Genomic DNA, 483,739 nt, shown 5'->3' with positions numbered 1-483,739 from the left:
ACCACCACCAGTATTTTGCTCAGATTACCAACCACCACCAGTATTTTGCTCAGATTACCAGCCTCCACCAGTATTTTGCTCAGATTACCAATCTTCCCCAGAATTTTGCTCAGATTTCCAACCTCTCCCAATATTTTGCTCAGATTATCAGACTCTACCAATATTTTGCTCAGATTACCAGCCTTCCCCAGTATTTTGGTCAGATTTCCATCCTCCCTTAGTATTTTGCTCAGATTACCAGCCTCCACCAGTATTATGCTCAGATGATCAGACTCTCCCAATATTTTGCTCAGATTACCAACCTTCCCCAGTATTTTGGTCAGATTTCACTCCTTCCTTAGTATTTTGCTCAAATTACCAGCCTCCCCCAGTATTTTGCTCAGATTTCCAGCCTCCATCAGTATTTTGCTCAGAGTACCAGCCTCTCCAAGTATTTTGCTCAGATTTCCAGCATGCCCTATTATTTTGCTCAGGTTACTGCCTCCACCAGTATTTTGCTCAGATTACCATCCTCCCCCAGTATTTTGCTCAGATTACATCCTCCCCAAGTATTTTGCTCAGATTACAACCTCCCCCAGTATTTTGTTCAGATTACTAACCTCCCCCAGTATTTTGCTCAGATTACCATCCTCCCCCAGTGTTTTGCTCAGATTACTCATCTCCCCAGTAATTTGCTCAGATTACAACCTCCCCCAGTATTTTGTTCAGATTACTAACCTCCCCCAGTATTTTGTTCAGATAACCAACCTCCCCGAGTATTTTGCTCAGATTACTAACGTCCCCCAGTATTTTGTTCAGATTACAACCTCCCCCAGTATTTTGCTCAATTTACAACCTCCCCCAGTATTTTGCTCAGATTACCAACCACCACCAGTATTTTCCTCAGATTACCAACCACCACCAGTATTTTGCCCAGATTACCAATCTCCCCAATATTTTGCTCAGATTTCCAACCTCTCCCAATATTTTGCTCAGATTACCAGCCTTCCCCAGTTTTTTGGTCAGATTTCCATCCTCCCTTAGTATTTTGCTCGGATTACCATCCTCCCCCAGTATTTTGCTCAGATTTCCAGCCTCCCCCATTATTTTGCTCAGATTACTGCCTCTGCCAGTATTTTGCTCAGATTACAACCTCCCACAGTATTTTGTTCAGATTACTAACCTCCCCCAGTAATTTTTTCAGATTACAACCTCCCCCAGTACTTTGCTCACATTACAACCTCCCCCAGTATTTTGGTCAGATTACCAACCTCTCCCAGTATTTTGCTCAATTTACCAACCTCCCCCAGTATTTTGCACAGATTACTAACCTCCCCCAGTATTTTGCTCAGATTACCAACCACCACCAGTATTGTCCGCAGATTACCAGCCTCCCCCAGTATTTTGCTCAGATTACTGCTTCCGCCAGTATTTTGCTCAGATTACCATCCTCCCCCAGTATTTTGCTCAGATTACCAACCTTCCCCAGTATTTTGCTCAGATTACAACCTCCCCCAGTATTTTGTTCAAATTACCAACCACCACCAGTATTTTGCTCAGATTACCAGCCTCCACCAGTATTTTGCTCAGAATACTAATCTTCCCCAGTATTTTGCTCACATTACCAGCCTCTATCACTATTTTGCTCAGAGTACCAGCCTCTCCAAGTATTTTGCTCAGATTTCCAGCCTCCCCCAGTATTTTGCTCAGATTACTGCTTCCGCCTGTATTTTGCTCAGATTACCATCCTCCCCCAGTATTTTGCTCAGATTACAACCTCCCCCAGTATTTTGTTCAGATTGCTAACCTCCCCCAGTATTTTGCTCAGATTACCATCCTCCCCCAGTGTTTTGCTCAAATTACTAATCTCCCCAGTAATTTGCTCAGATTACAAGATCCCCCAGTATTTTGTTCAGATTACCAATCTCCCCCAGTATTTTGCTCAGATTACCATCCTCCTCCAGTATTTTGCTCCGATTACAACCTCCCCCAGTATTTTGTTCAGATTACCATCCTCCCCCAGTATTTTCCTCAGATTACCAACCTCCCCCAGTATATTGCTCAGATTACCAACCACCACCAGTATTTTGCTCAGATTACCAGCCTCCCCAGTATTTTGCTCAGATTACTAACCTCCTCCAGTATTTTGCTCAGATTACCACCCTCCCCCAGTATATTGCTCAGATTACTGCTTCCGCCAATATTTTGCTCAGATTACCATCCTTCCCCAGTATTTTCCTCAGATTACCAACCTCCCCCAGTATTTTGTTCAGATTACTAACCTCCCCCAGTATTTTGCACAGATTACCATCCTCCGCCAGTATTTTGCCCAGATTACGAATCTCCCCCAGTATTTTGCTCAGATTACCTCCCCCAGTATTTTGATCAGATTACCAATCTCCCCCAGTATTTTGCTCAGATTACCATCCTCCCCCAGTATTTTGCCCAGATTACCAATCTCCCCCAGTATATTGCTCAGATTACAACCTCCCCCAGTATTTTGTTCAGATTACCAATCTCCCCCAGTATTTTGCTCAGATTACCATCCTCCTCCAGTATTTTGCTCCGATTACAACCTCCCCCAGTATTTTGTTCAGATTACCATCCTCCCCCAGTATTTTCCTCAAATTACCAACCTCCCCCAGTATATTGCTCAGATTACTAACCTCCCCCAGTATTTTGCTCCGATTACCAACCTCAACCAGTATTTTGCTCAGATTACCAGCCTCCACCAGTATTTTGCCCAGATTACCAATCGCCCCCAGTATTTTGCTCAGATTACCATCCTCCCCCAGTATTTTGTTCAGATTACCAACCTCCCCCAATATTTTGCTCAGATTACAACCTCCCCCAGTATTTTGTTCAGATTACCAACCTCACCAAGTATTTTGCTCAGATTACGAACCTCTCCCAGTATTTTGCTCAGATTACCAACCTCTCCCAGTATTTTCCTCAGATTTCCAACCTCCCCCAGTATTTTGCTCAGATTACGAACCTCTCCCAGTATTTTACTCATATTACCAACCTCCCCCAAGTATTTTGCTCAGATTACCATCCTCCCCCAGTATTTTGCTCAGATTACCATCCTCCCCCAGTATTTTGCTCAGATTACTAACCTCCCCCAGTATTTTGCTCAGATTACTAACCTCTCCCAGTATTTTGCTCAGGTATCCAATCTCCCCAGTATTTTGCTCAGATTACTAACCTCTCCGAGTATTTTGCTCAGATTACGAACCTCCCCAGTATTTTGTTTAGATTTCCAATCTCCCCAGTATTTTGTTCAGATTACCAATCTCCCCCAGTATTTTGCTCAGATTACCATCCTCCTCCAGTATTTTGCTCCGATTACAACCTCCCCCAGTATTTTGTTCAGATTACCATCCTCCCCCAGTATTTTCCTCAGATTACCAACCTCCCCCAGTATATTGCTCAGATTACCAACCACCACCAGTATTTTGCTCAGATTACCAGCCTCCCCAGTATTTTGCTCAGATTACTAACCTCCTCCAGTATTTTGCTCAGATTACCACCCTCCCCCAGTATATTGCTCAGATTACTGCTTCCGCCAATATTTTGCTCAGATTACCATCCTTCCCCAGTATTTTCCTCAGATTACCAACCTCCCCCAGTATTTTGTTCAGATTACTAACCTCCCCCAGTATTTTGCACAGATTACCATCCTCCGCCAGTATTTTGCTCCGATTACAACCTCCCCCAGTATTTTGTTCAGATTACCATCCTCCCCCAGTATTTTCCTCAAATTACCAACCTCCCCCAGTATATTGCTCAGATTACTAACCTCCCCCAGTATTTTGCTCCGATTACCATCCTCCCCCAGTATTTTCCTCAAATTACCAACCTCAACCAGTATTTTGCTCAGATTACCAGCCTCCACCAGTATTTTGCCCAGATTACCAATCGCCCCCAATATTTTGCTCAGATTACCATCCTCCCCCAGTATTTTGTTCAGATTACCAACCTCCCCCAATATTTTGCTCAGATTACAACCTCCCCCAGTATTTTGTTCAGATTACCAACCTCACCAAGTATTTTGCTCAGATTACGAACCTCTCCCAGTATTTTGCTCAGATTACCAACCTCTCCCAGTATTTTCCTCAGATTTCCAACCTCCCCCAGTATTTTGCTCAGATTACGAACCTCTCCCAGTATTTTACTCATATTACCAACCTCCCCCAAGTATTTTGCTCAGATTACCATCCTCCCCCAGTATTTTGCTCAGATTACCATCCTCCCCCAGTATTTTGCTCAGATTACTAACCTCCCCCAGTATTTTGCTCAGATTACTAACCTCTCGCAGTATTTTGCTCAGGTATCCAATCTCCCCAGTATTTTGCTCAGATTACTAACCTCTCCGAGTATTTTGCTCAGATTACGAACCTCCCCAGTATTTTGTTTAGATTTCCAATCTCCCCAGTATTTTGCTCAGATTACTAACCTCTCCCAGTATTTTGCTCAGATTACCAACCTCCCCCAGTATTTTGCTCAGAATACCATCCTCCCCCAGTATTTTGCTCAGATTTCCAACCTCCCCAGTATTTTGCTCAGATTACTAAACTCTCCCAGTATTTTACTCAGATTACCAACCTCCCCCAGTATTTTGCTCAGATTACTAACCTCTCCCAGTATTTTGCTCAGGTTTCCAACCTCCCCAGTATTTTGCTCAGATTACTAAACTCTCCCAGTATTTTGCTCAGGTTTCCAATCTCCCCAGTATTTTGCTTAGATTACAGCCTCCCCCAATATTTTGCACAGATTTCTAATCTCCCTCAGTATTTTGCTCAGATTACCAACCACCACCAGTATTTTTCTCAGATTACCAGCCTCCACCAGTATTTTGCCCAGATTACCAATCTTCCCCAGTATTTTGCTCACATTTCCAACCTCCATCAGTATTTTGCTCAGAGTACCAGCCTCTCCAAGTATTTTGCTCAGATTTCCAGCCTCCCCCAGTATTTTGCTCTGATTGCTGCCTCTGCCAGTATTTTGCTCAGATTACCATCCTCCCCCAGTGTTTTGCTCAGATTACCAACCTCCCCCAGTATTTTGTTCAGATTGCCAACCTCCCCCGGTATTTTGCTCAGAGTACAACCTTCCCCAGTATTTTGTTCAGATTACCAACCTCCCCCAGTATTTTGCTCAGATTACTAACCTACCAAGTATTTTGCTCAGATTACTAACCTCCCCCAGTATTTTGCTCCGATTACCAATCTCAACCAGTATTTTGCTCAGATTACCAACCTCCCCCAGGATTTTGCTCAGATTACTAACCTCCCCCAGTATTTTGCTCTGATTTTCAACCTCCCCCAGTATTTTGCTCAGATTACCAACCTCCCCCAGTATTTTGCTCAGATTACTAACCTCCCCAGGATTTTGCTCAGATTACCAACCTCCCCCAGTATTTTGCTCAGATTACTAACCTCCCCAGGATTTTGCTCAGATTACCAACCTCCCCCAGTATTTTGCTCAGATTACTAACCTCCTCAGGATTTTGCTCAGATTACCAACCTCCCCCAGTATTTTGCTCAGATTTCCAACCTCCCCCAGTATTTTGCTCAGATTTCCAACCTCCCCCAGTATTTTGCTCAGATTACTAACCTCCACCAGTATTTCGTTCAGATTACCAACCTCCCCCAATATTTTGTTCAGATTACTAACCTCGCCAGTATTTTGCTCCGATTACCAATCTCAACCAGTATTTTGCTCAGATTACCAACCTCACCCAGTATTTTGCTCAGATTACTAACCTCTCCCAGTATTTTGCTCAGATTTCCAACCTCCCCCAGTATTTTGCTCAGATTACTAACCTCTCCCAGTATTTTACTCATATTACCAACCTCCCCCAGTATTTTGCTCAGATTACCATCCTCCCCCAGTATTTTGCTCAGATTACCAACCTCCCCCAGTATTTTGTTCTGACTAACAACCTCCCCCAGTAGTTTGCTCAAATTACTAACCTCCCCCAGTATTTTGTTCAGATTACAACCTCCCCCAGTATTTTGCTCAGATTACTAACCTCCCCCAGTATTTTGTTCAGATTACAACCTCCCCCAGTATTTTGCTCAGATTACTAACCTCTCCCAGTATTTTGTTCAGATTACAACCTCCCCCAGTATTTTTCTCAGATTACCAGCCTCCACCAGTATTTTGCACAGATTACCAATCTTCCCCAGTATTTTGCTCAGATTTCCAACCTCCATCAGTATTTTGCTCAGAGTACCAGCCTCTCCAAGTATTTTGCTCAGATTTCCATCCTCCCCCATTATTTTGCTCTGATTACTGCTTCTGCCAGTATTTTGCTCAGATTACCATCCTCCCCCAGTGTTTTGCTCAGATTACCAACCTCCCCCAGTATTTTGTTCAGATTGCCAACCTCCCCCAGTATTTTGTTCCGATTACTAACCTCCCCCAGTATTTCGTTCAGATTACCAACCTCCTACAATATTTTGCTCAGATTACCAACCTCCCCCAGTATTTTGTTCAGATTGCCAACCTCCCCCGGTATTTTGCTCAGAGTACAACCTTCCCCAGTATTTTGTTCAGATTACCAACCTCCCCCAGTATTTTGCTCAGATTACTAACCTACCAAGTATTTTGCTCAGATTACTAACCTCCCCCAGTATTTTGCTCCGATTACCAATCTCAACCAGTATTTTGCTCAGATTACCAACCTCCCCCAGGATTTTGCTCAGATTACTAACCTCCCCCAGTATTTTGCTCTGATTTTCAACCTCCCCCAGTATTTTGCTCAGATTACCAACCTCCCCCAGTATTTTGCTCAGATTACTAACCTCCCCAGGATTTTGCTCAGATTACCAACCTCCCCCAGTATTTTGCTCAGATTACTAACCTCCCCAGGATTTTGCTCAGATTACCAACCTCCCCCAGTATTTTGCTCAGATTACTAACCTCCTCAGGATTTTGCTCAGATTACCAACCTCCCCCAGTATTTTGCTCAGATTTCCAACCTCCCCCAGTATTTTGCTCAGATTTCCAACCTCCCCCAGTATTTTGCTCAGATTACTAACCTCCACCAGTATTTCGTTCAGATTACCAACCTCCCCCAATATTTTGTTCAGATTACTAACCTCGCCAGTATTTTGCTCCGATTACCAATCTCAACCAGTATTTTGCTCAGATTACCAACCTCACCCAGTATTTTGCTCAGATTACTAACCTCTCCCAGTATTTTGCTCAGATTTCCAACCTCCCCCAGTATTTTGCTCAGATTACTAACCTCTCCCAGTATTTTACTCATATTACCAACCTCCCCCAGTATTTTGCTCAGATTACCATCCTCCCCCAGTATTTTGCTCAGATTACCAACCTCCCCCAGTATTTTGTTCTGACTAACAACCTCCCCCAGTAGTTTGCTCAAATTACTAACCTCCCCCAGTATTTTGTTCAGATTACAACCTCCCCCAGTATTTTGCTCAGATTACTAACCTCCCCCAGTATTTTGTTCAGATTACAACCTCCCCCAGTATTTTGCTCAGATTACTAACCTCTCCCAGTATTTTGTTCAGATTACAACCTCCCCCAGTATTTTTCTCAGATTACCAGCCTCCACCAGTATTTTGCACAGATTACCAATCTTCCCCAGTATTTTGCTCAGATTTCCAACCTCCATCAGTATTTTGCTCAGAGTACCAGCCTCTCCAAGTATTTTGCTCAGATTTCCATCCTCCCCCATTATTTTGCTCTGATTACTGCTTCTGCCAGTATTTTGCTCAGATTACCATCCTCCCCCAGTGTTTTGCTCAGATTACCAACCTCCCCCAGTATTTTGTTCAGATTGCCAACCTCCCCCAGTATTTTGTTCCGATTACTAACCTCCCCCAGTATTTCGTTCAGATTACCAACCTCCTACAATATTTTGGTCAGATTACTAAACTCGCCAGTATTTTGCTCCGATTACCAACCTCCCCCAGTATTTTGCTCAGATTACCAGCCTCCACCAGTATTTTGCCCAGATTACCAATCTCCCCCAGTATTTTGCTCAGGTTTCCAACCACCCAGTATATTTCTCAGATTACCAACCTCCCCCAGTATTTTGCTCAGATTACTAACCTCTCCCAGTATTTTGCTCAGGTTTCCAACCTCCCCAGTATTTTGCTCAGATTACTAAATTCTCCCAGTATTTTGCTCAGGTTTCCAATCTCACCAGTATTTTGCTTAGATTACAGCCTCCCCCAGTATTTTGCACAGATTTCTAATCTCCCTCAGTATTTTGCTCAGATTACCAACCACCACCAGTATTTTTCTCAGATTACCAGCCTCCACCAGTATTTTGCCCAGATTACCAATCTTCCCCAGTATTTTGCTCAGATTTCAAACCTCCATCAGTATTTTGCTCAGAGTACCAGCCTCTCCAAGTATTTTGCTCAGATTTCCAGCCTCCCCCATTATTTTGCTCTGATTGCTGCCTCTGCCAGTATTTTGCTCAGATTACGATCCTCCCCCAGTGTTTTGCTCAGATTACCAACCTCCCCCAGTATTTTGTTCAGATTGCCAACCTCCCACAGTACTTTGCTCAGAGTACAACCTTCCCCAGTATTTTGTTCAGATTACCAACCTCCCCCAGTATTTTGCTCAGATTACCAACCTCCCCCAGTATTTTGTTCTGACTAACAACCTCCCCCAGTAGTTTGCTCAAATTACTAACCTCCCCCAGTATTTTGCTCAGGTTACCAACCTTCCCCAGTATTTTGCTCAGATTACTAACCTCCACCAGTATTTTGCTCAGGTTACCAACCTCCCCCAGTATTTTGCTCAGATTACTAACCTCCCCCAGTATTTTGCTCAGGTTACCAACCTCCCCCAGTATTTTGCTCAGATTACTAACCTACCAAGTATTTTGCTCAGATTACTAACTTCCCCCAGTATTTTGCTCAGATTACTAACCTCTCCCAGTGTTTTGCTCAGATTTCTAATCTCCCTCAGTATTTTGCTCAGATTACCAACCACCACCAGTATTTTTCTCAGATTACCAGCCTCCACCAGTATTTTGCCCAGATTACCAATCTTCCCCAGTATTTTGCTCAGATTTCAAACCTCCATCAGTATTTTGCTCAGAGTACCAGCCTCTCCAAGTATTTTGCTCAGATTTCCAGCCTCCCCCATTATTTTGCTCTGATTGCTGCCTCTGCCAGTATTTTGCTCAGATTACGATCCTCCCCCAGTGTTTTGCTCAGATTACCAACCTCCCCCAGTATTTTGTTCAGATTGCCAACCTCCCACAGTACTTTGCTCAGAGTACAACCTTCCCCAGTATTTTGTTCAGATTACCAACCTCCCCCAGTATTTTGCTCAGATTACCAACCTCCCCCAGTATTTTGTTCTGACTAACAACCTCCCCCAGTAGTTTGCTCAAATTACTAACCTCCCCCAGTATTTTGCTCAGGTTACCAACCTTCCCCAGTATTTTGCTCAGATTACTAACCTCCACCAGTATTTTGCTCAGGTTACCAACCTCCCCCAGTATTTTGCTCAGATTACTAACCTCCCCCAGTATTTTGCTCAGGTTACCAACCTCCCCCAGTATTTTGCTCAGATTACTAACCTACCAAGTATTTTGCTCAGATTACTAACTTCCCCCAGTATTTTGCTCAGATTACTAACCTCTCCCAGTGTTTTGCTCAGATTTCCAACCTCCCCCAGTATTTTGCTCAGATTACCAACCTCCCCCAATATTTTGCTCAGATTACCAACCTCCCCCAGTATTTTGTTCTGACTAACAACCTCCCCCAGTATTTTGCTCAGGTTACCAACCTCACCCAGTATTTTGCTCAGATTACTAACCTGTCCCAGTATTTTGCTCAGATTTCCAACCTCCCCCAGTATTTTGCTCAGATTACTAACCTCTCCCAGTATTTTACTCATATTACCAACCTCCCCCAGTACTTTTCTCAGATTACTAACCTCCCCAGGATTTTGCTCAGATTACTAACCTCCCCCAGTATTTTGCTCTGATTTTCAACCTCCCCCAGTATTTTGCTCAGATTACCAACCTCCCCCAGTATTTTGCTCAGATTACTAACCTCCCCAGGATTTTGCTCAGATTACCAACCTCTCCCAGTATTTTGCTCAGATTACTAATTCCCCCAGGATTTTGCTCATATTACTAACCTCCTCAGGATTTTGCTCAGATTACCAACCTCCCCCAGTATTTTGCTCAGATTTCCAACCTCCCCCAGTATTTTGCACCGATTTCCAACCTCCCCCAGTATTTTGCTCAGATTACTAACCTCCACCAGTATTTCGTTCAGATTACCAACCTCCCCCAATATTTTGTTCAGATTACTAACCTCGCCAGTATTTTGCTCCGATTACCAATCTCAACCAGTATTTTGCTCAGATTACCAGCCTCCACCAGTATTTTGCTCAGGTTACCAACCTTCCCCAGTATTTTGCTCAGATTACTAACCTCCACCAGTATTTTGCTCAGGTTACCAACCTCCCCCAGTATTTTGCTCAGATTACTAACCTCCCCCAGTATTTTGCTCAGGTTACCAACCTCCCCCAGTATTTTGCTCAGATTACTAACCTACCAAGTATTTTGCTCAGATTACTAACTTCCCCCAGTATTTTGCTCAGATTACTAACCTCTCCCAGTGTTTTGCTCAGATTTCTAATCTCCCTCAGTATTTTGCTCAGATTACCAACCACCACCAGTATTTTTCTCAGATTACCAGCCTCCACCAGTATTTTGCCCAGATTACCAATCTTCCCCAGTATTTTGCTCAGATTTCAAACCTCCATCAGTATTTTGCTCAGAGTACCAGCCTCTCCAAGTATTTTGCTCAGATTTCCAGCCTCCCCCATTATTTTGCTCTGATTGCTGCCTCTGCCAGTATTTTGCTCAGATTACGATCCTCCCCCAGTGTTTTGCTCAGATTACCAACCTCCCCCAGTATTTTGTTCAGATTGCCAACCTCCCACAGTACTTTGCTCAGAGTACAACCTTCCCCAGTATTTTGTTCAGATTACCAACCTCCCCCAGTATTTTGCTCAGATTACCAACCTCCCCCAGTATTTTGTTCTGACTAACAACCTCCCCCAGTAGTTTGCTCAAATTACTAACCTCCCCCAGTATTTTGCTCAGGTTACCAACCTTCCCCAGTATTTTGCTCAGATTACTAACCTCCACCAGTATTTTGCTCAGGTTACCAACCTCCCCCAGTATTTTGCTCAGATTACTAACCTCCCCCAGTATTTTGCTCAGGTTACCAACCTCCCCCAGTATTTTGCTCAGATTACTAACCTACCAAGTATTTTGCTCAGATTACTAACTTCCCCCAGTATTTTGCTCAGATTACTAACCTCTCCCAGTGTTTTGCTCAGATTTCCAACCTCCCCCAGTATTTTGCTCAGATTACCAACCTCCCCCAATATTTTGCTCAGATTACCAACCTCCCCCAGTATTTTGTTCTGACTAACAACCTCCCCCAGTATTTTGCTCAGGTTACCAACCTCACCCAGTATTTTGCTCAGATTACTAACCTGTCCCAGTATTTTGCTCAGATTTCCAACCTCCCCCAGTATTTTGCTCAGATTACTAACCTCTCCCAGTATTTTACTCATATTACCAACCTCCCCCAGTACTTTTCTCAGATTACTAACCTCCCCAGGATTTTGCTCAGATTACTAACCTCCCCCAGTATTTTGCTCTGATTTTCAACCTCCCCCAGTATTTTGCTCAGATTACCAACCTCCCCCAGTATTTTGCTCAGATTACTAACCTCCCCAGGATTTTGCTCAGATTACCAACCTCTCCCAGTATTTTGCTCAGATTACTAATTCCCCCAGGATTTTGCTCATATTACTAACCTCCTCAGGATTTTGCTCAGATTACCAACCTCCCCCAGTATTTTGCTCAGATTTCCAACCTCCCCCAGTATTTTGCACCGATTTCCAACCTCCCCCAGTATTTTGCTCAGATTACTAACCTCCACCAGTATTTCGTTCAGATTACCAACCTCCCCCAATATTTTGTTCAGATTACTAACCTCGCCAGTATTTTGCTCCGATTACCAATCTCAACCAGTATTTTGCTCAGATTACCAGCCTCCACCAGTATTTTGCTCAGATTACCAACCTCCCCCAGTATTTTGCTCAGATTACCAACGTCCCCCAATATTTTGCTCAGATTACAATCTCCCCCAGTATTTTGTTCAGATTACCAACCTCACCCAGTATTTTGCTCAGATTACTAACCTGTCCCAGTATTTTGCTCAGATTTCCAACCTCCCCCAGTATTTTGCTCAGATTACCAACCTCCCCCAGTATTTTGTTCTGACTAACAACCTCCCCCAGTAGTTTGCTCATATTACCAACCTCCCCCAGTATTTTGCTCAGATTACCGACCTCTCCCAGTATTTTGCTCAGGTTACCAACCTTCCCCAGTATTTTGCTCAGATTACTAACCTCCCCCAGTGTTTTGCTCAGGTTACCAACCTCCCCCAGTATTTTGCTCAGATTACTAACCTCCCCCAGTATTTTGCTCAGGTTACCAACCTCCCCCAGTATTTTGCTCAGATTACTAACCTACCAAGTATTTTGCTCAGATTACTAACTTCCCCCAGTATTTTGCTCAGATTACTAACCTCTCCCAGTGTTTTGCTCAGATTTCCAACCTCCCCCAGTATTTTGCTCAGATTACCAACCTCCCCCGGTATTTTGCTCAGATTACTAACCTCCCCAGGATTTTGCTCAGATTACTAACCTCCCCCAGTATTTTGCTCAGATTACTAACCTCCCCAGTATTTTGCTCAGATTACCATCCTCCCCCAGTATTTTGCTCAGATTACCATCCTCCCCCAGTATTTTGCTCAGATTATCAACCTCCCCCAGTATTTTGCTCAGATTACTAACCTCTCCCATTATTTTGCTCAGATTTCCAACCTCCCCAGTATTTTGTTCAGATTACCATCCTCCCCCAGTATTTTGCTCAGATTACCATCCTCCCCCAGTATTTTGCTCAGATTACCAACCTCCCCCAGTATTTTGTTCTGACTAACAACCTCCCCCAGTATTTTGCTCAGATTACTAACCTCTCCCAGTATTTTGCTCAGATTTCCAACCTCCCCAGTATTTTGTTTAGATTACCATCCTCCCCCAGTATTTTGCTCAGATTACCATCCTCCCCCAGTATTTTGCTCAGATTACCATCCTCCCCCAGTATTTTGCTCAGATTACCAACCTCCCCCAGTATTTTGTTCTGACTAACAACCTCCCCCAGTATTTTGCTCAAATTAATAACCTCCCCCAGTATTTTGCTCAGGTTACCAACCTCCCCCAGTATTTTGCTCAGATTACTAACCTCCCCCAGTATTTTGCTCAGGTTACCAACCTCCCCCAGTATTTTGCTCAGATTACTAACCTACCAAGTATTTTGCTCAGATTACTAACCTCCCCCAGTATTTTGCTCAGGTTACCAACCTCCCCCAGTATTTTGCTCAGATTACCAACCTCCCCCAGTAGTTTGCTCAGATTATTAACCTCCCCCAGTATTTTGCTCAGGTTACCAACCTCCCCCAGTATTTTGCTCAGATTACTAACCTACCAAGTATTTTGCTCAGATTACTAACCTCCCCCAGTATTTTGCTCAGATTACTAACCTCTCCCAGTATTTTGCTCAGATTTCCAACCTCCCCCAGTATTTTGCTCAGATTACCAACCTCCCCCAGTACTTTGCTCAGATTACTAACCTCCCCAGGATTTTGCTCAGATTACTAACCTCCCCCAGTATTTTGCTCTGATTTTCAACCTCCCCCAGTATTTTGCTCAGATTACCAACCTCCCCCAGTATTTTGCTCAGATTACTAACCTCCCCAGGATTTTGCTCAGATTACAGCCTCCCCCAGTATTTTGCTCAGATTACCAACCTCCCCCAGTATTTTGCTCAGATTACAGCCTCCCCCAGTATTTTGCTCAGATTACTAACCTCCCCAGGATTTTGCTCAGATTACTAACCTCCCCCAGTATTTTGCTCAGATTACTAACCTACCAAGTATTTTGCTCAGATTACTAACCTCCCCCAGTATTTTGCTCAGATTACTCACCTCTCCCAGTATTTTGCTCAGATTTCCAACCTCCCCCAGTATTTTGCTCAGATTACCAACCTCCCCCAGTACTTTGCTCAGATTACTAACCTCCCCCAGTATTTTGCTCTGATTTTCAACCTCCCCCAGTATTTTGCTCAGATTACCAACCTCCCCCAGTATTTTGCTCAGATTACTAACCTCCCCAGGATTTTGCTCAGATTACAGCCTCCCCCAGTATTTTGCTCAGATTACCAACCTCCCCCAGTATTTTGCTCAGATTACAGCCTCCCCCAGTATTTTGCTCAGATTACTAACCTCCCCAGGATTTTGCTCAGATTACTAACCTCCCCCAGTATTTTGCTCAGATTACAGCCTCCCCCAGTATTTTGCTCAGATTACCAACCTCCCCCAGTACTTTGCTCAGATTACTAACCTCCCCCAGTATTTTGCTCAGATTACTAACCTCCCCCAGTATTTTGCTCAGATTTCCAACCTCCCCCAGTATTTTGCTCAGATTATCAACCTCCTCCAATATTTTGCTCAGATTACCAACCTCCCCCAGTATTTTGCTCAGATTACTAACCTCCCCCAATATTTTGCTCAGATTACTAACCTCCCCCAGTATTTTGCTCAGATTACAGCCTCCCCCAGTATTTTGCATTGAGCTAGAAGCCCCGCCCATTTTGTTGGTGGGGTTAGAGGTCAGAGGTCGAAGGTGAGCCGGTCACCCCAACATGGCGGCACTGAGGAGCAGCCGGGAGCGGTCGGTGGAGGAGAGTGGCTCGGAATCGGCGGATGAGGAGTGTGTGGGGCCGCTGCCCTCGCTGGCTGTACCTACGAAGAGGAGGAAAGGTTTGTGGGGGCCCGGAGAATAGGCGGCGCTGCGCACGGTCCGGAGATCGGAGACGTTTTCCGGGCCTGGCACATGCCCCAGCAACAAGTACATTCTCCACCTTGGATTGGAGATGCCGGTGTTGGGCTGGGACATACAGAATTAAAAATCACACAACACCAGGTTATAGTCCAACCAGGTCGCAACCTGCTGATGAAGGTGTAGCATTTCAAAAGGTAGTGCTTCCAATTAAACCTGTTGAATTATAACCTAGTGTTGTGTGATTTTTAACTTCCACCTTGTAATAATTACACCAGGAACACTGCTTGGTCAAACCCCACATGTAGAAACATTGTGCCTGGTTATGTCTCAAAGCGCTGTATGGTCGCGAGTGAAATCGAGGGCAATACGCACAGCAAACTTTCTTTTGTGAAGAAAAATGGTCCTAATGGCTCTCTAACCTGCTTTTTATGATTTTAAAAGTGGCACAGAGATTGGCCAAGTCATCAGTAACTGCTCTCCAACTCTTCAAAATGGTACCGTGGGATGCACTACATCTGCGGGAGGATAGGCAGCACCTTGGCTGAATTTTCAGTAGGAGTTGGATAATTAGCTGAAGGTGAAATAGTCGTTGTCTTTCAGGGAAAGGATGGGGAAAGTTTTGGAGTTTGTTTGCAGGGACATAACAGGACAAATGACTTCCTACTGTACTTAAGCTAGTCTATGACTCTGGTCAATGACTGTCGCTCTTCTGTCTCACCATCTGAATCCATGAACTTGCCTGACATTCAACTAACTTGATCTGACCAACTTTACAGTATTTTAAATCTAAAGACTATTTCTAGCTTCTGTGGCAAAGTAACACTTCCTGTTTTCCTGATGTCCTTCAAATTTAACAGCTCAGACCCCAACTGAACAACTCTTAAGACAATTCCTCAAGTTGCAGGCACTTCCTAAATGTGTCATTGTCTGAGGTTGTAATAAACAAATTCCCTTGCAGTCAGAGCACACCATTTATCCTTATTTAAGTTATTAATTTAGTAAAATAGTCTCAAGTTACAGATTTGTATCTGTGAGGCAAAAGAAAACACTCACCTATGAAAGTAATTAAGGGAATAAAAAGCTGCATCTCCTTTTCCTGCTGTCAACTAAGTTGCCACTTGCACCAAATTTCTGATTTTAATAAATTAAGGAATCTGCTGACCACTGTTAACTTATATACGTAAACCTTGTCACACTTGAAAGTTTTCTTAAAACCTATCTTCTTGATTCTATTTTGTTACCTATCCAAATCTCGTACTGTTCAATTTTTTTTTCCATTTACAACTACAGTATGCTTCCTCCTACAGAAAACTGTGATGTGGTTATGTTGGGAGCAAGGATTTAAAGAAAACAGCAGTCATGGTTTTTGCTTTTTAAAAAATGAAGTTTCAGTGACTAGTTTGATTTGGAAATACTATGGTCTCGGCAGATCTAGAAATGAAATAAGCCTGTATCTTTAATGTTGGCTTTTTTCTTTAAATGTAAGCAAAACTCTAATGGCTTTTTTTTTACAGGTACGTATGAAGAAAATAGTTAGCAATTCAGGAAGGCTAATAGCAATCTTGACTGGAGCAATTGGTTTTGAGGAATAAGTGGTTATAGTTAACACTGCAGACCTCTGGAGACACTGCAATTAAAGTTGAAGAAACAGATTTTGGACACTGGTCTAAGATGCAATCCATAAATAGTGTAGTATAGTGGTTCTTAACCTAGGATCCATAGTTCTACTTCTGTGACAGCCCTTCAAATTTCACTGTTTACCTAAGTTATTGACCTAAATTTCATGATATCACAAATGGGTATAACTTTACACAAACTGCAATGCACCTTACCCAAAAAAATACACTATTATTACGTTAAAATAATGATACCTTATATGGTTGCAGCATCTTATTGGATTCTTTTTGCACTGTCTCTTTAATTCAAGGCAATGCGGTGAAATAGTTTAAAGAATCTTGCAATCTATTCCAAATTCTGCCCAAAAACACACCTTGATGGCTTTGTTTCTACGGGGACAGGAAGGCCTAGTGTGAGACTTATTGGGCCAAAATGTAAAACATTGACATGTGAAAGCAAAGGCATAGGAACTGGACTAATTCAGTCTCCAAGATTTCAGTCAGAAATAGAGAAGTCTTTTATGAGGATGCCACTAGTGTGGTCAACAGAGAGGCCATTGTATCTTTAAATATCAGGCAGAATGGACTCTTTGAAAAGCTGCATCCTGTACCAATGTCAGGGACTTGCAGGATATCAGGATTATGCTGTTATTTGGTTCAGGATTTCTGAAAGTTAGCAATGTACTTCTTGATAGACACTTGTTATGACTCAGAAATGAAGAGAAGCAAACTCATGGGAAGCTAGAATGATGTTGAATTGGTTTATATGAAAACTTGTATTCCGTGGAGAGCAGGATACAAAGTACACCTGTGATATGAAGTTTTCCAGTCATTTTAAAAATTAAAGCAGAAATTACTTTTCTGTGGAATATTAGTTGGCCACCAGTTCTGCTGAGGCAACATTGCTTGTAGTGGCTTGTCCAGTAAAATAATTCAAATCTCTTGCCCAGTGATTGACCTGTAGGGATTGTAACATCTGCTAAAATTAGAAATACATTTGCCTTGTTTCTTTCTAGTTCTTGACTTTGAACATGTGTATCTGGACAACCTACCCAGTGCTTCAATGTATGAGCGTAGCTACATGCACAGAGACATAATAACACACATAATCTGCACCCGGTAAGACTACTTTTAACATGAAACTCCATTTATGTTGTGTTGAATGATTTCATTTTTATTCGTGTCATCTTTATTCTGGCACTTGTTTTGATATGGAATTGTGCAAGTTGTGTTCTTTAAGTATTTTCACAATGAAACAAGAAATTCTGCAGACAATTCTGGAAAGACTGGTGTAATGCTAATGTTACTAAATTAGAAATCCAGAGGCTAATGCTCTGGAGGATGTTGGTTTAAATCCCACAGTGGGTGCTGATGGAATTTAAATTCACTTACTCGAGTCTGGAATTTAAGGTTAGCCATCAATTGTGGTGATTGTGAAACCACCATTTATTGTCATAAAAATCTGGCTCACTAGTATCCTTTTGAGGAAGGAAATCTTCCATCCTTACTCGGTTTGACTTACATCTAACTCCAGACCCATAGGAAGAGTGTTGACTTTTAACTGCCCTCTGAAATGATGTGAAAACCATTCAGTTTAAGGGCAAATAGGAATGGGCAGTAAATACTGGTCATGCTAGTGACACCCATGTGGCATGAAAGATAAAATACAAGTTGCTTTGTGACAAAACAATTTTTTTTGTGTAATTTGAAATTTTATTCTTACGATTTTTTTTGTTTTGATTTGTTTCCCTTTTATATAATTTAAGATCTTACTTTTTCCACTTACTTGGGATGCCACTGTGACATAGTCTGGGCACTCACTCTATTTTAAGATCTTTTCCAGGTCCTGTTTTCCTCATTTGATCATGTCTCCTTTCCTCTGACCCTTTTTCAGCATTATACCTTGGCCACTATTTTGTCTGACTTGACATCATTCCATGACCTTTGGTCTCTCTTTCTTCTGTCCCAAACTTATGTTTTTCTTTCTATCATCCACCTTTTGTTAGCTCCAACCTTATCCTGTCTCGCACTGAAGTTCTGCTCTCTTGTTTTTGCTGACCGACATTGGTTCCTATTCATTGTACGTTAAATCCAAGTTATCTATGGAGTCTTGTTCCACCATATCTCTAACTTCCTTTCTGTCCTTTGTCTCATGAATCCTTTTTAAAACTATCTTTTTCTGTAAACCTTGCCATTTCATCTCAGAGCAATTTCAACCACTTTGACCCTTGTTGGTATTGTCTTCATCAAGTCCTCATTTTCTCCTCAGTACCTTAGAAATCTTCTTAAAGCCAAGATTTAGATCACTTTTTGGAATCTGGCATTCTTCCACTTTTTAAAAATTGTCTTTTATTTTCTTGGCTACCTTCACCCTTCATCTGCTGACCATCTTTCCCACTCCATGTAAAGCTGCTTTGATTGTTTTTTGTATTAGTGCTACACGTCAGAGTCTTTTCAGTGATTTTTTTTTTGCCATTCACCATTAGGAGAATAGTTAATCCAAAGTGTTGACTCACGGTAAAGAACTTTTTAAAAAAAATCAAGTTATAGATATGGTAAATCTACTCTTATGATATAGTTTCAAGCAGTGGAACACATAACCAGTTAAGCATATGCCATTGAAAGTAATTATTTCAATGTAAATAGATCAAATTGAAAATGCAAAACATAGACAGTAGATTCTTGAACCAATGATGTCGCGAGAAAATTGGGATTATTGTGATAATTAACCTATGATCGTAGAATATTGCAAATTAAATACATTGAGTTTTTTCAAAATGCTAAAGGTTTTTTAATCAATGTGTACAATTCTATGATGAGATGAATTTTCCAGTGTTTAGGTTGATTTACCAATTGCTGTCTCATTTATAAACATACAGGACAGATTTCATCATAACTGCCAGTCAGGATGGACATGTCAAGTTCTGGAAGAAGAAGTGTGATGAAGGAATAGAGTTTGTTAAGCATTTTCGCAGTCACTTGGGTAAAATATTGCTGTTTTCAAAGTTTTATACATGTATTTTACAATATAATGTGAATATCAAAGCAAATGTACAGTAATTTTTTGTTATGACACTTGTTAGGAAACGATTGGCAGTATTCGTGAGCTAAAAGAGGCTGAATGATTGGCTAGACTGCAGCAAGACAAAGAAATTTGTTCTGTAACCCTCTCAATGAAAAACAGTTTGGGATTAGAAGTTGCATGGTTGAGAACGTAGAAAATAAACCACTCACTAAAAGATGGAAGCAACCGTGAACTGTATGCAATGAGGTTTATCTCCCCAGAATTACAAGTACCAGGAAACTATATTTTTAAGGTTTAAGTTGCTGACAGTATTTTTTTTAAATGTGAAATCTTGATGTGCCATCCTTTCACCACATAACTGATGCTTTTTTTGAAAGAGAAATTTAATCTAGCAGCCTATAAGGAAATTGTAACATAAGCGTGTAGTACCTTAAAAGAGGTGCAGCAAAGATTCAGTAAATTGGGTTGAGATCATTTTCCCATTAAGAGATCAAGTAGAATGGGCTAACTCTCTGGAGTTTCAAGGAATGATAAGTGATCAAATTGAAACATAAGGTTCTGAGTGCGTGATTGGGTGGTTTTTGAGCTGTTTCCCCAGCTGGAGCGTTTAAAACTAGGGAATATAGTGTCATGACCAAACACCTTCTGTGTTTTCAGTTGTCCATGAGCAAAGAAACTATGTAAGCATATTTAAAGCCTCTGAAAGTTTGTGTGTTTCAATTTAAAAATAACTAACAGCACAGCAAGATGAGGATAACTTCTTATACAATTATTTTGAAGCATCGATTAAAATAAAATATGGATAAGAAGATTTAAAATAAGGAAGGGTAGAAGTTACATATGAAGATGAAAGTGCTGTTTTGCAAACCTGTCATATTGAAGATTGTTTTTCTTGATTTGATTTATTATTGTCACATACTGAGGTAGTGTTTTCTTAACCAAGTCAGATTCAGCAGCTGTGATGGTTTTTGAAAGGCATATAGTGGAGATTGCTCCCACAAGTGGACTCAGCAGAACAGGTTGAGGAAATGAGTAAAGACTCCTTTGTTTTACTTTTATGGGATTGCAGATTGTGGCTTTGATAGTCTGGTCAGTGCAACTGTCCTGGATAACTCCCGCAATCTCACCGTTGAGAAATAGCAACTGTTTAAGATGTTTGTTTCGTAGTCTCTGCACAGTTGTCTTTACATCCAATGTTTATCATAACCAAACCAAAATGGCTACTGTGTTCAAGTGGGGCATTGTTCCACCAAGCCAATAAGTTAATTGCATTGAAGTTCTCTTCTGTTTCTTGTTCCCGGGAGCTTTGAATTTTCGCACCTTTTTAGATGGACTCCTCCTGTTGTCCAAATGATAATCAAATTCTAAGTCTCCTTTCATGATTGCTGAGATAAGAGTTCAATAGACTTTGAGTAGAAAGTACAGTTAAGGCTAAAGATCAGCCATGGTCTTAGTGAATGATGATGCAAGTGTGAAGGGTTATTTGGTCTATTTCTCGTATTCCATGTGTTCTTGAATATTATTTGAAATTAAATGGCAAAAACAGCAAAAAGATATGAAAGCAGGTTCATACCACTATAAATCAAATTTAGAATTAAATTTCTGGCATGGCAACTAAGGTTGAGTTGAAAAATAATGACTTTTATGAAGAGCCAATCATGTGAAAATTTATACAGGTATTAGGACAATAAACGAACAGTAACTAAATTACTTACATTGATACTATTGCTCATTCTTGTTTCATCTTGTTTTTCTTTGAAATGCAGGAGTTATTGAATCAGTTGGTGTTAGTGCAGAAGGAGCTCTATTCTGTTCTGTTGGCGATGACCAAGCGATGAAGATTTTTGATGTTGTGAACTTTGATATGATTAACATGCTTAAATTAGGGTAAATAAAAAAAGTGCTTTTTTTTGTGTTTGAACAAATATGATGTGTTCTCTGATTCATGATGTCTGCATTCTGTAAAAAGAATAGTAAATTGCTTTAATTAAACTAATTCTAAATAGCTATGGAAGCACACTTTTCATAATTTTATAACACATTCATCGTACAGAAAATACTGCAAGTGATGAAAATCTGAACTCGAAAGAAAGTAATGAGAATACTTAATAGGTCTGGTAGCACATCTGGAGAGAAAAGCAGAGTTAATGTTACGTGAAAGGTCACAGATCTAAGATGTTATAAAATCATGTGGTATCTGATATTGCTATTATACTGATCATAGCAACTCTTTTTGTTTATATAACTGTTGATTGATACAGTAAAAAATTGTTGCATCAAAGTCTTTGTACTTTTCATTCTATTCCTTTACTCTCATCCTAGCTCTCATGCTATATATCTGTAGCCGCATTCTCTTATTTTTTTTTCTACTCTTATCTGCTAAGCCCGTAAAAAGAAAAATACGAGTGTTGTCATGGAAAGGTTTGGGGCTGTTGGTTTAGTTAGGAAATGGACAGAGCATTACTGAAGACATGGCCATTCAGAATACTAAAAACTGAGGATTATGAAGATACTTTTATGATGCAATCATACTGGTGATGGAGATGTCAAACACCGAATGTGAGTTTGTTAGGGATAAAAATGAGGGCAACAATTATTCCATGGTTCTAGGAGGGAAGTATGGGATACAAAAATTTGATTTGACATTGTAGTTGGCAACTTCAAACACAGCGCTGATTAATCTTTTGGGGAAAAAGGAAGACCTATTTGGAGCACTGTGGAATGTTGTCATCAGAATATATGTGATAGGGAGGATGGGAGAATGGAATAGAGTTCATAAAGGATGATGTGTGACTTGGAGACAAACTTGCAATGATGATGCTTCTATGCCCATGTTGTCCATGCTCTTCTAGTTGCTTTTGGTTGTGGATTTGGAAGTTGCTGTTGAAGGAGAGTAGTGAGTTGCTCCAGTCTACATTGTAGATGGTACATTATGTCATGATGGTGGAGATACTCAATATTTAAGGTAGTATGTGAGGTGCTGATTAAGTCAACTCCTTCTACGTAGAATGTTTTGAAACTGTACTCATCCAGGCAATTGGAGACTAATCTGTCAAACTCATGACTTGTGATTTGTAAATAGTGGACAGGCTTTGGGATTGCAGCAGGTGAATTACTTCCCACTACATTGCTCATTGAAATTTCAATGGGAGGCTCTTGTGAGCAACTAAAGCGGAAAGCAAGACCATGAAAGATGAAGAAATGAGCGAAGGACTGGTCTTTAATAGATTATGATTACAGTAAATTAATGAGTAGATGAGGGATAAATTGAATTTCATATCAATTAAGTCAAAATTAATTTTATTGTTTCAGGTACCATCCCGGTAAGTGTGGGTGGATTTACTCACCTGGAGATGCTGTATCTGCTGTGGCATGTTCTGAAAAGATTACTGGAAAAATCTTTGTATATGATGCCAGAGGAAGTAACCAGCCGCTACATGTATTTGAAAAGCTACATAGCTGTTCTCTCACTGAGATTAACTTAAATTCTGTCTACAAGGTTGTAGTATCGACTGACAAATCAGGAATGTTGGAATACTGGACTGGGCCACCCAATGAGTACAGGTTCCCCAAAAATGTGGAGTGGGAGTACAAAACCGATACAGACTTGTATGAATTTGCAAAATGTAAATCATACCCAATAAGTATCACATTTTCCCCTGATGGGAAAAAAATGGCTACTGTTGGTTCTGATCGCAAAGTACGGATTTTCAGGTTTTTGACTGGAAAACTCATGAGAGTGTTTGATGAATCCCTTACAGTAAGTGAAAAAATTATTTTTAATGTTCTAACCATTTTTCCTTCTCAACTTTTTGTCTGTAAAGGGGGATAGAATGCTTTTTCTCTACATATGGTATCAGCATTGCATGTATAATGCAATACAATATAATTGTGATAAGGTGTAACCTGCTGTAAAGCTGTCTTAATTCCAATATTTGAGCTAACCTTAATGAAACATAGTTAATTTTATCATCTGTCAAGAATTGTTCATAACTCTATATAAAATTACCAATTTAGACTCTGCGATTTAGTGCACATGATGCTGTGATACAAGGGTATGGGGGAAAAGCAGGAGATTTGCATGGTGCTTGTTCGAAAAGCCGCTGCAGGCATGGTGAATTGAATTGTTGTCTTCTGTACTGTAACAGTTGTGTTTCTATTGTTTTGTATTCACTAGACACAGGATTATGATTATTGAACTCTTACCAAAGTAACCATGCTCAGGTCTGAACCTGGGCAGTGTGCGTTGGCTACTCAGCTAGAGAAAGAAAAATTAAACTAAGTCCAATTCTCTCCTTGTCCACTGTCCCAAAACTGCTTCAGCAGTGAGCAAATGTTGGGTCTGTTGGAAACTTGTTTAAAGCATCTAGCTACAAACTGTAATTTTACACTGAATTTTGACCTTGATCTGCAATGCATCTTTCATCCATCTAGCTAAGACTTTGGTCGCCTTTCCACCACATTTAGGAATTCTCTCCCTAAAGCTCTCACCTTGCTGCTTTCCTTTCCTTCACAGTTCATTGATATTTACAATCACTCTTTCAGTCATCTCCTGATTCTTCCAATCCTGATGTAATGCCTAATTGGTTCTCTCTGTCATCCTTAAGCATCTTAAATATGTTTCTTCAGTAGTGGAATGCAAACTATAGTAACAGGCACACCAATAAGTTCAGTAAGCAAATGGAGCTTTTATTTCTACCTGCAAATTGGAAACTGTCATTTATTTTGTAGTTGTGGCTCTTCTCCTATTTAAGGCTTTTCTTTGGAAGACCTTGAGAGATTTGGGATGAAACTACAGTGCAGGTGGTATTTTCACTTTGTCAAATTGAGATTACAAAGTAATCATTGGTAATCTCTTTAACTATATCTATCACAAGCCATTCTTTAAAATGGTTAATTTGATAGTCAACATGTGATTTTTATTTTCATCACTGCCTGCAGGACTCAAGTCTTAACAACTTGTCCCCATCCCCTGAAACTTATCTATTCAGTATAATCCACCAGGTCTGGAATTCATGTTAACATTTCTGAAGAACTTTCATTTCCAATTGTTCTGTAATAGAATTCAGTACTCCATGAATTATTAACAGTAATTATTTTACTGTTTTTAAGATGTTTACAGAGCTACAACAGATGAGACCACAGCTTCCTGATATGGAGTTTGGCCGACGCATGGCGGTTGAAAGAGAACTGGAAAAAGTGGATGGAATGAGGCTAACAAATATTATTTTTGATGAAACTGGACATTTTGTACTTTATGGAACAATGCTGGGAATCAAAGTAATAAATGTAGAAACAAACAGGTATGTGATCCATGAAAATAGTTGCATGAAGTTAATGCAGCAGTAGATTATACAAACAATTAGAATAGCAATAGGATTGAATATTTAATATCTGTGACGTGATCCTTTGTTTTTTTTTATCCTTATCTATAGTTTCTTTCATAGTTATTCATTTGTGATAGCTTTAAATATAATGAAACACAGATGCAGAAAAGGCATGCCAGTCAGAAAATCCTTCTCAGGATGGCAGCTGGTAGAAAATGGTGTTCCACAAGTCTCAGTGTTGGACCACAACTTTTCACTTGATACATTAAAGATCTAGATGAAGGAACTGAGGGTATTCTGGCTAAGTTTTAAGATGATACAAAGGTAGATAGAGGGACAGGTAGCACTGAGGAGGCAGGAAGGCTACAGAAGGATTTGGACAGGTTAGGAGTGTGTGTAAAGAAGTGGTAGATGGAGTACAATGTAGGAAGGTGTGAGGTCATGCATGGCATGAACAATTTTCTAAATGGGGAGAAAATTCAGAAGTCTGAAGTGCAAAGAGACTTGGGAGTTCTAGTCCAGGATTCTCTCAAGGTAAATTTGCAGGTTGAGTCAGCAGTTAGGAAGGCAAATGCAACAATGGCATTTATTTTGAGAGGGCTTGCATATAAAAGTAGGTATGTACATCTGAGGCTTTAGTTGTTGAGGCTGTGACAAGGAAGCTGTATTTGTTCGTTTCCACAAATGGGAGGAAGGGACAAATTGGCCAGGTCACCTCATTCTAATTAAAATGTAAAAATTGCAAGATTTGTGGATGCAGTAAATAGGAATGCAATTGTTTTGGCTGGAAACCTCTGTGTGCCATTTGAGGACATTGGCCTTAGCTCTGTCTTCTTCTATAGAATTGAAACATAAATCACCACAGTGTGTACTTTAAAGTGCTGTCCAATTGGCCCAATTTCCCTACTTTCCCCATAGCAATTTTCAAATGTGTAATCCCAGCTGCTTTTTGAAAATTACTATTGAAACAGTTTCTATCACTTTTTGAGGCAGGCATTTCATGAAAGCACGATTGCAAATATATTTAGTTATTGTGCTTCACATTAACTTACAGTAGGTGCCAATTAAAGATCTGTCTTGTCAGCATAAGCTTCCAGTGCAGGGTATACTTGTGCTCCAAAAGATATGCATCCACAGAATTCTTCTAATGGTTTTGTAATAGAAGATTTAACTGAGTCAGCTGTCTATTGAAGGCTGAATAGAATTTTGTGTCGTGTTGCGCAGAGCAATGGTCATATCCCATCTGGAGTACTTCATTCAGTTCTTGGCATTGAACCTTAAAAAAAGGCATTAGGACACTAGCAGTGAAATCAAGAAATGTTTTCATGCAAAGATTAGTGAAACCTCTGGATTTGCTTGTCCCCACCTTGGCCCCACTTCACCCCCACCCCCCCCAAACAAAACCCAGAAAATTGTTCCTGTCATATCAGTTTGTTTTGGTTTTTATTATAATCTGAGAGAAATGGCGCAAATGCAAATACTTAGAGTTGAGGTATTGATTAACTATTGTCTCACTGACTGGCAGAACCAGCTCAAGGGGCTGAATGCTCTTGTCAATTGCAGATAGGGCTAAGAAAGCACTTGTCTTTAGCTCAGTTCTCTGGATAGCTGGTTTGCAATGCAGAATGGTGCTGACAACATGGGCTAAATTCCCACACTACTCTCTTCCTTAACCCCTCAGGATAAACCATCACCCTTTGTCTCTCTAGTGAGAGAGCAACCCTATGATCTGGTAAGATTGTGTTGACTTTTAAAAGCATTTTGCATGACAGATTAGAGGGGAAGAAATAGAAAAGTTGATGGTATAAAACTTGGTAAAGAATAGTTTTTTCAAAGAATTTTTAAAACTTTTTTTAATAAGTGACAAGATATTTCATCAATGATTGTGTGGGGTGTGGGGAATGAAGAGTCAACTGGAGTTTGAGACACTGATGGTGTATATGGGAGTGTATAGAAAAATGGAGTGAGATCATGAAGAGACCTGAAAATAAGGACGTTGAAATTTGTGAGGGAACTTTTGTGACAGCATAACACTGTCACATTTCCAATTCTTTTCAGATCCAACATAGAGTTGTATTGGACTTGAAACATTAATTTTGTTTCTCTCTTCACATATTCCACAGACTTGCTGTCCCTGCAGAATTTCCTATTGTTATTACAAGATTTTATTCCTTGGTTCATGTTCTATGATTGTTTTTTTTATTCTCCCAGTACATTGTTTTGTTTGCTTTCTCTCCAAATTACTGCTGAAATGAGACATACAGATGCAATAGAAGAATAAGTATAGCCGGATTTTAAACTGATGCATTATAACTAAAATGTTGAGGGGCAATATGTTGTGATTTTAAATGTAACGTTGATATGATTGTTGTACCCACATTGGCAAAGTGAACTCTTGTTTATCTTCTTTTGAGGTGTGTACGCATCTTGGGTAAACAAGAAAATATCCGAGTAGTGCAAATGGCCTTGTTCCAAGGAGCAGCTAAACAGTCACAGGTTGTAATGACTATGGAAATGAAAGCTTCTGACAACCCTGTGCTACAAAATGTTCAACATGACCCAACAGTGTTCTGTACTGCTTTTAAAAAGAATCGATTTTATATGGTAATTGTGATTTTATGATGAGCAAATTTATCAGTAATTATGGGCATTATAAGTTTTAACTACTTTTCTTCCTCCTTGGCACTGCAGAAGAAAGTGTAATTGGAGTCTGTGTTAAAAGGTCAAAATTCCTTGATGCAGATTTATTTCTTAAAATTTGTTTTGCTTAAGACTAAAATGTAGGAACCAAAGTAGGTTATTCAGCTCATTAAGTCTACTGTGCCCTTCAATGAGATCATGGCTGATCTAAAAAACCTCAACTCCACTTGTCTTGATGTCTCCGTAAGTCTTGATTACCTTACTGATTAAAATCTGTTTGTATCAGTCTGAACACAAGAGTCTTAACAACTCAAACCTTTTAGCCCTCTGCGGTAAGGAATTCCACAGATTCACTATCCTTTTGAGAGAAGAAATCCCTCCTCTTCTCTTTCTTAAATGAGTGACACATATTCTGAAATTATATCCTTTGATCTTACTCTTCTACAAAGGGAAACAATCTTTCTGCATCTACCCTGTCAAGTTTTGTAAGAATTTTGTATGTTTCAATATGGTTGCTTCTTATTCTTCTAACGTCAGTGAGTACAGGCCCAACGCACTCCAATTCTTGTTTCATGTTTCCTTTTAATTTGCGCAGTGTATGTGGGATGAAATGGCAATATAGAGCATTACAGCTCAGTACAGGCCCTTTGGTCCTCGATGTAGTGCTGACCTGTGAAACCAATCTAAAGCCCATCTAACCTACACTATTCCGTTATCAACCATCTGTTTATCGAATGACCACTTAAATGCCTTTAATGTTGGCGATTCCACTACTCTTACAGGCAGTGTGTTCCTACTACTTTGAGTAAAGAAAGTATCTCTGACATCTGTCCTGTATCTATCACCCCTCAATTTAAAACTATGTCCTCTCATGCTAGCTATCACCATCCAAGGAAAAAGGCTCTCACTGTCCACCTCTGAGCATCTTGTATGCCTCTACTAAGTCACCTCTTAACATTCTCTGTAACGAAAACAGCTTCAAGTCCCTCAGCCTTTCCTCATAAGACCTTCCTTCCATACCAGACGATATCCTGGTAAATCTCCTCCAAACCCTTTCCAATGCTTCCACATTCTTTGTATAATGCGGCGACTGGAACTGTACGCAATACTCCAAGTGCGGCCGCACCAGGATTTTGTACAGCTGCAACATGACCTCATGCCTCCGAAATTCAATCTCTCTGCCAACGAAAGCTAACACACCATATGCCTTCTTAACAACCCTATCAACCTGGGTGGCAACTTCCAGAGATCTATGCACATGGACACAGATCTCTCTGTTCATCCACACTACCAACAATGCCAGTACCAAGTATTCCTGTTATTTCTTCCAAAGTGAATCACCTCACACTTTTCTGCATTAAACTCCATTTGCCATGTCTCGGCCCAGCTCTGCACTTTATCTATGTTCCTCTGTAACCTGCAACATTCTGATGCATTGTCCACAACTCCACTGACTTTAGTGGCATCCACAAATTTACTAACCCATCCTTCTATAACTCATTCAGGTCACTTATAAAAGTGACAAACAGCACTGGCCCCAAAACAGATCCTTGCAGTACGCCACTAATAACTCAACTCCAGGATGAACATTTCTCATCCACCACCACCCTCTTACTACTTTCAGCTAGCCAATTTCTGATGCAAACAGCTAAATCACCTCAATCCCATGTCTCCGTATTTTCTGCAATAGCCCACTGTGGGAACCTTATCAAAAGCTTTACTGAAATCCTTATGCACCACATTAATCACTTTATCCTCATCCACCTGTTTGGTCACCTTCCCAAAGAACTCAATAAGGTTTGTAAGGCCCGACCTACCCTTCACAAAACCGTGTTGTCTATCCCTAATCAAATAATTCCTTTCTAGCTGATAACTCCTATCTCTTATCCTTTCCAACACTTTGCCCACAACAGAAGTAAGGCTCACTTGTCTATAATTACCAGGGTTGTCTCTCCTCCCCTCCTTGAACAAGGGAACAACATTTACTTACCACAAGTCTTGTACTATTCCTGTAGATAATTTGACACAAAGATTAAAGCCAAAAGCCTGCAATCTCCTCCCTAGCTTCCCATCCAACCCAGGGTATTTATCTACTTTCACACTTCCCAGAATTGCTAACACCTCTTCCTAATGACCTCAATCCCGTCTAGTCTAAAACCCTGTATCTCCTTATCCTCCTCAACAACATTGTCTTTTTCCTGATATGATAGGTATGTATTTGATGCAGTTGTATCTAAGCTTTTTTGTTGGGGTGTTGGACACATATCAATTAAGATTAATTCATATATTTGTTGTACTAAATATTGGCACTCTGATTTGAGATTTAATATTCTAATAAGACAAGAATAATGAGTTACTGATATAATTCTTTTGGAACAAACCAGTGATCTAGGAACAAGAACAAATCAAATTGAATTCTCTACCTTCAAAGTTTGGATTGTAAGGGCTCCAAGGTGTTATGTTCAAAGTTACAATTTTGATCTCCTTGCATTATAATGTCCAAAAGATCTTCAATAAATTTATTTGTTCTGTACAAAAGTGAACTTATCTTTTTGAAAATGTATTCTTTAGCTAAGCTGTTCCTTTGTATATTATTTAAAGTTTACAAAGAGGGAACCAGAGGATACAAAGAGTGCTGAATCTGATCGAGATGTCTTCAATGAGAAACCCTCCAAGGAAGAGGTGATGGCTGCCACACAAGCAGATGGTCCCAAGCGTGTATCAGACAGTGCAATTATTCACACAGCTATGGGAGATATACACGTTAAGCTCTTCCCCGTTGAGTAAGTTTTCAAATGCATTTCAAACTATTAAATTTCACAAGAAAATACTTCATTGGGTTAAGTTTTAAAAATATCTGGTAAATTATTTAACAACTTTGTGGATTGTATTATTAAGTTCCATGTTTTCTTTAAAAGGCTATGTTGGAAACTGTTGTGACGTAATTTTAAAACTATGTACTATTCTGAACCAGAAGAAGGTTGCATACAGTATTGAAAGTTACCCTTCCAACATTTTTAAAAATACTGTTTTGACTGTAAGATCTGGCATTGAGTATCCAGCACAATTTGTAAATGATCATCTTCTCCGTTTGAATTGAGTTATTTATAGGCTATTACGTTTAAAAATAAACATTTTTATGTTTTTAGTTATCTATCCTGAACACCTTACACTTTGAATACCTTTCTTCTGGTAAAAAAAATAACCAGCACTTTTTACTTTCTTTATGTAGGTGTCCAAAAACTGTTGAAAATTTCTGTGTGCACAGCAGAAATGGATATTACAATGGGCATATCTTTCACCGTATTATTAAGGTATTTTTGATGGATCATAGAATCATAGAATAGTAGGAGGCAGAAGGAAGCCATGTAGACCAACACGCTGTGCTGACTTTCAAAGAACAAACTGGTTAGTTCTACTTGTCCATTTCCCCAAACCTGTGCAATTCTGTCTACTTCAGGTGGTGTGGTGATAATGTCAATGGACTAGTCATCTCAAGGTCCAAACTAGAGTCCAATTCCACCATGGCAGCTGGTTGAGCTTAAAATCAATTAATAGATCTGGAATGTAAAGCTAACCTCAATAATGATAACCATGATAGTTATCATCCATTATCATAAAAGCCCAACTGGTTCACTAGTATCCTTTTAAGAAAGGAAATAAACCCTTCACAGTCAGTCTGGCTGACATGTGACTCCAGATACAGCAATGTGTTGACTTTGTCAGTTCAAAGGCAGCTAAGGATGGGCACCAAATGTTGTCCTTCTAGTGACACCCACATTCTTTGAAAGCATAAAAAATGTCTAATACTTTCCTAGCCCTTCCCGTTCCAAGGCAAACCACCTCCGTTTCTCCTGTCAGTCCACATAACTGTGTTAGATTGAAATTTGATTGTTTTAAAGAGTTTTATGTTGATGAAAGTTAGTGTAGTACGTTCTCCTTTTGAGTGTAAACCAGTCAAGTTAAAAACAATATTGTAAATATTAATCCTATACTTAAAAGGATTTTAAAGATAATTTGGATTCATGTATTTTTTCATAGGGTTTCATGATTCAAACTGGAGATCCAACTGGTACAGGAATGGGTGGAGAAAGTATTTGGGGAGGAGAATTTGAAGACGAATTTCACCCAACATTGAGACATGATCGACCATATACACTCAGTATGGCCAATGCAGGTGCAAACAGTAATGGATCCCAGTTCTTCGTCACTGTTGTACCTACAGTAAGTCCCCACATTTCTTGTTTATATTCAGAATTAATTTGTTATTGCTTAATGTCCAATCTAAAGCTACACTCCTTTTGATTAGGCTCTTTAAAACCTTCCACACTGAACATTGAGTTCAAAATTTCACATTATAACACAATTCCTTTTTCCATTTGGTCATGTTTTCCCTTTTAGGCATTCATGGGAAGGCAACAGCGAGCAAATTCATGTATTCTTTTGTCTCTCCATGTTTATTTTCATTGAACTTAAGTGTCCACCAGCAAGGTCAGCATTTGTTGTTCATTCGTTATTTTCCATGAACGATAAGCAACCTTTCTGAATTTTCACAGTCCATTTGATGTAGGTACACCCACAGTGCTGTTAAAAAGTAGGTTCCAGAATTTTAACACAGTGTCAGTAAAGGAATGACTAATTCCAGGTCAGGATAATGTATAATTTAAGGTGTACTTTCAGGTGATGGTATTCCCATGTATTTGTTGCATTTGTCCTTCTAGTTGTTAGAGGTCATGGGTTTAAAGGTCCTGTTGAAACAATCTTGATGAGTTGCTATCATGCATCTTTTAGATGATGCAATATGCTGGCACTATGTGTTAGTGGTGGAGGGAGGGAATGATGAGGTTTATATCAAGGCATTAGTTTTGTTCTGGAAGGTGTCAAGCTTCTTGAGTGTTGTCAGAGCTGCAGTTATCCACATAATTGGGGAATGTTTTATCACGCTCCTAAATTATGCCTTGTAGATTGTGGACAGGTCTTGGGGAGTCAGGACCAGCACAATTTCCAGCCTCTAACCTGTTCTGTTATAGCATTCATATTGGTAAAAACAATGACTGCAGATGCTGGAAACCAGATTCTGGATTAGTGGTGCTGGAAGAGCACAGCAGTTCAGGCAGCATCCGAGGAGCAGTAAAATCGATGTTTCGGGCAAAAGCCCTTCATCAGGAAAACTGATGAAGGGCTTTTGCCCGAAACATCGATTTTACTGCTCCTCGGATGCTGCCTGAACTGCTGTGCTCTTCCAGCACCACTAATCCAGAATATAGCATTCATATGTCTGGTGTAGTTCAATTTCTGGTCAATGGTAACCCCAAGATACTTACTGAAGAAAATGGTGGGTACATCTCCTAACTTTAAACTACCATTGTCACTATAGAAACACTTGAGGAAATTTATTCCCTGATTCCAGTGCTTCATAGCTTGAGGTTATATAAATTGGATTATGATAGATGAATGCTTGTGTTCAGTATGGCTCTATGTTAATCAGCTCAGTGATACTTAAGCAAAGCTTGACCAGTAAGGTCAGCAAATACTGTCATTTGAATTGTTCAGAATTGTAGCAATAAGGACAGCAGTTATACCAAGTTAAACAAATAGTGAAGTAAGTTTTGCAAACTTGTTACCTAGGTTTACCTTAGCAAATGCCCATTTTAAATCCAACTGTAATACAAAATGAATTTAAAATCATCTGTAAATTGGAAAACAAATCTGTTTTATACAAAAAAAATATCAGTAGTTTTGCTACAATTAAGACTAAGACCATATCAAGGATGCTATTTATAGTTTTGAGATCAATTTATGCAGAGGGTCGTTTTTGCACTGGAAGAGTTTAGAGAAGACGGGATTGATTCCTGGGATGGGGATATTTGACTTAGAAAAGGTGCAGCAGGTTGGGATTGTAGTTATTGGAGTTCAGAAGAAGGAAAAGTGATCTTATTGAAGCACAGAATTCCAAGGGAGGTTGACAGTATAGATGCTGAGAGGATTTTTATGTCCTGAAAACTTATAGTGCTGAATTGTCTAATTTAAAAAAAAAGAGATCTCTCATTTAAGACTGCAGTCAGTCCATGTGACATTTATAAATTCCTACTTTGGAAAGAGGACCTGTCTGATTCAAGGTTGGAATACAGACAGACTCAAACCTCACACCTTTAATGGATTGCTTGAGCTGTCACTTCTTAAAAAAGTAAAACCTTAAGTTATCTCTTGAATGTGAATTGAAAGAAATTCTGGGGTTTATATATTAATGAATGGAAACCTGCACCCCCATTCTAAGTGATTAAAGACTTAACAGCAATCTAGGGGGTTTTTCAATATATCACAGCAGTTGTATGACACTGATCGTTTACTATAAATTCTGTGTCCTGTGATCCTGCCCCACGAGCTACCTGACAGAGTCTGTGCTCCAAAAACTTATACTTCCAAATAAAACTATTGGACTATAACCTGGTATTGTGATTTTTAATTTTGTCCATCCCAGTGCAACACCGGTACCTCCACATCATCAAGAAATAAAGCATAGAATGGGTGACCGCTTTGCAAAACACCTATGTTCTGTCTGCAAAAAGACCCTGAGCTTCCAATTGTCTGCCTCTTATGTCATCGTCTTCCCTGACCAACATTTCTATCTCAGGCTTGCTGCAGTGCTCCAGTGCAGCTCTGTGCAACCCACCTTTATCTAGGTGCCATCAGTTCTCAGGAAGGGTCACTGAACCCAAAACATTAACTCTGATTTCTCTCCACAGATGCTGCCAGACCTGCTCGAGCCTTTCCAGCAATTTCTGTTGATGTTTCTGATTTACAGCATCTGCAGTTCTTTCAGTTTTAACCTTTTTCTTCCAATTGAACTTGAATTACTATTCAGCTGCAAATACACAAATTTTCCATTTAAATAATTTACTAATTGTTTAATGTATTTATTTAGAATCTTTAAGCATTAATCCGATTTGTAAGATTCTGTGGTGACAAATTCCAATAACTAAAGATAATTACCAGACAATACCCTGTTCATTATCTGGGCACCAAAGCAAACCTTTTAATGCAAAGGTAATCAAAGCTCTACAGAGTTGAGACTTGCCTGTGGGGGTAACAGCCAAAAGTTCAATGTGGAAAGTGTTTATTGCTAGGTCATAGAGTCATAGAGATGTACAGCATGGAAACAGACTTTTCGGTCCAACCCGTCCATACTGACCAGATATCCCAACCCAATCTAGTCCCACCTGCCAGCAACCAGCCCATATCCCTCCAAATCCTTCCTATTCATATACCCATCCGGTCATTCTCAGTTTGGAAAACACCTTGGTGAAACAGAGCCTGAGGCTCGTCTTTATCAATTCTCTTCCTCACTCCTGCCCCAGTTATGAAACGTGTGCATGAAGTTCATTTTATTGGCTATTTTGTTGTAGAATCTAAGTCCACTTCCTTTAGGAAACTGAATTTTAATTTTAATTTTGTTTTGATATTTATAGCCGTGGCTTGACAACAAACATACTGTTTTTGGCCGTGTGACAAAAGGAATGGAAGTGGTTCAGAGGATTGCCAATGTGAAGTGTAACCCCAAAACAGACAAGCCTTATGAAGATATTAGTATTATCAATATTACTGTAAAATAATATTAGCAACAGATTTCATTTTGTGAAAGTAATTTTATAAATTTTTTTAATTTTTTTTTACACAAGGGATGGTTGGTTGTTTCGATGTTTACCCATATCACACCAATAAATGAGAAATCATGCCACTTTAAATAGTAATGCTTGTCGTACTGCTTCTTTTCTATTTAAATTATTATGAAGCTATTTAATATTTAAGTTTTTGTGGACTAGAGTTGAAGAATTATGGAGATGCCAGAATTTGTTTTCGAGGTCAGTGAAGAAATACACCAGAGTTTCTGTTTTAAGCAAGGCATTTCTTCAAAACCATACATTCCAGATAATTGCAGGCCTTGTTTTTTTATGTAACGACTGAATTTCTCTCTCTCTCTCTCTCATCAGCCTGTTCAGAAATATTATCACACACTTCTGGAGTAGGTAGGATGAGAAACTGGGTCTTTTGGTTTAGTAGTGTACACTACCATTGCACAAGAACCGTCTCGGACCTTGATTATTTAAACTCATTTTTGGGAAAAATACCTGATTGTTTTATGATCAAGTTTTATGGCTGTTCTGCTTAAACAGTTATTGTAGGTTTTGAATTTTTGTTTAAATTTTTCGATTGAGGAAGGGCTGCAAAGGAAAATATCTGTTTACCTTATGTCCCCTGTTTTTGAACCTGCAGTTGAGAGATCACAGTGAAACTTGATTCTTAGTCTGAGAGTGCTCCAAGCTGTCCAAGACAGCTGCATTTGCCAAGATGCCAGAGTCTAGTGTATGTGATTAATGAATTAACCCCTCATGCAAAAACATTAGATGACGGTTTCTGGAACATTCTATACCATTTGCTTTTTGTCTTCAAAAGTTATCTCCTTTGGTCAGAAAGTGTTTTTCCTCTTCAAGTACATCAGGGCAGAGTGAAAATAACTTATTTAGTTTTTTCTGAGGTGTGCACGTGTTTGGATTATTTAAAGTAGTGAATATTTATTGTTTATATTATAAATTGCATGCCTTGACTAATTCTCCATCTTCATTATGTGGATTTTTCATAAATCAATGATTTTGTGTTTAATAAAAACATGGATTGATAGTTCCTTTCATTCCTCTCTAATATACAGAAGGCATATGGTCAGCTATATTGGGACTTGGGTATAATATTTTTATTTTGTTCTCTGACTCAGTAGTGGGACAAGATTGATAGTATATTTCTCTCGTCTTGGCCATGACAATGTTCATTGTACCTTTGGAGCTCCACTCAATTTGGTCAATTTGCAATACTGACAAAAGTTTTGTCCTTCTGCAGCAGAAGTGAACTCCACTGTTTTGAGGAATACGATGAATTTTCTTCCATACATGCTGTGTTAACAAACAATTTAAGTAGTCTCTGCAATTTTTCATTTAAAACGGGTAATGATCTGCAGCAAAATGAAAGAGGTGTGTGTATATTGTGTGTGAATAGTAAATATAGGCCTGGTTTTTCTGTAGTGCAGTGTTGCCACCCAAGATAGACATGGGGTGCTCTAGCAATGTGGCTTGTAACAAAGAACTAGTAACATTGTTGGACAATGCTTTTATATAATCATCCATTTCTATATCTCTTGTGATTTAAAGTACCATAAGAGAACTATAAAGACGTTTAAACTTTTGAAATACAATACATTAATTTTCATGAGGATCTTGCATGGAAAATTGGTAAGTGATAAGTCTGCATTTTATACATTTGACAATCTTAATGTGACTTTGGTGTTTTCAATTCTGTGGTGCTGTAATAATGTAACTGAAGGCAGTTATAACATGCTGTTTCCTGGGATGTGCTATGGGGGAGATACAGTAAAATGTAAATCCAGAGTAATTAGTTTATAACTTAATCAAATTTGATAGTTTTGGCAGCAAAGGTGATGTGTTGCTACTGCAGCATCTGGAAGCTGCTGGACACCAATGTGATCCAGAGCAAATATGTAAATATGTCTGTAGTAAATGTTTGCACCTGGAGGAACTTAGGAACCAAGTTGAGGATCTGGTATCTGTACTGTAGATATTGCACCATATCAGGGAAGAGAATTGTGAACAGCTTACATTTCATCAAAGGGGGAAAAGAGGAATTAAGTGAAGCGGGGGGGGGGGGCGGTGGAGGGTGGAAAGAGGAAGAGAAATGCTGAGAGTAACCTTGTGGGGAATATACAAACTGCAAAAGCTTCTGTAGGGTTACAAAGATAAAAATACTATTTGAAGATGGTCAGAAACTGGTTATAATGAGGAACAAAGATGGCAGATCAATTAAATACAAATCTTGGTTCTGTCCTAAAGACAAATCATGTCTGAAAAATGTTGGAGAACACAGGATTTACAGAGAGGGAGGGACTGCAGGAAATCCATATAATCATCAGAGAAATTGGTGTTAAAGGTTGATAAAGCCCTGATGATCTAAAATATAATGGGTTCTAGAAATAGTGGATGCATTGGTGGTCATCTTTCAAAATTCTGTAGACTCTGGAAGAGTTCCCATGGATTGAAAGGTAGATAATATAATCCCTCTATTTTTCAAAACAAAGTAGATATTGGAATTATGGACATGTTAGCCTGACATCAGTGGCAGAGAAAGTTCAAGTCCATTATAAAAGGGTTATTAGGTGAACACTTGGAAAACAGAGTGGCATGATCAAACAGTTAGTATGGTTTTATAAAGGGGAAATCACACTTGACAAATTTACTGGAATCTTCAAGGATATGATGAATAGAGTGAAGGGGAGCCAGTGAATGTGGTTTATTTGGGCTTTCAGAAGGCTTCTATAAAGACACACTTTAAAAGTCTAGCATGTAAAATTATTGCATAAGGGATTGGGGGTAATGTATTGAGGTGAATATTGAACTGGTTGGCTGACAGGAAACAGGAACAAATAGGTCTTTTTCCAAAAGTCAGGCAGTGACTATTGGGTTGCTGTAAGGATCAGTGCTAGTATCCCAGCTATTCACAATATGTGTTAATAATTTGGATGAGGGAACTAAATGTAATACTTTTCAAATTTGCAGAGAACACAAAGCTAATTGGAAGGATGAGCTGTAAGGAGGATGCAGAGATGCCTTTTGACTTGGACAAGCTGAATGAGTGGACAAATACATGGCTGATGATGTATAACATGAAAAATGTGTAGTTGTCCACTTTGGTAGTAAAAATTAGGAAGGTGCATTATTATCTGACTGTAAATTGAGAGTGCAATGAGACATGAGTGTCTTTGTTATCATCAGTGACTGGTATACAATGCAGGGACAACAGGAAGATCAATGGAATGTTGGCCTTCATAGTGAGAGGATTTGAATACAGAGGGGATGTCTTGCTGCCGTCCTACAAGGTCTGAGTGAGAACACACCTGAAGTTATTGAGAGGTGTTAGTTAGGGGACAGAAAGGGAACTGGGGGGCATTGCAGGGATCCCCTGTCGCCGTTACCCTCAACACTTATACCGTTTTTGATACTGTTGGAGGTATGACTTACCTGGGGTAAGCCATGAGGTACAGGTCTCTGGCACAGAGTCTATCCCTGTTGCTCAGAAGGGAAGTGGGGAAGAGGAGCAGAACACTAGTGATTGGGGGCTCCACAGTTAAGGGAACAGATAGGAGGTTCTGTGGGAATAAGAAAAGCTCACGTTTGGTGTGTTGCCTCCCAGGTGCCATGATGTTTTGGATTATGTTTTCAGGATCCTTAAATGGGAGGAGGAGCAGCCCCAAGTCGTGGTCCACATTGGCACCAATGACATAGGTAGGAAAAAGGATGGGAGTTTAAGGCAGACATTCAGGGAGCTAGGGTGGAAGCTTAGAGCTAGAACAGAGTCGTTATTTCTGGTTTGTTGCCTGTGCCACATGCTAGTGAGATGAGGAATAGGAAGAGGAGTTGAACATATAGCTACAGGGATGATGCAGGAGGAAGCAATTCAGATACCTGGATAACCTGGGCTCTACTGGGGTAGGTGGGACCTCTACAAACCAGATGGTGTACACATCTGAACCAGAGGGGCACCAATATCCTGGGGGGGGGGGGGATTTGCTACTGCTCTTCAGGAGAGTTTAAACTAATTCAGCAGGAGAATGGGAACCTAAATTGTAGCTCATGTCCAGGAGATTGAGTAATGACATCAGAAATAAGGTTTCAAGGTCACACGAGTGCACCGGCAAGCTGGAAGTTGGTTTGAATTGTGTCTACTTCAATGCCAGGAGCACCCAGAATAAGGTGGGTGAACTTGCAGCACAGGTTGGTACCTGGGACTTGGATGTTGTGGCCATTTTGGAGACATGGATAGAGCATGGAAAGGAATGTTGCAGGTTCCATGGTTTAGATCTTTCAGTAAGAGCAGGGAAGGTGGTAAAAGAGGGAGAGATGTGGCATTGTTAGTCGAGAACAGCATTAATGTGGTAGAAAGGATATTTGAGGACTCCTATTGAGGTAGTATGGGCTGAGTTTAGAAACTGGAAAGGAGAGGTCACCCTGTTGGAATTTTTCTAGAGACCTCTGAATAGTTCCAGAGATATAGAGGAAAGGATAGCAAAGATGATTCTAGATTGGAGCGAGAGTAACAGGGCAGTTGTTATGGGGGAGATATCGACTGGCAATACTATAGTTCAAGTACTTTTAGATGGGTCAGTTTTTGTCCAGTGTGTGCAGGAGGGTTTCCTGACAAGAGTATGTAGACAGGCCAACAACGGATGAGGCAACATTGGATTTGGTACTGGGTAATGAACCATGCCAGGTGTTAGATTTGGAGGTAGGTGAGTACTTTGATCGTGACCACAATTTGGTTATGTTTACTTTAGTGATAGAAAGGGATAGGTATACACTGGAGGGCAAGAGTTATAGTTGGGGGAAAGGCAATTATGATGCAATTAGGCAAGATTTAGGATACATGGAATGGGGAAGGAGTGAGCATGATTGAAATGTTGAGTTTATTCAAAGGATAAATGTCCTTTAAGTATGTACCTGCCAGGCAGGGAGGAAGTGGTCAAGCGAGGGAGCTATGGTTTACTAAAGAAGTTGAATCTCATGTCAAGAGGAAGAAGGCTTATGTTAGGATGAGATGTGAAAGCTTAGTTGGATCACTCAATAGTTGCACGTTAGCCAGACAGGACTTAAAGGGACATGAGAAGTCGTTGGCAGATAGGATCAAGGAAAACCCTAAAGCTTTCTATAGATATGTCAGGAATAAAAGAATGACTAGGGTAAGATTAGGACCAATCAAGGACAGTAGTGGGAAGTTGTGTGTGAAGTCAGAGGAGATAGAAGTGCTAAATGAATATTTTTCATCAGTGTTCACACTGAAAAAAGACATTTTTGTCGAGAATACTGAGAAACAGGCTACTAGACTAGACAGGGTTGAGGTTCACAAAAAGTAAGTATTAGCAATTCTGGAAAGTGTAAAAATAGATAAGTCCCCTGGGCCAGACGGGATTTATCCTAGGATTCTCTGAGAAGCCAGGGAGGAGATTGCCAAGCCATTGGCTTTGATCTTTGTCGTCATTGTCTACAGGAATAGTGTCGGAAGACTGGAGGATAGGAAATGTTCTCTTGTTCAAGAAGGGGAGTAGAGACAACCCTGGTAACTATAGACTAGTGAACCTTCTTTTGGTTATGGGTAAAGTGTTGGAAAAGGTTACAAGAGAGAGGATTTATAATCATCTAGAAATGAATGTTAATTAGGGATAGTCAACATCATAAAAGGGTAGCTTGTGCCTCACAAACCTGAAGAGTTCTTTGAGAAGGTGACCACACAGGTGGATGAGGGTAATGCGATTGATGTGATATATATAGATTTCAGTAAGGCATTTGATAAGGCTATTCTACAAAATACAGAGGCATGGGATTGAGGGTGATTTGGCGGTTTGGATCAGAAATTGGCTAGCTGAAAGAAGACAGAGGGTGGTGGAGAGAGATGGCACACGGACACACAAGATGGCCACTGATCACAACAAGGAGAGAAACAGCAGAGCAGATACAGACACTGGCTGAGGCCATCTGAATGCCAGCACAATGCACTCTCAGAGAATACACGAGTAATGAACACTGCCTGCCGCAGTGTCTGGGTCCAGCCAACATCTCTTATGAAATGCTAACAGCTTGATGAAGACTCAATAAGAAATGCTAATAGCCAGGTCTGCTGTAATCGTCCTTCTCAGGAAGAGCGATGAGCGTCCATTACTACAGCAATGGATTCCCATGCAGATGTTGAAACTGACAATGACCACGTGGAAATTAACCAAGGCTGCGCTGGAACTGACAAAGACTGTATCAAAAGTATCAATGATTTTCTGCAATGATTGCCATAAACAAACTATGTTAAGACAATAATCTCATCACTGACCTATTGTATCACAAAATGTATAAAAGTTTCTTGACGTGCTCCAGGTCGAGCGAAGACATGCAGCTGACTGCTGTGCTGTTGGTGTCTTTCTCTCCCCAGAGCTCTGGTATTTCCTTGTACAATAAACTCTGTCATTGAACCCTGATTCTGACTCAGAGACTGGTGTTTTTCCCCACAACAATGGTGATTGATGAGAAATGTTTATCCTGGAGTTCAGTTACTAGTGGTGTACTGTAAGAACCCGTTTTGGGGCCACTGCTGTTTTGTCATTTTTATAAATGACCTGGATGAGGGCATAGAAGGATGGGTTGGTAAATTTGCAAATTACATGAAGGTTGGTGGGTTATGGATAGTGCCAAAGGATGTTGCAGGTTACAGAGGGTTAGAGCCAAGCTGCAGAGCTGGGCTGTAAGGTGGCAAATGGAGTTTAATGTGGAAAAATATGAGGTCATTCACTTTGGAAGGAGCAACAGCAATAAAGAGTAGAAATGGTAAGATTCTTGGTACTATGGATGAGCAGAGATCTTGGTGTCAGTGTGCATAGATCCCTGAAATTTGCTCCCCAGGTTGATAGGGTTGTTAAGAAAACATATGGTGTATTGGCTTTTATTGGTAGGGGGATTGAGTTTCAGAGCCATGAGGTCATGTTACAAGCTGTACAAAACACTGGTGTGGCCAGACTTGGCGTATTGCATGCAGTTCTTGTCACCACACGATAGGAACAATGTGGAAACTTTGGAAAGGGTTCAGAGGAGATTTACTAGGATGTTGCCTGGTATGGAGGGAAAGTTTTGTGAGGACAGGCTGAGGGACTTGAGGCTGTTTTTGTTAGAAGAAGGTTGAGAGGTGACTTAATTGAAACATAAGATAATCAGAGGGTTAGCTGGGGTGGACAGTGAGAGCCTTTTTCCTAGGATGATGATGGCTAGCACGAAGGGACATAGCTTTAAATTGAGGGGTGATAGATATAGGGCAGATGTCAGAGATAGTTCCTTTACTCAGAGTAGATTAGATTACTTACAGATTACTTAGTGTGGAAAGTAGTAGGGGCGTGGAACACACTGCCTGCAACAGTAGTAGACTTGCCAACTTTAAGGGCATTCAAATGGTCACTAGATAAATGTATGGCTGAAAATGAAATAGTTTAGGTTGGATGGGCTTCAAACTGGTTTCACAGATTGGTGTAACATAAATGGCCCAAGGCCTGTAATATTCTATGTTCTATTGTGTGCAGTTTTGGGGTAGTCACAGAAATAGAAGCGGTGAAACAGACCTTTTGGTCCAAATCTTCCATGCCAAATAAATGTCCTAAATTAATCTTGTCCCATTTGCCAGCATTTGTCTATATCCCTCTAAACTCTTCCTATTCACTTATTCATCCAGATGCCTTTTAAATAGAGTAATATAGAAACAGGCCTTTTGGTCCAATTCGTCCATGCCGACTAGCTATCCTAAATTAATCTAGTAAATGTTGTAATTGTACCCACCTCCACTTATCTTTGCCGTTTTATGCGTTTTCCTTAAATCTGATGCTTTCCTTACTACTTTGGTTAACCATGGATGGTGGGTCTTCCCTTTTTAGAATATTTATTTATAGTGAGGATACACTTATTCAGCATTTTCTGGAATATGCCCTGAAATGTCTGGCATTGTGTCTTTCACAGCCTAGGATGCCAGTTCTTCATCTAATTCAAATTAATGTTTGCGTATTTGTGTTTATTTAGCTTTAAAATAGCCTTAACCTCCCTTTCAAGCTGGATGTAAAATGCATTCATATTGTGGTGGTTGCTATCTACAGGTTCTTTTACTCAGGTCTTTAATTAAGCCTGTTGCCAACATAAAGTCTAATATAGCCCGCGCTCTCATCAGTTTCAGAATGCTTTCTAAGAAATTATCATGAAAGCATTCTTTTAAACTCCTTATCTAGTCCACTATTACTAATGAGTTTACATATTGATTAAAAGGTTAGCCATTGTTATTTCAGTTCCACGTTCACTGGCATTCAGTATTTCTTAAACCTTTTCCTTCATGGTGTTAAACATTAGGGGGTCGGCTAGTGGGTGACTTTAGCTAATGACTTCTTTCCCCTTTTAACGTATTCTATCCAACCCTGCTAATTTCTATTGCACAAATGTCATCCTTTATTAACTATATCTCTATCTTTATCTACCTTCCTATTCTGAATAACAGAATACATCCCATACCCCTCCTTCATCCCATTATCTATCTGTTCTGCCACCTTCAGGTACCTTTGGATATGCAATATGGTCTCTCAATTCCTCTACATCCTTCCATTTGTGCATTGCCTTGCTTTGGTTGCTGTCTCCAAATGCAAAAGTTGTATTTTCTTGATTACTGATTAGAGCAATCCTGAGAACCTAAGCACATAAGCACCAATTTCTAGCAGTCTTTCCAACCTCTATTTTGGAGATCAGTGGAGAAATAGTAGCAAACGGTCAAACAATTCTCTTGGTTTGTTGCTACTGGTTAAGATAATGGTAGGGAGTCCCACATGGAGAAATAGAGATGTACAGCATGGAAACAGACCCTTCGGTCAAACCCGTCCATGCCGATCAGATATCCCAACCCAATCTAGTCCCACCTGCCAGCACCCGGCCCATATCCCTCCAAACCCTTCCTGTTCATATATCCACCCAAATGCCTTTTAATGTTGCAATTGTACCAGCCTCCACCACTTCCTCTGGCAGCTCATTCTATACATGTGCCACTCTGTTTGAAAAAGTTGCCCCTTAGGTCTCTTTTATATCTTTCCCCTCTCACCCTAAACCCTCTAGTTCTGGACTCCCCGACCCCAGGGAAAAGACTTTGCCTATTTACCCTATCCATGCCCCTCAATTTTGTAAATCTTTATAAGGTCACCCCTCAGCCTCCGACACTCCAGGGAAAACAGCCCCAGCATCTCCCTATAGCTCAAATCCTCCAAGCCTGGCAACATCCTTGTAAATCTTTTCTGAACCCTTTCAAGTTTCACAACATCTTTCCGGTAGGAAGACAACCAGAATTGCATGCAATATTCCAAAAGTGGCCGAACCAATGTCCTGTACAGCCGCAACATCCTATCCCTGAACCCAGAACATCATTCACAGGATTGGAGGTAGTCTGTGTGTACCCTGGAAGCTATTTCCTCTGAAATTGGATTTTGGTGACCTTGAAATGTGGATATTAGACTAAATAAGAGGTGGTCTGTTCTCAGTGCATTTCCTTTGGAATACCAAGGTACCCATTTGAAGAGGAAGATTATCTTTCCGGTTTGTGAAAAGTAGGGATATTTATACCTATAAATTGAACAAATGCATTCTTAAACTTATTGATGCGAAATGGGCTCTTCCAGCTCACCCAAACTGAATCCAAATATAGTGAGTACGCCATGGACACTGGACTGAAAATGGGAGCGTGGGTGGTTATTTTTAAAGATTCGGTTCACTGACTTTAGTGACGAAAATTGGGGCCATGTGAACCATGTGAATGGACTACGATTCATCAGTTTTGTTATGAATCAACCAACCACCAATTTTACTTCAAACAACTATATAGTTCACTGACCCTGAAAGTACTTGCACTCAGCTTATCTGAATTCTTTGGCACAGACTTCTTCAAACTTGTCTTACATATCCATGATTGTACAAGCAAGCCCATTCAGGAATCTTGGTGGAGTAGTATGAAGTCACTTTTTTTCATTCGGACTACATAAAACTCAATTTCTTAGTCCTCCCTCTACAGCTTTGAGTCTACAGTGATGCAACGTAAAACCTACAAGCCACCTAACTCAAGATACTTTGATAATATCAATTACTAACTGCATAGCTGTTTTCGATTGCTCTTTATTGACAAAGGAAGAAAAATCATGAGCATATCCACCAGACAAGTAAAATGGGTCAGGAACATTTCTGTTCTGAAAAGATTTAGTACATTCTTTAATACAGCTTAAGCAAGAAAAGCATTAAGTAGTAAATGTGATGTATATTTTTAAAAAAGCTTGAGTGTTACATATTCAAAAATACTCCACCTGATACTGCTGAATACTTGCAACCAGTTGGCTGCAACATGATTGCTCTGGCTCCCATAGTTCAGGCTAGTTCAAAGGCAGCCTTATTTTCTGTGGAGCTGCTCTGGGAATGAGTTGAGTACAGAGAAGTCTGATTTTCTGTGACTCTTGAGCAGAATACAATTTGATCTTTCAGCGCATATGTTGAAGAGTACTTTGAATAAGTAGTGCTTACCCGTTTTGCTTTCTAACTATGAATTTGTGGAATGTTAAAGTAACCTTATTGTGAACAAACTGACAGCCACAAAAAATCCTTACTGATTTCATGTGTGATTAAAGCACAAACATACCCATCGTTACTATTGAATAACATGGTACTGTGCATAGTGTAATGAATATATTTGTCCCATATGCAATAAACTAATTTAGTGTTAAATTAATACCTTGGTTAAGTTCAAAACTTTCACAGCATCACTAAAAACAGAACTAGATTAAAACATTTTAATTCATACTTCTTTTCTTAAAGTGGCAACACATTGAACTAATTTGGAGCCACAAGTGGATTATCTGTACTATTCACAATAACAGTAGTGCAACAAATACACAATTTAATTGAACTTACTTTTCTTGGTGAAGCTCAGAATTACATTTCAAGTCCGTTTTACAAACAGCAAGTCTCCACTCAGTTAAACCAAACCTGGTTGCTAGGTCTTCAAATACGGACAATATGGATGTCACAGACACAATTTAAAGCAGCTATTTACAAAAGTGGAGATTAAACATGTTGTTAGGGCAGTATTAGGCTACATCTAACACACCCGCAGCCACCAACTGTCTTGAGAGCCAATCCAACCCTTCATGTAGTCCTAATCCACTTCGGGCATCACAGCCTTGTATGTGCCAGCTACGACCACAGCACAGCTTGTGCAGACTGAGTAATTCGGTTATTTCTTCGACAGTAAGTGCTCCAGTCACATCCTGTTGAACAAATTGCAAAAAATGAAAATAAACAGGTTTAAAAATATAGCAACACATTTACTTAAATAACAGTCAAACGATCAATTCTTTTCTGTACCATAGTTATATACAATGCATAACATTTATAATTCCTCTTTTCAGATGCTTGCTATGCATCCTTCTGGAAATCCTTTTAAAATTTCATTACAACTCAGCATGACAACTTGTTTGACTCGTTACTCTCTTTTGTTCAAGGAACCGATTTGCTTATTCTCTTCAACTTTCTTGGTTTCAAAAAATACTTTGGCTGTAAACAATCAAAATGAGTTGGTAAAGCTCGAGACTTCAGTTAATGATTGTTATTGACGTACCTGTTTATTGGCGAAAATAAGGAGTAAAGCATCCCTTAACTCTTTTTCAGCCAATAACTTAGCCAATTCACTGTGTGCTTCCATCATTCGGTCCCTGTCACTGCTGTCAATCACAAATACAACTGCTGAAGGAATAAAGCAGAGAAAGAATAGAAATTACAATAAACATAATCAAGATATAAAAGCCAGCAAAAGATCTATTTTCATTTTCTTTTGTTCTCTATAGAAACCTTTGATAGATCATAGCTCTGCACTCACCTCAAACTTTGTCTATGGTGCCATTATTCATATATAAAGTAAGTTTTGATGAGCTTTTAAATCAATGTTGTAAGATAAGGAAATAGCAGGAGAACTTAACAAGTACTTTGCGTCAGTTTTCACAGTGGAAGACATGAGTAATATCCCAAAAATTAAAGGGTGTCACGGGGCTGAGTTGAGTATGGTTGCCATTACGAAAGAGATAGTGCTAGAAAAGTTAAAAAGCCTTAAAATTGATAAATCTCCTGGCCCCGATGGGATACACCCTAGAGTTCTGAGAGAGGTTGCTGAGGAAATAGCAGAGGCATTGGTTGAGATCTTTCAAGAGTCACTGGAGTCAGGAAAGGTCCCGGATGATTGGAAGATCGCTGTAGTAACCCCCTTGTTCAAGAAAGGATCAAGGCAAAAGATGGAAAATTATAGGCCAATCAGCTTAACCTCGGTTGTTGGTAAAATTCTAGAATCCATCATTAAGGATGAGGTTTCTAAATTCTTGGAAGAGCAGAGTCTGATTAGAACAAGTCAACATGGATTTAGTAAGGGGAGGTCATGCCTGACAAACCTGTTGGAATTTTTTGAAGAGGTAACAAGTAGGTTAGACCAGGGAAACCCAGTGGATGTGGTCTATCTAGACTTTCAAAAGGCCTTTGATAAGGTGCCACACGGGAGGCTGCTGAGCAAGGTGAGGGCCAATGGTGTTCGAGGTGAGCTGCTGGGATGGATTGAGGATTGGCTGTCTAACAGAAGGCAGAGAGTTGGGATAAAAGGTTCTTTTTCAGAATGGCAGCCGGTGACGAGCGGTGTCCCGCAGGGTTCGGTGCTGGGGCCACAGCTGTTCGCATTATATATAAATGATTTGGATGAGGGAACCGGGGGCATTCTAGCGATGTTTGCCGATGATACGAAGTTAGGTGGACAGGCAGGTAGTACTGAGGAAGTGGGGAGGCTACAGAAGGATCTAGACAGGTTGGGAGAGTGGTCCAGGAAATGGCTGATGGAATTTAACGTGAGCAAGTGCGAGGTCTTGCACTTTGGCAAAAAGAATAAAAGCATGGACTACTTTCTAAATGGTGAGAAAATTAATAAAGCCAAAGCACAAAGGGATCTGGGAGTGCTAGTCGAGGATTCTCTAAAGGTAAACATGCAGGTTGAGTCTGTGATTAAGAAAGCAAATGCAATGTTGTCTCTTATCTCAAGAGGGTTGGAATATAAAAGCAGAGATGTACTACAAAGACTTTATAAAGCTCTGGTTAGGCCCCATTTGGAGTACTGTGTCCAGTTTTGGTCCCCACACCTCAGGAAGGACATACTGGCACTGGAACGTGTCCAGCGGAGATTCACACGGATGATCCCTGGAATGACAGGTCTAGCATATGAGGAACGGCTGAGGATACTGGGATTGTATTCGTTGGAGTTCAGAAGATTAAGGGGAGATCTAATAGAGACGTACAAAATAATACATGGCTTGGAAAAGGTGGATGCTAGGAAATTGTTTCTGTTAGGTGAGGAGACTAGGACCCGTGGACACAGCCTTAGAATTAGAGGGGGTCATTTCAGAACAGAAATGCGGAGACATTTCTTCAGCCAGAGAGTGGTGGGCCTGTGGAATTCATTGCCACGGAGTGCAGTGGAAGCCAGGACGCTAAATGTCTTCAAGGCCGAGATTGATAGGTTCTTGTTGTCTAGAGGAATTAAGGGCTACGGGGAGAATGCTGGTAAGTGGAGCTGAAATGCCCATCAGCCATGATTAAATGGCGGAGTGGACTCGATGGGCCGAATGGCCTTACTTCCACTCCTATGTCTTATGGTCTTATGGTCTTATAATTATGGACACAAGACTGTCTCCATCTCATGATATTATTACAATTTTATTATTCACAGCCCAAGAAAATACACATAACTAGGGTACTTTCTGAAATGTTATCTTTTAAATACATTAACTTTTGGGTAATTCACAAAATAAGAAAAATAAATCTGTTGTATGCAAACTCAAGGAGGAGCAAATGTATACGGCCTACAACACAAAAACAAGCACCTGCCTCCCCAGAGAGTAAGAACAGGTCAGACTTTATATTAAAACTAAAGGCTCACGAATGATTCAAATAATAAATGATCTAAAGTAAACAATTAGTTCTGTGGTTCAGGTAAGGATAATTAGCTTTTTATATATAATATTTTCTTCCCACCTTTCTGTCAACTATTTTAGTTTGTTTTTCAGACTGAGCCAAAGAATGAAACAAAACAGCACAAAACGAAGTTTATTGCAATCCTTCTCTTAAACATCTTAAAATATTTGTTGAGATAAATATAAACCTAGCATTTTATCACTACCAATATTACAAACTGCTGCTGGTTAAGAAAAGATCATTTCCATCTTCACCCAAAACCAGACAAGACAGTTGTGTCGGCCTCATATCTGAGCAATAACTCCACAAGGAAGCAACTCAATATCTCCTGCTGCAGAAAGTAACTTGGCTATGGCCTCTCACTCCAAATAACTGGGTATCACCCCTGGACAAGACTCCCAAGTTGGCCTTATTTTGTCAACAGCAGCTAAAATAAATAAACAAGTTAAACCTGGTCTTTACTTGAAAGTGTGTCATATTCCAAACAAAGTAGCTGAATTAACTTCACAAATAAAGGTTAATGGGTATGATCTTATAACCATTGGAGACATGGTCACAGAGAGATCAAACTAGAAAATAAATAGTCAGAGGCATGTTACTTTCCAAAAGAACAGACAGGAATGATAAAGGCAGTGGAGTAGCATTGTTTGTAGTGGATGGAATAAATATGATAGCAAAAAATCTTAAACTGGCAGATGCAGATTCCTTATAGGTGTAGATAAGACACAAAGAGGAAAATGACACTTGTCTGCATAATATATAGGCCCTCGAAAAGTAACTATATAATGGGACAGAAAATAAATCAGGAGATAATAAGGGTAGGCAGGAAATGAATCCTAATCTTCATGTAAATTAGGATAGTCAGATGGACAGAAGCCATGAGTAAGAATTCATACACTCTATTTGGGGTTTCCTAAAACAATATGTTGTTATCCTTGTAGTGATTGTAATGAGGTCAACCAAGCAGACCTCACAGAATGAGTTCTCTGACTGGGGCTGTTACATGGTCCAAATAGGGAAGCCCTGACTGACAGATATAAGCAGGAGTGTCAGACATCCTGTTTACTCTGAGGAGGCTCAAACAGTACCAAGGGTTCTCCATGTGTAAGGAAAGGGTCACTTGGTGACGGGATACCAGCCTCTATAGAGTTATTTCAGTACCAACCAGGAATCAGGCTGTCTTTGGATTTGTTGAAGTGTAATTTGGCAGGTTTAGTAAATGGTGTCACAGTAAGAGATTCCCTCAGAAACAGTGACCATAATATGGTAGAATGTGGCATTCAGTTTAAGGGTGAGGAACTTAGTTCAAATAAGAGTAATTACAAGGGAATGAGGACAGAATGAGGGAAAGGAGTTTCACAGCAAAGACATTTGAGGAACAATAGTAAACATTTACTAGACTATTACAAAATGGACGGTCTACATCTGAACCAGATCGGAACCAATGTCCTTGGGGGAGTTTTTGCTACTGCTGTTAGGGAGGTTTTAAACTAATGTGCAAGGGGACTGGGAACCAGAAGAGGAAACAAGTAGGCAGCGAGGTGGAAACTGGAGACTGTAAGAATCATGAAGATAGCATTAATAAAGGAAAGAGTAGGCAGAGAGTTGATAAGCATAAAAGAACTGGTGGCCTCAAATGCATCTACTTTAATGCAAGGAGTATAATGTGTAAGGCAGATGAACTTAGGGCTTGGATTGGTGCCTGGGAGTATGACGTTATTGCAATCACAGAGACTTGGTTGAAGGAAGGGCATGATGATTGGCAACTAAATGTTCCAGGATATAGACACTTCAGACAGTTCAGGGAGGGAAGTAAAAGGGGTGGGGTGGAGTTGCATTGCTAGTCAGGGCTGTGCTAAAGGAGGACACTATGGAGGTCATGGGTAGTGAGGCATTATGGGTGAAGCTGAGAAATAAGAAGGGTGCAGTTACATTGTTGGGGCTGTATTACAGGCCTCCCAACAGTGAGCGTGAGGTAGAAAAACAAATGGGTAAACATATTATGGGAAAGATGTAGTGGCAATAGGGTGATGGGAGATTTTAATTTTCCCAACATTGGTGTTTTTTTTAAAACATTCCCAGTCAAAAAAAAGGGAGAAATTAAACTTTGAGGGTTCTTATATAAATTCTTATATTAAATAGTTCTTATTTTTGTATGTCTGTGAGGATTCTCACATCCGAATGAATGAAGAGATGTGCTTCCCTCCACATTTCACATATCACAGATCCCAGATCCCTTTTGTGGTGGGAGCCATGCTGAAAAGGATCTAAATCTCCCAGGCTGCTGCTAAGAGCTCACAAATCTATAAGCAGCTGTAAGCATAATGAATAGGAAGCACGATCCCCCCATCATATTGACTGCAAAATCTGGGCCAAAATCTTTGTTAAATTTAAAAGATTTATTGAAAAATCCATTTAAAAATATAATCCCAATGCAGTACTCTAATAAAAGAATAAAATCCATATACAGCAGCAATTATAAGGAAATAAAATTGGAAAGAGCATTATATCCTGTAACAATGAGCTGTTTCCCACAAGAGCATATATGAAGGTCAATGACCAGACTGTTCACAAGAAGAGATATTGTTTTACCTTGGGTGTTAAGGTAATAATGCTTCCAAAGTGGCCTCAGTTTATGCTTGCCTCCTACATCCCAAATAGTAAACTTTAAGTTTTTATATTCTACAGTTTCCACATTAAAACCTGCCACGGAAAAAGGAGAGTATTAATATTACATTTTCACTCTGATAATACTGTCAGATGAATAAGGTCATCCTAAAACTAAAGTCATAAACTAAAACTCACGCTTCAATTAGAAGACACTGGATTGGAAAGTAATAAATGAAAGGGAGGGAGACAGACACAAAGAAAGAAAGAGCCAGACAAAGGTGGTCATAGTATTGAGAAAGTCTTGTCATTATGAGACTCAGTAGCTCTAATCTCAATATCTTCAATGATAAACACAACAGTGCAGAGCTATTTTTATAAATGATGTAAATCTTATACTCAAATGCAAGAAAATAAGTATACTAATCAATCAATCTAAAAGATGGGAATATATTAATATTTACTGTTATTAATAAGCAAACTGAGTGAAGGTGAATTACCTATAGTTGGAATTGGTTGCATAAACTCATCCTGCTTCAACTTGAAAAGAATAGTTGTTTTGCCTGCTCCATCCAGTCCCAAAGTGACTACACGTATCTCCATTTTGGGCCCAATATGAACACGGTTATCCTTTGAGGGAAAAATGAAATTTGCACTTAAGTTTACTCTCTCAAATATAATAAAAGTTCAATTTCAAACCAGTTTGCCTTTTTGATAAGATTTTACACCATCTAAATATCATATCAATTTAATATGGACAAAGTCAGAAGTCACATGACACCAGGTGATAGTCCAACAGATTTATTTGAGATTACAAGCTTTCATGGGTCAGGTGAAGACCAAAGTGCTGTTAGGGAGGGAATTCCTCTACTTTGATCCGACAACACAGAAGGAATGGCAACAGAACTCCAACAACAGGATGCTACAGCTTTGACAAATGGTCAGTTAGACTCTAAACATCAGCTCGTTTCTCTCCTTACAGATGCTGCCAGACCTGCTGAGATTTTCCAGCATTTTCTTTTTTGGTTGCTACAATTTGGAAATGAACTTGTGGTAGTGATCCATTGCATCTGTTGCCCTTAATTTTCTCAGGGGTAGAAATCATGGGTTTAGAAGGTACTACTGAAGTAGTAATGACTATACAGCATCTTGCAATTGATACAAATTGGGCCATGGTAAACTAGTGGAGGAGGGATTGAATGTTTAATGTAGTGGATGGGATGCCAAGTGGGCTACTTTGCCTTAATAACACCAAGCTTGAGTGTTGTTAGAGTTGTGCTCAAAAATGTGGCAATAGGTGGGACTTTCCACACTTGAGAAGTTTGGCTCGAATTCTTTCCTTGGCGGGTATATTTCATTTTGCCAAGTAGTCTGAAATTCTCAAGATCAAATGACAAGGGTTCTTTGTCTAACTCATTCCTGACAGGAAACTGCATGAGAACACCACACACAAATTGAATGAGGGTGGGGGAGATTCTCCATCTCATGGTAATGCTGCTGAGAGTAGTGTTCAGCCCAGTAGGACATCTGTTTGCTTCAACTGGTGACAACTTCACTATCTCCTGACTTCAGAGGGGCAATTTTATGACTACTGGACCAGATATCCTCGTGATCTCTTCATATTGTTCATGTGCGCTTCTGTTGGGTTACAATCTCCATTGTCAAAATGAAACTTGGATTTCTTGACACAAGTTAACCTGATATTTAATTGTGAAGTATCTCCTTCTTTCAACTCTCCTGGCTACTTTTAAGTTGTGCAGTGTTCTAGCTATTTGGTTTACGTTGTGTATAATGTCAGTTTTGATTTTTAAAAAACATCAATTTCAGTTGTTATCTCAGCCGAGTACATTGGCCCTTGTTGAAGATTCCATCTTTGTTAAATTATGCTTTTGAAATAAGCAGCTTAGTGATTTACAAACATCATTTATACCAGTATTGCTGCTTCCTGCTGAACCCTTGGTGGGTAGCAATTGCTCTAGCAACATTGTGAAGTGCTGGTATTTGGTACATTACTTGCACAAGGGTGCCAATTCATGGCAAGCCACTGCATTCAGAACAGAAGAACTTTTGAGACACCTTCACTCCATTCCCACTGACTTGATTTTCCTGATGCTACAGTTCAGTCAAGTACTGCAATCGTTCTCACATGCATAGGCCAAGCTTGTCATGAGGTTTGCAGCCAAGTGGCTAGCTGAGCTTTTCCAATTTTGATAAATTTGATCAGATGTTAGGAGGAGGAATTTGCAAAATTTACTGCCCAGGGTTTTATGCAATATGCTCAGACACATTCTAACACATCATTGGAGCAGGTGAAATGTGAACCCTGGCCTGCTGGCCTAGCGGTTGGGTCACTATCACCACACCACACGTGCCCTCCTGCCAGAGTGCACCTTTGCCATTTCCAGTATCTAGATAGATGCTCGGTGGGTCATTCAGGATATTTTACCCAAATTTTGTGGTGAGGTCGAGGTCACAGGGTTTTTTTTGTGTGATGTTAGAATCCTTACTGCCTGCCTTACTTGTCTAGTCTAAAAGGTCCCACTTCAGCACCCGGCCAGCTTGGCTCAGATTGGTGATGGATAATCAAGTTACCCCCCAGAGTATGTTCTGTGTACCTGCTCCAATTAAGAATCAGTTCTTCATTCAGAGGCTGAAGGAGGGTAGTAGGTGGAATGACAGAACTATGATGGTGCAGGAGGAGGCCATTTGGCCCATCATACCTGTACTCGGTCTATTATCTAGCACCAATCTCTTGCTTTTCTCCATATCCCTGAACACCATTACCATCCAAATAACCATCCAATACCCTGTTGACGCCTCAATTGAATGTGCTTTCACCACATTTCTATACTCTAAACCTTTGCTGAGAAAAACTTTTCCACACATCATCCTTGCTTTGTTTGTACATTAGTTTAAATCTATGTCCTCTTGTTCTTGTTTCTTTAACAACTGAAAAGAGCTTCACCCTGTCTACTCTGCCCAGCTCGATCATCATTTGGAAAGCCTCTATCAGACCTCCTCTCAGCTGTGACAGAAACAGAAATTACTGGAGAAGCTCAGTAGGTCACTCAGCATTTGTGAAAAATAGCCGAGTTAAAGTGACCTTTCTTCAGAACTGATAGTAGCTAGGAAAAGGTGGTGTACACACTGAAGACAGGGAGTGGAGAGGGTATGTAGACAGGTGGAGATGAAGCCCAGAGAGACAGAACCAAAGTTGGCCAGGCAAAGAGATGGACACTCGTATGCCAGGAAGAAAGAGAAGCTGATAATGGGGTCTATAATTAGATAAAAATGGAATGGCTGTGCTGAAAGCAGCCCATGTCAGGATATGCCTGGGTATTGGGGTGGATAAAGGACATAAAGGAAGGAGTTCAGATTCTGAAATTATTGAACTCAACAATTGAGCTCCTCTCAGCTACCTTCTGTCGAGGGAGAACAGTTCCAACTTCTTCAATCTATCCTCATGGCTGAAGTTTTATTCCTGGAATTATTCTAGTAAATCACATCTGAACTCACTTGAAAGTATATGCATTTCCTATAATGTGGCACCTACAACTGTATACAATACACCAGCTGAGATTTAACAACTGTCTTGTACAAGTTCAATATCGCCTCCTTGCTCTTGTACTCTAAGCCGCTATTAATAAAGCTAAGGATACTGTATGCTTTATTTACTGCTCGTTCTACCGATCGCGTCACCTTCAGTGATCTGTGCACACGTTGGACCCATATCCCTCTGCTTCTGCACTCTCTTAGAATTGTTCACTCTGTTTGTATTCTCCTTCTGCATTCTTCAGACCAACATGCATCACCTCACTTTCCTCTGCATTGAATTTCATCTGACACCTATCTGCCAACCATAGGTAATCAAGGAGTTTCCTCCCCATTGTTTTATCTGCTGTCATAAGACTTTATTCACTCTGGAGTTACAGTATACAATTGTGCCCACAGCTTTGGTGGGTCTGTCCCACTGATGGCACACGCAGGTTTCTGATTGTAGATGTAATTCCACAAGAATGTGGCTGAACGAATTTGTTGAGCAGCTTTCTGACTTTGTTCAAGTCCTGGATATTAGTGAAGAGTAGTTTTTGTAGGGTCAGCCCAACAAGGCATCTTCAAATCTGATTCTGGATTCGTGGTGCTGGAAGAGCACAGCAGTTCAGGCAGCATCCAAGGAGCTTCGAAATCGCGTTTCGGGCAAAAGCCCTTCATCAGGGCTTTTGCCCGAAACATTGATTTCAAAGCTCCTTGGATGCTGCCTGAACTGCTGTGCTCTTCCAGCACCACTAATCCAAAATCTGGTTTCCAGCATCTGTAGTCACTGTTTTTACCATCTTCAAATCTGAATTCAGGTGGTCCCTTCTGTTTACGTATTTTTAATGTACTTAATGTACCACTAGGTGGCACTGCAACTGACACACACAAAAAAACTGAGGCATGCAGACAGCAGTGGTTTGAGTATGCTGCAGGTATAGAAGGAAGAGGGCTGAATGGCCAGGCAGCCAGAAGACTCTGTCTCACAGTGTTGTGATGTCACTGCCTCCACCTGTGCAGGTGGCCATTTCTGCTGGCTACCTCAGCATTGTCAGTACTCATTCCAAAAACTAAATGGCTCATTTGGCATTTCAGAGGACAATTAGGAATCAACTATATTGCTTCCCTGCAAGGGAATAGTGAATCAAAAACATTATGCCAATCTGAAAACCTCATGACTATCATCACTGAAGTTAGCACATTTCATATTTATTTAATTATTCAATTCAAATTCACAACTACCTTGGCAGGATTCTGCCTCTCATCTCTGGATTATGATTATTAAATATATGTTCCTGTATCCAAAATGTGAATACTGATCACCCGTTGTGTATATAAATGTCGTAAACGTGCACATGGTAAGGTGTCACATGAACAATAACAATGAGTAATCATAATCTCTTTGTGGCCGTTCTGGGCAAGGGAAGAATGTTGGCCAGAACAAAGGAGACTTTGTGCCTCATCTTCTCTGTGTTCTCAGGTCACTAACTTCTGTAATTTGGTTATGGCCACAAAAAGTACTAAAAGTTAGATCTTGATAAAAGCCTTTTACTTACAGGACAAGGCAATTCCTTCTGAAAAGTTGTTAAAAAATGAAAACCGGTGAAGTAAATTAATTTTATTCTGATCCCTTCCCTTCTTCAATATCGTGCTTCTAATTACAAGTTCTATGCTTTGTGTTGCATCAATAAATGGATTCTTTGTCCATATTTGAATTAAAAGCAATCTAACATTTTAATGCTTTAGTCAATCTTGATGTACCTTGTTTCTTTATTCAATTCTGCCCATTACCACAAAGTTCCCTTCTACACGTTCCATTCTTTTGCACTGTGTGGTCTCTTTAAGATTGTCATGTCATACACATTAAAGGTGCTTCTTTTCTCTGGCCTAACTGTCCAATGTACTCAAAGTACTGGACTGCTGCATGAACATGCAGCTGCATAATTTCGAGGGAGATTGACCACAATGTCATAACCTGGTCCAGTTTGAGCTTCCTAAAGCTACACAGAATCAAAGATTTCCTTTATTATGTTTCTGAACATTAAGTGCATATTCAACATTCGTGCTGTTTGTTTGATGCAAGGATAGTTCATTGGATTAAGTTCATTATACTTTCTTCTATTAGCTTCTCAGGTCAGAGTTGCTTATGCAGCAGTGTGCCAAAAAATAGACAATTCTTATATTTCAATCAAATCAACAGATTAAAATTATATTTTAATCAAATCAACAGATTAAAAAAAAAAGGTCAGGCAAATTAAACCGCAAATGAATAATTGAACAATCTGGAAAAGATGTTTTACCTTTGTGAAGGTGACAGGGATACTAGCATCCAATTGAATGTGATCAGCAAGTTCCGTGAACTGTTGTTGCTGCTTCTGTAACGTTTCCAGCAAATGAGTGATTTCTTGTTTTGCCATCACTACACGGCAGTCATCCTAGCCAGGAGAAAGGTGAAACACACAGAGTTCAATTGCTAGGGCAAGCCCTGCATTTCATTATACTTTTAAAAATAAATGAAGTGTCAAAGTGCATTATAATTGGTTGTATTAAGAGTGTTTTATATAGATTTAACTAATGAGAAAATCAACATTGCAAAGTACACAAAAATAACCCAAAATATCAGAACATTTTTGCTCCTTTTAACAACTGATAAATTGTTATAAAGTTACAATTTGTGTTTTTAAATCAATGAAGCAACTAACTTCGTTGCACATCAATTTGGAGTGAACCTTCATTTTTATAACAACATATAACAGGAAAAAAACTTTCAAAACCAATAGGATCCATTTGAAATACAGTCACAGACATTATGGAGGCATTTTGTAAGGATGATTCCACAAATAGCAAGTGAATGAGCAGAAAATTATTTTGGTACTACTGGCTGACAACCAATAGGATGTTTTTACATCTACCTCAACAGGGAGCTGGGTCCTCAATTCTGTACCTCAATCAAAGGACCTTAATTCTGGCCATGCAGCATTTCGTCAGTAGGGCAGTTAGTTGACAGCCAGAATAATCCAAGTTTATAAATGGTCTCAAATTCACAACTTTTTGACCCTCAATCTCCCAATAAGGCAAACATTCTAACTTTATTCCTGATAAACTAAAATTAACTAAAACTATTTTGGAAGTCTGCCCAAAAAAATAAATACTGTAGAGTTAAGAACGAGAACTAGGTGTTGGTATTGACCAGCAACTGGACTGGATTAGCCATAATAAATACTGTGGCTACAAGAGCAGGTCATAAACTGGAAATTCTGAAGCAAGTAATTTATCTCCTGTCTCTCCCAAAGTCTGTTTATTATCTACAAGGCACAAGCCAGAAGTATAATGGAATATTCCCCCCTTGCTTCCAAGTGCAATTCCAACATCATTCAAAGTTTGACAACATCCAGACCAAAGCAGCCTGCTTGATTTGCATCACATCCACAAACAACCACTCCCTCCACCACTGAGTCAGTATAGCAGTAAGTACCATCTACAAGATGTTTTGCAGAAATTCACTGAGACACCGACACAGAACTTTCCAAACTCATCAGCACCAACAGAAGGGCAAGGCTAGCAGATACATAGAACACCACCAGCAGCACTCCCCTCCAAGCCACTCACCATCTTGACTTGGAAATGTACCACTGTTTCTTCACTGCCCACTTGTCTGCCTAACAGCATTGTAAATCTACCTCCACTAAATGGACTGCAGCAGTTCAAGACAGTAGCTCACCACCATCTTCTCAAAGGCACCTAGAGATGGGCAATAAACTCTGGCCCATCCAGTGACACCCACACCCCATTAATGAAGAAAAAAATCTACAATGGTCTGCCATCTACACTCCTGGCTGCAAATGCTGCTTGTAAGGTTTATAAAATTGTAAAGTTTATAAACTAAGTTCCAAAATGTAAGGTAAAATTATATTACTATATGCTGAAGCAGACCAAGAAGCAGTGGGCAAATAAACGTGCTCTAACTTGTCTGGCTTGGGCACAGCTGGAGTATTGTGTGCAGTTCTGATCACTGCAGTATAGGAAAGACGTGATCGCACTGGAAGGGTACACAGGAAGATTCACCAGAATGGAGCAGTCTCACAATACAGAGAGGCTGGATAAACTCAGATTATTTTCTTTAGAGCAGAGAAAGGGACTAGATTAAGATGTAAAAGATTATAAGGGACAATGGTCAATAACATGGGGACATAATTTTAAAGTGAAAGGCAACAGGTTTAAGAGAGACTTGAGTTTTTTTCACCCAGGGTGAATCTAAAATCCACTGCCTGGGCAGGTAGTTGAAACTTCACAACCTTTAAAAAGTATTAGATGAGCAATTTAAATGTCACAACATTCAAGGCCAAGGGTCAGTGGTTAAAAATGAGACTGGTGTAGATTTCAAGTAGGTTTGTTGGTGCAAATTCAATGATGCAAAAGGCCTCTTCTGTACTGTATAATGATTGTATAATATGTTTTCATGTTCAACTTGCTCTAAAGTCTGTCTGACAGCAAACCTGACGATTTAATTGTTAGAGATCAAAGTAACATTTAGATTATTTTACTGGAATGACTATCCAAGTTATTTACACTTGGAGACAAATGGCAGGAAAACTAAATGTTAACAGTGGAAACTGAGAGCCTGCATACTCCCAAAAAATTATTGAAAATATCCAGCTGTAAATGGTCATGCTTTGAACAGTTCATTTAGTTCCAAGATGATTTTGGCTGTGAAGGATAGCTAATTACAATTTCAAATGTAGATAATAAGGCCAATGTGATTCACGTTGTCATTGGGAAGGATACAGACAAGGTCAATCTGGAACATCACCTAACATTGCCAATGGTGTTTTGACTCTGCCTGAATTCAGAAGAGGGGAAGCAGCTGGAGACCAAACAAGCCCCTATGATGCTCTGTACAGAAATACATGTGGAAGCTCATGCCTGGCCCGAAATAACCAGAATTATGATGAATTAAAATGGAGCTAGCAGATTCATCTGGACTGGGATAGAGGAAGTGTCTTAGCGAGTTTTGAGAAGATTTGTAGCTCAGGTTGAGGTTCTGGATTTAGGTTTGCTTGCTGAGCTGGAAGGTTCATTTTCAGACGTTTTGTCACCATACCAGGTAACATCTTCAGTGAGCCTCCGGACGAAGCACTGCTGATGATTCCTGCTTTCTGTTTATATATTTGAGGTTTTTTGGGGGTTGGTGATGTCATTGCCTATGGTGATGTCATTTCCTGGCCTTTTTCTCAGGAAGTGGTAAATTGGGTCCAAGTCAATGTGTTTGTTGATAGAGTTCCAGTTGGAATGCCATGCTTCAAGGAATTCTTGTGCGTGTCTCTGTTTGGCTTGTATTGGGATGGATGTGTTGTCCCAGTCGAAGTGGTGTCCTTCCTCATCTGTATGTAAGGATACTAGTGAGAGAGGGTCATGTTGCTTTGTGGCTAGTTGGTGTTCATGTATCCTGGTGGCTAGATTTCTGCCTGTTTGTCCAATGTAGTGTTTGTTACAGTGAACAGCCAATGGGAAACTTCAAACCAGCATCTACAGGAAAACAACACATATGGACCAAATATTGAACTACAGAAGCAATCACCCCAATATCCACAAACAAAGCTGCATCAGAACATTATTCCAAAGAGCCACCACACAATGAAGCACTGAGGAACTACGCAGAGCAGAGGGAAATCACCTATACAATGTATTCAAAAAGAACAGGTACCCAATGAACACAGTCTACAGATTTCTCAGCAACAAATCCAAATAAGCAGACAAAATGCATCCAGAAACCCTAGCCACTCTCTCCTACATCAAAGACATCTTGGAAATGACTGCCAGACTATTCAGACCCCTTGGCATCATGGTAGCCCCCAAACCCACCAACACACTGAAACAGCAGCTAATGAATTTGAAAGACTCTATACAGACAACAAGCAGAACTAATATCATTTACAAAATACCGTACAAGAACTGTAACAAACACTACATTGGACAAACAGGCAGGAAACTAGCCACCAGGATACATGAACATCAACTAGCCACAAAACGACATGACCCTCTCTCACTAGTATCTGTACATACAGATAAGGAAGGACACTACTTCGGCTGGGACAACACATCCAATCAAGGACAAGCCAAACAGAGACACACACAAGAATTCCTAGAAGCATGGCATTCCAACCGGAACTCTATCAACAAACAAGCTGACTTGGACCCAATTTACCCCCGACTGAGAAAAAGACCAGGAAATAACATCACCACAGGAAATGATATCACCAGCCCAAAGAAATCCAAACATATAAATAGAAAGCAGGAATCATCAGCAGTGCTTCAACTGGAGGCTCACTGAAGATGTTACCTAGTATGGTGACAAAATGTCTGAAAATGAACCTTCCAGCTCAGCAAGCAAACCTACATCCAGAGGAAGAGTCTCTGGGAAAAGAAAACCTCATGGAAAGACAGTTCTAATATTTCAAGTTACCAGGCTGAGAAGAGAAAATAACAGAAATAAATCCATGAGAGATAAGAATCTACACAAATAAATTCTGGAAATCTGAATGCTCACTTAAAAGGAGAGTACAGTACCCCTGTGAAGTGCATTTTATGTTTGGGATTAAAAGAATGGGGTATTCTAAACTGTGATTTAAATGGAAAGTTGCCTATAGTGTTTCGGTAAGAGTTTTCTTTCTTAAGTAATTTATAACAGACAAACCACATCATCTTGTTTCATCCAAATCCTTCCAGTTATCAACTAAAAGTTTGGATTTCTAATTTAAAGTTATCAGTCTGTTAAAGAGATAGTAACAACAGAATACAGTAAAATATGGATAAAGAAAGTCCACTCATGAATATACATTTTACGCTCGTTTTTAAATAATTGCCTTTGGATCTAATCAAAGGCATTACAAATCTACACAAACTGATACAGTTCAAAGTAATGTATTTGGCAGTAGACATTTTGGGATATCTCAAGGTCATGAAAGGTGCTATTTACATTCAAGACTTTTTTATTAGACAGTTACTCCATTTTTTTGGTCCTTTTTCATGAAATTACAGAATATTCAATTAAATTAAAAGGAATATTTATCACATTTTGCATTTAACGATCATTCAGAAGCCACTTACATTTTAGAAATGTCTACTGTGGGAAACTGGCAATTATCATTTTCTTATTGTGTCTTAAAACAAGTTTTCAATTTGAATAGACCTGCAGAATGACTAAAATGTACAATTTTTAGGGCCATTCTTACAGTACATAATACCCTAAATTTGAGTACAGCTGAGATAACGGTTTCATTCTTAATATTTAAGCATATCTCCTGTTTCATTATACTTCCTGTGACTTTGTTTGGTCATATTATTTTTATTGCCAATATTTCTTCTGAAAGTTGAGAGATCAAAAGAAGAGCATCTGTATCATGAGATTAGATCCACAATAGGTCTTCTATTCTCTTTTAAAGGATGCTTGAGAGCCGATCACATGGTGTACCTTTTAAAAAGCTATGATTTCTCCAACAACAGAACTGCTAATCTACAATCTTTGAGTAATACAAATGTGAGTAGAAAATGGGGGTTTTACTATGTTAATCTTGTCATGAAAGATTTAATTGTGTCCTGACTAAGAGTTGCATGTTAAAGATAAGGGCAAAATATTATTTCATGGTCTCAGTGCCTACCTGTTGTAATGTTTTTTCACAGTGAAGACAAGCTGTTGAAACCTGAGACAGTAGAATTGTCATGTCCTCTTGCTGTTGTTTCAGCCATATTAATTTCTCCCGCACATGAGCATCAACTACACTCAGTGCCATTTCCTCCTGCCTAAATAGAGTTTCATGCAATTCTGCAAAATATGCACGGACACAGGAGCGTGCATTCTCAGCACTACCTTGAACCTGCCAAAGACAAATAAACATTACTGTTAACCAAGCTCGCATACTGTAGACTCTAGCATTATAAAAGTATCATAAATATCATTACTAGCTTCAAAATTAAGTAAAATATTTTTAATATGACTAAAACAAACTGGAAGTCTCATAGCTGAGCAACATGAGCTTCCCTTGGTATAGAATGCCTCCTAGAATGCTGGTTATCCATCAAGAATCATTACCATCATTACGTAGGGTTCAGCAAGCTAATGTAAAAGCAGCATCCCTCATGCTTAATTTTAGATATTAAACATTGTGCTTATTGAATTTGTTAAGATAGCCAACATGGGTTAGAGCTACTCAGGATATAATCTTCTGGCATGATCCAGCCATATCATACAAATCAGACATGGACATTTCCAGGATCAGTGACAAAATTATACCAAAAATTTCATAATGGCCTGTCAACCAAAAATCTTGAATTTTAAAACAACAAATTTACAGTCATAGAGTCATAGAGATGTACAGCATGGAAACAGACCCTTAGGTCCAACCTGTCCATGTCGACCAGATATCCCAACCCAATCTAGTCCCACCTGCCAGCACCCGGCCCATATCCCTCCAAACCCTTCCTATTCATATACCCATCCAAATGCCTCTTAAATGTTGCAATTGTACCAGCCTCCACCACATCCTCTGGCAGCTCATTCCATACACGTACCACCCTCTACGTGAAAAAGTTGCCCCTTAGGTCTCTTTTATATCTTTCCCCTCTCACCCTAAACCTATGCCCTCTAGTTCTGGACTCCCCAATCCCAAGGAAAAGACTTTGTCTATTTACCCTATCCATGCCCCTCATAATGTTGTAAACCTCTATAAGGTCACCCCCTCAGCCTCTGACCGTCCAGGGAAAACAGCCCCAGCCTGTTCAGCCTCTCCCTGTAGCTCAGATCCTCCAACCCTCGCAACATCCTTGCAAATCTTTTCTGAACCCTTTCAAGTTTCACAACATCTTTCCGATAGGAAGGAGACCAAAATTGCGCACAATATTCCAACAGTGGCCTAACCAATGTCCTGTATGGCCGCAACATGACTTCCCAACTCCTGTACTCAATACTCTGACCAATAATGGAAAGCATGCCAAACGCCTTCTTCACTATCCCATCTACCTGCGACTCCACTTTCAAGGAGCTATGAACCTGCACTCCAAGGTCTCTTTGTTCAGCAACACTCCCTAGGACCTTACCATTAAGTGTATAAGTCCTGCTAAGATTTGCTTTCCCAAAATGCAGCACCTCGCATTTATCGGAATTAAACTCCATCTGTCACTTCTCAGCCCATTGGCCCATCTGGTCCAGATCCTGTTGTAATCTGAGGTAAATTTCTTCACTGTCCACAACACCTCCAATTTTGGTGCCATCTGCAAACTCACTAACTGTACCTCTTATACTCGCACCCAAATCACTTATGTAAATGACAAAAAGTAGAGGGCCAAGCACCGATCCTTGTGGCAGTCCACTGGTCACAGGCCTCCAGTCTAAAAAACAACCCTCCACCACCACTCTCTGTCTTCTACCTTTGAGCCAGTTCTCTATCCAAATGGCTAGTTCTTCCTGTATTCCATGAGATCTGACCTTGCTAATCAGTCTCCCATGGGGAAACTTGTCAAACGCCTTACTGAATTCCATATAGATCACATCTACTGCTCTGCCCTCATCAATATTCTTTGTTACTTCTTCAAAAAAACTCAATCAAGTTTGTGAGACATGATTTCCCATGCACAAAGCCATGCTGACTATCCCAAATCAGTCCTTGCCTTTCCAAATACATGTACATCCTGCCCCTCAGGATTCCCTCCAACAACTTGCCCACCACCGAGGTCAGGCTCACCAGTTTATAGTTCCCTGGCTTGTCTTTACCGTCCTTCTTAAACAGTGGCACCACGTTGGCCAACCTCCAGTCTTCCGGCACCTCACCTGTGACTATCGATGATACAAATATCTCAGCAAGAGGCCCAGCAATCACTTCTCTAGCTTCCCACAGAGTTCTTGGGTACACCTGATCATGTCCTGGGGATTTATCTACTTTTAACCGTTTCAAGACATCCACACTTCCTCTGTAGTCTGGACATTTTGCAAGATGTCACCATCTATTTCCCTACAGTCTATATCTTCCATATCCTTTTCCACAGTAAATACTGATGCAAAATATTCATTTAGTATCTCACCCATTTTCTGTGGCTCCACACAAAGGCCGCCTTGCTGATCTTTGAGGGGCCCTATTCTCTCCCTAGTTACCCTTTTGTCCTTAATATATTTGTAAAAACCCTTTGGATTCTCCTTAATTGTATTTGTCAATGCTATCTCATGTCCCCGTTTTGCCCTCCTGATTTCCCTCTTAAGTACACTCCTACTTTCTTGATACTCTTCTAAGGATTCACTCGATCTATCCTGTCTATACCGGATATATGCTTCCTCCTTTTTCTTAACCAAACCCTCAATTTCTTTAGTCATCCAGCATTCCCTATGCCTACCAGCCTTCCCTTTCACCCTGACGGGAATATACTTTCTCTGGATTCTTGTTATCTCATTTCTGAAGAATACATTCAAAGTTCTCAAAAATAACTAACTGAATTAAACAATGATATATAGCGCTTCAATAAAGCAAACCGGAAAATATTATTTTAAAAACTGGTGAGCTTGATTAAAGCAAATCAACATTATACTGAGCAATCCTTCAGGATCAAGGCTACAAAGTGTTCCAAAGGGAGATGTGTTAGTCTTACATGATCTGGGTGAGCCATTCCAATTCTACTTTCAATTATTTGCTCTCCTCCTTCAATCTTCTGAATAATACCACCAAGTTTTCTAGAATAGTCTGAGATTTCCTCTGTAAAAGTACGGATACAGTGTGCCATATCTAAAATAGATGCACGGATTTGATTTGCTTCTGTTTCCAAGAGTATGTTCTGTAATAATAAAAACAATGATATTTAAAATGTAGATTACATTAACACTGTTACAGTTTATTGGCATGCCTGTTAAAATGTTTTGCAAAAGAAGCAAATGCATGGGGAGAATAAACTTTTTCACATTGAGAGAACTGTAACAACTGCCTAAGGGCAGGTTGAAATGAAGTATTCAAGAATTCATTGGATGATTATTTAAATATAAACAATGTGTAGGATTACAGGGAAAAGGCAGGAGATTGACACCCAGCCAACATGCTGAGAGGCAGCACAGACATGATAGGACAAATGGGTTCCTTCTGCACCAGAACAATTCTGAGACCTAACACAACTTTTGTTGAAGAACTATATTAGAAAAACTTTCTTTTTTGCATTCCAGTCCTTAAGCAGTTCATGAAGTCCCTTTCAATCAACTATAATTTTTTAGTCAAATAAGAAACTATTTTTCCTTGTGCCATAACATATAGAACCAATTGTTAACAGATGTATATGAGCCCCCATTTCAAGGAAGTCATGATAGCGGAAATAAAGTTACTCTACTAATGCATCATACATTGTTCAAATTTATAACTTGACAGAGTATTTAATAAAACACATTGTGCTAATGTATCATTCCTGCCAATGCAGTTCAGCTTTGTTGGGTTTTAAACTTTATGGGCATGTGTCATCACAAGTATATTCCTCCAAAAGCTTTCACCTTGACAACTGATGACAGCAAAAGTACGGTTGTACTACGGAGTATGGATGCGATGTAGAACTGAAATCAGCAAACTTAACTACCGTAGTTGGTTTTGAACTGCTGAAGTCATTTATGGAACAATCAAAATTGCTTGTACATCACAAGTTTCAGGTTGGTTACAGCTGTTTGGGTGTGATTTTATGGTTTAGAAGAGAATTAAATCTTGCTTTGCATGTGAAATTATGGAAGAAATGGTAATTGAGTCCCAAGTGATTTCCAAAAAGCAAGTCCACAATTGTTTTTGGGTTAGCCACTGCGTTGGGCAGATTCAGAACCATAAGGCGCAAGAGTTGGAGTGGGATATTTAACTCATCAAACCTGCTCTGCCATTCAATAAAATCATGGCTGATCAGATTCTCACCACCACTTTTTTACTTTATCCCAATAACCCTGGTTCCTGACTGATTAAAAATCTGCCAAACTGATTCGATTATCCATAATGACCAAGCTTTAATAGCCCTCTACAATAAAATCTTTCACAGATTCACTAATCTCCTAGAGAAGAAATTCCTTCTCATGTCTCTCTTAAATGGGCAACCCTATAGTCTGACAGAATGCCCTCTGGTCCTAGATGCTCCCACAAGAGAAAACAACATTTCTTCATAGAGGCCTTGTCAGGGTCAGAGTCTTGTGTGTTTCAAGAAGATTGACTCACATGCTTTGGGTACAAGTCCAAACTACTCAACTTCTCATAAGAAAATAAAGGCATTCTCCTAACCTAGAGAGTCTACACTGGACTGCCTCTAATACTTGTACATTTTTCTTTAGATAAGAGAACCAAAACTGTTCACAGTATTCTAGGTGTGATCTGAGTAGTGCACTGTATCGTGTTATCAAGATTTTCCTATTTTGTGCACAATTTCCTTCAAGGTAAAATCCAACAGGCCATTTGCCTTCCCTATGCCCACAGAAATTGGATGATAGCTGTGAGTCAAATACAGTGACCCCCAAATCCCTCTGTACTGCGGCTTTCATCAGTTATTCACCATTAAAAAAACATTTAGCGCATCTATTCTGCCTGCCATAGTACACAACATCCAACATCCACCTGGCAGATTAAGAAATTCAAATTCAGTCAGTGGTTATGAACAACAGAGGGTGACTGTAAGTGAGGCAGGTAGGGGGATTTTGAGTACCGAGTGGAGGAGCCTCAGACCTTGACTTGTCCAACAGGTATGAGATTTTTGCTCCCTATATGGATGAGGAAAAGGGCTGTGGACAGGATGAGCCAGCTGACCATGGCACCATGGAGCAGAAGGCCATTTAAGAGGGGGGAGCAAAAAGACAAGTAGTTGTTATAGGGGATTCTATAATTAGAGGGAATAGATAGCATTCTTTGTGAGCCGGATCGGGAGTCCTGCATGGTGTGTTGCCTGCCTGGTGCCAGGGTGCAGGACATCTCCGAACAACTTGAAAGGATACGGGAGCAGGAGGGGGAGGATCCAGTTGTTGTGGTCCACTATGGCACAAAAAACAGACAAGGCTAGGAAGGAGGACCTGTTTGGGGAGTATCAAGCACTAGGAAGGAAATTGAAGAACAGGTCCTTGAGGGTCATAATCTCTGGATTACTGCCCGAGCCACATGCCAGTTGGCATCGGAATAAGAAAATTAAGGAAGTAAACATGTGACTAAGAGATTGGTGTGGGAAAGAGGGATTCCATTACATGGGACATTGGCATCAGTTTTGGAACTGGGGGGGGGGGATGAGTACCAATGGGACGGTCTCCACTGAACCGATCTGGAACCAGCATTCTGGCAAAAAGAATAAATAGGTTGGTCACTAGGAGTTTAAAGTTGTGAGTAGGTGGGGGGGTGGCAGGGGGAGGTGGAGGGAAAGGAAAAGCGACAGGGAGTATGGAATCAAGTAGAAAGATAAGCAGCAGGTTAGCATGTGTGCAGGGTTTAAGTTCAAGGCAGGCTAGGAATGAAGCAAAAAGGAAAGATAACTTAGGTAGAGTTGATGGAAATCATGAGGATAAGAAAATTTAAGGTGCTTCACCTGAATGCTTGAATCATTCGTAACATAGTAGATGAATTAACAGCAGAAATCATCGTAAATGATTATGATGTGGTAGGCATCACAGAAATGTGGTTTCAGGGGGCTCAGGACTGGCAGTTAAACATCCAAGGATTTACAACTTATCAAAAAGGTGGTGGGCAGAGGGGCGGGGTTGCCCTGTTAGTTAAGAATGAAATTAAATCTATGGCATTAAATGACAGAGTCAGATGATGTGGAGTCTGTTTGGGTGGAGCTAAGGAAGCACAAAGGCAAAAAACAAACATAATGGGAGTTATGTACAAACCTCCCAGCAGTGGTCAGGACCAGGGGTGCAAGATGTACCAGGAACTAGATAGGGCATGTCAGAAAGCTAAGGTCACGGTGATCATGGGGGACTTCAACATGTAAATGGACTGGATGAATTAGGTTGTTGGTGGATCCAAAGACAGGGAATTTAAGGAATGCTTACAGGATGGCTTTTTGGAACAGCTGGTGATGGAGCCCACAAGGGAGCAGGCTATTCTCGACTTAGTGCTATGTAACAAGCCTTTATGAAAGATCTTAAAGTCTGGGACCACTTAGGAGGCAGCGATAATAATATGGTAGTGTTCAGTTTGCAGTCTGAAAGAGAGAAGGCAAAATCGGATGTAATGGTGTTATAGTTAAATAAAAAGGTAATTTCAGCCGCATGAGAGGAACAGACTAAAATTAACTGGAAGCAGAGCCTTCTGGGGAAGACAGCAACAAACAGAAGGAGTTTCTGGGTGTAATTGAGGACGCAGTACAGAGGTACATCCATAAGTAAAGAAAGATTACCCTGGGGGGGGGGGGGGGGGGGGGCGAATTAGACAACCATGGCTGACGAAGGAACTCAGGAAATGTATCACAAAAAACGAGACAGCCTATAAAGTGGCCAAGAGCACTGGGAAATCAGAAGATTGGGAAGACTACAAAAGCAAATAAAGGATAACAAAGAGAGAAATAAGGAAGCAGAGGATCAAATATGAAGGTAAGCTAGCCAGTAATATTAGAAATGATAGTAAAAGTTTCTTTCAGTACATAAGAAACAAATGAGAGGCAAAAGTAGAGATTGGACCACTCTAAATTGATACAGAAAGGCTAGTGATGGGAGATAAGGAAATAGCTGAAGAACTTAATAAGTTTGTGTCAGTCTTCACAGTGGAAGACTGGAGTAAATTCCAACCAATTAAGGAGAGTCAAGGGGCAGACTTGAGTATGGTGGCCCAGACTTGAGTAAGGAGAAAGTACCTGATAAGCTAAAAGGTCTAAAAATTGATAAATCTGGCCCCGATGGGCTACCTCCCAGAGTTCAGAGGGAGGTGGCTGAAGAAATAGCGGGGGCGCTGGTTGTAATTTTTCAAAAATTACTGGAGTCAGGGAAAGTCCCAGATGATTGGAAAATCGCTGTTGTAACCCCCTTGTTCAAGAAACGATCAAGACAAAAGATGGAAAATTATAGGCTGATTAGCCTAAACTCGGTTGTAGGTAAAATTCTATAATTCATCGTTAAGGATAAAATTTCTAAATTCTTGGAAGAGCTGTGTCAAATTAGAACAAGTCAGAATGGATCGAGTAAGGGGAGGTCATGCCTGATAAATCTGTTAGAATTCTTTGAAGAAGTAACAAGTAGGTTAGATCAGGGAAACCCAGTGGATGCTATCTATCTATACTTCCAAAAAGCCTTTAATAAGGTGCCTCACGGGAGGCTGTTGAATAAGGTGAGGGCCCATGGTGTTCGAGGTGAGCTACTGGCATGGATTGAGGATTGGCTGTCTGCCAGACATCTAAGAGTTGGGATAAAAGGTTCTTTTTCAGAATGGCAGCTGGTGAAAGGTGGTATCCCGCAGGGTGGTGTTGGGGCAGCAGGTGTTCACTTTATATATTAATGATCTGGATGAAGAGACTAGGGGCATTCTGGCAAAGTTCGCCGATGATACGAAGTTAGGTGGACAGGCAGGTAGTTCTGAGGAGATGGGGAGACTGCAAAAAGATTTAGGCAGTTTAGGAGAATGGTCCAAGAAATGGCTGATGAAATTCAAAGTGAGCAAAGCGAGATCATGCACTTTGGAAATAAAAGAGCACAGACATGGACTACTTTATAAATGGTGAGAAAATTCATAAACCCAAAGTACAAAGGGAGGCTGTGTGTGTGGGAAATCATGTCTCACAAACTTGATCAAGTTTTTTTGAAGAAGTAACAAAGAACATTGATGAGGGCAGAGTAGTAGATATAATCTATATAGATTTCACTAATGCATTCGACAAGGTTCCCCATGGGAGACTAGTTAGCAAGGTTAGATCTCACGAAATACAGGGAGAACTAACCAGTTGGATACAGAACTGGCTCAAAGGTAGAAGACAGAGGGTGGTGGTGGAGGGTTGTTTTTCAGACTGGAGGCCTGTGACCAGTGGACTGCCACAAGGATCGGTGCTGGGTCCTCTACTTTTTGTCATTTACATAAATGATTTGGATGTGAGCATAAGAGGTATAATTAGTAAGTTTGCAGATGACACCAAAATTGGAGGTGTAGTGGACAGCTAAGAAGGGTACCTCAGATTACAACAGGATCTGGACCAGATGGGCCAATGGGCTGAGAAGTGACAGATGGAGTTTAATTCAGATAAATGTGAGGTGCTGCATTTTGGGAAAGCAAATCTTAGCAGGACTTATACACTTAATGGTAAGGCCCTAGGGAGTGTTGCTGAACAAAGAGACCTTGGAGTGCAGGTTCATAGCTTCTTGAAAGTGGAGTCGCAGGTCGATAGGATAGTGAAAAAGGTGTTTGGTATGCTTTCCTTTATTGGTCAGAGTATTGAGTACAGGAGTTGGGAGGTAATGTGGTGGCTGTACAGGACACTGATTAGGCCACTGTTGGAATATTGCGTGCAATTTTGGTCTCCTTCCTATTGGAAAGATGTTGTTTAACTTGAAAGGGTTCAGAAAAGATTTACAAGGATGTTACCAGGGTTGGAGGATCTGAGCTATAAGGAGAGGCTGAACAGGCTGTTTTCCCTGGAGCATCGGAGGCTGAGGGGTGACCTTAAAGAGGTTTAAAAGTCATGAGGGACATGGATAGGATAAATAGACAAGGTCTTTTCCCTGGAGTGGTGGGGTCCAGAACTAGAGGGCATAGGTTTAGGATTAGAGGGGAAAGATATAAAAGAGACCTAAGGGGCAACGTTTTCACAGAGGGTGGTATGTGTATGGAATAAGCTGCCAGAGAAAGTGGTGGAGGCTAGTGCAATTGCAACATTTAAAAGGCATTTGGATGGGTATATGAATAGGAAGGATTTGGAGGGATATGGGCCGGGTGCTGGCAAGTGAGACTCGATTGGGTTGGGATATCTGGTCGGCCTGGATGGGTTGGACCAAAGGGTCTGTTTCCATGCTGTACATCTCTATGACTCTATCTGGGAGTGCTCATACATGATTTTCTAAAGGTTGACTTGCAGGTTGAGTCCGTGGTTAAGAAAGCAAATGTAATGTTGTCATTTATTTCAAGAGTGTTGGAATGTAAAAGCAATGATGTGCTACTGAGACATTATAAAGCTTTGGTTAGGCCCTATTTAGAATACTGTGTCCAGTTTTGAGCCCCACACCTCAGGAAGGACATACTGGCACTGGACAGTGTCCAGCAGAGATTCACACGGATGATCTCTGGAATGGTAGGCCTAATATACGATGAACAGCTGAGGATCCTGGGATTGTATTCGTTAGAGTTTAGAAGGTTGAGGGGATATCTAATAGAAACTTACAAGATAATGCATGGCTTAGAAAGGATGGACACTGGGAAAGTGTTTCCGCCAGGGGGGTACTAGGACTTGTGGGCACAGCCTTAGAATTAGAGGGTGTCAATTTAGAATGGAAATGAGATGACATTTCTTCAGCCAGAGAGTGGTGGGCCTGTGGAATTCATTTGACACAGAGCGCAGTGGAGGCCGTGACTTTAAATGTCTTCAAGGCAGAGATTGATAAATTCTTAATCTTGTGACAAATTAAGGGATATGGTGAAGAGTGCAGGTAAGTGGCGTTCCAATGCCCATCAGCCATGATTGAATGGCGGAGTGGACGTGATGGGCCGAATGGTATTACTTCCACTCATATTTTTTATGGCCTTAACTTTTCCATTTGATATTACACCGAGTTTTTGACCACTCACTTAATCTATCTGTATCCCTCTGTAGACTGTGGCATCCTCACTACTTGTGTACTTTTGTGACATCCACAAATTTGACAGTAGCACATTCACTTCCCTCATCCATGTCATTAATACTGTAAATACGTCTGATCCTAACACTGATTCTCCGGCAAAGAATCCTGAGGGACAGAATTTATACATATTTGGAAAGACAAGGACTGATTAGCGATAGTCAACATGGCTTTGTGCGTGGGAAATCTGGTCTCTCTGACATGATTGAATTTTTTTGAGGAAGTAACAAAGAGGATTGGTAAGGGCAGCTTACCAATAACATACAGCTGGTACAATAAAAACGAGACAGGATTCCTCCAAAACCAAGGTGCTATATGAACACAGACAACACTAGAGTACAGTCATACCCAGGGCAGCATAAAGTGCATAGAAGAGTGCAAAACATGCAAGACAGCACAGTAATCATACTGGTGGACAAATTACACTATAACAATGAATGATCATTAATAAAACAGTGTTTTAGCAGCAATTCAAAAAATCGTCCAAGAATTGCAAATGGAAGAGTGTGATCATATCGTGTTAAGTAGACTGACGGCCTGGGGAAAGAAACTATTGCACAGTCTGGCCGCGAGACTGAATGCTCTGGTATCTTCTACCAGATGGCAGGAGGGAGAAGAGTTTAAATGAAGGATGTGTGGGGTCATCCACAACGCTGTTAGCCTTATGGATGCAGCGTGTGGTGCAAATGTCTGTAATGGAGGAAAGAGATACCCCGATGATCTTTTAAGCTGTCCTCACTATCCATTATAGGGTCTTACGGTCTGAGACGGTGCAATTCCCAAACCAGGCAGTGATGCAGCTGCTCAGGGTACTTTCAATGAACCCTCTGTAGAATATGGTGAGGATGGGAGATGGGGGATGAGAAATGGGCTTTCCGCAACCTACACAGAAAGTAGAGAGGCTGCTGGGCGTTCTTGGCTATGAAGCTGGTGTTGAGGGACCAGGTGAGATTCTCCAGCAGCTGGACTCCAAGACATTTGGTGTTTTTCACTATCTCCACGGGGGAGCCGATGTCCAGCAGAGCGTGACAGCTCCATGCCCTCCTGAAGTCAGCAATCATCTTCATTTTGCCCACATTCAGAGACAGGTTGTTGGCTCTGCACCAGTCCATTAGACGCTGCACCGCCTCTCTGTATGCTGACTCATTATTTCTGCTAATATGAGACCAACTACCATCGTGTCATCAGCGAATTTAATAATATGATTTGAGCGGTGCATCGCTGCACAGTCTTGTGTCAGTAGGATGAACAGCAATGGACTGAGCACACAGCCCTCAGGGCCCCCTGTGCCCAGTGTGATGGTGTTGGAGATGCTGTTCCCAATATAGACTGACTGAGGTCTCCCAGTCAAGAAATCCAGGATCCAGTTACAGAGGGAGATAGTCAAGCCCAGCAGACTCAGTTTTCCAATCAGGTGTTGATGGAGTGAAAGACATAACTGAAGTCTATAAACAGTAATCTTACGTAGGTGTCTTTGTTTTCCAGATGGGTGAGGGCCAGATGGACGGTGGTGGAAATGGCATAATCTGTTGAGTGGTTGGGACAATACGCGAGCTGCAGGGTCTCCAGTGAGGGGGGCAGCAGGGTCTTAATATGCCTCATCACGAGCCTCTGCAAACACTTCATGATGATGGGTTTGAATGCAACGGGGTGGTAGTCGTTGATGCAAGACACTGAAGACTTCTTCGGCACAGGGACAATGATAATGGCCTTGAAGCACATTGGAACTATGGCGCAACTCAGGGAGACGTTAAAAATGTCCATGAGAACACCCGTCAGCATGACAGACTCTGCCAGCGATGTTATCTGGTCCAGTAGCCTTGCATGGGTTGACTCTGCATAGAGTTTTCCTCACATCAGCCATAGTAAGAAACCACACCTGGTCATTGGGAGGAGGGGTGATCTTCCTCCCTGCCACATCATTTTCTGCCTCAAACCATGCTTGAAGTTGTTCAACTCATCTGGGAAGGAAGCATCACTAGCACAAGCGGACAATGCTGTTCTGTGGCCTAGTGATGTCCTGAATACCTTTCCACATGCTCCGCATATCACTGCTGTCCTGAAAAAGGCTGCATTTCTCTGTGCGGATGCACCTTTTGCCTCTTTGACAGCCGGGGACACATTGGCCCTTGCTGTTGCTAGGGCTGCCTTGTCAGCTGCTCTGAAGGCAGAATCACGGGTCCTCAGCAGCACACAAACCTTTGCGGTCATCCATGGCTTCTGGTTGGGACAAGAAGTGATGGTCTTCGACACAGTGACGTCGTCAACGCATTTGCTAATGTCACAAAACACTGACGCCGTGTATTCCTCTAAGTTGATGGAATCGCCATTGGTTGCCACTTCCTTAAACACATGCCAGTCAGTGTGCTCAAAGCAGTCTTGAAGAGTAGAAATGGCTCTTGCCGGCAAGGTTTTAACCTGCTTCAGAACTGGTTTGACACATCTGATGAGCAATCTGTATGCTGGAAGTAGCATAACAGAGATGTGGTCTGAGGAGCTGAGGTGGGGGTGGGGCGCTGCCCTGTGAGAGTTGGGGATGTTGGTATAAGCAAGATCCAGCATGTTTCCCCTCCCCCCTCTCTACGGACTAGCACAGAGTCCTTGCATCGTTTTGTGTTCATGTAGATGCACAGATCCCCCACCCCGAGCCTTACCATGCAGAGCTGCATTTCTGTAGGCGCAAAACAAGGCAAGCCCGTCTAGCTGGATGGCAGTGTCTGGAACTCTGTCGCTAAGCCATGCTTCGGTGAAAACCAGGACGCAGCAATCACACCAAGAAGCCTGTCGCAGTCGGATGCTGTCGACCTTGTTGTTCAGGGAGCAGACATTGAAGAACAGAATGGACAGGAGAGCTGGCCGGCGAGAGTTTGTTTTTAGCCTAGCATGAACGCCTGGTCGTTTACTGCACTTCCACCTCCTTGCAACCCGCTTCCAATGTGTCAACACTTGGCCACCAGCATCAGACGATGCTGAGGACTGGAGGCCTGGTCTCTGTAGCAAGCCAAGATCTGTAACTCCTTCAACAGCTCTCCATTGAGGTTCGTTTTAAGCCAGTTCCTGGACTGTAGCAGTGTTTGCAGATTGTAACAGTACCTACAAACACTGGATTTCCTGTTCCTGTTACTCCTGTGCTTTAGAAAAATGAAATTAAACAGCCCTGCGTTAGAAGAGGCCCGTGCGAGCTGCTGCCACACCATCATTAAGGTGCTCAATCAGGTTCCTCACAGTAGACTGGTTAGTAAAGTTAGATCACATGGAATTCAGGGAGAACTAGCTATTTGGATAGGGAACTGGCTCAAAGGTAGAACACAGAATTTGGTGGTGGCAGATTGGTTTTCAGACTGAAGGCCTGTGACCAGCAGGGTGCCACAAGGATTGGTTCATTTAAATAAATGATTTGGATGTGAAGGTAGGAAGTATAGTTAGTAAGTTTATACATGACACCATAATTGGTGCTGCAGTGAACAGAGAAGCGGGTTACCTCAGAATACAAGGGGATCTTGATCAGACAGCTCAATGGGCTGAGGAGCGGCAGACGGAGTTTAATTTAGATAAATGGGAAGTGCTGCATTTTGGAAAGGCAAATCAGGCCAGAACTTATACACTTGATGGTAAAGTTCTGGGAATGTTGCCAAACAAAGAGATCTTGGAGTGCACTATCCTGTCTACTGCGGATTCCTTGAAAGTGGAGTCTTGGATAGACAGAATATAGAAGGCGGCATTTGGGATGTCTGCCTTCATTGCTCAGTACATTGAGTATAGGGGTTGGGTGGTTATGTTGCCGCTGAATAGGATATTAGTTAGGTCACTTTTGGAATACTGCGTGCAATTCTGGTCTCCCTGTTGTGAAACTTGAAATGGTTCAGAAAGGATTTACAAGGATGTTGCCAGGGTTGGAGGATTTGAGATTAAGAGAGAGGCTGAATAGGCTGGGGCTATTTTCTCTGGAGCGTCAGAGGCTAAAGGGTAACCTTATAGGTCTTTTACCGAGTGGGTGAATCTAAAACTAGACGGCATCGGTTTAGGTTTAGAGGGGAAAGATTTAAAAGGGACTTAAGGAGCAACATTTTCATGCAGAGGGTAGTGTGCATATAGAATAAGTTGCCAGAGGAAGTGGTGGAGGCTGGTACAATTACCATATTTAAAATGGCATCTAGATTGGTATATGAAAAGGAATTGTTTATAGGGATATAGGCTAAATGATGGCAAATGGGACTAGATTTCTTTCGGATATCTGATCGACATGGACGAGTTAGACCAACGGGTCAGTTTTCATGCGTTACCTGTATCCACTAATCAAAGGTTAACATCCTTAAAATGTCTCTTTTAGCTCAAATCTGTCTTCTATTTGTTAGCCATTCTTTTGTCCATGCTAATATATTACTCCCAACACCACGGTAATGCCGCTGAAGACAGACAAATTGCTTGGACCTGATTGGATATAAGCTAGGATAATGAAGGAAGTCGCTGTGAGATGTAGATGCACTGGCAGTAATATTTCAGGAATCCTTACATTCTGGAAAAATCACAGATGATCAGAAAACTGCCAATGTGGTCTCCTCATTTAAAAAGGAGAACAAAACTACAGACCAATTAACTAAACACCGGTCATTGAGAAAATGTTAAGAGTCCATTTTAAAGGATATAATTGCAAAGCATGTGGAAATGCATAATATAATCAAGCAGATCAACCCTTCTTTCTCACTCGAATACTTCTTTGCCATGTCTCTCAAACATCTTTGTTGCTAAATCACTTTCCCAGGCAACGTCAGCTAGCTGTCCGTTCCCTTGTAATTACCCTTATTTTAAGCTTAGCACAGTTGCTTCCAACCTAAACTCCTCTCTCTCGAACTGAATGCTAAGTTTTACTATGTTATGGTCACTGTTTCTAAGAGGATATTTTACTTACATCAGTTATTAAGTTTGTCTTGTTACACATTAACAGATCCAAAACAACCCAAACCCTGATTGGATCGATAACATATTGTTCCAAAAAATGGTCTCAGGTATAATCTATGAATTCTTCTTCACGGCCTTTTGCGAATTTGATTTGCCTAATCTACATGACGAGTGAAGTCACCATGGTTAATGTACTGCCTTTATATATGCCCTCATTATATGCTGATAGTAACTTTTCTGTAGGAAAGGAACAGTTATGGGGGCCTGTAGACTACTCCCATCAATGTCTTCTTCCATTGTTGTTATTTCTTAACTTCACCCATATGGATTCTATCTCATCTGATCCAGGATCATTACTTGCTATCATACTTGTTACATCCTGTACTAACCACCATTCTCTTCCTGGCCGTCTTTTTAAAAAGTCACAAAAATGTGTTCTGAAGAAGGGTCACTGAAGCCAAAATGTTAACTCTGCTTTTCCTCCACTGGTGTTGCCAGACTTGCTGAGTTTTCCCACAATTTCTGTTTTTGCACCCGAATATTTAGATTAGATTAGATTACCTACAGTGTGGAAACAGGCCCTTCGGCCCAACAAGTCCACACCGCCCCGCCGAAGCGCAACCCACCCATACCCCTACATCCACCCCTTACCTAACACTACGGGCAATTTAACATGGCCAATTCACCTGACCTGCACATCTTTGGAATGTGGGAGGAAACCGGAGCACCTGGAGGAAACCCACGCAGACACTGGGAGAACGTGCAAACTCCACACTGAGAGTCGCCTGAGGCAGGAATTGAACCCGGGTCTCTGGCGCTGTGAGGCAGCAGTGCTAACCACTGTGCCACCGTGCCGCCCACCAATTGCCAGTTTTCTCTCCTTGTATTCATGTTTACATAATAGTTATAAAATCATACCATTAAAATATATTTGTGCTCTTCATTCATTATTTTGTTCCAAATATTACATATATCCAAGTAAAGAACCAATAATGTTCCATTTTTGCCACTTTCTTTACCCTTTGACTCTAGTTGCTACTTATAAAAATGTCTCTTCCTGTACCACTCTAGGTATTATCATCAAAACAGTTGCTATGCAATGCAGCTATATCCTCTTACTTTATAAGCTCATGTATCCGCCTCCTGAACCCCTTTAATTAGTTTAGAGCATATCTGCAGTCCTAACTATCCAATTCATCAGGACACTTCCCAGGACAGTTTAAGTGAATTATGAGTCACTGGTTCAGCTCCCTTCTACCCCAGTATTATTGCCAGTGCTGCATGAACCAAAACCCATTCTTCCCACAACAATCTTTCAAACACAAGTTTAATTCCTTGCCTGTTTTTACTCTGTGCCAGTTTGTTATGTCTGTGTGTATGATTGTAAGGAATGCAGCTAAGCTGAAATTGGATGAGTCTGATCCATGAATTTAAAGAGTAACAAAACAATGAAACAGGGCAAATTAGACAGTGGGAAGTATGAAATTCTTTAACTGAAGGTGTAGGCTCATTGAGCATATAGGCACCAACTAAACATCAAGTTGTTCAAAGGCAAAGAAAAGGAGGAAAATATTAATGAAAATCATCAATGTTTACAATCTTGGAAGAGTCCACTTTGCCCTAGCCACCTAATTGCACACTTCTGCTTCCCCACCTTTAGAATTTTACAAAAATACTGAAAGCAAACAAAAAAAAAGAGATAAGTAAGGTTAAACACATCAGTGCAAAGTAGAATTTATAACATTAATTGAACTAGAGAAAAGAAAACATGTGAAGGGAGTTTAATACAGGAATAGTCATCAGCTGGGGATGTATCAGCCCTGCAGAAAAAAGAACTTCACTTTACCAAAAGCAAATACCACAGTCAACTATTTATCGGGAGAAAGGAAACAGATTTTCACAAAACCTCCCTTTTTGAAAGGCAGTGTCTCTGCACTTGTATCTTTCTATTTGAAGTGTCATCTTTCTTAAGATTGTGATATTAAAGTTGAATATAAACAACAGATGGGCCCATGACTTGGTGCATTCTGTTATCAACTTACATGCTCATATCCAATGCTTTAAATCCTGCAACAAAATACATCAAATTCAAAATACTAATGTATCTGTTCTCTTTCAAATTCTCTGATAAGACTATACACAATCAATTTTGTCAGTTGCATACTTAACATCTTAGCCAATACAATAGGTACCTTGTGACCTTGATGCTTTGCATATTCCTTGCATACGCAGCACATTAGGGGACTGGATTGACAACCTTCCTCTAAACAAACAAACTCGATCACATGCACTTGGTGTTGTGAGCACATGGTTTTCTCGTGTGGCTTGTCAGCTAGAGGTACTCGGCGATGTTTGGCTAAGGTCCGTGTGGAGTGTGTTAGCTGGGAGCAGTCTGCACAAAGATGAGTTGCACAGACGGTACAATACATAGATGCAATGTGGCTTTCATCTTCATCACAGCGGATAATGCGCTACAGAAATATTCATAATGAAAAGCAGATTGTTAGTTTATGTACTATCAAGAAACATTAAAACGCTTTCTACCTAATTCTTACCAGCTTATTAAGCTGCAAGTACTATACATTAGTTGCTCCATACTATACTGGCTGATAATATAAAATTACTATAATTTGATCATTATCTAGACTAAAGAGCTCCAAAATCTTCATTACATCATTTATAAATCAGCACAAAAACATAAAATACTGAAAATGTTCAGGCTGGCAGCATGAAGAGAAAGGAACAATTCTAATGAAAGAACCTACTTCTTCATCTAGAAATGTTGCCAAACCTGAACTTTTTCAGCATTCACAGTATTTGCTTTGGTACCTAACAACAGACTTTAGAACACTTTGCACAATACGTAATGGGTATATTGTGAATAAATTACAAACATCGTGTTCTGATGTTTTAGGTAAACATACAACATCCATTTCTTGTGAATCTCTGCTCTACTTAGGAAAAACATCACAAAATTACCTAGGGAACAAAATTTCCCACCCATGCCCAAAGTAATGTAAGTGAGAACTGAAAGCTTATATAAATAATATAAAAATCATACCAGCACTGACTCCTAACAGTTCCAAAAATCAGCAGTACAACTGGTGAAAAGTCACTAAACCTGAAAGGTCAGTTTTGTTTCTCTCCTTGATACTCTCTGTCCTGTTGAGCTCATTCAGCAATTTTGGTTTTCTAGTTCAGATTTTCAGTATCTGTAATAGTTTATTTTTATTCTTCAATACATACCTCTCCTGATATTTCAAGAACCTCTTCGGATGCTCCATGATGATTGGCAGTGCCATTCTGCAAACGTTCAAGGAGCTCCAGCAAAGCAAAATTTTTCTTTAAGCCCCAGACACCTGAATCACCTGTCAAATGAATTAATATTCAGTCAGTCATTGTCAAATCTTTAGTATCTCCTCTTTTTAAATTGCTATGCTAGTCAACCCAAGGAGTACTGACAATTTTTGAACTTCTCTCCATCTACATATTTCACAAGAAAGAACAAAACTGTAGAATCAAGCATCCCTCAATTCATTCAAAGTGTTTTGGGCTGGGGTGGAAACACTGCAGTTATAGTCTGTGTAATAAAAGGAAACTTTTATTGAGGTAAAGTTGATCTTGAAAATGCTGAGAGAAAGAAAAGCAGTGCAAGCATTAATAATGGCAAGTTCATCATGACTATAAAAATGGTCCCAACCTGCCAAAAAGACTCATTCAAAGCTGCTGGCAGCTTCTTATCCCATACAACTTACTTCAACCCTGTATCGTAAACTTGTAGTTTTCCAGTGCAATATTTAAAATAATGAGACATTTATAGGGTGCCTGTAAATTTTAAGGCCCTCCCCCAAACATTTTATAGTCAACAAAATACTTTTGAATTACTGTATAGTCACAGTTGTAATGTAGGAAATGCTGCAGCTAATTTACATACAGCAACCTCCACAAACAGTAATGTAATAATGACCAGTTTATCTGTCATAATGATATTTGCTGGCAGTAAACATTGGCCAGAATTTCTCTGTTCCTCTTCAAATAATGTAGTATGACTAAAAGTCAATAGCTAACTAGCTTTCACAGACAAAGCACCAAGCTTTATCGCCAAGACGGGAGTACAACTTCTCAGGACGTCTCAGTTAACAGAAAGTGTATTCCTTCCTTTCCATCATACAATGTCAGTCCCACTGTTCTTCTGTGGTTTTGCCTGCCCAATTACTGTTCTGCAATGTTTTAGTTAGAGCCTGACTAACCATTGCACAATGTCGTAATATTAGGACCATTGGCAATTAGATATAGCAGAGCTAGGTGGTCTGGTAATGGTTCAAACTGAATTTGCGAAACTGATGAAAGCCAATAAACTTGACAATCTTTAATTAGTAAATCTAAAATCTTAAACTGGCGCATGTGATATGATATTTAAAAACATTCAAAAATAATTAGAAACATAAATTTCTGGACTAACCTAATTCAGTCACCTGTCGGTCAAATGGACAACGTATCGTTCTTCCCTGTAGTGGAAGCCGGGTGAGACAATCATGACAGACAGTGTGACCACAAAGGAGCAAGCGAGGCACTTTGTCTCCCTGCAGGGAGAATACGTCTTCACAAACTCCACATTCTAGAACCTAAAAATTAATAGGTAAATGCACTATGTGATATGCCACAGAAGTAAACCAAACAAAAATAATTCCCACATGCTGGATTGTTAGTTTTAGAGGAAGGACACAGCTGCAGGGAATTCGCCTTCAGGATTCCCATTCAATTTTTATTCAAAAATATAACTGCTCGAGAAAGAAAGCAACTTTGTTGACAAGGTCAACGTAGTCAAAAGGTCAAACTAACAGTCCTATTCTCCCAAGTGCTCTTTGCTGGAGTATGATTCCATCAACACTGGCTGTCCTCCAGTACAGTGACCCAAGTGGAGATTATTTATTCAAGAGTTTGACAACGAACGTTGAAAGGCTATGCAACCAAACATGCCAGGATGTTGTCGGACACGGCAGGCTTGAGTTATAGAGAAAGGCTGGGATTTTTCTTCACTGGAGCATAAGAGATTGAAAGGTGATCTGATAAAGGTTTATAAAATCATGAGAGATGTAGATAAAGTTAAAGGTAGGTGTCTTTTCCCTACGATGGAGGATTCAAAACTAGTGGGCACATTTTTAAGATGAGAAGCGAGAGATTTAAACAAGACATGCAGGGCAGACCTTTTTTACACAGGTTTGTTCACATGTGGGATAAATCGCCTGAGAAAGTGGTGGATGCAGGCACAGTTACAATATTTAAAAGACAATTAAATAAGTACATGAATAGGAAAGGTTTGGAGGGATAAGGGCCACGAGCAGGCAGGTGGAACTAGTTTAGTTTGGGATTATGTTTGGCACGGACGGGTTGGACTGAAGGGTCTGCTTCTGTGCTGTATTACTCTATGACACCACAACCAAACTTGATCACATTTTCACTTCATCTCCACCTGTAATCAAAGTGAGATACGGATTGAAAAGAAATTGACTGACGTCAGTACTTCTGGGTTAGGCAGGGGAAAATTATAATATTACTTCTTCCGCTCCAACAGAGATTAAGCTTCAACTAGCCTGCTCCTGAGACTGGATAGTCCCAAAGCCATTCAGAGGTTTTTACATTCCAACTAACGCAACTATCTTTAAACTGCCTTAAAAATAATACTCTTAAGTTAACATTATTGTTACAATTTCTATAATTTTTACTTCTAAAGAAGTTATTTATTTCACTTCACTGATTATAGAAACACGAAAAATAATCAATGAAGACATGATGCAAATTACATGTTATAAACAAATAAAGTAACCCAGCAAACCTCAACTATATACAGATTTTTAAAAAATGCAATACACACTATATAATTTAGCAAAATTAAATTCTGTATCTTCAGAATAAAAATTACTAATGGCACTTTTGTCCAATTTAAATATTAGGTTTTTCATTAATATAGCTTGTCTAAAACATTTTTAAGAAGCCTGACTACTATATATTTATCTCATAATACATGCCTGGTCTATGATGGATGATTCCACCAATAAGATTTACTGAATCTCAGCCTTGCTCTGCACGAAACTGGATAAATTATTGGATTTAGGAATAAATAATATTTTAAGCCTTTCTTTTTAAGATACTGTAGAAAGCAAGCATTTTTGGGGAGACTGCTTATAGAAAATCATGTCAGCGCTTGGAAAAAGAACATAAATATGTAAGTTTGGCATGTAAAAATCAACAAATCAAGTGAGGTACTGCATTATCACATGCATAAGGTAAACATGATATAGTGGTTATGTCACTGGACGACCAGAACACCTGTGCAACTGCAACAAAGATAAACTTTCTTCCTTGTCCACCTCAGCCTTTCACCCCCTTTGGCGCAGTTTACAACATCATCCTCTTTCAGTTTTTTGCAGCGATACTGGCATGGTTCCATTCTTACATATCCACTCAACGCCAGAGAATCAGCTACAATGACTTCCATCCCATTTCATTATTTGGCATCTCCAAAGCTCCATCTTTGCCCTCACCTGTTTCAGACCTATATACTCTTCCTTGACAACATCAAATGAAAACTTAACTTCAGTCTTCACGTTTATGTTGATACTGCCAGCTCTACCTCTCTTTGTCCCTCCATTGTTGCTAAACTGTGTGAACGTTCAACATGCCGGATGAGCAGCAATTGAAATATTGGGAAGAGTACAGCCACTGTCATTGATCTCTGCCACAAACTCCACTGCCCAGCCATTAACTACATTCTTATTTTTGGTCCAAGATTAAAGCAGATGCTTCACAATAGATTTTACCTGGAGATGACCTTTAAATGCATCCATACCACGTATGTCCTCCCCAACAACAACGCCCAATCTGCCCTTATCTCTGTTTCAGCAGCGGATAAACTATTATTAGCAACTTGTTATTATTCTACCTATCCCACTATGTAACTAACCAGGCTTATGTAAACACCGTAGCTTATGTAAACATTAGGTCATCTGAAACTGTTGCCTGTATCCTATCTCAATGCCATATTCCCACCTCTTCCCCATACCTCTTGTATATGTTCACAGACTCATTCAATTTACCTAAATCACCTTGAATGTCACTTGCATTCTCCTCGCAACCTTCAACCTTGCTCAGTTTGTGTCATCAACAAACTTGGAAATGTTGCATCTGGTTCCCTCAGCCAAGGGACTTAGCTAGACTGTGAATAGCTGGGGCAAAAGCTATTGTAATTTACTCGTTACTTGGAAAAATTGAAGAGACAAGAGGCAAGTTACTCACTGCAAAACCCCTAGTCGCTTAGGTCAGCAATGGTATTGTATGTCAAGAGATAATGGTTAAATTCACTCTTGTTCGAAATGGTCCTTGCCTTGCACTTGTCTCACACCAAATGTCACATACAATTTATTAACCCAAACGAACAAGGACAATAATCAGGAACATTCACACTTATAACCTCATGATTAGATTAGATTAGATTTCCTACAGTGTGGAAATAGGCCCTTCGGCATAACAAGTCCACATCAACCCTCCAAAGAGTAACCCACCCAGTCCCATTTCCCTCTGACTAATGCACCTAACACTACGGGCAATTTAACATGGCCAATTCATCTGACCTGTACGTCTTTAGTCTGTGGGAGGAAACCGGAGCACCCGGAGGAAACCCACACAGACATAGGGAGAATGTGCAAACTCCACACAGACAGTAGCCTGAGGCTAGAATCAAACCTGGTGCTGTAAGGCAGCAGTGCTAACCACTGAGCCACTATGCCGAAGCAGCTGAAGGTGTTTCAAACCAGCACATTACCCCAAAAGGAACTGAAAACATTCTTGTTGCACAGTAGCTGTGTCCCTACCTCTAAGGCAGAAAGTTTGGGTTCAAATTCCACCAGAGCAGGTTGATTGAAATCATCTACCCTGAGGAACTAGGCTCCTGAGTTGCACTGGTAATGGTTCTCTCTCTGGAACAGGTTGATGAGAAAATACCTACCCTGAGGAACAAATCATAGGAGGAGTTGACCATTCAAACCCTCAAGACTGCACCAGCATTCAAATGATTAAACTCAATATTCTAATTCCGAAGCCTTGATCCCCGTAGTCTCAAGAGCCATGTTCACCTCCTTCCTGAAAACACACGTTTTGGCATCAACCATTTTCTGTGGTAGTAAATTCCACAGACTCATCGCTCTCTGGGGTGAAGGCATTTCTCATCCCAGTCCTTAAATGTTTACCCCCTATCCATAAACTATGGCTCCTGGTCCAGGAGTTCCTATCTTCGGGAATATTTTTCCAATGCATCTACCCTGTCTGATGATGTTCTTGAACTGAAATAATTGGCCTCCTGCAACCACAACCACCTTCGTCTATACACACTCGGGGCGATTCCTACGAGTCGAAGAGTGTGGTGCTGGAAAAGCACAGCAGGTCAGGCAGCATCCGAGGAGCAGGAGAATCGACTTTTCCAGCATAATGGTTCCTAATGGACAGTTTATGCCCGAAACGTCGATTCTCCTGCTCCTAGGATGCTGCCTGGACCTGCTGTGCTTTTTCAACAAAGTTAAAAATCACACAAGCCCAGGTTATAATCCAACAGGTTTAATTGGAAGCACTAGCTTTCGGAGCGCTGTCCTTCATCAGGTGATTGCCTTTACAACAACACACTCTCGACTCTGACCTCCAGCATCTGCAGTCCTCACTTTCTCCCAGTGATTCCTTACAAGTGGAGAGTCTTTTGGTCAAGTACTGCAGGCGACGCTATCCCATCGCTTTGCTGATGATCGAGAATATCCTGAGGGGGCGATGGGCTGTGTCCGGTGTTTTTTGGGGGGCACTTGGGGCTCTGCAGCAGACAGAGAGGGAAGGGGGGTGGGGGAGAGCAGGCCTGAGGACCAGAGCCAGAGGTTCCCTTCAAGTGAAGGTGAGGACCGCACTCACCTTGACCGAGCAGCCGTTGGCAGTGCGGAGACTGCGAGAGCCGCTGTCGGTACCAGATCCAGAGCCCGACGCCGACCCCAGCCCCAGCGGTGTCAGCAGCAGCTTCACCGGAGCCGCCGCCATTGTGGAGCACACCAACTACCGGGCAGGGAGGGAAGGAGGCGGGGGTTCATTTAACATCTCAATGTGCTAAAATCACAATGCTCCCATTTGAAATCGCAGAATAGCGTTGCCTTGTGAAACAATAAACCCACATCATATTTACGAATAGGGAATCAATTCTTCTCAAACTTATGCACAGGTCTAACTTTTGTCTGAACCACATATCCCCCTTCTTGTCCATTATGGTACTGTCCGGAGCGTCACCAATGTGCGCATGCTCACATCGAGGTTGTGTACAAGGATACAGTTTAAACCAGACGCTGAAATAGACCAGTGCTTTGACAACGGGAAAGGCTTTCATTATTCTCCAAAATAAATGCATTTCACCAGAAATCAAAAGAACAACACATAAGCCACATGCAAAGGACATTGTCAATCAGGAAAGACTGGGGATTCACCTCGTGGCGAAAGCTTAAAAATCTCACAAAACCAGGTTAAAGTCCAACAGGCTTATTTGGAGCACTAGCTTTTGGAGCGCTGCTCCTTCATCGGGTAGTTCAGAAAGCTAGTGTTTCCAAATAAACCTGTTGGACTATAACCTGGTGTTGGATGATTTTTAACTTTGTCCACCCCAGTCCAACACCGGCACCTCCACAATAATCGCGAGTGAAGAAAGTGAAGTGAGGGGAGTTGTTCAGAATGCTTATCAACACAAATAGACTCATAGAGATGTACAGCATGGAAATGGACCCTTGGGTCCAACTCGTCCATGCCGACCAGATACACTAACCTAGTCTGGTGCCATTTGCCAGCATTTAGCCCATATCCCTCTCAACCATTCTTATTCATATACTCATCCAGATGCCTTTCAAATGTTATAATTGTACCAGCCTCCAACACTTCCTCTGGCAGCTCATTCCATACACGCACCATCCTCTGTATGAAAATGTTGCCCCTTAGGTCCTGTTGAAATCTTTCCCCTCTCATCCTCAACCTATGCCCTCTAATTCTGGACTCTCCCATCCCAAAGAAAAGACCTTGTCTCTTTACCCTATCCACGCCCCTCATGATTTTATAAACCTCTATAAGGTCACCCCACAGCCTCCAATGCTCCAGAGAAAATAGCCCCGGCCTATTCAGCCTCTCCCTATAGCTCAAATCCTCCAACCCTGGCCACATCTTTGTAAATCTTTTCTGAATCATTTCAAGTTTCACAACATCAGTGTGGGGGGACGGCATGGTTGCTCAGTGGTTAGCACTGCTGCCTCACAGTGCCAGGGACCTCGGTTTGATTCCTGCCTTGGGTGACTGCCTGTGTGGAGTTTGCATATTCTCCCCATGTCTGTGTGAGTTTCCTCCAGGTGCTTTGGTTTCCTCCCACAGTCCAAAGATGTGCAGGTTGGGTGAATTGGCCATGTTAACTTGCCCATAGTGTTCAGGGATGTGCAGGTTAGATACATTAATCAGGGGTAACTGTAGCAGAATGGGTCTGGGTGGGTTACTCTTCGGAGGGTTGGTGGGCCAACAGGCCTATTGCCATACTGTAGGGAATCTAATCTAATCCTTCTGATAGGAGGGAGACCAGAATTGCATACAATATTCCAAAAGTGGATGAACCAATGTCATGTACAGCCGCAACATGACCTCCCAACCCCTATATTCAGTGCTCTGTCCAATAAAGAAAAGCATATAATTAGGCTTGAGGATTGACACCACTTCAGTTGGTTCATTTTGGCTGATTTTCCAGAAAGAAATATATTTTCCACCAGCTAATTGCTATTTTAATGTACTCACTCTTCTCCAAGTATTCTGTATGCAGAAAAGTTAACTAATGTCATCCCTAAACTGAGCTTTTACAATAATTGTTACTGAGGATATTTAATATAATTAAATATTCCAAAGCATTTCATAGGTGTACAGCTTATTTCTTATCATACCTCCATACTTTGAAGAAATATTTACCTTCAATTTTGCTTAGCCCACAGACAGCTTCAGACCAACAACTTTTTTCTCATATTTCAGACCCTTGACAGCAGACATCAGCCTCACCACTGGTTATCTGCACAGGTTCTGCAGTTCAATTATGTCTTGGTGACCAAAGTCAGACATAATACTTGACTACGATCAGAAACTGTGAGTTTACCTACACTGGGTAGACTGTGGTTCAGAAATGCAGCTCTTTACCACCTTCTGAAGGAAAGTTTAGGGAGGGACAACAAATGCTGGCCTGCAGTGATAATCATTTTCCATTAACAAGTTTTTTTTAAAATTGGGTCAATGATCACATTTTTGGCATCCCCATTATTTTGTTTATGCATTGCTCAATTTGACCAGGAAAGTGCAGTTATATCACTATCTCTTCTGAAATATTAGGTAGTTGCTATGCAGTTTAACATTCATGGATCAGTGGTGCTGGAAGAGCACAGCAGTTCAGGCAGCATCCAACGAGCAGCGAAATCAACATTTCGGGCAAAAGCCCTTCATCAGGAATAAAGGCAGTGAGCCTGAAGCGTGGAGAGATAAGCTAGAGGAGGGTGGGGGTGGGGAGAAAGTAGCATAGAGTACAATAGGTGAGTGGGGGAGGTGATGAAGGTGATAGGTCAGGGAGGAGAGAGTGGAGTGGATACGTGGAAGAGGAAATAGGCAGGTAGGACATGTCCGGAAAAGTCATGGGACAGTACTGAGCTGGAAGTTTAGAACTAGGGTGAGGTGGGGGAAGGGGAAATGAGGAAACTGTTGAAGTCCACATTGATGCCCTGGGGTCAAAGTGTTCCGAGGCGGAAGATGAGGCGTTCTTCCTCCAGGCGTCTGGTGGTGAGGGAGCGGCGGTGAAGGAGGCCCAGGACCTCCATGTCCTCGGCAGAGTGGGAGGGGAAGTTGAAATGTTGGGCCACGGGGCAGTGCGGTTGATTGGTGCGGGTGTCCCAAGATGTTCCCTAAAGCGCTCTGCTAGGAGGCGCCCAGTCTCCCCAGTGTAGAGGAGACTGCATCGGGAGCAATGGATACAATAAATGATATTAGGGGATGTGCAGGTAAAACTTTGATGGATGTGGAAGGCTCCTTTAGGGCCTTGGATAGAGGTGAGGGAGCAGGTGTGGGCGCAGGTTTTACAGTTCCTGAGGTAGCAGGGGAAGGTGCCAGGATGGGAGGGTGAGTTGTAGGGGGGTGTGGACCTGACCAGGTAGTCGCAGAGGGAAATGGTCTTTGCGGAAGGCGAAAAGAGGCGGGGAGGGAAATATATGCCTGGTGGTGGGGTCTTTTTGGAGGTGGCGGAAATGTCGGCAGATGATTTGGTTTAAGCGAAGGTTGGTAGGGTGGAAGGTGAGCACTTTAGCAAGGTTAGATCTCAAGGAATACAGGGAGAACTAGCCATTTGGGATACAGAACTGGCTCAAAGGTAGAAGACAGAGGGTGGTGGTGGAGGGTTGTTTTTCAGACTGGAGGCCTGTGACCAGTGGACTGCCACAAGGATCGGTGCTGGGTCCTCTACTTTTTGTCATTTACATAAATGATTTGGATGGAAGCATAAGAGGTACAGTTAGTGAGTTTGCAGATGACACCAAAATTGGAGGTGTAGTGGACAGCGATTATATCAGATTACAACAGGATCTGGACCAGATGGGCCAATGGGCTGAGAAGTGACAGATGGAGTTTAATTCAGATAAACGTGATGTGCTACACTTTGGGAAAGCAAATCTTAGCAGGACTTATACACTTAATGGTAAGGCCCTAGGGAGTGTTGCTGAACAAAGAGACCTTGGAGTGCAGGTTCATAGCTCCTTGAAAGTGGAGTCGCAGGTCGATAGGATAGTGAAGAAGGCATTTGATATGTTTTCTTTTATTGGTCAGAATATTAAGTACAGGAGTTGAGAGGTCATGTTGCAGCTGTACAGGACATTGGCTAGGCCACTGTTGGAATATTGCGTGCAATTCTGGTCTCCTTCCTATCGGAAAGATGTTGTGAAACTTGAAAGGGTTCAGAAAAGATTTACAAGGATGTTGCCAGGGTTGGAGGATTTGAGCTATTGGGAGAGGCTGAACAGGCTGGGGCTGTTTTCCCTGGAGCATCGGAGGCTGAGGGGTGAACTTATAGAGGTTTACAAAATTATGAGGGGCATGGATAGGGTAAATAGGCAAAGTCTTTTCCCTGGGGTTAGGGAGTCCAGAACTGGAGGGCATAGGTTTAGGATGAGAGGGGAAAGATAAAAAAGAGACCTACGGGGCAACTTTTTCACACAGAGGGTGGTACATGTATGGAATGAGCTGCCAGAAGAAGTGGTGGAGGCTGGTACAATTGGAACATCTAAGAGGCATTTGGATGGGTATATGAATAGGAAGGGTTTGGAGGGATATGTGCCAGGTTCTGACAGGTGGGACTAGATTGGGTTGGGATATCTGGTCGGCATGGACAGGTTGGACCAAAGGATCTGTTTCAATGCTGTACATCTCTATGACTCTATGAGGTCTGCAAAATACACTTAGTTAGCCAGGCTGATATAGCATGCCTGGTCAAACAGCTTCCTATGGCAAAGCCAATTTTTAAAATAGAATTTCATTTGCTTTCACTGTCCATCACACTTATTTGCAGAACAAAGTCAATGTTTGAAAAACTAATAGTGCAGATAAATCCTTCCTTCAAAAATAGGCTTTATGAACAAATTGGATTTGTTTTCCTATAACCTTTCAACAATCTTACTCAAAATAATGAAAAAGGATAAACATTATTTTTAGGATTTCTATTTTTGTATTTTAATGGGAATTATGGTCGTTAGTCTCTATACATATGACAAATGTCGATATCACAGAGAGCTGATGTAAGCATCTAGTGGGTATATTTGATTGTGATAACTAATTAAATAGAGTTGTTTCTTGTATATTTATATAATGTATTACAACAGTTTCTATCTTATCTAAAAAAGGTAATAGTGGATTATCTCCTTTATATAGTGCAGATAAGTAATACTGGCTGTTACAGGTTAATGGAGAAATTGAGGACTGCAGATGCTGGAGATCAGAGCTGAAAATGTGTTGCTGGAAAAGTGCAGCAGGTCAGGCAGCATCCAAGGAGCAGGAGAATCGACGTTTCGGGCATGAGCCTGAAGAAGGGCTCATGCCCGAAACGTCGATTCTCCTGCTCCTTGGATGCTGCTTGACCTGCTGCGCTTTTCCAGCAACTCATTTTCAGCACTGTTACAGGTTAATGTCATTTTTACCAAGCAACTCTTCAAAACTTCACATCTATAAACCTGTTATGTATACTGTTACTGAAGAGTAGTTGACTTTCTGTTACCTATTTTATAGTGTTATGATTGAGACATAAGACAGGCCAAATCCCAGAGTGAAACCTGGCCTGACAGACCTTAAGTTTTATTTATCTTTTATTGTGGAGGTCACTGAACATACCCATAAAAGATTGAATACGTACATTTAACAGAAAAACATAAACATTTATTAAGCGAAAGAAAAATAAACAAATTATGTTACACTAGAGAAGAATTATTAGAATTAATTTCAAACAGCAGAAAAATAGACTGTTTTTGCAGTCAATTTAAATGAACTTTATTGGAACTAATATCAGCCACAATAAGCCAAATTTTCACAGGTTGCATTAAGGAATGGATATGTAAGGGAGACAGTCAAAGGAAAATCATTGCAGAATGTTGGTTTCCAGGCTCTTTGAGGATGGTGGGAACATTGAAGCAGAGGGCTTTGATTCTTCAGATACTACTTTATGGCTGCAGACCATTTTCATTCCAAATACTTGTAGTCCTCAACATAAGCTAGAAACCAGCTTCTCCTTTGATCCCAGGAATATCCTTACAAGTACCTAGACATTACTGAAGAATTACCCCAATTTCCAAGCCAAGGTCTTTTGTTCCATTCAAACGGCTGTAATTGGTTTCTTTCAGGAAATCCTGCACTTTTACTACATGCTATTTTCTTCCATTAGCATCTCTGCTTGAGGCCCTTAAAACAAGTTGACAACTCAGCTCAAAATTATTTAACATAGGTTCCCCAAATTTACGTCTTTAGCAGCTCTGTAAGATGTCTTAATTTCTGGCACCCTCACAGCATTCTGCTCCTGGAGCTTTCTTCCCACTAACCTCAAAGCTTGTCAGGACTTCTCCCCAGGGCTGTTTGCTTGGAGACTGCACTTCTGCTATTATAAACCTCTTCCCCTGCATGAGACTGCATCTGATGATTGTACATCACAAATCAGCAAAGAATCTCCCAATTGTCTGTCCAAGTGGCTTGGACAGAAATCATTTAACAAAAAGCTCAGTGTCCAAGTTGAATTCTGAATACTAGGCTGTCTTCCAAAACAAACTCTATTCTAAAGAGGCTGTATTCAATAAGTGTCAGTACGGAATAATAATAGGGTATCATCTTACACAAACTTTAAAACAACTATGGAAATAATAGCTTAAACTAACCACAGGTTGAAAGAAGGGTAAATGACGTTTCCAGCCCTCAGGCAACTTCCTTCTGACAAAGTTTTGTGTAACCAATATATAATTTGTTTTTAAACTTAGAATTTTTCCTTGTTTATTTTGCTTTACCATAGTCTCTAAGGAGTTCCCAAATCTACGGTTTGCCTTCATTCTCCTTTAGAATTCAACTGCTGTATTGAAGTGTACAATGTCTTTTTCATGAAATGCATTTGTACTTTAGTGTACTGGGTGGCTTGGTGTCATCATGTGACATAATTCTCTTTTGCCAGTGTATCTATATGAATTCTGTGGGAGCCATTAAACACACAACACTTGAAACATGGTGCTAGAGTGGTGCATCTGCAAATGTGTGGATTTTCAGAGCTGTAAGAGTGTCAGGTACTGAACGAAACAGGTCTGACTGCATCAACCTAGTTCTGAAGAAGAGTTGTACTGGATTTGAAACGTTAACTCTGTTTCTCTCTCCACCAATGCTCCAGCACTTGAGTTTCTCCAGCATTTTCTGTGTTTATTTTCAGCATCCACAGTTTTATTTCTGTGTATGAGTTTGTTGGATTTGTGAACTATTTAGCATTGTTCTTGCCTAATTTATCAATGGAGTGTGAACCTCGACGTACACCCAATGCTCACAATATGCAGTGGTATTGAGACACAGAATAAGAGCAGTTTTCACTAGAGTGAAACGTGTTGTTAGTATTGAGGTACTACAGTGTCAATGATGAAGTCACCACGCTGTGTGATGTCAGTAAGGCAGGGTCTGGAACAAATCTTCAGCAGCATGAACAACTGCACTTATATCCAGGGCATTAATATAAACTCAATCTTGGTGTTGTGTGATTTTTAACTTTGTACACCCCAGTCCAACACCAACATCTCCAAATCATTGCTACATTCAGAGATAGAGTGCCTTCATTTCTACTTCAGCCCAATAGCTGCTGAAATGCCTGGTCATGCCCTTGCTATTTCTGGATTCAGTGATATTAAACCTTTAGTTGAAACACTCTCATCTTCTACTCTCTGCAATCTTCCACACATCTAAAAGTAAGCTATTATATTCCAAGTAAACATTCTTCTCAACCATCAGCTGTTGATTAACATTGACTTCCAGTCTCCCAATGCTTTTCATCTAAAATTCTCATTTGTGTTTGTAAACATACTATGCCTTTATCTAGAAGATCAAAAAAGGTTGCCACAGAGTCGCTAATAAGAATCATCGTAAGTGGTGCACTATGAGGGGCATAACATAGGAGTTATATGGGCTGGTCATTGTCATAGAAGTCTACAGCACAGAAGAAGGTGCTTCTACCCATCAAGTTTGTATCAGTCAAAAACAACCATCTAACTATCCTGATCACAGTTTCCAGCCGTGTATGTCTCAGCATCGCAAGTGCACATCAAATTCTTAAACGTTATGACGGTTTCTGTTTCTATCACCATTACATGTAGTAAGTTCCAGATTCCCACCTCTCTCTGGGTGAAAGAAATCCTCACATCCATTTTATGGTCTATTCAAACTGAAAGGTGCCGAAATCATCAATAAATACCATCAAATCACAAAGTATTCTTACTATCCAAATTTGAATTTTTTTTTATTATTGGTGACTACAGGACGCTCTGTTGCTCACCAGTCACAGAAAACATTGATAGAACTTACGGGTCAAGTTTCCTTTCCTGTTCTATACAGGCACAGACAAGCCCAAGAAATTAAGTATATCAGTGTAATTTTAACAGTCATACCCATGATAGCATCACTGAAAATGGGCATTTGACCTGACAGTTTAAAGGACTCACACTCCATCTTAAACGTTCCACAAGTAGGCGGCCTGTCTCCCCAATGTACAGGAGGCTACATCTGGTGTAGCGGATGCAGTAAATGATGTGTGTGGAGGTGCAGGTGAATTTGTGACGGATATGGAAGGATCCCTTGGGGCCTTGGAGGGAAGTGAGGGGGAGGTGTGGGTGCAAGTGTTGCATTTCTTGCGGTGGCCCCCCCCTCACTTCCCTCCAAGGCCCCAAGGGATCCTTCCATATCCATCACAAATTCACCTGCACCTCCACACACATCATTTACTGCATCCACTGCACCCGATGTGGCCTCCTCTATATTGGGGAGACATTTACTATAAACCGACCGACTCCCACAGCTACCTAGATTACACCTTTTTCCACCCTGCCCCCTGTAAAAACGCCATCCCATATTCCCAATTCCTTCGCCTTCGCCGCATCTGCTCCCAGGAGGACCAATTCCAATACTGAACAATCCAGATGGCCTCCTCTTCAAAGACCACAATTTCCCCTCAGATGTGATTAACGATGCTCTCCACCACATCTCCTCCACTTCCCACTCCTCCGCCCTTGAACCCCGCCCCTCCAATCGCCACCAGGACAGAACCCCACTGGTTCTCACCTACCACCCCTCCAACCTCCAGATTCATCGTATCATCCTTCGTTATTTCCGCCACCTCCAAACAGACCCCACCACCAAGGATATATTTCCCTCCTCTCCCCTATCAGCATTCCGGAAAGACCTCTCCCTCGTCAGGTCCACACCCCCCACCAACCCAACCTCCACTCCCGGCACCTTCCCCTGCATCTGCACGAAATGCAAAACTTGCGGCCACACCTCTCCCCTCACTCCCCTCCAAGGCCCCAAGGGATCCTTCCATATCCGTCACAAATTCACCTGCACCTCCACACACATCATTTATTGCATCCGCTGCACCCGATGTGGCCTCCTCTATATTGGGGAGACAGGCCGCCTACTTCCGGAACATTTCAGAGAACACCTCTGGGACACCCGCACCAACCAACCTAACCGCCCCGTGGCTGAACACTTCAACTCCTCCTCCCACTCCGCCAAGGACATGCAGGTCCTTGGACTCCTCCATCGCCAGTCCATGGCAACATGACACCTGGAAGAAGAGCGCCTCAGCTTCTGCCTAGGAACCCTCTAACCACAAGGGATGAATGCAGATTTCTCCACCTTCCTCATTTCCCCTCCCCCCACCTTTTCTCAGTCCCAACCCTTGGACTCAACACCGCCTTTTTTTTAAGATTAGATTCCCTACAGTGTGGAAACAGGCCCTTCGGCCCAACAAGTCCACCGACCCAACGAAGCGGAACCCACCCAGACTCATTCTCCTACATTTACCCCTTCACCTAACACTACGGGCAATTTTAGCGTGGTCAATTCACCTGACCTGCACATTTTTGGATTGTGGGAGGAAACCAGAGCACCTGGAGGAAACCCACGCAGACACGGGGAGAATGTGCAAACTCCACACAGAGAGGCGGGAATTGAACCCGATCTCTGATGCTGCGAGGCAGCAGTGCTAACCACTGTGCCACCGTGCCGCCCTGCAATCTTCTTCCTGACCTCTCCGCCCCCACCCCCTGTCCAGCCTATCACCCTCACCTTAACCTCCTTCCACCTATCGCATTCCCAACGCCCCTCCCCCAAGTCCCTCCTCCCTACCTTTTATCTTAGGCTGCTTTGCACACCCTCCTCATTCCTGAAGAAGGGCTCATGCTCAAAACGTTGATTCTCCTGCTCCTTGGATGCTGCCTGACCTGCTGCGCTTTTCCAGCAACACATTTTTCAGCTTTGGATAATTGAAAGAAAATGACTTCAATGGATGATATGATATAAGATTTCTCAATTTAATGTCTAAGCTGTTATTACAATGATCTCAATAAAAGTACCACAATGCTATATTTCCTTTTAAAATACCGTATTAGCAGCACACATTAAAAAGATTAAAAATAAATTTACTTGCAAAGAAAATCCTTACAATAAAACACACAGAAATATAATTCATCATTGAAGTTAAACCAGGGAGAAGAGTTGTTTTTCCTCTCTAGGTAATGTCATGATCCGCAGGAACATGAAGCCCGGGCCAGCTCGAGTTTCGAAACGCCAGGCACCGAAAGTCATTTTGTTTCATGTCGCGGGCCGTAGGGTGGTTTGCGCATGCGGCCTGGGAGGAGAGCCGTGAAGATGGACGTGAATCAGCCGAAACAGGAGCATCTGCTGGCGCTGAAAGGTAAGCAGCGGCTGCCGGTTCGGCTCGGCCCAGGCCAGGCCCGGGAGCTGTGCCACCTCGGCCTGGATGGAGAGCGGTGGCGGGACCTGAGAAAGAGCCCGGTCTCAGCTTCCCGAGCGCCGCACCTTTCCTACTTTTGGAGAGTGACTCAGCCCTGACAGGGACAGGGACAGGGAGAGACCGAGACCTTCACCTGGCTGTCCGTGTTTGCGGTCTGCTTTCACCGCAGCCTCCTGTTTCCCAGCGCAGCTCGATGATGAAGGGCAAAAGCCCGAAACGTCGATTTTACTGCTCCTCGGTTGCTGCCTGAACTGTGCTCTTCCAGCACCACTAATCCAGAATCTATTTGCTGAGTGCTGGCGTTTGCATGTTGGCGCCATTGACTACTGAATGTTTTCTCCACTTTCCAGAACCGACAACATTGCTGTTAATAAAAAATAAGAGACCACAGACCATAGATCTGGTTTGTCACATTGAAATTACGGTGATCCTAATTAGAGAGCGTGTTCCAAGCTCTGATAGAACACAGGCATGAGCATCACCTGTATAAACGTCAGTTATTTTGCAACGAAATTAGACAAAGCAGTGCGGAAATTTGAAACAAATTGTGTTGCAGAAACTGTGCAGCATCTGTGCAGAGAAAGCAGAGTTAGCGTTTCGGATTCAGTGACCCTTCATAGAACTAGAACCCGAAATGTTAATTCTGCTTTCTCTCCACAGATGCTACCAGAATGTCTCCAGCAACTTCTGCTTTCGTTTCAGTTAATTTGCTACTTTAGTGAGATTCCGAATTGGTTAATGCTTTGCTCTCAGAGCTGTTCAGTTAAACCTTTGTTAATCTATGGCAAAAAATTTTTGTGTGCCATCAATAAGCGTTTAAATTGATGAATTTAAATAGGAACCTAAGAGCAACATAATGAATTACAGTAGTGGTCAGTGTCCAGCGTAATTTAAAATAAAAATCTGTGTGAACTTTGCCAGGGTAAACTTGTTTGTGATACTTCTTTCAAGTCTGTCGAAATACGGTGTAATGAATGTACGTTTGAGAAAGGTACTGTGGAATGTATTTTTTTGAACGGGCGTATACATTTCAGATTTCCATGCGTTTAGAGTTGGACACCACATGCTGTGAATACACAAGTTTTCTGTGTTTGGCCTTTTTATAGGAGCATTTCAGTTGTTGTAGATATTAGTATTTAAAGCTATATTTCCCCTATTCATTGCAAAGTTGAGACTTTTGGAATTTAGGATGGGTCCACAGTGCTGCCATGTCGGCATTTTTGCGCATTTATCAATGTTTAAAAGTTGGGCGAGGGAGTGTTTCCTGTGAAGAAAACTTTGAAAGACACTGTAATGAGGTTTCTGACAAGTGAAGAGCTATAACCTTTCATGAGTCATAATTATGTAGGGAAGGAAAGATTTTTCTCTTCAGATTGAAGTATCCAGATTTTTAAAAATGTGTAGTTATGTTAATGTTGCCATATTAATGTAACCTGTTGTTACCTAATACACATAAAAGTACCCCCACCCTATGTACTTTTGCAGTAAACTTTTATGTGGATCCTTATAAAATGCCTTTTAGAAATCCAAAAATACTAGATCACTTTTTCTCCCATTGCTTGTTACATCCTTACAAATTTCTAAATTAATCAAATCTATTTTTCTTCTATAAAACCATGTTCAAAATGAGTGACCATCTATTCTAGATTCACCCAAGAATGGAAATGTTCTCCCAATCACCCTGTGAAGACTTCTCAGGATCTTGCATATTTCGTTGGGACTGACTCTTACTCTTCTAAACTCCAGATAAAACCTAATTTTCTCTGAATGTCTTCCAGTGCGTTTACATTGTTTCTCAACAAAATGTGACCACTACACAGTACTCTAGATGTGATCTCACCAATGTCCTGTATAGCTGAAGCATAACCTCCCCACTTTTATATTCAATCCCCCTTGCAGTGAAAAATGCATTCTGTTCATTTCGTTAATGCCTTGCTGTTTTTTTTTATGGTCTGGTACTAGCTCCTTAATAATGGATTTCAGCATTTTTGTAGTGGTAGATGTTAGTTTTGGAGGTCAAAATATTCCCTTGTAGTCTCCCTCCTTTCTTCAACAATAATATTAAATTTGTGGCTTTCCAAACCATTGGAACCTTTGTTTGTGTTTAGTCACAATGCAAGACTTGTTCCATCTCTATTATTTGTCTACTTTCTTCAGAAAACGTGAAAAATTATGAGCGATCTATCACAGTGAAAATAAATCCTTAACTTAAGTTGCTTTGAAATCGATTAAGTAATGCCATTATTGCAAATATGCTAAATGTTGCATAAGCCTGCTTAACCAGTTGGAAATTACAATGTTAATTCTACGTTGACAGTACTGTTTAATCAGAGGAGCATCAGCTTGATTGATTCTATACTGCCAGCTAACCTGCTGATGCAGTACTAGCTTTAGATTGTACTCAACTGCTCTAAAAACATTTGGCAGAATCCAGGAGAGAGAGGGTTTCTTTCTTACAGTTTGGTGAGTGTTGCTGGCAGGGTTGCTCATTTGTTGCCCATTTCTAATTTTACTTGCACTGTTGCCTTGCTAGACCATTTCAAGTACAATTAAGAGTCCACAACTTGACATTGACTTTGGTCATTTTACAATTGCTATTAGTTAATAACCAAATAATTGGAAATCATTTTAGTCAAGTTTAGTTCATTATTCATTGCTAGATATAGTGTGGCATCCAATTTTGTTAGTTCTAGAACACATTGCTGAAAAATATCTATCTTGAAAATATGCAAGAAGATCACAGTTTCTGACTTGAGCCTCTCTTCCTAGCCTGTATTTGAATTCTCCACATAAATAATTTTAAATCAGATACATTATCTGCTAAAGCCGATCATACATTTCAGTTATTTTCATAGTACATTTTCAATTCTTTGCTGCTGCCAAAAGCCCTGTAATCAGTTGCATTGCAGTTAATTCCTGACATCTCAATTCCACCAAAAGTGCATATTGCTTTCCTTTACTAATATGGTAGCAGCATTTTTAATCAAGGCTACCATCCTTCCCTGTTTTGTCCTAGTTTTCACATTCTTTTGGAAGACTGTATAATCTGGAATATTTCGCTTCTAATCATGATCACAGTACAGGCATATCTCTGTGATCAACCCTTCTTCTCTTACTTTGTTTAAATGTAAAAGAGCTTTGCATATAATCAGTTGCTGGAGAGTTTAGTCATTAGGCTCGTAATGGACTGTTTCCTTTGGGATTAAGTTTTGGCATGAATATGGTTTGTTCAAAGAAAAGTGGGAGTCGATATAGTATGGAGCTGGAAAAAGGACAGCAGGTTAAGCAGCATCAGAGGAGCAGGAGACTCAGTTTTTCAATTTGGAACCTTTTATCAGATTTAGGGGAGGGGAATGGAGCTGATAAATAAATGGGGGCAGTGGATGCAGGTAGCAGGTGATTGATCAGTGGGAAAGCTGAAGTGAATAGTTGGGAAGGAATGTGGACAGGTTAGATCAGGTCAGTGGGGTGGGGTGGAAAGGAAGGGTTGTACCTGGGATGAGGTGGTGGGCGGAGGGAGGTTTGAAAGCTACTGAGTTCTATGTCAAGGCCATATGGTTGTACGTTCCTGAAGCAGACGATAAAGCGTTCTTCCTTGAGTTTGTGTGACTTTACTTTGAGGGTGGAGGATGCCCAGATTAGACATGTCATTGGGGGAGGGGGAGTTGAAATGGCTGGCAACTGGAAGATGGAGTTGATGTTCCCTGAACTGATTCCAGAGTTTACCTTCAGCCTCTCCAATGGAGAAGATACTACATCGGGAGCAACAGTTACAATAAATCAGGTTTGAGGAAATGCAGCTGAATCTCTGCCGGATTCGGAATGATTCTTTGGGACGTTGGATGGAGGTAAGCAGGGAAGTGTGAGGGCACATTTTGCACCTCCTGCGGCTGCAGAAAACAAAGCTAGGTTATGTTCCTGATACTGTAATTTTTATGTGAGAAACCTATTGGCTGACTTCAACCTAAGTGGCCTGACAATTGTCCAAAGAGTCTTAACTTATTCTTGTGGCTTCTGTCCCACTGGTTGCCTTATTCTTAATTCAAAGTGAGGTGATGAGTGTGAGGGTCTGAGAGGGACTTGGTGAGTCAATGGTTATCTCCATTGAACCTATGGTTTGTTTTTAAAGGACTGTACATGTTTAGTAAGTACATTAAAACAGAAATCGAGTTAACACTTTGGGGAATGTACCTTATATACAATCTGTACTAAAAGAAAAAAAAAGTTTTCAAACTTGTTTTAAATAAGGGATCTCTTTAGTGTACTGGGGTGTCATCTTAGGTTGTGATCTTGGGCTTCTGGAGTGGGACATCAGACTATACATTTTAGGCATGGGCAAAGATCTATCACGAGTCAATACTGACAACAGGTGCTTTCTTAGCTTTTTGTTTTCCAAAAATCGGGTATTTGGTACTTTTGCATGTATGTTGAACTGGTTGCAAAGCTGCAGAATTAGATTCCTCATCAGTTAGGATGATGTTTGTGAGAGGATCTAAAACTATGGACAAATATCAATGCTTTAGAAGTAAATTTTTAAAAGCTGCATTACTGTTTCTAGTTTAAGTATTGCATATACGAGAAATATTCAAAGATATTTATCTCTGCAGGGTAGCACTTCCTGAACGTGATAGACTGCTGCATCTGAATATTGTGCTTCTGCTAAATTGATGAAGGAAGTACGATCAGTGACAATTCACTTCATTCTGAATGACTTATAGATTTGCATTTGTGAAGGTATAAGGAGAAAGGCTTGGTGATATTCATTGGCCTGTGGTGAATCCATTGCTGAGACTATTGCTTTTTGCCCAGAGCTGTCATTCAAATGGAAGTAGTGGTACATTATAGGCCTAATCACGACTGTTCTTCTGAAGTCCTAAAGATAGCAGGAAAATTGTTAGAAGACTTGCCACAAAAAATTTCACAAAGATTCATACCATGGTTTCCAAATCATATGAAAAGTTTACCAATGAAACCGCAGAAATGTCCACCTACTATTTCATATGAAGAAGCACAAAGAATTAAAAAGTACTTGGTTGATGTGGAATTCAAAGCAGAAAGACAAAATTATGATTGCACAGAGGATCTTCTGGAATTCTCCGTAAACCTGCAAGTGAAAGATCATCTTACTCAGGTAGCTGCTGCAGAATTTGTTCCTGAAATGACTGATTTACTGTGTGGAGTTACAAATGAGGAATATAAATCAGAAAGGTCATGGAGTGTTACGAGATACAGCAGAATGAAAGGATCAAACATTTTGGCAGTTAGCCGAAGACTTCAAATAATTAAGGAAAAGTTCCAGCTTCATTCTTTTCAAAGGGTAAAGTGGGTTATAGATCAATCCAATTGTAGTGCTCAGCAGCTGGAAGAGATCTGGGCTAAACTGAGTAGTGTTATCAAACATGGTGATCTTCCTGGTTGTAATGCCAAAATACTTAGACATCTTGGTCAAATATGGGTTTTCTGTGATCTAATGTGCTGTGAATATGTTGGTAATTTTATTAAACAAGTATTAAATCTTGCAGGTAAAATCAGTTTACTTGTACATCGACATGGTTTAATTTATAACTTGTAGCTATGAATAATGTATTTCAGAACTAAAATGTCACTAATAATATGAATTTCTTGCCAGTGTCTGTAGACTTTAAACAATACAAATTTACATGTAATTTTGATAAATGAGCAGATTGTCTTTAATGACCGCTTGTGTAAACTCTTAAGTAAACTTGCATGTCAGCCTTGGACTCTGGTCATACTCTTCTCTAAGACAGAATATTGCGAAATCCCACTTCAGAGACTTAAATACAAAATTTTATTCAGTTCCTTGGTTGCATCCTGAGGGTGTTTTGCAGTAGAGAGTGGCAGTTTCTTGGAGCTGAGGAAGATGCCATGGCACTTTAAAAGAAAATGTAGAGTTTGACATTATAGTTTTTAAAAATAACTGTGTTATTGTAATCAACCTGTTATGTTATGACACACACCTCCAGAATAGGTCTAACTCAAACACTCTGGCCCAGATGTTCTCCCAACTAGTTACTTTCTAATTGATCTGTACAGAGACCTTATTACACACTGCTGGAGCAGGACACATTTAAACCCAGATCCCCTGGCTCAAAGCGAAGGACACTATTATTGTGCCGTAAGAACCCTTAAGTTCTCTCTTGTACTATGGACAACATTTATCCTTTAGTTAAACTTATTACAACAGGTTGTTTGGTCATTAACACATTGCTGCTGGGTCAAATACCTGGATCTCCCTTTCTAACTACACAATGTGTACCTACATTACATCATTTGCTGTAGTTCAAAAAGGTTGCTGATTACCTTGCGTGATGGACTCTAAATGCTGAACAATAAATGCTGGCCTAGCCACATCTCATGAATAAGTCTATATTTAAAAAAAACCTAACTATCCACAAATTGGTCGTGATATTTCCTGCATGTTTAAATGGAAATAACTAAACTTCAGAATTACTTAAGTAGGTATAAAGCATCTTGGATTGTCCTGAGGTTATGAATGATGCTACTCTATGGAAGTATTTTTTAGTATAAACTTGCTCACATCAGAAAAATTTTTCCTCTTCCCATACACTTTGCAATTTCCTTGAACGTGTTTTCTGTATAGAAATACTCATTCATTGATCTCTACTAAAAGTGTTTTTCATAGAGGTGTTTTGCAGGGCATTAGTAAATGGTCAAAGGCATTGTGTCATTTTGAACTGAAAATTAAGTTTCATGTCCTGGTCACTTGAGTTAATTGTTTTAGTTAGGATAGGGATCATGGCTTCAGCATTCCTGTATATGGGAGAATGGAAAGAAAACTAAAATTCCAGTTTCTGGCCCCTTTGCAGTGATTTTAGCTGAAGTATTGAATGTATATGGTGGTTGGCTGTCAGCTGAATAAATCTTCATCATGCCATCTTCCAAGCTAATTGCACTGTTCAAACAAAAGCTTATGCATCAAGTGTTTTCAGAGTTAGTACTTAATTAATGGTTTCAAGGGATGCTGATGCTGTGGTGCAATCTTTCAGTATGAGGAAAGAAAGGGAAATGAGAATAGCAAAAGTGCAATGCACTTTCATTATTTACATTTTTAGCAGGGCAGGCGAGATGATGCAGTTCAGAATTGTATTGGAGATGAGAATGAAAACTGTCCAGATTTAATCTTGAATGAAACATGGTCTGCATAAAATGTGTAAATACACTGGAAATAAATATTTTAAGAGTATGTTGCATTTGTCTTTTTATTTACCTGAGTTTAGAAGTAATGAATAATGTTGAATTGTCAATTTTCATGAACACCCTTCTAATTTGCTTGTAACTGATGGACACATTATCACAACTTTTAATATATTTATTCCCAGCCTTACACCATACAACGGACCCAATTTTCTGTGTCAGTGGGCTGGTAGTCATAGAGTCGTAGAGCCGTACAGCATGGAAACGGTCCCTTCGGACCAGCTCGTCCATGCCGACCAGATATCTTACATTAGTCTAGTCCCATTTGCCAGCATTTGGCCTATATCCCTCTAAATCCTTTCTATTCCTATACCCATCTCAATACCTTTTTAACTGCTATAATTGTATCAGCTTCTGCCACTTCCTGTGGCAGGTCATTCCTTACATGCACCACCTCGGCGTGAAACAGTTGCCCCGTTAGGTTCCTTTTAAATCTTTCCCCTCTCACCCTAAACCCATGCCCTCAAGCAACTTGCTAACCTTCAAGTCTCTGAACAATAGCACCAATCAGGCCATGCATTTTAAGTATAAACATGTCTGACGTTTTGTTTGTAATTTATGATCTATTGAATAGTTGTATTCACAGAATCTACACATTTTCAAAGCTGAATATCTTCTCCATTTTAACCTTAGTGGTTTTTTGCTATGATTCAGAATTTTGGCTCAAAATATTAATGCCAATATTATGTAATAACTATTTACCTTATCCATATTTGGGAAAACTTTTGTACATGCTTTCAAGCTTATGAAGTCAATTCGGCGATGATACCACCCCGTTGTTTTGAATTGGAAACCAATTGGCTGAACAGCATGCTTAAGTCTTCATGTGACCTCTTGAACAGGCTTTAATTCGCAGCAATAATTAAAATTCAAGGACCTATTTTTTCCATGCCTGCTATATGCTTCGTGTGCACAGGGACTGACCACAATGTTTATATAGATTTGTAAAGAATGGAAACAGGAGCAAGCCATTTAGTTCCTTAATTGTATAAACTACTCCAGGTACAGTTGTCACAGACTTTGCTACTTTTATATTCTGATCCTTTTGCAGGAATGGAAACTCTGCACTTTCTAATTTCTTGTCATAACCTACATGCTAACTAATTGATATTCATGTGCAAGAACGGACACGCATTTTTGTTCTCGAATTGGGTAACGTCACATTTTCTGACATCATCCTTCATCTGCCTCTGGTTACTTCACCTATCTAGTTCCCTTTTCAGACTCTTTGCATCTTCCTCACCATATTGTTATCTTACCTATTTTTGTATCATCAGCAAAATTGGCTACAGTGCAGTTGATCCCTTCTTCCAAATAATGAACATAGAGTGTAAATAGATGCAACCCTAGCACTTGTGGCACTTCACTCAGCTTGCTAAGCTGAAAATTACTTATTTATCCTCCCTTTATGACCTGTTAGTTAACCAAACCCCTCTCCATGCTCACGTATTTCCAATAATGCCATGAACCTTGACCTTGTGCAGTAAATCTTCATGTGATATCTTGAAATTTAGATTACTTACAGTGTGGAAACAGGCCCTTCAGCCCAACAAGTCCACACTGACCCTCCGAAGAGTAAGCCACCCAGACCCACACCCCCACGTCTACCCCTTCACCTAACACTACAGGCAATTTAGCATGGCCAATTCACCTAACCTGCACATTTTTGGACTCTGCGAGGAAACTGGAGCACCCGGAGGAAACCCACGCAAACACTGGGAGAATGTGCAAACTCCACACACACAGTTGTCTGAGGCAGGAATTGAACCGGGTATCTGGCACTGTGAGACAGCAGTGCTAACTACTGTGTCGCTGTGCTGCCCATGTGCCCATCTTATCAAATGCCTTTTATGGAAATCCAAATGCATGACATCTATTACTTCCCCTTTGTCAAACCTACCTGATAAATTATCAAAGAACTCTAATAAATTTAAGAAATGGTATTTCCCTTCCATAAAACTGATTATAATCTGGTTTACTAAATATCTGACTGTTCCCTCACTAATCCGTGTATCTTCACAATGCAAAGTGTTGGGCCAATTGGCTTATATTTTACTGCTTTCTGTCCACTTTTTTTTGAATAGAAGTGATATTTGTGCAGTTTTCTAATCTACTGGGATCTTTCCAGAATTTAGAGAATTTTTGGAGATTATAATCAATGCATCCATTATGACTTCAGTCACTTCAAGACCCTCAGGTTCATGAGACTAGTAACACTTCTGTCTCATTGGTGTTGTCAATACCTTTTCTCTAGTTATTGTTTCAAGTAACCACCCCTCCCTTTGCTTCTTTTCTATTGACCATTATTAAAAATGTTTTCTACTGTGAAGACAGGGACAAGATATTCAAAGTTTCAGTTGTTTCCTTATTTCCCATTATTAATCACCAATCTCATTCTTCAAAGGAACAACCTTCACTTTAGCTACTTGTTTTTTTTAATAAAAACTGTATTTGTGTTAATATTAACTGTATTCTATATCCGTAGAAATATTTACTATCTGATCTTAATTTCCCTGCTACTTTCCCCTCATTTTTTAAGCCAGTCTTTATTGATTTCTAAAATTTCATCAATGTTCTGACCTACAACTATTCTTAGCAGTATTGCATATTTTTCAACTTTAATGCCTTTAAGTTTGAGATACCAATAATGTTCCACATTCCTCATTCTGCAGTTGAATGTGAAATTCTATCATGCGATCACTCTTACCTAGAACATCCTTTACAATATGGTCAAAAATAAATCTTCTCTGTTTTGTTCATTCCTAATGAACTCTGCACTCTGGTTATCACTATCCTATTGTCCTTATCCTGTTGTATTATCCTATCCTATTGACACTGTCACATTGTCCTTTCTCTTTTACAAATATTCAAATCTCCACTTGCTTGAAGCTGTTTAATTTAAAACTCTCTTAATAGGCAAATATCGAGAATTTATTCGGATGAATAGATGATTGCTTAATGGACAGGAAGCAGAAAGTGGACATCATTGGGACATGTTCACGTTGGTGGGTTATGAGTTATGAGCTGTTGCAAGGATTAATGCTGGTCCTCTGCTATTTAAATAATATTGTTGAAATAACACATCTGATTACCAGTGGCATACAGGATTATGAGGATGAGGTAAATAAAAAATACTGAAGTGTTCGATCATTCATAACCCTAATGAATAATGGGGCATACTTGGTAGGCATTGGGTAAACCATTTAAGCTATGTTCCTGTGCTAAGTTTGTTGATGATGCTAGGTAGAAATGTAAGTCCTTGTTTTCAACACAACTAAGTAAATGGACAACAAAATGGCAGAATGGTTATAGTGCCAGGAAACACAAGATTATTCAATTCAGTCCGAAGAATGGAAAATCAGAATTTTTTTAATAACGTGAAACTTGGAAATTTTGTTCACATAAACTTTGTGTTTAAATCTGAAGCATAGCATGCAGGTGTAGCTAACAATTAGTGCAAATAACATGTTAGCCTTGACTGCAAAAGGATTAGAGTACAAAAATTAGGAAATATTGCTATAATTATTTTGAGATCACACCTGGAATAGTATTTTCAATTTTACTCTCTATTTTTGAGGAAGGAGAGAACGGCATTGGAGGCAGTACACCAAAAAAATTGTTCTTGGGATTAGAGGCTGAGTAAATTGGACGTACTAGTGTGCAAGTTAGGTTGATAAGTTCATGACTGTGATTGTGGCTTAATTTTCCTGTCCACCTGTTACTTATTTTATACCTTTCTAGTAAAAATCTGTCTACGACCCTGCCACCATCACTCTGGGGGTGAGAATTTCACAAAGCAATGACCTTCTGAGACAACATTTTCTTCTCTCTGTCTGAAAGAGAAACTCTTATTTTTAAACTGTGTCCTAATTCTAGTCTCCTATATTCAGCCTGTAAAGTCCTGTCAGGAGCTTTATATTTCAATTAAATCATCTTTCTTTCTTCTAAACTTCAGTGGATACAGGCCCAAAACGATTCAGCCTTCCTCATAAGCCTAATTTCTTCTTCGCAGAGTGAATCTTCTCTGAACTACCTCTGATATTATATCCTTTCTCAAGTAAGGAAACCAAAACAATATACAGGATTCCTGATGTACATAATCTCACTAAGTCTGACTATAATTGGAGAAAATCTCTCTGACTTAAAGATCATTCCCTTTGCACTAAGTTGCAACATGCCTATTTGATGCCCAATCACTCATTGTATTTGCCTGTTGTTGTGGTTCCGTTCGCTGAGCTGGGAATTTGTCTTGCAAACGTTTCGTCCCCTATCTAGGTGACATCCTCAGTGCTTGGGAGCCTCCTGTGAAGCGCTTCTGTGCTGTTCCTTCCGGCATTTATAGTGGCCTGTCTCTGCCGCTTCCGGTTGTCAGCTCGAGCTGTCCGCTGTAGTGGCCGGTATATTGGGTCCAGGTCGATGTATTTGTTGATAGAGTCTGTGGATGAGTGCCATGCCTCTAGGAATTCCCTGGCTGTTCTCTGTTTGGCTTCCCCTATAATGGTAATGTTGTCCCAGTCGAATTCACGTTGCTTGTCATCTGTGTGTGTGGCTACTAAGGATAGCTGGTCGTGTCGTTTCGTGGCTAGTTGGTGTTTGTGTATACGGATCGTTAGCTGTCTTCCTGTTTGTCCGATGTAGTGTTTTGTGCAGTCCTTGCATGGGATTTTGTTCACTACATTGGTTTTGCTCATGTTGGGTAATGTAGTGTACAAATCCTTAAATCTGTTCTGCCATTTAAACAATTTTTGAATAGTCAGTAGTTCAACTCCAATTACCAGCTTTTTGCCAGATCTCAAAGCTTTATCCAATAAAACCTAGTAATACAAAACTTTTAGAAGTAATTAATGTTTGTTTATAAAATTGAAGTTTTCAGCAAGTTCAAACATCTTTATCAGAAATGACAAATTCACTCTAGTGTTTAATTATTGCGGTGTCCCTGCAAAGGTTCGACTACGAATTGCTACCCATTGGGAATTCACACAAATGGTTTGTGATCTTCTTTCATGACACTGGCAACAGGTCACTATGCTTCAGATATAACAGTTGGCCATCTTGCTGGTATTCGTTTTTGTAGCACAGAGAACATGTGGTAGATAGTGAAATGATTTTCTTCCCAGTTTGTTTACCGTTCCTGGATTCTAATAATCGTACAAACAAAGATAAGACAGGATTCTAAATTCACATCTCATTTCTATCAGGGCAGAACACATCTCTGAAAATAAAGCATGCACAGTGGTTTCCAATGATAATTGTTTTTTTTAAATTACACAAGACCCCAGGAGTTTTAACTAATGTTTTGGGAATTAAGCCTTGTGATTTTGTTGATTCGAGCTACTGGCACATTCCACATGGGTACACGATAGCAACTGTGCTACTAAACTAATAGTCCAGAAGCATAAATTAAACTCAAGACAATACAGCTTAAAATGCACCCAGCAATCTGAACCCAAATTAAAAAATAAAAAGGGAAAATGTTGAAAGCTGATAGCAAAATCCAGCTAGATTATTAATGTATTTTAGAGTAGAAAATATATCTTTTCACAAACTGATCTACATGCATCCAATCCCACAGGACAGTTGGTTCTTTTTTTCCTATTTTCTAGACTACCTGTTCAGAGATGTTATTATACACCTACACTGTTAGCACAAAAGGTATACCTGTAAACTATTTTATTAAGGGTTAACTGGACATGGAAAAAAGCAATTGAAAGAAAATGTGAAAAACAGGCTTAGTATAAAAAGCTTGTTTTGGCTGGAAGGTAACTGCAATGACCTTGGCTGGCTTAGGAACAGGTTGTTTTGTAGACTTACCTGGATTTGTTTATGAAGACCAAGCACAGAGAAATGCTTGGGAAAGTACTCAGGCATGGCAACGCAGCATATGATATCAGATTCAGAATAGTATTAACACTGGGGATTGTTGTAAACTTTCTGGACACCGAGTGAGGATTCTAGTCAAAAGTGTCAACTGAGCTCATGGAGGCACAGTGGAGCTAATCTGGTACTTTGCTAAATGATCATTCCTGGTGTAATTTGCCACTCAGTTTCAGAAACTGGTTGAAGTAAGGGTTACTTGAGGTAGTTCATTGACACTATAATCCTCCCTTGTATTGAGCTTGCCCATCAAATCGTGGAGGCTACAGCATCATTGTTTCTTCTGTAGATAATCTCTCTTTTAGCAAAATTTCAATTCATTGCAGGATAGTATACGTACATTAGTCAGCTATAGTTTGCAGGGTGCTCGGGAACTGGTACACAATACCTCCAAAAATGTGAATAGACCCTTAGTCTCCAGTCATAGACTGTCTGACATCAGTAGACTAGGTGGAGCCAATGTAACATGTTAACTAACCCCTTCAGAACCATTATCTTATAGAACAAGTGAGACCAAAGCTTCACAATTCAATTCATTTTAAGATAGTGTGATCAGCATTACTTTTCTCATCTTTGAATAAAGTAAGTTTTGAAACACAGTATGTCATGATTTGGCTGTCATACACATATATTGGAGGCCAATGAAGCTTTATTGAGAATCATAACTGGGAAAAGAGGATATGAAATGAAGAGAGATTAAATAGACTAGGACTATATTTTATAGAGAGTTTAGAAGAATGGGATGTCATCTAATTGAAACTTTGAAAATTCTTAAAGGACTAGACCGAGTAGATGCAGAAAACATGCATCCCCTAATTTGGGGGTGGTCGAGATCCAGGGGACAGAGTTTCTAAATAATTTTAATTGAGATGAGAAATTTGTTCACAGGATTGTGAACCATGGAATTCTCTACCCAGAAGTCTATGGAGGATCATTTAGAATCTGTTCAAGATAGAGACTGATAGATTTCTAGATAATAAAGATAACAAAAGGTTCTAAAAATGGTGGAGCAGACCGGAATGGCTAGCTCCTGTTCCTGATTTCCTAAGTAAATATAAACTTTGTGCAACGTTAAATGCATGTAATGAGTTTAAAGCTTTTAACAAATGTGCTTAAAAGAGCATTTTTTTTTGTTTCATTCAGTAAAATTTATTGATTGCTGACTGGAGACAAAATTTGGTAACTTTAGTAGCAGTCCTATGGAGATTCCTGAATTTACTATACATGGGTAGACTCTAGAAGCTGCCAAAAGTTTTGGAGGAGAAATGGCAGCAATCACAGACAGTCATTACTCCAAAAGCAGGCAATGAAATTTCACTTATTTAGAATGAATGTGATTGTCTACTGGGAAAGAGGGAATTGTATAACTGAAATGGCCTTTACCTGAATAACACTGGGATAAGCATCCTGGAAAACCACAAATACAAGAGGTAGGAAATAGTCAATCCAGCTTGAGTCTATTCCACAATTCATAACCATCTTGACCGATCATCCATTTAAATTTTCCTACCTGCTTCCACGTCCCTTGAAGCCTTGAGAAACAAAGACTTGCTTATCCCAGCAAGTTTCAATGTTCAATAATACTCTACTTTTTAATATTTTAACAGTAGTTAATACCTGGTTAAATAGCCTAATGGTATAAAATTTGTGTCAAATGCAATTTGACTTTGACAAACTTTTTTTTTTAACCTGGTCGATTTGACTTTTTGCTATATTTCTTTGTTTATTTTCTGTTATAGTGATGAGATTAACCAAACCGACATTATTTACCAACCTGCCAGTGACCTGTGAAGACAGAGATCTACCTGGTGAGTCTGGATAGTCATTCAGTATTAGAAAACAGTCCGCTATCATTTTAGCTAATCAAGAGTATCAACATAAAACACTTTGTAACGCAGCCTGATTTTAATCTGAGTGTTAACTTTTTTTTTGCTTTCCAGAGGCAACCTTTTGGTAATCTGAGAATTTTTAAACATTCATTGTTACTTTATATGCAATTTTTCTGTGTACTTAAGAGTTCTGTTTCCTCCTTTCAGTCCTTTTCAGTGACAGTTTAATACAAATATGACAGACATGGGTCACTTCATGTGAAGTCTATTATGTTTGTTTTAGAAAAATCCCATTTTGGTATATAAAATATCACCTTGCAAAGGCACATCACTTAGAAAGCATCCTGCAAAAATAAAGTGGTGTTCACAATGCCATTTTATGGTGTGTTTTGGAATCATCCAATGTGATGCCAAAAGAGACAGGACATAAATCCACTTGTCCTTTCTTTTCTTTTAGGCTGACCTTTTGTCTTTTGTGTGCAGATTTTCTGGACATATTGCACTCCACCCCTACCAACCAGTCACAGGTTTTCCACTGAATGTTAATCCAGAACTGCAATCTCTATGTGCTAGAACAGTTTGGAATGGGATCTGAATAAAGGCAAGAATGCCTCTGTGAAGCTGCAAGTTCATTTTGCCTAACCAGCTTTGTGACAGGATTGTTCAGTCACAATATTCGTCAATACATTTCTAGGAATGCTAAAATCCATTTCTGACAATATTTGCAGTTCTCAACATGTGTTAAGCTGGCTTGTTACACCATCTGTGACTGCAGAATGAAATTCCTATGTTAATTTTAACCTCTCAGCGATTCTACATTCTATTTCAGCACACCTTGACAATTACCTCATCTTTGTGTCTGTACAATTCAGATTCGTTTGAATCCCAAGCCCCTTTTCATTAATTGACTTCAAAATAACCTAGATCTAAAAGTTCCCCTTGTAGCTTGGAAATAGACACTCCGAGTGCTACTGTCCCATTCCTTTACTACTTCTATCAGTTGACTTGCTCAGTTCATGTAATGACCACACAACTGTCTGACCTGTTAATTGTTGTTTGATATTTGTCTGTTTTTACAACTATGTCCTTTCCAAAGCCCACTTTTCTGTACCGTACCTTCAACCTTCAATAGTTGTGTGAGAAAGGTTTTTCTCACAACACATTTCCTGCCTAAAATCTCCTCTGAGCTACCATGTCTCCAAGAAGAACAGTCCCAACTTCTCTGGTGTATTCTCATAGCTGAAAGTTCTCATTCCTGGAATTATTCTTGTAAACCTTTTCTGCATTTCTCAAATGCATTCACATCCATCCTATAGCGTGGTGTCCAGAATTATATGCAAAACACTGAGGTCAAGTAAGGGTCTTTCTATGTTCAGCATAAAATCCTTGCTCTGGGGCTCTTACCATTACTAATGAATTCCAGGATGTTTTCTGCTTTCATAATGAGTCCCTGTGAATCACCATAACCAGGGTTGTGGTTCAGGCTTTAAAGTAAATAGTTGGGGTGGGAGGTAGAGGTTGGGTTCAATTGTATGGAAATTATGGGGAAAAGTTAAGTAGGGAGAGGGCTCAGGAGAGGTTAGTTTCCAGAACAACTATAAGATGAAATATGAGAGTAACTGGCTCATAGAATTAAAAAAATTCGAGTTTTTTTTTTAAGACATCTACAAGGCAAGAGTGGATGGAGGGCCGTTGGAAAATGGCCGGGATAGGCTCTTGATTAGCAAGGCTAATTATCAATGGTTATGGGGAGAAGGCAGCAGAATGGGGTTAAGAAACATTTCAGTCATGATTGAATGGCAGAGCAGACTCGAAGTGCCAATTCTGCTTCTATATCTTATGGTCTCGTGGTCTTATGACAAATTACTGTTTTTGCCTTAGGAGATCTTTTCAGTCAACTTATGAAGGATGATCCCTCTACAGTTAAAGGAGCAGAGAACTTTATGTTGGGAGAAATGCTGACTCTCCCTCAGAACTTTGGGTAAGAATTTTCAATCATTCAGGCATACATTTTCTTTCATTTTTGCTTTTCTGTCACCACTTTACTACCTCACCATGTACCAAACACACCAGTAAAGAACCCAAACAAGCAATTAGGCCAAAAAGGTGTCATTAAAACTCTTTGGCCAACAGAATTAAGAAAAATCCCAAGGCTGTTTATATACACAAAGGGAGCAAGAGGGTAGCCAGGGAAAGAGTGGGTCCACTTGAGGACAAAAGATGAAATTTACACATGGAGCCGAAAGAAGTTAGTGAGGTCATTATTGAGTGTTTTGCATCAGTATTTACAAAGGAGAAGGAGATGGTGAGTCTTAGAAGGGCGATGTTGATATTCTAGGGCATGTCAATATGAAAAAGGTGGTGATGTTGGGTGTTTTGAAAAGCGTTGAGTTGGACACATCCCCAGGGCATGATGAGGGAGGCACTGAGGATATTACAGGGGCCTGATATGAAATCTTTGTATCCTCTTTAGTCACAGGAGAGATCCCAGAGGACTGCAGAATAATACTCCTTTGTTTAGGAAGGGCAACAAGGATAATCTGGGAAATTACAGGCTGGCAAGCCTTGCATCTGTAGTAGGGAAATAATTGGAGAAGATTCTTAGGGATAGGACTTTTCTTCCACTCGTGGGATGTGGGCATCGCTGGTTGACCAGCATTAATTGCCCATCCTGAGTTGCCCTTGAGAAGGTAATGAGCTGCTCTGTTGAACTGCTGCAGTCCACAAGTAGGTTGGGGAGGGAATTACAGGATCAGTGACAGTGAAAAAATGTTGATTATATTTCCAAGTTAGGATGGTGAGCAGCTTGGCAGGGAAGTTGTAGATGGTGGTGTTCTCATGCATCTGCTGCCCTTGTCCTTCTCAATTGAAGTGGTCATGGGTTTGGAAGGCACTGTGGAAGGATCTTTGAATTTATGCAGTGTAACTTGTCGATTGTATACGCTGCTGCTACTGAACAAGAGACAGGCATAGCTGGGGCCCATATGTGTGCCCATGGCTACCCCTTTGGTCTGGAGGAAGTGGGAGGATTCAAAGGAGAAATTGTTAAGGGGTGAGGACCAGTTCGGCCAAACGAATGAGAGTGTCGGTGGAAGGGTACTGTTGGGGACGTCTGGAGAGGAAAAATCGGAGGGCTTGGAGGCCCTGGTCATGGTGCAACTGGTCCTCACCCTTAACAATTTCTCCTTTGAATCCTCCCACTTCCTCCAGACCAAAGGGGTAGCCATGGGCACACATATGGGCCCCAGCTATGCCTGTCTCTTTGTTGGCTACGTAGAGCAGTTGATCTTCCGTAATTACACCGGCACCACTCCCCACCTCTTCCTCCGCTACATTGATGACTGCATTGGCGCCACCTCGTGCTCCCGCGAGGAGGTTGAGCAATTCATCAACTTCACCAACATATTCCACCCTGACCTTAAATTTACCTGGACCATCACTGACACCTCCCTCCCCTTCCTGGACCTCTCCATCTCCATTAATGACGACCGACTTGACACTGATATTTTTTACAAACCCACCAACTCCCACAGCGACCTAGATTACACCTCTTCCCACCCTACCTCTTGCAAAAATGCCATCCCGTATTCCCAATTCTTCCGCCTCTGCTGGATCTGCTCCCAGGAGGACCAGTTCCACCACAGAACACACCAGATGGCCTCCTTCTTTAGAGACCGCAATTTCCCTTCCCATGTGGTTAAAGATGCCCTCCAATGCATCTCGTATACATCCTGCACCTCCACCCTCAGACCCCACCCCTCCAACCATAACAAGGACAGAACGCCCCTGGTGCTCACATTCCACCCTACCAACCTTCACATAAACCAAATCATCTGCCGACATTTCCGCCACCTCCAAACAGACCCCACTACCAGGGATATATTTCCCTCCCCACCCCTTTCCGCATTCCGCAAAGGCCGTTCCCTCCGCGACTACCTGGTCAGGTCCACGCCCCCCTACAACCCACCCTCCAATCCAGGCACTTTCCCCTGCCGCCGCAGGAACTGTAAAACCTGCGCCCACACCTCCTCCCTCACCTCTATCCAAGGCCCTAAAGGAGTCTTCCACATCCATCAAAGTTTTATTTGCACATCCACTAATATCATTTATTGTATCCGTTGCTCCCGATGCGGTCTCCTCTACATTGGGGAGACTGGACGCCTCCTAGCAGAGCACTTTAGGGAACATCTCCGGGACACCCGCACCAATCAACCACACCGCCCCGTGGCCCAACATTTCAACTCCCCCTCCCACTCTGCCGAGGACATGGAGGTCCTGGGCCTCCTTCACCGCCGCTCCCTCACCACCAAACACCTGGAGGAAGAACGCCTCATCTTCAGCCTCGGAACACTTCAACCCCAGGGCATCAATGTGGACTTCAACAGTTTCCTCATTTCCCCTTCCCCCACCTCACCCTAGTTCTAAACTTCCAGCTCAGTAACTGTCCCCATAACTTGTCCGGACTTGTCCTTCCTGCCTGTCTCCTTTTCCACCTATCCACTCCACCCTCTCCTCCTTGACCTATCACCTTCATCCCCTCCCCCACTCACCCATTGTACTCTCTGCTACTGTCTCCCCACCCCCACCCTCCTCGAGCTTATCTCTCCACGCTTCAGGCTCACTGCCTTTATTCCTGATGAAGGGCTTTTGCCCGAAACGTCGATTTCGAAGCTACTTGGATGCTGCCTGAACTGCTGTGCTCTTCCAGCACCACTAATCCAGAATCTGGTTTCCAGCATCTGCAGTCATTGTTTTTACCTCTGGATATTTGTGGATGTGCCAATCAAGTGGGCTGCTTTGTCCTGGATGCTGTCAAACTTCTTCAGTGTTGTTGGAGCTGCACTCCTGCAATCAATGGTGGAGTATTCCACCACGGCCCTCCTTTGATCCTTGTGTCTTGGTAAGGCTTTGGGGAGTCAGGAGCTGAGTTACTTGCTGCATCATTCCTAGCCTCAGACCTGATCTATTAGCCATTGTGTTTATGTGATGAGTCCAGTTGAGTGTCTGAGCAATGGGAACCCCAAGGATGTTGATAATTAGGGATTTAATGAAGGTAACACTCTGAATGTCAAGGGGTGGTTGTTAGATTGTCTCTTATTGGAGATGGTCATTGCATGGTACTTGTGTGGCGCGACTGTCACTGCCACTTGTCAGGGTGAGCCTGGATATTGTCCAGATCTTACTGCATTTAAACATGAACATCTTCAGTATTTGAGGAGTTGTGAATGGTACAAAACACTACGCAATTAATTTACTCACATTTTGAAAAATATAGACTTCTTAGCAATAGGCTGCATAGCATTTTGGGGGCAGGTCTTGTCTCATGAATTTGATTGAGTTTTTTGAGGAAGTGATTGGTTGACAATGTTCCACGTTGGCAAGCTTATTCAAAAGGTGAAGTGACATGGCTCTGAGGAGAGCTGTTAAGTTGAATACAGAACAGGCTTAGTCATAGAAGATTGAAAGTAGCAATGGAAGGGTGTTTTTCAGATTGAAGATCTGTGACCAAAGGTCTTCTGCACAGATTAGTGCTGGGACCCTTGTTATTTGTAATATATATATAGATCATTTGGAAGATAATATAAGTGGCCTGATTAGTAAGTTTGTGGACAACACAAAGGTTGGGGGAGCTACGGATAGTGTGAAAGATTGCCAGAGAATACAGTAGGATATAGATTGGCTGGAAACTTATGCGGAGAAACAGCAGATGAAGTTTAATCTGGATGAATGTGAGGTAGCATCAACTTATAGAGGAATCTAAGTGTACAGTTCACAGTTCCTTGAAAGTGGCAACACAAGTGGATAAAGTGGTCAAGAAGGCATATGACATGCTTGCCTTTGGTCCGGCAAAAAGTATAAACATTGGCAAATTGTGTTGCAGTTGTATTGAACTTTAGGTTACATTTAGAATATTCTATACTTTTCTGGTCACCACACTACCAGAAGGATATGGAGGCTTTGGAGAGAGTACGGAAATAGTTTACCAGGATGTTGCATGGTTCGGAGGATATTAGCTATGAGAGGAGATTGGACAAACTTGGTTAGTTTTCACTTCGAGTTATAGAGATTTACAGCATGGAAACAGACTGTTTGGTCCAACTTGTCCATCCTGACCAGATATCCCAACCCAATCTAGTCCTACCTGCTAGCACCTGGCCCATATCCCTCCAAATCCTTCCTATTCATATACCCATCCAGATGCCTTTTAAATGTTATGATTGAACAAGCCTTCACCACTTCCTCTGACAGCTCATTCCATATACGTACCACCCCCTGCATGAAAAAGGTTGCCCCTTAGGTCTCTTTTATATCTTTTTCCCTCTCATCCTAAACCTATGCCCTCTAGTTCTGGACTCCCCCACCTCTGGGAAAAGACTTTGTTTATTTATCCTATCCATGCCTCTCATGATTTTATAAACCTCTTTCAGGTCACACCTCAGCCTCCAACACTCCAGGGAAAACAGCCCTAGCCTATTCAACCTCTCCCTATAGCTCAAATCCTCCAAACGCAGCAACATCCTTGTAAATCTTTTCTGAACCCTTTCAAGTTTCACAACATCTTTCCGATAGGAAGGAGACCAGAATTGCACGCAATATTCCAACAGTGGCCTAACCAATGTCCTGTATAGCTGCAACATTACCTCTCAACTCCTGTACTCAATACCCAGAGCAATAAAGGAAAGCATACCAAATGCCACCTTCACTATCCTATCTAGCTGTGACTCCACTTTCAAGGAGCTATGAACCTGCACTCCAAAGTCTCTTTGTTCAGCAACACTACCTAGGACCTTACCATTAAGTGTATAAGCCCTGCTAAGATTTTCTTTCCCAAAAGGCAGCACATTGCATTTATCTAAATTAAACTCCATCTGCCACTTCTCAGCCCATTGGCCCATCTAATCAAGATCCCATTGTAATCTGAGGGAACCTTCTTCGCTGTCCACTACACTTCTAATTTTGGTGTTATTTGCAAACTTATACTTCTCATGCTCACATCCAAATCATTTATATAAATCATGAAAAGTAGTGGACCCAGCACTGATCCTTGTGGCACTCCACTGGTCACAGACCTCCAGTCTGAAAAACAACCCTCCACCACCACCCTCTGTCTTCTACCTTTGAGCCAGTTCTGTATCCAAATGGCTAGTTCTCTCTGTATTACGTGAGATCTAACCTTGCTAATTAGTCTCCCATGGGGAACCTTGTCGAATGCCTTACTGAAGTCCATATAGATCACATCTACCGCTCAGCCCTCATCAATCCTCTTTGTTACTTCAAAAAATTCAATCAACTTGATTATTGAAGGATATGGAAGCAGGGAATAGAAGGTTCTGGGCAACATATGAGGCAAAAGGTTTTTCATTTGGAAGACCATCATATGTTGGTGCAGTTTTAGTGGGCCGAAGGGGCTGCTCCTGTACAGTACAGTTCTTTGTTCTTCAAACAAAAAAAGGGTCAAGGAAAGAGGGCAATATCGGGAAGTCATCTTTATGGGAATGGTGGAAACAGAATTATGAAGGGCTATGCAATACATCCTTTCAGAAGAATCACTAGTCCTTCGATCTTCGTATGTTTTGAGCATTGTTTTCTTTTTGACACCCGATCAAGAGGTCTATTCAATTATTAGAGTCATTCAGCATGGAAACAGAGCCTTCAGTCCATGCTTACCAAGTTTCCCAAACTAAATTAGTCCAACTTGCCTGCATTTGGCCCAAATCCTTCTAAACCTATACATGTACCTATCCAAGTTCTTTTAAATGTTATAACTGTACCTGCATCTACCACTTTTTCTGGCAGTTCATTCTATGTATGAGCTGCCTTCTGTGTGAAAGGTTGCCCCTCAAGTCCCTTTTTAAATCTTCCTCTTCTCACCTTAAACCTATGCCCTCTTGTTTTGAACTACCCCCACGCTTGGTGTGAAGAACTATCAGCCCTAAATGTGACTTTAGTCAACTTGATGAGGTGCACCTTTTTTAATTTCATTTTCTGGTCTTCCATCTTTGCCACCTCCAGCCCCCAGTCTTCCTTTCAAGATTGGGAAGCCTATTTCATTTTGTTCCAGAGTATGTTGTCTGATACAAGTATTCCATCTTGTGGCTTGGTGTTGATGACATGTACAGGTTAATATCTCTACTGTTGCTTGGTTACGAGAATAACATGAATTATGAATTATGGTTGTTACTATGATTTTGGAGTATATTTTAAGAAAAATGGTCAGAAGAGCTGGATGTGATGTTTTTGGGGGAGAAAAAAGCATATTTTTAAGTACTTGGATTGGTGCCAGAGCATTGGAGAATTGCAAAAATTTCTATGTTGGAGGGAAAAGTGGTAATCTGAGTAAATGTATGCCACTGACTTAATTTCAGTTATGGGCAAATTATTGAAATAATTTTGAGGGACAATAAAACCGTAATTTAGGAAGGTATAGATTATTCAAGAAAACTCGGTGTGAATTTGTTCAAGGACGGAATAATGTCTGAATAACTTTTTTTTAAAAAGATGACTTGTATGGTTGACGAAGCTAGTGTGGTGGATGTGTTTTATGTGGATTTTAACAAAGGCTTTTCACAATGTCCTACATGGCAGGCAGGTCAAAAAATATGAGAGTTGGGATCGGACAGAGAATAACAAATTGGATATAAAAAATAGCTGAATGACAAGAAGCAAAGGCAATCATCCATGGGTGTTTTGTGAATAAAAAGCTGTTACCAGCATGGTTCTGCAAGCATCAGTATATAGCCCTTTACCTTTTTCCAGTTTCTATCAATGATTCAAATGTAAGTCGCAAGATAATGAAGGTTTTCTATGTGGTAGACAGTGTTAGATTGAAGGATTATATAGATAGTTTGTTCAGTTGACCAAAAATGGTAAATTTATAATCATCAGAAGTGTGAAGTATTGTAATTTTGGAGGTAGAACAAAGCAAGGAAAAAGAGTAAATGAGAGTATGTTGAGCAGCGTTGAATGTATATTGGACCTTGGAGTGTACATCTGTAGATGAGTAAAGATAGCAGAACGGGTTGACGAGCTTGCTCAAAAGGTATTTGGCATGTTTTTCCGATACAAGTCGTTCTGCTATAACGCGCGTTTCGCTAATGTGAATTCACCATAATGAGATTGATGAATTAGGGACACTGTTTCTAAAGTGTGAATTGTTACGTGTGTTGGCTGTAATGTGATTACATCGCAACGCTTCAAGCCCTGTTTTTAAAGTGCAATTTTTCTATAACACCGGTACATAAGAATACAACCATCGCGTTATAGAAGAACAACCTGTCGTTAAGGCGTGGGATGCAAGAGTGGAGAGGTTGGAATTGAGAATTGAGAACTGATTGGATTGGAGATGAGAAAGCACACTTTTCCCATTAAAAGGGGTGGTAGGGACCTGGAACACTTTGCTGTTTGGGTGAGAGAGGCAGAAGTGCTCAGTATGTTTAAATAAAACACTTGGATTGCTACTTAAAGACTTTTGATGTACAAGGCTGCAGACCCAGTGCAAGCAGGTGTTTTTCGACTGGACAGCTCTTTGTCAGTTGGCACAAGCATGATAGACCAAATGGCCTCCTATGTTGTAAAGTTTCTGTGATTCTGTGAAGAAGTTAGTCAGGGTACTGGACTGGCTATTTGGTTGAAGAACTGAAATGTTTTCTTCTCCCGTCCCCCATCACATTTCCTAGAATATAAAGTCTATGTTTCTGATCTTTTCTCAGAATGAGTATGTTGCATTGGGACTTGTTTTGATTTTTGTATTTTTTCCATTCAAGTATATTTCTTTTGGACTAATATGAACACCATTCCTGATTTTGTTTAGAACTGTCAAACTTTCTGAATGTCTAGTCAATGACCAATCTCGGGAGCTTTGCATTGATTTTCTCTGTTGTGTCTTCAGAGTTTAAGATTCATCTGGAATGATCTGCACTTCACTCAGCCCATCCTGTTGTTTATATCTTGAGTTATTGATGCATGAATGCACCTTTGGTCTGCTTTCCTTTAGCTTCCATTATTCTAATTTATCAATATTGACTTAATGACTGTGTATAATTATCTTGATCAGTTTGTAGTCATTGCAGTAGCTGTTAGGAATTTATTTTTCTGGTATTCCAAGAAAACTGCCAATAGCTTGTGTAGATAGGAGCCTAAAATTTGCTGGGTTAGTTGAAATGAGGAGAATAAAAACATGGTTTGCCTTATTGATAAAATCAATAAACCCTGGTGATGACCTAATGATTATTTAATGTGTTTCTGTGTTTTGTTGAAGGAATATTGTATGTCTAAGTTAGAATATAGAACATTACAGCGCAGTACAGGCCCTTTAGCCCTGGATGTTGTCCTGACCTGTCATTACCAATCTGAAGCTCATCTAACCTACACTATTCCATGTACGTCCATATGCTTGTCCAATCTCGACTTAAATGTACATAAAGTTGGCGAATCTACTACCGTTGCAGGCAAAGCATTCCATACCCTTGCTACTCTCTGCGTAAAGAAATTACCTCTGACATCTGTCCTATATCTATCACCTGTCAATTTAAAGCTACGCCTCCTTGTGCTCGCTGTCACCATTCTTGGAAAAAGGCTCTCCCTGTCCACCCTATGTAACCCTCTGATTATCTTATATGTCTCTATTAAGTCACCTCTCAACCTTCTTCTCTCCAACGAAAACAGCCTCAAGTCCCTCAGCTTTTTCTCGTAAGACTTTCCCTCCATACCAGGCAACATCCTAGTAAATCTCCTCTGCACCCTTTCCAAAGCTTCCACATCCTTCTTATAGTGTTGCGACCAGAACTGTACACAAGTGCGGCCGCACCAGAGTTTTGTACAGCTGTAGCATAACCTCATGGTTCCGGAACTCGATCCCTCTATTAATAAAAGCTAAGACATTGTATGCCTTCTTAACAACCCTGTCAACCTGGATGGCAACTTTCAAGGATCTGTGTACCTGGACACTGAGATCTCTCTGCTCATCTACACTACCAAGAATCTTACCATTAGCCCAGTACTTTGCATTCCGGTTACTCCGACCAAAGTGAATCACCTCACACTTATCCGCATTAAACTCCATTTGCCACCTCTCAACCCAGCTCTGCAGTTTACCTATGTCCCTCTGTAACCTATAACATTCTTCGTCACTATCCACAACTCCACCGACCTTAGTGTCATCTGCAAATTTACTAACCCACACATCTACGCCCTCATCCAGGTTGTTTATAAAAATGACAAACAGCAGTGAACCCAACACTGACCCTTGCGGTACACCACTGGTAACTGGACTCCAGGATGAACATTTCCCATCAACCACCACCCTCTGTCGTCTTTCAGCAAGTCAATTACTGATCTAAACTGCTATATCTCCCACACTCCCATTCCTCCACATTTTGTACAATAGCCTACTAATGGGGAACCTTATCGAACGCCTTGCTGAAATCCATATACACCACATAAACCGGCTTACTCTCATCTACCTGTTTGGTCAGCTTCTCAAAGAACTCAATGAGGTTTGTGAGGCACAACCTACCCTTCACAAAACAGTGCTGACTATCCCTAATCGAATTACTATTTTCTAGATGATTATAAATCCTATCTCTTATAACCTTTTCCAAAACTTTACCAACAACTGAAGTGAGGCCCATTGGTCTATAATTACCAGGGTTGGCTCTACTCCCCTTCTTAAACAGGGGAACCACATTTGCTATCCTCCGGTCTTCTGGCACTATTCCTGTAGACAATGACGATTTAAAGATCAATGCCAAAGGCTCGGCAATCTCCTCCCTGGCTTCCGAGAGGATCCTAGGATAAATCCCATCCGGCCCAGGGGACTTGTATATTTTCTAATACCTCTTCCTTGTGAACCTCAATCACACCTAGTCTAGTAGCCTGTATCTCAATATTCTCCTCAACAATGTTGTTGTTTTCTGGAGTGAATACTGTTGAAAAATATTCATTTAGTGCTTCCCCTATCTCCTCTGACTCCACACACAACTTCCCACTGCTATCCTTGATTGATCCTAATCTTACTCTCGTCATTCTTTTATTCCTTAAATACCTATAGAAAGTCTTAGGGTTTACCCTGATCCTATCCGCTAACAACTTCTCATGTCTCCTTCTGGCTCTTCTGAGCTCTCTCTTTAGGTCTTTCCTGGCTACCTTGTAACCCTCAAGCGCCCTAACTGAGCCTTCACATCTCATTCTAACATAAGCCTTCTTCTTCCTCTTGACCAGAGATTCCACTTCCTTCGTAAACCACGGCTCCCGCGCTCTACAGCTTCCTCCCTGCCTGACAGGTACATACTTATCTAGGACACACAGGAGCTTTTCCTTGAATAAGCTCCCCATTTCTGATGTGCCTATCCCCTGCAGTTTCCTTCCCCATCCCTTGCTTCCTAAATCTTGCCTAATTGTATCATAATTGCCTTTCCCCCAGCTGTAACTCTTGCCCAGTGGTATACTCCTATCCCTTTCTATCACTAAAGTAAACATAACAGAATTGTGATCGCTATCACCAAAGTGCTCACTTACTTCCAAGTCTAACACCTAGCCGGGCTCATTACCCAGTGCCAGATCTAATGTGGCTTCGCCCCTTGTTGGCCTGTCTACATACTGTGTCAGGAAGCCCTCCTGCGCACACTGGACAAAAACTGACCCATGCTGAAAATGTGTTGCTGGAAAAGCGCAGCAAGGTCAAGCTGCATCCAAGGAGCAGGAGAATCGACGTTTCGGGCATGAGCCCTTCTTCAGGAATGAGAAAAGTGTGTCCAGCAGGCTAAGAGAAAAGGTAGGGAGGAGGGGTGTTGGAAATGCGATAGGTGGAAGGAGATCAAGGTGAGGGTGATGGGCTGGAATGGAGATGGGGGCGGAGAGGTCAGGAAGAAGATTGCAGGTTAGGAAGGCGGTGCTGAATTCGAGGGATTTGACTGAGACAAGGTGGGGGGAGGGGAAATGAGGAAACTGGAGAAATCTGAGTTCATCCCTTGTGGTTGGAGGGTTCGTAGGCGGAAGATGAGGCCCATCTATAGTACTCATACTATAGTGTTCCCAGTCAATATTTGGAAAGTTGAAGTCCCCCATGCCAACTACCCTGTCTCTCTCACTCCTATTGAGAATCATCTTTGCTATCCTTTCCTCTACATCTCTAGAACTATTCAAAGGCCTATAGAAAACTCCCAACAGGGTGACCTCTCCTTTCTTGTTTCTAATTTCAACCCATACTACCTCAGTTGACGAGTCCCCAAACATCCTTTCTGCAACTGTAATACCGTCCTTGATCGACAATGCCACACCTTCCCCCTTTTACCATCTTCTCTGCTCTTACTGATGAGCATTATGACTCAGTGATAATGAAATGAACTGTCACAGTACCTCTGGAAAAACTGGAGTCTTGGTTTGAAAACAGACCAGGATATTAGCTGTGATAATGCAAATTATTTATCAGCTAAATCTGTGATTGTCGCAGAATTGTGCTGTGTAAATATCATCTGGTTGATTAGATGACAGAAAAGCTGCAAGGAAATAGCTTATTTGAGCAGCCTAAGCAAGCTGGCCTGAATTCAAATTTCTTTAAGTCCCAGAAGTAAGCCTCTTTCCAGAGAGATGCAAACAAGTACTGATGAGCAATTAATTAAACTGGCCATGATATATGTTGAATTGTAATGCAGAGAAACTTTTGAATGAATAATACCTAGATTTTTGCTTATCAAAAGGCTCCGGTATTTTCAGTGTTTATAATTGCAAACAGGAATTAGCTTTATTCCCACTGAATTGGGTCATAAGAATTAGTTTAAATTGCGTCTGAGATTGATTATGAATCTCTATATTTCCTTTCTTTTTTTCCCTCCACTGCCCTAAAGTTGTTAATTGCCTTGCCAGGTAACGTCCACATTTATTCCAGTCGATTTAGTTGCTGCTATTCATGTAGAAACCACAGATGGTTATTTTAGTGGGGTGGCAGTTAATATTACTGGCTAAAGTCAGTACAGAAGAGGAATTTAGTGTTTTGCCCTTTCAAGTTTGTATGTAGAACGCATTGCTTTAACCAGCTGGCTGAGATGGGCATTAACAGAAGGTGCTGTGCCCACTGATGGCTGAGCATTCTTTTTGCATTGGAGTAGAATATAATAATAAAAATGGAAACTAAAAGTAACAAACATTTTTAAAGAAGGCCTTTCCTACTTTTTTGTGAAAATTGTCTATATCCAAATGTTTGAACTCTGCACTAATTAGCTTTATGCTATTTTGGAGTGTGTACCATTATCATGCTGTGCAGAAATATTGATTGTAATTTTCACATTTGAATTTCTCACCTTGGGCAGGAACATTTTTTTGGGTGAAACCTTTTCAAGCTACATCAGTGTACATAATGACAGCGTACAAGTTGTTAAGGATATTTTGGTTAAGGTAAGACAATTATATAATTCATCTGCTTTACTTCCAGGAAAAGCCATTTCTATGTATGTTCTATTTTATTTTCTTCTACCTGGCAACAGCAAAATGTTTTGTAACAGTAATACGCAAATTCCTATGTTGCTGCTAGGATGTATAAAATGTGGCTATTGGTGGGTGCCCTTTTTCTTTACTGTTCCCATTAGAACCAGCAACATTTGGAAGTACAGTTATAGTTTGGCCTTGCAAACTTGGGCTATGTTTGGAAAAAACATTTTAAGCTGTATATTTTTATGAAAAATTACTGCTTTGTTCAATCTTTCATCAGTATCTGACATATTAAATAAGTTTATAGATTTATTAATGATGAACTTGAGGATTACGAGCAATTAGAGTCCTAGAGATACACAGCACGGAAACAGACCCTTTGGTCCAACTCATCCATGCTGCCCAGATATTCCACCCTAATCTAGTCCCATTTGCCAGCACTTGGCCCATATCCCTCTAAACCCTTCCTATTCCTATACCCATCCAGATGCCTTTTAAATGTTGTAATTTTGTCAGTTTCCACCACATCCTCTGGCAGCTCATTCCATACACAGACCACCCTCTGCATGGAAAAGTTGCCCCTTAGATCCCTTTTATATCTGCCCCCCCCCCCCCAACCTCACCCTGATCCTATGCCCTCCGGTTCTGGACTCCCCCACCCCAGGGACAAGACCTGGTCTATTTATCCTATCCATTTCCAAATTTGGTATCATCTGCAAACTTAGTAGCTATACCTCCTACGTTCGCAGCCAAAACATTTACGTAAATGACGAAAAGCAGTGGATCCTTGTGGTACACCACTGGTCACAGGTCTCCTGTCTGTAAAGCAACCCTCCTCAACTACACTCTGCCTCCTTTAATTACCACAGGAACACAATCCTTTATCCAAAATTCTTGGAGCCAGTTGTTTTTTTTTGGAATTTGGAATTTTTTGGATTTTGGAATAAATGACATTTTCACAGTGAAATTAAAAAAAAAATTGCCTAACAGCAGATGCACGTATGAATAGTACGACGCTGAGACACAATTGACGCCTGCCAGTGCTGGACCACACTGCCATGTCACATCTGAGTGACATGGTTCGAATGAGTGTGGAGTTCGGTCATCTGTTCGCACACCAAAATGACACTCCACATGTCACGAAAAATGTTTCAGATTTTAGAGCTTTACGGATTTCAGAATGTCAGGTTAAGGATTATGTATTTGTAGAATTATTTTATGTAATGGTTTTGCGATGTTCATCATTAACATGGTCAGATCCAGTTGCACCATTTAGCTAAAGCTATCAGTTATGCCTGTTCCCTTAAAGCTATGCATCGTGATTATGGTTTCAGTAGGGCAAAAGAAGTTTGGACAAATGTCCTTTTTCTGTTCTTTGTCATCGTGGAGCAGTTTTCATTGGAACATTTAGGAATACCATAAAAGTAGTGTTCATAATTTCAAATAGGGGTTTAAATTTCACATATGTGATAGTGTTTCTCTGCCCCTCACCCCCCCTCCCCAGTGCTCCTCCTGCTGTGGGTTTCAAAAGATTTTCTCTTTTCTTTTTATTTCCTTTTCCTTCCCTCCACTATTGCGCAGTGACTGTTTGGCCAAAGTGCTTCCTTATACTAAATTGGCAGGAAATCAGTGAGAGTTTAGGAGTTATGGCATCATGTTGCAGTAGTACAGGACATTGGTGAGGCCATTTTTGGAATACTGCATACAGTTCTGCTTGCCCTGCTATAGGAAAGATGTTAAGCTTGAGAGGATGCAGAAAAGATTTACAAGGATTTTGCTGGGCTAGAGGCTTTGAGCTATAGGGACAGGCTCACTAGGTTGGGGCTTTTTTCCCCTCGATCGTTGGAGACTGAGGGGTGGCATTATAAAGGTTTATAACATCAAGAGGGGCATGGATAGGGTGAATACACAAGTTCTGTATCCTAGGGTGGGGTCCAAAACTAGACCATGTAAGTTTTTGGTGAGAAGTGAAGGATTTAAAAAGGATTTAAAGGGTAACTTTTTCACACAGAGGGTGGTACGTGTATGGAATGAGCTGCCAGAGGAAGTGGCGGAGGCTGGTACAATTACATTTAAAAGGCATCTGAATAATTAAATGAATAGGAAGGGTTTAGAGGGATATGGGCCAAATGCAGGCAAATGGGGCTACACAGAATGGGAGGTCTAGTCGGTATGGATAAGTTGGACTGAAGGGTCTGTTTCCATGCTCTATGACTTTAGTAGCTTGAGCTGTCTTACAACCTTGGGATCGATAAAGTGTGGAGCTGGAAAAAGCACAGCAGGTCTAGCAGGAAAGTTGACATTTCAGGTCTGAACCCTTCATGACTTACAACCTTGTCTGTCTTTGGGTTGGTTGAAATTATATTTGTGACGTCAAGGAACTTTCAGCTGCAAACCTGTATCTGGCATTTGCCAAATCCACTGAATTCTTCTTATATGTTAAGTGGGAGAGGGTTTTTAAAAGCAAAAAGCTACTGATAATTCAGGGAAATTTTGTTTACTCGTCTATCCTTTTAAATAAGGCTGATCTTCAGACCAGCTCTCAACGTTTAAACCTATCAGCTTCAAATGCTGCAGTGGCTGATCTTAAACCTGACCATTGCATCGACGATGTGATACATCATGAAGTGAAAGAAATTGGAACGCATATGTAAGCTCTATATTTTTATTTAAAGAATTGACTGAAAATATACATGTATTAAAAGATCCACCTAATGACCATAGCACTGGTGTGTTCTTTTGAGTGTGAAAGGATCATAATTCAGTGCATGAGTGTAAAGCTACAAGAAAATTTTGCGTGAATGCTCAGGCAGTACATTATTCTGTGGATAAAAATGACCTCTTGCATCTCACATTGTTGCAGAATTTTGTAAACTGCACCCAACGGTTAAATGACAACTCAACTGTGACATTTTGAAGATTTATGAGATGTTTATGTTGCTCTTTTTAGATGTTTTGTAATCTTAATTTTTTGATTTGTATAATCTTTATGGTGATCAATGACAAGTATTATACTGAGCCCATTGAATCTGTTTTAACTAGTATTTTAACTGGCAAGTTATTTCAACAACTTGTTACCCTTAGAGGCAAAATAAACTTTAATGTTCATTAAGTTTATTGTCAGGCGTGGCTTAGTTGGTAGCTATGCCTGACAATAAACTTAATGAATCACAAAATTCTGGGTTCAATCCCACTTCAGGATTTGAGCATAAATGTTAAGAAACATCAGTATTGAGCGAGTGTGCAAAATTGAAGGTGCTGTCTTTTGCTTGAGATGATAAACCAAGGTCAACCTGGCCTATACTATGTTGCTATTTAATGGAGCATGCTATGTTCAAGTTTATTCACAATATACCGTACATTACACCGTACACTGACAAAGCTTTTCACTGTGCCTCGGTACATGCGATAATAAATTCAATTCAATTCAAATTCAATTATTACAACAGTAACAACACTTCAAACATACTTAATGGAATCAGTAGCCTTAGAAATGCAAGTTTATTTTTCTAATTTTATATTTGGCTCTGGTGGACTGGGTAGAAATACCAAAAGGTGGGATGTTTGAACAGTGGCAGACACTTAAGGAGCTATTCAATTCCTCCTAAATAAAATATATTCCAAAGCAGAATCAAGATTGTAAAAAGAGGGGGAAAAAACCTCCATGGCTAAGCAAAGAAGTCAAAGATAACACAAGGGCAAAAACTAAGGTATACCATGTTGCAAATGTCTATGGCAGACTGGTGGATTGGGAAATTTCTAAAGACCAACAAAAGGCTGCTTAAAAAAAGTACTAAAAGGAGGAATTGTTAATTATGAAAAGGCTAGCACAAAGTAGAAAAAAGCAAAAACTTTTACGTGTATTTGAAAGGAAGAGAGTAACTAAAGCAAATGTTAGTTCTTTTAGAGGACGAGACTGGGAAGTTAATAATGGGGAACACATAAATGGCACAGACTTTAAATCAATATTTTCCCTCCATTTTCATGGTAGAGGGCAATGAAATCATCCCAGTAATAGTAACAGGTAATGCAGATGTTATAGAAAAGGAGGAACTTAAAGCAATCACCATCACTTGGGAAAAAGAACTGAGCAGATTATTGGGATTAAAGGCAGATAACTTCCTCTTACCTGATGACTGACTTCTAAGGTTTTAAAACAAGAAGCAGCAGAGGTAGTGGATGTGTTGATTATAATGTTCCAAAATTCCTTGGATTCTGCAAGGGTTCCAGTGGATTGGAAATATGCTAATGTAACATCTTTTATTCATAAAGGCAGGGAGGCAGAAAGTAGGAAACCATAGACCAGTTAGTTTAACATCTATTGTTGGGAAATTGTCCAAATCCATTATTATAGAATAGCAAAGGAATATTTGGAAAGTCAAAATGCAAGCCATCAAAGTCAGCATTGTTTTATGAGGGGTAAGTTTGCTTGACTAACTTGCTAGAGTTCTTTGAAAATGTAACAAGCAAGTGGATAATAGTATATCTAGACTTAAGCTATTTGGTAAGGTGCTGCATAAAAGGTTAGTACACAAGGTAAGATCACATGGGATTGGGGCAATATATTAGCTTTAGTAGAGTATTGTCAAACCAAGAGAAAACATTGTTAGGGTAAATGTGTGTCCTTTTCTGGTTTACAGGTTATAACTAGGATGATGCCATAGTGTTTAGAGCTTAGGGCTGTAGTTTTTACAATCTATACAATGACGTCAATACAGTGATAGTGTATGATGTAATATAACCAGATTTGCAAGTTGTACTAAAATAGGTAGGAAAGTAGATTACAATGAAGAAATATGAAATTTACAAATAGAATGGATAGATTAGGTAAATGGATCAAAATTTGAAAGATGGAGTTAAAAATAAAAAAAAAGGTTATCCATTTTGGCAGGAAGAATAAAAAGGCAGCTTATTACCTCTATGGAGAGGAACATCGAAATGCTTTGTTGCAAAGGGATCTAGGTGTCATTGTGCACAAATAACCAAAAGCTAGAATGCAACTACAACAGATAATAAGTACAGCAAATGGAATTTTGGAATTAATTGCTAAAGGAATAGAATTTAAAAGTAAGGACGTGTTTTTAGAATTAGAATTAGAATCCCTACAGTATGGAAACAGGCCCTTTGGCCCAACATGTCCACACCGACCCTTCGAAGAGCAACCCACCCAGAACCATTCCCCTACATTATCACCTATATTTGTCCCTGACTAATGCCCCTAATTGACACATCTCTGAGCACTGTGGGTGATTTAGCATGGCCAATACACCTAACCTGCACATCTTTTGATTGTGGGAGAAAACCCATGCAGACAAGAGGGAATGTGCAAACTCCACACAGACAGTCGCCTGAGGCTGGAATCAAAGCCAGGTCCCTGGCATTGCGAGGCAGTAGTGCTAACTACTGAGCCACCGTGCCGCCCTAAACGAGCTACCAACTATCACTAGTGTCCATACACAGAGACAAAGAGGGACACCTGTTTAACTGGGACAATACATCCATCCTGGGACGGGCTAAACAAAGCCAGGCATGAGAATTCCTAGAGGCCTGGCATTCAAAACAGAACTCCATTAACAAACAGATGTGGCCCCCATTTGCCAACCTCACAGAAAAAGAGCCGAAATGATATCACCCACAACAACAGACCAAGGCAGATAAATAGCAAGCGGGACAGAACAACAGCGTTTCACGGGAGGCTCACTGATGATGTTATCCGGCATGGTGACAAAACATCTGAGAACACATCTACCAGCTCAGCGAGCAAACTTACAACCTTACAAACTTATGCATCTTCTCTGAAATCACAAACATCATACCCTCGCCGAAAGGCCACACTCCCTGCCTCGCTGCTGCTCCCTTCCATGCTCTCACCCCTCTCCTCCCTAGGTTGCATTCCCCTTCCCTGCTCTGCAGCCCCTCTCCTCCTCAGGCTGTGGCCCCCTGGGAGGAGAAGGGCGACAGAGTGGGGGAGGGGGCTGCAGCCTGGGGAGGAGAGGGTTGCAAATATATAAGGTACTGGCAAGACCACAGCTGGAGTACTGCATACAGGTATTGTAATTACGTTGGATAGAGTTCAGAAAAGGTTCACTAGATTAATTCCGTAAATCGCAATATGTACTTTCTACAAAATGCAAAAATTCACCGAAGATCCTGAGACAGCACCTTTGAAACTCTCAACTACTTTCATCTAGGACAAGGGCAGCAGGGGCATCGCCACCTGCAAGTTCCCCTCCAAGCCATTCACTATCCTGACTTGGAAATATATCACTGTTCCTGCTCTGTCGCTGGGTCACAATCCTGCAATTCCCTCCCTAAAGGCATTGTGGGCCAACCGACACATGTGGACTGCAGGGTTCAAGAAGTCAGCTCTCCAGGACAATTAGGGACCGGAAATAACTGCTGGCCATCAAACAGTGCCTATGTCCCATGAATGAATTTTTAAAAAATTAAAGGCTTGCTTTATGAGGAGAGATTAAGTAGTTTAGGCCTACACTCATTAGAGTTTAGAAGAATGAAAGGAGATCGAATTAAGATATTTAAGATGCTAAAGAGGATTGATGAGGTAGACATGGAGCGAATGTTTCCCCTTATGGGGCTATATAGAATGAGAGATCATAGGTGTAGGCTGAGGTGTGGCAGATTTAAAACAGAATTAGGAGGAATTACTTCTTTCAAAGGGTTATGAGTCTGTGAAGCCTCCTATCTCAGAGTGCAGTGGACACAATAAATTTGAGGAGATAGGTAGATCATTCTTTTTTTTATTAGTAATGGGTTAAATGGTTATCTGGTGTGGGCAAGAAAGTGGAGTTTGAGGCAGAGAGGAGATCAGCTGTGATTGTATTAAATGTGGAGTGTGAACTAGAGGGGCTGAATTCCCTACTCCAGTTCCTAGTTCTTATAGTTATGCCCTCTGATCCTACATTTTTTATTTATCTTTGAAATAATAAGGGCTGGTACGGTGGCACAGTGGTTAGCACTGCTGCCTCACAGCGCCAGAGACCTGGGTTCAATTCCCGCCTCAGGCGACTGTCTGTGTGGAGTTTGCACGTTCTCCCCGTGTCTGCGTGGGTTTCCTCCGGGTGCTCCGGTTTCCTCCCACAGTCCAAAGATGTGCAGGTCAGGTGAATTGGCCATGCTAAATTGCCCGTAGTGTTAGGTAAGGGGTAAGATGTAGGGGTATGGGTGGGTTGCGCTTCGGCGGGGCGGTGTGGACTTGTTGGGCCGAAGGGCCTGTTTCCACACTGTAAGTAATCTAATCTAATCTAAAAAAAAATTATTTTTCATAAGATGTCCCTTAAACTTTTGCAACTCATATAAATCATTGTGCGTTTCTAATTTTTCTTCCTACTTATCCAGTCATTCCAAGAATCAGGCTCCTGCCTCTTCAATCCACCCTATTTTATATGGGGATTCTTTCTTTGTGATATGGTAACTATGATGTGGTGACTACTAGGAAACAAATTTTGTATTTAAGTTGAGGCACATATGACTTTATAAAATGTGTCAAACAAACACCTTTCTGTTGTAACCACATGGTTGATATAATGCATGTCGCTGGATTTGGTATTTAAACAAGCTTTTCTTCTTAGCACGTGATCAACACATCATCTATTATGTATGAGAAAGCTTATTCTATTTATTGATTTATTTTTCCACTTCTCTTTGCTTTTGCAGCTTAGTCTGTGCAGTCAGCTATACCACACAAGCTGGAGAGAAGATGTACTTTAGAAAGTTCTTCAAATTTCAGGTAGTACCTATAAATTTAGGACAAAGCTCTTCTTTTATAATGTATAGAAACAAAAGAATTGTGGTCAACTTTTTATTTTTCATATTACATTTTTATATCTTTTTATGAATGATTTTTAAAATTGACCAATTTCTAAACTGAAGATTTGGTTAACTATTCTGATGACTTTTTTCGCAATATGCACAAAATTGAGTGATTAAAGATGCTACACAAAGCATTCAAATTACTGTTTCTTTGTTGATCAAAGTTGAGCAAATATAATATTTTTTCACAAAAATCTTTGGTGTTATCGGAGTTTAATAGATTGAAATAAAATAGGACATTCAAGCTAAACAGAAGTTGTTGGCAAAACAAGCTTTTCTTCCCCTCACTTCAAATACATGCTTTAGTCTGAAACAAATTAGAATATATTCATTTAGAAATTATTTGTTGATGTAATCACACGATGTTACAGATCTGGATAATTCAGATCATGTTAATCCACAACACACAACAATACTGCACTTCTGCTCTGTTCTCCCCTAGCATGTTCTTAAATGGGTCCAGGATTTTCACCTCCACCAGTCATCCTGGAAGCTCCCTGGAAGCTCACTGAAAGCATTTATCCTCCAAATACTACTTCCTTTATACTAGTTCTAAAGTTAGAATTTATTAGGTTGAGCTGAGGTTTACAAAATCATGATGGGCATGGATTGGATAAATAGACAAAGTCTTTTCCCTGGGGTGAGGGAGCCCTGAACTAGAGGGCATAGGTTTAGGCTGAGAGGGGAAGGATATAGAAGAGACCTAAGGGGCAACTTTTTCATGCAGAAGGTAGTAAGTGTATGGACTGAGCTGCCAGAGGAAGTGCTGGAGGCTAGTACAATTGCAACATTTAAAAGGCATCTGGATGGGTATATCAATCAGAAGGGTTTGGAGGTATATAGGCAAGGTGCAGGCAGGTGGAACTAGATTGGGTTGGGATATCTGGTCAGCACAGACGAGTTGGACCAAAGGGTCTGTTTCCGTGCTGTACATCACGATGACTCTGTAAGTGATGGTGGAGAAATCTTTTAGGTGACAATGATCATTGTATCACAAAGTTGGGGGTGTTGTTGGTAAATGATGATAAAGAATATCGAGCAACAATTAATTAACTAGTGGACAACTGACTTCAATGGGGCAAGAATGAAGTTAGGCTGCATAGATTGGAACCAAATGTTGGGCAAAGCAGTAGCTGAGTTATGGATCATTTTCAAAGAAAATATGGCTTGGGTATGAGCAAGATATATTTCCTCAAAAGAGAAAAGGAGGGCAAACAAATCCAGAGCTTGCTCAATAAGAAAGGAGGTAGAAATTTAAGTTAAGGATGAAAAAGTGTGTTATGACAAGTGTCACATGGAAGATATGATTGAGAACCAAGCTAAATGCAGAACGTTCCAAAGGGAGCAAATAAGAGAAGTGAAGAGGGGTTATTAAAAAAAAAAACTGATAAGTATGAAATTTAAAGTCTTTGGTATGCGTTTTAATAGTAAACAGGCCATAAAAGGAGGAGTAGGACTGATTAGGGAATAAAAAGATGATTTGAAGAAGGAAGAAGGCATTCCTCAGGTGTTAAATGAATAAGTTGCATCTGTCAATATTTCTGAAGTGGATGTTCCTGAGGCCATAGTGACAGAAGAAGAAATTCCTTCATAATAAGTGTTTAAATTGATAAAGATGGGAATTTTAAATAAACCATCAGTTCTCAAAGTTGACAAGGCATCAGGTGATATGCATCCAAGGGTATTGAGGAGATGAGAGTAGCAATTGCAGAGGCACTAATAATAACCTTCAATCTTCCTGTGATTTGAGAGTGATGCCAGAGTTTTGAAAAATTACAAACATTAGGCCCTTGTTCATAAAATTTGGAAAACATAAGCCCAGTCAGTTTAATTTCAGTGCTGGGGAAACTTCTAGAAACAATTATTCAGGATAGGATTAATAGTAATAGGGAAAAATATGAGTTAATTCAGAAAAGCCATTATGGATAGAGAGTCGAGGAATAGGGAGAGAGAACAGTTAAATGCGTGGCTACAGGGATGGTGCAGGAGGGAGGGATTCTGGTATTTGGATAACTGGGGTTCTTTCTGGGGAAGGTGGGACCTCTATAAACAGGATGGTCTGCACCTGAACCTGAGGGGCACCAGTATCCTTGGGGGAGGTTTGCTAGTGCTCTTTGGGGGGGGGGGGGGGGGGTTTAAACTAACTCTGCAGGGGCATGGGAACCCAGACTGTAGCTTTAGGGTGCAGGACCTGGAGTGTAGGGAGGTTAGGAATATGGCATCAATCTTAAAGGAGGGTGCCTGTAAACAGAAGAGTGGCTTGAAGTGTGTATACTTTAATGCCAGAAGTATACGAATTAAGGTAGGTGAACTTGCAGCGTGGGTTGGTACCTGGAACTTCGACGTTGTGGCTATTACGGAGACATGGCTAGATCAGGGACAGGATTGGCTGTTGCAGGTTCCAGGGTTTAAATGTTTTAGTAGGGTCAGAGGTGGGGGTAAAAGAGGGGGGTGTGTGGCTTTGCTTGTCAAAGATAGTATTACAGCGGTGGAAAGGACGATGGACGAAGATTTGCCATCTGAGGTAGTTTGGGTTGAGGTTAGGAATAGGAGAGGTGAGGTCACCCTGTTAGGAGTCTTAATGGATTTTAGTAAGGCATTTGATAAGGTTCCCCTTCAATGCAAGAAGTAGGCTACTGCAGAAAATACGGAGGTATGGCATTGAGGGTGAGTTGGAGGTTTGGATTAGGAATTGGCTGGCTGGAAGAAGACAGAGGGTAGTAGTTGATGGCAAAGGTTCATCTTGGAGTGCCGTCACTAGCGGTGTTCCGCAAGGATCTGTTTTGGGACCATTGCTGTTTGTCATTTTTATAAATGACCTGGAGGAAGGGTTAGAAGGTTGGGTGAGCAAGTTTGCGGATGATACGAAAGTCGGAGGAGTTGTAGACAGTGAGGAAGGATGTGGCAGGTTACAGCGGGATATAGAGAAGCTGCAGAGCTGGGCAGAAAGGTGGCAAATGGAGTTCAATGTAGCTAAGTGTGAGGTGATTCACTTTGGTAAGAGTAACAAAAAGATGGGGTACTGGGCTAATGGTCGGATACTTGGTAGTGTGGAAGAGCAGAGGGATCTTGGTGTCCATGTACACAGATCTCTGAAAGTTGCTACCCAGGTAAATAGTGCAGTGAAGAAGGCATATGGCGTACTGGCTTTTATTGGTAGAGGAATTGAGTTCCGGAGTCCTGAGGTCATGCTGCAGTTGTATAAGACTCTGGTGCGGCCGCATCTGGAATATTGTGTGCAGTTTTGGTCGCCATACTATAGGAAGGATGTGGAGGCACTGGAACGGGTGCAGAGGAAGTTTACCAGGATGTTGCCTGGAATGGTAGGAAGATCCTATGAGGAAAGGCTGAGGCACTTGGGGTTGTTTTCATTGGAGAAAAGAAGGTTTAGGGGTGACTTGATAGAGGTGTACAAGATGATTAGAGGGTTAGATAGGGTTGACAGTGAGAACCTTTTTCCACGTATGGAGTCAGCTATTACAAGGGGGCATAGCTTTAAATTAAGGGGGGGTAGATATAGGACTGATGTTAGGGGTAGGTTCTTCACTCAGCGAGTCGTAAGTTCATGGAATGCCCTGCCAGTAGCAGTGGTGAACTCTCCCTCTTTATGGGTATTTAAGTGGGCATTGGATAGGTATATGGAGGATAGTCAGTTAGTGTAGGTTAGGTGGGCTTTGATCGGCGCAACATCGAGGGCCAAAGGGCCTGTACTGCGCTGTATTCTTCTATGTTCTATGTTCTATGATATGTTGAAAGAAAATTGTGGCTAACTAAGTTGCTGAAGTTTTTTGAAGCGACAATAGAGAGGTCAATGAGGACAATAATGTTAATGTGGTATACATCAACTTCCACAAGGCATCTAATACAGTGCTACATAATAAACTTGTAAGAAAAGTAAGAGCTCAGAATAAAAGAGATCGTAACAATGAGCTTACAAAATTTATTAAGTGATAGGAAATAGTGATGGTTAATGGATTTTGGTTTGGAGAAAGATATGTAATGGAGTTCCCTGGGCATCAGATTTGGAAACTTTGTTTTTTATGCCATATATAAATGATCTAGATCTTGTGTGGGGGACAATTTCAAGTTTGTGGATGTTACAAAACTTGGGAGCATTTAAACTGAGGAGGACAATGCAAAACATCAAAAGAGTATTTGCAAGTCGGTGGAGAGGTTGATGGGTGGCCAGTGACATACAGAATGAAAACAGGCCATTCAGCCTAACAAGTCCACACAAACCCTCTGAAGAGCATACCACCCAGACCTATCCCCCTACCCTATCGCCTTGCATTTCCCATGGCGAACACACATAACCTACATATCCCTGAACACTATGGGTAGTTTAGCATGTCCAATCCACCTAACTCGCACTTTTTGGACTATGGGAGGAAACTGGAGCACCCAGTAGAAACCCACACAGATAGGAGGAGAATGTGCAAACTCCACACAGACAGTTGCCTGAGGGTGAATTCGAACCTGAGTCCCTGGCACTATGAGGCAGCAGTGCTAACCACGAAGCCACATTCAATGTTGAGAAGTGTGAGGTCATGCATTTGGCTACAAAGAACATGGAGAGACAGTACAAAACAACTGGAGTGATTCTAAAGGATGTGAAGGAACAGAGAGACCTGAGTGTATATGTGCAGAAGTCATTCAAGGTAAGAAAGCAGGTAGAGAGAGCAGCCATATGGTATTCTAGATACAGTTCAGAAGATGTTTTGGACTCTGTCAAAATCTGTTTAGTTTCAGTTAGGTACTTCCACCACACTCTTAGCTGAATGTATAAAGCAATTGCTCCCGAGAAAGGCATAGAAGTATTTATTATTGTTTAAAAAAAGATTACCTCAGATAAAGAGTTTAGTAACAGTTCCAAACTGGAAATCGTTGGTCAAAATCCTGAAGGAGGATTTGAAGCTGTGAAAATTCATGTTTTGTTGTGTGAAGACCCCAAGAAGAAACTTTTAAATTCTCAAGATAGAGGCGTTAAAACCCTAGTTAAATTAAGCCCAATAGATGTGATGGAGAAGGACACACTCTGATGTGAGTACTGTAAAGGGGTGCTTTTGGAGTTAATGAGATTATATTTTTTACTGTGTGTTTCAAAATCTTTAAATGTATATCATGTATAAATAGCTTGGCTAATTCTATTATATTTTAATTTATTTTGTTTACTTGTTAAAGCTGTCTGCAATGCTGCATATTAATGAGGGAGTAGGTTAGCAGGTTGGTGTTGATGGTAGACTTTCACGCAAGTAGGGTGACAGATTGGTAGACTGGCAGTAGAAGAGTTAGAGTACCAGCTAATTGGTGAGAGGATAGGGTAGGTCATAGAACATAGAACATTACAGCGCAGTACAGGCCCTTCGGCCCTCGATGTTGCGCCGACCTGTCATACCAATTTGAAGCCCATCTAACCTATACTATTCCATGTACGTCCATATGCTTGTCTAATCACGACTTAAATGTACATAAAGTTGGCGAATCTACTACCGTTGTAGGCAAAGCATTCCATACCCTTGCTACTCTCTGCTTAAAGAAACTACCTCTGACATCTGTCCTATATCTATCACCTGTCAATTTAAAGCTACGCCCCCCCCCCTTGTGCTCGCCGTCACCATTCTTGGAAAAAGGCTCTCCCTGTCCACCCTATCTAACCCTCTGATTATCTTATATGTCTCTATTAAGTCACCTCTCAACCTTCTTCTCTCTAACAGAAACAGCCTCAAGTCCCTCGGCCTTTCCTCGTAAGGCCTTCCCTCCATACCTAGTAAATCTCCTCTGCACCCTTTCCAAAGCTTTCACATCCTTCTTATAATGTTGCGACCAGAACTGTACACAAGTGCGGCCGCACCAGAGTTTTGTACAGCTGTAGCATAACCTCATGGTTCTGGAACTTGATCCCTCTATTAATAAAAGCTAAAACATTGTATGCCTTCTTAACAACCCTGTCAACCTGGATGGCAACTTTCAAGGATCTGTGTACCTGGACACCAAGATCTCTCTGCTCATCTACACTACCAAGAATCTTACCATTAGCTCAGTACTTTGCATTCTGGTTACTCCGACCAAAGTGAATCACCTCACACTTGTACGCATTAAACTCCATTTGCCACCACTCAGCCCAGCTCTGCAGCTTACCTATGTCTCTCTGTAACCTACAACATCCTTCGTCACTATCCACAACTCCACCGACCTTAGTGTCGTCTGCAAATTTACTAACCCACCCTTCTATGCCCTCATCCAGGTTGTTTATAAAAATGACAAACAGCAGTGAACCCAACACTGACCCTTGCGGTACACCACTGGTAACTGGACTCCAGGATGAACATTTACCATCAACCACCACCCTCTGTCTTCTTTCAGCAAGCCAATTACTGATCCAAACTGCTATATCTCCCACAATCCCATTCCTCCACATTTTGTACAATAGCCTACTTTGGGAAACCTTATCGAACGCCTTGCTGAAATCCATATACACCACATCAACTGATTTATTCTCATCTACCTGTTTGGTCACCTTCTCAAAGAACTCAATAAGGTTTGTGAGGCACGACCTACCCTTCACAAAACAGTGCTGACTATCCCTAAGCAAATTATTATTTTCTAGATGATTATAAATCCTATCTCTTATAACCATTTCCAACACTTTGCCAACAGGCTCATTGGTCTATAATTACCAGGGTTGGCTCTACTCCCCTTCTTAAACAGGGGAACCACATTTGCTGTCCTCCGGTCTTCTGGCACTATTCCTGTAGACAATGATGATTTAAAAATCAATGCCAAAGGCTCGGCAATCTCCTCCCTGGCTTCCCAGATGATCCTAGGATAAATCCCATCCGGCCCAGGGGACTTGTATATTTTCACACTTCAGGATTTCTAATACCTCTTCCTTGTGAACCTCAATCACACCTAGTCTAGTAGCCTGTATCTCAATATTCTCCTCAACAACGTTGTTGTTTTCTGGAGTGAATACTGTTGAAAAATATTCATTTAGTGCTTCCCCTATCTCCTCTGACTCCACACACAACTTCCCACTGCTATCCTTGATTGGTCCTAATCTTACTGTTGTCATTCTTTTATTCCTTAAATACCTATAGAAAGCCTTAGGGTTTACCCTGATCCTATCCACCAACAACTTCTCATGTCTCCTTCTGGCTCTTCTGAGCTCTCTCTTTAGGTCTTTCCTGGCTACCTTGTAACCCTCAAGCGCCCTAACTGAGCCTTCACATCTCACAGTGGTTTGGGGGGGCATTAAGCGTGGGTCTAAATGGAGAGGTTGGTTTTGTGTACTGTGGCCGTTGGTGTGGATAGTGTTTGGAGTAGGGGTATGGGCAATTAGGTGAGATCCGCCCTGGGCAGCAGGGTCCAAAGTTTTATGTTTTTTAGCAATTATTGTTTAGTTAGTGTGTCAGAGTGTCTGCATGGACCAATCAATAATCCCTCTAAGTTGCATGGCTGCATCACCTACAGCTGCTTCGAAGGTCCATGTGCAGGGTTGGATGCGCGGATGCATTAATTTCCAGTTCCTGAAGTCTCTGCCACTCGCTGGTCTTGGAGATCCATGCAGAAGAAAAGGAACTTAGCTGGAACACTGGTGCCAGTGCACATCTTCCATGGTACCTCTGTTGTCCAGCCATCTGGATAGCTGAAGGTCTGGCCCACCTCATAAACAACTGATATAAACCCAATTTGAAGGTATTAAGGCTGAAATGGACTTATGCACCTCTGCAGACTCCATGGTAACCACCAACCAATGCAGAGCAGTAATTAACAAAGCCTGCCGAAATTGAACCATAGTTCTGAAAGAAATATAAAAGTCCGAGTAAGTTCTGAACAAACTATATCTCATGTATTTCTCTGAACACATCCACATGTTACCCAAGAGAAACGTGCAGCAAGTACACTGGGTTGTGGAGATGACACAAGGCTACTCCTTAGTATCTGGGTTCCTAATTACTTTAAATTGCCTGTTAATCTTGCAGTAATACATAATTACCTCAAGTATTTTCTTAAGTGACCTAGTAAATTGGAAGCAACAATGAATTTCATTTTTATCAAGCAAAGGCTCCAAAGTTACAGGAAATGGAAAATTATGGAATGAATGTAGATTTCTCCAGCTTCCTCATTTCCCCTCCCCCCACCTTTATCTCAGTCCCAACCCCCGGATTCAGCACCACCCTCTTGACCTGCAATCTTCTTCCCGACCTCTCCACCCCCACCCCCTCTTCTGCCTATCACCCTCACCCTCACCTCCTTCCACCTATCTTATTCCCAGCACCCCTCCCCCAAATTCCCTTCCCCCTACCCTTTATCTCAGCCCGCTTGGCACACCAGCCTCACTCCTGAAGAAGGGCTTATGCCTGAAACGTCGGTTCTCCTGCTCCTCGGATGCTGCCTGGCCTGCTGTGTTTTTCCAGCACCACATTGTTCAACTCTGGTCTCCAGCATCTGCAGTCCTCACTTTCTCCACATTTTCCAGGATCCTGCCATTGATCTTAATCAAAGTTTTGTGCATTGAAACTGTTTAGAAGGGAACCATAGATTTCCAGGTGTTCAGTGAAAGGTTTATTTTCCCAAATTCTTTGGAGAAGGTGTTGAAACTGACTGGAACCAAGTTTGTGGGTGATCGTATGCATAAATGCCATTTGCATGATGAAGCTCTGTAACTGAGGTTGAAGAGCTTTTGGAGTGAAGGCAGCATAATTTTCACTTCTGCAAATTATCTTCACATCTGTGGGTAGTTTGGAGGTGAATTACAATATTGCAGTGAGGAAAATGGAGCGAAGTGTTGCTGCAATGACACAGCCCAGGCTTCACTGAGAAGGTTTCTAGTGACTCCATTGGTGAGAATCACAGTTTGCATGTCATTGTGGAGCAGATTGAAGATGGTGCCAAATTTATGAGGGTAACCAAAATTGAATAGTGTCTTCCATAAGACTTCACAGTTGAGAGAATCAAAGGCTTTCTTAAGGTCAAAAAAAGTGTAGCAGTTTGTGCTATTTTCCCTGTATTTTTCTTGAATTTGCTTCACAGTGAAGATCCCTGAAAACCTGCTCCCCAGGATTGGCATGTAGTTTATAGGTCTGACACTAGACTCTACTTGGAACTCAGTTACAACAGGAGACTTCCGAGGACAGTGAATAACTTCAGGGGTATTTTGAGAACATCCCTAGGATGTCAACTGTACTCACTGACTTGAAGCAGTCCCTGTTTTGAGGCATTAAAGGCAGTGCACAAAGCTTGAAGCAATCCAGTTACTCAACCCTTCACGCACCATCTGCCCCACACGTGACAACCATTCTGAGGGATTGGCTTTAGAAAAGGAGGACTTAATTGCCATTTGTGGATACATGGGTTACATTTAATGAGTAATTTTAAAAGGATACAGGTTGTTCTGATATAATGTGCATTTTGTTAATGCAAATTTGTTGTAACACAATTGACAAAGTGGAGACACCGTTTCTAAAGCGCAGACTTTTAAAATGTGTTGGCTGTAACGCAATTATATTGCCGACACTAAGTGCTGTTTCTAAAGTGCAGTAATGCGGGGTTGCACAAGATCGCAACCATCATGTTATAGAAGAATTGATTGTTCAATTAGAATGTAACATTATTTTACAGCAATGACATTGCAGTCATAGCTTTTAGAAAAGTTCAAACATTCAGTTGGGGTCTGTGCTATGTCTGGTTCTGATGTACATGACTGAGGTGCTTTGAATTTCATAAACCTTGTTTAAAATTATAACTTAAATTCTTTGGGTGTATTCTAATTATTTATTTATGTGAATTGATGTGAACTTTGAAGCATTTAAAATGACAGAAAATTGAAAAATATTGGTGCTGTTATAGGACTTGATAGAGTAATGCATAGTAAAGCGATGATTGCTTGCATTTCTTTCTTCCAGTATCCAGATAGGTTGCGAGAAACAAATGGCAGACTGCCACAACTGAGATAATATAAATCGGGGATTATGTTGTGTTAATCTATTAGTGGGTAATACCTTTACTGTTCAATTAGAGCAATGGTTCTGTGCTTCGTTCTGTATTTTCAATCTTTGAACAACACCAACAATGAATATTAGTCTAAAGGGAAAGGTATTTGACATCTTCTGGTCAGAGGCTGTTGTGAAATTAGCAGATTGGTCCAGAATTTTAACACAAGCTGATAGCTAAATCAGAATGCTCGGCATTAAGCTTATAAATCTGTAACATTTTCTTTGACAAGATTTTGTTTTTAAAAGTCTTCAAAGCCACATGACTGAACATTTTATGAAATGAACAGGCTTTCATTTGTAGAAGTGAACACTTTGTATTTTATCTAATAATCTTTTGTATATTCTCTACCGTTGATCAGTTTTACATAGGCTTTACTTTCAACAAACTAGTGTTAACGGACTCTTTGCTTCTGAGATGGCATCTTACGTTAACAGTCCTGATGGATAATCTAGTTGAGAAAACTGCCTTCAGCTTGCATTCTCTGTTCACACAGGTCCTTAAACCACTCGACGTAAAGACCAAGTTCTACAATGCTGAAGTAAGTATATGATTAAATTGCCCCATTGTACCAAGGATTCCAAATTGACTTGAGTTCATTCCATACTTGTGCTTTATTTTAAAGGTATATTGAGATCTGTTTATTATGCTGTTGCTGGTAACTTGCATAGTCATACAAGGTGCTTGTTTTTTTTCTACAATGTGCTGTTCAGATAAGGCAATTCTTTTGCATTTTTTAAAGGAATCTTTTGTAATTTTTTTTTGAGGAGTTGATCTGGCCTGTAGACTATGAACCTTCTATAACTGGAAGAGCCAAATTTGCAGTACACTGAATAATCTAGCTATTTTTGTTTGCACTAAAATCTGCTCTTTCAACATATTTGTTCCTTGTTTGCTACAGTATATCAGCATTCCAATAATAGGTAGCTGTATTAAGTAGATTAAATGGAGGATTCAAAGCAATGGCTATTGGTTTTGATGTAGAACGCTGCACCTCTAACAATTAGTGCTGCATGCTAATCATTCTAAGTCACCATTTAAAATTTGTGCTAACAATGAAGGAGAAAATAGGTTGTGCTTTTCTTTCTCAAATCAAAATTAATTTTGAATTCATCAAATATAATCTGAGAAATAAATATTGCGCATCCTGCCAGTATAATTTTAATTCTTAATTTCTTTCAATCTTTTTTGTTGACTGAAGCTTGCATGTTTTCCTCAGCTTTGCAAATCTATTCGTAGCTGAATCCCTTCATCATTGGAACCATTCTTTTATACTTACATTTGTGTCCTCCCACATCTTAAAGACAGACAGTGCTATTTTTGACTGCCCAAATGACCCTTGTTCCATGCTCTCACCAACACTTCCTCCTACTATTCACCCAGCACTTTTTCCTATTGCATCTTATATCTTCTTCCTTTCATCACTCTCATTTCAAAATTCTGATAGGATTTCCACACCTACAGTTCTCTCTTGTCATCCACTCTCATTCCGCTTTCTCTAGGTAGAATAGCTATACTGTAAGTTAGTTTCCCATTGTCAATATTATCTTCAAAAAAACTTCTCTTCGCTGTTCTTGATCATAATGTTGGAATTGCCTTTGAAGTCTCCAAAGCAATTGCATCTTCTCAAATATTACCACCACTTCCCCTTTTCTGACCTCCAAGTTCCAGGCCCTACGTCCATCCCAGGTCTTTCCAGGATGCAACATGCTTTTTAATTTTCAATAATTGACTTTTTGTACCCTTATTCTATCTGCCATTCATTGAATCTGATAGATTTAGGTAAAGTAACCTGTAAATATATAGCTTTTGCATTTGAAGCTAGATGTTAAGTTCTTGCAATCCCTTAGCATTGCAACAGCTTTTGAGATCAGACTATTAGAGATTTGGAAACCAAAGTTATTGCGTAGAAAGATGAAATAGTCATTGGGTTGTTGGATTGCTCACTAGGGCTTGATTTTCACTATGTGGTGACTGTGAGTTGTAACAAACCACAGGTATTAGCAAGCATCACAAAAATATTGACTTTAATGCTAAGACTACAGTTTTAGTGGAAACAACAAAGAAACAACAATAATATTTTGTTTTCAAGAAGTCATTAGTATTATTGAAAGTTTTTATTAGAACTGCTGTTAGGTTATAACTCAGAGCAAAAATTTTGTTTTGAAGGCATGGAAAGTACACACAAATTTATGTACTTATGCAAGCTGCAAAGCAACCAGATTACTTGGTATCTAAGCTACTTGGTTGGCGGATTTGCCTAAATTCAAGAAATTGTCTTTGATTCTTTTTAAATCTTGGAATCAGCTGAGTTTACCATGAACTATAAATGAATGCAACTTGCATTCCAATGAACTGTATATTTTGCAAGCATGTAGTTAAATATTTAGAATATTTGCATGGTTATTGCACTGAAGATGACCATAGAATCTATTGAATCCACCCTGCCTCTAAGCCAGGTAATTTAGTGAATTCTGCCTGGTCTTTCCCTTAATTGAATCTCCTCCACCAGTCCCTTAGATAGTGTATTCCAAATCTTAATTGGTTGTTACATTTAAAAGAAAGCTTATTGTTATTTTTTTGACCAATTGCCTTAAATTTGTGTTCTCTGACTCATGACCTCTATACTAATGGGAGTAGTTTCTCTTTATTTACCCTATTCAGACATCTAACAAGTTACACCTCGAGTTTCCATCCTTTCAGAGGAACAGTCCCAGCTTCTCAAATCTGTTCTCATAACTGAAGCCCCTCATCCCAGGAACCATCTTTTTATGCTTATTATATGCTTATTCTATTATATGCTTTCTATACCCTTCACGTCTTTCTTTATTGTGTGCTGCCTGTATTGGCCAGGTTGAGGTTGAAATACTGTTTTGTTCTTAACTTCCTTGCACTACTACTCTATGACTCTATTTATAAAACCCATAACCCTGCAAATCTTTTAACTGTACTGACAACAAATGTCATCTTCAGAGATTTGTGCACATCCACCTCTTACCAACATATATCTTTGCATTATATCTTGTCTGCCTCTGACTGTACAGCCTATCACCCTATCTATGTCCTCTTGAACATTATCAGCTCACAATACTTAAAAGTTTTGTCGTCTGCAAATTTTGCTTTGTAACCGAAGTCTAGGATTAATATAAATAATTGGCAGAGGAATATGCAGCTTAGCCTTTTCATTGTACTTTTCTTGAAAACAATTATGCACCGAGTAGACTTCATACTTTTCAAGGTCCTGCCTGCTTTAAAATTTGAATAAAGCTTGGCAAATAACTTGCAATTATTATTAACTAGTACATTCTTTATGGCAATAGTTCTACCAGAGTTGACTTGCCAACCAATCAGCACTCACACTCAGACTGTGTGAATGTCGTTTTCCCTTTACTTTCATATTTCTTGTGAATCATACTGGTGAGTATAAGGTGAAATGCTTCAACCAAGGTGTCCCTTTTCAGCAATAATCAAGTTCTATATGACCAAACTACTGTTACATAATGAAAATGTTTGCTCCTGTATTGTTCTCTGAATGCTGGTAAGATAAATATATCATGTTAAAGGATATGAATCAACGGTGGATAAATGGTGATGAGATACTGATTGCACATGATCAAAATGAATAGCAGAACTGGCCTGAGTGGCTGAATGGAATACTCACTGTATTCTTGTGTAACTCATTATTAGGAATCAAATTAGTGGGTTCCTTACTCTGTAGTTTTTTTACACACACATGTAACAAAGCAAAAGGTTTAAATGCAAGTATTTTCAGTGATTTGTGAAGTTTTCAATATTTGAACCAAGTCTTTGTGAGAAGCAGTGACACTTATCTGATAGCACATTTGTGCAAATCTTCTTCCTTATACTTTCCAGAGGTAAAAACAATTTAGTAAATACTCTCCTTCACAACATATAATAGAGAGTACTCATCCAAATTCTTTATTTCCATTTCTAGATGTATTTTGAAATTAGTTTTTTAAAAAGTATTGTAATTGGCTTTATGTCCCCTAGAGTGGTTGGTCTTTGCGTGGACTATTTTGGAAAAGGCTAGCCTGATGAATGTACATTTATTTATTTTGTCTCACTCATGGGTGATTGCTTTGACCCTTTTTTTCCATACTGATAGTATATTGGGAACATAATGAAGAAGATGATTAAGCTTTTCATGAAATATTTAGGTAAAGTAGATTACCTTTTCTTTAACATTTGATCCTTTGTTCTCTAATAATGTTTGCTTTTTTAATTTTTCCCCTATTAGAGTGACCTCAGTTCTGTGGTAATTTTTTATTTATTGCTACTTTGTGTTTTGATTTAATTGCAACATAATCACAATGGCTGTAATTAACACTGGCTAAATTTGCAGAAAGATAATGGAGAAGCATTGTTCAAATTGGAAATTTATTTGAAATGGATTGTCTACAAAGTGACGACTTTGAAAATCTGATTGCAAATTATATTTTGTTCATTTAATGTCCATTTTACTGAATTGCCTTCAAGTTAACCAATAAATAACCACTTGAAATCTGAAAAGTTAAGTTTTCAAAGGCTTGACTGTATTTTAACAAATTTATGCTTTTCCATTATGTCACTAATCCCATCATCCAAGCTTGCTTTAAAAAAAACTGTTGAGTAAAAAGGTAAACAACATAAAAGTAAAGGGTTTTGAGCAATGGATTTGTTGGAAGATGTTTCATCAAAGTGAAATTTTTAAAATCTTTAACGTTAATGTTACGTTGGGAGATGAACATATTGGGTGGAACTAGTTGTCATTAATGGTTTTGGATAAAAATCAAAAATGGAACACTGTAAGCACTGAAATTTTGTCAACATTGTCATTGACATCGTGCATATGTTCTAGTATTTGAATGGAACAGACTAAAATCAGCAAGGGTTCCTTTTCTCAACAACTGATAGGTGAATATGCTGGAAACAGTGGATCAGGCAGCATATAGAGTCAGAGAATCATATAGATGGAAACAGTCTCTTTTGGCCAATCCCAATCCCAAACTAAACTAGTCCCACCTGCCTACTTGGCACATCTCCCCAGTGTGCAGAATGGTTCATGATTAACGTTTCAAGTCAATGATCTTTCATCAGAACAGTCTCTGGCTAATATAACTTAGCAAATTGTTGCATCTGCGGAATGATTACATTTAATATACAAATTAATAAGTCATTTTTGAACAGTAATGTAATTTAAATTACAAAAGCAATGGTTACATTTTTTTAGAATTATAGAAACAAATTCTATAAGGAGGCTGACATCTATGGTGGCTGTGGAAGTTGAAGTGAGCTTAGTCCCAGATGCCCTCTTTGTGTCCATAACACATTAGGTTTCTCATCCTCCAGTATCTGTCCAAATCCTTTAAAGTTTTTATGGAATCAGCTTCCACCACCTTTTACTACACCAACTTTCAATAGTGCAAATTTGAACTATTGTATAATTTATTTTCCCTATTCTCTGCTGCTACATGAAGATATTGCTTTGGGACCTGAACAAGCCCAGTTTTTCTTCCTGAGATAACTTCTTGGATTTCTTATATATGTTGCATGCTAATCTTTTTGCTTGTCGCATTTCTCCATTCTCACTTTCTACTAGCATTTCCATCCCTTCCATATTATGTTTTCAATTTCCTCTAGTACTTTCCATACTTTTCCTGATTTTTAATTGCATCTTGCTCTGGATAATTGTTGACACTTGGTTTAGGCCATGTATGACTCTGTCCATTGTAACTAAACTTTCCACCTAGACCCATTAGGCACATAGTAAAGGTTTCATTTATTTTGCTTAATGTTTAATATCCCTATTGCCCGTGTAATTAATTGTTTTACCTCATTTATTCTTTTGCTTACATTGCCAACATTATGAAAATCTCATCTAAGCTTTTAGTTTCACTTCACAGATTTGCATGCAGTGATAGGATAGGATGTTAATTAGAATGTACCCAGTTGCACAGATAAACAATTTCATAGTTGTTGGTTGCATAATGTGAGAGTTGTAAGTTCCTTTTAAATGACCAATCTACATTGTAGAATAATAGAATGCAAAATCATTTTATTTTTGTTTTTAATTAATCAACATGCATCATTTGTGTAAAGAACAAAGAATAAATCACTAAATAACTTTTATCCCCTTGCTCACTGTACCCTCTTCTGACGTCCACAAAAGAGTAAACATTTGCTATATGTTAGCAATATGAAACAAATATTAAAAGGTGAATTTCATAATTTTTAAAGGTTGTCAATTGTAATAAAAAAATCTTTGCAAGATTTTGAGTCTTGTTCTGATTTGGGTAACCTGTGCCATAATCTAAACCAGCAGGTTCGTGGTGTGGGGAAAGTTTATGGTTAAGTTGTTAAGAAAACAAGAAAGGATTTCACTGCAATTTTACTTTGCTCCCTTTTGTCCCCACATTAAGAAAGAAAACCTGGGTGGTTAATAAATCATCATACATTCAGTGTATCTCATTAAAAATACTGCCAGCTGCTTTTGTCAAAGCAGTAGAATTAGACTTAAATAACCTTTGTTAGCATAAATGCCACCTCATACACTTCATCTATTGCTTCTTGTTTATAGTAACTTAGTTTGCATCCACCATATTTTATGTAGTATTTGTATTGGTTATGTTAAAAGGGAAAGTAACTGTGCATTATTCAATCAGTAAGACCCTTTTTTCCAAAAAGGATTTTTCATGGTCAGCTCCAATTAATGTTTAATACCCTAATTATTTGTAATATGTTTTAAAAATCTTAAATAAATTTATCCCAAATCCATTGCAATAATTACATTAATAAACTAATATAGATATGAGTAAGATGTTTCTTGGAACAATGCTTCTGCTTCCCTTTATTGATTTCCTGTCCTGTGATTCTGAGGCATGAACTAATTGTAATATTGAGGTTATTTCTCAGATGATTTGGTATGATTTTGTTTAGAAGATATTTTTCTTCCCCCATTCAGACAGATGAAGTCTTTCTTGAAGCACAGATACAGAATATCACAAGTACGCCAATGTACATGGAAAAGGTTTCTCTCGAGCCATCCATAATGTATAACGTAACCGAATTGAATTCAGTGAATACACGAGGGAGTAGGTAAGAATGAAGGATTAAATTCACAGCTGTGGTCCATCACATTGCTTTTTTACATTATCTTCCTATTTATGTAGCTTTTACTGTCTATGTTAAATGATTATTTGAATTACTGTGTTCAACTCCCTTTTTTTCCAATATTTCTTGATTGCCTTCCTGACTAACTTTTTGATAATTGTTCCCTTTTTGCAAAAGCACTATCATGTATACCAGTTTTTCCCTTCTAATTAGAAGGCAATCTCTGTGCAGCACATTTAAAAACTAGTGAAACATGATGTTTCAACTTTGAGTTGTGTGAGAATTTTTAAGACAGCTTGAAGTTCATGATCCTCTTTTTGGAACTTGTAGCCAAAAGATTATGATGTGAGTATCTTGATGTTACATGATTATGGATAGTGTCTTAAGTTCAGCATTCTTAGTTCTTTTGAGTGGGTTTGATGGAAGGAAGGGATTTTCAGATTCTTGTAACAGTGGTTAGCACTGTTGCCTCACAGCGCCAGAGACCCGGGTTCAATTCCCGCCTCAGGTGACTGACTGTGTGGAGTTTGCACGTTCTCCCCGTGTCTGCGTGGGTTTCCTCCGGGTGCTCCGGTTTCCTCCCACACTCCAAAGATGTGCAGGTCAGGTGAATTGGCCATGCTAAATTGTCCGTAGTGTTAGGTAAGGGGTAGATATAGATGTAGGGGTATGGGTGGGTTACGCTTCGGCGGGGCGGTGTGGACTTGTTGGGCCGAAGGGCCTGTTTCCACACTGTAAGTAATCTAATCTAATCTAATCTAATCCTCAAACATCTCCATACAGTAGACTTGATTTGCTGATTCTCAGTTATGGTGCTTGACACTTTTAAAATCAGAACTACTTAAAATATTGAAAAGCTGATTCAATTTCTAATTGAATGTCTACTAAGACAGTTTTGATCTTAGCTGATACTTTCTCTTGGTGAACTGTTCACTCTGGCGAACTTTGCTATTCAGTTGCATTGCTGTGATAAAGAGGTTTTCATATTTGAAAAAAATAGTGCCTTTAAAACCCTTGCAAGTTATATTTGAATGACTGATAAAATACTCTTCTGGCTTTAAGAAACTTAGGTAAGTTCAGGATGATTCCTCTCCAAACAATGGTTATTTGTAATTGTCTTCAAAGAGGTGTCATTCATGGTCCTGTGCATTTAATTATAAAAGCATTTTCCTTGGCAACACATTTTCCTTGCTTTAGGATCACTAATCACTACAAATCTTAATTCTGTGATGTTACTTTACTCTAGAATATAGTAGAATTTCTATTGCTAGTGTCAGATAACTGCAGTAACCCTCTTATTGGGTATGTTTTTCAGTTAAGACAAATTGCAGCAGAAAATTATCTTTTGATATTCTGTTTGGAAGGGACAGATTGCAGTGGAAGGAAGAGATTCTGTATAAATAAGAATGTCAAGAAATGCTCTCTATTTTAGACCCAATACTGCCAATAATAGTATGGGGAATATTGCATAATTATTGACTGTAAACACATACACATATGAAACTTCCAGTATAGTTTCATTTAAATGTTTGAATAAATGTCTTGATCTTTATCAAGTATTATATAATGAAGTCTAAAATCGTGAACATGATACTATGTGAACTTGAAATTTTCAGTTTATAAAAGTTGTAGAGCTGAGCCCAAAGCCCTGCTTGAGAGAGTCTGCCAACTAGCTATGAGTGTGTGCCTTTTGCATTTATGACCTCCATACCTGTGAGAATGAAGTCTAGTCTGCATATTCTCTTTTGAATTGCCTTTTCTGTTGGATTCATTGAGTACATAGAACATAGTACAGAACAGGAACTGGCCCTTTAGATCAAATTAAACTAATCTGTTCCATTCCTTGTATATTCATGCGCTTCTCTAAAAGTCCCTTAAACGCCCTTGTTGTATCGGCCTCCACCACTCCTGGCACCATGTTCTAAACTTCTTCCGATCTCTGTGTAAAAAAAAACTTGCCCCTCACATCTCCTTTGAACCTTCTCCTCTCATGTTAACCTTCTCCTCTCTTGCCTCCTAATATTAGAATATTAGACATTTCAATTCTGAATGTCAACCCTATCTATACATCTCAATTTAATAGACTTGTATCAAGTCTCCTCTCAGCCTCCTCTTTCCAGAAGCAACAACCCAAGATTTTCTAGCCTCTCTCATACCCTTAAGCCAAGCAGCATCCTGGTAAACCTCTCCTGCACCCTCTGAAGCCTCCACATATTTCCTGTAATGTGGCAACCAGAACTGAGTAGCTTCAGATCCTATGAAATTTAATGAGCAGCTGCAAATATTCCTGGCTGTAATGGTTGGTGTTTGATGCTAAAGATTTCCACACACTTTTGCATCTTTCATATTTGTACTATTAGAAAATGCAATAATTAATGGACTATAAATGCTGCCTACCCAATGACACCCAGATCCCAAAAATGGGAAAAAAAGTAAATATGAAGCACAACATTCTCAACAAATATGTCCAGACCCTCCTTTGAACCACAATTACATATTGTTTGGTATATGGATGTCTTTTACATAGGCACACTGTTCCTTATCATCACTAATAGATGTTTCTACAAATTACTATTCACGGCAGTGACAACTATTCTTGAGGTTCGTAATTGATCTGTCATTTGTCAAACTGAAATGATATACAGTAGAAATTTGACAAGTCTATGCTTTGTTTTAATCTTGAATTTGTTCAAAGTGTATAGTCCTTATGTGCTTTCTATTTGACACTTTTTAGCTCACAATCTTGGACTGCAGCTTATAATTTTATACTGTTGCATGTAGTTATACTGTGTTGTACATGGGGTTGTCATTCCACATCCTAGTTTATCTACGTGTAACTGAAAGCAGAGACATTTCAAACAGAGAAAAGTACCCGAAGTCCAGACTTCTCAACGAGTTCTATTGACACTTTGACCCAAATCATCTTTTTTTTTAATATAAAGGGAGAAGGAAATTAACATTTATTTTGTTTAAAATATTTGGACTTGTAATTCTTAAAATTGAACATATAATTTAAATTAATTTGTTTAGTTTTAAGTCCAGATTTTTAGGAGTTTGCAAGGCTTTAAATTATTATGTAAAGAAATAAAATTAGCTTAAAATAAAGGAAACATGAAAGGAGAGCTTTGGAAGGCAAACTGGAGTGAGTACGAAGATCTCAACAGTTGAACAGGAGTGTAAAGGATGCTTTAATTAAAATAATATAAATTGCATTTCAAATAAAGATGTTAAATGATATATAAGTTAATCAAACTTAGAGGTTAAAACTCCTTGACCAGGTAAATTGCGAGTTTGCAGATTAAAAGAATTCGGAAAGAGATAGTAGCAACATTATGACATATTTTTGAAATTGTTAGGAGAAGGTATAGTGCCAGAGGACTGGAGGTTGCAACATTATACTGTTATACTCCAATTTAAGAATGCAGATTGAACACTTCTAGGGAACTCTCCATAAGATGTAGGAGCAGAATTAGGCCATTCGCTCATAGCTGATATGTTTCTCAATTCTATTCTCCTGCCTTCTCCTTGTAACTCTTGGTATACTGTTAATAATTTTGACAAAAATGCAGCTTCAAAATGTTCAAATAATAGTGCTGTGGTGAGCTAGTATTCCATCATGAAGAGGGCTGCTGTCTGTTCCCAATTTCCCTGGACAAGGAGTTTTAACTTGATTAATTTATATACCATTTAACCTCTTCATTTGAGATGTAGTTACCTTGTTCTAATTAAAGCATCCTTTACACTCATGTTCAACGACTGAATGTCTTAGAACTCTCAAGTTTGCTTTCCAATGCTCTCCTTTCATGTTTCCTTTACCTTAAGCTAATTTCATTTCTGTACTTAATAGTTTAACGCCTTGCCACCACCTAAAGATCTGGATTTAAAACTAAACAAATCAATTTAAGTTATATGCTCAGTTTTAAGAACTGCAAATCCAAATATTTTAAACACAACACATTGGAAGAAGGTATTAACAAACTTACAGAATGGGAGCATAAGCATGGTGGCTCAGTGGTTAGCACTGCTGCTTCACAGCGCCAGGGACCCGAGTTCATTCAGGCAACTGTCTGTGTGGAGTTTGCACATTCTCCCTGTATCTGCGTGGGTTTCATCTCACAGTCCAAAGATGTGCAGGTTAGGTGAATTGGCCATGCTAAATTTCCCGCAGTGTTAGGTGCATTAGTCAGGGTGAATATAGGGGAATGGGTCTGGGTGGGTTGCTCTTGGAGGGTCGGTGTGGACTTGTTGGGCCTAAGGGCCTGTTTCCACACAGTAGGGAATCTAACCTAATTTCAATATAGACAAATACAAAGTCTTGTATACTGAAAGAACTTCTAATGATTGAATTAAACATTTGCTCATTCTGCATACTTCAATAATAATCTAATTTATAAGAAATAATACTCTAAATAGGATAAGTTACATCAATTTTTAAAATATTGTAAAATGTGACTTGCTGTTGTCATACTGTAAATTCTGTTAAGATGTCAGCCAAGAATCATCACTAAAGGGAATCATTAAAGTACCTAAGGGTAAAGAATAGAAGAATATTTTGATAGGTTTGGATGCAATAAGACAGGAAGACACCTGTTTGGAAAATAACAATGGTATACGCCTCTTGGACTGACTGCACTGTTCTTCTGCTGTAAACTGACTTTAGCTTCTTTTTGAAGGTAAATAAATTAGATTTTGTCATCGATATGTTTCTGTTCTTTTCAGCTGCTCTACATTTGGGAAGATGACCTACTTGCAGCCTATGGACACACGGCAATATCTATATTGTCTCAAACCTAAGCCTGAATTTGCAGAGAAGGCTGGGGTCATCAAGGGCGTCACAGTAATTGGAAAATTGGACATAGTGTGGAAAACAAACTTGGGTGAAAGAGGACGGCTGCAAACAAGTCAATTGCAACGAATGGTTCGTAAATGTGCACAACTTAGTTTTCTTCAGAATAATCAATTTAGTCATAATTCTGTTGTGTGAAAGTCTGTGGTTATAAATTTCTATCACATTTGTACTAGCTCAGGCTCTGTGTTCACTAAAGGAACGTCAAAACTTTTGACATCTAGACCATTGCACTGTGTGTCAACTTTTAATAGGGTATTCATATTAGAAGTGTCATTTTCCTTCATTTGTCATTACTCTTTTAAGGAATTGACTAGAACAACTGGGGTGTGACAAATTGTAGAGTGCAAATCTTCAGTACTATCGCCAAAATATTGACAGGGCTCATGTGGAGTGATCACCTAGTGGTATTACTATTGGACTGTGAATCCAGAGACTCTGGTAAGGTTCTGGGGAACTGGTTCAAGTGCTGTCATGGCAGAGAGGGGAATTTGAATTCAATGAAAATCTGGAACAAAGATGACCACGCACCATTGTCGATTGTTGGAAAAAAACAACTGGTTCATTAATGTCCTTTAGGAAGGAAGATACGATCCATAGTTGGTTTGGCCTATATGAGTCTCCAGACCCACCAATGTGTAGTGACAGTGATGGCAGTGGTAGAGATGCCGTTTCTTTCCCTGTTCTGCAGAGGGCAAGGATGCGGGATTGCGGATGGATGGCTGGAGTTTCCTGGGTAACACGGAGGGTTTACAAACAGTTATTAAATACTTCAAACCTTGATCAAAAACCTGCAATGGCCACATTTGTGTCCCAAAGCAGCAAGGAGCAGCATGTCCCCGGGAGGCGGGAGGGGAAGGGTGTCCCTGGGAGGCGGGAGGGGAAGGGTGTCCCCGGGAGGCGGGAGGGGAAGGAGTGCTGGTGCAGTGTGAGGGGAAATGAGTCCTGTAGACCCATGAGAGGTTAAGTGAGTCTCTGAGCAATGCAACTTAACTGAGTGCCAGTGCAGAGCAGACTGGAGACTTGGTGTACAGTGGGACTGTTGTTGGACTGGGGCCTGGTGGTCAGATCACTTGCTTGCTGAGCTGCTGCATTGTAATGTGGATCTGAAGTTTTTTGCCAGACTGTAATGTCAGTCCTTTAACTATGATATAGCTATCTTACTCCTAACTTATTTTTTAGACACTAAGTAATGGTACTACTTTTCCTTTTTTTCTTCTTTTGTATTCAAGGTTTATATCTAGATAGTTGTACCTAAGATGGGGCCATTAGAGGCAGCTATTGTAAAACGTCTCACTGGAGTGCAAGTGACAATAAAGGATATTCTATTCTACTCTACTCTACTCTGTGGTTGACTCAGCTGCTCTTTGGGTAATAAATACTCGCCCAGTCAGTGACACCCTCATCCCATGAATGAATAAAAAAAATTGAATTGGCTGATGACTGGCTTCTATGGGACCTCTGGAGGAAGCCTTAATGGGTCATCCATGTGGCACCATGCATGTGGATACTAATAGTTTAGCTTTGCCTTTTTCACGGATATGCTGGGCCACCCTTGTTGAGGATAATGAAATTTATTCAGTCTTCACTTCCTTTGTGTTGACGTTTTATTGTGCACCAATGATCATGACCAGAAGTGGCACGACTGCAGAGCTTAGATCTGATCAGTTGGTAAGAGCATTGTTTAGTCCTGTCTATCCACTTGCTGCTTCAGCTGTTTGGTATGCAGTTGTCCTGTGTGGTAGCTTCACTAGGTTGATATCTTTTCTCACTGGTAAGGCTGGTGCACCTCCTGGCTCAATGGTAATGGTTGAGTAGGAGATATGCCAGGCCATGAGATTGCATAGTGTGGTTGAATACGATTCTGCTGCTGATGCCCAACTGCACCCCACGCACACTAAATTTTGAGTTTCTAGCCCTGTTCAAAACCTGTCCCATTTATCACACAGTATCAAACAACACAATGTAGGATATTCTCCCCGTGAAGGCAGGAGTTTGTTTCTGTAAGGATTGTGGTAGTTAGCCTTACTGACAGCTTCCTGTTTGGACCCAGCTGTGACAAATTAGTGAGGATGCGATCAAGTGGCTTTTTTCCTCTTGTCCCTCTCTTCCCTTATCACTTCCTGCAGACTAATCTAGCAGCTATGTCCTTTAGGAGTGCACCAGTTTAGTCAGTAGAGCTTCTACTGAGTCACACTGCTTTCTTCAGGTAGTATTCAACATGGTCTGATTGTTAAGGTCAGGAAGTGAGGGAGGGTGGGGGATGTTGTACTTGAGAGGAGGTTTCTTTGCCCATGTTTGACCTGATATCATGTGACTCCAAAATGCTATGAAATCTATGTTGAGGACTTCCAGGCCAGCTCCTTTCCAGCAGTATTCCATTGTACCACTGTGTCTGGTGGGCAGGTGGAACAAGGCATACCCAAATATGACGGTGATAGTGATGGTGTCTAGGGCATAGCCATAATCTCTATCATATCTTACAGACACTGTTGGGCTTTGTTTGATTAGACTGTGGGACAGTTCTCTCCATTTTGGCACAAGTCCTCTGATGTTGGTGAGGAAGTCATTTTCAGGTTGACTTGACTGAATTTGCCATTTTTGTTTCTGATGCCTGGGTAGATGCCAGGTGATCTCTCCAGTTACAATACTTTGTTTAGAATTTGTAAGAATTTGGTACAACTGAGTGGCCTCCTACACCATCAGAGAGCAGTTAAAGATCAGCCACATTACTCTGGGTTTAGACTAACATGCCAGGTATGGATGGCAGATTTTTTAAATCTAAACTAGCACATGGATTTCTTTTTTCTGATTATTGCCAACAATTATGTGCTACCTTTGGCTAGCTATTATTTGCAGATTTTATTGAATTTAAACTTCACTATCTGGCATGGTGGGATTCTAACTCATATCCTTAGAATATTCGTTCCTCCCATGCTTGACCTCTCCAACAGTTCCGAAAAAGAATCACTGTATTCAGAATGTTAACTCTGCTCTCTCTTCACCAATGTTGGCAGACCTGCTGAGTTCTGGTTTTATCCTAAAAATATTTGTCTGGGATTCTGTGTTACTAGTCCAGTGGTGTGACGACAACGCTACTGTCTACCTTGGTCTCGATTGTACTGGTGAAATACCTGCAAAATATTGTTTTACGTTTATGTCTTTTTGCTCTGCCTCTTGAAAATGGTGATTTGTGTTGAGAAACAATTCTGTGGCTGCAGTTCAGCCTCCAGTATCTTACTCATTCTTTATATCTTAGAGCAAGCAGCATATTGGGTTTTTTGGGTACACCTGAACCAGCCATACTTGATGACTTGTAGTCAGATTAACTGGAGAACCATGTATTGATTCTCTTTCACCCATCTTGTCTATGTTTAGTTAACACCAAAATAGTGTCCAATACTTCACCTGAGAATTAATTGGCTGTGAACCTTCATAACTATGAAGTTAAGAATCACACAACACCAGGCTATAGTCCAACAGGTTTAATTGGAAGCACTAGCTTTCAGAGTGCTGCTCCTTCATCAGGTGGTTGTCAGGAGCAGCGCTCCGAAAGCTAGTGCTTCCAAATAAACCTGTTGGACTATAACCTGGTGTGTGATTTTTTAACTTTGTACACCCCAGTCGAACACCGGCGTCTCTAATTCATAACTATAGGATGTTAAAGAATATGTATCTGAAGGATGTTCTGTTCTGAAGATTTGGAACTCTTGGTACAAATGTTGTATGTTTAATTTTTTTTCTGATCTTTTTTCAGAAGCATAATGAAGTAGATTTTAATTTTTCCTCTTTAAAGTCCCCTGCTTCTCATGGTTTTATTTCAGGCCCCTGGTTATGGTGATGTCAGACTTTCCTTGGAGATGATTCCAGATACTGTAAACCTTGAAGAACCTTTTGAAGTTACATGTAAAATAACTAATTGCAGGTAATAGTAAGATGGCTAATGCATGTGGAATGTGACTTTGCATCAAATTTAGCTAATTAAAGGGAGAATATTTTCATTATGAAATGTTGAAGTCCTCCGAAGTCTACAGTCAAAGATGAAAGTCTCTACAAGACTATGTTTGAACTTTGTTTTCCCATCCCTGCAGAGATATCACCTTTTAGCTATTTGCACTCTTCAGTCGGCATGTAAGTAGTGGATTAGTAGTTTAAAAAGGACTAGTCTGATTAGAGACCAGAAAGGGTATCAACATGTGAATATATTAAATCCCTCTTTTTAAAAGACAAGGTCATGGTGACAGAGGAGGATATATTGTCACTAGAAGGGTTCAAAATTGATCAGGATAGACTATTGGTACTTAAAGTTAACAAAGCACTGGGACCAAATGAGATGCATCCTAGACTTTTGAAGGAAACGAGGGTAGAAATTTAGGGGGCACTAGCTATCATCTTTTAGTTTTTCCTGGACTTTTGAGGGTTGGTGGGTGCAGAAGACTAGAGAATTGCAAACATTGTGGCTTTCGTTCAAGGAAGCTTGAAAGAATAATGCCAGTAGTTATACACCAATCAGTTTATCTTTTGTGGTGTGGAAGCTTTTAGAAACAATTATTCAGGATAGAATTAATAATCACATGAGAACCGATGGATTGGTTAGGAAATTTCAGCATGAATCTTGAAAGAGCAAATTATGTTTTAATAACTTACTGGAGTTTTTTGAACTGGGAACAGAAATTGTGAGATCCCCTTGTTGCCTTAAGGGGAATGCAAATAGTTCTTTTGCAAGTTTAAAAAATACTAATTTCTTACAACTGACGAATGTCAAAATTTCACTATTTTTTGCAAAGTCTGGACTGGATTGATTTAGGCCATTTGTACATACAAATAGATAATTTATGATGATATATTTTTGTAAAAAAACAAACATGCTCAATGAAGGTAATGCTGTTCGTGTTGTATATGGATTTCAGAAGGTTTTTGATAATGTCACACAAAGTTATAGTTTATTGGATAAATAGGACGTAGAAATGTGGATACAAAACTGGCTGAGGGATAGGAAATGGAGTAACGGTCAATGAATATTTTTTGGGCTGGAAGAAGATTTATAGTGGAGATATTCAGGGTTTGAAATTGGGATTATGCGTTTCCAAATATATGCTAATGATCTATTTATTTGATTGCAGATAACAATTTCAAAGTTTGCAGTTGACACAGAAAAAAATGGAGAATTGTAAACTGAGGAGGACAGTGTGGAGTCAAAGGACAAGTTGGTGGAATGAGCAGATAGGTATCAGCTGAAGTTTAATGAAGGAAAGTGTGAAGTGATGCCTCTGGTACAACAAAGGTTGAAAGACAGATAAAGGAGGGTTTACATTACTAAAGGGGATGCAGGAGCAGAGGTAGCTGTGTGCACATGTACATAGATCCTTGAAGGTGGTGGAAGAAGGGGAGAGAGCAGTTCATAAAGCATGCAATATTCTGAGCGTCCCTTTGATAGAGGCATAGAGTACAAGGACAAGGAGGTAATGTTGAACTTGTAGGTAAGGCATGTGTTTGACCTCACTTGAGGTATTGTGTACAGTTGTAGGTGCCACCTTATAGAAAAGAGTTGAATGCATTAAGGAGGGTGACAAAGCAATTTAAAAGAATGGGTCCTGGAAGGGGAAGCTAAAGTTATGAGTATAGATTGAAGAAGTTGGGAATGTGCTGCTTGGAGAGAAGAAAGCTGAGGGGACATTTGAGAGAAGTTTTCAAAATCATTAGCAGCAGGATAAAGTAGATAGGTAGAAGCTGTTCCTGCCTGTAAAAGGAACAAGAACAAGAGGAAGCAGATTTAAAACAATGTGCAACAGAAGCAAGGCTGATGTGAAAAACATTTTCACTCTGAGTAGTTATGGAATGGAATACATTGCCTGGAAACGTGGTGGTGGGATGTTCGATCAAGACATTCAGGAAGACAATGGAGGATTATTTGTTTGGGAAACAATATGCAAGGATAGGGGAGAAGGCAGACGATTGGCTCTCTGTAGTGATGCTCGTTTGAGAGATGGGGTGAGCAAGATGGACCAAATGGCGGCCTCCTGCGTTATAATAATTCTGTGCCATCCACACTTAACAGAAATGATTTCCAATGGAGGCTCTGTAGCTGACATCAGCCAAGTGGCCCTCCACTGAATATGGTGATCTTGAATCATGTGCTGTCTGCAAGAAAGTGAATTTTCAAAATATCCTAAAAACAGGCTTGGCATTCTTGAAGTTAATTTTACCTACTAAATTAAAAGGTAAATTAATTATCTAGTGGTTGATGAAAGCCACTTTATGAATCCCTAATTTCTAAATATTAAATGAGAGAGGGGCCGGGGCCAAGTAAATAGTCATCCATGTAATTTAAAAATAAATATCCTCTAGTAAATAAACTTGTTTTCATCATTAGTCTTGGTTCCCATGGATATCTGTCATCTGCGTCTCATTATTAATTTTCCTACTGAGGCTTTCTTTGATGTTATTTATTATGGATGCTGTTTTGTAAACTAATCTAGAATTGGCAACCTGGATCAGTCTGGAAGATATCAGGGTGTGGGTGCTCATCAATAAGACACACTGGCTGCTGTTCTTTACTCAGGTATTCAGGCTAATTTAAACAGAGATTTTCAAGTAGATCTGTAGATTTCCTCCAAGGTGTTAGAGTTACTAATGTTGCTTGAATGTGCCCGGAAGGAATAAATCTTCAATGACTGGCCTCAGTAAGATGCAAATTAATGACTTTAAAAACAGTATCTTCTGAATGATAGAATAAATATTTTTCAACTTTTGATGTTGCATAGGTTCAGCCCACCATGTCTATGCTGACAAATAACTATTAAGTTACATGAATCCCATTTGCCTGCACTTGGTAAATAGCCTGCTATGCATTTAAGTGCTCGTCTAGATGCTTCTTAAATATTGCAAATGTATCTATCTCCACCATCCTCTCAAACAGTGCATTCTATATTTCTACCATCCTATGGGTGAGGTGTAATGAGGCAGACTTGATTAGGGTGCTGAAGGTGAAGGAATTCCTTTCAGGAATTACTGAAGTCAGGGGGGGGGATCCCAGAGAACTGGAAAATGGCTAACATGACACTCTGTTTAAGGAGGGAGGGAGGCAGAAGACAGGAAATTATAGGCCAGTTAGCCTGACCTTGGCCGTTTGTAAGATTTTAGAGTCTGTTATTAAGGAGAAGATTGTGGTGTGCTTGGAAGTGCGTCGGACATTAGGATGGCTTTATCAAGGGGAGGTCAAGCCTGACCAATCCGTTAGAATTCTTTTAGGAGTTAACAAGAAAGTTAGACAAAACAGAGCCAGTGGATGTGATCATTTCGGATTTCCAGGAGGTTGCTAACTAAGATAGGAGCCCATGGTGTTAGGGGCAAGGTACTGCCGTGGATCGAGGACAAGCTGATTGGCAGAGAGTAGGGATAAAGACATCTTTTTCAGGATGGCAGCTGGTGACTAGTTGAGTTCCACAGGGGTTAGTGTTGAGACCAAAAATATGCACCCTAACAATCTGGGTGAAGGAACTGAAAGCATTGTTGCTAATTTTGCAGATGACACAAAGATTAGAGGAGGGACAGATAATGTTGAGGAAGTGAGGAGGTTACAGAATGACTTTGATATGCTTTGTGAACGGACAAAGTGGCAGTAGGAATATAATGGAGGAAAGTGTGAAGTGATGCCTCTGGTACAACAAAGGTTGAATATGAGAGGTTCTGCATTTTGGTAGGAAGAATAGAGGCGTAGACTATTTTCTAAATGGGAAAGGCTTCAGAAATCTGAAGCACAAAGAGACTCGGGAGTCCTAGTACAGGATTCTCTTAACCTGTAAGTAGCATTAAGTTGGTGGTTAGGAAGACAAATGAAAGGTTTGCATTCATTTCAAGAGGGTGAGAATTTAAGAGAAAATGAGTAGTGCTGGTGCTTTATGAGGCTCTGGTCAGACCACATTTGGAATATTGTAAGCAGTTTTAGGACCTGTATCCAAAGAAAGATGTAATGTGATTCAAATCTCTGTTTTTATATATCAAAGTACCTGTGATATTGTACTGAGCCATCTCACTCAATTTCCATTTCTTTTAGCAGTGAGAGGACAATGGATCTGGTGCTTGAAATGTGCAATACAAATGCAATCCACTGGTGTGGCATTTCAGGAAGACAGCTAGGAAAATTGAGTCCAAATTCTTCTCTTCATCTTGCACTCAAGCTATTGGCCTCCATGCAAGGTTTACAGGTAAGACTTAGAAAGATTGTCAGAGAATGGGAACTTAGTAAGTGCAATAATCTTGACAAATTTGCTTTCTATGTTGCTCCAAATCTAGCTAACAGCTGTATCTAGCTCCTTGGCAATAGTCTTAGAGTATTTGTGCCTACATTGCTATATTCTACCTTCCCTACATTTGAGCTTATGCAAAATACTGTCCAGTTCCTAAAATACCAGTCGATCTGAGAGTCACTGACCTGCTTTACCTCCTGGTCAAAGAGCATCTCAATTTTAAATTTCGTCACCCTTGTTTCAAAGACCCTTCATGCTCCTCCCTATTTCTGTAATCTCCTCCAGCCCCCCAACTTTACAAGATATCTTCAAAGTTTGTGAGAAGATTTGTAGCTCGGGTGCTCGTTGTTGTGGTTTTGTTCGCTGACATGGGAATTTGTGTTGCGGACGTTTTGTCCCCTGTCTAGGTGACATCCTCAGTGCTTGGGAGCCTCCTGTGAAGCGCTTCTGTGCTGTTTCCTCCGGCATTTATAGTGGTTTGTCTCTGCCGCTTCCAGTTGTCAGTTCGAGCTGTCCGCTGCAGTGGCCGGTATATTGGGTCCAGGTCGATGTGTTTGTTGATAGAATCTGTGGATGAGTGCCATGCCTCTAGGAATTCCCTGGCTGTTCTCTGTTTGGCTTGCCGTTTAATAGTAGTGTTATAGTAGTAATAACACTAGTATTATAGGACAAGCCAAACAGAGAACAGCCAGGGAATTCCTAGAGGCATGGCACTCATCCACAGATTCAATCAATAAGCACATCGACCTGGACCCAATATGCCGGCCACTGCAGTGGACAGCTGGAACTGACAACCGGAAGCGGCAGAGACAGGCCAGTATAAATGCCGGAGGAAACATCACTGAAGTGCCTCACAGGAGGCTCCCAAGCACTGACGATGTCACCTAGACAGGGGACGAAATGTCTGCAACACAAATTCCCAGTTCGGTGAACAGAATTACAAGATATCTGTGCTGTAATTCTGGACTGCATACACAGCCAATTGCTCCATCATCGATGATCGTGCTTTGTTGCCTCAATTCACCTTTCTGAAATATTTTCCTTATACATCTCTACTTTACTGTCCCTCTTTAAAACTCTCCTTAAAACAAGGTGATGGTCTAGTGATATTATCGCTGGACTATTAATCTAGAGAGCCAGGTAGTGAGCTGGGGATCTGATTCGAATCCTGCCATGGCTGATAGTGGAATTTAAATTCAATAAAATCTGGAACTCTTGAATGATGACTATATTTCCATTGTCAGAAAAACTCATCTAGTTCATTAATGTCCTTTTAGGGAAGGAAATCTGCTGTCCCTACCTAGTCTAGACTTCATGTAACTCCAGATCCACAGCAATGTAATTGACTCTTAACAGCTGTCTGGCAATTAGGGATGGGCAATAAATGCTGGCCCAGCCAGCAATGCCCTCATCCCTTGAATGAATAAAAACAAAACTTCTTTAACTAAGCTTTTGGCCATCTGACCAAATAGCTCCTTATGTAACTTAAAATCACACTTCATTATGCTTTTGTATAGTGCCTTGGGACATTTCATTATGCTGAAGATGCATATTAGTTGCATTTTAGTTGTTAAAATAAGACTGTGCTCAAAATTGTTAACTGATATATGACTCTATACGACTCTATATGATGTGAAGAATTTATATCTTATGGTCTGCTTGTCAGGCCACAGTTTTTCTCCTTTCATTTTATTGATAAGTGGTGGGTTAGTGAGTGCATCTGTGATAGCCACAGCTAAGGATTATTTGGTTTTCACAAACAGCCTAATTCCTTAGCAACCAGTTTTATTAATGTATTAGAACACAAAATATTACAGTGCAGTGCAGGCCCTTCAGCCCTCGGTGTTGTGCTGAGCTATGAAACCAATCTGAATCCCATCTAACCTACACTATTCCATTTTCATCCATATGTCTATCCAATGACCATTTAAGTGCCCTTAAAGTTGGCAAGTCTACTACTGTTGCAGGCAACATTGCACGCCCCTACTACTCTGAGTAAAGAAACTACCTCTGACATCTGTCCTATATCCATCACCCCTCAATTTAAAGTTATGCCCTCATGTGCTAGCCATCACAATCCAAGAAAAAAGGCTCTCACTGTCCACTCTATCTAACCCTCTGATCATCTTGCATGTCTTTATTAAGTCATCTCTCAACCTTCATCTCTCTAATGAAACCAGCCTCCAGTCTCTCAGCCTTTCTTCATAAGACCTTCCTTCCATACCAGGCAACATCCTAGTAAATCTACTTTGAACCTTTTCCAAAACTTCCACATCCTTCCTGCAATGTGGTGACCAGAGCTGTACATAATACTCCCTAATGCGGCCGCACCAGAGTTTTGTACAGCTGCAGCATGACTACAAGGTTCTGAAACTCGATCCCTCTACTAATAAAAGCTAACACACCGTATGCCTTTTTAACAATTATGGCTTATTGGATCGATTTCACTATATGATGCCAACAATGCACATTACTGAATCAAAATCATAAGCATATTTCAAATGAAAGTTGATTATTGTTATTCATAATCTACAAAACTGTTTGCAAAATTTGTTATGCCATTTTATACAGAATCTATTATTTTCTGCATTGACTAAAAATATTACATTGCAATGTTCTTTTAATTTTGAAGTTATTTCTTTTACTAGTTTTGATGAATGTAAGCTTATTAAAATCTGTAATTCTGAGGGTGTTGGGAGTTCTTAATATTAATAAATGCAACCCCTAGGAGTTGTGTGGAATTAGAATGGAAAAACGCTGACAGAAGACATTTTGAATAGAGTCTTTTTTAACTGTTAAATAATTTTCAAAGTAGATTGTACACATATTCCTATGTGTTTGAGAGAGAGGGAAATTGCATTTTCGAGGCTGTGACTAGGGATTTTCAAAACACCATGTTTAATATTCTTCAACACAGGGAATAGCAAGACAGCTCCCAAGCACCATTTCCAAGTTCAAGCACATAGGCACTTCTGTTTTGGATTTAAGCTTTTTGAATGATGTTTGTTACTTAAAAGAAAGCTCCCAGTTGTTTGGCTTCTGAGTTGGTGGTTCCCCCAAGTTCACGTTTCCCTTGTCCAGTTTGTTACAGCAAATTGTGGGAAAGCAAATCTTAGCAGGACTTAATGGTAAGATCTTAGGGAGTGTTGCTGAACAAAGAGACCTTGGAGTGCAGTTTCATAGCTCCTTGGAGTGGAGGCGCAGTTAGGTAGGATAGTGAAGGCAGTGTTTGGTATGCTTTTCTTTATTGGTCAGAGTATTGAATACAGGAGTTGGGAGGTCATTGTGTGGCTGTAAAGGACATTGGTTAGGCCACTGTTGGAATATTGCATGCAGTTCTGGTCTCCTTCCTGTCGGAAAGATGTTGTGAAACTTGAAAGGGTTCAGAAAAGATTTACAAGGATGTTGTCAGGGTTGGAGGATTTGAGCTATAGGGAGAGGCTGAACAGGCTGGGGCTGTTTTCCCTGGAGCGTCAGAGGCTGAGGGGTGACCTTATAGAGGTTTACAAAATTAGGAGGGGCATGCATAAGATAAATAGACAAAGTCTTTTCCCTGTGGTCGGGGAGTCCAGAACTAGAAGGCATAGGTTTAGGGTGAGAGGGGAAAGATATAAAAGAGACCTAAGGGGCACTTTTTCACACACAGGGTGGTAAGTGTATGGAATGAGCTGCTAGAGGATGTGGTGGAGGCTGGTACAATTGCACCACTTAAGAGGCATTTGATTGGGTATATGAATAGGAAGGATTTGGAGGGATATGGGCCAGGTGCTGGCAGGTGGGACTAGATTGGGTTGGGATATCTGGGCGGCATGGATGGGTTGGACTGAAGGGTGTGGTTCCGTGCTGTACATCTGATTCTATGACTGTAATGAGGGAAATGGTGTTTCATCGTAAGGACCCACTTATAGTTATATAGCCTCTTTCACAATCTCAGAACATTCCCAAGTGTTTTATAGTCAATGAGTTACTTTAAAAATGTAGTCAGTGCTGTAACATGAAAATGTTTTGCACACAATGAAATTCCTGAAAACAGCAGTTTTCCACTAACTGGACAATTATTGGGCAAGACACCAAGGATAACTACCTTGTTCTTTGAAATAGTTCCATGGAACCGTTCAAGTCCACGTGAATGCAAACAGAGGCTTGCTTAAATGATGAGTGGCACCCCGAACAGGGCTAGGTGTTCAGCTCTGGAATGTTTGCCTGTGTTTGCACTCAAGTCTGTGGCTTGGACTTGAACTCGTTACGTCCTCTCTGAGGCAAGTGTGCTATCACCCTTGGCTGAGAGTAGAAACGAGCACCTTTTTTTTAATTCATGAAACTGTGCACCTGTTGTGATGCAGAATCAGTGTGGTAAGTATAAATATGTTGCATCTCTCCCTTTGTTTGACTTTTGCATCCTGTTTAACTGCTCATGAGCTTCATTGTCAGAGAAAAGTTGGTTATTTTAATGAAAAATACACATTTTGTTTGAGGAGCCAGGATACTTATGTATTACTTTTATCTGTCACATGTAAACAATGTTAGACATTTCAAAGCAATTTCTGTTATGTTTGCAACCAAATGAAAACACTGCCATTAAATTTTGTATTAACTTTGTAAATACCATTTGAGATGTTCTGTTTACATTATACTTCCTCCAACTTGTAATTTTGTTCAATTCTCTTTTCAGAGTATTTCAGGATTGCGATTGATGGACACATTTTTAAAAAGAACTTATGAGTATGATGACATTGCACAAGTATGTGTGGTCTTTTCACACCTGAAACCAGAAAGCTAGAAGTATCTTCTAGTAGTGGTGTTCCCTTCCTGTGGTTAGCTGTGGACCGGTGGTTTTGTTTTAATGCTGTGACCTGCTTTTTCATTCGTGAATGACTACCACCACATTCATATAAACCAAAATGTTTGAAGATTTTATAATTTTAAAAAGTCTGCTGATGCTACCCTGAAAATTGTTAATTCTGGAGATTGAATGGATTGATGCACTGCTCTTCATGCCTCTGGAACCTACTTTGTAATCCAATGTATTGATGAAATGGTGGTTTTCTGTGTTTACTGGCTGTATAGTTCTTGCATGAATTAAATTTGCATTGACAGTCTCATTTTACTTTATATGGGATGTAAATCCATAATATAACATTTCTGTTTGCACTAAATTGGTGATCTTATTGAGCAAGACCAAATGTGTGGGAAATGGAAAACTGTCACACGAATGCAGGAATTCAGTGTATTCATGAAGCATATTGTGCAGGTACAGTGGAGGGAGCTTTACTTTGCATCTGATCATGCAAAACCTGGCAGTACTTCAAGTTGCCTGAGATAGGAAATGGTGCATTCCCTTGCACCTAGTGATGGCCACACTGATTAATACAAGATCAACAAGGCAGTTTTTATAAAATAACTATCTGTTCAAAATTGCTTTTAATTTCATGCATATGTAATAAAGCTTTAAATTTACAAAAATATTCTCCAATGTACATAGCTTCATGCTGTGCTTCTCAGTTGAAGTAGTGATACGTGGCAACTGCCTACACCTATTTTATATTGGGAGCATGAAGACATTGAGTAGGTGGAAACAAAGTATGCAATATTTGTTGGGCTGGGAGTTAAAGCAGTTGAAAAGTTGTGCACTGGTTCACAAAATTCCAGAAATATTACGGTGCAGAAGGAAGTTATTCAGCCCATCAAGTTTATACTGGTTGTCTTGAGTATTTTAACCTCGTGCCAATCTCCTGTCTTTTCTGAGTAGCCCTGCACATTGTCTCTTTTCCTGCCCGGTTCCTTTTTCATCACAAGTATCCCTTTGCAGAAAGCAGTGACAGAAATGGATTAAGGAGTGTTTTAACTTCACTTCTATTTTTAAGATCAATAGTTATTGGAATCTGTGGTTAAGGACTGAGCATTGAATTGACTGGAGAGTACCAGCATGGGTTTGTAAAGGATAGTGAATGTGTAACTATGGTGGACTGTTACTTTAATTAACAGTCCAGTCACTTGACACTGACTATGTCATTGGCCATTTTGGGTGGAGGAACAGCTTAGTCTAAACTTGCCTACAGTATGAACATCTGTAAAACATTTAGTAAAGCTCTTGTTAACACGTCAGCCTGCTGGTCCTTGGATATTAACAGAAGAAGCTGGTAATAAAGATAGTTGTTTTGAGAACCCCTGGGTCAGTCCACTGATTTATATTAAATATTTTATGGTCCTCATGACATACCTTTGAGGTGCTTCAGTAAAAAAAATTAAAACATGCTGCATTGAGGAGGTACAGTCAGCTGGGTGGGAGGACATTTCTCCCCCTCCCCCTCAAAGGAAAAAAGTGTACAGTGCAGAAGCTTCAAAAACAGCATTGGAAATAGCAATCTCATTGAAACCAGCAGCCATGGAAGTTTGAGCATGAGAGCTCACAAAATGGCAGCTAGGAGACAAGCACCAACACAAACTCCAAGCTACCATTTGTGTTGGAAAACAAGTCAGATAGCAAATTGTTAGTTTAAAGCTTGTGTGCAGAAACTGTGGCAAAAAGGGACACATTGAATAAGTGTTTGCAGAAGAAACATGAACAACATACAACAAAAGTACAGAAACTGAAGAATAGGGAAAAAAAATCTACATAGCACAAAAAGGGCATGAGAAAAGCCCAGACTCAGTAATCTCCTTAACCCTGACACTGGGTAGGCAACACACACTTGGACTCCCACTTACTGCTGCAGAGAACACCATCTGTATATTTATTATACTGTCCCTTACCATGATGACATCCCAATTTCTTGTCACCACAATGGTTCTCTGTACCATGGTAGTGTTGTCAATTCAATCATAGGCCCCACTCCCATCCACAAAGCTTACAAGAACATTGCATCTGCTTGACAAAAGGGGCTGGGTTTCCTCAAATGTAACCCCAGGATCCCCACATCTCCCCCCTGATCACAGACCAGTTTTGAATGATGTAATTTGAATGGTGGTGACCACGCTGTGAAGCGTAGTGTTCAGGTAACCTTCCCCACTGATCTACAATTTCTGCAACTCAGACTCCTCTTAATTCAGTTCTGACATTCCTCGAACTGCAAACATTTTTTTTTAAAAAGAATACATTCGCTCTAGATCACACTGGTGGCCAGCCTCTTCCATATGTTGCAGCAACAGAAACATCACTGAGCCTGTCATCACTGTTGTTTTGAATCAATTTATAAATTAGTTATTCTAAATTCCCTGTTCTTTTCCCTTTATTGTAAAATTGTTTTTTTTAAATCACCAGTATGAAGATTAAATTCAACCAGCTTTTTAAAAGAAAAACAATGGTGACATAAACATGAGTACCGTACTTTTACTACAAAGACTAGAAATATTCACCTACCCTACTCATCAATTAGTTACTTTCTCTCCTGTGATGTGATGTCACTCCACTGCTGGTCAGTCTGTTGATCCACACGCTTTCCTTATTTCTGTGAAGAGTTTACCTTAGTCTGCAGTAAACTTTAGCTAAACACCCCCTTTGCACCGAATTGCTACTTTGAACCGTATTACTAACAGTACTCTCATTCGGCCTTCATGTCACTCCACTGTGAAGTCTCCTCCACACTACATTTCAAACAATATTAATTATGAAGCATCTTCACAATAATATAAGTTGTAAATGTCTTGTAGAAAGTGAATGTCAAATGTGGTTTGATGGATTTGGTGGGAATACTTTGTGTCATTGTCAGCCCACAGCACTTTAAGGCTATTCTTGGGCTACTTTTCCTGTTCAGTGCTGAGGCCTACATTAGCAGCTGTGCTTTGATTCCTTCTATTGTTAGCAAGTATTAACAAGGCATGAGTGGTCAGGGATTCACCAGCAATACTTCACCACATACATCATCTTGACATAAAAGTGTTAAAACATTATGTCAGATACCAGTGCAAGCAACCCACATGATGGCTGTACCAGGGATTGTTAATTATGTAAATATGATTTGTGAATATAGCAGGTCAATGATGTCTCCACCAAAAGGATTTCCCTCAGAAGGTCCCTGAGGAAGAGAGCTGAATTTTATTGCATCAGAAGCAGTGAATGGATTATGAATAACATGCTTTAATATAGATGATGGTAAGAATATTGGTTAAATATTGAATCTCTTTACAAAACTACATAAAGGAATGAATTGGATGTGTAATTAATGATGACTACATAAAATGCTTCAATTTATCTGAAGAGTTTTGAATTAAATTGATTACATTATGACAGAAGCAAAGCTATAATGGTTGAAATAATTATCATGCTAATCAACTTACAAAATTGATTGAGTTTTCTTCCCAGCTTCTGGGGTGTGGGGGTGAACAGCAGTAACTCTTGCAACAGTCCTGAGATTTTTTTTGACTAACTAGGGAGAGGTTCTACAATTTCTAATTTCCATGTACATTCCTAAATCCTGTTAATTACATAAAATACAGATCTTGGACTAATTTATTTAGCCTTTATTCAGTCTACTACTGTTGGTTAGTTGTATTGTTGCCATAAAATTTCTCGTAAAGAAACCCAACAACTTATTGTAGCCTAGGCACACAATGTTTCCTGCTTAAGAACATACAGGAGCATATGATGGATACATTTGATATTTTTTGCTTCTTAGTGTTGTACTGTGGTCAAATGCTGATAGCTAAACCTGTACTATGATTGCCTATTCTCACATTACATAAGATTTTGAATTTCAGCTCATCGATGTGACTTTGCTCATACCAATTGCCTTTACTCAGCAAAACCAACAAGGTCCAAGCAGTAAGATTAAGGATCTTTGTAAGGTCAGTTTTTAAAAACCCATTTATTTTTTCTACATTCTTTCATGGAATATGGGTATCACCGACAAGGCCAGCAACTGCTATTCATCCCTGATTTAACTAAATGGCAGATCAAGGGCAGAGTCAACCATGTTGTTTTTGGGTCTGGAATCACATGTAGGCCAGACCAGGTAAAGACATTAGCAAAATCAATGGATTTTTATAACAATCAATTATGGTTTTACAATCACCATTATTGATTCTAGGAAGCTACTGACCAGTTAATATTCCTCATTTCATGAAAGTACTAGAATCGATTATTAAAGAGGTTATAGCAAGGCACTTGGAAAATCTCAATGTAATCAGGCAGTGTCAATAGAGTTTGTAAAAGGGATATCATATTTGACCAATTTATTAGAATCCATTGAGGAAGTAAGCAATATGAATAAAGGGGAACCTGTCCATTTGGTCAGTTTGGATCTTCGGGCATTGAACAAGTTCCACAACAAAAGTTACTACACATGGTTATTGTTAGCTTACTATTCCCCTCTCCATGCAACCAGGAGGCAGTAAGCAAGCATAAATGGGTTAGCAACATATGAAGGTGGGTGGGAGTGGTTATTTGGGTTCATATGTTGAAGTTTAGAAGAATAAGAGCTGATCTATTGAAACATAGGATCCTGACAGCACTGACATTGTGGAGGCCGAGAGAATGTTTTCCCTTATGGCAGAGACAAGAGCTAGGTGCCACAGTTTAGAAACAAGAAGGATTTTATTTTCAAAGACGCATGAGTCTGTGGAGTTGTTTTGCATAAACAACTGTGGAGGCAAGGCTAGATAGATTCTTGACTAACAAGGTAATAAAAGGATATCTGGTACACAGAATTGTGGCATTAAGACCTGTTCTAGTGAAGTAACAATGTAGAAATGCTTCCTTAAGAAATATCTCAATCATTTACAGCAAAGTAAAAGCAGAAAGGATGCATTTCTCTTTACTGTTGTGCTGAAGCATGTTACCACCTGTACAGTAATTAATGAGCATGAAGCACAGTGCATACTTCAATTAATTACTGTATCACCCAGGAAATTAGGTATTCAAACAATGGAAGTTGGGATGTGTAGTTAAAATGAAAAATGATCTGTTGCAACACAAGATATTCATAGTGTCGATATAGGCATTCTGGCACAGTTTACATTAAATATTTTAGTGAGCAAAATTAGGGCACATGGTATTGGGGGCAAAGTACTGACTTGGATTGAAAATTGGTTGGCTTACAGGAAACAAAGTAGTGATAAACGGCTCCCTTTCCGAATGGCAGGCGGTGACCAGTGGGGTACTGCAGGGATCAGTGCTGGGACTGCAGCTTTTTACAATATATATTAATAGATATAGGAGATGGTATTAATAATAACATTAGCAAATTTGCTGATGATAAAAGCTGGGTGACAGGGTGAAATGTGAGGAGGATGTTAGGAGTTTACAGGGTGACCTGGACAGGTTAGGTGAGTGGACAGATGCAGTTTAGTGTGGATAAATGGATGGTTATCCACTTTGGTGCCAACAACAGGAAGGCAGATTACTACCTAAATGGAGTCAAGTTAGATAAAGGGGCAGTACAAAGAGATCTGGGTGTTTTTGTACACCAGTCAATGAAGGCAAGCATGCAGGTACAGCAGGTAGTGAAGAAAGCTAATAGTATGCTGGCTTTCATAACAAGAGGGATTGAGTATAGAAGCAAAGACATTCTTCTGCAGCTGTACAGGGCCCTGGGGAGACTGCACCCGGAATATTGTGTGCAGTTCTGGTCTCCAAATTTGAGGAAAGACATTCTGGCTATTGAGGGAGTGCAGCGTAGGTTCACGAGGTCAATTCCTGGAATGACGGGACTATCTTATGTTGAAAGATTGGAGCGACTGGGCTTGTATACCCTTGAGTTTAGAAGACAGAGGGGATCTGATTGAGATGTATAAGATTATTAAAGGATTGGACACTTTGGAAACAGGAAACATGTTTCCACTGATGGTCGAGTCCCGAACCAGAGGACACAGCTTAAAAATAAGGGGTAGGCCATTTAGGTCAAGAGGTGAGGAGAAACTTCTTCACCCAGAGAGTGGTGGGTGTGTGGAATGCTCTGCCCCAGAAGGCAATGGAGGCCCAGTCTCTGGATTCATTTAAGAAAGAGTTGGATAGAGCTCTCAAAGATAGTGGAATCAATGGTTATGGAGAGAAGGCAGGAACAGGATACTGATTGGGGATGATCAGCCATGATCATAATAAATGGTGGTGCAGGCTTGAAGGGCAGAATGGCCTACTCCTGCACCTATTGTCTAATGCAGGCTTCATATCTAAATGTAGGTTTGGTATACTTTAAAAATTTGGTATTGCTGCAATATTCTTAGTCAATTAAATACTAGACATGAAACAGGTGAGATATGTCTGTAATCTAAACTCCAATTATGACTTACTACAGTTACAATGTTCAAATTGATGTCAAGGTTTCCCATTAAGTTTCAGTTCTTGACATTCTGCAGAATTTTAAGTTTTATAAGTAGCCGCCAATTCTTAGTTTGATATGTTTAGAGTTTTGATTTTGCATTGCAAGATAAAATATTATTGATTGTTATAAAACATAATTAAATAGCATTATCCCATAAATATTGCAACTGTAAAGATAAAAGGCAATAAATGATTGGACTAACAACTAAATTGTCACACACTGATCTTGTTAAAGATGGGGAGACAATCATTCAATTTTTATTACCAAATGTTTAAATCATGAAGACAGATTTGCATTATACATTTACTTTAAAAACTGGAGCAAATCTCACTCTAAGTTCACAGCCTTTTCAAAGGGCATTAAGTAAATACTTGAAAATAAAGAGTATCATTAAACGTAGATGGTTAACAGGCAAGTGGAATTAGACTATGTGGCTTGTGAAGAAAAGCACCAGTAAAATCTTATTGGAATAGATTATGTTTCTGATTTACAGCATTTTTTTACACTTTTAATCTTTTATTTCACCTTATTAAAAATAATTTAAGATCCAATAATAGATAGATAGTAAAATAAAGAGAGAATGGCTGATTAGGGACCAAAATAGGAATTGCACATTGAAGTTAAGGGTATGGTTAAGGTACTAAATAAGTACTTTGCATCTGTCTTTACGAAAGATGTTGCTGCTGGAATTATGTTGAGAAAGGAGGTAGATAAGATACAGGATGGTGCTGCTGACTTGCTGCCCTTCAATTGACCAACAGCCCTGGGTGGTTAGACAGCCATCTTTAAAAGGCTAGCAGTCTCATCGAATGACTTGGCTTGACTCCCATGAAATGTGTTTGTGTCTCAAAAAGAGTAAGGCAGCTTTCTGGCCCGCCACTGGCACCCATAATATAGGCCCATAGAAGTGTCTTTAACTTTACTTACACACCTTCAGAATAAAATACAGCATTGACAGTTACAAAGCTAACTGAATAATAGAAAACATTACTGGTGTCTTTTTTTAAGTCAGAGAATGGTATACAGTGGGATTCCCCAGGGATCAATACATTTCTTGATGTATATTAATGATCTGAACTTGGGTGTATAGGGCACAATCTCAAAATTTGCAGATACCAAATTTATGCAAGTATTATGGTATGTCAGGAAGAGGATAACAGGCTTCAGAAGGATACGGGCTAGAACGGTGTTCCCCAACATCCTGATGGACTTGTGGTAGATTAAACATTGCAGAGAAGTGCTAAGAGATATTTTGGTAGGAATAAAGGGAAATGACAATACAAATTAATGGCTGAAATTCTAATGAGAGTGCAACAGCAGAGGGATGTGAGGCATATTGTTCAATAAGGCATTATAGAATCCTCAGCTTTATAAACAGAAATAGAATACAAAAGCAAGAAAGTAATGGAGAACCTCTGTACAACGCTGGTTTGGCCTCAACTGGCGTATTGTGTACAAATGAATTGTCAGAGGAAGTGGTAGATGAAGAACGGTTACAACATTTAAAAGATATTTGGACAGGTATATGAATCGGAAAGGTTGAGAGGGATATGGGCCAAAAGCAGGTATATGGGACTAGTTTGGTTTGGGAAACCCTGGTTGGCATAGACGAGTTGGACTTAAGGGTCTGTTCCATACTGTACAACTCTATTGACTCTATGTAAAGGCATTGATGAGAGGGCAAAAATGATTTAAAGAAACATCAAAAATAGTAATAAGCCAACCAACATCTTGAGACTACTCGGTCATTCAATATGATCATGGCTGCTCATCCAACTCCGTATCCTTTTCCCATTTGGTCCCCTTATACTTTGATCCCTTCAGCCCTAAGAACTATATCTAACTCCTTGAAGCCATTCAATATTTTGGCCTCAACTGCTTTCTATGGCAGAGTGTTCCACAAGCTTAATAGTCTCTCGGTGAAGAAATTTCTCCTCATCTCAGTCCTAAATAGCATAGTGTACTCTTAAATTGTGGCCTTTGGGTTCTGAACTCACTGATCATTGGAAACATTCATCTTGTGTTTACCATATTTAGTCCTTTTGCACAAGTAAACAGCTGCAATTCTGTAGACGATGCAACAACAAAATTTAATTGCTTCTGCAGATAAACTTCAATCACATGAGCAGGTTCTGCAAGGTAGGACTGTTCTCCTCAGAGGGTTAACAGGTGATACAATAGGTATGATCAAGATCATGAGGGGTCTGGGTAGAATATAAACAGGGATAGCGTCTATTGGTGGAAGAAAAAGAATGAAAGGACACAGATTTAAAGTGGTTGGCATATTAATCAGAGGTGATGTGAGGATAGACTTTTTTGTGCAATGAGGAATGTCCCAAGTGCATGGTGAAAGCAGATTCAATCTTGACTTTCAAAAGGAAATTGGAAAATTATTCATAGAGGAAATAATTTATAAAGCTTTGGAGAAAAAGACAGGACAGTAGGTTTTGCTGAAATATTCTTGCAGAGGACTGACATATACACAACCTGCCAAATTAACCTCCTGTGTTTTAACCATTTTACGATTCATTCTATAACTTCCTTTTTTTGAGGAACAGGTAGAGGATGTGAAGGAATATGGTGACAAGAGAAGCAATGTATTAATGTTAGCATAGTCAATGGAAAATTGCCAACTGAAAACTATAAAAAACATTTTAGGTCATCTCAACAATATCCAGGATATTAGTTAATAGAATGCCCAAGATGCATTATTAAACATTTGTAGATATCTCCTAGATTCTGAATAAAGTGCAAATAAGTTGAGATAACTAATACATTAACACTTAATTTAAATTATTTTCAGTAATTAATTTTCATAATTTGTCATCATTGTCCAAATGCAATTCTGAGAGTCACACTTTCAATGAGCACAATGCTAATCTGTTGCTGTAATAATTCACATTTGTACAGTAACATTAATGCAAGCTTAAAAACCAAATGTTTATGTTCCAATGACAACTGAAATTTTTTCTTCATATCTATTTACCTACATATATTATAGAAACTAGTTTATTTAATTCTGCAAACATATTATACACACTGTAAAATAAATTGTACAATCTTCCTGCAAATGGTAAACATTCTCAAATCTTCTTAATCGTCTGTTAACTATGAATTACAGTCCGATGTTCCTGTCTGTTTTGTGTAAGCCGTGGCATTCAAAATTGATAAATACTTGCTCCTGGCATCCAGCATCTTTGGGATTTCTGATGTATGTATTCCCTGTTTGAGCAGAAATTATGAAAACACAATACAAAAATTGGTAGATGTGCTTAGAATAATATTAAAATCAGTAGGCCATGTAACAGTGCTAATTTAAGCAGGGCAATGGTTAGGGTACTAAAGCAAGAGAAAAATATATTGTCAGACTATCTCATACAATCATAATTCATCATTTCATGCTGAAATTTAATTTGATTTCATATATCTATAAAATGTGATTTTTAGGTTGTAAATCAATAATGTCATCCTGATACCAAATAAAATTGGAGAATTTAAATAATTTTGCATCTCTACAAGGACATTTTAAACTTGATGATTGTGTGGGTGCTAAATGTAATAATCAATAAAGAAAGCTTACCACTGCACATCATGAGTGATCTTCATTGCTGCCACTGAATGATCGGGTTCGGATCTGGTTCCTCAACTGTTCTATTAGCTCTGGATTCTCTTCCTGCATCTGCTGTGCAAACTGCTGTCCTCTAGACAAAACAGATAAGAAGTTAACCAAGGTAAGTCCTTTTAGAGTCATAGAGTTGTACAGCACTGAAACAGACCTTCGCTCCAACTGTTCATGTCAACTAGATATCCAAAATAAATCTAGTCTCACCAGCCAACATTTGGCCCATATCCCTCTAAACCCTTCCTATTCATATAGCCATCCAGATGCATACATAATTTTGAAACATTTCTGCTGATAGAATTGTAGGACAGTGCTATTAAGAAAATAAAATATGCAAAAGGAAGATGCATTGACCCCCTGGGGAATGAGACTGGGAAAATAATAATGGGGAACAAGGAACTGGCAGAGGAGTTGAATGTGTACCTTGCATCAGTCTTCGTGGTTCAAGACATGATCAACAAATTCAAAATTACTGAATAATCTTAAGGGTAAAAGGGGGAGAGGAAATAAGTACAATAATTCCTAGAGAAAAAAGTACTAGGGAAACTAATGGAGCTAAAGGCCATTAAGTATCCTTGAATTGATAGATTGCATCTAGGATATTTTTTAAAAAAAGTTGTAGCAAAACAAACCAATAGTAATCCTTCAAGAATTATGAGCAACTTCAATTTTGCTTAGGTTACTTCATGGCTCACTTAGTTAAAAGATGCTTAGATGTCAACTCTCCACTTCTGTCTTGCAATTCTACTAAGGGTTATCATGAGGACTGGAGTCGGGTGGCCTTTCTTGACATGTGAGTACAATATTCAAGAGTTTGATGCATTAAGATACCTAAAAGGAACTAGTCATAGGAAAATATAATTTTGGCATGGAAGAGTAAGGTAATTTGAGGTCACAGGAAAGAGCTGGGCAAGGTGAAAAATAAAGGAGAAACAAGGCTGGTTTCATTGAAAAGCTGCAGCTGTTGCCTTAAGATAGGAAAAGAATTGCTTAAAAAAAATGTTGGAAGCATTTAACTGTGAAACTGTCATAGCTGCTTCTCTTCCATTTCCAATGCAAAACTGAATTGTGCAGCTACATAAAACGGAGGGCAAATTAATTTCTTTCATGGAATGCAGACATTCTAGCAAGGAAACATATACTGTCCATACCCAAATTATCTTTAAGTTGTTGGTGAGCAGCTTTATTGAACTGTTGCAGTCTGTGTCATGAATTTATTTCCAAAGTGCTATCAGAAAGGGAGCTCCAGAATTTTAATCCAGTACTAAAGAAGGAACAGTTGTATATAATCAAGTCAGGATGTCAGATGATTTTGAGGGAATTGTGCAGGCAGTGGCGTTCCCACAGATCTGCTACCTTTGTCCTTCCAGATAGTAGGTGGCAAGGACTTGGAAGGTGCTGTCAAAGGTTATTGGTGAGTTGCTTCAGTGCATCTTATCAATTGTACTTCAGCAACTTCTACTGGTGGTAGAGAGAGTAAATGTTTAAGGTGGCAAATGAGGTATTGATCAAACAAATTGCTTCACCTAAAATTCCTTTAATATTCTTGCAACAGCATTCAAACTGACAAGATTTGATGAAAGGTAGGCTAATATTTTTTGGAGTTTAGATTTCAAAATAGTGGCATTTGGATGTTGGTAATGTTTGTCAAGACTTTGTGAAACAGTGACCTAATCTAGCATTGTTGAGAAAGCATATAGATATGACCCCCGGAATGTCAATGGAAAATGTTTATATTGTGATAGTTTATGACAGAGTAAAATATGAAAAGTTGTTATCTTGTTTTCAGTTCAGAATAATCAATGATTTTAGTTTAGAAAAACACAGACACAAAGTGTATAGGTCAGTTCACAGGAGACCAGATTGAGTTCAGAAATTTAACACTTCTGTCCTAGAAAGGAATTTTTCAGAGCAGTTGAACAAGTAAGTTACTCAGCAGAAGTTTAGTTTGTCCCATTTGCAAAAGGTGGTTTTGGTTAGAAATTTGCAGGTTATTAGAAATTGGGATAGTTTAAATCCTCAGTTTTATGGGTGTTCACAAAAGATCCCACTGTTCACAGCAAAGAAACTAGGGAGATTCAATTAAAAGTGCTATTTAGAGGTAATTTCTCTGCATTTGATTTGATGGTGTTGGGAAATAGGTTGAAAGGTTTGTTTTGTGGTGTCTTTTAATATTTTTTAATCTGTTCTATATCTACATAGCTTAGTTATATTTTATTCCTTCTGTGTAATAAAATTTATTATTAAAGAACTCCACTCTTGTGTGTGACTATATTTCAGTGACATCCCAGCTGTGCAGCTTATGGGTGTGAAAAAGGGTTGAGGAGACATCCATAAACTACACAGTGTCTGATATGTACTTTTAACTACGGTATTAACGGAATCAGTCCAGCTGCCTTTCTGGTCAACACTAGCCTTAGTGATAGTGGACAATTCGGTTAATCAGATAAGGCTCCACAAACACTTCCACGTTCAATGACGGGGCCCAACATACAAAATAAATAAGATTGAAGCATTTTTAAGCCAGCTCGGACTCCTGAAGCATCCAATATCACAGAAGCTAATCTTTTGTATCTTTAGCAGTGTTGCTTCTTTATTTGCTCTCACCAGGGGAGGCAATGGCCTAGTGGTATTATTGATGGACTGTTATTCCAGAGACCCAGGTAAAGTTCGAGGGACCAAGGTTCAAATCCTGCCATGGCAGACAGTGGAATTTGAATTCAATAATTATTAAAAAAAAAGTTTGGAATTAAGAGCCTAACAATGCTATGAATCCATTGTCGAATGTTGGAAAAACTAATCTCGTTCACTAACGTCCTTTAGGGAAGGAAACTGCCCAACTTTACTTGGTCTGGTCTACATCTGACTCCAGACTCTCAGTGTTGTAGTTGACTCTTCACTGGCATCCGGGAATTAGGGATGAGCAATAAATGCTACCTAATCAATTATGCCCTCATTTTGTGAATTAATTTAAAAATATCTAACTCTGGCGATGTGCTGGCTGATGTGATTTCAGTTCTATTTTCTGTTGATTGTGTTTTCTCATTCACTGCTGAAGGTGATACATCCCAAGTCAGGAACCAGCTTTTTTACAACTTTTGTTGTTGTGTGGGAAGTTCCAAGAACCAGGAGACCAGACTACCACTGCGCAAGGGAAATATCAGCACATGAGAATGCCTCAAACTCCTGGCATTGGTGCTGCATCCTGTAAACCTCCAGGCTTTTCAATATTCTTCTCCCTCTTCACAGTCTTATTAAATATTATTTTCTACTTCAGTGGTCAGGTGATTTTTTTAAAATCCAAAGATCTAATTCTCTCCAATTTAAGAACTTCCTCCTCCCTTCCTCAGTAACCCTTCCATATTTATAAAGTGCTCCTTAACAAGTGCTGCTCACCCTCCATGCTGTTGATGTTACTTTATCAACAACCAATGACAGAATTCCCCCCTCTTGTTTCCTGCTTGAGCCCCAATCTCCCAACTTCTACTACTTATACATTCCATTTCTCCATGTAACTCACATTTCCAATCTCCTTTACTCTGAGCTTTGAGCCCACCTTTCCCATTTCTTCCTGTTACTGTATTCAAAGTTTCCAATTTCAGACCTCCACCGCTAATGTCAAGATCATATCATTTCAGTCTCCATCCTGAGCATCAACAACCATGCCACCTGACTGTCTAGGCTCAAAATGATCATTCCCTATACAGCTAAGACTTTCTGTATCAGTGATCAGGGGATATCTTGAACCAGGGGTGCATTGAGGTGGGAAATCCAATAAGATTATCACCATATAAATAATCTAAAATAATCTGATGATTCATTCCCCATTTTGCAAAATTATTATAAATTCTGGTAGAGTTTGCAGCTGTCATGAAATGCAAAATAATTCAATCTTCAAGGTAATGTAGCAACTCTGCCAAAAACGTAGGACAATTTTTTTGTGTTCATTTCTGACTTGCACGTGCAAGTTTTCAGTCGCAAATTGTTTCTAATTTACGAGTGTCCCTGATTTCAAGGAGCAAATTGTATCTACTACAATGCAAATTATAACTGTTCGTATTTTGGAGATGCCATTTTTGGGGGGATTTTATTCATGTTCAATACACTAATCGGATTTTTTCTTGATATTTCTTTACTATACTTGCAGGAAACATGGCTACATTCAAGTACTGATTTGTTAGTGGCCAAATAGCAGAATGCACCAATCAAAAATCTGAGCAGCACCTGTATCTGTGCATTTTAAAAGCACTTTAAGAGATTCAAAACTGTCATTAGGTGTTTGCTGGTTACATTGTGCAAACAGATCAATCAGATCAGTATGCACTTAAAGAACATCTAGCTTTTTTTCAGTCTTGAGGCTCTTAAGTTATAGTTCTTTAGTTTATATTGTTTCAGTTACTGGATTAAAAAAACTATTGTAACTCAACAACAGAAATACTTTACCCAGTCACTAATTCTCACAAATACCTTACATGAAAACTCAACATTCTGTACCATAATTTATAAAAAATAGTAATCAAATTGTATATTGTCAAAGGTTACAAGTTGCAAATACTCACGCTTGTATAAGGCTGCCCATATCTGTCAGGCCTCCTACTCCTGCTGCAGGACCACTAATTGCATTAGACATCATTCCTGACATTCTGGTCATAATATAGAGATAAAATTGAAAAATATTCAATTTAAAAAGCATATTTTATGCAAATTTATAAAAAATGCAAAATACGACAACTTACAGTTGTTGTAATTGGGGGTTCTGCATCAAGCTTGCAGCCTAGAAAAAAAATTATACAGTCAAAAAAGCAGCAATCTTCAAGTATGAGCTAAGTGTTTAGAAGGCATAATAAATTTTGAGAAATCAGTCTTTTTCATAAACCAATTTCTGTCCTAAAATCTCCTTTGGAATAGCACAGTAAAGGGGGGGTGAAACATTGTGAAGGGTGCAATTGATAAAGTAGCTGAAGATGGTTGGGCAGAGAGCACTGCCCAGAGGAACTCTTGCAGTGATATCCTTGGGCTGAGAGAATTAAACTTTAGCAAGCAGAAGCATCATGCTTTGTGCAATGTGTCACACTAATTACATTCAAGACTGAGATAGACATTTTTCATCAGTAAGGGAATCCAGGGTTATGGAAAAAGACAAAAAAAAGTGGATTTGAGGGTCATCAGATCAGCCATGGTCACACTGAATGACCAAGCAGACTTAGGGTGGCTTAATGGTTTACTTCTGCTTCGACAGCTTATGACCTTAAATACTTTATTCCATAGGTAACTCCGGGCTAGAAAGCTAGGCAATGAAGTTCATCTCAAAATTATACAAGATCAAAACTGCAATCTTCAAAACAATTTTTGTAGCCACAGTATTTATTACATAGCTAGTTTAGTTAAGTTGTTGGTCAATCGACCTCAGGATGTCGTTAGTGGGGTTGGGGGGGGGGGGCGCGGAGGTTGCTTTCAGTGATGGTAATGCTACTGAATGGAAAAAGCTGATGATACAACTCTCTCTTATTAGAGATGGTCATTGACTGGCACTTGTGAGATGTAAATGATACTTGTCACTTGTTAGCCCAAGCCTGATTAACCAGGTCCTGCTGCACATGGACATGGTCTGCTTCAGTGATTAAGAATCGCAACTGTTACTCAATGTTATGCAATAAGCACTGAGCATTTCCACTTCTGACCTTATTACTGGGCAGTGTTAAGGTTGGGGGGGGGGTGAAACATTGTGAAGGGTGCAATTGATAAAGTAGCTGAAGATGGTTGGGCAGAGAGCACTGCCCAGAGGAACTCTTGCAGTGATATCCTTGGGCTGAGAGAATTAAACTTTAGCAAGCAGAAGCATCATGCTTTGTGCAATGTGTCACACTAACAGACATTCCCATTGACTGCAGTTTTATGAGAGCTCCTTAATATCATACTCAGTCAAATGTTGCCTTGATGTCAAGGACTGTCAGTCTCACCTCACCTCTGCAGTTCAGCTGTTTTGTTCATATTTAAGCCATTAGGTCAGAAGCTGATTGGCCATACAGAATCCAAATTTATACCAGCAAGCAGGTCATTCCTTTTTAAGTGCCTTTTGATCGTACTGTCGAAAACCACATCATTTTGTTAATGATTGAGAGGGTGGTTGTCGAGTGGGACTTGTCTGCTTTTTATGCACAGACATACTTGTACAATTTTCCACATCATTGGGTAAATGCCAGAATCCTATTCATAATTTGGCAGGATAGCAGAGCTTAGATCTCTTCCGTTAGTTGTGTGATTACTTAGCCTTTTTTATTACATGCAGCTTCCACTGTTTGGCCTGTAAGTAGCCTTATATTGTTAGCTTGTATCCTCCAGAATTTAGAAAGTTAGGGGTTGATCTGTTCAAAATAGTCAAGATAGTAACAGAAAAACACAGGTTAGAAAAAGATAAATCATTTCTACTGATTGGGAATTCTACAACTTGGATGGGTGGGAGTGATTGTGGGGTGTTGGTGTGAGGGTAGGGGTGGTGCATAGTCTGAAACTATGTTAGGAGGCACTTATTCTCAAAAGCAGTGGTAGATGTTGAGAACTTTCTTCCACAAATGGCAGTGGATGTTGCATCAGTTGTTAATTTTAAGTGAGATAAGTAATACCTTTGCTTAAAAAAAAGGAGCAGTGCTCCGAAAGCTAGCGCTTCCAAATAAACCTGTTGGACTATAACCTGGTGTTGTGAGATTTTTAACTTTGTACACCCCAGTCCAACACCGACACCTCCAAAGTATGGAATTAAGCCATAGATCTATCACAATCTCATTGAATGGTGGAACAGATTTGAGGAGCTGAAAGCCCTATTCCAGTTCCTATCAACACCAAATTCGTCTTTCCAGTGTACATTCTATGCTCTTGCCACCTTCAACCCTCAACATGGAATAGTACTGATTCATTAGCCACAGGATGACTTGCAAATTGTATCAGCAGGTGGTTTCCTTGCCCACGTTTGACCTGGTGCTAGAGGATTTCATTAACCTTTTCTTGGCTATCCTATCCCTATGACTATAACCTCATGCAGTTCAACAACACTTATCATTCCTTCAACTCTCACCTCTTGAATATTCTCCACTCCTTTTACTTCACCATTAAAGAATTTACTTCCAATCATTTATCTCCCATAGACCTCAATTCCTTTCCCAATTATTATATCTCCCAGCTTTCTTCATATTTAACACTTTTCTTAAAACCCATCTATTCAATTATCCTTTTGATAATCCATTCTAATATAACCTTTGCCCCAAAATCTATTCTTATGTGTAAAGTGTCTTGGCGCATTTCGTAGATTAAAGGTGATATACAAATATAAGTGGTTGTTGTTCTCTCACTTCCCCAAGGGACTGGTGATTAAAAAAATCCAAATTGAAGAGGAAAAAGGAGAAGGAAAGGAAAGTCAACTCTCTCTTCTCATTTTTCCTTTAAAAAGCAAACAAATCTTCCAAGCTACCAAATATCATCATATGAATTAGATCCACAATTAATATTGTCCACTGTGGTATGGGTATGTTTTGCAGTAACCTTACTTTAATTATACTTACCATACTTACAAAACTTGGATTATTCAGTAAACTTGCTAAATCAAATCCCAAACCAGCGCCTGTCTGTAGATACAGAAATCACTTATAATCACATTCGTATTAACAATTATAAATTAAACAAACAATAGGTAATCGAGTTCTAGACAATGCCAAAAATAGAAATAAATTATGAACAAATAGTGCAATAACATGTTTGGCTTCTACAGTCATAGTTAAATTGATATTTAGCAACTACAATAGTCTATTGTTCATATTAAATGCTACTTTAAGTTGTCACCATTTCATTATTATATTGTTTGTTGACATGGTCCTGACCTATTACATAATAGAAGCATTGTCATTGTGAAGTAGCTGAATAGTTTTGTTGACTTGGAATAGCTAAAGATTTAGTCTTAAATTATTTCTTTCAATAATAAGGTTTAAAGGTTTTATTTTAGGATTGCATCTTCAACTGAAAGTAAAGTGAAAGGGGTGACATGGTCTGTGTCTGACAGCAGGCTTAGTTGAGGTGGCTGTTAATGATTCAAGGATTGCTTGGATTTGCAGAAAAACATCCTTAAATTTAGTCATGCAACGTGAGCATGGATGGCTAGGCTGAAATTTAATGCTCAGTCTTAACTGCCCTTGAGAGGTTGGTAATGAGCTGCCTTCTTGAACTACTGCAAACCATGGTTTAAGGTGTGCACATTTGAGGACCAAATTCAGTACTATATAGCTACAGTTAAATTGCTAGCTATCAAAGTTGTAATAAAATATTGAGAGTGTAATGTTGTAATGAGTTATGTTTTTGTTGTGAATAGCTAGTTCATAATTCATATGTTTTAGAATATAATTTTCAAAAATTGAAGTATTAAATGGAAACAATTGGTTGGAGAACTAGTTTGGTTCATGTATATGCAAATAAAAGGTTTGGGTTGATTTCATAGCTTCTATTTATCTTACACATGATCAGGAGTTCACAGTCAGTCATAGAGATGTACAGCACAGGAACAGACCCTTCGGTCCAACTTGTCCATGCTGACCAGATATCTCAACCCAATCTAATCCTACCTGCCAGTACCCGGCCCATATCCCTCCAAACCCTTCCTATTCATATACCCATCCAGATGCCTTTTAAATGTTGCAATTGTACGAGCCTCCACCACTTCCTCTGGCAGCTCATTCCATACACATACCACCCTGTGTGTGAAAAAGTTGCCCCTTAGGTCTCTTTTATATCTTTCCCCTCTCACCCTAAATTTACGTCCTCTAGTTCTGGATTCCCCCACCCCAGGGAAAAGACTTTGCCTATTTATCCTAGCCATGCCCCTCATGATTTTATAAACCTTTCTAAGGTCACCCTTCAGCCTCTGACGCTCAAGGAAAAACAGTCCGAGCATGTTCAGCCTCTCCCATAGCTCAAATCCTCCAACCCTGGCAACATCCTTGTAAATCTTTTCTGAACCCTTTCAAGTTTCACAACATCTTTCTAATAGGAAGGAGACCAGAATTGCATGCAATATTCCAACAGTGGCCTAAACAATGTCCTGTACAGCCGCAACATGACCTCCTAACTCCCGTACTCAACACTCTGACCAATAAAGGAAAGCATACCAAACACCTCCTTCATTATCCTATATACCTACAACTCCATTTTCAAGGAGCTATGAACCTGCATTCCAAGGTCTCTTTGTTCAGCAACACTCCCTAGGACTTTACCATTAAGTGTATAAGTCCTGCTAAGATTTGCTTTCCCAAAATGCAGCACCTCACATTTATCTAAATTAAACTCCATCTGCCACTTCTCAGCCCATTGGCCCATCTGATCAAGATCCCGTTGTCCTCTGAGGTAACCTTCTTCACTATCCACTCCACCTCCAATTTTGGTGTCATCTGCAAACTTACTATCTATACATCTTATGCTCACATTCAAATCATTTATATAAAATGATGAAAAGTAGAGGACCCAGCCCGGTCCACTGGTAACGGGCCTCCAGTCTGAAAAACAACCCTGCACCAGTTTCAGCCAGTTCTGGATCCAAATGACTAGTTCTACCTGTAATCCATTAGATCCAACTTTACTAACCAGTCTCCCATGGGGAATCTTGACAAACGCCTTACTGAAGTCCATATAGATCATAGCTACTGCTCTGTCCTCATCAACCCTCTTTGTTACTTCTTCAAAAGAATTCAATCAAGTTTGTGAGACACGATTTCCCACGCACAAAGTCATGTTGACTATCCCTAATCAGTCCTTGCCTTTCCAAATACAGATACATACAGTCCACTTTTATGCATTTCAAGACATCCAGCACTTCCTCCTCTATCCTTTCTCATCACTATTTTAAAACTAAGAGAATTATGGTTGCTGGCCCGAAAGTGCTCCTCCACTGACACCTTAGTCACCTGCCCTGCCTTAGTTCCCAAGAGTAGGTCAGGTTTTGCACCTTCTCTAGTAAGTACATTCACATACTGAATCAGGAAAGTTTCTTGTACACACTTAACACTATGGCAGTCCCAGTCTACGTTTGGAAAGTTAAAATCTCCTACCATAACCACTCTATGACATCTCAGTTATCTGTAAGAATAATAGAGTCATAGAGATGGACAGCATGGAAACAGACCCTTCAGTCCAACCTGTCCATGCCAACCAGATATCCCAACCCAATCTAGTCCCACCTGCCCACCCAGCCCATATCCCTCCAAACCCTTCCTATTCATATACCCATCCAAATGCCTCTTAAATGTTGCAATTGTACGAGCCTCCACCACATCCTCAGGCAGCTCATTCCATACACGTACTACCCTCTGCATGAAAAAGTTGCCCCTTAGGTCTCTTTTATATCTTTCCCCTCTCACCCTAAACCTATGCCCTCTAGCTCTGGATTCCCCGACCACAGGGAAAAGACTTTGCCGATTTATCCTATCCATGCCCCTCATAATTTTGTAAACCTCTATAAGGTCACCCCTCAGCCTCCGACACTCCAGGGAAAACAGCCCCAGCCTGTTCAGCCTCTCCCTATAGTTCAGATCCTCCAACCCTGGCAACATCCTTGTAAATCTTTTCTGAACCCTTTCAAGTTTCACAACATCTATCCGATAGGAAGGAGACCAAAACTGCAAGCAATATTCCAACACTAGTATAACCAATGTCCTGCATAGCCGCAACATGACCCCCCCAACTCCTGTACTCAATACTCTAAAGGAAATAAAGGAAAGCATACCAAACGCCTTCTTCACTGTCCTGTTGACCTGCACTCCAAGGTCTCTTTGTTCAGCAACACTCCCTAGGACTTTACCATTAAGTGTACAAGTCCTGCTAAGATTTGCTTTCCCAAAATGCAGCACCTCACATTTATCTGAATTAAACTCCATCTGCCACTTCTCAGCCCATTGGCCCATCTGGTCCAGATCCTGTTGTAATCTGAGGTAATCCTCCGCTGTCCACTACACCTCCAATTTTGGTGTCATCTGCAAACTTACTAATTGTACCTCTTATGCTTGCATCAAAATCATTTACGTAAATGACAAAAGGTAGAGGGCCCAGCAGTGATCCTTGTGGCACTCCACTGGTCACAGGCCTCCAGTCTGAAAAGCAACCCTCCACCACCACCCTCTGTCTTCTACCTTTGAGCCAGTTCTCTATCCAAATGGCTAGTTCTTCCTGTATTCCATGAGATCTAACCTTGCTAATCAGTCTCCCGTGGGGAACCTTGTCAAATGGCTAACTGAAGTCTGCATAGATCACATCTACTGCTCTGCCCTCATCAACCTTCTTTGTTACTTCTTCAAAAAACTCAATCAAGTTTGTGAGACATGATTTCCTACGCACAAAGCCATGTTGACGATCCCAAATCAGTCCTTGCCTTTCCAAATACACGTACATCCTATCCCTCAGGATTCCCTCCAACAACTTGCCCACCACTGAAGTCAGACTCACTGGTCTATAGTTCCCTGACTTGTCTTTACCGCTCTTCTTAAACAGTGGCACCATGTTTGCCAACCTCCAGTCTTCTGGCACCTCACCTATGACTATCGATGATACAAATATCTCAGCAAGAGGCCCAGCAATCACTTCTCTAGCTTCCCACAGAGTTCTCGGCTACACCCGATCAGGTCCTGGGGATTTATCCACTTTTAACTGTTTCAAAACATGTCCTTACAAATTTGTTTCTCAATTTCCCTCTGACTATTAGGGGGACTGTGATACAATCCCAATAAGGTGATCATCCCTTTCTTATTTCTCAGTTCCACCTAAATAACTTTCTTGGATGTATTTCTGGGAATGTCCTCCCTCAGCACAGCTGTAATGCTATCCCTTATCAAAAACACCACTCCCCTTCCTCCATGGCCTCTCTTTCTGTCCATCCTGTAGCATTTGTATCCTGGAACATTAAGCTGCTAGTCCGGTCCATCCCAGAGCCATGGTTCTGTATTGTTATGATATCCCAGTCCCATGTTCCTAACCATGCCAGAGTTCATCTGCCTTCCCTGTTAGGCCTCTTAAATTAAGATACATCAATTTCAATGCATCAGTCATACCTTGTTCGCTGCTTTGCTCCCTGCCTGACCTGTTTGACTCACCTTTGTTCTCAACTGTACCAGTCTCAAATTGATCTCTTTCCTCACTATCTCCCTTGGTTCCCCCCCTCACCCACCTTACTAGTTTAAATTCTTCCAAGCAGCTCTAGCAAATCTCCCTGCCAGTATATTAGTCCATTTCCAATTTAGATGCAATCCGTCCTTCTTGTACAGGTCACTTCTACCCCAGAAGAGATTCCAATGATCCAAAAATGTGAATCCTTCACCCACAACACCAGCTCCTCAGCCATGCATTCATCTGCTCTATCCTCCTATTCCTGCCCTCACTTGCTCGTAGCACCGGGAACAATCCAGATATTACTACTCTTGAGGACCTCCTTTTTAAATTCCTGCCTAACTTTCTATGATCTCCCTTTAGAATCTCAACCTTTTCCCTTCCTATCTCGTTGGTTCTAATGTGTATAATGACCTCCGGCTGGCCTCTCTCCCCCTGGAGAACATTCTGCACCTTCTTAATCCTGGCACCAGGGAAGCAACACAACATTTTGTTTTTTTGCTGCTAGCCACAGAAATGTCTGTCTGTACCTCTGACTAAAGTGTCCCCTAACACAATTGATCTCTTGGAGCATGGCATACCCCTCATTACATTAGAGCCAGTCTCAATACTAGAAACTTGGCTGTATGTGCTACATTCCTCTGAGAACCCATCACCCCCGACATTTTACAAAACAGTATACTTGTTTGAAATGAGATAGCCACAGAAAACTCCTGCACTAACTGCCTGCCTCTCTTTACCTTTCCTGGAGTTAACCTATGTATGTGATTGTATCTGCGACGTTTCCCCCTTCCTATAACTGCCATCTATTTCATCCCCTTGCTCTTGTAAATTCCTTATTGCCCCTCACTGTCTCTCCAACCGATCCATTCAATCTGATAGGCTTCCCAACCAATGGCATTTATTGTAGATATAATCCTCAGTAACACGTAACTCTCCCACATCTGATAAGAGCATATCACTCTACTAAAGGCCATTTTTGCTTCTTTCAATCTACAGACCCAGAAAATAGCACTGTCTTATTCCTCTACAAAACACTGCTCCAGGTTAAATAAATACTTATGGCTTATATTTTAAGTTTCATCAAGAGACATATCTCAATCAAACATTTAATCAAGAAAGAACCCACTCTACTCACTATTGCAGACTTACTGTAAGGCCACACTTAAAATATCCACTTATCTGTTTCTGTTCTGTGACCTCTCCCAAACAAGTTCCTCCAAGATCAGTTGTGAATTTCACTGTTTGTTAATTTTCCCAGACACACTCCGAAAGTCCAGCGATACATGAATTCAAATAGAAAGGGCAGTAACTGTGCAGGTTCACTGTTGTGTCATTGAGCAATGTGGGTTTTTCTCTCTCTCTCCTGCACTGACCTCACCATGGGTTTCCTTTCTCTGTTCTTCTCCCTTTTAAAAGTGTTGTTGTTTTGAGGTTTTTTTTCTGCAAAGTTCCAAAACAATGCAGCAGCATATAAAACAGTAATTGCTGCGCCTGGAATTCAAGGAAATCATCTCCAACACCAAAATACCTCAAAAAAGAGCAGCTGTTACAGCCAGAAATTTATCCCGCCCTCCATCTTGGATTACCCAGAATCCTGTTGAAGTGTTAAATACACAAACAATGGATGACCTATTTTGTGAAACAGCCAGAAGGTTTCTACTTATTTAAAAGGGGTGGCACAGTGGCTCAGTGGTTAGCACTGCTACCTCACAGCGCCAGAGACCCGGGTTCAAATCCAGCCTCGGGTGACTGTCTGTGTGGAGTTTGCACATTCTCCCCATGTCTGCATGGGTTTCCTCAGGGTGCTCCGGTTTCCTCCCACAGCCAAAGATGCGCAGGTTAGGTGAATTGGCCATGCTAAATTGTCCATAGTGTTCAGGGACATGTGGATAGATGCATTAGTCAGGGGTAAATGTTGGGGAATGGGTCTGGGTGGGTTACTCTTTGGAGGGTTGGTGTGGACTTGCTGGGCCTAAGGGCCTGTTTCCACACTTTAGGGAATCTAAAAAAAAGTAAAATGTTCTTTAAAAAAAAAGGATGAAAATTATGTAAGAATCTAATGAAAAGTTAAAAGGCAGTTGGTCAACAAATTCTGAAGATATTACTTCCATCCTTCACCACACACAATGTGGGTGACAATTTGAACTTAGTTTGTAATTCATGAGTGGGAAGAAATTGAAAGATTTGCCTAACTTGAAAATAAAGGAAGAAATCTACAGTAGTCCTCATAGTAACAACAGTTAACTTAGAGAATGCTCTGAAGCCTAAGTTTGAACTGAGAAGTACATGGCTGCTGTGAAGAGAGTTTGGAAGATTTGGAAAATGTGCCTATAAAATTTCATACCTTGGAGAATAAATGGAACACTGGGGAAAAATTAAGAGTAAATTCCAGAGAATTGTGGCATACCTTTGGATTGTTCCCAGAACACGCGAATCAACGTTCAAGGCTTTTGTAACATGAGGGAATTCTAGGTGGGGTATATATTTTTCAGTGAATGCTGGTTGCTCTCATTTCTCTCACAAGTGACCATTTAATTCCAAGATTGAAGAGAGTGTGAGCTTCAAACCTTTCTACCTGGATACAAGGCCAGTGTGACTCACAATGTCACAGATTTGGCTTTGAGAGGCAGGGGTTTATAAGATTTCCATGAAAGTCACAGAATTATTCTTCCAGAATCCAGAAGATAAAGCAATTAATGACAACATATCTCTATGATTCACAATGCAGCAAGGGGGAGTGAGCTACTGCTTGGACTGAAAAGACTAAACATGATTATTTGAAACAAAACTGGAAGATTCACCTGCTTTGCTCTAGAATGACAATTGTCAGGAAAAACCTTAATTGTGAAAGTTAAAACTCACACAACACCAGGTTATAGTCCAACAGGTTGTGTGATTTTTAACTTTGCCCCCTCCAGTCCAACCACATTTTAATTGTGAAAAACAGCTTTATGGCTAAAGGTTACCAGGTTAGAAAAGGAAAGTGATAGAAACCCTTCTTGAGACTGGAACGCTGATTTAGGAGTAGAAATGCACCATTTGTCCCTTCGAGCCTGCTCCATCAGGTCTGGGAAAACCAAATAGCTTATCTTTGTTGTTCAACAAGGAGGGAAAGCTGCTTTCTGCAATTTAATGTAGAAACTGTCTACAAAGTTGATGTACAGACAAAAGTACTTTAGCATTTTGTTACGGTAAAATTCTTAATGTGATGATCTTATGTTATCTTTTCAGCTATTAACAGGATGATGTTCTTTTAACAAATTCTAAGAGCCATCTAAAAAGCCCAACTGCTCACTTTCAGAAAATAAATAATCGATATCTTAGACTTCCACATTTTTATTTATACCATAAATGCATCAAATACACTGTGTGTTAATGGGGTAAAATCCCAAAGAACTTTCCATTTAAATTACCAGTTAACCATCCATTAGTAATGAGCTGGAAATTCAGAGTTTTCAAAGAGTTATTTATATTCAAACCAGCAGGCAAATAACATGAGAAAACACGCACATTTTGACGATCTGGAAAACCTTGAGGTGCAAATGTTACCTTTAAAGTAGACAAGCTGGAGTGCATCACATGGACTGCAAATTCAGTAGAACAACACTTACTGGACTTGATGCTTCTCCTATTTTCTGTTCTGCCACTCTCAGGTTTGATTTGAAAGTTCCATTTTCAGGGTCCAATTCGACAGCCTTCTTGTAATAGGTGATTGCTTCTGAATGCTTATTCAAAGAAGTCAATGCTAAACTGAAAAAAAAAATCACTTTCAGATCTTCAGGAAAAGAAAAAGGATACTTTTCTCCAATGAATTTGAAAGATGTGATTACATACCCCATCCTTCCATAAGCTTTGCTATAGTCTGGATCAATGGCGATTGCCCTCTTGCAATCCTCTATTGCTGCAGTGTAATTATTAAGTTTGCTCTGAGCAGCAGCCCTAAACAAATTCAGTTGAATTTTAGTATATGAACTCTGATTAAAAGAAAAAATTATATCAAATTTCAGAGTTAGGTGGAAAAGGAAACCACTTCTTGCCAAAATGATATTGTTTAAAGATTTAGGTTTTAATATTTATCAAACATTAACTTATCGATACATAACATTTCTGTAACAGTTTGTAACCCACAGAAGCATAGTCACATAAATAAGTAAATGTTGGCAAAATTGAAGTAAGCTGCTTCAGAATTATCCACTCTTCAAATATTTGATCAATGATTTCAAAGATGGATTTCTCATTAAATAAAAAGTAAGCAATCAACCAATCATATAACATTGTTACAAATGTATACGGAGATATTTGCTGAACATTCTTTCACTGGATTTATCATTTTTTTTGAAGATCACCAAATTTCTCAATTTAATATCTAGATAAACTAAAATTCAAAATTATTAGATGGTGTTACCATATAAATAATACATATTATGTGACATGATTTTACAGTAATATATTTAATAACCTTATTTGTTCCAATCACTTGTCATTTTATATCAATAAAATAGGATATTTATATAATAAAGGAAAACCAACAGTACATTAACTGTCATTATACTTAAATATTCTCTGCAACTCAATGGCAATTACTCAAAATGTCGATGTACAAATAGAATTCTTCAAGTTTTATTAAAGTAACCACTGTTTCAATAATGTAAAAAAATTATATGGAGTGAATGTAAGGATTTTACTCAATCTCAGAGAGAGATGGAGGAAATATTCTGTGTAGAGTGTGATAAGATACTAATTTTGTTGAAAAAGTGCATTATTACAATTTTGACACACAAAAAAATGATAAATCTTCACCTAGATCTGTTGACACATTCTCGGTTTTAATCTTTGTGAATTTAATCAGACTGAAACAGATAAATCAATACAAAATAGACAGCAGAAAGAATTATTACCGGTTACAAAAGTAAACTGCACTATTTGGATCCAATTCAATTGCTTGAGTATAAGAGTCTACAGCAGCCCTGTAATTCTCCTCTTTTATATAGTTGTTGCCTGAATATTTGAACAAATTACAAATTAGAGTTAATCATTCATATTTGTGAAAAAATATATTGTCACTCCTTGTTTTGTATTTTATTTACTTTTAATTATGTAGCTCAGGGTTTCTCAAACTGTGGGAACAAAATTTTGGGAAGACAGCACACAAACCCATATGGAGATTATGGAGTGCAGACAGGAGGAACCGAGAGAGGGAATTCAGAAATGCTGAACATTGGAAACATGCTAATTGGCCTGACAATCCAGTATCCACAGCAGCCAATCTGAAAACAAAAGTGGAGGAGTGTTCTGTGGCCCTTAGATTTGCTCCTGAGTTACAGGTCTTTCAGCGCTGGAGCTACATTTCCTCTGTTCTCGAAAGCAGAGAATATTTCATCCAGCATTGTTTTGGGAACTTTTAAAATCCAAAAACAAAAGATTTAGCAAACAGGCAGGTCGATAGATATGGATAAGTAGATCAGCCTGTGCCTAGTATTTCATGCAGCAAGGACTCTGAGACAGGATTGCATTGATTCTGGAGAGGGAGTTTCTCTGGAAGAGAAGCAGCAATTGGGGGAATGAGCCGAGGAGTGGCATGGAATTCAACTTGGATAAATGCAAGGTATTACATTTTGGTAAAACAAACAAAGCCAGGTCTTCTACAAGTAATGGCAGAGCCCTGCGTGGCATTTAGAACAGAGACCCTTTGGGCTCAGCTACATAATTCTTTAAAATTTACATCACAGCGTAGAGAGCGTGGTTAAGAAGACATTTAGCATGCTTGAATAGAAGATACTGGTGTTGGACTGGGACATACAAAGTTAAAAATCACACAACACCAGGTTATAGTCCAACAGGTTTATTTGGAAGCACTAGCTTTCAGAGCACTGTTTCTTCATCAGGTGGTTGTGCTTGATTTTTAACTTTAGCATGCTTGCCTTCATTGCTCAGATTTTTGAGTCTGGGAGTTTGGCTGTCAAGTTGAGGTTGTACAAGCTGTTTGTGAGACCTCTTCTGGAGTACTGTGTACAATTCCGGTCACCCTGCTATAGCAAAGGTATTATTAAATTGGAGAGGGATCAGAAAAGATTTACTAGGATTTTGTCAGGAATGGTGGGTTTAAGTTATAAAAATAGGCTCGGACTTTTTTTCCCCACTGGAGCATAAGAGGTTGAGGGGTGACTTTATAAAGGTTTATATAATAATGAGAGGCATAGATAAGGTGAATAACAAGAGTCTTTGCCCTAGAATGTTCAAAACCAGAGAGCATATTTTCAAGGTGAGAAGAGAAAGATTTAAAAAGGACATTTTAACACAGCTCATATGTGGAATGAACTGCAAATGGTGATTCCTGGTACGATTACAGCATTTAAAAGACATTTGGATAAATATATGAACAGGAAAGGTTTGGATGAAGATGGGCCAAATGCAGGCAATGAGACTAGTTTAGTTTGGAAAATGGTTGGCATGAACTAGTTGGACCGAAGGGTCTGTTTCCATGCTATATGATTCTATGAGTGGAGACACAATGGGGAATGAATGAATCATTTATTATCACAAGTATTTCACAGTGAAAAATACAATAATTTACAATGAAAAGCTTCCACTGTCACCAGCGCCACTTTGAATAATTTAAGAATAATAAAAATAGCTTAAAGACAGTCCATAACACTTCTACTACCGCCAGTGGCAGATCCAGCCAATGAAGTTGCTGCTCCTCAGGTGCCATCTTTCACCACTGGGCCTACCTCACTGATGTCAGCTCTGCTCCATTGATGTCGGGTCCCATGCTTGCCCCTCCACTAGTTGTCTCCTCAAAGCCACTGCCAGAGTCAGGCTCTGAGCTCATCAGCTGCCTTGGCTCCATCTGCCAGAATCCTATTCCTGGTTCATCAGCCACTGGGGGGGGGGGGCATTGAGAGGCCAAATCCAGGAGGCAGAAGAACTGGCACACTGTCACTCAGAGATGGAGGGGGCTGAGTAAGTGCCAAAAATACCTGCCCTACAGCAGACCCTTGGAGGAGTACGTTTCAATCTCAAGCGTGATCAGCAAGAGTTTGCAAATACTTGGAATTAAGCTAATTGCTGGATTTTAAGAATAAAAATCTTAATTTTTTTGCATTCTTAAAATCTAAATCTGTTGGTGAGGGAAGGGTAGACATTTTAAGGTTTTTACTTACAGCTGGTTCTTGCATGCCTTATAACATAAAAGATAAGCATTAAGTTCTCCCAGCACAATGTGCAAGCAGCAAGAGTGTGGGTGAGCCTGATGTCAGTGGTGGCTAAATTTTTGGAGGGAATTCTGAGAGACAAGACTTACATGCATTTTCAGAGTCAAGGACTGATTAGGGATAGTCAGCAAGACTTTGTTTGTGGAAAATCATGTCTCACATTCTTGATTGAGTTTTTTTGAAGAACTGAACAAGAGGATGACAGCAGAGCAGCAGATGTTGTTTACATGGACTTTAGCAAGGCCTTCAACAAGGTTCCACATGATAGACTGGAGAGTAAGATTAGATCACATGGTATCCAGAGAGAGCTGGCCTATTAGATACAAAATTGGCTCGACAGTAGGAAACAGATAGTGATGTTACAGGGTTGTTTTTCAGACTGAAAGCCTATGACCAGAGGATTTCCACAAGAATCAGTGTCCACTGTTATTCTTCATTCATATAAACTATTTGGATGAAAAGGTAGGAGGCACGGTTAATAAGTTTGAGGATAGCACCAAAATTAGTGACTTGGTGGACAGTGAAGAAGGTTATCGAAGAGTATAACGGGATCTTGATCAGCTGGACCAATGGGCTGAGGAGTGGCAGATGGAATTTAATTCAGATAAATGTGAGTTGTTGCATTTTGGCAAGACAAGACAGTGCAGGATATACACAGTTAATGGTGAGCCCTGGGGAGTGGTATAGGCATTATGTTATTAAATTGGAAAGGATGCAGAAAAGATTTACAAGATTGTCACCGGGACTGGAGGGCTTGAGTTATAAGGAGAGGCTAGACAGGCTGAGGGGTGACCTTATACAAGTCTACAAAATATGGAGAGGCATAGATAAGCTGAATAGCCAAGGATTTTTTTCCCCCCCCAAGGGTAGGGTATTCTAAAACTAGAAACCATAGGTTTAAGCTGAGGGGAGAAGCTTTAAAAGGGACCAGAGGGGCAATTGTTTCCACACAGATGGCAGTACGTACGTAGAATGAGTTGCCAGAGGAAGTGGCGGAGGCTGGTACAATTGTGACATTTAAAAAGGTATCTGGATGGGTACATGAATAGAAAGGGTTGAGAGGGATTTGAGCGAAACACAGGCAAATGGGACTAGATCAGTTAAGGATAGCTGGCCAGCATGGATGAGTTAGACTGAAGAGTCTGTTTCCATGCTGTATAACTCAATAACTTTATAAAATAAAATTACTTTACAAAGCAACCAAAATGAATGGAGTGGAAAATTTAGACTTACCAACTCATTTCCCTGTAATATCACCCAAGTACTGTAGAACATAGCATTTTAAGGCAACCATTGAAGCTTTTAAAATCCTGGAAAAACTGTGGTTGATTTGCAGGCAACAAGAAAGTATGAATTGCCAGTGTTGCTATAGCCTGTCACCAATTGAAATGAGTGATTCAAAATAAAATCAACGTGGCATGTTTTGACTAAATTAATACTACATGGATACCTTTATCCACAATTCAATTTCTTTTAAGCACTGTAAAGTTTATTATCTTCAACATTTGACACAAAGAGCTCAACAAATTCATTGCAAGTTATTTTGGACTACTGCGTCATCACAACAATGGATCAATTTGATAATCCGAATGATCCCTCCACAATAAGTAATTTTCCTCTCCATCCATTCAACTGTATATTCTACATTTTTGAACAATCTGATGACAATTTGTGCAAAAGTATCCCACAAATTGATAATGAAATCATAGACGACACCAAATGATGCAGCACACTTATTTCCACTCCTTGAGGGCTTTCTGTTTTCCCCAACGATCCATCTATTCGATTTAGTGTAAATGTGATCCATGAACAGCCTGCTACTCTACTAATATTTGAACCTTCAGATATTAGACTCCCCCTGACATAACTAATGTTTTTTCCCTCCACAGGTGTTTCTTGATTGGTTAAATAGAAAAAGAATAAGGCCCATGCTCATTAGCTATTTTTTTTTGAGTAGGCCCCCTCTATGCCTGCCCAACACATCACCGATGAACAACTTCACTTCATCGTCATCCATTTCATCATAGTTATGAACATACACAAGGACTCCTAAAGGGAATTTGATTTTTGTCAGGGTTTTACATTTGAAAATCACCATCCACTTTCTTTGCATCAATCATGCATGGAGTGCCATTATGAATTTTGTCTTCTCGTGTTCTGTGGTTTTCTCTAAGATTTTTTTTAACCTTATAAATGCTATAGTTTAGATGTTGGGCATACCAAAATTCATGTCTGTTTCATTCAGGTTGCTGATGTGACAATGAGCCTATTCAGCAAATTCATGCATTTGCAGCAGTCTGATGAAGAATCGCTAAAAACTGGTAATTTTGGCATCAAGTTGTTATGGTAGTCTCAGTGTGATCTCATCTTTCTGCCCAATATTAAACATTTTCATTCCATAATATGGTTTCATTAGCTAGCTGTTGTTCTGAAATATTTGTTGAGCTCAGTGTTTGACTTGCCCAACTTAAGCACTTCCATCACTTCTGGTGACTCGGTAATCATTCACCAGATTTGAGGACCCATTCCATTACATGCTTCTCAAGACACGCCAGCCATTAGTTTCTGTTCCTGAGATTGTAGCTACCTCTTCACTAAAACAATACAAAGAACAGATTCAATGCAGTGTGACTAAAACAGGGAAATGTCACAAAATGCCGCCATACTTGGAATTTCTGGTACTTCCTGTTTAACTTTAGGTCTTTAGCATTCAGAGTATTTTGTTTTCATATTTAACTTCACTGTTATTTGGAATTCTTCCAAATCTGAAATACATTTTTTCAGCAAATAGACTTAGATTAGCCATTGATTATGCTCAGTTTGAAAACAAGCAAGCATTATCCAAGCATGACTTACTCTCATGAGAATCCAGAAATAAGATTTTCAGGTGTTTTTTCTAATGTCCTCCAGAACCAGCTGAGGTATTAATATTTTGAGTCTACATTGTGTGCCAATCTGCATAATGAGTTAAGAAACCTGTAAACAAATAGAATGTTCCATGCCGCCTTGACTTGAGGTGCAGAGGAATGTTCTGATCGGTGACTATTTAATCAAGTCTAAATAACAAGTATATTTTAAGAAGATATAATTTAATACTTCAAAATGATTACTGCTCCATAAATACATTAATTCGCAGCAATACTAGCATCTGCTAACCAGACAGAATTGCTCAGGGATAACAAAAATATCATGATCATTTTGAGCACTATAATTAAGCATTTTAAAATGATGACACAATAACTGCACCCACACACAATAAATGCAATCACACACAGAGTTACCTTCATTTTTCAACTGTTCAGCTCTAATTACATCTTGTGCAGATGGAGTAAAGTCTGATGGAGTGTTCCATATTAATTTCTTCTAGAATAAAAAGAATATTGCACAAATTTTGTCAGTGTATTTGTTTAGTTCAATGGCATTCTAATGAGATGATAATGATTCTGAATTGTAAATTACTTTCAAAACAAAATATGAGGAACTCAAACCATGCCACACACTGAGTGTGATCTTCCTCCTAATACTAGAATACAAACCAGTTAGGATGAGTTTTTCATGTAATGAATCCCTACACCTTCATTCTCTAGAAGATGCTGACTCTTAGTTGAGTTTGATTTGAGGCTAACATAAGAAATCCAACAATATCATACCCAAACAAGCATCCTTCCTGCAAGACTGGATACTGAGTATTGGAAGGCTGTTGTCATTGAAGGTTGAAAAGTTCTGTTGAAAGGATTCTAGGCAGTTCTGAAATGTCATGCAGCAGAACCAAAAAGAGGGACCTTTTTCACCCCTGAAGCTGCTCCACCTACTGAATTCACCCATAAAGACAATTATCAACTACTCAACTACAGAAGCTAGTGCAGCAAAATTCTGATGTCAAGTTCTCAAACTCATTTAAAAAAAAGAGAAACTTCAAGCAAGTAAAAGGCCTATAGCGATATTGGACACTGACCTTACTTTCATCTTTTGTAAGAAATATTATCTTTATGTTACATCTTGTATCGTTATTTTAGCTAATAAGCTTGATACCTTTTACTTAGAGATCTTTCAGTGATCTAATACAAGAATGAAGTTCTGTTGCTGGTTATTTTAAAATTGGAACACTTGAAAACTAAAAGGGATCTATAAATGAGCCAAACAAATTAACAGTTTATTGAATATACTGCGTTGAAGAGTATAGTGCTGGAAAAGCACAGCCGGTCAGGCAGCATCTAGGAGTAAGAGAATCGACATTTCGGGCATAAGCCCTTCATCAGGAATGTACTGAATATACTGAGGACATGTATAATCTGGTCATGACACTATTTCAGCATGAAAGGCACAACCAGCAAGCTGAATATGTTCTGGCTGAAAATCCAGCAGTAGCTAAGGGCTATGAAAGACAGAGTTCAATATGTGATATAAGTCACCACACAAAGATTATTAAATTCATGCTTTTTCAGTCTGTATAGTTTAGTGTCACAGAAGGTGTTACTCTTATCAACTAGGAATTTTAAATTTGCAATTCAATGGTTCAGGTTTGGAAGGAAAGGTTTCTGAACTTGATCATATTACTTAACGTTTCATCCACATTCAATATAATATAATGCTTTCTGGATTTTACTGAATAATCAAGCACTTTACATCATTATTCTACTGAAAAAGATTTGCTGATGAGACATTGGCACAATTCATGAGCCAACAGAAAAAAAAAACCGTGATCCTTAGGTTTTAAAACTTTTAAAATAACTGACAAAATCATGAAAGCCATGATGGTATGGAAAGCAAATTTCTGAAAACGTAACAGTTTAATCTGCATGCAATGAAAAACAAGTTCAGGTTTTAGATAAGCATCAAATAATCAGATCTTCAGGGTGCATTTTTTCTGCATACTCAAAAACTTAATATTGAAATTTTTAAACAATTTTTTTTCATATTTATGCATCATAGAATCGACATGGAAGAGTTACTGAGCTAACATCAAAGTCTGGTAAATGGCTGAAATGATTCAGAGTCCTAAAGGAGATGAATTAACAGTTAAAACACCACCATTCAAAAGCATGCTTGGATTATAACACGATCAAAATTACTCACTGTCTTTGTACTGCTAGGTGATGTCTTTTTGTGTGGTTGAGGAAAAAAAAGGTTAATTAAAGGGAATTCTCATCAAACATTATGAAATACAATGTCATTAACAACTTCTAGAAGTATACATTTTTCAGTCCTTTGAATACTGAGTACATTTTACTGAATGTGAGAGATTTTAAATTGATAGCAACAGCATTTATTTATATAGTGCCTTTAAGGTAACAAAGCATCCCCAGATGTTTCACAGAGGCACTATAAACCAATTATAATGACAAGACACATCAGGATATATTATGGCGGATGATCAAAGGCTTGAACAAGAGTTAGGATTTGAGGATTGTTTGAAAGAGAAAAGAAAGTGAGGTAGCGAGATGCAGAAATTGAAGAAAAAAAAATGTTGAACTTAGGGCTGATCCGAGTAAATACTCAGCTATCAATTATGGAATAATTAAAACAATAAAGAGGCTGCAAATTGAGGAGAGCAGAAATCTTGTAGTGTTGGAGGACTACAGGAATTCAGAAGTAGGGAGGAATCAGGCAACGGATGGACCCAGAAACAATGTTGGGAATCTTAAAAATCAGGACAATACTTAACTGGGAGCAAGACGAAGTCAGTAAGCTACAGGAAGATTATACTAAAAGAAGGTGAAGCATACAACAGAACACAAGGTTCAAATTTACATAAAGTAGAACGTGGGAGGCCTGCTACATGTGTTGTAGACAAGCCAACTCTGTGAGTAACAAAGGCATGGATGAGGGTTTCTGTAATACAAAGTAGTGTCAAGTAATGCTATGGACGTAGAAATAGTTGATCTCTGGAATGGCACAGTCGTGTGGTTGAAAGTTCATTGAGACATTAACGGTACACGGAGTCTCATTCAGTTTAAACACTTCCAAGGAGTGGGACAGAATCAGTAATTAGAGGACAGAAGACAACGAATGGCTTCAGTACTCTGAATATTTATTTAGAAGGCATTTCTGCTCATCTCGCACTAGCTGCCAGACAAGCAACTGATAATTTAAAGACAGTGGAGCTGTTAATGAAATAAAAACTTGGCATTGTCAGTGTGTCTGTGGATAATGACATTGTTTTCCAATAATATCTCCAAGGGTCAGAACTGAATGGTGACACACGATGGACATCTAGGGAGTTAAATATATGCAAAAGACAGTAGAAACTGGGAATTCTGCAATTGGTCTGGTGATTCTCCACAGTTGGCCTACCAACTACAACACTGCTAAGGAGTGAGAATGAAATACTTTCCCCTTGCCTATATGAGGGCAGTTAACAATAACTAAGAAGCTTGACACCATGCAGAACAAAGCAGCCTAGTTGATTGAACAGCACCCCATCCACAACTGCGACAATGCAAATCATCTACAAGGTTGTACTGCTGCAATTTGCCAAAGTTCCTTCAATAGTACTTTTCAGACTTACAACCTCTGTCATCTAGAAGACCAAGGGCAGCAGGAACATAGTACACCTTCACTTGCAAATAGTTCTCTAACATACAGACCGTTCTCAGTTGGAAATATCAACATTCCTTAACTATTCCTGGAACTCGCTCGCAACAATCTTGTGGGTGTACCTACATGATAAGGATTGCAGTTATTTGAGAAAGTGGCTCATCAACTTTTCAAGGACAAGTAGAGATAGATAATAAATGCTGACATTGCCTGGGAAAACCAATATAAATGTTGTAGTTAATTACCCACATCCTTTGAATAAATAAGAACTTTTTTTTTGTTCAAATAGAGAATATGGATGATTCTAAGCTAATTGTAATAATGTGATTAATATCTTTAGTATCAATGAAAATGCTTCACTACGTTACAGTACTGTCAAAGTGAATTTAAGGAATTCATTGACAAATTAAATAAATAAATATTTCCCGACCACTATGAAACCGGTTTGCAATTACTCAAACCTTTATGTAAGAACCTCAACTGAACAAATTAGATTAAATTAATAAACATCAAATAGATTCAGTTTTTAAATAATGAAGGAAAGACAGGTATTTCCTACCATAAGACAATGATAACATTGGAAAAGTGTCCATTAACTATTTTGTGGATATTGCTCTTTCTTCTATGGAAGGAACTGATTGAAAGCTATAACTTAAACTTGGTCCTCTACTAGCTCAGTATGCCTCTGTCATACATCACCGTTAAACAGGATCAGAAATCACAGAATTCAGAAATAGGCTCAAGTATAATCTTAAAAATACTATGAACAATTTTATCGAAGTAATTTTTAAGTTCATATAAAACACTACTTTAGTCACATGTTTCAACCACATATATACAGAACATTACATATATCAAAGCATTCAATAGTACATACAATCATCATTTAAACCTCCCAGTCCCAGTGCATACAGTCTCTTGCACAACAACACTTTTGATCTATGCTTGCCAAGCAAAATTAAATAACAAATTCTTAGATTTATTCACTTTTTTCCCCACCTTTGCCCGAATGTTTAAGGAAAAATTGCTCAAAACTTAAATATATAGGTGAGACAACCTTTTGACTTGGCTCTAGATCTTTGCTTCATAATAAACTTCTGTGTTATCTTGTCATGGTCCTCCAGTTGACTCATTACATAATTCTTCTGACAATCGGAGGTTAGAAACTCAGTTTTAGAATTGCACTCACATTTCCATTGTATATCAATGTGTTTCCTACATACTATTTTCATTAGTTTCCATTTAAGTATTTAGACTAACCTTAGTAATTGCTGCAGAAAATATCTCCATTAGAGGCGGTGAGACGGCTAGATCAATATCCTGGGAACTTATTTTGAAGACATTTTCCAAACACTGCATAGCAACTGAAAGAAAAATACATCTTGTTACTTTTGATCTATGAGTGGAAGTAATGTCCCTGTAGAATAGCATTTTTCAGACAATGAGTTTCCAAAATATAATCTACATTACAAACAACAGATATCACTAAAGCATTCGATTGTTTAGGGTATTACAGTTTTGTGATTCAGCATACCAAGTCCTCACTTCATGCTGTAGCTTCATTCACAAAATGTGCAACTTTAAGTGAATCAGATTTTCTAATTAACCATAACTTTTATATCCCTTTTAAGTTTGTAGAACTCTACATCTCAGAAATAAAACATTGAAACATCATAACCTGTAAACTGACATGCTTCCAATTATTAAAATTACATTATTGTATTATTTAAATAAAATAAATCCTTAAAATTTGATAACTTTCTTCTTGCCTTCTACTCTTGTCTCTGTGTTTGGGAGAGTCAGGACACTCTGAACCCTTTCTCTCAGTGAAACCACCATTCCCTGCCTCTCCTATTTCTTGTTTTCTTCTTCGCTAAGCAATGTTTCTAGAGATGAGCAGCAAGAGGCCAGAAGAGCAACTTTAACTTCCAGGAAGAAAGCCGCAAGCTAGACAGGGAAGGTTAGGGAGCGGACACTGTGAACTTGAATGTTAGCAGCAAGAGGGAAGGTAATGGAGTGGCAGGGATCATGAGTTCGATGGTCAACACCGCAAGGAACAGGGAATGCGTGTAACATGCAAAGTACAGGTTTTGACTATAAGAGGAAGGGTCAGAGAGTTCAGGAAAGGTTGAGAACTGAGGGTCAACCTAAACAGTGAGTGTTAAGGAGTGGAGGAGGCTGCTTCCAATGGTGATATTCAGGTAACATGGCTTTAGGTCAGAAAATTACAATTCCAAATGCAACTCAGGGTCCTAAATAACTGATGTTAAAGTTAAACAAAACTTAAAATGGGGCTCGTTAAACAGGGCTCGTTAAACAGGGAATCACTGTAAAGGCTACAGAGTAACTATAATTCATAAACTTATAATTATTCAAATCATAACTGTCTATTTTCTTCTGCCATGCATTTAATTTCCTGATGAGAGCAAAGAACATTTTTTTTTAAATTTCCAGGGGACATAGGCTTCTCTGTCCAGGTCAGCATTTATTACCCATCCCTAACTGTTCTTAAAGTGGCGGTGAATTGCCTTCTTCAACTGCTGCGCTCCAAGTGATGTACATACGCCCACAATGCTCTTGTAATGATATTTAGTTAGAAATACAGTTTTGACTAAGAAAGAAAAATAACTAATTTAGTAGGAAACACAGATATGAAGTGTGAAATAATGTATTTTGGGAGTACTAACAAGGCAAATAAATAACAAATGGTAGATCCCTAGGTAGTAATGAGCTTCAGTGGGGCATTGGTGCACATGTATCCTTGCAGGCAACAAGTGGATTGGTTTGTTAAGGACGCATATGGGATATTTATCTCCATTAACTGAGGCATTAAATAAAGAACTGAGGGGGTGTGATAGAGTATGCATAAGGCAGGAGATTAAAAAAAAAGAGTATAAAACATCACTTTTAAATTGACCAGATTAAAATTAACAACTCATAATGCAATCTTCACCAAATAATTGAGAAACAATGTACAATGATACAGCATCGTATGAAATTGAGAAGAACCTATACAGAGGGTTGAGACCCACATTTGTAAAGGGATCCAAATTATATTGGAAAAAAATCCTTTCACTGAAATTTCAGAAGTATGAGAAATATCATAATTCTCACAAGGCATTTTCTTCCACTCAGAGAAGATATCTTGCTTTAAGGTGGCTTCAACATTTATGGACATTTTGTCCTTATTCTATTGTTAAATAATTTAATGATAGTTATTTTCCGGTCCTCCTATAAGTTCTCAGATATTCTTGAACAGTTCCGAGCAACATCAAACTGGATCCCATTAGATTTGGTATTACATTTTTTTGTGGTTTTCAACAGGCACACATTTATCCACAAGTGTACTGATTATTAATTTCTACTAAGAAACTTAGAAAATTAATAAATCACTTAAATTTACCTGTTACAATTGAAACAAACCTTAATATCTTAAATGGGGAAACATATTTTTTCAAGAGAGAAATCCAGACCCTTAAAAATACCTGTAGGGTTAAATATACCCAAGACAAGACCAAGATTATGGCAATGTGAATTTTGTAAATGAGTCAGTGGCACATGTGTACTTATGGGTGAGAATCAAAGCAGAAATTCAAAATAGCACTTGAATTATAAACTTACAGAAACCTGATAAAAGTTGGGAGGAGGGGGTTCAGGTTTCTTGAATTAGAGGAAACAGAAGTGGCAGCTGGGATTATTGGAAGGAGGAGAGGTGTAAGAGTTCATTCATTTTTACAATTTTTAAATCTTTTGGTTAATACAGATCTGTCTGCTTGTGCCTACACCTTCAAGAATTCTGTGTTAACTGAAAGCCAGCTGTAGGTTTCCTGCCTCTTGCTCTCTCAGCAGTAGACTCAATTCCTTATTATGCCACAGGTATGTATGGATGTAGACTGCAATGGCCTTGGTACGGCACAAGCTTTTTGCACAGCAAAGCACCCTGAAAAGTGTACCAATAACATGTTACTCTTTTGGGACAGAGACAAGGAGAATTTGTTTTTGTCTGAGAGTTGTGCAACTTTGGAACTCTCTACTTGAGGACACCCTAACCTCCAACACTGACATAAAACATTATCCCAAAGTACTAGCAGACTAGCCCTACTAGTATGTAGAAATGATGTACAAAATATGAACAAATTCCAAGTAACTTAAGTATTCATGGCTGAGATCTGCAAACTGAAAACAAATGTTTATTTTTTAATTGACTTCTATAATTTGGAATATTTCCAAAGTGTTGGTACATACTTTAATTCAGACAAAACAAAGTTGAGAATTCCCACTGATCAGAAAAACCATCTCACCAGCTGCTTTGCAGCTATAAAGACCATGAACTCCTTGATACTCCAAAGCACTCTCACAGTTGTACCACTCTCCCCAGTTTTTTCCTTTGCATCCTCCCAAGATTAAAAGCCTAGTATTATCTGATATGAGTGCTATAAAATGTTTTAACTTCCTGATTTAATTCAGTAAAATTCTAACACATGTTCCAGTTTTCTTAGAGTCTCTTCCTCCAGCATTCCAAGAATTCTCGGCCTACGCTCTAAAATATTGAAACTCATTCAAAATAATACTAGCCACAGTCCCATTCCAGTACTCTCACGCTCTGTTCACAACGTTTCGTATTTCCAGGAAAATCCCCAATGACAGATTCAATTACCCATAATGCTGGCTTATCATAATGCTGTTGACTCGGAGTAATTCCTTGAAGCACCAAGAGCATGCAGAAACTATGTACAAAACTTGAACATATTCCACGTAACTCAAGTTGCCATTGCTGAGATCTGCAATAAGACAGACTAAAAGATAATGCCTATTTGTTCAATTGACTCCTACAATTTAGAATATTTCCAAAGGGTTAGGGTTAGCATATATCTCAATTCAGACAAAATGCCAAGTTTGGAATTCCTGCCAACCACAAGTATCATCTTACCAGCTGCTGTGCAACCATATGGCATCAAGCAAAATGGTCCGAACAAAGTTAGGAAATCTCTGTAGGATGGTTAAAAGTGGCTGAACTTCGAGCTAATCCCTTTGGAGAAAGCAAAATCCTTCATAGAAACCTGTTGCAACTATATAGAATCATACAGTACAAAGGAGGCCCTTTGGCCCATCGAGTCTACACCAACAAAACGATTCTAAATCTGCATAATCCATTTTCCAGCACTTAACCCATAGCTTTCAACGCTCTGACATTTTAAGTACTCATCCAAGTACTTTTTAAAAGGTTGTTAGGCTTCCTACTTTAAATACCTGCTATTCACCTTAAAATTATGCTATTAATACTTCAGCTGAGTAGAACATCTGCTTCCTGCTCATAACCCTGACAGCTCCTCTCTCAGCTTTCTCTGATGACAAAGAAAACCTGAGTTTATCCAGCCTCTCTTCATAGCTAAAATATCCCATCCTGGGAAATATCCTCATAAAATCCTCTGCATCCCCTCCGCATCTTTCCTACAGTGCACTGACCAGAATTATATACAATACACCAACTGTTACCTAACCAAAGTTTTGTACAGCTCCAGCGTAATCTCCCTGCTTTTATAATCTATGCCACAACAGAGAAAGGCAAGTATTCCATATGCCTTCTCAGCCACCCTATTAATCTGTCCTGATGCCTTTAGCAACCTGTGAATGAGCATCCAAAGATTGCCTGTTTTTCATTTGAGCTTCCCAGTGTCCTGCCACTCAATGAATACTCGCTTGGAGTTACTTCTACCAGGTAAAAACAATGACTGCAGATGCTGGAAACCAGAGTCCAGATTAGAGTGGTGCTGGAAAAGCACAGCAGTTTTACTGCTCCGTGGTTACTTTTACCAGCCAGTCTAGAATAGAGTATAAAAGTAGGAAGATATTGCTGCAATTGTACAAGGCATTAGTGAGACAATGTCTAGAGTACTGCACACAATTTTGGTCCACTTACTTGAGAAGAGATGTAGTTACGTTGGAAGCAGTTCAGAGGAGGTACACTAGATTGATCCAGAGGAGGGGTTTGCTTATGAAGAGAGATTGAGTAGTTTAGGCTTGTACCCTCTGGAGTTTAGAAGAACAGGAAGAGATCTAATTGATGTTTAGAAGATGCTAAAGGGGATTGACAAAGAAGACATGCAAATTATGTTTCCCCATGTGGAGCACTCTAGATCGTAGTTCTAAGCGAAGGGCTAGCAGATTAAAAGAGATGTGGAGAAATTACCTCCTTTAAAGCATTGTGAATCTGTGGAATTTACAACCCCAAAAGTGTAGTGGATGCTGGGACATTTTATAAATTAAAGGAGGAGAGAGACAGATTTTTAATTAATAATGGGTTGAAGGGTTAAGGAGAGTGCGCAGGAAAGTGGAAACGAGGCCAAGATGACATCAGCCATGATCATTTCAAATGGCAGAACTGGTTCAAGGATCAGAATTGTCGACTCCTAGTTGTTTTGCAGGGATTGTCACCACAGGATATAGAGAGTTTCCTTGCCTTAACTTACCAAACTCGCCTCATAAACTAACTTTCCCACCTATAGTGTCCCTCAAATCTGATTCCACCTCCAGCACCATTCCCAGAACCTCTCACCACTCAGTGTGTATCTTGGAATTTACCAGCATCCCTTACACCTTTGCAACTTTAAAAGCTTGTTGTTCACCCAGAAAGCATAGTCAGCCTGGAGCTGCCCTACACACATCCTAACATTTGCCAAACATGAAGGGGTAGGGAAATTGGGGCCCTACTTTATGGGAAACTGGAGGTCCTGCTGGATGGATGGTGCAGACCCTCTTCCTCCAGGACCAACACGAGAGTCAATAACACCAGACTTTTTCAACTTGGTCTGATCTTTTAGTCTCGGCCTTCTTAAGAAATGCACAGCACTGTAGTAAGAAGATCAATGACCACCACCACTCCACCAGCATAAGTGGAGCCATGTTCTCTATAAGAACTTGTCACAAGACCTTTAAAGCAACAGGACAGCAACATACTGGTTAAGAAAGGTATCTAGGACACATGCCTTTATTAGCTGAGGCATGGAGTTTAAGAGCCAGGATGTTATACTGGAACTGTATAAAATGTTGATTAGGCCAGAGCTAAAGAATAGAGATTAAATAGAATGGAGTTGTTTACCTTGGAGCACAGGAGATTGAGGGAGGTATGTGACTGAGATGTACAAGATTAGGATGGGCATAGATAGGGTAAACAAGAAGAAACTTTCCCTTTGATAGAGGGGTCAATGACTGGACGCACAGATTTAAGGCAAGGAGTTCAGAAGGAATATGAAGAAAAACATTTTCACTCAGAGGATGGTATGAATCTGAAACTCAGCCTCCAAGGGTGGTATAGGCAGAAACACTCAATATTTAAGAAATATTTGGGCATATACTTGCGATGCCAAGGTATACCAGGCTGTGCAATAAGTGCTGGAAAATGGGATTAAAACAGATAGATGGTTGTTTTTGACCAGCACAGACTTGTTGGGCCAAAAGGCCATATTCTGAGCTGTAGAATTCTATGATTCTACGATATCTCACTCTCACACTATTCTACCCACCTCCCACCAACGATCATCTTCCCTCACTTACTTTCTCGTCCCTCAATACTTGACAAGGCTTGACTTGACTGAGGCTTATCTAGCACTAAGCAGCAATGCAAGACAGAAGTAACGGGAATCCTGTATCTCTGGCTCAGAGAGCAAAGTACAATAAAATCATTGCAAGCAAGGATGCTGTAAGATCCAGCTAAGATCAAAGGGAGTGAGCGCTATAACACTGAATAAAAAGCTGAGAGATGCAGACTGATCCAGTCTCTGAGCATTTGCTGCTGCATTACAACAATACTTACTGGTGCAAAGTGAGGTGCAGCACCGAAGTGCAGAAAATTCTGTAAGTGAATCAGAGATGTGCCATGAAGGTTCTTGAAAATTGGCACATCTCAGATACCAAAACTCCTGGAACTGGATGTGGAATGCTTGTGGCCAGTGCCTGCAGAGCATGCTGTAAAACGCTGGTGCCATTGTCTAACATGGAGGTCTTTCAGTACAAACAGGGTGCTATATTCACTAGATATTCACTCTGCTTTTCATGTCGAGTCTTCTTGATGTCTCGCTTGTTTGTTGAGTTTGGGAAGATACAAAGCTTAATATTAACAAAGTGAGTTCAAGATTACAAAAAGTAATACCTTTTAATTGGCACCTTACCACTGCCCAGCAAGAAATTTGCTTCGCTGGTTGTCAAAAGCATCAAAGATAGAGCAAGATGCACCTGATATTAAGATCAGCCTTGTCGGACCTCTCATTTGATTCTGCCACAAATCTTGCCACAACACATCACTCAGATACTTTAAAAATTCCATCCGTGGATGTTTAAGATCTGGACATTACACCTTAGCAAGGGTAGAGAATTTCCAATGATTAATTGAATGGCAATGCGGACTTGATGAGCCAAATGGCTTACTCCCGATTCTAATTTGTATATTCGAAAAAGATGTACAACTTCATTACGAAGGAATAATTGCTGGTCACTTACCTTCACAAGGCTGTACTTAAAACATGTTTATTCTTTTGCCTATAAGTACTGAACAAAAATCTTCACAAATCACAGTATCATAATTAAGGGAATATCTGGTCTTCCTCACTGGACGAATAAATTCATAAGACCAATGGTGTGCCAGGAATGGTAGCACAGTAATGATCTATAGCGTTTTATAAAATCATGAAAGGAATGGATAAGGTGAATAGCAACAGTCTTTGGTCTATGGTTTTGTGTAGGGGAGTTCAAAATAGAGGGCATATTTTTAAGGTGAGAAAAGAGAGATTTAAAAGGTGCTGGACTGCCAACATCTTCACACAGAAGTTGGTTCATTATGTGGAATGAACTGCTCAACGAGGTGGTAGATGCAGGTACAATTACAACATTTAAAAGACACTTGGATAGGTACATGAACAGGAAAGGTTGAGAAGAACATGGGTCAAATGCAGGCAAGTGGGACTAGTTTATTTTGAGAAACTTGAGCAACATGGACAAGACCAAAGGGCTGTTTCAGTGCTGTATAACTTCCTGACTCTATTCACCAATCTAAGTGAATAAATTCCTCATCTCAGTCCTAAAAGACTTGCCTTTCATTCTGATACCGTGAACCCTTTTTCTTGATGTCACAGTCAGACTTCCTAACCCTTGATCGTACAAATTTTTTCTAATTTGAGAGTATTATTGTCTGGTCAGCATTATTATCGAACTGTAAATGCCTTTGTGAAGGTGATAGTTAGCTGCTTCTTAAACTCCTGGTGTCTTTGCTGACTTAGGAACACCTACGGTACTGTTGGAAAGTTCCAGAATTTTGGTTAAGCAACAATGAAGGAACAGTATTTCAAGTTAGGATGGAATGCAGCTTGGATGTGAACTTGCAGATGTTAATGTTCTTATGCATCTGTTGCATGTGGTAAAGGTCACGGGTTTGGAAGGTGCTGTTGAAGAAGCTTGATGAGTGCTGCAGTGTATCTTGTAGATGGCACATACTGCTACCACTGTGCTGAAGGAAGTGAATGTTAAAGGTGGTTAATGGGGGTGAAAATCAAGCAAGCTGCTTTGCATTGGATGGTGTTGAGTTTGAGTATAGTTGGAGCAGCACTTAAATAAGCAAGTGCAGATTGTTCCATCACATTTCATCTTGATTTCTGTGTTGTAGATTGGAACCAGGTATAATTATTCATTGTAGAATTACTAGGCTCTGAACTGTTCTTATAGCCATAATATTTACATGGCCAGTCCAGTTCAGTTTCTGGTCAATGGTACCACCAGGATGTGGACAGTGGAAGATTGAGCAAAAATAATGCTTTTGAACATCAAAGGAAGATGGTTAGATTTCCTCTTGTAAGAGATGGTCATTGCCTGGTATTTGTGTGGCATGAACTGTACTTGTTACTCATTAGATCAGATCCACACGTTGTACAGGCCTTGCTGCATATGGACACAGGCTATTGTGGTACTGGAGGAGTCACAAATGGTACTGAATACTGTGCAATCTCAGTAAATATCCTTAATGTTGGTAATTGATGAAGCAGTTGAAGATGGTTGGTCTAGGGTTCTACGCTGAGGAACTCTTGCAGTGATATTCTGGGATTGAAGTGATTAAACCTCAAAACTGACAACCATCTTTCTTTGTGTTAGGCCTGACTACAACCAGTGGAGAGTTTGCTCCCTAATTACTTATGACTGACATTGTGAAAAGAATTCTTGATGCCATACTTTGAAGTGGAAATGTGATGGTGAAGTGTTAGTAATCCAGAACCCAGACCAATGTTCTGGGGACAAAAACAGAAGTTGCTGGAAAAGCTCAGCAGATCTGGCAGCATCTGTGAAGAGAGATCAAAGTTAATGTTTTGGGTTCACTGACCCTTTCTCAGAATTCCCCAGAAATGGTTTGGGGACTTAAGCTCAAATCCGACCATGGAAGATGGTGAAGTTTGAATTCAATTGTTGTAGAAACCCATCTATTTCACATTCCTTTAGGGAAGAAAATCTGCTATTCCTACCTGGTCTGGCCTATATATGACTCCGGACTTACAGCACTATGGCTGACTTGGCTGATTATTAACAACCTTCTGAATAATTAGGGATGAACAATATATGCTGGCTTAACCAGTTATGCCCATATCCCATAATAAAGAAAAATAAAGTTGATGCAGTCACCCTCACCTCACCTCTAGAATTCAACTGCTTTGTTCATATTTGGACTTCAGCTGTAACGAGGTCAGGAGCTGACTGGCCCTGGCAAAACTCAAACTGGGCTTTCTTTATTCCAATATTTGCTGACATCACGAATGCTGTCCCTTTACCAAAACCAGAGGAATACATGAATCATGAAAGACCACCCTTAACACCAGCAGTCACTATTTCTTCCTCCCAAATAACTGCCAGTAGTGTACTAATTAAACCAAAAGAGAAATAATAAATGAGTGAATAAAGCGTCCACTCCTGCATAAATGACTCAATTTTCCTACTGATAAGCCAATTAGTTTTATTGGTTATCATCGCATCTGTCCATTTTGTATCATTTTTTTGAAGAGAAACTGCATGGCAGGTTTACAATCAACTGATATGTTTTGCAACATTTAAAGATTCAGCAATTGTCAGTCCCTCACATTTCTCGTGGTGCTCTAAGATAATATAAATGCTCACTGTCACAGCATCTTTCTTCTACAATGAATTTCAGCCCATAAATTAACCAGTTTATAATCTTTTCCTCCTCTTAATCACACCTCCTTCTATCTCTCTCTCATCAATCTGCGCCAAGGCCAGATCACAAATCCCAGGCACAATGCAGAGTTGTCTTCTCAAAAAAAAAGTCCCCCTCTCACCCCTCCCTCTCTTTCTCACTCACCTTGCAGTCTCCACCTCACCATCCAGCAACTTTTCAGGCCCTGCTTTCCCCATTCCTTTGCAGTCACCATCTTCCTCTCCCAGTCCATGGCTAGCACGAGGGGGCATAGCTTTAAAATTGAGAGGTGATAGATATAGGACAGATATCAGAAGTATTTTCTTTACTCAGAGTAGGAGGGGCATGGAACGCACTGCCTGCAACAGTAGTAGACTCGCCAACTTTAAGGGTATTTAAATGATCATTGGATAGACATATGGATGAAAATGGAATAGTGTAGGTTAGATGGGCTTCAGATTGGTTCCACAGATTGACGCAACATCAAGGGCCAAAGGGCCTGTACTACGCTGTAATGTTGTATGCTGTTCGTTCTACAGTCACCTGAGTGTCTTTCCCACTAGCCTTCTTGCAGCCGGTCAACCCCCAGTCCTTGTAACCTCCCCTCAACTCCCTTGCAGTATCACTTCCTTCCAACTGTTTTACTATCAAGACTCTTGTTGCAATTTTCTATGCCTCCCCCACTGTTGCTGCCCACTTGTCCCACCAGAATCTTTGGTAGCTTCCATGCTTCCCCCACCATCCCCCCCCCCCCCCCCCCACCTCCCACCTCCCCAAACCTTGGCGGACACCACCCTATCCCAGCAAATGAGACACCAGTAGCAAAAGTTGGCTTTTTCCTGTTCCAGTCGAAAGCTCTCAAGTTCAAGGTTTGTGGCCTTCAGTAAGTCAGCTTCAATTGCCCAGTGACTTATTCATTGTTGACACTTCCCTTACTAGCTGGTTGAGTGGTGGTGCTACCCGAGCACAGACTTCAGTGATTAATATTGTATACACCTCCCTTTCTGGGGTCTTGTCCTTTCAACACAAAAGCTGTGGCATGTATAGTTTATAGCCATCTAAGTTGAGAACATTGTGTTGGTTACAAAATACACCTACCTTCTAAGCTTTCCCGTTCATCAGAAGTCCAAGCCTGAGACTTTGTCTGCTCACGCAGAAAGTCAATAATTGCATAGGCAAGATGCTTCAGTTCGGACATCGTTACCACCTTAAAAACATTAAAAATAACATTAAGTGAAATACTAATATCCTTTTGGATCAGCAATCATGTAACTACTGCCGAATGTCACAGAAACACGTCCGGTTCACTAATGTCCTTTAGGGAAAGAAATCTGCTGTACTTAAATAAAACAAAGAACTGTGGCTGGTGGAAATCTGAAACAAATGAAAATGCTGGAGAAACTCAGCATCTGCGAACAGAAAATTTGTGGAGTCTAGCGACCCTTCGTCAGAGCTAAAATTTTGGTTGAGAAATGGTAGGGTCTTGGAAAAGTGAGGAGGGAGTTGGTAAACAGGCAACACCTTCTGCAACTGCACGAGAAGGAGCCGTGGTATGTGAAATAGTGCTGGGAGTGGAGAAGTGGACAAGGGTATCCCAGAGGAAACAACCCCTGAATGAACACTGAAAAGAGAGAGGCGGACTGTGTGTGCCTAGTGGTGGCAACCTGCTGGAGATGGAGGAAATGGTGGGTTATCATCCTTGGGGTGGAAAAGGAGGACAAGGGGTAGGGGTTCCTCTAATTATTGTGGTGGGGAAGGAAAGGAATGAGGTCAGAAACAGGAAATGGGTCAGACACGGCTGACGGCCCTGTCAACCACGATAGCGGGAACCCTCCATTGAAGAAAAAGGTGGATATGTTTGATGCCCTGTCTGAGGAAGATAGCGTCATCAGATCAGATGCAACAGACAAGAAGAAATTGAAAGAATGGAAAGGAATCCTGACAGGAGGTAGGGTGTGAGGATGCACAGTCAAGGTAACTGTGGAAGTTGATGGGTTTGTAATCTATGTTGGTGGCCAGTCTGTGTAATCTGCTGTATTTATCTAGTCTGGCTGACATGATCAGAGACCCACAGACCATGATCTGCTTGACTCTTAAACATCTTCTGGGAATTTAGAGATGGTCGATAAATAGTAGCCAATGATGGCTACCTCATTGATGAAGGGGTTATGCCTAAAACGTCAATTTTCCTGCTCCTCGGATGCTGCCTGACCAGCTGTGTTTTTTCGGCACCACACTCTTTGACTAGTGATGACTGTATCCCACGAACAAACAAAAATGACCAAAACAGCATCTTGTTCATTGCTGGGATTTTATTTGGCAACATCATGCTGTATTTCAGCTGTGAATACATTGATCTTTGCTCATACATGTATCTCTTCTCTCCAATAAAATTTCAGCAAAATTTCTGTTGTGTTGAATCTGCCCCACTGATAATAGACAGGAAGTTTTCATATGCAAAATTCACAACATAAATAAATTGGCAAGATCAAGAAATAACCCAGCTCATTTGCAAGTGGAGTCCTCCCTCTAACACAATGGCAGAAAATGCAATTAAAGCTACAAGCTATACCTCCATGCATTTATCTAAATCCCACTTCCTTCTCCCTGCACACTCTTAATCTCTCAGTATTTGCACTATACAATGCATTCCCAAGCCAAATAATGTATTTAGAAATATTTTTAATACATTTGTGGTCTTCTGATAAAATTGGAGAAAGCGATGTTAACGAGAGCTTCTAAATAAAAAACATAAAATACAGAACAAAAGGAATAGCATGGGTGTAGAGACAAAAACAATAAAATAAAACTGTTTTTGCACTTATTAAACTATTTCATTTTCGGAGTATTAAACTTTTTGTGAATTATCTGCAAGATTCTAAAGAAAGCTTCATTAACTTGCCAAACGAATATTCTCCAAAAAATCAAAATATCTTCAATTGTAATTTGGCTTTATATCATATACTTGTTGTAATTGAATTTCTCTTTTCATCCCTCCTATAAACAGAAACATAATCACAATTGGCAGGAACAATCATGGTTTGATTAGAAACTGCAATAAAGCAGATGGGAGGCAGGTAAGGGCTTAGTACAGGTCTTCCTGGTGCTACATAGCCAAAATGCTGCAAGTTTTTCTGAGACTACAGCTGGGAAAAACATGCCCAACATAGAGCCAACATAAACATAATAGCACACTCCAGTTAGCATTTTTTGGCACTGGTTGTTTCATCTGTAGGTGGATAAAACATGCATCCAGTTGAGGAAGGTGAACACCAGCTCACAGGGCATTACCAAAAATGTAAGGTCCAGATATTCCCACAAACCTCACCATCTGGTGCACTCTTCTTACCACTGTCATCACATTCCAAAGTTTAACAGTTCTCCGGTGCGAATAAATCATATTGAGTATAAGGACATATCATGCATGTAACAGAAACTGTGCAATCACCATACCAGCTACAGGTGCAAGAAATGGAAAATGTGATTTACGTAAACTTAATTATTTTAAATGGTATAGATTGAGATTGTGATTGAGATTATTAGTTGCACTGCAACATATGGTACATGAACTCAAGTAACTCCAAATTGCTAAATTTTGGAAAAAAAAATTATTAGCTTTTAGTTTTACTGATTTCAAGAATAAAAATTGATCTGAGCAGACTTGTTTTGAAGTTTTAGACTTAGAGAAGATGGGATAATCAATTAGTTTGATCAAGATAAAGATCATCCCTTTACAGACAGCAAAAACGCACATAAGAACTAGGAATCAGAGTAGGCAAATTCAATCCCTTGAGCCTGCTCTGCCATGTCATGTGATCAAGCTGATCTCATCTCAGCCGAAACTCTACTTTCGAGCCCACTCCCCGTAACCCTTTAACCCATTACTAATTAAAATTACTGACTATCTCCTCCTCACATTTATTCAGTGAGTCAGTGTTCACTGTATGCTGGGGTTGTGAATTTCACAGACTCATGACACTTCAAGGATAAGAATTCTTCCTCATCTGTTTTAAATCTGCCACCTCTTAGCCAAAAACTATAACCTTTCAGTGTAGATTCCTCACAAGAAGAAACACCATTGCTCTAGTGACGAGAAAACCTGACCATGCTGAAGAGGAAAGGAAAGGTAAGCTACATGACTGATGTTGGTCACTAGCAGGTAAAGAGGCTCTACATCAAAAAGATGCTGCTATTGCAGGTTTGAGACGGTGGGACCTCAAAGAAGCCCTTTGAGCCCTTGATAATTCACCATAGCTGAGAGTAAGGGTGAAGGAAGTTCACAAGCAGAAATTGCTTGGTGCACCTGGAACTTACAATGACTAGGATTTCTGTGTCAGGTTAATGAAGTTAGCAAACTGCAAAATTACTGAAATTGTTCCTGTGAGTAGATGCAATGTTGAGAACAATGTAATTCAGTCTCAGAAGAAGAGTATGAATTACAAAATCATGAGCAGTCATTGACACAGTGTGTGATGGATCAACTTTCAAGTGAGTTTCAAAGTTAGATCTTTGAAAATAATGAATTAGAATTCCTTGTAAAGGAGAAAAAAAATGAGAGATCTGGTAACCCCACAGTAGCACTATTGTCAGGTTGGGTTGCTTACAAATCCATGGGATATGTCATGACTCATCACATATTTGATGTGTTATGTGGGATTTTCTACCACAGTTTATTATTAATCCATTTTGACTAATATTAATTCTGAATGATAGAAGATTTTTAATTTACCTATGTATATTTTACAGAGAGCATTTTGATTTTCTAACTCTGTACAAAAATATATTTTTTAAATAAACTGTGGAAACTTGTGATTTTATTCTCTTAGTAAGCACCCGGGATCTGAAGCTTTGTCTATTTTAAACAAGACATAATTATTGGTTTATGACCAGATTGTCACAGTTTGGTGGTCTCATCCAGGACCATAACAGTACTGACCAAAGGATCTATTCAAAGTTGTCAAAGTTGTGAAGATTCCTCATCTAGCTTCATTTTCCAGGAGCTATTTCTAGCATCAAATGTGTTGAACACCTTTAACCCCTGCTAATGCTGTTGCAATCTCTCCCAGTGTTGTGATGTAGTAGTGATTTCTCTTTATTGCTTAAGATAGTGAAGACCCAGGAAAACTCACATATTTGGCTTCCCTCTTATCATGAAGGAACTTACCCAACCTATAAACTCTATGACTTTCTGACCTCATTTTTTGCCCCCACATCTTAGCATTTTTTCACATTTTCCTTTGCAATTTATTATCACATGTACAGAGGTACAGTGAAAAGTATTGCTTTGTGTGCTACATGGGCAGAATGTACCAAAGTGCATCAGGATAGCAGAACAGAATGCAGAATATTGTTACTGCTGCAGAGAACGAGAGAGAGAGAATACCGAATGGATATTTGAGAGATCCATTCAAAAGTCTGATAGCAGCAGGGAAGAAGCTGTTCTTAAACTGTATCCAAACGTTCATATTTTCTGCCCAACGGAAGAGGGTGGAAGAGAACACGACCGGGGTCTGTGATCATGTTGATTGCTTCCTGAGGGAGTGGAAAGTATAACTGCTTTGTGTGATGGACAGGGCTGTATTCACAATTCTCTGTGGTTTCTTGCAGTCTCAGGAACAGCAGTTGCCATGCAACGTGATATCTGGATTAGTGGTGCTGGAAGAGCACAGCAGTTCAGGCAGCATCGAAGTAGCTTCGAAATCGACGTTTCGGGCAAAAGCCCTTCATCAGGAATAAAGGCAGTGAGCCTGAAGCGTGGAGATAAGCTAGAGGAGGGTGGGGGTGGGGAGAAAGTAGCATAGAGTACAATGGGTGAGTGGGGGAGGGGATGAAGGTGATAGGTCAAGGAGGAGAGGGTGGAGTGGATAGGTGGAAAAGAAGATAGGCAGGTAGGACAAGTCCGGACAAGTCGTGGGGACAGTTACTGAGCTGGAAGTTTAGAACTAGGGTGAGGTGGGGGAAGGGGAAAAGAGGAAACTGTTGAAGTCCACATTGATGCCCTGGGGTTGAAGTGTTCCGAGGCGGAAGATGAGGCATTCTTCCTCCAGGCGTCTGGTGGTGAGGGAGCGGTGGTGAAGGAGGCCCAGGACCTCCATGTCCTCGGCAGAGTGGGAGGGGGAGTTGAAATGTTGGGCCACGGGGCGGTGTGGTTGATTGGTGCGGGTGTCCCGGAGATGTTCCCTAAAGTGCTCTGCTAGGAGGTGCCCAGTCTCCCCAGTGTAGAGGAGACCGCATCGGGTGCAACGGATTCAATAAATGATATTAGTGGATGTGCAAGTAAAACTTTGATGGATGTGGAAGGCTCCTTTAGGGCCTTGGATAGAGGTGAGGGAGGAGGTGTGGGCACAGGTTTTACAGTTCCTGCGGTGGCAGGGGAAAGAGCCAGGATTGGAGGGTGGGTTGTTTGGGGGCGTGGACTTGACCAAGTAGTCGTGGAGGGAACGGTCTTTGCGGAAGGTGGAAAGGGGTGGGGAGGGAAATATATCCCTGGTAGTGGGGTCTGTTTGGAGGTGGCAGAAATGTCGGCGGATGATTTGGTTTATGCAAAGGTTGGTAGGGTGGAAGGTGAGCACCAGGGGCGTTCTGTCCTTGTTACGGTTGGAGGGGTGGGGTCCGAGGGCGGAGGTGCGGGATGTAGACGAGATGCGTTGGAGGGCATCTTTAACCACGTGGGAAGGGAAATTGCGGTCTCTAAAGAAGGAGGCCATCTGGTGTGTTCTGTGATGGAACTGGTCCTCCTGGGAGCAGATCCGGCGGAAACGGAAGATTTGGGAATACGGGATGGCATTTTTGCAAGAGGTAGGGTTGGAAGAGGTGTCATCCAGGTAGCTGTGGGAGTCGGTGGGTTTGTAAAAAATGTCAGTGTCAAGTCGGTCGTCATTAAGGGAGATGGAGAGGTCCAGGAAGGGGAGGGAGGTGTCAGAGATGGTCCAGGTAAATTTAAGGTCAGGGTGGAATGTGTTGGTGAAGTTGACGAATTGCTCAACCTCCTCACGGGAGCACGAGGTGGCGCCAATGCAGTCATCAATGTAGCGGAGGAAGAGGTGGGGAGTTGTGCCAGTGTAATTACGGAAGATCAACTGCTCTACATAGCCAACAAAGAGACAGGCATAGCTAGGGCCCATACGTGTGCCCATGGCTACCCCTTTGGTCTGGAGGAAGTGGGAGGATTCAAAGGAGAAATTGTTAAGGGTGAGGACCAGTTCGGCCAAACGAATGAGAGTGTCAGTGGAAGGGTACTGTTGGGGACATCTGGAGAGGAAAAAACGGAGGGCTTGGAGGCCCTGGTCATGGCGGATGGAGGTGTAGAGGGATTGGATATCCATGGTGAAGATGAGGCATTGGGGACCAGGGAAACGGAAGTCTTGGAGGAGGTGGAGGGCGTGGGTGGTGTCTCGAACGTATGTGGGGAGTTCCTGGACTAGGGGGGGATAGGACAGTGTCGAGGTAGGTAGAGGTGAGTTCAGTGGGGCAGGAGCATGCTGAGACAATGGGTCAGCCGGGGTGGATCTTGGGAAGCAGGTAGAACCGGGCTGTGCAGGGGTTCCCGGACTATGAGGTTGGAAGCTGTGGGTGGGAGATCTCCTGAGGTGATGAGGTTCTGTATGGTCTGAGAGATGATGGTTTGGTGATGGGGGGTGGGGTCATGGTCGAGGGGGCAGTAGGAAGAAGTGTCCTCGAGTTGACGTTTGGCTTCAGCGGTGTAGAGGTCAGTGCGCGAGACTACCACTGCGCCCCCTTTATCCGCTGGCTTGATGGTGAGGTTGGGATTGGAGGGCTGCGCGATGTGAGGGTGAGAGGTTGGAGTGGGGGAGTGAGGTAGACAGGTTGAGGTGGTAAACGTCCCGGCGGCAGTTGGAAATGAAGAGGTCGAGGGCAGGTAATAGGCCAGCGCGGGGTGTCCAGATGGATGCAGTGTGTTGGAGGTGGGCGAAGGGGTCCTCGGAAGGTGGGCAGGAATCCTGAGGTATGCCAGATAGGTTGCTTCCTATGGTGCATCTATAAAAATTGCTAAGTGTCTTTGTGGACACGCCAAATTTCCTTAGCCTCTTGAGCAAGTAGAGACATTGATGCACCTTCTGAACCATGGTGTCAAATGGAGTGGTCCAGGATAGATTATTGGTGAGCATCACTCCCAGGAACTTGATGCTCTCAACAATCGCCATCTCAGCACCATGTCCTCCACTCTGCTTCCTGAAGTCAGTGATCAGCTCTATGGTTTTGCTGATGTTGATGGAGAGATTGTTGTCTTTACACCATGCTGCTAAGCACTCAATCTCTTTTCTTTCTGTCTTGTCGCTGTTTGAGATTTGACCTCTAAAAGTTGGTGTAGTCAGCAAACCTGTAAATGACATTGGGGTGGAATTTGGTCACACAGTCTTCAGTGTATAAGGAATATAGTAAGGGGCTGAGTATCCATGTTGAGAATTATGGCGGAGGAGGTATTGTCACCTATTCTTATTGACTGTGATCAGTCAGGAAGTTGAGGATCCAATTACAGAGGAAGGAGCCAAGACCTAGATCTTGGAGAGGTTTGTTTGGAATTATGGTGTTGAAGGCGGCGCTGTATTCAATAAGTAGGAGCTTGACATAGGTATCCTTGTTATCCAGATGTTCCAGGGATGAGTGCAGGGCCAGGGAGATGGCATCTGCTGTAGAACCTGTTGCGTTGGTAGGTGAATTGCAAAGGATCAGGTAATTTGGTAGGTTGGAGTTGATGTGAGCCATGACTTGCCTCTCAAAGCATTTCATAATTATGGAGTTCAGAATCACTGGGTGGCAATCATTGAGGCATGCTGCATGACCTTTCTTTGGGACCAGAAGATGGCGGTCTTCTTGAAGTAGGTGAACACTTCAGATCATAGCGAGGAGAGACTAAAGATGTCTGTGAATACTCACACCAGTTGGTCCGCACAGGATCTGAGTGCATGGTTGGGGACTCCATCCAGGCCAGTCACTTTCCATGGGTTCACTCTCAAAATGGCCAATCTAATGTGTGCAGTGATGACCATGGGTACAGGTGCATCAAAGGCTGTACAGATAGGTGACATCATTTCACTGACCTTCTGTTCAAAGTGAGTGTAGAATACATTGAGCTCATTGGGTAGTGATGTATTGCTGCCCATGATTCTCTTCCACTTTTACTTTGGTTAGTACTTTATGTGGGGGTTGGATCACTGGTTTATTTGCTGGACCAACTGTGATGCGACACTCAAAAATCTTCAAAGTCATCAAACATCTCATCAAATCACTGCATGCATTTGCACCTGTTAAACCTTGTTTCTGATCAGGGAAGGGAGCAATTTGAAATGGTTGTACTAATTTTAACCTTCAGTGATGCCTTTTTCAGATCATGGTTTCTTGAGATCAACTGCAACAATTCACAGCTGCTGAACCCTGGATAACAGGTCTATCTGTTTCCTGGCATCGAATATATGGTTAACTTTTTTTTTCCTTTGGCTCCCTCTAATTTTGGTTGTGATAGCTTCAAATCTCAGTTCTCCCATGTGCTGTTAGCATGATGCTGCTCAGGGTAGAGCACCTTTTCTTCATTAATTGATTGTTCTATGCTCAATTACCAAGCTTCAAAGTTAAGCATGATTTAAGGTGAGATAAATGTATATCTCATTTATTTGAGTATGGACTTTTAAATTAGTAGCATTTGGGATTTCATCTTTATGAAAGAGTTCAATGAATTATCAGAGAGAGGGTCCCCGAGATGACGTTGGGGATTTGTTTGCTTTGTGCAAGATTGGAGTGGACAAAGTAAACACTGAGGAGTGTTAACTTGCTTTCAGTTAGAAGGGTCAGAATTTTTATTTTGTTTTGAGGAAAAATCTGCAGCTTGGAAAGCTTTTGTTTTCAGCTTGCTAAGGTCCTTGTGAAAGTTAAGTGTGTGATACAGCTCGCCTTAAGACCGGAGATAGTTTAGAACTATTAATAGGTCACTTAAGTGTAAGGATTTTAATTGAAAGTTTCAGACTAGAAGTGTTTGGTTTCAACTCAGAACAAATTATAAGTTGAGAAAGTCTAAGCTCAGTTACATGACTCACCAGGGATGAGGTTATCAAACTCTCAAGGCTAAGTATTGGATGAAACAGTTAAGCCTATAGATGTGGTAGAGAAGGGAATTCTTTCTGGCATTTGAGTATTTTGGATGGTGTTGAGGTAAATAGGATTTTTTTTTAAGTGTCTTTGGAAGCTTTAAAATGCATTATTTATAAATTGCTCAGTTTATTCTATTTTGCCTTTTCTATAATGAATATTTTTAAAGAACAAACGTCAAACTTGTAGCATTTAACGCTTGTGCTTCAGTGAAATACCACTTCATTAAATAATAAAAACAAAACTTGAGCAAGATTTTGAACTTGGTTTTGACTTGCCCAGAAGTAACATCGGCTGGGATCATAACAATAGATTGGATTTTAATTTGTTTCTCATTTTCTCACTGATCTGAATTGTTTTTCTCTAGGATCTTTCCCATCAAATCATTTCATGTTGTTGTATGGTTCCCATGTCTAATGTATTCTCAAATTGTTCCTCTTCTTCCAGGGTATGAATGTTTTGGATTCTTTTTCATCTTATTGATCTATTTGTGCAGCCATGGATAACTGCATTATCATTTTCTTCATTGCTCTGCAAAGCTGTTCCTAGGGATTGCAACTTTTACAAGCTCTATAGTTTCATCTGTAGTCAGGCCACTTCCTTCTGTCTGTGAAGTCATCAGGCCATTCACGGCTCTTGCACATCTTCCTCTCTGCCTCGTGTTCATTTCTCTGCTGCCGTTTCACTGTAACAAATTGACTCAACTGAAAGTATCCATTTCTGTAAGCAGCTCTGTCTAAACTTCGTTTTATATGCTTTGTCAGTGTCTGCAGCCTGTGATATTGAGAGCTTGCCCTTCAAATCAAATCTTCTTGTCCTTCAGGTTGTGCAAAACCCCAAACAAATTGATCTATCAGCTTTTCAACAGTTTCTTTGGGTGCATTTTACAAACTTATCATGAAATTGTGAAATTCACCAGATTCCTGCCTCAGACCTTGAAATTCTTATCAGGGGATCTGAAGATTTGACTTCAGTTGGATTTTTCAAAAATTGCATCTGGGTTTTTACTGTTGTCATTATTCATCTCCCAACTATTAAATTTTAACCCTTTCTCAACTACCCACAAAAGGATGTACTAATATCTTTTCCTCTTCACTACTGCCTTTTAGAAAGGAACTGAATGTCAATCTGAACATTTGTTTCAATTCTCAAATGCTTCCAGAACATCAACTTCCCAATTCATTATTGTGGTCATTGCTGCTATTTCTTTTTCACCTGATTTACTTTCACTAGCACTTTTAAACTCAAAACTGGTAGGTTTATAAGTTGTTGCTCACCTCAGAATAAATGTAAAATCCTGGATAGCCATTCTCATAAGGATTCATTCCTATCTCTTTCTGAATAATATAAAAACAGCACACCAGACTATCAAAAGTAATAGGCAAAGAAATTGCTGATGTATTTGACTTTCCAAAGCTCAGATTCAGGATTTTATTTTGGATTTCTGTTTGGAAGACAAGGGCATTGCTGACAAAGCTAAAATTTAATGCCCATCATTAATTAGCCTTGAATACATAGTGAAAACCCTCCTTGAACCACTGAAGGATACGTGGGGTACGTGCACCCATAATGTTGTTACAGAGGGAATTCCAGGACTTACTTCCTTCCCTGACATTCTTTTCTTTTTAGAAATGATTTCACAGGATATGGAAGTTGACGGCTAGTTCAGCATTTGTTGTTCATCCCTGATTGCCCCAGAGGTTAATTAAGAGTCAACCATATCATTGTGGATCTGGCCCCATGTATAGGACAGACCAGGAAAAGTCAACAGAATCCCTTCCCACATTAGTGCATTAGTGAACCAAATGGGTTTTTCCAACTATCATAAATAGTTTCACGGTCATCATTAGACTCTTAGTTTCAGATTTTTTTTTAACATTGAATTCAAATTCACCATTGGCCATGGTGGGATTTGAATTCTGATCCTCAGAATATTACTGAGTCTCTGGATTACCAGTTTAGTCCATCACCTCTTCATTCAACGTCATTACAAGTACTTAATTTCACTGTCAATATCCAGAATTTTCATATGCTTCAATATAAGAGGAGCTTTGAAAATTGCTTTCTAACAGTCTTCAGTGAGGATAACGTCAGACTGGCAAAATGTCCAGGAAAATTTGGAGCAGCTTGATTAAAAGTATTAATTATTTCATTTTTTCCTTGAGCTATTCACATTCTTTATAATGTTGAGGCCCGAGGAAAGTCAAGGCTAATATATGTTCCTTTCTCTTTTAATATGGTTACTTGGATATTTATCACTGCATTTCTCAGTTGCAACCATATCTTCCTGTGCCTAAAATGGGTCAATAGTCCGATAGTTCCTTGAGCGTTTGATTTCACAACCAAGTCACAAACTATACTGACTTGGAACTATGGCACTGTTGCTTCACTGTCACTAGGTCAAATCTTTTCCTAATAGATCTGTAGGTTTTCCTACTCTCCCAAAGACCGCAACAATTCAAGAAGACAGCTCACTATTTTCTCAAGGACAACTGGGAATGGGCAATAAAAGATGGCCTAGCCAGTAAACCCACACCATGAATGAATAAAAATGCTCAGCAACTTGTTGATGGGACTTCTTGTTGGCATACTGAAACTGGTATTCAACAAGTGCCTATTCTGTACTTAAATATGATGATAATAATAACATTGTACTCAGATTATAAATTCTATGAATACATTAAGCAAAGATCTTTTCTAAAAGAAAAACATTTATATTCTGAAACTAAAGCTCCTAAAATTTGCATTTTTTCATCTAGCATCCATTCCTCCCTCTTGCTTCAAATTAACCAAGTAGAAAACACCTTGTCTTAACCCAGAGACTATACTCCCTTTTTTTAAATTAGCTATCTCTGCAACAAATACATCAAAACAACCAACCCCACTGTCCTTGCTCACATTGGGCTATTACTCAGCATGTAATAATCTATTGTACTGATTGTTCCCCTACATGATATCATGCAGTCTATAACAAACCTATTTGTGTTTTCATATTACAAATACTAGAATAATCAGCCTCCAAATCTTAAAGTGGCACTTCTTACCAATGTTAGGCTGTGATCATATGTAACACCAAGGCAAAATCCAGATTTTTTTCACTTCTAAACACTTGGGTAATAGCAAGTATATTTGTATACAGAAAGAATGGTATTACAATTATGTTATCCAGAATATTAAGAAAGCAGGTTTGGTATCAAACCAATTGGTCAATTAAATAGTCTTCTATTTGACTATTCGAAATTGCTGTTTGGCTGCAACTTTAACATACCATTTCTAGTCAATATTTGGAGGTAATTTATACCAAGCTGATACCAATAACCTCCATGTGATGTCAAGAAATGGCTGAAAACACTGGATACTGCAAAGGCTATGTGTTTTGACAACTTTTCAGCAAATGCCCTGAAAACTCATGCTCTAGAACTAGATGTGCCAATAGCCAAATTGTTTCAATACAGGCATAACACTGGCATCCACCCAATAATGTGGAAAGTTGCACAGGCAGATCCTGTATACAAAAGGCAGGTCAAATCCAAATCAGCAAATTACCATCCTATCGGTCTACTCTAGAAAATCAATGTGATTGAAGGAGTTGTTGATAGTACTGTCAAGAGGCACACACAAATAAATAATTTACTCTCTGATGCTGAGTTTGTCTTCTGCCAGAGCCAATGGTACTGACTTCGCTAAAGCCCTGGTCTAAAAGTATATGAAACAGCTGAAATCCAGAGGCAAGGTAAGATTGACAGCTCTTGATATCAAACATGCATTGAACAAAGTATAGTGTCAAGGAACCCTAACAAAATTTGAACTAACGGGAATCGGAGAAAAGCTCCACACTTGTGGGAGTCAAATTTAGCACAAAGGATGTGACTGTTGGAGGTCAAATCTCAATTCCAGGACATTACTGCATGAGCTCCTCAGGGTAATGCCCAAGGCCCAACTATTTCCAGCTGATTCATCAATGACCTTCCTTCCAATCATAAAAGGTCAGTGGGATGTTTGCTCATCTTTACACAATGTTCAGTACCATTCACAACTTCTCAGATAATGCGTGATTATGTACCAAAACCTGAACATCATCCAGTGTTGGGTTGATAAGAGGTAAGTAATATGCATGCAACAAAAACAGCAGGCAATGATAATCTCCAACAAGACAGAATCTACCTACTGCTCTTATGTTCAATGGTAGTACATCCCTAAACCACCTCTTTGCTTCCTGCACCTACCATCACCAACTGGGGGATTACCATTGACCAGAAACTGAGGCTAGGAATTCATAGTCAAACAGACTCTTCGGTCCAACTAGTCCATGCTGACCAGAATCCCAAACTAAACTAGTCCCACCTACTTGCACTTAGCCTACATTACTCCAAACATTTCTTATTCATGTACTTAAACATTGTAATTGTACCTGCATCCACCACTACCTCTAGAAATTCATTCCATACATGATTTTAAAATGTTAAAAAATTGCTCATGTCTCTTTAAAATCTCTCGTCTTAAAAATGCATCCCTTGTCCCCTTCACCCCACCTTCATATATCCCATTTCCCCAACAAGCCTCTATCTATTATTATGTATCCTGTACCCCTCCAACTCTTCTCAACCATACCTCCTGACCCCACCTACCCAATATTACTCTTCCCCACAAACTTATTCTCCTGTGTTTCACTTCCTCTCCTCACCATCACCAGGCTGGGCTTCCCTCATTCCCTTCCCCTGGTATCCACCCCTTGCCCCATTATCCCTGCATCTCACCCAGTATCCATCCTTCTCAAGTTTTTCTTCACATAATACCCATTCCCAAGGTATCCCTCCCTCCCACCGCCCTTATCCCCAGTATCCTTACCCCACCAGCCCTGACATCCCTCTTCACTCCCACCACCTACCTCTACCTCTCGACTGACACCTACAATTTTTAATCCCAAGTCCCAGTCGCTCTTCCCTGATCCCCTCCTTGTATCCCTCTCATCTATCTATCTATCTATCTATCTATCTAACCAACCAACCAACCACCCACCCATCCATCCATCCATCCATCCTCATCCCAATCCGCCCCTGGGCACGGTACCCGCCGCCCACCAGCCCTTTCCCTGCATCTGCCGTTCCTCTCCACCACCCCCCACCCCAAGGCCGCAGCATTTACCACTACCCTGCTCCCCGGTACCTGCCCCTGCCGTTAACCGTTCCTCCTCGCGGTCTCTCCGAGCTCGAGCTGACCAACACGAAGTTCCACAGCTGGTTGGGAGCGCAGGCGCACTGCCGCAGCCAGGCGGAGCTGAAATTGTGCCGAAGCTTCCATCTCTCCACAGCCGCACAGAGTGACAGCTGTGGGGGCAGGGTGACACCTTGATTGTCGGTTTCTGTCTTTGAAGTAGATATTGTTTTATCGCTTTGTGCAAAAACTAAGCTGTACGTGGAATAACGTTCCTGCAGGCAAAGGGCAACTTAACCTGCTGTCAGTGGCCAATTGGAAGGATTTATTGGGGGGTGTTTGATCAGAAACAGCAACTGCAGATTTACTGTATGAAATTTACGGTATCAATATGAGGACAAAAATGGATTTTGTGCCTGATGAGCATTCATAGCAGAGCATTTACTATGGATTCAGAGCATTTTGCTGTAATATCAAGTTATGATGCATATACATACCAACTGGAACACAGGAGTAAGATAGACGTACAGTATATGGGCGAACCAGAGGAGCTAAACAAACGTATTCTTCAGCTCCAGAAGTGCTTCCAATTTAGCTGTGTGGTTTAGGTGGAGGTGACCATGGTCAGGGAGACTGGAAGCATTGCTAATGTCTTTGTGGTTCCACGAGGAGAGTTTATCATTTACTGACCCCTCCAAGATCCTTCCTAAACCTTCACCTTTCTTGACTTTGAGTCGTTGCTTTAATCTATGCCTTGTGCTTGTCAGAAATTTGAAATAATCACAGTTTTAAACATAGTATATGGGAATATGAATAGGAAGGGTGTGGAGGGATATGTGTCGGGTGCTGGCAGGTGGGATAGATTGGGTTGAGATATCTGGTCGGCATAGACGGGTTGGACCAAAGGGCCTGTTTCCATGCTGTACATCACTATGACTCTATGACTCTAAATACATTTTTCACTACATGTGCCGTGATCTAATATACCTTGCACAGATTGTAGTGTAGAATTTAGAGTTATAGAGTCCCAGAGATATACAGCACAGAGACAAACTCATGGTTCCAATTCATCCGTGCCAACTAGATATCCTAAATTAATCTAGTCTCATTTGCCAGCATTTGGCCTGTATCTCTCTAAACCCTTCCTATTCATATACCCATCCAGATGCCTTTTAAATATTGTTATTGTACTAACCTCCACCACTTCCTCTGGCTGCTCAGTCCATACATGCACCATCCTCTGTGTGAAAAAGTTGCCTGTTAGGTTCCTTTTAAATCTTGCCCTACTCACCTTAAACCTATGCCCTCTAGTTTTGGATTCCCCCAATCCAAGGAAAAGACCTTGTCTATTTACCTTAGCCATTATAATTTTATAAAACTCTATAAGGTCACACCTTAGCTTAAGATGCTCCAGGGAAAATAGCCCCAGTTTATTCAGCCTCTCCCTATAATGTCTATGTTCTATATTAATCAGGAAGGCTAATGGAATCTGGCCTTTATATCTAGAGGACTGGAGTACAGGGATGCAGAAATTATGCTGCAGCAAGACAAAACCCTTGTTAGACCCTACTTGAAGTACTGTGAACACATCTGGGCACCACATCTTCAAAAGGATATATTAGCCTTAGAGGGAGTACAATACATGTTACAAAAATGATTCTGGGACTTCAAGAGTTAAGTTATGAGGGGAAATAACACAAAATAGGTTGTTTTCTCTAGAATTTAGAAGATTAAGGGGTGATCTGGTCAAAGTCTCCAAGATCTGAACAGGAAAAGACAGAGAGATAAGGATAAACTATTTCCACTGGATGGAGACTCTAGAACTATGACGCATTGTCTAAAATTTAAGGCTAGACTCTTAAGGAGAGATGTTAGGAAGCCTTCTACACTCAAAGCATGGTAGTGTTTTGGAACTCTCTTCCACTACAGGCAGTTGATGCCAGATCGGTTATTAATTTTATATCTGAGATAAAGACATTGTTGTTTTGTAAAAGTATTAAGGGATAAAGCAGGTATATGGAATTAGGTCACAGATCAGCCATGATCTCATTGGATGGTGGAATAGGCTGGAGGGACTCTATGTCTTACTCCTGTTTCTATGAGTAATGTGGCACTTTGGATACTATCTGTACATTTAATTTCTAAAGGTATAGTATTGCAACATAAAATGGAATGGAACCACTGGTTAGGTTGCCTGTTACCAAAACATGCAGATCACATGGTCTATTCAATAAAATTCAAACATTGCAAAAATATTTTGCGTACATTACAGAACCATGCTTTTACAAATAAGGCTGTTCCTGGTACAGAATTGAAAAGTGTAGTGCTGGAAAATCACAGCAGGTCAGGCATCTTCTGAGGAGCAGGAGAATTAACTTTTTGGGCAAACACCCTTCATCAAGAACGTGTGGGAGTGGGAAGGGGACTGAGAGACAAAGAGGAGGGGGTGGGGCGGTGGGAAGATAGCTGGGAAGGTGATAGGTAGATGCAAGTGGTGGGGGCGGGGGTGGTGATGGTGATAGATCTCCAACATCTGCAGTCCTCACTTTCTCCTTGTCTCTAGTACAGGAAGCCATCTACATTGCTATTGGGAAGTACCAAACAAAGTGGCAATAAGAATTTGGGTGCAGAAACAAGGAGGTAAATTTAGCTGTCTGATTTCAGAACACTAAAGATCAGTTCATACAATTAAAACCAGTCTCAAAAAGTGATAATAAATATCAATGAATTCATATTTTATCACCTGGAAGTTACCATAGTTTAGTACGGTAAAAGAATTGAAATTATCGATTGATTGCTTTTCAATGCCATTATCACCATCTGACTGGAATTGTAAAAGCAATCCATCTACTTGAGTGCCAGAAGTATAATTTAAATTAAATGGAATTAAACTATAACTGATGTTCACTTAATTTTGTAAAAGCTTAAAGCCTATGAATCACATTTTTATTGTGGATAGTGCATTAGCAGCATGCTGGAGACCCTCAAAATTTAAAATGGGCAGTAGGTTTACAAATGGGAATTAATTGATGTCTGACAAACTTTTGCTAGCATGGTATATAACAAACAAAAGTGCATCACAGGAACAGGCTTATTGGGCCTGAGTTGACACATGATGCCTTTTCTGAACTAAAAACGTTTTGCTTCTATGCAGTTCACATCCCTCTGTTCCCTGCCTATTCATTTATCTATCAAGATGTCTCTTAAATCTTGCCTTTGTATCTGTTTCTACCTCTTGATTTCCAGGCACTTTGTAAGAAATGCCTCTCACATCTCCTTTAAACTTTCTCACTTTTACCATAAACCTATGTTCTCCAGAAATTGATGTTTCTAACCTGGGAAAATGACTCTGATTATCCCTTCCATCCAAGCGTCTCATAATTTTGTAAACCTCTATCAGGTCTCCCTTCAGCCTCCAATATTCAACCGAGTTTGTCCAATCTCTCCTCTTAGCTCATACCTTCCAAACCAGGCAACATCCTGATAAGTCGTTTCTGTACCCTCTTCAAAGCCTCTACCTGCTTCTGATAGTGTGGCAACCAAAACTCTAAATAATATTCAAAATGTGGCCTCACTAAAATTTTATACAGCTGCAACATGATTTGCCAATTTTTATACACCGTGCCCTGACCAATGAAGGTAAGCCTGCCATATGCTTTATTGACCACCTCATTCACTTGTGTTGCCACTCTCAGGGAACTGTAGACTGGTATGCCTAGATCCCTCTGTATGTTAATGGTTCGAAGGTTTCTGCCATTTACTGTATGCTTCCCAACTGTATTACATCTTCCAAAACGCATTGCCTCACATTTGTCTGGATTAAGTTCCATCTGTCATTTCTCTGCCCAAAACTCCAGCCTATCTTCTCCTCCTGTATCCTCTGGCAATCCTCCTCACTATCCATAGCGTTATCTGCAAACTTACAAATCAGGCCACTTGCGTTCCCTTTCAAATCGTTTCTAGTAATTACAAACATCACTGGTCCCAGGTCAGATCCTTGCAAAGCACTACTGGTCACAAATCACCAGTCAGAACAACACACTTCCACTGCCATCCTCTGTTTTCTATGACCAAGCATTTTACCAGATTACCATGGATCCCATGTGACTTCACCTTCTGTATCAGCATCCATAAGGGACCTTGTCAAAGATCTTGTCAAAGTCCATGTAAACAAAAATCCACTGCTCTGTCCTCATCAATCAACTTTGTCACTTCCTCAAAAAAACCTCAATCAAGTTCGTCAGACTCTTAAAAACCCTGCAGCCTGTTCTAACAAGCCCATATTTTCCCAAATATGAATAAGAATCTTCTTCAATAACTTCCCTACTATTAATGTAAGGCTCATCAGCCTGTAAATTAACAGATTATTCCTGTTGCCCTTCTTAAACAAAAGAACACTATTGGCTATTCTCCAGAACTCTGGCACCTCTCCTGTGACTAAAGAGGATATGAAGATCTCATACAAGATCCCAGCAATTTCGTCCCTCACCTCCCTCAGTATTCTGGAACATTTGCATAGCCAATTATTAGCTGATGCAAGGTTTGTGATTGTGATTTTGTTTTGTGATTTTCTTTAATGTTCTTTTTAAATATGCCTAGCATTTTGTCCAAAAATCTTTCAAATCATCAGATGCTTATCAGACTATCCATAGCACTGACCTTATCAACTATTGTCAGTTTAAATCCATGACTGATCATCGTTTACATGTACAAATTTTGTATATAAGAATTTTCATACAAGGCAGTATGTTTACTGGTTTATTGATGAGTCATTTACCAGGAAGGGCCATCTCACGAAAGGCTCCTGGTCCATATTATGCCTGGCACTGAGAGTTTGCTAAAATCCAAATGTTTCAAATACTGCAAACTCCTACAGACTGTACTTTCCAAAGGGTCCTGAAAAAGATGACCTTTCCGAATTCTGTGTCAAAGATTGGCTCACCAACTCACAATCAAAATGAACCACTACTTTCCCCTTCGGTGTGAGGATTAGGAGAATATGTTGTCTAGCCAACTAGGGCTCCTGCCGTGCTCAATCACTTGAAGTCATTCTTGCATTATATCCAACTTCGCTCTGGAATGTACTAACAAACCACATCACCTCAAATACAGTTAACAGCTTTACTGGCTAACCCATTTCCCTTTGGGAAATTTCATCAAAATTCCAAGCCACTCTTTGCTTTAGCAGCTCTGTGATTTTTGCTGCCAAGTTAGAAAAGTCTCTTGAAACTCTGGAGCTCTGGTAATTAACCCATGATATACTTTATATTTCATCAAAAACACACTATGTCCAAAATTTAATTTAATATGCGTTAAGTGGGATGACATCAGCCATGATCGACGCTACAGCCTACCGAAGACTTATGCAGTCACTAAGCAGGGGCCATTACAGGCAATACCTGATGAATGCACCTGGGATCCTCTTGCAGAAAAAAAAAGTTATTGTATGGGGCAAGGTCATCCACTTTCCTTGCAAAAACTAAAGAGATGAGAAAGACAACAGATGAGTAAAGGCAGATATGTAATGGAGCCTAAGTGTGTTTATATACCAGCCACTGAAAGTAAGCATCCAGGTGCAGCAGGACTTCATAGTGAGAAGATTTGAGTACAGGAACACAATATCTTGCTGCAACTGTACAGGACCTTGGTGCAACAACACCTGGAGTATTATGTAATTTTGGTCTCCTTATTTGAGGGAGGATATTCTGGCTGTAGAGGGAATGCAATAACGGCTTACCAGAATGATTCTTGGGATGGCAGGATTGACATATCAAAAGGAACTGGATCATTTAGACTATATTGACTTCAGTTTAGAAAAATGAGGATCTCTTGAAACCCACAAAATTCTGACATGACTGGACAGGATAAACACAGGAAGGGTGTTGCTGAATAATGTGGAGTCCAGAACTAAAGGTCACAGTTTAAGGATAAAATCACACAACACCAGGTTATAGTCCAACAGGTTTAATTGGAAGCACACTAGCTTTCAGAGCGAAGTTCCTTTATCAGGTGATAGTGGAGGGCTCGATCGTAACACAGAATTTATAGTAAAAATTTACAGTGTGATGTAACTGAAATTATACATTGAAAAATTGATTGTCTGTTAGAATCATCTAAGCCTTTCATCTGTTAGAATACAGTGATAGTTTCACTTCTTTCATGTGTAAATCACAAAACCTTTTTTTTTAAAATTGCATTCTCCGAAATGAAGGAGCGTCGCTCCGAAAGCTAGTGTGCTTCCAATTAAACCTGTTGGACTATAACTGGTGTTGTGTGATTTTTAACTTTGTACACCCCAGTCCAACACTGGCATCTCCAAATCATGACAGTTTAAGGATATGTAGGCACGTTTAGGATTGTGATGAGCAGAAATGTCTTCACCTTGAGAGCGGTGAATCTTTGGAATTATCTGCTACAGAAAGCAGTTGAGACCAAAACACCAAATGTTTTCAAAAGGGAGATAGATTTGGTTCTTAGGGCTAAAGCAAGCAAAATATAAAGAGAGAAAGTGGGAATATAATACTTAATTGGATGATTAGATGCAATCATATTGAATAGCAGAGTAGATTCAAAGGGCCGAATGACCAATTCCTGCTTCTACTTTCTGTGTCTCTATGTTTCTAAATGACCAATGCACAGTAATCTGGGCCATCCAAAATAGATTTGTTATGGACAGGAAGGAATATGTGCAATTTCCCCTTTCCTCATCTCTCAGCTAACAACAATAAGGTGTATTTTTAGAGAAAAAGTGAATATCACTTTTGAGGGCTATTACTTTGAAAGAACAGACAGGCTTTCTTATACTTTAAATCAAGTGAAAGGATAAATACCTATTTTTCATAACATCTACTCCATTTCAGTCATGTGACAACATTATCAATGTATTCTATTGTCCTTACACAATATCATATTAACATTCCAACTATGATTATCTTCCTGAATGACTGCATTTGACATTCCATTTACGTGAAGCTGACAGGTCTTGTTGTGATTCTTGTTTTAAGTTTCTTCCATTGCAATGGTGAAAGGTACTTAAATAGAATGAGCGAAGGTCATTTGCATTTTAAATAGTTTTCCAGAGACCAGTTCAGACATGTCTGTCTCTGTCCATACCAAAACCACAAAGGAAGCCATCTAACTTCCCATTTTGTGAAGGTATAGTATCCATCTTCTATATTGCTTTTTAACAATAGTTCATCTCCCAATAATGTTTATGAGCTCCTCAAAAGTGAAGTCTCATCCTGCCTGGACCCACCTTCCATTGAGAGCTAATTTGTGATAAGAACAGAGGCTAAACTTCTCTTGACCTCCAATTTGACACCAGGTCTTCTGTTGACTGATAATTAGAATTTCAACAATTAGATGCCCTTGCCCTTGCACATGTACTTGTTTTTTTTTTAATCAATGTATAGCTTATTTGTAAATTTTAGAAAAATACATCATGAAACCATTCAAGTTGTCACTACTAAAAGGGAAATGCAAATTATTTTCATTTGCATCTGTCTATTACATTTATACTTACTGTTAATACTTGCAACATGCATTTCATATAGCCTGAGAGGTTTGGTATGGGGTTCCACAACTTTAGTTACAGGGTGGGAGGGTTATAGATAGTGACCTTTCACCATTTTGACTTTGCAGCAGTTGACCCAAACCTTAGTGCATTCCTCAGCATGTAGTCCTGGACCTTGGAATGGACCAATCTGTATTACTTAGTCCTCAGCAGGTTTTTGCATTGGAAGACAAACAAGATTTGGGTAAACCAAAGAGTGTCTGTCATTAAGTTAATGGTACTCCATCAGCAGTTGATGGCTGTCTTTTGTTTTATCCCTGAAAACAGCCTGCAGAGCATAGATTCAAATGTTATGAAACTGCTCAGGATGAAACTTGATTTAACCACTGCATTTTTTTTTTGACAAAGGGTCAGTTAGACTTGAAACGTCAGCTTTTTTCTCTTCTTATAGATGCTAGCAGACCTGCTGAAATTTTCCAGCATTTTCTCTTTTGATCTTTTTTTTCAGACCTACCTTGCACAGGCATTCCTGAAGAAGATGAATGATGGTCTTGTCCCCATCATTGTTACTTTAAGAGTAAGGTTAGATGGAGTGAGACACTGGGCCTGCAAGGAGGATCCATTTGGGAGGACCCTTCTTGTGCCATCAAATCTTTATCTTGGTGCTTGTTTGAAAGTTCTGACAGTGCGACATTCTACTCTGATAATCTACTCCCAGAGCCATCTGATATTATCTCCTCTTCCCGAAGGACTTTGGGAAGGTGACGTGCAGACCACTGATTGACGGACTTGTAGTCAAAGGTGGTTTTGTGCATTAACCTTTCCTTGAGGGCCAGGTGGTACAGCATGTTCCAACTGAATGGTGCAGTTAATGGCAATTATGGCCAAACTGATCCTTCCAAACACCAGGGACAGGTAGAACCTTAGCACACCATGACACTTGGTATTTGCACACTGAAAGTCTATGACCAACTTGATAGCCAAAGTTGATCTTCAGGTTAAAAATGACATTAAGTATGTTTCCCCCCCTTTTAATGGTTGACGTATGTTGTGTCCCAGTGAAGAATTCAACATTCAGTTAAGGTGAAAGATGGCTTGGCAGATCACCATGTCTCATAGTGTATTGTGGGTCAGACCTATGCTATGTGAAACAACACTGAAAGGGAAGATGAAAATTCAACCACTTATCAAGCATTACTATGGCTCTCCTACTAAAATTATGGACAGAAACACATGAAACCTCTAAGGAATTTCAACTGCATTATATCTTAAATGATATGTCCATTTGAAACCAGTAAAGAAAATAGCTGTAAACATTACAGCCAAACCACAGATCAATCAAAGGACGACCACTATTTCTAATTTCTTTAAGTTACTTATCAGTGGAGGGAAAGACTGCAAATGGCAGTTGCATGGTCCTATCCGCAGTGTTTGCTGAGATGAACTTTTTTGCTGATCAGAACGCTGTTTCTTGATGTCTTTTCCACAGTTACTTTCATTTGTTTGCAAGAGGCACAGCATGACTGGTTCACACTTAGAAAGGTCTTTAATTTATTAATTTACAATTGTAGAATACAGCAACTGGAAGGGGAAAATAAACAGGCTATCTTCAGACTTGAGGTTCATTTTACTACAAAGGGGCAGCTCTTGTCTTTGCAAAGATCCAGTTGTTTTTCTCATACATTCACATCTCCAAATTGGACAACTGCCTGGGAGCAAATCACATAGTTGTTGGCAGACAGAAGGTCATTTTCATCAATAACTGGTCACTAGTCCACAGACCAGTCAGCTACTTGTTGCCAGCCAAAGATCCATTCATTCAAATCCTTGGCTTCAGCTTATCTGCAAAATAGTCTTCCACTACTGTTTGGACAAACAACAGTATAAACTGTACTTATGATGAGTGTAACATTACTTACTTTTAAATAATGTAGCAATATTTTAAAAACATTTAAGAAGTGTTATTTTCCTATTTCAGTTCACAATCAAGCTACAAAAAGTGAAGATTCTTTTGCAGGAAGTGCGGAATTGATGGTCAGGATAGTAGGAGGAGGCTGAATAGGCTGGGACAGTTTTCCCTGGAGCGTCTCGATGTGTTTGTTGACCCTCTCTCACTAGTATCCTCACATACGGATGAGGAAGGACACCACTCCGACTGGGACAACACATCCATCCTAGGACAAGCCAAACAAAGACACGCATGAGAATTCCGAGAAGCATGGCATTCCAACTGGAACTCTATCAACAAACACATCGAGTTAGACCCCATCTACCACCCCCTGAGAAAAGGAACAGGAAGTGACTTCACCACAGGGAGTAACATCACCACATGAAATGACATCACCAATCCACAGAAACCCAAACCCATAAATAGAAAGCAGGAATTTTCAGGATTGCTTCGTCTGAGGCCCACTGAAGATGTTACCTAGTGAGGTAACAAAACACCTGGAAATGAACCTTGCAGCTCAGCGAGCAAATCTACATCCAAAACCTCAACCTGAGCTACAAATCTTCTCAAAACTCACAATGCGATTCTAAGTTAGAACCAAGAAAGTAGGAGTCTGTATGGTTGAATATAGTTTATGGAAAAACAGTAGCTTGTGTTTTGAAGGGCGGCCAATAAATAATGTCCACTGGTCTAGAAATGTAGGATCGAGTCAGCCAGAAAGTTTCTGCAAAAAGAAAATGTCTGAGTGAGGAGGAGAAGCACTGGAGCTACTGGAAGAAAGTAAGGGCAATGAGTTTATAAACTTACATTGGGCATGGTTCATATTTCCTCACCTATGCCAAAATATTTATTGCTCAAATGTATTTGGCTTCTTATCATTCTTTTCTGCATTTATTGGTCCTGGTTGGCTAAGCAAAATGTACATCTGTATATATAATGAAAAAAATCTGTCCAATTGTCAGAAACAAAATGAAGCAGAATCAGAACTTAATTACTTCAGAAATCCTGTTACAGTGCCACCTATCGTCACCTGCATCATCTAAACAATAATGTTTAACAAGTAGATTTTCACACGGAAAGCTTGATGAATGCATGCTGATGAATCTTGAAACCAAATGTCACAGCTTTTTGATATATAAATTGAGAAGAAACAGATAAGAAAACATTGTTGACTTCATTGTAAAGAATAAACACCAGAATAAAGAATAAAGCTAGCCTTTAAGTTTGTATTCAAAGCAATAAGTAAATAAAAAAGGAAATATTTGAATTCATATCTATCTTAAAGTAGTACTAACTATGCTTTAAGTAAATGGATTACTGATTTCATACGTACAAACTTAGTACTGCTTTGTATTCCTGCCATTTTAGACTGTGATTGTTCAAATTGATAAAGAACAAATTATTTGCTAAAACTGCTTTTAAGTTGTAACAGGAAGGCATCGAGGGCTTGAGATACTGAATTCACAAGAATTTTACTTTGTGTTATCCTGACCCTATCCAACTCATTAATTCAGATATACATTCAAAATGCACTTATTATGCATCTCACATAAATTAAATATTTAGCAAAAGTTACTGCTGATAGGATTATTATTGAAGAGTACCTTGGTTATCAATATTAGTCATTACAAACATTAAAAGTGTGTATGCAAATGCATTTCAGGAGAAACCATTCTTGCTGAACTTTGTCCCTAATGAAATGTCTAGAGTGCATGGCATGTCAGATTCCAGAGGCAGGGTAACTATTTTCTGTTTCTTGGGGGCCATTTTTTTTTATGATGGTGGATATAAACGATTATGTTCGTCATTATCTCCAATATATCAACTCAGCCACAACCAATGCAGGAAGAGAGTCTTGAGGATCAGGCTCTAAACCTTGAGGCTAGAGTCAAGGCTAACTAGTTAGCAATGATCTTCACCTTCCTTTATGCTTCAGTGATTTGGAAAACCTACAGCAGACAGCTCAAAATACTAGAGAAGAACTACTAGAGATATCTTTGCAATGTCCTATAAACTGGGTAGCAAGATTGTCTAACAGCAGAGCCCTTTCTCAAACCAGCTTGTCGAGCATCAAGCCATAAAGCCAGGCCATATACCTGACTCTGAACTCCCAATTCATCCATTTGGAACTTGGATGCAACAAGACTCTCCCATGAAGCTAACAGTACTTTTTTTTCATTTCATTCATTCACAGGATATGGACATCATTAACAATGTGAGCAGCTGATGCCCATCCCTAATTGCCCTTGTGACAATGACCTTGAAGTGCTGCAATTCATGTTTGGGAATAAGTTTCAGAATATTGTGTCAGAATCAGTGACTATGAAGAAATGATGTTATGGTTTCAAGCCAGGAAGATGTGTGGCTTGGAGGGAAACTTGGGACTAGTGGTGTCCTGTGCAGTTGCTGTCTCCCTGCTGTAGAGATTGCATTTTTGTGAGGACTCTTACTGGGTTGCTGCAATGTTACTTGTATATAGTGTACAATGGTGTCACTTCACATCAGTGATAGAAGAAATGAATGCTTAGGTTGGTGGTTAGGGTTCTGATCAAGCAGATTGCTTTGTCTGAGATGGTAGTCATGGTTCATGATTGTTGTTGGAGATGCACTCATTGAGCCAATTGGAAAGAATTCCATCATTATCCAAATTTGTGTCTTATCAAGCTTTGCGAAATCAGAAGATGATTCACTCCCAGACATCCCAGCCACTGACCTGTTCTTATAGCCACAGTATTCACATAGAGTCATAGATTCATAGAGATGTACAGCACGGGAACAGATCCTTTGGTCCAACTCATCCATGCTGACCAGATATCGTAAATTAATTTAGTCCCATTTAGCCCATATTACTCTAAACCCTTCCAATCACATACCCATCCAGATGTCTTTTAAAAGCTGTAAATGTACCAGGCACCACCACTTCCTCTGCCAGCTCATTCCATACACACACCACCCTTTGCTTGAAAAGAGTGCCCCTTAGATCCCTTTTTAATCTTTCCCATCTCACCCTAAACCTGTGCCCTCTAGGTCTGGACTCCCCTAACCCAGGAAGAAGACCTTGTCTATTTACCCTATTTATGCCCCTCATAATTTTATAAACCTGTACAAGGTCACCCTTTAGCTTCCGATGCTCCAGGGAAACCTGCCCCAGCCTTTTCAGCATCTCCCAATCGCTGAAACCCTCCAACCCTGGCAGCATTCTTGTAAATATTTTCTGAACCTTTTCAATTTTCACAACATCCTTCTGATAAGAGGGAGACCAGAATTGCACACAGTATTCCAAAAGTGACCTAACCAATGTCCTGTACAGCTGCAACATGACCTGTTAACTCCTGTACTCTATGTCTAGTCCAAGTCAGTTTATAATCAATGATAATCTCCAGGATTTTGATAGCTATATTGAGCAATGATAATGCCATTGGATTTCAATGGTTGGTAAACAGATTCTCCCCTTTTGGATGCAATCACTGTCCGGCACTTGTGTGCCATGAATGTTACTTGCAACTTATCAGCCCAAGTCTAAACATTGTTCATTGCCTGCTGCATTTGGGCATGGACTGCTTCGGTATCTAAACAGTCATGGATATTATTGAATATTGTGCAGCCATCAATAGACATCCCATCCACTGCCCTTTTGCTGGAGGAAAGATTATCAATAAAGCAACTGATGATGTATGGGAAAAGTACACAAACCGAGATGCTCCTGCTGAGATGTCCTGGAAAACCACATAATCAACTTTGCTGATGTGAAGATACTTGGGATTGTAGCTGGAAATGCAAAATTGTAAAGAGACCTGAAGAGATTAAGTGAACAATCAAAACTAGCAAATAGATTTTAGTCTTAAAAAGGTGGAACCGGGTACTTTCTGAACTGCTATAAATAATTAAAGTTGTACTATTCTTGGGGTTTCAAGTGCATAAATCAGTAGTTGTAATAAACATGTTCGGAAAACAATTAATAATGCTCATGAATGATGGCCATTATATCTCAAACATAAGACAGGAGAAGTCATGCTTTAAATCATCAAAACAGTGGCTAAACCTAGAGTATTGTGAGTAAATTTCGGCATCACACCTTTGGTAATATATATTGGTTTTGGAGGAAATGAATTGTTGTTTGGCCAGGTAGTATGTTGTCTCCGACAGCTAAATTGCCAGATTAGAATACAAAAGTGAGTATTCCTTGGAATTTAGAACATTTGTTTGAAATTTTCCAGATATTAAGGAGAATCGATAGGCTGGATAGTGGGAGACTACTTTCACTGATAAGTGAGTTTAGGACCATGAGACACAATCCAATAATTAGAGCCAGACCTTTCAGCAGTGAAATTAGGGAAGACTTCTACACAAAGTATGGTTGAAGTTTGAAATTCTTCCATCAATAGCAATTGATGCAAAATCAATTCTTAATTTTAAATCTGAGGCTGATAGACATTTGTAAAACAAAGGTATATGGGCCAAGGAAGGTATATGGTACGAGGATTAAATCGCCATTTGTCGTTCCGATGTTGCGATTTGTCAGCAAACAGGGGACATTTTAACTTTGTGAATCTCCTAAGAATGATTTGTACCTCAGTTTTCGATGGTGATGGATGTGACTTGTGTAAATTTTTCAACGTAACGGAAAATAACATTTCTATTTATTCCTACGTTCAGAAGCACAGAATTCCTTAATTTTCTAGCGTGTGCATTTCATATGGACGCTCGGATCTTTTTTCTGAGTTCATTAGGAGTGAATCCTGTTCTGGCATTGATGCTGAAATCGCTTTTATGGCTTACTGTTTGATGCGACTGCGGAGTACAAGAAACTGACACCACTTTGTTCAGATCTAGTACGAAGAATCAGTCCGAATTTTGCGCAGGAAATTCGGAATTGTATTAATTATGTCCAGTTATTATCACACTGCTACACAAACTGCACAAGTTTCGCCAATGGGTGTCACATACAAGGCTTGTGCTCCTCCTGCAGCTCGGGAAGGAAATTGTCTCCCAACAGTATTTATCGATACAGGAGGTCATCAGCCTTGCTCTTTCTCGGTATCATGTTTTCTCATCAGAAGGAGCACCAATGAAAAATACTCAAAGGCTTAGGTAACCAGAAACCGCTAAGATCCTTCATGTAATGGCGGGTTGTGTTAGGAAATCATAGTCAAACAGCACAGAAACAGTTCAGATGTCCTTCTCAGAATCATAAATCCCAGTCTGCTGTTTGATGAAATGAGATGAACAAGCAGTGAGCTAATTGAAAATTACAAAATTGTGAAGGGGTTTGACAGAGTAGATATTGAGAGGTTGTTTGCCCTGACAGTGGAATCAAAGTGGTGGGGCAGAATCACATGTTAAAGAGTAAATTATTTAGGACTGAGCTGAGGAGTAATGTCTTCACTGAAAGCATTGTCAAACTTCAGAATTGTCTACCTAGAGGGAGTAGTGAATGCTTCATTGTAAAGTATATTGAAGAATATGAGTGATAAGAGTTTTAATTTTGGGGCAAGGGGAGCAGGCAGGAAAATTGAAAAGAAGATAACAATGATCATAGTGATTGCAAAGCAGGCTCCAGAGCGTGAATGACTTACTCCTGCTTCTATTTCATTCACTCTGATGACATCAGTCACTATACTTCAAAGTTTTGCAGTGTTTTGGAATATTTCTGATCAGCAATAATGTGGAATGTAAATGGTTGTCTTTCTGGTTTTTTTTCTATGTAATTGTAGTGCAACTTTAGAATTCCCTCACTATTATTGGCATGATATATTTTGTGAACCATTCTGATAATCTGAAAATTCATTCTCCCTCTTTCTATGTCACACCTTTCACATTGCTAATCATAATTCAAACTATTACATATTATGAGGGGAGGTGAGAAGGCAAGATCTGAAAATTACCCCAGTCAGTACAGGGATTGAATTGTAGCTTTTATTTGTTTTTGGAATCTGAGTCTCACTGGCACGGTCATCATTTACTTACTACCCATTTTGTATTTGCTTAAGCTCAGAAGTTGTTCTGTCGAACTGCCATCATCTGATGTATGAGCTCCGAGAATGCTGTTGATGTTATTCCTTACCTCCAGGATGACCATATTCCCTATGCTGTATGCGTGATAAAACTGCTCTTTTTCAACCAAGTTCAATGGCAATCAATCAGAACTATGTTCAACAAACATTCATACTAAGATCAGGTTCACTAAGCCCCCTTTTAAAAGAAATATTGCGTTATTATAACACTGATTATACGTAGGGCAAGTAAATATATTTTTCCAATTAGGTGGTTACTGTTCTTTCAAAGTGCCTGCCCTATCCTCATCTTGCTATCCTCCAATTTTGCAATGTTTCTTGTGGACTGCATCTGTTGAAAGGTCCATTTGTTTTTTGCCAGTTTTTCATAGAGTACAATACAGTGTAGATCATAATACACACAAACTAACAAAATAACCTTCATGGCAGAAACACTGAGACTTGAGTTTTCAGGTGAACAATCTGTGTTTCACTCCTAAAAGGATACGTTCACCAAGAGCTGTGGTGTACACCATACTCAACTGCCTTTGCAATATTTGAGGGATTTACTGCCTTGTTGTTCATGATTTGAAAAATATTCCGCCACATTTCAAAAATGGGTGCTTTATAAGTGTTTCAGTCTGACATGCAACAAGAGGATATTTGATTTTGCATTTCCCCATTTATCAAAAAACACTTGTTCATCAAACTTCAGGTGCAAGGTTGCTTTGAATATCATCCGACACTAGCAAGTAACAAGAATATAAGGAACAGGAAGAGTAGACCATAAGACCTGTCGAGCTTCCTCTACCAATCAAAACAATAATGGTTGATCTTCAGATTAGATTAGATTACTTACAGTGTGGAAACAGGCCCTTCGACCCGACAAGTCCACACCGACCCGCCGAAGCGCAACCCACCCATACCCCGACATTTACCCCTTACCTAACACTACGGGCAATTTAGATTGGCCAATTCACCTGACCTGCACATCTTTGGACTGTGGGGGGAAACCGGATCACCCGGAGGAAACCCACACAGACATGGGGAGAACATGCAAACTCCACACAGACAGTCGCCTGAGGTAGGAATTGAACTCAGGTCTCTGGCGCTGTGAGGCAGCAGTGCTAACCACTGTACCACCATGCCGCCCCAAGTTCAACTTCCATTTTCTTCCCATTCCCTTCTTTGCTGATTCCCTTAGAGACCAAATGTCTGTTTGTCCCAACCATACATGTATCCAGTGATGGACTCCCTATAACCCTTTGAATGAAAAGAATTTCAAAATTTACAACCATTTGAGTGAAATAATTTCTTTGCAGCATGGATTTGTTGAAGGGAGATCCTGTTGACAAATTTAATTGAGTTTTTTGAAAAGATGACTAAACTTATTGATGAGGGTGTTGAGTGGATGTGGTTTATATGAACATCAACAAGGCCTTTGACAAGGTTCCATGTGGAAGACTGGTCCAAAAGGTAAGAGCCCTGGGATCCAAAGCAAGTTGGCAAACCGGTTCTAAAACTGGCATCCAAATGGGAGGGAAAGGGTGATGGTGGAAATCTGTGACCACTGGTGTACCAGAAGAATTGGTGCTGGGACCCCTCATGTTTATTATATATGTTAACGACTTGGATGTGAATGTAAAAGCAATAATGATTAAGTTTAAAGATGACACGAAAATTGGTGGGGTTGTTGATAGTGAAGAGGACAGGCTCAAGCTATAGTCTGAAATTAATCAGCTGGTAAATTGGGCTGAGCAATGGCAGGTGGAATATAATACAGATAAGTGTGATGTGACACATTTTGGGAGGTTTTACAAGGGAAGGTTTTACACAATGAATGACAGGTCCAAACAGAGCAAAGGGAACAAAGGGACATTGGTGTGCAAGTCAATAGATCACTGAAGGTATCAGCACAGGTAAACAGGGTGATGAAGAAGGCATACGGGATGTTTGCCTTTCATTAGCCTGGAGTAAAACGTAGGAACAAGGAATTCTTGTTAAAACTTTATAAAACAGTAGTTATAAAACATTGTCTATAGAAATGTTGTTTATAAACATTGATTAGGTCACAGATGGAACACCTTTTGCAATTCTGGTCACCACACTACCAGAAGGATGTGGTTACACTGGACAGGGTGCAAAGCAAATTCACCTGGATGTTGCCTGAAATGAAATGCATCAGTTATAGATAGGGTGTGTTTTCTTTCCTTGGAGAACCTGGAAAATTTGCTTCAGTGAGGAGGTGGGTTGGAGGGATGTTGGTCCTGACCGAGGTATAATTATGAGAGGCATAGATAGGATAGATCATGAAGACTTTATCCCATGGCATATGTGGCTAAGACCAGAAGGCACAAGTTTAAGGTGAGGAGTAAGTGTTTTAGAAGACATCTGTGAGAAATCTTTTTTCATTTAGAGAGTGGGAGAAACATAGAACATATGTTCTGAGAGTGTGGTGGAGACAGGTACTGTTGCAACATTTAGAAGCATCTGCATGAGCACTTAAAATGCCAGGTGCATTTGCAATGCTATGGACTAAGTGCAGGTAATTTGGATTACAACAGTTTGGTGTTTGTTGATCAGGATAGACCTGGGAGGCTGAAAGGCTTGTTTCTATGCTAGGAGAAAGTGAGGACTGCAGATATTCTATGCTATTCGCCTCTATGACTCTAATCTCAGCCTTAAGTGTCCAACATTTTATCCTGAGGCTCTGCCCCTATGGTTTAGATTTCCCAACAACAATAAACAAACCACCTCAGAATCTTGTATGTTTCAATGGGATTTCCCCTGGCCTTCCTGCCTCTCTCTAGAGTAAATAGACATGCAGGATGCTGGTAGAACACAGCAAGCCAAGTAGCATCAAGAGGTGGAGAAGTCGAAATTTTGGGTGTAACCTTTCTTCAGGTTACACCCAAAACGTTGACTTCTCCACCTCCTGATGCTGCCTGGCTTGCTGTGTTCTTCCAACATTCTGCCTTTTTACTTTGGATTCTAGCATCTCCAGTTTTTTGTCTCTTTCTAGAGCAAACCACTCAATTTTAGGTTAAAAATAAATATGAATAAATTCCACGATTAAGATAATTGCACCAATATAGAATCACTAAGAAGACAGATAAGACATTACCAGTTTATTTACCGTGCTATATAAACCATTTCAAAACAATATATTATTGAATCATGGGTATTCATTCCAACAGCTTTTGAATTGTATGATGAAACGTTGCATTGCAGAAGTGCCAAATAGTAATTCCCCAAACAGTAGTGAGAATGTGGAACTTAGTACAGTGGAGAGTACCTGAAGTAAATAATATAAACGCGTTATAGGGAGCTGGACAAAATTTTCAGGAGAGGAAACTAGATGGTTACAGTAATAAATTGAGATGAGGAAGATTGAAAGAAAAATACTCTTTGCAGAGCTGCTTTTCATCACTCAATGTGGAACAAACAATCAAAGCAGAGAACACCATCCTTATTTTACAACTCTGAGACTTCCAAACCGTTAAGATCAAAGCCACCAGGGTCATTTCAGATTTAGTACATCTAAATTTAGACTGATTTTTTGTTGCATTTCAATGGCTGTTTGTAGGTCAGATTGCAATGGCAGACATAATTAATTTGATGCAATCCTATGGTTCTTGCATGATCTTCACTGAGGCAATACAGTACTTTGAAAATTCTACAATTTAGATTACATAGATGGGCTATTCAGCCCAATCAGTCCATATGCTGCAGAAACAGGTCATTCAGCCCAATCAGTCCATATGTTACAGGAACAGATAGTTCTGCCCAATCAGTCCATATGGTACAGAAACAGTTCTGCCCAATTAGTCCATAGAGATGTTTATGTTGCACTCAAACTTCCTCTCATTTTTCCCCATTTCAATTTATTGCTCTTACCGTCTATTTCCCTCTCCCAGAAAAGTTTGTCCAGCTCCCTATAATGCATCTGTGTTATTAACTTCACAGTACTAAGTTCCACATTATCACCATTATTTGGGTAAAGACGTGTTCTCTGAATTACCAATCTATAGTTACTCTCTTCCCTGCAAGGTAAAATCTTCTAGAGATATGCAAGATGATCCACGAATTAGAAAGTCTTTTTCCTAGGATGGTGACATCCGCTTGTAAGAGGGGGCATAGCTGCAAATTGAGGGGTGATAGATTTAAGACAGATGTAGAGGCAGGTTCTTTACTCAGGGAGTGGTAAGGGTGTGGAATGCCCTGCCTGCCAATGTAGTTAACTCAGCCACATTAGGGAGATTTAAACAGTCTTTGGAGAAGCACATGGATGATGATAGAACAGTGTAGAGGGATGGGCTTAGACTAGTTCACAGGTCGACACAAAATCAAGGGCTGAAGGGCCTGTTCTGAGCTGTATTGTTCTATGTTCTATTTGCTTCCAGTCTATCAAAACCTTTCGTAATTTAAAATATCTCTGTTAGGTCATCCCTTTGTTCCAGCCTGTCAATCCTTTCCTGATTTGTAAGACAATGTGTTTTTGGAATCAACCTTATAAATGTTCACTGCAACCTTTCCAGAGCCTCTTTGTAATATTTCTATTTCTTCTTCATCCGCAGTCTTTCAGGATCGGGGATGAATCATTTCACGTCACGGTTAGGATAGTTTCTGCAATGTCTGAATAATCTAATTCTGGAACTACAGGCTCTGCCATAGATAGTGGTGTTAATGAGATAGGTGGGACACTGAATTCTGCGCACTTTTTCTGGTGCTTGCTCTTGGTTCCAAGTGCTCTGCTCGGTGGCTAGCGTCTTCGTGGTTACGTCTTCTTCAGCTTTTTTCTAGGGCAAGTGACTCCGCTTTGGACTTTGTATGTGATAACAACAGATGATGCTAGAGAAACATCAACCTGGCTCAGAAGAAGAGTTATATGCAACTTGGAAAATGTTAACTGTTTCCCTCTTTACAGATGTTGCCCAACCATCTGAGTATGTCCAGCATTTACTGGTTATATTTCAGAATTCCAGTATCCACTGCATTTTGCTTTTAGTTTAATGTATTCTAAGTATGACCTAATAAGGTTCTATACAAGGTAGAATAATTTGTATTTCTATCTCTATAGAAATAAAGCCTAGTGTTTGGTTTGTGTTTTTATACTTAAAAATCTGTACTATAACTTGTACTCGGAGATCCCATTCTTCTCCAAACCATCCAATCAAATATAATTTGTCATATGTATTTGTGTTAAACTTTGCCAATGCTTTGTCCATTCTGTGTGAATATTTATGTCCTTTTGTAATTTATTTCAGCACCCCTCAGCATGAACTAAACTCCGTAAATGCTGCCGCTAACCACCGCCTGCATGAATTTGGAGTCATTCACAAATTTAGACATTTAGGAATGAATTTAGAACAGAAATTGCTGGAGAAACTCAGCAGGGCTAGCAGCATCTCAGGGAAGAAAGCAGAGTTAACATATTGAGGTTGGAGATTCTTCATTATCTTATGAAACCCAGATGAAGAGTCACTGGACTGAAAACATTAATTCTGCTTTCTTGTTAAAACAGAAATCATGTATGAGGACAAAGAATGGAACTTCTGAGATAGCAGCTTTTGTTTTCATCATCCTGTCAATTGCAAAATTGTAGATCTTGTGCACCCCCTAATTGTACTGGAAATTAGCATACATTTTGAATAAATTAACTCTTCTATATGCAGCCCAAATTCTGATCCTGTATTAAAATGATTCAACCTTTTGTCATAGCAATCCAGACTTCAAGGTTCAAGGTGTCCAAGTATCGACATTTCTGGATAATTTAAATGTTAATTACATTTAATACTATAGCATCATATATAGTTTGTGGATACAAAAAGAATGAATTGCAAAATTCATTTATCTGAAACCGCTAATCAGTATAACAAATAGTGTAGCTCAAGACAAAACTGACAAAAATCACTTAATAGTAATGAAGCAAACTCATGTTGGTTATAAAATAGAAGCTATTTTGAGGTAACCATATTCATCAATAATTATAACGTAGAAATTTTAATCGACAAATTGTGATAAAAAGCATAATAAAAATGGTTAAAAATCACAATTAAAATGTTTTTGCACTAAATGTTTAAATAATGTAAACAGTAATGTAGTATAAAGATATTTAGTTTTTTTATAGATATCTTTATTGAAAATTTAACATATTTTTACAAGTTTACAAATAAAAAAACCCAAGTATAAACATTGATATACAATTAAATCTTAAATAAATAATAACCAAAATTTAACAAAAGAAAAATACTGAGAAAAAAAACAAAACTCAACTAACCACTAATCTAGCGTACAACTAACCAGAGTGTATAATTTAGTCTCTTACATTATTCAAATAAGAGAAAAAAAAACAATGGATAACACAGAAATTGGGTAGTGAGATACATGCTCGGAATGTATTAATATCAAATGTAACAAAACCAATATTCGTGTGGGATTCCTCTTCCAAGGGGCCCAGACCATCCAGGTTCGCCATCTCAATTAAATAAAAGCCCTTATTAGGATGGCCGAAATATCTGTATTTATATAATTCAAGAAGGGCTGCCATATTTTATGGAATAATGCAGTCTCTTGGAGCACCATATTTGTAAGGAAGTCAAGAGGAATACATTCCATAATTAATCTGTACCACCCAGTTTACCAAAATATTTTTCCTCGCACAGAAAGAGAGAATAGAAAATAATCTCTTCCTGTGCATATCCAGGGAGGGTAAGTTCAAAAAGCCCAAAAGGAGAGATACAGGGTCCACCCTAATTTCCGTTCCTAAGATTTCTGTCAGAGCACTTGCTACTTTAGTCCAATATCTACGGATCTTATGACAGGTCCATAAGCAATGTACAAGAGTGCCCACCTCTATTTTACATTTGGGACACATTGGAGATGCTCCTGCCTTAAATTTTGCCAATTGGTCTGGTGCTGTATGGGCCCTATGAAGTATCTTCAACTCAATGGCCTGAGTTCTGTTGCAGATGGTGATTCTTCTGGCGTTTTCCCAAATGTCATTCCATGTTTCTATAGAGATTTCTAGTCCCAAATCCTGATCCCATGTTTTAAGCAGATTGTCCATATCTCCCGATACTTCATCATGTAATAAATGATAAATAGTACTGACAGAAGATACCCCCATTGGCCATAGCACTCTATGTTCTCTATCTGATTTATACAGACTATCTAATAACGTAGTCTTCTTCTGTATGTAATCTCGAATTTGGAAGTATCGAAAGAGGTCTCCATTAGGTAATCCAAATTTCTGACAAAAGACATCAGGACCCCTTCTTTAAACAGATCCCCTAAACAGGAGATACCCCTGGATCTCCACAGTTTGAAAGTGGCATCTGTAAGCCCCGGTTGAAATCCCCATGCTCCCACTATCGGAGCATAGGGGGATGTTTTATGTAAGTTGCCCTCATTTTGCCGCGTTATATTTCAAGCTTTAATTGTATTTAGTATTATAGGGTTTTTACAGCAGTCCGTAATGATTTTCCTCTTGTCTGAAAATAAAAGGTTAATAAGTGGGCATTTTATTTGAGAAGCCTCGATGTCCAGCCAGATTGATTGCGGGTCAGACAAGACCCAATCAGCTATGTAACTTAATAGGGAACTTAACTGATATTTCCCAAAATCTGGGAAGTCCAATCCTTCCCTTGCCTGTGGAAGCTATAGCTTCTTCAGCTTAATGAGGGGCCGTCTATGATTCCAGATAAAGGAATCCAACCATATAATTTATGTAGTGCCAGCCTCGGCAGCATCACCGGAAGCATTCTCATAGGGTATAGGAGACGGGGCAGGACATTCATTTTAATTAGTGCTATTCTACCCAGCCAGGAAATTGGAAGGTCTCCCCATCGCTGGAGGTCCTGCCTTATCCTTTCCAGTAAATGCACAAAGTTAGCCTTGTATAATTGACCAAATACTGGGGTAATAAAAATGCCTAAATATAAAAAACCCTCCAGGGACCACCAAAAAGGAAAGTGGGATCTGTCCAATAAGTGGGATATACTAGCAAGGCCACCCATTGGCATAGCCTCTGATTTTGAGAAATTAATTTTGTAGCCTGAAAATACACTAAAAGTATTAATAACTTGGATTAAGCGAGGCGCGGACATCAGAGGATTACTGAGGAATAGAAGAACATCATCTCCATAAAGGGTAATTTTATGTTTAGCTGTACCAATTCTCAGGGTCAGGGTTACATTAGGGTCAGCCTATATAGCTTCTGCTAGTGGCTCAATTATTAGCGTATATAGCAATGGCGAGAGAGGACATCCCTGACGGCAGCCCCTATCCACACTGAAGCTATCCGAGCCTAATCCATTGGTAACTGCCTTGGGATTACTATATAATGTTGAGTTCCATTTGGTAAACACCTTTCCAATGTGTAAAACAAATATGACCACTTAACTCTGTCGAAAGCCTTTTCCACGTCTAATGAGACTACTACTCCTGGTATCGTTCCCTGATGGCAGGCTTGAATCACATTCAAAACCCTTCTGACATTATTGGATGATCTACAGCCCTTAATAAACCCCATCTGATCCTCCTTTATAATATGTGGCAGTACTATTTCTAGCCTCAATGCTAACATTTTAGAGAGGATTTTAAAATCTACATTTAGCAAGGATATTGGTCTGTATGACGTGCAATCTTTTGGGTCCTTTCCTTTTTTAAGGATAAGAGAGATATTTGCCTCTTTCAGCGAAGGCGGGAGACAGCCCTGACTATATGCATAGTTATACATGTCCATAAGTGGACCAGCCAATATTCCTGTAAATTCTTTATACAATTCAGCTTGAAAGCCATCTGGGCCAGGTTCCTTACCACTCTGAAGTCGTCTGATTGCGTCAAGTATTTCTTGGATTGTTAGGGGAACATTCAAGACCGATACCTGTTCCAGTGTTAGGCCCGGAAAGGTCAGATTTTTAAAAAATGACTGCATCCTCCAGTCCTGTCTTCGCAATCCCCTGATTTATATAAATCAGAATAAAATTTTCTAAAGATTGCATTAATCCTTTTATGATCATGAGTCAAAATACCCGTACTTTCCTTGATAGACGTAATAGTTTGAGGGGCCTTCTTTTTCTTTGTAAGAAATGCTAAGTATCTACCAGGTTTATTGCCAAATTCATCTAACCTTTGTTTTGCAAATAATATTTCCCTCTTAGCCATTTGGGTAAGCGTGGTGTTTAGAGCACTTTGATAATAAAAGGTCTGTCAGTGTATACTGTTTCAGCCGCTTTTAAGCGAGCTTCGAGCAGACGCTGTTGTTCTCCCTTTAATTTTTTCTGGGTCGCTGAGTAGGGGATGATCAAACCTCGCGTGTAAGCTTTGATGGTCTCCCACATCATTGATGGGTTGCTAGCCGTATCTGAATTAATTTCTAAAAAAGTTTTAAATTCTTGAGAGAAGTACTTTACAAATTTACTATCTTTCATCAGGAAGGGGTTCATACGCCAATGCCGAGGGGATGTCCCGTTGTTCCTTGCCTTGATTTCCATATATACAGCAGCGTGGTCGGAAATTGCTATACTACCTATTTTACAGGATGATATGGAATTTAAAAAGATCGAGGGGGCAAAAAACATATCGATTCTGGTATGACATTTATGTGGATTGGAGTAAAAAGAGAAATCTCTGCCCTGTGGATGAAGGCATCTCCATACATCTACTAGTCCTAATTCTTTGTTCTAGATCTGGGAGATACTCCTGCAGTACTCTTGGGATTCCTATCTATTTCCAGATCCATAATACAATTAAAGTCTCCCCCTATAATTGTATGACGAGCACAGAGAGCCATCAATTTTGAGAAGGCTTCCGTTATAAATTTAAAAGGATGTGCCTGGGGGCAATACAAATTTAAAATCCCATATTCTTCTCCATTTATAAGGGCTTTAATCAGAATATATCGTCCAGATTCATCTTTTATCTGATTTAGGATTTTGAAAGGGAAATTCTTACGAATAAGAATAACAACTCCCCTGCTTTTTGAGCTAAAAGAAGAAAATAAGGCCTGATCAAATCGACACTGTCGTAATTTCAAGTGTTCTTTATCCGACAGGTGTGTCTCCTGTAGGAGAGCTATATCGACTCTTTCTTTCTTAAGATTTGATCATATTTTCTTCCTTTTGACTGGCGAATTACTCCCCTTGACATTCCAGGTGCACCACTTAACCGACTGATCAACCATAATTGTCCAAGCAAGTCTGAGACCCCTCGGGAGGGGAAACCCTCTCCAGAGCATCCCGAGCATAGAGCATATAAAATTCACAAAAATAAAGGCTCTCTAATACACTCACAACAGTATAATAAAAAACTATTTCAAAATAAAAAAAATAAAACATATTTAAATGGAGATTTTCCCCCTTGTTCCCAGGGGGTATCACTTCCTTTCCAAAAGTCCATCGTATCCTCTCCCAACCAGTGCCCCACCCTTGATCTAGGCGCTCCTCAATGGGATGAAGAAAATTCAAATATACTACAGAGCTAGAGTTAACAGTGAGTACCATACCCTCCACCCCCCCTACCCCCCACCCCGTCACCTACACCAACACCTGGATATACTTGGTAATGTTAATACCATGTATAAACATATATAACTATGAAATTACAGCGTCAACAAGTAATAATTAAATATAATAACACAAAGTAACAAGCAAAACAACCCTGCTCCTAAAGACAGAGATAAAATAGGAAAAGGTAACCACCTCCCCCCACCAACATTAACTAGACCCCCCAGCCTATATATATATAGAATTAAAAAAAGGGGGGAGAAAATCGTAAGGTAGAGAACAAATAAATAAATCCCTCTCCCCACCCCCCAAGATAATATTAAACAGTAAGGTAAAAAGAAAGGGGATTAATATATAAAAAAAGGGGGAGGGAATTTAAACCAGAGTGGGGGGAAAGCAAGACAACATCAATTAACTCTTACAATTTATCTAAGAGAGTCCAAAAATTCCTGGGCCTTTTCTGGCGATTTGAAGTTATACACAGACCCTTCATGGTTTAAGTGTAGCGTCGCTGGGTAGCGTAAGGAGTACTGAATATTTAAGTCCCTTAAACACTTCTTCGCTTCATCAAACGCCTCCCTTTTTCAGACCAGAGCTGGGGAAAAGTCCTGGAATAACATGATCTTGGATCCTTTATAGATCATGGCTTGGGAATCTTTTCCAAGATTTCTGGAGGCTTCTAAGAGTATCTGCCTCTCCTTGTAGCTCTGCAGCCGGAACAGGACTGGGCAGGGGCGCTGGTTCGAGCCGGGCCCGCGTATTGCAACCTGGTAGGCCCATTCCACCCTTACTTGGCCTGATCCAACCTCCAGATTTAAAAGCTGTGGAAGCCACTGTTCAAGGAACACTGTAAGCTGGCCTTCCTTTTCCCATTCAGGAAGGCCAAGCAAACGAATATTTTTTCGACGACCTTGATTCTCGTGATGAGCTGATCCATGGCCGATTGTGCTGTAGTTTCGGAGGTTGCGGCGTTTAGCTCCGCCCCTCCGACTCGACATTCAATTTCCTTGAATTTCCTTGCTTTTGCAGTGTGGCCGAGAGTGAGTCCCATCGGCTTCGGAACTCTTCAATGAAAGTGTTGATCTTCGCATCGAGTTTGGAGATTATTTTCACAAGGCTCGCCACGGTAGGTAAGTCCCCCAGGGAGGCTGCGGATGCCTCTGCTGCAGCTGGAGAGGGTGGGGGAGGGGTTCCTGCTTGCTGAGAGCTGTGGGCTCCCTTCCCTTTAGTCATTTTTACTGGAGATTAAATTGTTTAAATTCAATATTAAGCAACTAATTACATTAAGTAAAAACTATTTAAAATGATTTGGTGAGTGTGGTGGGGGCGGGTGACCCACTTTGCCCAAGTCTTGGGAGGAGCACTATAGACTCAGACTTGCTGGGTCGCCGCCATCTTGGATCCCCGATATTTAGTTTTTAGTGCATGAACTTTACCAATTGCAGCATTATTATATGTTGAAGTAAGTTTGCAAACTATGTCATATTTGGTGATCTGCAAAATCTAGCCAATGTTATAATTCTGTTTCAGTATATGTTGCAACAATTGATTGATAAAAAGAGACCATCTATTTGGCTTCCCAATGACTATTGTCAAAGTTCAGAGTGCTTGGTCAAATGAAAAGTTTAAAAAAAATTTAGTTAACCATCCCCAACTTCTTCAAACTGAAGTGCATTCCTGCTGTGCACATTCCATGTAGCCTAGATAAAGACTCTTTGGTTGACCTTTCCCACAACAAAGGATTAGCAGCAACAAGTAAACCTAATGTAAAGCCATTTCCAGGCTGTTTACACAGGAACCCATGGAACAAATATCACTATACACTGAGGGCTTTGGGGAGCTTTAGTCAAGTGGTATGGACATAGCTCAATACGTTGACACAGATCACTCAGTGAAGGGCCAGCTGGTCGGAATTGCCTGACAGAACCATGGGTAGGGCAGGTGTGAGGGGAGACCTGATTTCTCTTTAGTGAGCCGTGAGTATTAGCAAGAAAGATGGGAAAATATGTGGGAATTTTTAAAAAATCAGATTTGCCAACTTTAAGGACATTTTAAATGGTCATTGGATAGACATATGGATGAAAATGGAATAGGCGTAGGTTAGATGGGCTTCAGATTGGTTCCACAGGTCAGCATAACATTGAAGGCCGAAGAGCCTGTACTGTGCTGTAATGTTCTATGTCCTATCTATGTTCTATGTAGATCGATATCAACAAACCACTAGCCTCACCATCATTGTGTCTACTCTCAGACTAACTCAAATACCACTTCAGCTGTTCCAACCCTTTACTATGAGACTCAGGGATAACTTGCATGCTTCTGCCAGGTTACTTTGTGTGCATGGACAGACACGCACCTCATATATCCACATAGGATATTTTTGCACTAATATTGGTACATGCATTTTATGGCCAGGGAACACAGCGGTATGTTGAAATGGCAGGCAATCAGAAACTCAGTTTCTGTGGTCAGAACTTAGGTGTTCTGCGTGTTCACCCAGTCTGTGTTTCATCACTCCAATGTAGAGGAGGCCACATTGTGAGCAGCAAATACAGTAGACTAGATTGAGCAAAGTGCAGGTAAATCACTGCTTCATCTGGAAAGTGTGTCTGGGATCTTGGATAGTGAGGAGGGAGGAAGTAAACAGGCAGATGTTACACCTGCGATTACATGGGAAGGTGTACGGAGGAGGTCTCCACTGAGATTCCCAATCCTTGCAGAAGGCTGACATGGGAGGGGTGGAAGGTGGAGGAGAGGGGAATGTGTGTCTGGCATCCTGCTGGAGGTGACAGAAATGGCGATGAATTATCCTATGGATGTGGGTGTGGGTGGGATGGTGGGTGGGTGAGGACTAAAATGTGGGAATGCCATTAGACATGACTGAGAGACCTATCAATCATGGTAGCAGGCAATCCTTGGATGAGGGAAAAAAAGTGGACATTACAGAGTCGGGATCAATGGAACAGGTGTGACAGAGATGAAGAAACTGGGAGAATGAGATGGAATCCTAACAGGAAGCAGTGTGTGAGGATATATATTTGAGGTAACTATGGGAGTCAGTAGATTTGAAGTGGATATTTGTGGCCAGCTTGTCCTCAGATATACTAACAGATGTCGAGGAAGGGAAGGGAAGAATCAGAGATGGACCAGGTGAGGGTGAGAGCAAGGTGGAAATTGGAAGTGAAAGTAATAAATGTTTCCAATTCTGGATGAGAGAGAGGGAAGTAACACTAGTAATATCATTGATACACTGGTGGAAGAGTTGTGGGTGGGGACCTGAATAGGACTGGAATAAGGAATGTTCCATGTACCCTGCAAAGAGATAGCTGTAACTGGGACCCATGTGGGTACCCATGTCCACACCTTTGATAGAACGAGAGTGAGAGGAATTTGTTTTTCTATGAATTAACAAGCAGGTTACAGTCTGTATTTACTTATGTATATCTTATTTAATACACAGATAAAATAAAGACAATCTTACAAGATCCACAAGCTTTTGTATCCCTTCCCTCACCATGTACACTCTCACAATAGTTTTAACTTGGCCTCTGAAATGTATGATCTCTCACTTTTCTCACTGAATATCTTTGGCTCTTAAACCACCTGCAATGGGACCCCCACTCCATCCAAGTCGGTGGAGTTATCACCCAAATTGTACATTCTTGCAGAATCTCCTGTGCCAGGTTCAAGACACTCCTGGTGGCACAGATTCCACACAGACACTTGTATCTGATTCCTTTCATCACATCTTTTAAAGGATCTGATCAGCTCTGGCAAAATTGCAGTGTGTTTATATAATTGCCCAATTCGCAAATTGTGACCTGTTTTTAGCATTCTGTCCAGTTTAGGGTGGGAGAGGCGTTTCATAGAATCCCTACAGTGTGGAAACAGGACATTTTGCCCAACAAGTCCACACTGACCCTCTGAAGAGTAACCCACCCAGTCTCATTTCCCCAGGAGCGGCATGGTGGCTCAGTGGTTAGCACTGCTGCCTCACAGCACCAGGGTCCCAGGTTCTATTCCAGCCTTGGGCGACTGTCTGTGTGGAGCTTGCACATTCTCCCCGTGTCTGCGTGGGTTTCCTCCAGGTGCTCCAGTTTCCTCCTATAGTCCAAGGATGTGCAGGTCGGGTGAACTGGCCATGCTAAATTGCCCATAGTGTTAGGTGCATTAGTCAGAGTGAAATAGGTCTGGGTGGGTTACTCTTCGGAGGGTCGGTGTGGACTGTTTGGGCCAAAGGGCCTGTTTCCACACTGTAGGGAATCTAACCTAATCTAATGAAGGATCATATCAGACTCAATATAATATCTCTCGTTCTCATTCCTCAAATGTGCCAGATCTGATGCGTTTATCCAGAACTATCTGCTTTTATTTCTGTTCTCTTTAAATTGGTTCACAGACGCACACAACTCTGAAATAACTGCACAGAGGCTGGACCCCTGATCAAGTCACCCTTTATTTACTAGTGCACAGTAAACTGGTTGTGGTCAGTCCTCAACTGAGGAGAATCTAATCTCCTGGTTATACGTTTTTACATACATGATGGTTGATGTGAGACGCAGTGAGGGATATTTGTCAGGGACTCCTTGAAATGTTCATATGGAGCTCCTCTGTTCTGTTTATCAGGGACAGTCTCTGTACAATACAAGCTTGGGCAAGTGATTGTCCATCTGGACAATGTAACCTATCCCTTTTTGGACTTCACTGTTTGTGATACAGTCCTGCTGGCGAATCCTCAGATTGCTGTGGAGGTGATATAGGACTTATGACTTGGTGCCATACAGAAGAATGGTGAGGACTAAAGCTTTGTACACTGAAGTTAGTCAGTAAATTAAGACTGTGATTGTTTGACACTCATTTGTAGAGTTAGCCAAATAGGTTATTTGCTTTGAAAAGAATATTGTCCACTGAAATAACTGCACAAGGGTCAGGTCTGTCACCAAGTCACCCTTTATTTACGAGTGCACAGCAACACTGACTGTAGTCAGCCAGCTGGGAGTCACTCCTCAACTGAGGAGATTCTAATCTCCTGGTTATACAGGAAGAGGAAAACTCGCACTCTCTGTCGGTGAATCAAACTGCTGCCGCAGCAGCAAGAGCACTTCACCCTAATCACCCCCACTACCAGGGAAGGGTTTTTATTTGTCTGTCAAGACATTCCTGATTGGCCCAGGTTTACAACCCCAATCAAGATCTTCATAGTTGAGGTTCACCTAGTTTCAATCACTACATCCCTTCCCAGCTAAGACCAGGGTTGTAGTCCTGGTATTTTGCTTGTTGCTTCTCCTGCAGTGTTTTCACCTTAGGTTCGGTTCCTCTGATTCTAAATTCCATTGAATATAATCCCTGTCTACTCAGTCTCTCCTCATAAGCCAACCTCCTCAATTCCAGAACCAAACTTGTGAACCTCATCTGCACCTCTTCTAGTGCCAATACATCCTTTCTCAAGAAAGGAGACCAAAACTGCACTCAGTACTCCAGGTGTGGTCTCACCAGCACCCTATATAGCTGCAACATGACCTTCCTGCTTTTAAACTCAATCACTTTAGCAATGAAGGACAAAATTCCATTTATCGTCCTAATTACCTGCAGACCAACTCTCTGCGATTCATCCACAAGGACACCCAAGTCCCTCTGCACAGCAGCACGCTGCGACTTTTTACCATTCAAGTAATAATCCTTTTTACTTGAATTCCAAACAAAATGGATAACTTCACATTTATTTACATTGTATTCCATCTGCTAGACCTTTGCTTACTCACTTAAAGTATCTATGTTCCTCTGCAAATGTTTCATCATCCTCTGCACACATTGCTCTGCCACTCATCTTAGTAATCCATTTCAGACTCTGAGGGTTCCTCGACACTAGATGGAAGGGGAGAACCTATGATTTCTGATAGGCTTCCTGGCTGTTCTGAGAGGCCAAATATGTTTTGCTCCGGCCCTGTTTGCAAGGTAACAGATTTCAGGTGATCCACATGTTTGTTCAGGACTTTATCGCCTATCTGAACTTTGTAAGTTATGGGACCTGATCTTGTGTCAACCTCGCCTTATCCATACAGGCCATTCCCTTGGATCTGGCACCAAACTTCATCCACTGAATTAAATTATCCGTCTCATTTAGAGGCAGCATTTGGTCGGCATTAGCGTTCCTGCTGCTGTTTGACCAACCCCCACCCCTTCACCTGCTCCTCTGCCACGATCCGAGATCTGGGATTATCAGGTAGACCCCTCTTTCCACTAGACTATTGAACAATGGATGGTATGGACCTGTCCTTATGTGCCGAATTCCATTGGACTTCAGGAAATATTCAAATTCCCTGGTATAAAATGACATCCCATTGTCAGTGACCAATACATCTGGGTGTCTGTGTATTGCTCGCAGCTTCACAATCGTCATCCCTGAATTTACTGAATGAACTTTATGCAAGTCCAATCACTTTTTTGGGCATCCATTATGACCAGGAACATTGAGTCCACAAAAAGGCCAGCATAGTCGACATGAAATGGAGTCCAGGGTTTTCCTGGCTATTCTCACAAAAGAGGGGGAACTGCTGATGGCAAATTTTGTCCTTGTCAGCACTCTGGGCACTGTCCCACCAACGCAGCAATGTCAGCATCCAATCCTGGCCACCAGGCAGTTTCTTGCCAGCATCTTCATCTTGGAAACCCCGAGATGACCTTTGGTGGAGTTTGGCCAGTATCTGGCAGTGACCTTTACTCAAGACCTTTACTCCTCTCCACAGTAACATGCTGTACTCAATGGTGATTTGGTATTGCTGGGTCCAAAAAGGTTTCAATCCTGGTTGCAATGGCCCTTCTGTTTCCCCCATTACCAGCAGCTGTTTATGCTTGGCTAGGACCAGATCTTTGTGCTCACAGTTGTACATTGTTAGTGGTGACTGGAAGAGTGTGTCCAGAAATTTTCAAACTAAAATGGACTCTTTCATGGGAGGCACCATCGATGGAGTATCTGCCAGTGGGAGGTGGTTCAAGGCATCTGCATTAGCCACTCAAATTCCTGGACAGTGTTCCAGCCTGTATTCGTACACAGTGGGAATAAGAACCCAGCACTGAAGTTATGGGAGGCACTGTCTTGTCTTCCTTCAGTTGCCCTGACAGGAGTTTGTGATCTGTTACTATGATGAATTCCCATCCATAAAGGTACTGGTGGAACTTCCTCACACCAAAGCTGACCACCAAATCTTCGAATTAGAATTCCTACAGTGTGGAAAACTGCCTTTCAGCCCAACAAGTCCACACCACCCCTCCAAAGAGTATCCCAGCCAGACACATTTACCCCTGACTAATGCACCTAACCTGCATGAACACTATGACAATTTAGCATGGCCAATTCACTGAACCTGCACATCTTTGGACTGTGGGAGGAAACCAGAGCACCAAGAGGAAACCCACGCAGACACGGGGAGAATGTGCAAACTCCACACAGACAGTCACTCGAGGCTGGAATCTAACCCAGGTCCCTGGCATTGTGAGGCTGCAGTACCAACCACTGAGCCACCATGCCTTCCTGCTCTATTTGGGCATATTTGCATTTGGCATCAGCCAAAGTCCACGAAGCATACGCTATTGGGCGTTTCTTTCCACTGAGCCACCAGTGAGCCAACACTACCCTGATACCATATGGGGAGGCATTGCGTGTCAGCATTACTTCTTGCTTCAGATCATAGTGGTCCAACACCTGAGAGGGCAATAGTTGCTGTTCATTTCCTTTAGGGCTACTTCTTGACTACTCAGCCATTTCCAAGCCTGACCTTTATTTCAATAAATAAAGATGGAGGCTAGGTTATGTATGAACTTTGCACGATAATTCACTAACCCAAGGAAAGATCTGAGCTCTAGTATAGATGTGGAAGCTGGTGCTCCTTTGATCACCCTCAGTTTCTCTTCCAAGAGGTGTAACCCAGTTTTGTTGACTCCAATGCAAGTATTATTTGGAGATGCCGGTGTTGAACTGGGGTGTACAAAGTTAAAAATCACACAACACCAGGTTATAGTCCAATAGGTTTAATTGGAAGCACACTCACTTTCAGAGCGACGCTCCTTCATCAGGTGATTGTCAGTGCAAGTAGGTCACTTGAGGTGCTTGGAACACACATTTTTCCCTACTAAACCATACACCCTGCTGTGAGAAACATTTAAGCATGATGTCCAAGTTCTCACAAGTGTTCTTCATTGGTCTTCCTCATTATTAGTTTGTCATCCAGATAAATGACAACCTGGGGTAGCCCTTTTAAAATGTTTTCCATGGTCCACTGGAAAAGGGTGTGAGCTGATGATACCCCAAATGGCAGTCTTGTATATTGACATAAACCTTTATGGGTATTAAAGGTAGTGTACTCCTGGGACTCTTCATCTAGTTATAATTGCAGGTGGGTGTGCCTCATGTCCAGCTTCATCAAGGGCTAGTCCTCCTGCCAAATTTCTGTACAATCCTCTACGCAAGGGGTCAGTTCAGCTGCGAGAAGTGGTTTGCCGGTTGCTTAAAATCCTCAAAAAGGTGGACTGAGCCATCAGGTCTCACAATCAGTACAACTGGTGCTGCCATTCTGTGGGAGGAAACTAGAGCACCTGGAGGAAACCCACGCAGACATGGGGAGAATTTGCAAACTGCACTGGTTTGATGATTCCTTCACTCTCCCACCTCCTGATTTCTGCCTCTACCTTTGCTTGCAAGGCAAATGGCACCAGGCAGGCCTTGCAAAATCCCAGAATTAAGACCATAAGACATAGGAGTGGAAGTAAGGCTATTCAGCCCATCGAGTCCACTCTGTCATTCAATCATGGCTGATGGGCATTTCAACTCCACTTACCCGCATTCTCCCCTTAGCCCAAATTGTGTCCTGGTTAACACATAACGTGACTTTGGTCCCTTTGTGCTTCCTGAAATACTCCTGTTTTTCACTGAGGCAGCCAGCTTCCAATGCAAAATTGTTGAACCAATCTAGGTAAATCTTTCTCAACTAATTCCCCTGCAGCAGGCTTGGGCCCAACTCTTTTACTGCTATCAGTACTACTGCACCAGCTGCTTCTCATAGGAGAGTGGAGTTGAAGTCGTACCCTTAATCTGCAATGATTCCCCAGTGTATGTTCTCAGTCTGGCTGAGGTCTTGCGCAAGCTTAAAGGTTGGAACCCTGAGTGAATCTTGTAAAAGACAGATTCTGCAACCACAGATACAGCTGGTATCGACCTCCATGGGAACTGGGTGACCATTTCACCAGAGCCCAATTTTAATTGACTCTGATTTAGGTGTCACTATGCAATTTAAATATTCTAACCCACATGTAGGGGAAATGTTCCAAGGTCTGCACTCTCCTGGGTACCGGCCCTATGAGTTTTCCTACTCATGTCAGGCTTTTAGGACTCCTTTACTGTCTCAAGTTTGCATTCCAGCAGCAATTACAATGACTTGCCAGCCCAGATCCTGAAGAACGTTTTAGCCACATGGCCGAGGATCGGCTTTATTGTGGGGTTCTGCCGTGGCTTGGCCCCAGGTCCCTCTGATCTGAACATGCTTTAAGTGAGGCTCTGCAATTGACTATACTCAAGTGGTATTTCCCAAGCTCACTTGAACAGGTGAGGGTGTCCACTTCTATTAGGATGCCCTTGTAATTCCCATGTTCCACTTGTTGCATTTTCTATTGACATGGCCAGCTGTAGTGCTTGCTTGAAGTCCAGTTGGGCTTCAGCTAGTAGGTGCTTCTGCATGGTTATGTCATTGCTCCCATGTACTAAACATCCCTCCAGCATCTCATTCAAGGTTAACCCAAAATCACATGCCAGTTGTCATAACCTTGTCAAAAATCCCAATACAGATTTCCCCCACTCTCTAACAGTTGAATAAAACCAATAGTATCTCAGAATTAGAGGAGATTTGGGGTCATAATATTCCTTAGCCAACTCTATTAATTCTTGTAAGGTCTTACTGTCTGATGCATCTGGGAAAGTTAAGCCCCTTTTAATCAAAAATGTTGCAAGTCCACACGCAGTCGGGATTACTTGTTATTTTTTGTCTGCCCCAATGTCTTTTCCCTGGAAAAAATATCACATTCTTTCCACATACTGACCAAGTCTTTGACAGCAGGGTCAAATGATTCAGGCTTCCCAAATAGAGGCATGATGCCAGAGATGTTTACCCCAACTCCAAGATGACAGTTACAAGAGAATGTTCTTCAGGCATGTTCTGCTTTCTCCCTAACCTAGTCATCAAACCTGCTGACAAAGGCGGTGCTGTTGTCGTCTGGCGTACTGATCTCTACCTCACAGAGGCTGAGCGCCAACTCTCAGATTCCTCCTCTTACCTCCCTCTGGAGCATGACCACACCACTGAGCATCAAGCCATTGTCTCCAACACCATGACAGACCGCATTTCCTCTGGATACCTCCCCCCCACAGCTTCCAACCTTAGTCTCCCAAACCTGGACAGTCCGTTTCTACCTACTCCCCAAAATCCACAAGAAGGACTGTCCCAGCAGGCCCATTGTGTCAGCATGCTCCTGCCCCACTGAACTTATTTCCTCCTACCTTGACTCCATCCTTACCCCTCTGTTCACTCCCTCCCCACCCACATTTGGGATTCCTCTGGTGCTCTGCGACACATTGACAGCTTTCAATTCGTAGGCCCTAACCACCTTCTAATCACCATGGATGTGCAATCTCTTTACACCTCCATCCACACCAAGACGGCTTGAAAGCTTTTCGCTTCTTTCTCAAAAAGAAGCCCGAACAATCTCCATCCACCACCACTCTCCTCCACCTGGCTGAACTTGTTCTCTCTATTAACAACTTCTCCTTCAACTCATCCCATTTTCTCCAAATCAAAGGTGTAGCAATGGGTACCCGCATGGGTCCTAGCTATGCCAGCCTTTTCATGGGGTATGTGGAATATTTCTTGTTCCAGGCCTACCTGGGTCCCCTCTCACAACTGCTTTATTGTAACATCGATGACTATTTCGGTGTGGCTTCATGCTCTCGTCCTGACCTGGAAAAATTCATAAACTTCGCTTCCAGTTTCCATCCCTCCATTAACTTCACCTGGTCCATCTTGCCTTCCTTTCCTTGACCTTTCTGTCTCCATTTCCGGCAATAGTCTATCCACTAATATCCATTACAAGCCCACTGACTCCCATAGCTATCTGGACTACAGCTCTTCTCACCCCACGTCCTGTAAGGACTCTATCCCTTTCTCTCATCTCCTTCGCCTCTGCTGCATTTGTTCCGATGAGGCCACTTTCCAAAGTGGTGCTCTTAATGTGTGCTCCTTCTTCTCCAACCATGGCTACCCACCTACAGTTGTTGACAGGGCTCTCGACAGCATGCGGCCCATCTCCCGTGCCATGACCCTCACCCCTTCCCTTCCCTCCCAGAGCAAGGATAGTGTCCCTCTTGTTCTCACCTTTCACCCCACCAGCCTTCACGTGCAAAGAATAATCCTCCACCATTTTCGCCAACTCCAACATGACGCCATCACTAAACACATCTTCCCTTCCCTCTCCCTGTCTGCATTCCTCAGAGATCGTTCACCCCGGGACAACCTAGTCCACTCCTCCATCACACCTAACACCTCTCCCATCACACACGGCACCATCCCATGCAATTGCAGAAAGTGCAACACCTACCCCTTTACCTCTTCCATGTTCACCATTCAAGGCCCCAAACACTAATTTCAGATTAAGAAGCGTTTCACTTGTACCTCTTTCAATTTGGTCTGTTACATTCGTTGCTTCCAATGTGGTCTCCTCTACATTGGAGAGACAGAACACCGACTGGGTGATCGCTTTGCTGAGCACCTTCGGTCTGTACGCAATCAGGTCCAGGACCTTCCCGTGGCTTGCCACTTCAACACACAATCCTGCTCCCATGCCCACATGTCTGTCCTTGGCCTGCTGCAATGTTCCAGTGAAGCTCAACACAAACTGGAGGAACAGCATCTCATCTTCCGACTAGGCACCTTACAGCCTGCCGGTCTCAACATTGAATTCAACAACTTCAGATGATTATCCCATCTCGACCCCTCTGTTTTCATTCTGCTCCATAATTTTAATTTATTTATTTATTTATTTTCACTGTTCTGTACCTCTTATTTCTTGATTGTCTCTCTTTCTCTTGCTCCCCACTCTCTCATCACTTCTTTCCTCTCCTCTTCCCCCTTTGCTTCCCTTCTCCCCTGTTTTCCATTTTGCCTCTGCTTCACCCATTCCCCCCCCCCGTCCCCCACGTATTTTGTCACATAGCACTGGTTTCAGCCTTGGTCATTTCCAGCTCCTAATCTCCCTATAATCTCTCTATGCACTGTCATTATCACCTCTTTATTGCTACCTTTGCTTCTGGAGCCATGACTCACCTTCTCTCAGCCTAGTATAAATACCTCCCTATTTCTCCCTTTTTGTAGCCTTGACAAAGGGTCAGTTAGACTCAAAACGTCAGCTCTTTTCTCTTCTTACAGATGCTGCCAGACCTGCTGAGATTTTCCAGCATTTTCTCTTTTGGTTTCAGATTCCAGCATCCGCAGTAATTTGCTTTTATTCTGCTTTCTCCTGTTGCCACTGAAATAACTGCACAGAGGCGGGGTCCCATCATCAAGTCATCCTTTATTTACAGTTCACACTGACTGTGGGTGGCCAGCTCAGAGTCAGTCCTCTGAATTGAGGAGATTCTAATCCCCTGGTTACCTATATATATTTTTCTCGTTTTCTCAAGGAAAAGGAATAAAACCAGCAGTGCCACTTGATGTCAGCCAACGTAAGGTCAGTTCAGCAACACACGGGATGTGGCCAGCCAGTTCGGAGTCAGTCCTCAACTGAGGACATTCTAATCTCCTGCTTCTATTGGTCAGCCAAGGCTTTCCTGATTGGAACCAGGTGGGCCTCATTGACTATGAGGTTCTTGATTGGGGCCAATCATTGCAAACTCCTTGTGAATATGCCTTCTCATTTTTCTCCAGGTGCTGCTTCTTTATTGTCTATAATTCTGCCATACAGCTTATGTTCTTAAGTTAGCTCCTGTTGCTACAAGGGTCACTAGGACATATGGATTAGTTCGACACGCAGCTAGACATCGAGCATTTCTTCCGCCAACAGACTCCCATACGAATTACTATGTCCTGTTATCCAAGAAGAGTACAGTTGATCCCTTTACGATTTACGCAGTCTCTTAAAAATCTTTTTCAAACAATCTTAAAAATGATTCATTTTGGCCTCCTCCAATATCACACTCTTCAACCAATTTGATTCACTCCACGTGATATGAGGGAATAACTGGAGGGATTGGATGCAACAAAGGCTGTCGGTCCTGGCAACGTTCCTGTGGTAGACTGAAGACTTCTACTCCAGAATATGCCATGCTACTAGCTAATCTGTTCCAGAAGAGTAAAACACTGGCATCCATCTGATAATGTGGAAAATTAACCAAATAGATTCTGAAAGCAGAAGAAATCCAACTTGGCCAAATACAGTCGTGGGGTGGCACGGTGGCTCAGTTGTTAGCACTACTGCCTCACAGTACCATGGTCCCAGGTTCAATTCCAGCCTCGGATGGAGTTTGCACATTCTCCCCGTGTCTGCGTGGGTTTTCTCCGGGTGCTCCAGTTTCCTCCCACAGTCCAAAGATGTGCAGGTTAGGTGAATTGGCCATACTAAATTGCCCATAGTGTTAGATGCATTGGTCAGAGGGAGGTGGGTTACTCTTCGGAGGGCTGGTGGTGGACTTGTTGGGCCGAAGGGCCTGTTTCCACACTGTAGTTAATCTAATCTAAACAGTCTATCAATCTACTTTACTTAATCAGTAAAGTGAAGGAAGGGGCTATCAATGGTGCTGTCAAGGAGTCTTGCAAACTAATAATCTGCTCATTGACTGTCAGTTTGGATTCTACCAGAGCCACTTGTCTCCTGACTTCATTGCAGGCTTGATCCAAAAATGGGTAAAAGAAGTGGGTGAGAGTGAGTGCCCTTGATTTTGAGGTAGCCTCGCTGTCTACTGAAGTCAGACCTAGCACAAAGGAAGATGGTACAGTGTGAGTCGTGTGTACTGTATACAAAATGCATTTCAGCAAATCACCTCTGATAGCATCTTCTAAACATACAGTCTGTACTATCCCAAAAGACAAATATAGCCAAGTTGCCCTGAAAGCAACTCCCCATTCTGACTTGGAACTATGTTATTATTCCTTCAATGCCGTGGGACAAATTCCAGGATCTCCCTTCTAACTGCACAGTTGGTGCTCCTAAATCCCAAGGACATAGTGAACAAAGAAGGCAACTCACCACCACTTTCTTAGGGGCAATGAGGTATGTGCATTAAATGCTGGCCGAGCCGCCATTATCCACTTTGCACGAATGAATAGAAATTAATTACACAATCCACTTTATAAAGAAATTACTGATTTTCCCACATCTAATGTGTCTGGGCCAAAGATCATCACAACCACTGACAGAAGTTAGAAAAATGATCCCTTAGATAATTTCTCGTAATTATTTTTTGAAAAATCTTCTATGCATGTATTTGTGATGAAAGGATTGCCACTGACATTAGAATTGGAGAGAAAATTGAAATGGGTCAGAATGTGAGATAAAACGAATGACTGTAATTAAACAGAAAATACAAAGTGACATTTACTGAGCAGTTTACTGAGGTTGCTAAAGGTCCTGAGCTTTGATTGTGACCCACAAATATTGCTTGCGTTTATTTATTTGATTATTTTGTTGGCCTATACATATATTCTAAAACAATAAAAATGTGAGAAAAACAAAACTGATGGCTAAATAATTAGACTACTGACTATATCTGTAATCTGTAATCAGGTATTTGTGGAATCTTAGAGCACAGAAAGCAGTCAATTGAAATGGTTATCAAATTACTCCCAGTTTCTCTGCTCTTTCCCCAGTGCCCTGTAAGAACAAGAACTTCTGCCTGTTAAAACCACAACATCATAACCTGTCCTAAATTAATGCAACTTTACACCCCTTTATGTGAAAGTAATCATAAGGAACAAATAACAAATAATTACAAACTTGCAACTCAATGAAACAAACAACATGTAGAAAGTTAGAACTTCCAAAATCTCCTTTAAAGAAAGCCTCCTTTAAACGTCAAACTCAGTGACAGATCTTGTGTGCACTACTTGATGTAACAAGCCCTTACATGCATAAAAACAAACGCTTTGTAACCTAATGACATTGTGTTGCTATCAGATCATATCTAAAGCAAAAAGCAATACTGCTGGGTGTAAATATTCATTTATTTAGGCCATTAGGATGTGCTTGCTGCTGTGACATCATTTTTCTTTCGGTTTAAATTGTGGTTACAGAGTTAGCCTTAGATTTAATTCCTTCACTCAGATGCTATAGCAATCCAAGCGTACACAACATAAATCTTTCTATTTCAGATGGCTTGTCCCCATGAAACTGGGCAGCAACTTAAACACATTTCCTTGATGGACTTGGAGAGATATAATAGTAAACCGTTTTAAATATCTTCTTTTCAGCTGTCCTTACTGCCTGCTGTTACAATTGTCAGGGCTAGTAGTCTATTCTATAGTTGGGCCATTATATGGGAGTTGATAGCAAAAGTGTTTTTTTCTTCTAATTGGGCGATAAACCTTTTAAAATATCAATGATACTGTCAACTTCTCGCAGATATTTATTTATAACAAGTGCCAGGCAAAACTAGAAATTACAAGCTCAGAACTTCAATGAGTTATCATGAGTTTGTTGACTGCTTTCTGCTTTATCTTTTCTCATAACCCTGTCTAGAATTAGATGAGACTTGAACCCAGGATTTCTGGCTCAAGGATGGTGGCACGACTAAAATATCACAAGAGTCATAGAGTCTACAGCACAGAAACAGGCCCTTTGGTCCAATGTTATAACATGGGGTAGGCCCTCCCCCACCCTCCCCGGCTAATTTAACTCAGCAAGCAGAAAAGATTTATCCCATGCTGTCATCTGTGCAAATTCGAGAGTCACAGAACTATCCCAAAAGTCACTATTTAAAAATTAACAACTTTATTTTTTAAAGTCTAACAGAATAATTAACTAACAACTATTTATAACTTATTTACCTAAACCTATCTTTTATCTTCCCCTCAACAATACTGGTCCGATAAATCCCCGATTAAGATTTACAGAAAAATGCAAATTTCAAAACCAGCCAGCTGTCGAATCTTGTCTTTGTATCTTCCTCTGTCTTCTTTACTTCTTCTTAGGACTTCTGTTTCACAAGTCAATGATAGATAAAGGTACCTTTAAGTGAGCTATTCTCTGGGCAGTGTGCATATGTTGGTGGCTTAGCAGTTCTCCCCCAACTGTTCAATTTTTCCTGGTCTTACACCCCCAAAGTGTACTTGGAGTATTGTGTACAGTTCTGGTCGCTGCATTATAAGAAGGATATGGAAGCTTTGGAAAGGGTGCAGAGGAGATTTACTAGGATGTTGGCTGGTATGGAGGGAAGGTCTTACGAGGAAAAGCTGAGGGCCTTGAGGCTGTTTTCATTAGAGAGAAGAAGGTTGAGAGGTGACTTAATAGAAACACCGAAGATAATCAGAGGGTTAGATAGGGTGGACAGGGAGAGCCTTTTTCCAAGAATGGTGACGGCGAGCATGAGGGGGCATAGCTTTAAATTGAGGGGTGATAGATATAGGACAGATGTCAAAGGTAGTTTCTTTACTCAGAGGTATGGAATGCTTTGCCTGCAACGATAGTAGATTCACCAACTTTAAGTACATTTAAGTCATCATTGGACAAGCATATGGACATACATGGAATAATGTAGGTTAGATGGGCTTCAGATTGGTATGACGGGTCGGTGCAACATTGAGGGCCAAAGGGCCTGTACTGCGCTGTAATGTTCTATGTTCTATGTAAAGCATTGGATCATTTCATTGGTTTTAATATTGTCAAAATACCAAATTCAAACTTGATTGGAGTTTAGTATCTTGAGGCAAAATTTAAACTGATTTGTTTTTGACTCATAACAACCCAGGTACTGCTTGCTGCTCGACCAAATGTTACACTGTAAATTCTCCAGTACTCTGTGTGCTTGCTAAGTCATTCAACTCTCTTAAAGGTAGAGTATACCTCTATACTTTCACAACACTAACTAGTCAGTGATGCCCAGATATCCTAAAGTAATCTAGTCCCATTTGCCTGCATTTGGTCCATATCCTTCTAAATTCTTCCTATTTATGTACCCATCCAGATGCCTTTTAAATGTTGTAATTGTATCAGCCTCCACTACTTTCTCTGGCAGCTCGTTCCATACATGCACCATCCTGAGTGAAAAGAATTGCCTTATAGGTCCCTTATGTCTTTGCCCTCTCACCTTAAACCAATGCTCTCTAGCTTTGGATTCCCCCACCTGAGAGAAAAGACCTTGTCTATTTACCCCATTCATGCCCCTGATGATTTTATAAACCTCTGTGAGGTCACCTCTCATCCTCCAATGCTCCAGGGAAAAAGCCCTAGCCTCTTCAGCCTCTCTCTACAGCTCAAACTCTGCAAGCCCTGCAACATCTTTTTAGATCTTTTCAGAACCCATTCAAGTTTAACAACATCTTTCCTATAGTAGGGAGACCAGAACTGCATGCAATATTCCAAAAGTGGTCTAAACAATGTCCTGTATAACTGCAACATGACATCCTAACTCCTGTACTCAATGCACTGACAAATAAAGGCAAGCATACCTTTGCCTTCAAGGAACAATGGACGTTCATCCAAGATCTCTTTATTCCGCAACATTGCCCAGGAGCCTACCATTAAGTGGGTATGTCCTGCCTTGATTTGCCTTTCCAAAATGCAACACCTCACATTTATCTACATTAAATTCCATCTGCTATTCTTTGGCCAATCGGCCCTTCTGATCAAGGTTCATTTGTACTCTGAGGTAACCTTCTTCACTGTCCACTACCCCTCCAATTTCGGTGTCATCTGCAAACTTACTAACTATACCTCCTATGTTCACACCCAAATCATTTATATAATTGATGAAAAGCAGTGGACCCAGCACGAATCCTTGTGGCACACTGCTGGTGACAGGTCTAAAGAGTAACCCTGTACCACGACCCTTTTTTTCCTACTTTTGAGCCAAATGACTGGCTCTCCTTGAAGTCCATGAGATCTAACCTTGCTAACCAGTCTACTATGAGGAACCTTGCCAAACGCCTTGCTGAAGTACATATAGACCCTGCCTTCGTCAATCTTCTTTGTCACTCCTTCGCAAAACTCAGTCAAGTTAGTGAGACACGATTTCCCATGCACAAAGCCCTGCTGACCATCCCTGATCAGTCCTTGCCTTTTCAAATATATGTTAATCCTGTCCCTTAGAATGCCCTCCAACAACTTATCCACTACTGACGTTAGGCTCACTGGCCTGTAGTTCCCTGGCTTTTCCTTATCACCTTTCTTAAATAATGACACCATATCAGCCACTCTCCAGTCTTCCTGCACCTCACCCGTGACTACCAATCACTTCCCTAGCTTCCCACAAAGTTCTGATGGGAATTATCTACCTTTATGCATTTTAAAATGTCCAGCACCTCTTCCTCTGTAATATGGACACATTCAAGATATCACTACTTACTTCATCAAATTCCCTAGCTTCTATGTTCTTCTCCATAGTAAATACTGACGTGAAATACTCCTTTAGTATCTTACTCATCTCCTGCAGTTCCACAAATAGACAGCCTTATTGATCTTTGAGGAGTCCTATCCCCTCCCTAGTTACTCATTTATCCTTAATGTATTTGTAGAATCTCTTTGGATTCTCCTTAACTCTATTTGCCAAAGTCCTCATGTTCCACTTAGCCCTCTTGATTTCCTTTTGAGTATACTCCTAATGCCTGTGTACCCCTTGAGGATTCACTCAATCCTAGCTAGACATACCTGACATATACCTCCTCCTTTTCCTGATCAGAGCCTCAATTTCTCTCGTCATCCAGCATTCCCTACACCTATCAGCGTTTTTCAGTACTGGAGTCCTTTCCATTCTGCTTTGAAAATAAACCAGTTAATCATCAGTTCATCTTCTATGTGATGCCTAGAATGGTTTGCAGATGATGGGAAGTGGTAGGCACTTGAGTCCACATAAAAATACTTACATGTTTTCAAAATACGATAAAAATAAATATATTGAGTAGTTGAGTTAGGAGGTGTAATATTTTTCGGAGATGTTATGACATCCCTCTGGAGGAGGTGGAATTTGAAGCCAGAACTCCTGAATCAAGAGGGACATGACTACTGCAGTATGAGAGCCTCAACTTAGGAGGTATGCTATGTTTAACTCTTTGAATACAACCATGTAAAGACAAGACATATAGAGTCATAGAGATGTACAGCATGGAAACAGACCCTTTGGTCCAACTCGTCCATACCAACCAGATATCCCAACCCAATCTAGTCCCACCTGCCAGCACCTTGCCCATATCCCTCCAAACCTTTCTTATTCATATAGCCAACCAGATGCCTTTTCTATGTTGCAATTGTACTAGCCTCCACCACTTCCTCTGGCAGCTCATTCCAAATTCATACCACTCTCTGTGTTTAAAAGTTGCCCCTTAGGTCTCTTTTATATCTTTCCCCCTTACCCTAAACCTATGTCCTCTAGTTCTGGACTCCCCCACCCCAGGGAAAAGACTTTTTCTATTTGTTCTATCCATGCCCCTCATAATTTTATAAACCTCTATAAGGTCACCCCTCAGTCTCCGATGCTCCAGGGAAAACAGCCCTACCCGTTTCAACTTCTCCATATAGCTCAAATCCTTCAACCCTGGCAATATCCTTGTAAATCTTTTCTGAACCCTTTCAAGTTTCACAACATCTTTCCAATAGGAAGGAGATCAGAATTACATGCAATATTCCAACAGTGGCCTAACCAATGTCCTGTACAGCCGCAACATAACCTCCCAACTGCTGTACTCAATACTCTGAAAAGCATACTTAATACTATTCTATCTATCTGCGACTCCACTTTCAAGGAGCACTCCAAGGTCTCTTTGTTCAGCAATACTCCCTTGGACCTTACCATTAAGTGTGTATAAGTTCTGCTTAGATTTGCTTTCCCAAAATGCAGCACCTCACATTTATAAATACTATGGCTACAGAATAGGCCAGAGATCAGGGATCCTATAGTGAGTAACTCATCTCCTACCTTCCTAAAGCTTGTCCTCTACAAGTCACAAATCAGGAGCATATTAGAATACCTCCACTTTCCTGGATGGGTGCAGATCTAACAACATTCAAGGTGATTGATACCAGCCAGGACAAAGCAACCCAGTTTGATTGACATCACATTCACAAAATACACTCCTCCCACCACTAACACTCAATATCAGTAATGTGTACTATCTACAAGATACATTGCAAAGATTCACCAAATATCCTTAGACAGCACCTTCAAAACCCATGTCCATTACTGTATAGAAGGATAAGGACAGCATATATATGATAATGCCACTAGAAGGATAAGGACAGCATATATATGATAATGCCACCATGTGCAAGTTTTTCTCCAAGTCACTCACCATCCTGAATTGGAAATAGATTGCTACTCCATCTTTGACATAGAATCATAGAATCCCTATGGTGTAGAAGCAGGCCATTCGGCCCACTGGGTCCACACTGACCCTCCAAAGAGCTTCCCACCCAGATCCACCCCATTCCTGTACTCCTACATTTTCCATGGCTGATTCACCTAACCTGCACATCCTGGACACTACAGGGCAATTTAGCATGGCCAATCCAACTAACCTGCACATCTTTGGACTGTGGGAGGAACTGGAGCACCTGGAGGAAATCCACGCAGATATATGGCGAATGTGCAAACTCCGCGCAGTTGCCCAAGGGTGGAATTGAACCCAGGACACTGGCACTGAGAGTCACTGGAACAAAATCCTGTAAATTCCTCCCTACCAGATTTGTGGGTCTACATTGTAAAGACTACATTTTTTTCTCCATATTTTTGATGGTGGTCAAATGGAAAAAGGATCAATTTAAAATTAGACAGTGGAAAGAATTGCTGCAATTTTGAAACAAAGTCTTGGGAACTCATTGGGAGTTGTGTTTACACTGCTGCTAATGCAAGCAGTGGGAGAATTGAGATAGGTGCAAGGCACTGGGTGTGTAATTCAGCTGGCAAAGTTGGCTGATTGATTTGTGTTGTTGTGATCAGATGTGGATATGAGAGGTCACCAGCTTGACAATAAATCTCTAATTGGTTCCTGGGCAGCTCGTGTGTGTTAGAGATACAGTAGTAGCATTTTGTTAAGACTGAAAGAAGCAGTCTATATCACTCTGGAGCAAAGTAACTCAAGCCTGGGACAGTTGTTATTCTCTCCCACCATTTGTTAAATGCTGTTGCCTCTAACCAGTGATATGAAACAGAACAATTAGTTTGTTAATCGTGTGTCTTTGGCAAAGAACTGAGAATTTTCCAGGAAGGACTTGGAAGAACAGGAAGTCTTGGGAAGGAAAGGAATCACCTTATCTAAGCCTTGAACTGGAGCTAGTGAATTGTGCTTCCCCAGTTATTTCCTCCACTAATAACACCAATTTTGTATGTGTGTGTGTGTGTCTTTGTAGGAATTTTAATAGGGGCTCGAGTTTTATCTAGTAGAGTCATATGTTCCTAGTTCATAGATATTCACTTATGCTTAGAATTTACTTACTTGTAATAAATAACTGTTCTTGTTAAATATAGGAATGCACTCTCTATTTCCTGTTAACCTGATCAGACAGGTAAATTGGATTGTTCCTGTACTTTGATTAAATATTTGACTTTTATACCATCCATGGCACAAAAATTAGTGGAATTTAAGAAGCAGCACACTTTCCTAAATGGGTCATAACAACAAGAACTACAGTGGTTCAAAGAGGCAGCTCACCAATACTTTCTCATTGACAATTATGGATGGAAACAAATACTGGCCCAACTACAATTCACATCTTTTGAACAATTTAAAAACAAGATTGACTCTAGTACAATCATTTACCAAATGGATTTTTAGATTAAACAATCTAAGGGAACATGATAATTGTAGCATTAATGTCTTTTTTAAAAAAAAGTTCACTGATATAAACATTGCTGGTAAGGCCAGCACTTCTTAATAGTCCTTGGGTTGGTAATGCTGATTCACAAACTACCTGAGCTGTTACAAACTTTTCTTTAGGATTAGTTGTTACTCAGATTGATTCGGGTGAATTTTAAAACTCAAACACAGATGGCATGTGGTCAGGTAAAATGCCAAAAATATCAAAATAGGAAGCACTTGCAGGTTTGGAGACTGGATAATGTACAAGTCGACAATTTAAATAGGAGGTTGGGAGACTCTGATTTAATGCGTTTATCTACAGCTAGCCCAAGTTCAGAAGAAGTGTCACTGGACTTGAAAGGTTAACTTTGTTTTCTCTTCACAGATGCTGCCAGACCTGCTGAATTTCTCCAGCAACTTCTACTACTAAAATATTTTTGGAACCCTATACCCAACATGACATCCAATTTGCTTATATAAATGGGACTACTTCCTGAGTCAGGCAATTGTCTTGGCTGCCGAGTAGAAGACGAGAAAAATGTTACAGGACTGGGGGCTGGTTGGTGCTTCTGTAATCCTATGTAATCCCTGCCAGTACATCCTCTTCCACTGATTCTGAAAAGTCTGCTATCAATCCAATCACATGGTCCTCAACAGAAGTAATTAATAATTTCATCAAAATTAGACACTTTTAATGTACTTTTTATGATAGAGATTGACTCTAAGGTGCTAAGCTAAAAGCAGCTTGATTCGCTTACAGTCAAACTGCTAAATGAAGACTCCATAATTAAAGAAAGCAAATTATTCCAGTTGCTATTCATCCATCTCATCTTCCATTGTGCCTTTTCTTTGTAGGTGATAGTATCCCTGTCTGAAATGAAATACTCTGAAAGATGAGCAGTTCTTTAGTTCAGTTCCCTCAGCTAAAGGTCACACTGTAAACCTCCACTGTGTTCTATTTCAAGCCCAGTTATCACAGTGAAGCTGTTGCTAGACGATAAAAGTGTAAAATTGTTAATTACTGCATTTATTTTCTTATTACATAAAATGAGTGAATGTTTGTTATGGTTATTCATTTGAGAAATAGTGAGGTTATATCTCCCAATTGTCAAATCACATTCTAAAGGAAAGGGAATAATTTAATATTGGATTGAGGACAGAATGGTTGGGGACAGGTGGGGGTGGCAAACAACCCTCCACAGCGTGGTTTCTGTTTCACAGAATTCTATTGACTCTTCCTTCCAACAAGGTTCCCCAAGGGAGACTGATTAGCAAGGTTAGATCTCATGGAATACAGGGAGAACTAGCTATTTGGATACAGAACTGGCTCAAAGGTAGAAGACAGAGGGTGGTGGTGGTGGAGGGTGGCTTTTCAGACTGGAGGCCTGTGACCAGTGGAGTGCCACAAGGATCGGTGCTGGGTCCTCTACTTTTTGTCATTTATATAAATGATTTGGATGGAAGCATAAGAGGTACAGTTAGTAAGTTTGCAGATGACACCAATATTGGAGGTGTAGTAGACAGCAAAGAGGATTACCTCAGATTAAACAGGATCTGGACCAGATGGGCCAATGGGCTGAAGTGGCAGATGGAGTTTAATTCCGATAAATGTGAGGTGCTGCATTTTGGGAAAGCAAATCTTAGTAGGACTTATACACTCAATGGTAAGGTCCTAGGGAGTGTTGCTGAACAAAGAGACCTTGGAGTGCAGGTTCATAGCTCCTTGAAAGTGGACTCGCAGGTAGATAGGATAGTGAAGAAGGTGTTTGGGTTGCTTTCCTTTATTGGTCAGAGTATTGAGTACAGGAGTTGGGAGGTCATGTTGCGGCTGTACAGGACATTGGTTAGGCCACTGTTGGAATATTGCATGCAATTCTGGACTCCTTCCTATCGGAAAGATGTTGTAAAACTTGAAAGGGTTCAGAAAAGATTTACAAGGATGTTACCAGGGTTGGAGGATTTGAGCTATAGGGAGAGGTTGAACAGGCTGGGGCTGTTTTCTCTGGAGCATTGGAGGCTGAGGGATGACCTTATAGAGGTTTACAAAATTATGAGGGGCATGGATAGGATAAATAGGCAAAGTCTTTTCCCTGGGGTGGGGTGTCCAGAACTAGAGGGCATAGGTTTAGGGTGAGAGGAGAAAGATATAAAAGAAACCCAAGGGGCAACTTTTTCACACAGAGGGTGGTAAGTGTATGGAATGTACTGCCAGAGGATGTGGTGGATGCTGATACAATTGCAACATTTAAGAGGCATTTGGATGGGTATATGAATAGGAAGGTCTTGGAGGGATATGGGCCAGGTGCTGGCAGGTAGGACTAGATTGGGTTGGGATATCTGTTCGGCATGGACAGGTTAGACTGAAGGGTCTGTTTCCATGTTGTACATCTCTATGACCTCACAGGTGTAATCCAGTTAATGCAACCCAGAGCCCATTCCAACTGCCCGATTGCAGCTCTTCAGCGGCCCCACCCCTTCCCTGAACTCAACCCACTGGAGAGGCCACAATCCAGCAAGCTGCACAGATGTTCATGGGGTTCCTGCCTTGTGAGTACAGCTTCCAAGAGAGGATTTAAAAGGTCAGTGCAATGAGAAGTCAACACTGGAACATGCATTCAATGCCTACATCAAACCTTCATAGTTTCAGAATGGAGAAAGCTGTTTCCTTACATGTTAAGTAAGAACCACCCTTCAATCATTGGTAACGGACCAACCAGCAGTAAGGGTTTTGTTTTGCGTAGCAACCTGTTTTGCTGCTGTCACCTGACAAGTCTGCTGGCCAGCCAACTCTTGTTTTTGATAGCAATCTTTTGTTCTTGTCCTCCGAAGAGAATTATTACTATACAAGCAGCCGAGCAAACTGCGGAGTTGCAGTTATTTCTTCGTCAGCAATATAACAGCAGACCAATAGGCAAGCTGACAAACAAGACTCTGGTTTCTTCAATCACATAGTGTGTCATATCGGCAACGGCTGCAATTAATGGGAGAGAAATGGATAGCCTGGGAGAATATCTGCAAGACCGATTTCTAAAGAAAAACTTATTTTCTTCTTAATGGGGAAGTCAGATCGTATCAAATTTCTTAACTGCCTGTAGTTACTGTTGCTTGGAGTCCTGCGGCTGAAGAAGCTGGTGTGCTTTAATTGACTTTAACAAAAAAAAAATGAAGCTTGCAGTGCTGGACCTGGGAACCATATTTGCAAACATTTTCAAGACTTCCGCCTCTCCCGTTGTCCCGCCAGCGGGTTCCTCCAACAGTGGACCATCAGTATCTTCAGCTAAAGCAACGCCTCTCACTTCTTCCTTGTTCAGTGTCTCCGGGAAAGCCTCTGGACTTTCTGCAAGTGGCTCTGCTCCAGGCAGCCCTGCCACCGTCAAAAACAGCAGCACCTCCTCTCTTCCAGCCTCGGCCACTGTGCCCAAATCCGCCGGGCTGAGTACAGGGAGTGCAAATCAGATAGCAGCCCGGCCACTTCCGTCCTCCAACCTGGCCGCTTTAAGTGCAGTAAAACCCGTGCCAGCTCAGACCGGATCAAACAACAGCATCGTTTCTGGCCCGGGAAGGTCTTCGGCATCGGTTGAGGAGAGCGTTACGTGGAAACTGTCGAACAAGCAACATCCCATCACATTGCCCAACATCGGCGAGGAAGGGCTCACAGATACTGATTCAATAGAAAGTAGCAATGGAAAGTAAGGAGATTGCATTCTGATGGGGGGGAGGGAGATTTTGTTTTGTTAGCTTTTCATTTTTAAAATGTAGATTTACTTTGAAGAAGCCTGCTTTGCAGACGCTCCAAATTTCATGACCTGTTCCCACTTGTTTCCCCACATCCAATGATCCCTTCAGCTCCAAGACGCCGCCTTGAAGTCGTTTAGCTTTGACAGCTGTCTGTGGTAGTTGACGCCACAAGCTCACCCAACTCTGAGTGAAGAAATTTCTCCTCCTCTCAATCCTTTTATAGTTTACCATGGGACCTTCAACTGGAGCTCATGGTTCTGGACTCCCTCCGGACCTTTCCTCCGTCGACCCTGTCGAGTCCTGACAGAATTTCACAGGTTTCTGTGAGATCCCCAAAGTTTTTAATGCCTCGCATTGGGCACGGTATTCCAGCGTGGCTAGATTTTTTTTTTAACTGAAGGTTCACCATCACCACCTTGATTTTATATTCTCTTTAAAAAAAAGAATCCCATGTGCCTCACTAACTACATCCTTAATCTGTCCTGTAACCATTAATGCTTTGTACGTGTACAAATCCAGGTGTTTCTCCCTCTGCACCCCCTTTAGGATTTATTTCACTGATAAGAGAAACCAGTGGATGTGGTGCATTTTGATTTTATCAAGATTTTTGTTAAGAACTCGCATAAGAGGGTGGCGCATATTGGGGTAAATATACTACCATGGTTTATGAATTGGTTGACAAACCAGAAACACAGTAGGAATAATTTTTTCCTAGTGGCATAAAGAATGCTGGGTGACTAGAGAAATTTAGGTTTAGAAAATGAAGGAGGCGTGTGTCAGGTATAATCAGGAGAAATCAAGTGAATCCTTAGAGTATAAAGGCAGTAGAAGTATACTTCAGTGGGAAGTCAGGAGGGCAAAAAGGGGACATGAGATAGCTTTGGCAAAGAGTTAAGGAGAATCCAAAGGGTTTTAATAAATACATTTAAAACAAAAGGGTGACTAGGGAGAGAATAGTGCCCCTCAAAGATCAGCAAGGCACCCAGCCAATGTGTGGGGCTGCAGGAGATAGGGAGATACTAAATGAGTATTTTCCTTCCATCTTAACATAGAGAGTGACATGGAAGATAAAGAATGTGGGAAAATAGATGGTGAACAATGTCCATATTGCAGAGGAGGAGTTGCTGGATGTCTTGAAAGGCAAAATCCCCAGGATCTGATCAGGTGTACCCTAGAGCTCTGTGGGAAGCTAGGGAATTGATGGGCCCCTTGTTGAGATATTTGTATCATTGATAGTCACAGGTGAGGTGCTGGAAGACTGGAGGTTGGCTAATGTGGTTCCACTATTTAAGAAAGGGGATAAGGAAAAGCTAGGGAGCTATAGACTACTGAGCCTGGTGTCAGTAGTGGGCAAGTTGTTATAGGGAATCCTGAGGGACAGGATGTAGATGTATTTGGAAAGGCAAGGGCTGATTAGGGATCGTCAACATGGTTTTGTGCGTGGGAAATCATGCCTCATGAACTTGATTGAGTTTGTTGAAGAAAAAGCAAAGAGGATTGATGAAGACAGCAATGGACGTGCTCTATATGAACTTCAGTAAGGCATTTGACAAGGTTCCTTGGGGAACACTGGTTAACAAGATTAGATCTCTTGGAACACAGGGAGAACTAGCCACTTGGATACAGAACTGACTCGAAGATGGAAGACAGAGGGAGTTGGTGGAGGGTTGCTTTTCTGACTGGAGGCCTGTGACCAGTGGTGTGCCCCAAGGATCGGTGCTGAGTCATTTATATAAATGATTTGGATGTGAGCATAAGAAGTATAGTTAGTAAGTTTGCAGATGACACCAAAATTGGAGGTGTAATGGACAGTGAAGAGGGTTACCTCTGAGTACAATGGGATTTTAACCAGATGGGCTAAAGGGCTGAGGAATGGCAAAATGGAATTTAATTTAGATAAATGCAAGGTGTTGTATTTTGGAAAAGTAAATCAAAGCAGGCCTTAATAGGAACATCCAGGGGAGTGTTGCTGAACAGCGAGACCCAGGCATGTTGCACGTTCATAATTCCTTGAAAGTAGAATCACTGGTATTTGGATAGTGAAGAAGGCATTTGGTGTGCTTTCCTTTATTGGTCAGAGCATTAAGTGTAGGAGTTGGGAGGTCATGTCGTGGCTGTACAGGACATTGGCTAGGCCACTGTTGGAATATTGCGTGCAATTCTGGTCTCCTTCCTATTGGAAAGATGTTGTGAAATTTGAAAGGGTTCAGAAAAGATTTACAAGGATGTTGCCAGGATTGGAGGATTTAAGCAATAGGGAGAAGTTGAATAGGTTAGGGCTATTTTCCCTGGAGCGTTGGAGGGTGAGGGGTGACCTTTATGGAGGTTTATAAAATCCTGAGGGGCATGGATAGGATAAATAGACAAAGTTTGTTTCCCTGGGTTGGAGCAGTCCAGAACTAGAGAACGTAGGTTCAGACTGAGAGGGGAAAGATATAAAAGGGACCTAAGGAGCAACGTTTTCATGCAGAATGTGGTGCATGTATGGAATAAGCTGCCAGAGGAAGTGGTGGAGGATAGTACAATTACAGCATTTAAATAGCATCTGGATGGGTATATGAATGAGGGGTCAAGAGATATGGGCCAAGTGTTGGCAAATGGGACTAAATTAGGTTAGGATATTTAGTCAGCATGGACGAGTTGGACTGAAGGAACTGTTTCCGTGCTGTACATCTCTGTATGACCCTTTGACGAGTGGTATAATGGAGTCAGTGCTGGTCCTCAGCTATCCATGATATACATAACTCAGCCTGAGGAAACCAAATACAATATTTCCAAGTTTGTTCATGATCCTAGACTAAGTGGGATTGTGATGATGATGATGCAAGGAGGCTTCAGGACAACCTAGGCATGTTGCATGTTAGAAAACATCGCAGATGCAGTATAATGTGGATAACTGTGAAGTTTTACACTTTGGTGTGAAACAGTGAAAGAAGAATATTATTTAAATGTTGATACGTTGGGAAGTGTGGATATACAGAGGGATCTGTATATTCTTGTAGACCAGTTAGGAAGGCAAGTGGCATATTGGGCTTCAGTGCAAAATGATTTTAGTTCTGAAGCAGGGATGTCTTACTAGTTATATAGGCCCTTGGTAAGATTGCACCTGGAGTGTTGTGTGCAGTTTTGATTTCCCTGACAAAGGGTGGATGCACTGGCCATAGAGGGAGCGCAGTGGATGTTCACTCAGATGATACGGGGCTTGGCAAGGCTGTCATATGAGGAGAGATTGGTTTAACTGGGCCTGTGTTCAGTAGGGTTTAAAAGGATTAAAGGGGGTTTTGATTAGAATGTATAACATTCTAACAGGTCTGGACAGACTAGATGCAGGGAAGATGCCTTCCCTGGCTGGGGAATCTGAAGGTAGGGGTCATGATCTTAGGATAACGTGGCCAATCCAGCTAACCTGCACATCTTTGGAGTGCTGGGAGGAAACTGCAGCACCCAGAGGAAACTTACTTGGACACAGGGAGAATGTGCAAACTCCACAGCCAGTTGCTCAGGGCTGGAATCAGACCAGGGTCCCTGGTGCTGTGAGGCAGTAATGCTAACCACTGTGTCGCCTCAAAACCTTTTTCTTGATCTTTGCTGATTGTGTGGCCTGGCTGTCTCCTATACCTTATCAATAACGCCCTGCATTTCTGACCATGCCCTCTTGCTTTTTTGTCTTCCCATCAATTATCCTGTTTCTGTACATCAATGATTCTTCAGCATTTCCCCGTTTGCTTTTTACTAACAGCACTTCAAACTGAAAAACTTAAATAACTGAAACTGATTCACCCCTTCACAGTGCTTCTAAGTTTTTTTTGTGTTCTGTAGTTTTTGGGATTGTGCTGTACACCAAATCTAGATCTAGGGGAGGTAATGGCCCAGTGGTATTATCACTGGACTGTTAATTCAGAGATGCAAGTAATGGTCTGGGTTCTTGGGTTCAAATCCTGCCAAGACATATGGTGGAATTTGAATCCACTAAACATCTGGAAATAAGAGTCTCATGATGACCGTGAATCCATTCTCAATTATTGGAAAAAATCCTTCTGATTCACTAATATCCTTTTAGGGAAGGAAACTGCCGTCCTTAGCTGGTCTGACCTACATGTGACTCCAGACCCAGGTTGTTGTCAACAGCTCTCGGCAATTAGGGTTGGGTAATAAATGCTGACTTAGCGAATAACGCCCTCACCCTGTGAATGGATTTAAAAAAGAGATTATTAATACGGTGGTGCCTCGATTACCTGAACAAGATGGGCGGGCACTATTTCGTTCGGGTAATTGATTATTGGGATAATCGATTTTACCTTCAAGAAGGGAAGCCATACTGATCTAACGCTATGTTCTACCGGAGAATTTGTTTAAATCTGTAATTTTAATGAGTCTCCTATTTAAACAAATGTAATTTGCAGAATGCAAAGATTAAACTGAGAAGGACTTACCATCACATAAATACAGTGTATGAAATCTCAGCATTAAACAAGGTCCCGGACAGCTTCTACAATTGTAGGAGCGCTTGTCAGTTTCTGGGAGCTCACTGTCGCAATAGAAAGACAGAAGCATTGCCTCATGCATGCCTTTATGTTCTTGGCCATTTTTTTCATGAACAGCTGAGTAAAGTGATGGGAATACCCTGTACTGTTGTTAAGTTATTTTTCCCTGAGGTTCTTTACACACTTGATGCAACTACAGCACACCAACTTCTGTGAACAAGCAAAATTTTATTAAGCACAATACACTGCAAGCTTTGGAGAAACCCTGAACACTCTTCGCCATGGTTGCGAAGCGTGTCCAGGGAAGCTGTCTCTGAACAAAGGAAACAGTCTTTCCTTTATAAAAGATCTTTACATCACAGTCAGTAATACTCACAAGACAATCCCCAGTCACACTCTCACAGTCACATGCCACTCAACACAATGCAGTGACCACATCATCTCCAAAAACAATGTAATGCAAATCATCTTTTAATGGCCAGATCCGCTGTGAATTGTATTTTTTAACTACAGGAAGTAGTCAAATTCCGACTGTCATGTTCTTATTGATTTCTGAATAGGGAATGCAAATGTAAATAGGCTTTTGAATGGTGAGGAAATGGCCATGTATATGGATCTGAATAATAGGAGATGATAATGTAATTTCTTACAATCTATTTGTAAGTCAGAGGCATCCCACCCTAGCCTTGGGACATCTAATTTCCTGTAGGTCAGCAAAGCAAGTTAACTCTTTAATATCACACAGTAAAACACATACTTTTGCAAAGGGCTGTGTAACTAACCCTTAGCTAAAAAAAATCCAGTTGCTGTTGCTTGAGTTTCTTTGTTTTTGCCAGCATTTTCACATGTTCTTCGGTACAGGTAAATTGAATACACTTACCTTTTTGATGTAACAATTTTTCAGGACTTTGAAATCTTCTTTGGGTAATTTGAAATTTGGTTAATCGAGGTTCCTCTGTACACTTTTTTTTAAAAAAGCAATGGCCTAATACCATTCCCTGAGGAGCCACACTATATTCTTTCACAATGTGAAAAATTATTCACGACTATACTCTTTTTCAATAGTTACAATTTTCCTCGTCTTAAGTTGAAGTAAGTTTTTGTTCATCTACTATTAGATGTTGGGCAGGCAGTTTGGTAATTTTAGATTCAGTGGACAGGTTGAGGAAGGTGTTTGAAATGGAAAGTTAGGTGTTACTAGTTTACAGTGAAACCTGACTTTGTGTTTCCAGATGTTTTGCAGTATGTGGATGAAAAATACAGTGAATGTCCATCATTGGGGTACAAAGAATTGATTTACGTCATAAATGAGCCATGGACAGATGATCCCCTGCAGAAGCAAATAAATGTCAGTGGTGTGAACTTAGGTGAGGGTGGTGATGAATTTTGCTCATTGCGCTGCTGCTGTCATCACCTTTTAAGAAACTCCAAGCATCCTTTGACCCTTATGATAGCAAAGGAGAAATAGAAATGGGATTTGAAGAACCTTTTTCTGTCTTATCTGATGTTGGTGGTACTCTGAGCTGTCACTGAATTTATGGTATATTGATCCATATTATAATGGGCTTCCTCTGGGATCATCAGCGGTGAGGATGTCGGAGCAGGAAGAGAAACTATTGCAGATCGTTCTCTGGCTATGACTAGATGGAAAAGAATGGAACAGAGTGAGAGTGGTCTCACTTGACTGACTGATAATGGAGAAGTACCTGAGGAGATCGTGTAGAAAATAGGAGTTGGCATAGGTTAACCATCTCAAGCTGGAGACAAACCGAGCAGGATGTGGAGGAATAGTTTATCTTTGTTACTGTCAAACAGAATGTCACTTCTGACTTTGATAAAGGCTGCTTCAGTATTGTGGGAGGGGCACAAAACTGACAGAAGATTCAAGTAGGAAGTTCTGGGAACACAGGGCGCAGCTTTGGAAGGTTCACATTCCAGGACTTTGGATATTTTGTGATTCAGATGAATATTTCTGCTCCCATTTTTATGGGATGAATGGACATAAGGTATGTCATGAGTGTTAGTATATATAAATAACAGGGCAGATAACAGATAAGAGGATGTTCCTTGTCAACCAATACTTAAACTAAAAGCAGAAAACACTGGAAATACTCAAGATCTCAGGTGATATCAGTGGCGAGAAACAATTAGCATTTCAGGTCCAAGGCACATCATGTTTTTGAAAACAAAAATATTATGCACGGTGGCAAATGGACTAATTGCTTCCAGTGAGATTGCTTCACAATTTTGCTGATGTTACTTCTGCTGCCTTGTGAATTTTGCTTTGATATGATCAAGTAAGAATGATCAAGTCTTTAAATCTACCTCCTTCTGACAAAAGCTGGAATCGCCTCCTGTTGAGGGGCTCTAATGCACATGAATTCAGTGACAGCCAGTTAGAACTGAAGAGGCAAGGGCCCAGGCCAATAATATAGTGGGGATAGACAAAGTTAGTAGTTCTGCTGTTATCTGGAATTGAATAGCAATTGGACAGCCATGTACATCCTGTACATGATCTACAGTTTACAGATGGCTAGTGTGTAATTCCTCCTGTTCAGATTTGCAAACCATTCCTGATCTCTTTAGATCTGCACACAAAATATAACCTCTCCTTGAATGCTGCCAAAATAGAGTTCATGTCAACCCACATCTAAGGCAGAATTTTACAGCCCGTGTTGGAGGAAGGATTTGTAGGCAGGGCCCCATCAACTTTCCTGGGTGTATTTTCGGCATCTTTCCTGCCTGCCTCGACCTGTCTGAAAATTAAAGAGGGAGTCAAGATCCGGTCTTGGGTGTCTAACAGTTGAGTCCCTTAATTGGTCAAATGCAGGCAATAAAAGGTCGCTACTCACCGAGCCTCAATTTTAAAGCTGCTGAGAAAAGGTCAGGCTGGGGATGATGGGGTGTTAGCGCAAGGCAAAAAAAAATCTCCAGAAAGGATAAAACCGAGGGGTTGAAGTCTTTAAGTTGATGGAATAAATGTAGAAAAGATGGTGAGACAGTATATGAGGTCATAAACATGAGATATTCATTAGTACATCTAATGGTAAATTCAGGAGAAATTTCCTTATGTAGTGGTTAGAATGGAAATTGCCATCATAAGGAGTAGTTGAGGTAGTTAGAATAGATGCATTCAAGGGAAAGCTGGAAGCACGAGGGAGAAAGGAATAGTGGGAGCACTGAATAAGGGTGGTAGGAGCCTCCGGGATTAGTTGCATGACATGGACTTGTTGGTTGAGTGGTCTTTGCTGTATTCCAAATACTGTCTAATATACCCTAAGTAGAAATAAGCTCCCCATTGATGGACTTCTTGATGAAGGTATATAGAGCATCCATACTTATGCTTTAGTTGGTAGTCTATTGCAGAGTGTGATAAATAGTTCCCAATATCCACATTAAATCCCCACTTGTATTCAGAATGACATTTCCAAGTTCTTCCAGTGTCTTGCTGCATGTCATTCCCTTGGAAACTCTAATTCGTTATAAAAAATGATTAGTGCTCAGAAGTATACTGCAGCCAAATGCTTATATTTTTGATTCCGTGTGCAATGGGCTGTGGCACAGTTTTGTTCCCTTTGAGTTAAATGCAGTCTGCTTGATGTCATTTCCTATCACAAAAATGAAAATGATTACTTGATGATTTCTATCTCATGATTTACTCAATATGAAACTAATAGGAAACAGAAGCTGATATGATTGCATTAGAAGTCTGTACAGTACATACTTATCATTGCCAACTGTTCATTGCTATGCTGTAGCTGACTGGGATGCAAGCTTGGGCTTTCCCGTCTTTGTAATGTGCTCCATAAACTTCCCAGTTATTAACATTCCTCCCAATTTTCAGCTCTTGAAAATCCTTGATTTTAATTATCCTACCATTGGTGGCTATGCCTTTGTTTGGCTAGGCCCTATACTCTGGAATTCTGTGAAATCTCTCTGTCTCTCTTCCCTCTTTCCTCCTTCAAGATGTTCCTTAAAAACCATATCTTTGACCTATAAGCCACAGAATGTCCTTATCTGTCTGTGTCAAAAGTTGTTTGTTTTGCTCCAGTGAAGGACATTGAAACCTCGTACGATGTTAAATGTTTTATAGTAAAACCATTCTTTCACTTTAAAGTGCCATATATAAGGTATATGGCGGTCATATGTGAATAGAACACTCAAGTGACAGACTGTGACAATCCACTGAAACACATGTCAATCAGAAAAGCCATGCATTGACTAATTTTCTCATTCAATGACACTGCAGAGCTCATTTTGCAAAAAAACAAAACCTCCTTGACAAAAATAATGATTAGAATTAGTGGTGGTGCTTATGCTGTATGTTTTTGGTGATGTTTTAAATACAAATGTTTCTGCAAGTTATAACTAAAGTATTGCAAGAGGAAAATGGCATCTAAATTGAGAAAAGCTTCTAAAGTACAGGAGACCTTAGACAATTTAGGTGCTGCCATTTGGAAAGAAATTAATTAAAATGGCAAACCAAGCCAATCTTTATATCGTATAACATTTCTTCTCTGAAATGAAATATATAACGCTCTGCTATTCAAGGACGTGAAAACTTGAGCTCAAGGTTAAGACTGAAGTTTTCAATATTTAATTGTCTCAGTCCAATTTAAGCTCAGAGTGCAAGTAACTAATTAAAAAAATGTTAATTCAAGAACAGCTCGGTGTAGGTTTTCATTCCTTCGTCTCGACTTCAATATTTGTTGGCTTTTATTCTATTCTGTCTGTTGTGCTTTTTGGAGCACTGATATGTTGTGTGGTCCTTCTACTGTTGAAATAAATGGTATGCTTCAAGTTGTAAAATTAAATGTGACAAATTTCCCTTGGTGATTGCAAGGTGAACGAACGCCTTGGCTTATTTTGTGAATATTTATCAGTTAGTTGAAATAGGAGATACTTCGTATGTAACCGAAGCATGACTTTTTTTTTGCAGAATTTTAGCCATTGATGTCATTGCTGCAGTTTAAGATATCTTTACTGTTTTAGTGCAGTATTAGTACTGATAAAAGATCATTGTCTGGCTTCCATGAGGAAACTCAGCCACTCGGAGCACTTGTTTAAAAACAAAAGTGGGCTTATTGCATACAATTTTTCAATCATTTATTTAAATATGTCAAAATCAAACCCACCTGGCCCCTGAATTTACAATATGCCACTTTGAAGCGAGGGACCTGTATCATGGTGCCAGTGTACAAAGGTGGTCTTGTGCTCTGAATGCCCAGTTGGAAAAATTTATCTAAATGTAACACCACCTCCACAAGGGCAATTGGGAATGGGCAGTAAAGGCTGGCCCAACGAGTGACATCCATATCCTGTGAATTAATAATGGGGTGAGGATCGTGTCCATGACTGAACTTATCTACTTTTCCCCTTGTTTAAATTGATGGTTTGGTGGATGGGTTCCATTTTGGGCATGCAGTTGTTCACTTAATTTGTTTCTTCTGATGCAAACAAGTGATGATATGCTTAGGGGTTGATGGCACAACTTTATTTCCGTGTCCAATGTCACCTGTGTTTTGAGAACAATATCAAAAAAATAAGGTGAAGGATGATCATGCTGGGGCATGGGATGTTCTTTGACATAAAACTCAGATATGGATAAAGTTCACACCACTTTTCCCTCTAACAGCCCTCAGCTCAAACCTAAAATCAGGGTAACAGTGTCAACACTCAGTCATTGCCATTTAGAAATGATATGTTGTCATAAACATTATTGATGTCAATGTTTATGTTTTTTAAAAAAATTCTTTCATGGGACATAGCATCACTGGCTAGGTCAGCATTTGTTGCCCATCCCTAGTGGGCCTTGAGAATGGTAGTGAACTGCCGCATGTGCTGTAGGTTGACCCACAATGCTCTTTGGGAATTCTTGAATTTTGATCCAGCAATATTGAAGGAACAGTGATATATTTCCAAGTCAGGATTTACTGTAAGAAAGATGATACATCTGATGTATGGCAATTAAATCAAAACACTACACAGAACATAGTGACTTGGTCAGAAGCACCATCTTCCTGTGACTATTCCCAAGTCATGCTGTGAGTACTGTTGCATCAATCAATGTGTAATGTAATGTCTGTCAAAATTTAAAATGCTAAGACTACCATTTCTTATAGATATTTTTCATCAACTGGTTCTCATGTGTCATGGTACATCTCTGAAGCAATTGGGACTTGAACCTAGGCCTTCTGGCCCAGTAGCAGGGACACTACCACTGTGTCAAAAAAGCCTCCAAATGAGAGTGCAGTTTTTGTTTTTAAGAGGAAAAGGGTTGAGTGCAACAGATAGTGAGGGTGCCCAGAACAAGCATTAAAGGGTGTGCTAATGAGACTAGAGGAGAGGTATATATGTCTATAAGATATTAACTACAAGTGTTAATTGAAGAAAATAGGTCAGTTTTGCTGAGAGGAAATACATGCAAACAAAACATGAGGGTAACTGGTGATGGGTGTAATCATAGGGAGGACAGTGTTCAAGCTCTGAAGAACTTAATAGAGTCCTGAGGGCTGCAATATGCCTACATGGACAATGAGATGATATTCCTTAAGCTTGCATTGGACTTCACTGGACCATTGCAGCAGGCCTAGGGTGGAAATGTTAGCATGAGAGTCAGATGGTTTATTGAAATTGAAAGCAAATGGAAGGTTTGGGTCATTCTTATGAACAGGCATCTGCAGCTGTGTTAAGAGGGGATGCATGAACTCACTTCCTTCTGTTTCTTTCTCTCGACCATCTCCCCCCTGCTGCCCAACCCAAAAATAAACAGAAAAGCTCTCTCCCAGGGTCACTTAAAATTGTATTGTTTTATCTACCGTCTGGCGAGCCTTTAGCCATCTGTTTGACCATCGTGCATTCATGACCGCTGATGTTCTCAAGTACTTCCAAGCCACTTTTTAATATCTTTGACAGAAGGAAAGCCTTTATTTTCTCTCTCTTGCATGCAATCAGAATTTTTACAGCAGGGTAGGAGGCCATTTGAGCCATCGGGACTGTACCAACTCCTGAAAGAGCTAATCCTACTCTCCGGCCCTATCTCTGTAGCCCTCTAACTTCTTCATTTGAAATTGATATCTTTTGAAGCCTCATATGGAATCCACCTCCACTACTCTCATAGAGAGCACATTCAGGATGCTCACAACTTTGAGTAAAGAAATTTCTCTTTAGCTCACTTCTAACTCTCTTGCTGTCAATCTTGAAATTGTGACCCCTAGTTATTGACATATTAACTAGTGGAAATAGAATATCCTTCTTTATCCTTTCATCTTGGTTTCCCCAGTGCCTATCTCTCTTTTATCAGTGTAAATGACACAAGTTCCACCATATCTGGTGCTGAGATTTTCTTCTCCTTTTGCTCTGAGTTTGAATTAAACATTTTCTGAGATTCACTCCTGGGACCCTTGACTCCATTTCCAATAATTTTCTGACCTGATTCATTTGACTCCTCTGCTAGAAGTCATTGTAACTGGTTCTTTCCAGGTACAGGTGGCTCTTTTTACAAACCCAATAGTACCACTCAATTCTTAATTTTAAAAAAAATGCATCCTTCACCATTCTTGCAAACTATCTCTAATTTAATTTTGCATTTTCCAACTTGCCTCTCTTGCAGCTCCATGTTTGAACCTCATCAATCGTGCTTGTGTGTTGGTTATAGTTCTCTTCTTTAGTTTTAGGTTAAGTATTTTTGGATTGTATCTGTTAAATAGAAAAGCTGTTTGTGCAAAATATTTTTAATTTGGGTAACTTCTAACTAATAAATGCATGAGTTTGTGGGAAAAAAAGAAATTGCACTAACAAATAATTTTGTTCATATTTGTTCACTATGGTATGGTTGCGTCTACTTTCCACACCTGTATCAAGTGTGCAATTAGTTGTGTCTTTGGAATCAGAACTTGATGTAATAATAATTGAACACATTGCCCTTTCACACTTGAATTAGTTAATGAATAGAAACTTGGATTCTGAGATGCAAATGATGCTATTCTTCAATTCTGCCATTAGGTGGCTCAGGATTCAATACTATCTTTAATTCAGTGGTGCTGAATCCTTATATGGGCATCTAAAGTTAATTATTTAATGTAACAATATTGTTACAATGTACACGAGTGAAAAAACTGATTTATAATTCATAAAATATAAGTATTTATGTATTCACTGTGCTGGAGATATCTTTATCTGATAACCATATGATCTAATCCAAAATTAAATGTTTACATAATGCTTTGAGATGCGTTGCAATGTCTAAAACAGCAGATGTGGAGGAGCCAGTGTTGAACTGGGCTGGACAAAATTTAAAAATCCAAGGAGCAGGAGAATCGACGAAGGGCTTATGCCCGAAACGTCGATTCTCCTGTTCCTTGGATGCTGCCTGACCTGCTGCGCTTTTCCAGCAACACATTTTTCAGCTCTGATCACTAGCATCTGCAGTCCTCACTTTTTCTCAAAGTTTAAAAATTCCAAATCACCAGGTTATAGTCATAGTCCTAGAGCTGTACAGCATGGAAATAGACCCTTTGGTCCAACCTGTCCGTGCCGACCAGATATTCCAACCCAATCTAGTCCCAGCTGCCAGCACCCGGCCCACAGCCCTCCAAACCCTTCCTATTTATATACCCATGCCCTCAAGCTGTCCCCACTACCCTGGGAAAAAGACCTTGGCTGTTCACCCTACCCATGCCACTCATGATTTTATAAACCTCTATAAGGTTGCCCATCAGCCTCTGGTGCTCCGGGGAAAACAGCCCCAGCCTATTCAGCTTCTCCCTATAGCGTAAACCCTCCAACCTTGGCAACATCCTTGTAAATCTTTCCTGAATACTTTCAAGTTTCACAACATCCTTCCTAACACAGGGAGACCAGAAATGCTCCGCAGTTTCTAAAAGTGGCCTAAGCAACATCCTGTATAGTCGCAACATGACCTCCCAACTCATATACTCAGTGCACCGACCAATAAAGGCAAGCACGCCAAACACCACATTCACTATCCTATCTCTCTGTGACTCCACTTTCAAGGAACTATGAACCTGCACTCCAAGGTCTCTTTAGTTGGCAACATTCCCAAGACCTTGCTGTTAAGTGTATAAGTCCTACCCTGATTTGCCTTTCCAAAATGCAACACCTCTCATTTTATCTCAGTTAAACTCCGTCTGCCTCTCCTTAGCCTATCTGATCAACATCCAGTTATACTTTGGGAATCTTCACCATATACAAGGTTTCTGAATGTACCTTAGTATCTAACAAAAGTGATTAATAACTATGACAAATGTTTACACTCTTTTTAACATTGGTGCTCATAAGTAACTGAACCAATGCGCTTAACATATTTTAAAAATATAAAAAGTTTAGAATTGCAATGGACAAACTTTGCTCAATAGATTAAATGGGCTGAATGAATTTATGAAAGCTAAGTTTTATATAATTCTTTAATTCCAAGAAGTTGTCAAGTAAAATTTATAGGTATTTATCAATTTCTTTGTTAAAATCTGGAGAGCTGTTTAATTTGCAGCAGATTCTGAGGTTAGATTTTCAATTTTTTGTTTGGGGCTTGTTTATAGATTTGCTGTAGAAACCAAGTTGTTTTCCAGTTGAATTCATTAAGTAGGATGTATCTATAAATGGGTTGTTGATTTCCTCATGCTGGAATTGTATGCGGACATGAAGCTGAAAATCTACCATTGAAATTAAAGGAAAGTCATTTTTGCTTGCTACATCGTCTTATGTTAATTGTCTTTGCATCAGGAGCAATAAATAATGTTAATATCCCACTGAAACCAATTCAAAGAGTTAATGTGAAGTTATCAAACATTTGTGCTGGATCAATATTTCAGCTGACATTAAAAAGGGACGATTTTCATCAGTATGTTCAGGTGCCAAAGAACCTGAGGTGGACAAGATGAGGTCTTCTCCAAACCCCAAGAGATTCTGTTGGTAAAAGAGTTAAAGCATGTGCTAGGAGTAGTCATCAAGAGGAGAAAGTGAGGACTACAGATGCTGGAGATCAGAGTCAAAACATATGGAGCTGGAAAAGCAAGTCAGGCAGCATCCTACGAGGAGGAGCGTCGACGTTTCGGGCATAAGCTCTTCATCAGGAATATTTCTGATATACCTGAAACGTTGTAGTTATCTAGAGGCTTGTTGAAGGTTTGATAGTCACTAGAAACCCTGCCATAGTTCATTCAGGAAAAGTTACAATTATTTCTTAGTATATCTAGTCTAGGAATCCAGGTTCAAGTCCCACCTGCCACAGACATGACAATAATGTGTTTGAATTGGTTGTTTAAAATTATCTAGGGTAATTTGGTGGCTAGTACTTATCCAAACACCACCTCACGTCAACCAAGTATATGCAGTAAACAGCTCATTAATGTCAATTTCAAGAGTTAGTTAATGGAATACTCATTATAAAGCAGTGTGAGTCCATATAGGGAAGACCTGGAATGTAGTTTGTGCTTTTGGCTAAGTGGCAAATAACATTCGGGCCGAGCAAAGACCATCTTCAACAAGTAAGAGTGTAATCATCCCACCTTGACATTCCCAGTGCAGGAACCCACACCACCAACATCCTCAGGCAGTGGTCTCCAGGTAGTTCAGGATGGGATCACGTCATGAATTTAAGTGCAACCCTGGATCTGTGACTAAGAAAATATAGAAGACAGTTTCTTTTTCATATTAAGCAAGTAGAGAACTCTGTGTAGATTAATTTTGACCTCTACTCACCAAGTCTGTGAGACTTGTGACTGCATATTGTCTGTGGGTGCCTTGAAGACCGGGTTATAATTTGAAACTGAGAGTCAGACCGGTTCTGTGAGGTGGGTGTGATATTTGAACTTCATCTTCATTTGATATGTGGAGTCAAAAGTAAGCTTTTACTTTAGAAGTATGGAATGATAGGAATGAGCATTTTTCTGTTTAAGTCCCCAGAAATCACTGTCCCTTGATCTGACTTTCAGCTCAAATCATTTTGCATAGTAATTATTTGAAGATCAACTCCAACAGTTTGTAAATCAATATATGATAGAATTTAGTAGTGAAAAAACCAATGTCTACTTGAAAGAATGGATTTGAGACAAACACAACCGTTTGTTCCATCACACCTCATTCCTGAAATCCCCTGTTGGATTCCTTTGCTAACTTCCTCGGATGCACACAGAGGTTTTGAGTGGAACCATTTTTCTTTATCTCTTGATTCTTCTTTCCTGCCCCACCTAGTGTTTTCTTAAGACTCAGTGTTGCCGTGTTATCTTTTAATTGGGAGGGCCATAGCACATATGATCAGGACTGAGAATGTATTTAAATGCAAACTGGGGCTAAGTCTCTGTCCTCTCCTTGCAGTTCACTTCTGTTTTGACATTCTGTTGATTAGGAAACTAAAGTTGAGTAACCATGTATTCACTGACTACTCAGTGATAACTTGATTTAATAAAAATGATTTCAGGCATTAAATCTAAAACTTTTGCGAGACCTTTCCTTAATTTAACTGCATCTCATTAGCATGGAGGATTAGTTTGCCATAAACAGCATTGAGTAAGATCTTAAACTGCGCTGAAGGGTTTTGCTCAAAATCAGGTTTACAATCTTAACAACTGCTTTCATTATGCAAGAGACTGCAACTTTACTCAGTAATGCCAGCTGGTGGGTTACCAAGTGGTAATTGACAAAAGAGGGGAAACCAAGATCACTTCTGCAAATTGCAACAAAGCCTGAATTGTACCAAGCATGGCTGGTGTACTATCGGTTGTGATGAAAATCATTTTCTCGACTGGAATCTTTTTGTCAAGCACATACCTTTTGAAATTGCTGTAGATACACCTACACTTGTTTTATCTTTAATGGTGAGAAGATCCTCTTTAATTGTTATGGTCTTTTAAAAAAACACTTAAGTGTACTAAAACACTCAACTAAGACTCTGTCATGTCAGTAGATTCATTGAGCTGCAGTGAGAAGCATTCACAGTCCTTGAGGTCCTGCTGTAGTTGCTGAAAGGCTTCTTCAGATAAAGATGCCACTCATTTCACTCTTGTGGAAGTCCCAAGTGACATGCTTTGGATTAGGTTGTAAGCTTGCTCACTGAGCTGGGAGATTTGCTCTCAGACTTTTTGTCACCATGCTAGGTAACATCATCAGTGAGCCTTGGGTGAAGCACTGGTGTTCTGTCCCGCTTGCTATTTCTGTGCCTTTTTCTGTTGTGGTGGGTGACATCACTTCTGGTTCTTTTTCTGGGAGGTTGTATAGATGTTTCTCCTTAGCTTCTCGTAGATCCTGAATGCTGCAGTTGTTGTGGCTCATTTTAAATAATGTCCTGATGCAGCTCAGTTTGAGTGTTGGGGTGGTTGCTCCAGTAGTTGAGTACCTGGTCAGTGTGCATCGCCTTCCTGTAGATGCATGAATTTTATATACAGAGGTTAGAACAAACAGCCCTTCCCATGATCCAGCCCAAGCTTTGGGTCTGCTATGTGGATAACACTTTCCATCATGAAACGGAACATTTAGAAGAATCCCACAAACATATAAACAACATCCTTACCGGTATAAAGTTCACCAAAGAGGAAGAGAACAAAAACAGACTCCCCTTCCAAGACGTCACAGTATAATGAAAAGCCAATGGAGAGCTACAGACCAGCATCAACAGGAAAGCCACACACACAGATCGGATACTCAACTACAGGAGCAACCATCCCAACATGCACAAACGGAGCTGCATCAGGACATTATTTAAATGAGCCACAACACACTGCAGCATCCAGGATCTATGAAAAGCAAGGAAAAAATACCTATACAAACTATTCAGGAACAACCGATACCCAATAACCGCAGTCTGCCAATCCCTACACCACCGACCTAAGCAAGAAGACACAACATACCCAGTGAGACTAGCCACCCTGCCATACATCAAAGACATCGCAGAGATGACAACCAGACTACTCCAGCCCCTAGGCATCATGGCAGCCTACAAACCTACCACCATACCACAACAGCTCCTGATGAATTTAAAAAGGACCCCACATCAACAACCAGAAGAACAAAATGTCATATATAAAATACTATGCAAGGACTGCAACAAACATTACATTGGACAAACTGGGAGGAAACTAGCCACCAGGATACATGAGCACCAATTAGCCACTAAAAGACATGACTGATTATCACGAGTATCCATCAACACTGATGAAGGGGGACACCAGTTCGACTGGGACAAAACATTTCATCCTGGGACAGGCTAAACAAAGAGACACACGGGAATTCCGAGAGGTCTGGCATTCAAACCAGAACTACATTAACAAACATATCGATTTGGACCCCATTTACCAACCTCTTAGAAAAAGAACCAGAAATGATATCACCCACCACAACAGAATAAGACAGAGAGATAGCAAATGGACAGAACACCAATGCTTTACAGGAGGCTCATTGATGATGTTACCTAGCATGGTGACAAAACATCTGAAAACAAATCTACCAGCTCAGCGTACAAACTTGCAACCTGATCCACAAGTTTAGCTACAAATCTTCTCTGAAATCGTGTGCTCTGGATTATTATTGTTGTTTCTTCTTTGTTTTTAAAGTCTTTTGAATTAGGTGTCAACGGCCAGTCATTGCTTCTTTAATTACTTCACCACCTGTGACTTATTTCGTGTTTTGCCAGAAGGCAATAAGTGTGGACTGATTCTTCAGTGTGGGCCTTAACATTTGCAATTGGTTTAGAAAAACATGAGGTTTCAAAAAAACCCATCAGTTTGTCAACTTCCATTGCTCAAAGCATACTGTTCAAAGAAAAACTGTTCTTGAACTTACAGTAGATCATTGGGTGGCATTATTCCAAATTCCCTGTTACTCAGTGATTTACTCTGGTGACACAGGGTATTTACAGGTATGAACAAAAATTCATTTTCTCCATTCTACTTGGAAACTGTACAGTTTTTATTCCTTTTTAGATGATCCAGGTTCACAGCTTTATTATTACTTCACCTCAGTTCATAACATCACATTACCACTGGCCATGTTGCGGAAAAGCCTTTGGGACATCCAGAGAATTTCTGGCTCCTTTCAAGGTGGTAAAAACCATGACTGCAGATGCTGGAAACCAGATTCTGGATTAGTGGTGCTGGAAGAGCACAGCAGTTCAAGAAGCAGCAAAATTAATGTTTCAGGCAAAAGCCCTTCATCAGGACTAAAGGCAGTGAGCCTGAAGGGTGGAGAGATAAGCTAGAGGAGGATGGGGGTGGGAGAGAGTAGCAGAGAGTACAATGGGTGAGTGGGGGAGGGGATGAAGGTGATAGGTCAGGGAGGAGAGGGTGGAGTGGATAGGTGGAAAAGAAGATAGGCAGGTAGGACAAGTCCGGACAAGTCATGGGGACAGTGCTGAGCTGGAAGTTTGGAACGAGGGTGAGGTGGGGGAAGGGGAAATGAGGAAACTGTTGAAGTCCACATTGATGCCCTGGGGTTGAAGTGTTCCGAGGCGGAAGATGAGGCGTTCTTCCTCCAGGCGTCTGGTGGTGAGGGAGCGGCGGTGAAGGAGGCCCAGGACCTCCATGTCCTCGGCAGAGTGGGAGGGAGAGTTGAAATGTTGGGCCACAGGGCGGTGTGGTTGATTGGTGCGGGTGTCTCGGAGATGTTCCCTAAAGCACTCTGCTAGGAGGCGTTCAGTCTCCCCAATGTAGAGGAGACCACATCGGGAGCAACGGATGCAATAAATGATATTAGTGGATGTGCAGGTAAAACTTTGGATGTGGAAGGCTCCTTTAGGGCCTTGGATGGAGGTGAGGGAGGAGGTGTGGGCGCAGGTTTTGCAGTTCCTGCGGTGGCAGGGGAAGGTGCCAGGATGGTAGGGTGGGTTGTAGGGGGCCGTGGACCTGACCAGGTAGTCACGGAGGGAACGGTCTTTGCGGAAGGCGGAAAGGGGTGGGGAGGGAAATATGTCCCTGGTGGTGGGGTCTTTTTGGAGGTGGCAGAAATGTCGGTGGATGATTTGGTATATGCGAGGGTTGGTAGGGTTGAAGGTGAGCACCAGGAGCATTCTGTCCTTGTTACGGTTGGAGGGATGGGGTCTGAGGGCGGAGGTGCGGGATGTGGATGAGATGTGTTGGAGGGCATCTTTAACCACGTGGGAAGAGAAATTGTAGTCTCTAAAGAAGGAGGCCATCTGGTGTGTCCTATGGTGGAACTGGTCCTCCTGGGAGCAGATACGGCGGAGGTGGAGAAATTGGGAATACGGGATGGCATTTTTGCAAGAGGTAGCTGTGGGAGTCGGTGGGTTTGTAAAAAATGTCTATGTCAAGTCGGTCATCATTAATGGAGATGGAGAGGTCCAGGAAGGGGAGGGAGGTGTCAGAGATGGTCCAGGTAAATTTAAGGTCAGGGTGGAATGTGTTGGTGAAGTTGATGAATTGCTCAACCTCCTCGCGGGAGCATGAGGTGGCGCCAATGCAGTCATCAATGTAGCGGAGGAAGAGGTGGGGAGTGGTGCCGGTGTAATTACGGAAGATCAACTGTTCTATGTAGCCAACAAAGAGACAGGCATAGCTGGGGCCCATATGTGTGCCCGAAATGTCGATCTCCTGTTCCTTGGATGCTGCCTGACCTGCGCTTTTCCAGCAACTCATTTTCAGCTCTGATCTCCAGCATCTGCAGTCCTCACTTTCTCCTCGAAGAAACTGAATTGTACCAGCCACGTGAATGTTGTGGCTATGAGAGGTCAGATGCTAGGAATTTTGTGCCAAGTAAGTCACTCACTTACTGTCTCCCAAAAGCCTGTGCACCATCTAAAAAGCATAAGGTAGGAATGTGATGCAGTACTCTACAGTTGTCTGAGTTATTTGGGAATCTTGGCAACATTCAAAATAGAGAAACCTTCTTGAGTGGCACTATTTCTGTCACCTTAATCATTCACACCCTCCACCAGCAGTTCATGCTGGCATTTGTGTTTCCAGCTGCACAAGGCACTATTTCACAACTTGTGAAAGCTGGTTTTGACAGCACCTTCCAAACCAGTGGCTTTCATCACAGAGAAAAACAAGGGGAGCAGCTTCATGGAAACTGCCACCTGCAAGCTCCTTTCAGTTCACACACGATTCTGACTTGGAACGATATCACTGCTCCTTCACTGTCATTGTAACAGGATCTCCATACTCCATATTGCTGCTAGGAAGGGAGCCCTATCACCTTTTACATAGACTGCAGCAGCTCAAGAAGCAACTTAATGCCAACTTCTCAAAGCTGAGGATGGGCAGCTTATGCTTGCCTTTAACTATGCAACTTGTTCTTCCTTGAGTTAATGGCCCTAGAGACTGGCAAATTAATGTTAGAGAAATTTGTGTTGTGTTAGGAAGAAGACAGGATTCTAAACAGAACAGGTTTTTAAACTTTATGAATTATGACTGGGAGACATTTCAAGCTGCTTGAAGGCACTAAGGTTGTGATCAATCCATAGGCCGCTATTAGAGTACTGTGTACTGTTTTGGATTTTCCATTATGGAACAAGACAGTGGAATAGAAGCAATATAGATTAATTCAGCTGAAATTGAACAGGAGAGGAAACATTAAAGGAATTTTGCACAGGAAAAGAGCTGAAACAACCTCCAGGAATGGCCACCATGGGGATCCTGCAGATGCTGAGAATTACACGATCTGCAAGCACTCAGGTGCGTGGTATATTGCTGATGAGCAGAAGTAAATAATTTATTGCTGAGACACAGTCATGAGCACAACTTTAGTGGATGTCCAACTTTCACCACTCACTAGCTGATGAGGACAGACTGAATATGTTGTATTTGAGGAAGAATATTGAGATTTCCTGGGAAACCTTGTCAAGTGCTTACCAAAAACCTTGGCCACTTTTTCTTGGAAATTCAGTGACTATTTCAACTAAAATGACTGACTCCATTATCATAAGGGGGGTTATTTTTAGGGAGTGTTGAACACCGGTCCGAGCTGTATATAGTGTAAACACTGAAAGTGTTAGTAAATTTTAGCTCACAATGGGGAGATGCTCAATGTTGGCCTTGGACTCCAGAAGAAATGGAGAAGATGAAGCTAGGTGGAATGTACAGCATCACCTGCTACAAAGGAGCAGCACAGGAGAGTGTGGTAGGTTTTACTTCGGGTGGGCGGCTTACCAGTTACATGAGACAATAGTCAAAATGTTTCCAGTGAAGCTTGAACAGGTGTCCGTGCAAGAGTAGTGAAAACGTTTGGTGATTCCTATTTATCCATGGGACTTGAGTGTCTTTGGCTAGCCCCAGCTTTGATTGCTGTTGCGACAATGGTTATAAACTGAAGTCCTGACGTAGGTTCACTGACAGTGCTGTCAGGAAGGGTAATCTAATGATAAAGGAATTTTCAGTTCCCTGTGGGTGTGTGTTCATGACCAGATGTGCACTTTGGGTTTCCATTATACAATGGTTCCTGTCCCTCTGTCCAAAGGGTTATAGGTACCCTGGCTCTGAGGGAACAAGCTGACAGTCCTGAAAGATGTGGGTAAAGCTGAGGAGTAGAGCTGAGAGCCCTGTGACTGATTTCTGAGAGAGAAGAAATATTATTTGTGGAGATTACTTAAGGTCTTTTATATGTTGGGATGCAGCACAACATGTCCTCTAGCCTCTCCTTGGGATCATAGGGACATAGTGATGTACTGGGAAGTGGCTAGGAACCTGTAAGATATAGGAACACAATTAGGCCATTCGGCCCACTCAGTTTGCTCTGCCAATCGATCATGGCTGATATGTTTCTCAACCCCGTTCTCCTGCATTCTTGCCATAACCTTTAATCCCCTTACTAATCAAGAGCCTCGTAATCATTGAATGTATTTAATGATTTGGTCTCTCAGCTCTGTAGACCAGTGGGTTCCACGGATTCGCCACTCTGGCTGAAAAAGTCCATCCTCATCTCAGTTCTAAAGGGCCGTCCTTTCACTCTGAGGCTGTGCCCTCGGTTCCTGGTCTCTCTGATACAGGCCCCTCACTATTCTGTAAGTTTCAATCAGACCCCCCTTATCCTTCTAAACATTATTGAGTATAGACCCAGAGTCCTCAACTGCTCCTCAATGACAAACCCCTCATCCGTGGCATTGTTCTTATAATCCTTGTCTGGAAACCCCCCCCCCCCCCCCCCCACCCAATGCCAGAACATCCTTCTTTAGATACGGGACCTTGGTGAATTATCACGAGAGATGCCTCCACAAAAGCCTGCAATTCCAATGGAAAGGTAGGCACTCAGCAATCTTCGTGACACTCTTACACCAGCAGCTCCAGCATTGAGTGGTTAGGTTTAATCAGCTTCAGGGATAGGTGACATCACCTGCATTCCTGGCAACTAAAAACCCCCCAAAGCGAGCTCTCTTTTCTGAGCTTCATTACAGCAACCAGTTACCAGGAGAGTTGGCCATCACTTCTTGGATGTCCTCTGAACCTTCCTGAGAAAATGCAATATCCCCACTGATTTGTGAGATTCTCTCGCCCAAACTGGGGAAGAAGTGCCCATGAAGGTGCCAACAATTTTGATCATCTCTGACAGGCCCAAGTACATACTGCTGAAGGAGAATGTGAAAATCTGAGTATTCCCACCCACTAGCCTTTTAAACCCAGCTGCCTCACCAATGGCAGAGTAAGGGGATTCACTATTACATTCTTTGGGCACCTCAAGACACACAACTCCAGAGTGGGGGGGGGGTAAAAAATGTCATCCTTTGTTCAGACGAGCTGACTAGGCGGGTCAGAAGGGAGGGAGTTCTAGCACTTTGACTGAGCAACAGTGTAACGATGATACACTTTAAATCAGAATGCTGTGAGACTTGAAGGGGAACATTCTGATGGTGATATGAATAAGCATCTTCTCAATAAAAGGGGTCATGGATTTGGAAGGTGCTGTTGAACCTCATTACATCTTGTAGATGGAATACACTGTTGCCATGGTGCTGAGCATCCTGAGCTTCTGCAAGCTTCCCCACAAACTTACACACCATCCTGTCTTGGAACTACACTTTATCTTCAGTGTTGTCAGATCAAAATCCTGGAACTCCCAGCACTCTCGGATGCCTGCACCAGATGGAACACAACAGGCAGAAGGTGGCTCACTCCCGCCATCTCAAAGGTAAATCAGCAATGAATTCTCACCTCATCAGTAATCCCCACATCCATGAAAGAGGTAACAAATATGAATGATACTTTACCACTGACAGTTTCATTGATTTATGTCTTGAATACACAGCGTATCTTTTTATATTCACTCTCATACAGATGTCTCTGCTAAGTATTCCCAGTTGTATGAAAACAACAATTTTTTTTTGTTATGTGTTAATGATCCAGATAAAATATCATTTAGAATTTTAAATAGTTTTGCCATTAGGGAATTGACGTGCTGTCCACGAGTTCAAAGAAAAAGGTCAGTACTCATTGTGACCTTTGATGATTAACGCGGACAGCACATTGATACGATTGGGTAGGTGAAGCAAATACCAAAAATTAATTGGTAATGACCTCTTTCCCACCTCCCCCTCATAACAATGTCAGACTGCAGTGTCTGAACATTAACTTCAACTGACTGACTCTTTCATCACCTTGGAGAAAGTGAGGATTGCAGAGGCTGGAGCTCAGAGTTGAGTGTGGTGCTGGAAAAGCACATTAGGTCAGGCAGCATCTAAGGAGCAGGAGAGTTGACGTTTCGGGCATAAGCCCCTCAACAGGAATTCATGATGAATGGCTTATGCCTGTAACGTCGATTCTCCTGCTCCTTGGAAGCTGCCTGACCTGCTGTGCTTTTCCAGCACTACACTCAACTGTTGCATCCCCTTGTTTAAACATTTTTTAAAAACCTGTGTAGAGACATGTGAGGCACCTCTGGACCAAGTGGGAAGAACCCTGGACTTCTAGTCCAGAGGCAGGGACACTGCCAGCCACAGTGTGTAACGGGAGGTCTTTATGATCACTATTTTAAGTTTACTGAAATGGGATAATGGACAGACTATTACTGAGGTATCCAGAGACTCCCCTATCAGCAGGAGGCACGGCAGTGACTCCCAAGGAAGACCCAGCAAACCATGTGTCAACCAGGTCTCCTGCTTGTATCAAGACCTAGGGGGGGGGATTATGCCACTCTGGGCAGCTCAAGTACTCAGCAGCATCACCAATTAGGCCCTAGCTACTGTGGGAAGTGTAACCCTAGACTTGCGAATTGCAGAGGACCTAGGACATAAGTAAGTGACGTATGGTTGAGAGGGTTTCCTGTATTGGGCACCATGACGAGTGGGAAATAGAGTGCTGCCAAGTGTGTGCCCTCTACCACTTTCCAGTGTCCAGTTGCTCTCTCAGGCACTGACTTGCCACATGGTATATCCAACAGACCAAACTATGTGGTGACTAGCTTGTTTGCAGCTGGGATAATCCCAGGGGTGGTGGGGTGAGGCCATGTAGTGGTCATTAATTGAGGACCTCAATTTAATAGCAGGACCTCCCCCACATTAAGAAAAAAACTTTGTCTGTTTATCGTATCCATGCCCCTCATGATTTTATAAATCTCTATAAAATCTCTCCTCAGCCTCAGACTGTCCAGGGAAAACAGCCCCTGTCTATTCAGTCTCTTCCCATAGCAAAAACCCTCCAAGCCTGGCAACATCCTTGTAATCTTTTCTGAAGCCTTTCAAGATTCACTGAGTCTTTCTTAAATCTGGTGATGGGGAGAAAACAGCAAAGCTTTATTATGGCATCATCCCATTTAATTGAATGTCCTTCCTTCATCCCTCCGAGCCTCCAGCATTGACAGCAATAAATCTGCCCACCGACGTATTATGGTGAATTCAAGGCCACTAGTTGAATTCCTTATGTAGCTTGAATTCATTAGTTCAGGTGATCATTTACACAGTAGGATAGTGAAACTGCAATTTTCTTTCTGCTTTACTCATTTATCTACACAATTCTGGATTAGAAAGTGTGAAATGAAATATGTTGATTGTTTTAAAATTTCAAAGTATAGAGTAATATTCATTTAGCTTCTTTAATCCATAGTAATCCAATTCACCAAGTCTCATTTAACTGCACTTTCCCAACCTATGCCCTCTACCATTAAGAAGGACAAAGGCAGCAGGCACAGGGTGACATAACTACCTGCAAGTTCCCCTTCAATTCACATACCATCCTGATTTGGAATTATATCAGGGTCGCTGTGTCAAGTCCTAAAATTGCCTTCTGGAAACTTCTAGATTGTCCCAAGGATTGCTACATACCAAGAAAGAGACTCATTGTCATCATCTTCTCGAGGACGTTTGGTGATGGCCTGGTTAGTGACACACACATCCCATGGAGAAAATGAGGACTGCAGATGTTGGAGATCTGAGTCGAAGAGTGTGGCGCTGGAAAAGCACAGCCTGTCAGGTAGCATCTGATAAGCAGGAGAGTCAACGTTTTGAGCATAAATCCTTCATCAGGAATGAGGATTTCCCCTGCCCCTCGGACTGTGCCTGATTGGCTGTGCCTTTCCAGCACCACACTCTTCAACCCACATCCCATGATCAATTAAATAAAAGTTATAGCCTAACAATAGAATGTGGCTATTGAAAATTTAGGTTAGTGCTATTAATCACGTTTGTTTCTTATTTTTGCTGCTCTGTTGAAAATTTCCCTAAGTGCTCTTGTGATGCACTGGTAGTGTTCCTACCTCCGAGTCAGGAGGCCTTGGTTGAAGTTCCAACTGCTCCAGAGGTGGGTAATAACATTTTTGAGCAGGTTGATATTGAAAACCTCTAAAATGCTGCTTAGCACAACAGCCACCCATTTGAACTAAACAAATCACAATGAAGAGTTGCTTAATGTCCAAAAATATATGTCCCAGAGCTTTAACACCTATGCTGATCTTTCTTTCTTCAGCTTCCTACGTTGTTCCAGTGCACCTCAATAGAGCTTTGAGAAACATAATTTCATCTTTTAATTAAGGCCTGGAATAGCTTCCAGACTCTAAGCTCCTATTCTTTCTGTTCCAGGACAAATATGACATTGGCAATAAGGAAAATCGATCAGATATGCCCTTTCTACTAAGTATAGGCCACATCCAATCTGGCAAATTATCACATCAGTCTACTCTTGATCTTCAAATAAGCAAAGGAGACTGATACCAGCAAATCTGTGAAGATGCACTTGCCCTGCAATAAACTGTTAATCAATACTCATTTGGACCCCATTGATAGCTTAAAATCATAGAGTCATAGAGACGTACAGCACAGAAGCAGACCCTGCGGTCCAACTCGGCCATGTTGACCAGATATCTGAAATTAATCTAGTCCTATTTGGCTCATATCCCTCTGATCCCTTCCTATTCATATACCCATCCAGATGCCTTTTTTAAAAGATGCAATTGTACCAGCCATCACCACTTCCTCTGGTAGCTCATTCCATACACTCACCACCTTCTGTGTGAAAGTGTTGCCCCTTAGGACTCTTTTAAATCTTTTCTCTCTCACCTTAAAACTATGCCCTCTAGTTTTGCACTTCCCTACCCTGGGGAAAAGACCTTGGCTATTCACCCTATCCATGCCCTTCATGATTTTATGTGTCTATAAGGTCACCCCTCAGCCTCCGACGCTCCAGGGAAAACAGCCTCAGCCTGTTCAGCCTCTCATTATAGCTCAAGCCCTCCAACTCTGGCAACATCCTTGAAAATCTTTTCTGAACCCTTTCACATTTCATGATATCCTTGCAATAGGAAGGAGACCAGAATTGAAGTTGGTCCAAACATTGTCATTTACAAGGATGTTGCCAGGATTGGAGGATTTGAGCTTTAGGGAGAGGCTGAACAGGCTGGGGCTGTTTTCCCTAGAACGTCGGAGGCTGAGGGGTGACCTTATAGAGGTTTACAAAATTATGAGGGACATAGATAGGATAAATAGGCAAAGTCTTTTCCCTGGGGTCAGGGATGAAAAATGTGTTGCTGGAAAAGCGCAGCAGGTCAGGCAGCATCCAAGGCGCAGGAGAATCGATGTTTCGGGCATAAGCCCTTCTTCAGGAATGAGGAAGGTGTGCCAAGTAGGCTAAGATAGAGGTAGGGAGGAGGGACTTGGGGGAGGGGTGTTGGGAATGCGATAGGTGGAAGGAGGTTAAGGTGAGGGTGATAGGCCGGAGAGGGGGTGGGGGCGGAGAGGTCGGGAAGAAGATTGCGGGTCAAGAAGGTGGTGCTGAGTCCAAGGATTGGGACTGACATAAGGTGGGGAGAGGGGAAATGAGGAAGCTGGAGAACTCTGCATTAATCCCCTGTGGTTGGAGGGTTCCTAGGTGGAGAATGAGGCACTCTTCCTCCAGGCGTCGTGTTGCCATGGTCTGGCGATGAAGGAGGCCAAGGACCTGCATGTCCTTGGCAGAGTGGGAGGGGGAGTTAAAGTGTTCAGCCACAGGGCGGTTGGGTTGGTTTGTGCAGGTGTCCCAGAGGTGTTCTCTGAAACGTTCCGCAAGTAGGTGGCCTGTCTCCCCAATGTATAGGAGGCCACATCGAGTGCAGTGGATGCAGTAAATGATGTGTGTGGAGGTGCAAGTGAATTTGTGGCGATATGGGAGGATACCTTGGGGCCTTGGAGGGAAGTAAGGGAGGGGAGGTGTGGGCGCAAGTTTTGTATTTCTTGCAGTTGCAGGGGAAGGTGCCGGAAGTGGAGGTTGGGTTGGTGGGGGGTGTGGACTTGAAGAGGGAGTTGCGGAGGGAGTGGTCTTTCCGGAACGCTGATAGGGGAGAGGAGGGAAATATATCCTTGGTGGTGGGGTCTGTTTGGAGGTGGCGGAAATGATGAAGGATGATACGATGTATCTGGAGGTTGGTGGGGTGGTAGGTGAGGACCAGTGGGGTTCTGTCCTTGTGGCGGTTGGAGGTGCGGGATTCAAGGGTGGAGGAGCGGAAAGTGGAGGAGATGCGGTGGAGAGCATCGTCGATCACGTCTGGGGGGAAATTGCGGTCTTTGAAGAAGGAGGCCATCTGGGTTGTTCGGTATGGTCCTCCTGGGAGCAGATGCGGTGGAGGCGAAGGAATTGGGAATATGGGATGGTGTTTTTACAGGGGGCAGGGTGGGAGGAAGTGTAATCTAGGTAGCTGTGGGAGTCAGTTGGTTTATAGTAAATGTCCGTGTTGATTCGGTCACGAGATAGAAATTGAGAGGTTTAGGAAGGGGAGGGAGGAGTCTGAGACGGTCCAGGTAAATTTGAGGTCGGGGTGGAAGGTGTTAGTAAAGTGGATGAACTGTTCAACCTCCTCGTGGGAGCACGAGGCAGCGCCGATACAGTCATCGATGTAGCGGAGGAAAAGGTGGGGGGTGGTGCCAGTGTAGCTGCGGAAGATGGACTGTTCCACATATCCGACGAAAAGGCAGGCATAGCTGGGGCTCATGTAGGTGCCCATGGCTACTCCTTTGGTTTGGAGGAAGTGGGAGGATTGGAAAGAGAAGTTGTTCAGAGTGAGGACCAGTTCAGTCAGTCGAAGGAGGGTGTCAGTGGAAGGGTACTGGTTGGTTCGGCGGGAAAGGAAGAAGCGGAGGGCTTTGAGTCCTTCGTGATGGGGGATGGAGGTGTACTGGGACTGGATGTCCATGGTGAAGATACACCGTTGGGGACCGGGGAAGCGAAAATCATGGAGGAGGTGGAGGGTGTGGGTGGTGTCCCGAACGTAGGTGGGGAGTTCTTGGACTAAGGGGGACAGGAGTGTGTTGAGGTATGTAGAGATGAGTTCTGTGGGACAGGAGCAGGCTGAGACAATGGGTCGGCCGGGGCAGTCAGGTTTGTGGATTTTGGGCAGGAGGTAGAAACGGGCGGTGCGGGTTTGTGGGACTATGAGGTTGGAGGCGGTGGATGGGAGATCCCCTGAGGTGATGAGGTTATGGATGGTCTGGGAGATGATAGTGTGGTGGTGGGAGGTGGGGTCATGGTCAAGGGGGCATTAGGAGGAGGTGTCTGCGAGCTGACGTTTAGCCTTAGCAATGTAAAGAGAGGTGCGCCAAACTACCACCGTGCCTCCCTTGTCTGTCGGTTTGATGGTGAGGTTGGGGTTGGAGTGGAGGGCTGCACGTTGCGAGGGTGAGAGGTTGGAGTGGGTAAGAGGGGTGGACAGGTTGAGGCGCTTAATGTCGCGGTGGCAGTTGGCTATGAAGAGATCGAGGGCAGGTAAGAGGCCAGCACGGGTGTCCAAGTGGATGGGGTGTGTTGGAGGTGGGAGGAGGGGTCGTCAGAGGGTGGGCGAGAATCCTGGTTGAAGAAGTAGGCACGGAGGCGAAGGCGGCGGAAGAATTGTTTGATGTCTCGCCGTGTGTTGAACTCGTTAATCCGGGAGCGTAGGGGAATGAAGGTGAGGCCTCTGCTGAGAACTGATCTTTCATCCTCAGAGAGGGGGAGGTCTGGAGGATCTGCAGTCCTCACTTTCTCCTGGGGTCAGGGAGTCCAGAACTAGAGGGCGTAGCTTTAGCGAGAGAGGGAGATACATGTTTGGAATGAGCTGCCAGAGGAAGTGGTGGAGGCTGGTACAATTGCAATATTTAAGAGGCATTTCGATGGGTATATGAATCGGAAGAGTTTGGAGGGATATGGGCCGGATTCTGGCATGTGGAACTAGATAGGGTTGGGATATCTGATTGGCATGGATGGGTTGGTCCGAAGGGTCTGTTTCCATGTTGTACATCTCTATGACTGAGATGTGATTACTTCATGTGAATTATTTTCTGTTGGCTTTCAGTCTTGCTATATTGGGGATTTCACTGATCATACGTACAGCCACAGTCCTTTTGTTTCAGCAGGGAAAACCTGTTGGAAGGTCAGAGAAGACAATATCAAATGGAGTAGGGACTAAAATGCTGACTTGTTTCATCCCATTCATCCAAAGAAACCCAAACATATAAATAGCAGGAGTTTTCAGCAATGCTTCGCCTCAGGCCCACTGAAGATGTTACCTAGTAGGGTGACAAAACATCTGGAAATGAATCTCTCAGCTCAGTAAGCAAATCTACATCCATCATTAAACACAGGCAGAGAGAAAGATCTGTCTCAACTGGGTATAACTTGGGTAATGCTCTACCTAAAGGGTCATTTGTTTCTTCCCTGTCGGTGAGTACTTCCATCTTCTAAGGAATTCAAAAGGACATCTTTGATCATGGGGATGTCCGAATGTCCCTTTGATACCATCATATGTCGTGCAAAGATTCTGAATTTCAATTTCTATTTCCTGTATGAATTGTTTTACTGCTTTGTTGGCATGGTAACTTACTGTCTTCAACATAAATGTCTTGGCTTGAGTAAGATTGTCACGTGCCCTAGGATTAGGCGATGGATGCTAAGCCAGGTGAATTGCATTCTTAACCTCAATGTCAGGACTTATATTTCAAAATGGACCTTGAGTTAATCTTTATTCCTGATCCTTCCTTTGACAAATGTACATTGCAGTTTTATAAATGGTTGACCTCTGACACTTTCGGGCTATATCCCTGTTACTGCAGAATTGAAAAATATTTTTATAATACTTTTGACAGATGTGGAGGTGATGCAAAGACAGTAGTTGGTATAAAGACAGAGTGTAAAAGACAAAGTAATGGTTAATGGTGGTGAAAGAGATATAAAATGAATCTTAATTAAGGTGTGGAAGAGAATGTGGTATCTCTACAGAGAAAAGAGTAAATGAGACACAAACAACACTTTGAGACTTACTTCAAGGCTGGAAAGTGAATTAGCACAAAATGAGGTGTTCCATCAGCTATAATGTGGAGGTGCCAATGTAGTCAATGTCAGAGGTCACATGATACCAGTTTATGTCCAACAGGTTTAGTTGAAATCACAAGCTTTCACAGTGCTGCTCCTTCAAGGTTGCATTGTGCTTTCTTTTTGAAGCATTGCAGTAGAGGCAGGACAGAAATGTGAACAATGTTGTTTATTATAATGGCAAGCAACTGGAAGGTCTGGGATATCTCTAGGGACAGAACGGAAAACCTGTTGATGAACCATAACACAACCTTGCTTTCTGCTTAGGCACTTTGTGATTGGGGGTGCATGGTGTCTTAGTGGTTAGCACTGCTGCCTCACAGTGCCAGGGACCCGAATTCAATTCCCACCTTGGGCGACTGTCTGTCTGTGTGGAGTTTGCACATACTCCCAGTGTCTGTGTGGGTTTCCTCCGGGTGCTCTGGTTTCCTCCCACAATCTAAAGGTGTGCCAGTCAGGTGAATTGGTCATGCTAAATTGCCCACAGTGTTAGGTGCATTAGTCAGGGGTAAATATAGGGTAGGGGAATGGGTCTGGGTGCATTACTCTTCAGAAGGTGGGTGTGGACTTGTTGGGCCGCAGGGTCTGTTTCCATACTGTAGGGAATCTAATCTTCAGAACTTGTCTACATGATGTCTGTTCTACATTGTTCTTACATTCACTGTACCCTCACCCACCCAACAGCCTTGCCTTGTTTGTTCTTTAGAGGTTTTATCTTTAAGACCCTGCATATCGAAATCTGATTGCTTTGAAGTGATGTTAAGCAGTTTCAACATAAGACCTAACTAAAATTTGATCACGCTGAAAATAATGTAAATTGATCATGAATAAGTTTGTTAATTGGTTTATTAACCTTTATTTACTGGCAGTATCAGTTAGAGAATTAATGCCATTCCATCATCAGAGGAATCATTTTAACTAGTGCAGGATGATCCATCTTCATTCAGGATCCTTCCTTCATACAGAAGACCTAACTGTCTGGTTTGAGCAGAGTTGGTGTAAAGGGCAACAAAGACAGACAGTTCATGCGCTCCTCTTTAACCTTTTAGCGTTTTAGTGGTCGAGCTGTTCCATCATAAATTAATGCTTATCTTTTGGCTGACAGGGAAAAATAACGTGTCGTCTAGCCATTTTAAGTGGTTTCTTTTGCAAACCTGAAAGTATTATGATGTGTCTTAAGATTTTAGTTTCTATTTGTAAAAGTAAATATTGACCTATTATTAGAGATCTTGTGGACATTATATAATTTCAATTCCACACTTTAAATTTACAGCAATACTGCTAGTAAATAACCTCCAACAAGCAGGACTTTAGCCAGAATTAGTGGTTGTGGGTGCCTGTCACAGCTATTCTTTTATTTCTTCCATGAAATCTTTGGTTTATCCAAGATTTTCCCTTGCCACGTTTTACATTGACAAAGTATATTTTGTGTTATGGTCAGCTTGTTTTGCTTTTTACATAAGGTTTCACAACATAACAATCATGTTTATACATGATTGTATTTGCTTGGCTGTACTAATGAAGCTGATAAACTGCTGTTCAACAACCAAATAAGGAAAATTTAAAAACATTTTTCTGCATCTTAATGTTAGTGGCACACAATAAGTTATCTTTAATAGGTGTCATCAGCCCTGACTACCTGGCTGAAGTGATCAGTTCGTCATGAGTGACCCTAGATAGCTATAAAGTGACTTAACATTGGGAGTATCACAATTTGACCGAATACTGCTTCACTTGACATTCCCACATGTTGTCTTTCCTGGATAGTGACCAATGGCTGAAATCCAGGTATTTCCTCCCATCCCAAGATGGTGGAACTCAGTTTGTAGCACTATTGTCCTGGCTAAAATCAAGGGACTCACTACAGTTTAGAGCTCAACTTTGGAATCTTTCTAGTCAGGTTTTGTACTACACTGTGCAATACACCTACCTAATGAGGTGTTTTGGAAACCTACAGCAAAGCTCCTGCTATGCCCAGATCAACAGTGTGCTGTCAAGAATCCATTCCAGTTGTTCTGTGCTGCAGGCCTTTTGGATAATGGGATTGGATTCTGTCCATAGTAGACCAATCACTACAGCGCATTATATAAGACAAAGTATTAATGTATAATTTAAAAGATGCAAAGTCTAGATTTAAAGGACTGGGACTTTGAACTCTTTATCAGTTGCATAATTAGAATTTTTTTGGAGGTTTTTGGATCAGAGGTCACTTGATCAATGAAAGTAATTCAAAATCTACATCGTTTTAAAATTTAAAACATTCTCATAGCATTTACATAAAAACAATGATTTTCCTAATTTAAAATTTCAGACAAAGTAAGTGCAAAGAAAACCATAAAGTTGCAGGTCGATAGGATAGTGAAGAAGGTGTTTGTTTGGTATGCTTTCCTTTCCTGGCCAGAGTATTGAGTACAGGAGTTGGGAGGTCATTTTGGGACTGTACAGGACACTGGTTAGGCCACTTTTGGAATATGGCGTGCAGTTCTTGTCTCCTTCCTATTGGAATGGTATTGTGAAACTTGAAAGGGTTCAGAAAAGATTTATAAGGATGTTGCCAGGGTTGGAGGATTTGAGCTATAGGGAGAGGCTGAATAGGCTGGGGCTGTTTTCCCTGGAGCATCAAGAGACTGAGGGGTGACCGTATAGAGGCTTATTATATGAGGGGCATGGATGGGATAAATAGACAAGGTTTTTTCCCTGGGGTGGGGGAGTCCAGAACTAGAGGGCATAGGTTTAGGGTGAGAGGGGAAAGATATAAAAAGAAACTTAAGGAACAACTTTTTCATGCAGATGGTGGTATGTGTATTGCATGAGCTGCTACAGGAAGTGTTGGAGGCTGGTACAATTACAGCATTTAAAAGGCATCTGGATGGGTATTTGAATAAGCAGGGTTTAGAGGGATATGGACCAAGTGCTGGCAAATGAGATTAGATTAGGTTAGGATAACTTTTAGGCATGGACGAGTTGGACCGAAGGGTCTGTTTCCATGCTGTAGATATCTATGACTCTAAAGTGCACAAATTCCAAGCTTGCTTTCAGTCTATTTCTAACTTCACTACAATCCAGTGCTGCATCCATTCAAAGCAGAAACCTAGCTAATGGCTGGTTTGCAGAACTGACTGATTCTGGAGACTATCAATTGTTGAGGCATGTTCTTTCAAAAGAGGTGTGACCCAATAAAAGAAAAGTTGAAATTTGAACTCTTTGGGTCCCCTGAGCCAAGTCCATCATTTCCATGATTGTTGCTAGAACGTTTGTACAGATGAAGAGGTTCTCCAACCTACTGAAAGTGGTGCCAACAATGTGAATCTGCAAGTTCCACCCCTGAACACAGTTCTCATTATTTTTGACAGTGGAATGGTTTCAAGTTTTAAAGAGTGTGGTGCTGGAAAAGCACTGCTGGTCAGGAGCATCTGAGGAGCAGCAGATTTGACATTTCGAGCATAAGCTCTTCATCAGGAATGAGGGGGTGGCCCAAGGGGGCTGAGAGATAAATGGTGGGGGGGGGGGGGGAGGGGGGGAAGCTAGCTGAGGATGTGATGGGTAGATTAACTCCCCCCACCTTATCCCAGATCCAACCTTCCAACTCTGCACCACTTTCTTGATCTGTCCTTCTTCCTTCCCATCTATTCGCTCCACTCTCCTCTCTTATCTATCACCATCACTCCCAACTGATTCTACCCATCACGTCCTCGGCAACCTTCCCCTATCCCTTCACCTCGCCACTCCCCCCAATTTATCTCTCAGCCCCCTTGGGCCACTCCCTCATTCCTGATTAAAAGCTTATGCTCAAAACGTCGATTTTTCTGTTCCTCGGATGCTGCCTGACTGGCTGTGCTTTTCCAGCACAACACTCTTCAACTCTGACATCAGCATCAGCAGTCCTCACTTTCTCCCTGGTTTCAATGTTACACGTCCTTAGTTCACAGATGTAGCAGCACATGTTCAAGTACAGCTGCCTTCAGACTGATCTGATTTTCTGCCGGTAGATGTTCTAAACTAGACCTATTCACTTCAGATGTGATGGGGTAAGGTCAAAACTTCTCAGAGCACTTTGAAGAGGTAGGCACCCTTTTTAGAGAAAAATTACAATCTACTTATACTTGAATCTGATCAGTTCGCATAAGGGCATAGAAACTTGAAATTCATAGGATCTGGCTTGTTTAATTCAGATTTGAATTTCTTCACTTTTTTTGCCAAATGTTCTGTGTTCTTTAATACAAAGCAGTGAAAGTTCAGGCAGCGGAATCACTTTATGCTGACATTATCAGATCAGGATATTTTTAGGGAGGTGCTGTTCTATACCATGGCATTCAATTTGCAATGGAGATTTTCTATAATTTCCATTGGGCATTTATTTACCAAAGGTCTGAAAGCCAGCCACTTGCCTGGAGCACTGGGTTCACGTGTCCCTTGGTTTGAACAGCATTATGGGTGAGGTTCTCATTTAATTTTACAACTAAGAATCAGTAAAGCTGTGTAGTTAGTGCCCATGGCTGTCAGTAATTTTTTTTTAAAACTACCAAATATCTGAAACTGTCAAATGCCTGCAATTGTCTGATTGCCTTAGTGAGTAGGTTTTGTCAGAAGATCAGACATGGTTCCTGTAAATTTAGTCTCCGCTTGAGCCAGAGGTAATATAATATGGACAATAAAGTGAATATTTTGTCGGTGTTTAATTATATACATGTGTTTATACTGAAAGGACAGTGTTTTTGTTTTTCCGTAGTTTTGGTTGTCGATTGAAATAGCGAACAAATCAATTTTTTAAAATAAATGATTGTTGCGGGATTCAGTTTTTTTTTTGAAAGCAAATAACTTGATACTTAGAGTAGGGTGATCAGCCATGTTACTGAATGGTGAAGGAGTTTCAGGGCTGAATGGATGTTCCTCGATTTTAATATTTCATTCGAAGTGGTGTTGACATAACTGCTGATTCTAGCAGTATTGGATGGTTTGCAGGTGAATTGGAGCCAACAGCTGGGTACAAATAGAGATTCAGCTAACAACAATTAGCTGATTGATCTGTGGACTAATGACCAGCTATTGATGATGACCAGGGTATTCTGCCTGTCAACAGCTATGAGATAAGCTGCTAGGCAGCTGAGCAACTTTGAGCTGTCGACAAGACAGAGATTATCAGAGAGTCATTGAGATGTACAGTATGGAAACAGACCCTTCAGTCTAACCCATCCATGCTGACCAGATATCCCAACCCAATCTAGTCTCACCTGCCAGCACCCAGCCCATATCCCTCCAAACCCTTCCTATTCATATACCCATCCAAATGTCTCTTAAATGTTGCAATTGTACCAGTCTCCACCACATCCTCTGGCAGCTCATTCCATACACGTACCACCCTCTGCGTGAAAAAGTTGCCCCTTGGGTCTCTTTTATATCTTTTTCCCACTCACCCTAAACCTATGCCCTCTAGTTCTGGGCTCCCCGACCCCAGGGAAAAGACGTTGTCTATTTATCCTATCCATGCCCCTCATAATTTTGTAAACCTCTATAAGGTCACCCCTCAGCCTCCGACACTCCAGGGAAAACAACCCCAACCTGTTCAGCCTCTCCCTGTAGCTCAAATCCTCCAACCCTGGCAACATCCTTGTAAATCTTTTCTGAACCCTTTCAAGTTTCACAACATCTTTCCGATACGAAGGAGACCAGAATTGCATGCAATATTCCAACAGTGGCCTAACCAATGTCCTGTAAAGCCGTAACATGACCTCCAATGCCTGTACTCAATACTCTGACCAATAAAGGAAAGCATACCAAACGCCTTCTTCACTATCCTATATACCTGCGACTCCACTTTCAAGGAGCTATGAACCTGCATTCCAAGGTCTCTTTGTTCAGCAACACTCCCTAGGACCTCACCATTAAATGTATAAGTCCTGCTAAGATTTGCTTTCCCAAAATGCAGCACCTCACATTTATCTGAATTAAACTCCATCTGCCACATCTCAGCCCATTGGCCCATCTAGTCCAGATCCTGTTGTAATCTGAGGCAACCCTCTTCGCTGTCCACTACACCTGCAATTTTGGTGTCATCTGCAAACTTACTAACTGTGCCTCTTATGCTCGCATCCAAATCATGTGTGTAAATGACAAAAAGGAGAGGGCCCAGCACCGATCCTTGTGGCACTCCACTGGTCTCAGGCCTTCAGTCTGAAAAACAACCCTCCACCACCACCCTCTGTCTTCTACCTTTGAGCCAGTTCTCTATCCAAATGGCTATTTCTCCCTTTATTCCATGAGATCTAACCTTGCTAATCAGTCTCCCATGGGGAACCTTGTCGATCGCCTTACTGAAGTCCATATAGGTCACATCTACTGCTCTGCCCTCATCAATCTTCTTTGTTACTTCTTCAAAAAACTCAATCAAGTTTGTGAGACATGATTTCCCATGCACAAAGCCATGTTGACTATCCTGAATCAGTCCTTGCCTTTTCAAATACATGTACATCCTGTCCCTCAGGATTCCATCCAACAACTTCCCCACCACTGAGGTCAGACTCACCGGTCTATAGTTCCCTGGGTTGTCTTTACCGCCCTTCTTAAACAGTGGCACCACATTTGCCAACCTCCAGTCTTCCGGCACCTCACCTGTGACTATCGATGATACAAATATCTCAGCAAGAGGCCCTGCAATCATTTCTCTAGCTTTCCACAGAGTTCTCGGGTACACCTGATCAGGTCCTGGGGATTTATCCACCTTTAACCATTTCAAGACATCCAGCACTTCTCCCTCTGTAATCTGGACATTTTGCAAGATGTCACCATCTATTTCCTTACAGTCTATATCTTCCATATCCTTTCCTACAGTAAGTACTCCAAAAGTTCAGGAGATGTCTCTGAAGAAAACCAGTTTATTTTTCCTTCTGTTGCTGTAAGATGTGATTTATTAATGAAGAAATCAGAAACCTTTAGAAGTTTGAACCTCCTGCAAAGCAGTGGAATTATCTGGAGAAAGAAGATCGACAAAGCAGCATTCTGATCAACTCAAGAATCCTCTCAGCAGATCCTGTGAACAAGTGATTTGAACCACTCTCAGTTTTTCTCTTCACCTATTAACACTGATTTCTTTCGTTCTGTCCTGATTGTAAATGTGTGTAAGGTGAGTATAAGGGGGTTTAAATTCTTTATTATAGCCGGTCAGGCAGTATCCGAAGCGGCAAAAGCCCTTAGCGTCGACTCTCCTGCTCTTTGGATGCTGCCTGACTTGCCATGCTTTTCCAACACCACGCTCATGACTCTAATCTCCAGCATCTGCAGTCTTCACTTTCACCTAGTTAAATTCTTTACTAGCAGAGTTGTATGCCGATGGTCCATAATTGCTTACCTGTAGCTAGTATCTGTGTTTGTAATAAATTGTCATTCTGGTTAAGTACAGAAATCTGATCTGTGCTTTCTGTCAATCTAGGTTTAAGATTCTTTTAAACACTTTTTTGAACTTTTGCACTGACTCTGGGAATGGCGGGGCTTGATTTCCACCATGCTATCTCTGGGAGGAGTAACAAAGATAAGCAGTAAATTGGATTGATCAAAAATAATAGCTTTTAAAATTACCATGAGCCTCTGTGTTCAGATTAATTTGAATGGCTGACCTTCTCCTGCACTCTGGGCAGAAAACTAAAAAAAAAACTTTGAATGTTCTACATGAATGGTTGAAAAATGGAAGCATGCTATTTGCCTTCTATTAACATGGAATGTGGAAGTACTACTCTATTCCTGTGGCAGAGTCCATAATTCTAATGTCATGCTGTGTTGAAGAATAATGCTAGAGCTTCAGAATTATGCACAACCAAGTTTAATTATGTGCAATAACAATAATGATAGACAGATTTCTAATTAGTAATGGGTTGAATGGCGATGGAGAATGGGCAGCAAAACAGAGTTGAGGCCGAGATGAGATGAAGCATGCTCGTATTACATAGCAGAGCCAAGGGGCTGAATTGCCTGCTCCTGCTCCAATTCCTAATTTTGTTTTGGTTTTATAAGTATTTTTATTGCACATCTATTGAACACTTACTGTACTAGAATGGACTTACTAACAACACTTGATAAAATCTGTTACAAAATTCTAAGCTAGTTTAAATCAAATAGTGTACAGAGGACAACTATTTTTCCATTACGCAATACAGATGGAAACAACAGAGAAGCTGAAAGAGGTTTTAATGTTTGTTTTCAGAACTAAAGATAAATTATTTGGAGTCCTCAAGCCAAATAAAGAATTCAAACATAAATATCGATTGTTACATAATCGTGTACTTTTTGTATAAAAGTAAATATTTTACATAAATTAGCAACAATGCCACCTACATGTTAAGAAGTCCTGTCATGTGTATTGTTCATAGTGAGTGGTGATACAATAAGTTGCAGATAAAATGATGTGAGATTAGCTGAAGTAGTGTATGCTGATCACCCAACTGACATTAGTCATTATTGTTTTACACTTGTGGAGAGATACATTAAATTGGGCAGTATCTGTAAATATATTGGTCAGCTAAAATTTCAGGAGTATGCTCATTATCTCAGCTGGACAAAATTATTTTAAAAAGGGTGGAGAGTGAGGAAAGCACTCTGCTCCTGAGTTATACAGTGAGTAGAATGGCTCCATACAGAGAAAACGAAAATGTGGAGCCCACTGACGGTGAACCTTACTTGTCTCGGTTTTATACAGGGCTAAAGATCGAGGTGTAATCCGAACTGCTGTCCATGAGGGAACCCGGACAGATCCTACATCCATTTCAGAAATTTGTTTTTTTTTCATTTTTTTTTTGATTTTATTCTGCTCTGTATTCTCAGTGTACTGGATCAGGGTTTAACAACATAAGAACTAGGAGCAGTAGACAATTCAGTCCCTTGACCTTACTCCACACCTTAAAATGATCATGGCTGATCTCACCTCAGTTTCAACACCATGTTGCTGGCTGCTGCACACAACCCTTTAACCCAATAATAAGTAATAATCTGTCTACTTCCTCCTCAAGTTTATTCAGTGTCCTGGCTTTGAATGTGCTCTGGGGGAATGAATTCCACAGATCCAAGAGAACTAATTTCTCCTTTATTTTAAACCTCCTTACCCTTAGTCTTAAACCATGACTACTACTTCTAGATTACCCCACAACTGGGGGGATAAAACACTTCCCTAATTTTATACTCTATTTCATCAGGAGTAAATTCTAAAATTCCATTTGCCCTCCTTATTACCTACTGTACTAGTATACTGATACTGTACCTGCATGTGGAAATGCTACCTGCACTGAAGCACTTTGAAAGTTTTCTCCACTTAGGTAAAAAATTACCTTTTGTATTCTTCTGATCAAAATAAGACCATTAGACAAGAACAGACTGGTCCTTCATGTTTCAAAGTTTGCAGATGATACATAGATGGAGGTACAGGTAGTGCTGAGGAAGCGGGGAGGCTGATGAAGGACTTGGACAGGCTAGAAGAGTGGCCAAAAAAGTGGTAGATGGAAAACAGTGTAGGAAAGTTTGAGGTTATGCACTTTGGTAGGAAGAATAGAGGCATAGACTATTTTCTAAATGGGGAGAAGCTTCAGAAATCTGAACCACAAAAGGACTTTGAATTCCTAGATCAGGATCTCCTGAGGGTAACACGGGTTCAGTTGGCAGTTAGGAAAGCAAATGCAATGTTAGTGTTCATTTTGAGAGGGCTAGAATACAAGAGCAGAAATGTACTGCCGAGGCTGTGTATGGCTCTGGTCAGCCTGCATTTGGAATATTGTGAGCAGTTTTGGACCCTGTGTGTAAGAATGCTTTGGCCATGGAGGGAGTTCAGAAGAATTTTACAAGAATGATCCTGGGGATGAAGGCTTATCAAATGTGAATGCTATTCTGTACTCGATCGGGTTTAGGAGGATGAGGGGGGAGATCTGATTGAAACCTGCAGAATACTGGGAGTCCTAAATAGAGTGGATTATGGAGAAGATGTTTCCACTATTAGGAGAGACTTGGACCCCAGGCGACAGGCTCACTGGGAAGGGATGAGCTTTTAGAATAGAGATGAGAAATTTCTTTAGCCAGAGAGTCGTTGATCTGTGGAACTCATTGCCACAGAAGGCCAATCCATTGAGGGTATTAAAGGCAGTGATAGGTTCTTAATTAATAAGGGGAACAAGGGTTACAGGAAGAAGGCAGGAAATTGGGGTTGAGAAACGTATCAGCCATGATCAAATGATGGAGCATATTTGATGGGTCACTTGGCCTAATTCTGCTCTTATATCTTACGGTCTTGTAATCCTATGGATGAATGCACCTATAGGACTTAGGAGACAGAAGGGATTGCAGGCACTGGTTAGTTGTGTTACTCCGTGCCTTGTTAATGTGACCATTGCAGTGGGATATTGAGCGTAATTTATGCAAGTATTGGAATATAGATGCCTCTGCATCCCCACATGAGCAGTCTTGCTTTTCTCCTGCCAGGACAAGAGTCCTTTTGAGCATCCGGCATCCAATCATTTGTACTATGACTTGGAGCCCTGTTATGGGCTGTTTTCTGTCACTACCTCATGGGGATGAATGAGTAAGGCACAATGGAGGGCACAACTGTTAAGGTTGGTGCACATGGAGGGGAAGCGTTTCTTCACTTATGAGATGTGAGCATTGCTGGCACAGCCAACATTTATTGTCCATCCCTAGTTGGCCTTGAGAAGGTGGTGCTGAGCTACCTTCTTGAACTGCTGCATGTCATAAGAGAGGTAGATCCAGGACTTTGACCCAGTGATAGTGAAGGGAATGGCGATACATTCCTGTGAAAGGATAATGAGTGACTTGAAGGAATCTTGGGTGTGCTGCCCTTGCCCTTCTAGATGCAAGTGATTGTGGTTTTGGAATATGCTTGCTGAGTGTCTAGAATCAAGAAAAACCCTAAAGCTTTCCATAGGGATGTCAGGAATGAAAGAATTCTGGATTAGAGTGGTGCTGGAAAGGCACAGCAGTTCAAGCAGCATCCGAGGAGCAGGAAAACCGACATTTCAGGCAAAAGCCCTTCATCAGGAATAGAGGCAGGGTGCCTGCAATGTGGAGAGATAAATAAGAGGAGGGTGGGGGTGGGGAGAAAGTAGCATAGAGTACAATAGGTGAATGGGGGGGGGGGATGAAGTTGATAGGTCAGAGAGCAGGGCGGAGTGGTAGGTGGAAAGGAAGATAGGTAGTAGGGTAAGTCATGGGGACAGTGTTGAGCTGGAAGATTGGAACTGGGGTGAGGTGGGGGAAGGGGAAATGAAACTGGTGAAGTCCACATTGATGCCCTGGGGTTGAAGTGTTCCGAGGCGGAAGATGAGGCGTTACTTAGATTAGATTACTTACAGTGTGGAAACAGGCCCTTCGGCCCAACAAGTCCACACCAACCCGCCGAAGTGCAACCCACCCATTCCCCAACATTTACCCCTTCACCTAACACTATGGGCAATTTAGCATGACCAATTCACCTAACCTGCACATCTTTGGACTGTGGGAGGAAACCGGAGCACCCGGAGGAAACCCACGCAGACACGGGGAGAATGTGTAAACTCCACACAGTCAGTCGCCTGAGTCGGGAATTGAACCCAGGTCTCTGGCGCTGTGAGGCAGCAGTGCTAACCACTGTACCACCGTGCCGCCCGCGTTCTTCCTCCAGGTGTCTGGTGGTGAGGGAGCGGCGGTGAAGGAGGCCCAGGACCTCCATGTCCTCGGCAGAGTGGGAGGGGGAGTTGAAATGTTGGGCCATGGGGCGGTGTGGTTGATTGGTGCGGGTGTCCCAGAGATGTTCCCTAAAGCACTCTGCTACGAGGCATCCAGTCTCCCCAGTGAAAGAATGACTAGAGTAAGAGTAGGGTCAGTCAAAGAGAATAGTGGGAAGTTGTGCATGGAGTTCAAAGAAATAGAGGCGCTAAATGGATATTTTTCATCAGTATTCACATGGAAAAAGACAATGTTTTCAAGGAGAATACTGATATATAGGCTACAGGCTAGAAGGGATTAAGATGATCAGAGGATTAGATAGGGTGGGCAGTGAGAACTTTTTTTCCTCGGATGGTGGTGGCTAGCATGAGGGGAGATAGATTTAAATTGAGAGGTGATAGATATGGGACAGGTATCAGAGATAAGTTCTTCACTCTGAGAGGGGTAGGAGTGTGGAACGGTCTGCCTGCAACAGTAGTAGACTCGCCAATTTTTAAGGACATTTAACTGGTCATTGGATAAACATAATGAATGTTAATGGAATAGTGTAGGATAAATGGGCTTCAGATTGGTTTCACAGGTCGGTGTAACATCAAGGGCCGAACGGTGTGTCCTGCTCTGTTATGTTCTATGTCGTTCAGTGTATCTTGTAACTATTATGCACTGCTGCTACTGAGCATCAGTGATAGAGTCATAGAGATGTACAGCATGAAAACAGAACCTTTGGTCCAACCTGTCCATGCCGACCAGATATCCCAACCCCAAACTAGTCCCACCTGCCAGCACTAGGCCCATATCCCCCTCCAAACCCTTCCTATTCATATACCCAACCAAATGCCTCTTAAATGTTGCAATTGTATCAGCCTCCACTACATCCTCTGGCAGCTCATTCCATACACGTACAACCTTCTGTGTGAAAAAGTTGCCTCTTAGGTCCCTTTTATATCTTTCCCCTCTCACCCTAAACCTATGCCCTCTAGTTCTGGACTGCCTGAAAAGACTTTGTCTATTTATCCCATCCATGCCCCTCACAATTTTGTAAACCTCTATAAAGGTCACCCCTCTGCCTCCGATGCTCCAGGGAAAAAAGCCCCAGCCTGTTCAGCCTATCCCTGTAGCTCAGATCCTCCAACCCTGGCAACATCCTTGTAAATCTTTTCTGAACCCTTTCAAGTTTCACAACATCTTTCCGATAGGAAGGAGATCAGAATTGCATGCAATATTCCAACAGTGGCCTAACCAATGTCCTGTACAGCCGCAACATGACCTCCCAACTCCTGTACTCAATACTCTGACCAATAAAGGAAAGCATACCAAACGCCGCCTTCACTATCCTATCTACCTGCGACTCCACTTTCAAGGAGCTATGAACCTGCACTCCAAGGTCTCTTTGTTCAGCAACACTCCCTAGGACCTCACCATTAAGTGTCTTAGTCCTGCTAAGATTTGCTTTCCCAAAATGCAGCACCTCGCATTTATCTGAATTAAACTCCATCTGCCACTTCTCAGCCCATTGGCCCATCTGGTCCAGATCCTGTTGTAATCTGAGGCAACCCTCTTCGCTGTCCACTACACCTCCAATTTTGGTGTCATCTGCAAAATTACTAACTTGTGAAGGTGTTCCAAGGGAGAAATGAGGCAGCACAGAGGTCATGCAGGGTTAGTGGTATGGGAGGATAGGGGGGAGGAATGAGATTGGTTGAGGTAAGGTGTTTGATACAACAGAGGAGCCGTCAGAGCATGAGCCTTGGTGTGAGCTGGGTGCAGTGGCACAAGAAAGGGAGGGGGAGTGTGGAAAATTTCAAGGAATGCTGGTCCCTAAAGAGTTAAATCTTGCTCCTAGTCTGTTCTTGCACCCTGTGAAACACCGGTTTTGCATATACAAAGAAATTCTTGCGCAAGCGAAACTGCCTTTTGTCTAATAGCAGACGTATTGGTGCCACCCGAGTTGTGTACCATAAAAAGGTCCTTAGGGCAGGAACCTACTGCTATTGGACAACTCCGGGAAGGAGATTTGATTGGCCTTTATCATGCTCTGCCCATTGGCTTCGAGCCCGTTAACATGTGTTGATGATTGATGAATAGCTGTGCAAATTAAGGAATGCTGAAAGCACAAGAGCATTTGATTGGATGTATCACTGTACAACTGCTCGATTGTTTCAGGGGAATAGCTAGTATCAGGGGTCGAGCTGTTCCCCTTGTGTACAAGTTAATTAAAGTATGTATGCTGCATGTATGTGGAGTCTGAGTGTTTAGTCTTATTGGCGACATCAGTAGTAGAGAGCAGAGTATTGCGTTTACCCTGGCGGAAGCAGAGAAGGTCATTTGAGTGTCTCCCTGAACTGCTGCCTAGTCCTCCTTCCCCTGGAGATGGCACTGACTTTGGTGGTGATCTCTGACCCAGCTGGTACAGTATGGTGGTGTGGCCTCCTCTGCTGGTCCACTGGGCAGAGGATTCCTCTTCAGCACCTTGTCCACAAGGACCTACAGGTCCCTCTCAGAGAAGAGTATGATGGCAACCTCTGTTTCTCCATCATCTCTCCTTGCTCCTTCCACAGCCAAGGAGCACTGATTCCAGATGGCACCATCCTGCAGATGGGCAGGGTGGGGCTTTGGAAGGTGACATGGCTGCAAGGGATGCTGATCTTGGACATCTCTGCTGTGCGACGAGTTGGCTGGGAACATTAGGTAGTGGGATTGGGCAGAGATTTAACTTGATTTTCCCATAAGAGCACAGGCTGTGATAAGTCGGGTAAAATGTAGCAAAAAAATACATTTGACCTTATGCCACAGAATGTGGCATGTCTCAGAAATATCCAAGCAGCTGCAAGATTGACCCTGTGGTTTAGTTTCATTTCATTTTATTTTATATGGTCCAGAGAAAGCTGGAGGTTTTGTTTTTAATGAATGCATCTGAATGGAGTTTTGTATATTTTAAGTGGAAGTGAACATCGCTGTGAGAGCTTCTGTGCTTTCAGTATTCCTTAATTTGTGCAGATATTCACCAATCACCAATGCGTTTTAGAGGGCTATAAGCCAATGGGGAGGACATGACAAAGGCCAATCAAATCCCTTCCTTGAGTTGTCCAATTGCAGGTGGCTCCTGCCCTAGAGACTTTTCGTGGCACACAACTGGGGTGGCACCAATATGTCTGCTGTTAGACAAAAGGCAGTTTCGCTTGCGCAAGAATTTCTTGGACAAGTGTCATGAAAGTTGCTGGAAAACAAACATTGTTTCTTCTTAAAAGCAAAATCATTCAACCAGCATCACAACTCCTAGAAGTTGTGAAAGTTCATCAACAACTTAAAAGTGAGGTATCAGTCTTTTGCTACTAAAACGTGAAAGTCCTAAATGTTGGAGGCAAAAATGCAAAATTGAGTTAATAGTTCAAGTTATTATTGTCAGAGTTTGCTAAAGCGAGGAACAGTGAAGGAACAGTGTAAACAGTGAAGATAATAACAGACTGCAGGAGGTTCTGCACAGCCTTCCAGACTCGATTCGAGACAGAGAGGTCTGCAGCACCAAAGAAGACATGTTGGGTCTCTCGAATTGGCACTGGGCTATGTACAGTTAGAAATAGTTAAATTGGGCAGATTTTGAAAATGTGGCTGTTCATACTTGAGAATGGTGTATTTCATTTCCAGTGGATTTGAAATGCATTTCATTTTTCTTCCCTTGTATGCACTTCACTGTAAACCTCACAAGTAGATCGTTACCATAGTAATTTAAAAAAATATATTCTTTTGTGGGGTGTGGGTGTCACTGGCATTTATTGCCCATCCCTAGTTGCCCTTGAGAAGGAGGTAGTAAGCTGTCTTCTTGAACTGCTGCAGTCCACCTGCTGTGGGTTGACCCACAGAGGGAATTCCAGGATTTTGACCCAGCCACAGTGAAGCAACAGTGAAATGTTTCCATGTCAGGATGGTGAGTGGCTTGAAAGGAGACTTGAAGGTGGTAGTGTTCCCATTATATCTGCTGCCCTTGTCCTTCTAGGTGGAAATGTTCATGGATTTAGAAGATGCTGTCTCAGATTTTAGTGAATTTTGGCAGTGCATCTTGTAGATAGTACATTGCTGCAACTGAGTGTCGATGATGAAGGGAGTGGATGTAGTGGTAACCAAGCGGGCTGCTTTATGCTGCATGGTGTCAATCTTCTTGAGTGTTGTTGAGCTGCACCCAATGCAGGCAAGTGGGGGGAGTATTACATTACACTCTTGACCTGTGCCTTGTAGAGTCAGGATGTGAGTTGCTCACCACGGTATTCCTAGCCTCTGACCTGCTTTTGCAGCCACTGTGTTTATGTGGCAAGTCCAGTTGAGTTTCTGGTCAATTATAACTTGCAGGAGGTTGGGGATGTTCAGTGATGGTAACATCACTGAATGTCAAGGGGCAGTTATTAAGTTGTCTCTTCTTGATGCTGGTCATAGCCTGGCATTTGTGTAGCAAGAATGTTACTTTCTACTTCTCAGTTCAGGCTTGGATATTCTCTAGATCTTGTTGAATTTGAACATGGACTGTTTTCAATATCTGAGGAGTTGTGAATGGTCCTGAACATTGTGCAATCATCAGCAAACTTCCCCACATCTGACCTTATGGTGGAGAGAAGGGCATTGATAAAGCAGCTGAAGATGGTGACCCCAGGATAGTACCCTGAGGAATGCCTACAGAGAGGTCCTGAAACTGAGAGGACAGACCACCAACAACTGCATCCATCTTCCTATGTGTCAGGTAAGACTCCAACTACTGGAGAGTTTGCCTCTGATACCCACTGATTCCAGGTTTGCTTGAGCGCCTTGATGCCACAATTGGTCAAATGTGGCCTGGATATCAAGGGCTGTCATTCCCCTCTGGAATTCAGCTGTCTTGTCCGTGTTTGAACCAAGGCTGTATTGAGGTCAAGCGTTGAATGGTCCTGGCAGAACCCAAACTGGGCGTCGCTATGCAGGTGCTGCTTGATAGCACTGTTGATGACACCTTCCATCACTTTACTGATGATCAAGGGTAGACTGATAGGGCAGTAATTGGCCAGGTTTGGCTTGGGGAGCAGCAGGTTCCGGAGCACAGGACTTCAAGACTGTTTCCGGAATTGCAGTATCCATTATCTCCAATCATTTCTTAATATCATGGAGAGTGAATCAAATTGGCTGAAGGCTGGTATCTGTAACGCTGGGGGAGCCACTGGAGGAGGCAGAGATATATCATCCACTCGACACTTCTGGCTGAAGATTACTGCGAAAGTTCAGCCTTGTCAAGTCATGGAGATTCCTACATTACAGAGGCAGGCCCTTTGGCCCAAACTGGTCCAAGCCAACCAAATTGTCCATTAATGCTAACCCGATTTCCCTGCACTGGGCCTATATCCTTCCAAACCTTCCCTATCCATGTATTTTTTTCAAATGCCTTTTAAATGTTGTGAATGTACCCATCTCAACCACTTCTGTTGGCAGCTCATTCCACATGTATACCTCCCTCTGTGTAAAAAAAAAAGTTGCCCCTCCGGTTCCCTCTTATTTTCTTCCCCTGTAACCTTAGACTGATGCTGTCTCGTCCACAATTCCCCAACACTGGGAAAAAGACTGAGTGGATTCACCCTACTCATGCCTCTCATGTTCTTATGCACTTCTGTAAAATCACCCCTCAGTCTCCTATGCTCTAAAGAAAAAAGTTCTATCTTGTCCAGGCCCTTGAGTTCTGGCATCTTTACTGCCCTGTCTGGCTGTGACTCCACTTTCAGAAAACTGTTCACCTGAACTCCAAGGTCCCTCTGTTCCACTACACTCCTTAAGGCCCTGTCATTCACCATGAAACTCCTGCCTTGATTTGACTTTCCAAAATGCAACAACTCACACTTATCTTTAATAAACTCCATTTGCCATTTCTCGGCCCACTTCCCCAGCTGATTAAAGTCCTGCTGCAATCTCTGATAAACTTTCTCACTCTCTACGATACCACTTATTTTGGTGTCATCTGCAAACGTACTAATCATGCCTTGTACATTCTCATCCAAATCATTTGATATAGATAACAAACAGCAATGGGCCCAGCAACTACTCCGAGGCACTCTACTAGCCATAGGCTTCCAGGCTGACAAGCATCCTTCCACTGTTACCCTCTGTTTCCTAACATCAAGCCAATTTTGTATCCAATTTGTTAGCTCCACCTAGATTCTATGTGATTTAACCGTCCAGAGCAGCCTACCATGTGGAACCTAGTCAAAGGCTTAACTGAAATCCATATAGACTACCTTGACCATCCTGCCCTCATCAAACTTCCTGGCCACTTCATCAACGAACACTAACAAATTAGTGAGGCATGAGCGCCCCTGTACAAAGCCATGCTGACGATTCGAAATGAAACCCTGTCTTTCGAAATGCATGTTTATCTTATCCCTCAGAATCTTCTAAAGTAACTTACCCAACACAGATATTAGGCTTACTGGTCTATAGTTTCCAGGTTTTTCTTTGCAGCTCTCCTTGAATAACATTCACTATCCACTTGTCTTTCAGGACCTTACCTGTGGCTAACGATGATGCAAAAATATCAGCCAGGGCCCCCGCAATTTCTTCTCTAGCCCCTTGCAGTGTCCCTGGATATATCTGGTCATTACAAGGAGATTTTTCTACTTTCATACATTCTAATACATCCAACACCACCTCTACAGTCCCTTTGATATTGCTGCTAACTTCTCCAAGTTCCCAAGTCGAGAAATATTCATTGAGGACCTGCCCATCTTCTGTGTTCCAACACATATATGTCCATTTTTGGTCCTTGAAGGGTTCTATTCTCTCTTTAGTTAGTCTTTTTCCTTTAATTATATTTAAAGAACATCTTTGGATTCACTCTAATCCAAAGCTGTCTCATGACCCCTTTTCGCCCTCCTGATTTCCTTCTTCAATAAGCTCCTCTATTCCCCCTATACCTCCAGGGATTTTCTTGATCCCAGCTGCCTCTATCTGAGGCATGCCTCCTTTTTACTGGTCAAAGCCTCAATATCTCTTATCATCCAGGGCTCCCTATTCCTGCCAACTTTGCTCTTCACTCGCACAGGAACATGAACTCTACCTATCTCTCTTTTTAGGCCTTCTGCTTGCCAGAGGTCCCTTTGCCTGCAAACAAATTACTCCAATCAATCCCTGCAAGCTCCTGTCTTATTCCTTCAAAATTCCATGAAAGACGATTGATGAGGGGAGAGTGGTGGATGTGATCTATATGGACTTCAATAAGGCATTCGACAAGGTTCCCCATGGGAGACTGGTTAGCAAGATTGGATCTCATGGAATACAGGGAGAACTAGCCATGTGGATACAGAACTGGCTCAAAGGGAGTAGACAGGTGGTGGTGGTGGTGGAGGGTTGTTTCTGACTGGAGGCCTGTGACCAGTGGAGTGCCACAAGGATCAGTGCTGGGCCCACTACTTTCTGTCAAATATACAAATGATTTGGATGTGAACATAGGAGGTTTAATTAGTAAGTTTGCAGATGACACCAAACTAGGAGGTGCAGTGGACAATGACAAAGTTACCTCAGATTACAACAGGATCTTGCTCAGATGGGCCAATGGGCTTTGGAGTTGCAGATGGAGTTTAATTCAGATAAATGTGAAGTGCTGCAGTTTGGGAAAGCAAATCTATGCAGGACTTATACACTTAATGGTAAGGTGCTAGGCAGTGTTGCTGAACAAAGAGACCTTGGAGTGCAGGTTCATAGCTCCTTGAAAGTGGAGTCGCAGGTAGATAGGATAGTGAAGAAGGTATTTGCTACGCTTTCCTTTACTGGTAGGGGATAGAGTAGAGGAGTTGGGAGGTCATGTTGCGACTGTACAGGACGTTAGTTAGACCACTGTTGGAATATTGCGTGCAATTCTGGTCTCCTTCCCATCGGATAGATGTTGTGAAACTTGAAAGGGTTCAGAAAAGATTTACAAGGATGTTGCTAGGGTTGGAGGATTTGAGCTATGTGGAGAGGTTGAATAGGCTGGGGCTGTTTTTCCTGGAGTGTCGGAGGCTGAGGGGTGACCTTTATAAAGATTTACAAAATTATGAGGGGTATGGATAGGAGAAATAGGCAAAGTCTTTTCCCTGGGGTTGGGGAGTCCAGAACTAGAGGAAAATAAATTTAGGGTGAGAGGGGAAAGATATAAAAGAGACCTAAGGGACAACCTTTTCACACACAGGGTGGTACGTGTATGGAATGAGCTACCAGAGGAAGTGGTGGAGGCTGGTACAATTGCAACATTTAAGAGGCATCTGGATGGGTATATGAATAGGAAGGGTTGGAGGGATATGGGCCGCGTGCTGGCAGGTGAGACTAGATTGGGTTGGGATATCTGGTCAGCATGGACAGGTTGAACCGAAGGGTCTGTTTCCATGTATACATCTCTATGACTCTGACTCTAAAATTCGCCTTGCCCCAATTTAGAACGTGAAACTGGGGACCGTTTTGTCCCTCTCCATAATTATTTTCAAGTTAATAAAACTTTGGTTACTGGTCCTAAAGTGCTCCCTCACTGTCACCTCCATCACCTGTCCAGCCCTATTTCCCAAGAGTAAGTCGATATTTGCCCCTTTCCTGAGTGGGATCCTCTATATACTGCTTGAGGAAACTTAACAAATTCCACCCTATCTCAGCCCTTAATGCTCTGGCAGTCCCAGTGTATGTTACAAAAATTAAAATCCCCTACTATGACAAAACTATTGCTACTCTTAGTCTCCACAATCTCCCTGCATATTTGTTCCTTTAATTCCCATTGATTATTTGGGGGCCTGTAGTACAACACTATAACATCACTATCCCCTTCTGATTTCTTAGCTCCACCCACAAAGCTTCACAGGATGATTCTTCAGTTATTTCATCTGATTACTGCTGTGATCATCGCCTTAATCAAAAATGCAGCTCCTCCTCCCTTCTTTCCACCACCTCTGTTGTGCCTAAAACACCTGTATCCTGGTACATGAAGCTGCCAGTCCTGTCTCTCCCTTAGCCATCTTTTGCACTGATGAGCTGAGCTCCTCCATCATTAAGGATTGGAATATTTGTGGAGCCACATTCTCCCAGTGATTTGTTTAATTGTCCACCACCATTCACGACTGGTATAGCAGGAGTACAGAGATCAGATCTGATTTGTTGGTTATGGAATCGCTTGCTGCTGATGCTGTTTGTTATGCAAGTTGTCCTGTTGGTAACTTCACCTCATTTTCATGTGTGTCTGGTGCTACTCCTGGCATGCCCTCCTGCACTCTCCATTGAAATAGGATTCGTCCCCTGGGTTGATGGTAATGGTTGAGTGGGGGATATGTCAAGTCATGAGGTTACAGATTGTGCTGGAGTACAATTCTGCTGCTGTTGAAGGTCCACAGCACCTCATGGATGCCCAGTTCTGAGTTGCTAGATCTGTTCAAAGTCTGTTCCAATTTGTACTGTGGTAGTGCCATCCAACCTGTGGAATTTAATCTCCATGTGATGGTGGGAATTTGTTTCCACATGGACTGTGCAGTTGTTGCTGTTACTGGTACTGTGATGGACAGATGCATCAGCAGCCGGGAGATGATAAGGATAAGGTTAAGTATGTCTTTCCCTCTTGTTGGTTCCCTCACCAGCTGCTGCAGACCCAGTCTAGTAGCTGTATACTTTAGGACCTGACCAGCTTAATCAGTAGAAATGCTGCTAAACTACTCTTAGTGGTGGACATTGAAATCTCCCACCCAGAGTACACTTTGTGCCCTTGCCGTCCTCAGTGCTTCTTCCAATTGTTGTTCAACGTGAAATTAAATGTGACATTTATAAGTGATTGATTCAGCTGAAAAAAGTTGGTTTTCCTTGGAATTGTTTGTCTCATTGAACTGTGCCATGTTACTGAGAAGGTTAGGAGCCACTGCAATAGATTCTTGATGAACAAGGGAGTCAAAGGTTATTGGGGTTAAGTGGGAATGTATAATTGAATGGTGGGGCAGGACCGAGGGGCTAAATGGCTTACTCCTGTCCTTAATCCATTTGTTCATATATCTGTATATAATAACTAGAAATGCCACCAACAGCATGGGTTCAATTTCTGCACTGGCTGAGGTTGCCATGAAGGACTCCCCTACGCGATCTCTCCCCTTGCCTGTGTCATGTTGACCTTCAGTTTAAACCACCATCAGACATCTTTCTAATGAGAGCGCAGTCTTATGACCAGGTAGGACCATGGCAACTTTACCTTTACTAGAAATTAATTGTCAATTCATGAAGAATTTCATCTTGGCACTTAGTGGAGGTTAATTTACTGATTGGTAACTGAATTCATATATAGAATTTATGAATGTCTGATTTGCATTCAAAGCACAGATGAAGAAATAGGTGAACAAGGTTGCAGTTTAAATTACGCAATCTGCAAAAATAATTCAACGTATACTGTCCTTTTTCTGGTGAAGGTCATTTTTCTAATTTAAATTAGTGATAGTTTTTCTGCTGCAATGCTAATGGTACTTTGTGACTCTGCACTAACAGTTTATTGATGACCATTTCCATGCAGTTCACATTAGCTGTTGTTGCAGTTTGCTGGTTTGCCTGAGGCTGGTGGGAGGAGAATGTCTCTCAGTGAAAATAAAAAAAACTCCAACCTATATTGATGTAACTGTGAGTCACAGTGCAGCTGTCACTTAGTGCAGAGCATTCTGCTCCATTCAGTACCAACAGGACAAGTAGCAGGAAACAAACCTAACTCTTTTCCTGACACATGTGAAGCATGGTTTTATCTCTGATAACAATGTCCATGTGCTCAGGAATGTGGCTGTAGCGTGGCCTGGACACTGGATGAAGAAATGCAATACTTGAATGATTCAGAAAAGCTGCTGTTGCTGTCATGGATATTTGACCTTTTGCAAATTAAGTGAATCCTTTGGAAAACTTTTATCAACATTTTGTTTTATTTCTGAAAATTTCAAGATTGCCAGGTGGATAAATGCTGCCTCAAGTTGGATACACCAGCAATATTTGCCCCTTTGCTTTTCTTTTGTGCTATGTCATCGGAATCAAGAAATATTCCTTTGATCTGAAGGGGCTGTGATTTAATGTTTGACTGATGTATGGTGCCAGCGCTGTGCTACCTCCCAGTTTTGCCTGTCTTTCCAATAACCTCCAGCAACTGTGTAAAGGCAACAATAAGGAGGATCAGCTGAACAGAAACCTAGGCCTGATTGTAATAGGGTGAGTAAAGGATAGATCCACTGATTAAATTTAATGATCTTTTGTTCTGCCTAATCAACATTATCCATCTCCCAAAATAGATCTGCATTACAATTTCAGTATCTAAAAATTCATACAATATTAATCTCTATTAAATACAGACGTACTGGCTAGAGTTATATAATTGGGGAGCAATTTTGTCAGATTCTTTGTCCATAAAATATATCAGAAACAGAGTTATTTTTAAATGCATATTGTGTGAATAGTTAGGATTCACACGCCTGTGCTCCCAGACATTAAATGACTGGTGTCTTCTCTATTCTTCTTTGTTGCTTTTGGAATGCTGCTGTTGTTGATTTCATTATTTGAGTTAAAAAGAAAGGAACCTTTTTTTAGTCTACCATATGTATTAATATATTCATTGTTTATTGATTCCAATCAGATTTATTTCTTTGCAATTTAATGAATTTTTATGTTGAAGCAGACACAATTTGTTTTAATTAAGGCTGAAATGTAGTGGTTTTTTTTACTATAGTAATATAATGTTCATAATGTTCACAATTTAGATGCCATCATACAGGAGTCTCAAAGATCATATGCAAAATGTGCAAAATTGGCATTGAATTGAAAATCTGTTATGCAGGATTTGAATTTAGGCATTGCACTAAGCACTCTTCTTAAATATCAAATAGTTGGATTTATAATTAAGTTTAGACATTTTTACAGGCGAAAGTGAGAACTGCAGATGCTGGAGAATAGAGTCGAGAGTGTGGTGCTGGAAAAGCACAGCAGGTCAGGCAGCACCTGAGGAGCAGGAGAATTGATGTCTCCAGCTCCTTGGATGCTGCCTGGCCTGCTGCGCTTTTCCAGCACCCCACTTAAACATTTTTCTATCTATCTGTTTGAACAAAAATTGAAAGGTAAAACAGATGCAGTGGATCAGTTGACTTTCAGAGAAACTGCTTATTTCTGCGGACTTCAATATGAATTAAAATGGCCCATGTTGTGAGGTCAGCAACTGATCAGGACCACTGGGTTTACAACCAAACAGAAAGGTGAAAACCTATCCTGTGATTTTTTTTTTGTTTGAAAGTATGCATGGATTTTATGATCAGCAGCAAGGAATGATGCTTGATATTTACTGGAAAGAAAGTTCCCCACAAAGTTCCAGGTTTAGATTTTCATTATAAAAGTGGAATAATGCTTGACAACGGGTGGGGAGCTCATGATACGCTATTAGCCTGTGCTTGCTCCTTATTATGTGGGTGGGACAAAAAACTGTGCTTCTGCTAATTTAGTTGAGAGTAATGGGTATTGCAGCTCTAAGCAATCAGTAAGTGTCTGCACATGTCAACAAGCCAGTGTAATGCTACTTAAAGCCAACCTGCACCTGTTCCACCTTCGGGTAACTGTGGAGTTTGCACGTTCTCCCCAACTCTGTTTAGGTCTCCTCTGGGTGCTTATTCCCACAGCCCAAAGGAGCACAGATTATGTGGATTGACCATACCAAGTAGCCCGGAGGTGTGCAGGCTAGGTGGATTAGCCATAGGAGATGCAGGGTTTGTGTGTGTGTGAGAGATGCTGTTTAGAAGGATGGTGTGGACTCAATGGGCCAAATGGCCTGATTCCACACTAGAGGGATTCTGTGATACTGTAGAGCTTCTATTAAAGCATAAGCATGTATTACAGGAAGAGTGACAATGGTGCTTCAAGGTTCCTACTGAAGCATTAGGAGCCTTTGGACAGAGAATGGATAAAAGAGAGGCCCTATTCCCAAAGGGAGCAATAAAGCCATCGGGGGCAGTTAGTGACATGATAGTTTTAGCATGTAGGCATTATGGTCAACATAAAGTAAGCTGGAGGTCTATGTTAATGATAATGATGCAACTCTAACATTAACAATCACATAGAAGAGAGGAATGGAAGAACTCTGCTAGAGAGCTGCAATTAACATTCTGAAAATTAGAATGTTAAGTAAAGAGTTTGCAGGTTTTGCTGACAGTAGTTCCCCTGAGTTAAGATACAGAATGTGATACATTAGACTCCGATTAGGAATAGTCTAACTAGAACAGTCTCTCTAGTGTAGTACAGACATCCAGTGCCCGGACCCTATGGTAGGTAGAATCCGTGAGGGTAGAACAATGCAGTCTTTGAAGCAGTACAGTCCATCAAGACAGCTATGTCAACACAAAATCAGACAATACCAATAGGGTGGCTCAGTGATTAGACTCAGTGCACCAAGAGGTCAAGAACTGAGAGTGATTAAGATTACTGAAGGTATCTATGTTTGCTGCATACTTACAAAGCCACCACTGTTCAATTCTCTACCTCATTTCACTCACCTGTCAACAATCAACTTTAAGGACTCAGATGAGTACTTTAATGAGGTGATGTATGGAGAAAGACTGATGGATATGTACAATAAACTGGTCATTTGGTCATAGAGCTTGGATATTTCTGAAAATAATAATTTAGTTAAAGCTTTTACTCTTGCATTCATCAGGACAGTTTGCAAAAAGTGCTGAAGTAAAGGAAAAAGAACATTCATTCTCTAGTATAAAGTGCCCAGATTACCCTAGAAGGGTAAGGTACCTCAAAGGTTTGAGAAACAGATAAAGCAAGCTGCTTAACTGCTACTATGCAGTAGCAATGCAAGTCCTGTTTTGCCACTAACAGGGTGCAGCCAAAAAGTTATCTGGCTTGCACACAAATGAATTACGTGCAACAGATATCCCCTGCTTTTTGAACTTTCGCTTTATGCCAGTTCGCTTTTACAAAAGACCAACATTTAATACCTGTTTTCACTATTCAAAAGAGGATTTTTGCTTTTATGAAAAAGTGTGTGCAACAAGCATGGTGCCGCCAAGTGCATTTCCCGGAAACATTAATAGAGGACCCTCATTCCCCTGTCTCCTTCACCTTAGTCTCCTGTACCTCCCACCACCCCAACCTCCTCCAACTCAGCCTAATATACCATCACCATCACTGCCATTGCTCAGCCTTGCAGTGCGCTCGCTATCTTCCCGATTCTGGTGAGTGAAACTATACTGTACATACATTATTTCTACTTTATCATATCATTCCTGCTTTTACGATACATTAGTGTTATTTTAGGTTTTGGGTGTTATTTGGTAGGTTATTTTTTGGGTAGGAACGCTCAAAAATGTTTCCCATATAAACTAATGGTAATTGCCTCTTCACTTTACGTCATTTCGGCTTATGAAAGGTTTCTTAGGAATGATCTACTTTCGGATAGCAGGGGACACCTGTATATGAATTCTGGTGCTGGAGTAATGTTAGATAGCAGATGTCCCAAAGATAGGCAGATCATATGAAACAGCATATCCTTTCACTTGTTAGCAATAAGCTCAACCAGCTTACACTTGCAAAGGTCACAGCATTAGATATTAATCTAAGATTGCAAAATATTTGCTAAATAATTTTGTGTGTGCAAAGATTTACTCTGGCAACTGATTTAGGATTGTCGGTTAGGCTTGCCGTGTGGCTCACTTGTGTGTACTGGAAGCTGTACATACATTCTTTACAGTCAGAAAGAACATATATGTATATCTCCTCAAGAAAGGTGACAATCATTCTCTGGTTCATTTCTCAGGGCAGAGGCTTGACTACTGAAAACCAACCTGTCTGGATGAAGATTAAAAAAAAGTTTGGTGTTCAATGTCTGTCACCAACAACTGGTACATTTTATCCATGGTAACACTTCTAACAAAGTGTGCACCAATCAGCAATCTTCTCATATGTTTCAGTGTTGTTTTCCATTTTCATCTTTACATCTGGAGTTGTCCTGATGAATGCAATATCAACAGGTTCAAAGTAATATGTCTTTCTTCAGCAGTATTTAAGTACAATAAAATGTTTGTTGTATTGGCATTGTATGTCAAGGAATGGGGAGGAATTTGGCATCAGCTTGTCACTGTGTGCTTTGCAAAGTCTTTAAGAGCACATTCTTTCTAGCGTGGCTAATTCTATGACAGCACTTGTAGGCTGGACTGTGCTGCAGCAACTGAGAGCTGATGTCTCCGTTTCTATTGAAGCACAGACAAAGATAACCGAATGTCTGAATGCTGTAGTGGAAAGTCAATTATCATCAGAACTCAGCTGGGTGCAAGCTCAGGTATAGGCACTTTTAGTTCTGATAATGTGTAATGTTAATGCTGTCATAGAAAAGAATTGGCTTGGGGAATATTGCCAGAACGTGATAGTACTTCATATGCAATTTGGAAGTGCAATACTTGGTCTGATGTGAAATAGTGTTTTTAAACTTAACGATTCCAAAGAAGTGGGAAGTGGAAGGTAGGATTGTAGATGAATAGTGACATATGTTTGGGGAAATCTTTCATAATCCTTAGTAAAGATATGTTTCATTGAAAACGAAAAGCTCTAACAGATAGAAGAACCGCTATGGCTAACTCAGGATATCAAATTGTGGGGAGAAACAGGTTGGAAAATGCCACAAAGGTTAATTGTTCGCCAGTTGATTAGTAACATTTTAGAAACCGCAAAGAGTGATTTGAACAAAGAGGATTGTCCTTTGTGGAAGTAAAGTGGTGATGATGGACATCCAAACTGAAAGGAGAATGAAATGGCTGCTTTACTCCTTGTTGCCCTCCTCGGCCTCAGTTCCACCTGATTGAACAAGGTTTACGTTTTTAATCCACCTTTACAGATAGGCGTGGGTCACTTACTTAAGTTCATGCTAAGTCAGTAATTTCTACTTGATTCCATCCATAAAAACTGCAACAGTGCATCCAATGGAGGAGCAAGGTATATCTGGCAGGAACTTTATTTCCACATTTTATGATTCGTGCCTTGGTGTCACAACTTGCTGAATTTACCTAATAATTAGTGAGCATTGACAGTTTTGGCATTATTATTGCTGAGCATTCCAGACCAGTGTTAATTGGTGCCTATTGACTTTGACCAGTTAATATCAGTCATCAACCGATGTTTACATAACCTTACCACTCCACAGGCTGCCTGGCAAACAACTGAATTAGGTTCGATGGCTAAAGTTCACCACTGCAAAATAGCCATTAATTCATACCTTACACTGATTAGCTGGGGGAGTGTCAGTGGAGCCTTTAGTATCTGTAGGATGGTGTTCTATGTTTTGGTCTTTCTTGTTTGAAGTTGGTGGCATATAGCATGTTTATGTCAGTTTGAGAGAAGTTTGACTTTTTAAAAACAAATTATTATTTCATGGGATGAAGGCATCACTGGGCTAGTGTTTGTAGCCTGTCTCTAATTGCCCTGGAGAAGGAGGTGCTGGTGAGCTACCTTGAATCACTCCAGTCCAGGAGCATCCAGGATTTTGACCTAACGACACTGAAGGAAAGGTGATAAAGTTCCCATTCAGGATTTTGAGTGGTTTGGAGAGGAACTTGCAGCTGGTACTGTTCCTATGTATCTGTTGCCATTGTTCTACTCAATGGAAATAGTCATTGTTTTGGGGACTACATCCTAAGCTGAAAAAGCATGAAGTCAAAAGTTAAGATTAAATTTAAATTTAATTCTTTGTCACAGTCTTTAAATCCCTTCACAAACTTGCACCATCTGATCGCGGCAATTTCCTCCAGTTTGTGTCCAATAATTTAGGGAGGTTTTAAACTCATGTGGTGGGGGCTGGGAACCAGAAGAGAAGACAAGTAGACAGCGAGGTGAAAACTAGAGTTGGTAAGAATCAGTAAGATAACGTTATCAAGGGGAAGAGTAGGCAGACAGTGGATGAACGCAAAAGAACTGGTGGCCTGAAGTGCATCTACTTTAATGCAAGGAGTATAGTGTGTAAGGCAGATGAACTTAGGGCTTGGATTGGTGCCTGGGAGTATGATGTTATTGCCATCACAGAGACTTGGTTGAAGGAAGGGCATGATGATTGGCAACTAAATGTTCCAGGATATAGACACTTCAGACAGGACAGGGAGGGAAGTAAAAGGGGTGGGGTGGAGTTGCATTGCTGATCAGGGATGACACCACGGCTATGCTAAAGGAGGACACAAGGGAGGGCTTAGGTAGTGAGGCATTATGGGTGGAGCTGAGAAATAAGAAGGGTGCAGTTACATTGTTGGGGCTGTATTACAGGCCTCTCAACAGTGAGCGTGAGATAGAAGAACAAATAGGTAAACACATTATGGAAATATGTAGAGGCAATAGAGTAGTGGTGATGGGAGATTTTAATTTTCCCAACATTGACTGGGATACACTTAGCGTCAGAGGTCTGGATGGGGTAGAATTTATAAGAAGCGTCCAGGAGAGTTTTCTAGAGCAGTATGTCAATAGTCCGACGAGGGAAAGGACCATAGTGGACCTGGCACTGGCAAATGAGCCAGGCCAGGTGGTAGAAGTTGCAGTGGGGGATTTCTTTGGAAACAGTGACCACAATTCTAAGTTTTAGAATACTTGTAGACAAAGATGAGAGTGGTCCTAAGGGAAGAGTACTAAACTGGACCAAAGGCAATTATATCAAAATTAGGCAAGAGCTGGGAAATGTGGATTGGACACAACTATTTGAAGGGAAGTCCAAATTTTGATATGTGGGAGGCTTTCAAAGATAGTGCAGGATAGGCATGCCCCGTTGAAGGCAAAGGATAGGAGAGGCAAGATTCGTGAACCGTGGATAACAGGAGAAATTGTACAACTAGCCAAGAGGAAAAGGGAAGCATACATAAGGCCTAGGCAGCTAAGAACAGGACAGGCCCTGGAGGAATATAAGAAGAGTAGGGCCTGTCTTAAACGAGGAATCAAGTGGGCTAAAAAGGATCATGAAATGGCTTTAGCGAGCAGAATTAAGGAGAATCCCAAAGCATTTTACTCTTATATAAGAAGCAAGTGGGTAACTAGAGAAAGGATTGGTCCACTAAAGGATAAGGAAGGAAAGCTTTGTATTGAACCTGAGGGAATGGGTGAGATCCTGAATGATTACTTTGCATCAGTGTTCACTGAAGAGAGTAGAGATAGAAGTTTGATTAGTCTGGATCACGTTGACATAAGTAGGGAAGATGTGTTGGGTAGGCTAGAGGTTATTAAGGTGGACAAATCCCCCAGGGCCAGATGGGATCTATCCCAGGTTGCTGAGGGAGGCGAGAGAGGAAATATCTGTCAGCTATCTTTGTAGCATACTTAAACATGGTTGAGGTGCCGGAGGACTGGAAGGTTGTTCATATTGTGCCCCTGTACAAGAAGGGTAGTAGGGATATTCCGGGTAACTACAGACCAATGAGCCTGACATCAGTGGTGGGAAAGTTTCGAGAGAAGGTACTGAGGGATAGGATCTATTTATATTTAGAAAAGAATGAGCTTATCAGTGACAGGCAACATGGCATTGTGCGGGGGAGATCGTGCCTTACCAGCTTAATAGAGTTCTTTTCAGGAAGTGATAGATGAAGGAAGGGCTGTTGATGTCATATACATGGACTTTAGTAAGGTTCTTAATAAGGTTCCCCATGGTAAACTAATGGAGAAAGTGAAGCCACATGGTGTGCAGGGTGTTCTAGCTAGGTGGATAAAGAACTGGTTGAGCAACAGGAGACGGAGAGTAGTAGTTGAAGGGAGTTTCTCGAAATGGAGAAAAGTGACCAGTGGTGTTCCACAAGGGTCAGTGCTGGGGCCATTTTTGTTTCTGATATACATAAATCCTCTGGAAGAGGGCACTGTTGGTATGATCACCAAGTTTGCAGATGACATGAAGATTGGTGGAGTAGAATAAAGCATAAGGGACTGTCAAAGAATACAGGAGAATATAGACAGATTGGAGAGTTGGGTGGAAAAGTGACAGATGTATTTCAATCCAGACAAATGTGAGGTGATGTATTTTGGTAAGTCTAATTCTAGAGCGAATTATACAGTGAACAGAAGAGCCTTGGGAAAAGTTGATGAGCAGACAGATCTTGGAGTGCTGGTCCATTGTACCCTGAAGGCTGCTGCACAGGTGGATAGAGTGGTCAAGAATGCATATATAGTATGTTTGCCTTCATCGGATGGGGTATTGAGTATAAGAGCTGGAAAGTCATGTTAAAAATGTACAAGACATTGGTTTGGACGCATTTAGAATACTGTGGACAGTTCAGGTTGCCACATTACCAAAAGAATGTGGACGCTTTGGAGAGGGTACAGAGAAGATTTACAAGGACGATGCCCTGGTGTGGAAGGTGCTAGTTATGAAGAGTGGTTGAGTAGGTTAGGTTTCTTTTTCATTAGAAAAAAGGAGATTGAGGGGGTGCCTGATTGAGGTCTACAAAATCATGAAGGGTATAGACAGGGTGGATAGAGAGGTTTTTTTTCCCAGGGTGAAGGATTCAATAATGAGAGGTCACGCTTTCAAGGTGAGAGGTGAAAAGTTTAAGGGGAATATATGCAGCAAGTACTTCACACAGAAGGTGGTGGGTGTCTGGAACGCGTTGCCAGCAGAGGTGGTAGAGGCAGGCACGGTAAATGCATTCAAGATGCATCTGGACAGATGCATGAGTAGGTGGGGAACAGAGGGATACAGGTGCTTAGGAATTGGGCGACAGGTTTAGAGAGTACATTTGGATCGGCTCAGGCTTAGAGAGCCGAAGGGCCTGTTCCTGGGCTGTAAATTTTCTTTGTCCTTTGTAAGCCATTAGCCAACAATCTGTCTCGCATGCTCTCTCTCATTTCAGGTGCTTGTAACCTTTTGGTATGAATAGCAGCAGGTTATTCAGTTGTAGAAAGACTGACACTAAAATTGATCCTTTCCTCCCCCAATGTTCGTGTAAATGTTGAAAGATCAATCTGCGGTAAAGATAGAAACCATAATTAGGGCTTTTGTATTCTAGTGGTAATCTCCCTACTTTTGGGCTATGTTCCAAGTATGAGTCTTGTCTGCCACAGAAGTGTCGGAGAAAGTGAGGATGGCAGATGCTGAAGAATCAGAGTCAAAGTGTGGCACTGGAAAAGCACAGCAGATCAGACAGCATTTGAGGAGCAGAAGTGTTGACGTTTAAGGATACTGATGGGCTTATGTCTGATTCTCCAGCTCTTCGGATGCTGCCTGACCTACTGTGATTAGATTACTTACAATGTGGAAACAGGCCCTTCGGCCCAACAAGTCCACACCGCCCCGCCGAAGCGTAACCCACCCATACCCCTACATCTACATCTACCCCTTACCTAACACTACGGGCAATTTAGCATGGCCAATTCACCTGACCTGCACATCTTTGGACTGTGGGAGGAAACCGGAGCACCCGGAGGAAACCCACGCAGACACGGGGAGAATGTGCAAACTCCACACAGTCAGTCGCCTGAGGCGGGAATTGAACCCGGGTCTCCGGCGCTGCGAGGCAGCAGTGCTAACCACTGTGCCACCATGCCGCCCACTGTGCTTTTCTAGTGTCACACATTATGACTGCTCAGAAATGTATTATAACATATCCAAGCATGTTGATTAAAATCTGAGAAAGCATGGTTGAATATTAATTGTTGTTTGCTTATACACATACATAGGTGTCTTTGAACAAAGTTAATACCTGATAATTCAGCACAATCTAGGAATCCGATCTAGAAATGCTCAGCTGGTCAGATAGCATCTATGAAGCTTAGGATTCATTAGTTTTTAGTTTATTAGTTATGGGATGAGGATGTCGCTTACTTTATTATCCATGTCTTAATTGCCCAGAGGACAGTGATAAGCCAACCATATTGCTGTGGGGCCGGAGTTGCACGTAAGCTGGACCAGGCAAGGACAGTGGATTTCTTTCCCTGAAGGGCATATGTGAACCAGATAGGCTTTTACACCAGTCAACCATTACAAGGTCACTGTTAGACTAGCTTTTTACTTCAGATTTCTATTGAATTCGGATTTCCCCACCTGAATCCATGCCCCCAGAACAACAGCCTGGGTTTTGGATTACTAGTCTATGCCACTACCTCTCTTGAATATAAGATAAGATGATATTATACCCAGAAATATCAAAATAATTATTTTCAGTTTTCATTTATGTATAATATAATCATTCCCCAATATTTTATTGTGATATTAAATTCATTTTAGTTTCCAGCAATAGCTGGGTTAAAGATTAAACAAGTGCCACATCACTAAGCACAAACTGATGGATTGTACAAACAAAGCCCACAGTTAATACTGAAGTGTTTTATTCAATACGGCAAAGCACAACCTAGTTTTGGAAGGCATGGTGTGAAATGAGTTTCTGACCTGAAGTAACATTGTCCTCATATTGCAAATCTGTAACCAGGGAAACACACCTTTAAAACATGTAAAATAACTCCTGAAGTTATGTTAATCAGTAACATAATTTTAATCAAAACCATGATTGTTGGAGCCATGGCATAATTTATGATATTTAAAGAGGTGATTTAAATGCAAGGTGTTATTGTTCAGTTGCTACTTAAAACAAAAATATGCATTTTTATAGCACCTTTTCACATCCCAGAAACACCATATAGATTTGTGATGGGCACATTTACTGGAGAATATTTGTGTGTTTTGAGAGTCAAACATATTTTATTTCTCAAAATGCATGATGTAAACTATTTTTCATGCTAATATTGTTTCAAAAGATGATTGGATGATGGTTCAGGTGGGGCAGTGTGTTGGAGATGCAGTGTCCTGCACCCTGAAGTAGTGGCTCTGAGTTAATGTTTCTGCTCTGAGTGCAAATCTTCTTGTGATTATTTTGTTAAATTTGAGGGGTTTAATAACAACAGAACCACCAGGAACATTGGGAAATATGGAATTTTGAAGACTTGCCATTCTCGACATGGTTGCAGTAAACTGAAATGACGCTATGGAGTAGGTTTTCACTTGCCAATTAAGTGGATTGTCAGTGGCATTATCAACTGGATTCTGATGATTTTAACAGAAAGGAAAATTGTGCTGTTTCTATAAATATCCGTTCTATTAGGAGGTGAAAAACACTCTCTACTTCTATAAAATTAACTTACACAAGCATTAATAAGCATTCTATAGATAACGAAGTCTATATTAATTTCCTGATTTTTCAATGTGGTGCCATTGTATTGCAGGATAGTTTTGTTCTAGCAATTTTCCATTGAATGTCAAATTTGTTCAGCTTTGGATTCAGGCTTAGGATGTTGTGCCTCCTTTAACCCACGTACAGAATTGAAATTAAATTTTAGCCCTTTACCAACTAAGTTAATAGGTTTTTTTCAATCCAGTCACACATCAATTGCCACTCAGTTATTTTCAACAAACATTGGTAAGCACAATCAATTTGAACTTGGAAAAAGCAGAGATTGTAGGAGCCATCGAGAAATATGCTGCATTGTTGAAAAATATGAAAAATATGTAAGGAGATATGTCTGTTCTTATCTACACGGCTTATCTTGAACAGAGGCTGTTTTTTTTTCACTTCCTTGGTAGAGACTTCAGCTGACATCAGTTAAAAGGATGCATTAGGAATATGCCTTTTTCTCTCCTGTTTGCCTTTGACTGATTGCAAGTTAGCCTGTGTTATTATTTTCTCAGTATACATCAAGCCTAATTAAAAACTCCTAATGTATTAAAACATTTTAGTGATCTTCATAATTGGTTATCTGTTAGGCATTTCTGACAATGTTCCTGGAAAAGGCAAAAACAAATTGGTGTTTGTCGGTCAACAATACTGTATGATATTTCAACATAGTGTAGTCCAATAGACAACTCTGTGTACTTGTGTCAAGTCAGTCCCTCACCAGCTGACTGGATCAGAGTGGTACCGATGATAATGAGCTTTCATTGTAATTAGAAATAACCCACTTGAAATATCAAGTCATGTTGTCACCTAATAAGAATAAACCAGCTGTGACCATTTCTTTATGAAGTACTATGTGCTTTTCTAGGACTCTAGTGGTGAAGCTTTATTGTCTCACCTCTGAGCCAGAATACTGGGTTCAAGTCCCAGAGGTGTTTTGTAACATCTCTGAACAGGTTGACTTAAAGTATACAATGATTTTATTGGTCACAGCTCAGCGTTATGGTTGATTGCCAGCTTTAAAGATTTAGGGGTGGTGATTCAGTTGCAGTTGAGTGACAGATGCATCCCTGGTATTGCAATGGAAAAGCCTGAGGTGCCTATGATTTTGGACCCACTGGATAAGAGCAGCCAGCCAGCGAGGAGAAATCGTGCTATGATTCTTGCGGGTTCAGTTAGATTTAAGTTTTTACAGGATACATCTAGGGAGATATTCCACTGAGAACCTAAACTATCCTGGATAGAATAATGAATGCAAAATATATCAGGAGAAATTTAGTAACAGTTTCAACAAAACACAGCATACTGAATGATGAAATGTACTAGAATAGATGATGGTTGGGGCTGGGGCTGAGGGCTAATTGTTCACCTCTTCCCTCAAGGGGAGGCGATGACATCGTGACCTAGTAATCCACAGACTGTAGAATGTGATGCCACATTCTGTAGAGGAGCCTTTTTAAAAAAAAAATCCCCCATTTTCACAACTGTGGATTCCCAGCTACTGTGGTCGATAGGGCCCTGAGTCTATCGGTAGGATGCCAGGATCAAACATTCCCTTCCCCTTCCTTGTCAGCCTTCTGAGGGGCTAGTCTCTCTAGGACATCTTGGTCCACTCCTCCTCCATTCCCGACATCTCCCCACACACCCACACACTGGCTGAAGGTGTAATACCTGCCCATTTACTTTCTTCCCCCTCACTATCCAAGGTCTCAGACACACCTTCTAGGTGAAGCAGTGATTTATCTGCACTTCATTTAGTCTAGTCTACTGCATTCGCTGCCCATAGTGTGGTCTCTTCTGTACTGGGGAGATAAACCACATACTGGGTAACTGCTTTGAAGAACACCTACATTCTGGCCACAAAAATGACCCAGAGCTTCCTGTTGCCTACCACTGGCTCCCACAGCAACGTTTCTGTCTTTGGCCTTCTGCAGTGCTCCAGCGAACCTGGAAGAACAACATGTCATTACCACATGGGGATCTCGCAGCCTCTAGGACTCAACATCGCATTCAATAAGTTTAAAGTCTGATTCCATCCTTCCATGTTTTTTACCCACCCATACCCGTCTTGTTATGATATGGGTTATTTTTAGTACAGCTCATCCATTCTCCTATTCCTACCTCTTATTACCACTTATTCAGCTTTGCTTCTGCCCAGGCCTGCTATCCATAATTTGCTTGTTACGTACCCCTTTCATATCTTTCTTTCTTTCTCTCTCTCTCTCTCTCTCTCTGTCCCCCCTCCATTTCCACCTACCTGCTCACCTGTCCCCATCCCTCCATCTCACCCCACCATTCCCCTAACTTTGTCTTCAGCATAAATCCCACTTTTTCCTAGCTGCTAACCACTCTGATGAAGAGTCATCAACTCAAAAAGTTAATTCTGCTTTCTTCTCACAGGTGCTGCCAGATCTACTGAGTTTCACCAGCAACTCCTGTTTTCATTTTAGAAAAATCTACAGTTCTTTAATTATAGTTCTCTGGAGACCTGTGTAATGTTCTGACCGTGTCTACAGGCCAGCATTCTTTGTGGTGCATCTGTGGGGATGCCTCATTCTGCCAGGAGACCTTGCTGTGGGCTGGCTGGCCAGGGATTGGGGATGTGCCTGGTTTAGCTGCTCCCACCAGTCCGCTCTGAGAGCTAGTTTAAAATTCAAGGGAGGGATTCATCATCAAAAGGTGATGAATCAATAGGTAAACTCCATGTCTGCTACTGTCAGCTAGATACTGCTGATATACTTGTGGCAAAGATATGCCTGTTTTTGAGTGAGACCTTACAGTTTAGGAAGTCTGTCCTTCTCTTTAATGGCCTTGGCAGGGACTCATTGATTTCATTCTTTGCTCCATTTCCCCAACAATAGCGCGTTCTCTCTCTCTCTCTCTCTCTCTCTCTCTCTCTTTCCCTCTCTTCTCCCCCCCCCCCCCCCCCACAGTCTCTATAATGCAGTTAAGTACAGGTCCTGGTACATCTGAAACTGTCCCAACAACCTTTCAACAGCACTGCTGAAACAGCCACACAGTAGCAGGACGGATTTATTTTCTGCAGTTATCAAGTTCCTTCAGTGTCACTGGGTCAACATACTGAAACTCCCTTCCTGACAACACTGTGGGTGGTCCCTACCCCTCCTGACCCCCAAGTGACTGCAGCGGTTCAAGGGGCATCTGACCAGCACCACCTTCTTGGCAATTAGGTATGGGCAATAAATGGTGGCCTCACCAGGGTTGCCCACACCCAGGAGAGAATTTTTAAAAAATGTCAAGAGGTAGATGATGTTACTTTCATTATTTGCTCTTTAATTTTCAGCAGAAAGGGAATATCAAAAGGAGTTGACTGTCATCACTTTCCTGAGAAAACCAGTGATTCGCTTCCAACTAATTTCACTGAACATGTTCAAGGAGCAATTCAGAGTTACAACAGGTAAAATGTTTCCATGAGTTGTTGAAATAATAATTTGGGAGAAACTGTAATGCTATGAATAATGAATGTAAATGGGAATTAGTTTTATTGTGAGCTGTGACCAGGTGTGTTTGTTGGTGTATTTGCACTGAGTAGACGCTTCAAAAAAAAAGCACAGTAATTTTTAAGTAATAAGTCAAAGCCGATGGCCAGGAGGGAGGAGGAGGGGCATTTGGGTGGAGTATCTGCTTCTGATTTCCATATCAGGATGTCTGTCTCCAATCTGGTGGGGGTGGGAAGGGTCTGATCTGGAGCATTCTGCTCACTGGTGGTGGGATGTCATAAAGTAGTTATGAGCCATTAAAAAGCAAATATACCAGACACGACCAGTATTTCAGTATTTCATTTGAGACTTGCATGCAGCACCCATGGCTCTCCGAATACTGTCCAGTTTAAAAACCCACAGTCTGCCCTTGTCTTCACATCCGCATCTGCCCGTCATAAACAACCCATTCTCAACAGTCCCCATCCTGTGCCGTTCTCTAGGCTCCAGCTTTGATCCCTTGCGAAGGATCATTCCCAAAAGCCACTGTTTCTGGTGGGACTGCAAGTCTCAATTCATAGGGACAAAATCTCCAGTCTCGGGGCTTGGGGAAGTGGGGAAATGTCATCATGTGGGAGACCTGATACTGGCCAGAAAAGTACCTATTTCTGTCCAGGAGTTTGGTATCATTTAGAAATGAAATGCTGATTCGACCACTCAGTTAAATAGAATCTTCCAAGACACAAATGAATGCCTGAAAATACATATTGGCTCAGTGGGAGCACTCTAGTTATTAAGGTCATGTACTTAAATCTCGATACAGAAACTTCACAGAATCTGTGCTGAAATGCCTGAGGATTGAGTGATCCACTGTCAACGTCTCACTGTTACTTTTCAGGTGAGACTTTGAACTGCAGCACCATCTTGTCAGAAAAGAGCCTGTAGCACTATTTGAAGAAGAGCAGGGAAAGTATCTTGATGCTAACACCAAAAGAAGATGCCGTGCTAAGTTCATTGCTGCTTGTGGGGCCTTGCTGAGTACAAGATCTATGCTACAACTGTAGCTTTACTTCACAAGAACTTCACTTGCTGTGGGACACCAGAAGTTGGGAAAAGTCACCATATAATTGGAAGATATTTGAGAAAATACAGGCAATGCAGGTGTCGCGAGTGTGGTGCTGGAAAAGCACAGCAGGTCAGGCAGCAAACGAGGAGGAGGAGAATTGACGTTTCAGGGCATAAGCCCTTCATCAGGAAGAGTCAGTTCTCCTGCTTCTCAGATGCTGCCTGACCTGCTGTGCTTTTCCAGCACCACACTCTTGCATCTTCAGTCCTCACTTTCTCCTAGGGAATGCAGGTGTTCTACTTTAAAATTCTAATATTACAGTGGTTGAATGAATTCCTATCATATGATGCAAAGTAACATTTTGTTTCCTTTCAGTAATGTGTCCATCGTATCTGAATCATTAAGTGGGCAGACCTCACCAGCAGACCTTCATCATTCTTGGTCTGCAATCCAGAGTTATACAACAGGCCTGTCCACAGAGCGCAGTTCAGTTTACTCCTGGAGAGATGATGTAAGTATTGCAGGTTGACTGGAATTGTCAGAATATTGGATAGGAAGAAAAGATACTGGGAATTTTCCGCAGTGCATAAGCGGTTAGAGAGAGGTGACAAGAATACTGGGAGTTAAACATTAGGTTACAAAGATGCTTGGAATTAAAAACAGGATGACAGGCATGCTGGGAGTTATAGACAGGTAAATAAGGATAGTGTGAGTTACTGACAGGGTGTAAAGGATATTTGCTACCATGCACAGTACTGGAAATGTTGCGTTATGACTCACAATTAGTATATAGTATGACTTGGAGAGACGTACTCATGATACATCACCATATGATGGCATGTGAGCTGACGGTATGAAGGTCTCAGACTCTATCTTACTGGGCCTATATGAAGTGTTCTATGCTGATTAAAATGTGCAAATCTTTGTAACCGAATAGTTTAATATTAGCCCAGGCAGTGTAGGGCCTTTACCTGTAATATACTTGTATTTCTGAAACTGTAATAAATGTCTGCTGAATCTTTTAATGCCTCATTGTGCATATCTAGATCTTTTGGTAAGGTAACATAAGCAAAAGCCAAATACCCTGCTAGTGGCAAAGCCTACACCATAGGGACCGATATAGAGTAGAAATTGATAATCTAACATATGCTTGCATGCAGGAGTGGAGTATTTTCCAATTTCATCTTGAATGATTTGAGCATTTTAGTTAAGTCTATTTACCCTATAACAGAGATTTAACTGGCAGGGTAAAAATACCTTGTCATTTGCCACAATCTGTTACGGGAATTTCAGTGTCAGTTGTGTAACATCCTGTTACCTTATGCAATATAAATAGAATTAGAAAGAAAACTTTTATGTCAATGACAAAGAATTAGCTTAGTGTGTGAGCCTCATTTAGATGTTACTTGGGCAAGCAATGGCCAAGTGGTGTTATTGCTGGACTGTGAATCCAGAGACTTCGGTAACAGTCTTGGGACCTGGGTTTGAATCCTGCCTTGGCAAATGGTGAATGCAATTTTAAAAAAAAGTCTGGAATTAAGAGTCTAATAGTGACCATGAATCTATTCCTCATGTTGGAAAAATGCATCTGGTTCACTAATGCCCTTTAGCGAAGGAAACTAGCTGGCCTGGTCCACATGTGACTCCACACCCATAGCAACGTTGATTCTTAACTGCTGTCTGGGCAACCAGAGATAGACAATGAATGCTTGTCTACCCAGCAACACACTCATCCACCTACCATGGACTGTGTCTCAGATTATTTAATTATTGGCACTTTTGGAATACTGCGTTCAATTCTGGGGGTCTCCCTGCTACAGGAAGGATGATGTGAAATGTGAAGGGGGTGCAGAAAAGGTTTACAAGGATGTTGCCAGGGTTAGAGGGTTTGAGCTGTAGGGAGAGGCTGAATAGGTTGGGGCTGTTTTTCCCTGGAGCTGAGGGGCGACCTTATAGATGCTTATAAAATCATGGATAGGTACATGGATAGGATAAATGGAAAGGTATTTTCCCTGGGGTGGGAGATTCCAGATTCCAGTGGTTAGCACTGCTGCCTCACAGCGCCAGAGACCCGGGTTCAATTCCTGCCTCGGGTGACTGTCTGTGTGGAGTTTGCACATTCTCCCCGTGTCTGCGTGGGTTTCCTCCGGGTGCTCTGGTTTCCTCCCACAATCCAAAAATGTGCAGGTCAGGTGAATTGGCCATGCTAAATTGCCCGTAATGTTAGGTGAAGGGGTAAATGTAGGAGAATGGGTCTGGGTGGGTTACACTTCGGCGGGTTGGTGTGGACTTGTTGGGCCGAAGGGCCTGTTTCCACACTGTAGGGAATCTAATCTAATCTAGGAAACTAGAGAGCACAGGTTTAGGGTGAGAGGGGAAAGATATAAAAGGGACCTAAGGGACAACATTTTCCATGCAGAGGGTGGGTGCATGTATGGAATGAGCCACCACAGGAAGTTGTGGAGATTAGTACAATTACAACATTTAAGAGGCATCTGGATGGGTATATGAATAAAAAGAAAGGATTAAGAGGAATACGGGCCAAGTGCTGGCAAATGGCACTAGATTAGGTCAGGATATCTGGATGGCATGGACAAGTTGGACTGAAGGGTCTGTTTCTGTGCTGAACATCTCTATGATTCCACTGTAACAATGTTACTTTCTGGAGCTAATATATCTAAGTTGTGTTGGAATCCTAGTTTTTCACATTTGCCTATAATCCAAGGACATGGACTTCCACCCCATAGTAGTACAAAAACATCTAAATCTATCAAAATGTAGCAAAGTTTACAATCTGATTTGGATTTTGCATCTTGCAAATGTCAGTCTTGTCACGTAAACTTGTGTAAATGTTGGTCATAGAGTTGTAGAGATGTATAGCATGGAAATAGACCCTTTGGTCCAATTTGTCCATGCTGACAAGAAATCCTAAATAAATCTCGTCCTATTTGATAGCATTTGGTTCATATCCCTCCAAATCCTTCCTATTCATATACCCATCAGATGCCTTTTAAATGTTGTAATTGTACCAGCCTCCTCCACCTCCTCTGGCATACACGTACCACCCTCTGCGTTAAAAAGTTGCCTCTTGGATCTGTTTTAAATTGTGACCCTCTTGCCTTAAACCTTTGCTTTCTAGTTTTGGACTACACCACCCTAGGGAAATGACATTGACTATTCACCCTATCCATGTCCCTCTTGATCTTGATAAACTTCTATAATTTCACCCCTCAGTCTCTGATGCTCCAGAGAAAATAGCCCAAACTTGTTCAGCCTCTCCTGAAGACTCGAACCCTCCAACCCTGGCAACATTTTGGTAAATCTTTTCTGTACCCCTTTCACATTTAATAACATCATTCCTATAGCAAGTAGACTGAATTAAATACAGTATTCCAAAAGTGGTCTAACCCATGTCCTGTACAGCTACAACATGACCTCCATCTCCTGTACTCAATGTACTGACCAATAAAGTTAAAAATCACACATTACCGGGTTATTGCTCAACAGGTTTATTTGGAACTGCAAGCTTTCAGAATGCTATCCCTTTGCCAGGCAGCTAGTATTAGCTACTTGATGAAGGAGCAGTGCTCCAAAAGCTTGTACTTCCAAATAAATGTGTTGGACAATAACCTGGTGGTGTATGATTTTTAACTTTGTCCAACCAAGTCCAACATCGGCACCTCCACAACCTGACCAATAAAGGCAAGTGTACCAAATGCCACCTTCACTACCCTGTCTACCTGTGTCAACACATTTGAGGACTTATGAACCTGCAGAGGTTCCTTTGCTTAGCAACACTCCCCAAAACTTTATCATTAAGTGTAGAAGTCCTGTCCTGATTAATTCTAGCAAAATGTAGCACCTCGCATTTATCTAGATTAAACTCCATCTGACACTTCTCGGCCCATTTTCCTAGCTGATCAAGATCCCGTTGTCCTCTGAGATAACCTTCTGCGCTATCCGCTCTGTCGCCAATTTTGATGTCATCTGAAAATTTACCAACCATACCTCTTATATTCACATCCAAATCATTTATATACTTTTCCTATCTGATGTTGTATTCTCATGGATGAGGACAAATTAAATTCAGGTTTGTCTTGATTGAATCAGTCCAAGTAAATTCACTTGGCACCAGTTAATAACTCAATCAAAGATAGTACAAGTTACTTTGTTAAGAGACATCACTAGCAAGCAATGACTCATTGTGCTTGGGTTTCAGGAATTTGACAAGGCAAACACACGAACAGTGCACCAGTTGTTCTGGGAAATCGATGAGATGCTGTTTGAGGGAAAGGTTAGCAGTCGTACTGAAAGCATTCAAACAGAGTGTCGGGAATGGACGGAACGTTCACCCCAGCTCAGGTCAGTAATTAAGAAATATAAATATGTCACTTATCTCTAGAATACAATCAACAGCATTGTCAACTGAAACAATACATCAAAAATATCCATTTATGCAGGGAAGAGGGGGGAAAAAGTTAACAGAAGGTACAACTTAGCCATTCAGCAGAAGCCAGGTGGTTGGGTACTTAACATGCCTGATCAGCTAATAAACTGTTTTGAGTTGATCCTAATTACAAAGACACCAATCTGAATCTGACAGGACCCTTCAAATAAGCAGGTTGGAGATCATGGCTATCATTAGGACCCAATGTAAATTTTAACAGTGCCTGAACAGCGCTGGCTTTCCTGCCAGGTTGAAGTTGCTCAGAAATGAGTCACATTGTGGGAAGATAGTCCAGATGGAAAACCAGTAAGAATCTAATCACTTTTGGAAATTAAAATACAGGATGTACTAGAGCTCCATTTTGAAATATGTAGACGAGTCAGACCAGAAGATGTCATTTGCAAGTTTTACGGCTGTCTCCCTCTGGGAAGTTACTTTACTGTTCTTTGTGGGGGCCAAAGTAGATCAGAACTGTCACAGAAATGTTTAGGTCTCCCTTTTCATCACTCCCTGCGAGCCCATTGGTGGGAAGGGAGGCCTAAACACTTTTGTGATGGTTCTGATCGACATTGGCATGACAAGAATGGTAAAATAACTGTGGCGGGATGGTACTTATTAGGTTATTCTACTATTCATAAAAAGCTGGAAACCAGTTGTTCTGTGAATATATATCCTGGGGTCCTTCATTCATTGTTGCATTGCAACCATGTGCCAAATAACAATTTGTCTTTCCACAACTAACATGGTGAGGTGGAAGAAAGCGGCCCACTTATGGTGCAGTGATAGTGTCCCTGGATTGGGAGGCTGAAGTCCCATCTGCTCCAGGGCTGTGTAATAATCTCTCTGAACAGGTTTAATGGAAAAAATAGGTTAAAAAATAGAAAAGAAGTAGGCTCGATGAAGCTTTGAGTCTAAAGTCTGATCATTTGTCATTTATGGAATCTAGAAGAGGCAACAGGTAGTCTCTATTTTCTGCAACCCAGCTATTGACTCCTGAGCAGTTATTTGGGGGCCCTTCATGTAAACTTCTCATATTTTCACTCCTATTGAGAAATAAAATCTACATTTTAACAGGGCAAAAAAACAATCTAACATAAAAGCAGAATGTGCTGGGAATATCAAGCAGCTCGTTCGATATCTTTGGAGAGAACAGCATTAACTTTAGAGGAATAACTTTTTTTTTATCAGAACAGAACGATCATTTAAATGCACTAAGAAAGAAGAGGATAACAAGGGGTAATGTTTTGCAGAACGATCTGTAACATGTTTAGAAGTGACATGACATGCATTACCTGAAAGGGCAGTGGAAGCAGATTCAATAATAGCTTTCAATAGGGAGATTGAAGGGGCAAGTATGCTGGGTTGTATGGAGAGTGAATAGAACTAAACTCTTTCAAAGAACTGACAGAGAGCTGATGGGCTGAATGTTCACCATTTGTGTTGTATCATGCTTCGATTCTTTCACCAAGAAGATGATTGCACCAAAGAACTAAAAGAAATATGAGAAAGAAGGGATTTGTGAATAGTTAAGACACAGGGATGAATTGGGTCTGAAACTGGAACAGGAGAAATCATGGAAATGGAAATAAACAATATGAGCAAACATTGAGGGTTCCTGTAGGTGATGCAGTAACCAATTGCTGAGAAAAGTCCTTATCTCTGACGAATCACCAGTCACACTTCATTGATCCAAACTGCCTCAGTTGATATGTGTATCCAATCTTTTTTAACCAGCACCTGGAGTACTTTGTTTACTCAAGAAAAATATGAAATTGGATGTCACCAAAGATAACAATTCCTCTGCCAATGTTATGTTCTGACAAATAGTTTTTGGGAACCTGCGCTATAGACCCATTTATTGTTGTGACTCTCTTTGTGAACCTCCCACCTTATGCCTCTATATTCTTGGTCTCATCTGAAACTCTACTCTACTCTAACTTGTGCCAAATCTCTTTCACCAATCACCTTGCAAGTCGATTTGCAGTTACCTTTGCAGTTACTTTCATTGATCTCGCGAAGGGGTTTGACTCAGTCGGTTATACATAACGCAAGAAAGCTCTGCAGTGAGTCGCTCCACCAAAGAATTTTATACAACTTATTGAGGACTTGTGTGTAGATGACACAATTGTAATGGAAGCCAGATGATTTAAAGCCAATCCAATTAAGATAGAACAAGGAATAAAACAAGGGATTTTTTTATATTGCATTAGATCGGTTATGGTGCATTCTTGAGGAAGCTAGTTTACGAGGGCCATGACGGTAAATAACATAAGAATCAACTGCTTTGCTTTTGCTTTCATGGATAATATCACCTTTTTGAGTGACTCGTACTCTGGAATGGAAAGAAATCTTAAAATTGTCCAATCATATTGAGACAATACCAGTCTGGTAATAAATATCTCAAAAAACCAAAGGTTTCCATTTACTTGTAAAAGGAAAACCTTTTTATACAATCATGGAAAACACTAGACATTGAGCAGTGACATCGAGTGCATTCCACAGGAGAAAGAGAAAGATGCCTAATGGCCTGTGGGCAGATGTTGTGGATGGGGGTTGGCTATAGAGGCTTAAGAACTGGGTTTCCAATTTAGAAGCCTCTGCTCTGAAACCAATACAGAAGATCGAATTGTATCATCCTCTGGTTAATTTGATTCTTATTGTCTAGGTGTAGAAAGTCTGTAAATACACCTATCTTGCAAAAGAATTTATGGAACTGATTAAAGGATCCAAGACTGCATGTTTTGTTTTTGACATGATAAATGGTTCGAGCCTTGGAGTACAGCAATATAAAACTTTCACATAAGATTTATCAAGACTCACCAACTCCCTGACACTTGAACTCATAGAAATCTTTCGTGACAGGTTTTAGCAAACTGACCTTTGGTTGTAAATGTCAAACACCTACCCAGTGGTGCCAGGGTGTGGTGTTTGTTTGAGGTCTTACTGACTTTGGCACCTGCACAGTGGGTTTTAATTGGTGGTGGGTATCATGTTATTTAAAAAAAGCATTAATCCTGTAATACTATATTGTTAATAGTTGTGATTAACTTTTATCTTACTGTTTAATAGAAGTGTGTGTATTTAATGGTGCTAGGTTTTGCAGTGTTAGGCACATCAAATGATGTATAGTCCTCATTACCCAACCATACACCTCTCAATTTTATATCCGAAATGTGGTGACTATCCTTTAATGTGGATTTCCGTTTGTTTTAGCCCTTCTTGGTATGATGTTTAGCTGTAGCCCTCAGTTAACATTAGTGGTTCACTACCAGAGGTTTAGAAAATATCAGTGAGCTACATTAACACTCGTGTGAGTGTTTCAAAATGAACTCTATAAGCTTTGGGACATCTCCACTCCCCACCCCCACCCCCCTTTCCTCTCTTGAGATGCTCCTTAAAACCCAACTCTCTGCCTAAACGTTTGGTCAAGCTCACTGTCAGATTGTTTGGTAATGTCCCTGTGGAAAGCAACTTGGGAAATTATACTACATCAAATGCACAATGCAACTGTAAGTTGTGCTTTTTTTCCTGTTTCTATATTTTGCTTTTGTGCATTTGTTTGATCCTAATTAAGCCAGAAAACTTGTTTGGTGAATAATAATAGAGCTAACTAGGTGTTTTGATTTCAGTCATGCCTTTTGTACATGATGCAGGATTTTGGGAACTCAGCTCTTGATGCCGAAAGATGAAGGTTTTCAACATTTCCAGAGCAGAGAAAGCAACTCCATAACAACTCGGACATTATCTAGTTTCTGCGATAGCACTGGCAATATGAAGGAGTAAGTTCATACAGATTAAACGGGCATGTGGACATTCTGAAAGAATTTTCTACTGTCAACTGATCTCTGGTATAATTTTTGTACAACAATGATCCTGGTCAATTACATTTATTAAATTAATTACTGTATCAAATTACTGTTCTCCATTTTCTATAATTAAAAGTTTAGGAAATCATATTAAATAACATTTTGTAAACGAACAATCATTTATTATATCTTGGTTTTTTTTTCAGTTACATGTAAGAAATGCTACTGTACCCTAAAAATGTCATATTAAATAAATGCCTTTTATTAGGGTATATGTGCCATAAAGACATATTTCTTCTCTCAGGCTGAGCCTGTCAGGCCTACGTCTGCTTCCTGTACAATCTCCTTATCACAGTGGCTTGGAATCAAACTCCACTTTGAGTTCCCTCGATTCAGACTCCTCCGTTTTCTCATTCCTAGAGGAAGAGATCTTTGATGTGGATGGAAAGATTGAAGAGTATTTTGCATATGACAGTAAAGAATGGTAAGTGAAGATTATGATTATACTAAAAGCCAAAAGCCTTGCGGATGCTGTAAATTAGAATCGATAACAGAGGTTGCTGGAAAAGCTCAGCAGGTCTGGCAGCATCTGTGAAGATAAATCAAAGTTAACGTTTCGGGTCTGGTCACCCTTCCTCAGTTCTGATGTTAACTCTGATTTCACTGTTGCTGCCAGACCTGCTGAGCTTTTCCAGCAACTCCTGTTTTTGATGATGATTACAGCCTTGGTTATTGTCTTCCCAGGTGGTACTGGAGAACTGCAAACACTGTACCTTCGATCCAAGAAAGTTGTAAGGATGAACCCTTCAATTAGCAATCAGCTAATTTAACTTTGGTAATGGGGAAACATCCAGAAACAATAGTTCTAGATAGAATTAGTAGTTACTTAGACAAATATGGAATAATTAGAGATAGCCAGTATTGGGTTTTTGAGGGAAAATAGTGTTTACCTAAATTGGCAGAGTTCCTGAATAGGAACAAAGAGGGTCGATGAGGGTAATACGATGATGTGACGTACGTGGATTTCCCACCGACGTTTGATACAGCTTTGCATGCAAACTTGTGAAGAAATTTATAACTCATGGAAAAAAGTTCCAATTATAACTTGAGCCAATAATTCAGAAAGTGGGCATCAAAACAAGCAGTGTATCATCCATGATCTTAGCTGTATGAACCTGAGGATGTTTTGACTTCTGTCCTTGCCCAGAACTCTTCATTCGGTGCTAACTCAAAATGAAGTGGTACTTAACCTGTTTGAGGTAGTGTAATGTTAATCAGCATGAGACCACTGGCAGGAACCAGAAGCATTTGAGTAAAAGATTTGGATGGGATGTAAAAAGCATCTCATGATGAATAAGATGGGCCGGAATGCTGCAACTTTCTTTACAGGCTTGCAGGACAGCTCCTACTCTTTTGACTAAGGGCAAAAAAAGGATTTATTTTTAGTTTGATCTGGTGGGAAAATCACAACAACCTCCCCATTCTGGCCACTGCTTAAAATAACAGACTGTTCTCAATTATCACATTGGAATCAAATTTGATGAGTTAAAGAGACACCCCATAGATTTTTGGTGCATGTCTTTCTCATCTGCTTAGAGGTCCCTGTTAAATCTGAGAGAAACATCACAGCAAAGATAAATTCAGAATGTACAAGTTCCAGATGAGCTAGGTTTTAAATTTTAAACTAACTTTCCTTAATATCTACTGAGTTCCAAATTAAGTGAATGCTGTCAGTGTAACTTTATTGGCTTGAGGTTGATATCTGAAATGTGCACCAATTTTTCACTTGGTTATTTTCTTTAAGTTCAACAAAATTAAATATTTGAAACTATTTCAGAAAAAACTAATTGTTTCAGTTCTTTCTACATTATCATTCCTTGAAGCAAGTAGCCCCTGACCATTCAATTATATAATAATCGTTTTTTTTTCTTCAAATGGAACAACAAACAAAATGTACTTATTGAACATGTACAGAATGCATCATGTGTCATTTATTACTCCAATTTGGTTCGATAACGTCAGCTTGTGGAATTTCCCTTTGCTGCAATTTTATTGCTACTTCATAATGTTGTGTATTCTCTAATTTTTTTTGAGATTAGGTTACTTTCAGTGTGGAAACAGGCCCTTCGGCCCAACAAGTCCACACTGACCCGACGAAGCGCAACCCACCCAGACCCGTTCCCCTACATTTACCCCTTCACCTAACACTATGGACAATAGAGCATGGCCGATTCACCTGACCTGCACATTTTTGGACTGTGGGAGGAAACCCACGTAGACACGGGGAGAATGTGTAAAATCCACACAGTCAGTTGCCTGAGGCGGGAAATGAACCCGAGTCTCTGGTGTTGTGAGGCAGCAGTGCTAACTACTGTGCCACCATTTCCTATCGTTTTTTTCCCTGCTCATGCCTAAAGTTTTAGTTTCATATATTTCATGATGGCTACTCGTAAAGTAAACATCCAATCCAAAATACGTTCTTAAAGAAAAGTAGGCTTATCGGAAGAAAGGTTCTTTGAACATTTGTCACAGACTCAAAACACTAATTCCATTTCTGTCTCCACAGATGCTAGCCTTGCTAAACTTCTCCAGCATTTCTTGTTTGAAAAAACTCCACAGAGGCTGATATCCCGTCACCAAGTCACCCTTTGTCTATACGTGCACAGTACATGGACTCTGACGAGCTAGTTCAGAGCCAGTCCCTTGAATGAGGAGAATCCCTGAGATTCCTGTTTGTTGGCATGGTGGCTCAGTGGTTAGCACTGCTGCTTCACAGCACCAGGGTCCCAGGTTTGATTCCAGCCTCGGGTGACTGTCTGTGTGGAGTTTGCACATTCTCCCCGTGTCTGTGTGGGTTTCCTCCGGGTGCTCCGGTTTCCTCCCACAGTCCAAGGATGTGCAAGTCAGGTGAATTGGCCATGCTACATTGCCTATAGTGCTAGGTGCATTAGTCAGAAGGAAATGGGTCTGGGTGGGTTACTCTTCGGAGGGTTGGTGTGGACTGGTTGGGCCGAAGGGCCTGTTTCCACACTGTAGGGAAACTAATCTAATGTATCTATCAGCCAGGGTTCCCTGACTGGGGCTGTTAATGTGGGCCAATCAGGGAGCTCATACTCAATGAGATTCACATGGCCAACCTCATTCCAATCACAACAGTGTTTTTGTTTCAGATTTCCAGCCTCCATAGTATTTTGCTTTTATTTGTGAAATGTTAGTACTGTGTTCAAAGGGATCTGGATACACTTGTATCTAAATTTCAGCAAGTTAACCAGTAGGTATAGCCAACTCTTCAATGGTCTGAGCAAGAACTGACATTAATTATTGGATTAAAATCACAGGCAGCAGGGAAAGATAGTAGAAGACTTGTCTCTGATTTTAAAAATGTAATAAGATAAGAATTAGAGAAGGCTATTTGGCTGCTCAAGCCTGTTTAACTATTCAGTAATTGTTGATCTTCCACCTTAGCTGCCCCTACCCCGACACTCCTCACATCACTTCATTCTTCAGGTCGATAGATTTTCAAATAATCTTGAATATATTCAAAAATTGACCATCTATTGTTCTCTCTGGTAGAGAAATCTAAAGATTCAGATCCTCTGAATGAAGACATATTTTTCATCTCAGTACTAAATGGCTGAGTATTAATTTTGTGACTTATGCCAGGGTACATCTCCTCACAACATCAACAATGTCAAGCATCTTAAAATAACAATATACTTAAATTAGTTCATCTTTATTTCCTGGAATTCAGTAAAATTATTGAAAAGCCTGCATAATCTCTTCCCATAGGACAACTCCCTCATTCCAAGAATAGATTGAGTGAACCTTGGTCATAATGCCTTCAGGGCATGTATATCCTTCCTTGTGAAAGAAGACCAGTATTATACACAGTAGTCTGTCTGAAGCCCTGCACAATTCCTGGGAGACTTATTTACTTCTCTCACTCGAATGTGCCATTTGTTGGTTATGCCTGCAGGTTAACTTTCTGAAATTTGGATAAAAGTGTCGCCAGATCTGTCTGACCACAGTACCAACATTTCACAAATAGAAGCAAAATACCAAGGAAGCTGGAAATATAAAACAAAAACAAAGTGCTGGAGAAATTGAACAAATCTGGCAGCATCTGTGGGAGAGAGAAATGGAATGAATGTTTCGAATCTGATATGAATGTTCTGAAGAACCATTTTTCCTTTAAGCCTATTTTTCCTTAAGGACGTAATTTGAATTGAGGCATTTAGTTTGAGGGGGGCCATCATGAACGATATGAAACTAAAACTGGGCATTTTAAAAAATTCATTCAGAGAATGTGAACTTTCCTGCCGAGGTCAGTATTAATTGCCCATCCCTAACTCCTCGGAGATGGTGGTGAGCTGAATCAGTGCACTCTTTTTGGTGCAGGTAAATCAGTGATGTTAGGAAGAGGGTCTCAAGATTTCAGTCTGGCACCAATGAAGGAATGGTATTATAGTTTCAAGTCAGGATGGCGTGTGGCTTTGAGGGGAACTTGCAGGTGGTAGTGTTCCATGTATCTTCTGCCCTTGTGCTTCTGGATAAAAGTGTTTGTGGATTGAATTTCTGTAGTGCAACTTGTAGATGGTACACACACTTACTGAGCGTTGGGATGGAGGGAGTGAATATTTGTGACTGTGGTGTCAATCGAGTTTCTTGAGTGTTGTTGTAGCTACACACATTCAGGGGCATGTGGTGAGTATTCCATCACACTCCTGACTTTTGCCTTGTAGATGGTGGATGGGGAGTCTGGATGTGAGTTGCTGCAAGATATCAAGCCTCTAATCTGATCTTGTAGCCACAGTATTTAAATTGCAAGCCCAGTCCTATTTCTGGTCACTGGTAACCGCCAGGATGTTCATAAAGAATTCAGCAATGGTAATGTTTTGAATGTTGAGGAGTGATGGTTAGATTCTGCCTTACTGGTGGTCACCTAGTACTTTTGTGATGTGAATGTTGCTTGCCAGTTGCCAGCCCAAATCCAGTTACAGTCCAGGTCTCACTACATTTGGATATGAATTGCCTCAGCATTAGCAGAGTCACAAATGTTGTTAAGTGTTGTGAACGCTCGACTGCTGATCTTATGATTAAAGGAAGTTCATTGATGAAGTAGTTGAAGATGTCTGTGCCTAGGACACGACCCTGAGGAATTCCTGCAGAGATGGTCTGGAGCTGAGATAACTGACCTCCAGCAATTACAGCCATCTTCTTATGTGGCATGTATGACTCCAACCAGTGAGAATTTTCTTCCTCATGTCCATTGACTCCAGGTTTGCTAGAGCTTCTTGATGGCACTTTTGACTAAATGTGGCCTTGATGTTGAGGGTGGTTCTTCTTTCCTCACCTCTTGAATTTCTGTTCTTTTATTCATATTTGCGGAAAAGTTGTAATGAGGTCAGGAACTGAGTGGCTTTCACTGAGTAAGTCTCAATGAACAGGTTATTGCTAGGCAAGTGATGATGAAGGGCTTTTGCCCGACGCGTCGATTGTACTGCTCCTCGGATGCTGCCTGAACTGCTGTGCTTTTCCAGCATACTCTAATCTAGACCCAAGTGATGCTTGTTGATGACACCTTTCACTTTACTGATAATGAAGAGCAGACAAGGGATGGGTCTATAAATGTCCATGATGGAATCGTTCTGCTTTTTTTGCACAGGACATAACTGGGCAATTTTCCACATTGTTAAGTAGATGCTATTATTGTATTGGACAAGCTTGGCTAAGAGGCATGATAAGTTTGAAACACATGTCTACAGTACTATTGCTTGAATATTGCAGTGTTCGGTGCTTTGATTTCACATGAAGTGAATCAAATTGATTGAAGACTGATATCTGTATGATGCTGGGGAACACTAGAAGGTCCAGATGGAACATCTACTTGTGTTAATCTTTTCTATCCAACCTGTTCAAAGATGTCATGACAACTTCAGGAGCAGGTGGGACTTTGAAGCTGGGTTTTCTGACTCCGATCTAGGGACACTACCATTGCACCATGTGGATGCTTTCCACTTGTAAGTTACCCAGTTACTTAACACAAAAGGTATTAGTTCTTAAATTGAATGTAGTTATCCCTGGTTGGAAGGAAAGGCATTGGAACTCAAAGCATGATTCCTTCTTCAACCTGTCCCATTTCCTCCAACCATACAGATAAAATCTTAATATTTTAAAGAATTATTCTTTTCACAGAGATTAAAAAGGCTCATTTGTTACATGGCTAAGATTAGAATGGTGCTGGAAAAGCACAGCAGGTCAGGCTTTTTCCCAAAACGTCGATTTTCCTGCTCCTCAGATGCTGCCTAACCAGCTGTGCTTTTCCAGCACCACTCTAATCTTGGCTCTGATCTCCAGCATCTGCAGTCCTAACTTTCACCTCATTTGCTACATAGACTGTACACAAAGCCCAGTGATACAGTCATATTATTAACTGTCTTCCTTTGGAGGGAGTTACCTGGAACTTATTTTGTTTAATTACAGTTTTAGTGATGATGAGAGTTTGGAACAAAAGAATGTTCAACTTGCTCGAAGGAGAAATAAACGAGGCATTCCGCCCATTTCTCCCAATGCCTGTATTAAAGATGCTGCCTCAGCAGAGATATTCGATGACATCTGGCGAGGTGTGATTGAAACGTTGGAAGAGCTAATCAGGAAACAATGGGAAAACACCCTTTCAGGTACTGGAGATCAATGGTTTGAACTGTTCCTTCATTCAAGCAGTTTACTGTTTTGTTTTGCAAATGCACCATGCAAATTTATTTAAATCTTAAATGCTTTCAGGAATACAATTCAGAACTGTACTTGCAGTCATGTGTGATCTCCAGTGGCACACTTTGTGCTCCTGTAGAATGCTAATATCTCCAATATGAATTTTTCTCTGTTGCACTCACCTTTTCATACAATAAACTATTCAAACGAGCCAATCACAAATTATAGCATTTCATTCTATTCATACTGTTTTAAAAAAAAAGTTACAAAGGTGTTGCATTGCAAATAGATTTAGCTACATGAGAGAGCCAAGATTCATAAAGACAAGTATCACAAGCATTAATCTGTGTTCAACTCGAGAACACTTCACGCTAGACCAAAGTACATGGAGCTGTGATTAGGGAGGCTTCATTTGCTGATGACAGTTTTGCTTGGCAGGGAGGGATCAGGGAATGCAACATGGCACCTCCATCTCAGGATCTACATTAAAAAGCCAAATTATTTTGCAACTTGCCCTGCGCTCTAAGCCTATTTACCTTTTTGGCAACAATCCATAGGTTTTGTGGTCCACCACCAGGTGGGTTTTCAGCAGGAAGGGCACATAGACTATGATAGATAACTAGCCCATTGCCATCGCACCCAATCCTGTATCATTCTCCATAAAATGGTAGGTGGGAAGGTGCAGGAAATGGCAAGCCATCAGCCACTTATAAAAACATAATGAACAAGAAATTGAGTTCATTCGCAATAAAATGGTTGGCATGGGTATCTGGGTATGAGTAAGCTTTTTTTAACCAAATTGGTTAAATGCTAGAAGGTGGGCATAGGTTACGTACTTTGCTGGCTTCCCTCTGTGCATTGGAAGCACCCTATCCCAAATGTTTCCCAGCTTATGTCACCTCCCATTGGCCCACCAAAAAGCAAATACCAACCCCGCCTCATGCGCCTGCTTAAAATCCAGTCTATTCCTAGATCTGGACACTTGGGCTCTGATCACCTGGGGCTTGATTCCAGTAGCTGCTATGACTGAGGTTTGGTTTTGCTGAGACAGCTAGATTGGCCAGTAACTCTTATGAGGGCTTCCCCTTACTAAATGGCAAAAAATCTCAGTCTCTCACGTTGAGTTAAGGTTGTGTGCAGCACGTTTTTACTGTGAGCCAGTATTGTTTGATGTGGATTAGCTGATGTCTGACTTTTTTTTTCTGGAGGGGAGGGTGGAGCTGCAGGGGTGGTGATCAGTCTGTAACTCCTACTTCCATCTGTAAAATTCAGCTCCGTATTATTTTCAGCCACTCATTACAATGAATATTCAGGCTTGAAGCAGTCAACAAACATACCTCCCTGGCAGCATGTTCTCCAGAGTAGTTCACATTATTGATAAAATGTACGCCAGAATAGCTAAGCACTGCTTTTGAGAAGTTACACACAACTGTCTGGAAATGGAAAAGAATTTGCATGTCAATGAAAGTGAAAGGTTCCAGAACCACAAGTGCCTTTTCCATGTGAACACTTCTGTGAAAAATGTGTGAAAGATTCTGTTGTTCCTAAACAGAATAATTAGTAATCATCATATTGCATGCAAGACTTTTAACTTATTAAACTTTTGTTGATCTCATGTTCACCTTTCACTATGAATGATAAGTACACACATGGTCATAAGGAGCGGATCCAACACATTCGCCAACCTGACAGGTGTTCAGTTGGCTGGAAGACCAATCAACTATGTCACCCAAAGGATTGAGAGTTGCATTGTGGTCAGGATGCTTGAAGAAGATCTGCTCATCCACATTCAGTTGTCACCTCCTGCCCTTATAACTGATATTCGTAGAGAATTCTTTAGGGGATTGTTACCTTGTGCCCCTCCGAATTGGTGAACTACACTGCATTTAGCAAACTCCAAGATGCACTTCAAGTAATGAGATACTGGTCAGTTTATGTAAAATAGGTGATCTCCTTTGAGATGTAAGTTGCTAGCAGGTGAATTCATAGAATTGCAGAATCTTGCTACACTGAAATAGGGCATTTTTCATCTTGGCAGATTCTTCTAGAACAACCAGATTAGTCACTCTCCACTCTTTCTTCTTAGCCCTGTTAATTCGTTGTTCTGAAGTTATTCAATTAGCTTTGTTATTGATATAATCAAGGTAAATATAATGCTATATAAAGGATAGGGTTTAAACAGGTTAATGTTCCACTGGCAGGAAACAATAACACGTAGCAATTTTTAAGTTTGATTGACAGAATATGTGTGACATGAGAAACACTTCTTAATGATTACTGATCAATTTTGTTTGACTCTCATTGATGCTTTGAGAATGGAAACTGATGATGACACTCTGATTTAAGACTTCTTGTTATAAACCATTCAAAAACTCCCTGCAAAATCTGCACTTTGTGTTGTATCTTTTTATTCCTTTGGTTTGTATAAACCCTTGATCTAAATATCCCTTTGTAAATACAGATTAAATCTTTGCACTGTCTGACACAGTTTAATATTTGTGAAGGTGAAGCTGCTTCCTCCATTCCCACACTGGGTAACTGTTATGTTTCCTTTTACTTCCTATGTTGGTTACAGACAGAGATAAGCAGACAGTGAATATGCAGAGTGCAATAATGAGCAAACTCCCTCGGATCAGTGATTCTCGAATCGTCGTAACAAGCTATGGTATTCCACCTTCCCGAGGCTCTGAGACACGTGTCTTAGCATTAGGTACATCTTTGATCCACTCTCAGGTACGTTCCAGTCTCTAATTATTTATAGGTGTAGCTGGGATCACAAAATCATCAAAAAACAGTCTTTGAAATCACATGGTGAATGCAAATCACAAACGATACATATTGCTCAAATAAAAGCAAAATACCGCAGTTGCTGGAAATTTGAAATAAAAGATTCCGATAAAAGATCTGAAACAAAAGGAGAAAAATGTTCTGAAGATGAGTCTTATTAGACTTGAAATGTTAACTCTCTGATTCCGTGGATGCTGCCAGACTTGCTGAGTTCCTCCAGCATGCCCATTTAAAAAATTTCTATTATAATACATACGGCTATTTGGCCATGATTGTTGTGACAAGGCGTATAAAATAAGGTCAAAAGATGCTTAATAGCTTAAATAAACCTACCAAAAACTGTTCTTGATTTTGTTGCTACTTTTATTAACCTATTGTATAGCTGATTGAGGATTCTGGTCGAAACAGGGAAGTCTGTATGGAGGAGCTGGTCTCTGTCATTTCAGGTGTTAGATCTAGTTTCTGCATCCTTTACCTAGCAAAGAGAGAATTAATTCGAGTTTGTAATCCTGTGGGAAAGTGAATCTCTCTGGCTGTCAGGCAAACACAAAATTAAGCTCAGACACAATGCTGGTGGGTAAGCCAGCATTCCTTGTGGTGAGGTTGTGGTGGGGTTGCGTTTAATCAGCAGACCTTCCCAAAAAGAGACTATTTGGGGCTCATTGGCTCTCTAGCTGGTAGGGAAATAACCCTCTTGCTCTCCCCTGCTGTGTCTAAAACAGTTTACTGACGCTCACCCTGTGAACAATCACACTCTGCCAAATATTGTGGATACAGCTGGGACCCATGAAATGTGGATAGATCAACAATTTCAGGAAATCCTCAATTTGCCCACTTCCAGATGGATCCAGTGGTATGCTTCCCTGTCAAAATGAAATTGACTGCAATATGTAACATCAGTTTACACATTGTACCTAAACCAGAAATAAACGCAGTGGGGAAAGGATGAGATTGATTTTGAACAGAATAGTGTGTGCAAGTTCCCAGGCTCCATTCCACCACAACCATTTCTGCAGAGGCACAATGGTGGTGGGTGTGAGAGGAGGAAGCAGGAGTTGACCAAACTTGTCAACAACCTTTTAAGTCCAATCAAAGGAAGGTCTTATGCTTTCCAACAGCTGAAGGTGGGTTAATGCTCCTGATAGACACACAGAGGTGCTTCCTGCCTGCCTGAATACTGCAGCAATTGCTGCTCCACTGAGAAGAGTTCTCTCTCCCCCCACATCCCCACCTTCCCCCCCCCCACCCAACTCCAGCAACAGTGGTGACCTGGCACCAAAGGCTTTTTTAAATTACGTTTTTGAAAAGGTGAAGCAAGAACGACTCCACCTTGAAGTGCGATCTCCCCCACTGCTGCTTTCAAGTTTAGGCTCCTGGTTCTCCAGCTGTGTGAATCAATGTACTGTCCATTAATTAACCACAATTATGGAAAATCAAATTGAATAGCTGTTTCTTATGCTGAACCCCCACCATGTTCTCTGACCTCCATTTGAACCTGATGGTTGGACAGAAAATGTTCCCTGCGGTTTCACACTAAATTACCAAATACAACAAAATACTCTATTTAGTGTTTAAATGCTTTTGCAGTCTAGCTTACAATTATTACTTGTCAAGTTCCTCACTGAAAAGGACCATGTTATAAGGTTGAATAATTCAACTGGTCAAAGTGAAAATGATTTCAGGTTTTATTCTTCTCAAACATATGTTTCAAAAGTGATTCCCTTTTGAGAATGTGCAGATTGATTCTACACTGGTGAAGAAATGCCCAAAGCTATGTATATTTCTCCAGCTCAGTCTGAAAGCCCAGAATATCATTCCGATCTTTCGACTTTGGTTTTCTGGCCAGCTTGCCAAGTGAAATGCAATGCTGTGAACATCTGATTCACTGCAAAAAATCTTGAAATCGCAGTGGGAGGAATTAGCAGAGGGACTTGTTTATGTAACCGGTATCTGCATTTTTAATGGAAATCTTCACCTTTTTAAAATGGCCAGATCTACACCTGTATCAAAATAGTGGGTGTAGGCTTGTCCTATGAACCATTGTGTCTTTGTCCGTTGATTTCAACAACAACACTTGGAGACAACAACGAAGTACCATCAAAAAATAACTGAGCATGTAAAATCGCAAGTGTAACAAAAGAATTCCTACAGTATTAAGTGGGACTATTGAGTACTTTCACATATTAAAGTATTTAGAAAGAAGTGCAGCCCTTGAATTAGGAGAAGTGGGAGAAAGAAACAAACATTGCAGGCATTAGCATCTTCAAGCATCTGTCAGTAAATGTCTTTTCCTATAATTGGAGAGACATGAACTGCAACCAGGAGCACAAGTGAAAGGGATGAGGAACATAATTACTGGAGTGTTTGAATATTCAGAAACAAACAAGCAGGTGGACAGCAACTGTAAATATTTCAGGATAGACAGAAATAATGAAATCTGAAACTAAATATTTAAATCAAAGAGAGGGGGATAAGGTTGCGGAGCAGCCATTGTTTGTCTCAGTGGTTAGCACTGCGGCCACACAGTGTCAAAGACCTGTGTTTGATTTCAGCCTCGGGTGACTGTGCACACTCCGCACACACGCACTCCTGTGTCTATGTGGGTTTATTCTGAGTGTTCCAGTTTCCTCCCACAGTCCAAAGATGTGCAGGTTAGGTGGATCAGCCAAGCTAAATTGTCCCATAGTGTCTGGGGATGTGCAGGCTACGTGGGTTAGCCATGGGAAATGTGGGATTATGGGGATATGGTCTGGGTATGGGTGAGATGCTCTTTGGAGGGTAGATATGGACTTGGTAGGCTAAATGGCCTCTTTCCACACTGGGCTGGTGGGATTAAGCGTTTGAAGAAATACCGTTATACTGGTGGGCTTGCTGTAGTCATGTGACCTCTGTCTCTGCTGTAAATACCTTTGTGCACAGTCTGGACAGCCGTGAGGGTATATCATTTAAAGTAGCCAGTTTTGGGCATGTGGTTTTAATAAGGCCAGGAGGAAATCTAGGAAGGTGGAGTGGGGACATGGGAGAAAATGGGTTGATAGTGGATGACTCTTTATTTGGAGAAGGTGGGAGCTTCAAAAACCTTAAACGTTTCCCAGATTGTTTTCAATGTGGAGCCTCCATCTCTGCACCCAGTATAAGACTTTCTTTACGTATTTAGGTGTGCTGATAACCTGCCTCAGATGGGCTAACTGTTCACCACCTGACCACTTCATCAGGCAGATCTTAAATGTTGAAGGGTCGGGGCTTCCATGATATGGCTGGTATGCTCCCCCAGCAGTGTGGAAAGCCATTCAGTCATATTTAGGTGAACATCTAAAATTAATAGTTTAAAATTGCTTCCAGTAATTCCTGTTCAAAATAATTTCCAAAATATTGTAATTCCTTTGAGGAAAGCTGGGACTAAGTAGTTTTTAATGTGACAATGGTTTTGCAAATGGATCGAAACAATAATTTCTATCCTGAGAATCTGAATAAACTGCACACATAAGAGGTACGGATGGATGATAAAGATTAATCTCTTTCGCCAAATGGCTGGCATGGACAGAAAAATGGCTGACTGTCAGAAGGTAGTGACTGGGGATAAAGGCATCTTTATCAGGATGGCAGCTAGTGACTAGTGAATGTCCACAGGAGTCCCTCTAGGGACCACAATGATTCATGTTCTACATTAACAAACTGGATGAAGGAACTGAGGGCATTGTTCCTAAGTTTGTAGATGACACAAAGATAGGTAGGGGGACAGGTAATGTTGAAGAAGTGGGGAGGCTGCAGAAGTACTTTGACAAGCTCGGAGATTGTATTCCATCTGCCACTTCTTTTCCCAATGTGGGACAGTGTGAGGTTATGTTCTTTGGCAGGGAAAAATAGGGGAGTAGACTGTTTTGTTTATGGGGAAAGGCTTTGGAAATCTGAAGCACAAAGGGACTTGGGAGTCCTAGTTCAGGATTCTCTTCAGGCTGAATGTTCAAAAAAAAAGGAAGACAAATGCATTGTTAGCATTCAATTTGAGAAGACTAGAATACAAGAGCAGGGATGTATTGCTGAGGCTGTGTAAGGGTCTGGTCAGACTGCATTTAGAATATTGAGTTTTTGAGCCCTGTATCTAAGGAAGAATGTACTGGCATTGGAAGGGACACAGAGGACATTTACAAGAATGATCCTGGGAATGAAGGGCTTGTCAAATGAAGAGCGGTTGAGAATTCTGGTTCTGTACTTGGTGGAGTTTAGAAGGATGAGGGATGATGTAATTGAAACTTACAAGAATACCCAGATGCCTCAATTGAGTGAATGTGGAGAAGGTGCTTCCATTAGTAGGAGAGACTAGGACCAACAGCACAGCCTCAGGGTTCAGGGATGACCCTTTAGGGAGGAATTTCTTCAGCAAAAAAGGTGGTGAATCTGTGGAACTTTTTGAATCAGAATGCTGTGGAGGTCAGGTCATTGTGTATATCTCTAAGCCAGAGGTAGATTCTTGATTAGTAAGAGGATCAAGGGTCACAGGGAGAACAGGAGAATGAGGTTGAGGAACACATCAGCCATGATCGAACAGTGGAGCAGTTTCTATGGGCTGAATGACCTAACTCTCTATCTATGGTTTATGGTTAAATCCATCCTGTGGTCCAGTGGTTGGTGACCAGTGCTCGATTTACTAAGGAAATAATATGCAGTGAGTTTCTTTAAAATCCTTCCTTGGTGAGTAGTCCGAAGCTGCATTTGAAGTTATGTCTGTTGTATCCCACAAACTTTCTATTGACAAACCAGAATTGTATTCTGAATTTAAAAAAACAAAATAATGTTGAAGCCAATAAACAGAAAGACACTCAGAACATGCTGGAGCCACTCGAAGGAAAGAGTCTGTGCAGAAAATAACGTGTGGCTAACATTACGTATCAATGACTTCTCTCAAAACCCATTTTTGTGGAGGGTGAGGCCAAAAAGAGGCCCTGTTATGGCTCAAAGAGAGGGGAAGGGGTGAGGGTTCAAATGCAGAATATCAGAAGGACACAATGAAGCCTGTTTGCCATCACTGGAGGCAGAGAGAAGGAAGAACATCAAGCAAGTCTGGTGTAGAAGTTGGCATCACCAGAACAGGTGTGATGAAGGGAGTGGCATTCTTACAGGAAGCAGTGCGGGAAGATTTTCTTAGTTTGTGACAATGTAAACTTAATAAAGATTTCTTAAAACTCTTGCAGCTTTTGTTAAGTTGAAACATCTTTGTTCACCTTTCTTTGTCAGAGCTTGTGCCTGTAGTGTTTTTTTTCTTTGCAGAATTGGCTGGAATACATATTTTTCTGTTGTTACTTATATTCTTCTATCCACTGCTATAATTTCTAGCATTTCAAACATTGAATTGACTGGTCACATTATATGCATTCTTCTGTCGAACCTTGTAGGCTTACCGTATGACAAATAGTTATCGTAATGATTTAAATGGTGTGATGACGATTCAAGCCAAACCACTACAGCAGAGACATGCAGGATTACCTGACAAAACACAGTGAGTATCGCAGAAAGAAGTTACAAACAGAAATTTGCTTCTTGTCTGAAAATTTATTCAAGTAAGCATTTACAAGAAATTTGAGATGTTTAAAAAGTGAACTGTCAGCATTCACCAACATCAGCAGAGTCCATAAGGAGGATCCAGTGGATGTAGCATATTTGGATAAAGTCTCCCACAGGAGGTTAGTAAACAAAATCAGAGTGCTGTGAATTGGAGTAATGCACGACTATTGATTGAGAATTCGTTAATAGATGGAATACAGAGATTAGGAATAAACAGGTCATTCTTGTGATTAACCTTTTAGTCATTCTCTGCCTTTCTTTATATTCTGACCAATCTTTTGACCTGCCACTCACCTTTGTGCAGTTATAAACTTTTTTCTGAAGTTTTGATTCTTCCCCAAATTATTTCAGCTAATCATGGATAGTGAGAGTCACCTTTAAGAATTTTTCTTTATAGTAAAAATCACACAACACCAGGTTATAGCCCAGCAGGTTTATTTGGAAGCACTAGCTTTCAGAGCACTGCTCCTTCATCAGATGGTTGTGGAGTATAGGATCATAAGACACAGAATTTAGAGCAAATGATTACAGTGTCATATAGTGATATATTGAACAAACCTGGATTTTTGAGTCTTTCATTTTTTAGAATGGGTTGCAGGTTTCGGTTCATTACTATGTAATTCCCAGAACTACTTTTCAGTCACATTATCGAGAGAACTGAAGGTTTTATAACAAAGGTGACATCTCAGCTCAGACAATGCAGTCAAGGTGTGAGGTCAGTGCCTGTCTGTATCCCAATCTTGAGTCAGACTGGTTCTATTTCCAAAGTGGAATTTACAAAATATTACATGTATTAACTGCCTGCAGAATGTGCACTTTTTGACCAAAATAGAATGTATCTGCAAATATAATTCTGAAATACAAATTCACCCCATAGGCTTGTATGTGTCTGTGCATGCAGGAGAGAGAGTGTGAGTGTGTGCATGAGAGAGCCTGTATTTGCCTGTGTGCATGCTTCGTAGCGTGTGTATGAGTGTGACTGTGTATAAGCCTGTGAGAGGGTGTGTGTGTAGGTGTGGGTGTGGGGGTGTATAAGTGTGTATATGAGAGGGTCTGAGTGTGTGTGTGTGTGTGTGTGTGTGTGTGTGTGTGTGTGTGTGTGTGTGTGTGTGTGTGTGTGTGTGTGTGTGCGCGCGACATGAACCCACGATCCAGGTTGAGGCCAGTCTCATGGGTACTGAACTTGGCTATCAGCTACTCAGCTACTTTGTATTGTTGCCTATCCCAAAGTCCACCATGGAGGATGGTCACCCGAAGATCCGAGGCCGAATATCCCTGACCGCTGAAGTGTTCCCCGACTGGGAGGGAACACTCCTGTCTGTTGATTATTGCATGGTGTCCGTTCATCCATTTTCGTCGCGTCTCCTTGGTCTTACCAACGTACCATGCCTCAGGGCATCTTTACCTGCAGCGTATGAGATAGACAACATTGGCAGAGTCACACATGTATCTGCTGTGTACATGGTGGATGATCTCCCACTGGTAATGGTGATATCTGTGTTGTCATTCTGACACATCTTGCAGTGGTTAACTTGACAGGATTGTACAGTGCTGTTGTCAATGTTGTCCTGAAAGCTGGGCAGTTTGCTGCAAACAATTGTCTGTTTAAGGTTTGGCGGTTGTTTAATGGCGAAAAGTGGAGTCATAGGGAAGGTATTGGCGAGATGCTCATCCTCATTGAAAATATGTTGCAGGCTTCGAAGAACATGGCACAGTTTTGCTGCATAGGACTCTCCAACCAACACTATACACCAGATTTATTGATGATATTTTCTTCCTCTGGACCCATGGCGAGAAGTCACCGAAACAACTACATAGTGATACCAACGAGTTTCATCCCACCATCAGACTTACCATGGACTACTCTTTAGTATGTGTCTCATTCTTGGACACATGCATCTCCATCAAGAATAGGCACCTCAATATCTCATTCTAACACAAACCCATAGATAACCTCACGAAACTACACTTCTCTGGCTTCCACCCTTAACATATTAAAACAGCCACCCTTACAGACAAGCCCTATGTATATACAGGATCTCTTCAGATGAATAGGAACGTGACGGGTACTGAAGGTGCTCAAGGATGTCTTCATAAGAACAGGGTACGATGCTCAACTCATCGATCGCCAGTTCTGACGTGCCACAGCGAGGAACCGTAGTGACCTCCTCAGGAGACAGACACTGGTCGCAACCAATAGGGTATCCTTTGTTGTCCAGTGAGGACTCCCCAGGAGCTGAGAAACTGCACCATGTTCTTCGCAGGCAGCAACACATTCATCCTGAGGATGAGCATCTCGCCAAGACCTTTTATACACCTCCACTTCTTGCCTTTAAACAACCACCAAACCTCAAACAGACCATTGTTTTCAGCAAACTGCCCACTCTTCAACACCTTACTACATTGACTACAACACCTTACAACCTTGTCAGGGCAACCACTGAAAGATGTGTTCGTGTTGACACAGATACCACTATTACATGTGGAGCCATAGTCCACCATGTACACAGCAGGTACTCATGTGATTTGACGAACATTGTCTATCTGATACACTGCGCGCAAGGATGCCCTGAGGTATGGTACATTTAGTGAGACCAAGGAGATGCTGCGAAATTGGATGAATGGACCCTGCACAACAATCAACAGACAGTGATGTTCCCTCCCAGTCGGGGAACACTTCAACAGTCCAGGACATTTGGCCTCGGATGACCATTCTCCAAGGCGGACTCTGGGATACGCAGCAATGCACAGTGGTTGAGCAAAGGCTGACAGCCAAGTTCAGTACCCATAGGATGGCCTTAACCAGGATCTTAGGTTCATGTCACATTACAAATAACCCAATTACATTATATGCTGTCTCTTTTGCACACGCACATGCACGTACACACACACTCTTACGTACTCTCTCAAACTCACGCAGACTCTCTCTCTCTCTCTCTCTCTCTCTCTCTCTCTCTCTCACACACACGCAAACACACCATATATGCACTCTCACACACTCTGCCACGTGCAAACCCTCTCACAGGCTCATACTCAACACTCACGCACGTAATTTACCAAACCTTCATGCATGCAAAGACACTCTCTCATGCACACTCACGCTCACACTCATGCTCTCGCTCTCTGTCTCTCTCTGTCTGTCTCTCGCTCGCTCTGCTCTCTTTGTCTCTCTCTTTGTGTCTCTCTCTCTGTCTGTCTCTCGCTCTGTCTGTCTCTGTGTCTGTCTGTTTCTCTCTTTCTCTCTGTCATGCACCCACAGACACATACAAATCTAGGGGTGAATGTGTATTTGCAGAATTATATTTGCAGATACATTCTATTTTGCTTAAGGTGCAAAATTTGCAGGCAGTCAATTCATGGAATTTATAAAGTATTACAGTTTGGAAATAGAATCAGTCTGACTCAAGGTTGGGATACACTCAGCCTCTCACCTTACACTTCTAATATATTGTCTGAGCTGAGAGATGTACAGCACGGAAAAAGACCCTTCCGTCCAACTTGTCCTTGCCGACCAGATATCCCAACCCAATTTAGTCCCACTTGCCAGCACCCGGCTCATATCCCTCCAAACCCTTGCTATTCATATACCCATCCAGATGCCTTTTAAATGTCTCAATTATATCAGCCTCCACCACTTCCTCTGGTAGCTCATTCCAGACACGTACCACCCTCTGCATGAAAATGTTGCCCCTTAGGTCTCTTTTATATCTTTCCCCTCTCACCCTAAACCAATGCCCTCTAGTTCTGGACTCCCCCACTCCAGGAAAGTGACTTTGTCTATTTATCCTATTCATGCCCCTCATGATTTTTTAAACCTCTATAAGGTCACCCCTCAGCCTCCGATTCTCCAGGGAAAACAGCCCCAGCCTGTTCAGCCTCTCCCTGTAGCTCAAATCCTCAAACCCTGGCAACATCCTTGTAAATCTTTTCTGAACCCTTTCAAATTTCACAACATCTTTCCAATAGGAAGGAGACCAGAATTGTATGCAATATTCCAACAGTGGCCTAATCAATGTGCTGTACAGCCGCAACATGACCTCCCAACTCCTGTACTCAATGCTCTGACCAATAAAGGAAAGCATATCAAACGCCTACGTCACTATCCTATCTACCTGCGACTCCACTTTCAAGAAGCTATGAACATGCACTCCAAGGTCTCTTTGTTCAGCAACGCTTCCTAGGCCCTTACCATTAAGTATATAAGTCCTGCGTGTTATCTATTTTTATAAAACCTTAAGTTCTCGAGAGAAGGTGACATAAAAAAATTCTGGTGTTTCCATATTAATGAACCGAAACCTGCAACCCATTCTAAAAGGTGAAAGACTTAACAATCCAGGTTTGTTCAATGTATCACTATATGACACTAACCTTTTGCTCTAAATTCAGTGTCTTATGATCTTATACTCCACAACCACCTGATGAAGGAGCAGTGTTCAGAAAGCTAGTGCTTCCAAAAAAGCTTGTTGGACTATAATCTGGTGTTGTGTGATGTGTAACTTTATCTACCCCAGTCCAATACTGACTCCTCCACATCCTTTTATCCTAAGAATTTATTTCTGAGCATTCTTAAAAATCCTATTTAAAAACCTGTCATTGTCTTGATTGGTATATAACCGAGCTTAATGTGCCAGTTCACATCAGATAGCTCAGGTTTCTTATTAACATAATTGCCCTTGTTTTGGGCTCACCTCTTAACTAACCTCAGTTTAGTTTCTGTCAAAGCCACTCAGCTCCTGACCTCATTACAACTTTGATCAAAATATGGACAAAAGATCTGAAACTTCAAAGATTAGAATGATTATACGAATAGGAAGGGTCTGGAGGGATATGGGCCCGGGTGCTGGCAGGTGGGACTAGATAGGGTTGGGATATCTGGTCGGCATGGACAAGTTGGACCGAAGGGTCTGTTTCTGTGCTGTACATCTGTATGAGTCTATGATTCTGTCAAGTCTGTATTTAACCTTATGTGGAAACAAGTTACCCTAGTAACGTTCAACTAAATATGAATTATGGGGAAACGCTCTGCTAATTGGAATCATACCTGACACAAAGGAAGGTAATTGTGGTTATAGAAGCTTGAGTACATCTCTGCAGGTGGTCCTCAGGAAAGTGTCTACCTTCAGCTTTTTCATCAATGACCTTCCCTCCATAATAACATGATGATGACTGTTGATTGCAAAATGTTTAGCATCATTCTTGACTTCTCAGATACTAAAGCAAGTCCTTATCCAAATGCAGCCAGGAGAAAGTGAGGACTGCAGATGCTGGAGATCAGAGTTGAACATGTGGTGCTGGAAAAGCACAGCAGGTCAGACAGCATCCAAGGAGCAGGAGGATCAATGTTTCCAGCATGAAGGTTGTGGGCAAGGGGGCTGAGAGATAAATGGGAGGAGGTTGGGGTTGGGACCTATCGCATTCTTAGCCACCTTTCCTGCCTCCCCCCTCTCATTTATCTCTCAGCCCACCCTCCCCGCCAGCCCAAAAGCCTCCTTCCTGATGAAGGGCGTATGCCTGAAATGTTGAATCTCCTCCTCGGATGCTGCCTGACCGGCTGTGCTTTTCCAGCACCACGCTCTTTTTTAAAAATTGGCAAGTAAGATTTGTGCAACAAATGCCAGGCAATGACTATCTTCAACTCCAGAGAATCTAACTATCACCACTTGACTTTCAATGGCATTACCATCAACAACATTTTTGGGGTTCCACTGATCAGAAGTGGAACTGGACTAGTCATACAAACACTGTAGTTATGCATAGGTCAGGACCTAGTTTTCTTCCAGTGAGCAAGTAATCACCTGACTCCCCAAACCTGCCCACCAAGGCAGACGTTTGATGGAATACTCCCTGTTTGCTTGGATGGGTGCAGCTCCAAAAACACTCAAGAAGCTGGACAGCATCGAAGACAAAGAGGCCAATTTGATTGCCACCACATTCATTCCCTCCACCACTGATGCTCAATAACAGCAATGTGTACTATCTATAAGATACATTGCAGAAGGCTGCTTAGACAGTACCTTCCAAACCCACGGCCACTATCATCTATATGGCCAAAAGCAGCTGAACATTGGAACACCACTTGGAAGTTCTTTTTCTCACTCCACACTATCTCACTCCACTGTAGTGCTGTTCCTCTACTGTCACTGGGTAAGAATCCTGGAACTCTCTCCCTCCTTAATGGCATCTTGAGTCTCCCTATGCCAAATGGGCATTAGCAGCTAGAGAAAGCAGCTTGCTCCAGGGCACTTAGAGATGAGCATAACAATTAGTCCATCCAAAGAAGCCTAAATCTCTTGAACAAATAAAAATCAAGTACAAGACATGAATTCTTCTTCATATAGAATAGATGGCTTTCAGTTGACATATTGAGACTCACAGATGGGTGTCAAAAAGTGTGGTGCTGAGAAAGCACAACCGGTCAGGCAGTAGCTGAGGTGCAGAGACTCGATGTTTCAAGCATAAGGTTTTCATCAGGAACCTATCAGGAGCTTATGCTTAAAACATCAACTCTCTGCTCTTCGGATACTGCCTGACCGGCTGTGCTTTTCCAGCACCACACTTTATTTTTGACTCTGATCTCCATTATCTGCAGTCCTCACTTTCTCCCACACAAAGATGGGTGCCACTGAACTCAGGCGATTGTTGCTGCAATGTTTGTAGCCTCAGTTTGTGTAGGAAACTATGAGAGGAATTCTTCTTCTGAGAAAGCCTCCCAGGTAGATGAGTGTTTCAGTTATCCTGCTGGACACAAAGGGTTTTGTCAGAAAGGCTGAGGATGAGCTGGGTTGCTTCTGTCTCTCAGCAGCTGTACACCATCTGAACTGCATAGAAAATTCAAAACAAAAATTGGACTCCTGATAGGTGTTCTTCCTAAATCTTTTCAATTTCAGCAGACGTTAGGGGAAATGAAGTTAATTTTTTCCCCTAAAATTGGGAATCACAAGGTGATATGGGGGAGAGGGCCAGGGAATGGTGGAGAATGCATTCTTGAGGAAAGAATCCATTAAACTTTGGACGGAGTGGGCCTGAGGTGCTCTGTGGTACTTCATTAATTTGGACTTTCTTTCATTCTGGATTCACAGGTTCTGGGGGAGCTTTCAACACATGTACTGGATGTGATTTATAATGTTCTATTTCTTCCACCCATCTAAAGGTGTGAGCAGGATGAAAAGCAGTTCAGTGCAGGCTCCAGTATTTTGTCCACAATACGTAATCGCCTGGGACGGAGTACAGATTACAGTGTTCTGTCAGCATCCCGTATCATGCAGGCATCTTCACGAAAGACAGGTTCACAACGTAAGCTGCCGTCCCTCGGTTCAGACCTGTTAAAGACAAAGGCTGCAAACGTCTACAGTGATGAGATTCTTCGAGGAACTAAACTGTAAGGGGCTTTTTAAAAAAAAATGAAGTGTTAATTCATGTTTGCAAAGTAACTTGTGTAGTTGCAGGCAGAATGGCTAGAAGTGAATTGAAAATCATGATTTGAAGGCAGTGAATAAAAACAGTGAATCCTGAGCAATTTAAACTTAAAATTGTTGACTAAAATGTTGGTAAGAATGCTTCAATCTGATTGGCTGATCAGTCTACTTCCACCCTGCTCTGCTGCTGGATGCCATTGATCTTGTCCTAATGGTACAAAATCTGACCTGACGTCTGCCTAAGCTCTACTGCCTGCAAAATCTTTGTGGGAAGATTTTTATCGAAGCTAACACTGAGTTCCCTTTGGCACCAGCCACAAAAATTCATTTTCACTGTGCGATGTCAGTCAGGTCAGAGCTTGAGTGACACCTCTTTGCATTTATAAAAATATTGAAGTGGGGCAGTGAATGCACATGACTGGTTTCTATAAGTAGTTAAAAAATTGAAGCAAGTTAGATGTAGTGTTTTTTGTCATTGACTCTATTTTTGTTAAAAATAGTGAATTCATCAAGCAATACCCTAACATTTTTGACAAAAACAGAAATTGCTGGAAAAACAATTCAGAGGCAAGGTCACTCGACCAGAAACGTTAACTCTGATTTCTCTCGATAAGTGCTGCCAGACCTGCTGAGCTTTTCCAGCAATTTCTGTTTTTGTCTCTGATTTACAGCATTCACAGTTCTTTTGGATTTTACAAATTTTGATCATATTTCATTTTTGCATCTGTCCTGATGTTTCCCCGTAATGGATCCTGGGTAAATTTGGCATGGAAGATGCAAGGGTCAAGGGGTGAGGTGTCATGGGCTGACATGGACAGTGCATGGGGAAGAGTTTGATAAAGAATGAATTTTGGATATTTTGCACATTCAGTTTAAATCAAAGCATTACACTTTATTGAAGTATATTGGTATAAACTAACTATGGGATCACAGAAATGGCTAAAATCGCTACCAGAAAGAAAAGCTTCATTTAAACACTCTCGCAAAATGCACTTGTATTTCCGCAACTGAAATCCTTTTGAGGATCCTAATCAAGTTGCTACCAGTAGAATTGAAAAAATCTGTTGTTGAAGGAAAGTTTCTCAAGCAGTCATAACATCACTGCTCTTAATAAGTATATTTGGGTAGAGATAAAAACACTGCAGATGCTGGAATCCAAGGTGGACAAGCAGGAGGCTGGAAGAACACAGCAAGCCAGGCAGCATCAGGAGGTGGAGAAGCCAACACTTTGGGTGTAACCTGTAGTCCTGAAGAAGGGTTCCAACCAAAATGTTGACTTCTCCACCACCAGATGCTACCTGCTGTGTTCTTCCAGCCTCCTGTTTGTCTACCTCAATAAATATATATCATTAGAAATCAATTGCATTTGACAAAGTATTTTTTCTTGTTTATCCAATAGTGCAAACTCTTCTGCAACTTACAAGAGTAGTCAATATGTTGAAAGTAATGCTAAAACCTACAGTGGAGCGAGACAGCAATTATATCAACACTTCACATTTAAGAGGTAAGCTTAACTGTTAGGCAAATTGCACCAGCACTGTGTCCTGATGTGAGAACAGACTGGTATAAGTTATTACTTAAAGTTTCATGTGAAGTAGAAGGAAAATTATCTAGAAGAGTCCTGTATAAATTGCACTATATTCTCCGTTTTCCATACAAAATTTTTTTTGGATTCCTTGATTTTTTTTAAATAAACACTCTCATAAGCAGCCAATGAAAAGAAGGACCACAGCAACAGTGCTGCATATACCAGAGAACTACCTCATGTCACCTGTATCTTGGTGACTAGAGTGCTGTGTACAGGATAAAGTCTGATCACCGCACTGGACACCTCCACAGGTGAACCTGAGACACACACTTGACTGGTTTGTCTATATTCTTTTTTTTTCAGAAGGGAAGGAAACACTCAAGTGGCCAGTCACAACTCCAGGGTGTTGGTGGACACCACGTGCTCCTTCTCCAAGGACACCTGGGCTCTGAGACACTCATTTATTTATTTATTTACTGGTTTGTCTATATAGCTGATAGGGCTCGTTAAAAACATGTTAAGATTAAATAAAGCCCTAGTGAGGCTAATTAAAGAAGGCCAATTTGGATTTTCCAGTTACTCTCCAGGCTCTTGAGACAAAGTGATGGTGTCTTACCCTGGGTCAGAAAATCCAGGTTCAAATCCCACCTCTCCTGGAGATTGATTTTAAAAAATAATTAAACGGCTTCACTCTTAAACCTTTTATTCCAGAGCTAAAATCCTGCAAATGGTTGGCACTGGTTCAGAGTGATTAAACGATTAAACCACTTAAACGATCTCAAATATACACTGCACAAGGATCCTTAGTACATTGCAAACCCATGACAATGGCCGTCGAGAAGGACAGGGGAATAAGATGTGCCTGCAAGTTCCCCTCCAAACCACTCACCATCCTGACTTGGAAATGTATCACCATTCCTTTACTGTCACGAGGCCAAAGTCTTGGAATTCCCTCTCTTACGTGTGTGTCTACTCACAGCACACAGACTGCAGTGTTTCAGGAAGGCGGCTTACACGACCTTCTCCACGGCAACAAGGGATACTCGATCGATGCTTGACCAGCCAGTGACACCCACAGCCCATGAGTGAACAAAAATACCCACTAAGATTTAAAAAGAAATGTTTGGCTGTTAAATCTATGTTCATTAGTGTTGTCTTTGTCCATTTGAACAAACATTATACATCAGTGACTGTCAGTAAAAACTGCGGTGGCAATTACAGCTGAGAATGGAACAAATTGGTGCAGTATAAACATCCTCTGTTTGTGCTTGAACAGTTGGAAATATTTTTAAATAATGAAGCTCAGATAGTTTGGTTCATAGGCATTCTATGATGGAAGTAAATTGTTCAAGCTTTGCTTATTATTTAGACCATTAATTGAAAGCCTCTGCATATTACTTTACATTTCATCAAGTACAATTCCATATGTAACATAAAATCAGACATTAATATTCCAACATTACATCATTAATCAATTATTGGAAATGATGTTTGTTTTGTTTGACAATTTTTCTATGGTGCAGTTTGTGATTATTCATTAATTCAAGTCTTAAACAATGCCCTAAGAATGTCTGGTTGAGAGCAGTTGTATTATTTTTTATTATGCTAAAGAGGCTTTTAATTCTCATCTATTCAGGCACATTGGCACTGCTCGTAATAACCAATTACCACCTATTCATACAGAATCAACAGAAGCACAATTTCCCTCATTTGGATCAAGATATCAACTGGTAAGATGGATGGAGACCTTAATAGATTCATGCTTTGAGAGTTACATCTGTATTTGTCACCTGAGTTTATAGGTGTTGGTGCTGTTAGAATTTTGAAGCCAAATTCTTGGGAGCATATAATTAACTGCAACAACCTTAGGCAGAATTTCCACTTCTGGTCACCATCCATGATCTCTTACATTTAATCTTTATATTAATGCGGCCCCATATTCAGCATTCATCAGCACTTTGTCTAGGTATACACATGGACAATGACCAATCAATATGTGCTTGTATTAATGAGAAAGAAAGAGAAATTTTAAAAAAGAAACTAGCAGGATTTTTATGCAATTCATATCTAAATGCTTGTGGGAAAAGTTGATTAACGTTGTCCATTTTCACAATAAATTTCCCAAACGTTCCATAGGGGCACATCTTCTACTTACAAACATTAGATTGTCATTAGGAATCATTCAGTTTAAAAATGATACAAAAACTGTCTTTCGCAGAGAGGAAGATTCTCACATAGTAGAGTGTCAAGTGCCATTGGGGAAGGAACAGGTCGACAGACTCTCAGGGAGCGACCAATCACAATCGACACTTCTTCACGGCCAAATACAACACATACATTTCGGGTAAGACCTTTGATTTATTTTCATTAAATTCCTGAATATAAAGTTACCATACATGAAAATATTAGTAATGTTGGGGAGATGAATGCATGTTTTCTTATCGTGTTCTGCAGAAGCTTAAATAGTTCTTGTTACATCATTGCTTTTTGTATTAACTATCTGCTAAATGCTCAATCTATTGTTAATCAAGTTGTAGGAAGGCACTTAGAAAATATTAATGGAACCAGCAGATCTGACAAACCTTGGGTAATGACCAGATGATCAGTTTTTAACAGGAGAAGAAGAATTGCGAGGATTCTAAAGAGAAGTCCTCTGCTCCTCCTCAGAATGGTGCCGGGGTGGGGTTGGGTGGAATTTTATGGATCTCTCAAGAATGGGCAGTGTGACATGTTATGAACCAGGCCAGACCCCTCAAAATAATTTAAGAAGGTAGCCTAGACCTTAACCATTTTTTCTTATTTTAAAGGTAGGATGTGAAGTGGGTGTTCCTGGTATGATACAACTGGTCAAACCATAGAACATAGAACATTACAGCGCAGTACAGGCCCTTTGGCCCTCGATGTTGCACTGCCGTGTCATACTAATCTGAAGCCCATCCCACCTACACTATTCCATGTACGTCCATATGCCTGTCCAATGACGACTTAAATGCACTTAAACTTGGCGAATCTAGTACCATTGCAGGCAAAGCATTCCATACCTTTACTACTCTTACCACTTGGACTTAAGCAAAACAGAATTTATTTAAAGGTAAAATCAATGACTGCAGATGCTGGAAACCAGATTCTGGATTAGTGGTGCTGGAAGAGCACAGCAGTTCAGGCAGCATCCAAGTAGCTTCGAAATCAACACAGTTGAACCACAAACAAAATAAAGCGAAATTTAGAATAACTTAACTATTGAAAAACTTAACCGACCCTGTACAACAACTTAACTAATTTACTATTCCAATATATTAACATCGCATAAACACCCCCCTCGGAGAAAAGATAAATTCAAACACAGCTTCTTACATGCAGGAGGAAACAACGTCCAGAGAGATTTCAGAGAAAGTCCGATAGGAATCATTTACTGAAGCTTGCAACCCATCTGGACTCCAACGTCTTGTAACTGCTACAGCTTAAATAAAACTAGGAAAACCTGAACTGGGAGAACTGGCCACCCTCTCCTTCCATTGCTGAATTGTTTTTTAAAAAAAAAATTCCAGCTCTCTAGACTCTTTATTATCTCTGCCTCTACAACCTCTCTTCAAAAAAAAACCCAAGATAAAATAATCTTTTTGAAGTTACAGCATTGTCACAGACATGAGAGGTGATTTCCTGATGGCAGATTGAGATAGCATGATAAAATGACAAAAACTATAAAGGCCTGTGATGTGCAATATATTTGCATGTTACAATTACTCATTAATATGAAACAGTTTATAATAAAGTCCACCCCAGCCAGAAAAATGTTAGTGGTGCATGAGAATGTTGTAACACCTGATTCATTCAAAGGTAGTGTGCACCTGTCTGCTTTGTGCAGGTGTGTGTAAGACCATTAGAGGAGACACAGAGCAATTTTGTAAATTGGATCCAAAACTGACTTAGTGTCTCAAAGCAAATGATAATAGTTGAAGGTTGTTTTTGAGACTGAAAGCCTGTCTTCAATGGGATACCATATGATTTGATGCTGGGTTCTTTGCTGTTTGTAATGTACGTGAATGATCCAGATATGAAAGTAGGAGGTATTGTCAGTAAGTTTTCAGATGACATGAAAATTAGAATCAAATAGAATCCTGACCGTGCAAGTAGAGGCCTTTTGACCCTTTAGGTCTGCACCCACCCTCTGAAGAGTGTCCCATCCTTTCCCCAAAACACTGTATTTCCTCTGGCTAATCCACCTAGCCTGCGCAATCCTGGACACTGTGGTCAAGTTAGCATGGCCAATCAACCTAACCACATCTTTGGACTGAGAGGAACCCAGATCACCCAGAGGAAACCCACGCAGATAGGGGGATAATGTACAAGTTCCATCCAGTCACCTGAGGCTGGAATCAAATCTAGGTCCCTGACGTTGTGTAGCAACTGTATTAACCGCTGACCCACTGTGCTGCCCATTTTGTGGGGCGGTCAATAGTGCTGGCACTGTGATACAGCAGTGCTAACCACTGTGCCACCCCAAAATGGCTGGGTGGTAAATAGCAAGGAGGAAAACCTTGGACTACAGGATGATATAAGCATTCAGCTCAGTTACGCAGAACAATTGTAAATGGATTTACTTTTGAAAAGTGATTCATTTTGGGAGAATTAACAAGGTAAATGTGTACACAATGAATGGTCAGTTCCTTGGAAGTATAGACGATCAGAGGGACCTTGTGCGTTTCCTCAAATACTTGAAGGCAGCAGGTCATGTTATTCAGGTGATTAAGAGGGCATATAGGAATCTTATCTTTATTCATTGAAGCATTGGAAGGGCAGGGAGATCATGATGGAACTGTATTTAACTGAACACTTGAAGTGTCATTGAATATAAAGCTACATGTCAAGTACCAGAAAATGGGATTAGAATAGATAGGTACTTGATCACTGATGCTGACATGAAGGGTTGAGGGCAGAAACAGTATATTCAGGTAAGACGCAAAGCTCACACTCTTCTATGCCTCAGAAATATAACTTAAATCTATTTTGGTACAATTCTATTGCACAAGAGTAAATTGTTCTAGTTTCTGCTGTAGTCTCATTCTAGTTTCCTTGAGTAAAAATGTTAGTCTGGTTCCCGCAAGTGCATAAGTTTCTAACTGTTTAAAATTTCAGTTAGTACAGGACACTCACTGACATTAAAGAGAAGAATTTGAGTCTGGATGCATTCACTTTCAGATTTCACAGTAAAAGGTCATGTACCAACTAGTCAAACCGATTGTTCACTGTAATAAAGAAAGATCAATTTGCTGAACTTTCCGTATTTTTTAGTTAACAGTGATGATAATGTGTTGCAGAAAATAATGGACAATCAGTGTATGACATGAAAGATACATTTTTACCATTTGAAGAAGAAAAGGACTGTTCTGGTCTACTGGCCAACATTCATTCATCAAACAACACCACAACAAAACACAATGATCTGGTGATTTATCTCTAAGTCCTCACTGTGCACAAGTTCTGTTGTTTTTCTTGATAAAAGCTGGATGACTACACTTTAGAAGTACTTTATTACCTGGGAGAGGATTGGGGATGTCATGTGGTTGTGAATGATGCTATAAATATTTTTTACACTGATACTAACATGATATTGTTCTTCCCATTAAAGAGGGACTAATTAATGCAATAATTCAGTTTACCCTAAATTGCTACCTTTAAAATAGTTCCAAGTAGCATCATAGATCTGTGAATATTTTGTTGATAGCATGATTTTACATGGCTCCAGTCAACAATTACTGTTTAAAGTCTCTGAAACAAAAACTTCATGAAAAGATGGGAATAGCCCCATGGTCCATAATTGTATTTAGTAACTTCTGCATTGACATGGAATGACTTTAATGCAATGACATGCAAACTATGTTACATTTCAGTCCGATACACCATTCAAACGGTCTTTCACACCAATGGACTATAACAGTCATGCTCGAACACGGAGGGCTTCCTTCACAGGTAAGCAAACAACAGCACTCTGCTTCACATATTCTACCAGAAACTCGGCAGGATTTCTATGAGCTTGAGAGCATTCTCACTGCAAACCTTTGGAATAAAATATCTTCTGGTTGCTAACTAATAACCCCAGCTAGAAAATGCACCAGTGAACTTTGGATTTGATAAAATGAGTCTCCATTATAATGGTCACCACTGTTTAATATCATTCCAATATTTAGTTTAGAGGCTTGGAAATGAAGAGTGGGCACTTGGTTGTGGTCTTTTGGTACTCATTGAACAGAATTCAGTGAGGATGGGAGGAAATATGCCTTTGTATTAATAATGTGCAGATACCAAACATTTTGGTTGTTTCAAAATTGGTTCTTAGTAGAGTGAGTAGGGTCTTTCTTAAAAAAAATTTCAGCATCCTAAGTAAATGGACGAGTCACCGATGTGGAACTGAAAGTGTCTCCAGAGATGGCTTAGCTGTCTTCAGCTGCTTCATCAATGACCTTCCCTCCATCATAAGGCCAGACGCAGGGATATTCACTAATGATTGCACAACGTTCAGCACCATTCATGACTCCTCCGAATCTGAAGCAGTATTCAAATGCAACAAAATCTGGTCCAGGCTTGGGTTGACAAGTGGCAAACAACATTCATGTTGCACAAATGCCAGGCAATGACCATCTCCAATAAGAGAGAATCTAACCACTGCCTCTTGACATTCATTGGTGTCACCATTATGAATCTCCCACTATCAGCATTTCGGGGGAGGGGTTAACCATCGATCAGAAACTCAACTGGACTCACCATATAAACACAGTGGCTACAACAGCAGGTTAGACATGAGGAATACTGTGATGAGTAACTCACTTTCTGACTTCCTACAATCCATCCACCATCTAAAATGCATAAGTCAAGAATGTGATGGAATACTCCCCACTTGCCTGGATGAGTGCAGCTCCAACAGTACCCAAGAAGCCTGAACAAAAGAACTGTTTGATTAGCACTGTGTGCACAAAGCAGTGTATACCAGGCACAAGATGCACTGAAGAAATTTAGCAAGCCTCCTTAAACAGCACCTTTCAAATCCTGCCCACCACCATCTAGTGCATACAGGCAGCAGATGCTTGGGAACACCACCACCTGCAAGTTCCCCTCCAAGCCACTCACCATCCTGACTTAGAAATATATCACTGTTCCTTCAGTATCGCTGGATAAAAAAAATTGGGACTCTCTTCCTAACAGCACTCTGCTTATCTACACTGCCCCAACCCAAGTGAACTGCAAGCGGTTCAAGAAGGCAGGTCATCACTGCCTGCTCAGGTAGTTAGGTATGGGCAATATAGGAAAATAGATTAATGAACAGAAAATTACAGTAATAGATGCTGAGATATTCTTTTTGGGCCAGCAGCAAGGCTTTATAAGAGTGATGTCTAACAAGCCAAAACAGGACATTTGATAAGTACTACAAGTTGATTTTGTTTTTGGAATTAGATAACTTTGGTGCATTTAAAATGGATTATCTGCAGGTTTAACTTTCCAGCTCGAGAGTTATATAGCTATTCTACTTGAAAAAGTATTAACGTCATAGGAAAGAAAGGTTTTTATTTAATCTGATGAATAAAAGATTAATTTTCCAATTATTTTAGAAAATAAAATGGAAGATGAATAGCATTTAGCTTCTGCAATTTCCATTTGATTGGAACCTGTAAAAAAAAATCATTGGAAGGAGACTATGCTAATAGTAACAGTGATGCTTTCATATATCTCAAGCACCTAAAGTAAAATTCAATGAACATAGTAAATATTTCATTTATCTAGCTGCAGAGTGTGCAAAGCTTAAAAAATCAAAACCTCAAGGATTGGTCCTGCTGTATTGAGATCCTATTAGAATGCTCACAATATCTGGTTATTTTGAGACTGGGATGATGTGTAAACATCCAAAATATCTAACTGTGACAGATTCAGGCAAGTTCAGCTGGTAGTTGCTGTCATCTCACTGTTGACGGACCAATTTTGATTTCCATTGGGAGTCCTAGCTGGCCATCCTCTGATGGATCGTGGACTCGTATGAAGGACCTTCCAGTTCATCAGTCCACAGGTTTAATAAGAAGATGTACATAGATGGAAATATAATGATGTTCAAAGTTTGGGAGAAGATTTGTAGCTTGGGTGCTTGTTGTTGTGGTTCTGTTCGCCGAGCTGGGAATTTGTGTTGCAGATGTTTCGCTGCACAAAACACTACATCGGACAAACAGGAAGACAGCTAACGATCCACATCCATGAACACCAACTAGCCCCGAAATGACATGACCAGCTATCCTTAGTAGCCACACACTCAGATGACAAGCAACATGAGTTCAACTGGGAATTTAAAAGGAATCAATTTGTAGGGGACATGTCAGTTGTAAGGTCATTGATTGAGACGTTTTAAAATTAGTTCCTTCAATATAAATGCAGTTATTCTTCACATCTATCTATTTTCTTCATATAAAGAGTAATAAAATTAAGACAGTACCATTTATATGAAAGGATTAATTAGAAAAGGAGAAATACAAGATAATTTTTTGGACACTGCTATTCTGAGAAACTGCCTTTCTTCTGGTCTCTGTGTACCTCAGTGAATTAGGTATTATAGAACATAGAACATAGAAAAATACAGCGCAGTACAGGCCCTTCAGCCCTCGATGTTGTGCCGACTGAAGGCTACCTAACCTACACTAGCCCAATAACCTCCATATGCTTGTCCAATGCCCGCTTAAATGCCCATAAAGAGGGAGAGTCCACCACTGCTACTGGCAGGGCATTCCATGAACTCACAACCCGCTGAGTAAAAAATCTACCCCTAACATCTGTCCTATACCTACCACCCCTTAATTTAAAGCTGTGTCCCCTAGTAACAGCTGACTCCATACACGGAAAAAGGTTCTCACTGTCAACCCTATCTAAACCCCTAATCATCTTGTACACCTCTTCAAATCTCCCCTAAGCCTTCTTTTCTCCAATGAGAAAAGTCCCAAGTGCCTCAGCCTTTCCTCATATGATCTTCCTACCATGCCAGGCAACATCCTGGTAAACCTCCTCTGCACTCGTTCCAATGCCTCCACATCCTTCCTGTAGTATGGCGACCAAAACTGCACACAATACTCCAGATGAGGCCGCACCAGAGTCTTATACAGAGTATTGGCCATAGGAAAGAGACAAATTCACTGAAATACTACTTGGTGCAGAAAAATATAAACATAAAGAAAAACCTGAAAGACTGGGGCTCTTCATGAGAAGAGAGATTTTGGGCAGTTTCTGGAGGTGTTTGAAATTATGAAATGATGGGGCAATCAATAGAAAGATATTGCTTTCAGTTAGTGAAGGATGTAGAATCAGGGTGAGGTGATGACATAGAGTAATGTCACCAGAATAGGAATGCAGAGCCCCAGGAGAATGTTGTGGGGAATTAAATAAGTTCAAATTCCACCATGACAGATGGTGAAATTTAAATTTGATAAAATCTGGAATTAAAATCATGTCAGTTAAACTCTGTCTAATGCCCTTTAGGGGAAAAAAATTGTCATCTTTTCCTGGTCTGGCATTCATGTGACTCGACTCTCAAAAATATGGTTGCACTTAAGTATCTTCTGAAATGATCTAACAAGCCATTCATTTGCTACAAAGCCTAAACAAAGAGATGACGGACCCCCTGACATTGAACTATGTACAACAGCAAACAGTCCTGTCAGCCTGCAAAGTCTTCCTTACCATCATCTGGAGGCTTCTGCCAATTTTGATAGAGAGAGCTGTCCCACAAAATAATCAAGCAACAGCTACAGTTGTACTCCTACTTTACAACTAAAGTCCCTGACACCATCATCACTATCTCTGAGTATGTCCTGCCCCATAGGAGTTGGCAGCACACTAAAGGAGTTGCCCTGGGAGTCCTTAATACTGATGCCGGAGACAATGAAGTGGTCATATGCGAGCATGGAAATCTCCTGCTGACTGCCCCTTACTGATGAATCAGTACTCTTCCATTTTGAACTGCACTTGGAGGAAGCACTGAGGGAGACAAGGGCACAAAATACACTCTGGATACATCTTATGCCCAGACTGAAACACCCATCACCATGAATATTTTGGTAGCCCCATTGCTGGCTGGGTCTGAAAGTACATAGACTGGGTTTTCTGCAAGCTATGAAGGAATCAACAAGTTGGAAAAATGTACTTGCCCTCATCACCAGTCTTCCTATTGCAAATTACAGTATTGATAGAAGTCCTTGTGAAGACAAAGAAAAATTGAGGATAAGTTTTATTGTGTGGCATAATCACCCTGCTAAATGGGACAAAATTGGAGCAGATGTAGCATAACAACTCAACTGGTTATTCACATGGAGCTGTGGGCTATCATCAACAGCAAAGTTTCACTGCACAATAATCTGCAACCTCATGCCCAGCATTTCTCCCACACTACCATCACAATCAAGCTAAGGGATTGACTGTGACCAATGAAGAGTAGAGGAGAGCATGGCAGGGGCAGCACCAGACGTACTTAAAAATGAGGTGAAACAAAAATACAGTATGCAGTATGTGGGCATGTGGTAGACAGAGTTACATTCTTGTACTTGCTGCCCTCAATGTTCCCTCCATATGTTGGTGGAAAAGGACATACCCAGCGATGCTGGTGTCTGGGACATTGTTTGCAAACATAGGTATTCTCACAGGATTATGCCATGTCAACCTGTTGCTCAACTAATCTATGACATAGCTCTCCCAATTTTGTAATAAGTCCCCAGACATTGGTAAGGATAAGTTTGCAGTATTGACAACACTTGTGCTACTGTCGTCGTCAGTTGACAATTGGTTGGTACCAGATAATTTGTCTGGTTTCACTCCTTTCATTAGACTTTGGAGTGGTTAGATACAACTGAGTGGCTAGACTGGAGATGACCACTGGAATTGGAGTTATATGTAGACAGATTCTCCTTTTCCAAAAGAACATTAATAAACCAGATTTTTTTGTTAAATGAAAATCAACAATGATTTTATGGTTTCCATTAGATTAGCTTTCAATTACAACTTTATGAATTAGACAATAGACAATAGACAATAGGTGCAGGAGTAGGCCATTCTGCCTTTTGACCCTGCACCACCATTCAATATGATCATGGCTGATCATCCTTAATCAGTATCCTGTTCCTGCCTTATCTCCATAACCCTTGATTCCACTATCCAACTCTTTCTTAAATGAATCCAGAGACTGGGCCTCCACTGCCCTCTGGGGCAGAGCATTCCACACAGCCACCAATCTCTGGGTGAAGAAGTTTCTCCTCATCTCTGTCCTAAATAGTCTACCCTGTATTTTTAAGCTGTGTCCTCTGATTCGGCACTCACCCATCAGCGGAAACATGTTTCCTGCCTCCACCGTGTCCAATCCTTTAGTAATCTTATGTCTCAATCAGATCCCCTGTCAGTCTTCTAAACTCAAGGGTATACAAGCCCAGTTGCTCCAGTCTTTCAGCATAAGGTAGTCCTGCCATTCCAGGAATTGACCTCATGAACCTACGCTGCACTCCCTCAATAGCCAGAATGTCTTTCCTCAAATTTGGAGACCAGAACTGCACACAGTACTCCAGGTGTGGTCTCACCAGGGCCCTGTACAGCTGCAGAAGAACCTCTTTGCTTCTGTATTCAATCCCTCTTGTTATGAAGGCCAGCTTCTTCACTACCTGCTGTACCTGCATACTTACCTTCATTGACTGGTGTACAAGAACACCCAGATCTCTTTGTACTGCCTCTTTACCTAAATTGATTCCATTTGGGTAGTAATCTGCCTTCCTGTTCTTGCCACCAAAGTGGATAATCAAACATTTATCCACATTAAACTCATCTGCCATGCATCTGACCACTCACCTAACCTGTCCAGGTCACCCTGTAATCTCCTAACATCCTCTTCACATTTGACCCTGCCACCTAGCTTAGTGTCATCAGCAAATTTGCTAATGTTATTACTAATACCATATTCTATATCATTAATATATATTGTAAAAAGCTGCAATCCCAGCACTGATCCCTGCGGTACCCCACTGGTCACTGCCTGCCATTCCGAAATGGAGCCGTTTATCACTACTCTTTGTTTCCTGTTAGCCAACCAACTTTCAATCCAAGTTAGTACTTTGCCCCCAATACCATGCTCATTAACCTCCTATGTGGGACTTTATCAAAAGCTTTCTGAAAGTCCAGGTACACTACATCTACTGGATATCCCTCATCCATCTCCAGAGTTACATCCTCAAAAAATTCCAGAAGATTAGTCAAGCATGATTTCCCCTTCATAAATCCATGCTGATTCTGACCTATCCTGTTCCTACTATCCAGATGTGTCATAATTTCATCCTTTAGCATCTTTCCCACCACTGAGGTCAGACTAACTGGTCTATAATTTCCTGCTTTCTCTCTCCCACCTTTCTTAAAAAGTGGTACAACATTATCCACCCTCCAATCCGCAGGAACTGATTCCAAATCTATCGAACTCTGGAAAATAATCACCAACGCATCCACCATTTCTCGAGCCACCTCCTTCAGTACCCTGGGATGTAGACCATCAGGCCCCGGGGACTTATCAACCTTCAGACCTAACAGTCTCTCCAACACCAATTCCAGGGACAATACCACTATGTCATCATGTCTGCTTTGCTCAAATATTAAGCGTGAACAGAACTGGGATTGACAAATGTGAGATTTGGAATTAGAGCAGGGGAGGTCACAACAGCCAGGATCTTATTGAATGGAGAGCAGGTGCAAAGGATTACATGACCTAGTCCTGTTCTTATTTCTTATGCCCTTATGTAACAACCAATATGAATGGATTAAAACATTTTTTTTACCAAAGGAAGCTAATACCATTTAATGTTACCGATACTTTAGAATTTTCTTTACAGATCATGCTGGAATTGGTGTGACTGGCATCAGCCTCGGAATTTCTGCCTCCAGCTCTAATTATCCCACAGATTTTGCACATCACCATCATCACCTGTTAAACCAGCCACCCATTGAAGGTGATGAGGATGAGTATCGAATAACATGGGGTACGGACATTTTTAATTTTTATTGTTCGTGTAAAGAGGAAAAAGCTGCAAACTGGGATATTTGGGCTATTTTGTTGCAATCTAGTGGGATACTGGCTTGTTTAATGAAAAAGCTAGAATGATCAGGAGAAACTAGAACATGTGGTAATCCTTCAGGGTCTGTTTGGGCCTAACCAAACTATAAGTGAGCCTGTATTTTTGTAATATGCCTGAGAAGCAAACTCATGTGGGCAGCTTTTGAGGTGGGTCAAGGGTTGGGCCTTCCTCAAAGATATGTAATCACCTGGTAGTGGGACTGGATGTAGTGCAGAAGGGAGCCTGCTAAAAGCCACTCCCCTTTCCATGCTTCTGAACTTGTGACTTCTGCACCCAGAAATGTACCTCCTCCACATCACAAAAGACTTGCTCTAAGCCTTGATTCTCTGTCACTCTAGGTGTCCTGAAGGCAACCACAGTCTCATCTGTGATACTGAAGTGTGCAAGAACCTTTGGTTCTGAGTAGTTGACAGATCTAAAACAAATGGTAGCATAGTGGCTCAATGCTTAACATTGCTGTCTTTCAGCGCAAGGGACCTCGGTTTGATTCCATCCTTGGGTGATTCTGTGTGGAGTTTGCAAATTCTCCCCATGGCTGTATGGGTTTCCTCTGGGTGCTCCAGGTTTCTCCTATAGTCCAATAATGTGCAGGCTAGGTGGATTAGCCATGGGAAATGCAGGGTTACATGGATAGGGTAGGGGCTTGGGTATGGTTGAGATGCTCTTCAGAGAGTTGGTATGGACTAGATGAGTCAAATAGCCTGCTTCCACACTGTGGACTTTATGATTCTAAAAACAAACAAAAAACCTCTTCAGTTCTGAACAAGTTAACTCTGCCTTCTCTCCACAGATGAGTTTCTCCAGCTATTTCTGTTTTGTTTGTGGTCTAAACTATGTCTGATTGACCCAGGAGTCAATGCACCTTGCTTGGAAGAGGCAGCACAGGTCTCTAGGTGACTGAGAAGACTCCCCCCACTGCCTCAATTGTATTGTTCTTTACCACTCTCATCGATATTTCAATCTAAGTTAGCAAAAAAAGGCTACTTTTTTTTCTTAAACTAAGCTGTTTTTTATTTGGTTGTCTGTGTCCATTCTAGGTCCACAAGCACATTTTCAGTCCAAACCTTTTAATCGTCTTCCTACAAGTTCCAGAAAACGATCCCAAGTGGTTTCATAGGTAAAGTCAGTTGAAGCACTGGAGAGTGGAAAGCACGAGAATTACTGAAGATGGTTTGCTTACATCAGGTCACAAACAGGACTAGCTTCATTAGAAGAAAACATATGAAGTGTTGAAAGGCTCACCATGAAGCACTTAATTTTGTGCAGTGACTGACGGTGTGCAGTGTTGTTAGCTGTCTTCCTATTAATTAATACCTATTAAACAAACTATACAAAAATTGTACCAATTTTATAGGTACATACAAGACTATTTGTCAAGGTAGCTTGCAGTGGAAAGCAACATTTCCTTGTATTGTAACTACCAACCTGACACTTGTATTCTATTGTTCTTAATTGTTCATTACTCCAACATGCTACTTATACCTCAATAACCTACTGACAGGCAGCTACTGCAAGTACATGTTTTGCTAATTAAGAAGCTAGACAGCTTTAACAAGTCCAGTCTGTATTGTTGAGAGAGCGTTTGTTGAATTCACTGTGAGTGTAAAGTGAAATATTCAGTTTGCAAGTATGCCATGGAAATGCAATTTATTTCTAGATATGTGTGCTTCTTTGTCAGTATTTGTAAGACAAATATCTGTGGCATATTCTTGTCATCTCTTTCCACATTCATAAAAGTGTGACAAACTTTTATTTTCCTATTTGTTATTTATAATGCAAAGTTGCATGTAGCAATCATGTTGCACACACCAGTTCATATACAGTATGCTGTATTCAAGTAATCTATGCAGTGACCAGAAAAGAGCTTGGAACCACTAGATGCCAGAAATGTTCCCTCTAACGTATTCAGGTATTATATCATGCATTTAATATTCCAAACCTAATTCACTATGTCAAATCTTGCTGCTGTGGGCATCTTCTGATATGTTGTTAGAAATTTTTTGCACCATTTAATTTACACCGTAACTTTCTGGACATGTGAGCTGATAACTTTCTGGTGAGGATAATGATGCACTGGATCTAAATGAATGGCAAGGCTGAAAGTATAATCCCTTTACCAATGAGATTCCGAGATTGAAAGCTAAGAAAGAGAAAGGAGAAAGTTAATATCGTCTAATCAGATACAGAAAGAGAACCTATGATTGCATTGAGAGAGAGGAAATAAAAGACGGAAAGGATAAGTACGATTTTTTATCTTTCATCTAACATTGCTGGCAGTAATGAGGCTGAACAATATATATTGGTTCTTTTCGGAGTTGGACAGATTAATTGACATTGCATTAACAATATAGTAATTGCATAACTTAAAATGTACTGATACTGTTGAGTAGGAATCCTTGTTCTGTATTGCGTTTATGTACAAAGCCAGTAAGTTCTTAACCAGAATCAGGGAAGCTAAGGACAAGATACCATTTATGCAAACCAATAGCAGGATAGCATGTTTTGAAAAAATTCAGGAAAATCATAATTCTCGCTATATCTCTTTGTTTCTTGAACTTGCTGGCTCATTTGTACATCAATAACAGCATGCATTACGAACACATTGTTCTTTTAACAGAAAGATTTGGTCAATTATTTAGTAAAGTATGTGTTTTTACATATGTAAAGTATTTTTTGATTGTATTTTAATGCGTGAATTTGCCAAATCTTTTATATGTTGCTCAGAAGTGTGTGTATTAAATACTGTTCGTGAAATAGGTGGATTAATACTTAATGTGTATGATTTTTTTTCTGCATGCCATTTTAATTGAGGTATTTACTTCTAAATAAATGGATTCATGCCTGTCTAAAAAGAGGAATCTCATACACACAAATTCAGTGTTCGCCTATTTTCACAGTAGATTCCAAACTAAAAAAAAGTTTTATTTATAAATTCAGATACTTTTGGTATTTCTAGCACTTTATCTTTAATTTTATTTTGTAAATAAACAACTTATCATGATGCAACAAAACTACCTTTGCCTTATTTTCTTCTCTTTTGAAAAGTAGGTATACTTACAAAATAATATTTATCCATTTATCAAAGCAAACCTATTTAATTTGGATAAGTTGACTTGTTGCTTCAAAATTTGAGAGTTATATTTCTCCTTCGATAAAAAGCTTAGTAAGTAATCTAAACTCCTTTACAATGCAGTGTGGAGGAATTGCTGTGTTGTTTGAAATGCCCCTCCAATGAGACATTAAACTTTTTCTCTATTTCAATGAATGTTAGATGTTAAAAATCTCATGATACCATTCAGTGAAAATCCGAATCTTCTAATACCCTGGTCCTGCTCAAAACTATTTTGCTTCAGCAATCCAGCCAACAGCTATTTGTTAAGGGTTTTTTTTTTAAGAAAACAATGACAAGAACATCCTTTTTTATAGTTTATTTGCAAGATCAGTTTGGCGGACTATCTCCTTTACAGACCATGTTTAGTCACCACAAAAATGTCAAGCGTGGCATCTCAAAATAGGGCAAAATATTATTCCCAATTGTTATTTCACTACATCATATTCTACAATTTGTGGAAAATGACTTTAATCATTATTCTAGATGATGCCACCAAATTATGTGATGATATATCCAGGGAGCAGCCACTTTGTTATTACTTAAAGTAAATGAAGTTTGAGATCCTGAGTATCTATTAGGGGAATAAAGCCACAGTTTTAAATTAAAAAAAACATTTCCTATACAAGGTTAGAAAACTGAAACACACATTCACATGCATTCACAATTATCCTGAGGTAGAAGTGAGTAAACATGCAAATTGTGGTTGAACAAGAAATAACAGATGTGGCTTAAAACAAATGCCACAGTTTTCTCAGTAACCCACCCAGACGTTAGTGATAGTGTGCCACCAAATTTTACTAAAATGTTATTCCTTCACAAGATACTTTCAAAGATCTGGCACTGAAACTCTCTCAAACACTCTGCCAGTGCTCATTCAATCTCTTACATTCTGCATTCCACTGGATTTCCGAGAATGCACCATCCACCAACGGGTACTTTTCCAGCTCTTGCACAGACAGTGGGCTTCACTAAGATGACACTGCCCGGGGTTTGAGCTCTGATTTTTGGAGTTAACACCATGCAGATAATGCTTGCGGGCTTCCTACACACACAGACACACATACTCTTAAACATGTGCCAAATTAATGTAGCTTAATATAATTTATAATTAGTGTTAGTATCATAGTGAAATCTGAAGTTAAGATTTTGTAGTTGTAAGATTTGAGCAGGTTTATTCTGATGGGTTCCATTGGTGGCGCCGTCCAATTAAGAACAGCTTAAACTGGATCCTTAAGAACTGAGTGAGAGAGGCGGTTTGTTCGGTGCATATAAATTCAACTCCAGAATTCAGTTAAGCCTTGGACTGATTTTATTCATTTGTTGGGTAAGAAAGTAAGAAATCTTTAATATTTCTGAACCTGATTTACATCAATATTGAGTTCAACAATTTTTAGGGCAATTTCTGTTTGGCAATTGGTAAATAGAATTGGTGAGTATTTGTAGATGAAGTTAAAATGTCTTCAGTTTGTGTCCTTGTCTCTAGTTCTTTTTCCCCTTTCTTACAAATTGTTTGGTCGGTACAAGGTTGATATTGAGGTGGATAAAAAATAGTGTCAAGAGTGGTGGCATCGACGTGGTTGATTAATAACTTAAAAGAAAAACAATAGAGATTACAGATTGGCAATGTTCTTGCTGTAGCTTGTGGGAGCAGTTGGATGCCAAGGGTAACCACAGTGAACATACTGCAGCAAGTGACAGAGGTAATGATTCACTTTTTAGTAAAGCTAGAGTTAGATGTCCCCTTGAATTCAGTGGATATAATATGGGGCATATGATTCCACAAAATAAGGAGAGGCTTGAGTTTAGAATGTACAGCTTCAATTAAAAATGACAATACTCTTAAAGAGAGTCCAGGTGAGAACACACAACTACTCTCTAACAATATTGAATCAAGGGAATCACTATTTGAGATTCTGTAAATTCCACAAGTAGTACTGTATTTTTAAATGTCTTTTTAAAAGAAGATTAATCACCATTAACATTTATATTTTAACAAGTTGAGAAATTTGACAGCATTCTTGTCTGAGCATAACTGGCATAAGATCACATGACTGCCCCCTGCCCCAGACTCCATCTTTGATCACGATAAATTGTTTCATGTGCCATGCAATAAATTCATGCACATATTCTGGGAGTGGCATGTTAGATATTGAGAACAGAAGGAAAAAGATAACAAGACAACTCATGAAATGCAAAAATAGCTTTGGGAGAGAAACATTGGGAGAGAACTGGAAGACGTAATATGATCATTGCCAAATGAGGGGTGTGCTAGACTGAAATAACAAAGATAGAAGATTCAAGGTATTTCTGTCTGATGTTTTAATAAGGTGACTGGATTCTTTCTTATAGTGTGAAATAGCAGAATTGAAATAGCTAACATGATAAAACAATGTATTTTGGAATTACTAGTTGTATCTACATAAATATTAATTACATAATAATACTGTCTCTTAAGTAGCGGGGCGATCCCTAGATTGGGGATTCAGTGACTGTGTTGGGGTGAGTGCAGGAGGAAAGATTGGGAATAAGAATTGGAGGATGGTCAATATTTGAGATTGAGGAGAGTTCGTAGTGATAGAAGGAAATTTGTGAATTAAGATAGGAATTGGGGGTCTGTCAAGGGTTAGAGGCCTGTTGAGCAATCAAAGTCTGGGATAGGGAAGAAAAACATGAGTGCAGTATACATCGTGGTGAGTAGTGGGTGCAGGTTCAGAGGAAAAGGGGCACACAGATGGGAAATGGGAAGAGAGGCAGACTGGGGAAATAGAGACCAGAAATAAAGAGACATTGAGAATGGTTAGAGATTGGATGGTTGGGGGATAATGTCTGGAGATTTGCACTTAAAATAAAGTGGGAAGCGAGGGTGAGGGAGATTTGGAGAACGTAAGTCAAAGGACTGTGGCTTGGATAGGGAAAGTGAGGAAGATTGAGGCTTGAGTGTGAGGGAAGAAAAGGAAAGAACAATCAAATTATCATGTGGGGGCCAGTAGTTTCTGCAGGGGGCAAGAGCATCAGTAGGCTGTTTAATGGGAATAGGCCATGACAGGTGCAGTCTGTCAAAGGTCAAATGAATTGTTGAATTGTTAAATTGTTACAATGGATAACCAATAAAGCACTCACCCACCAGTGGAATGTATGTGGAGTAGGTAGACAGATGCTGAAGACCAAGGAAGAAGGGAGGTCGTTGAGTCCCTCAGTTGACAGTGGGTGTGTCAGGAAGTTGAAAGTTAGATTTTGAAATGCTTCTTCATGAATGGATGTTGTGGTAGAGACTAGAATATCATTTAAATTGGGGAAATATACAAAGTTTTGAAGCTGGATTTACATTGGAATAGAGAAGGCACTGGATATACAGAGACTGAAACTGGTCAGAATGCAATGGAGATGGGATCTCTGATTTCCCATTCCTACTAAGAGTTTATTTACCTTGAAACATTCAAAGATCATCTAGATAGGAATGTGGAATTCAAAATGTTAACAAATCAGAAAGATCTTTGGGCCAAAGGGCCTACTTCTGCTTCTACATTTGTAGTTTTGTATGAATATTGAAATTTCTTTCATTTTACGTCAATTCACCTTTGTTTAGCCCAAGGTGAGGGAGCAGTTTAGAAATATCAGAATATAGTGAGGCAAGGATGATGCTCCCCTTGAGAAGTGGACCAAATACTGAGTCAACTAGCCTTTTGTATCACCTCTCCATTTTGTTCCAGGTCAGTCTGTCTTGAATTGTTGGAAGTTGTGGGAGAAAATGAGGACTGCAGATGCTGGAGATCAGAGCTGAAAAATGTGTTGCTGGAAAAGCGCAGTAGCATCCAAGGAGCAGGAGAATCGACATTTTGGGCACGAGCCCTTCTTCAGGAATGAGGAAAGTGTGCCAAGCAGGCTAAGATAAAAGGTAGGGAGGAGGGACTTGGGGGTGGGGCGTTGGGAATGTGATAGGTGGAAGGAGGTTAAGGTGAGGGTGATAGACCAGAGTGGGGGTGGGGGCGGAGAGGTCAGGAAGAAGATTGCAGGTTAGGAAGGTGGTGCTGAGTTCGAGGGTTGGGACTGAGACAAGGTGGGGGGAGGGGAAATGAGGAAACTGGAGAAATCTGAATTCATCCCTTGTGGTTGAAGGGTTCCTCGGCGGAAGATGAGGCGCTTTTCCTCCAGCCGTTGTGTTTCTATGGTCTGGTGATGGAGGAGTCCAAGGACCTGCATGTCCTTGGTGGAGTAGGAGGGGGAGTTGAAGTGTTGAGCCACGTGGTGGTTGGGTTGGTTGTTCCGGGTGTCCCAGATGCAGTGGAGAGCATCGTCGATCACGTCTGGGGGAAAATTGCGGTCTTTGAAGAAGGAGGCCATCTGGGTTGTTTGGTATTGGAACTGATCCTCCTGGGAGCAGATTTTCGGTATTGGAACTGGTCCTCCCAGGAGGACCACTTCCAATACCGAACAACTCAGATGGCCTCCTTCTTCAAAGACAGCAATTTCCCCCCAGATGTGATCGACGATGCTCCTCACCGCATCTTCTCCACTGCCCGCTCCTCTGCCCTTGAGCCCCGTCCCTCCAATCGCCACCAGGACAGAACCCCACTGGTCCTCACCTACCACCCCACCAAACTCCATATACATCATATCATCCATCGTCATTTCCGCCACCTCCAAACGGACCCCCCACCAGGGATATATTTCCCTCCCCTCCCCTCCCCTATCAGCATTCCGAAAAGACCACTCCCTCCGTGACTCCCTCGTCAGGTACACACCCCCCACCAATCCAACCTCCACTCCCGGCACCTTCCCCTGCAACCGCAAGAAATGCAAATCTTGCGCCCACACCTCCCCCCTTACTTCCCTCCAAGGCCACAAGGGATCCTTCCATATCCACCACAAATTCACCTGCACCTCCACACACATCATTTACTGCATCTGCTGCACCCAATGTGGCCTTCTCTATATTGGGGAACAGGCCGCCTACTTGCAGAACGTTTCAGAGAACACCTCTGGGACACCCGGATCGACCACCCCGTGGCTCAACACTTCAACTCCCCCTCCCACTCCACCAAGGACATGCAGGTCCTTGGACTCTTCCATCACCAGACCATAGCAACACGACGGCTGGACGAATAGCGCCTTATCTTCCGCCTAGGAACCCTCCAACCACAAGGGATGAACTCCGGTTTCTCCAGTTTCCTCATTTCCCCTCCCCCCACCTTGTCTCAATCCCAACCCTCGAACTCAGCACCACCTTCCTAACCTGCAAACGTCTTCCTGACCTCTCCGCCCCCCTCCCCAACTCTGGCCTATCACCCTCACCTTAACATCCTTCCATCTATCGCATTTCCAATGCCCCTCCCCCAAGTCCCTCCTCCCTACCCTTTATCTTAGCCTGCTTGGCACACTCTCCTCATTCCTGAAGAAGGGCTCATGCCCGAAACGTCGATTCTCCTGCTCCTTGGATGCTGCCTGACCTGCTGCGCTTTTCCAGAAAGTTGTGGGAGCCCCATTATAGGAAAAATATGAATGCATTGAAATGAATTCAGGAGCGATTTGCCAGAATGGTTCTGGGAATGTGAAACTTCAGTTATGAGGCTAGCTTGGATAGGTTGGGACTGTTCCCAGAGAAGAAGGCTGAGAGGAAATATGGTAGATGTTTCTAAAATCTAAAAGATGATGGTTGTCATTGGAGATCAGTCATCTCAGCAGGTGTACTTCAGATAGTATCCTATCCAGCCACTAAATCAATTACCTTCCCTCCATCATAAAGTGAAAAATAGGAATGATGACTGCACATGTTCAGCAGTATTTGCAACTCCTCCAATATGGAAGAAGTCTATGCCCAACTGCAGCAAGACCTGGACAATATCCAGGTGTGGGCTGAAAAGTGGCAAGTAACGTTCAAACCATTTTCCAATAAGAGAGAATCTGCTCATCATCCTTTAACATTCAATAGTGTTTCTGTTATTGAATCCTTGCTCTCAGTGTCCTGATCACCACCATTGATCTGAAACAACTGGATTCACCATCTGCATACAATGGCTCCAACAGCAGGTCAGAGTCTAGGAATCCTGCAGCACATAACTCAGTTCCAGACTAGACAAAGCCAGTCTGCCATCTACAAGGCACAAGTCAGGAGTGTGGTGGAATATTCCCCACTTGCCTGGATGGGTGCAGCTCCAACAACACTCAAAAAGCTTGACACTATCCAGGACAAGACAGCCCATTTGATTGGCACACATCCACAAATATTCAGTCTCTCCCTCCACCACTCATGCACAGTAACAGCAGTGTGTACCATCGACAAGATGTACTGCAAACAATTCATGTAAGATCCTTAGATAGCACCTTCCAAATCCAGGACCACTCTCACCTGCAAGGACAAAGGCAACATATACATGGAAATACCCCCCACCTGCAAGTTCCCCTCCAAGTCACTCATCATCCTGGTGAATGGACAGCTAGGTATTTCCATTACTGGGGCAGAACACTCTCTCTAATGCTGACCAGACATCCTAATTTGACCTTGTCCTATTTGACAGCATTTGGACCATATCCCTCTAAACCCTTCCTATTCATAAACCATCCAGATAATTTATAAATGTTGTAATTGTATCCACCTCCACCACTTCCTCTGGCAGCTTGTTCCATACATGCACCACCCTCTGTGTGAAAAAGTTACCCTTCAGATCCCTTTAAATTTCCCTCCTCACCTTAAACACTTATGTCCTCTAGTTTTGGACTTACACACCTTTGGAAAAAGACCCTGGCTATCCACCCTGTCCATGCTCTTCTTTATTTTATAAACCATTATAAAGTCATCCCTCAACCTTCAGGGAAAAGAGTGTCCAGCCTATTCAGCCTCTTCTTATAACTCAAACTCTCCAGTCCTCGTAACATCATTGGAAATCTTTTGTGCACCTTCTCAAGTTTAACATCATCTTTCCTATATTGTATGCAGTATTCTAATATCCTGTAAAGACACAGCATGACATCCGAATTCCTATACTCAATGTTTGACCAATGATGGAAAAATGTCAAATGCTGCTTTCATCACCTTGTGTATCTGCAACTCCACTTTCAAGGAAGTGTGCACCCCCAGGTCTCTCTGTTCAGCAATCTGGAACGTAGCATGAACAGCCAAGTTTCTGGTATTGAGACTGGCTCTAATGCAATGCGGGGTACGTCGGCTTCCAAGAGATCAATTGTGTTAGGGGATTCTGTAATCTGAGGTACAGACAGACGTTTCTGTGGCCAGCAGAGAAAAAGCAGAATGGTGTGTTGTTTCCCTGGTGCCAGGATCAAGGATCCCTCAGAGAGGGTGCAGAATGTTCTCACGGGGGAGAGGGACCAGCAAGAGGTCATTGTCCACATTGGAACCAACAATATAGGAAGGGAAAAGGTTGAGATTCTGAAGGGAGATTACAGAGAGTTAGGTAGAAATTTAAAAAGGAGGTCCTCAAGGGTAGTAATATCTGGATTACTCCCAGTGCTACGAGCTAGTGAGGGCAGGAATAGGAGGATAGAGCAGATGAATGCATGGCTGAGAGCTAGTGTATGGGAAAAGGATTCACACTTTTGGATCATTGGAATCTCTTTTGGGGTAGAAGTGACCTGTACAAGAAGGACAGATTGCACCGAAATTGGAAGGGAATTAATATATTGGCAGGGAAATTTGCAAGAACTGCTTGGGAGGAATTAAATGAGTAGGGGGGGGGGGGGGGGGTTACCAGTGGGACCCAGGTAGATAGTGAGGAAAGAGATCGATCTGAGACTGGTACATTTGAGAACAGAAGTGAATCCATCAGTCAGGGCAGGCAGGGACAAGGTAGGACTAATAAATTAAACTGCAATTATTTCAATGCAAGGGGCCTAACAGGGAAGGCAGATGCATTCAGGGCATGGTTAGGAACATGGGAATGGGATAGCATAGCAATTACGGGAACATCGCTCAAGGATGGGCAGGACTGGCAGCTTAATATTCCAGGATACAAATGCTACAGGAAGGATAGAAAGGGAGGCAAGAGAGGAGAGGGAGTGGCATTTTTGATAAGGGATAGCATTACAGCTGTACTGAGGGAGGATACTCCAGGAAGTACATCCAGGGAAGTTATTTGGGTGGAACTGAGAAATAAGAAAGGGATGATCATCTTATTGGGATTGTATTATAGACCCCCTAATAGTTAGAGGGAAATTGAGAAACAAACTTGTAAGGAGATCTCAGCTATCTGTAAGAATAATAGGGTAGCTATGGTAGAGGATTTTAACTTTCCAAACATCGACTGGGACTGCCATAGTGTTAAAGGTTTAGATGGAGAGGAATTTCTTAAGTGCGTACAAGACAATTTTCTGATTCAGTATGTGGATGTACCTACTAGAGAAGGTGCAAAACTTGACCTACTCTTGGGAAATAAGGCAGGGCAGGTGACTGAGGTGTCAGTGGGAGAGCACTTTGGGGCCAGCGACCATAATTCTATTGGTTTTGAAATTGCGATGGAAAAGGATAGACCAGATCTAAAAGTTGATGTTCTAAATTGGAGAAAGGCCAATTTTGACAGTATTAGGCAAGAACTTTTGAAAGCTGATTGGAGGCAGGTATTCGCAGGTAAAGGGACAGCTGGAAAATGGGAAGCCTTCAGAAATGAGATAACAAGAATCCAGAGAAAGTATATTCCTGTCAGGGTGAAACGGAAGGCTGGTAGGTATAGGGAATGCTGGATGACTAAAGAAATTGAGGGTTTGGTTAAGAAAAAGAAGGAAGCATATGTCAGGTATAGACTGGATAGATCGAGTGAATCCTTAGAAGAGTATAAAGGAAATAGGAGTATACTTAAGAGGGAAATCAGGAGGGCAAAAAGGGGACATGAGATAGCATTGGCAAATAGAATTAAGGAGAATCCAAAGGGTTTTTACAAATATATTAAGGACAAAAGGGTAAGAATAGGACCCCTCAAAGATCAGCCACACGGCCTTTGTGTGGAGCCACAGAAAATGGGTGAGATACTAAATGAATATTTTGCACCAGTATTTACTGTGGAAAAGGATATGGAAGATATAGACTGTAGGGAATCCTGAGGGACAGGATGTACATGTATTTGGAAAGGCAAGGACAGATTAGGGATAGTCAACATGGCTTTGTGCATGGGAAATCATGTCTAACAAACTTGATTGAGTTTTTTGAAGAAGTAACAAAGAAGATTGATGAGGGCAGAGAAGTAGATGTGATCTATATTGACTTCAGTAAGGCATTCAACAAGGTTCCCCATGGGGGACTGATTAGCAAGGTTAGATCTCATGGAATAAAGAGAGAACTAGCCAATTTGATACAGAACTAGCTCAAAGGAAGTAGACAGGGTTGTTTTTCAGACTGGAGGCCTGTGACCAGTGGAGAGCCACAAGGATCAGTGTTGGGTCCTCTACTTTTTGTCATTTACATAAATGATTTGGATGTGAGCATAAGAGGTACAGTTAGTAAGTTTGCAGATGACACCAAAATTGGAGGTATAGTACACAGCGAAGAGGGTTACCTCAGATTACAACAGGATCTGGACCAGATGGGCCAATGGGCTGAGAAGTGGCAGATGGAGTTTAATTCAGATAAATGCGAGGTGCTGCATTTTGGCAAAGCAAATCTTAGCAGGACTTATACACTTAATGGTAAGGTCCTAGGGAGTGTTGCTGAACAAAGAGACCTTGGAGTGCAGGTTCATAGCTCCTTGAAAGTGGTGTCGCAGGTAGATAGGAAAGTGAAGAAGGCGTTTGATATGCTTTCCTTTATTGGTCAGAGTATTGAGTTACAGGAGTTGGGAGGACATGTTGCGGCTGTACAGGACATTGGTTAGGCCACTGTTGGAATATTGCTTGCAATTCTAATCCCCTTCCTATCGGAAAGATGTTGTGAAACTCGAAAGGGTTCAGAGAAAATTTACAAGGATGTTGCCAGGGTTTGAGGATTTGAGCTACAGGGAGAGGCTGAACAGGCTGGGGCTGTTTTCCCTGGAGCGTCGGAGGCTGAGGGGTGACCTTATAGAGGTTTACAAAATTATGAGGGGCATGGATAAGATAAATAGACAAAGTCTTTTCCCTGGAGTGGGGGAGTCCAGAACTAGAGGGCATAGGTTTAGGGTGAGAGGGGAAAGATATAAAAGAGACCTAAGGGGCAACTTTTTCACGCAGAGTGTGGTACGTGTATGGAATGAGCTGCCAGAGGATGTGGTGGAGGCTAGTACAATTGCAAAATTTAAGAGGCATTTGGATGGGTATATGAATAGGAAGGGTTTGGAGGGATATGGGCCGGATGTTGGCAGGTGGGACTAGATTGGTTGGGATATCTGGTCGTCGTAGACAGATTGGACCGAAGGGTCTGTTTCCGTGCTGAACCCTTTCAAGTTTCACAACATCTTTCCGATAGGAAGGAGACCAGAATTGTACACAATATTCCAACAGTGGCCTAACCAATGTCCTGCACAGCTGCAACATGACCTCTCAACCCCTGTACTCTATACTCTAACCAATAAAGGAAAGCATACCAAATGCTGCCTTCACTATCCTATCTACCTGCACCTCCACTTTCAAGGAGCTATGAACCTGCACTCCAAGGTCTTTTTGTTCAGCAACACTCCCTAGGACCTTACCATTAAGTGTAGAAGTCCTAGTGTTTTATATAAAATTTTACTATCTTTCTTTTGCTTATATTCAATCCTATTTATAAAACCAGGGATAATACATGCTTTTTTAGCAGCTCTGCCCTGCCATCTTCAAGCCTCTCTGTTCCTACACCAGCTTTAACATTTAATGATGGAGGAGAAGACCCGGTCAACATCAAGCAGCAGTGACTGGAGGAACAGCAGAGTCCGATCAAAAAGTAGAAGAAGCCACCTGAGACGAAAATGCAAAAGATGAACTGCTGAACAAAAATACCAAAGCTATTGAAGTAAGAACATGCAAAACAATCAGTGATCCAAGGTGCTGCTGGAGAGTGCTAGCAATTTGCGAATAACATGCAAAACAACACTTTTCACTGTATTTATGTGTGACAAATCTAAGTTGAACTATTTAGTTTGTTACCTCTCATCATTCATCTGAATAAAATGTAGCACGTTATACTTCAATTAGGTTTAATTGGGTATGTGTATCCATACATTTGTGTTCCTGTAACGCAAACAAGAAATGCTGGAAATATTAAGCAAGTTAGGCAGCTCGAATGGTGAAAGAGAGTCAATGGGTTGTGCGTAACAGCCTTTTTAGTTGGAAACACTAGTATAATTGAGCAGGAATTTTGTATAATTTTGGGTGGTTGTTCATTTTTGTCCTGTTGCCTTGCAATTTTGTTAATATAAAGAAAGAGAGAGGTTATCCCAACTCCTTGCAAAAGAGCCACTTCAGTAGCCAATCAGAGGCCTCTCCCCATCTCTGTAGACAGTGGCTTGGGTGGTGTCGGGCTGGGCCTTTATCAGGTGGGAAGAGCATGCAGAGAAATCTAATGGTATCCCAGCAGGCTTTGAGAATGTCATTTTTTTAGCTATAATGGGCCATGAGGGGGCTCCCTGGTGACAACAGCTTTTTGTCCACTGAGAACCTCCTTCTTTGACCCTCAGCTTATGGAGCCTTCTGAGTTCCAGTTATCCCTGACCCCTCTTTGAGGGAACTGGCCATTGCTGCTCTCCTTATACAACTACAGCGGAAGGGAAGCTCTGTGATGGAATAGGAGACAGAAGAAATTAAATGACAAAAGATTAGATTCCCTACAGTATGGAATCAGGCCCTTTGGTCCAACAAGTCCACCCAGACCCATTCCCCTACCCTATTTTTAGCCCTAATGCATCTAATACAATGGGCAATTTAGCGTTGCCAATTCACCTGACCTGCACATCTTTGGATTGTGGAAGGAAACCCACACAGACATGGGAAGAATGTGCAAACTCCACACAGTTAGTTGCCCGAACCTGGGTCCCTGACGCTGTGAGACAGCAATGCTAACTATTGAGCTACCATGCTGCCCCAAAAGGGACATTATACAAGGCAAAGAAAATGGAATGGGACAAGAAACTAAAATCTAGAGATGTAACTAGAAAAACAATTTATGATCTGAAATTATTGAAAGGCTGTAAAATCTCTGCTGAAGTCTGTTATTTTCTTTACTATTTACAGTATTTCTAACATGAAGGAGACAGTGAGGTCAGCAGATGCTGGAGATCAGAGTTGAGAGTATATTGCTGGAAAAGCACAGCAGGTCAGGCAATAGCCGAGGGACAGGAAAATCGACATTTCGGGCTGGCGCTCTTCATCAGGAATTCCTGCTCCTCGGCTGCTGCCTGATCTGCTGTGCTTTTCCAGTAACACACTCTCATTTCTAACATCGTATCCAACTGGAGGTCAATCAGAAGCAGCAGAACATTCAACGCTTCACTCCTGTCTGTAACACAGCCTTTCACCATCAATCTCTGCTGTTTCTCTCTGGACTATATGTCATGTACGTGGGGATTTCGCAAACCTGTCAGGAAGCTCGATCAGCAACATGAGAGTGTCACGTGACGAGGCAGTCACATGACCATATTTCCCGGAAAGTAGCGAGCGATCGCTGGCACTCCCCAGGCTGGACAATGTCTCAGTTCTAACAGGGAGAGTTCACTGACAGGGCAGTGTGTTGGAGCGGTTCTCCGGACACTGCAGCCCCGGCGGGATGGAGGCGCTGCCTCCCGGTGCTCTGCTGTCTGCTGTCTTCCTCACTGTGTTGGCGGGGCTCGCTGTCCACTTGTTCGCTGACTATGTCCGTAAGTGGAACCAGATGAAGCGGATCCCTGGGCTCAGCCCGACCTACCCGATCCTGGGGAATGCGCTCCTCTTCAAGCCAAGTGGAGAAGGTAGATACACACTGTTATCGAGTCAGGCTCTGAGGTCCTACTCATCGACCCAGCGTCTTTGAATTCAGTAACATCAGAGTTAACTTGCTACAGCGAGGGCATGCTGTAAATATTGTATTATCAACCTCGTCAGAAATGTTATAACATGAACCCGGGCCTCCTATCTTGGAGGTAGGGACATTCCTGTTGCGCTACAAGAACCCTCTGGATACTATATACAAAATGATTCACAATTTACTGAATCTGGAATGGCTGTAATTCGTTTGCAGTTAATTTTGAAGCACTGGGCTTCTAAATTTTAGTAGGTAAAAACAATGACTGCAGATGCTGGAAACCAGATTCTGGATTAGTGGTGCTGGAAGAGCGCAGCAGTTCAGGCAGCATCCGAGGAGCAGTAAAATCAACGTTTCAGGCAAAAGCCCTTCATCAGGAATTTTTGCCCGAAACGTCGATTATTTTTGCTGCTCCTCGGATGCTGCTTGAACTGCTGTGCTCTTCCAGCACCACTAATCCAGATCCTAAATTTCAGTGTTAGTGAAGACTCACTAATTCTAGAAAAAAAATCACTGTGATCCTTGTTAAATAAGCTTTAGTAAAGAGCTTTGCTTTGCCTTGAGCGCCCATCTACTATGGCACACATTTGTTTGTTATGTATATCAATGACTTGGATGAGAATGTACAAGAATAATTAGTAAGTTTGCAGATGATACTATATAGATGGTATTGCGGACTGTAAGGAAGGTTCTCAGAAATTGCAGCAGAACCTTGATCAGTTGGGGAAGTGGGCCAAGAAATGGCAAAGGGAGTTTAATATAGGCAAGTGTAAAGTTTTGCATTTTGAAGGAACAAATAAAGGCAGGAGTTTCATGGTGAATGGTAGGGCCTTAAGGAGTGTTGTGGAACAGAGGGACCTTGGAGTTCAAGTGCATGGTTCTCTGAAAGTGGAGTCGCAGGTAGACAGGGCAGTGAAGAAAGCTTTTGGTACATTGGCCCTCATCAGTCAGAGCATTGAGTACAGAAGTTGGGAAGTTACATTGCAGTTGTATAGGACGTTGGTGAGGCTGCACTTGGAGTATTGTGTTCAGTTTTAGTCACCTTGGTGTAGGAAGAATGTTATTGAATTGGAAAGAGTGCAGAAGAAATTTACAAGGATGTTGCTAGTACTCAATGGTGTGAGTTATAGGGAGAGGTTGGACAAGCCAGGACATTGTTCTGTAGAGCATAGGAAACTGAGGTGGGATCTTAAAGAAGTGTACAAGATTATGTGAGGTATGGGTAGGGTGAATACACTGTCTTTTTCCCAGGGGTGGAGAATCGAGGATTAAAGGGCATTGGTTGAGGGTGAGAAGAGAAATAATGAGGAAACCAGAGGGGCAACTTTTTTTACACATAGGGTGGTACGTGTATGAAATGAGCTGCCAGCGGAACTGGTTGAGGTGGGTACATTGACAACATTTAAAAGACATTTGGACAAATACATGGATAAGAAAGGATTTCACATTTATTTCACACTTATGTAGTAGCACTTGGAGGAGTATTGCTGAAAAAAGACACATTTTGCTAATTTTCATCTCATCGAGGCAATTCACCAGAAATACAGCAGGAGAAGAGAGTGCTGCTTAGTAGATGCTTTGTCTTGGTTATATGACTGGCAGCTAACTGCCAGTTTTGGTTTGAATTTAAAGTAGACATGTTGACAGTCTAGACAATCACTTGAAAAGTGAAACACAGAATGGCTGTCAGTTATTTCGTTGAGTTTAATCAATTACAATGTGTATACATATTCTTTCTATCTGTAAAGAACAGGACCATGTATTTGTAATATATACTTTATTAACATTAGCATAAATGTGTCATACTGCAAACGTGACTGATAATCTTAAATTGATTGTCAGCATAATTCTTACACACTTGATTATGTAATACTTGCTGAACAACAATCATCTTCCATCTAGACATTATTTTGCATGTTGTCGGCCTGGTTATAGAATCATAGAGATGTACAGCACGGAAACAGACCCTTTGGTCCAACTCGTCCATGCTGACCAGATATCCCAACCCAATCTAGTCTCTCCTGCCAGCACCTGGCCCATATCCTTCCAAACCTTTCCTATTCATATACCCATTCAGATGCCTTTTAAATGTTGCAATTGTACAGGCCTCCATCACTTCACCTGGCACCTCATTCCATATACGTACCACCCTCTGCGTGTAAAAGTTGCTCCAAAGGACTCTTTTATATCTTTCCCCCCCTCACTCTAAATCTATGCCCTCTAGTTTTGGACTCCCCCACTCCAGGGAAAAGACTTTTTGTCTATTTATCCTATCCACGTCCCTCATAATTTTATAAACCTCTATAAGGTCACTACTTGGCCTCCGACACTCCAGGGAAAACAGCCCCAGCCTATTCAATATCTTCCCTAAACTCAAATCCTCCAACCCTGGCAACACCCCTGTAAAACTTTTCTGAACCCTTTCAAATTTCATAACATCCTTTCTTCCAATAGGAAGGAGACCAGAATTGCATGTAATATTCCAACAGTGGCCTAACCAATGTCCTGTATAGCCGCAACATGACCTCCCAAATCCTGTACTCAATACTCTGACCAATAAAGGAAAGCATACCAAACGCAGCCTTCACTATCCTATCTACCTACAACTCTACTTTCAAGGAGTGTGAACCTGCACTCCAAGGTCTCTTTGTTCAGCAACACTCCCTCAGACCTTACCATTAAGTGTATAAGTCCTGCTAAGATATGCTTTCCCAAAATGCAGCATCTCTCATTTATCTAAGTTAAACTCCATCTGCCACTCAGCCCATTGGCCATCTGATCAAGATCCTGTTGTAATCTGAGGTAATCTTCTTTGCTGTCCACTACACCTCCAATTTTGGTGTCATCTGCAAACTTACTAACTATATACCTCCTTAAGCTCGCATCCAATTTACTTATTTCAATGACAAAAATTAGTGGACCCAGCACCGATCCTTGTGGCACTCCACTGGACACAGGCCTTCAGTCTGAAAAGCAATCTGCTACCACCACCCTCTGTCTTCTACCTTAAAGCCAGTTCTGTATCCAAATGGCTAGTTCTCCCTGTATTCCATGAGATCTAACCTTGCTAATCAGTCTCCCATTGGAAATCTTGTCGAATTCCTACTGAAGTCCATATAGATCACATATAATGCTCTGCCCTCATCATCAATCCTCTTTGTTACTTCTTCAAAAAACTCGGTCAAGTTTGTGAGACATGATTTCCCACGCACAAAGCCATGTTAACTATCCATAATCAGTCCTTGCCTTTCCAAATACTTGTATATCCTGTCCCTCAGGATTCCCTTCAACAACTTGCCCAGCTCCGACATCAGGCTCACCGGTCTATAGTTCCGTGGCTTGTCCTTAGCCATCCTTCTTAAACCGTGGCACCCTATTAACCAATGTCCAGTCTTCTGGCACCTCACCTGTGACTATCAGTGACACAAATATCTCAGCAAGAGGCCCAGCAATCACTTCTCTAGCTTCCCACCGAGTTCAAGGATACGCCTGATCAGGTCCTGGGAATTTATCCATCTTTTGTTTCAAGACATCCAGCACTGCCTCCTTTGTAATATGGGCATTTTGCAAGATGTCACCATCTATTTCCCTACATTCCATATATTCCATGTCCTTTTCCACAGTAAATACTGATGCAAAATACTCGATTAGTATCACCCCATCTCCAGCTCCCCACAAAGGCCGTCTTGCTGATCTTTGAGGGGCCCTATTCTCTCCCTAGTTACCCTTTTGTCCTTTAATGTATTTGTACAAATCCTTTGGATTCTCCTTAACTCTATTTGCCAAAGCTATCTCATTCCCATTTTGCTCTCCTGATTTCTCTCTGAAGTATACTCTTACTGCCTTTATACTCTTCAAAGGATTCACTCGATCTATCCTGTCTGTACCTGACATATGCTTCCTTCTTTTTCTTAACCGAACCCTCAATTTCTTTAGTCATCCAGCATTCCCTCTACCTACCAGCCTTCCCTTTCACCCTGACAGGAATATCCTGTCTCTGGTCTCTTGTTATCTCATTTCTGAAGACTTTCCATTTTCCAGCCATCCCTTTATATGCCCCCAATCAACTTATGAAAGTTCTTGCCTAATTTTGTCAAAATAGGCCTTTCTCCAATTTAGAACTTCACCTGTTAGATCTGGTCTATCCTTTTCCATCACTATTTTTAAAACTATTAGAATTATGGTTGCTGGCCCCAAAGCACTCCCCCACTGACACCTCAGTCACCAGCCCTGCCTTATTTCCCACGAGTAGGTCAAGTTTTGCACCTCTTCTAGTAGGTACATCCACATACTGAATCAAAACATTTTCTTGTACACTTTAACAAATTTTGCTCCATCTAAACCCTTAACATTGTGGCAGTCCCAGTCTATGTTTGAAAAGTTAAAATCCCCTCCCATATCTGCCCTATTATTCTCAGTTAACTGAAATCTCCTTACAAACTTGTTTCTCAATTTCCAGCTGAATATTAGGATGTCAACAATACAATCCCAATAAGGTGATCATCCCTTTCTTATTTCTCAGTTCCACCCAACTAATTTCCCTGGATGTATTTCTGGGAATATCCTCCATCAGTACAGCTGTAACGCTATCCCTTATTAAAAACGCCACTTCCCCTCCTCTCTTGTCCCCATTTCTATCCTTCCTATAGTATTTGTATCCTGGAACATTAAGTTACCAGTCCTATCCATCCCTGAATCACGTTTCCTAAATTGCTATAATATCCCAGTCCCACATTCTTAACCATGTCCCGAGTTCATCTGCCTTCCCTGTTAGGCCTCTTGCATTGAAATAAATGTAGTTTAACTTCACAGTCCTACCTTGTTCTCTGCTTTGTCCCGGCCTGCCCTGGCTGTTTGACTCACTTCTTTTCTCAACACTATCAGTCTCAGATTGATCTCTTTCCTTGCTATCTCCCTGTTGTTTGGTTTGATTTGATTTATTATTGTCACACATATCGTAATATCGTGAAAAGTATGCACTTTGTACTGTATGAAGTGTAGAATACAGTGTTACTGCTGTGCACAGAGAGAGAGAGAGAGAGAGATCAGTATTAAGTTGAAGAATTAAGTATTAAGGGGAAGAAGCTGTACTTTACGTGTTTTCAAATTTTTCCATCTTCTACCTGATGTCAAAGGGTGGGAGATTCCCACCTGGAGTGGGAGAGGTCTTTGATTGTGTTGGTTGCTTTCCTGAGGCAGCAGGAAGTGTAGACAGAGTCAATGAAAGGGAGGCTGGTTTGTGATGTGCTAGGCGGTGTTCACAACTCTCTATAGTTCCTTGTGAAGAGCCATTGCTGTAATGCACCCAGATATGATGCTTTCTGTGGTGAATGTATAAAAATACATCTGGGTCTTTATGGACATGCTGAATTTCCTTAGCCCCCTGAGGAAGTAGAGGCATTGTGTTTTCTTGACTGTAGTGCCACTGTGGGTAGACCAGGACAGATTTTGGTGATTGTTATTCCTAGGAACTTAATGCTCTTGACTTCAGCACCATTGATGTAGACAGGGGCATGCTCTCCACTCCGCTTCTTGAAGTCAGTGATCAGCTCTTTCCCTTTTGCTGACATTGAGGGAGAGATTGTTGTCTTTCCACCATGCCACTTAGCATTCAATCTCTTTCCTATACTCAGTCTCATTGTTTGTTTGAGATCTGGCTTACGCCATTGGTGTAGTCAGCAAGCTTGTAAGTGGTGTTGGGTTGGAATTTGGCCACATAATCAGATGTATAAGGAGTGTAGTAGGGGGCTGAGTATGCTGCCTTGCAGGGTGCCGGTGTTGAGAATCATGGTAGAGGAGGCGTTTTTGCCTATTTTTATCAAATACAGTGTATAGGTCAGGAAATTGAGGATCCAGTACAGTGTGGGGAGCACAGACCTTGGTCTTTTTGAGTTTGGAGATATGTTTATTTGGAATTATGGTGTTGAAGGTGGAGCTGTATTCAGTAAATAGGAGCTGGACATAGGTTTCCTTGTTACCCAGATGTACCAGGGATGAGTATACAGTCAGGAAGATATCTGCTATGGACCTGTTGTGTCGAATTGCAAAGGATCAAGACAGTTGATGTGAGCCATGGCTAACCTTTCGAAGATGTGATAATTATGGAGGTCAGAGCCACTGAGCGGTTGGCATTGAGGCATGCTGTGTGACTTTTCTTTGATACCAGGATGATGGTAGTCTTTTTGAATCAGGTGGGGACTTTGGATTGTTGGAAGGAGAGGTTAAAGGTGTCAGTAAATACTCCCGCCAACTGGTCCGCACGGGATCTGAGTGCATGGCCGGGGACTCCATCCAGGCCAGTTGTTTTCTGAGGGTTCACTCTCAAGAAAGCTGATCTGACATCTGCAGCAGATGTGCTCCCTATGCCCTGAGAAACCAGAACCAACCTTCCTGGTTTAAATTAAAATAAAACCTGTCTGTTAACTGTCAGTCATAATCTAACTGGTGTATTCTTCATGGCAACATCACCAACAAACAACACTTTCATATAAATATTGTTTTCCCTTTTGATTGGTAATCTTTGTTAATTGTCCACTATTGGAATACTGCATGCAATTCTGGTCTCCCTGTTATAGAAAGAAAAGAACAAAGAAAATAACAGTACATGAACAGGCCCTTTGGCCCTGCAAGCTTGCGTTGATCCAGATCCTCTATCTAAACCTGTCACCTATTTTCTAAGGATCTGTATCCCTCTGCTCCCTGCTCATTCATGTATCTGTCTAGATACACCTTAACTGATGCTTTTGTGCCCACCTCTGCTGGCAAAGTGTTCCAGGCATCCACCGCCTTCTGTGTGTAAATAACTTTCCACGTGTGTCTCCCTTGAACTTTTCCCCCCTCACTTTGAACTCATGACCCCTAGTAATTGAGTCCCCCACTCTGGGGGGGAAAAAGCTTCTTGCTATCCACCCTGTCTATACCTCTCATGGTTTTGTAGACCTCAATCAGGTCCATCTTTCTAATGGAAATAATTCTAATCTACTCAACCTCTCTTCATAGTTAGCATCCTCCACATGAGGCATCATTCTGGTGAAACTCCTGTGCACCTTCTCCAAAGCATCCACATCCTTTTGGTAATGTGGAGACCAGAACTGTATGCAGTATTCCTAATGTGGCCAAACGACAGTCTGACACAACTGTAACATGACTTGCCGACCCTTGTACCCAATATTCCATTCTATGAAGGAAAGCATGCCATGCTTTCTTGACTGCTCTGTCGACCTGCATTGCAACTTTCAGATTACAATGGACCTGAACACCCAGATCTCTCTATACATCACTTTTAGGATTTTTTCATATACCATATAGTTCGTTCTTGAATTGGATCTTCCAAAATGCATCACCTCACATTTGCCTGGATTGAACTCTATCTGCCATTGCTCTGCCCAACTCTACAATCTATCTATATTCTGCTGCATTCTCTGACAGTCCACTTCACTATCTGCTGCTCCAGCAATCTTGGTCTGATTAGTAAGTTTGCAGATGACACCATCTATACCTTCCTCCAGATCATTAATGTATATCACAAACAACAGTGGTCCCACCATAGATTCCTGTGGAACATGACTAGTCACAGTTCTCCATTTTAAGAAACTCCCTTCCACTACTACTCTCTGCCTCCTGCTGCCCAGCCAGTTCTCTATCCATCTAGCTAGTCCACCCTGGACCCCATGTGACTTCACTTTCTCCATCAGCCTACCATGGGGAACCTTATCAAATGCCTTACTGAAGTCCATGAATGTGACATCTACATCTTCCCTCATCGATCATCTTTGTCACTTCCTCAAAGAATTCTATTAAGTTGGTAAGATATGACCTTCCTTGCACAAAACCATGTTGTCTATCACTGATGGCTCATTTTCTTCCAATGGGAATAGATCCTATCCCTCCGTATCTTCTTCAGCATCTTTCTTACCACCAATGATAGGCTCACCAGTCTATAATTAGCTGGATTACCCCTGCTACCCTTCTTAAACAATGTGACAGCATTAGCAATTTTCCAGTCCTCCGGGACCCCACCTGTGTTTAAGGATACTGCAAAGATATCTGATAAAGCCCCAACTGTTTCCCTTCTTACTTCCCTCAGTAACCTGGGATAGATTCCATCTGGGCCTGGGAACATGTCCACCCTGGTGCCTTTTAGAATACCCAACACTTCCTCCCTATGCTGACTTGACCTAGAGTAATCAAACCTGATTACATTCCTGATGAAGGGCTTTTGCCCAAAACGTCTATTTTCCTGCACCTCGGATGCTGCCTGACCTGTTGTACTTTTTCAGCACCACTCTAATCTCCAGCATCTGCAGTACCCACTTCCATCTAGAGTAATCAAACATCAATTCCTAACCTCAACATCCATCATGTCTGTCTCCTCGGTGAATACCGATGCAACGTACTCATTACAAATCTCACCCATTTTCTCTGACTCCACGCATAACGTTCCTCCTTTGTTTTTGAGTGGGCCAACACTTTCTGTTGTGAAACTTGAAAGGGTTCAGAAAAGATTTACAAGGATGTTGCCAGAGTTTGAGCTATGGGGAGAGACTGAATAGGCTGGGGCTGTTTTCCCTGGACTGTTGGAGGCTGATGGGTGACCTTTTATAGAGGTTTATAAAATCATGAAGGGCATGGATTGAGTAAATAGACAAAGTCTTTTCCCTGGGGTGGGGAGTCCAGAATTAGAGGGCATAGGTTTAGAGTGAGAGGGGAAAGATATAAAAGGGATGTAAGGGCAACGTTATCATGCAGAGAGTGGTGTGTGTATGGAATAAACTGCCAGAGGAAGTGGTGTAGGCTGGTACAATTACAACATGTAAAAGGCATCTGGATGGGTATATGAATAGAAAATATTTAGAGGGGTATGTGCCAAGTGCAGGCAAATGGGACTAAATTAATTTAGGATATCTAATGGCATGAACAAGTTGAACTAATGTCTCTGTTTCTGTGCTGTATATCTCTGACTGAGTGTGAGACATCAAAAAGCTTAGCCAAAGTCTCCCTTTTTTTCAGCAATACTCAAATTTTGTATTTTGAAACAATGACTAAAATCACAATTATTTTTGGGTTCTTTAGACTTTTTCCTTCAACTGATTGAATTTACCACCAAGTGCAGAGATGAACCACTCATGAAATTATGGTTGGGACCACTACCCTTCGTTGTGTTGTTTCACGCAGAGACTGTAGAAGTAAGTTTTTTTTTGTATATGGTCTTTTGGGTTTGTGCTTGGAATACTGGATATTTTAAATGTAATCATTCATGGGGTGGTACTGGCAAGTCAACCTTTATTTCCCAACCCTAGTTGCCCTTCAGAAGATGATGGTGAACAGCCTTCTTGGACTGCTGAAGCTAATATAGTGAAATATTCCAACATTGCTGTTAGGGACACCATTCTAGGACTCTAACCAGCAATGATGAAGGACTTGTGATATACTTCCAAACCAGGAATAGCGAATAGGTGTAGTTCTGTTGACTCTGACTCTGACTCTGCTGTCCTTTTCGTTATGATCTGAGTGATGCTGTAGTGCATCTTGCAGACAATGCTTGTTGCAGGTAGATAATGCTTTTGGAGCTCTACCTATCTAGGAACATTGATATCTCATCAAACTGACTTGTTAGTTATGTTGACCTTGATTCACTACAAGTTTTAAATCTGACCAAGTTATATTCGGTTAATTGGTATTTGGTAAGTGGTGATGGAACTAATAAGGGGGTTAAACATATCTAACCTCATCCTTACCAATCTGCCTGTTGCAGATGCATCTGTCCACGATCATGTCAGTGACCACTGCACAGTGTTTGTGGAGGCTAATACTTAGTGCCACACACATGTAGGATATGTTCAATCAGTATGTTAAATTGAACAGACTTTGAGCATCTCAAGACTGCCATCCAAGAGTTGCTGTGGGCTATTGTCAGTTGCAGAAGTGTACTCCAATACTATTTCTTGACCTCTTACCTCAAAACTTGGCCTAACTCCCACTCTACCATTGCTATAAATCATAGGGGATCAATCTGGTTTAACGAGGAGTGTAAAGTACCCAAAGTGAGGTTAAATGAGCTACAAGACAGAACTACAAACCAATAAATAGCAGTGATAATAATTCCAATGAATCCAGTCTAATCTCTGCATCTGAGAGTGTGTTGCTAGAAAAGCACAGCAGGCCATGCAGCATCCGAGGAGCAGGAAAATCGATGTTTCTGCTGGAGCCCTTCATCAGTAATGAGGCTGGGAGCCTCAGGATGGAGAGATAAAATCACCTCCATCCACCTATTGTAAAAATCCCAGTTCCAACCTTCCAGCTCAGCACCGCCCTCATGACCTGTCCCACCTGTCAATCTTCCTTCCCACTTATCCACTCCACCGTCCTCCTCTGACCTATCACCTTTACCCCCACCTCCATCCACTTTTACAAAACTTATCTCGCCATCCCCGAGGCTCCCAGCTCATCCCTGATGAAGGGCTTCAGTCCAAAACATCAATTTTCCTGCTCCTTGGATGCTGCCTGACCTGCTGTGCTTTTCCAGCACCACACTCACAACTCTGATCTCCAACATCTGCAGATCTCACTGTCACCTAATCTCTGCAGTCCTGCCATATCCAGCCATCAATACTGGTGGATAATTAAAGAGCTCACTGGAGAGAGAGAGAGGATTCATAAACTTTCTCATCCCCAATGATGGAGAACCTGTGACATCAGTGCACAAAATAGCCTAAAGTGCCAAATAGATGATTAATTTGTTTCTCCTTCAGAGATCCCTAATATCACAGATGCCAGTTTTCAGCCAATTCAGTTCACTCCACGTGAAATCAAAAAATGGCAGAATGCATTGGATTCTGAAAACACTACACATCCAGAAAATGACCTTCTCCAACAAAAGAATCTGGCTATCAGAATACCCTTGATATTCAGTGGTATAACCATTGGTAAATCCCCGCTATCAACATCCAGGGAATTACAATAGACGAGAAATTAAACTGGACTAGCCATAGAAATACTGTTGCAGTAAGTAACATATTTGTCTACTGTTGAAATTCATCCATCATTTACAAGGCACCAGTCAGGCATGTGATGGAATACTCTCCACTTGCCTGGATGAGTGCAGCTGCAACAACATGCCAAGCTTGACACCCGCGAGGAGGTTGAGCAATTCATCAACTTCACCAACACATTCCACCCTGACCTTAAATTTACCTGGACCATCTCTGACACCTCCCTCCCCTTCCTGGACCTCTCCATCTCCATTAGTGACGACCGACTTGACACTGACATTTTTTACAAACCCACCGACTCCCACAGCTACCTGGATTACACCTCTTCCCACCCTATCTCTTGCAAAAATGCCATCCCGTATTCCCAATTTCTCCGCCTCCGCCGTATCTGCTCCCAGGAGGACCAGTTCCACAATAGAACACACCAGATGGCCTCCTTCTTTAGAGACAGCAATTTCCCTTCCTACGTGGTTAAAGATGCCCTCCAACGCATCTCGTCCACATCCCGCACCTCTGCCCTCAAGCCCCACCCCTCCAACCATAACAAGGACAGAACGCCCTTGGTGCTCACCTTCCACCCTACAAACCTTCGCATAAACCAAATCATCCGCCGACATTTCTGCCACCTCCAAAAAGACCCCACCACCAGGGATATATTTCCCTCCCCACCCCTTTCCGCCTTCTGCAAAGACCGTTCCCTCCGCAACTACCTGGTCAGGTCCACACCCCCCTACGACCCACCCTCCCATTCTGGCACTTTCCCCTGCCACCGCAGGAACTGTAAAACCTGTGCCCACACCACCTCCCTCACCTCTATCCAAGGCCCTAAAGGAGCCTTCCACATCCATCAAAGTTTTACCTGCACATCCACTAATATCACTTATTGTATCCGTTGCTCCCGATGTGGTCTCCTCTACATTGGGGAGACTGGGCGTCTCTTAGCAGAGCGCTTTAGGGAACATCTCCGAGACACCCGCACCAATCAACCAAACCGCCCCGTGGCCCAACATTTCAACTCCCCCTCCCACTCTGCCGAGGACATGGAGGTCCTGGGCCTCCTTCACCGCCGCTCCCTCACCACCAGACGCCTGGAGGAAGAACGCCTCATCTTCCGCCTTGGAACACTTCAACCCCAGGGCATCAATGTGGACTTCAACAGCTTCCTCATTTCCCCTTCCCCCACCTCATCCTAGTTTCAAACTTCCAGCTCAGCACACTCTCCTTGACTGGTCCGGACTTGTCGAACCTGCCTATCTCCTTTTCCACCTATCCACTCCACCCTCTCCTCCTTGACCTATCACCTTCATCTCCTCCCCCACTCACCCATTGTACTCTATGCTACTCTCTCCCCACCCCCACCCTCCTCTAGCTTATCTCTCCCCGCTTCAGGCTCACTGCCTTTATTCCTGATGAAGGGCTTTTGCCCGAAACGTTGATTTCGCTGCTCGTTGGATGCCGCCTGAACTGCTGTGCTCTTCCAGCACCACTAATCCAGTACAAGCTTGACACCATCCAGGACAAGGAAGCCCACTTGATTGGCAGTGCATCCACGGGCATTCACTCCCTCCACTACTGACATTCAGCAGTGTCTCCCATCTACAAGATGCATTGCAGAAATTCACCAGAGATCCTCAGTTAATACCTTCTAAACCCGCATCCATCTTGAAGGGCAATGGTAGTATACACGTGGGAATACCACTGTCTGCAAATTTCCTTCTAAGATACCACCTGATTTGGAAATGCATTGCTGCTGCTTCAGTGTTGCTGAGCTAAAATTCTGCAACTCCGTCCCTAAGGGCATTGTGGATCTACTTCAACATATGGACTATAACGGTTCAAAAAGGCAGTCCACCTGCATGTTCACAATGGCAATTTGGGATAAAACAGCCTGACATAGTATACTCCCTGATAAATAGTTTACAACAAATGTTCTAGTCTATTCAATTATCATCCTTGTGACAGGGCTACCAGAGTTGGTGGCGTCATGGTATATAGAGTGTGGACTGGAATCTTCAACATTTGACTCTGAACATCATGGTATCTCATGGCCTCAGGTCTAACGTGTGCAAGGAGTCCTCACACAGATTGCCCCCTTAACTGATGAAATGAGAAGTGTGTGTTGGAAACCACTTTGAAGTACCATTGAGGGAGGCAAGATTGCTGAATGTACTCTGGGTGGGAGACACCAATGCCCCAGACACTATTGCCTGCTCTGAATGAAGGAAACATTTTCCAGCATGGACCTGCTTTGAAGTGGTATGGGAAATCAGCAAAATTGTACTTCACTGTAAGCTCCAAAGAGATGGTCTGGCATTTCTGACTCCATGATTGCCATGTAGTGAAGGTTTGGTCTGGACTATGTGAACTTGCTAGGAGCAGTGCCAGAATTACTTAAAAAATGAGATCACCCTGGTGAAGCTGTAGTGTGTGTTTGCTAGACTGTGGAAGCAACGCGCAACTGACAGAACTAAGTTATCGGACAAGCATCTTGATTAAGTCAAGGTCCTGTAGTTATGCATCCAATTGTAAACAGTGTTGGCCAATTAAACACTGAGCCAGAAGAGGATGGCCCATGAACATTTTCATCCTCCATTATGGAAGAGCTAGCAGGTACAGAGCATTTGCATCTATCTACTGCCAAAAATGCTGAATGGATTATCCAACTCTACCACATCCTGATGTGGTAAAGTGACACATGACAGCTTTCAGCCATGATGTGGGGATGCTGGTGATGGACTGGGATGGACAAAGTCAGAAGTTACATCGCACCAGCTTATAGTCCAACAGGTTTATCTGAAATGACCTTATTGGTTGGACTATAATCTGGTGTTGTGTAACTACTACTTTTCAGCCAGTTCACTTCACTTCATGTATGGACATACAAAATCAAAGCAGAAATAGACTATTCGACCCTTTGAGCCTGCTCTGCCATTTAATAAGGTCATAGCTGATTTGTTTTGGGTTTTGAATTTCACATTCCTGTCTCTCCTCACTCACCTTGTGAATTTTTAACAAAAAGGTGGACAGAGTTTTGTTTGGCAGAGGAATCAATAACTCTGCCTTCATCACCTTCTTGATGTAGTATGTTCCAAAGTGTCTCAGTCCCCAGGGGAAAAAAAAACTCCTCATCTTTGTCCACAAATGTGACCTCTAACTTAATGTTCCTGACTTTTGGATTGACCCACAAGAGGAAACATCCATGTCTACCTTGTTGAGACTATTAAGTCACCTCTCACTCTTCTAAGCTGCAGTGGAAACAAGCCAGTCTCTCTGACTAATCCTGTGTAAGACAACCCAGTTATCAGTTTAGTAAACCACCTCCTGGTACACTTCCTTTTAAGTAAGGATATCAAATCTGCAAACAGTAATCAGGTGTGGTCTTACTAATGTCCTGCATAACTGGGATATAACAAGCTTTTATATTCAATTTCACTTGGCGATTAAGCGATAGCATCTTATTAGCCTTCTTGGTTACTTGCATTTTAACCTTTTGTAACTAATGGTTTGCAACAACACTCTAAGCTCAATGCCATCTTGGGCAATGCAGCCCCCTTGATCAGCAATTCATCCACTGTCATGATCGTTCTCTCCATCATAGCATGCTATGGCATCAGTGTGCAGCATCTATAAGATGCATTGCAATACACTTGCAACAGCTCTTCCAAACTTAAAAATGTAAGACCAAGGATAATTGAAAAATGCGCAAGTCACTAGAATATAGAACAGCACAGCACAGGCCCTTCGGCCCATGATGTTGTGCCGAGCATTGATCTTAATCTACACACCCCTCAATTTACTGCCATCCACGTGTTTGTCCAGCAGTTGCTTAAATGTCCCTAATGACTCTGACTCTACTACCATTGCCGGCAGTGAATTCCAAGCACCCACCACACTGTGTAAAGAATCTACCTCTGATATCTTCCCCTATACCTTCCTTCAATCACCTTTAAAATTATGACCCCTCGCCATTTCTGCCCTGGAGTAAAGTCGCTGGCTATCAACTCTATCTATGCCTCTCATTACCTTTTGTACACCTGTATCAAGTCACTTTTTTTTCTCCTTCTCTCTAGTGTAAAAAGCCCTAGCTCACTCCACCTCTCTTCATAAGATAAACCCTCTAATCCAGGCAGCATCCCAGTAAATTTCTTCTGCACTCTTTCTAAAGCATCTACATCCTTCCCATAATGAGGCGACCAGAACTGGACACAATATAGAGCTGCGGCAAAACCTCATGGTTCTTAAGCTCAATCCCCCCATTAACGAAAGCCAGAACACTGTCTGCCACTTAACAACCCTACCAATGTGGGGGCAACTTAGAGGGATTTATGTACATGGACCCCAAAATCCCATTGTTCCTCCACACGGCCAAGAATCTTGTCTTTTAACCCTGTATTCAGCATTCAAATTCGACCTTTCAAAATGAATCACTTCATATTTAACCAGGTTGAACTCCATCTGCCACTTTTCAGCCCAGCTCTGCACCCTGTCAATGTCATGTTGTCGTTTCAAAGACTGTTGCAGGCTGTTGATAACACCACTGACCTTCGTGTCATCGGCAAACTTACTAACCCACCCTTCCACTACTTCTTCCAAGTCATTTATATAAACTATAAAGAGCAGAGGCCCAGGAACAGATCCCTGTAGGACACCACTGGTCACCGACCTCCAGGCGGAATATCTCTCATCCACTGTCGTCTTTCGGCCAGCCAGTTCTGTGTCCCCACAGCCAAATTTCCCTGTATCCCATACCTCCTAACTTTGTGAATGAGCTTGCCATGGGGAACCTTATTAACTGCCTTACTGAAATCCATATACACCACGTCCACTGCTTGACCTTTGTCAACTTATCTCGTCACATCCTCAAGAACTCAATGAACCTGCCCCTCATAAAGCCATGCTGACTATCTTTAATCAAACTATGTTTTTCCAAATAGGCATAAATCCTATCTCTCAGAATCCTTTCCAGTTAGCTTGCTTACCACAGATGTAAGATTGACTGATCTGTAATTCCCGGGGATTTCCCCATTCTCTTCCTTGAAAAGAGGAACAACATTCACCTCCCTCCAATCATCTGGTACTACTCTCATGGGGAGTGAGGATGCAAAGATCATTGCCAGGGGTGCAGCAATCTCATTCCTCACTTCTCTTAGTAACCTTGGACATATCTGATCCAGCCCTGGGGACGTATCCCAGAATTTCCAGCACATCCACTTCCTTAATATTAATCTGTTCAAGCCTATTAACCTGGTCCACGGTATTCTCACTGTCAACAAGGACCTTCTCTCTTGAATACTGAAGCAAAAAACTCATGTAGAGCCTCCCCTATCTCTTCAGACTCCAGGCACAAGTTCCCTCACTATCCCTGATTGGGCCTACTTGCAAGTTCCCCTCCAAATGTCACACTGTTCTGTCAACTGTCATGAAAACCCATCTCTTTCACTAATGTGCCTTAGAATGAAACCATTATGCATTGCAACACTTTTTTTTAAACAAAGGCCTCCTGTTATGCCTAGTTGTTTTACTGCTTACCTTAAATCTGTGTTCATTGGTTATTGGTCTCAGCAATTCACTCTAGTCACTTAAAATCCACACGTGATTGAATATCACTCAATCATTTTTACTCTCGGAAGTGATCTTTTGGACAGGGCAAACCTTGGCAATTTTCCACCGTGTCCATCATAGCTATACTGGAACAGCTTGGCCTGAGGCCAGGATCTTGTCTTCTGCCAAGACTCTCTCTTTAACACATTCTTGTCAAGGCCTGTGCTTTAGCTAATACTTGATATCATGTGGTGCGTATTGAGTTGGTTGAAGACTGCCTTTTGTGATGGTTGAAGGAGATTGAGATAGATCTTCTGGCTGATGGATACAAATGGCTCAAATTTGCTGCTTCTGATTATGTTGGATTCTGTTGTAATTGAGGCTGTGGACATTCGAGGAATCTAGGCCCTCCTCAACCAATCAATTGTCCAGTTAGTTCTACCCACTTCCTTAACAGGAAGTGAGAGGGCTGCATAGCTTTGAACTGGTCTGTCACTTGAAGAATGACTTAGCTCTGTTTATGGCATGTAACTAGATTTGTTTGAACGTATCCTGTTTAATGCAGTGATAATGCTAGAAAACATGGGGAGAGAATGTTATCAGTGTGGCAAATGGATTAGATGGCAGCATTTTCCTGTCAATATTGTCCTGGACTGACGCATCAACAACAGGTAGGTCAGTGAGATTGTGTATCCTCAGCTCCTGTTGAGATCCATTCTGGAAGCTTGGTCTTTCAGGCTTTGGCCAGCTCAGTCAGCATTTGTGAGATTGAGCCAGTTTTGGTGATTTGGGCATTACTGCCTCCCATCCAGAAAACATTCTGTGGTTTTATTGCTCTCACTGGGTCTTCCCAATAACGTTCAACACTGTTGAGAACTTCTTTGTCAATTAGAGTCATATAGCATGGAAACGCACCCTTTGGGACAAGTCATCTATTCTGTCCAGATTTCCTAAATTGAACTAGTCCCATTTGCCTGCCTTTAGCCCATATCCCTCTACAACTTTTTCCTATCCCTTTTAACTATCCAAAAGTCTTTTAAATGTTGTGTTTGTACCAGCCTCTGGAAGCTCATTCCATATCCACAGCTCTCTGTGAGAAAATGTTGCCCTCCGGTCCCTTTTGAATCTCTTCCCCCTCACCTTAATCCTATGCCCTCTAGTTTCCTATACCTGGGGAAGAGACCTTGGATATTCACCTTACCTGTGATCCTCATGACCTTAAACCTCTATAAGGTGACCCCTCAGTCTCAGCTCCAAGGGAAACCAGTCCCAGACTACCAATCTCTGCTTATAACTAAAACCCTCCTAGTTTTGGATCATCCTTGTAAATCTTTTTTTCATGTTCTTTCCATTTAGTAACATCCTCTGTACAGCAGGGTGACCAGTATTATATGCCATTCTCCAAATGTGGCCTTATCAATGTCTTGTACAGCCGTAATGTGATGTCCCAACTCCTGTATTCATTGAACTGACCAATAAAGGCAAGCATGCCAAACATTGCCTTACTATCCTGTTTACCTGTGATGCCACTTTCAAGGAACTATGTACCTGCATCCCTAGGTCTCTTTGTTCAACAAAACACCCCAGAGCCCTACCATTAACTGTATAAGTCCTACTAAAACTCAAAACCTCACCATTTATCTGAATTAAACTCCATCTGTCATTCCTCAGTCTATTGGCCTAGTTGATCAAGATACCATTGTACTCTTTGCTGGTATAGTGGACAGCAAAGGTGATTATCAATGTTGATATCATCTGCAAACTTACTGACCATGCCTCCAATATTCTTATCAAAATCGTTTCTATAACTTCTGAACAACAGTGGACCCAGCACCAATTCTTGCTGGTCACAGGCCTCCAGTCTGAACAACAACCCTCTACCGCCACCCTCTCTCTCTTACTGTCCAGCCAATTTTGAGTCTAGTTGGCTAGTTCTCTCTGGATTCCATACGATCTAACTTTACTAACTAGTGTACCATGCGGAGCCTTATTGGAAACCTCACTAAAGTTTGAGTGATGATGCTGTGCAATAGTTTGTTTTGATCAAGTTTGATCTGGGTTTCATTCTGAGTTACCCAAAGTGTAATGTTGCTAAGAACTGTTTTTTTACCTATTTTGAACTGCTGTATTAGAATATGGCAGTAGCTTATGATTTCTGTTTTATAAGCACATAGATATTTATTGAAATTCTGTTACAAATACTCTCACACTGTTCACAGTTTGTATCATCTTGTAATCCTATAGGTCATATTGAGCAGTTCCAAGCACCTTGATAAGTCCTATGCATACAAGTTTCTTCACCCCTGGCTTGGTACAGGACTATTGACAAGGTATTATTTGTTCATCCACATGTAAACTTGTCTCGAAGATTATATAATCTGAATAGTTCTCTGCAGTGTTGTTGTAGGTAACAAAGAGACCCTAATTTGTAACATCAAAATTATTATACAAGCAGCAGCTTTTTCATATTAACAACTCAACAACTGTCATCTTCTATGTAACTATGTCCTGTGACACAATAGTATAGTACTGTAGCAAGAGGGCAGCATATTACTGAAGTAAGTTTAAATTGTATTAACTGGGTAATCAGTGTTTTTGTTACCTCTCTTCTGTTTCAGTCCCTCTGTTAATCTTGATATTATTCAGTAGAAGTCAAACAGGGATCTTGTTGCTTAACATTCTATTTTGTTCTCAATGTCTCCTCTGAAGAACAACTGAGTTTTGTTGACCAGGCTGTGATATTTGTGAGGTGGGGAATTGTCCCTCAATTACTGCTCTGATAATTCATTGCAAAAAGGTTCTGCAGCTGCCTGCATTTATTCTGGCATGTCTGGCATCCTTCATAAATGTCATTAGTTTCAGTCAGACCCCATTAAATCTGACCATTTGTAGTTAAAGCTAGGTATCAGTTGTTATTTGACAAAACGTTACTATGTTTGGGATCTAACATTCAAAGAACTATTTTCACCACAACCGGGAAGTAGATTCATCCATCCCATTGAACATGCCAATTAAATTATTGCACTCCAGACTAAATAATTCCAAGATTCAATGGCTCCTTTTAATCAGATTACTTAGAGCAAGCATTTTTAAAGTGATCTCAGTTTGAATACAATACAATACAATATTTTGCTCACAAAATAACTATTTAAGTGGCACTTATGTAAATTTGGAAGCAAGTGTACCGTAGTTGTGCCTGTATCTAGAAATATGTTCTATTCCTTTTCACCTTGTGTAGGAACATGGCAATACAGCAGATGAGAATTTAAGTTGGAGTTTTCCGAAGGGTTGAAATGGACTCTGTGACAGCTGAGTATGCGTTGGAGAAAGTGAATTTAAATCTGATTTCTCACAATATGGAAACATTTTAGCAACTTGTCATTTTGATTCCCTGGGAATTAATACAATTAATAATTATGCAACCAGAAGAGTTCGGTGTGCCTGTCTTCTCACTGAATACAGATACAGTCTGGAGTTTGAATTTGTAAAACGGCTGCGATCAATTCAGTTTCCTGTTCCTAATCTCTGCTGGTTTGTTTTTGAAGTTAATGAAACTCGGAAGAAAGTAATATCCATTAATTAAATGTGTATTGTATGGTTCACACTTTACACAAAGTATCTTGCCATGAAGTAAATGTAGTTTGGAACTGAGATTGATTATTAAGGCCCCTCTTCAAACAACTGTGGAGTTCATTGATCGACCTGCTTTTCTTGTATTAAAAATTAAATATTTACTTCCTTAACACTCACACATCTGTTTGCACAAGTACAAAGTGTCAGCAAAACTGGATTCATTTTATTGGTTTGATTCTTTTAAATTATATATGGTATAATGTCGTAAATTGCTGTGTTGCATAATTACGAGCTAAATTGAGCTGAAAGTTCACCTTTTTTTATTAATTAACAAACATACCAAAGATAATGCAATGTGTGTGTCTCTATTAATTGCCATGTTTAATAACAGCTTTCTCCATCTGAGGGCCTTCCTTTTATGCTATAGTGTGGGAATCTTTCCCATTCAGGTTAAATTATCCATGTTGCTTTTTATTCATTTTATGGCATGTGGGTGACACTAACAAGGCCAGATTTTATAGCTCATTCCCAATTGCTGTTAAGGAGGTGGTGTAAGTTACTGCCTTAAATACAACTGAGGAGCTTCAGACACAAGTTATAGGTCAGCCATGTTGTTGTTCTGGAGTCAGGTGTTGTGTAAGGATGATGGACTATCTTTCTTTAAATGAATTAACCTTATGGTCAGCATTACTGATACTTTTTTTAAAAATTCCACAGTTCCATGATTAGAACTTGTCTTATCTTTACTTCAGACCTTTCTTGATGTCTGGATCAGCAGCTGTACACCACTAAACCTCTATTTTAATTTGGTGTAATTATAGAAATGAGGCAGGTTTGACAGCACAGTATCCGGGATTGAAGGCTAAGGGGGTTGCAAATAAGTTGAGAATCCATCTGCACGTGCTTCCAACATGTGCCAATGGCAGCCAAGAAGAGCCAGAGAGATTTCTAATTGGCCATTTGTTTGAAAGGAATTTGCAGCCTCTGCAATGTGCATGCCACATCATCAGAGTCTTCCTGAATAGACTTTATCATGCCACACTAAAAAAATGGTTACTTAAGTTTTTGATACCAATATCAAACTTATATCTGAGCATGCACGAAATAGTAGATTAATGTGGTGAGACAACATATTGTAATACCATTTCGCTGATAAGATGAAGGAAAGTGTCAAATTCCAACTATGTTGTTCAATTCAATTGGTTTTATTCTTGAAAAGAAATGAATTGAAAAAGATTGAAACAGTTGATTGAGTTTATATTTCCTTGAAAGGAGAAGTAATAGAAGGATTGCTGGGAAAGAATAGGCGATAGAGGTGAAACTTAACTGGATTAACCAGGCAAATACTATAACTGAAGGAGTTGGTCAAAGGCTGGGTATTTAGTGGTGAGTTAAGTAATTGCTGACTTCCTAGAGCCTTTTCACCATCTCTGGGGCACAAATTCAAGTGATTTGTCTGAATAAGTGCACCACACTTTAAGCTCAAGAGTTTGATTGCTATTTATCCACCATTTTACACATTCAGGTCCTCCACCACCACTGTGTTGTGGCAACAGTGTATCCCAATGACAGACTCACTAGGCCTTCTTTGACAATACCTTTTTAAAGCTATAATCTTTATTACTTGGATGATGAGGGCAGGAGAATTCCAAACTTCCAAATTCCTCACTGAGTCTCACTCTATTCTAATTTGTAACTATATTGCTGTTCCATCACCATTTCTATATTAACATCATGGAGCTCTGCCTCCCTAACAGCAAGGAGGATACTTGAGAACTAGGAACAGGCCATTGAGCCCCTCAAACCTGCTCTGCCATTCAATAAGATCAAGGCTAAGCACATAAGGGGAGGTAATGCCTCTCGGTATAATCACTAGGCTATTAATTCAGGTCATGTCCTGAGGATTCAAGTCATGATTCAAATCCTGCCCTGCCAGAAATTAGAATGTGACTTCCACAAAAACTTAGCATGAAAGTACTGTCGATTGTTAAGGGAAAAAATCCACCTTGCTAACTCATTTCCTTTAGGAAAGGAAATCAGTACTTACTTAGTCTGGCCTATGTGTGAAGCAGACCCACAGCAATATGACTGACTCTTCTTCGAGTTTGAATTAGAGTTGCTGCTAGAACAGTGTCTATTAATTATTGTTCTTTTATTACACTGGAATTTGCATGTTTTGCTCTTCTCATGCACTTTATGTTGCTCTTTGTATGTTCATGTAGTTTGTGCTGTCCATGAGCACCTCTGTCCTGGAGGAACACTGTCTCATTTTTACTGTCTCAGTTGCATATGGTAGAAATGACAAATAAGTTACTCTCTACTCTAACTGCCTTCTGGCCAGTTGGGGATGGGCAGTAAATTCTGGCCGAGCCAGCAAATCCACATCTCTGTACAGAGGAACCTCAATTATCTGAACGATATGGGCAGGCATTGTTTCATTCGGATAATCAGTTTTATCTTAAACAAGGGGAAACCATTCAGTTCTAATGCTGTGCACTACTAGAGAATTTGTTTAAATCTATAATTTTAATGTATTGAGTGCAAGAGGGCATATCTCACACGATAAACAAAATTAATCTATTATAACACGAGAAAATGTTTTAAAAATGCAGCAGTAGTTAGCATACAAGGAGTGGTGAAGACAACATTAAACAAGCTCCCAAACAGCTTCTATGATCGCAAGAGCATTTGTCAGTTTCCAACAACTCCGTCTCGCGATAGAAAGACAAAAGCACCACCTCACACATGCGTTTACGTTCTCAGCCATTTTTTTTCATGAACGGCCCGGTAAAGTGACGGGCATACTGTAAAACACTTTTGCAAAGGGCTCTGTAACAACCCTTATATAAAAAAATTCCAGTCGCTGGTGCTTGAGCTGCTTGTGGTTATTTGTCTTTGCCAGCATTTTCACATGTTCTTCAGTACAGGTAAATCGATTACACTTAGCTATTTGACACAATGTTTTTGTGGGACGCAACATTTTTGTGGGACCATGAAATCTTTGGATAATCCGAAATTCGCATAATCGAGGTTTCTCTGTAAATGAATTTAAAAAACATTTAAGTTCTTGATTAACCTTCAATATTCTGCTTTAAATAATCACCCTGGCCAATACGTAAGTTTGAGGAGCAGCAGATACTTGGAATTAATATTTTTTAATCACAGTTTATGATCTGAGATTGGTATTGACCCTTTACAGGTGCTTTATTAAAATGCATTGAAGTAATGTTATCAAAAATGTAGAACTAACACTCTCCTCTTTGCTTTGCTTTGCAGCACAGGAAATAAATGGCGTGCAAGGAGGAAGTTAATAACCCCAACATTTCATTTCACAATTCTGATGGAATTTCTGGAGGTTATGAATGAACAGGCCAGTATATTACTGGAAAAATGGGAGAAGAAAGTGGGAAAGGGACCTTTTAACTGCTTCAGTGATGTCACTCTTTGTGCTTTGGACATCATTTGTGGTGAGTTTGCACAGATTGTTAAAATGGGAGCAGATATAAAAAGGGTCAGAGTTAACAGCTCAGCAGAAGAGTATGTAGTCTATTGTCTATGCTGCTGCTTTACTAGGGCAATTTAAAATGGTGCCTTTTCCCTCCATATCAATGTATCTTGTTTTAAATATCCTTTTTTTTCTTTTTAAAAGATGATGCAGTGGTCTCTGCTTCAAGCATTCACAGTTGAATTGAATTGAATTTATTGTCACGTGTACTGAGGCACAATGAAAAGCTTTGCAACTGCTGTATGAAATTTTTTTTCCCAGTATACTTTTCTAGTGCTTTAGCAATAACTTTTAAATTGATAGCTACTGATGAATCATATTCAAGGATTTTTTTTGCCTATTCTTTTAAAGTCCTTAAGGATTTTACAATTCCATGTCCTTATCATCATCTCTGTTTGTGTAGGAATATATTGTTTTATATACCTAAAACTTCCCTTCCTTGACATCTTAAAAAGGTAGCATCAGACAGTACAGAATATGCCCTTTTGACCCATCATGTCAGTACCACCAAAAGTATATTGCTACCTGTACTAATCCCACTTTCCAGCAGTAACTTGGAATGTTTTGATGCTTCAAGTGCTAATTCAAGTACCTGTTTAAAGGTTCAGGTTTCCTTCCTTATCTTCCTAGGCAGTGCATTCGAGGATTGGATGACTGCTAATGTAGCACAGCAAAGATTTTATTAACTGTCACCTATAGGAATGTGCCAGTTGACCAAATATCCTGGTTGATCGAGAGATCCACGTAATCAATGTTAAAACACGCGCTAAGTAATAGAAGTGCAATACAAGTTGTACTTTATTTCCAGCATAAATCACTTAAATAGTAATGTAACTTTGCCTTAAATAAAATTTACCAGCAGAGAGCCTTCTCAGTCATGCTCTCAGCTGACTATTGTCTTTGTGATCTCCGAGCAAACCTCTGGTATTTCAAATATATAATATTTGCTGGTTTATAGAGATCACAGGTTCATAAGATACTGGTTAAAACAAAGTTTTGCTGTATCTTTATTTAAAACCAGCAGAAAAAAAGGATAAGTCTAGACATGTTAGCTTAATATCTGTTATTGAGGAAAATGTTTGAGTCTTTTAATAGACCTAGTAGCAGAGCATTTAGAAATACATAACTTAATTAATCAGAGTCCATATGACTTCACAAAGGGGAAATTATGCTTAACAAATTTATTGGAATTCTTTATGATTTTCTCAAACTGGGTAGCTAAAGAGAATGCTGTGGATATCATTTATTTGGATTTTCATTTGATAAAGTACCACGCAATAGACTACTTAAGAGCCCATTGTTTTAGAGGTAGTATATTATCATAGATGGAATATTGGCTAACAGAACACAGTTGGGATGGGGTGGGGGGTGGTCACTTTCAAGATGGCCACCTGTAACTAGAGGAGTGCCACAGGTATCCGTGCTGGAGCTACAGTTATTTACCTTATATATTACTGACTTGAATGAGGAAAATGGATTTGCTGTAACTAGTTTGCAGGTGACACGAAAACAAGTTGGAAGGCAATTAATGAAGATGACCAAGTTTCGAGGGGGATGTAGACTAGTTACATGAATGGGCAAAAACTTGGCACGCGGATTATAATGTTGGAAAATGTGTGGCTATGCACTTTAGCAGGAGGAATAGAGGAACTGAGCATTATTTAAATGGAGAGAGACTGCAGAAAACTACATCACAGAAGGATTTGGAAGTCCACGTGCGTGAATCACAGTACGAGTTCTGAAGGTAATATGGAAGCAAAGGGAATAGAGTTTAAAGGTAGAGAAGTCTTGCTAAAACTATACAGTTTGGGTCCTTTGTCTATGAAAAGATATACTGGCAATGGGGGCAGTCCAAAGGAGGTTCACTAGATGGTGTCTGGGCATGGAAGGATTTTCTTGAAAGATTGAGTTGGTTGGATTTGTGCTCATTGAAACTTAGAGAGACGACCTTCTTGAAACATACAAGATTCTCAGGGGATTTGATAAGTTAGATGTGGAAATGTTGTTTCCCCTTTATTGGAGAGTTTAGGACCAAAGAGCATAATTACTTTCAATTTCTTAAGTCCAACATAAGAAGGAGTTTCTTCTGAGGGTATTGAATCTGTGGAATTCTTTACTGCAGTGGGCTTTAGTGGCTGACTCATTTAAGTATATTCAAGGCTGTGATAAACCTCATTGATTAGTGGAGCAAACCATTAAATGAGCTTTCTCTGCTCCTACATCTTATCGTCTTGCTAGAACAGCTCCGGACATACTTTTAAATGCTATATACTACATTAACAAAAAGTTTTATAGATAATCACACTGACAATGTACTTTGAGGAATAATGTAACTTACTCACTGTTACTTGTAGCTACACCTCAACCTCATGACTGTGTCATATAGTTCATATTTTTGCAGATGCTCCTTCATGTGTGCTCAGAGTAATGTGTAAATTATTGAGTCAGTGCATTGAACACTAAATATTGCCAAAACCACTATTTGTGGGGGATTTGGGGGCAGATCTTCGGGGCAACAGACTCTCTGCTCCCACCAGAGAGGGAGCTCCCCAAATAAAATTCGTATCAACCACTTGAAAAGCTCGTCAGCAAATTAGAAGTCTTCATACTGAAGTCTTGTAGTGCCAGTAGCTGTTGGCCCATCTGAGGGTGGTAGCTATGAGCTCCGAGAAGACCTCACTTGAGTCTCAGGGTTTGGATACTTAAATGGTGAGAAGATAAATGGTTTTCTTTCTGGTCTTGGGATGGGTTTGCAGGGAGATGGGGATCGGGGAGGAAGGAATTGGATGGCTGCAGATTGAAACAAATGGAAGATGCCCCTCCCTACTAGGCTGCCCTGTCAAACAACCGACCACTTTTCTTGCATGCTCAGAATGCAGGACATTGACCAGCAGAAAGATGAGGCCATTAACTGGTTGTTAATGGACAACTCCAGGCCCTGATTTTGGGGCTGAGTTGAAGGTTACAGAAGGGCCTTGTTTTCCAGCATTTAATTGCTTCGGTGTCTAAAAGGAATATACTATTCTGCCAGGGCAACTTGCCCAATAACTGACCTTTCTCACCACCTCTAGAGAAGGGGTAAGCCTATCCATTGTGATGATACATTTGGTTTGCTTTTGATGCTATTTGTTTTATCAGTGCTCATAAAGGTAAGCTTATTTGTAAATTCCTAATGTTAAGGTTAATTGATTTGATCAGCACAAATATCCGACTTACCTTTTGGACTTTCCATTCTAGAAACTGCTATGGATAAGGGAGTCTCTGCTCAGAATAACAGTGACTCGGAATATATTCGTGCAATTTATAAGTGAGTTCCTTGTGTTTCCTGAATAGTTTTTCTGCATTTTCTTGTAATGTTTCTAATATGAAGTAGAAGGTATTCCTTTGTGATACAATCCATTTGGGAGAATTGACTGGTGACAGGATAAACCACAAATTCCTGTCATTCGTGTTAGTTAATAAAATTTTTAAATCACTTTTAACTTAAGCTTTCGAAGTTTCCAACTTAAGTGACAGTTTGAGACCAAAATTCCTCATCCCAGGTTAAGAAGAAAATGAAGAATAAGGTGTCAGGCATTGGTGGTTAGTACAGTGTCGATGGCGAAATTTGTTGCTACTTTTCCTTTCTATCCTCCACAGTTATTAGCTGTTAATACACCAGACTCTTTCAGGAAACACCAATTTTGAACTCCCTACTGCCATACCAAAAGCAGTTAAATTGTCTGGTGACTTTCCCATCAAATTGTTTGCCTTACCTCTGGGTTTGCAAACTGGAATGCAGTGCATGTGAAGGAAAACAAAATGAACCTTGCACAATACTGAAGGAGAAGTCTGTATCACCAAACATGATGTACATTGAGGAGAACAGAGTCCGGTGACGTCAGGCCAAGTGAGTGCAGTGCAAAGCCGATGCCTCCATCCTTCACTCCGACAGTGACTTTTTAGTGTGATGTTCTCAATCAATTATGCAAACTGAGACCTGGCCTAATCTCATATGAGACAATGTCGAACTAGGTTATGAGATGTCTTCCATGTAGTTATTGCAATTATTCTCCATTCCTGTTAGGTGGCAGGCTGCCTTCTTGACCACTTGCTGTCTGTGATATTCAAACAATGGTGTTAAGTAGGTAATATCGGGATTTTCACCCAGTATCTATTAAAGAAAATGCAGTGTGTTGTACTATCTGACTTGAAGAAATGATAGAGTTCTCACGACTTTGCTAGTTGTGATGGAGGTTTTTGAAGATGGGATCTAAGCAAGCATGGTGAGTTGCACCATGTTATAGTGCATACTGTAGCCAAAGTAATGAAGAGTGTGGCAATAATCTTCCTTGCGATTGGAGGTGGGCAGAAGGAGGTTATTAAGCAAGCTGGCTGTTCTGTCTTGGATGCATTTTGATTTTTTTTTTGTTAACTGTGACCACTGCAGCCATTCAGGTGGATTTTCCAAGAGAGAACTTTGCCCTTTAAAGGGCAATGAAGCCTGGAGAAGATGGGTGAGACGAACACTGAACCCTTACCCTGTAGCTGTAGCCACCGTGTTAGTGATTTGGAGAGGCTTTTGCTCTGCACTAATGTTGCTCAATTGAAGCTGTGTTTGTGTCAAAGATGAGCATTGCCCAGTGCCCAAATGCTTCTCAGCTGAGCTTGAATGTTGTTCAAATTGTTTGTAAAACAAACTGTCTCATTTCATGTTGTGAAGAGAGGATCTTGAATAAACTGTAGTGAGTAAGATAATTTCTCTTTGCTTAGGATGAGTGATTTGATCCACCGCAGACAGAAAATGCCTTGGTTTTGGCCTGACTTCCTGTACAACATGTTCGGTGAAGGAAAGGAACATGACAAAGCTCTCAAAATTCTGCATGCCTTCACTGAAAAGGTAGACTGATGGTCAAACTGTTTTGCTTTAAAAGAAATTATACAAAATGTTGAAAACCAGCAAGTGAGAGAGTATCTGTGGAAAGGGCAAAGGTTGTAACATAGAGTCTAAAGGCTGAAGTATATTACGGGTAAGGACAAGTTAGGTAATTGCTGGTCTGTAATATATTTCAGTTTTAATAATGGGTTTGCTCTGCTCAAGTCCTAAAGGACATTGCTACTTGACTGGTCTACAGCAGGTGGTGAAGGAACCAACATGAGAGAAAAGCACACAAGCAGACCTCGCTAACTGCTGACTTTGCTACCTGGGGATCCATGTACTGTTGAGGTCAGCCCTGACTCCATCTTTCTTTTATTCCCCCCATTGTCCTCAGTAAACCAGTTGTACAGTCCTTTTACAGCAGATTTTGTTGCTTGTGGGAAGTCTGTGTGTATTAGACACCCCAACCGCATGATGGCTCAGAGGTTAGCATGCTGCTTCACAGCGCCAGGGATCCGGGTTCAATTCCAGCCTTGGGCATCTGTGCAAACTCCACACAGACGTTCTCCCCATGTCTGCGTGGCTTTCCTCCGGGTGCTCCGGTTTCCTCCCACGGTCCAAAGATGTGCAGGTTAGGGGAATTGGCCGTGCCAAATTACCTGTAGTGTTCGGGAACGTGTACGCTAGGTGCATTAGTTAGGGGAAATAAATAGAGTAATCGTTATAGAGGAATGGTTCTGGGTGGGATATTCTTCAGAGGGTCAGTGTGGGCTTGTAGCCAAATGGCTTGTTTTCACACTGCAGGGATTCTAATTAAATTAAACCCACCCTCCCCAATCTGCTGCAGATGGATCTATCCATGACAGTAATACTAGGAGCAACCACTTCACATTTTGAGATGCCTATTGTCGTCTTCTGTGGCACTACCACTGCCCTGAATTAAATAGATTTCAGTCAGATCCCTGACTGCAAGACTGGACACTGCTGCTTGGACAAGCATTTAATGCCCGTCTCTAATTTCTCCTGAAGCTAACAGAGAGCCAGCAATGTTTGAGTTAAATGTTGCATGAAATAAGTGTGATATCTGTAAGAAGTGCACACTGTAACAAGACAGCATTGTGTGAATTGCTCACATTGCTATCCTGAGCTGTTGCTGTCGATAACTCTAAAGTTTGTCAAGAATGAAGTGTTTGTGTTTTCAATGAGTGGATTGTTCTGACAGCAGTACAGAATGGGCTCTGGATCTGTGTGTGTGGATTGTCTGGTCCTGTATTTTCAAGTTTGTATGTGGGGCCGAGTAGAACAGGGAGACAGTCAAAATGGCCAAGTGCCTCCTGAGAGGGATCTGACATTGCTGGTTGAAGAATGCTGGGATCTGCAGACTTAGTCAATAAATTACCTGGGTGTCTAATAGCTGCTAGCAGAGCAACAGAAAAACAGTCCAAGTCCAGGGTTGAGACAACTACAGTTCTAATCTATTCTAATCACTTGGTAAAGGGCGAGAGTGAGGACTGCAGATGCTGGAGATTAGAGTCAAGATTAGATTGGTGCTGAAAAACCACAGCAGGTCAGGCAGCATCCAAAGAGCAGGAAAACCGATGTTTCGGGCAAAGGCCCTTCATCAGGAAGGGCTTTTGCCTGAAACGTCGATTTTCTTATTTATTTTTTTACTTTTCCTGCTCCTTGGATGCTGCCTGACCTGCTGTGCTTTTCCAGCACCACTCTAATCTAATCACTTGGTAAGTCTAATTTTGAAAGAATTCATTTGCTTTTATTAGGTGATTATGGAGCGGTCTCGTAAAATGGAAACCTCTGAAGAATGTAGTCATTCTGATTCTGATTCAGATTCTGAATCACGGAGGAAGAAGAAGCGTAAAGCATTTCTTGACCTGATTCTCAGCGCAACGGATGAAGATGGAAAGAGACTGAGTCAGCAGGACATTCGGGAAGAAGTGGACACATTCATGTTTGAGGTGAGATAATAATCAGAGTAGTACGCAGAAGTTTTATATTTCCGCTGAATCATAGGATCAAATAATCATTGTAAAAGGTTGAAATTATTGTTAGCTCGTGAGCCATTAAAATATATGGATGGTATTAGATTACATTACAGTGTGGAAACAGGCCCTTCGGGCTAACAAGTCCACACCGACCCGCCGAAGCACAAACCACCCATACCCCTACATTTACCCCTTACCTAACACTACAGGCAATTTGGCATGGCCAATTCACCTGGCTTGCACATCTTTGGACTGGGGGAGGAAACTGGAGCACCCGGAGGAAACCCACGCAGACACTGGGAGAACGTGCAAACTCCACACAGACTGTCACCTGAGGCGGGAATTGAACCCAGGTCTCTGGCGCTGTGAGGCAGCAGTGCTAACCACTGTGCCACTGTGCCGCCTACAAATTGCGGTGTAAAACTAAATATGACAGGATGGTTTGTGCCTCTGTTGAATTAGTGAATGATGTCATTTAATTTATCTGGCTTGCTTGGCGATTTCAGAGTTAAGAGTTGGGCACATTGCTGTGTTTCACGTGCTGGGCCATTCTAAGTAAGGATGGCAAATTTCCTTCCCTAAAATTAGCCAGTTGTGTATTTATGACAACCAACAAGAGTTACGTTGTCACCATTAGACTAGCTTGTGATTCTAGATCTTACTGAATTCACATTTCTCTGGCTACTGTGGTGGGATTTTTAATCCATGCCCCAGAGCATTAGTATGGAATTCTGCATTACTAATATACCATTGCTTTCCATGCTTTTCTGTGACCTTGATTCTTTTAAAGGACAGTGTCTGAAACTGACTGATTATGCAACTTTGCCAAAATTCATTCTATAAGTAGTAGACCAATCCTAGTTAGTTCATCTGATTATTCTGAGCAGAAGAAGCACATTACTTTGGTAAATGTGGGCTCAGGTGGAGGTTGGGTGTTGAAGGAGACCCCTAACCTGGCAACCCTGATTTGTATTAATGTCTTTATTTCATCTTTAGTTTGTGTGTATGTGTCTGTCCCTCATTCTCAGATAACTACAAATCTGTTGCTTTTTATTAACACAAAATACGGATGAAACCAGGTGGAGGCTTTTAGCTTGTTGTTAGAATTCAACACACTTGGATTTTTCTCAAAAGAATTCTATTCAGGAAGAGGAAAGCCATGCTGTCTCTCTCTGTTTCCCTATCTCTAATTGTATATGTTCTTTCATTTCTATATTATATCCCTCTAAATGCAAGCAATTAGAATGTTTGCAATTACTAGTAATTTTAAAACTTTCGCTAATAATTAGCAGCTTTCAATGTTGAACTTTTTAAAAATAGATCTCCAAATTAAAATGAAGCCAAAAAAAAGTCAAGATATAAATTGAGATTCAGGGATGCAAAAGAGGCAGCAGCTGATTGGATATCCATTAAGTGTTCCGAAATGTTTTCTTTCCAAAGTACTTCAGCATCAATTGGTCACATGACAAGCAGTGGAACAAACTTGAATATTTGTTCTGAATTAAAACAATTACATGTCCTTCTCTTATTGATGGTCTAAAGGTCATCTGTTAAAGCATTTAGTAATTACAACAGAGTGCTATTGTAGACATGGTCTAAATTAAATTAGAATGGTTTCAGTTGGATTAAAGAAAATGGACTAGAAGTAATCCATTTTGCCATTATTTTACAACAGCAGTTGCAAAGTTACTTTGGAGTGGCCTAGTGTTGGAAATATGCAGAAGATCAAGTGACCTCTTTTAGACAGAGAATTTTCAAGTTGACCACTTTTCATCATAATCCAAAAATTATAATTAAGAAAACCTTGGTTTAAATTCTAATTCAAAACAAGCCATATTGCAGTTTCACAAGAACTTGTATAGTTTTGTGTTTGGTTATGTGGCAGCATTGATTAACACTATGATATAGTGACCAAGAGAAAGTGAGAACTGCAAATGCTAGAGATCAGAATCGAAAAGTGTGGTCCTGGAAAAGTACAGCAGGTCAGGCAGCATCCAAGGAGCAGGAGAGCCCACTTTTTTGGCATAAGCCCTTCATCATACCTGATGAAGGGCTTATGCCCAAAACGTCAACTTTCCTGGCTGCTTGGATGTTGCCTGACCTGCTGTGCTTTTCCAACATCACACTTTTTGACACTGTGGGATAGTGATAATGTTACCGGACTAGTCCTGAAATTCAGGCTAATGTCCAAGGGACATGGGCTGATGGAATTAAAATTCAGTTAATAAAGTTGGACTTAAAAGCTAGTCTTGGCAATATGACCACAAAGCTAGCATTGTTGTGAAAGCCCATCTGATTCTTTAATCTTTTTAGGGAAGGAAATCTGCCATCCTTACTTGATCTGGCCTACAACTGACCCCAGACCCACATTAATGATGTTGATTCTCAACTAACTAACTAAATGGCCTAGTAAGTTACCTAAGTCTAGGTCATTTGGGGATGTGCAATAAGTGTTGACTTTGCCATTTATGCCCACATCCCATGAAAGAATAAAGGAAAAAAAAATTCTGTAGCGTATTACCATATATAGTTAGGTGTACATACCACATCTGGATTCTTCAAATAGACGTAGATTTATGATCGTGAGAGATTTGGTTAGTTCTGAGTTAATTGCAAGTCTACTTATATGAAAACTCTCTTGTAAAAGAGTAGAAAATCTGATTCACCATAGTAAACCCATGTTCAGTATGACTATACAAAAGCAAAAAACTGATAGAATTCTTCTTCAGATTTTCACCACTATCAGATTGGCTGTCGGACCAGCTGAGTTTCTCCAGCATCCTGTTTTTATTTCAGTATTATCGAGTATTAAGAGAGAGAGTTCCATCTAGTGGTTATTTATTGTGTGCTAACTTTGATCAGTGATTTCTTTTTCCTTTTTTTTCTCTTTTGTGAATGTTGTTATATCCAATTAACTGTTTTCAAACCATGATTTTATTATTTGCTGTTTCAAAGTATAACATAGTGATCTCTACTTTTGCAGTCTTGGTATTGTAGCTTAGCAGCAAGAACCATTCATTACATAAATAAGAATCTGCCAGCTGTACTAAAAGGCTTGCTATCTCCTTCTGCTTCAGACTAATTGGAGATGAAGAAAACCTTGGAGTTAAAAAGACACATAGATAAGTGTTCTCCCTCCTATTATGTGCATTTCTGACATTCATTCTCTTTTTTTTCCCTCACTTCCTTTGTTCCTTTCCTTACTTTAACACTTTTCTCTAACTTTATCTTTTCTGGTTTTTTTAGTGTGCTGTCCTGGTTCTGATGCTGGTTCAGGAGGGTGGATGAAACTAAATTAGATTAGATTAGATTCCCTACAGTGTGGAAACAGGTCCTTCGGCCCAACCAGTCCACGCCGACCCTCCAAAGAGTTACCCACCAAGAACCATTTCCCTCCAACTAATGCACCTAACGCTATGGGCAATTTAAAATGGCCAATTCACCTGACCTGCACATCTTTGGACTGTGGGACGAAACTGGAGCACCCGGAGGAAACCCACGCAGACACTGGGAGAATGTGCAAACTCCACACAGACTGTCACCTAAGGCTGGAATTGAACCTGGGACCCTGGTGCTGTGAGGCATTGGTGCTAACCACCGAGCCACTGTGCCGCCCCAATTTTCTTTTAATGAAGATTTTCCATTGTCTTTTATGAACCATAATCTATCTGTCTATAACATTTTATAAGCAGTTTCTTTTAAAATTTCAATTTATCCTAAGTTAGATTAGCTTCCCTACAGTATGGAAACAGGCCCTTCGGCCCAACAAGTCCACACTGACCCTCCAAAGAGTAACCCACCCAGACACATTCCTTAGTCCTATACTGACCTCTGATTAATGTATCTAACACTGTGGGCAATTTAGCATGGCCATTTCACCTGACCTGCACATCTTTTGGATTGTGGGAAGAAACCAGAGCACCTGGAGGAAACTCATGCAGACACTGGGAGACTGTGCAAACTTCACACAGGCAATCGTCCAAAGTGGGAATTGAACCCTGGTCCTTGGTACTGTGAGGCAGCAGTGCTAACCACTGCGCCACCATGCTGCCTGTAAATATATATGTTCTTGAATAACTGTGTTTCCGTTTTACTGTAGGGGACAAAATAGGGAAGAGTATTTTTAGGTTTGCTAATAAGGATAGAATCCGTATAGGGACAAGTTGTTATTTAAAGGCTTAAAGGTTTTGGTTATATTTGTAAAGTAAAATCAATTAATATAAGAGTCCAAAGTTAAAAATCACAACACTAGGTTGTAGTCCAACAGGTTCATTTGAAAGCACTAGCTTTTGGAGCACTGCTCCAACAACCTGACGAAGGAGGAGCGTTCTGAAAGCTGCTTCCAAATAAACCTGTTGGACTGTAACCTGGTGTTGTGTGATTTTTTTTTTTAATGTTGTACACCCCAGTCCAGCACCAGCATCTCCAAATTATAAGAGGTCAGTTTAAGTATTGGCTCCAGTGTTTCATCCCAACAATGTTGAGTTTGTTTGAATTATGGTGATAACACATTGGATCCAGCCAATTGAAAAATCAGAAAGTATAAAGGTGTATGGATTTTTAAAAACCATTGCTTTTGACTTTTCCATCAGGGGCATGATACCACAGCATCTGCAATAAACTGGACACTTTACCTCTTGGGAACCCATCCCAGCGTACAGAAGAAAGTTCACGAAGAGCTGGATGATGTTTTTGGTAAGGTTATGAGCACTTCAGTCCCAACATGTACTTCCCCAAAGTGCTGAAAGATTCTATGCATCTTGGCACTGTAGACATTTAAAACTTTGATGCATTTGTAGTTGATTCCACATATTGAATCATCGAGATGTATAGCATGGAACCAGTCTAACTATCCATGATGACCAGATATCTGAAATTAATCTAGTCCCATTTGCCAGCATTTGGCCTGAATTCCTCCTAAATCCTTCCTATTCACATACCCATCCAAGTGCCATTGTAAATGTTGTAATTGTACCAGCTTCCATCACTTCCTCTGGCAGCTCATGCCATACACTCACCACCTGCTGCGTATCAAAGCTGCCCCTTAGGTCCCTGTTAAATGTTTCCCTTTTGGACTCCCCTACCCTGGAGAAAAGACCTTGACTATTCACCTATCCATGCCTCTCATGATTTTATAAACCTCTATAAGGTCACCCCTCAGCCACTGATGCTCCAGGGAAAATACCCCTAGCCTATTCAGCCTCTCCCTATATCCCAAACCTCCAAACTGGCAACATCTTTTGTGAATCTTTTCTAAACCCTTTTCAGTATCCCACCTGTAATACCGAAGACTTGTGATCCAGAACTAGTTGTGCTGCTAGGCAGCTTGCTCCATTACAATCACAACACTGTCATTAAGTGAACAACTTGGAAGATTGCTCAGGTATGTCTTCTTTATAAGGAGTAGGACAATCTGAGCCCCATCAGTTTATTTTCAATCCTCAGAAAAGTGATGTGTAAAGAGTGTTGTCAGGCTGCACTTACTCAGGAAAAAAAAATACTCAAGATGGGTTTTTGCTGCTTGTCTCATTTCATGTAGGTTCCAAAAATGTATGAAAGAGGTGAATTCTTGATTTCCAGAAAGCCCCTGTGGAGGGGTAGGTATGAGGGTATTCAGTTGCTCATGAACAGTTGAGGTCCTTAAATAACAAACCACCTTTTTGGTCTACTGTCCTTTGAAGGCTACAGCCACCTCCCGCAATAGTGTCTACAAGTCTGGCCTTGTCACGACTTGGACTTGCCTGTTTGGGACTGTATGTCTGCTCCTGCTTCAAGTAGTAGTCATCACTCCCTGTGACACTTTGGCTTGATTAAGTAGCATCTTTTGTGAGGTAGGACATCACAGCTGAAACCAGTTCAAGGCCCAATGGCCATTGAGAGACTGCAGGCTCAGGTGGTCAAGTGTGGGCAGGCTCAATCAGGAATTTTACTTCAGGAACCCTACCATCTGTGTAAAAGAGAGAAAACAAACTACAATGTGTTACTGATGTTTCTGCTTGTTGTATCTAAGCATACTCCAAGGTGCTGTCCATGGCTGATAAGATTCTCATACCTAGTCTCTTACTTTCTCCCTTTAACCCTTTATACTCAAGAACTTATCTATCTCAGTCTAAAAGGCACTTAATGACCTGGTCTCCACAGCCTTCTGTGGCAATGAATTCCATAGATTCACCACTCTCTGGCTGGAGAAGTTTCTCCTCATCTCTGTTCTAAAAGGTCTACTTTTTATTTGTGGGACCGTTCTCAAGAATCTCTTCAGAACACACCCCAGGGCTAGTACATCCTCCCTGAGATATGGGGCCCAAAACTGTGCACAATACTCCAAATGTGGTCTGACCAGAGCCTTATAGAGTCTCTGATGTACATCCCTGCTTTTATATTAGAGTCCTCGAAATAAATGCCATCATTGTATTTGCCTTCCTAATTGCTGACTCAACCTGCAAGTTTACCTTGAGGGAATCCTGGACTAGAACTCCCAAGTCTCTTTGCACTTCAGACTTCTGAATTTTCTCCCCATTTAGAAAATTGTCTTCCTACCAAAGTGCATGACCTCACACTTTCCCACATTGTACTCCATCTGCCACTTCTTTGCCCACGCTCCTAACCTGTCCAAATCCTATTGCAGCCTTTCTGCCTCCTCAATGCTACCTGTCACTCTCCCTATCTTTGCAAACCTAGTCAGAATGCCTTCCATTCCTTCATCTGGATCGTTAATGTATAAAGTGAAATGTTGTGATCGCAACATTGAACCGTGTGGAACACCCTTGTGCTGCCATCCTGAGAAGGACCCTTTTATCCCCACTATCTGCTTTCTGCCAGGCAACCAAGCTTCTATCCCAGGACGCACCTTGCCTCTGACACCATGGGCCCTTACCTTACTCAGCAGCCTCCACTGTGGCACCTTGTCAAGGGCCGCCTTGAAGTCCAGGTAGATAACATCCATTGGCTGTCCTTGGTTTAACCTGCTGGTAACTTCCTCAAGGAATTCTAGCAGATTTGTCAGGCATGATCTCCCCTTGATGAAGCCATGCTGACTACTGAAGGCACAGCCACCAATGGTAGAGCAGTTACAGTTGGGCATGCACAAAAGGTCAGAGTTGAGGAGCACTGATATCTTGTAGGGTATGGGTGTGACAGCAAATACAGAGAGGAAGGGGTGCAGTCATGTTTGATTTCAAAATGCAGACATGAATTTGAAAGTCAAGCCCTTGCTTTCTCTCAGAACTAATTGAGGTTACAGCCTGACACACACTTCAAGAGAAGTTGCAAATGGAAAAATGAAGTGAAATAATGTCAAGGATGATCCAAGTAATGAAAGAGCTGTAAAGTCCTATCAGGAATGGCTAGAATAGGAAGCATTATGAAAGTTGCTCCACTTCAGGAAGAATGTAAGAAAAGAAGGCCGGACGATTTTTACAATCTTAAAACATCTTGTTTAAAATCAATACAAGTACTTTAGGGTAATTATAATGGACTCATTATTAAAAATAAATGTGGAATGGTCGAAGGACAATAATAACATGCTAAACTATGATACAAAGCTGACCAATTTGCATAACCTTTTGAGAATGTCATCTCCCACTTCCTCCTGCCTCTTCCCCTTCCTTCTCTCCCCATGCAAAACTTTCTGTCCTTCCCAAAAGCCAGATTCTGCTGAAAATATTTCCTTAAATTGTACTCTTCTGCAAATGCGGATTTTGATTTTAATATCCTTTTTCATCAGGTAGGTCCGATCGTCATGTTACAATGGAAGATCTGAAGCAGCTCCAGTTTCTGCAGTGTGTTATTAAGGAATCTCTGCGCTTATTCCCTCCTGTTCCGATTTTTGGACGCACTCTGCTTGAGGACTGCTATATTGGTAGGTGCAGCAATTTTTCTTCTTTTTACTTTTTGAGTCTTGGAAAGCACATGCAATCTACATGTTTTTCATACCATTCAATAACTCCAGAAATTCAGAAGTGGCCTTCCTTTCTTTGCAATATGGCGAGAGTGTTACATTGAATTAATTAGAATATGCAGCAGAGAAAAAAGGCTCTGAGCCCAAAATAGCCATGATGTTACTGCGATTATGTTCCACTGTGACCCTCTTCCCATCTTTCCTTGTGTATCTTTATCAGCTGAACTGCCTATCCCCTTCTCCCTTATAATAAACCAGCTCCTCCTCAGTCCATTCACTCCTTGCGGTAGCAAGTTCTTCATTCTGCCATTGTCTACATTTAAGATGTTTCTTTTGAGTGCCTTACCTGATTTCTTGGTAGCTATCTTGATGACCTGCTTTTTACTGTTCTTCATAACAGGAAATACCTTTTCTCTATATCTGCTTTATCAAAACCTTCTGTAAATTTAACAACTCTTATTAGGATACTTCATAAGGGATCCAGTAGTTAATACTTGGTTAACTCGGCCTAATTTCATGCTTGGAAATAATTGTTGCAGTGATTGTAATGCCTTGATATCATTTCTCTGATATACCATATAAAATTATATCATTATCCAGCGGGTGGGATGATTAAAATTCAATATGTCAACTACAGTACTATTCTCTGCAGTACTATTCCTTAAGAAAAGAATCTCAAAAAGTGTAACCCCACTGCTTTATTGCATTTGTTTCAGGTTTATTAATGTGTGTCTCATGTTCTAGTTTTTACAATACATGATCCATTAGCTCCCCTATAACCCATCTTGAAAATTTGGAAAATAAGAATTTTTTTTTTCCCTTGTGGGCCACGGGCTGTGTTAGCTGGCCAGCATTGATTACCCATCCCTAATTGTTGTTGAGGATGGTGGTGACCTGCTGCCTTGAACTACGGCTGTCCGTGTATTGTGAGTAGTCCCACAGTGCTGTTGGAGAAGGGGGAAATTCTAGTAATTGTTGATTTTAGGGGTGGGGGATGTTTGTGATCACAGTTAGCTAATATAGGCAGTTGGCAATTTGTAATAATTGTCTGATAGTTAAAGAATGCATAGAGCTGTGACAATTTGTGATGGTTCACTGATACCAGAGGACAAGCAGGCTGTTTGCATGGAATGCATTGTCCTTGTTAGAATTGTGAAGGTGGCATCTTACTGTCCAGCTGAAGTGTTAAGGAACTCTTCCCTGCATCTTCCACCTGGAGAAGACAGTTGTCTGAGCACTGTACTCAGGGTTGCCAAAGAAATCCCATTGCCCCTGAGCACTTGTTGTATCCTGTTTCTAGCAGAGGTAGCTTAGCCTAATTCCTTTTGACCAGCGGCCATGGGACAGCTACTTCTGACATTGGATGATTGTTGTCTCCCTTCCCATCTCCATTTGAAGGTTAGGTTATGTTCCTTCAAAGAGCAAAGCCACCTTGCTTTTGAAACTGATACACTGATAACAGGGTGAAAGTGAGGACTGCAAATGCTGGAGATTCCTGATGAAGGGCTTTTGCCTGAAACGTCATCTCTCCTGCTCCTCGGGTGCTGCTTGACCTGCTGTGCTTTTCCAGCACTACACTGATTTACGGTACATTTAGCACCAGATGAATTGTTGGTGCTGGTTCAATGCACATTTCACGACCTCCATGTTTCTTGCAATTTATCCTTTTTTCCCATGTTTGAATTTTGGAAAGTTGCTAAATGAAATCATTGAAATCGCATATTACACAGTAAAGATTAGATTAGATTAGATTCCCTACAGTGTGGAAACAGGCCCTTCAGCCCAACCAGTCCACACCAACCCTTTTCAAGAAGGACAATGGGAAAATCCCCGGCAATTATAGACCAGTCAGTCTCATGTCTGTAGTCAGCAAAGTTTTGGAAAGATTTCTGAGGGACAGGATTTATGACTATTTGGCAAAGCATAGTGTGATTAAAGGCAGTCAGCATGGCTTTGTGAGGGGCAGGTCATGCCTCACAGATCTTATTGAGTTCTTTGAGGAGGTGTTAAGACAGGTTGACGATGGTCGAGCAGTGGAAGTGGTGTATGTGGACATCAGCAAGGCATTTAATAAGGTTCCCCAGAGTAGGCTCATTCGTAAAAGTCAGGACCTATGGGATACAGGGAGATGTGGCTATCTGGATTCAGAATTGGCTGGCTGACAGAAGGCAGAGTGTGGTTGTAGATAGAAAGTATTCTGTCTGGAAGACAGTGTTGAGTGGTGTCCCACAGGGCTCTGTTCTTAGGCCTCTGCTCTTTGTAGTTTTTGTAAATGACTTGGATGAGAAGGTTGAGGTGTGGGTTAGTAAATTTGCAGATGACAAAGGTTGGAGGTGTCGTCGATAGTATAGAGGGCTAATGCAGGCTGCAGCACGACATACACAGGATGCAGAGCTGGGCTGAGAAATTCAGATGGAGTTCAACCTGGATAAATGCAAAGTGATGTATTTTGGAAGGTCGAACTTGAGTGCTAAATATAGGATTAAAGACAGGATTTTTGGCAGTGTGGAGGAACAGAGGGATCTGGGTGTGCAAGTATATAGATCTCTCAAAGTTGCCACACAAGTGGATAGGGTTGTTAAGAAAGCATATGGTGTTTTGGCTTTCATTAACAGGGGTATCAAGTTTAAGAGCCGCAAGGTTTTGCTGCAGCTCTACAAGTCCCTGGTGAGACCACACTTGCAATATTGTGTCCAGTTCTGGTCGCCCTACTACAGGAAAGATACAGAGGTTCAAAGTTTGGGAGAAGATTTGTAGCTCGGGTGCTCGTTGTTGTGGTTCTGTTCGCCGAGTGGGAATTTGTCTTGCAAACGTTTCGTCCCCTGTCTAGGTGACATCCTCAGTGCTTGGGAGCCTCCTGTGAAGCGCTTCTGTGCTGTTTCCTCCGGCATTTACCCAATATACCGGCCACTACAGCGGACAGCTCGAACTGACAACCAGAAGTGGCAGAGACAGGCCACTATAAATGCCGGAGGAAACAGCACAGAAGCGCTTCACAGGAGGCTCCCAAGCACTGAGGATGTCACCTAGACAGGGGACGAAACATTTGCAAGACAAATTCCCAGCTCGGCGAACAGAACCACAACAAGATACAGAGGCTTTGGAGAGGGTGCGAAGGAGGTTTACCAGGATGCTGCCTGGACTGGAGGGCCTGCCTTATGAAGAAAGTTTGAATAAGCTCGGACTTTTCTCTCTGGAGAGAAGGAGGAAGTGAGGAGACCTGATCGAGGCGTACAAAATAATGAGAGGCATAGATAGAGTCAATAGCCAGAGACCTTTCCCCAGGACAGGATTGACTGGTATCAGAAGTCATAGATTGAAGATATTAGGAGGAAGGTATAAAAGAGATATCAGAGGTAGGTTCTTTAAGCAGAGTTGTGGAATGCGTTGCCAGTTGTGGTGGTGGAAGCAGTGTCATTGGGGACTGCTGAACATGCACATGTATAGCAATGAGTTGAGGGGTGTGTAGGTTAAGTTACTATAATTTATGTTAGGATCAAGTCTCGGCACAACATCATTGGCCTAAGGGCCTGTTCTGTGCTGTACTTTTCTATGTTCTATGTACCCTCTGAAGAGTAACCCACCCAGACCCATCTCCCTGTGAGTAATGCACCTAATGGTATGGGCAATTTAGCATGGCCAATTCACCTGACCTGCACATAGTCATAGAGATGTACAGCATGGAAACAGACCCTTCGGTCCAACCCATCCATGCCGACCAGATATCCCAACCCAATCTAGCCCCACCTGCCAGCACCCGGCCCATATCCCTCCAAACCCTTCCAATTCATATACCCATCCAAATGCCTCTTAAATATTGCAATTGTACCAGCCTCCACCACATCCTCTGGCAGCTCATTCCATACATGTACCACACTCTGTGTGAAAAAGCTTCCCCTTAAGTCTCTCTTATATCATTCCCGGCTCACCCTAAACCTATGCCCTTTGGTTCTGGACTCCCTGATCTCAGGGAAAAGACTTTGCCTATTTATCCTTTCCATGCCCCTCATAATTTTGTAAACCTCTATAAGGTCATCCCTCAGCCTCTGACACTCCAAGGAAAACAGCCCCAGCCTATTCAGCCTCTCCCTAGAGCTCAAATCCTCCAACCCTGGCAACATCTTTGTAAATCTTTTCTGAACCCTTTCAAGTTTCACAACGCCTTTAGATTGTGGGAGGAAACCGGAGCACCCGGAGGAAACCCACACAGACACTGGGAGAATATGGAAACTCGACACAGACAGTCGCCCGAGGCTGGATTTGAACCTGGGACCTTGGTGCTGTGAGACAGCATTGCTGACCACTGAGCCACCATGCCACACAAGGAAGTTTATAAAGGCCTTCAATTTCCAACATAATAGACGGAATTTGTATTGGTCTTACCAAATACTTTACACTTGCTCATTTTCATTTTATCAAATTAATATTATCAATTTTTTGCCAATACTGCAAGTTTGTTTTAAGGTCATCCTGTAGCCCTCTTTGTTGTACTGAAATGCATGCAGTATACAAAACAAGGTAAATGAGTGTGTAGTGCAGATTGATATTGGCAGATATGATGTTGTGGGTCACACAGAGACATAGCTACAGAGGATGAAGGTTAGGAACCAAATATACAAGGATACACGTCCTATCAAAAGGGTAGGGAGATGGGGGTTGGGGTTGACTTGTTCGGGAGAAATGAAATTAAATCGATTGCAAGAACTGATACAGTTGGAAGATGTAGAATCTGTGTGGGTAGAGTTGAGGAACTTCAAAGGGAAAAAAAGACCCTGATGGGACTTGTACACAGAACTCCTAGCAGCCGTCAGGATATGGTGAAGAAAATATATTAGGAGGTAGAAAAGGCATGTAGGAAATGCAGTATGACAATAACCATGGGGTGGAGTGGGGGGATTCAATATGCAGATGGACTGGGAAAATCAGATTGGTAGCAGATCTCAAGAAAATGCATTTATGGAACGTCTGTGACATTTTGATTTTGGAGCAGCTTGTGGTAGACCCCAATGAAAATTCTGGATTTGGTGATGAGTAATGAGACCGACTTGATAAGGGCGCTTAGGGGGGCAGTGACCATAATATGATAGAATTCACCCTGCAGTTTGAGAGGGAGAAGCTGGAATCAGATGTAACTGTTTTACAATTCAGTGGGCAGCACGGTGGCACAGTGGTTAGCACTGCTGCCTCATAGCGCCAGAGATCCGGGTTCAATTCCCACCTCAGGCGACTAACTGTGTGGAGATTGCACGTTCTCCCTGTGTCTGCGTGGGTTTCCTCTGGATGCTCCTCCCACAGTCCAAAGATGTGCAGGTCAGGTGAATTGGTCATGCTAAATTGCCCGTAGTGTTAGGAAGGGGTAAATGTAGGGGTATGGGTGGGTTGCGCTTCGGCGGGGCGGTGTGGACTTGTTGGGCCGAAGGGCCTGTTTCCACATTGTAAGTAATCTAATCTAAAGGTAATTATAAAAACATGAGGGAGGAGCTGGTCAGAGTTGATTGGAAGGGTAGCCTAGCAGGGAAGATGGTGGAGCAGTAATGGCAGGAATTTCTGATGTTAATTCAGGAGACACAGCAGAAATTAATTCCAAGAAAGAAGATACATAAGAGGAGGATGAGGTAACCATGGATGCCAAAAGATAAGTCAGGGACAGTGTAAAAGCAAAATATAAGGGTGAGATAGCTAGTAATATAAAAGAAGATTGCAAGAATTCGCTGGAGAAATAGAAATGGGGAATGAAGAAATGTCAAAGGAACTGAATAGATACTTTGAATCAGTTTGCACATTGGAAGGTACCACCAGCGGACTGAACTTCAAGCGGGTTTGGGGACAGAGGTGAGTGTAATAGCCTGGGGAAGCTAAAAACTCTAAAAGTGTATAAATCACCCAGGCAAGATGGACTACATCCTAGAATTGTAAAAGAGATAGCTGAGGAGATTATAGAGGCATTGGTGGTGATCTTTCAGGAATCACTGGAGTCAGGGAGAGTCCCGAGGACTGTAAAATGGCTAATGTAACACGCCTGTTTTTAGAAAGGAGGGAGGCAGAAGACAGGAAGCGAGAGACAGGTTAGCCTGACCTCAGATGTTGGTAAAGTTTTAGAGTCCATTATTAAAGATCAGATTGCAGAGCACTTGGTTTAAACAAAAGGCTGAGTCAACACTCTTTCATCATGGGGAGATTGTGCCTGTCGAATTTATTAGAATTCATTTGAGGAGGTAACAAGCAAGATAAAGAAGGGAGAGCCAGTGGAAGTCATCTGTTTAAATTCCAGAATGTGTTTGACAAGGTGCGCGCAGGAGGCTGCTAAATAAGAGCCCATGGTGTTAGGAGTAAGGTATTGGCATGGATAGAGAATTGGTTGACTGGCAGAAGGCAGAGTAGGAAAAAAAACGGTATTTTTCAGGAAAGTAGCCAGTGACTAGTGGGGTTCTGCAGGGGTCTGTATTGGGACCATAACTACACTCTGTATACATTAGCGATCTGAATGAAGGAACTGAGGACATTGTTGCTAAATTTGCAGATGACACGCAGATAGGTTGAGGAACAGGTACTGTTGAGGAAGCAGGGTGACTGTAGAAGGACTTTAGACAGGCTGGCAGAGTGGGCAAAGAAGTGGCAGTTCGAATAAAGAAGCATGACATTATGCACTTTGGTAGTAGGAATAGAGGCACAGACTATTTTCTAAATGGAAAAACTATTTAGATATCTGAGGCACAAAGGGACTTGGGAGTCCAAAATCAGGGTCTCTTAAAGTTAACTTGTGGGTTCAGTTGGCAGTTAGGAAGGTAATTCAATGTTAGCATTCATTTCAAGAGGGCTAGAATACAAGAGCAGGAGCGTACTTCTGAGGCTGCATAAGGCTCTGGTCTGACTGCATTTGGAATCTTGTGAGCAGTTTTGGGCCCCATGTCAAAGGAAGGATGTGCTGGCATTGGAGGCTGTTTAGAGGAGGTTTACAAGAGCGATCCCAGGAATGGAGGATATTGTCACGTGAGGAGCAGTTGAGAACTCTGGGTCTGTACTCAGTGGAGTTTAGAAGAATGAGGGAGGATGTAATTGAAACTTACAGAATGCTGACAGGGCTGAATGGAGTGGACGTGGAGAATGTATTTTCACAAGTAGGGGAGACTAGCACCGGAAGGTACACCCTCAGAATGAAGGGAGGACACTTCAGAACCGAGATGAGAAACTTGTTAAAGGGGGGTTAATCTGTGGAACTCATTGTTGCAGAAGGCTGTGGAGGCCAGGTCATTGGCTGTATTTAAGACAGGTTATTGATTGATAAGGGGATCAGGAGTTATGGGGAGGAGGCAGGAGAACGGGTTGAAAAACATGATCAAATGGTAGAGCAGGCTCTTGCTAAATGGGCTAATTCATGGTCTTAACTTCATGTTAATTTAGACTGATTCACAGGTTTAGAAATATGGTTGATTCTAAAATCGAAATCAATAATGTAAATTCTGCATCATAGTAGTTGCACTCTTGAACTGTGTGACTGCACTTTCCACCTTCTGCCTCTCTGAATAATCACCCTTAAATTTCTACTCTCTATTTCCTGCCAGCAATCCATTTTGCTATTTGTCCATCTCTATATGTTCTGACCTGTATTCGTTAGACTATTTAGTGGTACCTTAGAAAAGGTGAAGAAGAATTTCTTCCAAGGATGGTTTATCTGTGATATTCTTTACTGTTGAGAGCAGGATGAATTTCTTCCGGTTGCATCCCGCTGTGCCCCCTTTAACTTTAGGAAGTTAGTGAAAAGGCCATTTACGTCGTCATTTGTCAAAGATTTGGTGATGAAGTTGGAGAGGTCAGCAGTGGGATAGTGGCAGTGGCGATTGGGGCCAACGCCTCACGAGTGGTGGCGAAGCCTGGCGTGCCTGGGTGGATCTTAGACCAGCGGAGGTGAAAACATGCCCAATGTGAGGGAGAGTGAACCTCTTCGGGAAGGCCCAGCTTTGGAGCATCTGCAAGCCCATGGCTGAAGAAATGACTGCAGTGTTTGGCCATTTTAATTTAAATTCTTCACTACTTTTTTTTCTACTTTTATATTCAGCAGACTGTAGCGCTGAACGTTTTAGCTTATTTCTTTGTTTTTCTATTTCTGCAAGTAAGATTTTCTACCTAGGTACTTTATACCTAAGATGGCGCTGTGTATGGCGACATTGTACACCTCTCACTGTACTCTTGTACCTTGTACTTGAGAACACATGACAATACAACTTAAACCTAAATGTAAGTTCAGTTCCCCATTTAAATGTTTATAAATATGAACTGAAAGCCTGTAATTAGAAATGTATATTTTCATCTCTAAAACAAATCTTAGCCTGAATCGATTAAATTATTCCTATGACAATAAGGCGATGAAGAAGGCATTTGGTATGTTTTCCTTTTATTGATCAGAGTATTGAGTACAGGAGTAGGGAGGTTATGTTATGGCTGTACAGGACATTCGTTAGACCACTTTTAGAATATTGTGTGAATTCTGGTCTCCTTCCTATCAGTAGGATGTTGTGAATCTTGAAAGGGTTCAGAAAAGATTTACAAAGATGTTGCCAGGGTTGGAGGATTTGAGCTATAGGGAGAGGTTGGATAGGCTGGGGCTGTTTTACCTGCAGTGTCAGAGGCTGAGGGGTGATGTTAGAGATGTGTATAAAATCATGAGGGCCATGGATAGGGTAAATAGACAAAGTCTTTCCCTGGGGTGGTCGAGTCCAGAACGAGAGGGCATAGGTTTCAGTTGAGAGGAGAAAGATGTAAAAAGAGATCTAAGGGGCAACGATTTCACTCAGAGGGTGGTGAGTGTGGATTGTGCTGCCAGAGGATGTGGTGTAGGCTAGTACAATTGCAACATTTAAAAGGCATCTGGATGAGTTTATGAATGGGAAGTGTTCAGATGGATATGGGCTGGGTGCTGGCGGGTGGGACTAGGTTGGGTTGGGTTATCTGCTTGGCATGGACGAGTTGGACCGAAGGGTCTGTTTCTGTGCTGTACGTCTTTATGACTCTATGACTGTGAATATTTTAATTTAACTGCTTCAAGGTGTCTTATCTCTGCTTTCATGCATAAAAGTTTGCAGTGTTACACTGCTAGTCAGCTGACAGTAATAAATTGGTAGAAATGTATTGAGGATGACTGATTTAAATGATTACTGTGGAGCAGAAGGCATCAAAACTGCAAGTTCTACCAAAACATGAAAAATTGAATAGAAAATTGTTAGAGTTTTGAGAAGATTTGTAGCTCCGGTTGAGGTTCTGGATGTAGGTTTGTTACATGAAATGAAAACAATCTCAGTGAGCAAACCTACATCCAAGAGAATAGTTGAATATTTCACATATTAAACCTTCAATGCATCACCTCTCTCTGATTCTGTATCATCCTGCTGCATCTGAAATTCTGATCAATACATGTTTCTGACTCTTTCTCTCACCTTTTCCTACCTAGCCTACCCATTCCTTACTTTAACTCCTCCAAATTTCTGCTGCATACATTTAACCAAACTTCATCCACTGATAGCCCCTGTCCTCCCTGAACTTAGTTAGCTCTCTGTTCTTTCAGTACAACAGCTGTAAAACTTGTGTTCAAATCTGCACATCCCTGCATGATGAGGAAAAAATGTATTGCAAAGACTGAACAGCAGTAAGTTTACTCAGGTGGAGTAGAATTACACCATTGACGGAGTTCAGTACGAGGACAAAGCTTTTGAAGTTGAATTTGTTCATGCACAGGAGCCAGTAGGCCATTACAAGGACAAAGGGGTGGCTTAGTGGTTAGCACTGCTGCCTCTCAGCGCCAGGGTTTTTGGTTTGAATCTAGCCTAGGGAAACTATCTGTGTGACATTTACACATTCACCTCAATTCTGCATATGTTTCCACCAGGTGCTCTGGTTTCCTCCCACAGTTCAAAGGTATGCAGGTTCGGTGGTTTGACCATACTAAATCACCCATAATATCCAGAGATATGTCAGTTAGCTGGAGTAGCCATGGGAAACACAGGGTTATAGGGATAGGGTGGGTCTCTGGGGATGATCTTCAGAGGATCAGTGTTGGCTCGATGGGCTGGAAGGCCTACATCCATGCTGTAGATATTGTGATTTTACGCAAGTTGATTATTGCGTCGGATTTGTGGATTGTATATAAAATAGTGAAAAAGAATGGGGTTGTACCTCAAGATCACTTTTTTATAAGTGTTCCCCATGTTCTGAGAAGGACGTGCACATTGTTTCATTTATTCCATGTCATCTCTTAGCCTAAGCAAATGCTGACTTTAATGGTGAAATAGCAAATGTTTGTCTTACAAACCTAATCTTCCCCCAAGGCCAGTGTTTGTTTTATTGTGCAATGCAAATGAACTGTTTGAAGTTGTGAAACCGTACTAGATCAGTACTGATAAAACTTTTTATTTTGATTCCCTCAGCTGTATTTTGTTTTAAATTGTACTTTAATTTGTTTTCTAATGTGAAGTGTTTTATCATCAAATACCAGTGAACTGAAGCTGGTCTAGGTCATGGTGAGGGCTGTCTAAACTTTGAGGATATACCGTTCATTAGTTTGGCATGGATAGGCATAAGGATTATGCTGACCTGCATAATTTTTCAATTTCATCTTGTGCATGTCAGATACTTCTCCCATAATGCACAGTTTGAATTAAATGAGGCAATAATGACATATAATCCCACATCCTACAAAATGCATGACACCAACCATTCAAGTAGAGTCATAGTCATACAGCACGGAAACAGGCCCATTGGTCCAGCTCATCCATGCTGACCAGATATCCTAAATTAATCTAGTCTTAGTTGACAGCATTTGGCCCATCCCCCTCAACCCTTTCTATTCATACACCCATCCAGATGCCTTTTAAATGTTGTAATTGTACCAGCCTCCACCACTACACGTGCCACTCCCTGCGTGAAAAAAGTTGCTCCTTGGGTCCCTTTTTAATCTTTCCCCTCTCATCTTAAACCTATGCTGTCTAGCTTTGGACTCCCCCACTCCAAGGAAAAACATCCTTCCTATAGCAGGGAGACCAGATGTGCAAGCAGTATTTCAAAAGTGGCCTAACCAATGTCCTGTACAGCTGTAAATTGACCTCCCACTTCCTATACTCGATACTCTGACCAATAAAGAAAAGCATACCAAACGCTGCCTTCACTATCCTAACTACCTATGACTCCACTTTTAAGGGACTATGAACTTGTACTCCAAGGGGTATTTGTTCAGCAACACTGACCTTACCATTAAGTGTATAAGTCCTGCCCTGATTTGTTTTTCCAAAAAGCAACACCTCACCTTTATCTAAACTCCATTTGCCACTCCTTGGCCCATTGGCCCATCTGATCAAGTTCCTGTGAGGTAGCCTCCTTTGCTGTCCACACCTCCAATACTGGTAATCTAAGATGGCTGATGGGGGGTGGTGGGCAGGGAATTGTAGCTATAAGAACTGTTCTTCTTTTTTTTTGAGGTATTTTCTGTGTTGGAGCTGATTTCCTCCAGCAGCAGCAATCAATGTTTTTTAAGCTGCTGCGTTGTTTTGGAACTTCAGGGAAAGAAAAGATCAAACCAAAGCACTTCAGAAAGTAGGAAGAGCAACAGCGGTAGTGACTGCAAGTAAATCAAACAGAGCAGTAAACCTGCACAGAAGTCTGACTCAGTAGTGACCTGCACAACTAACTGCCTCTGCTTTTGCTTCAGCCTCCAGAAATAATTGAAATCATAGTCTTTCCAACCCCTCTTAAGAATGATGTCAAAAAATTACAATTATTATGGACCAGCCAAACCCCCTCATAAATATATCAAGGAGATAGATAGTCTAGACTCTAACGTTTTATCTTATTTAAAGTGTAAGGCACTGAGTTCCGATTTGATTTGATTAGTGGTCTACCACTAGGCTATTAAGCAAAACGCTCTCTCTTTTTATTCCTATGACACAGTCATAGAGTCATAGTGATGTACAGCATAGAAACAGACCCTTTTGGTCCAACACATCTATGCTGACTAGATATCCTAGCCTAATCTAGTCCCATTTGCCAGCACTTGGCCCATCTCCCTTTAAACCCTTCCTATTCATATAACCATCTAGATGCCATTGAAAGTTGTAATTGTACCAGTTTCCTCCACTTCTTCTGGCAGCTCATTCCATACACCTACCACCCTTTGTGTGAAAAAGTTGCCCCTTAGGTCTCTTTTATATCTTTCCCCTCTCGCCCTAAACCTATGCCCTCTAGTTCTGGACTCCCCATCCCTGGGAAAAGGCCTTGTCTATTTAATCTGTCCATGCCCCTCATGATTTTATAAACCTATAAGGTCACCCCTCAGCCTCTGAGGAAGACAGCCCCAGCCTGTTCAGCCTCTCCCTATAGCTCAAATCCTCCAACCCTGGCAACGCATCCTTGTAAATATTTTCTGAACCCTTTCAAGTTTCACAACATCATTCCTATAGGAGGGAGACCAAAATTGTGTGCAATATTCCAACAGTGGCCTAACACTTAATTAGTAATTAAATATTATTTTGTTTTAAGTATTTCAAGACATTTAAAGTTGTGCCAATTCTTTTTTTAAATACTTGAACTGAACTATAGACCAATGAGTCTTTGTTCAGCAACACTGCCCAGGACCTTACCATCAAGTGTATAAGTCCTGCTAAGGTTTGCTTTTCCAAAATGCTGTACCTCACGTTTATCTAAATTAAACTCCATCTGCCACTCCTCAGTCCATTGGCCCATCTGATCAAATTCCTGTTGTACTCTGTGGTAACCTTCTTCGCTGTCCACTACATCTCCAATTTTGGTGTCATCTGCAAACTTACTAACTATACCTCTTATGCTCACATCCAAATCATTTATATAAATGATGAAAAGCAGTGGACCCAGCACCGATTCTTGTGACATACCACTGGTCACAGGTTTCTACTCTGAAAGACAATTCTCCACCACCACCCTCTGCTTTCTACCTTTTGAGCCAGTTCTGTATCCAAGTAGCTAGTTCTCCCTGTGTTCCGTGAGATCTAACCTTGCTGATCGATCTACCTTGTCTAGTGCCTTACTGAAGTCCATATAGATTGCGTCCACCGCTCTGTCCTCAACAATCCTCTTTCTTACTACTTCAAAAAACTTAATCAAATTCATGAGACATGATTTCCCACGCACAAAGCAGTGTTGACTATCCCTAATCAGCCTTGCCTTTCCATCCCTCCAGATTCCCTCAACAAATTGCCTGCCACCAATGTAAGGCTCACTGGTCTATAGTTCAGTTCAAGTATGAACAAAAACAAAGCATTGGTATAAATTTAAATCTTTTGAAATACTGAACAAACTAAAATAATATTTAATTACTAACCATCAACTGTTCCAATTTAGCAGTCCCATAAACACACCCTTGGCAAAGACAAATTCAGCAAAACAGAATTTCCTTATGTGCTCTCTGTTCCAGTCCAGGCGAAAGGAACATTGAAAGAAACAATCTTGCAACTGAGAGAGGACTTCAATTTTTTGCTGCAGCAGAGAGTGAGCTGTATCTGTTCGCTTTAACAGCCAACTCCAAACCCCAGCTAAAAGCAAAACTAAACCCTGACTCGAACCACTTAACGCTTCTTATGTCTAATTTTTAAAAAAATTCAGAGCGCAAAGCTGTTTACCCACTGTTTGTGAAACAGATCTTGTAGCAAAACATCTCTCTACAGAAACAGACCAGAACAAATCTCTGTTATAGGCACAGTACCACAAGGTAACGGGAATGAAATTAGCCAGATCCAGGAGCAGCTATCAGGCTGACAGTCAGTTGGCTCTCTGTTTTACAGAAAACCAGATTTCATTTCCACTGGAGGACCAGGATGGACTGGAGTGCTGACCTGTCGTTGGAAGCTGCGCACACCACCAAGCTAATAGGCAGGAGTCCTTTCTGATTTGGCAACATTTGTTAAATTAAGATAGTCCAACTGAATTATTAGAGAATATTTGAATTGAACTGGTGATATGGCTCAAAGTTATGAATTTAAACTTTAAGAGCTATGATAGTGTCTTATCTATGTATTTTTGAAATCATGGTTTGATGCTTATACTACACATCATCTTACAAAGAATGGTTGACTGTGTGATGCAAAGCTGTTAAATATTGGTAAGTTTTGTTGACAGGACATGGATTTATACAATGCCAGAATTGTCATAATTTGGGTGGAGTGAACATGTTTGATAAATGTACCTACTGTTCCTGCTGTTCTGACAGTCTACAGATGTTAATTAATTGTTATATTGTCTTTCAGGAGGCTTTAAGGTACCAAAGGGAGTCAACGCTATGATCATTCCTTATGCTCTGCACAGAGATCCCAAACATTTCCCAGAACCTGAGGAATTTAGGCCGGAGCGATTTTTACAAAATTCAAGAAAAGTTAATCCCTATGCATTTATTCCATTTTCTGCTGGAGTTCGAAACTGCATTGGTAAGTCTGCTTTGCTGTGAGAAACCGCCTGCTTGGAGGCAGGAAATTAAAACTAAGTTTTAACATCCTATTGCTTTTATTAACCTTTTTAAAGCCAAATAATCAGAGTTCCTGCTTTGGATGTGATTGGGAATCTGGACAGAAATTGCTTTTCAAATTATACTCTATTTCCAAAGTAACATTCTGGTTTAGGGTTCCAGCAACTTTGGTTTGCATAACTGCCGGTCTTAAATTTCCCACGAACCAATGCAACAATCAACTAGTATACAATTTCTTCACTTTTTTTGCATTTGAAATGTTAGTTGAATTAAGGAATGATAACCTGATAAAGTGTATTAATACAATCAAAAATGAGTTAGAGGTAAGGTAAGTGTGACTGCCCTTGACTTCAATACTCTGCATGACTGAGTATGGCATCAAAGCTCTGGCAAGAGTGGAGTCAGAGTCTGGGAAATCTCTCCGCTGGTTGGAGTCATACCTGGCAGAAAAGAAGATAGTGCTAGTTGTTGGAAGTCATCTCAGGGTTGTAGTATACAACATTTGTGACTCCTCAGATACTGAAGCAGTTCATGCCCAAATGCAGCAAGACGTGGCAGCCCAAGCCTGGATATTGTCTAAGTGTCAAGCAACATTTGTGCCACATGAGTGCCAGGCAATAACCATCTCCAACAAGACCGAATCTAACTGTTGTCTCTTGACACATAATGGTGTTACCACTATTGAATCCCCCACTATCAACATCCTGGGAGTTTCTGTTAACCAGAAATTGAAAGGGTCTAGTTATATGCAGTGGCTACACATGCAGGTCAGAGTCTAGGAATAGTGCAGTGAATAACTCATCCCCTTGACTCCCTAAAGCCTGTTCACTGTCTTCAACCACAAGTCAATACTTTCCACTTGCCTGGATGGATGCAATTCCAACGATGTTTGAGAAGCTTGATACTGCGTCGGAAAAGCAGATAATTTGATAGGCACCACTGATGCTCAGTAGCAGCAGTGTGTACTATTTACAAGATGCGCTGCAGAAATTCCCCAACTTCTCTAGACAGCATCTTCCAAACCTAAGACCGCCTCCACCTAGGAGGACAAGGGCAGCAGATATATGGGAACATCACCACCTGCAAGTCTCTCACCATTCTGACTTGGAAATATTTCGCTGTTCCTTTTAGTGGGTTGTTGGGTCAAAATCCTAAAGGCATTGTGGGTCAGGCGACACCAAATAGACTGCAGCTGTTCAAGAAGGCAACTCACTACCACCTCAAGGGCAGTTGGGATGGTCAATAAATGTTGGCCAGCCAGAAAGGCCCACATGCTGTGAATAAATGGATTAAAATATACAAAAAAGGGTTCATCTGAAGTCTAGATTCCCAATAGTGATACTTTGGTTTTATATCAGTGAAAAAGACCAATCTGAATAATTTATTTAATTCCATTGGTTTACACTAGTCGGTTTCTTTGTAAGTAAAATATTTTTTATATGTGGAATTTGTGGCCGTGATCTTACTGAATGGCAGAACAGGCTCGAAGGGCCAGATGGTCTACTCCTGCTCCTAGTTGTTATGTTTTAATTTTATTTTCTTTAAACCTGATGATTAATGTAGGAAAAAAAAGTTACATCAACTTTGTACATCTCATTGAGCAATTGCATAAAACAGCTCACCTGAGAGTCTCAAATGAGCATAACACACAGAAATAAATTCTCATCCCTGCCTCAAGGAAAACATCTTTTCAACAGGCTGCATGCTGCAAGAATGTTTTCTCCTAGTTACAGGCTCTCCCATAACATACCGGAAGGCAGTGGCATAATGGTAACGTCATTGGGCTAGTAATCCAGAACTCCAGGTTAATGTTCTAGGGGCATGGGCTTGAATCCAACAACACTAGATGGTGAAATTTGAAATTTAAAAAACCTGAAGTTGGAATAAACTAGCCTCATTGTAACCATTGTTGATGGTCATAAAAACCCATCTGCTTTACTATTGTCCTTTTTAAGGAAGGAAATCTGCTGTCCTTGACATGTCTGACCTGTATGGACAATACTGGCAGCACCTGTGAAGAGAAAGCTGAGTTAATGTTTCAAGTCCAATGACTCATAAGTTCTCCAGCAGTTTCTGTTTTTGTCTTTTTTTTTGTTTTCTTGAGAGTTGTTAATTCAAGTGGTTTTCTTATTTTGAAACATTTGAGATTTCTAAATACTTTCTAATTCTTCGCAGGGGGTCAGTTTAAAATCAATCTTTCACAGGTTGTAGGCTTTCTGACTTGCAATTAGTCTCATCTCTAACTGCTCTCGAGGGTGATGGTGAAACAACTTCTTAAACTGTGGCAGTCCTTGGCATACATAGACACTGACAATGCTGTTAGGAAATGACTCTCTTGAACTTTAATGCTGTGACATTGAGGAAGCAGCATTTAATTCCAGGTCAAGATTTTGTGTAGCTTACATGTGGTGGTGGTGGTGGTGGTGTTTGAATGGATCTGTTATCCCTCTCTATTCAGAGGGGAGAGGTATTGCCTTGCTAGCGTCTGCCTGCAAATCTGTTGTGGAATAGAGGAGATCCAACTGCAGGCCATTTATCTCCCCCATCCTAGGGTGCCAGTGTACTAAGCAGCAGGCCAAACTGTGTCATCAGGAAATCTCCCAAATCTTGCTCCTGTCTCAAAGGCTGAAAGTCTAGCCAATGTAATAATGTAGTTCATATTGATATTTTGTAATTTTGTATCTAATGGGTTTTTTTTAAATTCAGGCCAAAAATTTGCACTAATGGAGGAGAAGGTGATTTTGTCATCAATTCTTCGGCGATTCCGCGTAGAAGCACAACAAAGCCGTGAGGAACTCCATATGGTGGGTGAATTGATTCTGCGCCCACAAAGTGGCATCTGGATAGAGCTTCACCACAGGGCAAAATAAATGGCATCAGGAGAACACCAGTAAAAATTCATTTTGTAATTCTTTGCAAACTGAGGGATAATCATTTTATGAATTGATAATGTTCTTTACTTTTGTATGTGTATTGTCTTTAGATTATTCTCGAGCTGTTATGTGCTAGTAGCCTCAAAACATATAATACTGTTTATCTATATCGTTGTCGGACTGGATTCTAATGCGCTTTTAATTTGCACTTTCTACTGTACACAAAACAGAATCTTTACAAGGATATTGCTGTTGATTTTCTGGTAAACCATTCTGCTGTAAAGCATTGTTACCGTCCAGCATACTTCAAAGATGGGAAGAGAACTTTAATTGGCAAAGGAACTGGGTAACTACAATGTCATATCTGTTCGGATGATGCTACCTTCCAAGGCAGTGTTGCTGAAATGGCTTCTATCTTCTGTAATGATGGTTTCTCGCCTGCTGTGGTTGACAGGTCGGATGTAGTTGAGGGGCCTATCACCCATGCCTCCACCCCTGCCCCTTCCCATCACTCAGCAGTGAGATCGGGTTCCCCTTGTTCTCACTTTTTTTCATCCCACCAGCCTCTGCATTCAAAGGATCATCCTTTGCCATTTCAGAGAACTCCAACAGAATGCCACCACCAAACACATCATCTCCTCGCTTCCACTGTCTGCATTTCGCAGGGGCATTCCCTCTGGAATACTCTAGTCCATTCCTGAATAATGGTCAACACTTCCCTCCCTTCCCATGGCACATTCCCATGTCACCACAGAAAGTGCAACATTTGCCCCTTCACCTCTTCCTTGCAGATGAAGCAGCATTTCACCTGTTCCTCCTCCGATATGGCCTACTCTACGTTGGAGAAACCAAACACAGACTGGGTGACCGCTTTGCAGAACAGCTCTGCAAGCAGGACCCTGACCTTGCCATAGCCAGTCACTTCAACAGCGCATTCTCCAGCTTGCATGGCCACATGTCTGTCCTCAGCATGCTGTAATACTTGAGTGAATCACAGTGCAAACTGGAAGAACAACATCTCATCTTCAGACTGGCACTTTGCAACCTTCTGGACTTCATCTGAAGGCGCTAAACTCAAAATTGTGAACTAACTCCCATTTGTTCCCTTTTAGCTTTACTTGTTACATTCTCTGTCACCATGTCCTCTTTCCTCTTCCTTCACTCCAGTGGGATTGTCTGTTCTTTCCAGTCTGACAGTTGGACACATCATTTTGCTGTTCTCACATTCTGATCACATAATCTGAACTATCAACCCCCTTTCTCCCCCAGTGGTCCACCCCACTGTTGCATAAATGCTGCCCCTCCAAACTTCATGTCAACTCTAATGAGGGGCATCTAGATTCAAAAATTCAGTATGCCCCCTCTCCATGGATGATGCCAGACCCAATGTGATTTTTTTTTATTTTCAATATTATCAATATTACAGTTTGACCTTTTGTTTCCCCCAACACTTAGTTTTCTTTATATGGCAAAGCAGCAATTGCACAATCACTCTGTGGGTCCTTGAAACAAACAAATTAGTACTTATTTTAAACAAGTTATTAAATTACCTTGAGTGATACTGAATATTCCAGTCCATCAATTATCTTTTCTGTTGAAATGAATGGCAATTAAAATTGGATAAAGTGTAATAAAAATAGAACTTACTTGAGAGTGTCTATTTTTCCCACTCAGAACTGCAGCTATATAAACATCCAAGTTAAAATCAACCATCAGGTACAAGAATATCATTCACCTTGGGTGCTCATAAGTTGGCTGACCAACTTACACTGTACCCAATAAAAACTGAAAGAACTGCAGAAGCTGTGAAGAGAAATCAGAGTTCTGAAGAAGGGTCACTGGACCCGCAACATTAACTTTGATTCCTCTTCACAGCTGCTGGCAGACCTGCTGAGGTTTTCCACCAACTTCTGTTTTTGTTTCTGATTTACAGCATTTACAGCAAATCAAGCATATAAATTGAGCAATTTAAACTGCTGGTGTCTCAGAGCTGGTATATTGAAAAGAAATGAGTATTCTTCCTGTCATTGCAGTTCATGGGTTGTCTGAATGAATCAGAATAAGCGCAAATTATGAAAAAATGCAGAGATATCAAATTCAATGTACTAATTTTTAATATTGAATGTTTTCAGCTCTATGAACTTGTGTTTAGATTGACTTTGTTACTTTATGGAAAACAAATCAGTGAACAATATTGTGACCAACCCCAGCTTTCTTGCGAGCTGGGTATTTTTAAATAAAGATACTAAATGATCCAACGGCTTAGTTGCATTTCTTTGCCAATATATTCTGCCAACTGAAAGTACGGCAGGAACAGTTAGGGGTTGCCAGGATGGATTTTCTGTTATCTGAATTTATAAATTACTTTACTTAGTGTGGAAACAGGCCCTTCGGCCCAACAAGTCCACACTGACCCACCGAAGCGCAACCTACCCAGACCCATTTCCCCTTCACCTAACACTATGGGCAATTTTGCATGGCCAATTCACCTAACCTGCGCATTTTTGGACTGTGGGAGGAAACCGGAGCACCCAGAGGAAACCCACGCAGGCACAGGGAGAACATGCAAACTCCACACAGTCACCTGAGGCAGGAAATGAACCCGGGTCTCTGGTGCTGTGAGGCAGCAGTGCTAACCACCGTGCTGCCCAGGTTTTATGAATTTGTCTAATTGCATCACAATCAAATGATGGTCAGTGCTGTGGGTTGCACTTGGTTTTCTTACATTTTTTTTAAAAAAAGGGCTCCATCTACAGGAGGATCAAACCTGTCAGATACAACATCAATTGGGGTTAAATTAAAAAATCAGCATGTTCAAGTACTATTTATCCTTTGAGCTGAGGCTTTGTGCAAGGAGCCCCCACAGCCAAGGTATATTGGTTGGATAATAATTGGTCTACTGTATATTCCCAGGAACATTGATTCAAATCATACTCAGGGTGTAACATTTTCTTCTGGGCCCTGTTCATTTCAGACACACAGAGCACTTATTTGGATCGAAACTGACACAGTGCATGTAACAGGGAGAGGAGCGCCACAAATATCCCCATCCTTGATGAAGAGTGAACCAACACATTGGAGTAAAAAATATGCTGAAGTGCTGTTCAGCCTCCTAATCAAGCACTCCCATTACAGCTATAACAGTGGAATCTACGTGGCAATGTGGAAAATTGCCCAAGTATGTCCTGTCCAGAAGAAGCAAGACAAATTCAATAACCCAATAATCTACTATTGATTGTCAACAAAGTGATGGAAGAGTAGTGACCGTATGAGATACTGGCTTAACAATAAACTGCTAGCGAACTCATCACAGCTTTAGCCCAACCTCTGTCAAAAGAGCTGGTCTACAGAAATGAGCTGAGAATGCCTGCTCTTAATATCATGGCAGCATTTGACTGAGTGTGGAATCAAGAAGACCTAACAAAATAGGAATTGAGGAGAAAACTCCACTGGTTTAGACATACCTGGCACAAAAGATAATGGTTGTGGTTGTTGGAAGTCAATCACCTCAGTCCCAGAAAATTTCTGCATGAGATTTCCCCCAGATGTTGTCCGAGGCCCAACCATACTTGCAGATAAAACTGTCAGATCGGTGGGAAGAGCAAAAGGCAAATATGTTCTGATAAAGACACAAGGTGGGACCCCGACTGGAGAACTCTAGATATCTAGGGATATAAAGATTAGGATTTTGAAAAAATTAAGTTTATAGCTAATACCAAGGGCATAATATGGAGGAGAAATTTAAAATGGAAACTAGGAAAGCTAAAAAAAAGAGTATCCAAAAGCATTGCCACGTTTAAGGAAAACTCAAAAGGTTTCTGTAATTAACTAGGCAACTCAAAAGGGCCTATTCCCGGTAATCTGTTTGTGGACCTAGAAGGTGTGAGGTCAGTTCTCAATGAATCCTGTAATTTCCTCCCTCAGGGTCTACTGTACAGAACGTGGACTGCAGCGGTTTAAGGAGGTAGCTCATCACCACCACCTTCTCCAAGGCAACTAGGGATAGGCAATAAATGCAGTGGCATCCAGGTTCCATGAGAAAAATTAAAAAAAACCTTTCTTTTGGCTTTTTACAGGAGCTCGGGTGTGTGATGGATGGCAGTTGCAGGAAGGGAGATAAACTGAAGATATAGTCAGATAGCTGGGTGACCTCTATGAAAGGTGGGAGAGGGAGGCAGGTGGTGTAGGAGTCTCCTGTGGCTATTCGCATCTTAAACTAGTATGCTGTTTTAGATAATTTTAGAGGGTGATGGACTCTCTGGGGAATGTCGTACTGACAGCCAGGTTTCTGATACTGAGGCTCTAATATAACGAGGGGTATGCCAGGTTCCAAGCTATTGGTTATGTTAGAGGGCTCACAAGTCAGAACCACTAACAGATGTTTCTGTGGCCGATAGTGAGATATCAGAATGACGTGTTGCCACCCTGGTGCCAGGATCAAGGATATCTCCGAGAGGATGCAGAATATTCCGAAAGGCAAGAGGGCCCAACAGGACGTTGTTGTACACTTTGGGACTAACGACTTAAGAAAAGATACTGAGGAGAGAATATTGGAAGTTGGGCAGGAATTTAAAAAGGAGGTCCTCAAGGATAGTAATATCTGGATTACTCCTGGTGCTACAAGCTAGTGAGGGTAGGAATAGGAGGACAGCAGATGAATGCGTGGTTGAGAGCTGGTGCAGGGGAGAAGGGTACACATATTTGGATCATTGGATTCTCTTCTGGGGTAGAAGTGACCTGCATAAGAAGGATGGGTTGCATCTAATTTGGAAGGGGTCTAATATACGGCTAGAGCTATTCAGGAGGATTTAAACAAGGCGTGGTGGGGCGTGAGGGTGGGGGGAAGTACCCAAGGAAATTGTGAGGAAAGAGTGCAATCTGAGACTGATGCAGTTGGGAAAAGGAGTAAGTCAAACAGTCAGAGAAGACAGGAATGAAGCAGAAAACTAGCTATGACTGATAAATTAAACTGCATTTATTTCAATGCAAGAGGCCTAACAGTTAAAGTAGATGAACTCGGGGCATAATTAGGAACACGAGACTGGGATATCACAACAATTATAGAGACCTGGCTCAGGAATGGACAGGACTGGCAGCTTAATGTTCTAGGGTATAGATGCTATAGGAAGGATTGAAAGGATGGCGAGAAAGGAGGGGAAGTGGTGCTTTTGATTAAGCATAACATTACGGCTGTACTTAGGGAGGATTCTCCAAGGAATACATTCAGGGAAGTTATTTGGCTAGAACTGAGAAATAAGAAGAGGATGATCACCTTATTGGAGCTATAGTATAGACGCGCCCAGTCGTAGGAAACTGAGAAACAAATTTATAAGGAGATCCAACAGTCCAAAGATGTGCAAGTCAGGTGAATTGGCCATGCTAAATTGCCTGTAGTGTTAGGTGAAGGAGTAAATGTAGGGGTATGGGTGGGTTGCGCTACGACTTGTTGGGTCGAAGGGCCTGTTTCCACACTGTAAGTAATCTAATCTCAGTTATCTGTGAGAATAATAGGGAGGTTATGGTAGAGGATTTTAATTTTCCAAACAGACTGAGACTGCCATAGTGTTAAGGGCTTGGAATTTGTCAAGTATGCACAAGAAAATTTTCTGATTCAGTAAATGGATGTATTTATGAGAGAAGGTGAAAATCTTGACCTACTCTTGAGAACTAAGGCAAGGCAAGTGACTGAGGTGTCAGTAGGGGAGCACTTTGAAGCCAGCAACCATAATTCTGTGAGGTTTAAAATAGTGATGGAAAAGGATAGACCAGATCTAAAAGTTGAAGTTCTAAATTGGAGGAAGACTAATTTTGACGGTATTAGGCAAGAACTATCAAAAGCTGACTGGGGGCAGATGTTTGCAGATAAAGGGATGGCTGGAAAATGGGAAGCCTTCAAAAATGAGATAATGAGAGGCCAGAGACAATATGTTCCCATTGGGGTGAAGGGCAAGGGTGGTAGGTGTAGGGAATGCTGGATGACCAGAGAAATTGAAGTTTAAGCCAAGAAAGAGAAGTAAGCATATGTCAGATATAGACAGCAACGTTCGAGTGAATCCTTAGAAGATTTTAAAGACTGTAAGAGTATACTTAAGAGGGAAATCAGGAGGGAAAAACGGGGGAGATAAGAACTTTGACAAATAGGCTTAGGCAAAATCTAAAGGGATTCTACAAATGCATTAGGGACAAAAGGGTAACTAAGGAGAGAATAGAACAGCAAGGCTGCCTATGTGTGGAAACACAGGAGATGGATGAGATACTAAATAAGTATTTTGCTTCAGTGTTTACTGTAGAGAAAGATATAGAAAGGATAGAATGTGGGGAAATAAATAGCGACATCCTGAAAAATGTCCAATTTACAGAGGAGATGGTGCTGGAGGTCTTAAAATGCATCAAGGTAGATAAGTACCCAGGACCCTGTGGGAAACTGGGGAGGCGAGTGCTGGGCCTCTTGCTAAGATACTTGTATCATTGATAGCCAGGTAAGGTGTCAGACGTTGTCTAATATGATGGGAATATCTAAGAAAGGTGGTAAGGAAAAGCCAGGGAACTAAAAATCAGTGAACCTGACATTGGTGGTAGGCAAGTTGTTGGAGGAAATCCTGAGGGACAGGATTTACACATATTTGGAAAGGCAAGGACTGATTAAGGATAGTCAACATGGTTTTGTGCATGGGAAATCGTGGCTCACTAACTTGATTGAGTTTTTTGAGGGAGTGACAAAGAGGATTGATGAGGGCAGAGCAGTAGACATGATCTATATGGATTTCAGTAAAGCGTTCGATAAGGTTCCTCATGGAAGATTAGTTAGCAAGGTTAGATCGCATAGAATACAGGAAGAACTATTTGGGCAGAAAACTGGCTCAAACGTAGAAGACAGAGGTTGATGGTGGAGAGTTGCTTTTCAGACTGGAGGCCTGGGACCAATGGTGTACCACAAGGATTTGTGCTTGGTCCACTGCTTTTCATCATTTGTATAAATAATTTGAATATGAACATAAGAGGTATAGTTAATAAGTTTGCAGTTGACACCGTAATTGGAGGTGTGGTGGACAGTTAAGAAGGTTACCTCAGAGTATAACGGGATCTTGATCAGATGGGCCAATGGGCCAAGGAGTGGCAGATGAAGTTAAATTTAGGGCAGCATGGTAACTCAGTGGTTAGCACTGCTGCCTCACAATGCCAGGCACCTGGGCTTGATTCCTGCTTTGGGCGACTGTCTGTGTGGAGTTTGCACATTGTCCCTGTGTCTACATGGGTTTCCTCCAGGTGCTCTGGTTTCCTCCCACATTCCAAAAAAGATGTGCAGGTCAGGTGAATTGGCCATGCTACTAAATGTAGGGAAATGAGTCTGGGTGGGTTACACTTTGGAGGGCTAATGTGGTTAGGCCAAAGGTCCTGTTTCCACACTGTAGGGAATTTAATCAAATCTACTCAATTTAACTAAATGTGAGGTGCTGCATTTTGGAAAGGCAAACCAGTGCACGACTTATACACTTAATGCAAGGTCCTGGGGAGTGTTGCTGAACAAAGAGATCTTGGAGTGCAGGTTCATAGTTCCTTGAAAGCGGAGTCACAGATAGACAGGATAGTGTTTGATTATGCTTTCCTTTAGATTAGATTACTTACAGTGTGGGAACAGGCCCTTCGGCCCAACAAGTCCACACCCACCCATTCCCCTACATTTACCCCTTTAGCATGACCAATTCACCTAACTTGCACATCTTTGGACTGTGGGAGGAAACCAGAGCACCCAGAGGAAACCCACGCAGACACAAGGAGAATGTGCAAACTCCACACAGTCAGTCGCCTGAGTCGGGAATTGAACCCAGGTCTCTGGCGCTGTGAGGCAGCAGTGCTAACCACTGTGCCACCGTGCCACCTATTGGAAAGTGCATTGCATATAGGAGTTGAGAGGTCATTTTCCAGTTGAACAGGACATTAATTTGACCACTTTTTGAATATTGCGTGCAATTCTGATCTCCCTCTTACAGGAAGGATATTCTGAGACTTGAAAGGGTTCAGAAAGGATTTATGAGGATGTTGCCAAATTTGGGGGATTTGAGCTATAGGGAGAGGCTGAATAGGCCAGGCCTGCTTTCTCCGGAGTGTTGGAGGCTGAGGGGTGACCTTACAGAAGTGTTTAAAATCATGAGGGACATGGATTGGATAAATAGGCAAAGTCGTTTCCTCAGGCTGGGGGAGTCCAAAACTAGAAGGCACAGGTTTAAGGTGAGAAGGGAAAATATAAAAGAGACCTATGTGGCAATTTTTTCACGCAGAGGTTGGTTTGAGTGTGGAATGAGCTGCCAGAGGAAATGGTGGAGGCTGGTATGATTACAACATGTAAAAAGCATCTGGATGGGTATATAAAATGGGGGAGATACTAAATGAATATTTTGCATCAGTATTTACCGAGGAAAAGGATATGGAAGATATAGATTGTAGGGAAATAGATGGTGACATCTTGCAAAATGTCCAGATTACAGAGGAGGAAGTGCTGGATGTCTTGAAATGGTTAAAGGTGGATAAATCCCCAGGACCTGATCAGGTGTACCCGAGAACTCTGTGGGAAGCTAGAGAAGTGATTGCTGGGCCTCTTGCTGAGATATTTGTATCATCGATAGTCACAGGTGAGGTGCCGGAAGACTGGAGGTTGGCAAACATGGTGCCACTGTTTAAGAAGGGCGGTAAAGACAAGCCAGGGAACTATAGACCACTGAGCCTGACCGCAGTGGTGGGCAAGTTGGAGGGAATCCTGAGGGACAAGATGTACTGTATTTGGAAAGGCAAGGACTGATTATGGAAAGGAGAAAGTGAGGACTGCAGATGCTGGAGATCAGAGCTGAAAATGTGTTGCTGGAAAAGCGCAGCAGGTCAGGCGGCATCCAAGGATCAGGAGAATTGACGTTTTGGGCATGAGCCCTTCTTCAGGAATGAGGAGGGTGTGCCAAGCAGGCTAAGATAAAAGGTAGAGAGGAGGGACTTGGGGGAGGAGCATTGGAAATGCGATAGGTGGAAGGAAGGTTAAGGTGAGGGTGATAAGGTGAGGGTGATAGGCTGGAGTGGGGGTGGGGGCGGAGAGGTCACAAAGAAGATTGCAGTTTAGGAAGGTGGTGCTGAGTTCAAGGGTTGGGACTGAGACAAGGTGGGGGGAGGGGAAATGAGGAAACTGGAGAAATCTGAGTTCATCCCTTGTGGTTGGAGGGTTCTTAGGCGGAAGGTGAGGCGCTCTTCCTCCAGAGGTCCTTTGCAAGTCTGTGAGAGTGTTGTCCTGAGCTGGGGTAGGGCTAATTGCAGGGAATGAAGGTAGCAGCACATGGCTGCAAGTGTGGAGCGGTGGATCTGGAGGTAAGTCTGTTGCTAGAGGCTTTGGATTTGTTGTAGGTACTGGTTGTCCTGGTTGACCTCTACTGTTCTTCATCCACAGAAGAATCCATACACTAAACAAACAGTTCTTCCTAGCCATATCGGAAATTAAAGACAGTAAGTACCAAAAACTTTCATGTACTTGCCCCCACACTCTGGGTTCCTCAACTGTTCCAGAATCTTCCATCGGCCTCCGGAAACATTTGGGCACCATAAACCACGTGGCCGCTGCAGCAACCGCCACCGTGAGCCACGATGTAACTTCCGCCCCCACCGACCACGCAGTCTCCACGATCACCGCCCAGTCAACCGCCTCCACGATCGCCAGGAAGACCATCGCTGACAGATTCGAGGCCTCTGCGGGGTCCACGGCTATCGTGAACAACACCGTTTCTACCGTCGCCACAGCCACTTCTGTCCCCAGGGTTGCCATCGCCGCAGTCACTTCCGCCCCCAGTGACATCACTCACCTGCACGACCATGCCGCATGCGTCTCCGCCCCCACGCCGATCTCTGTCACCACGCCTAACCCCGCCCCCACGCCGATCTCTGTCTGCATGCCTAACCCCGCCCCCACACCGATCTCCGTTCGCACGCCTAGCCCCACCCCCATGCCAATCTCCATCCCCATGCAGAACCCCACCCCCGCTCCAATCTCCGTCCCTGCTGAGATTCCTGCCCCCATGCTGATCTCCGTTCGCATACCTAACCCCGCCTCTATGCCGATCTCCATCCCCACGCCGAACCCCACCCCGCTCCAATCTCCGTCCCTGCCCCGATTCCCACCCCCACACCTAACCCCGCCCCCACTCCCAACTCCAGCCCCACTCGAGGTCCTAGCTCCCAGCCCTGCGGTATTTTCACCATCCCTCCAGACCTCCCCCTCTCTGAGGATGAAAGATCAATCCTCAGCAGACGCCTCACCTTCATTCCCCTACGCTCTCGGATTAACGAGTTCAACACGCGGCGAGACATCGAACAATTCTTCCGCCGCCTTCACCTCCACACCTACTTCTTCAACCAGGACTCCCCGCCCACCCTCTGACGACCCCTTCTCCCTCCTCCAACATACTCCATCCACCTGGACACCCCGTGCTGGCCTCTTACCCGCCCTCGATCTCTTCATAGCAAACTGCGGCCGTGACATTAACCGCCTCAACCTCTCCACCCCTCTCACCCACTCCAACCTTTCACCCTCGGAACGTGCAGACCTCCACTCCCTCCGTTCCAACCCCAACCTCACTATCAAACCGGCAGACAAGGGAGGCATGATGGTAGTTTGACGCACTGACCTTTACACCGCTGAGGCTAAACGCCAGCTCACGGACACCTCCTCCTAATGCCCCCTTGACCATGACCCCACCTCCCACCACCAAACCATCAACTCCCAGACCATCCATAACCTCATCACCTCAGGGGATCTCCCATCCACCGCCTCCAACCTTATAGTCCCACAACCCCACACCGCCCGTTTCTACCTCCTGCCCAAAATCCACAAACCTGACTGCCCCGGCCGACCCATTGTCTCAGCCTGCTCCTGCCCCACCGAACTCATCTCTGCATACCTCGACACTGTCCTGTCCCCCTTAGGGCGGCACGGTGGCACAGTGGTTAGCACTGCTGCCTCACAGCGCCAGAGACCCGGGTTCAATTCCCGCCTCAGGCGATTCTCTGTGTGGAGTTTGCACATTCTCCCCGTGTCTGCATGGGTTTCCTCCGGGTGCTCCGGTTTCCTCCCACACTCCAAAAGATGTGCAGGTCAGGTGAATTGGCCATGCTAAATTGTCCGTAGTATTAGGTAAGGGGTAGATGTAGGGGTAAGGGTGGGTTGCGCTTCGGCGGGGCGGTGTGGACTTGTTGGGCTGAAGGGCCTGTTTCCACACTGTAGTAATATAATCTAATCTAATCCCCACCTACGTTCGGGACTCCACCTCCTCCATGATTTTTGCCTCCCCAGTCCCCAACACCTTATCTTCACCATGGTCATCCAGTCCCTATACACCTCCATCCCCCATCACGAAGGAATCAAAGCCCTCCGCTTATTCCTTTCCCGCCGTACCAACCAGTACCCTTCCACTGACACCCTCCTTCGACTGACTGAACTGGTCCTCACCCTGAACAACTTCTCTTTCCAATCCTCCCACTTCCTCCAAACCAAAGGAGTAGCCATGGGCACCCGCATGGGCCCCAGCTATGCCTGCCTTTTCGTAGGATATGTGGAACAGTCCACCTTCCGCAGCTACACTGGCACCACCCCCCACCTGTTCCTCCGCTACATCGATGACTGTATCAGCGCTGTCTCGTGCTCCCCTGAGGAGGTTGAACAGTTCATCCACTTTACCAACACCTTCCACCCCAACCTCAACTTTACCTGGACCGTCTCAGACTCCTCCCTCCCCTTTCTAGGCCTCTCCGTTTCTATTTCGGGCAACCGAATCAACACGGACATTTACTATAAACCGACCAACACCCACAGCTATCTAGATTACACCTCCTCCCACCCTGCCCTCTGTAAAAATGCCATCCCGTATTCCCAATTCCTTCGTCTCCGCCGCATCTGCTCCCAGAAGGACCAGTTCCAATACCGAACAACCCAGATGGCCTCTTACTTCAAAGAGCGCAATTTCCCCCCAGACATGGTCGACGATGCCCTCCACCGCATCTCCTCCATTTCCCGCTCCTCTGCCCTTAAGCCCCGCCCCTCCAATCGCCACCAGGACAGAACCCCACTGGTCCTCACCTACCACCCCACCAACCTCCATATACATCGTATCATCCGTCATCATTTCCGCCACCTCCAAACGGACCCCATTTGGAGAATCTTGGACAACAGCAAGGTGTGCAGCCTATGATTTTCTATCCATTAAAAGGTAAATGGACAGAAAAATCACAGGTTACGTGTCTGCAATTTCTTGAGAAGTGTCTCTCCCTATGAGGCATGTGAAAGGATGGAGTCACATTTCCCTTTTGCAGGTGATTCCATCAATAATGAGAACATGTTGGAATTGAAGTTTACTGTGGTTAAAGTGACCAAGACAAATTGCAAGTCCACTAAACACATGGAGTCATTTAAGTTAAAAGAGATACAATAAATTAAACATTTCTAAAGATAAGAGTGTGGCTCACTGTCTTCACAGAATCATAACATTATTAGGGTACAGAAGGAGTCCATTCATTCCATTATATCTGCACTTAATCCCTGATTGAGCACTATGTTTTAGTACAATTTTCCTGCTTTCTACTCCATGACCTTGTGACTACTGAGTCTATTTAAAATAATCAGCAAATGCCCTCTTGAATGCATCACTTGAAAACAAGAACAAGGAAACTACGCTGAAACTGTATAAAACACTAGTTGAACCACAGCTGGAGTATTGTGTGCGGCTCTAGTCGCCATATTATAAGAAGGATGTAATTGCACTTGAGAGGGTGCAAGTGAGATTTCTTACTATGCTGCCTCGGCTCGAATTCTGTAGAGTCGTCGATAATAAGGCGGCATAGGTTGAAGGTAAGAGGTAAAAGGCTAAGAGGGGAGTTGAGGAGAAATGTTTTCACCTAGAATTTGGGGGTATCTGGAATTCACTAACTGAAATGGTAGCTGAGCCTGAAACTCTTGAACTATTCATGCAGTGTTTCGGTATTGAGTTACATTGTCATTGTTTCCAAGGCTATGGGCCAGAACTGGAAAATGGGACTTTGGTGATTGGTGTGCACACTTTGGGCCAAATGACCTCCTTCTGTGCAGTAAATATCTATCAGTCTATAGGCTAGTATTCCTCTTTTTACAGCAGAGAATGTTACATTGAGACTT

At 41.1% G+C, this 483,739-nt stretch overlaps 6 protein-coding genes and 1 long non-coding RNA gene across 23 annotated transcripts; 4 read left to right on the top strand and 3 right to left on the bottom strand.

The window, feature by feature from the left end:
- The first annotated feature begins 14,745 nt into the window (after positions 1 to 14,745).
- On the top strand, positions 14,746 to 35,275 carry ppwd1 (peptidylprolyl isomerase domain and WD repeat containing 1). Of its 2 annotated transcripts, XM_072570727.1 has the most exons (11): positions 14,746 to 14,894; positions 17,549 to 17,651; positions 19,412 to 19,515; positions 21,324 to 21,444; positions 22,870 to 23,317; positions 24,670 to 24,860; positions 27,299 to 27,488; positions 30,126 to 30,307; positions 30,757 to 30,838; positions 31,566 to 31,748; positions 34,994 to 35,275. In XM_072570727.1, the coding sequence occupies exons 1-11, from the start codon at positions 14,777 to 14,779 to the stop codon at positions 35,135 to 35,137; spliced, it is 1,866 nt and encodes a 621-aa protein (XP_072426828.1). In that variant the 5' UTR covers positions 14,746 to 14,776; the 3' UTR covers positions 35,138 to 35,275. The 2 variants fall into 2 exon arrangements, 1 of the variants encoding a protein (XP_072426828.1); XR_011960676.1 differs by lacking the exon at positions 34,994 to 35,275 and having other exon boundaries at positions 30,757 to 30,932; positions 31,566 to 31,724.
- A 10,010-nt stretch (positions 35,276 to 45,285) lies between these two features.
- Positions 45,286 to 87,104, bottom strand: trim23 (tripartite motif containing 23). 4 transcript variants are annotated; one of them, XM_072570691.1, is made up of 11 exons: positions 86,952 to 87,104; positions 82,465 to 82,627; positions 81,249 to 81,370; positions 80,195 to 80,473; positions 65,951 to 66,133; positions 62,977 to 63,192; positions 57,619 to 57,753; positions 52,285 to 52,414; positions 51,770 to 51,880; positions 46,794 to 46,915; positions 45,286 to 46,443 (listed from the first exon to the last, which is right to left on the bottom strand). In XM_072570691.1, exons 1-11 carry the CDS (start codon positions 87,072 to 87,074, stop codon positions 46,264 to 46,266), a joined length of 1,764 nt encoding a protein of 587 aa, XP_072426792.1. In that variant the 5' UTR covers positions 87,075 to 87,104; the 3' UTR covers positions 45,286 to 46,263. The 4 variants fall into 4 exon arrangements, with proteins under 4 accessions (XP_072426792.1, XP_072426782.1, XP_072426808.1 ...); XM_072570681.1 differs by having other exon boundaries at positions 46,794 to 46,918; positions 86,952 to 87,103; XM_072570707.1 differs by lacking the exon at positions 86,952 to 87,104 and adding an exon at positions 86,692 to 86,886 and having other exon boundaries at positions 46,794 to 46,918.
- A 10,282-nt stretch (positions 87,105 to 97,386) lies between these two features.
- Positions 97,387 to 170,111, top strand: trappc13 (trafficking protein particle complex subunit 13). Of its 6 annotated transcripts, none has more exons than XM_072570536.1 (13): positions 97,387 to 97,548; positions 112,458 to 112,526; positions 114,429 to 114,528; positions 126,854 to 126,938; positions 129,494 to 129,621; positions 134,646 to 134,718; positions 145,291 to 145,335; positions 149,053 to 149,070; positions 151,756 to 151,889; positions 156,624 to 156,822; positions 160,575 to 160,675; positions 164,810 to 164,957; positions 169,672 to 170,111. In XM_072570536.1, the coding sequence occupies exons 1-13, from the start codon at positions 97,476 to 97,478 to the stop codon at positions 169,777 to 169,779; spliced, it is 1,281 nt and encodes a 426-aa protein (XP_072426637.1). In that variant the 5' UTR covers positions 97,387 to 97,475; the 3' UTR covers positions 169,780 to 170,111. The 6 variants fall into 6 exon arrangements, with proteins under 6 accessions (XP_072426637.1, XP_072426628.1, XP_072426652.1 ...); XM_072570527.1 differs by having other exon boundaries at positions 97,388 to 97,548; positions 164,807 to 164,957; XM_072570551.1 differs by lacking the exon at positions 149,053 to 149,070 and having other exon boundaries at positions 97,388 to 97,548.
- Positions 170,112 to 170,212: 101 nt separating this feature from the next.
- Positions 170,213 to 232,301, bottom strand: LOC140477171 (small glutamine-rich tetratricopeptide repeat-containing protein beta-like). Of its 5 annotated transcripts, none has more exons than XM_072570586.1 (13): positions 232,221 to 232,301; positions 218,049 to 218,157; positions 207,026 to 207,129; positions 204,305 to 204,328; positions 202,510 to 202,591; positions 196,913 to 197,012; positions 195,849 to 195,953; positions 195,626 to 195,764; positions 187,436 to 187,498; positions 184,616 to 184,653; positions 184,439 to 184,522; positions 179,838 to 179,958; positions 170,213 to 179,479 (listed from the first exon to the last, which is right to left on the bottom strand). In XM_072570586.1, the coding sequence occupies exons 2-12, from the start codon at positions 218,146 to 218,148 to the stop codon at positions 179,847 to 179,849; spliced, it is 951 nt and encodes a 316-aa protein (XP_072426687.1). In that variant the 5' UTR covers positions 218,149 to 218,157; positions 232,221 to 232,301; the 3' UTR covers positions 170,213 to 179,479; positions 179,838 to 179,846. The 5 variants fall into 5 exon arrangements, with proteins under 5 accessions (XP_072426687.1, XP_072426716.1, XP_072426697.1 ...); XM_072570615.1 differs by having other exon boundaries at positions 202,510 to 202,588; XM_072570596.1 differs by having other exon boundaries at positions 232,225 to 232,296.
- Positions 232,302 to 270,762: 38,461 nt separating this feature from the next.
- Positions 270,763 to 282,992, bottom strand: LOC140477216 (uncharacterized). Its single transcript, XR_011960674.1, has 2 exons — positions 282,881 to 282,992; positions 270,763 to 272,178 (listed from the first exon to the last, which is right to left on the bottom strand). It is a non-coding gene; the product is annotated as an uncharacterized lncRNA (long non-coding RNA).
- A 380-nt stretch (positions 282,993 to 283,372) lies between these two features.
- On the top strand, positions 283,373 to 401,615 carry LOC140477186 (protein FAM149A-like). Of its 4 annotated transcripts, none has more exons than XM_072570647.1 (16): positions 283,373 to 283,899; positions 352,266 to 352,376; positions 353,840 to 353,975; positions 357,684 to 357,826; positions 361,565 to 361,690; positions 362,022 to 362,201; positions 368,201 to 368,397; positions 371,004 to 371,161; positions 376,609 to 376,712; positions 383,928 to 384,155; positions 385,592 to 385,696; positions 387,357 to 387,450; positions 387,939 to 388,064; positions 391,612 to 391,690; positions 398,605 to 398,751; positions 399,885 to 401,615. In XM_072570647.1, the coding sequence occupies exons 1-16, from the start codon at positions 283,373 to 283,375 to the stop codon at positions 399,962 to 399,964; spliced, it is 2,541 nt and encodes an 846-aa protein (XP_072426748.1). In that variant the 3' UTR covers positions 399,965 to 401,615. The 4 variants fall into 4 exon arrangements, with proteins under 4 accessions (XP_072426748.1, XP_072426739.1, XP_072426767.1 ...); XM_072570638.1 differs by having other exon boundaries at positions 352,263 to 352,376; XM_072570666.1 differs by lacking the exon at positions 283,373 to 283,899 and adding an exon at positions 337,532 to 338,006.
- Positions 401,616 to 414,492: 12,877 nt separating this feature from the next.
- LOC140477145 (cytochrome P450 4V2-like) lies at positions 414,493 to 472,816 on the top strand. The gene is made up of 11 exons (XM_072570514.1): positions 414,493 to 414,795; positions 423,921 to 424,033; positions 433,625 to 433,710; positions 438,230 to 438,420; positions 441,696 to 441,765; positions 443,211 to 443,337; positions 445,095 to 445,289; positions 449,909 to 450,011; positions 453,040 to 453,174; positions 467,475 to 467,651; positions 470,396 to 472,816. Exons 1-11 carry the CDS (start codon positions 414,615 to 414,617, stop codon positions 470,557 to 470,559), a joined length of 1,542 nt encoding a protein of 513 aa, XP_072426615.1. The 5' UTR covers positions 414,493 to 414,614; the 3' UTR covers positions 470,560 to 472,816.
- The last annotated feature ends 10,923 nt before the right edge of the window (positions 472,817 to 483,739 follow it).

Source organism: Chiloscyllium punctatum, chromosome 1 (genome assembly GCF_047496795.1).
Source record: "Chiloscyllium punctatum isolate Juve2018m chromosome 1, sChiPun1.3, whole genome shotgun sequence".
Classification (NCBI taxonomy): domain Eukaryota; kingdom Metazoa; phylum Chordata; class Chondrichthyes; order Orectolobiformes; family Hemiscylliidae; genus Chiloscyllium; species Chiloscyllium punctatum.
The sequence above is the reverse complement of the archived record's forward strand: the minus strand, read 5'-3'. Positions and strand labels throughout refer to the sequence as shown.

Coding starts and splice junctions, on each gene's coding strand:
- ppwd1 (XM_072570727.1), top strand. CDS start 14,777: ATGGCGGCACTGAGGAGCAGCCGGGAGCGGTCGGTGGAGGAGAGTGGC. Junction 23,318..24,669: donor TGTTTGATGAATCCCTTACA/GTAAGTGAAAAA, acceptor ACTGTTTTTAAG/ATGTTTACAGAGCTACAACA. Junction 30,308..30,756: donor GTTAAGCTCTTCCCCGTTGA/GTAAGTTTTCAA, acceptor TTCTTTATGTAG/GTGTCCAAAAACTGTTGAAA.
- trim23 (XM_072570681.1), bottom strand. CDS start 87,074: ATGGCGGCGGCTCCGGTGAAGCTGCTGCTGACACCGCTGGGGCTGGGG. Junction 81,371..82,464: donor CCGACAGGTGACTGAATTAG/GTTAGTCCAGAA, acceptor TTCATTTGACAG/GTGATTCAGGTGTCTGGGGC. Junction 66,134..80,194: donor CAAAGCATCAAGGTCACAAG/GTACCTATTGTA, acceptor TTATTATTACAG/AACATACTCTTGGAAACAGA.
- trappc13 (XM_072570527.1), top strand. CDS start 97,476: ATGCGGCCTGGGAGGAGAGCCGTGAAGATGGACGTGAATCAGCCGAAA. Junction 129,622..134,645: donor AAAGAAATTGGAACGCATAT/GTAAGCTCTATA, acceptor TTGCTTTTGCAG/CTTAGTCTGTGCAGTCAGCT. Junction 160,676..164,806: donor TGTAAAATAACTAATTGCAG/GTAATAGTAAGA, acceptor CATTTCTTTTAG/CAGTGAGAGGACAATGGATC.
- LOC140477171 (XM_072570586.1), bottom strand. CDS start 218,148: ATGTCCGAACTGAAGCATCTTGCCTATGCAATTATTGACTTTCTGCGT. Junction 207,130..218,048: donor TGAACGGGAAAGCTTAGAAG/GTAGGTGTATTT, acceptor TTTTTCTTTCAG/TTGCTATGCAGTGTTTGGAA. Junction 195,765..195,848: donor AAAGCTTATGGAAGGATGGG/GTATGTAATCAC, acceptor TTTTTTTTTCAG/TTTAGCATTGACTTCTTTGA.
- LOC140477186 (XM_072570638.1), top strand. CDS start 283,373: ATGAAGCTTGCAGTGCTGGACCTGGGAACCATATTTGCAAACATTTTC. Junction 368,398..371,003: donor ATGGGAAAACACCCTTTCAG/GTACTGGAGATC, acceptor TGTTGGTTACAG/ACAGAGATAAGCAGACAGTG. Junction 385,697..387,356: donor CAACACTTCACATTTAAGAG/GTAAGCTTAACT, acceptor TCATCTATTCAG/GCACATTGGCACTGCTCGTA.
- LOC140477145 (XM_072570514.1), top strand. CDS start 414,615: ATGGAGGCGCTGCCTCCCGGTGCTCTGCTGTCTGCTGTCTTCCTCACT. Junction 438,421..441,695: donor TGCTTTGGACATCATTTGTG/GTGAGTTTGCAC, acceptor TTTCCATTCTAG/AAACTGCTATGGATAAGGGA. Junction 445,290..449,908: donor TGGACACATTCATGTTTGAG/GTGAGATAATAA, acceptor CTTTTCCATCAG/GGGCATGATACCACAGCATC.